The sequence below is a fragment of the Catharus ustulatus genome, chromosome 1 (genome assembly GCF_009819885.2).
Source record: "Catharus ustulatus isolate bCatUst1 chromosome 1, bCatUst1.pri.v2, whole genome shotgun sequence".
In the NCBI taxonomy this organism is placed as follows: Eukaryota; Metazoa; Chordata; class Aves; order Passeriformes; family Turdidae; genus Catharus; species Catharus ustulatus.
In genome coordinates, this window is record NC_046221.1 from 9,747,939 (window position 1) to 10,291,579 (window position 543,641).

The following is a 543,641-nucleotide window of genomic DNA, read 5'->3' on the forward strand; positions in this document are numbered from 1 at the left end:
ACACTGTGGTTTATTTTTCTTTTAAAAGTCACACAAATTGCTTAGACTCTAAAACTGTAGGCACACCACGTTTAGCTTGATCTTACATAATGCATAAGAAAGCATACGCAGTGCTTTTTTTTCCCCTAAAAATAAATTCAACTCTTCTTGAATTGGCACTTGGGCAGGATTCCCTAGATCTCTAAAGAGTTATGGGGGAAAGCAGGAAAAACATGTCTGTATATCTGTCCCAACACCTTAGAGTTGAGCTAAAGGCACATTCAAAGGCAACAACATTTCCAAAGTGAATGCAATATTGTTGTCACCCAGAAGGGAAAACAGTCATATAAATTACTGAGAGGAAAAGTAGCATGACCTATAGCTAGGAATTGAAACATGGAGATGATAAATGTTTCCTTTCATGTTAAAAAATGAACAAAATTAGAACTACTCCAGCACAAACAAGAGGCTATAAAACATGCAAATACAAGAAATAAAATATTTGGATTTATGTCTCAATGTTAAAAAAAAATTATTAAGTGCAGGAATTGAGCAGAAAATGTATTATCAAGATTTCCCTGAGTGACACACGTGTATAGGATGTCAAAATCTAATTATTTTAATTTTTTTTTATTCAGGATCAAGGAAATAAAGTGGACTTTTTAAGTTCAGCAATGTAGCATATTTAAAGTTATTATTTCAATAGTAACTGTAATTAGTTACCTACTACTAGCTAACCATGGCTTTTGATTAGTATGCCTGGTAAATTTATGAGATATTTCAACCCCCCACATTATTTTTATTAAAGTTAATAGAGTGTTAATAAATTATTTTTTTAAATAGATATCTTGAAGTGATTACATTGCCATATGCTGAACATAATGCAGCTATTAACTAAGACAAATAGGTAAATAAACAAATATGTAAATGAAATCTATTACTTGTGAATTACACATAATACATATCCTACATGACATGTAAGATCAAGCAATACACAATCTATTTGTCCCAGTACTCTTTTCAAATCCAGTAATTTCAATCAGTCTCATTGTGTAAGTTCCACTTTGGTTAACTTGTCACGGCATTCTCTTCCAATTCCATCAGTGTAAGAAGGCTGGTAGTGAAAGGACAATTAGACTTGAATATTACAATTGATTTTAAACATGTGATTCCTTACAGAATGCAACAAAAACTAAATTGGTGATAATGGACCAAAACTATTTTATCTTATCCAACATATCATCTTTAACTTGGATAATATAAAAAGCTTTCAAATAAGGTGTCTGAAATATAGTATGACAGATGTGGAATTTTTTTTGTTCCTACATTAGCTTTCATCTTGACCATAAATGTTCAAAAACTGACACAAATGCTGCTGTTAATTAAGCCCATCCTTGTACAGCCAATCAGTGATATCTGTAAGAGGTGTAGTCAAGCTGCAGATGATATCAGGATACATCAAAGCTCCAAGCACATGAAGATGGCTTCATGCCAGGCCAGCTTCAGTCTGGTAGGGATCTTTAGCTCAGGCAATGTGTCAGATTCGAGAACAGCTCTGTTCCAGAAACAATTTTGCCTCTTTTGTGTAGCATCGCAACTGGAAAAATAAACAGTGAGACTGGAGTTAATGCTATGCAAAACAGTGTATTCCTGGAAACTGGAGCTTGGGAAAAAGTTGTACAGAGCCACAACTGGTGACCAGCTCTGGCCTAACATGGCTTATTAGCTTCAGTGAAGTACTAATGATAACACATTCTCTCTCTCAGAAACATCTGGATGTCTCTGCTGTGCACAGGGACAGAATGTACACTGGCAAGGCTTGTTAAGCCCAGAAGTGCCACATGAATCATGGAACCAGTCCCGTTCCAGCACTACCTTGGAGCTAACAAGCCAAGTTTGACCATGGAAGGCTTTGACACAAAGTGCAGAGGCAAAGTAGTTCTGCACTAATTAGCTCAAAGGCAGTGCTGGACCAAAACAGCTTAAATCTGGCTTGTCATGAGCTAACTTTTTTTTAAAGGCACTTGAACATCTCAGCATGCTCTTAATGCATGCACTTCTCTTATTCATGTACGTTCCCTGTCTTGGAATGATACTTATTTCCACTTATTTTTAAACACAGGATTTTTTCCTTATTATTTTCTATGCTGGCATTTAATATGATGTGCAGGGTAATTATTATTTCCCTAAAATTATAGCATTCATCATGTATCCATATAAAAGTTCTAGTTCTGTAGTTATTTAATAGCAAAAGGTACTTCTTATTTCCTCATAGTCCCAGCAGGTTTTCTGGCAAATTATGTTTCTCCAGTCACAGCATCCTCATAAAATAACAATAGATACTATTTCAGTCCAAAATCAAATATAAGTTTTGAGCATTTATTCTACATAGACATAAATTATTTCCTACATTACACCAACACAGATCTGTGTGAGATAAATTTGATGTACACTTGGAAACTGACATTAAAGCTTTTTATTTTCCACAAAGTATGCAACTGGTGCAAACTCACTCTGTTGTTTAGAATTAGTTAAAGAACATGGAGCTAAGTTTCCTTTGGCAGACTCTGTGCTTAATCAGGCATACACTTTTCATGAACCATAATGCTGGTGTAAACACATGTCATGTCATATGTCATAAACATATGTCAGTTTACTCACAGGTAAACTTTTAGGATAAACCTCTATTCCCAGTTGTGCATTAAAATGTAAAGAGAGAACAGCGAAGAAAAAAAAAAGCATTTGTATCTCAGTCTACATCTATACTTGCTAGACTTAGTTCTGAGTGAGTTTTTTTCTTACCAGCTATACCCACAAGGAACTCAGACATGCAAGTACTGGCCATAGGGTATCAGACCAAAGATCCACCTGCCCACAATGTACAGTTTTCAACAAACACCCCAGAATACCTTCAAAATTCTGCCTGTACAAGGTCCTCTGATCACTGTGGGTAGCCTGCACCACACAGCCAGCAGTGCATGGCCAGGGACATAGAAAGGACAGGGAAGCTGGAAAGGAACAAAGGATCCTGGCTGCTGTAGGGTCTACTTCAATCCTCATCATATCATCTGCAAGGACAGCACCTCTGGGTGACCTCAACTCATTCCTTAGACAGCTTCACGGAGCACCAGGCATTGGGGTTTCTCTGCTCTGCGTCCCCCTCTTGAGCTTGGTATTTTCTTTACAATGCCCAGGGAGAAAAGAAACAGCATAACCTTCTTGTTAAGACTCTCCCATCCTCCAACTGTTTTCAGCTCCATGGATTTCCTGAGCCTGTTGTTATTAAGTCTTTGTTCCCTTCCCCCAGCTTCCTAAATTAAATGCCTTGCTGAGATTTTTACTGCAAAGAAAACTGTGTTGCTAAACTTCATTCTGATGAAAAATTTACACTAATTTTCTGCATTAATACTTCTGTGATCACAACACAGCAGACCTGCCTCTCAGGAAACACATTCAAATTATTTTTGTTTCAGTGCAGCTGGGAGTGGAGCACACAGTGAAGTGGGTTGGCACCACCAGCAAGACAGCTATCTTACAAAGGCAGATAAAGACTTGAGCTTATAGTGGGTGGGTTTGGTTCAACCAGAAAGATGGTAGCAAGCCTTGGAGAAGCAAGGATGTGCATTCATTAGCCTAACACAAGTTCTGCAATGGAGAGGACACAACACTCCCTGTTCTAGGGCAGCATTCAGTGGATGATTTCATGGTACCAAGCCCAGTACCTGGAACCCACCAGCAATGATGTATTTATTCACCTGCAAGTTTGATGGTCATACCACTGAAGCAAGAGAATGGCAGAAGATCGTGGTAAGAATAAAAAGCCACATACAAACGATTGTGTTCTCCAGTATTAGAACTCAAAATTGATCTTTTGAAAAGGAGGATGAGAGGAGTACCATTTAAAAGGAACATGGAGGCGTATTTACCAGTCTGCATGGCACTAGGCAGCGTTGGTCATCTCCCGCCTGGAGATACCTGGGGGACATACCTGGAGGAACATGGTAACAGCCAGGACACAGGGGACTCATGTCCCAGCCTCAACATGTGGTCAGCTCAGGGATTTCCCAAGTCATGTTTGTGTGTCTTCAACCTGAAAAGGATTTCCTTCCCATGAAACTGCCTGCTATCCCCTTTAATTCACGGCAGTAGATTACATTCCTGGTCTGGATGATGCTAATTCTGTGCTTCTTGTTTATGCAGCTTCTTCTCTCCGCTCCAAGTCCCTTTCCAAGGGAAGCAGTGCCTACAAATTGTCTCTTTACCCACCAGTGCAGCACTACCAGCAGAAGCACCCAGCACAAATGCACACCGATGTATTCTTATGGCAAGTACTTTCTACTCGGAAGGAAGTAACTTTATCATGCTTTCTTTCTAACACTGACGCAGTGGTGCGTTTTCTCTCCCCACAACCACGTAAGCAAGAAGGCGACTTGAGCCCTCACCATGAACCTTTCGGACCAGCAGATCCTTTCCCAGGCGAGCCCTGCAGGCCGGGAGGTGCCGGTCGTGCCCCGTCCTTGGCCGGGCCCTTCCCGGCCGGGCGGAGGAAACGCGGCCCCGCGGCCTCGCACCGCCCCCCGCCCTCGCCCCGGGGAAGGGGGGCTGCAGGCGGCCTGAGCCCGCTTTTTGTTGGAACAAACATTTCCCCGAGCCGATGTGGAAACTCGCCGCGGCCGGGGCTGGGGGAGGGGGGATTTCCTTCCCATTGTCTGCCGGGCTCGGCGCTCCCGGGCCCCGCTCGCAGTGAAAGTGAATGGCCGGGAGGGACCCGCCGCAGGGCTCGTGTTAGACACCAACTACTGCGGGCAAACGCAGCACTCGGGGCTGGCCCAGCCCGGATAGCCCAGCTTCAAAGCTGGGCACTGACGAGCATTAAAAAGTCTTCACAATGCACACAAAAATAAGTCAAAGTGAGACAAAAATGCTTCCTTTTAATCGTTCTGCGTGCATCCTGAAGGCTATAGAACGCAAACAGCTTCTCAGGGGACCTAATGAGGATATCAAAACATGCTAAAACTGGGGCCATGAACACCCATTTATGTGTTCTACTCCTGCCTTTCTACACTTGATTTAATTCACTGCCCACCAGCTCAGACAAGGTAACGTGGCTACGATTGCAGACACTCCCTACATGTTTGCTTTAGGATACCTTGTTCTTTCCAAAATCAAATATTTGTATCCTGAAACAAATATTTGGAGCTGGTCCAGACTAGCCTTTATAAATATGTTAAGTATGGGAGATTGTTGGCAAGTGGTAGACTCCAAGTAAAAACCTGTATGGTAGGCAAGCCATAAGGCTTCTGCCCTCCATGTGCTTCCAGGCTGGTGAAACTGCAGCCCAAGTATTTATTTGACAGCTCTCTATGGGTCCTGTGAGAGATAAAGGCCTAAAACCTCTTTATACTGAAGATAGCTGAACTTCTGCCTTAAATAAATATTTACATAGGTAAGGAGAAGGCACTGCAGCACAGCAATAAATCTTTCACTGGAGAAGCTGAGACTGGCTTTGGAGCTTTGTTTTGGAGTTGTGGCAAATCCCCCCAGCCGATCCAGTTGTTAGGGACACCTGGTTGTTCAGGGTGAAGAATTAAAAATGGTTATGTGGCTGCTAGCTACGTTTGTCCTCTAATTCTGGATGAAAAAATCAGTGTGCCTTAACCATGTCAGTTTGAGCAGAGCTGTTGGCTTGACTGCATGGTAGAAACAGCAATAATTGTAACCCCAACACCAATTTCTTTTTTCCCCCCCTATATATAAATACAGCTGAGATGCAATTTGAACAGAGAAGGTTTCAAAGAAAGCTAAGACAGGCAAGCCAGCAATATCCCATGGAAACTTGACATATATTTCTTTTCTATCAAACTTCTTTTGAAAATGACACTCCTTAAAAAAATTACACTCAATGTAACAAATAAATGCTTACTACAAAGTAGTCTTTTTTTAATGATATTGATGGTAAATCCCTTTTCACTTTAAAAATTACCTGTAAATTTAATTTGCTTTTTTTATTAATACAAGCAATATAATGCCTTTAATAAATTACAGTACCACTACTGGGTATCTGCCCAATGCCTCAAGCACTCTTTGAAAGCAGACTACCAGCACTTTCTTTCCTACCTATTTATTTTAGATAATGTAAAATGTTCTTTCCATATTTAAATGCATAATAGAAGTAAGACTTTATCACAGCTGTGCAACTAATCAGTATTTGCATTTTATTTTTGAAGTGGATGTAATGTCCTGATGCACCAGTCTCAAAGAAACTGTGTGGGTTTAGACACTATTAGAAATTTTATTTACTGGACACACTGGAGAAACTTTCACTGTTCAGGGTGCAAACTCAGTTTAATCTTTGACTGACCAGGCACAATGGATGCATCTTTTTCAACATCAGCACTACTATTTCCTTCTACTATTTTAGTAATATTAATGACTACTCATATGACAATTTTTTTTTTTTTTGCATGCATAAATGCTTACAGTATATTTTAATAAAAGTAAAATTCTAGTCAAGTTAATTGGTTGTGGAGCATGTTACTTACTCATTTAATAATTCCTAAAGAATTTCAGAAACTTTAGAACATTTATTACTATTTATCTCACAGTCCATAAAAAATATAAAATGTACATGTTTTCTTGTTACTTACATATATAGATATTTTCGTATAAAGTTATGCATTTTGTATTAATATGAATTTCCCTACCCTGCTGTGCAGGTATGGCTAACAGTTGGACTCAATGATCACAAAGGTCTTTTCCAATCAAATTGATTCTATGGTTCTGTGATCTACAGCTCACGATGCATTGGCAACTCTGAGACAGACCGTTGATTCTCCATATTTTAGTTTCTGTTGCTCAAGGTGAGTGTCTACTTTCAAAAACATTATCTGTCATTTCTCCAAGTTGGACTTCATGACAGGAGGAATTTTCATGTATCAAGGCCAGATAAACACCACATTTTCCCTCTGCAACAACGGAGGGTCCAGACCTAAGAGTATGACAAAATGCATACATAATAAATAGTTAAAGATCCGTTTCAAATGTATTATTAAAAAAAAATAATAAAAGAAACAAACAGCAACTCCAGCAGAGACCACTAGAGTTCTCCTTCTCCCAAATATCCCTAGCACCATCCTAAACCCTGTTTACCCCAGAAACCTGAACTGTGGACAGACAGAAGAGGAGAGAGAGAGAGAAAATTCAGACACAATAAAACTCTGAGGGGAAAAATATGTGGAAGGAGGAGGCAGCAGCGGCCTGGGGAAGGGATTGAAAAGTTTCCCCTGGCTTAACTTCTCCCCCCCTGCAGCAGCAGAAGCAGCGCCAGCAGCACAAGGTGAGAGAGACTTTTAAGTCTGGGGAGGAGGGGTGTGTGTGCGGGAGGGGGGGTGAATTTACAGCCCTGTGGATATTTCTGTGTCTGCCTCCCTGGCTTTGGGGTGCGAGAGACGCCGTGTCTCATGCTGGGTGGATTTTTTTTTTTTAATATGATGGAGGATTATAAACATGGCGCCTTAAAAAAACTACAAAATCATGTACACACTGTTCCAAGGAGATGGGGGTGAGGGGACAGGGGAAGGGCTGGGCACCAGGGGAGGGGGCAATCCTTCCCCGCGGGGTGCCGTACGAGGAGGGGGGAGCAATTATACTTAATAATAAAATGTGTGGGGCTGCGGGGGGGAGATGGAAGGCGGGATTTTTTTATTATTATTATTATTTCATTTTTCGGAGTGGGCAGGATTATCTGGCAGCCCGCTTGGAAAGCGAGGAGGAGAAGGGGACGGCGGCGGAGCGCGTGTGATTATTAACGGCGATTATTTTTGTCCCCACACCTTCCCCGGTCGAATTTCGGCTGGGAGGCGGCCGCGGGTCCCCCGTGCCCCCGTGCCGAGTACAGCCAGCCCCGGGCCGGGGAGGGAGGAGGTGGGGTGGGGAGAGGGGCGCTCCGGGGAGAATCGCCGCTTCCAGCGCTCCGCGCGGGCCTGCAGGGCGCGGGGGAGCCGGGGACTCGCGTGAGAGGCGAGGCCGGGCAGGGTGTGGTGCAGCCCGGCCTCAGCCCCGTCACCCCCCAGCCCCGCTTTCTCCCACACGCGGGGCCACCGCTTTGCTCCCCACTCTCCCCCGCTTTCCTTTCGCTCACACACCCCCGCCGCCGCCGCATTTCCTCGCTGGGGAGGGGGATGCCTGCTTGGAGGACGGGTCTTGGCCCGAGTAATGGCAGCTGCTCGACAGCGCCGAGGCTCCACAAGAGAGAGACGGCGGGGCCCCCGCAGGCCGGGCGAGGGGCCATGGCTGCCGTGCCCGCGGGGGGCAGGGGAGGGGACGGGGAAAGGGTGAACTCAGAGCCCCAGCTCTCCTCCCCCGGCGGCTGCGGGCGGTGCCACCCCCGCGGCCGGGACGGCCTCGCCGTCCGGCGGGGCACCGGGAGCCCGGCATCGCCTTGCCCCCTGGCACAGCCCCGGGGGGTTCCTCGCCTCCCTCGAGTACTCTGGGGCAGGGCCTGGGGGGTACAGGGGGCGATTTCTCCGCTCTCCGCCCCCGGCTCCCCGCGCCCTCCGGGGCAGCCTCGGGAAGGGCCCTCCCGGGGCCGTGCCGGACTCGGCGGTTCGGGGAACGCGAACTGGCGACGGGCTCGCTTTTGTTCGTGTTCCGGGGATCTTTGTGTGTGTGCACCCCCGAAGCCGTGTCTGCAGATAACTGCCCTGGGTGCACTTTGAGGGGTGTTCGCCTTCACCCCTTCCCTCGGGGCTGCTCAGAGGCCTGTCTCCTTTTTTTTTCGGGGAAAGGATGGAAGTGTAGGTGTGGGAGTGCCCGTGGTAAGGATGATGGGGAGCTTCGGTGTGCTTTCCTGACCTTCCGTGTGTTCTAGACAACAGCCCCCTTGTAAAATGCTAATGTTAAGGATTTGGGAAACTTTGTGTGTCTTTTGGGGCTTATCCTGAAACCAGCAGACTTTGGGAATTTGTTTTTGGTCTTTTGTGAACTTCACAGATGCTAGAGATGATGTGGTTTGAGAAGAGAAAAAGGAGTGAAAAAACTTCAATTGGATGCTGTTTGCTTTTATAATTTAACCTGAGATCATCTGGCATGGTCTCTGTATTGTAGGAGTAATTCTCTTTATTGTAGTTCTAAGATCTTGCTGCAATAGAAAGGAAAAAGTATGAAAAATATTTTCTTTTCCTACTTAATGCTGATATTTTTTCATTTCTCTTGCTTTTGTAGGAAATTGTTTAATATTTTAGGGGTGAATGCTGAGACAGGTGTAAGGAGAGGGGAAAATGGGAGGGGAAATGCCAGTTTGTGGTTCAGGTTGCACTCATTTGGGTTTTTCTAGTTCCTCATCCTTCAGTATGAAGGATCTGGCATCTCTCCACATTTTTTTTTTTTTAATTATCAACCACTCTTGAGTGTGCTACAGAAAGTCTTTAGGGAAGTCGACTGTTTGCTGACTAATGTTTTATATAAAAGTGGAAGTGCCCACAAAATAATTTCCAATTTTATGGGATTCATGGCATTAATTAATTCCGACTGTGGATTTATGGCCTTAAAATGCCAGCTTTTCCATGCCTAGACAAACCCTCTCTGCTTTGACCAGATAGTTGCATGGGGAAGGGAGGGTAGGGAGTGGTTCATGGGGTAGGGTAGTTCAACAGAGAGCACTTTATCTTGCTAATTGTGAGTTTGGTTTTACTGAGTGGGGAAACAAGCGACTATGTTGATGATGGCTCTGTTGGTTGTGGTGTGGATGGTGGTCTCTGCACCTGCAACTAATACTTGGTATTGAGTTCAGTAGCAAAGGTCTGAGTGAGAAAAATGACTCTTCCTCTCCACCTCATGAACTGGATAATGTGATGGAAATTGTCTTGTGTTGAACTCAACTTTGTAAGGGGAGTTGTGAGTCTCTGGATGTTGGAAGGGGGTCTTAAAACTTTGGTGATGTGCTAGAAGATACTCTTCAACGGCTTGAAGCCTTGTAGCAAACATTTTACAGGGTAGTTCACCTCTGAAGGTGTTGTTTGTTTCATTTTTTAACTCTAAGTAAGCAAGCACTTGGCAGCTATTAAATATAAATGTAAAAAAACTAAATTGAGCTTGTTCACCAGAAATCAAAATTCTTAATTGTTTGACATAGTCCTTCCGTAGTAGGAGCCAGCGCAATGTTTCATAACTTTTCAGGAAAAAAGCAAGCACTATTGCAGTGACAAGGATTTCATTACTGGAATTGCTGTGCACACAGTGTGTGACTGGTAGTGTGTTGTGTGTCCATACTGTTTGCAGGCAGCAGGCATTCTATGGGATCTGCTGTTCAAGTGTCTTGGTTTCCCCTGCCTTGGAGCAGAAGGGAGAAGGGACTGTTCCACATGACCTGAGGCTTCTGCAACAGAAGAGTCTGGGTCGCGTTTTTGCCTAAGGTCATCTCAAAATTAAGTGAGAAGGTGAAAGGCTGTGAAGTGTGTTTGGTATTTTTGCCTGCACATAAATAAACATGCTGGGTGCTGTTAGTGACATGGTGCTCCCTGAGCAGGTGGACTATGAATTTGGCTTCAAACTCACCTTGAAGTGGCTCAGGCTCCATCTAGACCATTGTGCATTTCTACCAGTGCGCCACAGCTTGGGGACCACTGAGCTCTGCCATCTGCAGTCCCTGGGTTTGAATAAAATACCTAAAAAGGAAATAGATAAAAGATAATATTGAAGATTTTTTTAAATTTTAGGCATCTAAATGTCTCTGTAGATGCTTGCATTGTCTAGTTAGTCTCATTTCACAAAGTTTGAGAATGAGGGGAATCATGCTTTGAAATTGAGGACCCAATTTCAGTCAGCTAAGTTTACAAATTTTGGACATACCTGTTACTAATTTTCATAGTAACATAACCTTCCACAGTCTTTCAGAGCATTTATTTCTGGAAGTGTGTGAAGACTTCAGGCAGTGTGAAACAGTCCAGGCTAAAAGTTCTGAAAGAGATGATGATGAAGATGTCTTCAGGAAATTTCTGATTTGCTTCTTAAATTACTTTTTAGGTAGATCCAGATTAGCATGTCAATAAAAGATGTCTTTTACCATAATGCAGGTTGTTACAAATGCTAACTACAGCTATAAACAAAATTAATCTGTGTAAGGTGTATGTACCTCACTCTAGTGATGAACTTGGTTCATAAAATGTGGAATTGTTTAAAATTACTGGTGAAATGCACACATGATTTTACTTTCCTGAATGAAGTAGAGTTTGGAGATTTTTTTAAAAGGTCAGAATTGTTGGAGCAATTCTTTTTCTCGTATTTATCCAGCAAATACATAAATTTGTTTTAACTCTTGACCACTGATTTTGTTAATTGCAGTGGTTTTCCTTCCATATAATAGGACTTTGTTTAGCCATTCCTTCTTTTCCATATTGTTTAGGAGGTAATGTAGGATCATGTTCTTTGTCTGCAGAGGGTTTTGTGCCTTGGTTTTTGTTGGGTTTGTTTAGTCTCAGGATGTGGTGAACACTCCCACAGTACGTGTGTAGTACCTGGAGCATGGTGCCCTTGGTAGCTGGGCAGTGCAGTGTATGTCATCTTTTATATAGCTCATACATTTTAGGCTGTCAGTGTTGCCTGTGCTAAACATTGTGAACAAAGATTATTCTTGTCAGGTTCTGGATCATTTTTCATCAGTTGAATGTAAATTTATCTCATAATTGGGTTATTGTTCTAAGGTTTAATCTTCCAGTCGCGGGAGTGCAGCCTGCAAAATAGGTAGTTTATAAGATGATGTAATGACTCCATTTTTCAGGAATTTCTTTACTTGTTATTGCTGAGAGCATATGAAATGCAAAACAAATGTGGAAACCTCCACAAACCCCTTCATTGCTGGGTGTAGTGGGGTAACTGATGGACACCAGAGTGGCTGTACATTACAATAAATGCTGTGGCCTCAAGCCTGCACAGGTGAACTCCTGTGCCACATGGGGCCATCTGGTTTCCAAGGTCTCTCCACATGCAGCTCCCACAAACACCAGAGTTGGATTGAGCCCATTTTTTTTCAGCTGTAGTATTTAAACATAATTTTATCATCTCTTTAAACCAATGTCTGCCATCAAGTAAATTGTGAAAACCTGAACTATGTCTTTTTATTTATTTCCATCATGCTGTGAATATTGAATTGTATGGGAAAAAAAAGGGAGTAAACCTAGCATTTTAGTAAGATTTCATTCATATTTACTCCTTCTCTTTTTTTTTTCTCCCTGAAATGACCAGAGTGTTTTAGTTCTGTGAGCAGGGGACAGCAGGCACTGTGGTGATACGTAATGACATCTCCATGAACCCAAGTTAAAGCTCATGGTGTCTAATTTTAGCCAGCTTTGGTAATATCCCATCAGAGCCTGATCCTTTAGCTGTACCATGTAGATAAATTGAGGGTTTTGAGTACAAGAAGACTGGTTTTGATTTTCTACCAGTCTCTCATTTTACACTTCACTAGAATGCAAAAGATGTCTCTTATGAAAATACAGAGTAATGTAATTTGAGTGTCAAGTATGTTATTGATTAAAAAGGCAGTAAAAATTTGTAATTTCAAAATTAGAAATGTGTTAAAAATATAAGTAAAATATGGGTTATTGGTGTACTTACTAACAGTCCAAATATCTTTACACTGTATTTAGTTTTAAATTCCAGGATTAAATAGTTGTGGAATAAAACATTGTGAATTCATGATTATGAGTCTTCATACAACTCTCACTTATACTATCATATAAAACTAATTCTTAACAAATAATTTTAACACCAGACACAGTGAAATTTAAAGTACTAAAATCCTCTTATTCATTAAAAAATAATTTAAACGTGCCAACAAAAATATCAGTAATATCCCATTTACCCTTTTTGTGGAAATTGCATTTTTTGCACACAAAGAACTGGTCTCACTATCCTAATTTTTTATCCATAATAGGATATTATTGATTTGAGATCTAGTAATTTTAAAAAAGAAGAGTTAAACATATTCCTTCTTACCTCTCATTTCTCCTGTGTTTGTTACTATGTTAATTATAAACTATCTTGCATTATATTCCAGTCTATGGTTTTAATGCAGCTGACTTAACCATGTTTTGGTTACAGAGTATAGGACTCTGCTAGTAGGTGTAGTACTCTAAAGCAGTGTTTTGGCAAGTGGGTATTTGTACTTTGATCCCATACACTTAGGGCATGGCATTGTTATCTGTCTTTTAAAGAGAGCTGGATGGGAGTTGTGTGCTGTGACTCACGGGACATGGCACTTAGTTTACTAATTTTAGCAGAGCGATTCTTGTCTGTCAACCTTAGGTTTTATTTGAACCTTCTGGAAAAGCGATGAAGTGAAACAAAATGGAGTTGAGAGAAAATGATTAGCAGAATCCCAAAGTAGCTAGAAATAGTACGCAGTGAAAAAGAAATTAAAAGTATGTAAGCTATGTTTATTGCTCAACAAATCTTTAAGATCTGAGAGACTGATCTGAGAGCTTTATCTTTCTTAGCACGCTACCATTTTCTGTTAAGTCTCACACAACATTTATGCATTCAGTAAGAGAGGATCTCACACTACAGATACCTGTTTGCAATTACAGATGCTTCTCAAGTCAGAAACCATGCACCAGCCAAGTCTGCACTGGCTGCTTGTGCCTTATTACTATTTTCTTGGTGTCATTGCTTGTAAAAGAAAACTTCCGAAGAGGACAGAGTCTGTGCCTTGCATAACACTGCAGTGTGTGCATTCACATGCACAAATTAAAGTGAAAATTCTGCCTCAGAATGGTGGGGAGTTTCTCCAGTTTTCCTTCTGGTTGGTTATTAATTTTGTGATCAGTGTCTTATGAGCTGTCATTGACTTCAGAGACAAGCTGAAACCCAGAGTTTATGCATAATCTCCTACCCCCAAGCAATTACTAGGATCCAGGTTCAAAATTGTGCAAAATCAAAACAAAAGAATTGCTATTTCATAAAATGTAATCACAGGCCACACAGTTGCTGATTGTTCACTGATGAAAATTGATATTCACTGCAGAAAATTCATTGTTACCCTCAGATTAATATTAATATAATGATGGAGACCTTGATCATATAAGCACTTGTTTCCCACAGGCATGAAAATGCATAGGCCTTGGAGCATACTGATGAATAAGTGTAGTTCCACAAAAATTGTTTTAAATATTAAAACCTTAAAATTAAAAACCTTTAAAAATTAAAACCTTACGTATGACACCAATATTCAAGGAAGAACACAGTCAAAATTATTTGTGCTGATATAATTTTATGTAATGCTGTATTTTTGATTCTTCTATGGAGTTACATGGCAGTGTTACATGGGCATTTTTAATGCATTTTCAATATCAACAGTATGATTTGGTTTTTTTGCACATGCTAAATTTTACATTCATGGTTGTTTCCATTGAAGTTAAGGCACTTTTCTTACCTGTTCATTAGTCTTTGAAGGAATTTACAGTGCTTATGAAAAGAACAGAGAAAATGTGGATAATATTTTTCTACTAGTGATTCCTGCCATTTTCTGTATATCTTAAATCCTGTGTGTTATAGAAAACCTTAATTACAGATAAAGGAAACGATAAAAGAAGAAATTCCTACTGTAAAAACCAATACTGTTATGAGAAGAAAGGTTTATTCTTACACCAGGAAAACTAGAAAGCAAATATGTCAGGAAACTGTATTTTAGCATAGTTTCAAAATTATGGAAATTGTGAGTATTCAGGCAGGTTAGATAATAAATTTTTTAAAATCATAGAACATAAATTAAAAACCTGAATTCTAAAAGTTATGTTGATTCATCCTGTTCTTATCATTTACCTGCAAACAGTAGGCAAATCTAGGCAATCCTTTTTGCTCCGCGCAACAAATTGTTTAGTTAGCGTGAGTAATGTTCTCCTCACCTTGTGCTTCTTTTCCTTCTTTGATAAACATTCAAAATTGCAGGAAACTTTATTTCTTTTTAATTAAAAGCAAAGAATAGTTATTAAATGTTTTCCCAGGAACCAGACTGACACCTTTTAGCTTCACGTAACTATACCTGGGAATTTAGAACGTTCCTAAAAACTGACTGCATGGACTTTTCTCAGGAAACTTCAGTGTCAGTCATCCCATCCAAGATGATATTTGGCAATACAATATGGCACACTGAATAATTTGGCATTGGCTCAAAAAAAAAAAAAAAAAGCCCAAATAAAAATAGCTTTCTTAAAACTTCTTGGTGATAGTAAAATGTGAGAAACAGTGAGAAGGGAAATAGATTTGCTAACAGATAACTCGGGGTATCTGGCCTCTTAGCAGTCTGACTAGAATGGAATATTAGGCTGTTTAAAAGCTGCCATATTAAAATATTGGTTGGTTGGTTGGTTGGTTGGGGGTTTTTTTGTGTTAAAAGAAGGTGCTTCGTTTCACTGACACAGCTTTTTGAAGGAGAGTGCTGATGCATACCTGGGAGCATTTCAGACTGACTGTGTTGGAAAGTGAGAAACATGGACACTCCCAGTCTGTAATTGTGTCTTTCAGTTTTGTAGCTTTGTGTTCATCTTCTGTTTAGACTGACCTGAAATAAATAGACTTACAGGAAATATTTGTTGTAAGAAAGATATTCTTCCATTTCCTGCACACTTTCTACTCTGCTGGCTCCCAGAAGGCTTCTTTGTAAATCTCCTAATTGGAAGCATACTCCTAACTTCTCTCTGGTTCCAGACATGAAGTTTCCTCTTGTTATTGAACTTACACCTTTTAGGAAATACAGATTATGAGTCAATCATCTCCAGGAACCTGTTTGGTTAGGGTTTTTTGTTTGTTTGTTTTTTAATTCATGCTGATATTCTTTTTCTCAATAGTTTTTAAAAGTAGTATAAAAATAACCCATTTCCCAGTCAACCAAGTATTAGTCTATGTTTCCAGCCTAGTTCCTTCCATAAAATGGAAGAACTTTTGTTCTTCACACAGGCACAGGAAATACCAATAAGTATCAACTAAAGCTGTGTGGTGGCGCAGATTCTTGGAGTACAGGTGCACCAAGGAGTGAGGAGCTGAACATGGTTTGCTCTGCCAAGTTAGTGCATAAGTAGTTACAGGATTTCCTGGGCCAATGGGAAGGAATAGTATCCAAATTTCTGCTTGGCTCTTTTTCCAGGAGAACTGTCTTTCTTGATCAAAGTAGCATGTCATGTAATGCAGAGTTGTTTTCAGCCTAAAAAGGTGTCAAAAATCAGGCAATTTTCTGAGGTAGAAAGCTACAGAATACTTGGTTTCCATACTATTCCAAACAATATTAATTTAGATTATTATGGCTCCTGTTTTTGCACATATGGGTTTTATTTGTTCAATTTTTTGAGTGTTTTAATTTCTCTTTCTTGTAATAACTGAATATTTTAGCTGTAATGTTGAAACCTACTGCTTTTTAGGTCAAGCCTGTTCTGTCCTCTCCACATGCCTTGCCGCCTCCCACTGCAGTGCTCTTTCTCTTTGCGCATTTTCCAAGAGCTTCTTCCTAGGTAGCTGAAAAGAGCCATGTTACACCTGCTTCTCTGAGAGGTTTGATGGGGATAAGAGACCTCGAGGGGTGAGTTAGTGAAAGGCTGTAGTGGTTGTCTGCTTAGTACCAGTAAGAGCTGGGAAGTGCACATGTGAAAAGAAGAAAGGGAGAGTTTGTTGTGAGATGCACATTCAGTGGAAGTCGAGGTACACCCTTGTCACAGGAGACAGGACTTTGCTGATGTCATTTGCTGCAGCTCTGTTGACTTAGTGGAGCAATATTAGTTTACACCTGCAGAAAATTTTCTCCAGAATCTCTGGGAATGAAATATAAAATGAAGTGTTTATGGGTGAGTGACAGAGAGAGTGCATGCGAGAGAGAGCATGCACGCACACACTTTCAGGCCTGATTGATTGTATGAAAAAAAAAAACCCTGGAGTTGAAAGAACATTATTTTAAATTAACATTCATTATCTTCACGCGTGAGATAACAGTTCACTTTGGACCAGATCCTAACACCATTATATTTCCTGAGCAAAGACTGCTTTTTTTTTCTTGAGTGAGGTTATTCAGTGTGAGAATGGCAAAATGTAGTCAGATCTTTGACAATTAAAATATATGGTTTAGTCACTATATGTTAGAATAAAGCTGTGTTATTTCTGTCAGGAAAACATGGGTTTTTTTCTTTTTAAGAAAACCATTAAAAAGAAATGGTTACATTTTCTTTGAAATGTGAACTGAAAAGTAAGGTACCTTTTTTTTTTTTTTAGGACTCATCTTATGCCTGGAAAAGCTTGCAGCCATTTTAATTCATGCTGCATTCATTGATCCAGCAGTTAAATCGTTTAATCACTGTGCAGCTACGTTGTCTACCTATTGGACACTGTTAAAGTGTTCAGTAATATGCTTTGGGTTATTGGCTTCTAAATGTCACTTTTGGAAAAAAAAAAAGGAAAAACAAAAAGCAAACAAACTATGAACACTCCAGTTAACTGATGAACATTATAAGGGAAAACACAATATGAATTCATGGTTTTATCACTTTTTTGTTCTGTACCTAATATAAGTAGAAAAAAACACATCATAGCGAACAAAGGAAAAAATCTGATTTTGATATTGTTTGGCAGTTCTTTTAAATACAGAGTTTTGCAACATTAAGTCATCTAATTAGGCAGCAGCTTGTATGAAATATTTTCATAACAGACATAGTTTGAGAGCATGTAAATGAAAGCCACATTTTAAAATTATAACCCCAAATAACTTTCTGAATTTAAATATTACTCTGAAAATGGCTTATTCTGTAAGTATAATCATGTGAAAGAAAGTGGGAGAAGTTTGTATTTTATGTCAGTGTCAACTAGAAAACTTAATACCTTGGACTTAAATGCCGCAACTATAGAAACCCAATAATCAAAATACATAACAAAGGAAATAAGCATAGCAGCAGCTGATAGTGGCAGTGAAAAGCAGAGGAAAATGTTGTGATGCTTTTAAGTGTCCTGTATTTTCTGAGAGGAGCTACTCACAATCAAATAAATCTCCTCTTGGTATGCAATAGGCAAGCATCTTGTCCAGAGAGAGATGGTAATTTCTTTGGCAGTGATGCACTTGGCACCAATGATTTTTAAAGGGTCACCCATGTGCTTTTCAGTTATTTCCCTGCAGAGATGGAAAGAGAAGTTCATGTTGTTGTGAGGTGCTGTTGTCTGTCTGAGTGCAGGTGGAACAAGAAAGTTGTGTTTCATATGAAGATGGGAACTGTATTTCCCTCTTGTTCCATGAAGGCTCAGAATCCAGACATGCCAGTTCCATCTGTTTGTGCCTGGATCCCTTTCCTATTTCCTTGTGCTTTCCTGATCTACACTGAAAGCTTCATCAGATGAGAAGTTATGATCATGTTAAATATCTCCCTGTACCTTCAACAGAGAGACTCTAAACAGAGGAGATGGTCAGTTGTTCATCTTATTTGGTGTTTTCTTAATTAGAGAATTTTTCAGTAGTTTCACTCTCTGACTTCTAATAGCTCCTCTGCTTTATTATGTTAGATTATTGCAATTTTGGTACAGCTTCTTCTTATACTTTCATCTGGGCATTCTGGGATGTCATTCTTTTTTTGAAGTAATGTCATGATAGATGTACATGACGAGTTTGACAGCAGAGGAGGAATTTGACTAAAGGTTTAACAAATGCCATCCCACTGCTGAGTTAGACCTCAGTGAGGCAGTTTTAATGGGGATCTGATACTTTTGCTCTCCTTGTTTTGGAAGAACATTGAAAGGGCTGCAAACTCAGACGAATGTGCTGTGTCCTTGCTGTGTATTTCTTTACCAGTAAATAGGGAATTCAGTCATGGAAGGCAACTCAGTGAGGTTAAAGAAAGAAAGGTGCTGAAATCAGCAGCATGTCAAAGGAAAATGAGAATTCAGTGACAATAAAAGCAAAGTGTCAGTGTTAATGCAACATACTTTCAGGTTTTGAAGAGCTGAAGATGCCTCTTAAAAGCGGGTTTGGGTGGCTGAATTGCAGTTTAGGAGCTGTCAAAGGACAGGCTGTTAAAGAAGGTTGAAGTCCTTGCAGGAGAGCAAACAAGCATCACTTGAGCTCAGCCCGTTTTGGTAGCTGTGGTGACCAGATGTTTATCAAACAATATATGAAGTGCAATATTGCAGTGGGTATCAAACCTTTTCACATGTGAGTTGCTAAATTGAAGAAACAAAAAGAGCTCTTGACAGCTTGAAATTACAGCCCTAGTTTCCCACCTTTCTTCCGAGTTCCTCCGAATTAATGACATTAACTGAGTTGCCAGAGCGGGTGGAGAGCTGCTGGGAGCTGCTGTGGCAGGAACCCCACATCGGGCAGAAGTGCTGATTTACAGTCGCTTTGTCTTGAATTTAAATGATGACCTTCACTTCCTGCGTCTCAGACTACAGCAGGCTGCAGTGGAGGTAGCCTGGAGAAGGTGTTTGCTAATGAGGCTCTAGCACCTTAGATGGCTATGCTGGATAATCACGAAGTGATAGATGATGTGGTGTTGTGTTTTGAAATTTCATTTAAAGTGTATATTTATGTACTTATAATTTTGACCTATTCAAGCCATTTGTATGGTCTGATGGTGTTTTCCACAAGACTGGGGATGTTGCCCTGGCTGAATTCCAGTTTGGTTGATTACATTCTGAGTACCTACATTTCTGTAAAGTTTCATCTGGATTTTGTTAGTGTTGTTTATTTAAATAGTAATGCATATGTACTTGAAAACTTATAAAATCACAGCACAGGATTAAAAAAGTTAGGAAAATCCCTACTCCAAATTACATTTGGTATTTGTGCATGAATAAGTATAGTGTGGCATGATACAGTACAGGAAAAATATGAAATGGCATATTCAGTAATAACATTCATAGCAGAGGTAGGTTTTCAGGGTTTATGAAATAGGTTAAGTTGTTGAGTAGTGTACACTGTTAAACATATGATGTATTGTGTAGCAGGAATGGATATAATTCACTGGTAGGGGAAATAATGCTTGTTTGTATTGTAGTTAAACTGTATATATTTTTGCAAGGTTATCAGGCATGGATTTTACATGTGTGTCAACAGGGGAGTGGGAGCCAATTTATGTGGTGATGTCAGAAGGACTTAAACAATCACAGATATGCACGTGGTGATCCTCTGCTGGCACAGAAACATTTCTCTTCTGCATACAAAGGCACATTTTCTCATGTACCACTCAGTCTCTCAGAATCCTGCTTAAATTATAGTAGGAAGCACTTACTGTTTGTTACTGTAGAGTAAAAGCTAGGTGAAAAAGAACCCAAGCCACATCCTGTTGTGGAGAGTTATTTTGCACAAATATGAATTTCACAGCTGCAAGCTTGCTCTTAAAATTGATTGATATTAATAGTCAATATTAACCTGGAATGGATTTCCAGAGGAGATCAAAACAATCCAGTATTAGAACATACTGCATAACCAAAGCAGTCTAATATTTACAAGAATTGTCGCAGTGTTCTTCCAAAAATAACTTGTCTGTTTAGAGATGCTTCATCCACGGTGCATATGTACCCCATTAGACAAAGATATTAGAAGTAGATGGGGAAACAGCTTTCATTTTTAAAATGATTTCTGGAAAAATGCTTTTGACTAGTACTTGTGAGTGAAATCATACCCAACTCAAATAGATTGTTCACAAAAAGAGGTTTGGGGTTTCTTTGGTTTTCTAGAAATGGGAAGAAATATTTTGAAGATATTTTAGACTTTCCATATTAACACTGATGTGTTTTATTGTTAGTAGTTCTTTTTGCATAACTTCATTTCTAGTAAAGATAGTAAATAATGTATTTATTTATGTAATGTACTATGTACTTACACAACAGAAAAATTTACGACAATGTATGGGATTCTGAAAACTGCTCTTCTTTTAGTTTTGGTCTGTCCAATGGCTTGTCCTTATTTTTGGCAATAATTTTTTCTGTGTTACTCAACTTAAATAATTGTACCTGTTTCTTCTGTATCAAGCCTAGTGAAAATGCCATCACAAGCCCTTGTGACAGCAGCCAGCCTGTTGTGTGTAAGTGAAGGGGATGAAGTCCCATCTGTCAGTGCTCTGAGACAGACAAGTATCTTACCCACTTTAGAGTCTGTCTAGTTTTTGTCATCAGTGGACTTTTTCCTATTAAAAAAAAAATCAGAAATAAGGAACAAGGAAAGCCATCCAGCACCCACATGCTGCACATTATGAAAATAAGATCCATGTGACTTCTTACCTTTTATATTTTTTCCTCCTCTATCATTTATTAAAGCTGTTATGGAATATCTGCTTAAGGCTAAAAGAGTTTAAGTTCTCACTTAGCCTCATTAAGGTCTTGGGCTTGGTGTTTACCATTTCTGCTTTCATCAAGGCCACTTCCTGAGAGGCTTTTGCAGGAGACACATATGTTCTTATTAATAACATTCTTCATTTTCTGTCTCAAATCATGGTAGAATTGTACTTTTTAATCAGCAGGTTTTCTTTAAACTCCAAATTTTATTGCTGGTGTTCTACCTCTAAAGCAGAATTTTTTATTTTATACTTTTATGTTGTGGGTTGTCTCCTTCTATATTCATACATTTAAATGCTTCAGGCTATTCATTGTGTGTTTTCTGGGGGGTTTAACAGTTCAGACATTTCCACACAGACTGTCGAAGTCAGTTGGAGACTGTGTCAAAATCTGCTATCCGACTGCTAAGATGAATCTCCCACTGTCACTACAGAGAACTTCTCCAGAGCACAAAACATTGTTAAGAAATAGTTGAGGTACTGGAGGTGATGTTATCTGTAGCTCCATCAGTAGCTTTGCCTTAGTGCTCTTAGAATGGTTTCTATAAAAGACTCCATGCCCTCAGGTGCTTAGTGGCCAGGTGTAGCTGTTGAAGTCACATGTTAAACTGTACTAGTGCCCATAAAATAGAAAAGGAGTTGATTTACCAACAGGCAACTTTTAAAAAATATCTTTAATTCACATAAACATTTTCTATTTTGATTACTTTGTTCTCCCTCAGAGTTTTTAAAATTTATCTGAGTTTTCTTTCTCCAGTTGGGAGGAAACCAAAAGTAGCACAGTCAGTACCTTATATTCTTATTCATTGCAAAGATAAAATACTGGTCTTAACTGAAAGGACATATATGTAGTCCAGTAGTTTGAATACACATGAAGAGTTCATGTCTCAAAGAATTCTGGTTATTGGTGAGCAATCTCTCTTTATTTTAGCTGTAAATTTAAACTTTGAACAATGAACGTGCTTAGACTAATGATGTGCTTATTAGGTTAAAAAAAGAACAAGATTTTAATAGGAAAAAATTATCACAAGACAAAACAGCACATGATCTCATTAGCATTTATGGATTGCTGAACTGCAGTTTAAAAGTCACATTTCTGTCTTAAGAAGTTTTCCACAATAGTCATACAAGCAAAATTAAATAGTGTTGTTTTAGTTTGTTTACTTGGGGTCAAATTTGCAATGATCAGAGTGATTAAAGTTGCAGTTGTCTGCAAAGGCAGCACTAATTAACTGCAATTCATGTTAGTGGGACTCTGAATAAATGTTGGTTCTGAAAGTCTCATCACGTATGGACATCATATCTGTTTTCAGACATCTTTGAAAATCTGGCCCTTAGGACGGATTACTTCTTTCCTACTCTTAGTTCAGTGGTTTTCCCTTAGCAGTTCTCCATTTTACTCTGCTCGGGAAGGTCCATCAATTTTAAACAGCATTTTGTAGTAATTTCTGTATCTAAGAGTTTATACTTGTCAGGAGGGATAGATTTACAGAAGAGATTTGGCCCTGGCTTTCCATTCAGTATTTTACTTCTTTGCTCTAATAACATAAATAGTTCTTAGGATGATTCTTTGTGTCCATAGATGTTTAAGTGCTGCAGAAAAGGGATTAGTGTAATTAGTTTTGCATTTGGAAATGGTAGTGTAAAGATATGCAGTGACTTGCCTGAAGTTAACTAGCACAGGAGGCAACTACCAAGTTAGGAACCCTGGTGCTCAGTCTGCTTTCTTCAGCAAATGGAGTTTCAGAGAGCTTGATCTATCCACACAGAATAACCAGATGAGAATCTTCTAAATGGAGTGATTTGGTACTTACACAGTGTGAGTCATGTTCTGGGATGCTGGCAGTGTTTTTTTGTGATATTTCCGTTTCACATTCAGCTTCAGGGGCTCAGCGGGGGCCTTTGGTCTGGTTACCATATGAAGTTCATCAGGGGTGACAGGGGAAAGCAGCTTAATGTGCTCATGTTATTTTTGTCTATAGTAGAAATTTGTGATGGGGACTGTTTCTGTTTTGCATAAAGTCACCAAAATAGTGCATTGACTGTAAGCTAACTGGAGGTGCTCAGGACTATTTACAGCAAAATTGCCTGGACAGTGTTAGTTATTGAGTGTAATTATTTTGATCTCTCAGAGAGCAAAGCATAAAAACCACTTATCAGACTTCCTAAATTGCACACCCTGTTAATTGTGGTGCTGAAGTTGGGTACCTTCGCTAGGCCTTCCAGACTCAGCTTTTTGTGTAATGGTTCTCCGACAGCAAAATGAAAAAAAAAAGAAACAAAAAAAAAGAAAAATCTTACAAAGTGCTGAGGGCATAAAAACATTCAAGGCTACAAGATCCTCTGCCAAGATGGTTTGTGGAAAAACACTAATAACCTAATCCAGTTGCTACTCACCATGGAGTACTTACCACCCTCTTGCTTTTCTTTCTCAAAATTGACTGTAGAGGAATATCTGCTGTAGGTACTGTGAGAACTCCTGCCAGTTTGTTTGCTTTTCTCTACCCCATTGACTGAAGTGGATTAAAGCAAACTTTTCAGGCAGGAGAACAGGCATGTGGTCAGTTTTCCTTAAATTAATTCCTGTAACTTTCTCTGCTGAGGTTTGTTCCTGACTCCAAAAGCTGGAGACCCTTGCCTCCAAGGATTCAAGTAGCCAACACTACTTTAGCAACCCTAAGCTAAGGATAGATTTCTCTTTAGGACTCCTTCTCTTCAGCACAAAAGAAAGGCTCAGGATACTTCATGTTTTCTTCAAATTAAAAGATTCTCCAGCTTCCTTGTAGCAGAGTCAGTTCTGGTCAGAGCTTGATTTAGAGAAAGAACTGGTATTTGTGGGCCTTACAGGTGTCTTAGATGGGAAGGCATCTGGTTGAAACATGCAGGTCTGTTTGCTGAGTCAGTAAAAATACCTAATCTTTATTACTTCTATTTACAACCTGCTTGTATTAATAAGATAGGATTTGGATTTATTGTGAATTCAATGTTGACATTGGTGTTCCAACAGAGAGGCTGAAACTATTCTGTTACTTATGTTACCTTCTCCATCTCTAGCCCTGGAGTATCCCATGTATTTGAGTAGCTTCATGTCATGCACCAGGAATTCGGTAAATGTATATTTTCCCTGTGGTTCTTATGATCTCTACAAATATGTCTAGAGGGAGGTGATTGTGGAAGAGAGTAAAAAACCACTTAAGCCACAGTATTAGTGTGAGGATGACAGCACACAGCCAGTCTGGGTAAGTGTGCATTGGAAACCAGGCTGTAGGATCTAAACATGAGCATTTCAGATGGAAGAGCCTGGCATGATGCCTGTATCACACATTTGTTGTGACTGCTTTTAAGTGTTTGCTGGGTAGGACAAACATGGCCAAACTGGCTCACCCTGTGGGGATTGCACACTAAAATTCCTGTGTGGATATGAGCAAAAACTCCTATACCCTGTGCTTTGGACAGCTGAGAGCTCCCAAAATGAAGGATGATACTTGTCTCAGTGTTGAGTACTAGACTGCTCTTTGCTTCAGCAACTTTTGTTGACTAGTTTCTTCCAAATCCAGTGATCTGAGTTTATTCAGGTACATGACTGGCAGCCTCATGAGAGCTGTACCTGAAATATTGTGAGCCAGGAGCTGTGGCTGCCCACCATGGGCTGGTGAGAGTAACTCATCTGGTTTCTGCAATGATTTACCAGTCTCATTTTTGTGCTTGTAACAGATTCTGAATATACTTCTCTATGGCATGGTTTCTTCCCTGTAAAGCAGCAGTATCAGCACTTTGCTGTATTATGAGGCATTTGGAGTATAAATTAGAGGGGGAATGGCTGCTAAGGCATACACTTCCATTTCATTCTGTGAACAGATCTGCTTCTAAGGCAGAAAGAAATAAAGATAATATGCCAATAGTTGTAGCACTAGAAGAGTAGAAAATTAGAAGTAAGAAGAGACAAGATTGAGACAAAGTGGTATTGATAACAATGAAGGCAAGTGCAAAAGCAAAAGGCAAGCAGATTTAATATGCTAAATTGATTAATAGCTCAGTAAAAATGGCTGGAACTTCAAGTTGCTAGTACACCCATAGTAGCAGGAAATGGAATTATGTTTAGGTCCTAGAAATAGTGAAAAACACTTGCTACTATGATATTCAGATAAGTTTTAAAGGAAGTGCTACAATAAGAACCAGCAAATTTTGTACTTAGTAACTAAATTAATGTTACTTTGAAATTGAGAAACTGCTTGTAACTTAGGAAGGAATGTCAAGAGAAGTTGGATCATTTTCCTCCAGAGAAATAGCTTCCTTTATAATCTTCACCAAGAGACAACTAATCTTGCTAGCAATTCTCATAGCAGCACTGTGCTGCTATTTTTTCATTCAGAGTGAATGTCTCAACTCTGGGAAGAGTGAAATGTGTTTCAATTTACATTTGCTCATAGCCCATTTTTTCTTTTTGCTGTGACATCAGAAGTTCTGTTGTCATCAACAAGCTGAGGCATTCACTGTGATTCAATCTGTAGCTGCCCTCAGAGCTTTTGAGAGGACTGAATATTGTTACAGAAATTGTCTGGTTTCAGGCTTCAGGTCAGAGGGTGCTTGTGCTGTTGAGCACCCTCTTGGATTTCTTTCATAGTATAATTAAACAGGAATGTTCACTTATTGAATCTGAGTATTCACTCATGGAATCTGAATATCCATCGTTCAGGAGTGACTGGAGTTCAGTAATCAGCATGTGTATGTTGGCGTTTCTTCCATTTTACACAAAAATGAAGACTTTTTATGAAATCTCAACAAAATAGATGGAATTTTTTTAAACTGGTTAAGAAACATTCCTGGTGTCACAGCAAGCCTGTAGCACTGCTGGAAAGTGATCTTGGCCATACCTGCAGGACAGACCTTCTTAAACAAATTTATCCACTATGCTGTTGAAGGTGGCTGTCAGCAACTGGCCATGCATTGTCATTTCTGCTTAAAAAAGATGGGAGTGGCATATGTGACAGGAGACTCAGTACCAGAATAGTCAGTGCAATCTTCCTGCAGCTCAGCTTTTCTATTTCTTAGACTTTTAGCTGAGTCTTCTAGAGGGCTTATCAGGTCAGGAAGTCTGTTTTAATTCTTTCTCAAAAAATAGTTGCATAGATTTTACGCAAGCTTTTCTTTTTCTAAAGAAAAACAAGAGAAAGTAGATTGAGAAGAAAACTTTCTTGTCTAGGATTATAAATTATTAGAAATACTGATTTAAAAAAAAAATGGAATAGGTGGAGACAATATAATTACTTCTCACATTTCCTTATGTCGCTTACTTGAAACAGCAGCTAAAACACTCCCAGTAAAAAGAACTATTGCATTTTTAAATAATGAGATTTGCTTTCTGATATGTACTTCTGTGGCTTGCTTTCTTCTGTTAGCTGTGACCAAGTAAAAACATAAATCAGTTTATTTTTTATTCCTTCTAATTAGCATTTTCATGTTCACTGTATGCAATAAACTTCCAAAGCAGTTTTGGGGTGATTTAAAAGAATATTTGTGATTTATTGATTGTTTGGGCTTTTTGAGATTCTGGCAAATGGGAAATAAAAGGCAATAAGAACCTTCAAGAAAATCAGGCAGAGCACAGATGAAACATCTCGTATTGCTTTCCCACGACTGCAGGAAACAAGATATAAGAAGGAGAGGGGAGGATGTCAGGGAGGTGGCCTATAATCCATGAAAATTTATAGCAAATCAGTTGGACAACTGAGAAGGCTCTTGGTATGGGAAAATGACTAAAATAAACTGAATTCAGCAGAGAAGTATGCAGATACTATGGCAAAGGAGAAGAGCAGTGAGCAGGTCATGAATGTGGGAGAAACAGAAATTAGGGTACCAAAATTATATCAGTGTGATGAATTACCTGAAGGAAGTAAGTGCCCTGATGTTTTCTTTCTTCGTTGTCTTGTCTTTTGAAAGTAAGGATTTGCAGAAAAATGTATAATTGAGTGAAAGAGAAATCCAGCATTTTTTTAATTATGAGAGAAAAAATGATGAAGTCTACTACTCCTTCTTGGATGAGATCCAGGGAAGGCAAAGCTGTTGTTTAGGATTCCAAATATCTTTATCCTGTTTTTAATTGAAGTAGATGTACACCTTGTAACATCTCAAAATAGTTAGGAAGGCATTTTGTAGTATGAGATGCATTTTAGCTGTTACTGACTACTTTCATTTCAGAATTTCTGAAAAATCTATGTGTCTTCCAGCTAGCTACCCTGTACCAAACAGATTTTTTCTTCAAGAAAAACAATTGAATGTCTCAATTTTTTGTGCACTTGTTATTTGTCACATAAATGATAAGACCGATGCAAAATGCATATAATTCTTCATGCCATTATATTATTTCTTGTTTCACTGTCTGCTACCTCCTGTGCTATAAAAGTGCAGTCTCTTTGTAATACAGTTCGGATTTTTTTTTTCAATTGAGCAATTCAAAGATACTGCATGAGGGAGAAGCAATTTACGTGACGTGGCTACATTCTTAAGCTGTAACAATGATAAATTAGTAACATTGCTTTAGGAGTTTGCAGTCATTTTGCTTTTGATAAGATTTGAAGAACTGTATTGCTTAAACTTGTTTTATTCTTCACATACCATAGAAATTTAATAGTATGGTTCTGTACAGATTCTTGACTGAATTATGGCTAGATTTGTTCCTTAGACCAGTTTACTGTTATTAATGTGTAGATATCTAATATAATTTATTTCCTTGGCAGTGCTGTACATTTGTATTTGATTTATATTTACAAAGCCAAAATCTTATAATCAATAATAGAACCAAACTATTTGCATAGCTTTCTTTTTGATCTTTGTTTTCTTATCTGCATAAACATTACTGCAGGCTCCTGGGCTGGTACTTGTGGTAAATGGATGTTTGACGTTTTGTATTTCTGTTCCATCTTATCTGTCTGTTTATCAGCCATGTAGTCCAGCATCTCTTCCAGAACATGCTTATTCATAAAAGCTATTGGCTGTTGTCAGGATTGAGACTGGAGGGCTGTAAGCAGTAATGAGATGTGAAACTTGGAACTCATATCTTTAAAACATCCATCTACCTGATTTGCTGCTGTGCTGAAAAGATTGTTTATTCATCTTGGATATTTTGAAATTAGTTTCTTTTAGTTGATTTTTAGAAGAGAGACTATAACTGGAGCAGAGAATTAAACTGAAACTCTACTTCTCTTAAAATCTAATTATTTAGAATTCATGTCAGAACTTTAGATCTATGTATTTTTCCGATATGCAGTCTTTCAAAATAATTTCTGTAATCCCTGGGATAAAGCTCTGGTGCAGGATTATTTCTGACTCATGATGGTGGAGTGAGGGAGGAGAGATGGAGCTGGGAGATTTGTCTTTGCTATTTACAGATCTTGGACAAGCCCTTTGACCTTTCAAAGACTAGATTCCCCCAGCTTTAGTTTGTGGGCAGGCGTTTGAAGTTCTTTGAAGGATCTTACAAAAAATCAACTTCTGTAGGGTGCTGGGAATTACACTAGAGAAAATTAGCTACCCAGTCACCTGGTCTTAGTATCTTCTTTGAAGGTTATCTGTGAGCTTTGGAAATTAAATATTTTCCTGGGGCTTGGATAGTATTTAGTATTCTGGAGCTCTACATCCTATGACAAGTCCAGTATTGAGGGTACTGCCCAAATACATCAATTTATGGTTTTGAGCTGTGGGATTATGCCATGGAATCAACTTGTGGACATGACCCAGTGGAGGATAATGTTTCCTCCTCTGGAATTAGACTGAACCATACCACAGAATTTTTCTGTTGCCAGTTTCTACCTCTATGCAGCTCCTGCTACCATCCCATCATCACCCTGGTTTCTGAGCACAGTGGTGCCAGGCTATCTCCAGTGAAAGCATTTCCCAGTCCTACTCTCATGGGGATCTGTCTGAGGAGCTCTGTCCCTCTCAGGCCCTGACCTTGTGGGACCTCTTCTTCGCCAGGCACGTGTGAACAAGGGCTTTTCTGTTTGTCTTTATGCTCCTGGGTGGTGATGGGGGGCATCTCACAACCATCTCCTCTCTCACACTGGTCTGGTCACACTGGTCACTCTGTCCTGGGGTCATTCAAACCCATTGAGAGTGATTTCCTCTGCTTTCTTACAGTGCCATTGTGAGAATTGTCACCTGCACTTAAAATGTTATGAATGAAGGCCATTTGCATTTTTGCCTTCAACAATGTATTTGAAGTATTGAAGAGTTCATAAGCTCTTTAACTAATCCAGAGCTTTGTGTTAGTAATTAAAAAAAAGATGAGTAGTGGCAGTTTTCATCAGAGCTGAAGGTCACTGGAGGCATAATGTATTAAGAAAATGTAGCACATAATTTCCTTTCTCCAGATTCTTTTGTGAAAATTGAAATAGGTATGGATTTTTAAAAACACCTGGTTTTTGTAAGAGTTTTGCTTTCAGTAGTCAGTACAATTAAAAATACAATTTAAAAAAGGAAAACTGCTGTAATTTTAATTCCTGCTTCTGTATGGATGAGAAAAATTAAATTTCAGGTACAAACTAATGGTCAGTATCACAGTAATGAATGTTTATGCACTGGAGGTTTTTATCATGTACATGAGAGTTAGTTTCTCCTGCCTAGTATGATCTTAAGCTTTTACATTTAGTGAGTAAGTGTGGCACATGGACATTTGGTCTCTAACCTTAGGGAATGTGCAGCTATCTAGGATTTGAGGGTTTGTGCCATGTTAGAATAAATACTTAATTATTTGTGCAAGTGGCAGCACTCCAGCAGGGCAGCTGAGCACTTCCAGCCTGGCTGTCCATCAACTGCTCCAGCTTTGGTGTGGAGCAGCTCTTTGCTGAGCATTCCTGAATTCCAGGTAAACCATGCTGTAGTCAAGAGCCCTGGTGAATCAACACCTTTATAGCCCAAGTATTAAAAGATCCTACCTTAACTTCCATAAATGATTGCAAATACTAATGCAGAGATGTCACAAATATTTGTTTTGGATTGTACATCTGTTAATTATCCTATAGCAGTCCATAAATGATTGTACAGAACCTGGGTGCACAGTCACAATTGTAATCAGTTTTTGTAGGGTTTTGGCAATAGGATAATTCAGTTATTAAAACTAAAGGTAATTGAAGGTATTTTAATAAAAGAACTCAGCATGTTTAGCAGCATTGGTACACACCTACCTACCCCTGAAATGGGGCCTCAACTCCCACTCTTTCAGCATCCTCTCCAAGTGTGGATAATTATGAGAACTCTGCTGACCTTTCTGACACTTGAGTTTAAATGAGTCCTTAAAATACACTCTGTCCTCACTTTCTTGTTTTAAAACATTAGCTTGTTAGTAGACTTCTGCCATTCATATTTTTAGTGTAAGACCATTTGTAAAGAAGCTGTCCTGTTGATGTGTTTAGCTTGGCTTTGCTTATGCAGAATATTTGTGTGTAAACATGGCAGATACTGTTTCTCAATGTTCTTTTTTGTCTGCAGTACTTCAAAGAGTCCCTTCTATCATTTCCTATATCACTTAGTCATAAACCCTCTGAATATACATTGTGAGAGCCTCAGAAAAGTGTTAATTGTATTCCACTGCAGTGGTAGCCAGAAGGTCAGGATCTAAAATTAATGTATTTCTGACTAATTTGAATTTTGTATCAAGGCTGATTTTTCATGGTTACTACTCAATGTAGCATGCTAATTTATGGCTAACATATTACATATTTTTCCTGTAAAAACAAGGAGGCCTTTCCCTTCTCACAGATATAGGCATGCTATCTAAACATTTCTGCAGTAGAAATAATTAAATGCATGGGTAGATTCTTGGACTCATCTCAAATGTGTGCAAAAACTCTATAAAATGGAAAAAAACTTTCTTTTGAAAGGAATCAACTAGAGATTTTTAGGTGAGATTAATTAGCTTTCATTGTTATTATCAACATATACATCTGGAAGCATTTTGAAAGAGTTTTTGATTTATTTCTTTAAGGAAGATGTGTATTAGCTGCCTTCCAATACAATTTTATTCCTCATTGGTGAACAGTTGAGTATAATTATCTTTGGATTAATCAGTTTTGAAGTCTTTTCCAGTGATAATGTATAGAGAGGATTAACAGAGAGATTACCAAAGCATTAGGAGTTTTTTCTGGTTGTTTTTAAGAAGGAATCCTTGCCTTAAGTCAATTGCAAAATTATTTCCTTGTAAGAAACTGTTGAGCAGACTGAAAAAATAAAATCACCTATGGCAGGGTCTGTGTTTCTTGGAGCTTGAGAGAGAAATGTGCAAGCAGTGGGTCCTATTTTGGTTATGCACCTTCTTTTGTAACTCTTTCCTTGTTATGTGATAAGGCAGGGTTATCTTTTTGCCATTAGAAATTTTGAAGTTCCTTTTCTCTTTCTTTTTCTCTGTTAGATGAGCAGCAATAAAGGAGAGGAATAACATCCTTTCTCACATCCTCTGCTACCATTTTTCATTGGGGAATAGTTTTGTTTTCCTTGTGCTCATTTTTCATGGGTATTAATTTGCTCCATAGTGTTCTCTAGTTTGACCTTTATTTTATGTTTTGCTTTGGATATCATCAGAGTGATGATACAATTTAAACAAAGTTCTGTGAGGTTATTTTAATTGAATGTTTGTGTAACTCTGCTTGCTTCTGTAATGACTGAAATTAACTTATCTGGAGCTTGGAAAGACTGTCCTATGTATGATTTCATAATTTAAAAAATAATTAAATTAATGCAATGTTCTATTGAACAGATCTGAGATCATAGTTCATTTGCTTTTGGCTTTAGGGAACCAAAGTGCAGCCACACCCTGAATTCCTGCTGGTGAAAGGCTTCTTCCAAGCCTGCAGTTACACCAAAAATGGTGTGTGACATAGTTCCAGCTCTGGGAGTCACTAGCTAACCTTCTCCAGTAAGAATCTGCTTTCAAGTCATGATTACTAGTTTCTCATGGCAGATTACAGCAGCCTTGGTTTAACTCTGGGGTTGTATCACATCAGACAAACCTGTGTGGATAGTGTTAGGTAGCTCCATCACTTTCATGGCTCCAGTGTTTTTTGTCTGGGATGTTGGGGTTTTTTTCTCATTTCAAATTTATTGGAGAGACTGGAGAATAAAGGGTTGAGAATGGCTTAGACCATTCTGTAAGATGAGAACATTTACACTTAATATCCCAGGATACCTTTGGGATCTGTTCACCACTGCTGTCCTCATTCTTCTGGTACCTTGGTGTTGTCCTGGTGTGGAGCCTGTTCTGCAGTTTGCAACTTGTCTTTATTTGCTTAACACAAAGAAGTTCTGGTTATCTAAACCATTTTTGCTGCCATGTTTGCATCCATGACTGTGTATGAGGAACAAGCCTGCCATTTTCATTATACTTCCAAAGTGGCAAAAGTTTCCATTACAGATCAGTTTTTGTTATATCTGTACAAGAGTCACTCTGCTTATGTCAGGGAAATACCACTTGCTAAATGACACAGGGTACTTGTGCAAAAACTGTGTATGCGAGTCCTAAAACCCATAAAGGTGGAAACAAAGAACAATCTGTCATTTGAGACATTAATCAAGACTGACTTTTTCAAAATGTCCATTGGACTTTGTTTTGAAACGTAGCTGATTTTAAGAGTGACCCTTATTCCTTGTCTATAACTCATCACATGTGACAAGTGGAAGGAGTAGGGAGTGCACTTTACATGAGATTTGCCCATGGGTCTGGCCAAAACCTAGAGACTGAGCCAGGATGGTTAGCAAAAGGCAATATTTGAGCTGGGTCATAAACCTTGAAAAACCAGTCATAAATCATAATTCAGGTTTTGTGTTTCCTCGATGGTGTAACTCTTCAGAGAATGGAGACTGAAATTGTTTACCAAAGCCCTTTTTTTTTGTGTTCAGAGAAGTGTTTAGGAAACCTTAACCAGGGTTTATTAAGCATATCTGTCAGAGACAAAAACAGAATTGTTGATCTCCAAGCAGCAAGTGGCACTGACAGGCTAACTGGTGTGGTCAGAAAGGATATTTAATTTCAAAGGATAAACTACAGGATTCTTTGTTTTGGGGTTTTTTTTTAATGTGAAATCAAGCTTATCTAGTTTATGCCTTATCTAGTTTAATGTATGAGAACTGTAAATTCAGCTATGTTAAGCAAACAATTTATTTTGGTTTTATTCCATTTTCTCTTTGTTTTAATAAATTTTTGGTTTGTTAGGATTACTGTTGTGTACTTAATTTAATACAGATGTCTTCAAAGAGTAAAGAAAAATCCATAACTCTTAAAGAGAATAGTTGAAGGGGAAAAACTGTCTCTGGAACTCCTTTTCATTCCTCTGTGGTCCTGCCGGAGGGGTTTGGATTAAAGGATTGTATCAGGAAGTCATCTTGCTGCAGTTGGTAACCGTAAGCAAGAGACCAAAAATCAAAGAAGAGATAAAGACTTAATGTTTTCAGTCATAACATTAAAATTTTTAAATTTTCAAAGTCCTATAAAGTATAGAAATATAAATAATATAAAGAGGAGTAACAGGCCCTGTCTGTGAGGTGATGGGATGGATGTGTATTCTGTTTGTTTTGGAAGTGAAATAGTATAAAAAAATTAGTAATAAGAAACAAGAGGTGAAATGATCGTGCAGTGTTTTTTTCTTCTTTTTCAGCTTCATAAAACAAGATCAAGAAATCAGATATTTATGAGTAACTTGTAATTTTATAAGGCATAAATACCATGGAGGTCATATAGTTAAATACAGTGGTTCAATTTTCAAAAAGGGCTTGATGATATAAAGTCTAATAACAGTGACAGCAAAGCACATCTAGAGAAGGGCAATCAAATCTCATGATTTAAGACATAAGCGCGTTACCTGTAGCATCTGGAAAGGCCTCGTTCCTCTCTGTCAGCTGCAAAGCTTTCTGCAATTAGTAAGGTTCATTCTGGTTATTTGTAGTGCCTAATTTCTTTGAAGCATTCCTCCTAGCAGTAGTTAGGGGTAGGATGCAGTTTCTGTATGTCATCATATCATATCTCACTCTCCCAGAGCAGTGCCCTGCTTGCCTGTGCTGCTGCTGCGTTGAATGACACTGGCATGGTCTGAAACAAAAGATCCTGGCGATGTGATGCTGTGAAAGCACATAATTGCCTGAGCCAACATCAAATAGAAGTGAACTTGAACAGCTTTTGCACATTACTTTGAGAATTAATTCAACTCTTTGTAAAAATCAGTTGTTATAGTTCATGCCAAAATCCCCCATCTCTTACAAGCAGCAGTAAGATAATTGAATGCATGAAGTAGGCAATTTCTTTTGACATAAAATGGAAGTGTATTTTATATCTGATTTTTACTTTAGCTTTTTATTTCAGTGGTTTGCTCTAAATAACAACTGCTGGTTAAAATATTTTATTTAAGTGCAACATGAGGAGTATATACAGAATTAATCCTATGCGAGGTCCTCCTTTGTAAGTAAAACCTATAGGAATGAATTTAGATGCAGTTCCCTCTTAGTCAGGAAATTAGGAAAGAGTAACATGTTTCAGCAGGTAAAAGAACATTGTATTAACCCTTAATAAATCAAAGGAAGAGATAAAGATGGCTTCCAAGGCTGAAGGCTGGAATTACAGCATCAGATGACTCCTAACTGTGAAATTCTGGATGACTCCTCCAGAGTAAAGTCCTGGAAGGGACTGGGGCATGGCCTGTGAGCAGGCTCGCTGGCCCATGGGATGTAATTCCATATACAGTTTCTCTGGGAACAGAGCTTGAAACCTGGGCTTCAGCATTTTAAAATTTATTTTACATTCAGTTTTATAACTTTCCATGGAGTCCATAAAAGTCAAGGTCAAATTGAAGGAATAAAGGAAGGTGTTTATTTTAAATTACAAGACAAAGACATCAATATGGAAATTTTTTACTGCTTATAAGTTTGCAGCTACTTTTTATTGAACTTGTTAAACTGTTTAGAAGTAATCAGAAAATGCATGCAGGAATCAAGCTCAGACCAACCAAATAAATTTGATTAACTGAGCGCTGATAAAGAAAAGAGGATGAGATGACAGTTCCAGTAGTGATATGATATAGAGGACAAAGGCCACAACATTATAAAAAGGGATGAAAAATTTGTACTTTATACAAAGGTACCGCTGACCTGAAATAAACAGCTTTGTGACCTAGGAGTCAAAGTCAGAGAAAGTTAGCCTCTTGAAATAACTAAGGATATTAATTTTCTAATTCACTTTCTACTTGATCAAAGTATTGTTGTAAAACACTGAAGAAAATTCTGCATTTATGCTTTTGCAGTTTCATTTTGTCTGGATAGATAGCCACATTTATTAAAATCACACTTCTTAGAAGAAAAATTAAAAAGTGTCTTACACTGCATTTTTTCTTAATTAAAAACTCAATCTGACAAGAAAAAAAATTCAAAATACACATTATTCACATTGAAAATTATAGTATATATTAGACATTGTCATTAATCTTCTACTAGAATTGCAGTGATATCACTTGGGTTATAAAGGAAATATCCCTGGCTTTGTTTGGGGCTTTTTAGGAAAAATTGCAGTTATTTAAGCCTTTCTCAATGAAAAACACAACTGCACTATTTTTCTTCAGGCAGATGGGGAAAGTAAGATATCTTCAGTTATTCAAAGATGTCCATATGGAAAATGAAAACATATTGATGAAATTTTTCATCCAAAAAAGGCAAAGTAGCAGAAAAATCAATAATATGCTGGCTAGAGCCCTTAGCTGAGATGTAAGAAATTCAGTTGTAAGCATGACCTTATACCAGGCAAGTGTAGGCACTGGTTAAAACAGGTACCTGAGTGCAGTGTGTGTGATTTAAATCCAGCCGCATGAACTTCTCATCCTAATCTCACTTTATCTTCCCTGGAGAGAAATGGTTAATTTTAGGGCTTAATTCATCTGACCTATTTGCGATGTCGGCTTCACAACAAGATGAATTGTAGCCTTGAGTAGATCATGTCAAGTGTGAAGGGAGCATGGAGTGATTAGCTCAGGAATAGACGTCTGCATTCAATCCGTTTTTCCAGCCTCTCACGTTGGAGGCTGCGGTAACAAAAGGACAGAGCCGCAGGAGGACTCTGGCTGTGGAGCTGGAGTTCAGCATCCCTCACCTGCAGTGCCAGATGCTGCAGGTGAGCTGAGGGGATTTTAGCTACATTCCCACATGCCTACTACTGTATTTCCACAAGCCATCTTGGGACCAATAAAACAACATTTTTCGAAGGAGAGAGCTTTATGAGAAAGCTGTGCAGCTCAGTGTTCGTTTCTACTCTAGTGTGACAATCTGCTTCACTGAAAGGATCATAAAACACTTGGACTAGAAGGAGGGAGCACACTGACATTCAGCAGCCTTGCCAAAAGTAGAATAAACATTTCTTGATTTGGGGAGATGAAGTTTCAAATGTCCTCCTCTGAGTGACCACATTATGGAAAGAATATCAGTTTTGTTTGTCAGTGTTATTTCCTGTTCTCGAGTTGCTTAATATGCTCTCATTTTTGCAAAACAGCTCACAGGGAAAAGAATTCTTGGTGTGGTGGTTCTCCTCTTTCAGATTCAGAAATCTGCTCTTTTGAGAAAGCTAAAACCCAACAAACATGCAGGGGCTGAAAATGCCTAGGCTAGACGTTTCAGCAGGTTGAGGCAAAAAAGAGTTTTTGTCTGTAAGGAAGGTTTGCATGTTTCCTGTCTCAAGCCAGCTGAACTCACTGCTGTGCAAAAGGGGTTTTTACTAAAGCTTTTACTTTTTTTTGCTTTGAAAACCAGATTTTCAGCCTTTCCAGCACATTTTAGGGCTAAAGAGCTTCTTTCTTCTCTGAACAGGTTAGGTAACTTTTGTTGGCCACATTTTTTTCTCAAATAATTATACTGTAGGGGCCCTGTATTACATTTTTTTCTGCCTGGAATTGCTTTTAGAGCAACTGGAAGCCCTGGTGAATGGGGTTGCTTGGTGCTTTCCCTTCTCTGTTCTTTCCTGAAATGTTTGCACTTCACTTAAATGCTGCCTGTTTGTCTGTTACTATAGAAAACCTTATATGCTGTCGTGTGTTGGACTTTTTACCTAACACTGAATTTATTTTTCTGTGTGGAAAGTGACCAAATATTGTAGTTGTTTAACCTGTATGAAATTGCTGAAAGACTATTTGTAATAAGTGTAAGTAAGATAGTATATTCAAACCAGACTGGACAAAGAAAGGGATGAAAAATGGAAAATGGAAGTGCAAATGAAACTGCCTTTTTTTTTTTTTTTTTTTTTTTTTTTGTCATCCTCTTGTGGTATTATGTAGATCCCCAGCCAGATGGCTACTGGCTATAAGCTGTGCGTGGATTCACAGGATTTTAACTCCTCTGTTGGTTTCCCATCTGTCATAAACTCAGAAGTTGCAATCCAGAGACTGACATGAATGTCCGTGTCTTCTTTAGCACACCAAAACCATTATGGCTCAAAGGCTGCAGTAAGAGCACAGGACAGTGTCTGGTTTAACAACCATGCTGCTAGACTAGACAGTAAAATTTCTTGCAGTTGCAATTTCTTGCTTTAAGAAAGCAACAAACAATACCTGAAAATACTCCTCAAAAGGAGTTTTTTTCTGTTGTTGGAACTCAGCAAAGATTATAAACCAACAGTTGGTTTCAGTAGGAAATCTCGTATCTAAAAATAAATAACAGACTATTTGCAACAGAAAAAAGGTAGTAAAAGTCAGAATCTCTCAGCACTGGGGGAACAGATGTGAAGCTTTTTAAAACAATACCTTTTTTTCTTTCTTCAGTTTAAAATGACCAGTTCAGTATCCCGTAGGTTTTCCTTCAGCATGTCATCACTTGGATGAACACATTCTGTTTCTATTAATGAAGGTGAAAACAGTGAAAAACATCTTAAATTTCATGGTATGGAATAGAATAAGGCATTGGTCACTTTGTGGTCACCCACCGGGTTTTTTCACTGAAACAAAGAAACCTTGCTGCTGACTGTAAAGGAAGCTCTCATTGTCTTGCTTTTTGTCTTGTACTCAAAAGAGCAAAATGAAAAATTTAATTAAATCTCTAGGAAACAGGCATGAACAAGTGAGAAACAGGGACCGAGCACACTCCAGAAACCATTTTAGAAGGAATTTTCGCATGTAAGTGTATCAAAGAGAAGCAGCCATAAAAGCCTGTAAGGAAATCACTACTCTTGTGAAGTCCTCCCAGATTAGGCTTGGTGTTCTTCATTAATGGATTTGACTTACATGAGAAGAAAAGTTACACCCCTGAAAGAAAATAACCACTTTCCTAAGGAGTGTCTGAAATCAAGCAATCTGGTAATCCAGCTTCCAAAACTCTGCCAGGAGCGAATGACCTCTCTGCTTCCACTTTGCATTCAGTCCTGTAGGACAGGGAGCAGCTTAAGAGGATGATGAAGTGCTAGACTGTGTTTCAGGTGGTTTCTAGTGCTTGCTGAAGTAGCCCCAAGTTCAATGCTTCATTCAGCATCAGGTATCACAACTGGAGTCATTCTAGGCAGGTGCTCCAGCAGCACAGTGGACTCCAGGTCTTCTGACTAGGTTAAAAGAACCCCACATGATGAAATAAGATATTAATTGGAAAGATTGCCAGAATTCCTGTATTTTATTTCCTGCAGAATTGTGTATTGTAAATCCAAGTTACAAGTCAATAGATTTGGCCTTTGTGATAACACCATAATGTTATGTTATTCTTGCAGTTTATTTTCTTTGCATTTCGCAGAAAAGATTTTTGCAGAAATCACAACAGGAGGCTGTATTTAATGAATGACATTTTCTGAAATTTAGGAGAAGCTGATTGTAGTATTGGTGAATTTTTCTGGGCTTTTATGTCAGTTGGTAGCCACAGGGATGGCACACTATTCAGTTATGTCCTGCACATCTAGGAATTTCCCCCACCCTGTAGGACTATGTCGTGGTGTCAGAGCTCCCTGTCATTCTTCTGCATTCAGGTTAAAGGAGTAAAATAAAACCCCAGCCAAATGCTGGCAGTAGTGAAAAGTGAAATAATCTGAAAAATGAAGTCCTAGTTTTGCTGACAAAATTATTAATCCCATGTTTTGGTGTCCAAAGGAAGTGGATGAGAACAGAACAGTATGGTCCTGTTGCCTTTAATAAATCTCAGCCCTAGATAATGATAGAGCAGGAAGAGCTCTTGAGTGTTCGGGAAGTAATGTCCTCCCCAAAGGGCCTTTGTAATCTGCTCCTTGTCACTGACATCACCATCATCAGTGCTTGAAGAAATAGGTTTCAGATGCACCCACCAGTGGAGACAACAGAACATCATTCTGCAAGTGGAAAGTGCTGAAGTCCCAGAGCAGAACAGGGCTCTCTATAGCTCCAGCATATGCCAGGGATTTGCATATGAATATAATAGCAATCCACTGGTCAAAGTACTTACTTTACCAAGGAAGTGGTACAGAATGGATATAACATGCAAGAATCAGGCTGATGTGAAATGGATTTTCAGGAAAAAAATGCATAATTCAGTTCACCTGCTACTGGTCCTTGAGAACCCTTAAGAAGAATTCTCTGCATTAAAAAATAAAGACATGTAAATTGGCTTCAGGTAAGAGAAGATGAGAAATAAGAGTTAGAAGCATCTGAAAGCTGTAGGTAATAGAAAATATATAAATAGAGATCACACAGAACTTTGACCAAGGTCTTTGAAATAGCTCAACAAATTTGAGAGTGCAGTCTCGGATTACAGTGTTGGGAAAAATTCTGTGCCAGAAAAACCCTTTTCCCAGCCTCTGCCACCCAATGAGCCACACCAAGAGCTGGTTATAAAGTTAAGTGGTATATTCCACCCCTGCCTCTTTTAAAGGGCATATAGGAAGCACATATCAACCTGAAATGGCAGGATGAGGTTTCCTTGGTATCAGCTATTACCAGGTTTGCTGAGAAACTGGTGTTATATCTGCTGTGATCTTTGGAAGATCTTTGTTTGATTATTGTTTAGACTTTCAAGGTTTCTCTTTATAAAGTTTATGGTTTTGGAACTTCTTTTCTTCATTTTTTCCATTTATTAACTTTTGCAGCAAAGATAAAAAGAAAAGGATCATGATTATACTCAGCTGTTTTCCACTTCAGGATTTGTTTGAATTAGTTATGAATGCAGTTGTTTTTCACTGTACATTGTTTTTCATGAAAACTGCTGTTCTCACATGTCTGTAAATTGTCCTCTAGGCAAGCTTTGTCCTTGTCCAGACATGAACGTTTTGGGGGGAGAGCTGAGGGCAATCTGAAGTAAGAAGTGCAAACTTAATAAACTACCTGCTTTTGAGGTATTAAAAAAAAAGGAATCTCAGACATGGATAGGGATTAAGGCTTCACTAGGAAGTGATGATGGAGTTGGTTTAGGACAGGATGAGAGAAAAGCTGTGTAGGAATGCATGTAATTAGAGAGTTTGGGTACTGCCTGTGACGGAGAGAACATATGCCTCAAATATATTTCAGATTGTACAACCTAGGAAATACATTATCTAAAAAACGTAGAAGAGAAGTCTAAGCAAGGTGAGCACTAGGGGAAAGGCTTCCATTTCCACAATGCATTGTTCTTTCTCCTGATGAACTGTCCCACAGCTGGGAGAGCATTGCATGAAAGTTTCAAGTCCATTATTTCTGATATTCACCTTGAATTTCAGAAGCAGGATCTAAAGCTCAGATTTTAAAATTTGATCTTCTCTCTGCCTGAAAGTTTCTTTTGATTAATGCTGTAGAAGCCTGTAAGCTTTGGCAGTGTTTTTCTTAGGCTCATCTTACCTGCGTTACAGATCAATGTGTTTTAATGCCCTGAGTGTATTTCTGAAAGTTTGCAAGGGTAAGCCCAGGCATATTGGCCTTGAAGGAGCTTTAGTTTGGAAACTTTAGTTGGTTCAGAATTGTACTTGTTTCCTTTATATAGTATCAGCTTTCCTGGAGATGACTGTTGACAAGAGAGTTAATATTGCTTGTGGTCTTATTGCTGGAGAAAAGTGGTCATGCCTGCATAACATGCTGCTCACTTTTAAAATAATTCAATATCTGAGCAGTTGTAGGAATTCTGTAGCTGTGCTTTTATTTGTAGAGAGGGAGAGGCCAAAAAGGAGAGCTTTGAAAGAAACAAGTTCAGACAGACTTTGTTTTTGTTAAGGAGCAACAAAAATTGATTCAGCTGTCTTTAGTCAATAAAAATGCAGCCTAGTAGAGGAGTAGTTGTTACAAACATCTAAGGTTTAGGTCCTGTTGCTACCACCAGAATTACAATTTGTACTTTGAAGATAGTGTCAGTTGTGCGTAGTTCAGAGAAAGAGAAAAAAACCTGGCAATATGGAATCTCGCATTAAATGGGAAAAGCAGTCAACATCAGTTCTGTGTTGTACCATATAGCTTACATAATCTGCAATGAATTTATCTTTTTCATGATTTAGTACTTTTCTATACATTCACAATTCTGTGACCTGGAAAATGTGTCTCTCTCATTGTTTAGTGTGAAACTGACCTTATGCAGAATTACATTCCCTGCTAATATACCATGAAAAATCATGTATTTATTTATGTCATCATACCTTATTTATTATACCTTACTTAGTGACAGAGAAATTTACTGCATCAGTTCAGTTGGGGCTTACAAAACAACCAAGCTCCTTAGCTTTCAGAGCAGAAAGGAAGATGATGATCAAAAGCTTGCTTTCCGAGAAAGAGCTACTCATTTATATTTCTTAACATTTTCTAAGATGTCTTCCACCTATCACTTTTTATTGGAGGGAGTTGCAGAATCAAAGTGGCATCTATTTATCATCCAAACCGAAATTCCAGCCCTCACCATCAACCTTCTCTGGCCATGATTTTTCCCGTTTTACGACCAAGTGAGCATTGGAGCCTGTCAGGACGCATAGCTGCATTAATCATCTCTGCTCACTACAGCCAGTGAGAGGACAGGAAGCATCTATTTACTAAGGGCTTGTCTACATGGGGAAATAGCCCAGACTGCTCATTAGGAGTTAACTCCTTCCATGGATTCTCCTTGAGCATCTTTCAGTGGTTTAGTTTCAGGCTACTTTGGAAAATATGGGATTTGGTAGTGGGTGGAGTTAAAGCACAGAAAGCCTGTGTTAGTGTGCAGTGCGGGTTCAGAACATGATCCTATCTCCATATGTCATTTAATCTTCTGTAACTGACCCTCCTCATGCTCTTAGTCCGTGGCAAATGGAAGGTAAAACATGTTAGTTGAAGCCATTCTCATCAAGGCAGGTGTATGTGCCTTGCTTGTGTCCATGTGCCTGTGCATTTGTACAGGGGAGCCCAGAGTGCTGCTGACAGCAGCTTGGGTGCAAGCATTATTTTTGATAACTCCCCAAACAAACAAATTTGATGAGAACTCGTTCTTTTTCATGATAGAGGACAAGAAGTATGTAGCATGATCTTTTTACACCTTGTGTGAACCATGTATTATTTAGTGATGTTGAAGTTATTAATGTTGGACCATATTTTGTATGGAAATTTTCCTTGCCGCTAGATGAGTAGTGTTCAGAGATGAGCAGCTTAAAGTCTATTTAATATTAGTCTAGTACATCATCATCCTGAAAATAAGAGACTTTGTTACTATGGAAGCTGAAGTTTATCTTAATGAGAAACTTGCATCGTTTTGCAAGAACTGTGTTTTTAAAGCAACTTACACTAGTGCAAGCCTCACTGTGGAAACTATTTATCATAACTTAATTTCATTAATTAAGCCTTAACCAAACCAAACCAAGCTAAATTGATTTCTTAACTGGAATTATGTTTGGAAGTTTGATAAATGCATTAACAGTGTATGCATTTTCAGTGCTCCTATAAATTAGGAGTAGAATAGAAAAGAATATTTCAGTTGTAAGAGTCCTACAGTAATCATTTAGTCCAAATCCCTGACCACTTCAGGACTGACCAAAAGTTAAAGCATGTTATTAAAAGAAAATGCCAAATGCCTCTTAAACACTTAGAGGCTTAGGGCATGAACCAGCTCTCTAGGAAGCCTGTTCCAGTGTTTGACCACCCTGCAGGTAAAGAAATGTCTCTTAATGTCCAGTCTAAACCTCCCCAGAACTGCTTTGAAACAATATTTTCTCAGTAAAACAGAAACTTGTGTGGTTCTTGGAGTTCCTATGTAACTGCTAATTTTCTTAACTGGCTATAAAAACTAACTCTCTATGAATACTGCTTATTTTAGAAGATCAGTGTGGAACCTTGTCTTAACACAGATCTGTAGCAAAAAATATATTATGAGTTTCAGCTTACCTAGGCACAGCACCATGAGTAAAACGTGATGACCAATACTAGAAAAATCACGTGAAAGAAACTGGTGTAACTACTTTCCTGGATACAGCTTTGGCTCTTTGCTTTCAGCTCTTTCAACTACATTATTTTCACTGGGAGCTGTGCACTTCTCTTTTCCAAACTTGCATTGCTAGATAAATTTTTATTCACCGATTTCTGCCAGACAGGGAAAAAGCATAGTTTCTTTCAAATATTAGGATGGCATTTGCTGTTGTCTGTGAAATTCCAGACTGGGATTGACTGGAGAGGCAGCAGAATGCATTTTAGTCCTGTACATATATTTGTTTGACAGATGATAAGACCACTTTGACAGCCTTTGTTTGGTGTGTATGTCTATTATTCAGTCTTTCTCAGCATCTTGTGTTGATGCTTTGTATCAGATTTTGCTATACTCTGTTTGCACTTACACTTTTAGAAATTCTCATTTGGGTTGGCACCTCAACATTTGTGTCAAGTTCGCTCTAACAGGGTGAGTTAATTAAACAAGAAAGTCCAAGTTTGGCTCCAAAAGAAAAATAAAGAGTACTACCATTTGTATACTGATGATTCAAAATGTCTGAGCTTAACGTTCAAGTGCTGTGTGCCTTAGCCCCAGTGAAGGACACTGACTTAATCATTATGAATGGAATACAATACAAATGAGATAAATGCAGTATCAGAGATTAAAATAGACCTTGCACATATGTGTAGTAAAAGTGTTCTTGGGGCCTTTAATTCTGTAATGTCCTTGGCTCTGATTTCTACAGTGGCTCAGTGCCATCTTGAAATGGCACAAGGTAAAAGCAAAAGCTTTCATGTATTCTGTGTACAGGAGTTGGGAAAAAATTAAATTGCAGAGAGAATGAAGCAAAACATTACAGTTTTATATTCATACAGTCCTGTTTTGTGTCTGTACTGCACTTCAGGGGGCTATGCAAAACCTCACTCAAAAAGTTGCATGACATCAAGGTTACAAACCTTGCGGTTGGGAAATGCAAAAGGTGGAGCTGCACAGCTCAGCAGGGGTATTGCACTTGCACATGGGAAATATTTAGGATAATTATGCTAATAAACTTTCCTCTTTTGAATAGACTGTGTAGACCTTAAGCTAACAGTGAAATGAAAAGATTTTCATTAGGAATGACACACATTCAACATCCAAAAATCTGTGTTTTAATAACTTCCAAAATTACAGCATTACAGCCTGAATTAATCTAATTAAAAAAAACCAAAACAAAAAAAAAGCCAAAAACCAACAACAAACAAAAATACACTGAAGAATTCAGTAACTTTTATTAACTTATAGTCTAATTTTATGAGTTTAGTTTAATTAACAAAGAATTGTTGCCTATTTCAGCCACAAGCCTTCTTTTACATGTTTCAGTTTCACTAACATCATTCAACACATCTATAAGGTTTTCATTGTGAGGATGTGGCAATCAGACAGCAGTTGGAAGTTTACTCCAAAACCTTGGAAAGTCAGCAGAAAGGCATTTGTTGATTTTAGTGTATTGGGATTAAGTCCAAAATAAATATCTAATATACCAAACCACTTGCTCATTCTTCAATATTTTAAAATTACTTTGTATGCAAAATCTTTATCTCTGATAACCTTCAGTCTTACAAAAGAGCTCCTGCTACCAGGTGCCCAGCAAATCCTTGGTTATGCCTATAATCTTGCACACTCATGAAGATAAATAAATAGTAAGCAAAATATGGATTCTCTCCTTCCAAAAGCTTTGTCCTCACCCTAGCAGCTTCTCCCCACATTTTTGGATCATCAGCTATGGAAGGCAGACATGAAATTAAACATTTTGGTTTTGCCCCATGCATGACCTATGCTGCTACTCAGTCAAGACATTTTCACCTGTACCTTTCCTAGGTAAAAAAAGAATAATTGCCACTTTTAATCACGGTTGTTGTAGGAGGGGAAGACTAAGAGTTCGCACTCCCACTACACTGGTGATGAAAGATAAGATTTGACAGCAGTTTAAATTGTAAACTAAATTTTAAGCTTGCAGAAGTTCACAGTACAATGAGATCTGTATAAAGTCCAGGGACCCAAACTCTGCATCATTTGCAAATCTGGATTTTAATGATAGACTCCTATTTAATACCAGAACAAAGCTAAACGTTTGGAACTCTTTGTACTGCTGATATACACAGTTTTATGCCTACTATAAAAAGTTACACTTTAAGAAACTGGACCCCATATTATAAAGTACTTACAAATATGAATTTGAGACTGTGTTTAAGTTCCCAAACCACCCAAACTCAGCATGAAAACCACAAAAACCAGAACTGAGCCTAGCTTCCTCCTGCTGTTGAGCCTAAAATATTTCACTCTGTGTTGTGGAAGAAACAATAGCAAGTCCACAGCAAGGGCTGTGAGGCCAAAAGGCAGCACCCAGTAGCTGAGCAGTGGCCAGGACCAACTCCTTAAACCTCCTTTCCATTGCAATTAAGTGCACAGAGTCCCAGCCAAATGGTGGCTGATAGCAGGGATGGAGTTTAACCTGTTTGACTTTGCACTGGAAGGGCCGAGCACCACAGGTAGCCTCACTTACAGTGAGGTACAAACACAAGAATTAACGAGTTACTACTTGTCAGCTCTTAATTAGCAGCTCCCATCAGAGCAGCAGCCCCCAACTGCAACGCCGTCTGCTTCAGTGCAAAGTCCAAATTATTAGTTAAGTTTTTAGAAGCATCATATTTTGCTTGGATGATGGTGTTTAAAAGCTAACACGTGGAAGACTTGACTACCTTTGAGTTTTTTCTATGTAGGGAGAGTTTCTAGCTAAACTTAGTACTTGATAGTATCTGCTAAATTGGATGCAAGCAGCAGGTCAGAAGGTTCCTTGGGCTAAATTCCTTGACGTGCTGCAAGGTGATTTTTGTTTATTTTGACTTGCAATTCAGATTTCCATATCCAGCACTGTTGCAGCAGACAGCTGTGCAGTGTTTGGTTCAGCCAAGTGTGTGCTAATGACTGGTAGCCTTGTTTTGACAGTGTGTGCCTTGCCACTGCTGTGCCGCGTGGCAGTGAGGCTGCGCTGGGTCTGGGCAAGATAAGCCCTGCTCTGTGTGCGTTATCTTGTGTATTCACTAGATAAAGCACAGGTTGTTGAGACTGCCTGTGAGAAGCGTGGCTAGCATTTGGCTGCACACAGTAAAGTGGTATACTTTTCAAAATGTGTTTAGTACATTAAAGAGGGATTCAAAATACAAAGTACAGTAAAATCATGCTCAGTGTTCATGAGGAAAAGTTAGAGAGTTGAAAGTTGAGAACATAAATAGTTTGCTTTGGGCCCTGTGTGAGTGAGGGTTGATGGAAGTGTATGAGCTGGTGTATCAGCCACACAAAACTTTCTCTGTTAGGATATTTATTATACTCTGCAGGTCTCATGAATGCCTACAAGACCTAAGACAGATCCTGCTGATATAAATTCCTAGATTTTCAGTCGTCTGTGTTTGTCAGCCTTTCTCTCAGAGGCTGTATCCTACCATAAACTTGCTACCAAAAAATGACAGAAGTGGCATGGAGCAAATAATGTTGTATAGACAGAGGGTACCACTAAATGAGCATAGTGCCCAGCAAATCATACAAAGGAAATGTTTGCTTGAGCATTTAGTTTTTTGTACCAGGATTTTTAAATGAATGTTATAAAAAAAGAGGAGGATAGGTAACATTTTCAAGCATTTATCTGTAAATGTACAATCCAGTATTGTGGTTTTAAAGAGTCTCTGGACTTCAAACTTCTTAAGACTGCGTGCATGAATCAGCCTCTTTCAATACTGAACCTCTGAGCCATAGATTTTTATACGTACTCACACGCACTGCATGTTTATTCTTGTTCTCTTCTCTGTGTGTGTGTGTGTGTGTGTGTGTGTGTGTGTGTGAACCCACACATAATCAGGAGTGATAAATACAGATTTAAGACCCTAACATGTCTCCTGTTGAAATGTAAACCACTATTTGCATGAATAAGTTGTTCCTGTGGAGATGCTGGGAGGATCTTCTGTTGCTTGGAAGTATTACTCTAAGGCATCGTATGAACTATTAACAGTTGGATACAAATTCCCTTAAAAATATTTTAGTAATATAGAAAACTGCTTATATTTTTGCAGAAGTGCAGGCAGTAGACTGTTGTGGTTAGTTTTACCATAGAGGAAGAGTGACTGCAAGGAACAGCAAGAAATATGCCTCAATCTTTTAACCTTTTTCTGTAATGTAAAAAGACTCTATATTTTTTCTACACCATGCAATTAAAAGATTAAAATAACACTAAAGTATTCTGGACTTTTGGAAAAAAAAATGTATTTTTGGCAGTATGGTGAGTAAGAACTGCTATTTCAGTAGTAGAGTGTCAACTCTTGAGTTTAACGAAAGTGCCCTTAAATAGTAAACGAAAGTTATGAAAGTGAAATGTATATTCTTTTTAGGCAGAACACCTGCTAAAATTACTGTATCTTGAAGGGAAAAAAAAGGAAACAGAACAGGTGTGATTGCTGTGTGCTATGTGTGTCCCTATTGCTGTTATTTCCAGACAAACAAAGGGGAAGAGCCATGGCTGTGCCCGTGTGTGCAGCAGGGAGCTGTTTGGGGGTCCACCCACATGGGTTGTGTTTTGGGGGGTAAATTCTGTCCCCTGCAGCATTCAGGGATGGAAGTGCACTGTCCTGAGAGCTGAGTGAGCCAGCACAGGATGGGGTGAGGGGCTGGTCAGAGAGTTTGTTCTGAAAGCACATTCCAAAGGGAACAGTGATCCCATAGTCACTCTGCAGCCACAGGGCTTCAGGAACTCGTGGTTACAGTGCTCCTTCACTCTCCCTGCCTCGAGCATGGGCTTCTTCCTGCCTGGAGAAGCAGGAATTCCCTATCCCCATAGGCCAGCCTTCCCTTTGGCTGCAGGGCAGGGCTGTGGGGCCATGCAGAGGTGGCAGGTGGCTTCCCCAGGTGGCTTCCCCAGGTGGCTTCCCCAGGACCCTGCACTGTGCTGGAGCCCTTGGGCACAGGCATCACAGAGTGTGAGAGAAAACCCCATGTCCCCTGTGCTGGGTGTGATGCTCACACAGCAGCCATATGCTGGGCTGCCAGAAACAGTGGCTATTTTTAAAGGAGTTGGGATTACTAAATAAACTGAGAACTGGTCTGATGTTTCACACCACTATTGGGGTCAAGAAGGATGAGCGCTTGCTCCTCGCATGGGGATGTGATGCTGTGCAAGAGACCCCGTGTCCAGCTTGCTAAGCTGTCTGACAGCTTTTGTGGCAGAGAGTTTGTAGAGAGCTGGAATAAGAACAGTTTTTCAGTCATGTCTGTGTTAGGAAAGAAGTTTCATACTAAATAGGTCTGTGAAGATTGTCATTTTTGTGTTAAGATCGAAACTTTTTTTATGCTTTACTGTGTTTCTCTTAAAAATTAAATTCTGCAAATAGTTATATGTCTCTCTTACAAATTAGCAGATTTTTTTTTAAACTTGCAATGGCCTCATGTTCTGTGAAATGAATGCAGAGGAACTCACAGGGATGCAGTGTCTTTTCTCTCTGTTCCCAACGGAGACATTCTTTCTCTGAATCATTGTCAGGCGATGCTATCTACTGCTGTCACTCTTAGTATGTCTGTCACATTTTGTCTTATCTTTCCTTCAAAACTGTATTCTTGGTCTTTTTTTTTTTTTCTGGGGGATCCCTCTAGTTGCCCTTGCTCTAAACCCCAGAGGGAGAAGATTTCTAAAGCTGAAATGTGGGATCGATGTGTGACCACACCGTATCTTCTCATGTGCTGCTCTGTTCTGCCCTTCCCTGGTATCTCCTGCAGCCAGGAATGCCTCACAGACCTGGGCGTGCACATACCACCACTTCACATCACCTTTTCTTTTCCTTATTTTTTTCCTTTAAATGGGCTACATAACATAAAGTATAATGCTGTTAAATCATTTCTTATCCTTAATAATGGAATGTTGCCATTCATTTCATTGCACCTATAAAGTTAGTGAGTGTTGCTGAGCTTATATCAGATCTTAAACTTGAGACCCCTCTTTGATAAGTACCTGTAGGTCCCATAGACATGAAAATTACATTGCTGCAACTGATGGAATACTCAAAGCCGTTTCATTTTTCTGAATTTGAGAGCAGGGACACTTTTAGTACTTAAATTCCCATCTTTAACATTGCACAGATGGTGAAATGTTTTTGCATTTTTTATATTATTTTGGGTTACTGAAGTTAATATTCTGCTAGCTACAAATATCCGCGTGCATACCACAGGGTTCATTCCGAGGACAGAGCTCTAAAATAAATTATAGACCTTGGTAGCACTCATAAATCAGTCATTTTTTCATTGAGAAAGTGGTGGCAATGGAAGAAAGTTATTTAGTGATCAAAATGCATCGTTAAGCTTTTAAAAAGGGATTCGGTGCCTGTAGTAGAGCTGTAGGCGATTTATGGCTTATCTGTACTCATTGCCTCCAGCTTTTGGAAAATTTGTAAACAAAGCCAGATGCTCATTATGTTCCTGTTCAGGGTTGGTTAGATGGGCAAATGCCATCAGAAGCACTTTGGTTGGGTTTCAGCATGTTACAGAAAATGGAACTGCTCCAAAATATTTTTTTTTTAATACTTATCATCCATGAAAATATACTCTAGTTTCTCCTCATAGAATGGACTTCTTAAAAATACCTGTAAATGATAAGAACATGAAGGTAATACTCCAGGAACTGTGTTTTATGTTAAACTGTGGGTCCAGCTTTTTTCTCTGTGTCAGAATTTGTGCTTACTCCATATGATGCAGTCAAGTACCACTCGCCCTTTTTAAGGGCTTCAGGCGATGCAGGAGGCTGTGGCAGCTTCAGGCTGGGGTAGTTTTGCACTTTTACCAAATACAGGGAATGAGACATGAACTAAATTTACTATTGATTTGATAAATTTTTGTCTTCTGTTTATATTACATGATGTGAAAGGGATTCTTGTAAACTTCTTTTTTTCACTTTTTACTGCTCTTTAAGCACTTGAAAACATTGTTATATACAATTTGAACGCAAATGCAGCAATGCATCTTTTCCTTGTAATCATATTTCATGTAATTTATTTTATAATTCTTGGTTAACTTTTTGGTGTATTTTTTTTTTTTTATTTATTGGCTGCAGCTGACCAGGTAAACAGGTCATGGCACGCCTAACGAAGAGACGACAGGCAGATACAAAGGCTATCCAGCATCTTTGGGCAGCTATAGAAATAATCCGGAACCAGAAGCAAATTGCTAACATTGACCGTATTACAAAGTAAGTGACCTGCTCCAAAAAAAGTCTTGGTGAGGGGGAAGGTTGATACTATAAAAAGCCCTTGGAGACAGAGATAGTAAACATTGTGACAGACTGTGAAACTGCTACGTGCCATTCTATGCTACTAATGAATTAATTGTATATAAAAAACCAAATCTACCAAACTGAACACCTAAAGATCCAAAAGTGAGGTTTAATTCATTGAGATCTTACCCTCTATTTGTTTTTGTGTAAGCATCTTTAGGAAATATGTAACATTTCTAGTACTTTTATTGAATTTAGCATTTTGGAGTTGATAGCTTGGTCAAAATACCAGAAGTGGATATAACATTTAACAAGAAAAGGGCAAAATAATCTATAAATAAACTATTTCTTTAGGAAAATGTGAGAGGCTAGTGTAGGACTTTTCCAGAAGGCAAAGAGAAATCTGACGTGGTAGATTGCTCAAATAGATAAGAAGCCATATTTGCCAAGATTTGCGTAAGATGCTATTAAAGAAGACATGAGATGATTACCACCTTTGATTAATACTGTTAAAATATTAATCAAGCTGTATTAGGTGCTGGATACACAAAGAAATATATATTCTTTATTCTGTGGAGCTTGAACTGTGTAGAAAGGTCTACAATATTACTTGTAGCAGGCAGTGTAATAAAAACAGAGGGCTTTGTGCCTCTCTCTGTTTTGTCTGCATTTCCAGGCTGACATGTACGTCATATTTGTCAAAGCAATCAATATGAATAATTTAAAAGAACTAAAGTAACCAGTTGGCAACTCTTCAGTTGCCAGAACCAATGTGAACTGATAATGAAGTCAGAGACCACTAACAGGGAGAGTTAGAAACAGTGCAGGTGACTAACAAAGTGAAAATCATTGTAACATGGTCCTTGACAAGGGTCCACTGACAGAGTTTGGAAGCTGTGGGGTGGAAGTGACAGGCAAAACTTCCTAAGTGGGAGAAGTGTAATGGTTCAGGTTCTCCAAACATAATGAACAGTGAAGTGCAGAAAGAAAGACAATGTCCCAAATGAATTAACGTGTACCTGGCTTCTAGAAGAAGAAAAATGGACCATCAAACTGATAAGCACCTTTCCAGAGCTAGGGAATTCCAAGAGTGTTTGGAAGGAGATTGTATTCTAGGGAATTTAACTTCTGAGGTCGCAGTGGAGTTCTAGAATGCATTAAAGCATATATATATTTTCATCATGTCTCCAAGGAGACAAGTGGGTAAACTAATGCTATACACTTTCCATTTTAACATTTCAAATTACTTGCTCTAGGCTACATATTAGCTGAGTTTGTTAGCTGTTTGTGCTCTTTTTAGATGTAATAAAGGGAGACAGGCATGTCTAGCTGGGAATTCATCCCACTCTTATGAGAGATGCCTAGTTTAAGATAGTGGGAATAACATTTAGCTGGGTAAAGTTAGGTCAGAGAAATCATTACAAACAAGAGAAAACAAATAATCATATACTAGAAAAAGAAGCATTGCTCTTGGTAACTGATGGGTAGTTTGATTTTTTTAAAAAGTGCGGATCCAGATTGCATGACTCACTTCCAGTCAGAAGAAAAATAAGTGACTAAACAGAAATGCAAGAAGCCTTAGTACTTTGAGAAAGATGAACAAGGTGTTAGCAGTGAAGAGTAATCTAAAAAGTGCTTGGGCATTGTAAATTCTCCCCGTGCACATCAGCGACAAGAGTGATGAACATTGATCTAGTTTCTATTATGTGGCATTCCTAAGGAGATAACTTTTGACAAGTAATGATAAAGACCTTTGAATTGCTGTATGGTACTAGTGGTTGATGAAGAAACACAGATGACATAGTAAATGAGTATGCATAATGCATAATATTCAAAATAAAGTTCCAAAATTACCATGGCATCAGAATATCTCTTCTGAGCAGCTAATGTATTCTTCCAGGCTGAAAATCATTTGGTCAGGTCAACTGCAATTCCTTAAAGGATCAATCAGTGTCTGGGCATATAGGCAAACATAGGAATACCAAGAATTTTCAAAATCAGTGGTCAAAATTGAAAATTATGAGCATGTGTACATAGTTGGAGCTAAATGGAAGGTTTTAATATTTGTACTAGCAACATTTTATAGAAGTGGTAATGCCTCTTGGGATTGACAGAAAGTAACAATGACAGTGACATTATGGAAGAATTACTCATATTCCTGAGTAAGAATACATAAAAACAGAAAGAGAATTTTTTTTTAATAAATCCATGTTTAAGGTAAGTAACAGTCTTCCTATGTGTAATATAGTGGATGACAAATGGGTACTTTCAGATAACTTCACATGTTTAAAAAATGATTCATTATTTGGTTTTTGAATGGATTTTCTTTTCTCCTGATTTAAGCACTCATTTGCTGCTAGAGACAAGTTGTTCTGTGTATTTTGTGACCTGTTAGTCTAAACACCTTTATAGCAAATTGCTTTGAAGAACTGTTGCTTTCTTCATTAGATGGTTTGTTACTTTTAAGCAAGTCTGTTTGTTGGCTTTTCTCCTAATGTGCATTCAGCATGGTTGTCTCCCTCTTCTTCATATATTCTTGTTTATTTAGTTTAATTCTTACTTTTTTTAGTCTTCTGGTGCCGAGTAGAAGACACTGTACATCTCAAGGAACATTTATTTTTTATGACCTGGGAGAAAATGTTCGTAATACAAAAAGAGGATTAATTGTTTGTAGATTATGAACTATTCCAACTCAATATGCAAATCAGACAAATTTATATAATACATGCAAGTATGCAAATTGTTACCTGTGCACTCTAAGTATAATTGATAGAAGATTACTTGGGTGAAGGAAGACTTCCAGAAGGTACTGTCAATGGAGAGTAGACAAGAAAAATCTACAGAACTAGGCATGCATTTTCTGTAGAGAACATTAGAGTAGGAGGATAGTGTAGGAGGAGCCTACAGCACTACAAAGTACTTCTGATATTATCAGGAAAAAACCTATAAGGAAAGAGGCCCTTTAATTAAAAGTAGACGAGATCAAGTATGCTTTGCTTTTTTAAATTGATGAGGGGAAAAGGCAAGAACAGAAAAATACGTGATTAGAAGTGATTGAAAACTGTCTTACATCAAGGGAAGAGTCACTTGGAAAATTTGAATATGCAAGTTAGAGCCTTTAAGAAATTAATTAGTAAGCTTTTTGAACTTCTAGCAATTTTTTTAGAAAAGTCATTGCATGCAGAGAATTAATAAGAAACACAAGAAAGGTGTCTGTTTTATAAAGAATTAAAACCTGGTTGTAAAATGGCAAGAGTATGACAGAGTTAATTGGCCTATTATATAAGTACTTAAGGCATTGGTAGGGAAGGGACCACACTGCACAGACTCAATATCTCAGGAAAAAAACCCCTCAATAAATCCTCATATGAAAGGGGTGCTGCAGTTTTACTGACTTCCTGTGAGGCTACATTATAGTTGGAAAAGGACTTTCCATGGGTTGGAGAGAAGCATTCTTCAGTAACTTGAAAACTGAATGGAGGAATGAAAACCAATACTGACAAGGAGCAGGAGTGATGTGAATGTAAAGGAATTAGTACTCTGAATGCAAACTACCTTTGGAAGAGAACTTTATAATATATGTTTAAGTTCCTACCTTTGCACATAAGCTTCAGTATATTCAGTGCATTTTTATTTAATGGTAGAGCTCACTTGAAGGCTTTGGTTGCATTCCTGTAAAGGTACAGAAAATAAATATTCTCACCTGGCTTATATTGTGACAGGGTATCTCAAGTCAATGAATTGCAATAGTTTAAAATTTGACTACAAGAACTAGGTAATATTTCTAAATCACCACATTTCTTAATAACAAAATTGCTTTTCTAAAAGGTATTTATCAAGAAATATGACTTCCTTTTCTGTCCAGACTTTATATTGGGATACTTTGACCCCAGTGTATCAATAATTTAGATGAGCATTATTGGAATTAGTTATGCTGTAGGTACTAGTGGAGAAATGGCTTTCTATATCCTGTGAATTCTCTGTCAAGAGTGCAACCTGACAAATTGTTCATCCCTAAACTGTGTTGAAAATTATAACTATGCTTTGACCTCCTGTTTTTTCCTCATTATTTTCCATCTGTTCTGGTTATGGGGTAACCTCAAGAATTGATTCTATGGAATGAAATGCCTTAAAATACTCTGGGAAAAAGGCATGCATATTTAGATGAGTAGGATAAATTATTGACATTCAGTTGCATAGCAGATTGGTAAGTATTTCTGTACAGACATGTTTTTAAAGTTCTCTTTTTTGGCTATTCCAATCTTCCAATTCCTTTTATAGTGTTTTCTCCGTAATTCCCTTACAGGTAATTGGACTCCTAAGATTTAATTAAATATTAATTAAATATATACCCCTTTTCTCACAAAATATTTGGTTTCCTCAGTAGCAATATATGAACATTTCATAATCTTTATGATTAGTTCATAGTTCATTAGCTATTAAGTTAATGTTATTAACATACCCAGTTGGCAGATCTGGTATTTTAGAACTGTTATTGGCAGCTTTCAAGACTTTTTCCATTGTAAACAGATAATTATCTGGTTTCTAAACCATTCCATGAAGACTAATGTAAAGAACCAAAGCATAATTCTTTTCTTCTGAACATCCTTCCTCATGATTTTTTTTCTCTCTCCCTTTGTTGCATTTCATGATTAATTAAGTTGATTAGCTTCTCTCTCCCTGTGCCTTATATAGGCTGTGTCTATACCATCTTCATAGACCATGACAGGGAATGCCCTGGTATGCTGGGGCTACACTTCGTTGCCTTTGGCTCACAGAGTGTTTCTTTGGCCCTGACATATTCTTTGTTTGTTTTATATGTGTGTGTGGTTCCTCAGTTCTAAGTGCCAAAAATAACACAGCCCACAGCAAAGCTATTCTTGCAACCTGGAGATGGAGACATGATAGTTCTGTTGGGCACGATGTGCAGGCATCCGAGGACACACAGCGTGCTGCAACAGGGCTGGGTGCCCTTGGCACAAGGAGCCAGTCTTGGCATGGCTCACATTTGGGTTCTCTGTCACGAGCAAACCAACCCCTGGGCCATGCTTTGCTTTTTCCCTGGAGGAAGAACTTGTCTGTCTCCAAAATGGAGCCTGAGAATAAGTTAGTTTGAGAATGAAACCAAGAGTGATTGTAGGACACAAGGTGAAGGTATCACAGCTTTGGGGGGGATGAAGCTGATGGATAGACCATTAACTAGGATATGCTGTAATTGGACACTTTGTATTATTTGCAAATAAAGTGATACTGAAACCATCTGTTGCATCAGTCAGAAAGCTGTTTTACCCCATTGGCGATACAAGAAAATATTGTTTTTCATTAATAGATACAAAGACTTTAATCTTCTTATTGAACTGGCTTTCAGAGTAGGATGGTGCAGTACTAGGTCCCTAAATGATCATAGCTTTCTTTACTGTATTTGTTCTGTGGACTCATTGCTGTATATAGTAATTTAATGTAGGTGCAGCTAAGTCAGAACATCAAACAGAAATGAGCAGATCCCAAGCCAGTGTAGAGTAGACTCTGTTAGCTCTGTGCAGACAGACATTAATCAGCATTGATGGGATGGCATGCCAGAAAGGAATTACTCACTATGAAAGATTACTGTAAAATAATGAGATTTTCTGGTCCCACAGTTGAGATGGAGTTGGTAACAGTTGTAGATTGAGTATGTGACCCTCTCAGTTTGACATTTGGACCTAGGAGGGGGATTTCTTCTCCAAATATCAGTCTTTGGAATTTCTCTAGTCAGTGTCTGAGAGGAGTTGATATCTGGTTTTGTTGCCTTAGTTCTTTTGCTGTTCCCTTTCTAGGCTGTCTGCTTTAACAGAAAACAATTTATAGAAGCAGTGATTAAAGTAAAGTTGAGAATAAGCAATTTATTCTCAGGTACAGAATAAATGCAGCAGAGTATAAATAAGAACATGAGCAATTTGAATGGCTAGGGAATAATCGCACAAGTATATAAATATGTGATGAAATGGCAAGAAAAAAAATGGAAGAGCAAGATTCTTACAGAATTGGTTATTTGAAGCTTAGATACTTAATACATAAAAATATCTGTTACTATTCATAGTACTCTTGATGAAAATGTAAGTCTTCCTAGTGTTCTGCATGTTGCAACTAGTCATACATAAACAAAAATAGTGTGCCATAGGAAAGATTAGAAGAGCAGATGACTCTGGAACAGAAGTATTGTACCAACAGGTATTTCTTTGGTTGAAATACAAGCTTAGAAATGGGATTTTTTTTTGCTTTGTTGGTTTGTTAACCTTTTACAAGCCATTCCCCTTAAATATCTATCTTTTTGTTGCTGGAGAGTAGGCTTATCTGAAAGCACTTGTTTGAAGTAGAACATCCTCCTGTTATGCAGGAGTATGCAGTGATCACTCGAGTTCACTTCTTACCAGAGTTACTGGATCCTTTTCCATATCTGTACATCATTTTCATGTATGTTTTAAATGTGACTATTTGAAGAAACAGTGTTATTGAAACCCTGGCTGGTACACTGAATATTTTTGATTGTGCTATGTAGTATAATAGGAATTCCTAGTTATGCAGGGGTAAGCAGAAGTGTGGAGTACAAGGTCTGACAATAAAAACCATGATACTTCCTCAGCAGTCCACATAGCTGCTTCCAGAGGCAGCTGTCTATTCAGTGTTCACCTGTGAGAAAACTGACTTCAGTTTGCATTGGATTGGCAGAATTATAGGTAATGTGCATTGCAGAATACATCCCTGGGTGCTGACAGGTAGAGACCCCTTGGTTTTCTGTCACAGGTAAAGACAAGGCACTTTTTTCTCAATCTCCTTTGTGATTTCTTTTACTTTCCTTCTGTCTTTCTTGTGATGAACTTCAGCTACTTCTTTAAGCTCAAAACCAGTGTGGAGGTTTTCTGTTTTCAAAACACTATTTTTATGTTAAATCAAGAGAATTAGCTGAGTTTGAAGGCTTGTAAATTCTTAGAGATCATACTGCAGAAAACAAAACTTCTCTGCTTTTTCAGCAATTTTTGACCAATTTAGTTAAAAATCATTATATTAATAAAACAAAAACCAGTGTAAAAATGATCATTTGATTCCCTAATAACATAATTTTTAGTACAAGTACTACTTCAGTCACACATTAAAATTGTATTATAGGTGCATAAATAGCAGTTACAAGCATAGCAATGCATTGAGAACTATGCTGGACACCAAAATGCTTGACTTGTTTGACACATTGTTTTTTATACTGATGGCTTTGCAGTGAGGTTAAATGATAGATTCAGATTAAATTTGTTTTATAAAAAACAAAAATTTGTTTTCAAAAGCTCACTGAGAGCTGCATATGTGCAGGAATGTACAGGGGTTCTCACCTGCTATTGCGTCATAACTGATGCACAGTTTTGCCTGTAAATTTTTGCTGAGACTTACCAATGAGGTAATACTCACCAAGCTAATAACAATTTTAAAAAATAGTGCAAAGAAAACTCAGAAACTAACCTAAACTCTTTCTATAAAAGTCTTAAAAAGGAATGAAAGATTGTGATTTAATTGCAAGGGGTGTTCATAATGGTGTATGTTCATTAAATTTTACCTGTGTTTCCTGTAGATAGATACATTCACCATGTAACTTCTATCTGTTTAGAGGGTGTTGAATTTTAATTTTAAGATTTTATAATGATTTTTTTGTTTGGGTATTATTTAGTTTTAATATTGCTCATACCAATGGTCCGTTTTAAGTGCCGCCTTTAGACATGATTGACTAAAGAGAGTGGAAGCAGGGATTTCAGGAAAAAATGTAAACTTTTCTTGTAAAAAGGCTATAAAGAACCTATTTGCATTTGCTCTGAGTAGTAGTGGAATTAAAACTGCTAAATTAGTAGATTTGGTAGAAGTATTATCTTGAGTTTATAATGTGTATTAATAATTACTCTTTTTCCCATTGAGCTCCTTTATTGATACAGCTTATTTCTTCAATTTGTCTAACAATTCTATTTAATCACATTAATTAAACTGGTTAAAGGAATACATAAAAAGAAGTCCACAGTGTTATTTGTAATTTCTTAGGGATGATTTTTCCTCCAACTTGGTACTGAGACATTGTCCCCTGTTGCTTCCTGAATTGCTGGGTCTGCTTTCCAGTGCTGGCTGTCAAAGACTGATTCAGTGCCTGGTGTGGAAAACTCTTCACCAGAAGACTGATAGATTGCTCCAGCCTCACTGCCTTTTTTTCCTGCTTTATGCAGAATACAGGGAAGGGAAGCCTGCTGTAGCAGGCTGTGCAACCATTATACCTGTAAGGATTTAGCATAAATGGCTATTTTGTTGAGGACTAAAGCTTGAGGTGGAGTTTTTTGTGTATTTGCTTTGAGATATTACTGCAGGCACATCTTGTTCCTACAGTTCATTCTGCAAAAAATAAATAGGTGCTCAGATATTCTGACAAATTTTGCTTGATCAATTTTCCTTATCTAGTAATTCTTCTCTTAGGAAAGCTCTTACATGGTATTGCTTGTGTGGCATTTTTCTTTTTCTGTCTCAGAGGTCAATGTTCTTCATTGATTCAGAAGGTGAAGTCATCTCTGGGCTGAACATGAGTATGGTAAATAAAATGATTCACACTAACAGCACAAAGGCATTGTTATTAACCACAGCCATACTCCTTATTTGATGTTTGTTAATAAGTGCATACTCATTTAAACTCTTCTTATTGAGTGTTACTGTAAAAGCTGTAATATTCAATGTTTAATACAATACATGCAAACTATGAGCTCCAGTAGGAATATGGAGAAGGAAAGGGATGGAACTGATTTGAAAATCACTGTCCCCATTTTCATAAACTCCATACTCCTGTTAATACTCATCTTGAAATTGTGTAAGCTTATATAGAAAAATACAGAAAAGACTAACTTTAATTATTAAAAACAAACCAATTTTTATGTCACAACATATATGTTTTTTCTCAAATCATAATGTCTTTGTACTATTTGAAAGTGGAACTTCTATTTTATGTTTGGTTTCTTTGCTGTAAATAAATGTGACTTTCTATTAGAAGTAAGAGATAAAAATGAGCGGGACATGGCCATTTAACAGCTTGTTATCTGACCTGAAGTGCTCATCAAGGCTTTCTCTGTAATCAGTGGAGAGAGAATGATCTCCAAAGCACTACTCAGACCATCTATTTTAGGCTGTGGTTTCATATTCCCATTCATATAAACAATATCATCACCAAGAGCAGCAGCCCTACCCTGATGGCTTTTCCAGCCATTGTGCTGTTCCCTAGATGGTAATAAGGTGAACAATTGTGTGAAAGAGGGATGATTCTGAAACTCAGATAGACTAAAAGTAATCTAACAAAAAACAAAACAAAACAAAAAAGCACTTACAAAAAACCAGCCCCAAAACAGAAAGAGAAAGGTTTTGACCAAGATAAGAATGGAAAGAAAACTGGATAGAAAGCTCTCAGAAATTGAATCATAAAAGCATTCAACTCTTCATTTTTTTAACATGTTTTGAATTGAGATGCTCGATATGAGCTGACTAAATATTTCATTTGCAAGGTGTTAGCTAGGATGTTACATTCTGAGTCATGTAAGACTTGTTTGTCTCTGAGTACATCCAAAGAAAAGAGCTGGGTGGAACAGTGGCCCTGCAGATACAAAAGTATTTTTACCTGTGCATGCAGAGCCCGAATGATTAGTGCTTGTTTGCCAGTTGTCACCAGGGCACACACGTGTGCATTACCAGCAGTGAGCATAACATATGAGCTTTTAGGTTGGAAAATGGGTGTAAAGCCCTTTTTTAGATAAATTCTTCCATAAGAAGGTGGTGGGGAGATTTTTCTGGATAGGGGTTGAAGGGCTTGGTACCTAAATCACTTGGCTTTTCATGGTCATGCTGGTGGGTTACACAATCTTAAGTGCACAGTGAAGTTGTATGAGTGGGAGTTTAAATTACTGAAGCAGGGAATTACCTGGGTTAACATTACTGTGCTTTTTACAGAAATGACCCAGATGATTACCATTATAGGTGCATGCATGGTGCCTGGCATGCACAAACAAGATCACTCCTAAGCTTCCTTTTAGCAGCAGCAGCATAAACATCAGGCAGATCTGAATTTAGCTGAACTGCTGGATTTCACTGTTGCACTATCAAGTTTATGTATTCTTTTTGTTTCATAAAAACACTGCACAAATTTAGTTTCCATATTCATGCAAATTCTGACATTCTAGACTACAAAGGAGAGATGAAACAAATTTTAAAAACATTTCCTGCTTGGATAGTATGTATGTCTTCAAAATGAATGTTGCAGATACTGATGTCAGATGGAAAAGTAAATGCATGTTTTCTCTGTAATTCCTGGAATTTTGGACTGCATAAAATGTAGATTGTGTAAGAAGTATTTTATTGCAGTGGCAGCAGCACTGTCAGTGCCTGCATGGTCTGTGCATGTGCTGTTGGTATGTGGATTGCAGTGGAGATCAAATGCAGCCTGTTCATATAACTGCATCTCATTGTGGAGTATAAATACACAGGAAGAACATTGTGCTTTGGTTGTGTTTATCTTAGTGAATAAAATCCATAATTGAAACTTCAGAAAGTGTTAGCACATCAAAAAGTATCCCAGAAGACAAAAGTGAGCTGCTACCTCCCCACTGTAGCCAGTTCCAGTTCCTCTGTGTCTGTGCTGTCTTCAGCTGTCAGACCAGCTCTTAATTTCTGACAAGCAGGGAATATCTGTGTCAAATACCCATAATGTTTAGCCTGTGTTTTGTGGGAGTTGATTGGTACCAGGGTGCTACATGGTGGAAGCAGGCAACCTGAGCTTCAGAGCTAACCTTGAGATTCAGCTGTGAGCACAGATCTTCATCTGGCTTTCCACAAGGAGAACTGATGGATTCCTGAGCTTTGAACCTGTGTATTTCAAGTTCTTCTGTCATGGAGCTGTATTTTTTTAACAAATAAATTAGTCATAGCCATATCTTCAACTTTTTCTTTCAGTATGACCAACTGGCCTATTCTTTGCAAATTATTTTTTAAAAACTCTTAAAAGAAATGTGTGGGCCTTCTATAAAATAGCTGTCATGCTCTGAAACTGAGGCAAAAGGCATAATTTCTCACTAGAGGTAGGAAGACAATATAAAACTCAGAACAGATTTTTGGCTGCTTTCCTTCTATTTTATGTATTATTCCTTAAGGTCTGTCCCTGAATCTAGGACATTTTTATGTACCTGTAGGTAACATTTAAAATTAATGGCAGGCTTTCAGTTGAGTTTAATGGGATCTGCTGTATTTTCTCAGATCTCAATTTTATCAGATCTCAGTTTATCAGACCTCAAATTTATCAGTTCTCAACTCATCCCTGGATGAGTTGCTCAGCAGATAGTCTGCTGGCAGCAGCAGGCTGCTACTTCCCTTTGCATTGGGCAGGCTGGAGGCATCCAGCATAGAGAGAGATAATTGATCAGACCAAGATTACAGAGTTTGCCATGAAAATTAACATCTACCTACACTTGCCCCTCTGTTGTATTTTTGCAGCTATTTGAGATATGTATTTTATTTGAGTCTGGTACAGATACGCTTGCTGTAACATTTTTTCAATTACTTTCTTTTGATTGAGTTCAAGTGATTGAAAATGCAATTCCTTATGAGTTCAGAAAAACTGAGATTTTTTTAAATACCTGTGTCAGCTTCCTACCTTAAATAACCAACCTTCCTTCCTTCCTTCCTTCCTTCCTTCCTTCCTTCCTTCCTTCCTTCCTTCCTTCCTTCCTTCCTTCCTTCCTTCCTTCCTTCCTTCCTTCCTTCCTTCCTTCCTTCCTTCCTTCCTTCCTCACTCCCTTCCTCCCTTTTTCCCTTCTTCCCTTCCTTCCTTCTCTGCCCAACTTTCTTATTTGGGCCACAGTGCAGCAGTGTCCATGCAAACCATTTTCTGCCTCCCAGCAGACCACAGATGCCTTCAAGAGGACTCTTTGGGAGCAGAGTATGCTATTTTTCCATGCCCTGTTTTGAAGCCATATAGGTTTGACTCTTTGGGACAGGTTTTATCTTCATGCTGTGTCTTGCAGAGCACCAGGCAGGAGTTGTGAGCTGTGTGACAGCTGTAGGTGAAAAGTTCACCATCTGATCCCCTACAAATGCTGCCTACTTCTGTGTCTATTTTGCTCCCATGGTGATGCCAGCTTTGGAGTCTGCTTCCTCCACACCCCTAACATCAAACCAAACTTCCTTCTTTAGTTTTAAGGTGTGCTATGAAGCACATACATTAAATGTAGGTTTTTATAGAAAGACATTATGGAAACTGGCTAATTAGAGAAAATTTGAAGTTTTAGGAGTGAATTGGTAATGTGCTGACAGACTTTGGTGTTCCTGGAATGTCCTATATATTATGCAGGCAGGTGATTTAGAGATGTGGATCAGGTATTCCTGTGGTCCAGTTTGTTTGGCAAGATCCAGTTGTCAATTGGTAGGGCATGAGTTAGAGTAGATTTTGTTGCTGTGAAGGAAGGAGAGTCTAGAAAGGCCCATACCACGTTTCCCTGCATATCTCTTCTCTCCAGCATTCAGCATGGCTCAGGTGGAGTGTGCAGCAGGTGGCTGTGTGGCCCTCCCTCCACATGTGCTGACCCCTTGGGCTGTCCCTGTGGTGTCTGAGAGGTGGTCAAGACTTTAGGAGGAGTAACACTAATAATATCATAATATAAACTGAAGAATATGGTGGTATTTTATTGTTATTTACACCTAACTACTGTGTATCTGCAGTCCTGAAGAGGTTTGAAATTGCTGTTTCACTTTTCTCAGATTGGTATTTTATGATTAAATACAGATGAGCATCACATCCATATACAATCTATGAATCTATTAATGATTATCCTCTGTAAGTCTCCTCTAAAGGTTTTCTTTTGCCATCAGATGGATACACACATATATTAGGTATATGTGCATGTGCATCTGCCTGATTCTGTTGCTAGTATCTTGTTTCTGAAGGTCACCACATTTAAATATGTATTTGATGGTATGGCAATGAGGTTTGCTTAAGGGTGGTAATGAACAAACTCCATGCTAAAGATCCTTATCCTTTGCTTTCCAAGTGGTGTTGCAATAATTGAAAACATGCATTACTAGGCCCTTAAAAGTTGATTACAAAAACTGTAATTTTGCTAGATTTGCTAGATTCTTCTATGCTAATGTCAAGGAGGTTTGTACTGCCAGTTCATAAATGGAGAAAATATTGACCTATAAACTCTAATTTTCAGCAGCAGTTCAGTTGCTTCTGTATTCTGCAGACAAGCAGCCTCATTTGGTGAGATTTTGAATTTAACATGCAGATTATCAGGTCTAACCTCTGCTTTTCATCAGACAGACCCTCATTTTTTATAGTAGGGATTAGCACAGTTAAATTGTATTTTGAAATGGTTTCTTCAGCCCCCTATCTGATTAGGGCTGGTTTGCTGATTTAGAGGATTTTACTTTGTCTCTGTGCCTTATTCTCACTCATTTGAGTGCATTTGCTTTGCCTCTTGTGGCTGGGTTGTATTGCACTCACAAATTTGTTGATATGGAGGGCTGGGCAAGAGCATAACCAACCAGTATTCCTTCAACTCCTTGTCTCCAAGGTAAGGCTACTCAGCTTTTGTTGAAAACAGCAATCAGGGATTGCTTAATCTCCCATACTTATTTTTTAACTTGGTGCCAGATGCTTCAGTGCATGCAGTGCCAGGAAAAGACTTGCACTCTGTGGATTAGTGGTGTCACTTCTGCACAAAGGCATTTCAATATTGTTTTTCCCTGATCTGGTAATCAGGCTGACGTAGTAGCTGGGATTCCAAACATCATTTCTGTCTCTGAGCTGGATTTTAATTTATTCTGTGTTTTCAGCATTTTTCACATGGTGACAGTTTTTCACATTTCATTATTAAAGAACTTTAACTATCTTTTCTCATTTGAGTCCTGTCCTTTAGTCATATCCTTGCTTACCTGCTGTCCTTCTGGCTGAAAAGAAAGAAATTTTCATCCAAACCCTACAATATTGTTTTCTCGTCTTTGTGAATATCTACTCATGTACACTTCACAGGTTTTAATAAAGTAAAAATATGGGAGAGAGTGCATTTTCCCAATAGAAGTTCTGCTCTTTGAAATAAAACCATTCTCTTTACATGTGCTTTCTTGTGTATGAGAGCTGAGAGCATTCTATTTTAAAAATAGAAAACATAGACCTTGTGGCTCCCCAGTGACACAGTCTGAACATTGACTCTTCAAAAAGCCACTGGGAATTTACTACTCCTGGGGAAGATGGGGAGGTAGTTTAGTTGGTAGCAGTACTTTAACTCTGGTTGAGAGCACAGATTGGATTTGAGAAATGGGCAATTCTGAACCCTGTACTTCTTTTCACTAGTGCACACCCTGCCACAGTGGAAATAGGCAGATTAAACCTCTTAGCTGATTAGAGTTGGTTTAAGGCTTTTTGGTTTGAATTATATATCTGTTCTGTTCAGAGATATGAGTGAGAAATCATGAAGCCTGTAGCCTACATTTAAGAATTTGGTTGGGCTGTGTTTCTGCAACTAGGGATGATGCAGTGCAAAATACATGGATTCTTCAGCAGGATACCCTGAGGGTTATGGCCCTGGGTTAATACCTTATTTCTGTTCTCAGACCTATAGCAGCCCACCATATCAGTGTAGGGAAATCACTTCCATGCTCAGAGCGATTTTTTCTGTCAGTAAAATGGGAAGAATGATAGTTAGCCTATTCTCTGTATTTTGAGACCTATTAAGGACTTGATTACAGACACATGAATGCTATGGCTCTGTCAGGGAGGTTGTTAGTACTGAGTTTAAAATGGAAATTTGGTGAAAAAAAAGAGTAACATTAGCAAATGTTGAGTAGGATAATTTGCACTTAAAAAAGCTAGTTGTGCTTGCATAAATATGTGCATATGTGCACATACATGACATACATGTAACATGATTATATAAGCAAATGAGCTGTTTTCATGTGGCTTGAATGCTTTACACTTCTATAGACCAGTGGTGTTCACTTGCACTCTATTTGAAAGTGAAGTAAATAGACTTGAATCTCTGCCTGGTTCAGACCCTGGAATTTGGAAAATTTTGAAAACTTATTTGTGGCATTTAATCTCACTTGAACAGGTGGTCATGTTGAGTTTTGTTTTCTGTAGAAGTAGAGAGGGAGTGGGTTGGGCAGACGAACATCCAGCCAACGTGATCCAGACCTAAGTGACTTGTCTTTTGATTTTGGCACTTGACTCTATGTGCAAACCACCAGAAGATTCATATATATTAGCTTGGAACACAGACTTGCACAGAATATTGTTATTTCTGCATCAATTGCTTACCTTTTATACAGGTCTAGCATGCACACACCAATTAGGCTTGGACCATGTCATGGTAGACATTGTAAAATACGTTAAATGGCAGAATCTGCCTGTAAGAGTTTTTATCCTAAAAAAATAAACCCCAAGATCCTGAAAACATGCTACATATATGTTAATGCCTCTGATACCATGCAGCAATTTATAAATGTCCTGTGCTGCTCTGATTATTGTATAATTTTCTATACAAATATATACTTCCACTCACTCAGAAATCTACTATTCAATTTTACATACAGTTTAGAGCAAAACAAAATATCAGATTAGTGTAAACCAGTTCCAACAAAAGCTTGAAAGAGAAAGCAGGAAAGGAAAAGACCATTATTCACATAAAACAGAAAGAATTTTGAAAGGAAAATGTCTTCAAAGAGAGGGATTGATTGAGGACTTGACCATTGAGGTGGTCTTCATTCCTTATTCTAAGTTTGTAACTTTTAAGGCATTAAACATTCCTGTCAGCCATGTTATTAAAAAAAAATCTGAACTGATTTAATTATCTTTTTTTTCGTTTTTTTTTAATGCAATGCTACTGCTTTAAAATAAATCTTTCTTGAGTTTGCTCGTGATCATAATTACATTTTTTGTGAAGGTATTTGTGATGACAGTCACCAAGGAATAGTGGTTGCTGGAATTCATTATGAAGCAGGAAGCAAGGATACTATAGCTGACAGCTTTGTCTTAAAACAGGCAAACTACAGAGTTCTCTCTTGGGAATAGGTACAGACAGAGTACCTGGAAAAACAAAAATGGAGAGAAATTCAGTTAGCTCTGTAACTTTAAGAGATCCCTAACTAGGAAAATGTTGTCCACAACTTAATTGGTTCCAAGTCAGTTCACTTGAACTGCTGATTGCATGCAATTGCAGCTCTCTGTGTGCAGCAACTCCAAGATATGTTCTCAGAATTTTGTATAAAAACGCTGAATTTTAATGATCTTAAGGCAGAGAGGTCATCTTTATTTGAGAGAAGATAATTTTATGTTGTTTACACCAAGTTAATATTTGGTGTTGGCCTAGAAGCAAATTACAGTGGATAAAGGTCAACATTATACAACTGAATCTCACATATATACACAGTTAAGGCTACATGTGCTTTTTTTGCTCACCAAGGCAGTTTGTCACAGTGTGATCATTGTGGTTAACTCAAGAAAAGGAGAAAAACCACGTAGCACCCAAACTTGAGCTGTTGGGTTTTCATATGTGATATATAAATGTTGCATTTTTCGTAACTGTGTTGTACACACAAGCATCAGAAAGATTCATTAGTATATTCTGTAGTATGTATCCTATAGGAAGTGTTAAAGAAATGCAAATTTAAAGTAATTTAAAGGGAAAAATGGATTTGGCAGAAACCACCAAAGTATGTCTTCATTTTGGGATTTTTTGGTAGAAGTTTACTGTGCTACTACTTGTCTAAATGTACATGACAGCTGCAAGAGGAAAAAAGCTGGTTTGAAATAAAGGGGGAAGACTGTTTAAAAACAATCTAAAACTTAGAATGTGTATTATATTAACTCATTTGCAAATGAGTGTATTTTGCTGACACATTTTATAATATAAAACTAACACTAAAAGACTTTTGTGCTTTGTGTGCAGGTATATGTCTCGAGTCCATGGTATGCATCCAAAAGAAACCACACGTCAGCTGAGTTTAGCAGTCAAGGATGGTCTCATTGTGGAAACCCTGACAGTGGGGTGTAAAGGGTCAAAAGCTGGTATTGAACAAGAAGGATATTGGTTGCCAGGAGATGAGATTGTGAGTATAAAGTCCTTGAGAAAATAAATCACGATTTCTGATATCTTAGCATGAAACTTGTTTTAATTTATATTTAAAGCTATTTATAGATTCTGTGTTGGTGCTTGTGAACAGAGAAATAATGCACTCTTAAATTTTTTTAGCCTTTTCTATTCCATAGAAGCTCTTTCTTCTTGAATGCTGAGTTTTCTGTTATGAAAAACTGGCAAAGTCCTTTGCTCGGTTATGCCTCAGTTTTATGTAGTATTCTCTTCTACAGTTGTACAGGAAGACAGTAAATGTTATTGGTATTACTTGAAATCCTCAGACATTCTCAAATCCTAAAGATGATGTATTTAAAAGAAAAAATAAAAGAAGTCACGAACTTTTCAATCTTGTTTTAATCTGCATCTGAAGAACAAAGAGCACCCATTCAGAAGCGCAACATGAAATGATAAAATTGTATGCAAACACACATGAAAAGATGTGTTTTACTGATAGTCATGAACACCAGAACATTCAGTTAGAAAGGATTTTCTTAGCAAATCAACTACAGGTTCCAAATACTGTTCCACTGGATGTGTAGCATAAGATTAAAATCCATTTAAATAGGTTGAAAGTCACGTGAAGGGAAAAAAAGCTTTTTTTAGTATCCCTCCGTAGCTGAGGTGGAACACACACACAAAGTGAGGATAGTCACATAGACCAGGAAAAACCTTACACAATTGCTTTGCCTTGTTCAGAAGCCCCATCTCTCTATTTACAAGACAATATTTTCCTAACTAGAAAGAGTTTTTCAAAGCTTTAAAATACCTGAACTAGGAACTATTGCTTTGGAATATGAATTGCATTAAATACTGATAAAAGGATCAGCATTGTCTCATTCTCTCATTGTCTCATAGTGACATAGCTAATACATTAAATTTTGAGGAAACCCAGCAAAACTCTAAAAAACACCAAAATGCTCATTGCAATATTGCAGTTTTCAATAAGATCCTGAAAGTGGAACCATGTATTGGTTTTGGTTTTGTGGAAACAAGCAATATCCAGAACAGAAAACATTATCATCAAAATTATATCACATGAATTTAAATACCTTAATTTCAATACATTGTATTTAATGTATGTTATGTCACTGTTAAGATTTTCATTCTAATTTAATTAGAAACCCTCAAGGGAACCTTTAAAGGGTATGTTACTATTTTCCCTGGGAGGAAACCTTTCAAAACTCCAGCTTTGCTCTTTTAGGTATTTCTTACATCAGTTTTATCTGTTTTAAAATGATGTTAACTGTGTAGGCTCAACAAGATGTAAAGGCTGAGATCTGTGATTATCTCAAGTATTCTGTATGTTTGTTTCCTCTATTGCTAAGAGAAAGAAAAAAAAAGAAAAAATTATCAAAATATCTCACAATAGCCATTTCTAATATAGTCATTCCAATAATGCTCTGCTACTTATTAGCAACATTTGTTTAGCAAAACTTAAAAGATAACCATCCTGTAAATCCCCGGTGAGTCATTAGAATTACACAATTATTTTATGTCTGAACAAAAAAGGTTGTCTTTAACTTGACCAAAGGGTGCTGTTCAAGTCACATTATGAATAACCCTTTAGTTAGAAGCATTAACTGCATTTTCTGCATGTCTGCTAAACACTGATACTTAGGGCTGTGACTGTGTGTGGTGACCACCTCAGTAGTTCGTAACACCACACTTGACTTAACAGTTTTATACAAAAATAAGAAGCAGTTTCTGATACAGGCCATGTTTCAATAGTACCCAAACCCAAACTTTTTGATCCTAATACTGAATCAAAATGCTGCAGACAGATGAAGTAAAACACATTGACTTGGTATAAAGTCATTCTCTTTGTTCTTTTATTCAGAAAGTTTTAATGAGTAACAAAGTGTCATTGTCATCACTGGACATCCGATCAAGTGTTTTCCATTCTCCAACAGTGGGTGCAAACCCATGAAGTTTGGTATGTTCTCTCCTTTGGACACACGGGATAGTTTCACAGATGTTTTGTTTGCACTTGATCAAGAGGCAGTTTGTAGTTCTTTGTAATTCAGCACTGCTCAAATCTGGTACTAATGACTGTTGAACCATGAGCTCAAGTTACATTTCAGCGAGGACAAATACACAGATTCTTTTTGGAGGTGCGCTTGGAGGAGATGGAACTGTTCAAAGAAGAGTTATTCGTGTTGCAATAGGGATTTCAGGCTCAAACTTTAGCACTTACAGACCCTTGAGCTAGTTTGAGCTTGGAAAGCTCAAAATGGGAAAGAGAAAACTTAAGAACCAATTCTTCACCAACTGACACCAGTACAGGAATGCTTTTGGATTTTAGCTTCTTTCCTAGCACCACCTTGGGTCAGCAAACACAGGCTGCTCCAAGGAGATAGCAAAGGGACACATTCCTATCATCCCCCCACCCCACTCCTATTTGAGTATTTGCTTGGTGGTTTTTTACACTTTTGAAGTTTTGGATCTGAATTTTAGCAAGTAAAAAGATTACTGGCCTTGGCCACAAAACTGCTGAGCACCTTTGTCTGTTACAGTAAGAGGTGCCTGAGTCGAGTATGCCACATGACCTGCAAGTACTGGTTGGGATGGTGACTACAGACTGAGGGCTAAATACTGATGATAACTGAAAGTATAGAGATTATGTAAACACAGCTCTATGTGGAAAAGATTAATTTGATAATCTCTGGTACTTGCTTAGGGGTTTCCAAACATCTGCCCTATCCAATACGTTGACATAATGATAGATCTATGCAGTAAGGACATGATCGCTGATAGGGCTACTCTTAGCATTCAGAAAAATTATACCCATTGTCCTAGCAGTATGTTGAAACTGCAGTAAAAAAAAATTTTTCAAAACCTCACATATTTAGTAATATGCAAAAGATAAGCTGAGATGCAAAGACAAAATTGTTTGAGGGCATGAGAAGGCTCTTCCAAAAAGGGACTGCTCATGAAAATTAATGTTCAGAAAAACTGGGGAAAAAAAAGATTTAAGAGTATAAAAATATTCTGTCAGATACATGTGGGAGAAATATTTTTATGTAAGTTACTAGATTTAAAATGTGGAATTGGTATCAAATATACTGTATTCCAACTGATATTTAAGGATTGCTATCTAAACAAGAACTTTGCTGCAAATATTATACCTCCAGGGCTTGTGCAGGTATTAATTTTGTTTGCTCATTTGCCATGTCTCCAGATGTTTTGCACATTTTCAAAATGTGTTCTCATCTTACAGGCTTTCTTATCTTGCAGATGATTAATGCATTTGCACAAAATAAATGAGAGAAGAATTTATTTTCCATTTTTATTCAGGATTTTAGTTAGGAATTTTGCATTTTTCTGTTTGTTGATGCATTATTATACAATCGAACAAAATCTCTTCAGCTTCTTGCCTTGCAAGGAAAATGTCAGTCCTGAAGTCTGGTAATGGAAGTTTACTTTTTTCTTTTTTTCTAAATGCTTTATTTCTATTTCTCACAGAACTTCTGGAATTTGGACATGCTGTTTATTATCAGAATTTTTAAAAATCTCCTTGCTCTTTGGGTTTAGAAAAAAAATTGCAAATCAGTGTTGTTAACTATATTTTGAACGTAGTTGATAAAATGGAAGGAAATGTAGTTCTAGAAGAAAAAAAAATTAATCTTCTTGCCTATTAATTACTATTTTCTGTTCTGCCATGATTTTTATGTACTTTTATCTGTGCAACATAGTACTGTGTCTAACCCCAAGGAAAGAAATTGAATTTAAGTACCAATGTCCTATGGCTTTATGGGGGGGGTGGTTAGATGCAGTTTTTAGAGTTAGTTTGTGTTACTCATTTACATTTTTCTACAGCCAGTGTGCACTGAGCTATTTTGAGCATTTAATGTGCTAATTCTTCTCCTCATGATTAAAGTCATAAAACTGCTCTGACCCAGAGAGAGAGGCTTTATGAATGTATAATTTCAATTTTCCTGTGTTCATAAAACCAGACAATATTGTGCTCTTCTAAAATGGAGATGTGTTCATAACACGGGTTCATTGTTTGCATCTGATTGCAACATATCCCACAGCACTGCTGTGGTTTAAAAATGGCTCATAGTGGCCAAATTCTCTAATGAGATGTGAAGCTTCACACTTACTTAAGGCACTGCAAGCTATTTCTTCACTGAAGAATGCATGAGGTGATTATATTTTCAAGAAATTATTCTTTTACAGAGTTGTTTTTTCTGATCATTTAAATGATTGCCTATAGAAAGAGCCAGCAATTCTAGTTAGTTAAGTCTGACTTTGGGGGTCAGTTAGATTCTCTTGTGTATTTGGTCCTCTCTGTATCTAAATTATTGCCTTTCCAATTCTTCCCTTTAAAGATGTTTTAGTTCAGTGGAGAGCTCTTTGGAAGGGAAGTTTCCTTGCTTTTTCCTCCTTTCAGAATACATTAGAGCTAGAACGTGCTTTCCCCCAAGACACACACGTATTCTCAATGTGCTAATTCCTTACTGGAGATTTTTGTGGTATTTTAAATTGAGAAAGTACTGCTACTTGCTCAAAGTGACTCCAGATACTTTAAAGTCACAAAAAATCCATCTCTCCACTCTATATTCCCACAATTTTAACATTTGTTGTAACCCACTGTCAGCTCTGTGAGTCTTGAAGGTGATTTTGGTAACCCAGGTGACCTTAGGTGCACACCCAGTTGTTTTTGTGATTTGATGTGTTGCAGGTTCAATTTTACTAGGACCAAAGAGAAAGGAATATTTTTGGATGTTATGTTTGTGTTAATCTAAATTACTTTAGATTGAGCAAAGGCTTGGTTCCTTGCTTGCCATGCTTAATTGCTTTTGTAATTATATTGATTTTTCCATGCTAGGTCAGTATTAGTAGCCAGGAGCTGTTTTTCGAACTGTCTGTGTCATCTTGAGTCTCCATAAATGTGAAGATAATTGTAAAAAGCTTAAGAACTGTCACTGTGAGGGTTTGAACCTTTACTGTACATAAAATACATTTTAAATAATAAAAAACCCCCAAACAACGACAAAACCAAACCTCAATCCAAAACCAGCCTGAATAGCTACCAGTAGTTCCTGCTAGCAAGCAAGGGGCTTTAAATAACTGGGCTGAGGAATGGTTTTAATGTGCATCCCATTCTTTTCAGTTAGGGGCAGAAGGATAATATGAAACAGCAATAGTGACAGCCAGTGCCTTCATCATGAAAGCTCTTACAACTGGAGAGCACAAAGAGGAAGAACATGTCACAGCAAATGAAGAAAAATCTCCTTCAGTGTTTAAAAAAATTCTCCATTTGCCTTATCCATCCATATTGCCTTTAATGTAAAGTCCTGTGTGAATTCACTGATCCAAAGCCAAACATAGCCCAAGCCATATTAGTTAATATTTTTCACATATTGAACAAATTGAGAATTTTCCAGGCTGGAATGTTCCAGATAGTTTCCTAATTATTGTGAAAGTGCCAGCATTCTTTACAATTGGTGATTCACTGATGCAAAGAGTTAATGATTGATCCCCTGAGAGAAAAAATTCAAACTGGTTTCCATCCCTTATTACCCCACATCAGGGAGAGTATGAGGAGGCTTTGAGGTCAGGTCACATACCAGCCTGGTCACACAAGAACTCTCAAGGAAGATGAGCTTCTGAAACTCTTTGAATCTTTTGTGTCTTTCCATCCTTTAAAGTCCTATCACTTGGGGCTTAATTTTCCAAAAGACTGCCATGAAATCAGTCCTTCATGTGCTTTTTGTTCCAAATTATTGTCAAAAACTGCAGATGTGATTCTGCTTATCAATAAACTAAAAATAAATAGATTTTTGGAAGTTCAGAAAAGCAAATATATTCAAGTCATCAAATCAAAGCATAGACTGTTTTGTCCTAGAGAAGCAAATTAGAATTCTGAATTCCCAACTCATGGACGAGAAATTCTTTCTGCATTAAAGCCAAGACTCCCTTCTGTTTTTGCACTGAGGCTGTTAACATGCAGCTCATGAGAATGGCCTCACAGCCATTCCAGTGGTTCTCCCTGCCTCTAGATGGGTTAAGAATAGTGAGCAATTCTCTGCATTCCTTTTCCAGTCTTGTTTTTCCCTTCCCCTCTGTTCAGGGGTACTCCTTCCCTCTCCTCTGTTCAGCCTTATTTTTTGTTCTCTGGAAAGGGAGTTCACAATGTTTGCAGGGTCTTCACATTACTGAAGGTGACACTAGTAGACTCCATCTGACTGCAGAGAGATGCTACTCCTTTTAGACTGGTAAAACAACCTTGTCAGCATCTTCACTTGACTCTCTCAGCTTTGCCAACTTGACTTTTAAAAATTCAGTTGATGTAATGCCATATTCTTCTTTGAGGCTTTCACTCTGTTCTGGAGTTGAGATACTGATAATGTTGTTCACAGATTTCACAAAACATTATTTTCTGATAGAAAGGGTGTTTCTAAGAATAAGAATGTACCTTTGAGTATGAAGTAAACTAGCCAAACTAGTCTGTAGAAAGGTTCCTTCATGGGTTTTAAATTATGCTAATAGAAAAATGACATAGGTCAGTCTGTCTTGAGTTTGTTTTGAAAATATGCATTTTGGGTTTTTTCTATCCCTTTTGTGCCCACCCTGACCTAGTAGTGTTGTTTTTATTAACTTTGTGGGTTCAAAATGCTCTGTATCTTTGGTAATTGATTTGAATCTTTTATTATTGTGTCATGCTGGTCACTGAATGAAACTTCATTGAAGCTGATGGGCTTATTAATATTCATGCTTCATTCACAATAAATGCAATCCCCATGCCTTTCTATCAACTGACAGCTGAAACAATATCAGCCACACCTACAGCACAGGACACAAGGACAAGAGATTTAAGGAACCTGTGTAAGAGGTTCTGCTGTTGGTTCAGATAAAATGTTTCTGTGTGTGCTGAAACATCAACCTAAAAAACACTACAAAATAAGACCAGAGAAGCAATATAAATGTATATTAAGCAAGAAAAGGGAAGAAGACCATTTTTGTGCACAGTTCTTGAAAGAAGACTTGGAACAACAAGCAAAGAGATGGTTTATTTGTGGTCTGGATTCACCTCCTTTTTAAGGGAACAAAACCATAATGTGGACATAAAAGGCATTGCACCTGATAAATACTTCACTCCATCACTGATTTATCTCCCTAATGAAAATAGCCTGCAAACCTCCTCTTGGCTCAACCTAAGTCAAAAATTGTGATATTAATAGCAGAGTAAATCCAGTTTCTGAGGAGATAAGTTGATAACCTTGAACTTGGTTGGAACGTGAAGAAAGAAAAAAACATTTTCACTTGAAATTATTTTCTATTTCTAATATCCTGGAGGAAAATACTTGTATTATCTCACCTTCAATAATGTATACTGCTACTACCCAAAAATGATCTTCTTGGGAAGGAAATCCAGATTTATTCATTACTTCAGGAGCACAGCTCATAGGCTGAGCAGATAAGTGTGACAGGGGTTTAAGCAGTCAGCTTGGCTGCTGACATGCTATTACACTTCTTGAAAAAAACTCATTTCCTTAGCATTGGGAGCTAGAACCAAGTCTCTGCTTTGGGGCTTATCACCTCAAATTGTCCTGAACACGGTTGCAGAGTGTGAAGGTAAATCAAAATCTACCTGTCCTGCAGGAATCCAGAGAAGACCTGGGTGGTTTCTGCCAGAAACTGAAGACTACTAGGACAAGCTGGCAATAAATTAATTAGACAAACTTACGCTTGCAGATTAAATTCAGTGAAAAAAAGCCCAAGTGTTCTGAGAGGATGTGGAATTCTCTGCAGAAGCTGAGTCTTCCTGCATCAGTGCATCACAAGAGGAAGCAGGTACCAGTGAAGAAAATGGAAATGTATTGTTACAAGCCTATAAATACATGCACTATGGAGAAGGAGATTTTGGTCTCTCCCCTGACTGATGGTTTTGTGTTGGTTCTTTGTAGAATAGAAGGCGTTTCTAAAACAAGAAACTCCAATTAATTGCTGAGATGTTAAAACCTTGACCATAATTTAAAAATAAATAAATAAATGTACTTGAAATAAACCAAGATACCTCAGTAGTTGTGAGGACATATGAATTCATAATTACTTTGGATTTCTTTATGATAAAATATGAATAATGAATACATACAAAGTGTCCTACCGAGTCAATTTATGGGAATCTATTTTAAAGATAAAGCCCAGGTCAGCGAAGGAAGGAATCTATAAAGGCAACTGATCTGAATGGATAGATTATCCTGTCTGTAAAAGCACACACTGCTGCTACCTGCTGTGGTAGTTTTCTAGAAAAAGAAGGAAAAGATAAAGTGAAAAAAAATTCACAAAGGGATTCTAGCTGCTGAAGTCTTTTTGGCTTTGAAAGAGAGATGGATACTTGTTTATTTGCTGAGCCCTTTGGATGAGAAAAAGCAGTAGGAAAAACATAGATGCAAAACAGGAAGAAATATATCTAGTAAACACATGGATACAGGAAAACTGCAGGGGAGTAAATAAGCTTATTTTGGTGCTGAATTTACCCCAAAGCATTGCTCTAGCATTAAATGTAAAACATGTGATGATCTAAGAAACTTTTATCATTGGAAAGCAATCGTCCTGATCAAATATGGATCCTTTACAGCAATGATGAAAGGGAAATGCTTTATTAAACAGCTAACTCACCATTTACCTGCTGCAAACATGGAGTAAGTCCTCTGAGCCATCAAGGAATTAATCACACCTTCCTCGGTTTGAAGCCTAACCTTTTCATCATTGTTCTGATGAAAAGATAAAAGCAGATCCTGTAGGCTACTGAAAGGATGTTTACAGGAGGATTCATGCTTGCTAAGGAATAGATGGAGCCAGGAACGTGGCATGAAGAGAAGGCTGACCCAAAGGGCAGTAGGGAGACTCCTCACAGCAGGCTAAGGCCTCTGGTGAAAAACAAACACAGCTTCCCCTCTGCATCTGAAAAATACTGGGAATGATGTTCCATGACATGTAATGTTTGTTCAACCCAGATATTACTTTGTGCATGCTGGTGTCTGAGTGGAAACAGGTACCTCTGCCAGAGACCCCTGATAAGCTGGAGATTTCTTACTGGCTGCTGTACCCAATGAGATGGAGCCTGTTTAAATCAGAGTGCACGTGCCACATCCACTTGCACTCTCTGGGGGAAAAAAAAAAAAAAAAGGGAGTAAGGCTCCCATCTGTGCAGCTCTACAGATAATCAGCCACACTTTGTAGAACTCCTCTTACTACAGAGCAGTTACTTGGAAGTTGAACAGAATTGCAAAGGCAGTGGATAGATGGGCAAAGGGAGACATTTCAAAGCTCAGCTAAATGCTGGTTTAGCATTTCTGCAGCTCATCAGGGCTGTTAACAACTGCTTCTGTCCAAGCCTGTTTCAGGGTGCCTTTTGTGTGGGGCAGGATTCCAGTATTTACACCTTGAGAGAAGTACAAAACCGTACAAAATGATACATGAAGTGGGCAGGAGCTGTTTGCAGCAAATGTAGAAGTAAGAAGGATTTCTCCAGGTTTTGTACTGGAGGATAGAAGTCTCATAGGTAGTGCACCCCCACCGTGGTTCCTGATATTTGTGAGTCATAAAGATGAACTGCAAGGTTTCAGCAATTACCTTTAGTAAAGCTCATGTCTAATTGAGAAAGCTTTGATGGAGCAGATGCTGCCTGAAAAAGACAGAAAGGAACTGATTTATTAAGAATGGAAAATGTGTTTAGACAGAAATAGATGCTGCTTTGTTTAATGTGAGTGGGGGCATGGGTTCCTGCAGCATACTCTGAGTCCTTTTAAGGAGAGGACCTGGATACCAGAGAAGAGTAATGAAATGGTAGCTACATCCATGCTAGAATGTAGTAGCACCACTTCTTATATAATAAAGGCTTTTAATTTACACCAGAATGTTTGAAATATGCAGATTAAGCAGAGAAGATAGGAATTACTTCCCAACAGCAGACAATGCATGTTGCAAAACCTAAGCAAAATCAAAGATGTAAAAAAAGAGCACATCATTCTTGTGAGACATTTATTTCCATGTATCTTTCTACTTGATATGGATGGGTAGTCAACTTTGCTGGGTTCCAGTGAAGAATTACTGAAGGACAGCAAAGAAACCTTGACATCAAAACCCTAGTTTTTAAAAGCTTCTCTCTTAGTTCATGGGGGGAAAATGTAAAGAACTCTGATGTTAAAGCTGATAGAGGTGAGAAGAGATGGAAGTGTTCCTTATGGCTGTTCCCAAATCCTAAAATATCAGAATCCACAACATTTGCTTCAGAAATTATATCTTTAAATTGGGCATGGCCTATCTCATTACATGTTAAAGAAATGGGAATCTGAGAAATAGTAGGAAATAATTTATTGACATTCTTCAAAGAGTTGTGAAATTGTCATGGAAAGATTACGCTTGGTCTAGTGATTTGAAAACGTCTTGAAATTAACGTAGCATGCAAATACTACTATTCTTAAATAATTTATATTTTTAAAATTACTTCTTTCTGCTGGCATGGACCTTGTTGCCATTCTAGATTCCACCACTTATGTTACAAGACACAATGGATGAAATCTACTGTGTGTCTGCTAATACTCTAATACTCTTCCTTTAGACTAGTGAAAATCTGCTCTAAGTTTCTTATCCACTGGGCAGCTGGAGCTCTAGGGACTGTTAAAGCATAGACACCATGCAGGGCTGACAATGAGTTTGTGCACAGGAGGGTCTGAATGAAAATCTGGTGATCTGGAAGGAGCTGTGTGTGCATGAGGGTAGGGGAGAGAGAGGAACATCACAGCAGTACACATGTAAAAGAAATGCTGGAGAAGTGCTTAGAACACTTGAGGGGGGAAAAAAAGTGCAAAGAGTGCTATGGGACAAGTACCACACAAGAAATGCTGGGAACCAAGAACTCCATGAGAAATTATTTCCTTCATTTGCTTCATATTGAATTTAGGACAACAGAGCTGTATGTATACTATTAATAAATAAACATGGTCGTGCCAAAGGGGTAACTGACTTAAAACTGTCATCTATGTGACCCTTTTTTTTTTTAGCTTACTGGTTGGGTCCAAAGGATATCCATAATTTGGATTGTTTGGGAAATCTAGTTCAACAGTGTGAAACCAGCACATCCCCGTAAGGGGGAGTTTCATGAATAGAGTTTTGCTTTTTTCCCCCTCCCTTTTCCTCTCTCCACCTGATAGTAGAGTGACTTAATACCGAGTATCTGGGCTACCATTAAGGGACTTGGAGAAAACAGATTAACAGGTAAGAAATGAGCTATGTTAATGGAATGTGCATTATAAAAAGGCAAAGTGGTCCTTTTAGACCAAGTCTAAGAAAGGAGGTTATACTGTTTTCATGTGCTATGCCTACATATAATTTATATGAAAATGAAAATTTATTACTTGTTTTAACATCTTTTTTTTTACAATAATTACGGGCTTGCTGTGGTATGGAAGTGACCTAATAGTTACAATTGTGACCTCTAAGTTATTGTTAATTTTACTGTCAGTATGTGCTTCACATCTCCTACTTAATGGTATGCTAATTGTACAGCAGGATGTCACATTCTCCAACATACAGATTCCCTATTTCAATTACAGCTAAGTAAATCTCCATTACTAATGAGTAAGCATTTCTTTTCCATGTACATTTGCATTATAATGGACATTTTCTTTGTGCACTAAAATTATTCTTTCCTTGACAACAACTATGTATTTTATTTTACAGTAAAGGCTACGACATGATGATTCATTCCTTTCTGTTGGGTTTATCTGTATTTAAATTGTCAAATGTTCTGGATAGCCTGACATTTTCTATCCCATGTTATTTTTCTGTACTTCCAAAATAAATGTATGTATTTGCTTTAAGACAACCTACTTAAGACAAATGACAAAGAAAAGTAAGCTTATGTGCCGGTCATAAATTAAGATATTTTGAAATTTGAAATTGTTGCAGTACTCCACTCATGTTGCTGAGTGAATCTCAGCTTTTTATGTCAGTGCAAAGTGACCTTTATGATAAAATGTCTGACAGATTTGGATATAAAGAACAAGTGACCACGTGTGACCCATATGATTGCGAGCTCCCGCTCTGCCTAACAGAGCACAGCTCTGGCTGGAGCACACAGCCCCAGAGTCATTTGTGCCCTGCTGATGCAGAGCCCCACTGCAGCTGGGCAGAGCGCAGGGGAGGCCTCCTGTTGGATGCGAGTTGCGCAGCTTTGCTGCCAAATCCGCTCCCTGTCGGGGCAGCCCCTGGTGCTGCTGAGCCGCTGCACTTGGGCAGCGCAGAGGATTCCCTTTGTCTGCCAGCAGTGACCGGGAGCTGCCCTGCGCCAGCCCCCGTGCCAGAGATCCTGCCTGCAGTCTGCATGGCCCTGGGAAAATGTGTCAGCTTGGGTACACAAATCAGGACTGTGAGTTTTATTGATAAAGTGATAGTCTAACCTTTGATAATATGCAGCAAAAGTGTTGCTTTGCTTTTAATGGGGCAACTCCCTATGCAGTAAATTATGGTAGAAGGATCTTTTTTAGATGCCTGGAGAAGGTTTATGTATCAAAGAGAGTGCATTAATTAACAATCATTAATATTCTTGATGATTTTTAAATTGGCCTGGTGGTGGGTGTGTATATGGATAAGAATGATGGGTGTTGGGTTCTTCTAATCATATAAGTACGTGGGATATTTTAAAGAAATAAAATGTGGTGAAAGTGTCAGGTAGAATTCCAGGAATGCCGGAGGAAATGTATGCAACCAGAAGTTAGAACTAACAGATTGATTTCCTGGTCACTGTGCATGAATTCTTTCTAGCCTTGTGTATATCCTGATAATCAGATGGCTTACAGTATAGATACAAAGTTTGTTTTGTTTTTATTTTGAAAGGCCTACGGTATGCAGCCTTTTTCCCAGACAGCAGCAAAAAACAAGGTGAACAATTTTTGCACTATGTGGTTTTGAATTCTGTCATATTTTCTATTACGTTTCTGTCTTCCATTAGGATAGCTTAGTTGACTCTCTTAGCCACCACCATCATCCATGTCACTCCGGGTCCCGAGTTGGGTGTGCACCCCGTGCTCCGGGGGGCTCCGGGGCTGGCGTCGCCGCTCCGGTGTCGCCGCTCCGGTGTCGCCGCTCCGGTGTCGCCGCTCCGGTGTCGCCGCTCCGGTGTCGCCGCTCCGGTGTCGCCGCTCCCGGCGCTGTCACCGCGGCCGCCCTTGGGCCGCTTTGGGGAGCGCCCGGCGACACCTGGCGGTGCGAGCGGGAACTGCAGCCCCGCCGCTGCCCGAGCGGGGCGGCCAGAGCCGGGCACAGCCAAACTGTCCCCATGTCCTGCATGAAAACAAACACACACACAAACAAACAAACAAAATAAATAGATAAATAAATAAAGTGCTGGGAGCACATCCCCCTCCCATTCACACTTAGCTAAACCGAGACGAACAATAACCAACATTTCGTTGCCTCTGACCTCGCCCTTGAAGTCAATAGGGCAAGTGTCCACAAGGGTTATGCACCTTTTTAAAATCTTTTGTTTTTTTTACTAGCTTCTCAAATATATTGCACAAATAAATTTTTGATGTATACTTATGCACTAAATATACTGCATTAAACAAAAACTTTTTTTTTTTCTGTGAAAAGCCTTGTATTTAAAAATAATGAGGTTTTCAGTTTTTTTCGGTGTGAATGCTGAAGGAAGCCTCTTCTGGTGTTTTATTTAACGTCATGGTTTCTGGCTGGAGTGTATGATTTTTCTTGCCAGCAAATATATTTCCGTATGTTTGTGTAATTCCACATCTCTTTGCCAGCATATTTCTTAACAATGGAATATCTGGGAGATATGAATATCTAACTAGTACAAATAAAAACTCAGAATCCTGGAATTCTGATTCTGGGGTGAAATTGCAGGACCTCTTGAGGTTTTCTCAGTTTAATTTTTATCTAAATGTACATTCAACCAAAACTGATTATTTTTCTTGCTTAATTGGCCCTTTACTGCCACCTGATTTTTTTCCCATTCCATACATACAGTTAATATAAATGAAATACAAAACACTACTTTAACCTGATTTTTCTCAGTCTGCAGGCAAATCAAGTACACCAACAATGCAGTATCTTTAGTTGTTTACAAAATATCCTAAAGAAAGGGCTCCCAAAATGCATAGCCACTGGACTTTGGAAGGGGAAAGATTTGGTGAAACAAGAATGTGTTTTTTATAGCCAAAATTGGTGGTGTTATGCCATTTTGAGATATTCAGAATTTGCCAATAAAATGAAATGAGGAGAAATGACAAAAGGTCAAGTCACACTGTTAATCTGCACAACAAAGGAGGGCAAAGTTATGAGTTCAAAAATCACTGGTTAAGATTTCAGTTTTTCCCCCCTCTAAACTTGCTACCCCTGCAATCCAACATTCATAGTACATCAACTTTAGTGCAGGCAGTCTGGGGTGAGGCTGTCCCAAAATCTCTTGTGTTGGTGGGGGCTCTGGTCAGATGAGTCTGTACACAACATGGTTCTGTACAGCGCCACTTGAGTGTGGCACTTCTCACACTGCTCCTCTGGAGGAGACCTTTCACACAAGGACTGCAGTTCCCAGGCACAGGATAATGAAAATCAGACAAATGCCAGTTCTGGCAATCGGTGGGAATTGCTAACTCCACCTTTACAGCATTACATTAAAAATAGCTCGATCAGATTTGTATCAAGACAATTTATTGAAGAATAGGAGTAGTTTTTTCAGAGATCTGAACCCATTGAAAAGTGACATTTGACATGAAAAGGCATTGGGAGTTTTATCTGAGATATGACAGCTATTTTGTCTTCTAAGTGTAGAGAAAACTGTGGCATTTCAGATAACAAACATAAACATTTAACAGTGGCCACTGGCAATTCTGCTTGGTTTTAGAACTCCAGATTCCTAGAGCAAAATTCTGCCTCCAAATTATATGCATGCTGCTCTCATTTATTTCAGCAAAGCTTGTGCACATGTTTCAAAGGTCAGAATTTGGCCGTTGGGGGTGAATTTTCAAGGAAGAGTATATTAAAGACATCTGTGCATCAGCAGAACCATATCCTTGTCTTCTGTAGAGCATTTCAGGAATGAGCCCGGTGCTATTGAGCACGGCAAGTGAAACATTTTGTATTTTTCGAATTGCATTGGGATTGCTTAGCAGAAACATTTCTTGCAGTAATTGGTTCATGATTTCATTTATTTCTTGTAACTCAACACTTCGATGCTGAAAAGTTGTCAGTTTTAAGAGAGTAAAGACTGGAAGGGACCACCCTTCAGAAAATTACAGTTGGAAAGTATAATGTAACAATCAAACTAAGGGAAGTAGGTATGGTCTGTTGAGGTGCACAAACTTTTGTTTGCAGTCTAATACAGAGAGGTCAACAAATGTTTTACACAAAGGTAGAAAACAAACCCACTTTTCATTGTGGACAGAGCTCATATTTGAAATTGTAATTAATCAGACACTTGAAAAAATTAAAACCTGGCATTCATATTCTATTGGAGTCAGTATGTATTAAATTGATGAAGATCTTTAAGCATATAGGTTTTCCCCTGTTTTTTTAAAACATTATACACTTCTTTAAAATGTTTATAATGTCTAATTGCTGCTGGATTTCAAGACATATCAATTTTGTTCTTAGTTCCTGCAGATTTTGACAGAATGTCATACCAAAATATTTTGTATTTTTTGTAGGACTGGGAAACAGAAAATCATGACTGGTATTGTTTTGAATGCCATTTGCCTGGAGAGGTGTTGATATGTGACCTGTGTTTTCGTGTGTATCATTCCAAGTGTTTGTCTGATGAGTTCAGGCTTAGAGACAGCAGTAGTCACTGGCAGTGCCCAGTTTGCAGGGTGAGTACCTATGAGATTTCATGTGCTGATTAGAGGATTGATATTCAATAATAGATTTATTAAGGTGTCCAGATGGTCTGGCCAGGTTGATGGGTAAAGAACTGAATATTGAAACGATGTTACACACCTAGAGCATCTGTGCAGAGGTACCAAAATGTGGTGCATGCAGCAGATGCCATTTTTGAAGACCTCAGCAAGTTTTACTTGCACAGTACCCTGTGCCAGAATGTGTGCACCTGAGTGCAGTAAAGTGTGGGAACCTTCAACAAGAGTAAACAAATTGCTGTATAAGATGCTACTGTTTTTTCTTAATGTCATTTTAATGAATCATTTTTGTATTTTGATGACTTGCATTCTTAATATTTTATTGGAATGGTATTTTGTGTTATAAAACCACATTCATGTTACTGATGAGGCTGGTATCAAAAATATGGAGTTAAATCCTGCTTTTCATTTACTGATGTGGATTCTGTTGGTGCAAAAAGGGCAGTCTGGATTTCACTCATGGCATCCATATCTGTGTTACTTTTCCATTAAAAATGCTATTCTTATGAGTATGGCCAGGAGACAGCAAAAACCATTTTTTATATACTTTCCAAGAATGGGAAGATATGTTGTCTGCATGTCATTGAAGATTAAACATTCTGGTCAGGATGGTGCTTACTGGTGCCTAGCCTTGAATCAGCCAAATCCCTGTTGCTGTTGTCATCTCTGTGTCACCTCCCCAAATGGAGCACTGCACTAGGCTTCCTACAGAGCTAGGCTCCCTTCCTGTGGAAGGAATAATGCATATGAATGTTTCAGATCAAATTGTTGCTACAGAAAGGCATAAACTGCCAGTTCCACTCTGCCTGGGATTGCTGGAGAGAGAGGCAGTTCCTTTGCTAAAAACTTGGATTAGCTGTGGAGCAGCAGCCTGACCTTAAGATGATCTGTGCTGCAAGGAATGTAAGGTTTCAGACACTTTGTGGGATGGGGAAGCAGTTGTTGAAAACACGTGGATTGTTTTGTTTCCAAACAGCACTTTTTGACTGCTGTTACCTTAGAATGAGTTCCAAAAAACCTGTTGCTGTTGCCTCAGATTGGGAGCTCCCAGGGTTTAGGGAAATAGGAAGAAAATCAGGCCTGCCTCAAGGAAGCTGTGAATAATCAAAAAGAAGTAGTGGCAGGGAAAAAACTGCAAAGAATAAAGACATATACTGTATCTCTCCATGTTGAATTGCTAACATTTAATTTAGCTACTCAATATTCCCTCTGTTAAAAACAAAATTATGACCATATATAGACAAATTACTTTCAGATTTTTTAAATAAATCACTTTAATAATTGTTGGGTCTTATTAGAAGCATTGGTAAGTCCTATAAATAGTTAAAATTAGGTCAACTGAATCCAGTCTCCAATCTAGTTTGCCAGGAATTTTAGATGATGCCTGGTGAAAGTAGAGAATGTGGATGGTTTATGCCACCTTGTGTATGAGGTGGTTTCATAACATCTATCTTGTACCATCCTCAGAGTGGAAATGCTGAATCATTGCTTGAAATATGCTCTGATACGTCAGCTTTGAGAACAGTTTGACTTTCATCATAAAGTCTTGAAGTCCTTTATGGCAATGATATTAAATAAATGTTTACCTTAAAAAAAAAATCCTGTGAAACTTGAGCCATGTGTTCTCTGCCTATCTTTCTGCATATTGGTTCCTTTTTTGTTATACAAATATTAAGGAGAGGTTTTGGGAGCTCTTAAATACTTCCTGCCCCAGAGGCCTTTGGCTTGCTTAGTGCCTCAGGTGATGATCAACCTATTTTTGTGGATATTTCCATTGTGAATGCCATGGCATCCTTTCTCCTCCTGTGCCAGCAGCTCCTATTTTTCTTGTCATTAATTCAAATCCCTTCAAGCTCTAGTTCTGCAAACTTGGACTAAGGAGGCTTGCACAGTCCCTGTAAGTGTGGGAGTCAGCATCCTTGTGTCACTATTCATCCCTCAGTATTCTGCTTCTGTGTCTCCACCCTCCTAGGAAATGACTGCTCTAATTTCATTTTAAAAGCAAGAAAGTGGCCTATATTCAAAAAAAACTAATAATGTGGAGAGAGCCCTGGCTGATGTCCAGAGGGCATAACAGAACTTAACCATCTTGTATAAGGGCAATGGGGGATTTACATTGCATTATCAGCAGTAAATATGTATCTTCAAGAAAAGTGATAGCTAGGACAAAGAGATACATATATTTTCATATTTAATTCCATAACTGGACACAGCACTTTTCACTTGAAGATTTCAAAGCTCTTTACAAAAGTGAAGTAAAAGTATGTTTAAAACATAATCTATGGGAGAAATAACCTAAGAACACTTCATTCTTATGTAAAGATTGCTTCTGAAATGCTGCCAAGGTCAGCAAGCCTTTGGATTTTTCATTTCACAATTGCTGGTTGTATTAGTTTGATCAACCTGTGCAGCTTTATCTTGCACGCTTGACTACTCAGAAATATTTTATAAAGGCCGTGCTAAAGATTTGTTCATAACCTAAATTTTTTTTTTCTCCCATATCATTTATAAGAATCCCTTTCAAACCTTGTTCTGAACTCTGTTTTCCTGCCCAACAATGTCCAGTTCCTCATTTGTTTCGTTTTTAAAATTGATGGTACCACTCTGAATATTTTTGTACCCTATATAACTCTCAGCAGGGATCAAAAGTCAAACAAAGTTCAATTCAAACCACATTGCACTGATTGAAATTTTTCCCTGACTGTTGACTAATCGTTGTCTTAAGTGAAATAAATTGGCATTATCAGCAAAATTCCTGGTAGACAGGTCACAAGAGAAAAACTTAATATTGAATGAGCTTAGAGATTACATTTTTCACTACTGGAGCAGTCCATTCCAGACAGGGTTAGTCAACTCAGTCTCTGAAGGATGTAGGAGACTTTTACATTTACTGCTGCTTTTCAGTTAGATAAAATGAGGGCATTAATTTTTTTCAGCTGTTTATTTAGTACCTAAAGACTTGAAAAAGTACTGCTAAAATACTAACTTTTTGGAGAGGGAATAGGTATATATGAAATTATAAATACGAGAATATAGTTCATGTTGGTATAACTTTTCTTGTCTAAAAATCCAAATTTAAAAAAAAATAAGAAGGCAAAATTAAGCATTTTGATATATTATTTGTCCCAGAGAAATAGATTTTGATTCATGAAACAGAAGGAAAGAATTAGTCGTGTGGTTTCACTTGACGCCTAATTTTTTTTTTTTACAATCATCTGGTCAGAGATTGGATCTTTTATGCATGTTCTTTGCAAGGACTTACAGCCAATTTACCTATCATAGTGGGTATTTCAATATTCCTGAGGTTTATACATAGGAGACCAAAGTAATCTGTAGAGCTTAAGATATTAAATACTGTGCTGATAAGTATTCTATAAATAGGCTTATTCTGCGTTCTGATACTGTACTGAGCATTTCCTAAAGTACATAAAAATAAACCATTATGCAGTTCACAATCAACTTCAGACAAAATTTGACAAGTGAGAATGACAAGCAGTGGAAAGTTAGAAGCACAGGAAGATGGAGGTTACTTAAGTGAAGTCACTCCTGTGCTTAGATCAGGGGGGATTAGGTACCAGCTGTCAGTCAAGGTGGTTGATGTAAAATACAAGGGAGAAGGAAAGAATATGGCTTTACTGACTTATTTCATAGTGTTGTGGTAGGAATTTGAGGCCTGTGTGGGGAAGCATATTCTTGAAACTGTATTTGGTGTGATCACACAAATAATAGTCATGGATTGGTGGGTAAAGGGAAGTCCTAGTGCAGGACCAGTTTTAGCAGCAATGGCTCAGTGCAGTGAGGTGTTGGTCCTCACCAGTCCTTCCTGTGCACCCTGGAGTAAATCAGGGAGCTGCAGAGATGGGTGCTGCATAGGACATACTGAATCAAGGATAAAGGGATACAGTGAGAAAACTGGGAAACCTCCACTTAGAGCCTCCTGCCACCTTCTTTGTGCAGATAAAAGCATATTTAATTCATATGATGCTTCATATTCAGAAAGTGCTTAATGCGCCATACAAGTAGAAATCAATTTGTGGATTCAGCTGTAACATTCCCAAAAGCACCTGATGCTTTAAAAATTCTAATTTTACTGCATCTGATCATGAAAGAGGCAAGTCTTAGGGCATATTTTGCTCCTGCAGCAGCTTTTCTGTGTGATACTTAGGGCACACAGTGCATTGAATGCCCTGAGACCCATTCCATGTGCCTGCATACCTTTCTTAATGGTACAGGAAACCTGAGGACCTGAGGGCTGGAAGTTTGAGAGGGCAGCAGAGCGGTAAAGCTTTCCATATGTAGCACCAAATTCCTCTGGCAATTTAAGCCCTAAAATAGTCCAAAGGCCAGTGTGTAAAGCAAGAAGTTTCTGAAGAGCAGTGGTGAGTGTGTGTTAGACTCACACTTACAGCTCCCCTCAGCAAACAGACCCCTGGAAACCTGGATTGCTTCTGAAAATGCAATGATGCCTTAGAAACATGTATCTGTCATTGAGCAGCCTTCACATAATCCATCACTGAACTGAAATGCAGCTCTTTGATGTGTGTATACACAGGACAGGTGAGAGAGAAAGGGAAAGATATTCATTAATGGATGATTATAAGGAAATGGAAACCTCTTTAAACAGTGCAAATGTAATTTAAATGCTTATAGCTAGACAGAATGCTGGCACTGACACCTTGCATTCCATAGAGTTTTCTCCTATCTTTTTGTCTTTAAATAAAAGACTGCAGCAACTGCAGCACAGTGGCCACTGCCACCTTGGGAGTTGAGAGCTAACTCAGAGTGCAGAGATTTGTCACTTCCATCATCCCTGGTGCTACTGCAGATGGAGTGTTTCTTGGAAGTGCCCCTGGCTTCTCTAGCCTCGTGTGGTTTGTAAAGTCTTGCAGTGAAATCCTGCGCTATAAGCATGTCAGAATTTCTAAATAAGTCACACCTGCACAGTGCAATATATTGCTACCCTCTTGAACACTAGGCAGTATAATTAATCTGGAATATTGAATATAGAGAGCAGTGTAACCTTCAGGTACCAGAAGAAACAGATGTGCTGCAGAGAATAAGGCTCATATAAGGTATTTCCTGCACCCACAAGAAAAGAGTTAGGCTGCAGGCTTGGCCTTTCACCTACCAAATCTCATTAATCTTCTACATGAGGATTGCTATTGTGGAGGTTATTGCTTCACTCCTTCATCCCCTGTGTAAACACACAGGCATGACCAACTCTTTCAGTTTACCTTGATTCAAAGCAGAAGGTCTGCAGATTTCTCTAAAGCAGTGCTGTGACCTAGCAATTGTCCATGTTGCAGGTTAACCCCAGCAGGCAGCTAAACACCACATGGCTGCTCTCTCATGTCTCCTCAACTCCCAGCTGAGAAAGAAAGCAAAACAAAGGTGGTGCAGAGGCAGTCACTCCCCACCCTCATGGACAGATCAATGCCCAGACAGTTCCTGAGTTAAAGATGGCTAAATTCCCCCTAGACCCCCTCCTCTTCCTTTCTATTGCAGAGCATGAGGTTGTATGGCTGGTTTGGTCACTGCATCAGCTGCCATGAAAACAAATACTTTCATCCCAGCCAGACCTGGTACAGTCCTATATTAAGATAATTTATCCCACAAATAGGCTATCTAAAAGTATAATGATCCTGACATTCTAGGGGCTGGATTGAATCTCAGCACTCTCCTTGAAACAAACTTGAACAGGGTTTCCAGTGGAGTATCTTAGTAGATGTGACAGGGAAAAGATAGTGGATCTTGCCACTACTGGAGTTTTTGTTTCCTGAAAAGTAGAAAATTAGAAGACCTAATTTTCATTTATATTTGCTTCTATATCACTCTACCTATAAAGGGGACCTGAAAGTGGGTAAATTATCTTGTGTCAGAGAAATATAAATAGATTTAATGCAAATCATAGTCCCCATCTAGGATCTATTTTCTTGCTTTAAGTGGCTCTAGGTTGACTTCTGTGAGAACACTGCAAGTCTTCAAAATACAAAGGAGGGTTTTTTTATTAAAAACTTACACATTTTCCATTATAACTTCCAAAGAATGTGTGAATGCTACCTCCTAAATGGCTAATTATTTTTGAAAAGTGAATGAAGTGCTTCAAATGTAACTTGCTATCTACAAAGGGTGAGCAACTTTGCCATAAAAAGACATTTTGTTGGCTCATAGGCTCCAATTCCCTAAATTTATTACCTTTCAAAATTTAGTAGAGGAACATGGAGATCAAGTTTTTCTTAAAATAAATCAGTGTAGGGAATTGAAGGAAAAGTGGAAAAATTAAAGTTTGCCAGAATTGGCAAGTTAATTATATAATTTTCATTGGTGCTTAAGATGATATTAATTGCTGACATCAATAACTATACAAAGCCAGCTATCTATCTTTTCTTATGATCTGCAGGATAGGGCTGTAAACCATCTATCTCAACAGTCTCTTTCAAACTGTCTTGCCCAGCAGGGCATGAAAAATGGTTCACATGAATTCTGAAATACTTTCAAAGGATGATAAATTCAGAGCCATGTCAGAAAAAGAGGTGTAGGACTAGTCAGTGCATGTGAGTTTTATTGTGTCCTTATAAGTTTCAGTCTTTCAAAATGCTGTGTCATTAGCAAGCACACAGCACTTCAGTGCCTGAAATGACAAAATGACAGCAGTGTTTCATAATGCAGATAATTTAATGCACATTTGGGTTTTCATTTGCAGTGGCAATGTTGGTTTATGAGAAACTGAGTAGGTGATTGGAATTCCAGCAGAATGCACGTTCTCACAGCAGTCAGAGTGAAATATGAATATAGAGAATGTGATTCAGATATATAGTGCAGGATAAATTCTCTGTCAGTCCAGAGTTTGGAAGGAAGGTCGGGCAACCATTAATATTATGAAAATAATGCTTAAAGGAACTGTAGGTATTAGAAATACCTGGAGCTGGGCCTTTCCACAACAGAGTTTTTCCCAGTCAGGGGGAAGCTGTTGTGTTGTTATGCACAATGCAGTATCTGGGTAGGTTTGTGACTGAACTGGTATTTCAGCACAGTTTGTAATGATTCTAATTGCTGTTAAGCAATCAAATGAGCAGCTTTGCAGGTAGTGCTGTGCACAGTTTTGTTTCCAGAAAGTAGTAAGTACAATCCTGAGATGCATAGGTTGCAAGTTTGGTGTAGCACAGGGGAACAGCCTGTGGTTTTTAGTGTCCTTAGTGTCTTGCAGGAGGAATATAAGCAGGGGAGACACAATCAAATCCTATCAGCTTTTTTTGTGCTAATGTGTAATTTTACTCTCGCCAAGTAAATTTGTAAAAGCAGATGCTCTGTACTCAGTGTGTGTGCTCCCTATGTCCAGAGTCATATATAAGTAATTCAGTGAAAAAATAGCACACTTCTGGTGACTGATAATTTTTAAGCCTCTTTTATTTACCTATTAGAACATGGATTCATTTTTTTTCTTGTGTTTGCTAAGCAACCATCACCTGCACAATTATGTGGATCTTGCTAAAGACCATCAGATTTTGAGGATGCAGGTGTAACAGACAGTTTGGTCCACACAGTTTGCACACAAGTGATGAAATGAGGCATGAGAAGGGAGAACTCAGCCTGGCAGTCAGTGCACAAGGAGGTGTGAGGAGGAGTGAATGCCTTGCAGGAGATGTGAGCAGTTAGAAACACTTAAGGATAATGGACCTGGAACCCATGCTGTTGTTTCACTGTTTTGTTTTGGAGAGCTGTTGTAGGTAGAAGCAGGGAGCAGGTAACACTTTCCAACCAGATGTTGTAGGGCCATGCAGAGCTGTGCACAGCTGCTGTGAGCTGGGATGGGAAAAGCTGCTCAGTAAGAGCACATCAGGCATTTGCAGAGAGACACCTTCTCTTTAGCAGCACATTTTTGGTATGCAGGGCTTCCTACTAGCCTAGTTATACTTTGGAGGGTGGGGATAAGTCTCTATAATAGTCTAACATGAGAGGGAAAAAGTCTGGACCCTGGACTGCTAAAAAGTAGTGATCTGTGTTCCAGAATATGGATTAAATTTTGTTAAGGGAGAATGCAAAAATCCCAGACTGCTATGTTTCTTGATCAGTAAAAAGTGCTCTGAGTTTCTACTGGCTAGACCCAATTTGTCTTCCTCCCAGATGGTGTCATTTTGCTTAGTAAGCACATAATTTGTAGATGGTACAGGATATTATTTTTTAAATTATTTCATATTTTACTAAAATTATTAATGCCTTGCTAATAAAAAGACCATTAAATAAATTTTTAGCTGCTCCCTAAAATGACTTTCTTCTTTGCTTTATTCTAATTAGACACTTTTTTTATGAGAGGTTTTGACAAACTATTATGGATACAAGTGGAAATAAAACTTCTGTAGCTGAAGGTCTCAGCCCAGACATAATTCAAAGCAACATATATAGTCATTGTGGCGTGTTAGTGTTACTAATTTCCCAGAAAAAAATTTTCCTAAGAAATAAAGTTTTATGTGCTTCAAATTTACCTTTTTAAATCAAGTGTTAATGCAGAGAAAATGTTTATTGGCTGGACTTTGAAGTCAGCTTTAAAATAGTAATATGATCCCATTTTTGTTTGGCAGAGTATCAAGAAGAAAAACACAAGTAAACAAGAGATGAGCACATACCTGCGATTCATAGTGTCTCGTATGAAGGAGCGGGTGAGTCTGGGACAGAGCTTTGGTCAGTGCTGGGCATCATTATGGCTCCCAGGTGTGACTGTGCTGGGAGGAGGGCTGCAGGAGGTTTTTATTTCTCCTGTCATAAGCACTGTGTGTTTTCACACACACTTACCAGGCCCTGTGGTTTGGATCAGTATCACCAGACACATACACACACCTGTCAGGTTTGAGGCACACGTAATCTCATGGTTGTGGATCCCTGGATGCCCTTGTGTAGTCCCCACCTGAAATATCCCAAACTATTGCATTTTCTAATCCTCTTTTATGTGTTTAAGCAGATTCTAAATGCAATAACAAACACTGTCTCATGGTCCTTTCAGGCTATAGATCTAAACAAGAAAGGGAAGGACAACAAACACCCAATGTATCGAAGGCTGGTGCACTCAGCTGTTGATGTTCCTACTATACAGGAGGTAGGGTGACTTGCTTTTTAACTTCTACACTGGTTTTGGTGTCTTTTAATACTTAAAAGTCTAAAAAGTCCTAATCCTGGTTAATTCTCTTTATGATCAGTATTTCAGTATTGTATCCAGCATTAGATATGGAAGCTTAACATGTCAAACTTTTCCTCATAAATAGGTAATCGAGTAAAACCATTTTGAGTGGTGCCTAGTTTTCAGACACAGAGTATTCCTCAGTTCCTTTTGTACTAAGGTTATACTAGGATCTGCAGGTAGCTAAAATCTTCAGAGAGAGAACTGCTTAACTAAATGGGTGAATATAGACTCAAGTGCCTATGTGTGCTTCTCTGGCCCAATGTTTTTTGACCATATTTTGATTTCAGTCATTATGCCCTTGTGTGGGCGTCAGCTTTATAAATATCTAAATGAATCATAAAGAGCCAATCACTTTGTTGATCATGAAAAACCAGACTCACCCAAAACATCTGTTTTGCATTAATTGTTCCAAAAATAAAGTACTAATAAATATATTGTCCCCTTTTTTCTGAACCAAAGGTCTGATCATGACTCATGTAAATCAACTGCACATGACCATAATGAACAGCATATTCATCTTTACTCATTCCTGCAACTGGATTGGTATGCCATGCTGTGGTATATCCTGACCTTTACAAACACAGATGTGAAGAGCCTTTGTTTTATTATTAAAATGCATGGATAAACAATAGCTTCACTCACAGTTTTGGAGACCAGCACTGCTGCCTGTCTAGAAGTGCTGGCAGCACTGGTTGAGCCTGAAAATAGGTCAGGCCTTCCTTTCACTCTGTCAACTTCTCCTGCTTCCATAAAAGGTCTTTTGGCCTTGATAGCATTCTATAAGCTGATGTTGTTTTGTTTGATGATTGGAATTGTCATAGATGTTCTTGAGAGAGCACAACTGAAAACTCTGCATTCCCTATTGGACAAAGCCATACTAAGAAAATGAATTGCATGGCTCCATGTAGGCATTGTTATGAGTTTGGAAGACTGGAACAATCAGCTTTCATCAGATAACACAGACTATCAAGTGAAGATCCTGGAAGTTCAGTCCTGAAAGGCAGTCAACATTGATTTGAAACTAGCTGATATTTTAAGGTACAAAATGTTCACCTCAGGGATCATATTTCAGTTTGAACAAATATTCTGGGCCACACATTATGCTGCAGCTACTCCAGATTCACCTTGTTACAACCAGGAAAATCTTTTTTAAACTTGGTCAAGTATTAAAGAATCTACTTTACTTCTGGGCGTTGTATAAAGGGCAGCCAATGCTCAGGTAATAACAAACCCTGTCAAAGAGTTGTAAGTACTCATTTTGTATGCAGGAAAAGCAGTGTCTGATCTGTGTTGCATAATGCAGATTTCTGTGAAAGCTTCTCTGCATAAAGCAGGTAGAGCACTTTGAAGAGTTTCTCACAGTCTCGTGTTTTCTTTTGTGTAGAAAGTAAATGAAGGAAAGTACAGGAGTTATGAGGAATTCAAAGCAGATGCTCAACTGCTTCTACACAACACAGTGATTTTCTATGGAGGTAAAATGCTACATTTCCTTCTTGCCTTGTTTGGTTTGTCTTTATTTATTGGAAACTCACAAGTCCAGGATGAATTTGGTATTAAGTAGTCTTAAGTGTGAATGAGATAATTTGAAAGCCCCTAAAAATCAAAGTGCATAAGGACTTTTTAAGGTCTTTTCTGGCCCACCTACTACAGAACTATTTTCATCTCCCTGGCTAAACCTCTAGTGAGAATTACCCTTTTGCCATTCTGCTTCTTCTTTACAGCAAAGTCCTAAGTCAGTCTATACTGGAGGCTTTTGCCAATATACATATGTTTTCCTAGGCAGGGTAGGGTTTTCTGTAGTGTGTCAGCAGAAACATACTATAGACATATTTATTTTACTTTTGGGCAATATCTGCCATATTGTGACAGCAAGTGTAGCTACATCCACACCAGGAGTGTACTGCTGGTGCAGTGTGGAGGTACAACCATCAGAGAAACTGCCAGGCACTGGGAAGGTAACAAGTGAGTGACTGGAAATCAAAAAACACCACCACCATGTCCAGAAGCTGTAGCCAGGTGCTGTTTCCCAGAGCCACCATTTCAGGAAGGATGTGGTTCACCCCTGCAGATGTAGCCCCATCAGGGAGGCTGGGAGGAGGGTGGCACCAGTGTCTGTTTGCAGCCCCAGGGGATTCACACTGTGGCTGGTGGGGAGAGATGTGAATATGCCAGGAGAGGAATACACAGGTGTGAAGGGAGGCTCAGTGAAGCATCACTCAGAGCCCAGAGCAGAGAGGAGATGTTTTAGGACATTTGCAGAGTGCCATTTAGACACAAGCAGAGAAAGGAGCTGAATCTATATTAAGAGCAACTGTGTCTGCTGCTGCTCCTCAGATGTGTACTTGCATTGTTCAGTGTAAAAGCAGTATTGTGGCATATAAATATGACACTGAAAACAAATATTGATCTGATTGTTAGAAAATTTTAAATGGAAGGGCTGTCCAAGTGGTTAAATTATGTTTTGTCATCTTAAGCACGACAATTACAGCATGAAAGTCACAGCAATGACAGCTGCAAATCTTTGTGAGCATTGTGATCATACTGTGATTGTTTATACCATCTATTTTTAATTTATAGCGGACAGTGAACAAGCTGATATAGCAAGGATGCTTTACAAAGACACCTGCCATGAAGTAAGTACTACCAAGCAACCAAGAGTTAGTCAAGATACTTGGTTTTAATTTCAGAATCTAAGCAATTATTCTTCATGTTACCAAATAAAAAGAGTGTGAAATTGAGTTACAAATTTCTTCCAGACAGTCTAGCATCTGATTCAGAATTCCTTTTTCTTTTTCTTTAGGTTTTTGCTGTTGGTTGGTTGGGTTTTGTTGTTGTTGTTATTGTTGTTTTGGTTTTGTGGATTTTTGGGGTTTTTTTTTGCAACTAGATTATAATTTTAAAAACACTAATATTCAAGTTTTAGTTTTGAAAATAATCAAATAATACATATTTGGACTAGAAATAATTGTACTTACTAATATAAATTTAATCTGAGGTGAGATTCCTACTAAATTCTGTTAATTGTCATCAAAACATTTCTCCACATTCAGAGGAAACCAAAAAATACAGCTGAGGAGCTGGCACAGTTTCTCCTTTTGTGCAGTTGAATTACTTCTTTCACAATGTACTTTAAATATTTGATGAATTTTAAGAACTATTCTTTGCATTTCATCTATAATAGATCATTAATATGTCAATTCATCTTCTCCCTCTGCCTGGGTTTTGTGAAACAGAATCATGTTTCTTCAGGTCGAATTTCAGCCTCTCACAGCCCACCTCAGTTTCACACCTTTAGTTTGCATGGATGGGAGTAACTCCACCAAATTAGCAAGCAGGGCTTAAAAATTTTACTACTTAAGGGAGAGGCATGCTACTGAAATCACATAAATAGTATTTTTCTTGCTTATTTACCTTTTTTTGTTTTTCAGCTGGATGAACTGCAGCTTTGCAAGAACTGTTTCTATTTGTCAAACGCGCGACCTGACAATTGGTTCTGCTATCCTTGTGTATGTTGCTGACACAGATTTTTATTTGTTTGCTTTTCTGTATGAAAGCCTGCAGTTTTGGTGTCATTAATGCACTGAATATTCCATTTCAGAGAGCTTGTTTCAAAAGCATGGTTAAGACTCTGTAAGCCTGGATATTTTACACAAGTGAAGTGTTGATTGAAGTTCAAAGCTGTAACAATATAGGTTATAAAACTTGGGTATCAGCCAGTTACAACAGTTTCACAAGAAAATAAGGAGCTTACAGAACTAAAACTTTGCTCCTGAATGAATCTAGAAAGACAAGTTAATTTTTAGGCTGCTTAAGATCTCTGTTTTCAATAGACAGTTATACCCTTTTCAGACCTTGTAGTTTTGGTTTGTTGTTTTTTTAACGTTGATCCAAGCAATCTATCTAACAAGGAAATACATTGTAAGAGATAAAAATGAAAATAGCACTAGATACAAACAGTAATCATACTCTTAAGGTACTAGCATAGTATTACAGAGTATACATAGTATACAGGATATTTGTGGGACATAGTAATATAATATTTTATATCCACTAATAAGTACAACTTTTTTTTCCAGATACCTAATCATGAGTTGGTTTGGGCCAAAATGAAAGGCTTTGGGTTTTGGCCAGCCAAAGTCATGCAGAAAGAGGACAATCAAGTTGATGTTCGCTTTTTTGGCCATCACCACCAAAGGTAATTTATTTATTCATTCCATGTGCTGCTTTTTACAAATAATATTTAAAAAATTTGTCTCATCTGTCATGCTGCAAATCCAGGCTCAGCTTGATGCCAACATTAGAAATACTGAATACTTTGCCATAATTGTTTTAGAAAATTTAAAGTTCACTCTAGCACATCTAAAGTGTCCAAATTCAGTGGCTCAGAGATTCTCTTTCCATAGTTGCCAGAAGCATGTTCCTTAATGCCATTTTAATTAAAGACAGTAAGTGAACTTCAGCTGTTTCTTCAACTATGTAGCAGCCTGCTAATTTAAGGTGAAAATTGGGCAGAAATGTACTCCTTCTACCAGTAGTATTGACTTCAGCAATTTCTCATTTGAGCTAAGGCATTACAATTTTGTGGTTTAGTACCATGATATATATCACAAATGTTTGTGTCTCACTGCTAGAACATTGACAGGCCTCCTGCTGGGAGCCAGTTTGCAATTTCAGAGAATCCCTCTTTACATTGGAAACTTGACTCTTAGAGATGAGTTTTTGGTTGTCTCTCCAGCTGGTTGTTTGGCATTTGGGGAAGTTTGTAGCAGTGTGACAGTGCTGGTTTGCATTTTTTTACTGTTTTATTTATATGCCTATAATGTGAGGAGAGGAGACATTTCCAAAGTAATTCATGGTTTTTGGGAGATGGTATATTTTGGTGCATCCCAAAAGGACCTAGACAATTCAGTAACTGTTTTAGGAGACTGTTTATTTAAATTGCTTTCATGTAACTTTCACAGTGTATAACATCTTTTCACTTTTTATATGAAGTACCAAGACTTTCTAATAGTCATGAAGTGAGTAAAGGATCTTTAGTGGTGCCTCAGTCACAGAATATTTTTTTAACTTTAACTTCACACTCAAATTAAATTTATATTCAAGAATCAATAATCTTTTCACAAACATGTCATTTGTTGAGTATTTAGACTGTTAGGCAGATGTGCATGGTGGCAGTGACTCTATACATGCAATGTCCAGTGTTGCCTGGTGCTTGCTATAACCTTTCAAAATGTCAAGACCTGCCCATTTAATCCATCTCTGAGGATTCCTTGAACACATTTAAGAGGACAAAGTAACTTTGGAACCAAGTCACTGGCATGAACTCAATCCAAAGAAGCATGACAGTCCCCATGGAAGTTCAGTCCTGACAGACAGGGGCCCAGGACACAACATGTGTCTATTCAAGGTGATGAGTTGGTACATTCCTTGACAGTTTTAGGAAAGAGGTCAAGATCTAAACTGGATTATCATATAAACCTCCAGTGAAAAAATGTTTCTGTGTCAGAGTGAGGGCATTTAGCAAGAGAGCAGGTAAGAGATGGTGCTGAGAGGTTTGTGGCTCATCAAAAATGGGAGAGACTTTTAGCCATAGCACCAACAGGTAACAAGTATTTATAATAACAGAAATGTCTAAGAGCATGAAGTCCATTTTTTTCAAATCTGTCGAGTTTTTTAAAAAGTGAAATTTAAAAGGAATTGTCGGTGATTTGCCATTGTGAAAACTTGCTTTTAAAGCCGGTTTCTCAGGTCGAGATCCTTCACCTGTATTCAATGTTTCTGAACCCATGCACTGTGTGTTCCAAAGGGCCTGGATCCCCTCTGAAAACATTCAAGACATCACAGTTAACATCCACCGGCTGCACGTGAAGCGCAGCATGGGATGGAAGAAGGCCTGCGATGAACTGGAGCTGCACCAGCGCTTCCTTCGCGAGGGGAGATTCTGGAAATCAAAGAACGAGGACAAGGGGGAAGAGGAGGCAGAGTCGAGCATCTCTTCCACTAGCAATGAGCAAGTGAGTGCTGCTACATATTAGCAATTCATTAAGAAGTACAAAGACTATGTGTTTTTGATTAATGTGCTATTAAATTAGCCTTGTGCTCTGTCTGCAGGTTTGTGATGACAAGAGGGTTCAAAGACTTATTCTCCCTATGTTTCCTAGCTCAGTAATAGCAGGAATATAGATTTTCCTCTTTCCTCAGTTTCTTGGATGACCTTTGTGAAGTTTCAAAGCATTTGTCACGTACAGCACCTTGATGAGACAGATCAAGATTTCTAAAGTTAAATAGGAATGTTCAAGTCAAATGTCACAGATATCAGATGGACTGCAACACTGCCTTCTTGGAGCCCTATCAAGGGACAGCCCTGTATCTGCTCAGCCTTTTCACAGCTGGAGTATGTTCACTTTGAGCTCTGTTCTGCCCTCAGATCCACAAGTAGCACCAGCTATGACATTTTCAACAGGTCCAACTAAAGTGAGGTGCAAAAATTGCACTTGAGGACCATGTGAACAACAGCTGATTAAAGTAATTAAACATCATTCTGCAAAATAAGAAAGATTACCTTGTTTTAACAAAGAGCACAAATGGCCAAGATCCAAAACTTTGCATTTCCACATGGAAATTCCCTTATCACAGCTGATCTTTACTAATCATCATTATCCAAGAGGGTCTTATATATTCACTACTAGTGACTTGGCAGTAAGATTTTCATCGTTTGCAGATGCTTCTCTGTATTTTTTGCAACCCTTTCCCTGGCAACATCTTTCCTCATTTAAAAGCACTATCCTTTCTCTAAGTCTGTATTAAAAAAAACCAACTCTGTATTTTGACCCTCTTCCTTTGTCCTTTTGTCAAACAAGTCTATCACCCAATTTGGAACTAAAAACTTAAAAGTTAATAAAACTCTATGTTGTGGAGGGAGGTTGTTCCTTATCAAAGTGGGTTTAGGGTTCTTTTAGCCTGGTTTGCTTAGCTAATCCTTTGTAGCCCCTTTATTGAAAGTCTTGTGTGCTGGTCATACACTAGTCTAGTATATGACTATACAACAGCCTGTGGTAAAACAGGAAAATGATCACAAATAAAAGATAACTGGCATTTTCCCATTTTTTCCAGAAGTGTCAGTCACAGGGTCTGAAGTGTCCATTTTCATATTTTCTCTTTGATGCCAGTTGTTCATCCTTGACTTGGCCAATGCTTTTACCTGTTTTACTGCATTCCCAGATAGAGGAACACAGGAGTAGCCATCAAACTCACTGTTCTGCTGTAGTCTGCAATATCCTATTACTAACTAGGAGTAGTAACAGGATACTAGCTAGTACTGCATGCTTTTACAAGTACTGTAAGATAAATACCATCCACTTAGATCTCATCCTGGTTTCTGCTGTGAGATTGACTTTTATTCTAAAGCATAAAGTTCCATGATCCTCCAGTTACAATCCAATCTGGATGATCTTACCATATTTACATATTTACATTCTCTTTATAATCACTGCTGTTTTCTGGCATCCAACAAGACCTGATTTCTAAGTATAGCTCACTGATATAGGAATATCTCAGAAAACAAGTGTTTGAACTTATGTGTGCAATGAAGAAAGGAATAGTTAAGAGTATTTTAGCAAGTTCAAATTGAATGGTAGAACTTGTTCATTAATTTTGTTCCTTTGTGCAGTCACAGTCATCAGTGATAATGTCAAAAGTTTATTGTGTGCACTTCTCATTTAAGAACATTTAATTAACGTTTCTATTTGATACCCTAAATAATTGCAAATATTCACAATAAAAGGCACATCATGTTACAATGAAAGCCACTTACATAAACTGGTTTTTGGATTATTTGATTCAATATGCTTTTCTTAATGTTCACAGCTGAAGGTTACTCAGGAACCAAGAGCAAAGAAAGGACGACGTAACCAGAGTATGGAACTCAAGAAAGAAGTGAGTAACCTCAATTACTGTGTTTGTAGAGATAGCAAAGTACAAAAAGTCTGAAATTTTAATAGACACTCCTTCAATTTCAGTCACCTTTTAGGATGTTACAGTATTAGTCTTGGAAGTTCCAGCCCCACAGCTTGGTACTCCTTGCTAACAAATGTAATTGTGCCTCCCACATGCAAGTAATGTGTGGGATCATGGGAATATTCTGTATCGTGAATAAAGCAAGTCAGCTTACAACATTTCTCTTTTAATAAAAAATTCAGGATATCAGTAAGTCCATAAACAGCAGAAATCAGGAAGTGCAATCGAGACTATTAAGTTTATGAACTGCCTTATCCACTCTGTGTGTGGGGCTTCCCTGTGCATCCTGCCTGCAGATCAGGAACCAAGGGCTGCGTTGTTGCGCGTGTACACAAGGGGGCACTTCCAGAGAGAGCCGTAAATCTGTTCCGAGCCACCAAGGACTTGGTCCTGGCCTCGTTCCAGCTGCCTGAGGAACGCTGAGAAAAATTTGTGCATTTCTTCCTTGCAAGATGCCTCTGCAGAGGAGGGTGCAGGTACTGTAGCAGCAGAGCTCTCTGTGGTGGCTGGAACAGGGACATGGCCACTCCTAATTCCTGGGCACCTGCCTCCCCTTTGTGCCTGACATGACCACTCCTAATTCCTGGGCACCTGCCTCCCCTTTGTGCCTGATGCTGCAGTGTCATGGATGCAGGCAGTGACACAGTCTGTGCTCCCTAGGGCACAAACTGTTTGAGTGCAAGGTAGGGAGATTACAGGAGGATGTCTCACCATTCTTATTGTGTTTTCTGCCAAGTGAATGTTGTAATTTGCTTCATATATTTATGTCTTAACATTTGCCTTCTTAGCTCTGATCAGTGATCCAGAAGTCAATCACAGTGACCTCTTAGAGAGTAATTGATTGCAAAAGGGAATACACAGTCAGACTTCTGAATGGAGGGAGCAATGCCTCATGACACAGACAGGCACAAAGTCTGGTCCTGAGCAAGGCTTTGTGTCTACACTGCTAAAGGAGCATTAAAACATCTAACTTTAGGAAAAAAAATGGTTTGTGTCTTCAGACACTTCAAATAGCAATAAGCATTTCCAGGAGTGTAGCTTCAATCTGTTCTAAAGAGCAGAAGCAATTGGTGTTACATTGCAATAACACAGGCAGCTAAATTCAGCACAGTACACTACAGTAACAGTGACTTCTTTCTTGATAATTGTGTAATTATACAGGGATTCTGTGGTCATCCAAGTCTAGTTCTATATTATTGAAAGCAAAACGTAGACTCTCATTAGCCTTTCATCTTCAAAGGACCTTTGAAGTACTAATCAATCTTTGCAGCAGTTCTATGGAGTCAGTGGAATATCACAGACTCCAGTGCAGCCTGCTGGGTCAGAGTAAACCCAGAGTTTGCCAAAACTATTCAGGAGACTTGGGCATGCAACTACAGTCTCTTTAGGCAGAATATTGTGGGGGCAAAATACCTCTAGCAAACCTCTAGTAATCCCAAGGAGCCAGCACAGCCTCCAAGGTTTTTCATACTTTTGGGGAGGTGAGGCTGGCTGAAGTCAGAAAAGCCTGACCCAAGAGCCTCCCCACTCTCAAGCTGGTTTTCCACAGGGATCCCACATCCCATTAGCACTACAGGTCTTCAGCAGACACCTTTCACATTAATTACACTGATATTAGTCACATAACATTTTTCTTCAGGGGGAACTGAAAAGTTAACAGATTGACTTGTTCTATTTTGATATCTGATTTACAAGTTTGTTCTTTCTCTGCAGGAGCCAGAACCTGAAACTGAAGCAGTAAGTTCAAGCCAGGAAATTCCCACAATGCCTCAGCCCATTGAAAAAGTTTCAGTCTCAACTCAGACCAAGAAGTTAAGTGCCTCTTCTCCAAAAATGCTGCATCGGAGCACCCAGACCAGTAATGATGGAGTGTGTCAGAACATGTGCCACGACAAATACACCAAAATCTTTAATGATTTCAAGGACAGGATGAAAGCTGATCACAAAAGAGAAACTGAGAGAGTTGTGCGAGAGGCAGTGGAAAAGGTAACACTGAGCACCACCTACACTGGGTTGAGGAGAGGCAATTTTGGGGATTTTTTCACATTCTTGACTATTTTTGTAACAACCACTCTTACCAAAATGAATAAAAAACATTTTCCAAAGAGACCACATAAAAATAATCTCCATTGTGGCTTTTTTAGACTTTTTCTATACCAACACACCTACTTTAAAAAGATAACTCTTGGTGGTTTTGATTCTTGTCCGGTGAAATCAGTTTGTGATCCAAAAGTGAAACTAATTGTTCATTCATGAGTATCTGTTTCCAAAGCCTTTTTCTCCATTGTTGTGTGATTCTAAACAATGTTATTGTTTAACTGCTAGTCATAAATAATTCTTCTTTTGTCCATCTTCTGACCTAAAGATCAAATAGGGTCACTGAAATTTGTTTGAATTTTCTTATCTAATAATAACCTCTTAAAAATTCGATGTCTAAGCTTGACCTGGTCACCTTTGGCTGGAGAGACCAGGGCAATTTGGAGGATGATTTGTCTGACCTCTCTTAAGTACCTGTCTTAAGAGAAGATGAATTTCCTTCTGGATGAAAGACTGTGAAATGAACCTAGGGAGTTCAAGTGTTAATCCTGCAGGATTAAGACACCAAATATTTTGATACCTAAGTGAGGGCAAAGGAACCTCACTGACCATGAATACTAAAAGGTACCTCTTAGTGAGCTCAGGGTGTTCTATTTTGTATTTGCATTTTCCATTGTGCACTTGCTGTAGATTTATATGCAGTTGTAGATTTAGAAAAAACAAAATTTGTAGAGATAAATTAATCAATTTATAAACTGATCAAATATGCATAAAACTTATTTACTGTTGTTGTAGATGCCTAGAAGAGTAGAGATACAGTGCCATTTTTATTTTAATTAAATCTGATTTTATTGTATCTCTAATTGAGTAATTTTTATCTCCTAAATAGGAGAAATCTCTAATTAGGTGATGTCCACCTGCATCAATAATAGAGGTTTAAAGAGTACAGGTTTAAATAAGACACTTTTCATTCCAATAGCTGTCTCTTGACTCCTTTTGCTGACTGTCTTTGGCAGCTGCGTACAGAGATGGAAGAAGAGAAAAGGCAGGCTGTAAATAAAGCTGTGGCCAACGCACAAGGAGAGATGGACAGAAAATGTAAGCAGGTAAAGGAGAAGTGCAAAGAAGAATTTTTAGAAGAAATTAAGAAACTAGCAGGTCAGCACAAGCAGCTGATTTCCCAGACCAAGAAGAAGCAGTGGGTAAGTGTCAAAAATGGATCACAAGAGAGTAAGTGGAAATGTATAATGCACCCTACAGGCCAGTTGAAGGGGATTTCTTCCTTGCTTCTAACTGCACTGCTCTTTCAGCATTAAGGCTTTCTCCTTCATATTACTGGTGCAAATCTTCTTCAAATTTCAGCTTGGTGTTTTGATTACTTTGCATCTTAATTTGTTAGTGCTAACAGCAACATCTTCTCTAGTCCCATCAGATCTTAGTATCAAAAATATTTTTTCTAAATGCAGTTTTACTCTGTGAAAGACATGCTTTGTATTATGTTCACACTCCTTTGATCTTGAGACCACAGAGGGTACAATATCTGACTGCATCAATTTGGATTCCCTGCTAATAAGGCTATTAGTGATATCCTTTTGGCCTTTTCCTCTCCTTGCTTTTTCTACAGCTCTTTTATATTCCTTTATATTTAAGACATCACATTTTGTTTGGTCCTTAAGTGCAAATCTACAGCATCAGCTACAAAAACCATGCTGGTGTGCCCTTTAGATACGTGAAAATAGACATTTAACTCACTGTTGTTACACGCCACAAACTTTTCCCTGGTTTTATTTGGATTGTGGCTCGTGTTTTCTGAGGCTGAAGTGTGTTTTCCCCCATGGCTGTGCAGCACCTAGCCAAACACTGCAAGTGTTAACACCATAAACTGTGCTGCTTGCCAGGAGCAGCGTGCAAGTGGAAACCGCTCTGCTCAGGAGCTGGCACCTGGCACACACACAGACTCTGCTGTTTCTTTGTTAATTTTCACAGAGCAGGAGAGCAAAGCCATTGTTCAGGAAGCACACAGCATTGTGACAGTTGTCTGTAACACATAGAGGGGTGGGGTGGGCACAGGACTGTAGCACTGGTGGGGCTGCAAAGGAGCAGGAGCCTCCAGGAGATGGCACGAGCCAAGGGACAGGCAGGCTTGCCACCCCCCTGCAGCCCCACTTACCTTCTGCTATAAAGGGCTGTTTTGCTGCTTCTCAGCCTCTTCAGGCTGTAATACATGAAACAATGGTCCCAGCAGGGAAAACTCTGCTCTGGAGAAGGGTGGAAAAAGTACTCAGGCAAGACAGTCGGTCACTGACTATCACAGTTATGAGTTTGGTTTTTGCAAAGAGAAGAATTACTTCAAATGCCAGAGCTCCTGTAGAGTCTTTGTTTCAGTTCCTCACAGAGATTTTTGTGGCTGTTATGATGGTGCAGTGCTTGGGTCTCTGTCAATATGTGAATTACTCCCTATCTACCTGTCTCTGCAGACCAGGAAGTTATTTATGACTGACTTGATCGAGTTACTGAGCTCAGTGTGTCACCAGATGCTGCTGCATGTGCTCGCCTGTGGCACTGGAGAGGGAAGTGGAATTGCCTTTGCCCACTACAGAATATGTCAAATTACCTCTGTTCTGTCAGAAGTGAAGAGCACACATGTGAACCACTGTCACCATTCAGCTGACATGCAGTAACTCGGGCACAATAACTTGATTGTGAGGCTGGACTCTTAGGTCTGGCTGCTTTTTGGTGGTTTTGAAGAGAGAATTTCCGAAAGAGAATGACTGGGAGCTACTTTTATCTGCTCCAATGTGCCTTTATCATATCCTTCAGACTAATCAGAAAGTGCCCTGGTACCACATCACTGAATTTATTAATGAGGGCTTAAAGCCTCTCTACTGAGAAAAACAATCAAAAGACAGAAAGAGTATTTGACAGTCTTGCCTATTTCTATGGCCTCAAACTATCTGTCAATCACCACCCTAAATGAAGGCATCATGCAGGCAGCTGGTTTGCATGTGGCAGGAGAGGGAGGTCAGGATAAACACCTCTGCATTCAAGCTGATGGATCTGCCTGCCAACACACAGCCCCAGGCAGCTGGACTTGGTCCAATTACACAACTCCCCAGTGATTCTTCCTTCAGTGGTACTAATGACAGTCCCTGGTGTGCAGTACTGCACTTGTATGCTGCTATTATAATGATACCTCCTTACCAAAATCTCATGTAATTAACACACATACTAAATGAGTTTTGGTGGCTTTGCTTTTTAATTAGGAGCAGAGACCTCTGTTTTTGTGTAATGCTGATGTCTAGGTTTGGGAATAGAGCTGCTATTATTCACACTGTATTTGTCTTTTTCTCATACCTAAAAAGAAAAGTCCAGTTGGGATGAAGGGATCATTTTCAGGGACATAGGATGTGCTTCCAGCCCTCAGAAGACTAATGCATAGTTAAAGAACAACAGTTCCTCTTTGTCTAGCTGGTCACAATCTCCTTGGCTTAGCCCAATTTCATTTTTATACCTTCAGAAAATTTGGGTTTAATGCAGAAATCTCAAGTAAATAGCAAACAAAATGAAGAAGTGTAAAGGCAGAAAGAACAATAATGAGATTATGCAGCTCGATGGCCTCCAGGGTGCAGGCTGGAGTGCTGGTCTTGACAATGTTTCTGTTTTAGCTTCTCCAAGTTCCTTTATTTGTCTATAAGTCTCATTTAAATTGGTGCATAGATCATTTCCATAGACAGCTTTTAACTTTTGACTTCTCTTTCAAATTTATTTGCACATATACTTATTTTAACTTGCAACAGGTGGTCTTTAAGTGAATGAACATTGTCTGTGATGTGTACTGTCTGAAATAAAACCCCAAGTGATTGATAACGATTAGAAAGAGGAAAATACAAAGAAAAGAGGAGGCCTGAGGCCAGCTGGCATTTTGCCTCCAGTGCCACATGTGCTGGTACCAGCACAGATGACACTATTTTCCTTTTGTAAGTGGAGATTTACATCCCACACTTATGGCCAGCATATGAAAAGGGAAGTGCAGGACCCACAGATCAGTTGTCCTCTCCTGTTGTAGCATTTTTTGATCTCTCCAAGCCAGCAGATGTGAATTTAGTCTCTGGGCTGAGGCCCATGCTGTACATAATGGAGAGACACAGATGTTCCCTGCACCTTTCCAGCAGATGATCCTAATGGCTCCCACAGGCTTGTGGGCAGCCAGCAACATGAAAAACCAGGAAAACAGCTCTCAAGAGGACACTTGTTTGCAGACATTTTTACAAATAAACTTCCCAGGAGCTAAATTATGAAAGGAAAATGAAGAGGTTCCCTTCTTACACAGCTAGGGCAGTCTCTTTATTGCTGATGTAAATAAATGGTTATCAGTTTAGTCAATGTAAATGCTGGCTTCCTTGGAACTGTCTTTCAGCAGTGTGGGTTGTTGTGGTTTTTCTTTTGAGGCAGTTGGGTTTGTTTTCTTTGTAATTCCCTGTTTTATTAGCAAAGCTGTAGCTAGACAGGACATAAAAAGTAAATGGTGTGTTATTCTGTGGTTTGAGAGCAGCCTGCACAGACTGTGTGATATCCCTCCCACTGGTTCCCCATCACCATAAGCATTTCAGACCAGATTTCCTCAAGATGCTTCCTGATTTGGAGCAGACCAAATTCAGAAAGACAAACCCGAGGTTGTTAGAAGCTGGCTCTGCAGGACACATACACAGAAGTATAAATGGGACCTTTAGCAGCAATGCCACCTTACTTTATGGAGTTTTGTCAAAATGATGGTTAATGCTTTTGCAGCATTCCCTTAAGGGGCATAACCCCACCTGGAGACAGGGCACACTGCCTGTGTGGGTACTGTACCTCCTTGGTGGCCACCTGTAGTGCTGACCACGATGTTGCATTCCCTTTCTTAGTTCCTCAGAGGTCACAGGTTATTTTCCAAGTAGCTCTTCCAGCTGTCAGAAAGCTGGAGGTGTTTTCTGTGTTCTGAGGCAGAAATCATCTTTGCTGCAGCTTTCCCCAGAGCCAAATAATTCTGCATAAATCATGGGCTGTGCAGCACCTTTCTTTCAGGAGTTTTGTGCAGTTCCAGCAGGCATGACAAAGGGCAAGAGCCCAGGTAGCCAAGCCCTTCTTGGGTTTATCTAAGGCTTGGAGGAAAAAATGCTTTTTTCATCTGTTCAGTAGCACTGATTGAGCACAAGGTTTTCCTTTCAGGAGGTGGCAGTGCTGGCTGGCAGTCAGCAACCCAAAATGACAGCAGCATCCTTGCAAGCTGACCCCAGATGGGCTCTAACAAACCGATGATTCTTGTCTCCTGGGATGTTATTGTTGTGACTTTTGAGATTTTCTAGACCAAAAGGATCTTCCCCAGCTACCTCTGGGCAGGTCAGGCTTATAAAGAAACCTCAGAAACACTGATTTTCAAGCCTGTGCACAGCCTGCTCATGCCAGCAGCACCTGTTGATTTATTGTAGCTTTTAAGACATAGATCAGGGTGCTATTACACAAATGTAGGGTAAAAGATGGTTCCTGTGCTGTGTGGCTAAAATGTCAGCTCACCATTCTGAGTTTTTTTAAGTGAGAGATGATTTTTTGAAAAGCAATAATCCAAAGTCTGAAAAATAGGAAAGCATCGTGCAGATTTGCTGAAGATTGCTGCTTCACTCAGCACGAGTGAGAAATGCCCTCACGCCCCTGGGTGCCCCCGAGCAGAAATAAGAGGAGCATTGGGTGTGAGCAGGGCTGGGGGAATGCTGGTGAGGAGGGGTCCTGCCAGGGGAATGAATAATCCCTTCTCCTTTGTTCTCCCCAGTGCTATAACTGTGAAGAGGAGGCCATGTACCACTGCTGCTGGAACACTTCCTACTGCTCCATCAAGTGTCAGCAGGAGCACTGGCATGCCGAACACAAACGTACCTGCCGCAGGAAAAGATGAAAGAGTTATTCCTCCCCTAGAGCACCACCCCAATGATTGCTATTCTCAGACAGAGCGGTTTTTGTTTCCAAAAAAGAAAAAAAAAAAAGCCAAAATTGTTTAGAATTTGCTTCCCATTTTGCACCAGCCTTTAAACACTTTTCGTAAAAGAAATTTTGCACAGTTATTTCAGTCTTCTGTTAAAAATGCTCCTCCAAAATTTTGTTGGCAAAAATGAATTGAACATCTGTGGGAGCAGGTTACTTCAAATAATTTTAAACTAGAGGATTTGTTGCATTTTCAGCAAATTTTAAGACATTTTTAGGTTTTACAGAGATTTTAATCTTTAAAAACAGCAGATCTAAAAACAAAAAAATGATGCAAGTTTAACAAAAGGAACATTTAAAAACTAGTTCTGAATGTAAGAAGTACAGAACTGTTTCAGAAAAACGAAGCATACTACCTTGATGTTGTAACATTTATTTCTTAACCTTGTTGAGCTGGTTTTGTTCAGCTTAATTTTACTGTTTAAAGGCATTATCTATTGGTTATACCAGTGGGTACATGATTGAATTTAGGGAACAGGGTTGACACAGCAGGTGCTAGTCCTGCGTATTTTTTCTTAAATATTTCCCAACTGTGTTTTATTTTCATTATTTCTTTTCAATATATAACTTTTATAACAAAATATTAGCTTTGATCTTGTAGTTAAAAATCACAGGGAACTGGGGTAATCTTTTACTGAGCTGGATCTTAGAGAAAAAATGAATATTTAAATTTTGAAGTTTGCACATTTCGTCTTTGTTCTAACATGAGTGCTTATAACAAGAATAAGAAAAGCCAAAAAAAAAACCAACCAACCAACAAACAAACAAACCCATACAAACAAAAAAACCCAACTACCTTTATTCATACTCGGAATTTTGAGGCATACAAATTACTTTATTGCTCCCCTCTTCAGCCTCCCCAATTCAATGTCATTTGACCACCTCTGATCTGGTGTCACCTGGTCCATTGTAACTGATAATAAAAGGAGAAAAAGCACTTAAGTTTCACAGAAGCCGTTATGTTTGTAGTAATGGGTCATTGCCTAATAATGAGCTCCATCACTGTACTCAGAATGAAGAATAATGCATGTTAATTTTCTTGTATTAAAGATGCCGTGATTTGTAAAAAGTCTGTATTTTGCGGAATGTCTGGATTAAGAAGCATTGCCAATAGGAATGGATCGATAGTTGAAAAAATTATTTTCTTTTTGTTTGTTTTATATATAGATATATGAATTGCATCCATGTTCAGAGACAATTTTTTAAATAGATGTAAAGCTTACTTAAATAGCTTTTCTTTTAAAGTGTCTCCACATTTTAGTTTCTTTCAAAGATTGGTCTTAGACTGAGTCATATGCCCATTAATCATCCAGCTATTTTTTGAGAAGTTAGAGGAATAATTTGTAAATATTTATTTAGATCTTTGATATTTATTGAAAGCAATTACATGATGGAACGATGGAAGCTGAAGAACCAGGAGGAAAGCCTTTAAAAAAGTTTTCTCTAGGATTTGTCAGGGTCATTGTAAAGACAAAAATATAACTAAGACTTCTGTGAACTACCACTGAAATCCTGACCTTTTTACTGACAGTGGTGATATAAGTTAATTGACTAGATACTGCCAAATAATGCCCAATATGTTGCAGAAATTAAGTGGTAAGTTGATTGGAAAAAATAGTAAGTAGATGGTAACTTGTATTACCACAGCTACATTATTGCCTGATAAATGTGTAATTAACTTTTGTCGCCTCTGTGTTGTGACTGTAAAACACTTCACAACTAAAAATTGATCTTGTTTGATTACTTTACGAGTTCCAAAACTTCGATCCACCCCTATGAAAGCAAGTATTGTGGAAATATTTTTGGTGTAAAATCATTCCAGAATATGTAATATTTAACTGATAGCTGCATGAAAGTAAGATTCGTGTTACTTTGGCTTTTTTGTCTCTGTTGACACGGTTGCACATTTCCAAGTTACTACAGCGTGAAAACTGTGTGTTTTAAAGAAAAAAAACAAAATAATAAAAAAAAAGATTGTGGCCTGGTTTTGTATAAGTTTTAGGTAAAATTACAATTGATTGTTTTAGGAACCATGATTTAAAATTAATTTTTCTGCAAATCATAAAGCTATATTAAAGTGTTGAGCTTAGCCACTATGCACATTGTAATTATTCATTGTGGCTGTCCAGTTTATGATGCATTCTGGCATTTTGTAAGCTGCTCTGACTAGCAATATATAGAGTCATTTAATGTGTTAACATTGGTTAATAAATGTATTTAAAAAAAACCCTGACTGAATGTGTCTGTGTTGATTTTGGCCAGTTGTCCTCACTGGGGTGGGCAGGCACGGGGCTGCTGGTGGTGCCTGTCCTCTCCAAGGAGACTGGGCTGTGCACGGGGAGCTGAGCTCCAGGAACCTTGTTCCTGACCCCAGGGGAGCTGGAAGGGCCATGGAAGGGTTTCAGCATTTGACAAGGCTCTCAGCACTGACAGTGAATCCTTTCAGCCCTGCAGGCCCTGGGGCTGCACCCATCAGCTCCTGGTTTTAGAGCCAGATCCTGCACCAGCAGCAGCCAGGCTGGGGCTCAGCCCCACTTCCCCTGTGCTTCCCACTGTGCCTCGTCCCTCACCCAGTCACCAACCCTGAGCCTGGGCCTGTTGTGTGTTTTATGGATAAAATAATTCCCTCTGGAGGGGCTGCACGAGCCCAGCTTCACCTGAGTGCTGCAGGTTTCTCCTGCCAAGCCCTGAGCAGCACAGTCCCACTTGGTGCCAGTGAAGTGTCCTGCAGCCACCCAAGAGAAAGAGACACGTGGGGACAAGCCAAAGGCAGAGAGGGTGATCCTGGAGCTCCACCAGGACTTCAGGGCTGCAGTAGGGACACTCTGGGAGTTGGTTTCAGTGTGGCAATTCAGAATTTCCCTATGGAAATGAAGACCTGACAAGACCTGCAAGTCCCAAGGGATCCCTCAAAGTCCCTTATTATTTCACTAGCCAAACATCTCTGTTATTACCTGAGCCAAATTTTATTCCTTCATGTTGAAACTCAATTAAATGTCAGCAGCCAGCCTAATGAAACACATAAATTGGCAAAGCAGGATCAGGAATAAGCAGCATCTCCCTTCAGCTCCCATCCCAGGGCATTTTCCTTTTTTGATGACTGTGGTAACTCTTCAGGCTCAACACTGCTCACCAGCAGTCCCCTGGGCAGAAATCCCCTGTGAAAATGCTCCTCCATTCCCCTCCCCATGTGCATTTTCCAGTTCAGGTGACACCAGTGGGGCCAGGATGGGATCAAACAGATCTTTGGACGTGCCAAGGCAGTTTCCCACCTGCATTGTGTGACACAGATCATCTGTGAGCTGCCCTTCCCCATCCCTGTCCCACACTGGGCTCTGTCACTGGCAGAGCACAGGAGCAGAGCTGTCCTTGCACTGCCCAAACTCTGCAAGTTTCCTTCCATCAGGAATCTCAGGGTGAGTGGGGGCTTCTCTGAGCTCCTGCAGCATCACCACTGCAGGCAGTGGTCCTAGAGCATCAGTCTCAGAGGCTTAAACATTTTATTGTTGACTTTTCCTATTATTATCATTATTGTTGTTGTTGCCATCAATTTATTATTTTTTATTATTTTTTAAACTCTGGCTATTCCTTTATTTTAATAAAGAAGAGCTGTGGTTTCTGCCTCCTGCTTCCTTTAGGTGGAGTGAGATGCTCAGCTCATGGCTTGTTTGCCTTTCACAGTGTTAAATGACCAAGCATGTGAAATATGTTTGGGATTTGTTGCTGGTAGTTAGGGGCCACCCTGACAAGTACAAGTACATATGTGATCTGTGCATTTGCCTCTCAAATGCTTTCATAAATCAAATTGAGGTGGTATCTAAACCAGAGAGGCCCTTCTTGTGTTGTTTCATGTTCAGGAAATGCAATTGCAAGTAGAAAGGAATACTAGAATATTTTTGGGGTTAAGTTGGAGATTATTATAGGTAATGTAAAAGGAATAAAACCTATTTCCAGATGTCAAAAGCCTCAAAAGTATGATAGACTCTGCATAATGCTCTTTGAAAAGGAAATGCTGGTTATTAGAAGTTCAAACTTGTAAAATCAGAAAAAGAAGGAGAACCAAGAGAAAATGAACTCTGGATTGTCCCTCCTGCTCCCCATGGCCATGCCTGCCCAGGACCTCTCCCACCCCATAAGCCTGGAGCCACTAATGAGGTACAGCAGGGATGTTTCATCCCTTCAGGGGTGGCAAACAGCAATGAAGAGGCTGAAATTAAGTGCAGCATCTACTTTGTTGATAATTTGTACATTGAAGGGGACTGATAATTGAAGATTATTCAGAAGAAATGTCAGGAGAGCCAGAACACTCCATGCTAAAAGGCAGAGAGATGTGTTTGTTTACAAAGCCACCGGCCAGTTGCTGTAAACTCCCTGAGTGAAAACTAAGCTGGCGTGAAGCTTCAATGGAAATAGGATTTACCCTAGAGAGGGATCTAAAAATAAACTCGTTCTGCATCAGAAGACGCTGTGAATCTGGCTACACAAAGTGCTTTACTAGTATTTGGAAAAGGACTTCTGCAGAAGAAAACAGTGTTTATTAATAAAGCCAGACCACGCTCATTTTTAACTCCTTCATTAACAGGAAAGGTGGCTTTTGCAAGCAGCCACTGTAGATGGTTGGGCCCTGCTTGCTGCCACATTCCAGCTCTGCCCCTCTCCTGCTCTCTCTCCCATGGGAGCTGTGGGAGCCAGCTCAGAACTGGGCCAGTTTGAGCCATGATCCCACCATGCTTGGCCACAGCAATGTGCTTCTGCCCCTTGTAACAGAGCCTTTAAGGCGAAAAAATGGCTTCATTAAAAGTGAAAAGGAACTCAGTGCCTTGCACACAGCAACTCTTGGAGCCCCTGGATGGGGCATCCTGCTCCTTGTCCTCCTTGGGGCTGTAGGAGCTCTGGGTCTGCTGTGCCTGGGCAGGGAGCAAAGGGAGGCCTCCAAACCCCAGGGCACAGGCAGGGACATCCCCTGCTGCCAGCCCTGCAGCTCAGCCCTGCCTCCTTCCCAGAGGAGAAGCACAGCCAGAAACTCTGCCATGCATGGCTGATGTGCTGGAGAGAGAATTTGGCTGACACAACACTTGACTGAGTGACAGAGCCTTTTCCTGTCTTTTCACAAGTCCAGAAAGACCACAAGGGCTGGAAAGCTTTTTGGTTTTGCCCCAAAGAAATGCAAGACGTGCAGCTCAGTCATGCAATTGCTTGCTGTGTTTTCCCACTGACACTGGAGCCAGCAGCATTTTAACCCTGGGCTCCCCAGTGCCAGTGGCTGCCACAGCAGGAGCTGCTCCATGCTGGCCAAGTGTTGGGAATCAGTACTGGATGCTGAGCCAGAGCCCAGCACTGCCCAGCCCCTCCCACAGAGGGTTCCTGCTGCCTCTCTGACAAATTTGGGTGGGGGCAATGCTGCACTTGCAAGGAAAGCCCTCTAGCCCTGGAGTTTCTTTCCCTCCAGTCAGTGGGGTGGCACTGGGATTTTGGGGACAGGAGGCAGCTCACAGCAGGTCCCTGCTGCAGGGACTGGGTGTGTCCTGGAGTGCCACAGACATTGAGAAGCTCTGATCCAGGAGCCTCCCTTGGGAAGCTATGGACAGCTGCCAGAGAGGGGCCCTGCAATGAGAGCAGTGGGAGCTCAAGCCTAAAAGCCAGAGGGTCCCAAGCTCCTCCCCAGCCTGGCAAAGCCCAGACTATCCACCTCTGCCTCAGGTACTACATCCACTCCCAGAGCCTTTCTCTTTAGCCCAAAGCTCATGGAAGTACACTCTGTACAGAATCATCTGCAGGACAGAACCTATTTATGGGCTTCTCTTAACAGCTTGTTCAGAATTTGCCTTTTTTTCTCCCAGTTATGATCCTGCTCCAGACCTCCCTGGGCAGAGGGAATGTTTCCACCTCTCCCAACTACTGCTATCACCATTTGGTGAAGAAAAGCAGTGTCTGGAGTTGCCTGTCCCATTACAGACCTAATTATTATTCTTCCTGTGGCTCAGCATTTCCAAATCAGAATGGGGCTTTGCCTCATCCCAAAATGACAGGTTGATCCTGGCTTTGTGTCTCTCCTGCGGATGCACTGGCTTTAACATGCTGGAGAAATAAATGATGCTGGTAGTTGTAAGTAAAGTGCAATGACAGCACATGTGGCTTATGCAGGCATGGCAAGATGCAGTCACACCAGTTTGGCAGCAATGCTGTGGCCCTGCTAGGTGCTCCACTGGAAACAGGAGTTTTTAATGGAAGTTTTCATTTAAGAAAACATGGGGTTTGTTAGAAAATTTTCCTGAGTGATCTCTAACAGTCATTCTATTATGGCTTAAAACAGTAGTTTAAAGTCTCTTGTACTGTAAAAAGGCTTTGCTCCAAGATGAAAAGATACTTTCTCCTTTGAAGAAAAAAAAAATTATAGCTGAGACCACACTTCTTTCCCTTTGCTAACCAAAGAGCTGTGAGAGAACTTGCACACTTCCATCCAGTTTTTCTGGCCCTCCACCCAGGACTGGCAGGAGAGGCTGTGGGTTTCCACAGTGGATGCCCAATGACTGCCCCAGAGGCATTTTCAGGTTGTGCTAGTCCATCCCTGCCCCTGCAGCAGCAGCAGGGACCCTGCAAAGCCACACGAGGCTGCAGCCCCACCCCAGCTCACAGCCACTTGTGGTTAGGAGAGAAGGGGGTATGCAAAAAAATCCTCCTGTGGATTTCAGGGAAGTGTCCAAACCCAAATGTTTGAGAGAGGCATCCTAGAGATGCTACTGAGCACGAGTGTCTGCAATGGAAAGTTAAATTCCTTTGTGCCTCCTCAGTCACTGATTTCCTTGGGCAGGGCTTGGCTCCAGTTCCCATCTCCTGCTGCTCTGTGAATACTGCCCGTGCCACACTCACCTCCTGACCTGGCTTCATGGAAATGTTGTTTTCTTCTTGCCTGCAGCTGCTTCTCCTACTCTTCTCTTCTCCCAGGCTTTCTGTTCTTCAGTCCTGCCACTTACCTGATACAGACCTGGTTATTTTTTAGTTTCCCAAAGTATTTGGGATAAATTGTCCATGCCTTGCTCATGTCTGTCCTACCTTCATACACTTTTTGCCTTGAGTCTTACTGCAGAGCCCTTGGCTGAGTTCAGCTGGGGTAGCTCATCCAAGCTTCTAGTCAGAACCCAGGGCTCAGAGCAGTGAGGTGTGTCCCAGCATCTGGAGCTTCCTGATTGAAATGCACTCCACTAGGTGAGAAAATTAAAATGTAGGCCCCTAAAATTGGGTTCCTGATGCCACAGGGTTAGATAGTCTCAGCTGCTTGATCTTTACTTCCACATGCACAATCTTCATTTTCCTGGCCTCCCCTTCTACACCAAACACTCTTCCTAAAATTGCCCCTCATTTATGGTTCCCTCCTCTGGTGTCTCTATCCTGATAGCTCAGTACAGCTCTTATCTTGGTGCCTCTCTGGCATCTCCAAACCTTTCCCAGGTGCTTCCAGTCAGCCTTGGAAGCCACTCCCTGTGGAGATTCCATCAGCTTTGTCCCCTCCTCCAGCCACTCTCCACATGCCTACCATCAATCTACCAAATCACAAAAATTAAAACAAGATTTGTGCCTTTAGGATCCACCATTAACTGGTCATTGCTGTAGAATATTTTGCAATAATTTTTAGAAATTATTATTAGATATGTTGTGGGATCCCTGGGAAAAAGACTTTTTTCCCCCATGTGGATCATAGAGAATATAACAGTGCCTTTGGAGAAATCTTGTTTGTGCAGACCAGAGAGAAGTAAAGAGCACTTTCACTGCCGTGATGCAGCAGGACCTGCCTAGTGAACCTGAGTGGATCTGAAATGCCAGGCAGCTCCCAGGATGATGCCAGAGGTGCAGAGATGGCCTCATCCCAGTCTGCTGTGTAAGAAAGGGGGAGCTGCTGTTCCAGAGATTGCTGATCTCAGCCAGGTGCAGCACAAATGAGACAAAGCTTGAGAGGGTTTTCATACCAGCTTTAGGGTGGTACCCCTCAAAAGAGAACAGAAAAACCATGAAAAGAGAGTCCTAAATCATGGTAAGGTGAGTGAGCTTTTGGGAAGGTGGGCTGCCAAATGGATCATTCCAGATGTAAAAAAAAAATTACATATATTACATACATATTTTCTATCCTCCTGAAAATTATTAATCTCTACTTTCACAATGCAGAATCTGGTTACTTTTTTCTTTTTTCCTCTTCAAATTTCAGTTTTACAGCAAAACCTTCTAATAAAAAAAAAAGAAGCAAAAAATTCAAAATCAGGGTTGGCTCTTACCCTGGGGACAGAGGGGTCCATCCCCCCTGGGATGACTCTTGCAGGCTGCACCTCTCCCCCAGTGCCCATCCAGCCAGAGCCCAGCCCCAAACCACGAGTGTGCCCAGGCAAGAGCCACAGCTGGATTTGTCTCTCCAGGGGTGCAGAGGGCTCTGTGGCCCCGCAGGGGACTGTGAGAAGCTGTGCTGGAGAGAGCTCAAAACTCCCCCAAACTCAGCTTTGCTCACAAAGGCGACTGGTGAGGATTTGTTTTGATCTCTGTGCATGCCCCTCCCTCCTGCCCTCTATTAATAACAGTGCATAAAGGAAATCTTTGTGTTGAAAACCAGAAAAGGAAAGCTGTGTGGCCTTTCATCAGACTTTTTCCCAATTTTTACATTCTTAGTACCAATGTGATAATGAAGAAATTATGCTGTTCTTATCATGCATGAGTCTTCTAACTCTAAAATTTTTTTCTGAATTTCCCACTTTGCAACATTATGGCCGCCTTTTCCAAAATTATTTTTAAAAAATGGAATTGAAATATTTTAACCCATTGAAAACTTTTAACCCCATTAACATAAAAATCAATCCCCTTCTTGCTTTAATGAAACAATTTGTACAACTGAACCAGGAACTTCTTGTTGTTCTGCCATCCTCTTCCTTCTGCCATCTCTAACTTGTGCTTTCTCCTTCCCAAATTTCTGGATCTCTCTTTCTGCTCAGGGTAATTGTGGGTCCACAAAACTGCACCTACATCTTGTGAAAAGCAACCTGAAATCTGAGCCAGCAGAGATGGGATTTTATACCTCGAATTTCTGAGACAGCACTCCGAAGACACAAAGACTTGAGAATTTCACTCTTCAAAATCACATTTGGAAAATGAGAGCTGGGGCCAAACCTCTTCTCTGGGAATGCTGCTACTCAGCAGCTGGGAGCCAGCTCTGAAATCAAGGTCTTCTTGGAAAAAAACAATGGAAATGGGCAGATCACATTTCCAAGAGCAATCATCTGGCTGCCCAAGGCTACTGAACAGATGGGAGGTTCTAGCCCCAAGTGTTAGTGCCCAAGCTGTAACCCACGAACTTCCACTGGCAGAGAGCTCCATCAGAGATGTAAAACCTGATCAGTAACTCCCTTAGGTGACTGATTAGCAGCATGACAGCAGCAAGACCTTGCAACAAAAGTGATAAGTGACAAATTTGAGGAGTTTTACAGTACTAATGCTTGTTATTGCTTCTCACAAAATGTTACCAAGCTTACAATAATCTTTACACTTTCAGCAAAAATGTGAACAGTATATTTGAATATATTAAAAAGAATTAAAAAAACATTTCACAAAAAACATTTGTTGCCATATGAAAGTCTTTCAGCAATAAATGCCCACACCAGTATTTAAACATTGTTAAAAGTATAATGATTTGTACTAATAAATTATGCAACAAGAGAGGTAAACAAAATAAAATTACAGTATAGCTCTCCATGTTCCTCCACCGAGCATCCGCAGCTCTCGGAAGCTCCATTTTAGATGACTAATTAAGAAACTGATATTTTCAGAGCAACAAAAATAAAAGCTTTTATTTGTTCATTTGAATATAAAACAGGCGTTATCACAGATGTACAAAGCGTACTGGTGGTTTAACATACAAGAAGGTTGCTGTCCTTTGCACATAAAAATTTTTGTTTGAATCTGTGATTGGCTGAGTTACATGAATTTCTCTAACCAGTCACCACACTCTATGAAATAACGCTGCTAACATTCAACTGATAAAAGGGACAGTCTTCCCTTGGGTAAAGTGTCAAGCAGGATTAAATATATATAATAAACAAGCACCATGAGGAATCTGCTCCTGTTTGATTAGTTTTGTGTTTAAATGTTCATTGTGTACCCTCTCTTTTTGTGCATGTGCATCGAGTTGATTACATGGTTTTGTCTGACTCCAAAAGCACAAGGTCACAAGACAAACATTTTATACATTCTCATGAATGGTTTATCTACAGTACAGTTTCTAATACAGAACAATCCTTCTTTATTGCTCAGTCTGATGGTGCTTAAATGTTTCCTTCCTTTTGCTTGCACAACAAAACCAGAAACTCAGTTTATCATTTCTCTTAACTCAGGATTTAACAACCACAGATGACAGGTTGCAGAAGAGAGCTGTTATTAACTGCGTTTCACAACTGCATTGCAGTTCTTTTATTCTCTACAAATGCAAAGTTGACTTCGTGAAGGTTAAAGTGATGCTTTGAACGACAGCGAGATTTGTTTTGCAGTACTGAGATCAGCGATAGCAGGACTTCACAAGTTAGTTCACACACTGCAATTATGTTTGTAATCAATCAACATCTTGTCTCAAACCTTACAACAACTTGCCATTAAGAACAGATTTTATTCTTTTTAGGGAGCAGAAAATGAATTTGACAAAGTATGGGATTGGTCTGCAGAGCATGAATAGGGCTATTCACAGGACAGTGAGGGCGGAAAAGATGGCCTGAAAGAAAACGCGTCTGACGTGGCGAGATGCTCCGTTCTGTACATGCAGACTAAAACGTCCCTACCTTTTAAAAAGATTTTTAACACCCAGCATCGAGACTCCCTTATACGTGATATAAACATGATAACGTTTGCCCTGCAACAATCTTAGTCATGCATATCCGGTAATGAGAGCCAGCACATGAACGTCATTTGGGACAAATAAGAAAAGCATTCTTGGACTGCAGCTGGTAAATCCCACTCTTGATCACAAACAGGTCAATTCAGTTACAACCACATGAAGGAAGGGGAAGGTTTTAAAAAAGGGGGCGTGGAGGGCAGGGAAGACAACAGAACTGGGGAATCAAACCCCTCTTTTCTCCAAAGGTAGTAAAATGAAGGCAGCTGTGATGCATGTTTTCCTACTCTTCTCCCGTGACAGCCTCAGACTGGAGACCACAGGACTCCTCCATTCCTTAACCAGGCAGATGGGTTCCTCAGATGTTTTAATGCATTTAGGGACTAGTTAGCAGATGCACGATCCATGCCAAAGGGTGGTAGTGACTGCACGCTCCTCTCCGTTACGGAATAAATTAAAGACCATCGAAACAATCGATTCCTGTAAATGTAAACTGGAAGCGTTGGCCACCGAGCTACGTGTCCTAGCTGAGAGGCAAATTGATAACTCTGTGCAAAAAACCCCAAAATTTTCCTTATAGCAGTAAAAACACCAACTAAAACAATGAAAAAAATTGTGCAACAAAGTTCTGCAGCTAGACAACAGTGCTATTCCTCAACCTGCCTTTTCTAAGTCTAACAAGTGTATGCACATGCCAGCACGAATATTTATTGTTGCCTCCATGGCAAAGAAAAGAAAATTATTGTAGTGCATTTTTAGTCTTAAATTCATTCACTGCCTTAAAGGCAGCAATAATTCCACTTGCTGGTATCTAGAGGATTCTTTTTGACAGGGATACTTAGCAATCCAGGATTGCTTTTTTTCTTTTTCCAAAAAATTTGTGAGTAACATTTGATTATCTACAGTGGGAGACACCATGCAAGTGACAAGTACTGCATTTTAAACTTTAAAATCTTTTGTCATTAGTGAATTTATATTTCATATATATATATTTGATGTGATACTATCCACTCAAGATAATACAACACTTTGTTTTTATATTAGCAAACATTTCAAGAGTTTAATATTCTTGAATGTTTCTTCTCTTTTATACTTCTAAAGAGATCAAAATAAATTAAACGTTTTGTACATAATTACAGAAGAAGTAGTTAACTTATTTTATCTTTTTGTTTAGTACAAAGATATTTGCAAGCTCATTGCCGAAATACACCTTATTTATAAATTTCTTCCATTCTAACGCTAACATCAAAGGCTCTTTGGCCTTTGGGCTTTCAGCATCTCTGACAGAAAGCTGCAAGATTTCTAATTGAAAGGTGCTACTTTGGGTTTTCTCCTCGTACCACTACATATTTTCCTAAGATGTGGGATCTAAAATGGCTTAAGTTAGTAATGGATCTGTATTCATCAGCTTTTTATGACATATTAAAACAAATGAAGGAAACAACTATTTGTATTAGTATGCAAATTGTTTTTAAAGAATCCATTTGGAGGGCAGAATAAAAAAAAATCTACTTCAGCTTACTTAATGTAAAATACAAAGCCACATTTACTCAAAAAGCAGTATTGTCCAATAAGCAAAAAAAAAAAAAAAAAGTTTAAAATGGGCTTTTCCAACACACTGAAGGGCCTTACCCCATAGTCCTTCTTCTCTAAAATTTAGTGGTAAAAGAAAACATTTCACATTATATTTCCTGCCAATCGTGACTGCTTTGAAAAGTCGTAATAGAAACAGTTCCATTCTGATGAGTGTCAGCATCTTATCTGCACACTTTTTTAGTGGACACAAAAAAATTTTATACATCTATAGTAAAGTCCATGGAAGCTTTAAGGTACAAGACTACATGTTGTAGGCCACATAGATGGGATCTAGCTGGTCTGCCAAAAATCCATCTCGTAGGTGCATACGTTGTTTCTCTCCACGGGAGTTGATAGGAATTACACCAATGTCCACAACCACCACCACCCCTACAATCAGATAGTGTTCCTCCAGGACCACATTGGTGACCAAAGGAACAAGGTCCAAAGCTTCTTGCTCAGATCCATCCAGCTCAACTACAACGACCAATAAATTTGTCCAAGTAAACACGGCACTGGAACAAAAGAAAAAATAATATTAGCTGTGGGTTTTTTCCACCCATTTCATTTTTTATCCCTTTTTCCTTGCACCTTGGTTACCTTTTGTTGGAGCTGCTTGGGCTCTTTCCATGTCCTCCTGACAAAGTGAAAACAGCAAGAGAGAACATGCTGCAGGCAGGGGCAGAACAGCCCCATGAACTCTCTCTTTAATACTGCTGCAATTTTAAGCATTGGGCTGAACTTTACAGAAACTTGCCTGTCATGGAAGCAGACAGCAAGACAGCATGTGGCTCCCTCTGAAGCCAGGGAACTGGCACAGCTCTGCTGTGCTCATGGAGTGATGTGTGTGTGGAGGTGTCTTCTCCCAGGCTTTTTGAAGAGCAGCCCAGAAAACCAAGGAGGTTAAGAGAGGAGGCACCAAGAAGAACAGCAGGAGCACAGTCTGAGCTGAAAGGTCTGTGAGACAACCCCTGCTAGGCAAGGGTGTGGAGCCCTGGGAAGGCACATGGCACAGTCAGGCTGACAGGGGTGCCCAGGGAAGGGGCGTCCTCCCTGCTCCTGCTCGGCAAACACGGCTACGCGCCGTTGGGGATGGGCTGGCTGCTGCCCAGGCAGCTCAGAGCTCAGTACAAAAAAGCTGCAATTCTTCTGGACCAATTGGCTTCCCCAGAAATACGGCTGTGTCTCCATCTGTTTTATTTTGGCTGTTTTATTTCTGTTGGATTTAAGGGGACAGGAGTTTTAACATTCCCAATGAAGGGAATGCTATTATCCCCAGTAACTCCTCTTTGCTAAAAGAACTTTGCAAGAACCCAAAGTTTTGGTTAAGCCCTTGAGCCAAAGCAGGTAAATTTTGGGAGCATTTCTGGCTAAGGATAATGCATTTATCATTCCAAATATGGAGGTTGGGAGGGTATCAAAGTCTGGTGTATGCTTCCATCCAGAGCAGTTTTACAGCTTCCTTCCATCCTCCTCCTCACATCTCCAGAGTCTCCAAAGACTTGGATCTCATGGGAGGTCAGCACAGCTGAGCCTCAAAGAGCAATCTCATTCTTCCTTGCAGGTGTTTAAGACACTTCTTCCTCTAGCTTATTCCACAGAATAAATAATAATATTCTATACATGTAAGCCATACGTCAAGCCCTGTACTTTTCTCACCTTTACCTCATAAAATCAGGGGATAACTTCCCAGAACTGTCTTGAGCATAAGCATCTGAAAGTCAGAACATATTATGCACATAAGCCATCTTCAAAAAGAGCTTTTTACCCTAAGGTCAATGCTTGATTGAGACAGAAGTGTGCTGTTTTAGCCTCTTAAGTTAGCTCTGAAAATCCATGTACTGTGGAAACATATCTTACTTTGCTCAAAAATTAGCTATGAAAATGTGCTTTATGTTGATGCTTGACAGAGTGGATTTTAGGAGAAAAGTACTTAACTCTTAAAAAAAAAAATTCAGATCCTGCCAGAGTACTATTTGATTGAATTCTTATGTGCTTATTGATCTGGAAAACTAATGAGCAGCCGAAGCAAGGAAGAGGAGGCCCCTTTTGACTTGAAATGAATTTTCATTTGTAATTATGTTTTCACAGACATTCTAGTAAGTTTTGATTGATGATGAACATTAACAAAATGAAGTATCAATCTGCACAGGTGACTATCTCCAGAGAGGTCCTGGAATTTTTATTGATGGCCGTACAAACATCTAAATTAGTATTATATATATTTTAACAAAATATAAACCTGAGTAAGTTTCATTGAAATGTAAGTTAGCATTTAAAACCATGCCTGGAAACTATTGTTAGCTTGTTGCTTGGGAAAGCAATTAATAGCAAGATTCATGAGCAGGTCCCTAAAACATGGCTTAGAATAAATTAGTTTGTCCGAATTCAGGAAACTGATTCCCAAAACTTTCGTGAAGCTTCTATTAAGTCCTAAAATCAGTGACACTCCCAAGAGGCTTCAATTTAATTTAAAACTCATTTCATATGTCATGGTTCTAACTCACTGGTGATCACTGGAAGTAAATGGAAATATTGCTCTTTATGCTCTTGCTGGTTGAGATGAAGATACATCAGCCAGTGTGTCTCTCTTATGCATACATCAACTTTGTAGCCCTGATTAATAAAAAACTCAAACCAAAAAGCTAGGGACCAAGAAGGCTGACCTTTCCTTAAGAAATAATTGAGTCACAAGAATCAAGTCACAACCAATAGATGCAAAACAGTCAATGCACTGAGCTGGGAATGGCCCCTCCTGCTGCTTCCATGTCACCAAATGCTACAGGAAAAACAAGGAATTTGTCAAAACATCTCCAGGGGAAGAAGTTCCTAATTGTTTTCTTCTCCAAATACCTAGTGCATTTGTATATATCTAGCTTTGTGTATAAACCACTTCTAAGCAAATTCCAGGAAGCTCTGTTCTGTTCCTCTTTTGAGACTGACATTTAAATGAGTCAACCATGTGCTTTAATTAAAACACGTACATTAAAACACACACCACATTTTGTGGTATTAGAAACACTTTCAAAATGCACAGTGTGTGTTTAGATCACAATAAAACCAGACTGCGCTGCTCTTTCACTTGTTATGTATTGAGACACAGGAGGTCCAGAGTCAGAGATGGTTGATTTTGTGCTAAAATTTCTTAAGAGCATAGAATAATTTTAAATGACCTTTCAGATCTGATCCTCAATGACAGAAGCTGCCCAGCAGGATCACATGCCAGTCAACAACCCCTGAGTCTCTCAATGGTGTCCAGTGTTACAAAATGAGCTGCGTTTCTTGGAGGCTTTTTTTAAAATCTATCAATTGGACATACCCAGCACCTTCTGTGTGCATCAGGTATTCATGCAGTTAAATCCTTAATGGAGCATTGTAACCAAAACAAGAAAAGAGGCTCATGCTCCTGTCCACAGAAAGGGATATACAAATTACAAATTAAAAAAAAATTTGGCTGGCTATTATTTTGTCAAGGGGCTATTATTTTGTATTATTTCACAAAGACAAAAGGAGGGTCTCTAAGAGAAGCTGAAAAAGAAGTTACGTGACAAAAGTCAAGGACAGTCAGGACAAGGATTGTGAATGAAAACCCCATGATGGTTATTTGGCAGAGCATTGGTAAGGGAAAGGCTGGGAACTGTGAACAAACCAGACGTTGTCACTCTGAATAACTGTGTGTCCTTTTCTGCAGGGACCACATCCAAGACACGTCTAATTCATCACAAATCTCTTTTTGAGGGAAAAACAACACTGAAACACAGGCCTTAAATATTGGCCTTTGGGCAGAGGATAGCAACAGTGCAGAGTGTTTTCTGAATTCTCACTCCTGTGCCTTGTACACTATCACCCAACTACTGGGAAGAGCCAAGGCACTGAGAATTATCTGCATGTACTTCTTGCAGAAATTCAGTGGCCTTTTCCTCTGTTTGTTCACCCCCAACCCTTTTCCAATTGCCACTTTCTCACTCAGGATTTCCATGGTTGTAGAACAAAAAAAGGATCCCCAAAGTGCTCTTAGCAATCTTGAAAGCAGGAACAAAATTTATGCTTTTTTTGGTACTGAAACCCATTTCTGCACGGTGCTATGCCTACCTTACTCACTGCCTGTGAGCTCATAATTTGAGGGGACACAAACCTGTGACAAACAGATACTGCTGAACACAGCAATTTATGAATCTATGGAAATCTTACAACAGAACATCTGAAAACTGATATGAAAACTTTCCATCCATTGCTGGTACTGATCTGACACATTTTCAAGGGGAATTTCATTATTCTTGAAGTATTCATACTGGTCTACATGAAGGCACAGAACCCAGCTCCCTGTGCAATCCCTGTCTGGCACAAGACCATACCAGCAGTGATGATGCTCAAGGGAGGAGGCAATAAGGCAAAACCACAGTTACAGTCAGCCAAGCAACTAATTGCATTCATTTGAACTTATATTTAAGGAAAAAGCAAAGTCTTTTACTAAAGAAACCAGTTCAGCTGCTGTGCTTCATTCATTATTAAGCTTCCTGCTCCAGGCCACACCTCTGCAGTCAGGATTGAAAAGAAAATGCACTAAATTGCTCTGGCTACTGCAACAGATTCATTTTGGTTGAAAGGTGAATAGCTGAGCGGAGGCTGTATCAAAACAAAACAACTACCTGACCGAGTCTTCTGATGCAAAAATAATGAAAAGCAATTTGTGCTCATGTTGGCCTCAAGAAATGATTTCCTGCTGTGTACATTTGAGGATGATACATTGATTAAGACAACATCATTATTAACTCATTGATTTACTACTTCAATTTCCATTGTGACCTTGATTTGATCACTGTTTCATTTATTAATAACCAATTCAAAAATGACAGTGTGTATTTATTAATAACCAATTCAAAAATAACAGTGTGTTCACTAATAAAATTTATTAGTGTGTTCATTTATTTGAAATGTTTGCTTGCTTACTCCTTCATAAAAAAGAAAAAAAAAGAAACATACTGAATGAACTTATCAGAGATCAGTCCTTTCTGATTAAATCAGTTTGTGAAAAGTTTCATCCTAAGGACACATTTGCAGCTGAGTTATAAATCCTGTGACCATCCTGACAGGCCATTTTCCGGATCAATTGCAATATCCAAGGAAAAAACCCAGACATTATAGGTATTTCAGCTTTTTATAAGGGCCCTGGTGTTATATAATCCTTACCATTCCGTGATGCTCTTGTGTGCTCTAATTACAGAGGTTTCAATATCGATTGGATGGTACCTCATCCCTCGCAATTCCATGGCTTCGTCTAATGCACCCACCACATAAAGTGCATCATGGCGTTCTGGTGGTGAGGGATAAAAAAAGAGAAAGATTATATTCTCCAGAGCATTAAATTATAGAAATGTTCACCATAAGAATTAAGTAAAATAAGTACAACATAAGTTATCCTCAAATTTCTGAAACCCCGAAGTGATTTCCGAACTAATGAGCATTTTCCATTACGGAAGTGCCATGCAGAGTGAAAAACAAAAGAAAGGAAGGCAGAAAACACTATTCCCATTTGAAAAAGACAATGGCAGAAATCTTTATCCAAAGACAGTGGCATAATTCCTGTTTTTCTCCCAGGTAGATGCAGAACACATTCCTTTTTTTAAGGCACTCTGCCTAGACAATAGGTTCCTTGGTTCTCTTTGTTTTTTAAAAGAGAAAGAACAGATTTGATCCTGACAGTGTGGCTGATGTTCTTCCAAGTGCTTTGAGATGGTCACTACAGATGGTGTTTATCAATAAACTAAAAATGTGGTATAGCTAGATAGCAAATTGCTTATTCAGGTAACTTAAGCATAACACTTTTATAGGCCATATTTTTTACCTACTGAAGAAATAAATGAGGCTGAAATTACACTTTTAAAAAGACAGTAGGCTGAAAATAAACAATTACATGCTAGTCATAAAAAAATATTTGCTAATAGACTTAAAAGCAGATAACTGACTCTTTTTCATTTGGATAGTTGTGTGGTGGTCTTGTAATGACAATACGAGTTCTACCTAATTAAAGGGCTGAGAACTTTCTGCATTGAGAGCCAAAAGTGGGAGAATGGAGCAACTCTTTGCTAGGAGAATACCTAAGCTATTTCACTGCTTAAGTTGCAATATACTTAGAGAATCCTGAGTTTTCTCAGGGCCAGGCTATCATAATGAAATGAAAAAAGCTTGGTGCAATTAGGTGCCAATATAAGGACACAGCAGTAGACCTAATCCACAGGGATTACTAAAATGTTTTCAGATTTGATGAATTACTTCTTTGGCTGAATAGCAGCTATTCTGATGTCCCTGGGATCACTCCTGGAGGTGCCCACAGTATTGCTGGAAACCCTACTTGGCCAAAAGCCTCCCCTGGCCAGCTCAGCCACAGCTACTTGTGGCACCGTGCTCCTCAAAAATCACTGAAAAAAACATTTTCCCAAGCACAGACTTTGTGTGCCAGACTTTGTGCTGGGCAGCACTGGTTCACTTACATGTGTATAAGAAACAAGGAACCTCATTAAAACAAGCAAGGGAATCCTGTACTTCCCTGAAACAAGGAACCTCATCCAAACAAGTAAGGGAATCCTGTACTTTCCTGACAGAAACCCAAACACCCTATATCTTCTCTTGCAGGCTTCTGCCTTTGTTACATTTCAGAAATCAGCCCTCTGGGGTTAAAGACAGGAAAATCTGAGGAATGAACAGCTCCTGTGATTAGGTTTATAACAGAGGTGGTGGTCACAGGAGAGACAGGGCTCAGATTGCCACCAGGATTTCTCTACCTGCACAAATGCATTTCTGGGGACACAACAGCCACAGCAAACAATGGCAGTTTCAGCTGCATTTCATATTTTTCAAGCTGAAGCACTGGGTATATGAGCAGTGCCAAAAGGTCACTGGTGGAGGGGTTTTATAGTACCTGAGGAGCAGCAAAGGAAAAACAACTATTTCAGCAGGGAAATTTTGCCCTCTGGTTTATTTTGTGATTATTTTAACTTAGGGTTTTTTTTGCTGTTTTACAGGTTTCACAGATGAAGCATGTTAGGTACTGCAGGGCCAGAGAGGCAGTGCCACCCTCCAAATAATTCAAATTATTTGCATAGACCTAGATGATGAGAAGCCTCTTACCTCCATTTGCATCTGTGAGTTCTGTTCTTCTCAGGAACCCCAGATAACCAGTTCTTGCCCAAATAGTCTGTGTGTCTCCAAAGCTGAGTCTTGAGTTAAAATGATCTGATTGCAAAGATTCATCTCCATAGATGGTAAAATACCCACTGGCATTGTGAGTGCTGTGAACCCATATCTAAGTTAAAAGCAATTATACTGGTATTAATTAAAGTAGCTTTCGAGAAGGAAGCATTATTGAACATTCTTGATGCAAATATTTTTAGTCATAGCTAGATAATGCTAAAAATGTCTTTAAACGCTGTTTCTGAACCCATGACTGACCCAGTTCTAGCACAGAGATCCCAATCTCCTTCTGTTGAAGCAGCAGGGCAGCTCTGAGCCATGCCAAATTCCTCACACCTGGTTCAGTGTATTTACCCCAGCAGAGCACCCTCCATGAACACCAGACAGATTATTTTAAAGAGTGAAGCCAGGGACCTTCACCTGTGGAGAAGGATTCATTCCATCGAATTGGAAGCATCATGGAAATTTTTACAATCTAAAATTAATGAACCCTTAACAGAAACTCACAAATTAGACCATGGTTTTAATTATGATCAAATATGTTCTTCATTTTGTTAACTAGATTTTTAATTGCTTGAATATAACATAATTTTTTTCTCTCTAGAAACGTAAAATAAATTTGAAAAACATAGTCTTGCTCAACTCAGCTAATGAGAGTACTTCAGTGCAATGAAGCACAATGATTATGGAGAACAGCACAAGAAAACCATCTAGCTGAAATTAGACTAATCTATAAACTTACTTTTCATGTAAGCGTCCATCAGAATTAGCAAAGCACCAAATATAAAATGTAGTTAGCAAAAGCAGATTTTTTCATTTTTTTAAAACTTGAACTATTACTATTTAGAAACAATTTACTAACAATTTTAATAACGACACAAATATCATAATCCACACTTTATAAAGATCAGTAGAATTCACTATTTTCTTAATTGGGCATTTGATTAGATGTATCATAGGAAATCAAGGAAATCATTAGCATGCACAACAATAGCTTTGTCTCTGCAATTTAGTTCAGAACATAAAAAGTTCAGGTTCTCATGACTCACCTCACCAAGATGAGAATCTCCTAGGGGTCCCTTTGTTTCTGGATTAGCAATAATGATACGTACTCCTGGGAGGATCTATTGAAAGAAAACAGGAGGCACTAAGAAAGCAGGTACCACCTTATGAATTGTATGCTGACGCTTTGTCCCCAAAGAACCTTCATTACAAACTACAAGAAATCCTTAAAAATCCTTAAAAGGTTAAGGTAGACTTTAAGGAAAAAAAAAATAAAAAAATCCATAGATATGATACATTCTGAGATAATTAGCAAGTGTGACAAAACTGTTTCTCTTTGTGAACACTGTTCCATCAATAAACCTCCTCAGAAATCAAATGTTCAGCAGCAGAATGAAAGTCTGACCAAATGGCCCCTGTCTCTAGGAAAACACATAGTAGGATAGGAAAAACCCCAGGGAACCTTTGGTCTGGAACAAGGAGAAAGCCACAGGCATCATGCAATCCTGCCAAAGACCTCATGTAATGGACATTCAACAACTGCAGAGACAGATGTTGAGCCCTAGAGTAGAAAAGGGAGCATCCTCTGACCATGAATGTCTGCAAAGCCACTGACAGAAAGCTTTAGATGAGCACCCACAGCATCAGAGGCTGGCCCTGTGTCCTCTCCCTGTCCCCACAGCCTTGCCCCAGCAGGGACAGCCCCTCTGCAGGTGATCAGTAGCCTGTGAGCACAGTTGGGCATCTCAGACCAGCAGCTCTCACTGGATGTAGACATCGATGGAACAGCCAGCACCAGCACCAACTTTGTCAGCTGCTTCAAGAATGACAAGCAGGGGATGAAATACCTTCTTGCATAAGAGAAGGAATTGATTTCTGCATTAAAGAGTGAGGTACAAGTTCTGAGAGAGCAGTAATGCATCAGTTACTGCCATCATGCTGTAACCTCAACAGTAAAGGAAGGACATCAATCTGCACAGCTAATAGCCCCTTCCCTAGTACTATATTAATGTAAAAATTAACAGAAATGGATATTAGCTGAAAATATTGACCATAAACGTTAAGCTTAAATCTTCTTTCAGTACTTACTTTTCCAGACTCCATGAGAGGCAAACTATGTGGAGATCCTCTTTCAACTAAACGAACTCTGTAAAATAATATGCATAATACACGGTTGTGTTTAGTTGCTTTTCATTAACATTTATTTCTGAAAGGAATGGTTAATGGTTGCAGAGTTTAATGTTATTTTTGGAAGAAATGAAGCTTACATCCTGTTATGTGGATCATAATCAGACCCAATATGTAATATTAGTCAAAACTTATGGATGGGAAAATAATGAAAAAAAGATGTGTGTGAATGTTTTCTTAAATAATGCAATCTTCAGATGTAGTTGGTGCCTTTTATTTGTTTTTGATAGACTTTTGTAATAGGAATTCCATGCACAAATTTATTCATGACAAGAGGGATCTAAAATACTGATTTCCCACAAGAACATCATAAAAGCCAGGGCACAGACACAAAGCATGTGAGCTGAGTGAGCAACCACATTCCACAAGTAGCTGACAGCTAAAATCAAAATCATATCAAAATAACTCATAACCTGGCCTCAGCTTCAAATCTGCATTTGCAATCTTTTAATTATTTTCAATGGACAGTGGTTGATAAACATTTTAATATTAAAAAAAAATAATTTAATGAAAAATGTTATTACTGCTGAGATCAGATCCATTCTCAGAGTGTGACTTCCTGGTTGTGTCTCTTCTTTTTTTAGATAACTTATATCCCCACTAAGTGAACTCGAATGTCATCTCTCCTTCAGCGGTCTGGAAGGAAATTTCTCATTTAACCTTAGAAAAGTATTCAGCAGGTTAGAATGAGAGACTCCCAAGTTCTAAAACAGCTGATGATTTCAGCCAGTACATGGCAAAGAAAATTTGGTAACATCTAGTTATTCCTGTATCCTAAGTAACTTAAAAGTTCTAACAACTATGAAAACCTTAAACTTCCCACTCCTAACAACATCCATAATCCACTTAACCAGTTAAATGTGGACTTGTGTCCAAAGAGCTGCTCTTACCTCTTTCCTCCCCTCAGCTCCAGGCATCAGAAAGACAAAACCCCACAACATAAGATGCCTAAAAGCCAGTCATGTAAAAGGTCAAGATGAAATATCAAAAGACAAGGAAACAGACACGAGCAGATGGATGGAGACCTGGATCCCATTAAGCTGAGCATAAAACTGAGTCTATTAGGAGCAGTCACAATAGACCTTTTTTGGACTGTTTTGAGGTCTTTTTATACACAGGACATTGCAGTGCTCAGTTTGGGAAAGGAGGGATGAGACAGAGAGACCTCAGCTAGAGGTCCCTTTGGAGAACAAAGCTTTGGTAAGTTCAGACCCTAAGCACAAAGGAGATGGAAAAAAAATCTTTCTCCTTTTTTTTTTTTCTTTTTTTTCCCTATTTCTTTGCTCCAAGAGTCTTCTATAGAAGGTGAGACCGTTGAGGTCAAGGCACGAACAGTGAATGGTGTTTTATCTGCAGTTCTGGGGAGTCTCTCAACACTGATGAATGGGGCAGGGCTAAACCCTGAGATATTGCACATCAATGTGAACAGCTCCTGTCACTAACAGAAAGATACAGCCCAAACACCCAGGAATTTCTGACCTTTTCCCAAGTTGTGTTGAGAGGAAAAGGATGTAAAGTGCCCTACAAGGGGTACTGCCTGGAGCAGCTGGGCAGACACAGCCTGACCTAAAGGGGTGTAACAGGAATCCCTTTTCAACACCCATTCAACTGCCACTAAACTTCCAGAAGGAGCCTGAAGCACTAATTACCTCCTCTGTGTGTTACCTTTAATGCTGTACTGCCCTTGTTTACACTGTTGTGTTACAGGTGTAACAGGTCTGTGTTTTCTACATTTCCTCTGAGCCTCCCACCAGCTGAAAAGCAGTAGAGCCAGCACTGGATTGATGGCAAAAGGGAAAACTGATGGAAAGTGAAGCTACAGCATCCATTTCTTCATCCAGGAACACAGACACAGGGCAGCAGAAAGTTGGCCATGGAAGCCTCTCTAGAATGTGTGTGTGCAAGGCTAAGTTAATGCTGCTCTATAAAGGGTACACCTACATCAGCCACACTTGTGGCAGCAAATGGCAACCAAATGGCACACAACCACACAAATGGCAGCCAAATCACAAGTATTTGGGAGTATTTGGAAAGGGGTTTAAAAATAACTTTTTATATATTGAAATGAAATCAAATATTGCAAAACCCAGTTACTACTAATGCCTATATATTTCTGTCTTTGTACAAATATATATCTTTGTTCTCTAAAATCCATATTAGTCTAGAAATAGAAAATGCCTTTAACTGAGTTCTTCCAAACATCTGACATCTCCAACAGGTGTTTGGAGACAGGTAGCTACTCTTGGAAGAAATGGTCATCATCTCACCCACTAGGTACCTCCTTTAACAGTTATTTTACCTATTATTTACAAGCATTTGTGAAATTGAGAAAATCTTTTAAAAAAGACAATTTAGAAAACCTCAGATACAAGCACTGTTAAAAGTGATGGTATAACAAAGGTCAGGAAACACTTTGTGCAATTTAAGATAGGTTTTAAGAGAATTCTACTTGAATTAACAGTAGAATAAACCTCCAGGGCAGGAAAAGTGCATGTCAGAACTGTCCAGCTGCCCAGAGATACTGGTGGCCTTTGCTCCCTTCCTGTCATTAAGACATGCCTCCATGAAGTGTTGCTGAACTCCAAGCCTAGCAAAAATCACAAATAATAAAGCAACACATTCAATAGTCAATGGTGTGACTGCTGGAAATGAATCAAGAGTCATAAATCTGAAAATCCTCTCTTTGCTTTCAGCATCTGTGCTTCCCATCTTGTTCTTACTATCACTGGAATATTCTTCTAGTTCCCTTCTCCACCTGTTTCATTTAACCTTGCCTGATTTTTTAGCACATGATGATCCATAGAAGGTGCAATTTCTCACTTTCCAGCTCTGTTAAACCTCTCCTACTCTGTGCTTCCCGCCTCACATCCCTACAGAGTTTTCACAGCAGTGCACTAAACATAGAATGGCATTTCCTGGAGGTTTTCTGTGAGGGCCTCCTAGCACCCAAAACCTTGGATCCTTTTAAAAAAGTTTCTGCTAACCTCACAATCCATTGGGGAACACACTGTTAAACCTCTGACAAATCAAAAAATAATAAAAAATATTTTGCCACAAAGATATTTCAAAAAAAATATAAGTAAAACATGAGATTCTGATGTTAACGACTCTCATGTGCATTCTTAATTTTAAGTGCTTAATAGTCTCATTAACTCTACTGGGACTAGATACTGTGAATAAATGATGAGCATTAGGCAATAAATTTTAAAATTAGTTTTATTGTGCCTCAGCACAAAATAATTCAATTGTTCCCACTCTTCCTCAAGAGATTTCCCTTTTTCCACTGACAAATGCAGACACAACTGAAAATTTCCTTGCTTCTCTCTTGAGCAAACAGCATCAAGGCTGCTCTGGTAGGCAAAACTAAAAATGCAGAGCACAGGGCCCATCAGACCCTTAAAAACAAGCCCTCTGAATTATCCAGGTGATGCTGGCAAAGCAGCACACAGCTCCTTGCAGGCTCCCTAGGACAAGGACAGCAAACCCTCTCCAAATCCACAAATAATTGTAACCCGCTCCCAGGTCCAGGAAGGGCAAGTCCTGTTTCTCAGCAGTGCTCCAGAGTTCTTTGTTGGGAATGAAAACAATCTCTTACAAAGTGAGTACAGAGCCTTCCTGCTGCTTTCTTCTGCTGCTGAGTCTTGCTGGGAAGGGCAGAGGAGAACATGGCAGGAGAGCCAGACTGGGCAAAGAGCATGAAAATCGAGTGGATGCAGAAAACATGCTGCCCTTGGGTGGGAAAGCTATTTTTGCACCTTCTGGTGGTTTGTAGCCAAGCTGAGAGGGAAAACTTAAATGAGAGACCCAATGAAGGCAGACAGGGTATGTCCCCCACTAAAATGTCTCATTGGAGGGGGGATAGGCAGAGGATGTTTAGGAATTGTTTCACTGTTGCAAAACTATAACCAGGGATGATCCACAATGAAACTGAAATATTTACACAGAACACTATGGAAGAGTATATTTTTCATAACTTTTTTCCACTGGTTCCTAAGAACATTTTCTTTAGAATGTCTCTCACTGGAGCTGTACAGTTGAGAAAACTGTTTCAAAGTCTGGTTCCTGGGATTTAATGGGGAATGCAGCTACACCCCAGCATGTGCCAACTTCTTTTCTTGTTACAATTTAATATATTGAACACATTTAATCTTCTTTAAATCAAACACTATAGAAAAGTAGGACTGAAATCTGACTTCAGAACAGGAACTGGCCAGCTATAACTAATCAGGCACTGCAACCACTGTACAGCAAAGGGGTATCACAATGCAGCACCAATGTCTTTCTGCCCAACTATCTTACATGAAACTGAAAATTTTGTGTATGTGCCATTTAAAATCTGGTTCATTTGGTGATGAAAACTCTCCAAAATACACTGCACAGCTTGTTAGTGCTTCACATGTCAGCAGAGCTGTTAACTCTTGCTTTGGGAATCTGCAGGGGCTGGCACATGCAGAGTGGTACTAAGCAAGACTACAGTGCCAAAACTGGGCAATCCTTCAGAGCTGGCTGTGCTGCTGCTCAGAGAAAGAGTTTGGGTTCTGTGATTCTAATAGAGATGGAAAGAAGCTATGAGGTCATCCAAGTCTTGCTCTCTGCCAAAAAAAGACAGCTCCCTGCAGTGCACTTTTGAGTGCTTTGCCTACTTCTGTTAGAGTATTTCAAATGATGGGGCTTCTTCCACTTCCTTTCAGGGCTTATGTCTCACCTGAATTTATTTCAAATCCAGGAACCTTTTTCACTCTGCTTGGCATGAACTAGTCTTAGCTTCCTCTTATTATTTCTACTTTTCCATGTCCAACTCAAAGGAGTTTTCCCCAGTGCCCCTGTTCTCCTTCAATGTAACTCAGCTGAAGAGAGTGCCTTTTACCCTACCACTTGGCCTAACCCACTTCTTGAACTTTTGTCTTTGCTTTATAGCCATTCCCTCAAGCTGAGCCATGGTAATTGCCCTCTTCCTCCTTGCCTGTGTGCCAGCATCTTCTGTCAGCCAGGCTTGGGCACTGAACCTTCTCACTCACATCACCTCCAGCTCTGATTTCCCTGCCTGTCCCACCAACCTTTCCTCCTTTCTGGAGCAGCTCTCACACCATCTCACTTCACAGGCATGCCAGCTTGGAAGTCCAACTCTTTGGTTTCTTTAATACAGCTATTTTGCACTCTGATTTCTTACAACATCTGTTCTTGGATGCTGCCACTCTTGAAAATCTCCAGCAACAAAGCCTAGAAGAAACTAAATAGGATGTGAAGAAATATAACCCAATGTATTTAAGGCCTCTCCTTGCCCACAGTCTTTCTGCGGCAGAAAGCAACAGCCAGTGGTCTCTGGTTTCATTCCAGCCCTATTTCTGATGTTCACCTACTGACCTTCATCTTACATTAATAGTTAAACTTGTGGGGGAAACATGGATATTTTTTTATCCTGCAAGATATTGATGTATTGAAGATTTTTCAGTATTAAACTGGAACAAAGAAGTTAAAGATGTACATAAGCTTTAAACAGAATCTAAAACACCATGTGGCAGGTCAGAAAAAGAGGTTATTTATGTTTAGTATTTCAGGGCATTTTATTTTGTTTTGAAATGAAATTAATTAACTCTCCAAACTGAAAATTTGGAAACTAAAAAACTTTAACCCCCATCATGAGCAGAAATTAAAAACTTAATGTGTTTTGTCCACTTTGAAGACTCTTTTTCCTTAAGCTGAAAAGGATCTGACTTCAACACAATGGCCTTTTACTGTGAAAAACAGGCCAACTAGCTAATTCATTAGAAATAGTAACCAAAATTAAATGGCAAGGCATTTCATGTCAGAGACCTTTTATGTGGCTAATCCAGAGCACAGAGACTACCCAGTTCTGACTCAAATCAAGAACTACTGCCATCAACAACACCTTTCAGACATATATCAGTGTCCAGTCTGAGATGGTGCTTGGGTAAGATTTTTGGTGGGAAAGGGCTGATGCAACATCTTCTCATTTTCTATAGTTGGAAGAAGGATGGGCACTGTAGGTAACAGTGGGATCCTGGACTGGCTTAGGGCTCTTTGACACTCAAGACTCTCAGTGCATTTTCTCTTTACCCAAAGAACATAATGTTTCTTCATAAACAATTCCAGAATTAACAAGTCAATGAAGTCATTCTACCAAAAAAAAAAAGGAAATATGGATCAAAGAACATAAGCTCTGCCTTCCAAAATGACCTGTAGGGTTCAAATAGGAAATCAGGAAAGTAGGAAAACTGCACAGCTGAATACTTAGGCTGAAGGGAAAATGTAGATAATGAAAAAGTTTCTCTGCATCTTCCTAGTTTCCTCAGTGCAGTTTTTCTCCTACCACATGATATATTCAGATAATGGATAAATACAACTGAGATTGAAAAAGGCACTTTGGGATTTAGGCAAACTTGAACCAACCAAATGAACAACCGTTAAACTTTCTGTATGCCTAAAGCATATTTCAATCCTGTTAATTTGATAATCAACAAGAATTAGCACTAAATAATTTCCTTTAATGCATAGGAATCCTTCACTATAAACCTAAATTACACTTCATGTGCTAAATTCCCTGAGGTCAAAAGCTAAGAGCTTCCATTCCTTCAGATGGCTGGACAAAGAAGCAGAAAAAGTTACACAATGATTTAAGACAGTTCAGAAAGCTGCAAATGAATCAAAATGGGACAAGAACTCTGGTTCAGGAAGGGAACACTCAGAGCTTTACAGATGAAAAAAAGCAATAGCAATTTTATCATAAAAGATTATGGGAATACATTAAAAAGGTAAGTCATGTTTATGTTTGCTTTCAGCTTTGAATTACTTTAAAATGTTCAGCTGTCATCACACATTAAATTTGTTTAAATTAACTTTGCACATTGTTTAAAGCACGGTATACAACTATGTAAAGAGAGTGCAGTGGACCAGGACTCTGGAGAATTTGGTCTCCCACCTTGCACCTGAAGCACCATCAGGTACAGCATCACCCTTCTCTGTGCTTCAGGTTCAGCTTTGCAAAACCAGGCATAAAGCTGCTACAGCTGTTGCATCTGTACTCAGATTACAAACCTCCCAGGACATGGTGTTTATCACTAATCGTTTTTACAGTACTTTTCATAATCACAGTAGAGATATGAAAATTCTGCTTAATGCAATATGCTTTTTTAATTTTGTAACCCTTTGTCTTCCTAGTCCTAATCTCTAAAGAGACTTCACATACAGGGAAAAACTTAATTATAATGAACTTGGGATCTAAAAACATCCTCAGCTAATAGAATTAGCTTATTTGTTGTTAACAAATGTTTTGGCATTGCTAATGAAATATTCACATTCTACATTCCCACAATGTAATCAAAGGTGGAATTTCTGAAATCAAGTAATTTTCTTTAATCTGTCCCCTTCTCTTGCTATAATCTCCAAATTTGCCACCATTAGCTGACTCACCCTCCATTTTTTTGGGAAAGAATCTGCAGAAAGTTCTGCTTAACAACAACCAGGGAGATTTCCTGTGCATGGAACACCAACACATGAAGCTATTTTCTCAGTTCAATGAGAACTGTAGATGAGCAGTCAGAAGGAAAGGTCAGCAGTGCCTGAGCAGCAGTGCCTTCTACACCTGCAGGCACTGAAAGGGACTGTCCTGTCACTGGGACTCACTGGGAATTGTGGCTGAGCTTCTTGAGACTCTTTGGTTACACAAGTTCATCTTCTGCTCACAGACACTTCCATTATATGCCACAATAAAAAGGACAATAGGCTTGAAGCAACATTTAGATCCATTGAAAGGAGCCATTTAATAGGGTATTGCATCTCTAACTGTATTAGAGATGTTGTATTCTTCATTAAAAAAGGAAGCTTTTACTATTCAGAGTTCTCCTTCCCAAGCCTGACCATTCCTTCAGTTTTCCTTCAGCCAGAGACTGCATTGACAACAGGAGCCAAATGAGTGCCTGGGGCTGGCAAGCTGGAGTGGGTCCCAAAGGTGCCAGGGGTAACTGGCAGCACAGCACCCTGTGCTGAATTATTTGTCACAAAAAACTGATGGTGTGTGGTATGGCAAAGGCCCTGTCCTCCTGCAAAGAGGGGGATGGAAAGAGGGATGGAGAGCATGTAGGAAGCTCCATTTCTTATAGCACAGCAGTCTGAGGCTAGGGCTGCAGAAGATACAAAGCCTTGTTCCAAATCTTACATATATTCATTAAGTATTTCCCCTTGCAAAGCAGATGTGTTGTGAAATGCCCTCTAGGGCAGCAGTGTGGGAAAGCAGCACATTTTCCTCCACTACTGAAACAGCAAACATACCCTATGCTGATCACTTGGCACTTTTAAAGAATCAGTGTTTAGCATTCCACTAAGAGTATATACCAAAATGAAGGAAAGCAAATTGTTTCAGAATACATTATCTGCAAAAATCAAATGCATAGTATATCTTCCTTGCACAAAAAACGGAAGAATCAACATCCCATTTTATTAAGACATTCCTGTAACTGTACAACTAGACTCATAGCAAAGCTAGACTGTAAGCTAGACTCTATGGAAGAGAGAAAGAAAGAAGTATGGCTTGTAGTAACAAAAAAAGGAAGAATTTTAAGTAAATCTTCCTCAGAAATCTGAGCAGCCAGATAGTTTTATCTATTCCCAGCTTCCATGAGAAGCATGATTGAAAGAGAAGGATCTGTAACACCAAAGAAACTCAGTCTACCTGGACATAGGAAATCCTTTTAAATGTCAGACATCTTCAGGAACAAATATGTTGGTGTATTTTAGTAAGTTGAAAATCTAATAAGCAGTGAAAATTTCAATAATTTTACTGAAATTTTATAATTTCACCAAAATAATTGTTACACACAAAACTGGTTTGTAAAAACAAAAATGGAACAATTTTCCATCTAGTTCTTTTACTCATATTGAAGAATGACTTGCCAATGTTACTTGCAAACAGTAACACAACTGCAGTACACCCACATTCCTGCAAAGCTACAGCTTTTTGTTTTCCCTTTGTCTAACTTGGTACACAGGACAGTATTCTCTTCCCCTTAAGCCCTCCAGGGAAATACAACTGGAATTTCTTGATTTGTAGTTAAACTATGCTAAACCACATCCTCTCTCAAAAACTGTATTTAGAGCCAGCTCTTATTGTCCTGTTCCACTAAAATCATGATATGGTTTTCTCTTGAAGATTACTTTATCAGGGAAGAAATGGGCTTGTATCAAGGGAGGAAATACTTCAGTGACAAGTAATCTTGCCTTAGAAAGCACAAACATTTCTTTGTAGGGCTCCCACCCCCGTAGTTCTTGGACATTTCTCCCTTTCTTCTGCCCTGCACAGAAGTTGTGCTATGCCTGGAAACACGAGGCATCTTTAAAAGCTCTTTGAAAGGTACATTTACAAATTTGGTTGTAGCTCTGGATCCTCATGAGTAAACAGTACAACTTCTTCAACAATATTAGCTCCTCTTCAGTTTCCCAGGCCATCAGCTTTATTCCTAATCACTGACTATTCAGTGTACGGAGATTAAACAACTTGGTCTCCTGATGCAGTCAGAACAGCAAGGGAGAACCTTTCCTCCTCTCTAGACAGACTGGGAATTCCCTAAGCCAGAACTGAAAGTGTTCACAGGATGCTTATCAGCCCAAATTAACTTTTCTTTCTGGGAGATTTGTTTCCCATAGATCAGAAACAACGCCAAGCGGATTTTTGAGACAGCAGTGTTTGCATGGCAGAAAGAAAGTACAGTAGTGCTAAAAGGCCAGGGCTGTATCTTCTCCTGAGGAAAAATATGAAAAAGAAGGAGGGTTTTGCCAATACCATGACAAACAGCTTATACTCACAAGTAAGATTCTGAAAGCTAATAGGCAAAATGCCTAAAAGCCAGGCAGTTCTACAAAAATGCCTCAAAACAAAACAAAAAAAACCCCAAAAATAAAATAATTTGTTTTTGTACCTAAAACTTTGAGGGACTCAGGTTTTATTTTAACGACCTCAAGCCCTTTTCTCAGCTGAGTTACTTCTACCAACTCCACAGGGGTGCAAATCTTTTTACTTTCATGAAAAAATGGTTTCTGTGGTAACAGAAAAAAAAAATCCAAACAGCTAAAGCAACAGACCACTACAAAAAATTATGGGTGGTGTGTGGAACTTGGAACTGGAGCCACCCACATGAGAATATCCCTGAAGCTCAGGGTGACAGGAATGGTACTGCTGGAGGTAGCACTTGACAATTCCATGTGCAAAATGATCTTATTGTGTCTAAAGCACTCTGAGGACAATGGCATTGGAGGACATTCATATGTTTGGAACAGTTCACCAGCTACATAAAACTTGCACCTCAAATACAACCCATGCCCTCTGCCTGCAGAATCTCACTGCAAGGGAAATGCTGGCTGGTGTCACAGAGGGTGGTGAGGGATTTTAACCACCCCTTTGGACCCCACACAGTGAACAACTGAGGACTGGGATTTTCTCTGACCTGTGACTGGGCTCTGTAACCCATGGCAGGAGCTGGAAAAGCCCTGCTGCCCCCTGCATCAAGGGAATACTCCTCAGTTTCTCTTTTGCTACCACTGGCAAATGGCTTTCAAATAGGATTAGTCAATTAAATTCTCACAAAAGGTAACTATTTCACTGTCACTTGCTATTAGCAAGTCTCCTTCTGACACACCTCCCCCTGCCTCTGCTCCCTCCTGTGTGGATATAAAATGGTTCCACACCGTGACTGCGCTACAGAACTGTGGCTACAGCACAGCCAAAAACTCAGCTAAGGAGTTCTTTTGTATGGCAACCCTTTAATAAAAGTATTGCTCAAGGTAGAGGGAAGAGAAGTGTTTGAGAATAAGGGAAAAAAGCTCCTGTGGATGTGCTGTTTGGTATTACCCCAAATAATGCATACATAATATGAAAGCTTCAGTAAAATGCAGAGGAGAAGGATAAACAATAGCCATGATGAAAGGCTATCTTTCTGTTCCTGCATGAAGTCTGAAATGCTGGAATATATTAAAATGAAGGCAAAGCCTTCACTGATTCCTTTTGACAGAGCCTGGATTTCAGACTGGGCTCAGTGTATAAACGATCTATAAAAAAAAATCCTAAGTAACTGTTTTCTCATTTCTTTGAAATGCTACAAGTGTTCCCTTCTTTTCTGGAGGAATGAATTCAGAATTTCCATCCTCTGAAAACACCTTTGTCAGGGAGACAATGTCTGAACAAGTGTGGAGGAAGTTCAGAGATCTCTGAATACTCTTGGAATCCAAAACAAAAAGTAAGACTTGCTTATTATTGTTAGTACAACATACAAATGACCTCCTAAGTAGTCGAGTCTGCTAATGATAAAGTATATACAAGGCAATTTTGTTTTAAGAGCTACATTAATTTGCATCACTCCAAGAAGATGTCAGTGGCCACATGAGAAAACACACCTGTTTTGTATAGCTCCACAGATTGCTTGTTTAATAAAGAGGGCAATCAAGTTAAAATAAGTGTCCTAATGATGGAGTGGGTGTATTTCAATTAAAGACTATGGATATCACAAGCCACAAATTGAGTAATAGCCTAAAAAAAAGACTAAAAAATTAATAAATTGAACTCAAATACATCTTTGTGTTTCTGGTCTGTTTGGCGATATCCCACACCTAGATATCCCTGCAGTTCACCATTACATGTACCTCAAAAGAAACTCTAGTAAAAAAGAGTTTAATAAATTAATTTTTCCATCTTTACTACCCTACAGACTTAACTAGATGAAACTGAATAATTTAAAATATCATTTAATGCACCCATTATTTCACCACAGTATACACTGAAGTTTGAAGACAGGATAAGAAAGGCAGGATGGGAAAGGATGTCTGCATGTGTGAAACTAGAGATGGCATCAAATAAAATAGAAAACAGTGTTTACCAGCACTTGCCCAGTTTGTTACAAAATGTCAATGCAGTTCAATAAACAATTTAAATGCAATTTGTAGTCAAAATAAGGGGGAGCTGCCTATGACCAATGCATGCAAAATGGCATCTAAATCTTCATCAATACATCAATACATTTGTGACTAGGTTAGTGGCTCTCTCCCCCTGGGACTCTAAACCACCACTACATCAAAGCTCATAAATGGTCACTAGCTGCTACTGAGCAAGACTGGAGACATTTTTATCTGCTTTTGGAGGTAGACAGATTGCAATGAATATGTTTCCTTTTCTTATCCTTTAAAAATGAACTTCAATATCAAATAAGATCTTCCCTTGCTCCACTTAGGGCAGAGCAGTGGTTTTATTTTTTTTTTAGTGGATAAGGTTTTGATATAGGTAAGAATATTAGGATGCAAGGGGATGTTTATCTTTACAGGATTTGCATGAAGTTTCAGCTTTAGGAGAAGATCAATGACCTCCCTCAGCTGTCACCAGATGGATCCTTCAGCTCACTATTTAAAATTTCTGAGGAAATTCTCTATAAAATACTTAAAATATGAAAGATACCCAGATATCCTATGTTAAAATATAAGAAACAATTCAAAGCATATTTCAATATTTTAAATGTAATTTTATTTCTAATTCATACCTGCTAGTTTCAAATTCAAGGTAATTTCAAATATGTATTATCAAAGTAAAAGAGTAACATTTTGAAAACAGCTTTGAATGAGTCTAAAAAAATACGGTTTAGGATGTTTACAAATATAACTGAAACATTTGAGAATCCAGCCTGACCTGATGCAGAACACTTGAAAATATTTTGCCCTGTTGATGGGAAAGAAAGATTTATTTAGGTTTATTCTCAGCTTGATGAAATGGCATGTTTTGCCAATAAATAGTTTTTCTACCAAAAACTAAGCCACTGCTAAGGAAAAAGCTATGAAATTCAATTTTAATATCAGAAATGTGTTTTTTGCTGGATGTTTTATAAACACATGTACATATTGTTTTAGAATACAAGGGATGCTTGGGCTTCAAATTTACATCTTTACGTACAAAAGGCTGCAAATATAAAGGCCACAATCTTTCAAGTATATGGTGTTTTGGCATGATGAGAAAAGGCTCTCTCACTCTCTCCCTTTTTATCTTTCAAACAATTCTCAGCTTTTAGTATATTTAGGCATCTTGTGCTTAACCACCTGAAAAGCTTTCTGAGGAGAGCATGACTGGTCAAAAATATGATGGAACAATCTGACAACCAGGCCTTTAGAAGCAGGACAATAACATGTATATATATTTATTCAATTTACTTTCCCCTTTTGCAGGGGAGGAGGAATGAAATTGCTTTCCCAGAGGCAGAGAAATGCAGCAATGACCTGACTGGCTGCTCTGCCCAGAGCTCTGCTGCCCATCCCTCCCTGAGGATGCCCCTGGCAATGGCCTGAGCTGCACAAGGAGGCAACAGCCAGGAGCTCTGGGCTGTGCTGGGAAGCATTAATTCACCTACTCTGTCCTTTGGACCTGAGCTAACCTCTGTAATCTCGGTACACTGCACTGCTCTGCACTGCAGGGCCACATCATCACCTGGCAGATAACCCAGGAGTCTCCTGGTTTTTAGTAAAAGCCTGTGTGGGACTTGCCTGTCTTTGCTCACTCTTTCCTCAGGCCATCCTGAGGACCTGATTTGTAGAAAATCAGTAAAATGCCCAGTACAATGATACTGATATCCTGTCACCAACAGCAAGCCAGAGCTGTATATTCTTGCTTTTTGTGCTACTCAGATTCCAAAAGGAGGTGTCTAATGCCATTGGAGACAGCTCAGGGTGCCTGGGACACTCCTCAGGGCTAACAATATGTGACTCCAGGTGAGATGCTACTTGAGAACTGCACTAGATGCTCACAGCCAGGCAGTCAAACCTTTTTCCAGTGTCAGAACTGCCTCCAGTCACTGACCAAGTGGCTGCACCCCTTGGTACAGTTTCCTGAACCTCCAGGTGAGCCCAGTACTATGGCCAGAGTCCCAGCAGCTAAACCAATGGGCTGTTAGCTCAAAACCACACAGGGACACACACAAAAATGTGTTTGAAAACCTCCACCCTGACCTAAGAAGCAAACCATCCAAATCCAGGGAGAGCTGGGAGGAAAGAAACATCAAGTTTGGTCTAACAACCACCCCTAGATCTCCACACAGATTGTACCTAGCACAGGTATTTTGACCTAAGCACCTACAAGAAAATGACATTTTCATAAGCTGTAAAGTGTGCAAGCACATAATTACTGGATGAGCTTGAAGTAGTTGTATTGAAACTGATTATTAATTTTTATGGATGTGAACAGGATTTGAATGCTCTCAAAGAGATGAACTACAGCTGTTTTTTGAAGCAACTAGAGTGTTGTCATACCATTTTTTTAATCACTGAAAAAAAAAAATATGTTCGGTCTGTTTCAGACCCTGAAAAATATCTTCTAAAATACAAATTATGAAAAAACGTTTTCTCACATTAAATGTACAGTGTAAAATGTTCATATTCTTGGGGGTCTGGCTGGCCTGCAAAGACTCTGTGGGTTGCTACTCCATGGTCTCACAGATATTTGCAGGGATCTTTCAGATACTGCTAAGTGATAGGGACATTCAGTTCCACTGAAATGGTTAGAAACAGCAAGTGTGAAGAGACTATGTCAAATAGAGTTGTTTTCTCCCTTAATTTATGACCCACTAATCTAATTCTAAATTCTGCAGGATTGGGTAAATGAGGCACAGCTTTAAACCATCAAATTAAAATCTACATTACCACAATATGAGAACCAGCTCCAAAGATCATCTTTCATGTTCTGTAGAGCTAGTCACTAAATATAAATGATCACACTGCAAAGCCTGATCTCGATAATGATGCCTACTTCTCAATGACATGCTAAGGCAGGGAAATAGTACACCCATGGTTTATGCAAATTTTATGAACAGTAAATCTTAATTTCTCTCTCTAAACACATTTTTTTATTATTTATAATTTTCACTGGCTATGAATGTTACATTCTCTTTCTATAGAAAAGACCTTTTTTTTTTCCTGGGTTGAGTATGACTGTGGACTCTGTCTCCACATTACTGCAGCTGCTGGGCCAGGAACACCAAATTTCTGTGGCTGGGTTATGCAGACCCAGTAGTGTCCCAAAGGACAGATCAAACATAAGTGTTATTATTGGAATCATTGTGTGCAAAAGGAATAAAGAAATCATGAGTCAAACATCTTGCAGCTCCCTTCTTCTACCTGCCAAACTCCACATGCAACAAGAAGACATCTACATGTCTATCTGACCCAACCACCCAGTGGGTAATTTGGGCTTGCAGTGCCCTGAGGTTTGTACACTGCAAGCTGAACTGGTCACTTTGATAGAGCCAAAGTTGGGGGACAAATTCTCTGTTAAGCTTTTAGAAAGAATGAAAGATAAGAACAAAGAAACTCCCAATTTGGATATAATGATTTTTTAAGGGAACCAGGGCTGTTAATTAAATGTTCACCACTTTTCCAGAGTTCATAGAAAATGTCTTGATTTGTTACAGGTCCGTGAAGAGACTTATGACCAGAGTATTAGAAAACTGAAATATATGTGCATGGGTATGTTTTTAAATCACACCTGAGATCTCAAGTTTGCCTCCAATCACTAAGTGATAAATTTTATTTCTCACTCCTTGTATACACATCTAACACTCAAGATGGAACTGAAAAATACCCACAATTACAGAATGTGGCTGCTCACAGTGGCTGAAGCAAATAATCCATCCCCTCATGGTCCTGCAGCATTAAGAACTGCAGCAAACCCCACCAGATCTCCTGACAGCAAACAGCTGCCAAGCCAGGAGAAATAATCTCTGTGAAGCCAAAAGGCCCAACAGGACTCCAGTCCATGGGGACTGGCTAGGCTGCACCACCTGAATACAAGAGTCATGAAATCCTGATGACAATAAAGGCAAGGAATCTTGTTAGTCATTGCAGTAGTGATGTCAGATGCCTCTGTTTTACCAGTGGTAAAATTAATTAACCAATGTAAATGTCTGTGTCTGGTCGCTGGTAGGAGTCAACACAAATTATTGATGAGGTTTCCAGGGTCCATGAGGTGTGCTGTAAGCAGCTTTCTTGCTAGAAACTCTGTTAATTGTTAATTAATTATTAGAGAAAAAGAAAAAGTTGGTTCTGACCTGTCATGCCTCAGTGCCCTCATATCAACATACACTGTGGTGGGGTCTGGTCCAGATGTTCCCTGTAAACAACAACATCAGCTAATCAGAACCTGAGGGCTGGGAGGAAAAAAAAGTGGTTTACCCCCCAAATAGCGTTCATTTCAGTGCTAATTATGCTAATCAAATGACAAGTTATATTTAAGGTATTCATCAACCAAAGCTCAGCTTTACAGAATCAGAACAAGCACTGGAAACATACCTACCATCAGACACTTGTCACCTTGGAGTTCAGAAAAACATCAAGCAGTCAGACTACTTAACCAACACATGTCAACAGAGGTTTTATTTGCTACAAAAGGCCAAGTAATCAGCACATGGATACATACAAAAATGTTAAACACATTTTGCCATATAAAGGAAGGTGGAAATTGCTGAGGAGACACAGTTTAATGGCAGAAGCACATGATCAGGAATGTGAAGCATGGTTTACTGAGAGTCTTCCATACATGCAACAGAGAATATACTTGAAGCTAAAGATAGTAAAGGTAGCACGCATGACATGAACCAATCTGGACTGAAGGTCTGTTAGGCAATTATTCTGATCCTTTTCAGTCTTCCACTGCATAATTTAAACCCTTGCTTTATGTCATAATATTTAGTTACTTGAAAAGAGGCAGACTAATTTTAGTTTCCTTCCATGCAGAGATGATGCAGTCTTTGGGCCTTTCCACCCACAGCTTTTCTGCAATTTTGCAGCCTGCTATGATGTGCCCTTATCCAAAACTTCAAACTCATCACCACTAAACATCATGTGAATTCTCAATGCTCCAGGCTAGGGTTCTCTTCTCTGCTGCAGACCTCATGCTACAGCTAAGCACAAAGCTAGAAGAAAGGCACAACTTCATTCTGTAACAGTGGCACATTGGAAATTTTCTTTTCAGCAGAGGAATTCTCCTAGACCTGGTAAACTCCAGATGCACAAACTCCCTTACCAGTTATTTAGACTTCTACTACTTAAACCAGCAGGCAACATGAGCTCCTAGTGATTTCTGTCCCATTTGAGATGTATTGTAGAGCATAATTCTTCACATCAGGAATGTCTATGGCTAAATTTTACATTTCTGCAATGCTGGCTGATTGTTCCACAATGTTTTGCAACTAAAAGTTGCAACCCAGACCCACAAATAGCTAATTTTTGTATCTACAGGGGAAAAGTGTTAGCATTACCAATTGATACTTACTGAACAGGTACTGATCATCACCCACCACCAGAGGAGAACAGGAGTAATAGAGCTGCACATGCATGTTAGCCTCTTTAGCTTGTTATACACAATACAAGGTACAATATCCTCTCTAGCTATTAACGACACGATTTTCAGTCTACTGGTAAACTCAGCAGTGTAACAGACTAGTGCTGAGTGGAGAACTTATTTGAAATATATGCAATGTTGAAAAGAAAAAAACAAAACCAAGGAAAAATTGGTTATCTTTAAAAATAAAACTAAAGCTGATTTGATTTGTAAAATAATGGAAACAGTCAAGTTTGAAAATCAAAGACAATCACTATGGTATTTATTATTTTCAGCATGAATGAAACAGTTACAATGGACATCTAATATTTGATGAAACCTGCATCCAGATAAAGCTATACTGGACTTATTTATAATTTTATAGAAGGATTTGAAAATCCCCAAATCTCCAGACTCAATTTCTAGTCTGTCCCACTGTTGGAAGCTGATAGGTGGGTATTGAGGGAACATGAAAATCCCCTACCTGCTCGGCCAGCTTCCCCAGCCTGTGAGGCTATAGCAGCAGGAATAGCAGGGATAAGGGAGAGAAGGAAAGAAGGTAACACAAGACAAAAATAATAACAAAAAATGGGAATGAAGGGTGGGAGAAAAAAAGAGGAGAATGCAAAAAGCAGGGAGTAAAATAAAAAGAAAAACAATGTCAAATACAGGAATTTTACAAATTAACCATTATACCATTAAAGGTTAAAAAAAGTAAAAAATGAGGTGTCAACATTTTAGTAGAGCAACAGAAGAGACAGCTGTAGACTGCTAATCTTGGACAAACAGACTTAAATGGTTTTAGGACACTACAGACAATGTTGTTAGTGGAAAACACGTGTCTAGCATATTGATTTTTATCTTTCTTTTTGTTATTGTTTTTGGTTTTGAAGTCATTAAACATTATGGCCCTCCTATTTTAATGCACTTTATTCCATTGAGAATTCCAGGTCTGTCATTTTACTAGTAACAGAAGTTTCTAAGTGATATCCTCTGGAAATCAAAAGTAAGCTCTCTTTTTGAAAAAAAAAAAAAAAAAAATTAGTATACAACAGAGAAAAAAACTTACTTCTTGCATACAGATTAACCTGATCTTAAAGTGAAAAAAAATCAAGGCTTGGTGCATAATCTAACTACTGGAAGATCATAAATGAATGGAGTAACTTCAGAGCCCAATAAGTCTTCATTCCTATTTGTTATGGTAAACAATGTAATACATATAAAGAACAGTAAAACTAAAGGCTGATAAAAACCCATCAACTCTCCACCATGACTGATAACTCAGCAAAGACACAGAAAATCCTCAGTGGTGGCTAGTCCTAAGGCACTACTATCACATGGAGTGTCTAACACCAGATGGCTGCTGTGGGATTTGCCCTACAACTTGTGAAAACAAACAGCTCTGAAAGCCCTGGCACATTCCTCTCACCAGACTTCTCAATGCCAGCAGAGTCAAAGACTGCAGGAAGTTTTCACAGGAGCACCTTAAGACAGGTTTATTTTGGATGCAAAGGAAGATGAACCATTTAACAAAAATAGGATGGATCAGCTTATGGCATTTATGCCCCAAAATGGTACCACTAATAACCCAGGCTGAACACTGCAGTGTAACTGCAAGAAAGCAGGAGAATTACTGAAATCCAGCAGTTATATAAATCATTGCCTGTGACTATACTGCAGGTGCAGAAAGCACTTTGAGAGTACCAGAGTCTCATATGGCTTTTAACTACAGAACGTCTTGAGAAACAGCAGCTGAATTACCAGCAATGTCCCTGTGGCCAGTTGCAGCTGGAATTCTCTGAAAAGTATTTCAAAGGAAGCAGAGCCTATCCCAAGACCAGAACAACTGACTCAATTTATCTGTGCACGTTTATTTTGAGAGACAGAGATAAAGAGCATCTGTTATGCTGGTAACAGGGAAAAAACAACACAACTTCTGGAATATCTGATATTTACTCAGGACACGCCTGGTAATGTTCAAGAAAACAAAATTGGACATACAGAATCTTCTGTGTGAAAATGGGTATATAATAAGCCACATCTCTTGGACTACATAAATCTTTGCCCATGCACAGGCTGCCATTGATGAACCATCTCTGGACTGAGCAAATCTCAGCAATATGCCAGGCTTTTATTCTCTGGAAAAGCACTGCAGGTCAAAGCTGCTTGAAGGAGCACAAGTCAGCTGTAGGGCTGACCACATGCCAGGACTCAGTGCACACCTAATTTCCACTCAAGTCAAAGGCCAAGCTGCATGCTCTCACTTACTTCCCTATCCAGAGTTAAAAATCAGGAACTAGGCTATCAGAAATTCTAAGAATTTTAAAATAACTGGTGTCCTGGGTTTTATTTAACTACCTAAGGATGTGCCCTCAGTGTTTACTCTGAGTCTCCTTCTGTTCCAGCGATGGTCAGAAAAGGAATTTTTGGTGTGCACTTGGCAATGTCACCCACGCCAGCACAGCAGCTGGAGCTGTGAAAATAATTTCATGGCATGACTCATAGAAAAGGTGGGAAAACAGAATCTGAGGGAGCTCACCCAGGGCTGTAGTACATTGATAAGTGTGAATCATACCTCTGACACAGTGCATGGTCTCCTGTGGCACCCTTTGCACACCTACCCTTTATTACTTTTAATATGGAAGATCCTCAGACAGTGTGATCTATCACTCAGTAAAAAGAAATATTAACTTTATGCCCTAAACTCAGTAACAAAGATTCCTTGACATTGAGGAAAGGATCAATTTCATGTAACTTCAGCCATGAAAGAAGAAAATGTGCAGTATAAGGTAGGAAGGATCTCCTGATGGTGATGGATCCCATTCCCAGATGGACACCTGAGATGTCTCTTGAAGTATTTCTGAGATTCCATTGACTATTGATGGGTATGGGATAACTCACTTAAGTCTCAATTCAAGGAGATAGAAAAGAAGCAAGATGAATCCTGCTCTCCTTAGCTTGGACAGATTTGTTAGTACATTTTCAGGGTTAAATAAGGAAAATTAACAACTTCTAGAAGTTTTCTCTCAAATGAAATTGAGTAGCAGGTTGAATAAAATGAAAATATTTATTCCAAGTGTTTAAATGGAAATCAGCTAAAATCCTAGAAGAACCATCTGTGCTGTTGTAAGAAACCAGCTACTTTTCATATCTATTTTTCTCTCTTGAATGCTAAGATGCTAGTTAATGAGAATTAAAATATGCTGGATGCAATCTTTTCATCTCACTAATCCCTGGACCATTGTCTGTGACTATGCAGCTATAAAAGATCAGATATTAATAGTATTTAAGTGCCTAAAGATGGAGAGAATTATTTATTTTCAAAAGCACATCTCTAGAAATCTAGTCCAAAATGACTACATCAAAGGAAACACACTAAATTTGCTCTCAGTTTGAAAGGAAATGAATATAAATGACAATGCATTAGTCTGTCAGTGATCACAACCCGGAAATTAAGATAATTTGGTAGACTAAGACTCTTTTGTACCAAAGAGATTATCACAATGATTTTCTTTTCAAGGTAATCTTTAATAAAATGTTAAATTCTGCTATACACACACAGAGACACAGACACACACACAAACACCTTTCTCCTCTTCTTTTTGGAGAGGTGAACTGTAAAAGCTTTCTGGAAAAATGAGGATACCTTTCCCTTTAAACACTTGAGTCTTGGATTTTTCCCCAAAATTGGAAATCAAGAATGTGTCAAAGATAATATCCAAGTTGTATTAGAGGTAGCCCACAGAGAAGAAACCTGGATAGGCTTTCATTGTGGGCAAGAGTCAGTAGGTGAATACTGAGATATATTTAGTAAGGTGGTAAGTAGATGCATATTTTAGAAACACTGTAGAACAGGCTGGATCACCATTATCCCTGTGGAAGATGGGGTTCCAGGAACCATGTGCTAATCTCAAAGATGACATAACTTGGAAGAAAAAACCAAAGGCAGATGCTATTGACTCAGATATTTTGAGAAGTAGTTTTATGCAGTGTGAAGAATCCAGAAATCATAGCCCACTTCTGAACCATATTGGAGACAATACTAATTGCAGGAATATTGTAGATGAGGGATTAAAATTTAATTTGTTTCTCAACTGAGAAAACAGAATAGCCCACAAGCTATTCTGAAATACCACTAGCCATAAACTTCCAGACAGTTTGGAAAGAGCATTCCATCTATTTCAGTATCCAGTCCCTGGCAATGTCTACTGCCAGATGCTTCAAAACATGCGAGTCTCTATATTCTCCACCAAAATGACATGTTTTGTGGTGATGCTTGCAAGTAAAACCTTTTGTAATTTTTCAAACACCTTCAAAACTTGTCAAACAAGCCTCAGCTCAAATGCTTCAAAAACAATTCCACTTGGCAGGACAATGTTGCCTGTCCTGAAGTGACTTTCCTCCATTCCAGCCACATCACTCTTTGGACAGTGCTTGGCTTTTGTTTGTCCTGTGGACTGAGATGCCACATCTCAGTAGAACTCAGTGAAGCCTGACATTAAGCTAGACAATCAGCCAGGCTGTTTAACCATCCCACTCAAGGCTCTCATTCTGTGCTGTTCCTAAATCCAAAGGCATTATCATTAACAATATTCCAGGACCCACCCAGCTCCCTGTGGGACAGGGAAAGTATAGGAAGAGCAGAAGTGAGAAAATCCACAGGTCAAGATGAAGACAGTTTAATGAGTGAAGGAAAGAGAAAAACCCAAGTGATGCAAAAGCAATCACTCATCATCTCCCTTGAGCAGAACAATGCCCAGCCAGTCTCTGAGCAATAGCTACTTTGGAAAACCAACCACTCTTTTGCTTTAATGCCAAGCATGACATTATGTGGTATGGGATATCCCAGGTCAGCTGGGGACAGCTTTCCTGGCTGTGTCCCTTCCCAGCTTCTTTCTCCTCCAGCCTGCTTGCAGGAGGGCAGTGGGATGATGGTGCAGGGGGCACAAAGACAATTAGGGACACCCCTGATGCTGTGCAGGACTGTTCAGCAAGAGCCCAGCCACTGGTGTGCTCCCAACACTGTTCAGTCACAAATCAAACACACAGCTCCACACAGGCAGCTATGAAGAACTTTAAATCCCAGGCAGAACAAGCACAATGTTACCTGGCTTACTGCTGCTTAGTGTTATCTCCTGATTTAATTATTTGTCCTGAATTAAGGACTTATAAGTGAAGCAACCACCATGAACCATCCAGAGATTGGTGCACATCTAAAATTGAGATTTTCATTAGGGGCAAGCAAACTTCTGCAGTGAAAAATTTGTCCTTGTAATCTAAAGCATCCTTCATGTCTGGTCCCTCGAAGGACCAGAAGCCAGAGAAGCTGAGTTGTTTTTCAGAAGCAGCTCCACCACAGCTGCAGGGGAGAGCTGACAGGCCCCATCCTGATCTGTTTCCAGTGAAGGTATGTCTTCTGTTCCCTGCTTCCCCTCCTTTCTAAAACTTTCTTATTCTTGGAGAATTTATGGTAGCAATTATAGAATGGCAAACCAGACAACTCTACCTCTGGGCAACAGAATGACTTTTAACCTCGCTCAGCTTTGCCCTGCCATATGCTTGACAGTAATAATTAAAGACACCCCAGGCTGTAGGGATACTCTGCTGCAGTCAGAGAGAAAGCAAGCAGTGCAGGAGGTGTGGCACACCTCCTTGTCTTTATATCCTGGCAACATTGAAAAGGGCAGGAGGCTAAAGCAGGCACAGACATACTGCTCTGTACTGAACCATCAACTTGTCAGTTGTTTTGATTAAAAAATATTTATATTTACAATCAGAAAAGGAAGAGCAGATTCTTATTTGCAGTGTCACTGAGAAGATTTGTTCTGATTTCCACACTGAAGCAGGTATCCATGTGACCTTCATGAGAAATCCTTCATGTAAACCAGGAGTAACTGCCAGATTTGAAATGCAGGATGGACCACACAGAGTACAGGCAAGTCCTACTGAGGACACAGTGACTTTGAAGAGGTTAGAAACATGGCACATGACCAAATGGATATGGCATTTCCCAGCCAGAGCAGCTGCAATGCAGAAGATGATTCTTTTAGTATTTAAAAGGTTATTAAATTAGAAAATATATCACACCTGAGTAGAACACCTATGGTATTATTAGAGGAATAATATATGCAACTCTGAAACCAGATTTGGAAGGACAGAAAGAGATCAAGAGTCATAAAAATGAGACAGAGATCAGGAAAGCATGTATTAAGATTCTTTATCTATTTATCAAAATTAAGATGTGTATTAGATGCATTACAGAAATGAGATTCTTATTCTAGAATAAAAGGTGTCTGGATCTAATGCCAGATAAATTTAAACTGGAAATAAGGTGAAAATAATTAAAAATTGAACACCTTAAAAAAGGCAAGTTAACTTTCATCACAGGAAGTCCTCAAAGATAAAATACTATACTCTAGATCAATCTAAAACTATTTGCTTGTTGTAGTTATCACTGGTTGAAAAACTAGATGCTAATCAGAAATTCAGACCAGACAGCTACAGTGCTCCATCAGTCATTAAAATCATGACTCAGTAATGATTCCTGGAGAATTCAAGTTACATCCTATATTATCCTTGGGACTTTTCTTCTGATTAGAGGTTCAAAACAGAAGAGATAGAGCAAAATAATTTTCTTTGTGTGCAGAAAAATATCTAGTTAAACAAGTAATGGTTGGAAGTATTTTATGAAGAGAAGGAATCCATCTTGTAACACACTGAAATAAACACTTGGAAACTGTCATTTACATGACATGATTACATACTGCTCTGTAGTACAGAGTACACCTTCTGTCACTGTCAGGTGCTTTTCTGAATTACTGTATTCATGGGCAGAATAAATGCTATGATTGCAACATGAGAGGGATGAGTTGTTGACAAAGTAACAAAATTTACTACCTGTGTATGCAAGAACATTAAGTACCACATGCATTTTCTTAGTATGTCTACGACCAAACAGCCAAAGGAAATACAATGAATGCTTCTTACTGAAAACCATTTCCTTAAACAGCATTGAGCTTAAGGAGTGAAAAATCTTACCTGCAAACATATTGCCAGGTTAACTCTACAGCCAAGTGATGTGCTGACAGCCCGTGGATGGAGACCCAGGTCTTTAAATAACTTTGAAAATGACTGAGTAAGAGCTATCCGAGGTCGTTCTTCAGCCACTACTACACATGTCCGTACACGTGAAAGGTCCAGTCCCCTTGCCTAGAAAGAAATCAGAATGTAACAAAGGCCACAAATGGGCAGATTTAATGCAAAACAGAAGTTCTTAAGTGTATTATGCAGGTAATATGATTCAAGAGGAACAGCAGAACAGAGGCTAAGGTATCAGTACAGTTTCCATCTTTCCTGGAGGCCGGATGGCCAGATGACACTCTAATAGCTGAAGAAGCATATACTTGCTTGTCATCTCAACATTAGCACATAGGAAATGATGGGCATGCTAATTCTGAAGGGAGGGAATGCTATTTCCCCAAATTAATTCAGACGACAGTGAATAACAGCAAACAGGAAGCAATGTCTAGACTTGGAAAACCTGATTAGGAAATCATTAAGTGAGGATGGTAAAGGCTGGAGACATCATAAATATCAGCATCTCAAGATTCAATTTATTTCAGTTGCACATGGGAAACTCCAGATGATTTCAGATATTTAACTGGCTACCTGGCTTTTAATTCTAGAGGAGATACATCCTCCTCTCCATACAATGAGGACCATCTAGTTAAAACACTACTTTCAAGCATGTGATTGTTTAACTACAGGGGTCAAACCAAGCTAGTACTTCATATAACCAGGGTATTCATAAAACACACTATGCAATGTAATACTCCTTGAGCCTCTTGGATATTTACACCTCTGTTTTCCAACACTTGCCTATCAACACAGGCTGCAACACACATCAGAAAGCTTAGGTAAATAAAAGCCTTCCCTTGATGTTTAACAGCCCTGTGATCTGAAGAATGACCGGTATTGATACACAGCCTTTGGCAAGGAGTAACGTGGGTTCTGTGGAGCTGCCTGTGCCCTCTGGTGATTTTTTGCTCCCAGCAGACATTCAGCAGAGTGTTCAAGGCTCCCAAAGCCCACTGTGCAGGCAGCAGGGCGTGCAGGACAGCAGAACCACTCACCTTCAGCGACTCTGTTTGCGAACCGAGTCCCTTAGTACAGAGCTCCATGACTGAATAGGAACAAAAAGTGTCTCTCACTTTGTACTGACTCACGGCAAGAAGCCACAGGGCAGGATTGGTCTCCAGCTCTGAGGGAGGAATCAGAATAGACTGGTGTCCTGAATAAACGCTGCAAGACACAAGATTCATTAACAAACACTAAACACAGTGTCCACAGACAAGCCATGGGGTACTTGAACATACAGGTTATTACAGCAGAGGTTGAATCATGTAAAGTCACAGTGCTTCACAGCTCCAGAATTTTAACATAATATTTAACTCTGGTTTTTTGCTGTACTGCCAGAGTCTATGATGAACCATGAGGACTGTGGGCAGAATGTGCTCCTAAACTACTGATTTACTCAAAATTCCAGTGGACTTTTCCGTTAGGACTGTACCAAAAAAAGAGTTATTAATGGTGTGAATAATCAGTATAACAATATTAGGAAAATTAAGCATTGCTGACAATACTTTGGATTGAGTAATTAGCATTTTAAGAGACCTTGACTAAAAGAATACTTTATAACTTAAATATGGAAGCAACCTGTCTCCTGCTAAAGCAGGCAAGAGGTTTGCAACAATTTCCAATGGAGTAAATTTGGCCCTAATTTAACATCCTTTGTAGCTTTAAATTTCTTCTGTGAAAGTTTTATGAACTTTTGAAACTCAAATATACTGCATCTCTTGTATACTGGATACCCACTGAGCATAAATATTGCAAAAATGCACTTATCAGGGTCCCTGAGGGAAACAATCATGTCAGACCTAATTTCTCTGGTACCTAAGATTCTCCCCAAGGGAAAAATATTCCCAGTTTGATGACTTTATTTCCCATGGGTTCTATGTTGTTCACTCATCTCACACAGGCAGATTTACCATCAATTTTACAGTCCCTTCACATGTAAATTTGTGATCTGTAGATATTTCAAATCAGAATGGTGACAGTGTAAAGCCTTCAGATCATAGAAGTTCTGAGAAAGGACCATAAAAGCCCTCAAGATTTATGATGCATAAAAGAATTTCATTTGTGACTTGAAAACTTGAAATGCCAGCTTGGTAAAGTAAAATTGATGTTTTCAAATCCAAGTGTCTGTGGTAAGATATGAGATGGAACTTTATTTTCGGGAATTTGAGCATCTCTGTAACGCTGGACATCAAGCACCTTGGGCTGCACTCACACACACACACCACACACACACACATTCCCTCCTTGGTGAGTGAATGACCCCATTTCCCTCAAACCCAGATAAAAGTGCTTTTAAAGGCTGTGCCACACAGAATGAAGTTTGTGTGACCTGGGTGTCTTTACAATAAAGGCAAAAAAGGTGAATGACTCCATCCACAACAGCAGTTAACAATCCAAATTGTTAAGGTCTCTGCTGGAGTATGAGTCTGAGGATGTCATGGAATATGTATGAACTACAGTTCAAGCAATGTCATTTATCACAGAGGAGAAATTTTATCTTTGACTGCTTGTCCCCATTTCTGCCACTCTGGGTGACTGATGACCAGCGGCTCGCCATGGAGTGATGTGCTCTGGGATGGGGCTGACACGGCCACGGCACGGGGCGGGCAAATGAACCATTACCCTTTCATGGAACCAGAATAAAGTATCACTGAACCTCCAGCATGTGCTGCATAAACATGTGAAAAGAGATCTTAGCAGCATTACCCATGCCTGAAAGGGGAATGCCCTGAGCTCAAGTGAAAGATCAAACCAGCCAGGGAGTGGTACCCATTTTTACTATAAATACCTCACTCATTCATTCTTAGCAAATTCTATTAAGTTTTTCAGAGAAGTAAGATCAAAAGACCTTTAAGCTTAGGGCTCCACAAACAATCAAGGTGTGCAATCTGTCTAGTAAATACATAATTTTTATAAACAGGAAGCTGTAACCACTCAAGTAAAAACCTGGGATTGGCTCCAATCTGTACAAATATGGTATGCAGAGATTCACCTTTAAAGCCTTCCCTCTGACCCTGTATCACCTGTGTCTGGTGAAAAAATCATCTGCACAATAATAAACATGATGCCAGGGTGTCAAATATAGGACAATTATTACTCACAACCACATTAAGATCCCTTAGGTGTCACTCATTCAACTGGGCAGACATACCAAAATCAAAACCAAATCAAAAGAACAGTCTGTATCCCTGCACTGAAAAGTGTATGTAAAAACTCCATAGTGATATTGGCAAACAAAGCTGCATTGCTTTGGTAGGAAAACAGGAAATTGATTCCAAGTGTATTTTACCAGGAAATCATTCAAAATAGCAGAATTTACACCAAAGACAGATGTTTTCCCCCTCAGCAACACTAATGTGTGAGGGTGAGCTGTTTACCTTTCTTGATCAATTTATGGACAAGAAAGTAATTTTGCTCCCACCAACAGCAGCAAAGTATGAGGATCTGGGTGCAAAATAACCCATCTTCTTCAGGCTGAGAGAAGCAAATACTCCTATGATCAGGCTTAGACTAAAAAAAATTACTCCAATGAGAATGAAACAAATTAAGATGTTGCTTGTATGTTTTCTGAGTTTTCTAATGCCTCAAAAACACTGTGGAGTTCAGGATCAAGCTGCACAGGAGAGGGAAATATCTAGCAGGACGAAAACTTTCAGAGCCTCACACGTGCACATGACTGCAATACACAAACCCACAGCCAGCTGATACCATGCCTGCAAACTTCATGCCCAACACAGGCTTTGCCTACTGAGCTGTGGTTTAATAATCCATGCATATCCTCTGATTTGCAAGAGCAGTTGGTGGAGCTACAAGAAGAACTACAAAGGCATAATTGTGGGGTGAATGTGCCAGTTCCACAGCTGAAGTGGTTTATGCAGCACCTGGTCACCACAACATCGGCCATAACTTGGCTCAGCTCCCTGAATCAATCTCTGAAACATTACACAGAATTTCTGTATCAGTCCAAGCCACAAAATGCTACATATCCCTGAAAATTCACAGATTTATATTCCCCTAAGAAGCTGTCTATCTATGTGTTTTGGTAGAGAGAAGCTGAGTTAAAAATACCCTTGTAGAGCTGATTGAAACATTTCATACCGTTCTAGTTGTTTCAAATCACTGTGAGATGTCAGAGGGCGTTTGCTCAGCATGAATGACAAACATCAAACAGAGGACCATGTGCTTGAACAAACTGCAGTTGTGCAAGGCTGCTTTGGAGGTGATGGATGAAGCTTGATATGGTTCCAAACCTATAGGAAGTTCTGTCAGTGCTGCCTCCATGTAATTCTAGGAATGGCAGAGAATTTTGGTAGGTTCATCCAGGTATGGAATTCTAGATTTGGCTGAGTTAATCCTGAAACAGGCACTGAACAAGGTGAGGCAGTTCCACCTCACTTTAAACAGTGATAGTCAAGACGGTTAAGCTGTCAGCTTGGTTGTTCTCATAAGGTAATCAACAAAATCAAGTTGAATACTGTGACAGTAGGAATGAATGGAACATTAGGAAAATCTTGGGATTTTAAACTGTTGAACTTTCTGAAATCTGAGAAATTCCTGGTTCTGAGATTGCTACCATATATTATACAATGGACTAGGTGCAAGATTTTACTTATGTAAATACTGGGAAGGAACTGTACCAATATTGTTTCTCCCGTTGCTGTAGAAATCTGTATCACAAAAGCATCCACCTCCTGATGCAAGTGTTCACAACAGGAGCAGACACAGTGCAGAACATCCTTGTCACAATGACTTTTGGGATGCAGATGCAAGGTGAAATGCAGGGGCGGCTGAGGTGCGAGATCACTTTTTAGAAATGCTCTTTTCCTTTAGGGGACTGCAGAGCAATCCAGGGAAAAAAATATTCATAAGGTGGACAAAGCCTTGGATTTTGGCAGTAAATGAAGAGGCTGTCTGCCTGCACTAAGCAAGGGCTGCCCAAGGACAGCAATACTCCAGGTAAAAGCACTAGGATGTATTTTGGTAGGATGGTACCATCTGATCACAACACTGGCTCTGCTGCCTGCAGGCTGTTCTGGCAGCATACAGAGATTCCTGGAAGGACCTCTTGGCACTTCACTGTTCCACTGAACTGGAACTTTAGCCCACATTGTGCTGAGGCAGATTAACAGTAAAAGCTGAGGTTTTATTATAGTTCCAAAAATTTCAGGTCAATTAATGCTGACAATGGCAAGTACAATTTGCAATCGCATTCTGGCAGCTACCGACCCATCACTGCCCTTACTCCTTTGTCCTTGTCAGGTGATGACATGAGTTCCTTCCCCACTTAACTGCAGGAGGCAGGTGGATACTGCTGAATCTGTAAGTGTATACATTTGGTTTCTGCTTTTCTACAGATGATTTGGTACTGAGGGACAGGTATGGGAACTGGGTGTTTGGTAGAACAGAAGTCTTCACAATCACCTGGACTTGTACTAGAGCTTGCAGGAAGAACAGTACAGGCTGTAGAGGACAGAGTTTGGGCATGTATCTCTCCTAGGCTTCAAAGGACTTGAGCCAAAATTAAATCTTCAGTTATGGAGATCAATCAAATACAAAAAACAGGGACTTTAGGAGAAAAAGTAAAGGACCTCACCCCAGCTGCAGAGCCCAAAGATGACAGCAGGCAAACAGTGCTCCAAGAGCAGGACTGCACATGGTAAACAGATAACCCATCAGTACCAGAGACAGCAAAAGGCCATTGCTCAGCCTTGAGCATCATTCTGGTTCCTTATTACCACCTCTCCTGCCCCTCTTACACCCCATGTGTGGGCATGTCCCCAGAGGTGAGGAGGTTAAGTCTGCCCACTCATCTCAGAACTCACGTATCAAGGTGACTCAGGGCTTTCAACTGCCCTTGAACTTTCCAGGCTTGAGGCAGGTTTAACTGTACAGATGTAATGTGGAAGGAAAGCAAATTGCCTCTTCCACAAATTGCCACTAGCTACAGACTCTCCAGGAAACTGGCACACAGCAGTGTGGGGGGAGAGAACACACCTTCACATTCCTCCTGTGCAAAATACATGACAGATGTTTATGTTCCTATCCGTCACTTCCCATGTCAGAATCATCTGGTTCTGATATGGAATTTGGGCTTCCTTATGCAATCTTGACTTTAATTTGCTGCACATGGGCTAGAAATTGGGTTAAATGCCCATGCCTTCCAGTTATCTTCAAGTTAGTCTAAAAATCCTAACAAAATCCGTAATTCCTTACACAATAAATTTCCCTAAAGTGCAGTTCTCCTGTTGGTGTTCAATTCCTTTCTTACTTCTTGTACAGTTCCACCTGTCTGGTTACTAAGAAACCTTGCAGTCTTTTGCAGCAGAAGCCACCTGGCAGCACCACTGTGGATTTTGGCTTCATGCTATGGAACAGAGGGAGCAGGAGCAGGACAGGAGAAAGCACCTTCCCTGGAAAGCATGGACCCTTTCATAGCAGCCATATTATTTATTGCATGGCCACTGTTGACCAGAAAATTCAATTCCTCTGGTCCAGTCTGAGTCTCACTGACTTACACTACTACAGGCTCAGTTTCTGAGAATATATATAAAGTTTATAAAAAATTATTAATGTACTTAATTTTAATTTGAGCAAGGACAATTCTGTCTTCCAGTAGTAAAAGTAGAACTGCAATTTGAGTTGGCTTAGCTGGGCTAAAGCAGAGGGAAAATTCTTATTCTATTGCACTACTCAGCAACTATAAATTAAGTGACTCCTCACTAATGAACTGCAGAATGCTGCATTCTGCCCCACAGTGAGAAGCATTAAGACAGGGACACCTTAATTTCAGGAAGCATTTCTGAACAATGGGATTTAGAATCCTTTTTTTTTTTTACATTTGAGGAATTTTTTTTCCTTTTAAAGAATGTAATACATTTTAAAATGTAATGCAATGTGAGTCAGAATACTAGGATCACCTTCTCAGAATGGATAAATAAGATTATTAAAGACAAAAACACAAGATAATATATTCTTTTATTGAATTGTGAGTAAGAACTCATTAAAATTAGGAAGTTAGGGGTTTGTGAACTCACATAGGGCTGATGTCTGCTGCCACACCCAGGACTTGCTGTCCAATGACAAAGGTTCCAAGGAAACCCTGCTGGAGCATGCAGCCAGCTTAGAGGGAACAGTTTCTTTTAATGTATTGCTCTGCTTTGCAAGGTTTCTTTTCTTTATTATTTTATAACCCTTAGGCCATAAAATAATAAATTTTTAAAAAATAAAAAACTTTGCAAAACTATGCAATATATTCCAAACTTACCAAAGGGCTGGCTCCATGCTCCAGCAGCTTTCCTAAGTAGCTTTGACCTCACAGAATGGGGCATTCTGGGGCACCGCAGTGGAGCAGGCCAGCACAACATCTAAGCACCTACAATGGGGATAAAAGGTTAGTTTTTCTTTCAATTCCTAAGTCAATGCCTCCTTTGGTCTAGTTAATAAATGAATTTAAATGTACTTTTAACTGCACCCAGCACAGGAGGTTGCTCTTTCTTCCTGCTGGGCTCCTAAAACAAAGAGTTCCTATTTAGTTCTCAAAAGCCCCTAACTTATAAAAAATTTAAGATCGAGCTTCATTTCCATGTGCCATTAGAAATATTAATTCAGTAAATGGAAGTGGTGACAGACAATCCTAAGTTTAGAGTAGAATTTTCTGAGTTAGAAGTCTGGGTTGAAATGTTGGGTAGGATCCAGTTATGCTGAACCTCAAAGGGTAAAATGCAAAGTCACAAAATTTTAAGTTAGGAGGAATAAGAGCCTTATAAACTCCAGGATGTATTTTTCCTATCACATCAAATAATACTCATTTCTAAAATAGTAATGAAATGGAAATTAGATTTGTAAGTGGAATTAATTAGCCTGTATCTGATGCCAGCTCTCTCCAAATGACAATCACAATTCTAGCAGCCTGAAGTTTTTCTGATTTAATAGGAACAGGGGATCAGTGGCAAAGAAAAGATTGATGAGAATGTTCATAAGGCTAGAGTGTTGCTGGCCTGATCTCAGTTCCTTCAACTCCCTTGTTTCCTTTCTCTTCTTTGAAAATGGTATATAAAATTTTCTATTCCTTCTGTAAGCTACAAATGAGCACAGACTCTGATTGCTTTCTCCCAGAGGTTTGCTGCCTTAATTCACTTGCCAGTCATAAACAATCTTCTTCTTCTGAAAGGCTGAATACTATCAGCCCTGGGAAGGACCTAAGGGCAGCAAATGGGGTATTTGTTGGAAAAATGGTTCTGGAAGAAAAAAAAAATTGCATTCAGGAGAGTCTTGGGCACCACAAATTACTTGGGTTTTGGACAGGTCAACATTTATCTGTGTTTTATGGCTCTATCATTATGTTGCATAGAAGTTACTCCTGGATGCTCTGTGTTCCAGCACTATCCTATACAACAATACATTCCTTAGCTGAACTCTCCTGTGGTGCTGTACAGACCTGGCCTAACAGTGCTGACATCAGCATGTGCTAAAGACACTCAAGTCTTTATCAGAAACAGTCAACTGACTTTTAGAAAAGCAACATTTAAAAATTTAAACCTAAACCAGAACAATTTAATTAAATTCTCTATATTTCTGAAGGTTTTTCTCTTTTTTTAGCCTCAATTGTTTTATGTTGGGTAAATAAAACACTGAAAACCCAGAAGTTTTTCAAAGCAAAGGCAACTCTAACCCCTGTGTAAAATCCAGTACAGTATTAGGCAAGTATAGTTTAAATCAAGAGAAACTGATCAAGAATGAATAACAAATACTGTTAATCTTTAACCAATTTAATAAATAATATCAAATATTTTAAAAGGGCAATAAACCATGCCAATAGCCTACTTTTAAATAAAAAATAATTGCTGAAAAGAAATAGTTGCAGTTGTTATCAAATGATATTGCCTTCAGGTATTTAGTAAATTGCTACAAAGTTTATCCAAAGTATTTTCAATGTCATGTATTATCTTCATTTTAGTAACTAAAAATAGCAGTACTGCTAACACCAAAGAACTTTCTGCAGACAGAGCAAAGATGTCACACTACTGTGACTCTGAAATGCCTTCATCAAAATGGGCTCCATTAACACTCCCACAGTTCTTTTCCTTTGCCAGTGCATCAACCCAGCTAACTTAAAAAAAAAATCAATAGACCTGCTTTCAGTGCTGAGCTGTAACTTCCCTGGAGTATGGAGATTGACAGAAATGTTATATTTCTAAATTTATTAACCAAAAAAGCTGATTCACCTTTCACCAGAAATGTTTTTTTTCTTCTAACTTTGCTACTGCCATAAAGCACCTGCAAGAAAACACACTTCCTTGTCTCTGCAAAAACCACATCCTGAAAGTCTCACAAATGAGAGTCCCCTGAATCCACTCCTGTTTTCAGCTTAGAGAATGAAAAAGTGGAAACCACTTCCTTAAGGTAATATTGGTAAAGCACTGCTTTCATCAAATAAAACAAGCCAGACTCTGCAGAGACAGCAGTAAAGCAGCAGGAGGTCAATGAGTGGCTGTGCTGATGCTCTGTTCTTCCAAATCTAAACACCCAAGGCCATGCCCTGCTCAAACAAACCACATCCTCCACACAGCAGCTTCCACACAGCTTCCAGCAATTCCAACTGCCTGTGGCACTCCCAGAGGCACTGGCTGTTCCTCCCATCCTTTCATCACTCACACCATCCATTCTGTTGTGCCACAGTACAATGGAAACCGTGTTTCAGAAAAGGCTGAGGAGAAGCCTCACCTGCAGAGGCACCAGAGGACAAACCCAAGTCCACAGTAGGGGTCCAAGCAGATCGCGACTTCCCGGGAGGGATAAAGCTCACACTGCAGCTTAATAGAACGACAAAAGGCACTAGTGGCTGCATGAGACATCTGAAAGACAACAGCAAAGCAGTTAAAATGATCAACTGTGTCATTGGAAGGCTCACTCCCAGACTGCTCCAAGTGCTTACATCAATTACAGAATAAAAACACTAAATAAATACTGACTTTATGCTCAATGTAATTGACTTTAGGCACACAGGTAATTTATATCTTAGAAAACATAATTCTCCTTCAAGAGGGCATCCAAATAATTGTGAAAGGGGAGAGGAGACAGAATGAATGGTAAGTTTGAAGTGATTTAGGAAGAAAGCTGCAAGTGGCTTAAAGATGTGCTCCAAGCTGTATGCTATACTGATAACATGCTACACTTTCTGGAAGAATAAAGGAATGAATGCCTGAATAAGACACTTTCTTTATCATCAGTAACATATTTTAAAGTATGTATTTCTTAACAAAATAAATTTAAAATGCCAGCACTTTTAAAAAATTGAAAGGGACTTTGCCAGCAAAGCTGTACTAAAGAGCTAATAATTTAGCAATAAAAATCCCCAATAAACTTAGCAAAGTTTCCGTAATTAAATATCTGTAAAATATCTTCATGTTATCCAGCTCCTGGTTGAGAAACAGGCTTTAAAAATCTTGGTAAGGAAGCTTTCAAAGATAATACAGAAGTAGAAATAAAAAGCCTGATCCAAAGTAAATTAGTCTGATTTCTTTCCTAATTTAGGATGCTTTCCACACTCATTCATCCTGACTTACAAGTTCTAATGGCAATGGAAACAAGAAAATATATTTTAATGTTTGTCCTCTCTATTAGCAACAAGAAAGACACCAGTGTTAGAAATACAGTCTGGATAGGAGTTAACTTACCAAACCTTTGATCTCTGCCACACAGGGAGCTAGTTGCTTTAGATACTGCTCACTGAGAGTCAGTGGAGGAAAACGGGCACTTGGAAGGTAAAATTTATTTGATCTTAAAGTAAACAGGGGAATGAAGCTCCAGAAGTGACTTTTTCTCCATTCCAATGACAGTTATAACTGAGGTTGGATGTGCTCAAAGTGATGCAAAAGGACCAGCTCTAAATGGATGTCTGTGTGGTGATCACCTTCAGTCTGCAGATTAATTCTACTCCAGCTGAATCAATAGGATTAAACTGAACTCTACTGACATAGAACTACTGTTATTCTGTGAATTTTTACACCATACTGCATGCAAGCTATTGAAAATGTTGAGAGTAAATTCAAGTGGAATTTACAATTTTCAAAGTGACTACAAACATTTATCAACTTTTCAAGAGCCACAGGAGTAATTTAGCCATTTCTTTTAATTTAGTACCACTGCATTATGAATATAAGCCTTGTAGCCTCTTTTGATCATTTTATAATTAATTAATCACTAGTGATGATGTAGTAGATGGTAACTGTTTACATAAACCTGCTGAGTCAGTGACCTGCAGGCTCTGTGACCCAGATATTAGAAGCTAATCAAGAATTCCTTGATAGATTTATCTGTATTTCCCTCTAGCCACACTAAGAAAGGCTCATCGACTTGTCCTGCCTTTGACTACCTTTGAAGTTTCCTAAATACTTGCTTTGCATAGTTAGTAGTCATTTCTGCAAGTCTGATAAAGTGTAATCCAGGCCTGATTTAATACAGATGACTGCATCTGAAACAGTCATTTGAGGCTTTCTCTAGAGGAAATGAAGACTTATGTGACATTCATTCCTTTAAAAAATAGATGTTTTAGGTAAGTCAGATAAATTATACTCTAAAAGTCCCTGCTTTTCTCTGTTGGTTACTGAGGAGCCCAATGACTGCTCCACTATCTGGAGGCACTGTAGCTGTTCAAAGTTAGATGCAATGAATGTGGCAGGAGTGTCCAATATGTGACCATCAGCCAAGTCAACCATTTAAACATCAGTCAACCTCAAGCTGGTCACTTCAACAGCTCTGTGCTTTCATCCTTCATCCAAAAACTGGGAAAATTATGTTTTATTTGCTTATAAATTATGCTGACAGTTTCTGCAAATAGATGGATTACACTATAGAGTATGAGGAATTCAGTATAGGCTCAGAGTGTGATACATCAACAGAAATTGCTAAAGTAATCATACTCCTTGCATATGCAACAAATAGGAGTAAGGAAGAAACAGGTAAGAATAACAGAGTGATTTTACTGTGTCTTGGTGAAACCAGAGAGGGATACATAAGTTCGGTAAAACTGATTTGATGAATTGGGGCTAGAGGGTTGGAGAAAATGGCAGAATAGATTTCAAGAGCTCAAGATGCCTGATCTTAGCAGACAAATCTATCAAAGAATTTTTGCAGCTTACTCTAGCACTGTACTGGGTGAACACACCAGAGAAATCACCAGGTCCCTTACTTCAAGAAGAAGAGAATATTGAAAACCAATGGCCAGTAGCTGAGTTGCAATAAGAAGGGAGCAATGAATGGGCACTGGAATAAGCAGGAAAAGGATGACAGTCTCATTTCCTTTACAAAACAGAAATAACAGATGCCTAAGCTGAAAAATGCTTCAGACAGACAAACCAGTTGTCTATGCACAAGAGCAATGGAATTACATTTTTAGTGGGAGGAGGAGGAGAGGGCCTTAACCCACCACACACAGTGCTGTAGCAAATACAGAACTAATTTAATGTCAGTGGATTCAAACAATATCTGCAAGGGAAGAAGATTATAAACCGCAGCTGATTATAAGCCTCACGTCCAGATGTTGGTAACTGTCTTGGGTTACAATACAGAGTGTGATAAAAGGTATTTATTCTATCATCATCTGTTGAGGGTGGGGGCAGTGATCCTTTTCTCTGCGGGAGATATTCTGCTAATGGGCCATCCATTGAAACCAGGCAGGGCAGTGTTCTTTATCTTTTCACAACTCATCCTTCCTCCAGCCAGTCATTTTCTGCTAATGGCCATTGAGTCCCACTGTGTGACTGATAAAATTACTTCATCCCATTGGAAGTTGCTCCAGCCAGGAGGAAGAGCCCAACATTTCTTACCAAAATAAAACCAGAGGTTTTGGGACACTAAGGGAGCCCCTTTCTCCACTGGACTCCAGAGGAAAACCGGATTTCTCCACATCACCGCTGGACCTCCAGAGGGAAACTGCACCTTCTGCAGGAGCACTGCTTCAACTGAACCACATCTGTCACTGCAGGAGGATGCAGCCACCATTTAATGGGACTGCTACCAACACCCTGCCTGACAGGGTGTCAGATTGTACTCTGACTTTGTCAGGGTTTGGGGTTTGTTTCTTTGTAGTACTGTATTTCTATTTTAATTTCCCTAGTAAAGAACTGTTATTCCTAATTCCCATATCTGCCTGAAAGCCAGGGGTTTCCATTTTCCATTTCAAAGAGAGACTCCTGCCTTTCTAAGCAGACATCTGTCCTCCAAACTAAAACAGCAACTTTTCGTTATTTGTCCATATATAAGCCGCACCTGATTATAAGCCGCACTTCGGGTTCGGACCAAAATTTTAGTTAAAATGGTGCGGCTTATAATCTTGAAATTACTGTACTTCAATTCCTGCTTCCAAAAATCACAAGGAATCATAAACTAGGAGCAACCACCTGCTAGCCAGTCAGGACAGCAAGAAGGGCAGCTTTAACAAGAGTCCCTACCTTTACCCCTGCCAGCATGCCAGTGGTGGAGACACTGAAGTCAAGATAAGCAAGTGTTTCAGGGTTAGAAGGTTTGTAGATCTGTGCAGGCCGCTTCTTTGGCAAATCGTCTGGTGGAGACAGAGACAGAAAATGTGTGTATGTCACTGACAGGCACAGTGACCAAAGAGGCAGAGGTGCCCTGACCCCAGCACTCACCTGTGTCTAGGACTGGAGGCCATGTCCTGATATCCACTGCTGCCGCCGCCTCTCGCGACCGGAGCAATTTACATATTAATTGCGTAGTCATTAAGCAGGCAGAGCGGCTCACCTGTAAATTCAAGAAATAAATAAAACCACCACGCGATACTAATCAACTCTCCCATGAAAATGGACAAGACCATGACTTATTTTCTGGCAGAACAGGACACAGGTATATCAGCTTCATGTTTTCTGATTGGTAGGTGGGAAGATGCTCAAAAAATGCACTCACAAAGAAGACAAAGTCATGTGAGTTTTACAACTATTTTGAGAACAGCATTGTAATGAAGTTAAAGACACTTTAATAGTGAGAATGTGACCTTTCCAACACACGGTATCAGGCTCTCACCCCTAAGTGACAGTAAAGAAGACTGTGTCCAAAAGATTTCCTAAATGACAATAATGTATTTTGGTTCACAAACAAATTTTCAGATAAACTAAAACCTAGTCGGACATTTTATATGAATAATTTTACTATTGTAAGTCAATTTTATATTAGCCATATATTTTCAATTTCTGTGCTATTGATAAACCACTCTGAGCTCTCTAATACTGGCAAAAGCAGCTCTAGAACAGAAATTTTGCACTAAGAAATGAAACGGTGAGCTTACAGCAAATACCATTTGCACCAAACTTTAGATGATACATGCTGAATTCTCCTTTTAGATTTGCTGTTTTTAAAAGTTCATAGGTATCAACTACAAGAATACTTCTTTCTTAATAAGAATACTTCTTATTCTTATAATAAACATTAATATGCTTAAGGAATTCAGGTAAACATGCATATGAACACTGAAATCACTGAAGATAAAATACAGGAAAAACTGAAAAGGCAACATTTTACTTCTTTCCCCCAAACTTTGAAAATCTGTGAAAACACTGCTAAGAATATTTTTTTCTTTAAGGAAAATGAAACATTTCATTGCTCACTATATTTCCTGTGTTTGAACTAATAAAATCAGTAATCATATGGACACTATATTTTATCTCTGAGCAGAAGAGAACAGCTTCTATTGACAATGATCTTATGGAATTCATCTTTTTAGAACACCAGAAATTTGGACATTTTGAAATTTGGAGCAAATATCACTCTAATCTCTTGACACTCTAATCCCATGACTGCCCTGTATAGACTGCTTAAATGCTTCAAGCTAAAAGTGAATACAAAGCCACTGCAGCACCTCTTAATCCATTTTCATTGTGATGGCAAGGCAAATTAATTCTTACATCACTAATTTTAATCCATGAAAATCTTGATTTGGGACATTAAACCATAAACAAAAGGAATTTCAAGATTTCGTAGTTCCCAGTCCCTTGAGGAATTACATAATCTGGATGATCAGAAGTTTCTTTAAAATACAGAGTATCCATGCCTGGAGAATTCCACATTAGAGGTAAACATAGAGGGATGGTGAGAAGGAGACAGAACACAACTTAGCTACAGGTTAGCAACTGTTCAAGATGGGGTTCAATTCAGTTCTATTTTACAACTACCAGCTCATCACAAAAACACAATTATGCAGGGCAAATTTTACTCAGAAGTCATTCTTACTGACTTCAAAAGGTGCTGTGCAGGCATACATGCTACAGCAGGCGTTGATCCCACCACATCAGAAAATTTGTGTGACTGCATTGGCAATGAAAGAACAGCTGCAATATTTTAATTTCTATAAGGCCATTAATCTCAAAATTGAGAGGAATTCTTGTGTAAAACGGAGCTGAGAGGTTTATAAGTCAAACTGGCATTAATATGGCTAATAAATGTCAACACTTTATCTAAAGTTAGTCTATTGAAGGGACAATGAACACAAGTCAGCTTAGACCTGTCAGTTTTTTATCATGAAATCAAACATCTAGTTTAGCTATTAAACATCAAAAGAAAAAGAAAAAAAAAAATTTACATCACTTATGTATGTTCAAATTTGATTTTTAAAAATAGCAATTATGAAAATATTAAATAACGAGAATCCTGAAAATAATAGGACAATTTCTCATAGCTCTTCTGATACTTTGTGGCTGCTGACGCCATAAGGAAAGCTAAAATTTAAAACTATCTCTCCTACTTATTAATTGAAAATATCAAAATTAATTGGCAATGGTAAAAACACATTTGATTAAACTTGTTTCTTCAGAACTCCAATCAATAAATTAGAAACTGCCAGATGTAAAGGGCTATCTAATTTCAACTATTTTTATTTCCCTCAGTAACAAGCACATCGCAGTTATTTATGTGCAACAAAGGTTAAGCATTGTAAGATAAAGCTAAAACACCAAAAGAAAGAGCTGAATGAAAAAGTCTGAGTAACACTTCCCTGGATAAAACAAAAGACCAACCAACATCTTTACAATAAAACTTTGAAACTGTTTTAAATGCAGAACAATTGGATATTCAGAGGTGAGCATGCCATTGGGTGAGGATAAACTTCCCACTGAGGTTGTTCTCAACAGTCAGTGTGGCTCTGCCTGTGAGGAATCCTACCCCTCTTGGCATATAGCTGAATAGAAAGGACCACCTTTAAATATATTACTTTAAATACAAATATCACATAACTGGGGCAAAATGTGACAGCTCAAGTGAGCAGGTTGTATGTTGCCAAGCAGTGTTGGTTTTTGCCACACACAGAAGTCCTGAATCCTGGGAAAGGAACACAACTCTTGAACCCAACCACCCCTCACTCAAGTTACTGCTCCTAAAGACACAAATCCACCACCCATGTCATCTACTCCTGCAGTCTGAGGTGCCTGCTCACCTCCACGATCATCTTCACTGTGGGTAACGTGGTGGCAATGTTCTGGGGATGCGGAGGTCGCACCGTTATTGGCACACAGCCCGCGTACAGGCATCCGTAAAACGCCGCAATCAGGTCTATCCCTGCACGGAGAACAAAGCAGAAAGCCTCCCCTGAAAATCAAATCGTTTAATCACAGACTCCTGTGTCAGCATAAATATTACTTGGAACTGAACCCAGAAGGTTAAATGAGTGACTAAGCCCTTTAACAGACTTCTTTTTCAGCCCCTTGTCAGTATTTGTTCAGCTTCACTGAGTCCTCTCAACCGCACCATTATGAGCATGAAAAACCACAGGCAACACACAAAACTGCAGCCAAATATCAACATTTAGGAGAACTCCAGTTTGTTGTTCAGAAGGTTATCTGTTAAAAGGACTGATTTCTACAGATTAATTATCTTTCTAAAGGTATATTTACAGACTGTACAAGAAGAGGGATGTCCCAGCAAAAGGAGGAGGTATGATGATGCTTTGTCTTACCAGCTGCAGAAAGAACATATGGAGGTTCCATAAAACACTGTCTTTCTCTTGCCATTTTTAACCTCACATAAACAGCCTTGACTTACCTACCTGATATTTTACAGTAAATAAGGGAGGAATGATTTTGAAATCCTGCTTCTAACATAAAATTAGATGCTGTGCCATATAAATATTGACTGGAGGTGATGGACAATGGACAGCACCCTTCAGGTTACCTAAGGAGGCTGAACAGCCAAAAGTACAAATCTTTTGTGGAAAAGGTTTTCCCATATTAACCATTACAAAGCTGCTCCTGTAACTACAAAGTCATAACCAGTGTCTAGCAGTCCTTACAAACCAAACATCACATTACAGACTTTAAGGTTTATTTCACCAACACACAAGAAACATTAAAGATAAAAGAGTACACTAGATCAGAAATAATGTCAAGCACATGTCAAATGTATTAACTGGTAACACTAACTCAAAAGCCCTGATGCCAAAGGATGAAAATCCAAACCAAGAGAGCTATCTAAATTAAGAATCTCTAGAGAAATTTGTAATGACAATTTTGTTTTTCTTAGTAATTTGCTGCTTATCAATCAAATTTCTATTCTAATAAACCCCATGTATTACTTCCTGATTATTGTCACTTTACCCACATGAAATGCAGCACTTCCAAAAGGGAATTGAACAGGTGAATCTAGGAACACTTAGCAGATGGAACTGCATGCTCATGAAATAGTCTGTATCCAGCAAATTTTAATAAAAGCAGTAACTAAATTTGACTGCTTGTAAGAGACGGGTTTTAAAAACACAGGTTAGTCTTCATCTGAACCCAAAGAAATAAAATCTGTGTGTATGCGTAAAGACAGATTCTTTTAAATACATTTGACTAAATTCAAAGGAATGTGCATAAGCAAACATCTTGTGTTCTGACAACTGACATGGTGTACATGGTAATGCCCCTGATGCAGCACCATTCAGAAGGATCTTCCAGGAGTCCCAAGGTACTATTGCAGCCATTCTTTACCTGGTGGGTAAACCAAAGCCACATGGTCTCCATCCTGTAAATGTCCCCTCTCCATCAGCATGACAGCTATCTTCTCAGCTCGTTTATGCAGCTGGACACATGTCAGCGAGTTGGCTATTGTTCCCTGCAAGGGAAGAAAGAGAAATGTCACAGGAGATAACGTGATATGCTGAAACTCTATTTTCCTCTCCCCCTTAAAAGTTGTGGGATGAGGGGCAGCCACAGTATGCCATGCAACTTAAAATATGAAACATTCAGCCTTAGGCCAAACTGTAGCTGGTAGAAAAAAGAAGTTTTTAAAGTATAGGAATGTTCTCTGTTCCTTTCTCTGCGCCTTTTGCTCTCAACAGTGTTTCTGCCCCCACCAAGGCAGTACAGCAGTGTGCTAATACCCTGCCCATGTAACCTGTACTTCCTTTGCTACACAGGCAGCACTCCTGCTGCAGACAGGGAAGTGCCTTTATGGTCTCTCCAGCAAACTGGAGCATCTGTGGAGAGCAATTCTAAAAATTGCATTTTGCTGTCTGCACGCTGAAGTGGAGCCAAACGGCCCAGCAGAAATACTTTAAAGACAAAAGACACAAGAGAAAACAATACTTTGTGATGGGAAAAAGAATTATTCTGGAACAGAAGATAAGCACTTATATTGCATATAAATGAAAGAGAGAAGAAAGGCATTTGTTAAATTTGAATAACTCTGGTCAGCATGAGCTTGGCATTTTTGAAGCATTTCAAATAGTGCAAACCCAAAATTATCAAACAGTCACAGTGCTTTAAATTGAATGAGTGTTACAGTTCTTGCACTTCCTAAATATATATGTGTGTGCACATATGCACACACACAAGTACACTTTTAGAAAAATATATTAATCTGTATCACAAAATTCACTACCACTGCAGGCAGACACCTCAGAAGTCTAAAAATGAATGTATAGGACAGACTGGTTGCACCTAGAGCTGGTCAGGCCAGGTCTGGGCTGGGGAAAAGGGACAGGGCAGTATGGGAAGGGCTGCATCTTGGCTTGTGTACTTGTTCTGTGGAAAAAGAGGAATTCAGTCACCACTACAGTTGTGACACACCTGGCACCTAGCACAAGCACTAAGTTCACTTTAAGAAAAAGTGTTTCTGAAAAAATAAACACATACACATAAACACATACTAAAATAGAACAGTGCATCAAAAATGCAATGTAATACAATAAAAGAAATTGCACCACTATCCTCATTAAGAGAGAAATTAAAAAGGTCTACTGTTTTTAAAAAATGTTCTTCACACTCTATTTTAACATGGCAAGGAATAAGCAGCATTTGTTCTGATGCTGGTTTCTAAACACCCCCACCCCACACACCACTGCAGTTTTTACTGATCAGGCTTCAGAGAGGAGAGAGCAGTTTGCCAAAGGGAAGCACTGCAAGCAGTGCCATGCTACCAGGATCACCTGGCATTCACAGACTTCATTACAAACTGTCAGCAAAGAGCACAACCCAACTGGAAATAAAATGGACAAAGTGAGGGCTCAGCACTCCTCTTCACCATCCTCAGTAATTGCACTTATTGAATTGCACTTCAGACACTTTTAATCACTCCTCTGAACAATGTGGAGACATTTCACTCAGAAAGCTTCCTCTAAGGACATATGCAACTCTGTGGATGCTGGACCAGAGATGACTTCCACCTGTCCAGCCCTGAGCATGCCAAAGCAACATTAGGTCTGGCTGCCCTGCCACTGCAGACCTGTCAGCAGAATGTACTTAAACTCTCCAATTTTTCTTTCAAAAAACTGCCTGTTTCCATGGTTATGAGAAGAAAGACCCTTTCTCACCCCACACACATCAGAAGCACAGGTCCTATGGACAGATAGGGAATTGCTGTAAATCAAGTGAATTTGTGCAAAGCTTGTTTACATTTAAGACTTCTGGCATTTGCTGCCTGTGAACCAGTGGGAAGTCAATGTTTATATAAAGTGTAGAGAAGGAAAATCCTGTTGTTGGAAAAGAATCACTTGCAAGCATCAGGCAACTACTCCCTTTGGGCCTTTAATAAGCTATCCTAAAATGCAAAGGTGTTGCAATCCTTCATGACACACACGAAAAACAATGTACTGCACTAATTTTGAAATATTTCAAATTCTCAAAGCTTGGGCTACAGGAAAACACTAATCTCAGTGGACCTTCATTAGTCATCCACTGCAGGATGCCTGAATGTTTTAGAACAAAGTGTACAGACAATGTCCAAGGAAGACAAAATAGGAAAAGTTACAAATCAGAACTAAAATTCAAGATGGGCAATAAAATTTGCCTAGGGCAAACACCACCAAATCTGTCATCCTTTTCCATAAAATATTAATTCTCTCCAAAAAGCATTACATCTCTCAAACAAATCTCATATTATGAGATACTCTTAACTCAGAGTAACAGAGAAATGTATTCTAAAATTCAACTACTTTTCACTTCTATGGAATGGGAATTTGTTTTGTTAATCCTTGTTTTGCACACTGTGTCCTTACTGTCCACTGTTTGAACCCTTCTGCCAGCATGGGAAGTTTGGCTTTATTTAAAACTCAGAAGCAACAGCCTTGTGTGGAAGAGATGGGATAGTACACATCTTTCTCACAGCATCTTTGTTCCTAACTTATAGGACACAGCAATGCAGTACTTTAATGGTGCAATATTGAACTTATAAACAGCATTGCCTCTCAAGATTTCTACTTTGCCATAAAAAAATACATTATTACTTCACTATCTATCTGTCAGGTTTCACGTATTCACAAAAAGGAGGTATTATTCTGAATTTTTTAAAAAATTATTTTTGGTAGCTTCAAACTGAACTTTGTACCAGCACTGTAAAATAGAGAAGGCCATTCTATAAATACTGTAAGTGGTGATTTCATAGAGATTCACAGATTACTGGAAGTTTAAGAACCCATTCAAGTTGCATAAAGACCACATAGGCTGAGACAACATCAGCTACTACTCCAGAGGAACAGCACTATTCCAGGTTCCTCTCTCCAGAACACCCTCACACACCATGTATCACACACCCAGATCTGACAGATATGTGTAGATGTACTGTGATGGAATGGTTTGAAATCAGACTTTAATTCCGTCTGTGGTCTTGAGAATTATTGGTTTGTCATCTGTGATCTGTAATTATCCAGGAAGTAAAGAAGGTGCACTACAGAAAGCAAGGAAGTTTTACTCTTAGCAAAGCCAAGTTCTGTACCTGTCACAATCATTAACTCATTTTTAGTAAGCAATGAAATGCTGTGCCAGGCTGGCACCTCTTGTAGGTTCTGCAGAGAGATTTATTAGCAATCCTCTACACACTTGATTGTATTCTGGACATATATTTTCTTCTCTTCACCTCCTTTCCTCATTCTCATACCTCACCCAGATGGTCCAATCTCCCAAACAACAGCCATTGCTTTATTTAGGGAAAATGCTTTGGTTTTGCCAAGCCTGTGCTTTTCAAATTGTAAATCAGGATGGTGAGCAGTATTAAACACTGCTATTCAACACAGGGATAGATTTGAAACAGATTCAACAGTATTGAAACAGATTTGCAGTGTCAGCTCACACACAACATGTATGTGGTGGAAAAAGAAATGAGAAATGTGTAAGGCACACAGTCTAATACAAAAGTAATCTGTATCTTGACAAGTGACAATGATTATTCTCTTTTCCTTTCTGCCTTAGTGAACATTAAATATAACAGATGAGTATCAGTGGAAATAGGAAGAGAAAGGTCACATCCAGCCACAGCACAAGGAGATGCTGCTGAAATCCCAGTGTGCCTTTTCCATGCCTGCCAGAGCCATGGCCTGAGCTTCTTACCCTGCAGTTGAGCAGGGTGTAGAGCACATGGTCAGGAGTGGTCTGAGCTCTCCACTGCAACACTTCTGACAGGAACAGGAACTGCAATAAAACAGAGTGACAGTCACGACACTGAACAACTTCTTGGCTTTAAAATCCAGGTTACAACACCCAGAAGCATTAAACAGGAATTAATTCTCTTGTTGTCACACATTTACAGCAAGGTGCTTTTGTGTGGTAGCAGGCACCTCTCTGGAAGTGAAGCCACTGCTGGGATTATGATATATTACTGCATACACTTTCAAAGCAATACAAGTTCGTACTGATCCCTCTGAATTTAGGCACTATTTAATTCTTTAGTTTCTTCTCTTTTTCTTACTATAAATACACAAGTACTTATACAGCTTAGAACTTACTAATTTAATTACTCACATAAGCCCCCAAAAGAGCTGAATTTCAACTTAATTTTCCAGGATTAAAATAACAACAATTAAGGTCAGGACCTTATACGTAAACAAAATTCTCTGGATTGCACTTGAGCTGGTAAAAATTACGTAATAGAGGGTGATTTCTGGTAGAAACCCCATGAACACTTTCCAGTACATTTTTTCCTGCTGTCCCATGTAAACCTATTTCCAAGATTCCATTAAATGAAATGCAGTGACTTCTCCTCACATCTATTTAATATTTAGCTGTAATGGAGGTTCTGAAATATCAAATATATGCATTAATTAAAAAGAAGCCATCAGCAAATTTGGAATAATAATAACAATAATCATCAGCATCCATCATATCTCTGAATTGCTAAGTGTTCTGATGTCAAATATATGATGCTAACTATATATATGGATGAAGCTAACTACATGATGTTAAATACAAGCTGAAACAGAAAAGTTTAGCTTACCTTTCTGGCCTGGTCATTATCTTCTATTTGCCCCAAATCTCTACCACTGGCCTGTGCAATTCTTTTTCCAGAGACCAAGTTCCCCACCATCACAGAGGCAGGGCCAATTTCTAGGACAAAGCAGAAATACACCAAGCACAATAAAAAACCATTGCTTGTGGATGAAAATTCCTGTGATTTCTTTTGCATTACAAGATGTTTTCCTCACTGCCACCCACAAAACCAAACCTTGAGCACATCTCTGTTGATACAAACTTTGGTTATGGACCAGAAGTGGTTGGAAGTGATATAGGACTGGATTAATCCTCTCAAAACAGCTCTAATTTAGCATGGGTTCTCCACAGACAGGGACATATCTTGTCTGCCTTGATATGGAATCTGGAAATTTAGCTCCTACTGTAAGCATATCCATTCAAGTGCCTCAGTCCAGAGGGACAACATTCCTATTTCCCTCTTCTGTTGCCTGGGCTAAGTTGCATCTGTATTAGGACTTCTGTAAGGCTACAGACACAAAGTGACAGGGAATAGGAAGGCAGATGGTGCATATAATAAAATGCATGCAAGCCCTCCAGAATGAGATTGAGAGTGAAGTTAAGTAACTTGAAAAGAAGAGATGTTGTGGCTGACTCTCCTCCATGAGGCGGATTTCACTGATGTTTTGTTGTTGCCATTAGGGGACAATACCTCTCACAGATACCATCATTTAGGCTCATGTTGGCACTTGTTCTCTGCTTCTCCAGCATGGATTACTGATCAACTGCAATTTACACCAGGCTCTACTTCTAGCCTATGATGTCCAAGTAATTGTTTGTGGTGTAAATAACCAGATAATGTACAATCAAAAGCACCTACAGACTACTCTGTTCTAAAGTGACAAAAGCAATACCCTCTGGGTATGTCACAACAACACAAAATGGGAGAATGTGATACTATCAGTTTTGTTTCTGTGCACCTGGCATTACTTTTACCATAGTCATATTTAGTGTATACATAACACCTCTGTAATGATCTCCATTCATTCTAATTCAGCAATTATTTTTCAGTGCAGCAACAAGGAAATACCAAAGTGAGTACTGCAGTAAAAGGCCTCATTGCTTTTATTAAGTCACTGTTCACCCCTGACACTCCCAGTACCTACAAACTGAGATTATAGTTTTGATTCTGAAACATTTTTCCAAAGGTTTTGAAAAAAGATTATGGTTTAGGTAAACTTGCACTGAATTAATGAGGGATAGTCTCCATATTTAAGATCCAGAGATCAAATCCTCTTCTAACTCCAAGGTGCTTTTCAAAGTGGAAAATTACCAACACCTAGTCTTTTGTAGCTGAATTCAAGTCTTAAGCCTGAGGCTACACATCCAGAACTCCTTGAAATTAATCTGAGTACTAAAACCTGCAACTGGATTCAAAGGCAAAAATTTGTTACAATTTACTTGAACATTGGGCACAAATAACCAGAGATTGGACTACAGCAAGCTACAAAGGCTTTCTTGGTCTCTTGAGACAGTTCCTTTTCATCCAACATTCTGTACCATTTCATCCAACATTCTTCATGAAGAACCATCTTAAAACTGCTTGGGGTTTTCCCTCTAAGATACCTGTTGTAAGAATAATACAGAATCTCCCCAGGCAGGTGGGGAATTAAACTACTCATTCTCTGGTTTTGCTTATTCATGACCAGTTTTTAAGTATTTGCTTTTTAAACACTGTTATTTAATGTCAACAGTCCTCTTCCTCTCTGTTTCTAGTTTACAAACTCAGCCTTCAAAATAAGCCAAGATTTTATCTTTCTCTGGTTTGGTCTCCATCCTCTTTAAACATAACTGAAGAGGAATTTATGAAAAACTCCAGGTGTGGTCTCAGCAGTGCCTTGTAGAGTGATAAAAATGTCATCATTATTGAATTAGCTTTTTTCCTTGCATTCTGTGTGAAGGTGCTTCTAGCTTCTGGCAACACCAGTGATGTCCTTAACACACACAGAATATTGAAGAGGAAAGCTGGTGAAGCTGATTCTCACCTGTATCAGCAACTACCTGATTTTTCTCTCTTACAGTACCATAAGCAGACAGCACAAAATCACAGTCCCTTGGCCTTCACTCCTCTTACCTGGTTGCTTTTGCCTTGGTTTAGGCAGGTTTGTTACACAGGTGTGGGGACACATGAGCACATTACAAGGATGCAGAGATCCTTCCAGGAAGAGCTGTTTGGTTTCTGACAGGTGAATCCCTCCCAGTGGTGTCTTGGGAAGTGTGTTTGCTGGGACAAGTGCTAGGCAGTAGACTCCCACTTGATGAATGCTGTCAATTGCCTAAAAAATACACAGGAAGTCAATTTTAATGAATGGCTAATTTTTCATCACTCTAATAAGCACATGTTGTTCTGAATTACTGCATAAAACACCCTAATAATTAACTGGCAATGGAAAGACACTTCAGCTATGTCAGTGATAAGGAGGTTCTTTTCACTAGGAACAGGTGGACAGAAATGTTCTTACACTCATTGCAGCAGATAAAAAAGCAACCAAAAACCTGGTGATAAATGCACACAAATCTATTAGGAAATGCTACCTTGTTGTTCCTCTTAAACACACATTTGTAGCAGATACTCTGGAGATATTTTACAAAGATGGGCTGTCAGACCACATGAAATTGCTTTTAAGCTGTGCACTTCTCAAAGATAAAGTTCAAAGGATTCCTATCAAGTTAATATCCAGTCCATCTTTCTGAGCAAGGCAAAATTTCAAATAACCCCTATATCTAGTGATGTATGTAGCTTGTGAATATTTTTAATTTTTTTATAAGGTAATAACTGTTTCATTCCCTGATGGCAGTGTAAAAGATTTTCAAGCAGGAATGGAAAATATATAAGGGAAAATTATGAAACTATTCACTTGAAAAAAATCTATTGGACAAAAACCTGAAAAAGCAGCATCTTTGAATCATATAGCAACCATCACTGTCTGATGTGTTAATTAAATTGCATCACTTTCAAGAAAACTGTAGCATACAATATCTGTGTGATTGATTGAGTTAAACATGAATATCCATGCACATAGATTTTAATTCCCCATAAATTTAAAGGATTCATTTTCCTTATAATGGTAACAAAATCTGAAGCAAGTGTGTTAGAAAACAAACTTCAGGCATTTACTAAACTGGGAAACAAATTACAAATAGTATCTCTCCTGAGTAGTTTAATTTTCAAAAATAAAATTTCCTTATCTTGCTTTGTAATTTTAAACTGCGAGAAAACTTAATTGATATGTGTGCTGCATTGAAGATACAATCTATATTCTGAGAATCAAATAATCACTTACAGTTATGTATGTACTAAAGTGTAGACCAATAAATTACTGATTATTTCTACAGACTAAGCAATGCTTTGCTTTTGGCTTCTGTTTGCTCCATTTCTTATTGATTTAACTGCAAAATCTCGTAAGAAAGAATAATAAAATGGTGGCTCATTTAAAAACATTAGAATTTTAGCAGTAGTAGCTCTCACAGCAGAATTGGAAGACCTTGCTGCAGGTCTACAGACACCACCCAAAAGATCAGCAATAGTGAAATATTTATGGCAGCCAACACACAATGTCTCATGCTTCTGGCAGAAACCATCATAACCTACTAATCATAATGTTACTTGTAGGTTCTGAAAAACAGTGATAAATCATAGGATCCTCACCTGAAATCAACTTGAAGGAAAACCATCACATGGCAAGTAACCAAACATAAAACTCTGCAGCTCCTACAGGTGGTGAATGGAAAGCAACACCCAGCTGTGGTAGGATAAGGGGTGCATGCAATGATGCCCCAGTAAGTTCTGAACTGTCTCTGAGAGATACATCTGCTACACAATGCCATATAAATACCATGGGTCATTCAAATCTGTCACCTTTCACACCTTTGAGTTTGGCATGTTTCTGAAGCAGGGAATGACTTTGTCACAAGGATGGCAACTGGTGAACTGAGCCTTAAAATTTTGAGGGAGGAAAGTACCAGTCAATTTTAATACTGCTGACATTTATGCCTCTTGATGAGATGGCTTGTTTTTTTAAATGACTCTGTCCAGCCAGAATCAAACAGTGACTGAAATCTGTCCCTCTCATTGTAAAAATGAACAAAGATATACCCAAACTTGTGGAGAGTCCAGACTGCCATGTTGTTTGAGCTCAGAAAACATCTCATTCTGACACAGTTCTCTGGGTAAACACTCTCCAGTGCTGCAGTAGATCTCCTGGATTACCTAGTCCTGTCAAGGCCTGGCACTGGTAAAATAACACCCAGTCTCCCATAGATTGACCACAAGCCTGCCTGAAGGGTCAGATCAGTCTGCAGCAGATAAGTATCTAGGATCTATTTGACTGAACTGCTGGGTGATCTGAGATCTTCACTCTCAAGAAACTCCATCCCCAGCCTGACCACTCCCTCCCAGCCATCCCTCTGCTAAAGCCCATAGATGCAGTCCAGCATAGCTCCACAGGTATAGCAGCTCTACCACCCTTCAGCCCCCTGCCAAGGGGCAGGATGGGTCAGGAGAGTCAGAATACATGCAAACCACTGGAAAAACTGGTTTGGCAAATGCAGACAGATCAGCTGCAGGGAGGAGACAGCAAAGCACAGCAGAAGCAGGCAGGGCAGGACAGGGCTGGCACAGGGCAGCACTCACAGGGTGTCAGACAACTCACAAATAGCGTTAAAATCAAGTAGCAATTTCATAGAGTTTGTTATCATGGACTTCCCTGAGAGTCATGACACAGGCTGTGATATTGTTATGTTGTGCCTTGCTAGCAGATGATTGAGATAGAGCTGGTTACCACTTCCTGACATCTGTCATTAAAACTCTGACTGGGAAGAAGCACAAAACATCCCACATGTTCCTGGCTTCTGTCCTTCATCTCTGCTCTCAGCTGTGGTGGAAACAGAAACTTCTTGTTCACATAGTGGTGCATGCCAGAGTTGCAGGCTTCACATGTGAGTGATGAAAGCAGACACACATGTGTACTTTGATACATGGCCTACTATTCTCAGACATTGCTAGGACTTGATCAGACTCAGAGTAACAGGGCTGACTCTTGGCAGGAGTACTGAAACACAGGATTCCTGCAGTTTTCAGTGCAAAGTTCTACTGGCTGTGGTTGTTTAAGACATTAATTCTGTAAAAGTCACAAAGATGCTCTACTCACAAAACAGGACAAGTGTTAAGTTCAGACTTTCAATCCTTTTAGGAGCCTGACACTTGACAAAAGTGTGGGCAATCCAGAGCCTCTTCTTCTACAATAGTTGCCATAGGTGTTACTCGGTGTTTCAAAGGCTTTCTGTGTGATGGCAAGCTAGAGGTTCTATCTTCTCTTGGCATTAATTTAGATGTACTGTGAATATGAGATGCCTCTAACTGTATGAAATGTAGCTGTCTTTTGAATCAAGAGAGCAGATAAGCCTGTCTTGAGATGGCTGAAGTCTTATTTGTTCAGTTTCTTGAAGAATACAGTAGATAGATTCCCTTTCTTATTTAGTAAAATGCAATGATGAATAAAAACAACTCTAAATTGTGTGGGATCTTCTTCTTTGGCTCTTAGGTAAAGCAAAAAATAAGTCTGCAATATATTTACTGAGAAGAGTTCTTGCAGGAGGACAAAAAGGAAGGTAGGAAAGGGAAGTAGAAGTAACAGGAGACCAACTGTACACAGAGTTGAGACCACTTCATAAGGTAGCAACAATCAGATTTAATCTGACTACATCTCCATTAAATCTATTGCTTTTGAGTCTGAATTGGCCTAACCACAGACATGGAAGATGACCCTATGTAAAGTATCTAATATTTTTGTGTGTGGACATTAGAGTTGGAAAAAACCCTGTGTATAGTATTGGTATTGCTGGAATGGGATTCTTTGCAATAGGTGTCCCTCTGAGAAGATAACCTCACTACAGATATCTAGATCTGAGCTAATTAATCACTTTCCTTCATTTCAGTGGAGGGAAATTGGGATTTTTAGGCCAAGTTTCATTCAGATTATTTTAGCTATCAACATGGTACACTAGAAGCACATAATTCACTTTAACCCATTAAAAAAACATGTGGATGAGGCCAACTCTCTATCCATGCTTATAACTGCTTGCTAAGAGACTCTGGTAGCTTTTGACAGTAAGAGTATATAATGCATTAATTAATTAATTCATTCCTCTTTTGAAGTAATGAATGACTATATCCTTATAAACCATATGCTACTCTCTCATTGCTATTATTTACTTCAATTCATTCTTGTTTTCTTTTAGCATTTTGATTAGGAAAAAGATCACTCTCTGGGTGTGTTCCAGATAGGAACTGTCACTCAGAAGAATCTCATTTTGTCCTCATTAAGAACAAGTGCAACTGAAGGTGGATTCACAATCACTCAAAGACAAATATCATTAACCTTAGGGGTCTGAAAGATCATTAAAAAAAATATAAAGCAAGAAAAAAATAGCTTCCAAATGTACATGTAGAGCATTACCTGGAGAACTCTACTCATCCACTGAAAACTGTCTTCTTCTGTGGAATCTGGCCTTTGCTCAGCAACAATAACTATCCTTTCATCATGCAGCACACTCACGGAGAACACTGCTATTCTATAGGAGGAGAGAAGAGTATTTAGTGCCAGGACAGAGGGAAAATCCTGTCTTCTGCATTAATATTCTACAACTCTGATTTCTTTATCTATTAGTTAGGCTCCTGGTATGTCAATTACTAATATATTTGTGGGGGAAAGGCTACAAGAACAGTTTTGGATAAGTTCTGGAGTCGAAACAGCAGGCTTTGTTCTACAGTCATGTATATACAAGCATAATGTCAGAGCAGGATTGAGAGGTGAACATTTTTGGAATAAGAAAAGCACCACATTTGGGTCACACCAAGGTTGTTGCTAAGATGTTACATAACAGCCTGCATAAGCACTTTCCTCATATTAGAAGATGGCAATTGCAACATCATTTTGTGAGAGCTCTGACGTGATGGAATGTGAGCACATGCTGTTGGCACTTCAGAAGTTTTAGATGTCTCCTGCTCAGTTTCAGCATGTGAGGAAGGTCACACAAAGAACCACTTTCGAATTCAAAAACTTCAGTGTAAGGCATATTGGAAATGTTCAGTTCACATAGAAAGGCTCCTGTTGAGCCAACACCCTCAGAATTAACCAGTTGTTCAACTGGAAATTTCAGTAATCACAGTTTCAATACCTTGGTATCCAAATTCTGCCTTAACATTGCCTTGGGCTGGAGGGAAACTACAATGTAGATCACACATTGCTTTCTGAAAGCATCTGGATCATTTACACTTCCTCTAAGCAAAATAAAGATTTCTCAATGTAAGAAAAGAAAGGACCAAACCTCCCCCGGTAGACAAATTTCATGGGTTCCACAGCCAGTGCTGTTGCTACAATGTCATCAGCATTATGTCTTCTTCCACTGACAACCATCAAACCATCCATTTTGCCAATAACAAAGACAAGTCCACCTGGTCCTATAAAGCCTAGAAGTCCAGTCCTTATAAAAGGATATTCAGTGATAGGGCCACCAGAACTGGTCATAGGAAACACCTGCAAAACAGAAACATGGGTCTTCAGTTCTATACACAGAGATCAGGCTGCAAAGCATTTCAGGCATTTTCACTCAGAAACAAAGTAAATAGGTCACTGGTGATGCTCCTTATTCTTCACTGACCATAAAGGAAACTCCTGCATTGGTGTTTACCTAGGTTCCAGCAAATTCAATCCCACTCTGTTTGCCATACACATTTTCTGTATCTGTGAGTCTGTAAATCATTTATGACCTTAAAAAAATATACAAATCAACACCAAGAGTATTAAATAAAAACCCATGCTGAACAGACTGCTAACCTGAGGTGCTTTGTTAGGTTAACTGAGAGCTTAACTCATGAACATTTCAGTAGAGGTTTTTATCAGTACCTCCTGCCCATTTCCAGCACAGTGAAAGAAACCAGCTAGAAGTAAAGCTATTTTAAGGTACACCACATTAATGACTCTTTCATCTGACCACATTTTTATTTAAGGTCAATTAAGTTCTCAGAATACTCGTGATAATGTCTTCTGTAGCACACTTGGAAGTGAAAATACAGCCCTATAGGGCACTCCTCTAAATGTCTGAACACCAGAAATACATGACTTCCACAGGCAGATTCCTATGGCTCTTTCTATCCTAATTAGCACAGTGTTATCCTTTTGGCATGAGAGCTACTCTGAGCTGCATTCTGACACAACCACACTTTCCTGCAGTAATTTCTTTAAACTGAAATAGTCTAAAGGGAAAAAGACAATGACAAGTAGAAGACCATGCCCATATAGGGTTCTTGAAGGCCCATCTAAAAAGAAAGGTCAAATTCTGCTGCCAGATGCCCATGGGTGACTCTTATTGAACAGATTTAATCCTTATACATCCTTGCCCATAATTCATTTCAGGAACACTTTGACACTCTAATACTCTAAAACCCTTTGACACTCTAATACCTGTGACATGAATTACACAGTAAAACAGAATAGAGATCCACTTGGAGAGGACACTTAGGAGCATGTTTAACTTTAAAATACAGTGGTCCTGCTCAGTCAATGGCAGCTTGTTTGCTTAGCATTAGGAATAAGTCTAAATCAGTCTAAATATGCTGTTAAACTGCTGACAGTTATAAATTATGAATGATATCACAATTACAGCAAGTACCACAAAATGAATGTAAGTACCTTTCTGCCCTGAAGTATGTAAAATTGAGGATAATCACTCACACTGGGTATTGTCAATTGTACTTGCAGCATAAAAATCAGTTATCAACAAATTTCAGATCACAGTAGCCTGGTAAAATTCCTGACTTCAACAGTAAGATGTAGAATCATATCCATTTGTCTCCATTAACTGTATAATGTGCAGTGTTTACAACATTTAGCTCTGCATTTTGCAGGAAATATTAGTCACATTAGTCTATTAAAAATGGTAATAACAGAGAATTTTTTTAAGGAAACCTAAATATATTTGTGTTAATTTCTGCCATAAATATTAAATGAGAAAAGAATTGTAGCTTAAAAATAATTTTTTTTTGCTTTTTCTCTAATTTGCTCAGCCTCACACTGCCTTCAGCAGAAGTCAATGATAACAAGTGAGCAGATGCTACAGAGTTATCAGTACAGCTGTGTGTACTGGGGTCAGAAAAGAGATTCCACAAAGCCAAAAGGCTTTCACCATTCAAACAAAGCCAGGTGGGAACTAATCAGTAAAAGGTTTCTCTGCTCTTCAGATACCTCTCTTGAAGATATGTCTGTTAGGATTCTGTGTAAATACTAGCCTTAATGCTGGAAGTGCTGTGGAAATGTTGAAAACTGCTTTCTAGAGATACCAAGCAGCTTTCTTACCGATTGCAATTATCAAATTCTGCACACAGATTTATACAATATTACCTTTTAAACTTGGTCTTTCTTTTTCCTTTCCTTCTGATTTTTTCAGCTCCTGGTATCTTATTTGAATATTGAAGTAAAATCTCTTCAGAGCCAGAATGAAACTCACATAAAGATCTACTATTGCACTTAATGAAATGGGCTTCAGATTATCTGGCTAGAATACAGGTCCCTAGCTGCAAGCATTAATTAATATTGTTTTTCTTACACTCTTAATATCAATACTTCATGTCAAATATTACCTTGAAACAGAAAAAGTTCAAAAGAAAGGATTTTATATAGCACTTTTTGTCCACTTACCTCAAAAGTATTTTTGGTCATGCCCGAGAGTCCATAATATGATGTACCCGTTGCAATAGCACATACACAGAGTTCTCCTATTTCATCTGTTTTACAGAGCTGAGGAATTCCATCTGGCTTCACTGAACACATTATAGCTAGAGGGAGAAGAAAGGAATTCAAAAAATATTATAAAATGAACCACAGAGTAACATAAATGCTGTGGGAAAGACATTGTGGTGGAGATGACATAAACAAATGAATTATATGTAGACTAATGTCTAACAATCACTAATGTTAATTACTAATCTAACATTACTGTGTTCAACATTATCAAGTGGTTTTCTAATATAAATTTTATATATATATATATAATGCAATGATCTAATGATCTTTAGGTAAACCCACTCTTTGCATTGATAACAAAACCAATTTGCCTTGCTTTCTGAAACTGCAGTTCATCTGTAATATTGCTGTGAAATGTGATTGTGTTCCCAGCTTTGTATACTGAAAACCAGATTTGCCTCAGTCAGCGAAAAATGAAATACCCTAATGGAGCCCTTGATAATTACAATACAGCCAGGGAGGCAGGCAACCAGGAAATCCACCTCTCAGAAAGCAGCAAGTAACACCATATGAAAGATCAAGATATTCCAGCAGATTAATATGGTTGTTTTACTGAGAATCTATCAGAGCTCAGACTCTCTGTCTGGTCTTACAGGCCTGCAGAGACAGCAGCAGCTAAACAGGAGGGATTAGAAAGCACTGGTCTGAGAAAGAAGGAAATTTTTGTCAACCATTTGAACAAGAATCAGGAATGCTGCTTTAGGTATAATCTCTGGAGTTGGAGTACAGCATTGGTAGATTTTGTAGTTGCAAAGAGGATATGATGACCAAGGGAAAGAAGTGAGGAATCAACACATCTTTTAAGTGTACAAAATCTTGAATGACCTTTCTCTCACTCAGGGGATAAAGAGGAGCATGCACTTTCATTAAATTCATCAGAACATAATAGGAAGTGCAAGATGGCACATCTATTATAATGTCTTGTATGATAACTATTAAGCAACAACCAATCATATCTTCCTTTATTTTACGTTGTTCAACCGAAATTTTGTAAGGCATATCATTATGTTTTATTGGTGTGGTCCATAACAAGCATTCTCTTATGAAAAAACACAGTATTAGCCTTTTCTAGTATCCATAGCATCTTATTTAAAATGTAGCTGTCTTATGAAAAGTGTTATCTTCCTCTTCAGAAGCACTAGTTTCAGTTTAAATTTATCAACATGAACTTTTCAGTCATACCTCCTCTGTCTAGTAACTGGGTAATAGCACAAGTCCTTTAGAAAAACATTCTGCAAGCTTTCAGATAGCAGTTTCATTGATCCTTACATAGGCTATGAAAACTTCCCCTACTGAAACCTTTTGTCTTGGTTGGACTTATGGATATTTATAGCTTTAACTTCCTTATTTTCTCTACTAATATCTCACAGCTAAGGAACAGATGTTCTGATATGGTGGCAGGTTGTTTAATACATGTTGCTAATGGAAGGACAGGCAGACACTGAGGTAAATGCAGACAAGAAATCTCGGGATTTCCAAACCATGAAGTTTGTAAGGTAATGCTTAAATTCAAACTGACTAAAATGTTTTCAAGGAGCTTGAAAACAACAAGCAACAAAGTCCAACAACAAAGAACAATCACCAGCAACTTTCTACTGCCAATTACTTAAACTGATGAATCATAAGAAGTTTCAAAGGAAGCTTCTCACCTCCTGGCATCACTAAGCCGACATCCTGGACAGTCAGGACTGACAGCTTTTCCTCAGAGTCCACTCGAATCACTCCGTAAGTGAGACCATGCATGGACAGAACTCCTCTTCCTGGCGGCTGGTTGCTGTCATCTGTTGGCCTACAAATGTGGGTTAGAGCACCAGTGCACCATCAGGCAGGTGTAAACATTTACTTGAGCTTAATGGACTACTATTGCAAATAGTCCTCTGTTTCAAGAGTTTAAAACCTCCCCTTTCCCCCTCCCCTATTAGGCCTGATAAAATCCTGTTTTTCAGTCATGTCTGAGTAATTATGACTTTTATCTCTCTCATTCATATACGAGACTGCTGAGGTGCAAGTAAACCCTAACACTTACCCAAAACAGCCTGAATTTAATTTTCAGAAAAATATATAAAGGTTGCCTTACTACCCAAGTAAAGAGCTTTTATCTCATTTTAAAAATACTGAAAGATGGTGCAGCTGATGTGGAATGAAACTGCACTACAAATATTTGGAACTGACAGTAAATAAATTGATAAATTCTATATGTAATCTATTTTGAGGCAACTTGGCATAGATTTACTGTCAAGCATCTGTGGAAGACACAAGGACTTTACCATCTTCATTTTAGTGCATATAATTGAATTCTTCCTATTCTAATTTACCACCTGAAAATTAAAACAAATTACACCTTCATCAGTCATGGTCAAAATGTTGTGGATGCAGCCTCTCGGTAACGCCTCAGTTTGTTCAGATTCATCACCTACATGCTGTAAAATCCCACAGCATCAGCACAAGATGCCTGCCAGCTTGTTTCAGTATGAAACCACCTGCTGCACCAGTGGGTACAATTATACCTTTGGAGTGTGTGCCTTGAGTAAATGAGTGTTGACGTATGCAAGTTTCCAAGTCAGGGGAACATGTCAGAGCTTTTCATGTCTGGAAGGACTCTCACACTGTCCTGCCTTTAAAAATGCAAAACTGGAAGGTGATGTGGTGCTGATTTGAGATCAGATTATGCATCCATGAAGAGCAGATTCCAGCTCTTTTCAAGATGCATAAAATAGCCAATTTTTAGCTCACAATTCTGCATTTTCCCCAAACACTCCATCATAACACAACTATTTTTTAACAGATAATGTCCTTTGATGTGACATTTCTCCTCTACTGTGCTTGAAATAGTAGATGAGCCTCAGCCAGTCCTGCTCATGTAAGCCTTGCCCTGATGGGCTCTATAAATTTCAATTAATAGGTTTTATGAGCCATATTTCTCAAGTGACATTGTCAACAAAGAAGGATGTGAGCACACTTGAAAATACATTAGAGCATAACAAATGGTGCTAGTAAACAAGCACCTGTGATAAATAACACTCCTATCATGTAAAAGGAACTTTCAGTGACATTATTGATCAGCTTTCTCTCATCCCTGCTCCCCAAAACACACATTTTGTGCTCATGAGAAGAAAGGTCTCCTGCAAGCTTCTCACAGACTTCCAGAAGTAGAGGCCATCTGGTCTTTCATCACATCCATTTTCTTGCACTACTTTTCACACAAAGCATTTTGAGAGCAGCTCCTACTACCATTTGCTGATACAATCTATTTGACCATGGCTTTTTGCCAGCCACTTAAATGGGAAAAAACCCTGTCCTTAAACTTTTGCATTCCCATAAGCAAGTAGGTTCAGACTAATATGCAATAAACCAAAGGGGAATAGCATGAATTATTTGCATTACACATCTCCTTGAGTATTAGGCTTTGTGATTCAACTCTAAGACTGAAGTATCTCTAGTCTATTACTGTCTTTTTCTAAACTATAAGGTTATTTCAACTAAGAACTGGTTTTGTTACTCTTCCTCGCAGGAAGTTCAGTAAAAATACACCACAGATTTTGAAAGAGTCAGAGCATTAGCAGGGAGCTCTCTGGATCTCTGCTCTGCAGGGAGTCATTTTAATGCATACTTCAGCAGTAACTCTCTGGAAATTGTATGATAATGACTTTACTGTCAGTGCAGATGGCTTGAACAAAATGAAAAATACCACATCTCCCAAGTTCATCTAGCACTATCCTACCATTAAACAGAGTTCAAATAAAAGGAGACGTGTTCAGTAACATTCACCACAGTAAGAACTGCTCTGTAATTACACAGTGATCCAGTGAAAATAAAAAATGCTTATTTTTTTATTTTGAATTATCCACAAGGCTATGTGCTAATAAGATTTTTTTTGGTATGTCTCAATGCTAGTTAATTTGGAAATGAAATCTTAGTGCTTCAGAGAACTACAGGCACAGAGTTTATGTTTAGAAAGGGCACGCCAGCCATGCCATTATGAAGTTCTCCCACTTCATAACCTGTGATTTGGGCCAAATTTTCCAGGGTCAGCCCAGGAAATTAAAAACCTGCTCAGTGCTCAGTCAAGCAATGTCTGCTGCCCATTCACTTCTTGTCAGATCTTACAGGCAAGAGTTCATTCCAAGGGAGGAAAGGCCTGCATAGCCAATGGCAGGGAAACCATCTAAGGGAAAGACACTTGGTACTTCTTGTACAAATCTGAGAACAGGCTGGTGGAGCTGAATGAAGGACTCTCTGAAATCCTGTAGTTCACAAAAAAACAACTAACCTGGACAGGGTGAGTCCCTGATGGACTGGTTTCAGATGTTCTAAACTAATAATGAGGTGGCTGAAAATCAACCATACTCTTGGCCTCATGTCCTTCCTCCTGTAAATGTTCTGTTGGAAAGCTAATTGAAAATCTAGTTAAATTTCATTTGGATGGTGTATTTAGGAATTTGTGGCAGGAAGTATTTTACTTAATGCTATTTTAGTGCTTTACACGTTTATACTGCATGTTCTAACGTGAAACAATTATAATTGGCTGCAGAAACATGAATTTTAAAACAAAGTGCTCACTGTTCAGTGTGCAATTTTTGGAAAACTCTGCCAAAACAGACAATACTTACACCATTTACTGTGTGGTACAGCACTCCTGACAGGATATTGGTGCTAGAGTAAAGTCTTATGAGAGGCTGAGGGAGCTGGGGGGCTCAGCCTGGAGGAAAGGAGGCTCAGAAGGGACCTTATCACTCCCTGAAAGGAGGCTGCAGCCAGGTGGGTCTCTTCCCCCAAATAACACATGACAGGACAAGAAGAAATGGCCTCAAGTTGTGCCAGGGGAGGTTTAGATTGGATATCAGGAAAAATTTCTTCACCCAAAGGGTCATGAAGCACTGGAAGAGGCTGCCCAGGGAAGAGGCTGAGACCATCCTTGGTATTTAAATGATATGTGGAAGTGGCACTCAGAGACATGCTTTAGTGAAGGCTTTGCAGTGCTGGGTTAATGGATGGATTCAATGATCTTAAAGGTCCTTTCCAACCTGAACAACCCTGTGATTGCATATACATAAGTACCAGTTTTAGCAGTATTCAGCAGTTTTAGTGGAATTTATCTATTTTATTTCTAGTCGCAAATCCCTCAGACTTAAAGAGCATTTCCAGATGATTACTGAGGGTCTGTGAATGGTTAAAAAGTGCCTGTCAGCCAAAAACAACCTCCAGAATGTCATAATTCTCTCTAAACAGAGTACTTAAGAATATGATTTTCCTCAATGGCAATTCCACTTAATTCTCTCATTTTAATTAATTTTATGCTTACAGTGGCATTTTTACATTTTTATTTACAGAATTTGCTTTTGCATTTCAACTTATTTAATTTAAAATTAGATAAAATTACAGCAATGGGAGCCATAAAGCATTCTGAAGTTAAATAATTACCCTAAAACTTCTTTTTGTATGTCTTGCTTGGACATAAACAAATTGCTAACTATACATATAATATAGGTGTTATATATAGATTCATATTTAAATAATGTTTTCTTCTTTTCCTTTTTCAAATTACTACATATCCACATTCAGTGGGTCTATTTTCACTGATGTAACACATACCTTCGAATAGCCACAGTGAGAGCTTCTGGTGAACTAGCACAGGGACAAATGACCTCCTGCCTTAGACCTTTACTTTGGAAGACATTGAGAAATGCATCACAGGAAGAAATGGACCCTGGGGTAAAGGAAAAAAAAATCAGAGGTGAAAAATAATTTCATTTCTGAAGTGATGCTATCCAAACTGCAAATTTACTGTTTAATATATAAGCTTTTCAGGAAAAAAATCATTTAAAAAGGATCCATGTCCATTGGGAAATACATCATAGCTGCTATAACACTCTCTCTCTCTGTCCCTCTCTCTCTCTCTCTATATATATATATATATATATGCAGTTGCGCATACGCATACAGGGAATAAAGATTAATTTTTTAACACGAAATCTTTTCATTTTGCTTACATAGAAAAAGCCATTACTGCTAGATTTACAGTATCGATTTCATTGCAGTGTTCTTTTTTAGGATGAAGGAAATTAAGGATATAATTCAGAAATTCCAAACAAGCAGAACACCTGTACACTGGTATCTTAAGTAATACAGAGAAACATCTCATGCTGTTAATTGTCATTAAGTGATTCTGAAGTGTTTCTCTAGAGTAACATAAGTATTCCCCTAAAATTCTCCATTATCATCTTTTCTATAGATTAAGGTCTTCATTGCTTCAAATTTTATGGATTCAGTCTTTATACATGACTGTGATGTTAAACAAAACTGGATTTACTGCAACTTACAATATATGGAATATCAAGTTTATTTCAGGATGAGCTAGAGAAAAATATACTTTGAAAAAAATCCAAAATGGATTACTGTTTGTAGTAGACAAACTGCATATTTTGCAAATATTTTAGCTAAGACAGTTGAAGACTGAATGCTATAAATTTCTGTTCTCTCCTGTATTGAAGCAGCAGAGCTTACATGGATTTGCACCATCAGCCACTATCAGCATCCTCAGGGAGGAGAGGTTGATGTCCCGCTGGTCTCGATGTGCCACCAATGCCCAGTGCATGTCTCTGGACTTCACACAGGCAACTTTTGCTGCAACAATAATGAGGAAATTACTAGCACTCCATATAAAAGCTAGAGAGCTGTGTTATCAATTTGCACTTTTCATTTTGACTATCAAGCAGACTTTTTGTACATTCTTGTTCCTTACCTTTGTATTGACAGACTTTTTGTATCCATGACAGTGGATTCACTTTCATTAAGGAGTATGGAATACTTATAACATGCATCATGTTCATGACACTCTGAAAACAAAAATATAAAAGGGTTTACACAAAAATTGAGGCAACTACTCTTGTGTTATGGCAGGGGCATTTATGCAAATCACTCTGTGCTTATTTTATTTTCAGTGCTGGCAGTCATCTTTTCCTATGTAGCTATATACACTAAGATGAAACACCCATTTGCCAATGCTTTAATTAAGGTTTAAGAATTTAGACTAATCAGATAATAACTTTTATGCAGTACTGAAAATAAACATTTTATTTCTATTCTTACTCAGAGGTTCACTCTAAATAGGAAAAATTTAAAAAACACTGGGTGAAGAATGTCTCCATGTTTGCTATGTAGTTAAATATCATCCCTAAGCCTGATAAACTGCCATATATATGAACACTGTGCTAAAAAGGACAAAAGCAGCAAGATATCTATCTGTCTATGGAAATCCATCTCTGAGAAGACTAAAAGCTACCAATGGTAGTGGGGCACAAATTATTTAAAAGACAGAAGACAAATAACTTGAAATCCTAGTCTAAGCAGAAATCAGTTTATTTTAACAGAAAATAAATGAAGGAGCTTTTACTCCCTCTCCAGGTGAGCTAATTCCAGTATTTTCAACAAGGTCATGAAAAGTTCCAGGAAGTTTAGAAAAAGCAGCTGAGTGAAACCAATGACAAATCCAAAGCTGATCTCTCAGTCTGAGCCCATCAATTGCATCAGTGATTTCTGTGTTAAACAAACAGCCTGTAAATGAGCTGCTGCTTTACTTCTGTTAACATTTAGAAATTTCTCCTGAGGGCAACACGCCTCCCCTCATAGCAGCTCAGGTTAAATACAGTATTTGTTTTGGAAAACCTAGGTTTAAGAAAGGTTAAGTGTCCCAGTGGATTAGTCATCTAAACACTTGGAGAGCTACAAAAGATAGTTCTAGTTTCAGTCTGGCACAAGCATAAGTACAGGAAAACAGGCAAGTACTGAAAAAGAAGTTCAGAAGAAGATTAATAGCAAAGGAAGGCACAGAAAAGCTCTATTAGACACTTGCTTTCAACCAGTGATAAAGATGGTTTTTTAACACAAGATACTTATAGGTGTTAAGCCTAATTGTTTCTGCTTCAGAAATGTTATTACTGCACTTTGACAATAAGAACAGTATAACACTGCATAGTAAAAAAAATCAGATCACTGGGAATCCTAGGGACCCCCAAAATCATGGGACCCCTGAAAAATGACCTTTCAAGACTTCACATCTGTTCTTAAAATTATCAGTGATTAGTAAATATTTTGTCAGTCACTGATTGCAACAGTACCTTATGAAGCAATCCTTAAAAATATGTCAATTGACTCCCATGTCATTTGAGGAAGGCATTCCAACATCAAGTAGAAAATTACAGTAATTTCACGAATACAAGCCGCACCAATTTGACTAAGATTTTGCTCCTAAACCGGAAATGCGGCTAATAATCAGGAGCGGCTAATACAACCTCAGAAGTGCCTGCCAGAGTGCTGAGCCGAGCAGCTGCAAAGTCGGCATTTTGCGATTGTTACAAATCGCTACTTTGTTGCACCGCGGGTGGAGCCTGGCTCCCTGTAGGCAGCACGGGGGGCGGGGAGAGAGGCAGGAGAGCTCTCTTTCCTCCTCTGCCACAGCCCAGGGGAGAGACGGGGGGGGGGGGGCACCGCCATTGCTGCAGCTCGGGGAGGAGAGGGGGGACCCGGGCCGGCCCTACCGCGGCCCGGGGAGGAGAGGGGGGACCCGGGCCGCCCCTACCGCGGCCCGGGGAGGGGGGGGAAGCCGGCGCCGCCATTGCTGCGGCCCGGGGAGGGGGGGGGGAAGCCGGCGCCGCCATTGCTGCGGCCCGGGGAGGGGGGGGGAAGCCGGCGCCGCCATTGCTGCGGCCCAGGGAGGCGGGGGGGAAGCCCGCGCCGCCATTGCTGTGGCCCGGGGAGCCGACGGGAGCCCCGCGCAGCCATTGCCGCGGCTCGGGGAGCCGACGGGGTGCTTTGTCCCCGCCCGCCGCCGCCGCGGCAGGAGCGGGGAAACTCCGTCCCTGCCCGCCGCCGGCGCCACGGGCGCGGGAAAGCTCCGTCCCCGCCCGCCGCCGCTGCCGTAGGAGCAGGGGAAGCTCCGTCCCTGCCTGCCACCGCAGGGCAGCGCCGACCCGGGGTGACCGAGCCCAGGGGCAGCGGCGGCCGGCCCCGAGCTGCAGCACCGGGCTGGCCCACCTGGCCCCGTCAGCGGCCCCTAGCGGGCCGAGCCTGCACAGCCTTAGCTCAGCCAGTAAACCCCGCCCTCCCGCCGTTCTGTTAATAATTGCACGCGGGTCCTCGCTGCGAACGACAGAGCGGCTTATATTCGTGTGCGGCTTATCTATGGACAAAAACCAAAATATTTGCCAACACCCAGAGATGCGGCTTATAGTCAGTGCGGCTTGTATTCGTGAATTTACTGTAATTCAATTTAAAGTACTGAGAATACTTAATGTTAGCAAAAACATCTGTTGGAGGGAGTTTTGACAGGGCAACTAGTCAGGGGCAATAGAATTATGTCATTGGATCATATCCCTACAGAGGCAAGTACTAATTTGATTTTTTTCTGCTATAAAGTTTGATCTCAAAATCACATATTGGTGAGATAACATGATAAGAGTGGGATCACAGTACTTGACATGATACATAAAATACACTGACATCTTTACCATGGTCATTATGGTTAAGTGCACTAGGAGAAGATCATGGGTTTAAATTACATTTATTTTGCTTTCAAAGCAGAAAAAAATGTATTAGAAGAAACTGTAGGACATCCCAGTTTGTGACAGCACTAAGCATATTAGGTTAGTTTATTTTCAAATACTCAGAGAGAATAAAAAACATACTTACTGTAAGAATTCCATGCCATAAACCAACATCCTTCTTGAAATCAAGTACATTCACAATTGTTTCAGCTGCCCAACAAAAACAAAGCAGAATTTATTTTTTTAGAACGTGGCATTGACCCAAGGCAAACCTACTCAAAGGAAGGAAGCCTCAGTATAACATGACTGATGACCTCAAATGTTAACTTTCAAAGCAAATCTCCACTGCAGGATTTATATTGGTTAAGACATTATTTGTACATCTCCTATAGATATTTCAAACACGAACATATTTCCTGAAACAAATGAAAAAATAAATCATGTTTTAAAATCTAGAAGCCTTTGACACCAAACTGAGTAAAACATAATATAATAAACTGATGAGAAATAAATGACAATCCCCACTTGATTTTAAGGATGATGCAAGTGGAGTGCACTCCATACCTTCTGTGTATCCACATGCCTGGGTCAGAGCTTGGCAGTGTGTCAGCAGTGCAATCCTTGTCACAGTTACCCCAAGCACACTTCCATCTTTACATGTTTTGTACTAAAAAGAAACAAGCAGGAAAATTCAATGTGAAATAACTGCCCTATTTCCATTATTTAATAGCTATGTTCAAAATGTTTCCTCTGTAGGTGAATGATGGACACATCTAATGACTCTATTTTAAAAAGGCAGCAGTATGGGGAGTTTTGAAGGCAATTCTTTGTTAAAAGGATTTTTTTTTTTTCAGATAGGCTTTTTCTTTTGACTAAAGATTCCCAGGTTTGGTATCTGAAATCCATGTGTTGTTTGAAAACAGGCATTATGGAAACAAAATTCTAACAATTGTGATCATGTCAGTGACTAATGGACTGGCTAGATTTAGCAGAGAATAACCTAGTTCAGTCTGTTCAGTGTTTACATGTTAGATTTTATAGGCCAACCACTAAACCCCAGCTTCTCCCTTCTGCATGTTATAAGGCATGTGATAAGAGCTGACTGCAGAATCCTGGCTGGGTGCTGTGATAATAATCTATATGGATACAGTCTAAAAGACACAAGCTCTTTGATCAGAAGAATATGAGACTCACGAAAAAGCAGTAGAGAAGAGGTGGGAGGCCATTGGTGATTATTGAAATATTTTTTGTAACTTTATATAGGTGTCTGAGAACTATCAGTGGCAGATTATAAAAAATTAAACAGTCATCTTTCTCCGTGATGAATACAATCAGCAAGATTGAGAGTGAAGATATCTCTGCTTCTCTAGCCCAGTGTCCTGACTGCACAAAGGCAGGCAACACCTTTGGTCCATTCACTTCACTTAGTCCCTTTGAAGAATCATTGAATTTCAATATTAACACCACCGAATTCAAAGCATTTGAGCCCATGCAGAAGGGGGAGATAATGATGGGAATAAAAGGGAGAAAAATTAAATTCAACAGCATTGCTAACTTTCCCTTCCTGATGCTGTTCTGTTGTAGGGAGTGTGACTCATAAAGCAGTGACAGGCAAGCATTTGAATAAGAAATTCTTTCTCATTCAAAGGATCTGAAGGTTGTGATAGAGAACTGAATCTAAGGTTCACTGTGAACCTTGGATCTATCCATCCCAAGGCTAGTGGACAGGAGAACCAAGATTGCTCAAGGCAAATGTAATATAACACTGCAGCAGCCACATAAAAAAAATTAATGTTAGAAATACCCAAAATACAATTTAACATCCCATTGACTTTTTTGAAATCAGTATTGGTCGAATTTATTAGAAAGCATTACTTATTAACAAGCTAAACCAGGATGTTCTTTGCTTCTGTGACTACTGAATGAATAATGATGTTTACCTAATCCAGTGCCATATGTAATGATTTAAGGAGAAGATGCATCTTCATTAACTCACCTCAATGTAAGCTGTGTCATTGTTGGCATCCTTGATGTGTGGGAACCAGTCACGAGGTGGCTTGGAGAGGTGTTTAGATTCTGTGACAAACCACAGCAGTTTTGGCCAGCCTGAGGTACAAACAAAAGCCAGATTTTGTTCAATTTCTGCTGGATATGACAAGACAAAAGCCTTCCCTGCCAGAGTTTTATTCTTGAAAAGTCTGTGTCACCATTACCTTAACTTTGCTTCTTCTGAACCTCAGTATAGTATGGGAAAGAAGATTTTGCAGAACTGGTTTCTTAGCACAGCTACTGAGGTCTTTTTAGGCAGTCCCTGAGGGAATGGCTGGGCAGTTCGAGCTGTTACTGACCTGAGCAGTTTCATTAACACTCCCCTGTCAGAAGTTACTGCCCCTACACTTCACTAAAGGAGTGAATTGTATGAATACTTCTCATCTACTACAGTACAGAGTCTGTTGTTTTAATTTTTGTGGCCGCAGATGGTCTCAGCAGCCTGGCTGAGCCAGCAGAAGACTGCATTGGAAGCACTGGTGCTGCTCTCCATGCATGAGGCTGGCACAGCCATCACTGCCAGCAGTGAAACACCCAGTGCCCCAGCAGCTCCTGTGGCAAGTGTTTCATCAAAGGCCTGACCCTCAACCACAGCCACTAAACAAGTGCAGTTTGTTGTAGTAAATGACCAATGAGAGCCAATGAGTTCTGATAAGCCAGGGTTAGATTACCTTTAAACTGTGGTATCTCCCCTGTGGGGCTTTTAGGCAGTCCTTTATGGCATGCATCGCTGGTCAAGGCCACAGTAACTCCACAGCTTCCAAGCAGAAAGCCTATTTGTTGACTTCCTGCATCCTAAGAGATGACAAAATACACAGGATTGATTAGAAGTGATTACAGGCTGAAAGCATGTTTGTCCTTGGGCACATTATCTTGAGAGGAAAACAGTCTCTTTCCTTTAAATTGATTTCCTTTTAGGTGACTATCAAAACTCATCTGTACATTGACAAAAGAATTCTACAAGCTAGATATCCTCTTGTCTGTAGCAGCATAAATCATAAGGACAGTGGAAGCCATCAGATGGGATCTGCTCTTGCATCTCTTCAGAAATGACAAGTGGCTGGGAGGAATGCCTGATCTGACAGAGGGTTGTTCCATCCAGAGGGATCCCTGGAGAAATGGCCAGACAGGGCCCTCATTTGCCTCACCAAAGGCAAATTCAAAGTCCTGCACATGTGGAGGAACAAACCCCTTTGCCAGAACGATCCAGAGAGCAGCTTTTGGGTAAAGAACCTGGTGGACAGCAAGCTGAGTGCGAACCAGGCATGTGCCCTGGCACAAGGAAGACAAATGGCATCCTAAGCCTTACGAGGCAAAGCTCTGCCAGCAGACTGAGGGAGGTGACCCTCCCCATAGCACCAGTGAGGCACATCTCCAGTGCTGGGACCAGCTCTGGGCTCCAAGTACTGGAGCTACTGGAGAGAGGGACTGGAGCATCTCTCCTATGAGGAAAGAGTGAGAGCTGGGACTGCTCAGCCTTGAGAGAGAATGCTTAGGGAGGGATCTAATCAATGTGTACAAACACCTGAAGGGAGGGTGTGAAGAAGATGAAGCCAGGTTCTTTCCTTACTTTGCCCGGGATGAGACCAGAGGCAATGGGCATAAACCAAATGAGAGGAGGTTACCTCTGACAATCAGGAAACACCTTTTTACTGGGTGGGTAACTGGCACAAAGTGCCTATAGAGGCTGTAGAGTTTCCATACTTGGAGACATCCAAAAGCTACCATGGATACAGTCCTGGGCACCTTGTTTGAGCAGGGAAGCTGGACTAGGTCACCTTCACACATCTCTGCCAACCTCAACCATTCTGTGATTTTGTGACAATTCTAGGCAATAATATTGATTACAGATGTTTCCACCTGGAGAAAGCATTCAACCATGAAGATGTTATGCTGGGTGCACAGTGGTGAGTTTCCCTATTTATGCTGATCTAACCTGATCTGTCCATAACCATTTCATTGCGTAGTTACAGGCATGTTTCAGGAGCACTACATACAGTGAAGTGCCCATTAGGGTAAGCTCATTACATTTTACTTTCATCAAGGGGATAGAAGCAGTGAGATTAAGTCATGTAATGATTTCCCAGTCTAGGCCATAGCTGCTCTTTAGAGATGCTGTGCTTCTATAGCATTACGTCTGCTTTATGTATGCGTCTTGTCATTACTCTTTTATGAACCTTACATCTATCCACCAGGCTCTTCAACAGAGCAAAGCCCTACATGTCAATGCACATAGAAATATTAACCCTTTTTCCACAGAATTATTCTACTGAAAACCACCTAAAGAGACTCAAAGGATCAAATTAAAATACCTTTCAAATCAACCACGGCGCACACTCAACTATGGAAACAACTGGAAATACAGAACAGTTGCCTTAATCTATTGATTTACTCAAAGCAAAATTGTATGATGGAAAGAAAGCCCCAGAGCCTGACTAATTCTCAATGCAATTTTTATGTAGTCAAATAAAACCATCTAAAATGAAGAAGCAATGAGAAAAGAGGAAATGCAAAAGCTTACTTCTCCATACCACCTCAAAATATGTATATGGGAGCAATTATTAGAACTTTGATAGCTGAGCAATCAGCGTGAGACAATTAACTGAACTGTCAAAGTCTATGCTATATAACTCCTTTTAGTCAGAATTATTGCATTTGCTTTTGCTTGCTATAGCCAGAATGCTTACAAAAGCTATAAAAAATTAAAAGGTAGTTTTTTCAGCAAGGCTTTTTAAACTTAAACTTGTGTATCATCTTTGCCCATATAAAACCAGGCAATGAGAGTATTCTTTGAACAACAGAGAAAAATACTGGTGTCTCCATGAGCAACACTTTGGGGAGCACGTTGTTGGCCCCACCACACCTGCACCAGTGGGGCTTCCAGTGGGTTTGTCAAGCATTAATTACTGTCCTCACTGACTCTCATGTCAGCTGGTCCACATCTCTGATGCCAAACCTACGGGACAAGCACTTAGCCAGATCTAATCCTGGTTCCACATGAAGATGTCTCCACGCTTGGAGTCTGCTCAGAGGAAGGAAATGTGGGTGCCTGAAGAGTGCAGGAGGGATGGCTCTCCTGAGGGTCCCTCAGAAGGAATGGAAGAAAGAGGAAGGCTGGAGTGCTCCACAGAGAACACCACTCCTTGGTCAAGACAGCTTCTTAGATCTGCTACTCTATCATCTATAAAAGGAGGTCACTAAAATATCAGATTCATACTACCATTGCTCAAAATTTCCCATTAAATTTAATCTAATAAATGCTTACTAACATATGTATGAATTTCTAACTATCAATTTAAAAAGTGCACATAAATTTTATAATCGAATGCAGCAATGACATCGATCTCAATTTTAAATTACAATGTTGTTGCAACTGTATATCCTATAAAAGACTGCTACAAACTGTTTCACCATTGTATAAAGAAAATGCCAATTCTCAAGTAATGAAATTCCATTTAATGCAGAACCTTTTAAACATAAACTAACCTAACAAATTCCATTAAGAAGTCTAACATAAGGAAACCAGCAGAAAGTGTGGACCCTCTAGCATCAGCACACCATGGCCCTAGAGAATGCATCAGCTAAGAAATCACCTGTCAAAATCTTCTCATAGCAAAACAAAACAGCACAACAGAAAAAAGAAACTTGTATTAACAGTGTAGAGTTTTTTAGATAATATAAGAAAGAATGACTATGCTTTCCCACAGTGCCTCATCAACTGTCTTAGAGGATGTCCACATAAATATTAATCATTCATTTTAGCAGTTCACACACATACATAGATTTTAATACAATCTATGCCCATGTAACAGTTTGTAATAGCAGACTGCTTTACATCAGAACAACCCAGCTCAAACAGCATTAAAATCGTGACCCCATTGTTTTCTGTACAGATATTCTTTCAGTTGTAAGGAAAACATGACTGAACAATCGTGATATAACACTGCCACAGCAGATTGGAAGAATTTCACCAGGCATGGGCAGTATGTTTCACAGACTTTCAAATCCCACACCATGTTTTGGTGGCCACACTAAATTCTGCCTTGCAAGACAAAGGCAAATCAAGATGCTGAAGCAGAGGTGCTGTTCTCAAGGGCCATAGGAACTCCAGTTGAGGATTTTGCAGTATGAACCCAATGAAGCTTTCTGGAAGCCTCCTATTTGGTGTCCATCAATTCCACCCACCTTCAGTCTCAGTCTCCCACACCTCATAACTAGTTATCCTCATCTTCTGCCTGCTTCTGGTGGCTCCATCCTGACCAAGAATCTAAAACTACTGCCGAGAACAGAGACATGAAGAAGGAGTCGACATCCCTTGCCCCATGTAGGTGCTTCTGTGATAACTGGTGCCTGACAGAAGAACTTGTTTCTAACTACTCAGGTGGTGTTGGGATACTGGACTGACAGCCAGGAGCTAGAAGATCTGAAACCTTTGTACATCCTGCAGACACACCACAACGTCATTTACACATTCAACCAAGTAGACAGGACAGTCTTTGCTGCTCCTCATACCTCAGCATGACAGGCCCAGAACAGTGAGGACCTTGAGCAAAACTTGTGTTTGAAAAATAAAGTTTGAGTTAGAAGTGCAGTCCTTTGCCTGAGGCTGTATAAGCACACAAAAGGCTACTGACTTTGAGGGCAATGACTATTACAGATTTGACAGACAAACTATTGGCCTGCCTTTTGAGTAATGTGAAACAAATGGTTGTAATAGTGAAAACTACTTTGTAAGCAGCAATGAGACACAACCAAATAATCTTCTGCCAAAAACCTCCCAAATCCTTTTCCTCTAAGTAAAATCAATCTCTTATCTGTGAAGGGAATAGATTTTCAGGACACACTGTTTTGTCAGAAGTTTTACTTGCTATTCTGGTAATCTGCTACTTGGCAATCCCCCACTTGCCATAAACACTTTTTTTTGCTGAATGTTGTGGGTGTAGGAGAAACCTCAGGGAGCCAGTGGGGACCAGGTAAAACAACTCAGTGCAGTCCCAGTTGCAGACAGGGAGAGACTTGCAGAGATGCTCATTGTCAAATCCTCCACAATTCCCAGTCTGAAATAACACGTAAGGCAGGTGGAAGGCAAAACACAGAGCTGAGGTATTGTAACATGAGGTTTGAGACCAATTGCTGACTTTGGAACTATCATTTCACATTTCTTGAAGGCATAGCACTTGCTGGGGTATGAAAAATGAGGTGTGCATAGCTTTAGACTATGTCTGCACACACCTAGAGAGATCAATCTTTCAGATGAAGCGAGCTGGAAATCCTCTCTGCTGTAGGCAGCCATTCAAAGTTCTCTAAAGACTTTTATTAAAGGTTCCCTAAAGGTTTTCACCAGTACCTGGAGGCAAATTGTCTTCTTCCTGCTGCAGAATGATAATTCATTGTCAGGATAAAAAAAATCCCACGTGTGGTTGCATTTCAGCATGCTGTTAATGTCATTTCTACAATGCTTTGTGAGAGTATCTGTGTGAAGGAAAACAATTATGATCCTGTCTCCGTGAGTGAGAGTGCATGTCCTTATCTAATAAGGAAGGAAGGAAGAGACAGCCTGTGCAAAGGTTGGCCTGATAAAGGTTACTTCTGTTCACTTGCAAATCCCAGACTGCTTTTAAAATGAGAATTATGTGGTGGAGGATCACAGACTGAACTAATCTTGTTTTCTGTTACAATGCTTATTTAAGCTACAGTGCCCCTACCCTAACAAAAATTTGCTGGTAAAGAACAAATAGGGCAATGATCAGATGTAAAAGCCAAGCATCACCAGTTCTGAGCCAAAACTGAAAAGGCATCAAGGAAACCTTCTTTTGTTAAAAAAACCAAAACTTTGGTAAAAATTAAACAGAGTGCTGACACAATCTTCATAACCAGCTTTAAGATGAAGAAATTAACTGTTTCCTCAGACAACAGCTTTGGTACCTGCCTGCAATTTGCATGTGAAATCTGCAACTATGAGCACCTTAACGTCCAAAAAATCTTAATAAAAGCAAGACAACAGGTGGTTTTTTTGGCAGTGGACACTGCATGAAATATGATATTCTCTCCAGGAAATTATCATTTCCTAAACTTGAAAATATAATAAGGAAACACAGACTTTAAAGGATCTAAGATGCACTGTATCAAGCTGAGCAAGGACTTCTTAGTGCTCCACTGCTGAAGTGTATGAAGAGGGATGGACAGACACAGAGCTTGCAGGGCCCAATTTGCACCAGGGGCTCAGGTGGGACTCAGGGAAGAACTTAGAATCTTCTGAGGGACTGGAAGACTACGTCACTGAAAAGAATATAAAAAACATTTTATACATAATTTAAATCCAGGAGAGAAAGAGATGCATTGTCAAAAGATGTTCAAAAGCATGTAGAGCTCCAGTGTTTCTGGTACACTACACCCCTACAATGAGTAAGGCCAAGAGAAAGCAAAACTCATTTTATCTCAAGCCCTGAAACACTAGGAAAGATGTCAAGGTGTATTTCCTTTGGACTAGAATTCTTCTTTGAAAGAAAGATATGACTGGGACAATTTCACTGTCTTGGAAGACATGTATCTCCCTGGCTACTGTTGAAGTTTTAATAACGTCTCAGGATTTAATAAAAGGAGCTCCTGAAAAACAGTTTTTACCCTGTACGAAGCATCCTTTTAAAAAAACCTCAAGTGTCCTGGAGTGGGTATCTCCATATTTCTTATGACAATACACAATTCTTTCAATCATACTGTGAGAGCCAGCATCTGGAAGAGTACAGAAATGCCTGCTGGAAGCACACATAGCATTAAATCTAATAGGCTGGGAAATTGCATTTGGAGTGAGAAACTAATTTTTACATGCTTTCATGTCACACACACCCTGCTACAAATTCTGCCTATGATAAGGAGGCTATGAAGATCTGTGAGGGATAGATTTCTTCCCATGTTCACAGCATGTGACTGAGCATAACAGTGAATGTGCTTGGAGGACAAAAATGTTATTTTTAGATTAAAACTGATTAGCTCCCCTGACTGCATCAGAGCAGAATAAGAATATTTTTCATGGCACCAATCAAATGGAAAAAACACTGACCTAAAAAATAGAAAGGAAAAGAAATCAAAACCTTATTTTAAAATATTTTCATGAGGGACATAGTAAATCACTGTTTGAACTAGAATTCACCATGTTGAAACTCCCCTATCATCTACTTTGATGGCACATTCTGTGACACAGTTTGGAATTCACATCATATCACACATGCAATGAAAGAATTTTTAATACCCCAGCTTCAGACAAGATTAACATAAGTGGCAGTTCTGAAGGAAGAAATGCTGTATAGGACACATTATTTGCTAATACTTGGGAAACATAAGCAAATTCTGAGAGAGGGACACCACTCTGAGAGAACAGAGACTGTAAACAGAGGGATGAGGATTAGCTGTAACAATTTTGGGGAGTGTTGATCATAAAGGCATTGCAATGGTATTAAATGCAGGGGAAGGAGGAGAAATGAAAATTCTGCTTGTCCTATTGTTACAATGACTGCAGAACCCTTGACTGCAGCTTTTAGAATGAAGACTTGGTTTGGGATTTCAGTTCTTAATTTTAGATCAGATGTCCCAATTCTAAAGAGCCAAAACCATGCTGCATGAATTCCAGTTTCCAGTTTTTCTTTGCAAAGCACTAGGAAGCATTGTGGGAATAAAATTAGAGAATGCTGAATGGCTGCTGGATTTTCAGACAATCCAACTCAGATGCCAGGTCACACATCCCTTGAAGTCTGGGGGTACTCCAGGAATTCTGTTAACATAAAAGTGGGATGCAGAAGGAAAGAGAAAGGCAAGATGGACCTTCACCTAACAATGAAGTGGGGAAAAAATCCTATCAAAATCTTTAAAAAGTAACAGTTATCCTATAAAGAAAAGAGAATCCACACAAAATCTACGTGCAGGTAAAGCAAAAGCCTCTGCTTCCATGTGGATACAGATGTCTGCAGAGTAATCCATAAAGCAAAAGTCTACCAGCAGTACCAAAAATTACTGCTCAGTTTTAAAATGTCAGGGACAAAATTCTGCAGAGCTGTGAAAAACTCTTCTTTATGAAAATGTAGAACAGTATTAAAGCTGCTAATACAAACTTTTAATATTAAAAATGGCTGCTAATATAACTACCCAAAATAGCTTCTCCTGTATCAGTTTATTATTCTGTAATATAAAATAAAATATAATTGCTGGTCTATTTGCTAGCTCACATCTCTGTCTTCCAAAAAGCAACCCAAAAGATGTCCACTGCCAGAACGTACTGAAGCATGCAGAAAAGAGAACAAATAATGGGAAAGCATAAAAGAACAGTCTAGGCCATTGTGTGATGACAGGAATGACATCTTCCCACGGATGCCAGAAGCAATCCACTGCCATTTGACCAGGCAGAGGTATTCCTTCTGGGACTACTCAGAACACGATTTTCATCTCATTGTTTCCACTCCAGTTGCCTTTCCATATAAACAAACGCAAAGATATTTGCAATAGTATATGCTGTGAGATTGCATAGTTTTATTTATAGAGTATAGATCATGTTGCTTTTTAAACTGACATTTCTGTTATTGTGTTAATAATTTGATATTTAAACATTGTGGCAAAAGATAAACAGTCTGAGTCTGTAGATATTCCTTTATATAAATATATATATATATACACACATGTGTAAATGTATATTTATATATCCATATATAGACACATATATTTAAAAAAACAAACACCCAAGGGGTGCAGCCAAATTAGGGTAAGTTATTCATTTGACACAGAGTATTTACTTGGACAGCTGGATTTTATAGTTTACTGGATGGATGTGGTATCAGATGTTCCAAAATAAATCAAATTTACACCTATCTATGTGCTCTAAAATGTCATTAAACCTCAGAAAATAGTAACAGGCAAAGACAGATTTTTTTAACCCTCAAAACCATGTTGCTTCTTTACATTTTACAAATGCAGATTTACCCATTTGAGTACTCTGTAAGATCTTAAAATATATATATTCTGCTGGCCTTATTTTGTTGATGCATATAAAATCTCTGGTCTTTATCAAAATAATGCACCTTGTTATGGAACTGCCTCAGACTAAATGTAGTACCTTGAATGTGAAGGCACAATGACAGCCCAATGCAAATGTTTCTACTAAAATCACCATCCTTCTTCTCCAGCCATGTTCACTTCTCAGTGCTCCCAAATACACATTTTACAAATGAAATAGCATAATCCTACTCCCCAAAGCAGCTGTGGTGGTTGAGGACCCATCCTCTCCCCTTGCATGGCCTTTCTAGCTCACCTGCATCTTTCCTCCAGTCTCAGTTAAAGTTGGGCACATCCTGCCTCCCCTTTTCCTTGGTCCTTCCTTCTGCTCAGTGGCTCTCAGTTCTGCTCAGCTGGATCATGGTCCCTTGTTGTCTGATCCACTCCCTCCCTCCATCTCTGTCTCTCTCCTCCTTCACCAATTACCAACTCCCCCTTCTTCCCACTCCCACCCCTTCTCTCCCTACCACCTTCTGGTTTCACCATGGCAAGAGTCCACCACAGATGTTGGCCAGGACATGTGTGATCATAATGGAGAAATGTTGGGGTCAATTCATCTTCCCAGAGGTGAGGAAGGCTCAAGTAGGTTAATTTAGGAAGGAATCTCCAGATATTTTGAGTTGTTAATTGGCTATGTGAGACGTCCAATCTGCAAAGGCTTTGTGAGGGCTTACAATCTTGTTTTCATGGCTTTCATTTGAAAGGCAGGGTTCCTGTCCATGAAAAAAGCTCTAAGCTTCTGCTCCAGAGTACTCCAACACTGGAACATTCCAAAGAAAAGCCCTTGACAATTGAAATACTGAAAAGGTGACCATAGCAATACATCTGCTCAGCCCCTTTCTTGGTATCTCATGGCTTCAGTCAACATGTTCCAAAATAATTTACTTCAAAAAGAAAGCTTGTAAAGACTAAAGAACACTTTTTGTGTGGACAAGTCCAGACCAAGTAATTAAAATAAGGCTTTATTAGCAGTAGCTAATAAAAGAGTGATTATACAAGGGGTATGTGGGAGCAGCCAGACATGGCAAATTAAGGGGATATGACCAAAACAACCCTTGTAATTAATAAATACATTCTGCTGTATTTGCAATTTTCAAGGCATACATCCTCAGAAAAAAATGCAGGTTCTGCAGAATCTATGTAACTGACCCAGCTGTGGTTCACCTCCACCACTGATCCAACTCCCCTCACCTCCCCCAGACACTCCTTTCAGCTGGAACTGCTCTATCTGTCTCCTAATCCTTCTCTGGGATACGTGATTGAAGTTTTGAACCAACACTGGATGTGAAATGCTTTTGATTAGCAGTGGTCAGTTTTCCCTATGAATGTATGTTCTGTGGCAAGAACTCCTGAACTGAATTTCCCACCCTTGGCAGAGGTGACCATGGTGACAGAAGCTTTGGGATACAAATGCACATATAGACACAGGAGAAGGCATTTCCATAACAGCTTTGAAGTAGCACACACAGCACCAGTGGCATTATAACATAGCTTGGGTTGCAGGGACAGGTGGAAAATCAGCAGTTGTTGCCAATGATTCTTTGTCAGTGGCCAACACCAGCAGGCTTTAAAAGGCAACAAAGATAATCCATCTACAACTGGCAGAGTTGTCCTCTTGAAAAATTTTCCTCTCATTTTCCATTCAGACCCGCATTTGTTGAAACTGCAAGCACATCTTCAGATTTTCCATCACAAAAAAGAAGGAACTATATATGATTCACCACACAGCACTATCTTGATATCCTCAGATTCAGAGGTAGCTGACCACAAAAATGTACTCAAAAGCTATATTCAGTTGTGATTTATTCTGATTAAGTGTTAAAATGGAGTATAGAGAAAAAACTCAGTTCCCCACCTTTCTTGTAAGTGGCACTTCAATAGGGACGGGGACAACTTCCGCAAGCAGGCAGCCATAAAACGCCACCATGAAAGCAGCAGGATCGTTGTTAGGAAACACAAGTGTTACCTGAAAGAGAAAGGTGTATGTTAAAAATGTTTTATCCTAGGTGTTAGATAATGATAATTGGAGTTTCCATGCTTCCTTTTGGATGGAGATGATACTGGAGCACTTTTAAGACAGCTATTCAAATACCTAATGACAGATGAATGAGGAATCAGAAGGAATTTATTCTGATAAATATTCCTTGTATGAATATTTTCACTTAGGAGGCAGTTAAATATTTTCATGCTGCTTTGTTTCCTACATTGACAACACCTTTCATCTGGTTCTGAATGAACTGATTGCTTTATCAGTGTTAAATAACCTAAGTAAATGGAATTAGAAGGATTTTAGATTCTAATGTAATAATTTGCTTGAAGTTACTGAAACTGAAGTGTACATGTGACCAAATCAAATTGTCCAGACTTAGGATGTCATTAAGCCAATCATTAACACGCTGTTCTGTTTCACAACACTTTGCCTTGTACAACAGTTTTGTTTTAGGACTGTCCTGTTGTCCCTCTGTAAAGTTTGTGTGTGCTGTGTGCACACAAGATCTGGTATCTGGAAGCAAACGTCACATCCAGAACTGGCTGTATCACATGCCAGCCTAGGTGTGGATTTGTTGAACTTAACAGTTCAGGGCTAGGGCTGGGAAATTATTTAGATAAAAGAATGCCAAAACCAATCACAGATGATCAGAATGCTCAGTAAGTGCTGAGTTGTGCACCTTAACTCCTGCAGGCCCTGTGTGAAGCAGGACAATGCCAGAGATCCTCCACAGGCAAAGGGAAAGGAGAAGGGAGGGCTCACAGCCTTGCTGAGATCCAGCCACTTCTGAGAGCCCACAGCTCTCCTTGCAAGGGCAGGGAACAGTACTGCTCTAAGGTGAGTGACCTCAGTGGCTGGATCCTCTCTGAGGTTTTGTTTCAGTTCAGTCACATGGGCATTCTCAGCTCATGTCCTAAACAGCTGTAACACAGCTGGCAACTCCTGCACAGTCAACTGCAGTGGAATGCAAAGGCATGACAAATGATTCCAAACCTCTTTACTCTGGGCTCACACACAGGACAAGGGTGTATTAGCACAGCACCTTGCAATTTGTTGAAACTACTTAGCAGCTCTTGAGTTTTGACTGCTTCAACATCCATTGAAGCTTTGTTGAAGTAAAATCATGATGTTTCCATGTATGCACCAAGGTTCAGTTACTGGAAATTGTGTTTCCAATTTTCACATGGCTTCAAAGATACCTTCCATACACCAACCTGATTTCTTCAAACTAGAAGGAATCTAACCAGCCTTGTCCAAGTGGATCCAAAATATCTCTGGTTTTTAGGCTGAAGACTTTAACCTCGTAATTCTACTACTGCTACTTTATCTGCATGCTTGCACATTAAACAATCCAAGTGCTGGAGATGGCTGTGAAGAGTTTACTATATGCAAATGGAAATACAGGGATTTTGCCAGGTGCATGGAGGGGATGTTAGAGATTGCTGAGCCCAGCAAACATCTGAAAGATTCCAAAATATACTTTGAGGGTTCTTGGGTTTTGCATTGGTCTTTGCTTACATAAAGGCAGTGAAGGTTTGGCTGGGAATCTTTGAAAAGGAGCTGACAGAGGTGAAAAACATCTCACTGAAGTCCAGTGGGAATAAAGCATTAACTTCCTCTCCAAAAAACATTAATCACTAACAGACTTGTATGAAATAAATAAATAATGTGTGTAAAAGCAAAAGGGGATAAGGCTGAAGGAACAAAATCATACAGTGTATATTAGCAGATGAGAATCTGGTTAGCTAGTAGATATTTCAGAGAGCAAGATTAATTTTCAAGCAGCTGTCTGGGGTGATGCAAGGTTAAATTTCTGAAGTTATTATAGAAGGCAAATGCACTTTGCCACATATAATACCAGAAACAGGGAAGAAGATGCAGGCACATTCATTTATTTTTTGGCTCAGACAAAGAACCTAAAAGGTGAGGTAATGGTAGTCATGAAAAACAGAGATTGTATTGACAGAAGGTGTTTTTAAAGGGAAAACATTAACTATTTTATACATATCAAATAAGGAAACAAATACATTCTTGTTTGGAAAAGACTAGAAATATGTACCTGTATTTAATTTAGTATTTAAAACTACATTTAAATGTACACAACACAGATTACTTAGAATAAAGTCACCTTCAAAGAGGTCAGAAAGTCTTTTTGTTATTACAACAGGGGTGTAACAGCCAGAATCACAGCCTAGAGCATCAGAAGTGCTGTAGCACCTCATCTTCAATGTCAAGTCGCCTGAAATTATCACGTTCCTGTTACACAGGGATACCAGGCAGGATGTTTTTACAACACAGAGCATATGCTTTCAGCACTCAGCTACAAACATTTGTTTCACTCTAATCTAGGCTGACTTATTTTAGATGAGCTGCAATTTGTTTCTTACTAAACTTCTAGTTTTCAGCCTGAACTCTCCACAAATCCTTTCTTAATGTTAGGAGGTGCTAGTGACTGCTGCAGAAAATTACTATGAAGATGGGCAGGCAGCACACAGTAAATAAGGAGAGATGCACACTGCCTGTATGTGAACTTTATTCTTTTGGAGCTTTCTGGATGGATTGTTTTGATGTGTACACTTGAATAACTTGCTGCTTTTGCTGTTGCTTAGAGACACACTTGTAAAATCAAGTAATAGAGAATCTTCAGATCCTAGTCCTGGCTCTATGCCATTGTAGGAAGCAATTTAGATTAAGGATCTAGAGATCCTTTAGTTAATTTCTTTATGATTTATTTCAAAAAGAAACACAGGAAGGACTGTCACTTTTGGGTTTTTTCCTTTTTTCCCTCTGGGAAGCATTAATGCATGCTCTCATTTTTGAAGCCCTAAGACATGTGTAATGCAAGCAGACATGTTTCTCACATGTGGCACAAGAGGATCAAGTGAACCAACATTTTGAGAATTGCTATCAGACACTGGAGGAGGGAAAATTAACCCCACACTCACAACTCAAAGCACTAGGGCTGGACTAAAATTTGCAGTTCTGACAAATTTGTTCTGGAATATCCATTCCATGGCTTAGATCCAAACTGGAATGGGACCTGTGGAATTTTCTATACACACTCTGGCAGAGAAAAGGAGCAGCAGGCTCAGCCAGACCTGGCAGTCAAAGGGGTAGGTTTGTAAGTGCATTGTTAGCAAAACCATAGGATGTTCCTGTCTTCATTTAACATCTTCGAGTTCTACCTCTGCAGCTCTTGCTCTCTATGAGCATTATCCATCTACTTAGATTCAGCCTCTAGCAGTAGCTGCATCAGAGTCAGTACCAGGAATGGAAATATTCTCTCTTTACCAGTTACCATCATTTATTTATTCAACTGGTTGCCAAAATGTGCTGACTTTGCTTGTCTTTGTCCTCCACAATGCTTCTCTTGTTTCTACCATCTCAACAACTACAAAGTCATTAGTAAGTAAGTTTTTTATCCACGTGACACCTCCAGGCTCCATAAGCAAGTTTTTGGTAAACAGACCATTGTTCAATGTCCAAAAATCCCTTTCCATGGGAATGTTTATTGTTGATGTTGTGACAGCTTCAAGTCCAGGGGGTACCAGCTCAGGTTACTTACTATGCAGTTCAAAACATCTCTCTGAATGATCAGTCTTAGGGAGGAAACAGCAAATCCCACACTCCATTATTTGACTTCACTAATTTCTTCTGAGCACCTCAACTACCTCAGTCTCTCTTTGTCAATATTGGATTCAAACTGTTACAATTAATCATTGAGATACTCACCCTGTCTCCAGGTCGTACCATTGGTTCTTGTTTTGTGCCTAACTTGTGTAGTATATTGTAAGCAACCTTCATACTTCTGGTCCAAAGTTTGCCTATTAACACAAAATTTTCAAAATTAATATAAAATTCTTATGTTTTACAAGATTATTAAAGAGAAAGAATACCTGAGAAGTCAAAAACACACAGTAGGAACATTTATATTAGTTTTCCAACTAAATATGATACCACGACGGGAACTAGTGGAAATACTTAAATACTTATCAGAAGTTTTCTTTGAACTTCTTTTTTCTAGACAGTGGCACTTTAAAAACAAAAAGAAAAGTGAAAATAGTTTTCTTTATGGCAGAAGTTTCTTACTTTGGAGGACACTGGATCTTGACTCTGAAATTAACTATTAGAAAGGTACATCATCAAATCCAGACACCACCCTAACACCTTAGCTGTAGCAAGCTGGACAGCTGCATTTCAGCAGAGACTGACCTCCCTCGAGGGTAATGTTCAGGTTTCACCACAGCAATTCTCTCACCAAGGAAAAAGGAAAGGAGTCCCAAGAAGCAAAGCAAAGAAAAGAAAACCGCAACAAACAGAAAACACCCCACAGCCAAAGGGGCACACTGAAGCAGCAGGGACCCTCTGAACCTTAGAACATCCACATGGTTGTTTCACTTTTAATCCTGGGCCTTCTTCCATTTAACTTGGCTTTTCCCTCTCACCTGCTCCCACACCCTCCCTTCTCTGATTCATTTCCCTTGCCCCAGGTTCCCCTCCTTGCTGTCTCTCTTCTGCTTTGATTCACCTTTCCAGCACCACTCTTAGCTAATCCTTATCGAGTCCCCACCCCAATATTATAAAGAGAAACTCTCTCACCAGGACGCCTTTGCCCACATTACATGCTTTTCAGTAATCCTTCAAGTGGCATCTTTGTTCTTCCAGATGCCCTTTGTTTAGAGACCTTGTTACTCCCATGTGAACAGCACCAGGTTTAACAGCCCTTGTGCTTGGCTGGCCCCAGGTACTGTCTTTAAGCACTATTCAGTCTGACAGTAACAAATCTTTTATTCATGCCCACCAATAACTGAAACGATAATGGGTTCTGACAACGGATTACCTATGGAGTTCAGTGGTTCAGGCCCCCAAACATGCACTATTGCTATTTATAACTAAGCCAAGCAGTTGCTATAATAAGTCCCTCCACATCCTGGTTATAAAATACAATACTACTGAATAATTTTTAAGTGCAAATCTGATATAAATATAAAGTAAGACGAGAAGGCCAGATTTTCTTTTTTTCCCACTTAAGGAAAATTGGAAGGGTCACTGCTGCTTGTTATGGAGAAAGTAGTAAATGCAATTATTTCCTATGAAAACAGTAATATAGTATCATCAAACTATGCTTTGCGAAGTTTTTAGTTTATAAAAATTACTCCAGTAGTTGCATGTTGAACTGTCTTGCTGCTCAGAAAGGAACACAATTCTGTTTCACTGGAAACTCAGCACAGATAAAGGAGTATGTCTGCAGGATTAACTCTCACAGGACTGTGACACAACTACCTGCATTTGATGGAAAGAAAGTCTTTGAAATCCTCCCTGCTGCTACAGTTAACACTTGAACTTGACAAGTGAGTAGGATTAAAAAAAGGATGCCTTAAGAAAGCAAATATTCTCGTTACTAAAGTTTTTCAACATTAAAGCTTCAGTGGCAACAAACTTAAAAGAGCAATTAGTAATGATATAGAATACTGGAGACTGGAAATCAAAAGCTTGGCAAAAGTTCTGAATTGCAAAAGAGAACCATCTTTACACAAAACACTTTTAAACTTGAAATTAACATTGAAGGAGTTGCTGTGAAAAGTTATATCTGAGCTCTAAAGATTAAATCTGTTACAAGTCTTAAATTTACATTTGTGACATGTTCACACTAATTTTTCATCTCTTGAATGTGCCACCCAACATTTTCTTTAAAATCTAAGGGCTATTCATATTACAGTTTTTATATGCATTCCTTCAGGGATACCCAGGTATGCAGTACAATCATCTCCACCTAAGAGTCCTGGATAAATGCTGAAATTAAGTTCTCACAAAGACCAAGAAAATTATAGGAGTACTTTCTAGTAAAGTTTTAAATAAGTTTAAACACATTTTATCATGATGCTTTTTTATTGCCAAATTTTATTTCATCTTCTAAGACACAGTACTTTCCTTCTCTGTTTACTGGTGTGAGACCAACCTGTGTTAAATATCTGAGGCAGATGTGCCTGTGAGCATGAAACTGTGGGAAACTGGAGTGAAGCAGCCTGCTTGCATTCAGCTAAGAAGGGGTTGGAACACAAAGACCTTACAAGCTCTATACAGCACTCCAACCCTTTCAGGCTCTGCCTGCCCTCAGCTGCTGACTACTCTGCTCCAGGCAGAGACCTCCAGGCACCCTTGTGAGTAAGCAGAGCAAAGTCCAGGCAGATCTTGAATTCAATCATTCAACAGGAAGACTGTAATTTCTCTAGCAAGGTATATAGCTGTGTTCCAAAAAAGTAAATTAAAAAAGGACCACAAAAGGAGCAGTGACCCTGAAGCTGGAGCTAGGAATGTATGGATGATCAGAGCCAGATCAGTGCCTTCTGGACGGGACACAAACATCTGACCAGACATGGACTGAACCATGGGTTTGTTTTGTCACCTTGGCCGTTTGCCCTCTGTGACCCGACACCACTGAGAAACACAAAGGACTCCACGTCTGCAGGATAACAGCTCTGAGAAATGGAGGAGATTATAAAGAAGGAAATCTTTGAAGTGTTTCCTTCCTTGGTTCTGCCTAGGCTGCAATTCAGAGCAATTCTTCCTTTGCAAACTTGAGAGATTAGACACTGCTGGGAAAAAAGCCGATTGCTAAAACCTCTCCCACAAATCCTGATGCTGCGACCTTGCTGTGACCTCCACGCAGTGCCACATCTGTGCTGTGGGAGTGGGAGGCCTGGTGAGGAGGCCAGCTGTGCTCCATCCAAGAATTTCAGTCTGAAATGGGGCTTAGGGCCCATCCTTGTGCGGGATAAATCGCTTCGTTACATGGGTCCCAGAGGAAATCTGTGTGCAGCCACTGGGAATACCTCCCATTGTCCTCAGCCTGAGTTCAGTGAAGCACCAGCCCTCCTCAGATCAACACACTGCCATTAATCTTCTGAGTTGGCTTGGAGACAAGGGGGTGGATGTAGGAAACTCAAGCAACAGCTTCATTTGGTAGTGAGGGGAGCAGCCCATGTCCCAGCTCAGTGCCAGAGCTGTTCCTTCCCAACCATACTGCTGCTGCAGGGAGCTGCCCTCAGCCCTTTCTGCAGCACAGCACAGGTGCCAGAGCCTGGAGCTGCACTGCTGCTTCCCTGCCATAAACACCAGACCCCGTGAGCCCTCCTGCTCCTGACACTCTTGTCCTCATCCCCAGTGCAGCAGGGTCCTTCCAAACAAGATTCTTACCCACCCCAGCAGCACAGTATTAGTGCCTGTCAGGCCCTGATCTCACTAGACAAACATTAGCAGCTACCTTCCTGCATTTAGAAAATGAAGGATTGTTACCAGTGGTGTCTAAGGCACAAGGGCCCCAGGCCCTGCAGACCCAGTGCTGGGACTGTGAGTCACACACACATATCGTGGGTAACTTAGGGCACTGGATGTTTAAGTACATGAATTACCCCTCAGTTTTCACGTCACAAAACTATTTCCCACACAAAGCGGACTGGTAGAGTTCCCCTAACGAATTTTGGAAAGCAAAACCCCAACAACAGGCAGTTGATCCACACCTTGTTACTACAATTTATTACCTCATTCCTACCTCCTGCTGAGCTGCTAATTGTGGTGCTGCTTTCCAAAATCCTGTGTAACTCCACAAGATGGTAAGAAACAGAGCTCTTCTGCCTAACTTATAATTGCTTATTTACTGAAATAAATATTTTTCTAAAGATTTTCACTTAGCCTCTACTGTCACTTTGCCAGAGTGCTGCTGCCAGACTCTGATGCCCTAGTGGCATGCTTCTGCAGAGAGGCCTTTCAGGTTCTTCACACACTTGCAAGCTGAGCAGAGTTCCCACTGTCCAGTGAGTAACAGCAAGTACCACTCTGCCTCTGATTCTGAGCCATATCTGGCAGACATCACATGTGCAGAAATGCTCGGCAGGACAGGATGGAAAACGGCATCTCGCCTTCTGGCAGCTGTGACAAACACTGTTAGCACCCATGTGGAGCTCATCCTGCCTCTCCTGCCACTGGGGTTTTGATTTAGTTGAGCAGTATAAACTCTACATCAGCAACAATATATTTTGTGTTCAGTCATCTTCTTTTTTAAAAGTCTACTCAGATGGCAATAAAATTTAGCAAGTGAGGGTAGTTAATACCCACTCTCATCTGGTTAAGCAATGAATTATGAAGGTAAACCACAAGGTGTTAAAAACCACACAAAAAGGGATCTAGTAACAAAAATTATGTGTTTTCCCCATGGCACTGAGGTAAATCCCCTTCCTGTTCCTTTCCAAATCTGTAAAAGGACTAAATATTTGTGTTGAATGTAAAGAAGGTTTTAATAGAAAAGCTGTATCAGGGAGAAAAACTCAGAAAAACAAACCACAATGAATTTCCTGATCGTCTTCAGGACACTTTTCAGAACCACACAGCACTAACTCAACAAAGCCAAACCAGTGGTTGCTTACCAATCTCCGTGCACAGCAACTGAGAGACTGCAAAGTTTAACTGCAAATAATTTTGTCAAATATTCATTTTCTCAACACCACAGTACAACATTATTTGTATCAAATAGAAACAAGAGCATTTATTAAATCTAATGTACTTCCTAATGCTATGCAGATAAAGGGGCTTTTTCTTTTGCTTTGCAAAATAATAGTTGCAGTTGTACTACTCTGGTAATCCTTTCTTCATGAACACTTTAGATCCAGCCTAAACAGAAAATGAAGTTGTTTTTTGGGATTAAAAATCCAAAGAAAAAGAACAAAAATGTTCTGTTGCAGAGAATGAAGGACTTCAGACATACTCAGAATAGAGGCAACCTTGCTATTACAGTGCTTGATATTGAAGTCTGAATCATATAATACTGCGATTTTCAGTCTTTTTATTAAAGAAATTAAGGTTTAAAGTATTGAACAATCAGAAGATTAATATCTGTCTGAGGATTTAAACTATGACTATTCATACTTATTTTGAATCCTGAGTTATTTCAGTTTGGTTATGTGGCTGCTTGGTCAGAAGCATCTTCAATCTATCTCTCTCCTGCTGATAATTGTGAAATTCTTGGTCTAGAAGATTCTCACAGAAGAACCTTTCTGGTTCTCCTCAGAATAATTGTTTTAAGTAAGAAAAGTAGCTCTGATACCATAAGAACTATATAGGATTTAATTGTCCTTTATTGACATTTCTCCTCCAAGAAATCACTAAGCGCTTCATTATTAATACCAAAACCAGATGCCTCACCACTCTGATTAAATTTGTCTGAGCCAGAAATTGTCTTCCTTTTCCTCAAAGCCCACATTACTTTTCTGTCAGAGTTCAGACTCTCATAAAACCTGATAAAGACATATTTCCTTCCCATATCTCAGACTTTTCAATTTATGCATATTCAGTGATTTGATTTATAAAGGGATTGAGAATAACTTAACTAAGATGTTCTCCACTTAAACAAGTTCCCAGAGGAACAAAATATTTGACAAATAAGTAATATTCATAGCGTTTCATTCACTAGAAAGAATTTAAGAATTTTGAATATATTAAATAAAGATTACAACTGGGGCACTGAGAACTTCAAGAACTGAGGCAAACTGCTTCAAACGCTTGAAAAAAAAGGATCAAGTCTGCAAGTGCAGTTATACGTTTATTCTATCAAAAGTAATCTGAGACGTGGAAAAAAACAGTCCTGACATGCTATGAAGACAAGCAGCTCAAAAAACGTGCTGGAAAAGACACAGGAGATAGAAGGCATTATAAATTGGATGAACTCCTGCCGGGAAATGGGAGGGCAACAATGGTTTTAAGCAACAGCTGGAAGTGCAGCTTCTTTAAACTGGTTCCTCTTCTACCTCAGAAGCCCTTCACAATCTAGAGCACTCACCACCCAAAGCCACACTAACATATCCACATCAGCACCCTTAGGGGGAGAAATCCATTCCAGAATTTCACACAAGGTGGTCCCTGCAACACTGATCCAGCACTGTCTGCCACGGCAGATCACAGCTTGGCTTCTGGTCTGAGCCCTCAGAGGTGTTTCTGGAAGGGACAGCAAAGGAGTTGTGAGAAGACTTTGGAGAAGCAGAATTCTGTGGACTCTCAGAGCTCCTTTTCAGCACACAAGGCCGCCAAGGGCAAATAGAAAAGCATCCTGGAGAGATGCAAGAGGCCAGCACTACGTTTTTCAAGGCCAGAAGAGAACCTGATGTAAGAATCGAGACCAAGGTCAGAGATGGGATGAGGTTTCACCATGTCAATGCAGCAAAAGGCCTCAATTTGAAAATATTTCTTCCTAAAATAACCTGTAAGGTTTGGACACAGAACAGCTGTAAAATGAAGAAAGAACCAAATGTCTGGGCTGGTTATGGAACTCTAGTTAGAGCCCGAGAGATGGATAGAAAGACAATACTGTCTACAACAAAAGAGGGGGTAAATTTACTTGGTGTTAAGGGCGTTAGAACTCCTGCTCAAGATGGGCCTTGATCTAGCTGATAGATACAGAGACACTCCTGGAAATCATCTTGGAAAGGTAAGAAAAAAAGTGTGAACTAAGCAGGCAGACCTGCAATTCACCCATGCAGAGACAAAAAACTGGAGAAGATACTGAGAATGGAATCAAAAGATATCAAAGAGAAGCCTCCTCTTAACTGGAAAGTTGGAGGATAAAGGAAGAGGATTTCCATGAAGACAAGGGAGTGTGAGAAGAGACTGAAACAAAAAGAGTAAATAGAGGTAAAATATCCAAGAGGAAGTGCAAGTAATGACAACATCTCAAAAATCAAAACTCTGGAAAATTAGAATTTTTTTTAAAATTCATGAATATTTGTGAAATATATGAAAATTCCTGGTAATGACATTTCTTTAAATTGACAAAAAACTTGAAAATAACTGTGGAGTACAAACTAGAGGCTACTGAAAATCATCAGGCTTGATAGTTAAAATCTTGGTCACCTGATCATAGCAAGCACATGACGAAAATCAGTGTCACATTAATACCATGAGGTAGGATCGTGACTAAGCTCATCTTTCAAAAGTTTATTACTACCAGGGCTAGTGGAACTATGCACAAGGACAAAAAGTCATGAGGAGGATTGTCTTTAATGATTTCAAGGCTTAATGCCTATTAATTTTCAAGTTAAAAACTGCCATGCCTGCAATTGCTAGAAAATACTGCAGACACAGAAGGTGGACTAGCTACAGTAAAGTCATTAGTGAAGTCACCAGTGAAATGACAGGTGGCTGTATTGTTAATGACATTTCCAAAGCAGTTTTCATTTAAGGAAACTACTATGGCATAGTGAATGAACATTTCCCATAAAAAGGAACATCAGCATGAAATGCACCTAGCAGAGAAGAATTCAGCAAATCTGTGAAATGTTTTGGTTTGTAATTTCTCTTATCTATAAAAAGAAGACAAAAAAAGGGGGAAAAAAAGAACTGATTTTTTCTGACCTCACCAAACCACTGAAAGGCAACAGGAAAACCACATCCCTAAGTGCTGCCAAATGAAAGGTGCAAAACCATGAATTTTAGTCCTACTTTTCTCAAGATTCAGACAATGCAGAAGAGGAAAGAGTTATTTTAGAACAGAGAAGAAGGCTAGGTGGCTCCATAAGCCATGCAGATATGTTCCTCGGGTTGATTTGTTCACCCTACAGCCTCAGGCAAAGCAGGACATATGCTCAGAGTCTCTGGACAGAATCCCAAATTCAGAAAAATGGTCTGAATCTCAGCAACAGCTTAATTTCCTTTCCTGTCCAATTTACTTAGGGCATTCAGTAGATGACATGACTTCTGCAAACATGTAATTGCAAACTTTAAAATTCTTCCCTAGTTTCAAGAAAATGTCCTTAAGGAAGAAAAACATTCATCAATGGTGAATCGTATTTTTGCCCCTGAAATTAACTCACATCTTAACTCTGAAGTACCTGAAGGGAAAATGTTTCATGCATGACCCTCAGTTCTCCTATGCTTTAAAAGTCTTTACCTATATTTGCAGTGCCAAACTTGCAGCAAACAACTTTTAGCCAGAGACTATCACTGAGTCTGACTTCTAAATGGAAATGAATGTTCAGCACTGAACAAAACAGACAGGCCTCTATATCACAGCATGTAACAACATTCTCTGCACAGAACTCCAAGTCCCTGAGAAGGTAGAAATAAAAAAAGTAAAATAATTTTTTATATCCATATCAATGGCATACAGAAATGTTCCAACTTGCTTTCAAAGTCTGACAGTTATTCATAATAATTCCTTTGAACATCTCCCAAATGTCTTCTGAACATCTCAAAATTATAAGCAATATGGGAGTTATTTGTCAGAGATATACTTATTTTTATTTGGCCTTTCTTGGTTTCAATGCATTGTCAGGCAGTACACATTGAACTACATGAAGATACCAAAGGTCACACTAAAATATATCCTGGCAAATCTATTTCAAGGGGGTACATTTGCTAGTTGTACAACTAACCCATCAGGAGAAATAATTCAAATCACACTTACTACAATGTCAGTAAAACAAGGGAAAAAATCCTATTAACTTCTTCACGAAGCTGATGAATTTTTTAGACCAGGTTAGGCTTTTGCAGAACAAAGCCTGGGTGATATCCAAGGGCAATGGATTTGGACATTAATCTTCAGCAAAATCTGACCTAGGATGCATTTCTCTTTAAAAGGTGGTTTTAATTTATAATCTGTTATTCCATTGGTGTATCTACTCGCCTCTTTTCCTCTGTCTGAAATAAATCATACCATAACATCTCAGCAACCCATACTCAGACATCAACAGCTTCAGAGTTGTCATACCCTACTCACAAATGGAACAGGTGCATCATTACAAGGCTTTTTTCACTCTATATTTATGCATTTACTACACACACTGTACAGAACATATAGAAGCACAAATAGTTCAGAGTGCTCACCATAAGTGAGAATATACAGTGGTTTTCCATTGGTATCCATAGTGGTTAGGCAAGGAGCTTTTGGTGAGATGGTTCCCCATCGCTGCAAGGCTGCTTCCAGGGAAGGTGGCCAGTTTGTAACCACACCCAGCTGCTCCCCACGCATAGCCAACATCTGAGCTCCTTCTGGCTTTGGCTGGTTTGGATCTGGCTGTTGAACTTATAATTATGAAAAGATACACAGTTACCATGGAAATTCTATACCCTGTGTAATCAAGAGAATAAGTTACCTTTGCAAAGTGTTCTGAAATAGTAGCACATAAGAAGGTATTGAGAAGCAACAGAGAAATATAACAGAATAATTTACTGTTAACTTTAACACAGATCAAGCAACTGATGCACCTCAGGAATGAAAAGTCCTTGCTCTTACACTAGTTCTACAAGAAGGGAAAGAAAACTGCTGAGGCAGCATGCATATATTTATCTTCAAAATAGTAAACCTTCCTTTATTCCTAAAGAGAGATAGAGAATACTTTTTCCTGGAAAAAAATGCAGTAATGAGATGAATTGCAGAACTACTGTAAAAAATGTACTTTAACAAGTAACAGATTGATTTAAGTCATGTACTGTTACATGTTTTCTTATAAATTCCTGTGAAGACTATTTAAATTTCCACATCCTGGCAAATCTTAATTCTCAAAGCACTGGTCTTTTTTAAAAGAAGTTCTATTTATTTTCTTTATCTTTGTTTCTATCTTACATTTAGCTCATTTTTCATACTTCACTGTTACATAAAGGATGCTGTAAAACATTTAACATGCTCCCTCCCTAACCTATTTTCTCTTATTGGTGTTCCAAAGCAATGGCTGTAATCCACAGTTGAATGTTCTCAAAGCAGAGGTTCCCTACACTCTCTTCTGTCACTCCTTTGCAAGCAGAACCAGGAGCTGAGCAAACAAGAGACACTTCTGACTCCACAGCACTATGTCCAAGCTTACTACCAGCAGTTTCCACTGAGGGCTTACTTAGCTTTCTAGAAAGAGAAACATTCTAGGAGAGAAACATTTTACAGAGTTTTAATAAGCGATCCCCAAACCTTTTGAAAAATAGTCATTTTACCTTCTAACAATTCCTCAAAGTCATCTACAAAGAACTCTCGTAATGGTGGTCGTTTGGGCCGTTTTAGTGTGTTGACCAGCTGCTGAATCTTTGCCGACACTCTGCTGCTCACTGGTACTCCTGCAGGACAGGGATCAATGGAGACATCAGTCCACGGCTACACTGCACCCGCCAGATGTCAAGTGGGGTGAGAAAAGGTCTAGGACTGCAAGGCCACCACAAGTACAGTTTCATGCCATACCATGATTCAAGTATTTAACATCAAAGCATATAAGCAAAAAGGAACAATGATGCCTAATATAAATAAAAAACCAATACAATATTATCAGAGTGAGGCTGCAAAATTAGAGGGGAAACAGCACACAGACCGAGGGAGAGAAGCACAGTGGAAAAAATGTTGCTGCAGCAAATGTCAGTACGGTGAGAGAATTGCCTCAGCAATGGTCAGTGAGAAACCTGGCACTGGCTCTCCTCATAATCACTGGCCACACCAACATTGTCTGACTAGACTGCAGCCTGGTGAGAAGTGTGGGTCACAGGCTCTGCCCTGTCATTTATTCTGGGTTATTTTTATACTGCAGGGGACATCTGTCCAGTCCTCATCTTAAACACAGTTCATGTCTTTGTATTACTTCAGTATGCCCCTGTATTCTCTGAACATCCCTACAGCCAATCCCACCAAGCCAGCAATCTCCAAAGGGAGCATGCTTGCCCATACAGCACTTTGGAAAACAGCTCTGACCAGCAGCCTGGGGCAAGGGGCATTTTTATAATATAGTCCCATCAATCATCTCCCCCTTCCTTTTCTCTAGTTGAGGGACAAACCTCTCCAATGTGCATGTCAGCTGAACTAAGAGCTTCCTGTCACTGCATTGCAGGAATTTCAACTTCTTACCCTTCCATAAGGTAGGCTCCAAAGCTTTTACCAAGTGGTGTTTAGAGCTGAAGCTACTTAGGCTTAGATGCAGTACACTTGGTCAACAATTCCATGCTGTGCTGAAATATTGTTTGGTAAGTTTTAGAAAAGAGGAGCGATATATATAAGGAAGGGTTTACAAACATCTGGTTTTTAAAAAAAACCCCACATTCTTTGCCATTTAAAAAAACAGATTAGCTCTAACCAGGCAGCATGATAATGGCAGATCTAAAGAGATTCCCTGGGGAGTTTTATCAAAAGTTTCTATGGGGAGTCAGATCTGCTGATTAAGAAATATTTCTCTATGTTATCTTCATTGATATCAGCTTATTTTAGAACTGTAAAGGTGCTGCAACTTTATGTTTACAAGTGAAAAGTGCCCAGGGGAAAAATACCACGAAGAAGACGCAAAAAACAAGAGCAGATGCACACAGTAACCACGAAAAGGTCAGGATAGTCCAAATAAGCCCAGTTCTGCTTTGTGACATACCATCACCAGTCTCCATAAGCTCAGCATTGCCATACTTTGGTGCCACCCGTGCCGTTGATCCTTGTGGTCTTTCTACTTGTATTGAATGTTCTGAGGTGTAAGTGGTAACATCTGGAGGGGCAGAATGATTTTCTGTGAAAAGTAAGTTAAAAGGTTTAACTGTGTACCTCTAATGTCAAAGGGCAGAAAAACAAAAGGCAGAGAGGAAAGGAGACCATTTGAGGGATTTCTCCCCAACATACAAACAATTTTTAAAATGTTTAATGCACAAAATGATTATATTGAACTATAATGTATAGTATAACTTTAATAAATAAAGTTTGCACTGATTAAAACAGGGCTGTATATCTGCAAGCACACAGGCAATAGGCTAAAAGAATTACACAATTAGGTTGTAGGTTCTCCACTGACATCTGATTTTACTTAAAGCTTGTGGACATCTGCAAATAGAAAAGACCCAGACAAATACACTTCTCGTGGATTATTGTGTTAGTTTTTCTAAGTCAAAAGAATACAGCAGGTTGTCAATCACTTGCAAGTGCCAGTGCATATCACATTTATAACCTCTGTATTTTGAATATGTCAGTCTTAGTTAAGAAAGGAAAAAAATCAATCATAGCAGGTTTGGAAACCAGAGGCAAGAAATAAAATGTAAAGAAACATGAACTTTGCATTCTTCATGGACACTTGCTTGTCTACTATTTTTAGACAGAGATATTTCAATTCTTCCGCATAACAAAGCCTTGCCTTCCAGAAGGCAAACACGATTTAATCTGACTCATGCCAGCACTGCTGAACAATTCCACAGAGATAATCTTTCTCTTTCATGGCCTGATAACTCAGCATGCTACCACAGTTCATCTTCCCATGTTTTTAAGTCTGAGTTTGTATTACCTACGTATTTGTTCTATTTTTTAGGTTGGTTGTCCCATAAATTCTTGCAGGTTTTTATCCGCATTAGATTAGATGGAGATAAACGCCACAAGCAAATAACAACTTTTCTTTCAATTGACATAAATGATCCCCAGCAGCCTCTAAGTTACAAAGGAAGGTAAGTCTTCATTCTGCTGCCATGGAAGTGAAGAGAAATGCATTCTATTTAACAACAGGGTAAGAGTCGTTCAAACTGCAAAAATTCTGGAAAAACATCATCGCGTTCTAATACTGTTTTCAAGATGTGCTTCTTATTAAATCTTATCTTTAAGCATTATGGTGTTGTAAGTACTAGAACACTAACTTCTACAGTAAATTTAATCTCAAACATAATTTTAAAGCCCTTTCATTTTTATGAGTTTTGAACTTTGCAACACTGTGATTCTTGTGCATTAAATCCCAAATTTATGCACCACCAACACAGAAAACTAATTTTTTTTGGCTATTTGGAAAAGGATGCTAATAGATGCTTATTTTGCATACCTCTCATTTAAAGGTAGCATTTGACAGACAATCATCATGCAGATTTAAGACATGACATTCATATCTGCAGCTGTTATTTCATGTTTATAATCATGAACATCATAAGGGCTCAATCCTATCACCCAATCATATTTTCTGGCTGAAGAAAACACAAAATGGCTTTTATTGAGCAACTCAAAAATGTCTTGCATTCTACAAGTGTCCAGTTGGAGCTTTTGCTTCTGATCACATCCATTGTTACAATTTTACTGAAACAAACACCTTATATTGTGATATATGTGACCAAGTGAGGTACAATAGATTGAACAATGAAGCTTATGCTGGTAATTGCTTGAATAATGTCTTCACTTTAAATTTCTTGTCATTGTCAACTATTTTAGACTCAGCACAATTTCTGCCCTTTCCTGTTAAGCGGCAAGAGCCACTTGTATAGATTGTGACTGTATTACTCAATAACTAAGTCAATTTAAAAATGCTGATGTTTTTCTTTTTCTCTTTACTTATAATGCAGTTTTGCTATGCATATAGGAGATCATGACTAAGAAAATAATTGTACTTAGTCAGCTATTAGTAACATGAGAAAGTATTTTTAAAGTGAGTTGTATCTGCTTACATCTTTCCAGTGAAGTATTTCCATATTTCAGACTTTACAAGGCAAAGTGAGGTGGAGTTAAAGATTAATTTTTTTAATGGATGGGGCAGAAGATACATGAGGCAGGGTTGCTCTCCCTTCAGAACTCTGTGTTTAAAACCAAATTCTTCTTTGTAATACACAGTGCTGAGCAGGAGGAAAGAACATAATAAGAGTCCTGCTCTTTTGTAAAAGGTTTTCCTTTTGACAAAACAGCACTTGCACTTGAAGTTGCCTAAAAGAATCTCTCTTCCCAAGGAAGTCACCACTGCTCAGTCAAGGAGTTTTAGTGCCCTGGCTGCCCAGCTGCTATTTACTTTTATCCAGAAGAAGCTTTGTCTTGATGTTGTTCCTTTATATTATCTTCTTAACAGATGTTTTACCATGGCAGTATCTACAGCACTAAGTTTCATCCATTAGATTTACAAATCTTCGGTCAGTTGGAGTTTCAGAGCCAGGCTTGGAGAAATGAAAATCATACAGACAAAGATTTGGTCCAAATGACTTCTAAAGAAAATGGTAATTGTTATGTTATGTGAAATGTACACTTTTGTTACTTTTTTTTTTTTTTTTGCATAGAACAGTCAATCCAAGCTTTGGCTATGGACAAAATCTGTAGAGAGCTGCTTGGTCTTATGTCAGGTAACTTGAAGAATTGTTTGAGGTTTCATTAAGAATCATGATCCTGACACATCTGTTCACTGAAAAGTAGAAACTGACAGCTGCATGACTTCAAAGCACTTCCTCCCTCAAACATGCATATTTGCATCACCTCCTATTCCCATCTCTTCCAATATCCTTGCATTAGGAGATCACAGACAGAACAGCTGTTTCCAGTTAAGGCTCTCTTCATTTCTGCCACTGGAGTGACATCATTTACCCCATTTCATGAAGATCAAAAAGGCCCAAAAAGCAGAGCCCGTTCATGTAGGGATAGAACACGTGCACTAACAAAGACCATGTCTAAAGAGAGGCAATGAAGAGGAGGAATACTTTCACTGGAGGTTTGGAAGCTCACACAAGCACCAAGTATATGAAAAGTCTCCAGGAACTCACAAAAGCATTCCTGCAACACTGTACTTGAAGAAAACACAGCTTTTACTCCCAAATAAACTGGCTCTTCTGGTCGTCAGGGAAGGGAAATCCAGAATTAGAGATGCAGCTCTTTCCATTAGCTGGGTTTTTCTTGTAATGATGTGACAGATTGTATTTTAAACTAGTCTCCTGTGTAAGTTAACATTCCCTCTCAGAACACAAGAATTTCCACATTGTCTGAAAACTATCAGCTATGCCTATGGTTTTATATTTATTTGATTAACAATCTATGTAGCCTTTAATGTGGATAGAAGCCTTTGATTTTCAAACAGAAACATATTTGAAGCATATAAAAGAAACATTAGATGCACCTATAGGATCAAACCTTTGAAGTGAGATGATTACATAGATTGACAATGATAGGCAAGCATTGCGTAATTTTCATTGCATGACCTTTGTGAGTTTTGGGGTGTGCTTTCTGCCCCTGATTTTTATATACATAGAAATCCAAACCATGTAACACCAAAAAATGAAAGTTTGAAGATCTTAGAGATGTGCACAGTACTGACCCAAAGAAGGGTCAGAAAATACAATATTTTTTACAGATATCACTGGTTTCACCTCTAAATTCAAGAATTACTGAACACAGCTGTGATACCTATGCCAAATATTTTGCCTGTAGCTTAATGCAGAGCCCTGAGCATCTTAAAGCTGGGAATACATATTTAAATGATATCTATCCCAAACTAGAACTTTGGTCACAATAAAGCAGCAGCAGCCAAATTAAATGAAAAGTATAACATTAAAAGGATATAATAGCTTATGTAAATTATCCAAATGATTCACAAAGATAACTCTGATTATACTGTAACCAAAGTTTTTTATCAAATCCCTTTTCAGGATTGCATTAGTACTCTTAAAGTGGAAAAAAATCTCCCTTTCATTCTGTGATGCACTCTGGAGGTAAAATCCTAATGGATATCAGAATGGAAGGCTTTCTTGAGTTATCATTAAAGTCTTCCCCACAGCACCTTGAATTTGTATCTATCAAAATTGGCGCCTTCAGATTATGGCCTTACATACATACAGTTGATTTCTCTCTTGCAGGCTGGCTTGTCTCTGGAGAATAACTCCCTGGACCAAATAAACATCAAGCCATGGTAACATATGTTCCGTGTGACCAAGAACAAACTGGCTCTGATAGCTGAGGACCCTTAAGGAACAGGATTTTCTGTGGGGATACTTCAAATCTATTACTTCTCAGAATACATTTAAATGCAAAATCTACTTTCTTGGATGGGAAAGAAACAAAATAGCAATTTAATTTCAAATTCTTTAAGAATGCATCTCACCCATGAAGAAATACATATTACAGTTATCAACTGTGCAGTTTCTCTTACATTTCTAATAATTTTAGCAATGGCTGATAACAGCCACAAGATCCCAGCCTCAACACTCATATTTTGTGCCCAAATGACCTTTACATTACTACACCTCAACTACTGTCCAAGAAGAGATGCAATTTAAGGCATCTTATTGTAAAAATCAATTAAAATATGCATACACTGAGGTAAACTCAAGTGCTTCCTTCAAAGGCAAGATCTTTCTAGTCAAGGCACAATAAAACATGTATAAGAAATAGTAGTTTCCCTCTTCTGCAGAATAGTGTCATCTTAATTTAGCTCTATAAATGCTGTATTATTTACCACAAACTCAGTGATTATAAAAGAAGATTGTGCCAGATTTAAAATTGCTAAAATGTCAAATTACAAAGAAGCTATATTTAAAGATACATTAAGACTTTGTGTGTGAGTAATGCAACCTTTCAGAGTTTGGATAAATTTAATTCTCTATGCTATAATTTCCTGTAGCATTTCAAGATGAAGTCACAGAAAATAATCAAATGCAATGATTAATGTGTTCCCAATGTATGTGTTTCTAAAACAAGGTTCTAAGCATTCATTTAGCATGAATTTATGAATACAATACAAATTTTTCCCCTGACAGCAATTCAGCAGTTCCAGATCACGATGAGAGGATTACTGAAAATACAGGTGTTCCATCAAGCTATACTCATAGCAAAAACCAAGGGAAACGTACTCCCATTGCAGCACATAAAATCAGGAACACTGAAGATGCTTTCATGTATCTCATGACATACACTTGAAAAGGAAATATCAGCTGAAGAACAGTCACACAAAACTGTAGTAAGACAGTAGTAAGATTGCTTTATCTGTTCCAACGAAGACTGCAACAGATTTTCAGTGAGAGCCCAAAATACACACCCCAGCAAGAACACACCCAAAGCAAAGGCCTTGCATGACAAGCAGCTGAAGAGCAAACAGAAACCAAGCTTTCCTTTCCACATATCCAATCAAATAGCTGCCTCATGTTAATAAAGACCAGTGTCAATGGCACAATATTTAGAAATGTCTGTGAAGCTTAGCCCTAATGGAAAGAAAGCTTTGACTTCCCAGGATCTTTTCAAAGGAGATAAACAAGTTATTAATAATAACAGCTCCCTTCTCTGAAGCCATATAATGGTCTCTCCCACAGAGTATAATGGCTAGATATCCCAGTTCAAGTATTCTAAATTCATTTAAGGGCAGAAAAAAATATGTTTAAGAGGACTACTGTTAACAAAATTATCAAAAATCACTCAAGCTATGTAATTAAAGTGGTGCAGCAGTAGGGGAAAATCATATGCAAGCAATCCCTAATGATGCATGCACTGATTTTCTTTACTGAAGAATCCTACAGGGACCTTAATAGTGCTAAGTAAGGGCAGTCATACAGCTGTACATTCTAAGGTATTTGGTAACCAATAGTTGGACTCTATTTGCCACGACATAAGCTTATCCTCAAATCTAAACTGCTATTTTTTCTCCCTCCTGAAATAGGAACATAGGACTATCTCTCCATATAATATATATAAATATTAAAAAGCAAAAAAGAAGCACAGGAAACACTTTTGTAAGACTTCATACAGCAGCATCAGCTATATAGTGAGAGGGAAAATTCATGTTAAACTGGACACACTCAACACATCTGTATACTGACCTATATGTGTTTGAGCCATAACATCAGCTAGTCTGTGTGCAGCACCACTGCCTCCACTTTGTGTTGAGGAGGAGGAAGTGGTTGATGTGGTAGACCCGTGGATCGCTTGACTGATCCAATGTTCCATGTTTATACTCCCCTGGCTTGAGGTGGGAGTTCCCTGGGAGTCGCCCTGTACGGAGCCTTCATCTTCTGAACCAGAAGAAGTATCTAATAATTAAAAACAGCTTGTTAACTTGCAGTGATTAGGGATTTTCTTAATAGAAATAACTCATATTCATACCAAAAATCTCAAAAAAGTGCCATTAAGAAAATCTCAGGAAGGTAAGCAAACATAATGAGAAAACTGCAGTACTAATGGCCCTGAAACTAAGTCAGTTGCTAACTATGCATCTCTCCTGCTCTAAGGTCATGGCATGTGTATTTCTGTACAAAAAAAACCAAAAAACCCAAAACTATTAAAGTCTTCCTTGATAATGTTAAAAACAGAATCTCCTGAAGATCTCCAGCCAGCAGAGAATATAAAAAACACTTTCCCAGGCTAACTGCACAAAGTCTGTGAGACACTTTTCCACTTGTACAAAGTCCAATCCTCAGTGAAATGGGAGTCTCAGCTGGATTCAGTGAGTATGAGAAGCATAAGATATGGGGAATTTTCACAGTCTAGTAGATAAAAGGGCAATAAATTTGAAAAGGAATGGCACAACTAATTGCTAAGACAATGTTACATTATATTGTTAGGGAATAAACCAGAAAAGTGGAAAGAACTTAGACAATCATAAAATATGACAAACTGGCCATAGTTAGCCCTGTAAGCCCAAAAGGACCAGTGGAAGCTAAGGTATCACCAAGGGCAAAGCAATCATGTGAACTGTCCTTGTTGACTTTTCCACTACTCAGTTCACCTTCTCTTCAAACATAGCTCAGTTAAGCTGGGTGTGCATCAAGTGACATTTCCATTACTATCTATGCCGACAGATTAGCAGTTGATAGCAGCACAAAGAACCATTTTTAAAATTCTCATGAAAATGGAGAGATACTCACCTGGAGGTGTGTAGGCATCCATTGATGTTTGCACCACCAATGAACGTCGTTTTGAGGGCATGGGCACTGCCATTTTCCTTTCTTTATGTTTAGCAAGGGCTGCCTGCACTGCTTCTGTGTGGACATCTGGAAGGAAAGAGGTTTGAAGGCAGAGTTAGACAGAAAGGAGCTGTTCTTTGTGCATCCAGCACACCTGGCACAGATACGTGCATGTGCCAGCTGGGCTGACAAGGCACATCCTGTGATGGGAGGCCAGGAACACATGGGATCTTGGAGGAGCTGCAGGAGTTCTCCTCACTGTAGAAAAATCAGCTACAGTGAAAAGTGTTGTGCTAACAAGCAAGTCCTTTGAGCTGTATGATATTCCCAGAACAATGCTGCACTATTTGAAGAGCAGGAACATCACCTCCCCAGAGCAAACCTCTGTTTAACCAGGAGCTGCTACTTCAGTGACCATTGCTGCTTTCAGTGGCACTTGGTGTATTAACATTGCTCATTTTTTAAATGGATAAGGTTTCCAGTTTACACAAAAGTCACACAGAGTAAGTGAACAAGAACATTTGCTTGAAGGGTAAAAGGTATGTAAAATGCCACAACAGAAATGGCAACAGGTCCCTCATTCCCAAATCCTTCTCCTGCCACTGTCACTTGGCATTATTCACAGAAAAATAAGTACTATGTAGGGCTAGCCTGAGGTGGAATGAGGAAAAAAAACACCCTAAGCACAGATCTGGTTCCTTGCAGGCAGGTGTTGCACACAGCTCACACCAGCCCACTCCACACTACCCAACAGATCCCTTCTCTTGGAGAGGTGAACAGCTTCTCTACCTTTCCCATGTTTTATAGCTGCCTGCCTCCCAAAGTTTGAAAACGACCATTCATCATGTCGAAAAGATGAGATTTTTTGATAATTACTTTGTTTTAAGCACCATTTTTTAAATTACTACCATAACTACATATTGAAATAAATCTGCCTTTAGTTTACTACCCTGCATTGTTTGTCTGCATATTTCTATGGATTTAGGACAAGACTCACATGAGCTGTACAAAAGACATGGCAGCCAACAGGAGCTCCTTGTGTGTAAAAAAGTTGCCACATATATTGACAATCTGATATCCTGTCTTTTAACAAGTTGCCACTGGTCAGCTGTAGAAAATACAGCAATTTGTGTGCATAGTTCAGTTGCTCCCATTTGTGGGTCAGGAGCACAGGGAATCAGGTGCAATCCAGAGCAATCCCACTTCTGCTGCTGCTGCATCTCCTGGAAGATTGCCCTCACAGGCTGGGTTGGCAGCACATTGTGATTATCCTACTCCTGTATGGATGTGGTGGGAGCTCTGAACAGGAAATGTGCCCCAAGAAAAGCAACAGGAAAGAGAAGAGTGTGTGTATGTGTATATATATATATACACAAATAGATATTTACATATTTAAAGAAGTGTTGGTTGAATCACATTTATGTAAGTAATTGTGAATAACAACCTAGGATGACTAGAAGTATTAGATGATAAGCTGCTGATAAGCTGCAGCGTCTCATTTCCAATAGTGGTGTTTCCTACCTTCTGCCAGTAGAAGTAAAACAGGGGAGAGTAAGAGAAAGAACATTACCAGCTTCTTCTGTTAGTTGTTTTATTTTCTTTTGTTTTAAATCATGAAGAGGATGAGAATATCAGCAAAGAAAAGCAAACAGCAAAGCTGGAAAACCATTCTCAAAAGATAAAAGAACCATGCAGCTAATGGACCAAACTGAAGGAAGACCATTGTTATCATCAATCCAGAGAACATTTTCTCTCCTGTCAAGTCATTATTTTTAAGCAGAAAGTTTAAGATCTTTCTTACAATTAAAGGCTGATGAAAAGTCTATGTGAAAAATATGAGAAAATTTATGTGAAAAGTATCAGACTATGAAAATAAACAATGTAAGTCTTACCTAACAGTATGACCCCAAGATAAATTCCTACCTGCTCGCTTCACACCAGTGTCAATAAGTACACAGGACTGAACATGCTCCCTAATAGTTTCTTATCTGCTAAAGAGGAAAAATACTTGGTTTTCCTTCAAAGGATAGCAATTAGATATCAAGAGCTTTCCCTTTAAAAAAAGCTCAACAAATCAACACTCTAAACTCTACAGCAATTTTTGGAAAAAAAAATAAATTCTTTTGAAGAAAACAAACTTTGCTGATCAACATAGGAGGGACTATTTGTATATTATTGTACATAAGATTTTTTTTTAACCGTGTCAAGAGGGAGAAGAAATTCTGCCAAATTTTTTTAAAGGAGGACAGCTGGCAGAAAATCATTAAAATGCTTAGTGACAGCTGGACACTGAATCAGAACTTGTGAATTCTTTGATTTCTTTTTTGATGCTGTTTTGATATAAGAAGGTAGACTCATCAGCTTAATTAAAAACACTCAGCAGGGTTTTAATTTTCAAATGAGTCCATAGGAGTCCAGGAAATGTATTGTTTTCTTAATAAGGCACATTCTTGATATGTTTATTTGTAATGGGCTACCATGGAATAAGCCACACTATAGATTGCTTAAAAAAAAGAAAACAAACCCAAAACCTCACAGGAAAGCAAAACAATGTGAAAGACAAGAAACTGAATAAGCAAGAGGGAAGCTGACTGGGAAGAGGGAACATGCACACCTGCTCCCAGCCCAGCCTCCAAGCTCAAATATTTAGAAGGCATTACTCAGACTATGGAGGCTCCTAAAAAACCCCGGGACACGTGTCTAGAAAATGTTGAGGACAGATAATCCAGAAATGGTCCAGGGAGCATCAACAAGAGTTTACAGAGTTCTAGAGTGAGAGTAATAAAATGTAGCATAAACATGCAAGCTTGGGTGAAAAATCTTTTCATAATGTTCTCTCTCAGGAATAAAACTCTTGGCTAACCAGTTTCTCTAGGCATATAAAGAATGGCTAAAGATTAGGTAAAGAATGAGTAACAGCCTGTATAGATTGTATGGTCTTCCTTTTGAATGAAAGCCTGTTGGTGGGTTCTGAAGATGCTCTTAACCTGTCTGGACAGTCTTGTACAAAGTGGGACTTGGTTAAGCTAATAAACAGCTTCAAGCCCTCCATGCCTCTCAAGACCAAGACCCAAAATATAGAGAAATCAGAGAGGTGAGGGAAAGCCAGACTGATACTTCACAATTACACTTGAGAGCCACTCATGGGTTACAATATCTATTCTGGAACCACAGCAAGACAGAAACAGCAAGGAGGTTTGTTCTCAAAAAATATCAGCTTCAGATATGCACTTTGTATACACATACTTTGCTTTTCTCTAGGTTTTAGCTTCGCTTTTCCAGTCTACAAACCAACTTTGCTTATGCAGCACAAGGAATGTCAACCAAAATGTAACTAGTCATCTCTTACTGTACTTTTGTGAAGCATGGATTTAAATCCAAGTTGAAACATACGTTCATCACCAGTATCCCTGGTAATCTGATTCTCATGAATTTGAACAGGAGTGTGGTAGCTCTTTCCCTTTACCTCAGTCAAAAGATGGGCTGTGGTATCCATCATATTGTATGTAACTTACTGCTTCCTCAAAGCTGTCTCTAACACCTACTGAAAAAATACAAGGAGACTTGCAGCAGGAATTTATAGGAACTGGATGCTCCTTGCTCTCTACAGAAAGGGAACCACATTTGTGGTGCACATTGGGACAAAGTGCGAAGACAAATCCAAGTTTCTTTGGGACAGGAAATATTTCCCCAAATCCCATCATCACAAAGCAGTTTGTATTTCTCCACACATCACACACAGCATCAGCAGGAACATCACATTACAATTTTAAACCATCTCTGATAGGGTGATCCTACTTGCAGGTCTGACAAAATGTCTAAATTCCTTCTCAGTCTACCTTGCATGCTCAGAGTAAGTGATTTAATCATACTATGATTGAGTATTGCTATAAAACACAGATTTCTCATTAATTTTTCCTGAAAAAATTGTTCAAGTATGAAAATTTGGTCCAGAAACAACACACAGCAATGCCTGCATTAAAAAAAAAAAGCAGCATGAAAAGAACACTTCTTCTGTCTTTCCTTATAATGTTGCTTGCTGTAATTTCTCACCTACCAAAAACTTTTGATATGGTTTCAAACAGAAATATACCTTGGTGTAATTGCACTCAAGCCTTCTGAGAAAATCCTTTGTATAAGTGGAAAAATCATACTTTTTGGCAAAATGTTCTTTCATGTGACACTCTAATTATACTGTTATAGCTGATAAAATTACTCCAGGTCCTGACCCTTCAAAGCTCCCCTGTATGTTAAAAAAAAAATCATTTTACTCTTTCCAACTGGCTCTTCCACAAGAATGTCTTACCTGAAAATCTAGATGATAGAATAAAATCTCATTACCTCTGTCTACAGTCTCTGTCTACAGTAGGAACTAAGGCACAGTGATTTATCTACTATTGTCCTCCACTGTTTTAGCTTGGCCAACCACACATTGAATCCAATTTGTGTATTTGTACTCAAAGAATCAATAAATGGGAAAGAGCAAAACAACAAGCTGGGGATAGCTCACTTTTTAACTTTTGCTCATTGCTTAACACCAATCAACCTGGTGCTCAGCATTCAATCTGACATATTTCTTATGGGCTGCAAACTGCACACACAACAGCTCTGTCCCCAGTCTTTTCCCTGTTGCATTCAAGCTTTTTCACTTATTTATTCTCTTCCTTTACTTTCTATGACAGGATAGAAAGGGCAAGCATGCTTTTGGGAATAAAGGCAGTAGGTGAAATAGAAAGGAAGTGGAACTGTAAAAACAAGTAGGTGGTAGATAGAAAGTTTCCTTTCAAAGAGCTAATGATCTTGTATTATATAAGAGATGACGTCTCAAAACAAAGGGCAGAGAAATTAAAACTGGCACAGAGAATGAGGGTCTGCAGGTTCAGACTTCCAGAGTGATGACCTATGGCTTTGGCCAATGAGCTCCATAACCAGAAACTCTCAACTGTTGCAAATTCCTCATGCCATCAGCAGTATGAATTGCCCAGCTTTCCTGAGAGTTGCTCTGCTTAGTGCAGTCACTCTTTTTTTAATCTGGTTTATCTCATAACTTGGCACAACGGTGTGCTCCTGGTTTAACTGGAAAGGCTTAGGAAAAAAAGCCAATCCCATTAAAACAGACATTACTGCTCAGAAACAGCTCGATATGGACAATCAAAGGGTGATTCGGTGACAGAGGATGTTAGGGAGATAGCTGTATTAACTGCTGATAGCTGGGCAGTGGTCAAAGGTGAAACAGTAATGCTCAGAAACACAGAAATAAGCACTGTTCATTTCAGACTGCTCACACTTTTGACGCCTTTTTCACAGTGTTCTTTAACCATTTATTCCATATGCTCTCAATGAACTGAAATCTTTTTCAGGGGGAACACTAAAAATTTTTTTTAGTCAGAAATTGAGCTGGATGGTTTTAACCATCTGGGCTCTGGGATAAGTCTCTTTGGAAGTTTTCCCCCTTTTTTGGGGAACATACTTTCTCTCCTCCTTGCACAAATATATGCATACTTAGAACAAGTGGAGACTTCCCCGTATGACAAGCTGCCCTCTCCTAGTAATTTCCTTTGAGGAAGACATTATATATAATCCTTCTAGGCTCAGCTGTCTCCACAAGCAAATCAGTCTTCTTTTCCTGAAGGAAAAAATAATTGTTGTGTGATGAACAAGGCCAGCCATTTCCTGCTCCACATATGGAGCCCTGCTGCAGCATCTCGTGTTTCTCTACAGCTGCTAGAAGAGCACTCTTCCAAAGAGTGAATTCTCATTTGCCATGAAGCATAATCCTGACTCACTCTACCCTTACACCCCATAAACAGGGATATTCCATTCCTTACTTGGACCATAGAGAGTGTCCTTTAAAGTTCTGAATTGCAACTGAGACACTTGAAATATGCTGCAAATTCCTAGTCCTCCTAAAGACCTTTGCAGCTTTTAGCAAAAAGAACTTGTTCGTTTTTCTTCAGATCTTCTTTTTTAAAAGAACAAAAACCTATTCAACAAATTACAGTTGCATTTTTCCTCAAGGTGGAGGGTTTATCAGGGTCATTTTTTTTCCCCTACACAAGTTAACTTGCCTCAGCAGCTTCCTTTATTCAATATTGGCTGCATTTGCTTCACAGGCATGTCAAACACTCAAAATACTGTAAGCAAAGCAGTATTCCCCAGAGATCAGGGATCTGGGTATAAGTTCTGTATGGATCACAGAACAGGGTGCTCCTCCCACAGCAAGCAGCAGCTACATTAAAAAAACTCCACATTATAAAACTGCTCCTCACAGCCCTTGCATAAAATGCCTCAGCACACAAAAGAAAAACATTATGTTCTTTTGTACTTAAATCAGGTCTTGCAGTTGTGTGTCAAGTAGTTCTCCTGCATCTCATTTACCACGCAGCCCTGTCTCCTTTTAAGACACGAAATTATACTGGCTGTAGACAGGAGTCGTGCATTGGTAGAATCAAGATTTTAGAATCTCTTTCTGCCTCTGTTTCTGATAAAATATATTCCATCCTCTGATTTTGCTCACGTTTTCAGTTTCCCAAGAATTATAAAGCCTTCATATGCAATCGCCAGCTGTTTAAGAAACACAAATATGAAAAAACAAGAGTTGCCTAATTTTTTTCTTTACAGATGGAGAATTACCTAACAGTCCCTACCATCTTCAGCAGCCTGGTTTGCCTGTTGTAAGGTAATGGTAATACTTCTATCCCTCCTTTCAAGGGACATACCCCTAGAAGAATAAAATTGCCTGGAGACAAATCCAACCTAGTTGTGATCTGAATTCATCCATCTCTTCTGTCTCTTCCTTTTGGCTCATGTAATTCCTCTCATTCCTCTCCTCTGAGCTCTTTTTGCCATCTTTTTTTTTTTTTTTTTTCAGCTAGCCATTGGAAACAATCTTTATTCCTTTGCAGTAGTAGCCAATTCCTGGTAACATGATGGATGACAATTGGGAGACAAGACAGGCCTAAGGATTGAGAAGGTTTAGACTCCTTGCTTGTTACAGGATAGCCCTCAAACACAACTAACTCACTCAGAGAATGGCAGATTATTAAGATCAAGAAGGCTGATACTCTGGTCTAATGAGCTGAGAATGCCAAAGGATTTTTAATTGGAGGTTATTTAGGTATATGTAATACATAGCTATGTCTTGTTTATATTGCAGTAGAGGATCAGCCCTGAAGTCAGACATTTAACAAATAAGGAAAACCACAAATAAATCTCTGTCATAGGGAAGCAAGCATCTGGGATGGCATCAAGGAAAAAAGCTGGAAGAATAGACAGAGGAGGCAATGGAATCAAGGGCATTTTCTGCTGCATCAACACAGAGTGCAACAGAATAATCAAAACAACTTCTAGTTATTACAGGGAAATAGCTGATATGATAGGAAAATAACATTATCAGAGGTGAATTTTGGCTGAAAACTCTGGACAAGACAATGGTAAGTATAGCAATTGTATGCTAAGTAATTATACAGCGAGAAGGTTGGTAATTGCTGTCTTACAGTAAACCAGTAGTTGAAAGCACAAAAGTTGCTTCTGAGTTTAATCAGACCTTTGTTAGAGCTGCCATGGAAACAAAGGATACACTGAGAATTCATTTCCTAATAAGTGGCCTGTAAATACTCTGAATAGAGATGACTTGGTAGCTACATTTATTGGAAATGCAATCAGGACATAGTAAATAGGGTGAAACATGGTAAATGTGCTATCATCAGAACAGATTACAGTTGGGTTTTGTATTTTGGTTGTCCTGGGCTGACAGCACTGCGTTATTTTCAGGCAGATACAGGGCAAGTGATTTAATAAAAATTGCTGTGTTCATCCAACACAGATCAGTCCCTTGGAAATCATCTCACCCCAGGGAATGTGAAAGTGAGTCCATATAATAACAGATCTTTGCTGGGGGTGATTTCATAATGAAGCAGTCTCAGAATACTTTCACAATCTCTCTGGGTATTAAGATAGGAAAGCACATGGCCCAAACAGTGCGACACCTAATTTCTCTCCATCTGGAAGCAGGTGTGCTATTAATTCTGAAATATGGCATTCATAACAGTCAACACATGATAGAATGCAAGAACAGCTGCTCTAAGATAACTCTCATTTATAGGAGGGCTGTGGAGGTTACTAACAGAAATAAACTGTTGCTAACCTTTCAAAAAAACAACTTATGTGTGCAAGTTTCAATCTTTGGGCTATTTAAGCTATATATACTATACATAGTCATCTGGCTTTTCTGGGAACTGGGGATACATGGAACTGCAAGGGAAACTTCTGCTGTCTTTTCATGAATTTGGGGCTGAATGTTATCTGTACCTTTTTTGGCAGTTAAAAGTCAGTGGTTTAGAAAAGATGTGCACTCCCAGGAATGTGCCACTGGAAAAGGTTTGGCTTTTCAAGGATGCTGCAGCCAACAGGCCCCACTGATGCTCAGGAGGTGCATCGTCCATCCCCACCTGCTGAACACATGCACAAACCAGATGCTTGGTACGTTCTCATGTGGCCAGAAAGCTAAACTCTAAGGAAGAGAAGCATGACTGTCATCTACCACTTTGGCTTGCACAGCAGTAATCCATAATTCTGGGTAGAAGGAAGGGAGAAGTTGAACTCGTGGCTGGGAAAGCTGTATGGGCAGGCTGTAAAACAGAGCTCACATGCTGGAAACAGAGGACACCAAAACAACAGATTGAACTCTCTCTGACTCCACTGCTGGTTTTGCTGAAAGGCATAGTTTTTCTTTCTTTAATTTGGATTCTTCAAGTATTATAATAAAGTTAATTTTAAAATGTTTTTCTCAAAACTATGAGTTTTAAAATTGCATTAATTCTCCTCATAAGTGAAATAAAACCCGAACGTGCAGGTCTCCCACTAATAATTTCCATCCTTCCATTTATTTATTATCCCATTTGTAATGCAATCTGGAAGTCAGCTTCACACAGTGATCTCATCTCAGGCCCCCTTACTATGCAATCTGAACTTAAGTAACTTTATATTTGTTTCTCTCCAGAGATCCTCAAATAATTTTTCTCAAGAGTTCTATACTTATCCGCACAATTTTTTCCTGCTGGGTCAAAAGTAAGGATGTGGTCATAAAAATTACAGTATTTTTAAATTTTTTATAAATTTGCCAGTATTTTTCTTCAACTCCTTTTTTGTCCTGATTGAGCTGTAGCTTCAAATTTGTAAGCAAACTAAATCAGATAGGAGATTAATTAATTTCTGAATAAGTCTGTTTACAGCCAAGTTAATAATTTCAAATTAACATCTACAAGTAACCCTCACATTTAGGGTTAAAATATTATTTGTTTTATGATCAGTCACATGAACATTTATATGCATTCCTGTCCCATTCTAATACATAGCACATTAAACATATTTTCCTTTCTTCTGCTTCTCTGGAGAAATGCTACATGATGAGGATTCAGTAAAAAGGATTCCTCGAATTTTCCCATTCCATGCTTTAGCGAGCACGACGCTCATAGTGTCACAGTGTAATTTTTTTTCTGGCAGGATTGCATGGTGAGATCTTGAATGTCCTTTCAAAATACAAAATATAAGTTACCTCTACATTTTCAAATTACCATGAGGTAAGCTATAAAGACACAAAATGTCAGCAACCATTGTTAGGGTTCATGCACACACCTGTCTCATAGTAAATGAGAATAAATAAATGGTGAGGCAGGTACTGAAGCTCCTAGAGCGGAGCAGCTCAGCTAAGAAAGGTCTGGTGCCAGCATCTCTAGGACTTGGGTCTGCAGGGAATGTTCTTTCATTCCTAACTACCATATTTCAAATGCCACTCAAACCTGGCCTGGGATGATTTGTTCTGAAGTTTAACAATTTCATGCTCAGTATAAATTGTTCTGTCTTTTCCCCTTTGAACTCCAATGTGGGAAAGGTGGCTCAGGAGTTTGAGCTGTGAAAGGTGTAGTTGGGATGCATTTGTTTCGACGGTACCTCCAAGTATCTCCTATATTAATATGTCTTTTAATAGAGGTGCTGAGTGAACATGGAAAATGTTCAGGCTGTTCCCTGCAGTGGTGGGATCTCTGGGGCAGGGGCTGGACCAATTTTTTTCTTTCTCATCATCAGAAGGGAAAAAAAAATCACCATCAGATGGGAGGCTCTCTCCCACCCAGGTGTGCAGGTACCACGACCACTCAACAGGCCGTACTCTTCCTCCATTCTACCAGCTGAGAGGTGTTGATTCCACAAATGGCATTTCTCAAAACACTCTATTTCTCAGCTCCCAGCTCTGTGCTCACCTGCTGCTGAGCCTTTTAAAACCTGTCCACTGAGTCCATGCAGTGCATATGCTCTCATTGCTGGTCTTACTTCTAGGAACCATGAACCCCCAGACACAGAGGCCACACAATTTCACTTGTGCTGCTACTTCCCACATCATTCCTGACATCTGGAAAACTCAGTTTTTACAGCTCATTGGTCTCACTTTTCTTAAGGATTACACTGCTCCAGGCAGTGCTCTGGTCATCTTCAAGACCCATTACAAAGCTCAAGAGAAACAAGAGACTTAATAACCTTGGCCCAACTAATTTGTCCCATCCTTATCTCATCAGAGAAGAATTATGGTGCGGTAGAAATCTTTGAGACACTATGTCTTTCCTAACACATCCATGTGCCTTTGAATATATTACACCACATTCCCTAGCAATTAATGTTGCTCTTTTTTTAGTTTTTAAATGTTATTAGTGCACATTTTTTGTGCTATCCATTCTGGTTTTAGGTGGGTTTTTGCTACTCACAAGTGTGGAAACAGTAAAAGCCAGGTCCTGGCACATAATGAGGTACTCTGGTTTTCAGCATTGGAATGGAGAACTCAGGCTTCTTGCTTTGGCCCAATTTAAAGGCCACAGGATGTCCTTTCGGAAAAACGAAGTTGGAAAGGACCTGATGTTTCAGTTCCTTGTGTGTTCATTGCCCAGTTGAGGAAGGACAAGATACTTGTTCTCCAGAAAGGTGCTGAAGGTATTTGAGGGAGATCTGCTCTCTGAACCCCACAGACCATGGCCAGCTGGGAAACAAAGAACTAGGGGTGATTTATTTATAGTGACCAAGAAAACAATTTCTGACCCCTAGGACCTGCCCATTGCCCGTGGGCTCTGTCACCTGGCAGGGCCCAGCAGATGCTGCTGTTCTGCACTGCAGCCTTTACGTGGCAGCAGAGCCCAGCCCAGCCCAGCTCCGGCCTCCACCACAGCAGCCTCAGGCCAGGGCCCAACTCCGGCAGCACTGACACCACTGAGCCCAGCCTAGCCCAGCCCAGCCCAGCCCAGCCCAGCTCGGGCCTCCACCACAGCAGCCTCAGGCCAGGACTAAGCTCTGGCAGGACTGACACCACCGAGCCCAGCCCAGCCCAGCCCAGCCCAGCCCAGCCCAGCCCAGCCCAGCCCAGCCCAGCCCAGCTCCGGCCTCTACCACGGCAGCCTCAGGCCAGGACTAAGCTCTGGCAGCACTGACACCACCGAGCCCAGCCCAGCCCAGCCCAGCCCAGCCCAGCCCAGCCCAGCCCAGCTCCAGTCTCTACCACAGCAGCCTCAGGCCAGGGCCCAGCTCCGGCAGCACCGACATCACTTGAACACACTGTGCAGGGGCTTTTAAACACAACATCAGCACCATACCATTCTTCCAAAAGCAAGACAGCTGATATGATGGCATTTTCAATAGTGGTGGCAGAAACTCTAGGTGCTCATATGAGGGTTTTCAATGTTAGCAAGAGCAGAATGCAGCCACGCTACCAGTGAGCAAACCGGGCCCTAGTGACTGTATGGAGGGACAATAGACCCCGAAAATCTCAGTCTTGCACTGAGTTAGCTCATCCAGACAGTACGGCAGGAGTGTGAAAGCCAAGCTATCCAGGCTACCCCCGTGCCTACTCCACCACAGAATTCCTAGCTCCGTATCTCAAATCTTCCAAAAGCACCCAAGAAACCTAGCTTCTAAATGGCACCAAGGAAACAAAAGCTGCATGGCCAACTGCAGCTACATCTACAGGACCATTACTAACATGACTTCACAGTCTCATCAGCAGACCAAGCCCGATGCTGACATCTATTCCACATGCAGAGACACAAGTGCTGTGCAAGCCAGCATTCCTTTGCCTGAAAAATCCACTAGGCCAGAAAAGCCTCTTGGCAGAAGTTCCTGATCCAGCCTACAGCACCATTTGGCTTCAGTGTCATCTTGAGCCCCCAGATAATGTTATAGTACAAGCACTGGATAAGGAATGGCAGTTGCTAAGAGAAAAACATTGCCATGATCTACACTTGGCAAACCTTTCCAAATACTGTTTCTAAATGAGTAAATACTAAGAGATTTTATAAAAATCAGTAGTAAACAAATCAAGGAATGTTTTTGGATTAATATCAGCTAAGCTATTTGCCACATTTGTATAAAGTAAATAATATCGCTTAACCCTGCACAATTTCAGTTAATACACTTTATAGCATTTTCTCTTTCTTTAAACATCGGAAAAATGATCAAAGCTGACATTTTGAAACATAGTGGTTTCAGGCTCCCTTCCTGTATAAAGAGAAGCAGCCAGGAAATTTTAAACCTTTTTGGTTTTAAAGAATTAGACTAAATTTCCAGTGTAGGCTGCATTCTAAAATCCAATTATCTTGAAACAAAAAGTATCCCAGGAACATTTAGGGAAAAAATAATGTCCAAAAACTCAAGTGTCAATTTTATTTAGAACATAAAATCATAGAAAGCAGGTTTTCAAAATTATAGCACTGAAAAATTTGGTTACAACATTAATGAAATAATAATAATAATAGTAGTAATAAAGACTGAAGTAAGAAAACAGGTAGGGATTAAAAATGTCACAGCTTGACATTTTGCACAATACAAGAGAATAAGTTGAAGGTGATATTAGTGGCAGCAATGATTTTGAGTCTCCAAAGAGAGTTCATTAAACAATCTTTGCTGACATATAAATCCACATAAAAAAACAAAGGCATGGAAGGAGAACTGGCTGACTTTCAGGATCTTAGACTTCCAATTAGGAAAACCTTACCAAGAAGAGACAGAAAAGGACTTTGATCAGAGTTGGAATGGGAAATTTATTTGCAGATGTTAATTGAAATAAACTCAGCAAAAACACTAAGGAAAGGAAATGTTTTCCTAGATGTGAATTCCTTATTGGTTAAAAGTGTGTATTCATTTTGTTTTGGGCTTTTTCCAAGTAGATGTGCCAAATATGATAACAAACACTCAATCTGGGTAACAGCTAGGATCTAACAATCACAATGTGATCAGAGCAGAGATGCTGAAGTATTAAGCACAGCAAAACAACAAGCCAAAGAGAGACTTCTACCTGAAGCAAATCTGAATCTGAAAACATGATAACCAGAATGAAATCTGACTTGCAAGTTTGCAGTCTGCAGTAACAATTGAGTAATTAAGAGACCAAGAAAGAAACAGAATTCTGATCTCACAGGGGCAACACATAGAAGGGGAGGACATAGTTCAGGGTTGAGGTGTTTTATCAGGGTGGAACATTGTGCTGTATCTTAGCAAAACTCCCCTGAAAGTAAATTTGAAGATGATCTGATAACTTTAAAAATTGGAAATGTATACTTACATTTACTTTCACTGACATTTGCTACATTTGGTTTTCTTTGGAGTGAGTGAAGATGCAGGAGTTGATCAAACCAGTTTGCTGGAGAGCTTGGTGCATTGCTGAGGAGTCATGCTATATAGCAACCAAGCTAGGAACTCAAAGCCTTGCAAGAAGTCCCCAAAACACTGTCAAGCTTTTCAGTTTTAACACTGATGACATTTTCAGTGCAGCAGGATCTAAATTTGTAGTGTAGTCCTGACTGTCCTAAAGTGAGACTCCTGCACTAATAACAGCCCTTTACACTGGATTCCTTACTTCTCAGCAATGAAGTGTCTTTATGATTTAGATATATATATATATAATTACAGCCTCATCCCTAAGACAGGACCTCATGCACCATTTCACTGAACAAATGCCTTCCTTTTAAGGCAGCAGGCAGCCACTGAAACCAAGAGGCAGCAACACCAACTCAGAGCACTCTTGGGGTCTCACAAGAGGCACCCAATGAAGATATGCAGGATGTCTCCTTTTGCCCTTCCCCAAACTGACTCAACATCTCCATTTGCAAATGGCAAACATAGCTCAAGCAGACGACTTTGGACTCACAGTCAAATGCTCATGTTTTTAACAGAACTGCTCTGGCGAGTCACAGCTTGGAGATTTGAGGACCATGTGTTGAACGCCCACAAATTAGGCAAGTTCAGGAATAGTACTTTTTTACCTATTTAAAAACACTGGGTAGAAATCAGACCATTTATAGTGTAATGTTGGAGAAGTTTCTAAGACCTTATATATCAAGGAATTATTATGCAGATACCACAACCATTATTCAACAAAAATCTGGCAATGTCTACAGCATGAACCCAGGGTTTCTGAGGGGAGGAGGGAGTTTTAAAAATTTATCAGAATGGTCTGGACACACATGAACTTTCTCTGCCACATTTATCATTTAATTTTCTTTAAATGGGAATGGCAAGCTCTTTGACTAATGGAATGAACCAGAGATACATTACAAAAGGTTTAATAAGTTCTCCACAATTTTCCAGTTGTGTCAGCACAATGTGTCTGACTGCATCCAGCAAGAGGAATCTCTCAAACAAGCCAGAGCTTCCACAGTCAAATTTACTCTCCTTGAGACCCTCCATAACTATCAGGCCCTGGCTTCTGACTCTCAGCTCACCAGGGTCTCTGCCACAGAGGTTGGTGGGTGCTGCTGTCAATGGTTCCCTAATTCTGCAGCTGCAAGAGAGGCAGCACCAGATGAACCAGTCTGTGGCCTCAGGCTGCTGTCTGAGAAGGACACTCCTACTGCAGCAGCCCCTGAAGCAGCTCAAACAACAGCTGAGCACACCTACCCTTCACTGTGGTAAGGTGCAGTACATGCAGTTCACACCTTCGAACGTAAGAGTAAAGAAGTTTCAGAACTCAATTTTTCTTTATGGAGTCACAGAATTGTTAAGGTTGGAAAAAAAAACATTATTGAGACCAACCATTAACCCAGCACCACCGTGTTCACTACTCAACCCCATCCCCAGGTGCCACATCCACATGCCTTTTAAACACTTTCAGGGATGGTTATTCCACCTCTTCCCTGGGCAGCCTGTTCCGATGGTTGACAATTCTTTTGGTGAAGAATTTTTTTTCTAATATCCAACCTAAACCTCCCCTTGCACAACTTGAGGCCATTTTCTCTTGTCCTTATCTCTTGTTACTTGTGAAGAGAGGCTGAACCCCTCCTATCTCCAGTTTCCTTTCAGGGAGTTGTAGAGAGTGATAAGGTCTCCCCAGAGCCTTCTTTTCTCCAGGGTGAACACCTCCAGCTCCCTCAGTTGCTCCTGTTAAGATGTGTGCTCTAGAGCCTTTGCCAGTTTCACTGCCCTTCTCTGGACATGCTCCAGCACCTCAATCTCGTTCTTGTTGTGAGAAGCCATTATAAACCAGTTTTAAACCAATCACTTCCTTCATTTTGTGTTATATCTGGAGCAGTATCACAAAGAAAGTTGGATCCCATTCACTTGGAAATTAGTTATTACCCTTCTGTTCAGCTCTGAAATTAATTTTATCTTCCTTTAATCAGTGCTTCTATTTAGGGCATAATGATGTTCCCAACTTGCTATACTGCAAATTAAATATTTTTCTTATAGTATTACCAAACTAGAATCAGTACAGTAAAATTCAGCTGTGCCACAGAACCACAGACTGGAGTAGGTCAGCAGGATGCTCTGGAGACCATCCAGTCCAACTCCCTGCTTTAAGCAGGGTCATCTACAGCACACTGCTTGTGTGAGGTTTTGAATAGCTCCAAGAACGGACACTACAACTTCTCTTGGCAACCTGTGCCAGTGCTTGACTTCTCAGAGAAAAAAAAGCTTTTTCTTATGCTTAAATAAAATATTTAGTATTTGAATGAATCTGACTGTATCCAGCAAGAAGCATCTCTCAAACACAATCCAGAGCTTCCACAGTCAAATTTACTCTCCTTGAGACCCTCCATAACTATCAGGCCCTGGCTTCTGACTCAGCTCACCAGGGTCTCCGCCACAGAGGTTGGTGGGTGCTGCTGTCAATGGCTCCCTAATTCTGCAGCTGCAAGAGAGGCAGCACCAGATGAACCAGTCTGTGGCCTCAGGTTGCTGTCTGAGAAGGACACTCCTACTGCAGCAGCCCCTGAAGCAGCTCAAACTGAGCACACCTACCCTTCATTGTGGTGAGGTGTAGTATATGCAGTTTATACCTTCAAAGGTAAGAGTAAAGAAGTTTCAGAGCTGCCCAGATACCTCTGAATGGCACTATACATGTATGGTATATCAAGCACTCCTTCTAATTTAGTATCACCTGTGAAGAGGGCACTGTCTCACCTGCAGTCACTAATGAAGCTATTAAGGGGTACTGGAGCCAGTGTTCCTTCCCTACAGTACCCATCAGAGACTGGTGTCTAGCTGATCTTTGTGCCACTGATCAATCACAACTCTCTGAATTTAATTTCAGCCTATCTAATCCAATTCCAATTTATCTTATCCACATTTCACCAGTTTGTCAAGGAGGATGTTAGGAGAGACACTGTCAAAAGCCTCACTAAATTAAAGCCATCCAACTTCCACTGCTCTTCCTTCAACCTCCAGGGAAGTCATCTCATTGAAGGTCATTAGGCCTATCAAGCATGAATTGATCAGCCTACTAAGAGAATTTTGTAAATCCATGTTGTCTACTCCCAATCCACCTTGCCCTTCATATATTTAAAAAGAACTTCCAGCCAGTCTGGCTGGCCTGTCGTTTCCCAGATCCTATTTCTTGCTGTTCCTGAAGACAGCAATGAAACTTGCTTTCTCTCAGTCTGCAGAAATCTCCCCTGACTGATACAACCTTTTGAGGAGTTGAAAGTGGACTCACTTTGGTCAGTGATGCATCCCCATCATATCCCACAGACTTTTACACATTCAGTTTGTTCAAATATTCCCTGACATGATTCTCTTTCACAGAGGGTAGATTGCTCCAGACTTTCCCATTGGTCTCAGATGCCCTGGTTTCCAAAACTCAAATATCATCAGCATGACCAAGGCAAAGGTTACGTGAATTACCTTGGCCTTTTCCATGCCCTTTGTCACCAGTCTCCTGCCCCATTCAGCAGTGGGACCATGTTTCCCTTACCCTTCCCTTTTTCTATTAGTGTGCCTGTAAAATGCCTTTGTGCAGCCCTTCATGCTTGCTGCCAGATCCAGTTCCAGATCCACCTTGGCTTTGTAACTCCACTACTGCACACATGGACTGTGTCCCTGTTTGCACAATGAATGTTCCCAGTGTATAGCTACATGAGTTTACAACAAACTTCTTTTCAAAAAAGTGAGGAACAGAACAAGACATTTCAAGTTTTCATTCCAGTTCTGGGGTCTTCAGTCCCACTCACCCGATCTGTAGCGCTCATCCCGTGACCCTGAGGACCTGCGGCGGTGATACCGAGACGAAGAGGACGGAGTGACAGGAGTTCGACGTTCTTGTGGTAATGCCTGGTCCACCCCTGCATTAATGAAAAAAACAAGCAAACAGCTCATTCCGATTGAATTTTGGAACATTTATAGTGAGGAGGAGTTCAGCATATACTAGGAGTAGAAAATTAACATTCAGTGCCTAAAGCGCATCGTGTCAAATTGGTTATACACTACTTGCCTCTGGTCAGGTTTTCTGATGTGGTTATTTTCCTGGTTCTCTCTAAAAAACCTTTATTCCAGGGTCATGGACAACATAGAAAGAGCAAACAGACAGTAAACTTGGCATTTTTTATTTCCACAAACAGATGACTTTTCATAAAGTAGTATTTCAATGAGATAATAAAGGCAGACACCATTGCAATGGATACTGAAACCTTCCCACAAATCGGTTCCTAGGAAAACCTAGTGTGTATCACCTAAAACCTCATCTGGTTGGATGGTGTTAGCTGGTGACAAAACAATAGTAACCTGTGGAAACTAGTTCATGTGGGAAGGGAACTATAGTAATATTGTCAGTCATTTTTAGCTACCAATGCTCAGAAAGTAAACAAAAACTGCACCAAACCAGGCTGAAAATAGTAACCTGTTCCATCAAAGCAACAAAAATAGCTTTGTAAACCTGCAGCATTTGAGTATGCTGAGCCTAAACAGCCAGTATTTTAAGATTCAAACCTTTTATTAATCACTTTCCCATCATGAATTTGTTTTTAAAAATAGTATTTTCTTGAAAGCTTCTTAAACTGCAGTAATAACATAACAGCAGCATGATATATAAACACTTCTAGAAACTGATGTTCTTTGACAACTTCCAGAGAAAAGTGAAGGCAATGACTTAAGCAGAAAAGTTCAAACAGACAACAGGAAAAATCAAACCTGCATCTGTAATAGTGGCATGATGGGGTGCCCTGCTTTCTTCCAGAGAAGAACCTGAGCAGACAAGCCCAGCTGATGCATTCAGATTGCAGCTAACAAAGCACAGAGCCTTGGGTGTGTGATACACAGGGATAAAGAGAGGAGTACCTGACAAAATTAAATTGATTCTTTCCTATGACTTTTTGCCTTTAAGAAGTAATTACACACTATGTGTAATTGTAACAACAGAAATAAAACTGTCCCCTTGCACTTAGGCTCAAATAAAGGACTAATAACTTGCAATTGGATTCAGCAAAACAATACTTGGAAATATGCTCATATTTTTCAATTAAAACATAATGTAAAAGCTCTCCACTACTATTTCTCAACGGTTCAATGGCAGCTTGTTGGAGAGGGATAAGAGTTTACATTTGTGGAAGTGAGAATATTTATGTAGACTACAGACCAACCAAAAATCCTGTGATTACTTCAATCAGTCTCAGTTGGGTTTCAATGGACTCTTCAAAAAGTATCTTTTGAAAAAAGTTGGCATTGTATGCTTATTTCTTTATGAAAATAAACTGCACTCAAAATCCAGCCTCTCTCTTAAATCTTTGGATTATCAGCGGTGTCAAGTCTGCTTTGATTTTGTGGAGGAACGGGTGGTTGGCTAAAAACCATGCTTGGAGTAAAATCTCATAGGCGCCTAAAAGACAGAATGAATCCATAAATTTTCCTCTACTCAGATTGTGATTAATAATTCACTCTCTTAAATCAAATCAAATGTGTTCATTTAACTCCTCTGCCTCCACACTATAGTACTGCATAATTTCACTTGCTCTCACTTCCCTTACTATTCTTTCAGTCAGGTTAACCTGACTTCTAAATCACTGAAATAATCAAAAGGAGTACTTTTTCCTCACTTTTATACATCAAAATAAATACTTTCTCCTCCATTTTATATTCACATTTTTTCCTTCTTTGGTCACCCTGAATATGAGCAATACACAGTTAATAATAAAACTAATTTTGACGGAATTTTTTCCAAAAATTATGTTTCAGTGTGGATGAGATGCTAAGCACTATTACTCATCTCAGTCCTTATCTACATCATCAGGAATGAAATAATTGCTGGAAATCACATATATTCACAAAAATCCTAAAAAAAATCCCAAAATTCTACACCTAACATTGATGCTGTGGGACAGAGGTTTTGCTAACAAAGCAGTGCCACATTTCCCATGGCAAGTGACCTGTGTAGAGCAATGGCATGTGGGGAAAAATAAACAAAAATAATTGAGATGTTGCCACTGCAGTACAACATCATGATGATCCAGGAAAAGGGGATTAACTGTATCCTCCAAACAAAAAAGCACATGCAATAGGCTTTAGAAATATCTAGGGGAAACTAAATTGTGAGGAAAAGCATCAGTTTCAGAGGTGCACAACTGCTGTAGGAGGATCTTCCAAGTAGACCTGGAAGCCATTGGGCAAAATATATCCTTCTCCTGGCTTAGTGACTGTGAGACACCCCAAGTATCTCAGTCCCTTTCTGCAGCTGTGGGCAGTACACAAACATCTTTTTCCAGGTGTAAAATAACAGTGCACACATGAAAACATCAAACACTGACCCTGCCATGGCAGAAGACAGCAGGACACCCAACTGGCCAGGCAGCACTGCTGCCCACAGCACTCCCTGGCACTGCCAAGGGCCCTTCCCTCCTCCAGTTCACTATGGAGATTGTGTTTTTACTACAGATACGTTAAGTGTCTCATTTAATCTTAAAACTGAGACAATTTAGCAAGTTTTATTTCCTTCTACCTTGTATGCATGTGTTTGCTCTTTTAAGTAAGTCAGTTCTGACCCAATGGGCAACATAAAATTTCTTCATACAGTCAAGAAAGAGGGAGCCCCAACTCATCATCCTGCACCAGTGGTCATTTAAGGCTATAGAAAACTAAATCAAAACATCAAAATGCCTTTATGAGATCTGGGGAATCATTTGATGGCTTTACTTCCCACTTACCTATACATATAAAAAGCAAATAAATCACTACCCAAGAGTGGAGCAGGACATGTGAACCTGGCTCACTAACAACACCAATTAAGATAAGGAAGTTAATTGTGTACTAAAATACAAGGAGAAGCTCTGCATCAGCCAGTTGTGGGGACGCCTCTTTGTATTATGTTCCTCTAGGGTGGAAAACCCACTTTGGAGAGACAGCAAGGAACTGGGTGACAGTTCTCTACTGAAGGGCTGGAGCAGGAATTAGTTGGATTGCCTGGACTCACATCTTGGCTTCCTGTGCACTCACTGGCTCCTACAGCACAAGCAGTGGTGTGAGAGACAAAGGACACAATAGCAAGAACCTACATACTGCCATTCCTGAGCAATGGGTGGGAGTAAAAGCCATGCAGAATAATGAGTACCATGAAACCAGTGAAGTGTTACCGCAAATAACAAAGCGGTGTTAACAGCCAAATTGTTCACCTCCATGAAGGCTCTGGCAATATAGTGCAGTAACAAGAATACAGTTTTTTTCACTTCTACTTCTGAACACAAGTAAACCCAAAAAAATTGATAGCTTTCACAGCCAGCTCAAGGGTCTGTGAGTTAAGTGCTAATGCCTGTTCAAGTGCAGCTTTGCCCAGACGAGTTTGTGAATCAGCGGCGTAATGGCTTGAGAATCCATACTTGGATCGATTCCTAAATTTAAGGAGGTGGCAAAGCAATGAGTGGCTTTCCTGAGAGAAAGGACAGTGTCATGCCAGTGCCCTGTGCACAGACACAATCACAGTCACTGTCAAAGCAGCATAATTCTTAATAACGCCAGTCTTGCAGCTGAAGCAGGACTTTACCAAGTAAACGTGATTAGCACTAGTGACTGACTCTTTGCAAGCCATGACAAATTTCAGGAAAATATATATGCCTGGAACACATTTATTTTATACGAGAGGCTTAGAAATCCATGCTTCATGGCCATCACAATACACACAGGCATCAGCAGGTGCACTGGAGCAAACAGACGTTCCTAATACAAGCTAAAGCTCCTAAGACACCAATATTTAGGTGTTGAAAAGAAGGCGCTTAAGCTAAGCTCCCATTATGAAAAGCAGACTAGGCTAGAACTCAGGATTCTAAACAAAGGTGCCAAATTTCTTTGCTAGGGTTGTGGACTGTGATACCCAGCTTGACCAGAATGGCATTGTCCCCTTGAAGTCCTGTTTTATGTGCGCTCACTCTGTGCAGATATCTCCAGTACTGCAGGAAATCCTGAACAGTATCAGACACCCATCTTCAGGCAATTCTGTAAGCCCAGTGAAGCCCTGAGAGCTGTGCAAGTGGTCAGTGGAGGTATCTGCTTTGGAATAAACTGAAAAGCTCTTTGGGTTTCATCAACTGAATTAACTATATCTCTTCACATAAGAATGGAAGCATAAATATAAGGTTCATAGGCAGACAACTTAATGCAGATACATCAATCCACAAATCCTAATCTGCAAGCTGGATCCTGTCTTGACTGCATTTAGCTAAAAATGCAAGAGCCTCAGTAAAGCTATTTAAGTAATACCACTGCAAGCTGGATAGGTTTATTTTTAAGTGCATGGAAGGTACAAAACTGTCAGCTGGAAGCAGGTTTCACCTCCTTTTATAATTTCCCCCCCCCCACCCCCTTGTTCCTCCTTTATTTATTACTTCTTTTTGTAGCTAAATTGCAACACTAGGTGCTGATAACATGGCAACAGATGCACTCCCCTCTCTAGCAGAGGACAATTGTTTCCTTAATGACAATTGACAAGTGGCTTTGATGTATCTCTTATTCTAAGTCGGTGCTTAATTTTTGCATCTAAAAATATTTAAAAGCTGAAATGCCTAAGTGACAAGAACTAGAAGGCATTCTTAAACAAAGACTACATTTATTGTTCTAAAACTAACTTACAATGTGTGCCCCCAGGAGAGAGAGCTGTAGGATAAACCAAACAACTCCAGGGCCAGTGGGAAGGCAGGCATACAGTGCTTGCAGTGCAATTTTAAGAAACAGTATTTACCTTCCCTTCACAGTATTTCCTGAGCTTCTCTTCAATGGCTGATGGCTCAGCTTTAAAAGTAAAGCCAGGTATGAACACGCAGTGTATTTTGTAAACATGCTAAATGTCACACTATCCTCATGGAACTCGGTTACTTAGTGTGGCATTTCACTCTTCCCATCAAAAGTGCAACTAAGTAATGAATTCACTGGATAAGCCAAGGGACATTTAAAATGCAATACTTCTAACCAAAGACATTCAGGAAAGTGGAGCCACATTCTGCTAGATAAATCTGGAAAAATGTAATTTCTGATTAGATTTGTTTAATTAAAATTTTACTTCACAAGTGAGCTTACTCTTGACTTAAAACAATGCACATACTTCAAATTTCCCTTCTTCATTACAATCTCAATTTTGCTTTCCAGCATTTCCTTGAAAGGTTTCGTTTTCAATTCTAGCTCAGCATGGATATCATGGCTTCTTTTTTTCTCTCTTTTATCCCAGTGATGGTGGACATCACATTACAGCTCCAGAGAATATGTGATGTTTGACTTCCATTTTCCTTTAGACAGTTTCAGTGTCCCATTTGAAGATTCTTTTTGGAGAATATGTAAAAGAAGACTACCTATTCACATAGCAAACATATTCACCAATGGGCTAGTCAAATCACACTGCAGACAAATTCAGGCAGCACTGTGACTTCCAGAAGTTTCTCATTTTGACAGTGGCATCCAGTCTTCAAACACCTCCACAGGCTCCACCTCCTCTGCTCCAGCCCTGGTAAATTTTAAGGCCCTCAATGGTGTTTTTCCTTTCTACCCTCTATCATTCACCTCTGGCTGAGACATCTTTCCTCACCCATTTGTCAGACTTTAGATCAACACTTTCATGTTTCCTCCTATGCTCTTATGTTCTGCAGATGACCTCCAGGAACATCAACAGGTATTTCCGTGGAAATCTTGAAATGCTTTGAAAGGCACACCAACTCTAATGTGTACTAAAAATACCCTCCCCCAAAAAAATATCACATCAAGTGCTGAAACCACTACCTGCATTACTAATTGATTTCATCATATACTCTTAGTGAAAAGTGAAGGAAGGTATTTTTTGCTCTGTGTTTGAACAAGGTTTAATATTATGAGGTCTTGGTACAGAATAAAAACAGAGATGCCATCAAAAACCAAAGAATTATAAAACAGTAACTGGACTCTCAGTCATGGTGGCAAAACCAAAACAGTAACCATCATATTTAAGTGATGGCCCCAAGGGGTATTTCTCAGAAGCTTTCAGTACCTTCCTTTTTATCCAAACTAAGCTCTGTGAGTATCCACCAATTCAAAACCAAAGTCTTTTTTAAGGCCAAGACATTCTAAGCATTTGTCTGTGTGCTATAGTTTCTCATCTGTGAAACATCTGTCTCATTGTTTCAGGGATGTGCCCACATGCTGTGCAATGCACGTGCCTGTCACTGAGATCCATGCTCTCAACACACATACACTTTCTGAAATGCCCCATCATGGTTATCCCTTGGTAAGATCTCTGAGAATTAGGAAGGCAGATGTGATAGGAATACTTGTTGGCATTAATAAAATGAATACATGAGAGTATTTTTTCAGAATCAAATTTTGTTTAAATATTTCCTTGCAATCTTTGCAATCCAAATAATGTTGCAATACAAATAATGTCTGTGGAAGAAAAAATGAAATCGTAATCACCAAGTTTACTTGGAGTGCCTTAAGACTTAGCAGCAGGAATAGCTGAAAGCAAAGGCATGTACACATACACATAGAAAATATGCAAATATATGCACAGAGAACAGATACATTAATTCTACAGAAAATTGCTTTATTGTAAGGCAAAGGGATCTTCTGCACAAATTATCTTCTCTGCCCTGCATAGCTTGAAATGTTCCCAAGCTGGTGCTGTTGGGGCTCCAGCAGCAGGAGGTGCAGGGATCTGTCTCTAGGCATGTGAAAGGAGCAGCAGGTGCCTTTTAAGCACCACATCTCACAGATTTATTAGCCATAATAAATAAAGCACTGATGACTGGTCCACATGGTTATACTACAAATAGAGCTACACTGGTGGTACCAATGATGGGAAATTACAGAAAGCAATCTAGCGGAGATACAGCACTTGATTAAGAGAGAATGAACCACCCATGTCTAAGCTGTTAGAAGCAATGCTTAATTGCTAGCAACATTGTCTCTGTTCTGTGAATGAATAATCAAATTTCCTAGCAAAACACTGGAAGCAAATTGTGCAAAACCACAGCTTGTGGGGAATACAGGTAATTTAGGTTTTTTTCCTTGTAGAGAGGGTTTCTCTTTATAGTGTGCATGCAGTTGTCCACATTATCTCACCCAGAAGTGAATGATCAAATCAAGATAAAATTCAGAAAGTTATTCTGAAAAAAAATCCCTGTATAAGTGGTTACTTTAGCTTTTGGCTGTCATGGCTCTTCTACAGAGGCAGTAAGAGAAAGGTCACCACACAAGAGGGACTGGGATATATGTACAGATATAAAGGTCTGGATTCACTATTATTTTTAGAAGTCTGACACCCGGGCACGCTAAGAAAAGAAAAACTGCTCTGCACACAGAACATCTCCAGCTACAAATTCACATCCTGAGAAAGCATCTTGAGGAAACAAAGCTGTACTTTTGTCTCCCTGACTTAAAGCAGGTGGGGATTTAATGGGAAAGTAAAAGGGGGCTCCCCCCCATCCCTTCTCCCATTAACACTGCCAAATGCAGCATATCCGTTCCGGATTTCTGGATGTTCGACAGCCTGGCTGGAACAGTACAAATGTCCTTTGCATATGTGCAGTCTGTGCAGCATCTGGATGTGTCAGACCCGCTGTGCATGCACTGCAGAGTCAGCCTGCAGATGTGCAGTGGATCTGGCACATTCCCTGTGTGTCACTGTATGTTTGCTGTACAGCATGTGACAATATGCTCTCTGGGATTGTCCTGCCAGAAACAGGGAGCCTCAGAGCCTGCTCCTACATCACCTGGAGGAGTATCAACCACATGGTTGCCTGCCTTTACCTTTCATTAATCCCACTCTTTCAAAGTAACAGTTTTCCCTTTCTAAAATGAGAGCATCCCAATAAGCATGACAAAAAGATGATTTATGTATGACTGTTCATGTATGTCTACAGCCCTTTTACTGGTTACATTTATCACATGGTTTAATATCACTAATATAGTTAAACCTGAAATTGCAATTTATATTAAATCCTTCCCGTTTTGCAAAAATCTCAGGCAGAAGAAGTTAACCATGTCAGACTGAAGGAACCTGACCTAGAGCAGCCCTGTGTAAGAGAAGAAATTGAAACACAGTCAGAATCCAATATAGGTCTCCTCCACTGAATTATAGCAAACTGTTTTGAAAATGAGTGGAGAAGGGTTTCTGAAATAGATAATCTTTTAGATATGTCTTGCTCTGACAGAACTGCAAATCTTATCTCCCCTCCAGCCATCTCTTACAACATATCTGGACAGCCTGTGTGAGTGTGGACAAGCACACAGGCTAGAGTGTGATGTCCTCCATGTCTGCCCACATGGTCGGCAAGAGAAAATCTGGTGTCTTGAGGGACTGTGGATCCTCTGCAGCCTTGCTACAAATGCAGGGATAAAGCAGAATGCCTGCCACCAGCCACAGGTCCTGCCAGAGGTATGGATATCTGGGAAGGCCACAGTTCTACAGGCATGGCTGGAGTCATGTCTTGCCTTGCAGAGCTGTAACCCTGCAGAATATTCTTCCTTCAGCCTGCTCTACCAGCCTGATGCCTGCTCCTGGAAGTCAGTCTGCTTCTGAATGGCTTGGATGTGAGCAGAGCTCAGCCAGAGATCTCTACTTGAAAATAGCATAGAACTAAGGGTGCTTAGACTTTTACAGCTTCCTCTGGAATCTGGTGAGCTTGGGCTGTTTAGAGGTCTGTAAAAAGGCAGTGCCAAAAAGGGAATTAGAAACACACGTATTCCTGTGTTTCACCAGCTTATTGTATGCAACCTCCTCCAAAGTATCCATGGTATGGAAGCTAGAGAAGTGTTAGTATGTTCAAATGTTACTAAGAAGAGCTATTCCTTCTCCCTTCCCATCATTTCACTCTTAGGCAGACAAAGTCAGCAACGGCCTTCCAGATTTCATCCTTTGGTTGTCCTGCCTTGCAACTGGCAGCCCCATGTCCATCCTACTGATGTAGGCATCTACCAGAGGCTTCCAGATGAGGCACAGTAATATACAGATACGGACTGGAAAAGATACATTCATCGTGCTCACCAAAACGAAAATAAAAGAGAGGCCGGTTTCCTGCTGTGCTGGCTGCTCTCTCTCTAGCGGCCGCTTCCCGGATGTCACAGACACCAATGTTGGCAGTGCGGAGCATTCTTCTGGCAGCTCCTTCACTGTGTTGCAGTCTACACCGTACCGCGGCAGCTCCATTCGCTGCTGTAACAAGTTGAAAAAAACTAATTAATTCACGTTTAGTTTTTTTACATTTGTTACAGCAACGAGTGGAGCTGCTGCCCCCATGCAGTAGAGCACACACGCACACGCACGCACAGACACCACAGGACACCCACGGAGCCAACGCGGGTCGATGTTCCACTCTGCCAACATGGGCGTTAGGGATGTTAGCAAAGGTGCAGCGGGAGGACTGGATGTTGAAATGCCTTTGGATTTCCTTTAGTTTGTTGAACGCAGTCACAGAATGCAAATTCCGCCTACCTTTTCCTAATGCCTCCCATCCCAGTAAAAGTCATGTCCGTTTCCATACTGGTTTAAAATATCTCTAATACCTCTATTCCCCTGCAACACCCAGATCCAAGTCCATCAAAGCTTATAAATTCTTGCATTCCCCATCAAAACAGGTTACAATTTTTATTTATTTTTTAAAGGTTAATTGGTCATGTATGTGATTGTTGAGACATTAACAAAGGCTTACAAAAGCATCTCTTTTGTCATCCTACTTCTTCTTGGGAAGGATTCACCTCCCCCTTCCTGGTGAGCAGGGACTTAAAGCCATTCAGTTGAATAAAGTCTTAGAAGGATTATATCAAATCAAACCTTTTCAAGTTTTGTCCAAAAGGTAACACAACAAAACAAACAAAAAGTACAAAGACAGCAAAAGATCCAAGCACAAATAGTAACCATTTATGGAGGAAAATAGTTTAATACAGCAGAAGCAGTGTCTTCCACTATAATAAAATAATCCATTTAGCCATCAGCTAAATGACTGAGCTTAATATATTCACAAGAACACAGTGGACAATATTTCAATACTTTTTTTTCTTGATGTTATTACCTTGATTTAGCCATATTCCACATTCCTTGTGAGGGATTTTCCGGCAACTGGGTGAGCATAAAATGTTCATTCCATTTTGTCCCATCTTTAAAACAGCTCTAAGTCAGCTACATTCTCAATTATGACCTCTTCAAATTATTGAATGGACCTCACCACAGGACTGGTTTACAGAGATCCCTCTGCTTCTCCTTGTACTGCAAAACTTAAGTATCACAGCAGAGACCTCCAAAGGTAAATCTGTGAGGGCTCTCCATGTTCTCTCTTTCATTATCACATGTATATGAACCCCCAGCAGTTCCAGCCATGGATATAGTTTCACCAAAAGACTGTGAGCTTTCTGGAGAAACAGCTCTATTTGCTTGAAGAAAGGAGAGTAATAACTACAAAAAATAAACAGTTTGGTACCAACTGTGCTGCTGCATTGCTGTCAAGCTCTTCATAACCCAGCAAATCTAAGCAGGTCTCATGAGACCCAGCTGTGAAGACTAATGTATGCCTGATAGTCGGGTTGGACCAATAAATACCCAGAAATTTAATATACTGCACCTCTGGTATTGTAATTCTCTTGATTTGATTTGCTTCATTCTCTAATGGCTCCCAGTGGTTTGGGAAAGTCACAGACACCCTCAAACCAGGCTGTATCATTTCAGAAAACAGAGGTGTCTGTAACACTGATCTGTGTTGTGGAGTTCCCACCAGTGGAGCAGATCAAGTGAGATCCAAAGGCACAAAATCAGCATTCTGCTATGGAGCCAGACAACAGATATACAAACCTGACCAAGAGAGAACAAGGCAGTGCCTTCACAATCAACACTTTAAATAAACCCCCATCAATTCCACTAAAAAGGAAGGATTTTGTAAAAGAAGGAGAAACTAGTGCCAATGCCTGCAATAAAAACAAGGCTCAGAGAACAGCCAAGCCTAAGTGGAGCCTCTGTAAGGTCAGTGAGACCAGGAATGCACAGGCACACTCCTCTGAGACCAAGACAGAAGAGAGGTCTACACCAACACTTAAAACTACACATTGAACTTCATGATCCAGTGCCTCACAAGAGTAAAAGAACTCTGGAAAACTTGTACACATATATATGAAATAAATTCAGTGAAGCAATACATTATTAAATTCAGTTTGAAGCACTTTTACACTTTTTGGGCAAGTGCATGCAGATCATCCCTTAATACTAAAACCAGGTATGTGTAAAAGGTCAGTTGCCCACATGCCTTGGGACAAGGTGAGCTCTAAGGATACTGATGGTCTCTCTAGTGTCTTCAAAAGGAAGACTTGGACAGGAAACCCAGAAATGGAGGAAATGACAAAGATCCAAGGTTCTCTTCCACTCTTGCGTAATTCTGTTCAGAAAACCTCACATGGCTGAGATGTTAATGAGCTAGGACATCAGGTTTTCCTTTGGATTCTTGCAATCCTTCCAACAAACAATGCCTCTCTAACAGGCTTAGGCTGATTTATTTTCCAGACATGACTGCCAAACCCACACCAACGTATGTAAAAAATGTACACGCACATCAAAGCAGACATATATATAAAAATACACATTAAATGGATGGAATAAGCTTATTCTGCATAACAATAGCTTTGCTTCTGCCACATATATTTCTTCAGAGATGCAGATTTCTACAGTGGCAACTATCAGTACACTTGACATCTTCATATATCACAAGCACAGATACACATACCGGGAGGCTGTGGCAGGTAGGCCCCAATTAATTTTGATCTCTTCTTTTCATATCCCTTCTGTGTGATGTCACCTGCCAAGAAAAGAAAAGGAAAATCAATAAGATGTGGATGAAGACAGTGACTAGCTGCTTAATGGCAGGACCATCAGCTTAGCCACCACTGCACTGTTTGTCTGTCCTGATAATTAGAATGAACAAATGAACAGCCCAGAATGATTATTCTACCCAGAAAAAAAATTTAATTTAGGCCAGAACCATTCTGACAAAAAAGCACCCAACTTTGACTTATTTCAGCACCAAAGTCCAGCAGCATGGAGTTTTAAAACCATTTTGATGAGCTGCACACAAGCTTTCAAAAGCTGCAATGACCTTCATTAAGTTAATAAACAATGGATTACATAGAATGCGTGGGCTTGTAGTGGCTGGCAAAACACATCACTGATTAGCATTTTCTATCATTAATGGGATTTTTCTAATCAAGCATGTAAGGCACAAAAGACTTGAAACTGCTGCTATATCATTTCTGCAATATAAATGTTTTAGCTAATTTCTGAGCAGTACTGAGGAACAAAACCAAAACAAAATAGATCTACAACAGATCCACTAGAAAACAGTACCATAAAAACTCTTTGTCTGGCTTTGCACTTGAGTATCAAAAAAAAATTTGGAGACAACCATCTGTGTTTCCTAAAGTCAGTAAAGCAACATGTCACTGCATCTCAAGCGTCCCCAGGTAAGCTATTTTTTTAAATAAAAAGATTAAAAAACATTTATCTGTACAAGTTTTCCAACAAAAAATGATGCATAATTAGTCATGTAGAACAAAACATATACTTTTAGTCTTCTTACATTTGGGAGAAGTTTGGGACCACAGAAGAGACACAGTCCTGACTCTGGAGCTAAATACTGAATTTGATACATGGATATACACTTGTGTTCAATATAAGCTACTCCAGAAACAAAAAGCAGGGTTGGCTTTTACAATTCAAAGATTTTTTTAAATAACACCATATTCCGTGCCCTTTCAATAGGCCTATCTGTTATTGTGAAACTCATCATGCAGCTAAAGCTCACTTGCAACACTGGATTTCTATATTGGTAAAGGTTGAGGGCTTAGGAAGGTGGAAACCACAAAAAGAGGAGCTTTGAGTGTAGTGTCCAGCTGGACATGGCAACGTGAGTCTGTTTGTGCTCTTCCATCTCTGTGCTCAACCTTTACCTAAGGACAGTGTTTTCCTAGGCAACAACACACTCACTTCAATCCCAGCTGCTCTGGCAAATGGTTGCTAAATTAGCACCAATGTCTGCTGGTCTGAAATCAATAACTACATAAAAAACATCTTTAATTGCCATGCCTTGCTGAAACACCTTTTCTTGGGAATGGTTCCAGCAAGCAGTAAGGAGGTAAAATTCTCCAAACTTCTCTGCCGGTGTCCTGAGCCGACCTCTCGCCCCTGCTTCAAAAACAGTCCTTAAAATAACACCTATGCTCTTCACAACCATATCTCAAACTGCTCTACAAGAGAAGTCGGCTAAAATATCTCCAGTTTTAAATGAGGAGAGTGAGACTGGAGCACTTCAAATGACAACAGCCCCGTATTTACAGAGGGAAGAAGTGGCAGACTTGGCAAGAGGTCCTGAGCCTTTAAAGTTCAAACTCACTGACTTTTCAAGCACATTTCTTCCCATTTTGAGCACTTCTGGCATGTGTTCAAGCTAGTGAAACAAGTTCCCTCTCCGTTGTAATCATCGGCTTCTCACAAACCAGACAAAAACAATAGATACCACTTCATTAAAATGTTTTAATGAAAAAATGTGGGGTTTTTCATTTGAAAATTATAAAATGTGAACCATTTTTTTTTCTAAACTGTTGCTAAACAAATAACTATTGACTTCCTGTGCTCATTGACACCAAAGTCCCACGGATTCCAGACACAGCCTGAGCAAAACTTTGGCTTTCTTATTTTACTATTTTGCTTTTTTAGGAGAACAGAGGTACCCTATGGAGAACCACAGCTCCTCTGTGGTATGTGCAAGCTGCCAATGCCATTTTAGATATGAAACTATTAACAACAGGTGCTTAACTATTGGTTACTCTTCCACTCACATGGCAGTACATACACAGGCAAATCAATACCTCAAGCTGTACATTCCAGACATGGCTCATGCAACCTGCACCCATTCTTGCCTTAAGGTTTATAAACCTATATTGTCTTCATGGAACAAAATGACATGGAACCAGCTACTTCTTTGACACCAAAGTGGGAAAGATAAAAATCAAGTGTTATATCTTGCCAGTAATAATCTTTCATTCAAATTGGTATCCAGGCTCACTCCTTTGAAGTTCACCATTAAAGAATTACTCAGAGCAGAAACAATACTGACACCTTCCCCAGACCGCTGACTCCACCAAAAAAATCAATAAAATTATTTTTTGAGACAATTTATTGCAAAAATATTTCCGTTTCCAGGAGTAAACAGAAAATTAATTTGGAATTATCACCAAACTTCCTATAATCATGTCCATCATTTCTCAAATCACCAATTATAAAAAACATGCAAAAGCAAAATATAAAATCTCCACAATTTTCATTGTAGCATCTCTTTCACCATTTTGAGGCGGAAGGAAGTATATCACATACTGCAGGGAAGTAGTATGTGTTATTTATCAGGATTAATGCTATTCATATCCATTTGTGTTTTTTTCAGGTAGACTGACTTTAGATTATAAGCAATAATCATTAACAATTAAAATATTATTACAACATATATAAAACTATTGCATTTCAAAGCTGTGTTGAACTCATTGTGTAAGCTCTAAAGATATACTAAGCACAGCTCACCAAAGGTCAGGTGAGCTTAAACTCTGGTCTTATCATAAATCACCATTCACTCAATTTTCTCAACACAAAACTAAGACCTTTGGATTATGTCCTTCCTTCCTTTGCAAATGAATGTGACAATTTCACATCTATCATCTGAGGAGCAGACCCCTTTCCAGTTAGGTCCCACCTAGCTCATGTTCTTCCACAGTGCAATGCTGCATTTAGTCTTGGCTTTTTGAGAGTATCAACAGGATAACAGGATCTATACTTTCTTGCCCTGGGCAGAAAGGATTTATGGTACCTTTCTGTTTTTAACTAACTCTTCTCTTGAAAAGCCAGCAGACTCAAGGAGGGGAAAGGATCTTACCCACTGAGTTTTTTGAGCAGACAGAATGTGTTGAGTTTTCTACCTACTCTCCAAAGCCTCTGCAAATTTAGATCTCCTTGCACAGGGGACAAGGCTGGCAACGGGTTTAAGGAAAAGGCCAGGCCCTGGATGAAGGGATGATGACAAGAGGCCACCACTAAGGATGTGCAGGAGCAGAAGGAGCACATGGCTGCAGGGCACTCTGAGCATGGGCGTCCCTGGGACAGGACACCATCACATAATGCCACGCAGCTGAAAGGTGGCACCTTCATTTGGCAGCTCCCTGCAGGCCTCTGCTCTGCCTGCCTTCTGCTGTGGCTCTCAGCCCATCCCCTGGCCTTGGCTCTGCTCCCAAGCACTGTCCAGCTCTGCTACTTCTCAGCCTCATCCCACAGCTGGTCCCAGCCCCTGCCCTCCTTTCACTCCCTTCCTCCCAGGCTGCATTCACTTCACCGTACCCAAGTGTCTCTGCCTCCTGTTTGCATCAGCACGCTCCAGGTTTTTATCCCCTGGACATGTTGCTCTTTTCTTCCTCACCTCCACTGGTGATCTGACAGGTTTCCACCATGGGAGCCACAGGTGTATTCCCTGGGGGATCCTGTGCCTGAGGGTCAGCAGGGGAGAGCAAAGCACAAACCTGAGAGACCTGAGGGCACAAACAGTGAGCAAATGCTACCCTGCTTTTTTCCATATTTAAAATTGGCTATCCAAGGGCTGCTGAACAACAGGCATGCAGTACACTGACCCTCTTTCACCAAAACAAGTTCATTTCTATTGAAATAAATCTTAGAGAATCTCTCTAGGCACAAGAGGGAAAATGCCATGTTTGCAATGAAAAGGACAGCACGTACAAAAGACCATCCACCCCTCCAAGGAGGAAGGTTGCCCAGTTGAGCCGAGTACAGGACCAGGGCTCTGGCAGTCTGTAACCCCACTGCCATCTCTTTTATTTGTGATTTGTGCCCCTGTTTCTGCTGCCTCCCCAGCTGCAGATGGCAATGCTCTCCGACACCAGCGCCCGCAGACAGCGAGTCCTCTGTAGCTATATTTAGCAAAGCCGCGCCGGAGTGTAAGTTCACTCGACTGTGCTCATCACAACTGTTACTGTTTGCATTAGACCCTGTGTCTTTGAAAATTTACTGGATTTTCCTCTTTCCTCCCAAAGTTCTGGATTTCTGCCTCATTACATGCTCTAAAGCTGGGGCAGGTGGGTCAGAGCAACATAACCACAGCACAAACCCTTCACAAGGAAGGAAGGAGCTCCAGGTAATAGAGAGCCCCTGAGGATACTCCACACTGGGCAAGACACTTTGAGGAGGAAGAAATGCCTGTAAGTGTTCGAGTCATTCCCATTATCCTGTCCCCTTTCTCTCCATGAATCAGCTCCATCCATTTGTATGTCATGTCCTACACTGAATCACACTTTAAGCCAAAAATGAAAAGGCACATTTTGTAATCAGCAAATTATTGACTTCTTAGTGTTTCGTTGAAGGGAAGGTAATTAAATGTGAAAACATTTCCACATGAAAATATCTGTGTGTTTTCACCTTTCTTAAAAGCATTTGCACTTTCAAAGCTGAGAGTGGTTAGAAACTGGTACGACAGAAAATAAAGTGCTTTGCTGCTCTCATTAAAGTAGGATTCCTGGAGTTGTTATAGTATAAAAGTTTCACTTTCAGCTGAAGTACCTATTAGCTAATCTGTTATCACTTCTGAAAACAAACGTGCAGTCCTGAAGAACTGCTACCATGATATATGAAGTAAATGTATTCAAAATTATTGCATTATACAGGGGAGGAAAAAGAAATACCAAAACCCAATACAAGCTAAATTTCACCACATCTTTCTTTTTTCCTGGAAGGTGCCAAAAATTCTTACTGATCTCAGCCTTTCATGACACAGCATAGGTAAAAAGCTCATGGTAAAACCAGGGACCAAAATCACCTTGTTTAGTGCAGTAAAAACTCAATTTTATACTCCGTGATCTCAAAGCCTGACTGATGCTGCTATTTTCACTACACATACATGTTTTCAAAATGAAATTTCAGGCTGGGACTTTGAATTAGTTTAAGGCACTTATGGAAAAATCCACCACGGGAAATAATGCAATCAATAACTCCTCTCAAGCACAGACTAACACAGAGCTCACCGGTGAGTGTCTTTCCTTTGCCCATGATTTTCTGCCCTCTAAAGATTCAATTTTCTGTACGACTTGTTTATTGCTGATGACTCAAATTCAGTGTCAGCATCTTGGCAAGAGGGATTTGAATGAAACAAAGCTCTTCATAAAGAGAACTGTGAGTCATTTACTTCTCCCACTCATGATGCAGACAGTCTCCCTGTCTGGTCTCCCAAAAATATGCCAAGAGACAAAAGATTTCATTTTGGAGGGTGCAAGTACAGAGATACCAGAACTCCACAAATATATCATGTAACACGTACAAGAACACAAAAATATATATCAGGAGTAATTTTCTTTTCCAATGTCTTTTAAATGTGATGTTTAACCACAGCAGCAGCAGCTTAGAAAACTGCTTAGAACTAGGATGAAGAAACAAATGGCAAACTATGGCAGTGGGCAGAAAAATTAATGGGATCCCACACTTTCACTGCAACTAGTGCCATAAATTACAGAACTGTGCAAGTGCCTTTAAGGAGATTATGCTGTAGCTTAAAGGTTTCAGTTTCTTTTTTTTAAAGGTGACAATTTTACCACCTATATCTGAATTCCCTTTTTCCTCCAAGGGTACATTTTGTTCCTATTTATTGCAAGCAAAGCAGAAAATGGCTGAATTTCAGTGAAAGATAAGGAAAAGTCCTCCATGTGTACTTACAATGTGAAGCTTATGTTTCCTAAAGAGGGTTCTAATTCAGGAGAAAATATTTAAACAGATTATGCTATTAACAGAGAAGGTAAACTATTTTAACAAGGTTGAAATAAGAGATTCAAGGTCTTTTGAATTAGGAAAGTATTCCTATGCAAAATAAATACTTCCTTCCCATTCTTTTGATAGAGAATTTAAGTATCTGCTGAATAACCTGCCAAGTGCTTAGTTTTAATTCAAATTCTACTGTTTTAAAGAGGTATGTGAGAAGCAAATAATTTTGTATGGAAGCCATATTTTAGTATCTCCACCTTGAATCCCAGAAGACTGCTTAATGAGTTTCCTCACTTACTTTCTGATCCCAAAGTCTTCAGCACATTTTTCCAACACCCAAAATACTCCTGGACTTCAAAAGAAAGGAAAAAAAAAAAAAGTTGGGGCGGGGGGGGAGGAGAGGAGGAAATCCCCCAAAAGGAACCCTGAAACACCTAATTGAAGCCAATTAAAACAATCCCAGGGATTTAGTGACTCAGACTTTCTTGGGGCTGGCTGGGCTGGGGAGCAGCAGAGTCTGCCAGAGGGGTGGCACAGGGCCAGGAGCTGGGCAGGCTGCTGGGACCCCGTGCCTTGGAAGCCGGGGAGCTGTGTGGTCCTCGGGCATCCCGGAGCTCCCTCGGAACGGGGAATTTGCGCAGCACTACTTTTATGGCCTGGATTAGTGTAAAGTAAACAGAGGCTGGTTGAACAGTGAAGGTTTCCATTCTCAGTGTCAAGGGTTTATTTCATTATTTAAAGCTTTAACGAACACTTTATATAATGAAAGCAATCCTTGCCATTTTTGGAATTTTATGACTGTTAGGACCCTTCATAATGTTGTTTTCCTTCCTTTATTGCTTTATAAGGCTTATGGGGCACCCTTGAAGTGTATATCCTTTTTGCAGCTGCTGGAAGCTCATCTTTCATCTCTCCACTGGCTTTCCTGTTGCCTGTGAGGCATTTGCCTGTTCTAGTTATTCTCCATCTCTAACAAACGGTGCAGAGTCAGATCTTGCTCAAGATAAAAATAAAATACAATTCTGAAATCTATGCCTAAGGAAACATTCCTGATAAATGTTATTTAATACGCAGGCTTTATATTTCAAGTTAGAAATGTTCCCTACAGAAAGATAATTACAGCAGTAATTCCACTTATCATTATTTAGAATTTATACTTCAGAGAAAATCAGACATTTCCATAAATGCCGCGCTGCGTACTGCAAATTTGTGTCCCGATTTTTCACAGCTCTGAAAATGCCTTGGAAAAAAAATACAGCAGGAGAAGGAGGAGGAGGAATCCTAAAGGAGGAACATATAATATATATATGAAACAAAATTGAGAATACATATCCAAACAAGTCTGTGTGCATATTCGCTCCTCTGGGTAGAAAAATATGTTCAAGTAGAACGGTAAAATTTGTGAATAGTGAAATTTCTTATTTTTGCCACTTCTCCAGAAAGTAGCCTATGAAAATAATTATCCTGCTAGCAACCTTGTGCTTTTCACCATTTTTTCACTACTTTTGACATTACTAAGTTGAACCAAAAAAGTGCAAATGGGTTAATCTTCTTGGAAGACAACATAAATCTTCCAAAAATTAACAATTTTCTAAATCCTTCATCCCAGTATGACTGCAGATCTCATCCAAAATTTCAATTCGGAACAGAAATCTGGAACTCCTGTTTTCATGTGTTGCAAAAGAAACCATAAAAGAACTGCTTTTACCTGATGCATTGCAGCATTCTCCCTATTGACTTGGGCTCACCATAAAGCTTTTATATTGGGTATTAGTTATGCTACTCAATAATAGAACTGAATCTATCTACAATACCTAAAATAATGTTATTTTACCCTAATGTGGGTTAAAGACATCATGTTGATTTTAAAAATAGATATTTAGAGCAGTTGTACTGTAGTATTAGAATGCCAAAATGTCCAAATCTCTTCCCACAGTTTTTATAAAAATAGAACCTCTTCTAGGGAAAAAAACCAAAAAACCTCTTCATGCAAATGCAAATTTCCACGTACAGCTGGATGCAAAGAGAAAAAAGCACAGATAGGTTAACTACCATGGGAAAGCTGAAGCAGGAACACCCCATTTTTAAACAATTTGAAGACCACTAATGATTGTGGAAAAATATTGAGGAATTTTAAGTACAGTAATTTCACGATTGTAAGCCACACCTGGTTGTAAGCCGCACGTCCGGGTGTTGGCAACTGTTTTGGGTTACAATACAGAGTGTGATAAAAGGTATCTATGCTAGAACCATCTGTTGAGGGTGGGGCAGTGATCCTTATCTCAGTGGGAGACATTCTGCTAATGAGCGATCCATTGAAACCAGGTTGGGCATTGTTCTTTATCTTTTCACAGCCCATCCTTCCTCCAGCGAGCCATTTTCTGCTCATGGCCATTGAGTCCCACTGTGGGACTGATAAAATTACTGCATCCCATTGGAAGTTGCTCCAGCCAGGGGGAAGAGCCCAACATTTCTTACCAAGATAAAAACAGATTTTGGGACACTAAGGGAGCCCCTTTCTCCACTGGACTCCAGAGGAAAACCGGATTTCTCCACATCACCACTGGACCTCCAGAGGGAAACTGCACCTTGTCCAGGAGCACTGCTCCAACTGAATCACATCTGTCACTGCAGGAGGATGCAGCCACCATGGAATGGGACTGCTACCAACACCCTGCCTTATGGGGTGTCAGGTTGTACTCTGACTTTGTCCAGGTTTGGAGTTTGTTTCTTTGTAGTACTGTATTTCTATTTTAATTTCCCTAGAAAAGAACTGTTATTCCTAATTCCCATATTTTTGCCTGAAAGCCCCTTGATTTCAAAATGATAATAATTTGGAGGGAAAAGGTTTATATTCTCCATTTCAGAGAAGTTCCTGCCTTTCTCAGCAGACACCTGTCCTCCAAACTAAAACAGCAACTTTTTGTTCTTTGTCCATATGTAAGCCACAACTGACTATAAGCCGCACTCCGGGTTTGGACCAAAATTTTAGTCAAAATGGTGCAGCTTATAATTGTGAAATTACTGTAATTGTGAACAGACTGGAATTACCATGACAACTATGTTGAGTGACCATAATGTCTTTAAAAATGTATTGCTTGGGAGATCACTGAGCTCAATAATCTGGTCTACAGTTTCTGTGAACCATGTTTCACTACATGACAAAAAAGTAATGAAACATAAACAACTTCCATGGCAATATTCACATTTGTATTCCTGAAATGATGGTGCTTAGCTTACTAAATGCAGTAAATAAATTATTTCCTGTACTATCACAAACTTTGTTGCAAGCAGTCACGGACCATAAATGCCTGTTGTTCATAAAAGCCTGACAGACCCATCATCTGCTTTTCTACTCCCAACAGTTAAGAACCAACCCTCTCCTACACTCAAAGTGCCCAAGGGTAATTTATCTGAACAATGCAATGCTCAAGGAAACCTCCAAACATCTCCAAGTTCTCATAAGCAATTCTCTCAACAACCTTACCCATAACCCTGCTGCCTTCATTCTATACCCCAGTAACTCCAGCTCTTTTTTCAAGCTTTCCAACAAGAGTAAAATAACTTGTTTCATTCCAGAAAAGCCCCCAAAAGTACAGAAACACATTCATTTTAAAGCATCCAAAAGGGAACAATCTCCTCAGACACACGATCCAACATCCTGCTAGGCAAGAAGAGCAGATCAGAGTGAGCACCCTTGCTCTGAGTGATGAGCACTCTAGCAACAACATGGAATAGTTACTCACATCCTCTCTGCCTCAGCACATTTTTAACTATTCTGTGCAAAATAAAACAACCTCGTTTAGAGTTCCTCTCTTAGAACTGAAAGATGGCCATCAATGGATTTACCCAAGAGGCAAGATGTTCTTTCAAATCTGGAGGAGAAAGGAAGTTTTGTGTGCTTTTACACATGCCCTTATACATGAAGGCATCTTCTCCAGTTTTATTTTTGTGAGACAGGCTGGACATGGTCCAAAGTACAGAGTAAGTCACATAAATTTAGAAAAGCCCACACCTCTTTCACAGTATTTCTTCTTGGTTTTCAATTAGGTTCTTTCTATGATGGCTGCAATGGACCCTCGTGTTATTTCACCTGGGAACACGGTTTCACTAAGCAGAAGAGCACTTACAACTTAGACACAGCAGAGGTTGCATTCAGGTACATTTTATGAATCTAATCAACATCCTCTGACCCACATTCCACAGTCCAAATAATCCTAAGCAGGTACAAAATTGTGTTACTCTTCTTCTACCTCTCATACAGTTGAAAAGTAACTCTGATATTACTGCCAGACATAGAAACCACCTCACTCAGGAATTTCTGAACTGTAATACCATAGTACACAAATACTGGTGCTGCCTTTCCAAAGAAATTTGTTGATAATTTTGTGTCTCACCTTAGCACATGAAGCACCAGTCCCAGAGCAGACCATCTGCATTTTAGCTCTGTCCCACTGAAGGCCAGTGGCGAGCTGCTGATGGTGACACAGACCACAGAGGCTGCTTGGGGAGTGAGCAGAGCAACCTCCAAGTGATGCCTTCCCTGAAGACAGATTGTGCAGGGAAGGACTGTGGTCTTATTCACAAACCTCACTGCTCACTTTCCCTTGAGGAAAAACTGACCTCCCATTTTACCAAACCTTGTCCTTCAGGAGTCTGCAAGAGGTGTCAAACAAGTACATGGCAACTTCTGGTCACTGAGTCCCATGTATGCAGAAGAGCTTGTCAAACACTCTCAGGAAGAATTGAGTCTCATCTGGAACTAAATTCAGCTGTTCTCTTTTTTTTATTTTATTTTAATACCAAACTGCTATAGCATCCTCTTCACCATTCTGGTTTTTTCACTGATCTTGATCTTTTCAAGTTGAAATAATTATTTTCCATTTAATCCTATACCATAGGCTTTCCTGGCTCCTTGGTAGACAAACTTCATTTGTCTAAAAAAAGTGAACCACCTCAAAAAAGCAAGAGATCAGCCAGTTTTGTAAAACCTATCTTAGTGAAGATAATTCAGGTTGTGATTTATCAAGTATAAATTTACCTCCCTGTCTTTAATTTTTGCTTTTAGCATTCCAGTGCTGATATTATCTAGTTGCCTATTTCAGCAAAATTTTCTTCCACTGTTATTAATATATAATAACCACTACACAAACTGTTTCTAAAAAGACAAAGGCTTCCCAAACTGCACAGTTCCTGGAAGTATTTATTTTCCTCCTAACATGAAAAAACTAAACACTCATTTCTATTAATATGCAGTTGGAAGAAAATCCAGTTCAGATTTTTAAGCAAATCTGGGCCTGAAAACTAAGGAAAATGTATGCAGAGCAAAATGAGCTACCTATCCTGGTGATGTAGAGCAAATGAAATCTGTCTCTGGTCTCAAGAAATCAGAAAAATTAATCCTTATTTTATAGCCTGCAAATGCAATTTAGGCTGATACGTTAAAATACATTTTGTTGACAGTCTATTTGATCCAACAGCCAGATATGACAAAACAAGCAGCTACTTAAAGGCCTTTGCAATACATGAACTGCAATTCATGTTAATAAAGCACCCAGATCACTTCATCGTTTCTACGCAAAAAAAACCTACATTTGAAAACTGTCACTAGGGTAATTTCTGCATGAACCAGAGAACTGAAATTCCACTTTTACAAAAAATAACCTAAAATGCATTCATGTCATTTTCCCACTCCGTTCCACAAGGACCTCAAACAGCAAGATGAATTAACATCATTTGATTACTCAACTCAATTCCTAGCATGTTACTAAAGGAACAGAAAAGCCCAAAAGCAGCTCGCTGTTCTCCTGTTATGTGGGCAAAGTGTTTATGAAGCACTGGAAATATGCATCCTTTGACTCAAGGACTCCCATTACCCAAAGGCTGACTCAGATCCTACTCTCTTAAGCCTGCAAAACAACTTGAAAGGAAAAGCAGTTGCATACTTTCAATTACCTCAAGACACAATTGATGTCCCTGTTCTCCAGAGGATTCAAAATATTTGACAATTCCATTTTTTTTTCCCTGCTGTTGTTCACCTCTGAAGGCTCCTAAAGGTCTATAACATTATTACAGACCTAATGTGACAGCTCATACTGATGTTGGCACAAAGCAGCTGTTCTCATAGGAATTATTACCCTCCAGAGCCTGTGAAATACTTGGAAATCTGCAAGCCTCTGCTAAGTCCAGGGCATGCACTTCCATGCAGCTGGAAAATCAGATCTTCATACTCTCATCCTTCTTTTTATCCATTTTCAGCTTACAACTTCTCCTGATCAAGATATGGAAATTTGCTGTGGTAAGCCAGATGTGCAAACATTTCCTTTTTTTCCCCTCAGTTCTGATTTCATGATTTATTTCATACGTTAATGAGGTTATTCTGTGATTTCTGTAGCCTCCTCCCTCAGATTTCAAAAAATAATAAAGTATTTCAACCCAAAAGAAGCCACTAATTTCACATCCTTGTTACATTCTTCTTGCCTGCAATATAGAGCTCTTTTCAAGAACTTCTTTTCAAAAGAAGTTGGAATTAAATCATAGCTATACTTACTAAAATAAAAGCAAGCAAAATTTTACTGAGGAGTGCTCATTTTCACCTGTGCTAGAAGCCAAAACCAGCAGTGATTTTCTAACAGCAGGCGTTTGCAAAGGCTATTTCCCATGATGACAAGTTTCAGCACTTGAGTTTGGCTTTCACAGACAGGGCAGGTGGTTTAGAAGTTTTTGAGAAAGCCCATGAATGTATGTTTTCATCAATGTGTCAAAATATACTCTTCTGCTCTTGTTCTCCAGTTGTAACATGGCAAAAAATAGCTAATTATCACAAATGTTTGTTAATTTGCTGGTTTGCAGGAATTCCCCTTGTGGCTTATTTATTTTGTGGATCCATAGGTAAATTGGCAAACATGCCAGCCTGAGGAACACCAATAATACACCTTACAAAACCCAGCACTCCATTTGCTTTTGCATTTATAATACAGCTGTACTTTAGAAGTGCCAATAAAGATTATTTAGCATGCAGAAAACCAACAAGAGACTTGATTTAATAATCTGTTATTAAGTCCTAGCTGGGAAATAGCACTAGCAGAGCCTGGGAAGATAGTCATCTTTTAAGAAACTAAGAAATCAAGAATTAAGGTAGGATTTACACAAATATACACAAAACACCGAATTTTCAGCATAATTCAGATAGCAAATCCACCTAGATTGCTTTGGACAGAAATTCATGTGACCAGTAACACACATCAGCTACCAGCCTTTGGCCTTGGACTGCCATCCAAGATGCTCAGTGCTGCAGTTGTGTCCTCAGGCCCACAGATGCTGCTGACCTGAGTGTCCCATGTGGGTGGACAACTGGCCACTTAAACCTGACAAAACCACAGATCTGCTGAAGGTACACCATTGCTCACTGTCCTACACAAGCAGATCCACACATCCCAACAGACCTCTGACTGTAAATCCACATGGGCAGAGCAATGCATCACTCAGAGCAGCTGCTGGACCAGATGATGCTCAAGAAGTAACTTGATAAACCTGAAACACTCAGCACAAACCACACCTTAATTTTCTTCTGCTTGTTTCTTACCCAGACTTGATATTTTCCTCACTCCTCTCTTTTTTCCAGTGGATGCTGATGCTGCAAGAATCCTATTTTTAGTGATCTTCATTCTTATCTACATTCTTTTTTGCCTTGCAGATAATCAGCTGCTCAGCTTTGCTTCAGAGGTGTCCACACACTACCTGAGCACTGGCCAGCCTCACTCAGTCTTGCAGACCCTGAAGCTGCATAGCAAATGTGTTAAATCACCCCCTTGTTGTTTAATGTTCACAAGGTTTATAAGCTTTTTAAAATTTACATTTATTAATCATCTTCAGTCTCAGGTATTGCTCATCCTAACATCCTCCTGGATCAGCTGAGCCCAGCTAAGGCCTTCCATGGCCAAGGCTGAGACCAGACCTTGCAAATGCTCCTCTCTGCACACAGTTTGGAAGTTTCACTATCTGGCCCACAGGAACTCCTCACTATTTCCATTTGATGAAATCTGTACTGTATGACTTCCTACCATGGTAGCACGGCAAAGCCAACCTCCCCACCTGAACATCTCAGTTTCCACTGCAATCTTTGTTTTTATAATTCAAACAAGGACAGCATAACCAGAATCAGATGATTTGTTCAACTAAAAGGTGATCCCCACCATAGTTATATGATTAAAATAGTGAGTGGTATCTGAAAACCTGTACATTTAAGATGGAAAGATGCATCATCTTTGTGTCTTCCTGAAGGCACCTAAAGCTTCTGCTGCTTCTCTAATAATTCTATGCTTTGGATGTCTGAAGACATTCATCTTTATGGATGGAAAAGTATAAGAAACATAGGAATGACCACACTGGATCCCATCCAGTGTCAAAAACAGAGGAATGGTCACATTGGTTCCTTTCCAATGCTCTTTCATGTTTCCCAGCCCATACAGTTTCTTAGAGGACATACTAAAGCAAAAAGCTTAAAGGAGAAAATGTCAATAATCTACCCTCTTTCTGCTCACAGTGTTATTATATCAAAAGCTAATAGAGATTCACCCAAACCTCAGAGCACGACATTGAAATAACCACGGCCACAGCTCAGGGTGCCTTTTGCCTCCCTAGGAAAACTGGAATCCTGTTCTGAATCTTGCTGAAGTATTGGCTTCTGTGAGTTTCAATGAAGAATTAATTCCACAATGTAATTACACTCAGTGCAAATTTGCCAAGTTTTAAGTTATTTAAATATCCCCCTACCCTCTGCCATGAAAAGTTCATGACATACCTTCTCTGCAGCATTCATTATTTGACATACTTTTGTCAGTTCCTCCTTGCAAGATAATTAATTCCAGATTTTCAAGACTTTAGATACAGTTTTTTTTTTCCATGCTGTGCATCATTCTCACCCCAGTACCACAGCCACAGGCCAGCTCCCCTGTGGGTAAGGCAAGGCAAGGTAGTGAAGGCAGAAACACTTGGATCATGCTCCAGCCTGGGGTTTGCTGGTTCTGTGCAGTGCTGCCCACGTACCCCAATTATTGACACCCATGTTCACATCTCTCTTCTAACCCAACTCTCTTGAAAACTCTGAATACACACCTTTAACCCAGAGCCAGTTTTACAATCTCTTATCAGCTCCCAAATATAGAGATTAGTTACATTAATCTGAGGAAAATTGACAGATCTGCTTTTATAGTAAGGTGGTCCAAGGTCAGAAGTTTAAAAGGAAAATACAAACCCATATATCACACACAGAACATGTCTGGAGTACTTCATGCATCCAAACAAAAAAAATATTATGTGCATCATTTATTTCTATATTGCTAAAAGCTTTCCTTATAATGGTTGCAATTTCAGTACCATCAATCTTTATGTCATTATTAGGACTGAGTTTTTCTCTTGGATTATTTTCTACTTTGTATTTCTGCTCTTTTTTTACTTGGCTGCCTAGTTACTTACTGATGTAAAAACCACATTTTTTCCAGGAGAGCACAACTTCTCTGGTTCTTTCCAATCAAAATTATGCTATCCCAGAATGCTCTCTGGATTGAAGCAGAAAGATTTGAACATCCATGTCAATCTAAGCCTATCTCGTTTGAGAATATTAAACCCAGGAGAATAAAAGGGTTGAAGGGATTATGAAGACAAAGATGTATTTTTGCTTCCTCCAAGTTAGAAAGAAGACTTTATTTTATGAAAGAAAGAATCCCTTTTCCACTTGTTTCTTGTGAGGATTCTGTTCCAAATCTTTCAAAAACAAAAATAACATCACATGCATCACACTCTTACTAACCCCTTCCCTACAACTTCTCGCCAAAAAGTGGTTAAGGTAGTGGCTACTGTGTAAATATTCCTAAGTACCTTAGTGGCTTGTGATTTCAAATCTGACATAGACATGCAGTTTCCTTTTCTTTATGGCTTTGAAACTAGATATATATATATATAAATAAATACTTTTTGTTTATGAAGCTAGAAGAAACAACCCCAGGACAGTTTCCTTTCAAATCTAGAAAACAATGTAGTCAAGCCTCTACACCAAAATATTTCCTGACTTCTTTAGACAAGGCTAACTCCTATACAAGAGTTCTGCATGAATACAGGATTACTTAAAAAAACAAATGTGAATATTATATCAGTGAGGACCAAAGTGAAATCAGTACCCATCAAAGTAACCTGGAGGAATAAAGTCCTTCCTTTTCCAAATTGCATTTGCACTGATATTTAAGCACCATATCTTACGTAAAGGTATCTGAGACTTCTTTTGCACAAAATTATGGTACCACATACGGCCACTAGCTCTGCAGGCTCATAAATTCTGCAAGGGCTCCAATGCCAGAGCATACTAAAGCTTAAATTTGGGTTGTGATTACAGGTACTCTACAGGCATGTCCAGATTAAGACTGGCCCACACTCTTAAAAGTCTGGGCAAATTCAGGAGTAGCTCTGCAGGTATCTTCGCTTACCAGTGAGCCACTGTTGGTAACAGCTGACTAAGGAAGGAACCTGGATAATCAGGATGTAAGTAAAAATTTTTAAAAATATATATTGACTACAGTTTTTTTATTAGTTTAAGTTCCCATTTGTCAAAAAGGCTTATATAAGGCTAACAGCTCCTAAGAACAAACACTGAAATGTCTTTCTTTTAAATTACATTAATTTACAAAACTGTCTATTTCTGACCCAGAAACCATCATTGTGCTCTGTAGTTTCAGGTGCATCATTGGAGCATATTAGGACACACAGAGCCTGGAACAGTACTATTCTCTGCAGCTTCTAAATAAGAATATAAATAATGTGTAATAACAAGCATTTATATCTCCATCACGAAAAACGCTTGCCCTGAGTTGTATACAGGCTGTGTATACACTTTTACTCTTTAACCCCTGCAAGCTGTGTGTAAAACAGCCCCTTTAAAAATCACAGGTTTTTGCAAAGTCAGGCACTGCATAACGGCTTATTTCAGAAGTTACACTCTGCATACATATGTATGAAGAAATTACAGGGAAAAAAAGCAGCTCTGCTTATTTGTCTTTTGGTCACCTAATCAAAAAGGTGATTGGATTCATTTTAACCATATCCATGCAGTCACTGGAGAGCAATCACAACTGTTTTTCCATGTGACAGATGAATAACCTTTGCCATGGCCTCACAGAAAACAAGCCCATGTTTTGTCCAGGTACAACCAGGGCCACAGTTCCCTTCTGCTTACACATGTAGGGAATATCAGATGTGCTGCAGCAGTGCTTGCTCTCTTTCCTTTCTCACAGCATTTCAAGGGGCTTATTTATTTTCTTTCATAGGAGATCAGGAGGACACCAGCCAGGAAAAGATGTAAGATATTAAGGATGCTTGCTATGCATGATCAGAAGGGGATACACAAAGTATCCTTTATTTCCCAAGGGAAATCACTGCCCAAATGCAGCCAAAGTATTTAACAGTAAACTGAAGATTACAGAGGGACACAGGCCTTGACTTACGTACATAAAACCACAGATGCATCCCTGAAATTCAGTTCAGCAATTTTGTTTGCCAAAGAGTATCAGAGATTTGTCTGAAGCTCACTACTGCCTTTCCTCCTCCAAAACATTGTCATTTTGTGAATTCTCTTTCTCATCAGGGTCAATTCAATGCACTTTTTTCAGGACTATACCACCCACAACTTTACAGACTTCTCGACCTTCTCTCTTTGTCCTATAGAAAATGGAACTGTTTGCTTTCATTTAAGAGTCTGGCAATCACTGATGGAGCCTCTGTGGGTCCCAGAGGTGTTATTACTATGGTTTACAGAGGATTTCCACACCCAAACTTGCAGGCAGACACTTATTTCAACCACGAGGTTTCCACATGAAGCTGCACCTCAGCAACCTGAGTGCCTTGTGACACTTCCTCCCCTGCAGCTCCCTCCTAAAGCAGCAACCTTGGCAGTTCTCTCTCCACAGCAAATGCAGGGCATTGCTAACACACTGGTGGATCTTCAGCAATGGATTCAGCAATACTGCTCCCACCAAGAGTGTTTACAGTTTCCAGCAAATCTCATTGGTAAATTCTACAAAGATTCTCAGTAAGCAAGCTACTCACTTACCTGGCTACCCCACCAACACAGGACTAAAAGATTCTGGTAAAACTTGGGATGCAGGCTCCTGCAAAGCTATGGGCTACACTGGCTATCTGAAACTAGTGGAAATAACAGAATAATAGAATATATATTCATTATATATTTATTTTAAATAAGAAATAAGTATATGAATACATAATCAATTAATACATTACTTATAATAACTGGAAATAAGTAAAACAATAATGGGAAGTCTCTGGTACAGTTGTCAAAACATCGAGTAAGCCTAAAATATAGAGTCATAGTAAACTTAAAAATTGAACAAAATTACCTTGTGTTGTAGAACAGGGAGGGAAGAGGAACATGGAGAACCCAGATATAACCTTGGCACCCAAATGGCATTTGGACTACCTACAGCTCCTCCTTTTAGCCTCAACCTGTTCTCTTTCAGCTACAGGCAGACCACTTCCAGCCCACTCCTGCTGTACCCCAGGCCCTGCTGAGAGGCAGCCACAGAATCACAGAGTATCCTAAATGGGAAAGGACCCCCAAGGATCATGAAATCCAACTCACAGCCCTGCACAGGACATCCTGGGACTCACACCATGTGCCTGAGAGCATTGTCCAAACACTTGTTAACTCTGTCAGGCTGGTGCTGTGACCACTGCCCTGGGCAGCCTGTTCCTGTTCCCAGACACAGGGTGGAGTTGTGGCTGAGAAAAAAAGAGCTCCATGGGTAGAGAGCTCAGAAGAGTGAAGGAGATAGACTGCAGATTTGTGAACCTCAGCAAACAACACTTTTCCTCCATTGTTCATGAAAATTCAAGGTTCCAAAGCAGTTTTACATTGGACAACATGCAGGCTGCCTGTGTTCTCCTTTTTACAAACCTAATTTTGTATTGCACTTCCTCTTCTTTCAGCCACTGCCTCTGTTTCTTGCAAGCAGCAATCCCAGTCATCAAAAAAAAAACCTCTGAAAGCTCAGCTTTCTGAGTACTGTTGTGTAGTTACTTGCATCTGTAATTTGCTCTCACAGAAATAAATGCTAATATGCTTGAAAAATGTGACTTAATTTTGTGATGTGAATGAGTTTTCCTGTGTAAATCTCTCTATACAATTTTATGTTATTCTTCCTAAAAATCAGAAATTACTACTGCATTCTAGTTGCAGTTCTAGAGTGAATACTGAGATTTATATTCTGAGTCTTACCATGACATGACATAAGGGAACTGCTCTATCCTTCCCCTCCCACATTTACTAACAACAGAAGTGTTCTGTTCACATTACATTCAGCATTTAAGATGGATGCATTTACTAAACATAAAATAAAGTAACTGAAACACTGAATAGTGAACAGACATTTCCACATATTTCACAAACCTATCTAAGAAATCCTTGGTCACTGGCGCAGAGGACTTTGACACATTACTCATCACAACTTTATTTCATAAGAAGAAAATCAAGGGAGGGGATTTATCCCCCCAACTCCCACCTCTCTGGCACCCAAACACAGGCAAGTTGATAGCAAGTCACTGCTTTACATACATCTTCCTGTTTTGTGCCAAAGAAATAAGAGGGAAAGTAAAAAAAAAAATAAAAACAAATGATTCTTTAAAGGAGAGAACTATCCTACAAGTAATTATAGATATATATTCATTTCAGAAAGCAGTACTACAGAAGGACAACTTTACAAAACAACAGCATCTGAGATTTTGCCTTCCTAAAGCAACTAACCAAGTATTTCACCTGTTTTCTATCTGCATGCATATACAAATCCTGCTGTTTGGCATGGGGATGCAGCTCAGATAAAATGGTTTCTCAAACGACATACCACCCAGTATTGCAAAAGCCATGGAAATTACAGGTTCCACACATCCATCTACCCACATATAATTCAGATAAATATGCAGTAGCCCTTGTCTCCTTCAGTTTGAGGCCACTGTGCAGGATCATTTGCATTGCTGTCCTGTGTAAGACAGTCGCAATATCTCAATGCAAATGTTTCTATGTAAGATAGAGAGTAATTACCAACAGCATCATGGCACCATATCCTCTTGCTACACTTACTTTAGCATATGAGGAAATAAAATAAGTGTGACTTGCCAGAAGTCAGGTAGGCAGTCCATGGCAGCAGTGAGAACTGAATGCAGATCCATCTCCAGGTTGTGTATTACCCATAATATCAAACTACCCTTTTAAAAAAGTAGAAAATCTTTACGAACATGATGTTTTTCTTCCCTTCTGATGATTAAATAGATTCTGCATTCTCTTTTTCTTGCTTTCATAGGTCACCAGGCTACACAAACAGCTTATTCTGTATGTATAAAAAGGCAGCTTAAAAACACCTGTTCACTTTGGCTGGACTGAGACTATACATTTCTTTTAAGTACAAAGGCTGACAATTCCTACAGCTCTCTGATTATCTTTACGATCTATATGATCATTTTGATTAATATCTGACAATGCTTTTCTGTAGTCCTGGCAAGGTTAGTTGCATATCATTACCTGCAGCTCACTCATGTTTTTGTCCAGGAAAAGCTATAGGAGCAAATACATTTGTGATATTCACATCTTCTCTGAAGTAAAGAAGAAAGGACCTGTCCCAAGAGGTTGCATTCAATCATCTCCTCCATAGAGAGACTGAGCTGTGATAAACATCACAGTCAGACAACAGAATATTAAAACAACAGGAAAAAACCATCCTTACTCATCTCTTTTATGCAATAACATACCTATGGCAATTAAAGGAGATTAAAAATGTGTGAATTATTGGGATTAAGCCTGTGTAATATAATTGAAAACAACCAGAGTTGAAAAGCAAACAGATAGCAGCAATCATTAGTAGAGACTGGAGAACCTCAAACCTACATCATCACTTAAATCCTTGGTGAGCCCCACCCTGCAGTGCACTTAGTGAGAGTCACCTCACCTTACAGAGGATGTATCAGGCAGACAGTGAGGGTGAACAGATCTGTTGCAAGACTTCTGTATACTGAAAGTCTGTGAACAACTATGTTCCCTCCAGGACACAGAATAGACTTACATATAATCATAAATAGCAGATACATGGTGATACAATGATTACCAATTTAATAAAACAGGAGAAATAGAGACCCCAGGATAACTACTGAGCAGCAGATTTAAAAGAAACTGAATAAAGCAATACTTTTCTACATGGCACATCACTCCCATATGGAGCTGGCTGCTCCATCACGCTCTACAGGGCAACAGTAAGGAATCTGTAGAAAAAGGGGATCCAGACACATCTTGGATGAGACATAAAACAACTTATGCCTCTCACTTTCAGAAACTAGAAGGCTCTGTGAAGGGCAGAGGAACCTTATACCAAATTTGTGCTGGGTTTTTCCCCTAATTATCCATCCACAGACAGGCTGTGTTGCTGAGATGAATGATTTCAGCAAGGCACTACAGCTCTTGAGGTGGAGTTCTCAGATCTCCTGGCTTTTCTCCTCTACCCAATCTGCTTCCAGCCATGGGCACAGTGCAGAAGCTGCTGTCAGCACTGGCTCTTATTCTCCTTACAGTGGATAAAGATCAACTGCCATTGACCAGGAGTCTCATCAAGAAGCCTGCAGCCCACAGCAGATCCCAGCTGAATCACTGCTAATTGCATCTCAGGTACTGCCTGCAGTGCAAAAAAAGGTTGGCACCTGGGGCCTCTTTCAGCATCTCTCCTTATCAGTGAACATGTGTGAGGTCAATGGTGAAAACAGAGTCAGGTGTCTATGTGGGCACTGATGTCCAACTGCCAGGACACAGTTTATGGAGCAGGAACAAACAGCAGCCTGTTTTCTCCACTAATGAATAATTTCTCCCTTCTCCTTGGAAATGATGTAACTCAAACTTTCAGTCTTCCAGGAAGTGGAGAGTTGAAGGGACAAAAGCTATACATGTCATTTTGGGCCCAGTTGTTTCATTAAGCAAGTAGATAAATCATAGGAGTTGGGCACAGGAATTCCTGCTCCATTTGTGTGATTTTTGTTTATGCATGCAAAGCACTAGCATGGGTATCTCTGGCAAACGAAGGAGAATATCAATTAAAGTATGTATTAATCACACACTTTATCTGCAATCTAAACTAGCAGGTATTTTCATACTATATATGAACATATTCTTGAAGCTGTGAGATAGTAATTTAAAAGACAAGCAATTCAAAGCTTTCACAGATGACACTGCAGGTAATGAGATTTTTTTCCCCTGACATCTTGTGTTTCATCTTATCTCACAACTAAATTATTTAGTGTATTTTTAAATATATATATATAAGCATTCTAAACACTAAGCTGTGTGTGACCTACTTATTTTGAGTTTTCAATTAAAAAATAGATATTCCAGGAAAAAATATTTCCTATGCAATCATCAACTGAAAGAAGTCGATTTAATCCTGAAACAAAGACTTGTGAAGGTGAGACACATGCACCAGTAAGCACGAGAAACCTTTTGAACTGCAGTTCTAATTCAGAGAAATGAGTTTTCAATTAAAAAACAACATTTCCCATGTGACTCTCCCAGTCACTAAAGCACATGACAGCTTCAGCTGGTATCAGTGTGGTGGCTGTGACAGGTCACCCCAAAAAGGATGTGGAATGTGTAGCTCATGTATAATTGGCTTGATTGTAGGGATTTGCATATACATAAAACACAGGCTGATGTGAAGACTTCATCAGCATGAAATGGAGGTGGTTGCATTCTCCATGCATGACCAAAGCTGTGAGGACAATCAAAGACTTTAATGTAATGAGAGTTTTTAACACTTTAATTGCCTCTGCTGAGTGCATAAACAGACTGATAGGACAATAATAGAAGTTGAATTATCTGCAGGTTTTACTAACACTAGATGTTTACCCTGTCCATGCCCTGGTTTTCTACCACAAAAATAAAAATAAAAACCAAAACCAGCTGAGCCAATCATAACAGAATTTAAGTCTGTTGTATGAGATACCAAGTGGTTAACTTTCAAGAGGCTTCTAAAAGACCCTTTGAAGTCTACAGAAGCAGTCTCCATCCAAGGCAGAGCCTCTGCAAGCACACCTGTGGGACAGGGAGAATACCACTCTGGAGGAAAAATAACCCAAGGGACTTGTCAGAAGATTGGAACATAAAGAAGAAGGAAAAAAGGTAACTAAATACAATTAACTGTCTCCTCCCTGCTGAGCTGCAAGAGGGCTCAGGGTAAGTCCCACACTGCCTTTGAAATGCTCACACACAGGATGGCTGCTAAAGGTAGTCCCATGTAAAATGAAGGTAAAGCTGCTGCTTAAACGAAAGAATTTAGAAAACTGGTAACAATTTATATCGGGGTTTGAGCAGGCAACACTGAGGAAGGCACCATTATCTCAAGCAAGGATTTGGAGCCCTGCAAGGAGTGCAGAAGAATGCAGCTATGACATGGAGAAGAATTCTCCCCTTGTTGCTTTACACAACCCACTGGCATGGCTTTTTCATCTCCTGGAGATCCACAAGCCTTCACATCCCCATGCAAATGTTCTCTATTCCTCCATATGGAGCAGGAGTTCAAGTATCTCTGCATCTGGCTGCCTGTGCCAGTGCCACACTGTGAGCTGCCGAGGGCAGAACTATTAAAAAAGAGAATTTCCAATATTTTTAGGGTAGCTTTGTTTGATTCTGTTTCCCAATCTCTTCTACGTTTTACTTGAATTCATAAAATGCAAGTCACAGAGGGGGAGGACAACTAAAGTAAAATTAAAACTACAACTATGGCCAAGTTCAAGAGAGCTTGATTTTTATAATAAAGGCAGAAACCTAAAAGCACAGTCCTGGGTTTTCCTGGTAAGGAAATTAGTGATTTTCCAGGCTGCACTGGATTTAAGATTTTAACAAAAATATGCCGAAAGCAGGAACAAGGTTACAGCCAGGAACATTTAAGTTTTTATGCAGGCAAAAGAAATCTATAAAACATTACAAAAGATTTGTCTAGAATGTTTAAAATGGAAAGCATGCATTTGTCAGACATTGAAGCATGATTTCCAGCCTGCACTTCAGAAACAAAATGGTAAAGCATTTCCAAAATGTCTCACAACTAACATCTACCAAGAAACAAAAGGTTAAATCACGTAAAGGTTTCACACTCTTTCTCTGCATCTCTGAATCAAAGAGAATGGGAAGTTATTGTAGAAAGAAATTTGCGTAAGTAATAAAAATAAATGTTTTAAATAAACTTTCTTGAGTCAATGGTTTCAGAAATGTGAAGTTACATGACACTTGAGAAATTGTTTGACCTCCCCCATTCCTGTGCAAGACTAAAACAAAAGCTTCTGGATTTATTTGTCTCAGAAACACTATTTTGCCCATGCAATTTCTGCCTTTCCATTGCAATGCAATGAAAATGACCCTTTATCTATTAGACAGAAAAGTATCTAATAATAATAATCAAATAGAAATATAAGATTGCAACCTATCTAACAGAAAAAAGGTGCAAAAGTATGTCAGATAGTCCTTAACCCTTCTTACAAGTCACTGCAGTAAAGTGTTAAAATGGGAACACATGATGCACTTTTATATGGTAAAGAACTGTATCCCTGCCAGCACCTTTTGCAGACAGAGAGGATCATGGAGTCAAAATGAAGCCCAGGAATTTTTACAGGGGGAAAGATTCAACCAGAGCACGCTGAAATTAAAAAGTAAGCCTGAATGGTGTGCATGTGTTTAGACACCTAAAACATGAAGATTGCTTCGATGGATGTTCAAAAGTACAATTTCAGTTTCCCCCCCAAAGCACTGAGCTGGGAGCAGCTCTGGGTCCCCTTGCCCACAGTGACCACCAAGGTCTTGCCCTGGTGGTCTCCCAGTGAGCCAGGCAAACCCTGCCATGAGCCCCTGCTGCCTGCTGGAGCGTGCCCACGTGGCTGTGCTGCTGGGAATTTAAATTAAATAAGAGTTTTAGCGCACTGCCTGTGCCTGCACTGGCAGTGGAATAGCAGATTCCAGGGTCAGATTGGGGCACAGGCTGCAGCACGGAGCTTTCAGTGCCAGCTGCAGGCTCTGGCACTGTGCAGGGATGGCTGGGATGACAGGGCACAGGAACCTGGGACAAGGCACCAGGTTCTGCTCAGCACTACCCAGGGTTCAAAGTGTCTGTTTTGTGCCAGGGTATTGAACATATACACAAAATTTGTTCCTCACCCTGCAGTGCAGCCCTCATGCTTCCACCCTGTGAACTGGGGGAACAAGACCAGCACACACAGACACAGATTTACACAAAATAATCCCACCATTGGGCTAGGGAGGACCAAAAGAGCCCAAACACTGCGTAGCAGGAGATGGTCAGACAGCTACGACAAGAGACACTCCCAGAAAGAATTGGGTATAAATTTGCACTGTGATTATGGAAATTTCCCACAGCAGCTTTTACCACGGGGTAACAATAGGGTCCTATGAGAAATTAAAGCTTATTTGAACTGGGTGATTTGCCAGCTCGGAACACAATGGCCCCTCTTCAGCAAAGGGAGGTGTAATTCGATGTTTTTGCAAGCAGGAAGGATGGTCCTTTCTCCAGAGCCCATGTGTAACTCAGGGCATGACTGCCAGGGGATGCAAACCGCCCAGCAGGAGCACAAAGCTCCCTCCATCACAAGCAGCAACCCCGAGCCACAGGCTGGACAAACAACAGCTTCTGCTTGGGAACAAAGCCTCCTTCATTGCCCAAAAGTGTGACCCAGCACAGGTTGGTCCCGGGCTGTCACGAGGCAGAGCCCAGCGTGCCCATTGTTAGCGCGACCTTTCCCAAACAGAAGCCCAGTCAGCTTCTGGTGCCCAGGTCGGCTGCCTTTGCTGAGGGCATGGAAAACAAGGCCAAATCAGCTCCCAGTCACACCGTGGGTGTCTGGTGTCACTGGTGGGATTTGGCCAGAGCTGCTCCCTCCCAGCTGCAGCTTTTGGGAGCTGCACCATGGAATAAAAGTGCAGGCACAGCACGGAGGAGTTGCGCAGTGAAGTGAATGAGGATCACAGCTGCTTCCCTGCAGTGTGGTTTAGAGACCAGGTTAGCAGCATCTTCTCCTCTAAAACTGTCCTTAGAAAAGAATCCCTCACTGTCAGAAATGCCATGCTCAAAATGAGATGCTAAAGAACACCGTGGGCACTAAAATCCACTAACCCAAAGCCCAGGTCATGTTGGAGGAGTCCCAACTTCTCCAGGAGCTAAGAGAGGACCTAATTCTGCCCTTTGGCTTTTCCCTGTTTTTTCACTAGCAAGAACATTCCAAAACTGCCATTTGTACACAAAATAAATTATATTTGCATATCTTGTATTTGCTTCTATTTCTCCTGGAAGACTTGGCTTTCTTTACCCATTTGAGAGGTAACAGAGGCAGGGAAAGGTCCGTGAGCTAAGGGGCAAGTCCATCAAAGAAGGGACAACACAGCAAGAACAGGTGATTGCTTTGATTCAGCTCACACATACACCAGACATTAATTCAGCAGAATCAAAACTCATGGGAATTCTTATCAACAGCAACCAAAACCTCCCTTACATCATTTGGATTGACACTAATGGACCCAAAACTGAGCAGAAGCTAACCAAGGTTTTTCAGCTCTTTTCTGATAAGCCCAAACCTGATTTATTCAAACTGTGCTACATTTGGATTCTGTACTGACATAATACAAAAACTTCAAATTTGAGAGAACTTAAATTTGTGTTTATTCAGTTCCAGGAGGAAACAAAATAGGTGAGCATACATGCAGTGGAAAAGCTTGGTTTCCAGGCAAAGGCTGTTCACCTCTTCATCTGGCTCTGCTCAGAAGTCCTTGTGAACCACCTGACACGTGACACAGCCTGCACCACAGTCTACCTAAAAGAGCATTTCCAACTCACTTCCAGATGAAAGGTCCTTCCATCAGTACAGCTCATGCCCACCAAGTAAACCAACAGAGAACAAGTTAACTTGCAGGTTAGGAATTTGGAGAGTACAAACCCAGGCAGGCATTTGTCAAAGGTGTGTGGAGCGCCACTGAGCAGTGACCTTGACATGCATTATGTACTTGCATCTGCAGTTCAACATGCATGCCTTCCACACAAGTCAATCATTCAAAGGCAAAATGTACAGTGCCTCTGTTTCTTCAGTTGTTGTTTTGCTTTATAGCATTTACACAAAGTTCTCTGTTAGCAAGAAGGTGATGCATGGAAGAGAATCACCATCTTTGGTCTTACCTTTCACCTGGGTTATCTAGTGTTGTAATTTTAAAATTTCACTTGTGTAAGCCTGATTTAACTAAATATTATCACAGAAGTCACAGCTCAAGATTTCTGCCTTGGATTTTAAATGTTGGGATTTACTGGATATTGCTATGAATTCTTTATAGCAGTTAATTGTCATGATGATACTTAATCTCTTTGTGTGTTGTACTTCAATTATTTTCAATACTTTAACGTAATATATATTCAAATAGTCAGTAATCAGCCAAGCACCAGTAAAACTCTTGCCAAACCAAACAATATTTGGTCTTAAGCCAAAAATCTACTTGGTCTCAATAATTTAATGCAATGTTCATTTAAGTTCAGTATTCTTCCACCAACTTTCAATTGTGTTGTTTAGTTGTTTTTAGTTTATTCCTTCAGGTGAAAAAGAGGTTTCATCAAATTCAACAGTAGCTGAAACTGGGATTAACATCTCTTGAATTTTCAGTGCTAAAAGGTAAAATAATATTTATACTTTGTGTGGCTGCTTGATTTTTCACATTAGCATATCTGTGGTTTTTATCAATTTTTCTATTGTGCTCATTTTGCAAACATTCTACGCTTAGTTTGTAAACAGAGGTAATTAGCTGACAACAAACATGATTGAGGTTAAACATGCATGAAATTATTTTCAAGATTGGGACCCAAATTAGTTAATCTTAATTCAGGTCATTGTTAATAAAATTTTAAAACCCCACTATTTTTATGGATTTCTTTGAAATAAACTCTCTCACTTCTCTTTGATCTTCTTTGTTCTCTTCACCCTACTGCTTTACCAGTGACAGTCAAAAGCTCAAGTCTGCATTTTTTAGATAGCAACACTGTAAAATTTATCTACAGCTTTCTAAACTGAAAAATAAAATTATTAAAATGGTGGCTCAGAACTTATTGCCCTCTCTTCCCCAAACAGCAGTAAAAAGCTTTTCCTTGGAGTAACAATATAAAAGCATTACAAATTTTTATTTCATCAAGTTGGCAGCTGCATATATGTCTTTAGATTGGTTAGGAAAAAAGATCGTTGGGAAAGTGGTAGCAATATATTTCTTCACTGTATATGACAATACTTCATTACAGCAGGACAATGCTCTTGCATTTGCACATATATCACTTCTCTCAAATTTCTATACCTCTTCTCAGACCACTTTTTTTGTGAGCATGTTTATTTTATTTACTTTGGGTGTTGCACAGGATTGCTCAATTTATGTGTGCCTAGGTCTGTAAATAAGCAAACAACTGTATTCTTAAAAGTTATATTTACAGCAACATGATGATTGAATTTATTCTTTCTGCTACCAAGCACAGCTTGTGAGATTCAACATTTCTCTTCCTACTGACCACAAAGATAGTTGTGCTCCAAATCTTGTGTCCATTCAAAAACAAATTAATTATAAGAAATTACAATGTAGTTATTATATTAAGTCTTCCTTTTCATAAGAAAGGAAAAAACATAGGGCTGAAAGAACCACACAGGCAATCATGTGCATTAGTCCACAACCAGAAGTATCTATGCAATAGATAGTTCATAAGAGAAGTCTACAAAATACTTATTCCACTCCATCATTCAGCACTTTCCTGTAAGCTTTTTAACCTTTTTGGTCTTTTTAAAACTTTCCCCTTCAAATGTAATTCAAAAAAATCCTTCAGAAACTTCAGGAATAAGGAACACTAAGTCAAAGCAGATCTTGGCCTCATCCCCTCTGTAACACTACCATGTCTCCTCTTACACTTCATAGAGTACAAACATAAGGAAACCACTCTTAATACATGTTCTAGAGGAAATATCCTCTTAGGAAGGAAATCAGATGCCCAGCTGGGTGAAGGGACTCTTCACACTTCTTTTCCTGTGCTACTCCAGCACCTGCACCCCTTTGGCAGAGCACAGGTATCTTCCCTCACAGAAGAGACAGGGCTTACATGACAGTAGAAAATCCATAAAAACACAACTATTAAAAAGTACATGTTATTACTAAAGGCATTAGGGTGAACATAAAAAGGAGTAAATGCATAATTCAAAGGTTGCCCCTCATTCATGAGGCTTGAAAGCAAGAAAAAGCACCTTCCTCAAGGCTAGGAAACGTGTTTTATGGAAGGTAATTGTGGAGAGAAGCACCATGTGCTCCTTGCTGAAAGCTGTAGTGTTAACTGGGGGCAGATCCAGAGGCTGTGACAACTCTCCCCAGCCAAAGCAAACTCTTGCAGGCTGAGGATCTCTGCTGTGACCTGCACACAGGCTGTGCTTATGGAGTCTCCTGGCCTGTTTCCCCCCAAAGTCAATCCCACTTCAAGCTCTTTGAGTATTTGAAAAACTACAGGCTTATTATACATCACACATTGCTTTCACCACCCAGTTCCCAACCAAACTTGAAAATAAAAATAAATTTTCACATAGCACCACACATGACTGGTACACTGGTATTTGAAATTGAAGTCTCTCATGTTTATAAGCTGTTTTAAAAGCAGCAAACTTGCACAGGAAACTCTTTAAATATAGTATAGGTGTCACTGAAGAACCCTTTATGTTTATCCTTGTGCTTCAAATTCACACCAAGCAATACTTCAGGCTGCCACTTTTGTTTTGGTCCAATTCTGCAAGAATTGGTGTTACTCAATCTAGTGTAAATTCTAGAGCTGGTCACAGAGTGTTCTGCAAGCTGGGGAAAGCAAAAACAAATCCCTTTATTTTCAGTTAAAACCAGAAAACCTAAGAAACGTTTATTTGGAAGGGAAAAAAAGTAAAGAAATCCACACTTTTTAAAAATCTTATACAGCTTGACATTTCAGCAGGGCCACGCTCTGCCCTGCACCAGGGTGTGAGGCTGTCACATTTCCCCATGTGGAGACGAGCCCAGCTGGTTCCCAGCCATCACAAAGCTGCTCCATGGAAGTATGAGGTATGCACTGACTGCCTCTGGCAACTCCAAAGGAGAGACCTTCACATTTAAAAGCCATCAGGCTGCATTCCCTAAGATGTGACAGGCAGGGAAGCCTGCAGAGGAGCTCAGCTCTTCCTCCCTCAAACTGGTATGAATATATTCCAGTGGGAGCCTCATCCTCCAAACTGGGAATGTCTACCTGGCCACTGGAGATCTCCTCCTGGATGATGGTGGAAAGCTCTGGAGCAGGGTCCAGAGGATGCAGATACACAGAGGGATGATGGTGGGAGGTTTGGAGCAGGGTCCAAAGGATGCAGACACACAGAGGGATGATAATGGGAGGTTTGGAGCAGGGTCCAGAGGACACAGACACATGAGAGGCATCAACCCTGCTGCTCAAGCACACCAAACTTTCCACCACCAGCCTCCATTTAAAGCTTAACACTCACTTTTAAATACTTTTTTCTCCCCTAGCACACACAATTTTGAAAAGCACAAAGCTGTTTGCAAAGGGGCTTTTCTCATATTTCTCTTTTCATGGTTGCAGTTTAACAGGAGGGTGGGCAGCAGGGTTGCCTGCAGGTGGGAGAGGAAGAGGAGGAGGAGGAGCAGCAAACACTTTGCCTTTTGCAAGCACTCCTGGATTTTGTCTGCCCCACACTGGGATGCCAAGGCCAGTAGATGATACAAATGGTATAGATTATATGATACAGTTAATATAGATTATATAGATGATAATATAGAATACCATATAGATGATGATATAGATGCAGCTGGACAGGTTTCTCCAGGGGCTCAGTGCTGCATGCAGGGCTCAGCAGCCTGTGAGGGGAAATCAATGAGAGCTCTCCCTGCTCCCCAGCCCTGCTGCACTCCCTCCATGGCCTCTGCACTTATGCAAAGAGTGCATCCTCTGTCCATCACCCCCCGTGAATGCCATTACAGCAGCTGAAAAGGGAAGGTGACATCCATAACAGAAATACAGAAATAGCTTCCACAGCTCAGTGAAACACAGGCAAGCAAAACATTGCAGCTAAGTCCCATTCCATCACTGTTGATGCAGAATGGTACCTGGGCTCTTCTAGCATTAAACACTGCAAGCATTGCTACATTTTCATGTTGCTAAATTATCAGATATGCCTGTCTGAAACACACAACACCCTTTCTAGTGGCAGAAACCCAGCAGTCATCAGACAGGTCTCCCTGTCACACTGTAGCCTTTAGATAGTGGATTCTAAAATGCCAAAACTCATTCCTCTCATTCTTTCCATCACTATTTCCTGTAGGGTGGCTTTATCTGCTGGGACAGCACAGTATTTTTTCCTGAAGAAGCTAATATTGTTTACTCTGTCTCCTTTCAAAAACAGTTTCTTTCCATCATATATTTTCTATTGATATTATTCTCTTATTACAGGCATCATATGGCCAATAATAGTATTTTTCTTAGCTTTTTTTTTTTTTTTTTTGGCAAATGTCCTTGTAATGTAGGTTTTTCAAATTAATTTAACCCTTTTCTATTTTTCAGTCACAGTTCTGGCATTGGTACCTCTACATATTCCTTGTAGCACAGCTGGTGCAAAATGGCACAATACCAGCAAAAACGTGTTTAAATATATACCCCCGTGAAATTTTTCTTTTCCTGTTTGGAATTAGAAAGCAAGAAGAGTCAGGAGCCACCATGGTTGGGATGATCTGATGAGACTAGAGCCTACAGGGCAGTCACAGATGCAGGCACAGGACAAGCAGCAGGAATATCCCAATCTCTTTTTTATGTGGGACATTCAAGTAAGACCCTTCTTTCCAGTAACTTTCCTTCTCAGAGTGCTAAAATAATTGAGAGGAACATAAAGCATAAGGAGGAGATAGCTTGGGCTCCAGCCCCATTGCAGATGGGATGGCCTGGAAAGCAGTGGATAAAGCCCAGGAAAAATCCTCCCCTGGAAACCCAGTGAGGGATCCAGGATGCTCACAAAGGCTGAGGTCTGGCAGGCAGGCTGGGTGCTCAGCCTTGTCAATTGATTGATTCTATCCTCTCCAAAGAGATGATGCACATGCCTGCAGAGGGAAGAAAAACCATGCCCCAGTAGCAGCCAGGCCCTGGCCAGTCCTGTATTTTATCTGCTAAACTTCTTTAGTTCAACCTAACCATGTCATTGTAGGCTTGCACATTTAAAGGCAGTCATCTGCTAACATCTAACAATTATAGTTCAACTATTTGTGAAGTCTGATAATTTTTTTTTTAAAAAAAGTAGAATATAAGTTTCTCTTAATGCTAAAAGATAAAAAAGTCCAGCAAAAAGAGTAACCCAGCAATATCTAATGACTCAAGAGGATGAGGATAAAGAAGTTATCAGCTGGGAGATGAAAGCATTAAGCAGTGAAAACAAACACTTACTTCATTATTGTGGACATACAGACAAAAGCCAGATGTTGGTACAATCAACACCACAATCTCTGGAATGAGGAGCATAAATATTCAGTTTTAAATCGAAATGCTAATGATTCCCTTCACCATGTAGGTGTTTGACCTTCCAGGCTTCACCCTACCTTCATTTTGTCTTTGAAAGGACAGACATGCTAAAGCAGAAAGCTTTTCTGCATGGACAACTTCAAAACATACTTGTTCAATGGTCCCATTATGCAAAACTTTGGAAAACTCCTTTCCTTGCCAGCAGATGCTGGTAGCAGCCAAAGGGATTTAACCCCTCCACTGCCACACATGTGACCAGACCATTCCCAGGCACATCAAGGACTGCTCCCAGCCACCCTGCACCAGTCCTCACTCACAACACCTCCCATTACAGTGCAGCCACAAAACCCAATGCATTTTGACTTACCCTGGGGTTATTCCAGAACAACAAAATTTAAAATGTGTCTCAAACTCTTTATAGATCTGGTATCAAAGTCATTCACAGCCCATTATGAAATGGTGTATTTTAAGACCTGAATCAAGCTGTTTTATGCACGTCCAAAGACTTCATTCCCACCTCAGAGAGCTTTTAGCTTTCCTGGTCCCAGTCAGGCTCCTGCAGGCAGCTGCTGCCTGAGAGCCCCGTGCTGGGCACTTCACAGCTCAGGGAACACTGGGGTTTCACTGCTGAGTCCTCACTACAGGGGCAGCTGCCACCCCAGCCCTGCCTGCCCCTGCCACACTCCTGGCACAGAAAACCAGCAGGTACTTCGAAAATATAAATAATCATTTTGATTCAACCCAAATGCTGCTTTACGACATCACTGCCTTGAATAATATGTCTCAGTGTGCCACTTTTTCTCTCTTACATTATTTATCCTGTAAAGAGTTCTGCTGTGGGGGATGCAGAAAGCTGCAGACAAATACAAAGCACAATCAAATAACTGCATTTCTCAGGAGGGAGGTGTCAGAGATGCAATTCTAGCAAGACCTGGTTGTTTTTTAAATTCTGGGTTTTTTCAATCAAGATAATCTGGTACAATATTTAAGTAGAAAATAAAAATAAAATCATTGGGATTAAGACAAAAGGGTTCTTGTTTTCTTTACACACATTTCATTTAATGGTTTCAGAATTTACAATCAGAGAGTAAAGCTGGGTTTTATATGGTTGGGGCCCCAAACTATGATGCATTGTCTGGACAGCAGAAAGATTCGAAGCTGATTCTGTTTCCTATCACTCTTTATTTAATGCAGTACAGCAGCAGGGACCAAACAGAAGATATTTGCCCAGTGGTAGTAAATGGCTGAACTTTAATATTGTTTTGTCTGGATGATCCTCTCTTTGCAAGCTCTTGGTGCAATCCACAGTGTGCAATTACACCTCCAGTATCTGGCAGAATGAGAAATATCTGTGTTGGAAATGAAAAGCAGCCAATAGGGAAGAAGAAAAAGATAGTAGTGCTTACAAAACTATTAAAGGCATTTAAACAGCCATCTAACAAAAAACTGGGAAAATCTTTGTAAGCCAACAGTCATAGCAACTCCTTTCAAGCATTTCTTTCAGTCCCTTACAATATCAGAAATTAGGTGACACAGTACCACAAAAACTAAAAGCTCACCAAAGGAAATACCTTGGGAAAGAAGCAAGTAGTTATATTAAATGTGAGGGAACAAAGCAAGTTCTTTTATGGAACTCTGGAAGGTAAAGGTTGCCTGTAAACATGAAAGCAACACAGATCAGCAGCAAGCAATGCCATATCATTTTATGGTTATGTCAACCATAAATGCTTTAAAGAATGAGCATAAATGCCTGGTGAGATGTCCATGAAAAGGGGAAAAGGGGAAAAGGCAGAGCTCCACTGATGGAAGGAGCTGGGGGAGGTGCTCTGGGCACTTTAGAAATGAAGATGTGGAGTTTTTTTAATTAGGTCCCGACATTGGATTCATGACACTTAATTTTAGCCACATATATGCTTGACATTTGTTCTGCAGTAATGATTGATGCTTCCTCTAGAATCAGCAAGAAGAGACAGGCACTTTCAGCTGGTGATTCACTGGATCCTAAAATAGGTTTATAAAACAGGAATCTCCAGGGATGATTCCATCCACATCCACTGACTAGCAGTGAACTTAGCAGCTGAAGTCAAATGAAATAAATTCTGTTTGAATTCACCAATCACAGCGCAAAAATATTTGCCAACCACAGAATAAGAAAAAAAGCCAAGGAAAGGAGTTTTTGTAATGAAAAATCCACTTTTTGGGCATGCTTCATCTTCTAATAATTAGGATTTTTTGATTCATGCAACTACATTCTGTGTAGAAAAAACACGTGATTTCATCCTGTAAAATTGTCTACATATATAGTTTTCTTCCTCAAAATGTAAGCAATTCCTAGTCATATTATGCACCACTCTTTTTTCCCAAATTTGGTTTTATCTGGCAAGTGTGTACTGTACTCCTCTATGGGCAGCAGATCCCAATTTCCTTGGGAAACCCTGAAAAAACCCTCTCATGCACTAACTCTTCCTAATGGAACCCAGTGCATAAATGTAAAGGTATCTGTTTAAGTCCAGGAGTGCAACTTCTGGCAAATTACAGGGGCAGAATTAACATGTCTAAAGAAATTACAAAAATATTAAAGTGCATTACTAAAAGAACACTATATCCAAGTGCCTATACTTTACCTTATTAATCACACTGTTTCTGTAAAAGGTCATTGGCAAGCTAAAAAATTAGTAACACAATCAGATCACTCATAGTGAAACATCTATTTTTAATTTCTAGAGCTACAGAATTATAAAGAAAGCTATAAAGTTTGTAGGAATGCATAACTTACTTTTATGCAACTAAAATGTATATATACTGAAGAATGTAACAGACTCTGTAATTTCAGGAAGCTGCTACTCTACAAATGTCCATGCAAAAGTCACATATACATGCAAAGCAACACAAAACTCTTCATTTTTCTTTCTTTATGTAACTTTAAGGCAGACAGACTTTTTTTTATTTGTGCATTTTTTCCTAAAAAAACCACAACAGCTTTACATACAACAGTGTATTTTCTGAAATGGAAGCGGGCTGAAGGATTAACAGATTAAATAAAATAAAATAAAATAAACAAAATAAAAGCATTAAGACAAAAGAGAAGAAACAATCAACAACAATATTGTGAAGTGAGAGACTGTTCTATCCAATACTAGCAATGGTAAACATCCACCACCAATAAAAGAACTCCTGGGACCTACTACTGCTGCAATAATGGAAAATTAATGGGCTTTGCACAGACCTCTCATCTGCAAGGATCTTCATTCCACAAAAAAGACACATCATGCAAACTTAAAAGTTCCCATTGTATAGTATAATCTGTGACAGAGAAGACCTTTATGGATTTATTTTTTTTAATATATGTAAGATGGTTTACAGAATACAGCATAGGCATATTTCTTCAAAATGCCATCAACCAATGTTGAAAAGTCACTATCTTCAAAAAGAAAGCCAGGTACACATAAGAAAAGAAAAACAATTTCCAACAAAAAGATTACAGGGAATAAAATATGTATATAAACTGGAAGCCAGTTACACCCTTCTGAGGAAATGCTGAATTCCTGCAGCAGGGCAGCACCCCTCCCCCTGAGCCCCCAGGAGCACCCCCAGCCAGAGCAGCCTGGCCTGGGGACTGAGTTAAACATGCCCAGCAGCATTCTTCAAATGCAATGAGATGTGGCCAGATGGCTTGAGGGCATGTCTTGAATCCAGCAATTCTGCTAGAACCAGAAAATGCCCTCTTCTGAGTGGTACATAGAGATCTCAACTGATCCAGGGAGAAGCAGGGCTGCTGGAATGTTAAAAAAAGCTTTTCCTAGCAGTTATTCTGTAATACCATGTATTTTTTTCTACACTTTGGAGAGTACTCCCTATTCAGGGAAGCAGTAAGGCAGCTGCAATTAAAATTTGACCCCTGTGATATTAAGATAATAGTTTTTGACATAGCCATACTAAATGTCATTCCTCATTCTTCCATGTCACTACCAGTAAATCAATACCAGAAACGAATTCATTGCTGGCAGAAAAGTCCTCCTGTCTTTTGACTGACATAAATTAACGAGCTAAATAACATGAAATTATCTGAAGTCAACTGCTATTTGCATTAGTCCTACAGAGGTCACAAAGCAGAAGGAATGCATACCTGGCAAAGTCCCATACCAATGGCAAAGTTTAGTTTACATGTAAAATATAAAGCAGGCTATTTTTATTACCAGCAGTTTTACATTCCTTCTCTGCTTCAACAGGCTGGTCCTGCTTTGGCCTCACCAGGGCTATACTGACACTGCTGCAGTCAACAGCATGATGTGTGAGAAAAAAAAATTAAATGGATAGCTAAGGGCTAAAGCTTGGGGGGAAAAAAACAACAACAAGGAAAACAAACCAACAAACCAGAAAACCCCGATAATGGTGCAAAGGATTGGTAGCATTCAGCTGAATTAGAGCTGCAGCTCCCACTTGCAGCTTGGCTGTCCATAAATAGCAGAGCAGCCACGCCAGGCAGCCACTGGAGGCTTTCTCACAGTCACTATACACTGCCCAAGCTGCAAAAAAAGCTGCCAAAAAATCAAACCCTTTTCCCACAGCTTTGCTGACCACCAATGACTTTCCAGCCAATTGTCAAGAACAACCCTTCCCAGTGGGACAATAAACCCTACAACCCCCCCAGAACCTTAAACATCAATTTCTATATAAATGAGAGGAGCTGTTTAGCATCAGGTGATGTCTGATTTGTTTGGAGAGTGTGTGACAGTCTCGAGGCTACCAGAGGAGCCTTCATGCCCACTGCCTGTCCCTAATTGAGGCTCCTGGCACTCCCCAGCCGCACCAAGAGCTCCCGTGTGACGTACAACACATGCACACATGAAAGGGAAATTTAAAAGGCAGCACAGTCCTGGTTTTCTTACCAGCACCATCAAAAAGGAAGGAAGAAAAAGTGTCAAAGAGCAGTGGCATTTAGAGGCAGAGATCCTCAAAACAGTACTTTTCTAATGAAAGACCTCCAGGTCCAAAAACTTCTTGGTTCCCTGCAAATGTTGTTTTAGTTTAGTTCATGCCATTACATTATCCTACAAAACCTCTCCTAACCATTTTTCCCCTCCTTTAAAAGTTTAAAACAACTGATAGAAAATTCAACAATTTTCTTTTAAAAAAAAAAAAAACCAACAAACTAAACCTCAAATTTAAGGATTCTGGCATACTAATGCATTTTAAAACAGAAATGTTGTAACCAGAAATGGAACTCGTGCTTTAACGTTAGCATGGAAGCATTCCTACCTAAAATAAAAGAAGCTACCACCTTGATTTAGCAAGCACTTGCTTCTGCATTATCAAACTATCATTTTGTCTGTGCACAAATTCTTTTGCATCATGAAGAGCAGCTTGTTGTATCTACCTACATCAGCTGACCAAACCTGGACTGGTGATTAACCTTGGTGATTACATAGCTGTGTTAAAATATATGTACTCATGGTTAGGTATTTCTGCAAAATACCCCAGAAATCAATATAGAGAAGAGATTTGTATGCATTGACAGATTAATACATTTGCTGTAGCTGTTCACTGACACTTTATTTCCACATATTTGCTGTTGCCCTTGCAAGAGCTCACCCTGGAGCACCAGCATTTGCTCCCTCCTGAGTAAAGAGTTTCCCAACTTCCTTCAAAAGTTATAGGCTGCATGCCTGGGTTTGGTTTTTGCTTAAAATAAGTCGGTTTTGAGCTGTTCCCTTAAAAGGGGACTGGGCAGTTAAAAGGGTTTTTCTCCACTTCAGGCCCAGATAAATCCATATAGATGCATTAGAGGCTCCTTACAAGGCTTGTGTCTGCAGCAAAAGGGGTGAAAGATCTGACACACTGCACACAAACCTACAGAAATTATGCAGTCCTTAAGCAGCTTTACATGAGATTAAAAAAAGTAGAAAAGAGGGGAAATCATGATTGTGTGCCAGGAAAGGCAGGAGAGAGCAGGCACTGAAATGACACCCAGCACTGTGCAGTGATGGAATGGAAGCTGAGGGAGAAGATGAAGAAGGATTTAAAAAATCATTCCATCTTATTCTTCAAGTTGGAAAGCATCAGCTCTCACTCCTAGTGCTGGTCCCATGGACCATCACCTTCAAAACCCTCCCAGACAAATCTCTCTCCAGAGTAATGTTTTTTTCTGTGGTGCAAATTAAAAACTGAGCCTGAAGCAGTCCTGCCTGCAAGCTCTAAATACAGGAAACACAACTATATTGGTTGTGGCTTTTTCACCAGCAGAAACCATCCTACAGATATTCAATGGGGTAACCATGTGTAAAGCAAACCTTAAAAAAGATCTGGTTAATTTTAGCTCAGGAGAGACAACTTCCACCCCAAGCAATATTGCAATGCTCTAAAGCTCTTTCCCTCATGATTTTCACATTTTTTTTCCAGTTCCCTCTGCATGAAAGTAGCCTTAATCCCCCATGCTTCCTGAATGCCCCATTAAATACAAGTTATTTTACAAGCTTTACACATCACATAGCTTAAAATGTCGTTAACTCGAGAGAGTTTACTGCAGGGTGCTCAGACCTGGGTTTTTAAAGGAGATGTTGAGTAGGTAGTGCTAAGCAGGGCTGTGTATTAATAAATTTGTTCAGCAAGTGCTCAGTTTAAGATCCAAGTAGAAGACACATCATTCATTACTCCAAATGAAATCACTGACAGAACTTAAAAATATATGCAAGACTTCTCCAACAGAAAGCAGAATACAGACTATTTGCCCTTCATGCTAAATTATTAATCTACACAATTAAATGCTTGCAAATAACAGCCATTTATTATTTTTGCAGCGTATTTCTGTAATTGCTAATGTAGTATAAAAATCATGAAAACTGTCTGGGGGTTCATTTGAGAGATTTATTAGAATTTTACATTGCCTTACAACAAGCACCACCAAAATGGAACAATGTCTACAGGAAAAAAAAAAAAAAACTACAGACATTTAATTATTGAGCAAGGTTTTAATCAAACCTTTCTATTTTCCTTCATGGTAACAAAAGAGATGTTTTGGCACTGGGCCAGAAAGTAACTGTAAATTTGCATGTTCTTTACTTCCGAAGAAAAGAGGTTAAAAATTCATCTTTAGCTCAATGTAGTAATTATTTAAAATCTCTGACATGAACTGTTGAAAAGTTAAATGTATTTAAAAATTAAATATAAAACATTAAAAATGGGATAACAATGAAAAAGGACCACTTCTCCACAGGCTCTTTATGGATTAATATTTTTCATAACACCAGGTAAAGAGATCCCTAAAATATGGTGTGCTTTCCAAACCCCCACAGCTCATCTCTCTGGGTCCTGCAGCCAGCCCAGCAGAAAGGCTTGGCACAAATTCTGCACACCATGCACTTCCAGCCAAGGAGTTTCTGAGTGAAATGTAAAAACTTCTGCATTTCTTCAGTTTTGGTCCATTTTAACTCCTTGGCATGGTTGGAGAAACCTCTCCCATAACAGGGATGGTCTAAACACTCTTGCCTAATTATCAATATACTGAAATCCATGTAAGTGATCCACTGACATTTAGTCACACATACAGATTCAGCCACATCTGGCCTGCAATATTGTATTCTTCCATCTGCAGTCTCTACTTTAAAAATGAATTAATTAAGCCAACTACAAAGCTCTATTCTGCAGATATTGTCAGTAGTTCAGACTTCCCCCATCCCACAAACACAGATGATAGTCCTAACTGGTACAGAGCATAGAAATAAAGCTCAAAAACTTCCTTGAGAGAGAAACTTGCCTAAAGAATTTGCAATGTTTTCTATGATTTTTAAAGTATACAGATTTTGTTTAAGTACCATTCTGTTTTTCCATTCTTGCGTAAGTGAGGTAACATCATTAATCTTATGGGATTTTTTTATTATTTTTTAAGTGAATATTTTTCTAAGTAGGGCAACAAGGTAGAAAATTTTAAGAAAAATTAAGGGAAAAATTTGTCGAGCATCACAGTAACTTGAGTTTGCACAATTTTTACAGTCACTGTATACCCATTGAGCAGAAAGGTTTTAAATCATTCAAGCAAAAATCACATTACTACAAATGCAACACACATCAAGAACACAATGCTTGGTCAATGACTTTGAAAACAAAGCTCCAAGTTGTAACCTGAGTTCTGAAAGAAAAGAAAATCAGCCAAAGTCACAGTACAGTAATTACCTCTAATACACTCCCATCTCCCAGAAACCTCCAGCAGTCACACCTTGTGCATCCAAGTGAGTTATCTCCACTCTCACAACTAATTTACAGAAGTGATGGAGGCTCTCTTGGGTGGGAAGAAACTCATTCTCATAGATAATTTTGTTCCACTATTGCACATTAACAGGTTTTGCACATTTAAATGTAGAAGAAAACTCTGCTCTTTAGGAAGGACAGCCTGCATGAGTCGATTCTCAGCTGGACGTGTACAGTAAATTAAGAGAGCAGATCATCATGGTGAGCAACCCCTGCAGGCAGCACACGTCCCTCCACCCCTGGAGACACCTGCCTTCCTCCAGAGCACTCCCAGCCTTAACTCTCCTCATTTCTGTACAAAAACACCATCATTTGGTTGCTCCCCTGACCTACTTACTCAATAGTGCAGCTTTTCCTCCTGGAAGAAATTTAACACTACTGATAAGAAGCTAAAAACAAGACAAAGCTCTAATACAGAGTGCAGCTGAAAAAAAAAGATGCTTGGAATTAAAAATAAGACAGATTTGCAAAGTTTTCTAATGTAACTGCAAAATGGGGTGTGCTTACATTCCACGAACAGGAAATCAAATGCAGTTTAAAATAACAATACTGGAAAAACAGTAAGAGCTGAAGAAGCAGAAGACCAAGAGAAAAGAGTTAAATCTGCAGTGCTTTAGTAAAGCATAAATGAACTGCAAGAGAGCCACCCTGACAGAGGCCATAATGCTCCAGGACAGTATTCCTGCTCCTCCACTGGCACCAGCAGAGGAAGATGCTTAAGCTCATGCTTAAGCCCTCAGCTGACCCTGGTAGCTGCAGTTATCAGTTTGACAGCCTGCCATTCCAATTCAGCTGACAACAGCCAAGCACAAGCACAATATTCACATGCTTAAAATTAGTCGTGCTCAAGTGCTTCAAGGTATTGGTTCCATCTCCCCTCTCATTGTTTAATTAAGCCATCACATTACTCGGGTCATTGGTATTTTTGAGCACCAAGGAAGGTTTAAATGACTGTCATAACTTGCTCCTCTCTCTCTAAAAATACAGCAGGAAGATGCTTTAAAATGACAAAATGTTATGAACTATTTTGATGCATTTACCAGTTCTCACTATTTCAGCTAATTGCTGTCAACTGAGTCTGAGTGTATCTGCCAGCCATAAAGATAGCAGATAGCAAGGACCCCAGAAAATGTTCTGCACTGCATGATGCTATGGATGGTATGTATGTGGCACTGTGACACCTCACATGCTTAGATAGGACAAGTCAGTATATTTAAAGGTGTTAGAAGCTAATGCATGTGCCAAACATCACGTGGTGGTTTTTTTTCTCTTTGGCTGGCTTAGCTGTGGTGAAGCCATCCTGCCTAAGAAACAGCTCAGCTTAAAGTTCTGCTTTTCACCTTGGCACAGCCTAAACTCCTGTAGTTCCTGTTCACTCCTGTGTAAATTTATTCCTGCAAGTTCAAAAGACACAGATGTCTGTTGGTGGGGGAGATAAGTATAGTCTAAATCAGCTCATGATTGCTGCTCTAGCATGGATCAGGAATTGAAATGCCATCAATCACAAAACCTGCATGCTTCCAGCTTAACCTCCTGTACGATCCACTCCCTTCCTTCCTGAGCAGGTAACAAATCAAAAAGCACAGGGTCTTCACTTCCCTGATTAAAACATATTTCATCAAAACACACTGAAACTAAATACCAGGATTTAAAGGTGGTATCAACATTGCAACTGGAATGGGGGTGAAATTGGATCAGAGCACACTGGGGAGCTGTTGTGTAATGGCTGCGTGCTATCAGGTTGTGCATTTTCAGGTCATTTTGTGCTTTCTAAATCCCATAAAAGTTTTTTTGTTTGTTGGTTGGTTTTTTGGTTTGTTTTTTTTTTTTTTTCTAACTTGGAGCATATAAATGAAAGTTCACAATAGGATTTAACAATTTAGAAGAAAATAGCATAGTCATGTGTGTACTCACTTTATAAGAAACTGCTTTTGGCTTTGTTACTACATATATTTTTTTCATAAATTTTACTGATTTTTTTCTTTCAATGAAAGATCCTATTGAAGCAAAAGATTCTACACACAATTATTTATTAAAATTTTATTTTGCTGTCATACTTCCAAACACTACACCAGTAAAATATAATCACACCTTCTCCCTGCACCACTTAAGTTTCTAAAGTAATCCTTCAGAACATGGAAATTTCTTAGACTGCTTTTTGCCCAGAATAAATATGAAAGCTGCTTAAGAGCTCAAAATTGCAAAACACTTGGTGCACTTCTACCAAGATCTTTTGAAGATGAAGGTGGGCTGGCCGAGTCTGCTGCCCTGAGCTGGCCAAATGTCAGGGAACTCTACCTGAGTGCAGGGCAGCCACATCACTGCTGTGTGTCACAGAGCAGCTGCAGCTGCCTGGCAGGCAGGGTGTACAGCCAGCAGAGCCCCAACACACCCCCTCAAGCAGTTCTGCTCTAAAATCTATTACTAATAGTTAGCGCCCTGTAAAGGCATTCCTTAGTTTACAATTCCCAGTCAAAAATGAAAACCAAATCTCTTCCACTGCTATGCAAAGTTTTAGCAAAAAAAAAAAAAAAACAGAAAACAAAAAAAACCAACAAAACAAACAAAAAACCACAATAAAAAACCATATGGGGAGCACAAAAACTGACCACAAACATTTTTTCTTAGTTCAGGATGATCTAGAAGATCAATGGGACATAAATTATTTGTGAGTCAAGCTATTTCTGTAAACTCTACTGAATGTTACATCAAAGGCAAAGCAAAAAGCCCATAACAAGCAGTTCAGAATAATTTCCCTAACCTCCTTCAGTCACTGAATTCTCAGGTGTTTCTTCTAATAGAAATATTTCTATTTGCGTCATTTCCAATGATGTTCATGATGTAAACTCATCACTCCTTACGTATTCAAGGTGACTCCAAAGTGTCATGAAATTTTCTGTCCATGCTGCAACACACAGGCACAGGTATTAAAACTGTTATATATATGCTTTTCTTTATTGCATCTTTACTTCATTTTGCTTAAAACTACTTTTTACATTACAGGATGCTGATAATAGATATAACCACAGCTATGTAATTTTGCAACACCAAGTCCAAGGAGCAGCTTTCAAAATGCAAAATGAAGGGTCAGCCACTAGGCTGAAGTTTACAAGATGACACTAATTTTATGGAAAACAATGAAAATGGATAGAAAAAACTCTTTTCTGTTTACAACAGATTTGACGTGACAGAAATAAACATTCCTGACCTTCCTTTGCCTGCCCAGAATCTCAGTGTTAGAGGCATTTCCAAAGACTGATGGAAAATTCAGTTCATACAAATGATGTGACTCTCCCTTCACAGGGCCCATGATACCAAGTGCAGGGGTTTCAACTTTGAATAAGGATGTGCCCAACATCTCTACTCTGGCAGGAGAAATTACACATCAAGTATTACAGTGTTCCCCCTGTAACCCTTCTTTTTTCCTAAAACAACTTTAAAAATAACTGGAATTAATAATTTGAATGAAAAGCAAGACAGTTACCCTGGAGAAAGTATCACAGGCACACAATTTTATCAGTAAAATATATTCTCTTTTTGTATAAGAGCTCAACACACTAATGCTAAAAATAATAATTTTGTTTGTCTACTTCATGCACAGTAACATTGCCTTAAGATAACATCTTTCTCTTATTTTTAATGATCAATAAGAACTCAGATAAAGTTGTTTGATTTCTTCACTTGTGGTTGAAAAGGAGAGCACTTTTGTTTTTAACTAGATTATTGGCCTTTATCAAAACTTGTTAAAGCAATTCTGAATCCTTTCCAACTTCTGAATGCCTCAAGGCCTTCTGGAATCAGGGAGCTGCTGGAGTGCCAAGGGGCAAAAGGAAAATTGCTGGTTTGGAGCACCTTGGACAGCCAAGGTCATTTTTGGTGGCAGTGCACAGAAAATCCATCATCATGCTATCTGTGCTTCAAGGAAATAAAACTTTCCTAAATGTCTGAAAACATGCAAACTTTACCAGCTTAGAAAAGACAGAGTTAATTAGTCCTGTTGTGCTGTAAGTTGATATTGCCAACTGCAGGTGGACATGGATGTCCACTCTGTGTCCCAAAATCCTGGGGTACCTGTTCCTGTTTCTCCAATAAACAATGTATTTATAATTCTGGCTGTTGCCATCTGGCAAAACTGTTTGAGTCCAAATTTCACAAATCCCCGTTGTTCTTAATTATTTGAGGCATATTCTGTAAGCATACTAATTATCATACCAAATAATTCAATTTACTATATCTAAGTTGGATTCCTTTCACATAAAAATCTTGGAAGTCACTGCACAATTTAGCTCCTCAACACATATGAGTATGCATGTCATAAGTTACAATTAGGTGATTTTAGTTACTTTCCTTTTAGCTCTTTTTAAAGTTTCACAGGAGCTGAAAAGTTGGAGCTAAGCTTTGTCCCTTACCACTCAAGAGCTACCTCCAGCACACTCACCAGCCCAAAAAGGCAGCCCAGTGCTTATATTGAAATTTATAGTTGTATGTTTCTAGTTACACTATATTTAGTACAAAATTAACACCAGCATTACACAATAAACACCATTTGTACATGTGGACATTCTTGCTTTGGGGAAATTTGACTTCTCGTGATGTCTGCACCCATTTAAGTGTGCATGATCACCTAAGTATCGTTTTCAATTTCAATAAAAGCATGCATATGAGGATTAGACTGCTATGAACACTGCAGTGCAGATCTAAATAACTCAGTCTGCCAAACTAGTGTTACTATGGAAACAAAACTAATGTACTGTGACCACAGCTCTGACTGCATTACTTAAGACCATCTGGTTAAAACAAATATTTTCGTGGCACAGTATTTGTTCTTAATTGTGTACTGATCCTTTTTTTTTTCTTTAACTTGCACAGATATATTACCTTTTTTTGTATTTCTATACTCTGTTCAGGTTTTCAAAACACTGCACATGATTTTAGTTATATTTAACATGCTTAATAAATCCTCATCTGTAAGTTAAGCAAGACTGGATGAAGGTTAACAGTCTGAAGTTCCCTGCTCTCTTACACCACGTTTCAGAAGAGGTATTTTTTCATATTCCTGCATCACAGCACCACTGAAGAAACACATTATGCCATCTGCTCTCCCTGGGAATGCAATGGTGCCCAAAAGGAAAGCTGAGCAATGAGTTCCCACCCATCCCATCCCATCCCATCCCATCCCATCCCATCCCATCCCAGCTCCCTGCCTGCACTGAGGGCGCAAACACCTTCCAAGTCCACTGGCAGCTCCTCCAGCAGCACCCTGCTAGAAAGAGGCAGAGAGCTTACAAAGTGGTTCATCTTACTTTGAAGCATTTTTCACAGTAATAACTCATAACCTGTCTCCAGCCTGGGGAAATTTAATATTCTGAATTGAGATGTGTCACTGCAGATACTGTTCAGATAAGATATCAAATGCTTTCATAGCAAAAGTCAGATTGACCATCAGCAATACCAACACAGAAAGGTGAGAACCACTTTTCTTATCTGTTTCTAAAACAGGAAAGGTTATTTTATTCCAGGGAAACATTAAATTAATGAACTAGTAAAAAAGTAGATGAATTTTTCATTTCTGTGTTTCTACAGAACTGCAATACTTAGTTCCTACTTAACAGGGAACATATATACACACACACACACACATATATATATATACACATATATATATAAAAATATCTATATTAATGGTGGGGGTTTCTATAATGGTGGGAGTTTTTATGATGGTGGGTTGACCCTGGCTGAATGCCAGGTGCCCACCAAAGCCTCTCTTACCACTCCCCTCCTCAGATAATGCAAAGAAAAGCTCATAGGTCAAGATAAGGACAGGAAGAGATCACTCACCAGCTACTACCATAGGCAAAACAGACTTGCTTTGGATAAATTAGTTCAATTTATAAACAACCAAGTGAGAGAAGGGCAATAAGAGATCAAACCAAACTTTAAAACACCTTCCCTACTCCCTCCCTTCTTCCCAGGCCTAATTTCACTTCTGAATTCTCCACGTTCTCCCTTGCAATGGTGCAGGGGAACAGGGAATGGGGGTTGGCATCAGTGTGTCCACAAATCCAAGTGCCCCACAATCCAAGTTTGTTTGTTTTTTGCAATTCCCACAGAATAACAATGTATTGCAAGGACAGGCTGAGGCTGCATTCTTGAACTGCATTATGAATTTGAGGATGTATGACTTGAGAAACAGAACATAGCTGGTTTTCCAGTGATGAAAGGAACTAAATGCTGTCCATTATGACAAGGAGGCTTTTCTGGCTGTCCCATCCCTGGCCATAGAGGTATATCCATTCTCTTGGCCTCAGCTAGACCATTCCTTAAAGATATGACTTGGAGAGGCAGATTTCTGGTGGCATGGATTATCCATGGAGGTGTGAAACGTGCAGGGGCTCATGCTGGTGAGGTGACCTGCAATCTTCCTTAGGCAGCTCTGTGGCACAAAGCCTGTGAGAGCTGCAGTCAGCAGGGCTCTGCTGGCAAAGGCAGCCAAGACACCACTTCCCTTTGGCCAGCAGGAACTGGTGCTCCATCAAGGCAGCTGGAAGGCACTTTTGGCAGGAGCTGTGGTCAATGCACAGCAGCCTTAAGGAATTGTGGATGACACCATAAAGAAGACCCAGAGCAATTCATCCACTGCTCTTTTTGCTTGCATGTCCATCTGCACATTTTACCTGGACACACCATCGTGATATGCAGGAAGTTGTAAGGTCTCAAATTATACAAGATGTTGCATTCTGATCTTGGAAACCATAGCAGAAAGTTAAGAATTCATCTAGAGCCACCACCTTTTTATGAAATATACATCTAAGGAAAATATTCATGTCCTAAATTATGTACTTCTGAATGTCACCACTGGAGACAGAAAAAGGAAAGTAACTCTCAGTACAGAGCTCCTTCAGATTCCCTGGGGCAATGGTTTTTTGGAACAACTTTTGCTCAATCCTGCCAATATTTCACTTTTTTTTTTTAAACTATGAGAAGATGATTTATTTTTTTTTTAAGATCATAAATATTAAGGAAGCACAATCTTGCTAGTTCATAATTACAGCCTTGTATCAGATTGCCAGCCAGTGAAGCATTTCTTATCATTAAGAAATGGGTAATTGCAGCAGGAGATGATTGAAGGAAATCAGCCAATCTCTAACAAAAAAATCTATGTCTCCATTTATCAGATGGGTATAGGAAAGTGAGCATCAAATTCTGGCTAAAGGCTCCAAGAAAACATGCCAGGAGCTAAAAGTAATATAATTAAGAGGTGATTACAGAAGAGCTTTACCTACAGCAGGGTGTGCAGAGCACCACACCTCCCCATGCCACACACAGATCACCCTTCTGCCAGGAAACCTAGGAAAGCATCCTCACAAGGAGCACTTCCAAAAGGATCTGTTAGTGAGGTGGGAGCCACCAGCCTCCCTTCTACAGCCAAGAGCTACACAGACATCCAACCATGTGTGCAGAGAGCTGGTTCTGCCCTCAGGGCTGCCCTCGCCTCTCCTCCAGTGGTGAGCTTCAAAGAAACATTAAAATAAACTTGCTCCTCCAAATCTGACAATTGATGCTGGAGTTGCTGCCATGTGATGACTTGGTAGAGACAGGAAACAGGAAAGAGGAGCTACTCTGACTCCAAGACTGTTAAAAGCTGAATTATGTTTGGCTGAGAGAAAAGAAATAAAGCACAAAGTAACTTCTGTGCTACAGGCAATCTGAGGGTAAATAATTAACAGAGCGGGATAGGGAAAACCTCCAGAAGTTTTTATCATCTTTGCAATACCACATAAATAAGAAGAATACTTAACGAAAGAAATCCAGTTACACTTCACTATGTTTCCATTAATGACTGACTAAGTTTATGCCTAGACAGTGACTTAATTACCTGTAATGCCCTAGTATGAGTTTCACAAAATTTAAACTAAGATGTGTTACTTTGGGACACAGCATCCACAGGTCCAGCATGGCAGAGAAAGGGGGGAAAAAATCAGAAGACCTGATCTGTGCATATTCCCCCTCCACAATACAACAGGGTCACCCACCTTTAGACTAAATTTATGGAATCACGTTTCTTTGGACATAGAAGAATATCCTGCAGATTCCTCAAGTCCACTGAAAATATATCTGTTTATAGCATATCAGAACATGAACATGACTGCACTTCTAGTCCAGTTTGGCAAGCATCCCAGTACTGGTGTGATGACAAAATCAGATCAGCTCTGATTCCTCCTGACACTCTGCTTTGATGTGACAAGCATTGACATGAGAAGGTCCCCTATTTCAGTCACTGAATCCCAGTTGTGAGGATGATGAAGATAAATTCTGTGGGCAGAGCACAAGGAAAGGCTCACCTGGCCTGCTCAGCTCTCCAGTCCCTGCATGAAGTGTCTGCACAGCAAGACTGACCCCAGCTCTGCCCATTCCCCAGCCCTCCAGCTGCCCCTCCAGCAGGGAGCTCCAGCTTCCCTGGAGACAACAGAGACAGCCTGTCCCAGCTTTTGTTGTCAGCTCTACACCTCTGGCATTTGAACTTTCCACCTGTGCTTCTCTGACTCTAAATCTCAGTCTGCATTCCTTATTCTTAAGGGAAAGCATTTAAAAAACAAATCCTGACTGCAAGTTATCTTCAGAGTCCACATCTTGAGTCACCCCATGAAGGTGTGAACATACGTGGATGAACACACAACACGAATTTTGCATCACTGCCCTCTCTTTTCCTCTTCTCTGCTGCTTTTCATCATCTCCCTTTAGACTGTGAACCTTTCAGTCTACATAGCATGTCTTGCCACATTTGGGAAAAACTTCTATCCCACTCCCCATTTTCATGTACCTTTCTTGCTCATTGTGTTCACGTACATCTCACTACCAACAGCCTGATAACTCCATTTCTGGCAAATTGTTTTTGCAAGGGAGAAGAAACAATACAGTGAAAGTAAAGGAGTATCTGCACTAAAGAAGTACCTTACAAGATTAGCATTATTGGATTTGTACTGAAGGATTTCAGACACCACCATGTCACGGTCACTTCCTTTGCAAAACAAAACACATTTCCACCCAACAGCCAGAGCCTTGGCCTCTCCCTGCACCCAAACTCAATTTGTTCCTCTCTGTCTTAGATCAAGAACGTGCCTAGAGCATCCTTCCAGTTTCACTGGGGCACATACACAGCACTAAGGGGTTTTAACAGGATTACTATGGTGGTCCTGGAGTATAAAGAGAATATACTCACACATAAATACCTGAGGACTCAGGTTTACTTGTGTATAAACAGAATTCAGAATCCTTAAGTAGAAATTCTATAAAGAGTAAAACTTCATAATCACTAAAGACATGAGTTTAAGAAATTAAATACAGATACATGAATTGTTTGTTCCCCCATTTTCACTTTTTTTGTATATGCAAGTATCTGCAGATTCCTAACTTCAAAAATCAGATACAACCTCAGAGACCAGTATATGGAAATTTTCCTTTTTTTCATAATAAAACAGGAACATGTCATTTCTAGTAACTTATATTATCTGTAAGCAAATTCAATAAGTACAAAAAGTGCCTGCTTAAGCAAAAATTTTGGATACCCTAACCCAGAAACCTACACTTGGACCACCCATTATTTAATAACATGCCTTTGGCAAGCTCTGTTGATTCTTGCTAAGAATACTTTCTTTAAAATAGAAAAGTATTAACAAAAAGTTAAATCTTCAGTGCTTGACACATGAAGATCACCAAGGAAACTGTACTTATTTGACTCAAGGAGAACAGTGCTTAGATTTAAGGACAAAGCATGCATGGATTCTTCATGAGCTTTGTTTTGTTTGCATTGAAATGGAGCATATCTAAATCCAGACTCTAACATCTAAAATATATATTTTTTAATGCTTAACATATTTGTGCCCCACAATACATATAGAGATGGACTAAATGTGTAGGTGCTGTGCATTATTTCATAAATAATGAAAATTATTTATGACAGTCCTCCCAAACACAGCTTCTTTCACCCTAAATCATGTACTTGAGGTACCACTTGTGTTCTCCTCAGCTACCTGGACAAGTGTTCCAGCTCCATCTGAGGGAAAAGCAGCCACATCAGCCTAATTTACAGCCTAGTCTACATTTGTCCACATTCCTCCACGTTCAAATACGTTGTCTTTTTAAAAAATACACTTTTTTCTCCTCATTCCTTCCTTTTCCTTCAAGTAAAACACTTTCTAAATGGAACATGAAACTAAAAGCTCTTCATGCCAATTCAGCTTTAATTTTCCTGTAAATTATTTGCTGCTGACAATCTAAATGTATGTTTTAAAGGAATTTCACTACTTCAACATTTGATGCTTAACACACTTCATTTTATATTTAAAAAAAAAAAAAAAAAGGAAAGAAAAAGTATCAGATGTCTCTCCTTGAACTTTTCAGTTAAATCCCTAAGTGACACACCCAGGGAGTTACTTACTTGAGGCATGAAACACAATTAGAGTAAATGCAGGCATGTCCAAGTGTCCAGAGGAATCTATTTCTGACTGTTAACATTCCATAGAGTTTCTTGCTCTATAAACTTGAGCTGTGCCACACAGCTCCCAGCTACTATAGCAAGCAAAAACTATTTGATATCATTAACTGCAACAGCATTTTCATTTTGCTAGAACTGACTGGAATGGCTGCAGGAAGCCCTTATCTGCAGTCCAACATGACTCCATCAGTTTTCATTATATCCTAAATTAGGTTTTGAGGAGACTATTAACAAGAAATGTAAATACCTGCCCTTGGACTATCTCCATAGTTCACATACCATGCTGCAACCCTTTCACCCAGACATTAAAAGAATAATCTATATCTAAAAACACAGTCCCAGTTCCTAACATGAGGAGCACAACCTGATGGCAGAAGTAACGGAGAGAAAAATGGAAAGAAAGTGGAGAAGAGCCAAGTGACCAGAAGAAATAAAATGTAAAGGGATAACTGAGCAAACATTTGCTTTACTTTTTTTCTTAAATTCTCTTTGGCCAAAATTTCTTGTTCCATATTTGTAATTCATATATGCTGCACAAACCAGTCAAATGATCATCACCCTAGCACGCAATGTGAAATGTGCTGACGTAGGTGTTGGTGTCAAAGCTCTTCTCCCCGGAGTCAGGCAATCACACCTCCTCTCAGACACTGTCCTGCCCGTTCATTTTGGCACAGGAGATCAGTGCTGAGCCTCAGCCCTGGGAACAGCTGCTAAAAGGAAGGAGCAGTGGCAACAGGAGCCCTGTCCTTGTATTTAATAGGAAGGACCCATAAACTCAAAGAGGAATTAGTGACAAATCAGGTCTGCTGATTAAATGACTGCCAAAATAATCCCTATTTACTAGAGAACATGTAGATCAGAATTCACCCAAGAAGAAGGAGAACAAACTGGGAAGGTGAGTGTCCACATATCTGAGCTGCAGAGGTGATATAAAGACCTGACCCTCAACCACACAGCATCTGTCATCATCAAACATTGTAATGTGACTACAAAAAGAACTATTCCTCTAGAGTTCTCTTTCTCATGAACTTTTCCTTACTGTTTGGAGGAGGTTTTGGTGTAGGAGAAGGGCAGAGAACTGAGAGTCCTGTATTTGAGACATGGACTTTTTTTAAGTCACAAAGGTGCACTGGTGAGACAGGAACTAGAAAAATGGTTATTGTAGGCGGAAAATCGACTGTATCCTTGACTCAAAGGATGGTGGCCAGTGGTAAAGTCCAACTAGTGGCCAGTTTCAAGCAGTGTCTGAGGGACTGACAATGGGGCCAACACTGCTGGATGTCTTCATCAATCACCTGAACAGTGGCACAGAGAATGCCCTCAGCAAGGTTGTGGGTGGGACCAAGTAGATGGCCAATATGCTGGAGGGATGAAGGGTCTCTCAGGAGCCTCCTGAGGCTCAGAATGACATCCTGTACAGAATAACTCCACAGAAACATGTGGAGTGGGGGCAGGCTGGCAAGGAAGCAGCTTTGCCAAAAACCCTTGAGGGTTCTGGTCAATCAAAGGGGGAAACACAAGTCAGCTTTATGCCCCTGTGGCAGGGAGGGATGGCTGCAATGGCTGGAAATTATTATTTCCCTCTCTATGGCATTTTGGACAACATTTTTAGAATATTGTGCCAGTCTCAAACAAGACTATAGGGGGAATACCATGGAATGTTAAATGGAGTCTTGATGTTTTAATGTTATCAGTTTCACTGCAACTAATGACATTTCAGCCTACAGATCTCCATCAGGAAAGAAGGCACCTCTATGAACACTCAGAAAATAGTGGGTTCAATACTGATTGCTCAAGATAGTATGAAGCAAAATCTTTTACAGAATTTAGAATTTTCTCTTTTGATTCTTCAGTCTGTTTGCATCAAAAAGTACTCTATTCAAATGTTTGAGCAAAGCAGTTCAGCTGATGGCCAAGTTTTATCTAACCATGGACCATAAGGTGTTGCAGAACAATAATCTGATAAAAAAAAAGATAAATAACCTGTTATTTATGCTAATGACCATATAGCCAGTCTCTCTGAATCATAATGATTAATCATCCTATGGAACACTGTTGGTGTAATGATTTATTCCTGAGTTATTCTCAGGATTTCAACCATGTATGAAAACATGCAAAAAACAATTACAAGTGGCAGGCAGCAAAGGAAAACAATGGTAATAATTTGTTCATATACTATTTCTGAACACTAAATTGGCCTGAAATCTATTAATTAGATGTTCACAGTAATTCCTTCATGCAAATTGATTCGTAATGCTGTTGCCAAGTCTTCCAGCCACAAACAGGTCATTCTCATAATAGCACAGCTCTGTTTTTCTTGGGCACCCCATCAGGAGCAGAAGCACACGAAGTGAGGCCAAAGCTGAATGAGGATTTACACACTTTTATTGAGAAACTTAATTTTTTTCAATTTGCCTAAATCATCAGTTACTTTATGTGCTGCAATACTGCAACCATCAGCATCCATAAATAATCTTGGCTTCAGCCTCCAGGTTGTGAGATTGATATGTACCATGTTCATGTTCCTCCCTTGTTTTTTAACTTCTAGTCCATGCCAAAGCACAAATTTCAAAATTTTCCCCACCCCCTGAGGATTATTTATTTATTTAAAAGAAGAGGGGTGATAGGGAAGAGAGAGAGGTGATATTGTCACACCATCACTGGAGAAGCAAACCAAAGAAAGAAAAGGCACAGGGCCCAGCCTGCACCTACTGAAGCTGCTGATCATCTGCTCTAAGGGTTGCAGTCCAGGCAAGATCAGGAAGGTTGCCAACATGACAGGTAAATAAAGAAACAGTCTCCATCAAGGAAGATCCTCCATCCCCTCTGCAGTGTTCACATACCTGCTTAATTCTTCTGTTACCCACTGATCCACAGTAACTGTTCAATGGCAGTGAGCAACAGTACATAATAGTCAAGAAGAGGAAATAACTAATTTGCTTGTGGCTCATTGAGAATTTTGCCAAAAACATCAGTCAATCCTGTTACAGTCACTGATGTGTAAAAAAACAAATGGTCTTCAGTAATGACAAAAAAGAGCAAAACTGTCTTCCATAAACCCTACAAATAACACTCAAAAAATTGCTTTTTCTGCTCTAGTTAAAAAATGTGATTAAAGCTGTATTTCTGTGTGAAGAGTAAATATCCATACATTAGTACAGGATTTGTTGCATTGAATTCATGAGTTCAGCCACAGTTGAGGACATGTGGCAGAAACCAGAATGCAGGTGGAACAAGAAAACTAAAACTCCCCTTCCTCAGAGGGCAGAGCACATTGGCAGACAGGTCATTCACACAGTGATGGTCTGTGTGACCTTGGCTTACCTGCCACAGCACGTGCCCAAAGCTTAGCTGCAACAAGAAAAACTGATTAAATTAAAGCCATTCCTAGTGCATCCTGAAACTGATAAGAAAGTGTTCCTTGAGAATGGGTGGGATTCTTGCATCTTATTTTGAAACAGCTGGTACTATCATCATTTATGATATGTATGAACAATATGCACAATCTTCAATCACATCACCTGTCCTTTGAATTTTGCTTTCTAGTCGTAAAGAATAGCATTTTCCCATCACCTGAGCTTCATTACAACAGTAATTACATTATTATTTGAAAGACTCTGACATGGTACAGAAAAGCAGTTCATCTAAGGAGACAGATGAGAAGTTTATAAAGGAAGACACCTCATCTTCCCCCAAGAAATACACAGTGCTCATTGCAGATAAATTAGAGAGTCATTCCAATTTCTGTTCATGTGCCAGTTTTAACAGCAATGAAGAGACACTGTGTGAGGCATGTGAGTTTGCTGTTTGTTTGCTGTTATTTAGAATTTAAAAAAAAAAAAAGCAAAAAGCCAAGCTGTACAAATTGGTGATTGATACCAGGAAAATGCATTGAAACAGCTCCTGGTAGGCACCAGGAGGCTCTGCCCATCTGGCCCTGGCTCTTCCAGTGCATTCAGTGCTGCCAGGAATTCAAATCTGTAATTACAGCTACCCAGTGCATGAAACACCCACACTCCTTTGCCTTCTATTTTCTATATTCACACAGGAAAGCTTCTCCTGCAGCTGGCTGCTCCTTCAGAGCCCACAAAGCCCGAGCCACACGCCGTGTACGTGACAGGGCACCCAGTGCTGAGATGCCCCCCTTTGGCTCCAGCCTCCCTGCCCAGTGCCTGGCTGGTCCTCACATCCCCCCACTGCCTCCCCACTCTCTGCAAAAGCCCCAGGACAGCACAGAGCTGGCTCCTCACAGAGACCATGTTCCTGCAAATGCAGTGCCAGGCAGGAGGGCAGGCTGGATTTCAAGTGACCCAGTGACAAATCATTCATTATTATGGGGCAGCCCAATGCCAACAGGGCACTGCAGGCACAGCAACCTGTGCCAGATGAGAATACAGCAAGCAAGGAGCACGAAAGCATCATGACCAGAATCTGAGATGGAGGATCTGATGATGGATCACAGCCCATCCAATGAGATGAACTGCCAGCAGCAATAATGAAATGCAAGTACCTAACTTATGGCACAGAGCACTAGAAGTATTGAACTGAGAAAGGGAAACATTTCCACAGCCATAAGGGGTTACAAATAAAATTGGGATTTATAGCAAACAGTTCCCAGTGCAGAAGCACAGCTCCTTGATGGTATTTCCATGGCATCACATATCAGGCAACTGCAGACAGTGCAACAGCTTCTCTTCCTCTTCTGCAACTCCTAGGTCATGGGATGGCCCCTTTGGTTTTCTGATAAAGCTTCCAAAATTTTAGGAGGAATCCCCTTCTCAAATACAAGTTCATTGCTCAGATCTGACCTCACTGGAAGTCTGCTCTGATTACAATATGTAGTGTACCTGTTAAACACCACATCTACAAGGTTGTTTTGGTTTTGTCTGAGTTTATCAGTGGAAATAGCCATTTTGTTTAGATGCATTCATCACTGGAACCTATGAAACTACAGCAAGGGTCACAGAAGCACACTGGTATCTAGACATAATCTTAGACATTGAGGATCAATACAGGTATCTGGTGCTCCTGAACCCTATCTCCTTTCCTTTAAAACAGGTATATGAGATGGGAGAAGCCAGGAACAGACATGCTGAAAGTGCTATTGCTAACAGCTCTGAGAAATGTTCCTTCCTGGGAAGAACAGCAATGGATTTCTGCAGTATCTCAGACACTGAAGCGCTTTCTGTTGGTCAGAATCTGTAAGAAAAATGTTTTATAGGGAAGCTATTTCAAACCAATGCAGCAACTTGTGAATTAGGAAAAAGAAAAACCCAGCAAATGTAAATTTCCCACCTTTCTCAGTAGAAAACCTGGATGCTGCAGTTCATTATTCCTGTAACTCTACTATTAGTCTTTGCACTGCTGCAGACATCTCTGCTGTTATCAAGGCCCTATTCTGTATATTCACATTCATATAAATGTGAAGAGACATCAAGTCATGTTAGGGAAGAAAACCCACAGAAATTACAAGTAGGAGTATAAAAATATTAGTGACAGGACAGAAACTACAAGGACTACTGCAGAATTGCCTTGGTTCACCCACATTACCTTTACATTCTTCATTACATTGTAATTTTACGTGGTGTGCATTACAATGTGATATTTTATGATTCCAAGGTTACAGAATTCCTGATTTCAGCATCCCATCACATAAAATAACCATGTTCTAAAATAAAAATCTCTTCCTGACATTTGTGTGGCTCTAAGTCTACACTTATTTCCTCCAGCTTCAAGCTTTGCAGAACAATTGCTGCAATTTTCCCAGTGAAGAAATAGAAAACAAAGAATTAGTATCAAACGTTGGGAGATCAATTTTCACAGACCCCATCGCTTGATAATTTAAATGCTAAGTACTGCAGCCAATTAGTCTAGACTGAAGTATTTGATGGGGGCAAAATTTAGGTTAACAAATACTGCATAATATTATCTGAATAATATAGATCAGACTTCCTACAAAGATGAATTTTGAATCTGCCCATTATATGAAACAGGTGCAAAGAGTGCGTGGGAGAGGTGAATTCATTCCTCCTCTAAATGGCAGTATAAAATAAAATTAGGATATAAAATTTGGGGGTGTCTCACAGGGCAGTTTTTAATTATATACTTAGCAGCATCTTTGCATATAATCATTACCTCAGCCTCCTCGTTTGCATGTATATATTCTTTTGTGCCATGATCAAAGAACAAAGGTTAAATCCTTCTGAAACTCTATTCAAGCAGTGAAAATTGAAAACAGCTATTTTGAAGATTTGAGCTTTTTTTTTGTGTTTTCCAACTGTCTGTATAATCTGCTTAAAATTCTGTTTACTTGTTAAACCATATATTCATAGTGTGATGTTGCAGAGCACAGGTGAACCAGCAGAGGTTTAAGGAGGACCCTTTCAATGATCTTCCCATGGAAGAGGGAGAAATAAAACAAACCCAGCTGGGACACTGGCTGGAGGACTTCCACCAGATCTGCACCCCTCCCATTCTCCTCCTGCACCCACTTTTGGTTTGATGAAAGGGTTTGGTGTGAAAACAGTGGAACTGCTGTCTAGTCCTTTGTTGCCATGCTTGTGGCACACAGATGAAGTCTCTGTCCTGAGTGCAATGGATAAACATCCAGCCTTGGCAGCTGAGGTGGATGGGATTGATGGAGAGGCAGAGCCATCCTGGTGTCAGTGAGGTGTGATGAGACTGGGTCTGCTGGGGCCACTTTCTGTCACTTCCTTCCTAGAAAATGTCTGGCTTGTGAGTTTTTCTTCTTCCTCTGTTGCCACCTGTATGAACATCAAGCTGTGTGTTATGGCCATTCAATATTCCCAGCTACCTCTAAGGAAATTCTCAGTGCCTGGTTAGAATTCCTGGCTTGTGTTTGGGCTAGGTTAATACTGAAAAAAAACCCATGTACTGCAAACTTCCTCCTTTTCTCTAAATAGAAGCTGGCAGGACCTGAGCAAGGGAGAATAAGACAAGGGAAGATGAACTACTGAGCAAATGAAAGGCACATGGCATGGAAACAGCTCAGCAATCCTTCATTTTAACAGAACCTGGACAGATGCACTTCTTTAGCACATCCAGCTCATCCTCGTGACACAACACCAAAACCAAGAGAACATTGACATAGAGGGTGTCAACACACAAATACCACATATTCACACAAGTCACAGCACCAGAGAATTATTTAAAGGTTCATCTAGCACCAAATAGAGCTAAATTCACCTGCCATCCCAAGCTATCAAACTGACTCAAGTGCTAAATGCTGGAGAAAACCTCTTCCTTCTTCCGATCACAGGTTCCTGAAGCAATAACCACTGAAGGCTCTTTCTGGCTTAGTAATCACCTTCTACTAAAGAAAATTTTTAACAGTTTAAACTGTTCTTTGCAGCCGTGTAAAAATGAAAATATACCAGCTCAGCTCTTCCCTACAACCTCCTGATGATCTGAAAACACGAACTTCCTTTCTGTCCCAGACACACAAACTTTAATATCAGTTATGAACAGCACATCAGCAGAGTTCTCTCCAGGACTGGGAAACTGCATCAACTACTTCAATAGCATCACAATCCTTTACAAAGAGGATGGCAAGTTCAGCCTTTCTCAACAGACCCATGGCTCAGGTCTGCCACAAGATGCATTTGAAATTTCAGTTACCAAAGGCCTGTTGGGATTTTCACTGATAATTAATGGCTTTCCATTATGTACACATAGAAAGATGCATAATGGGTGGATTGACTGGAAAATACTACATTTTAGAAAGGATTTTGGCTCTAGTAAAAGGCTCTAGAGAGCTCTTCACTGGACACATTTTATGCTTTGTCCAGGTTTAGTCTACTGCAGATTTCCTGAGGATAAAGTGAGGATGACTGAGGAGCAACACTCAGATGCACTGTTCAGCTTCAGCCTCTTCCATAGCCTTCCTTTAGATGAGTTGGGGATTAGGAATGAGCAGCAAAGAAGGAAGCCCAGCAGGATGTGAAACACAGGTGAAGCTCTCTGGTTACAATGCTCAACATTAATAGCTTCTTGGAAAGAAAGAAGAATTGGAACATCCTATTTCTGTCATGCAGTGCCAAGGTAGACATGGATTTTGGATGGAGATGTTGCAGCATTTCTTTTTACTTTACCAACTCTGTTCTTCTTACAAGAAATGTTTCCACCATATGGTAAGAGCCATAAAATCACATAAAAAAAAATCATCTGGATATTTAGTCAACTGCTGTTTCCAGAAAAGGTGGCATCCTCAGTCATATAGGAAAAAGGCAGTAAAAATAGGGCTTCACCTGCAAGTCTAAAGGCCCTCTGGCATTCCAGCCTCTGCAGAAGACTGGCTGAAACTAGGTTAAAATCTTCAATGAAAAAATGCCAATTCAGTGAAGATATATTCAGGACTATGATGCTAAAGAACACCCATTTACTGCATTTGACCCTTTCCATCTAAATACCCAAAGTCTGATTTTTATTATTTTAATTATTGTGTCTACATACAGACACAAGCCTCCTCCTGAAGGAGGGCTGCAGATGCTCAGTGACATCTGAAAAACAAACTGCTTAGCAAAGGGAGAGCCTATGAACTAGAACAATGTGTAAGAAATTATCCAAAGGGCAGCATGTCATGCACTCTACACTGCTGGAGTACTACTGTCACTGTAAATTTTCCCTCATTTTCCCCCTAAGAGCTATCAGTATGTTTTGCTGACTCCAAAGGCACACAGGCATGTGTCTCCTGCCTTCCAGCACCTTTCCAACACTTCAGGTTTCCTACACAGCACCTGTCTGAAGTTCACTGCATCACTCCTGCTTCCTTCAGCACCTGCCTCCTACACTCAGAGGAAAAGAAGCTCAGCTACAGTGCACTGCAGCACACAAATTTTATACAGCAAATTTATTGTACATGAAATTACTCTTGGAGACATAGAAAGAAAATGGAGAGAATAAAGGCAAAGGAGCCAACATTCTAGGAAGGCAGAACTGCACAAAATATACTCTGAGTACAAATTAAACCCCTTCATAAAGTAAGCAAAAAAAAATTCAAAGTGATACGATGCAGTGTAATTCAAGCCTAATATTGCAAACACTAAAAAATCAGCAAATTAAGTAGATGCCTCACATGGCTCTTTCACTATACTGTGCATAGAAAGCAACTTGGAAAAAAAATACTAAAAATTTGCATGTTTTCCTCCTCACAATGGCAAAATTTTAGTCTGATGATCTTTTATCATTTCAGAAAAAAAAAAAGCCATAAAATAAATAGTAAGAGGAAACTAATTAGAGTTTGCACCTATGCAGAAAACACTATTCAATCTCCTAAATAATTAAAAGCATTTATGAGTATCAGCTTTTCTTATCGCTATAAAAAAAAATCAGTTGATATTGCAGCTGAGATTAATATTTTTAGTATCTGACTGGAAACAAATGTGGAAGTGAATGTCTATTAAAACTGTGTGATGGCCTACGGCTTTATAAATAACCACATCCCCTCGCTGCCAGTTGCAGTGATGACTACAGATCCAGCATGCTAAGTTATTCCATCACAAGTCACACGCTCGCAGAGCACTGCAAAGTGAAGATCAAGGTTAAATAGTTAGCAGGGGTTTCTAAGAGCAAACATGGCTGTGTGACCTTGGAGCTCTGACAGCTCCCATCCAGGGAAACACGCTATGTAAGGAATCAGATGGTACCCGTGCTCTTCACAGGAGCATTGTTTTTAATTTGATATTGTTTTTAATTTGATACAAAGCATTTCATGTCTAAAAGGCCAACTAGGAAAGTCAAGAGTTCACTGCAAACAATGTGCTGTTTCTAATTTTATTAGAAACATTAATTTGCTACAGGATAGATGCTTTACCCCCAAATTCGGTGCTTGTGCTCACCTGATACAGAAAACTCTCCTCCACTGAACCCCTAATGGAGGCAGCTTTAAAAAAGACTCATGGCACCTATTTTCACCTATTTTCAGAAGGTGTGCAGCAGCTTTGCAGAATTTCCCAAAAAACCAGCCCCATCCTCATGAATGGTTTCCCAATGTGGGCTGATTAATATTACAGCCAACAGCACTGTCCCAACCTTTGCCTGGAATTTCCTCCCTCTAACTGCTGCACTAAAGATGAGTTTTCATAATCCAGGCACGAAGGTGACTTCTGCCAAGCAGAGGAAGGGACTGGAGCTTGACAGGGTGCCGGCTCCCCTTGGCTCATTCAGGGGCCAGAAAAGCAACTCAGCAAGGCTGTGTACAGAGCGTTGAAGGAAAGGGGCCAGGAAACTTCATGCTGGGCTTTTTCCCAGGTTTAACTCTGTATATCCAGCCACAGCTTCCCATGAGCCAAAGCAAAGCTGAGACTGCCTGATGTGGCTGCAGACCTGCAACAGGCACAGCCCCACTCCTGTCCGAGTCCTTTTCTCCTGGCAGAGTCCAGCTGTCCTCCCCTCCTGCCTCCCCTCCTGTCCTCCTGTCTTGGGTTACAATACAGAGTGTGATAAAAGTATCTATTCTATCACCATCTGTTGAGGGTGGGAGCAGTGATCCTTATCTCAACGGCAGATATTCTGCTAATGGGCCATCCATTGAAACCAGGTGGGGCATTGTTCTTTATCTTTTCACACCCCATCCTTCCTCCAGCCAGTCATTTTCTGCTAATGGCCATTGAGTCCCACTGTGGGACTGATAAAATTACTGCATCCCATTGGGAGTTGCTCCAGCCAGGGGGAAGAGCCCAACATTTCTTACCAAGATAAAAACAGAGGTTTTGGGACACTAAGGGAGTCCCTTTCTCCACTGGACTCCAGAGGAAAACCGAATTTCTCCACATCACCACTGGAGCTCCGGAGGGAAACTGCACCTTCTGCAGGAGCACTGCTCCAACTGAGCCACATCTGTCACTGCAGGAGGATGCAGCCACCATGGAATGGGACTGCTGCCAACACCCTGCCTGACGGGGTGTCAGGTTGTACTCTGACTTTGTCAGGGTTTGGGGTTTGTTTCTTTGTAGTACTGTATTTCTATTTTAATTTCCCTAGTAAAGAACTGTTATTCCTAATTCCCATATCTTTGCCTGAGAGCCGCTTGATTTCAAAATTGTGATAATTTGGAGGGAGGGGGTTTACATTCTCCATTTCAAAGAGAAGCTCCTGCCTTTCTCAGCAGACACCTGTCCTCCAAACTAGGACACCTCCCTTCCTGTCCTCCCCTCCTGCCTCCTCCTCACCATCCCAGCTCTTGCTTCAAGCAGCCTGAGTACTCCCTCCCAGAAAGGTACCTCTGGAGAGGATTAAAAACTTGGCAAAATTTAGGGTATGCTTGCACAGAAAAGGTGTTTTTTAAAGGTAGGACCCTGTTATGGGCTACTGATATGTTAAAAAAGCATGGTTTTAATGGGTAAAAAGAAATTCCACCTTGTTATTTCAGAAACAGCCTGAGCAGCTCTGGAGGCAGTTTTCACACTGGAAGCTGTCACAATGGAAATCTTGGTGTAGCCAAAACGAAAGGAAGCTCTGCTACAACTTCCAATGGTATTTCCATTAGTTTTATTACCCCTATCTCTATTTAACACAACGCCCTTAAAAATTATTAAAAGCAATAAAATGCCTCTTTTTTTCCTTCCCTGAGGTAGAACACAACATTAACCAAACTAATTTCTTTAACTAAAATGACACTTTGGACATCTCATTATAATTTGACAAGCACTTAGTTTGCTTTCAAATCAACACCCTCTACATTTCTAACTTCATGTAACAAAATGTGGCTGAGCATAACCCGTGTTTTCATTTTCTATGCCCAACTCACCCTGCTTTCTGAACTGTTAGCAATTAGAACTGCTAAGAACAAAAAAATAAAAGCTACTATTTGTTTCTAAATTATTATCAGAAGAAGACAAGTTTCAGACCACTCCAACCTTAATAACTACTGCCAGAGTTGTTTCTACCCATTAGTAGTTGTCAGCAGATTGGTTGCACTTAATGGGCAGCCAAACTCAGCTCCACTGAACAGCATTTCCCTGAGAGAGGAACAGAGTTTGCAAACCTTCATGTGAAGAAAATGAACAGGATGCATGCAGTAACATGTAGTTCAAAAATGAAATGCAATCTGCTCAAAAACTGTGGTATATAGTTTTGTTCTCCTATTTTTTTAGCAATTCCTGTTGTCTAGCCATGTATCCCAATTGGCAAAAACAATACAACCAATATCCTGAGACAGCAGAATTTTGCATGAAATTCATAAATAACACCAAGTTGAAAAATAACTTGATTTTTTTTTTTAAGTATAGTTTCAACTTTTTCTAAGGAGATCAAGAGTAGTTTGACATACCAGATCATAGTAAGACATGGAGGAAAACAGCTTTTGAAAAAGAAAAAATAATCCAGCTATCCCAAACTGCTCCCCTACCTGCTGGGCTTTTTGTTTCATAGCCAGAGCAGAACAAAGGGTTATATAGTCTGAGCAACAAGCTACTACACTTGTAATTCAGCTCATTTCTCCTACCCTGACAGAAAGCTACTGGGAAATGTAGGGTGACTTTTTTTTTTTTTTAATTAATTCCAAAATTGAATTGAAACTAAAGGAGGGAAAGATTAAGTGAGCTATAGCAGAGGTACCCCTGCCCTTCACACACCAGATCCTGGGATGCCTCACTAGAAGTCTGCCCAGACTTCACACAGAGGTGTGAATGCTCTGCACTGGGCTGGAGATTGAAGCTCTAATGAGGCTGCTGTGGGAGAGCAGGGAGTCTCCCCCTGCTCTGTCCCTGGTGATGCCCAGCAGTCAGAGAGCAGAGACATCCACTGCAGCACATCTCTGCAAAGGGTCTCTTGGCAGCCTGAGCAGCTGCTGTTTCCCCTTGATACTTTCAGTGTGGGGTGTGCTTGTCTGTGTATGTTTGTGTTTTGCTTCTGTTATAAACCAATTTTAACACATGAACAAAGCCTGGGGTGAAGTGATGGGAAAGGTTTGGAGGAGGATGCTTTTGAAGAACAGGGTTTGATAGCTGGATCACTGAGCATCTGCTATTTGTGTATGGTCTCATTTACATTAAGGAGGAAATACAAGAATAATAGCAATTCCTGGATACAGGAGCAGTGTCCACAAGCTGATGGAGATGCCTGTCCTGCTCTGTTTGGTGTCTGGGTCTGGGTTTAGCAGCTTGCTCAGGAGCAGAAGAGCCTTAGTCCACCCCTCATGCTTCATGTACACCATTCCTTTACAGAAACAGTGTCTGCACATGAACACTGGCTGCCAAAAATGTGACAAATTCAAACAGACAAGCTCTCGTAATTACCAGAGAAATCTGTATACAAAGGAGGAAAGGGAACTATGCTCCCTTGGAGAAAAAAAAAGAGGGGGGGAGTGGGGGAGAAAAAGCCCAAACATCATATATGAAAGCAAGACAAAGGGAGCTATTGTTGAAATGAGTCTTGCCAGTTCCCAAAACATTTGATTTTCTTTTTCCCCTTAGGCTTTAAGAGTAAGTGAATACCCTTTTTTTCCTCTCTTTTTTTTTAAATAAAATCATTCTGTATTTCTTCTATCTGGGAAAGAGAAAAATAAAAAATAAGAAAATCAGCCTCTCCACCAACCCTGCCCCACACAGCACACGTGAATCTGAAGAAAATGTAACATCCCATCTGAAAATACCTGAATTCAGAAAACACAGCATCACAAAACTCCTAAAGGCATGGAGTAGTCCTACTGAGTCCTACTCAGCAGTACAAATTTAATAACCACCCCACTGCTTCAGAATCGACATCCAGGACTTTTTGTTTCAGGCACAGAGCAGTCAGTCAGCCTGAAAGGTTTCAGCTCTCATACAGGAGTTACCTTTACCCAAACGACACTGAAAGATTCAACTGGAATATTTTCATCACGTTCCTGAACCTCTTCTCATGATTTTGCACTTTGTGGTGCCTCCTGCCCTGCCCCAGCATCCTGCAGCTCACACTCCCAAAGACAAAGGCAGCACCATCCCATTCCTGTGGCCAGACACTCTCCCACCATCCTGTAACACTCATTATATCACATTCTTACCACCATTATCTCTCCACTGAAAGCTGATTTGAAAAAAATGATTTTGTCATCTCATGGTTCCTTCCACTGTAAATCATTAACAAAAACTACCTTATTTTCTGACCCCATCCAGCAACTTTCTTTTTTTAAACCATCAGGGGTTTTTTTAAACCATTCCTTTTGTTTTTTAACCATCCCTTTTTTTAAAATTACTCCTTGATGCAACCCTCAATCTAACAGCTGCCATTTAGTATATATGAGAACAGCAGAAAATACAAGTATTGTTGTTTTTCTCAAGTGAAGTTTTCTATTTTATCTCAGGTTTTTAGGTAGGATTTTCAAGGTACAATCTGCTCAACAGATTCACATGCAGGTTTTACAGCCTTTCTGCCATGGGTAATGTACCTACCATACTACTTCAAAATGATGCCAGTATGCCAAAAATGCAGTGCTACTACTTGGAGACTATTTCATAATGCCTTAATGAAAGAAACTGGATCACAAGCCATGTTATTGCCATAACCTGTGAAAGTCATTACTGTGGAGCCTAATGCTGCTGCAGAACAGCTTCACACGCCAGCAGAAAACTTCCACATCCACTGGCTGCTCCTGAGCCAGCTGTGCCAGCACCACCACAATCAACCACAAGGATTTCCTCTTCTCCACTGAAATCTCTCCACAGAAATTTGTTCCATGCTAATGCCTAAAACTGATTTTAACACTGCAGATGAGACATAAACAAAATGAGTTTATCATCTTCTCAGAAGAAAACATTTCAGGGCCAATCAAGTGGTTTCAAGATGCATTGGAAAAGAGTTAATTCTGACAAAGTAATTCCTTTTATTCCTCTGATTTTCAGATAAATGCTGTGCTGATATTTAACACTTGCAAACTTCTTTTCTAACTCACTTCAGAAATGGATAATCCATCACAAAAATCACCCTGTTCAGAATCTGTGATGTTGGGATGCCCAAGAGACATCCCAAGGTGGGTTGGCTCCTGATTAAAACACACACCCAATTTGCAATGTCTGCAAAATCGGGAAATCTTTTGACTGGCATATATTGGACAAGAATAGAAATTGTCTTTACACTGATTACTCATACATTGCTCAGGATCTGCAACTTCTCCTCAAAATGGCCAATGTCATGAACTGGTAAGGATTGTTGTTAGCCTTCACACTTGCAAACTGGACAAAAAGACTATTTCTCTCAGAGCATAAATTAACAGCACTAAATATGATGTTTTGGAACATTCACATGAAAACACCAAAGGTAGTTTTTCCTTTTTAATACTGGAAGGGTATTTATTAAGTTGCTTTTATATAATATTTTGGCACTTATCTGGCAGAAATTTGAGCTGAAATGCATAACATTGATGCAACAATATTTTCTGTGAAATATAAAATAATCTGGCACATTTTTCTCTCCACCATATGAAAAATAATTCAACTACAATCTCTCCTAGATACATATTACTCTCTGAATTAAATATAACTGTTTGAATTTTTTCCCTTTTCTAGTTTAAAACAAAACAAACAGAAAACCACAAAAGCCTAAACCAAGAAATCCATTTAATATTGCTAGCTTAAAGTTGTTTGGATGTACTATCACTTACTCTTTCTAGCCCCATAGTCACACTAAGAAATCTTTAGGAAACACTGCAAAGGAGTAGTACAAGAAATGCACAACTGCAAAATGCAAAGAAAGTATCCTCCAAGGCAGGAAACTAAACTTCCAGGACTGTCTTGTTTCGATGGTTTTCAGTTCTGCAGAGCTTTCTATTTTTCTCTTCTTCAATTTAGCCCTGGGAAGCTGTTGTGGGAGGTATTATCTGTTTGATAGGGATTTTTTTTCTCCAGATTGTAGCCAAAAATAGATGATGAGGGGGGAAAAAAAAGAAGAAAGAAAGAAAATCTCATGTAAATACCCTCAGAAGATGTGATTTACAAAAGAAACCTGCCAGCCACAGATTAAAACTCACTATATTTGTTCTGAAAGAGAATTAAAATGAATAGCATCATTAACTGCATCTGCTAAGAAGTCATCCCACTTCTGTATAGAAGGAGTTTCTGCTGAGGAAGATTCCTTGCCCACATCTCATCCCCAGAGTGTGTGGGATAGAAACACAGTGGCTGTGGTCTCCTGTTTCAGACAATTCAAGGTGACAGAAGACAAAGAGAGGAACAAACTAAAATGGGTTCACCACAAGAAGAGGATCACACAACCTTAGATATAATTTGTACAGTCAATGAAGAGGGATAAAAAGAGGAATGAAGGCATTCAGCAAATGACACATATATAAACACACACACAAATAAATGAGAAAAAGTTCACCCCTTCAAAGCCCAAGAATAAACAGTATTATTCCATTATATTATAGTGTCAGAACTGTCAAGCAAGTCTGTAGACATTAATAAGGTTATGTAATTGTTTAGACTGAAATGCAACACAGCAATAGCTAAAATACTTTGCAGATGGGAACAAGACTATTAAGTCTGCTCTTGATTCTTTTTTTGCTCTTAGATACCCAACCATGTATCTAAAAGCAAACAGAACAGAATTATTAAACTTATTCTTAAAAACTGATAGCATAAAAACCAAGTAAAGCACATGGAACATGAATCTGATCCCAAGTTACTGGGCAGAGGTGCTGGGTAGAGTTTGTCTCTATCTTTTTCAATCACATAAGTAGTCTACTTTCAGAGTTGTACATGAAAATTTCAGTGTTGGAGAAACATAGAGATCTGAACCCCAACACCACAACAGGCTGTGTTCTGTACCCACCCTATGTCTGTGGGATAATAAAGTCAAACAAATAAAAATAAAAGCATCTTTGACACAAAAGAAAGAATTATTTTCAACTTGAAAATTGAAATTTCAGTTGAAAAACTACAGTCAGACAGAAGGACAAAGTGCATTTCTTTCCAGACTACAAAGTACCAAACAAACTACTGAACATCAGCTCCAGAGGCAGAACAGAGCTGTGTGTCCCAGCCAATGCATGACCTATGCAAACTTTCCCTGGTGTTACAGAGCAATAGTTTATTCCATCTCCATTTTAAATCAAGAAAGCTTGTCAGCAACCAAGGGGTTAAATCCCTCTTCTCATCTCCTCCTCTCCTCAGCTTCCCACACAAGACTGAACCTATTTCATAAATGAGAGCTGTCCTCCTACGTAAGATTCATATTAATAAAGTCACTCTTGGAGGATCACAGGCTCCATCTCTCCCAGCACAGTGAGCAGTGCCAGGCAGTGCTCCTGGCAGAGGGATGGGCTGCAGTCCCACGGTGGGAGATGGCCCCTGGCAGCACCTGGCCCCAAACCAAGCAGGGTTCTCCCAGGGCAGTCTGGCCATCTGTCAGCTGGGCTGTGACCAACCTGTTGGAGTGTGAGGCTCAGCAGGGCTGGCTGGGGCTCTCTGTGCCAGCTCCAGTGCCAGGGCAGCCACAGCCTTTCCATGCACAGACAATCCCAGCACCATGCAGGGTGTGCAGCCTTGGAGCTCCAGCTGCTTCACCAGTCCCGTGTACAGCCCTGGGACAGCAGAACCAGGTCCCCACAAGTTAGTTCTCCTCTGACTGTGGATACTGTCAGCATTGCCACAGACAGTGCACCCTAACACTGGTGAGGGATCTCCTGTGGTCCAGGCAGAAACATCTGTCATCAGCTGGCTAGTGTAAGAAACCCCAGTTTAAGTCTGGGGAACCTGCTCTATTTGTGTTAGCATACAAATCTGAGTGACACTGAAATGAACCATTATTTAAAATGGACTTTATGAGTACAGAGCACAGGCTCCAGATACCAGTGCCTTCAGCAAAGGCATTCAAAACTGCCTATACTGTAACTCTTTAAACTGACAAATCAAGATCTTGTCTTGTACCCAAAAATAACTTTGCCATACATAGGAGAGATCAGACAAGTGCTACTGTATTTGATTCTATTGCTTCAATAAAATACAAATATTAAGAGGGTAGAACAAGTGATCTGAGGGCATTATTATCCTCACCAGCCCATACTCCACATCATAGAGCTCACAGGATTCAAACCTGTTTCACTCCTATGTCTGTCACACATCCCCATGGCCAGAGGTGTCTGCAAAAGCTGACAGAGTAGTTTCCACTAAGACTGGTTTTAAAGCTAACTTCTGCCATCCCTTTCCTTAGCAGCTGGAGTGGAGGACAGAGGAGGGAGGCACACACACACACAGGGATCTCTGGTAGAGCAGTGAAGCTGCACAGTCCACATTCAGCCTTCCCTTTGGAGCTGAGCACCACCAGTGGTACTAGTGACAGTCAGGGAGCAGCCAGCACTTCAGCTGGCCAGCTCACTATTGCCACTGGTGTAACTGGGCAGAGCCAGGCTGCAGGCACAGAGGTACTCTGGGCTATGGGATGCAGAAGTTGAAGGTGTTACTGCCAAGTCTCAGTTTCCCAAAGCCTTTCTTCAGCCCTTCTGCTGGAGGTGGCAAAACCAACGTGGTGTGAGCCCCAGCTGAGGGCATCAGCACCTCGAACTGTCCCTGTGAATCCCATCCTCTGTAATTACAGCCAGTGATGAAGATGCAGCTCTCAAGACACAGAGGGCAATTAATTACCAGAATCTACATTGCTGGTTTTAAGTATCAAACCAAACACACATTAACAAAAGACAGCACTGTGTTATATACCTGTGGATCAGAACACTCAATCAGTACGTGTAGAACACAAGAACATTAGGTAAAAGCAACAATAATTTGAAAAATGTGATTTAAAAACCAAACAGAGAGAAATGGAGTTTTCTTTTTCCAGATGACCAGTATAACACGAAGTGACTTAACTCATCTGACAAGATGGATTACAGCTGGCCCCTTATCTCTTGGCCTGCTTAGTAACATGAAAGGAAAAGAAAAACAATGCATTAATTGATGGTGGAGAACGTTTTTCTTCCTAATGGTTTCCAGCCAGAATTTTTGAGCCTGAGCCATTTCCCAAATAATGGCTAGCATTTGTGTACACATTACTTTCTTTCATGTGACAGGGAAATGTAATTTTTCTTTGAAAACATACTCATTAAGGAAGCAAACCCCTCCCCCAGCCAGAAGCCTTTGCACCCCATTCATAAGTGTGACACAGTATAATCACTTTAAAAGTCTGGAGGAACCACAGATCCTTTGAAAACTCCCACAGCAGAGACACAGCCATGTGCCTACTCTCCATTGCCCTCTATTAGATCAGACCTACCCAGTATTTTAAGGTTATTTGCAATGAGACAACCACGAGAGATCTCAATCAGCTTGAGAGTTATTCTAGGAAACACATTTAAAATTTAAAAAAACGAAAGAAACCAATGATTATCGCAAATAATTGAAAAGAGCAGGCATCGTTAATACAGTCATAATATTCCATAGGTTGATTATATGCCCAGAAGTCACTTGGAAGTATTTATTTTCTCTGATAGATGCTTTTCAGCTCGGTTCCACGGAGTCCTTTCAAGAAAAGGAAGTGCACAAAGGGAGTTGCAGATGATTGTGCTGCACTTCTCACCAGCCTCGATGCCCGGGGAGATCTGAGTGTGATGGATGAAATGCAGCACAGCAAGGTGAGCAGCAGTGCCATGAAATTCCCTTCTCTACTACCAACATGTGGATCCTCAGAAGACAAACTCAACTGCAAAAGGGTTCAGTGAAAATCTCCAGCCACTGTACACTGTGGCTACTAGAAGCAGAAGAAAAATACCTACAGAAAAGATAGATGACGACAGTGTGTCCTGTAAGTTTGTGCCACACTGCCAGTGATGCCTTGGGTTAAACAAATGCATCTGCTTGACCCTTGTTTTTCTTGCCCTCTATTGAGGCTCAGACCACAAAGAGCATGGTATCACTCCAACACAGGGGCCTGAGCTGCTTCCAGAACAGAGACCATTTAGCACATGACCAGAAGAAATTAAGATTTTTTTTCTATTACTGCAAGAACTACTTGATCTCCCTGCTTGGGCTGCACCCCAGGACAGGCTTAGGTAAAAGAAATGCCATTTGCAGTAGAGTTCCCTGCCTGAGACTAAAGTTGAAGCTCAGTTTTAGAAGGAAACAGATGCATTATGAATGTGCAAGCATGCAAAATTAATTTAAACCCACCCTGAAAACAGGGAGCTGAGAGATGCTCCCTCGTGGAAGCAATCCCAGCAGTGCTGCCTACCTGACAGGGCAGAAGGGGATGTTGAACACCAACCACTTAGAGCACAGACAAGGCTGAGGCTGCACATCAATTCCTATTATTTTATTTATAACCCCAGTGCTGAGATGTGTACTAGCTGTGTGGGGCAAGGCACACTTCCCTACTCCCCCTCTCACTGGGGGATCAGTGGAAAGCTGGTGCTGCAGATTTCAGTGATTAACAACAATTATCACATAAGGCTGGTGACCACCCATACGAATGCAGCCACCAACTCTTCCCTCATGTATGATCACAAACTGGGGATCCAAAAAAGTCCAGTCCTCTGCTGTGGTGGATCTCACAAAATCCTACAGATCTGTGTAATTTGGGAAGGCCTCAGAGAATGCTGTATTTTTCAGGTGATGGCAAGGTATCTATGAAATACACTTATTCCTGTCAGCAGCTCTCTGAAACATTTAAAAGTTCATTCTAAAAGTAATAAATATATTTCATAACCATCCCAGGGGAGTTTTTCCTCGTCAATGAAACTACTGTACTTGGCAAGGAAGTGGTGTGACATTTTTTCCCCAAAGGCTTTGGAGTGATAAATGATAGCTAAAACGAATTTTTCTATTAGGCTTAAAGCCTTTGCAGAACAAGCTTTAAGAAGAAAGGTTTGGATTAAGAAGTCCAAAATTTAAAAACCTGGAAATGTGTTAGAATATTTGAAACATAGGCATGACTGATACACAGAGATTAAACTAATTTAAAGCAAATTCACAGACTTTGGTATGAAACAACTGAGGGATTGGAGATACCTCTTACAGCCTTTCACACAAACTTCCTCTGAAAACTAAACCAAAATAACCTTATTAAAACATTATAACATTTCATTGATATTGAGCTGTGTTCAGTATTAAAATAGTTCAAATATCTTTCAGCACACTCTAGAAACACGTTTGTTTTTGAATGAGCTCACTTGAAGTACGCATAGAAAGAGTAACAGTAAAATTATCAGCCTGAGGGTTTGATATTTTTAGAATCTAGAAATAACAAGTTAACACCCAAAATCTTAAGTTTAGATCACCAAATTATGAAGGTTTTAAAAAAAATCAAATTGGATTATTTCTCTTGTGGTTTTGGACTGTTAGCTCTATAAGTGACTCACATGTTCAAAAGTTTTAATGTAAAAATAATTTTATTTTGGTTTTAATGGAATCAGATCCAATCTCTCAATTCACCAGTCTGGCTGAGTATTAAGGAAAATGTTCCAAAACTTCACAGTTAACTCTTCTTGACAGCTTAGTGTGGAATTTAGCTATATCCAAAAACTGTATTGACCCCCAACAACCTTATCGAGATGGCATTATTTATATCTCCCAAGTTAACGTGAAAATGCCTGAACCATTATGGCCACTAAGACTAAACTTAGTTCTGGAGTCTCACATTGTCTGAGAGAGGGAAGTCCTGGCTGCACACTGCAGATGCCAGTCACCCATTCCAAAGGGGCACAGCAGCTTGTGACAGCTGTGACCCAGTGTGAGGAAATTTGTGAGATTCACCACTGATCTGAGCTGAGAACCAGGACTAAGGAGCACTATGGGAATTAATCTTTTCAATACCTCCTAAGTGAAATAACAAGATACCCAGTGGTTGATTACACAGACAAAAGGTACTTCTAAAAAACCTTAATATATAATAATTTTAAGCCTACACATCAAATTTACACGAGACAAAAACTTTATCACTGTAGTCACCAACATCCTGAGCTGAAAATGGAGAATAAAACAGTTGTCAAAAGACCAGTGCTTTAAAAAAACCTGACACATCAGCTAAACAGTGTTACATAATTACAGACAGAGCAATGCACTGACATGCTTTTTGTTCCCACTTGGGTAATATTAGAGTAAGAAGTCAGTGCCCTTAATATCCATTTGGATTCATTTCCTGGGTTTCCCACTCCTATTCCTAGCAAAACTCAGTAACTGAAAATAACTGAAGTGAAATGTTCTCTGTTTTCTAACCTGTAGCTAGATGTCTGTCACACTGAAAGACATTTCCACAGGGATTGAATGAGGCAGGGGAGCAGTTTATCAGACACAGAGCATTCTACCACCTGGTCACTGGTTCCAGTCCAGATTGAAATTGATAGTCCATGTAAAAAAAAAAAAAATTAAAAAAAAATAAAAGCCACTAAAACAGCCCAAAGTTTCCAGCAGCTGTTCAGCAGTACTTATTATACTCCCTGGTAACAGTAAACTATTTGTACAATCTCTCTGTACAAAATGTGGCATTAAAATAAAACCTTGGCCAAAATTACTAACATTTCAGTCCAGACAAGATTATTCACATGCCTAAAGTCTCCAATCTTGGAGAATGACAACCAAGATGTGTTTCTTCCTAAATGACCACAGTTTTATAGCAGATGCTGAACTCCAGCAACGCCCAGACTGTGGCTCTGGGCTGCCTCCTTCTATCAGCTATAATCTGTATTTTCACATGATGCTGATCACAAGGGTCTAATGCACACAGCCAACAACAGACTGCATTCATCTCCAGGCAGACATATGTGTCGAGTCTCACTGACTCCTTTTGGGGGAAAGCCTTTATAAAGCTGAACATCAGTGCCAGGCTGCTGCCATTGACTGAGCTGGCTCTCCAGGGGCTCCACCTGGCTGCCAGCTGACCCCAGCCCTGCCTGGACCAGCACACCAGTGAAAATGGTTCCAGGCACTTCCAGCCAGAGCCCAGCATCAAGGAGCGTTCCTAAGTGCTAGGTCATCTTATGCACAACACAGAATGGGAAATACACTTTATTCAAGGTTTGGTGTTTGTGAGAGTGGTTCAAAAGCATCTGAACACACCCAGGTAAGAAGGAGTATAGCCCATAAATTTCTATCAGTGCTCTGCTTACAACAAAAATCTGGAGAAATCTTATTCCAGAGCAGTATCCCAGTTGGAAGTACTGCACACAGAAATACCTAATACCTGACACTGAATTACTGCAATAACATACATATGGCATGTGCAGCTCAAAAAATTGTGCCTGAACACTGGTACCCCACAGAACCACTGTGCTCCGTGTTTGGGGACAGGACCACAGGCAGCATTCACATGCACAGCCCCACTTGGCAGCTATTTCTGTATTTGTTTGTTTGTTTTTCAGGAGGGCAGAATGAGTAACTCAGCAGTCCCTGTCTGCAGTCTCATAACAGGGCTTGGATGCATGAACTGCCCATTTAGGTCTTTTTTTTTTTTACCTGGGATCTCGAGGTAACATTTACATGCCCTAAATACCAATTCCTTAGTATACTTTTAGCACAATGAGGTGATCAAGCAGAACTGTAGTCATGTATTTCAGCCAAGCAGCCATTAACTACTGGAGCAGCAGCATTAGCAGTTGAGAGATTTTTCAGGGAACAAAGATAAAACCTTTCTCCTGATCCATAAAAAGCCTCATTGAAGAGTGTATACAAAATGAGAGGGACATTAATATTAAATGAGAAACCACAATGAGACAAAAAAGATGTGACATAAAAAAGGAAAAAATTCAACCAGAAGACAAACCCTATGGAATGTGAAAGAGAAGAAGGCAAGAAAGAGGGAAGCAAAAAGATTATCTAGAATTCTTTAAACAGAACCAGAGGCATATTGAATAGTTATATTTTAACTAAATTAGAAATAGCTGGATGAAATTCCATGACCAGTGTCATACAAGAGAGCAGACCAGAGATCTGAGGTTGCTTTCCAGCTTTAAAATCTGAGACTCTAAGAATAGAAAAGGAAAGAAGCTTGATTGGCAGCAATGGAGACATAGCTATACAAAATGTTATTTCAGGCAGAGAAAACATACTGCCAAAAATAGTAAGAAAATATGTCTGACATATGCATATACATGCTCTGTTCTCTACTACCCACATCAGTACTTACGTATTTAATGTACAATTTGGCAGGAAAAAAAAAACCAACACAAAAGGATACAGTGGGTCCCAAGGGAATTGCTTCACAGGTGCCAATAAACTTGGGAAAATATGAACACAAATAGTGAGGCCACAGCCCAGCAATTCCTTGGATTACAGAGGTATCTGTCTCAGCCACCTCAGCCTTGCTCCACCATGGCCAGGATGTGCAAGAGGCACCCAGGAAAGGGCTGGCCCCAAAACAAGCTGTTCCAGCTGCTCACAGCTGCTGGACACTCCCTTGGGATCTGGGGACAGCTGGCACAGGCTGGGTAGCCAGCACTTCTCAATAAACAAAGAAACACGTAGAGAAATGGCCACAAGGACAAAATACAGCCCAAGATTCCTAACAAAATCAGGGTCAGCAACAATCAGCTTTGTTGTGTTACATCAAGAGAAAGAAGCACTGGAAGCCTTTCTGGAGAGACTGGACACAAAAACTGCAACACAAGTATGAACTATCACTGCTGGATACCTTCCACTCAGTGTTTTCATCACACATTAGGAGCAAATTTATTCCACAAGTTAGAAAAAAATACTTCATGCAAAGCAATGCTTACAAAGCTGCATTGCTGCTGGCTTTAGTGATAACCACACTGTATTTGTACAGTAGGCATCAGGCTTTTGGGAGTGTGCTCCAGCCTCCAGAAAACCTGCAGCTGCAGGGCTGGGACTGAAGCAGCCCCTGAATCCTGATGAACCAAAGGCTGTGCCTAAGTCAATTGGCACAGTGCAACTGCAGTGATAGGAAAACAGAACTGTTTACACCCAAGAGCCCTGATTCCCTCTGAGTAACCCACCTCCCCCAGGAATCTCAAGCACCAACTCCTCCTCCCTGAGGGTCCTGCTGATTTCCTACAACTGCCAAGTACAAGTCTCTGGGTGTAAGATTTGCCATAGCCTATCCAAAATAAGTAGCAAATGCACTACTTCAGAAATTGCCAAAAATACACAATGAAACCGTCACAGTATTTTATTAACTCAGATCTTTCAGATTATTGTTGTGCAGTTCACTGTAGAACATTTCAAAACTAGTTCCACAGAAGGCTGCCTGTGCTGTGCCTACACAGATGAATATATGCAGAAGCCTGCGGCTCGTGAAGGTACAGTCATAGGGAAAAAAAAGAAAACGGAACAGAACCAGGAACCAAACTCCCACATATTTGCCTTTTTCAGCTAATCCTGCTAATAATAGCACAATTGTTTCCTTGTAAAGGAATGCAGAGGGGTTTAATTATCAAAGTAAAACTTGATGCTTTTGAGGCTGGGGGAAAAAAAATGAAACCACCTTCCTGTATTTCCTAGCCTTTAGCACAAGGACTGTACTTAGAAACAGAGATCTCAAATTTAGCACTTGGTGTCACTGGAGATTTTAAAGCTATCACTCTCCTCTTTTCTTCTTCCTAGATCACCCACCATCACACAGCACACCATCTCCCAAGAAAAGAAAGCAGCAATTTCTGAATTGCTGATGTAAATTTTTGTACAGTAAAAGGGGGTGAAGCCAAGAAAGAAGCCTTGACTCTCCAATGTCTGTATTGAAATCAAAGTTCCATTCACAAACAATTGGTCTGGTATCTTGATCTCAAGTCCTTTACCACCTCCAGCACCCATAGAGCTCATAAACCCTCTTGCATTCAGGTTATTTTTTTGAGTACTTCAGATGGTGGAACAAAGATGTTGCAACCATAACTTCAATTTCACATTTGGAGTGTGATGGCCAGAGCTCCAGGACACTCAGCACAGTGACCTGGTAGGGTACTGCTAGTCTGTAATAACCACAGTAAGATTCAGACTACACCAGACTTCAGACAACTCTGAAATAAAATGATAATATAAAGCATTTTTCCCCCTACAGTTCTAGATTTAAAATCATTAAGCCATAAAACCTGTAAAGCTAGGAACTAACATTATCATATACTTGCAAATTCAAGGAAGTAGTCAGAGTTCTGAGGCTAAGCTGCATTTAATTTCTGCCCACCTGTCACTAGCTTTGGTGTGATATGTCATCCTGAATTTAAAAAAAAGAGGTACCAGATTTCTGCATTCTTTCTGTTGAAAAGGAAAAAAATCTTTACCATGTTCTGGAGTATCCCATCTATTGAAATGCACAAGTAAACCTTAAAATAATTATAACTAACAGCAGTAGTCTCATTTATTTATGATGAATAAAACATGATGGAGAGCTGTCATAAAAAAAGACAGATCTAATCTCCTAAGACACACAAGTGCATTTCCTGTTCATGTCAGTAAGAATAAACAGCCCTGTGCAAAGCCCAGTGAATTTACTGGGGCTTAAGTGCCTCTGTCATATAAAAAAATTACTTAATATTACATGTTTCATAGACAAAATGAAGGGGAGGGAAGGAGGAAGACAAAGGAGTAATAGCAGAAAATATGAGAACTATTCATTAAATTCAAAATTTATACATTAAATTCAGATTTATACTCCATTTTTTCTAGGTTTTCATGATCAGTGAAAAAAAAAATCAATACTCCTGACCCCACAAGAAAACTCATTAGAGCAAGGTGTTTCTGCTGAAAAAAAATTATTGTGAATGACATCTCTAATCTGTTCTGAGCAAACAGGAAATTCAATGGACTTAAGAGGTTACTTGTAACTTAAATTTTGTGATATTTTATCCAATATTAACCTATTCGTTTCCTCAGTGGTTCAGTGTGAAAAGAAACAACACCACAGACACACAAAACTGCAGGACACACATTAGTAGTTCCATGCAATTGCACAACAGCCAATTACCACATTTTGGAAATACAAACAGGTGTTTAGCCTGCAAACTACTGGATACTCCTTCCACACTGTTCAGCTTTGCTAGACCTCAGGTGAAACCTGGCAATCAGCTCAGGGCACTGCACATTATCTCAGCACCTCCTAAAGCAGCCTGGAGTTACTTAAGCCATGACAGAGGTGCAGAATGTTTCATCTGTGCTTTGTTTAGTGTCCAGGTAAAGGTTTTGCAACTCACCCAAATGAGATGTTATGCAGCTGATTCCAGGCAAGAGCAGGGAAAAGACTGGACAATCTCTCTAGGTCAATCCAAACCCCATTTCCTAAGAACATTAGCAGTAAAATTCCTTTCTGCAATCCCAAGTGAAAAGGCTTTGACCTAAGGACCATAAACCTCAACAAACCCCACTTTCTATGACTTTATTGCTATTATTTATTCCATCAATTCCACATCCATTGCAGTGCACCAGCCCACAGAGCTCAGCAATACAAGCCCAAGTAGCACAGCAAATAGTTGCCAAAGTCCTGATTCTCAATATCAGGAGTTACCACACCGTGTATGAGATAAAATAGAGAACTTCCAAGACAGCTCTGGTAACATTTTAGATCCATGTAAGAAGTGAGATGATTGCTGACATCTGAACATCTTCTGACTGGCAGTTCCATTTAAGAAAACGGAAGGAATTATTTTAACATATTCTGGAGGGAAGGAAAACTGAACTATTTTTAAATTCACAGTTAGCAAAGTCCCACTTTATTCATGAAGGTTGGCCACAGAAAACCAGTCTAATGATCTAAACAGTATGCTGATGCTCAGAAAAGCAGATAGGAGAAAACCACCTTTTCTTAATAGACATGCTCTACATGTGACACACAGATTAGCTCTGGCTGCTTTAGAGATTAAAATTACATTTCTCCTCATTTGCAGCTCTTTGCAATGCAAACTCCAACAGAAACTGAATGCAGGAACTAGACTGTTTCTGGGTCATACACCATTAGACCTGTTAGCTAAATGCCAGTTGCAAAGCTGCTATTCCTGGCTGGAATGTGTGAGCCACAAAAAACATGGCCTGACATTCAATTTATAGAGTTGGCACTTGGGCATTTGGAGGCAGGACAAATTTTTCACAGATGATGCATATTTCAGCTAGAAGTCTTTAAAAGGTCCTGAGTAAGGAATGCCACGTTCAAAGAAGCAGTATTCATATTTTTGTCACATATTAGGCATTTCTTTAACTCATAAATTTTCACAATCTTATGTCCAATTTGTAAAAACGAGCAACCAAGAAATCACATTGATCAAAATGCTCTATTGTGACAATAAATCAATAGCTGTTAAAAAAGGAAACTGAATGCACAGCTCTTGAGACACTGGCCTGCAGTATAGATTTCTCTAAAACTAAAGTGATCTGTTACATGAAAGAAATACCTTACTAGGTAATTAAACTTCTTACTCTGCACTAGGAAAAAGAGTTTCAGGAAGAAATCAAATCAGGACTGATGTCTGCAGGGATGTTTTCAAATGCATAGTTTCTGTAGAAAATTTACGTACTTATTACATTTACAAAGGCCTGTGATTTCCTTAAGGACTTGAAATGCTAAATTATTTCCCCCTGGTTCTAGTTTCTATTATTTTTGACTGCTTCAAGAGAATAAACAGGTCACTCTGCTTACTGCTTCAGCCATGTGACACCATAAGACTGACCAAAATTAATAAAACACAAAAGATTTAACGAGGAAGAAAGAACACAGGAACTGACTTTAATTGGGATCACTACATTCTGCAGAACTAAAGGAAGGCTATAATATAGGAAACTGATTTAGAGGAAAGTACAAAGGAGTCAGGATCTGGCAAGCAAATGTGATACACATTTGGTGAGGCAGTCTGTCATCAATCTTCCTAGGAGATCTCTTTGTTGTTCTGCTGGGACAGTTTGTAGATGTCCAACTTGCAGAGTGTGAAGGAAAAAATTGATGCACTTCTAACAAAAAAAGAGTGATGTTTGTAAAATGCAAAGAGATTCAGGGACCAGCTCTGGAAACAGGGATGCTCTTGGTTGTCAGGGTAACGTGATCACCCCAGACAACAGAGACGTCAGCAGGAATGTGCAGCACACACTTGGTACCCAAACACACAAGTCTTCCTGCTTCCCTCCTCTAATTAAGTCACAAAGGGATATAGGTAATTGTTGCTAAGGTGGGGATCAGTCTTTTCTCTGTGTTAGAGATCCAAGAAAATCAAGAATCTGGTTGATGCTTAAAAAAGTCTTTACTGGTGTTACCCACCCAACTTTTCACCATTAATTAGAAGAATCAACAGATAGCAGAAAAACAGTGAACTGTAAGGGATGATCCTTCTGTTTAAGGTAGCAGTGCCCAGCAAATGTGGTGAGATCTAATGACACATAAATACTGCTATTATTTTATTTAGGGTAACACTCATGTAGCTTTGCTTTCATTAGATCAGATGCCCATTACATGCATTCTCCCAATAAGATAATAAACAGTTCTCCAGCTTTCTGCAGCCTAACCTCTTGAAAGCTACATTGCCTTCTCCATCAAACAAGGCTTCAAATCACCCCTCAGCTGCAAACATACAAAGATTCAGATATGCAACAGAAAAAATTAACAGATGAACAACTCTTGCTTGTGTGCCTTGCTGATGATGCCATAAAACAAAGTGTAGTCCGATGTCTGATGAGAGTGCAAATTTTGAATGATTTTTATTAAAGAGAGTGGATATAGGCTACTGATCCCATAGTATTAGCAATGTGTCCTCACAGATCACTCTTCTATTTCAGTTTACGCATTTGGTATTTTGGACAGACTGCTGTGGTTTTACCAGGCAGGTATCTAAACATCACCCAGCCTCTAACTTGCTTCTCCTTCCAGTGGGACAGGGGAAAAAACTGGGGGAAAAAAAAGTAAAACTGGTAGGTTGAGATAAAGACAGTTTAAAAGGGTAGAAATTGAAGCAGTAATAATAATAATAATAATAATAATAATAATCACCAAATACACAAAACAGGAGATGCACAATGCAATTGCTCACCCTCCACTGACCAATGCCCAGGCAGGTGCCAAGTGCAGCCCTTGGCTGATTTTTCCCTAATTTTCACAAGGAACATGACCCCAGATGGTGGGATACCCCTCTGTCCCAGCTGTGTCCCCTCCCAGCCCCTTGAGCATTCCCAGACTCCTGGCTGGTGGGGTGTGGAGAGAGACAGAGAAGGCCTTGGCACTGTGTAAACACTGCTCAGCAACAACTAAAACATCACTGCATTATCAACATTATTCTCATCCTAAATCCCAAGCACTGTACTAGCTACTAGGAAGAAAATTAACTCTATCCGAGCTGAAACCAGGACACCATGAAAAATCTGGCAGAAAGCTATCTAGCAGAAAAGAATTCCCATGGAGTAGAAAACATTAAATATTCTGAATTTTGAATATTAAAGTTGACAAGAACAGCCTCATGGGTTTTTAATCTTACTCTATGTCACTGCTGTTGTTTTCTTTCAAGACCATCTTCTTAAAAAAGAAAAAAGTATTTAAATCACTTTGTTTAAATCCCTCTAGAGGGTAGACCAGCTCTTTAACACTATGGATTGAATAAAACATTCACTCACCAAAAAGGACGGGATACACATTAATGGTTGTGCAGGAGGAAGAAATAATATGATTTTAAAAAAACAACATTCAGGTACAACTAAGTTTACTTTTTTGCTGTTCTGATATTAAAAGACAATTTATATTCAGCAAGGATTAATAGAAGAGGGAGATGTAAGCAAGTAAGTGGGGAAAAGCCTCAGAAAAAAAAAAAAAAGATGGAAAACATGACTTAAATTTTCAGAGCAGCAAATGGAACAATTAATGTAGGTTAACATCTATGCTTTTACTCCTAACCATTGTTGGGACTCTTTGCATCCAATTTTGTAACACAGCCCTGCCCCAGCTGGTGAAAGATCCTGTTTCTTCACTCCTGGAGTCCAAGAAACTTATCTGTGCTTGCCCTTCCCTCTTCCCTCCCTGGATATGTCATAAGTTGGCCAGTTTGCATTTAGGGCTAACAGGTCATATGCAATAAATGAAAATCTTTCCACAACAGTTTCACCGTCAATACAAGATGCCAGTGAGCTTTCTCTGTTCCACTTGAAACTGAGTTGGTGTTGCTAGCATAAATATTTACTTTATATCCACAAACACACGTACACCTTCCCACACACACCCCTGTGACCATTATGTAGCTACATGGCTCATATTACCCACCTACAATAAAGAAGTTTTTCCAGTTACGACTTGAGATGTCTATGAGCAGATGTAGGAAACCAATGACCTGAAACAGCAGCTGGCACTGAAGCTACCTATAAAACAGCCATACCTTCAGCTAATACGCTGCTTTGCATGATTTACAGATGATTAACAATGTCAAGTTTGCTTCATCAATATGGGGATGGCACCTCCCACATTTCAGCAGAAAAGGCCCCTGGTCCCTGTCTCAGCCCAGCAGGTCCCCTCTCCAAGGCACACACCCAAACTGCTGGGGAAGGAGCCTGGGGGCTGCATCAGTGCTGGTGCAGGACTGATCACAGAAGAATCATGATAGCCAGGAAATACCAACTCAGCTAACACACGAGCCAGGTAACAGATATAAGTTACAAATAATAACATTCCGTTTGTGTTTGATAGTAATCATCACATTCGTCACAGAAAAATAATAAAAGAAATAGTTTTTATCTCTCTTTTTATTTGTTTCATATTAAAAAGCTCTTAAAACCTCTTGCAATAGCTTCTCTACCCTGTGATCTAAAACACAAACCAAACTTTGGCAAGGCCAAGTACATTGACTTTAAAGACTACATCAAATACTTATCTGGAGTTCTTTAGGTGATAACAGATTAAATCCTTTTTTTAACCATCGTATTTTTTTCAATTTCACTTGACTAACATCAGACAGGAACAGCAGCTCAACACCTTTCTTAGAGGAGTTCTGCCACCACCTGGCACAAGGCAGGTGGGGATTACAGGCAGTATGAAGTGAGTTCAAAAATGCCCCTAAAATCACATGAAAGCAGAGCTGGATCTCAAAATCACTTCACATTTCTGGCTGCTCTTAGGATTTCTCATCTAACCTGAAAGCAGAGCTTTGTCTCCCTGCTTGGCAACATAAAATGAAATGACTACAAAATTCTGTAAATTATAAGCTGTAATGTCACTATAATATGACATTACAACTCATATTCACTTCTTCAAAGAAAAAATGTGGAGAGGGGAGGTCAAAATCCAATGAAGTTAATTCCTAAATTAGGAATTCATCTGGGAGATGTATATATGTAGGCAACTAGCTTAGAAAACTTTATGGGTGATCTCAATGTGCATTTGTAAACAAGGTCAGGTATGATTCATCTCTTTCTGAGCTCTTAGATACTTACTGAATTCCCAAATAAGAGTGAAGTCAAAGAAGTGATAGACATATTTGAAGGAATCAGATGGTTATGAATTTTATACACAGAATCAGTGATGTGTTTTTTTAACTCTTAACACAAAATTCCCAGGCTTCACTTGAAGGCCTTATCCTAAACACCCTGCTGCAGAAGGACATCTATTCATATTCCAGAAGAGGAACAGACATAACTCGGGACAGGATTAGGCTAAATATAGTTAATATTGGTTTAAAACGTATCTACAATCAAATCTTGATTTGCCTCAGTCTTCACTAATTGGCTCACATGAATCCAGATTCCTGTGTGCAGCGTAAGTGCTGTACTCAAGTGCTGAATTTATTATGCTTTCTATTAAAAAAATGACCCCAGCACAATGGTACCAGTGACAATTCATGATTTTGTAACTAGTTGCCAAAGGGTACAAGCTGGAGAGATGCAGAAGGGCCTGACCAGTGCACTGGCTCGGAGTTTTTATTTTATTTATTTCATTCCACAGCCTACACCCTCTCCTTCCACCCACCACGTATCTGTTTCTCCCTCTCCACTATGGACTTCACACCTTCCTGGTTTTGCTGATCCTTTACTGCTCTAGGCTTCTTTTTCTACTAAAACCTCAAGAGCTAGAAATTAGTTACCAACCATTTGTCCCTGTGACATGAGGTGGTTTTTTATGTATGAATTCAAGAATGTCTGCATGACACTCCAGGATCAAGGATGATCTCTGCCTCCCCCTTTCAAGCACAAAAGCAATCAATGCAAATACTTTAATAGTAATGTCATAGCCATTCATCATTTCTTAAAACTTCAGATCTCTGCTTTGAAGTGATAACAGGCTAAAGGACAGTACTGGCCCCCTCTGTAATTATGTCCCTTTTATGGCAAGTTTTCAGGTATACAACAGCTGGTTTTGTTATTATTAATGCCGCACGATGACTACAAAAAATCTGACCTGAACGGGATAAAACCAAACCAGCTGTTTCATCTCCTTTCATCTCTTCACATCTCAGAGGGGGCTTTGTGCACAATCGGTTTCCACCCCAGAGCAGAAAAATCACGTGCCCCAACAGGGACCCGACATATGTGGGTCAGGAATAACTGGGAATCCAGAGCCACCACGGCAATCTCTGCCCAGCCCATTCTCCCCCGCTAATCTCACCAGGAGGAACTGGCACCGAGGAAAACAACGCGCACTCGCTCGCTCCACTGAATTCCCACAGCGAATAAACACAAATGACACAGCCAGTGCATTCGGTTGTAGATCTGCCCTGAGAGTCCAGATGAGCAGTAGGAATGGAGAGGAAAGAGTTTTAGTCTCCAAAACAGGAAAAGCAGAACCCAAATTTAGCTCCATTATGTTGTTTCTGCACAGAATATAGAAATCACTCTTTTTCTACAACAACAAGGGAATTCTCCCAGCCCTCTCCCTGACAGCCTCCTTAGCTACCCTGCTTTCACAAACCACACTTCTGTCACCTGAGCAGATACAACAACACTGCTGCCCACCAACTCAAGATGACAAAAGCTCAAAACCAGAACATTTTAATTACAGATCTAATTTTACTTGCAAAGAGCAATAATTAGAGAGTGAAAGAAGCCCACACAAACCCAAAAGCATCCCAAAGACACTCCATGGACTTCACTAAGGTTCACACATAGTTCCCATTTAATGATCCTAGATGTTGTTACTGGCAAAGTTTGGAACTAAAACAATTTTACAGAACCATGTTAAGTACAAGTTTAACTCTCTAAGATGCTGCAATGGTTAATTAGTACAGACTTGAGATGACAATGCCAGAAGATTATACATGTAAAGTACATTTTAAGGTATTATTTAGCCACAGCTCTGACATGGTTGACTCTTTTCTCCTCAAACACCAGTAATTACATTTTAACAAAAAGCCAAAATACATCACTTTATGTAGCCTGAAGAAAATTAATCATTCAAATAGATGTTTATTTTCAACAGACATAACTATTAAAATAGGATGCAAAGAGCATGCATGAGCAGCATTATAACCAACTTCCTGTATGTTCAGCTGTCAGTGTAACAATTAACAGTGTGGTACCTCATATGCCCTTTAATGAGTTAAAGAATCAGTCACCTTTATAACGAAGCACAGCTGTTAATTGAACACAAGGTGCCAATTGTGGCACTTTGCATGGAGGGCAACCCTGACCCTGCACAGCCAGGACTCGCTGAGACCACAGCCTGGGTGCCACCCCTGCACCAGCTCCAGTGGGACAGAGAGATTTCCCTGGCTTTTGGGGGTCTCTGAAATGTGTGCATGCAGCACAGTCCAGCAGAAATAAGGGTGTCCTGGATCTGGATACATCCTGGCACAGAGTCAGTATCCCATGAAACCAGGCAGGAGTGAAGAGCCTGGAGGGGAACAGTGGAATACAGAGCACAAACACCCAGAAGACAGAAAATAATTAGCCTCAAGAGCAAAGCCTAAATCAAAATCCTCTCTGCTTTTCAGCCCAAGACACACATCACCAGGGACCTGTGCCAGTGTGCATCACAGCATTTCCCTCTGCACAGAAAGTACCTGGTGAAAAACATCACCCTAAAACTTGTATTGTACTGCTCCAAGCCACAATGTCAGGACTGCTCTGAGTTTTATTTGGATCACAGGGCAAGATTTCTGTTCCTCCTCTCCACACAAAAATGCCACAGCGGAAAAGCTCTCCTCAGAGTAACAACCTGACACGCTCGTATGGAAGTGAAGAAAATTGCATTCACACCACTGTACCAAGAAAGAACCACACATCTTTGTTAATTAACCTTATTTACATAAAACATTATTTTGGTGGCTTCCTACAACCGACCTTGGTTAACAGATCTGCCACAGGGCAATGCAGAACTTCACACTGCTCCAGATCTCAGAGTTTCTGGGTGGAAACTTTCAGGAGGCCTGTGCACATTTAGGGTGACATTGATGTAAAGTTGTCCTTAAATGGACCACAGTGAAGAACAATAGTATTCAGATTTCTCAAATATCTAATTTGCAAGTTATTGTGCAGTTTTAGCATCTCAAGTCTTGTGTTAATGGCTCAAACAATAATTCACAAAAAAACCCTAATCTGGAGAAATTACGTAATATAAACACAACAAAAAAAACTTGTTTGGGATTCTTGTAATACACTGCAAAAATTCAACCCCAAGGAGAGAAAAAAAACAAAGCAAAGCAAACCATTTGCATAGTCCTGTTAGAGTAACTCCTCTGCAGAAACCATTCTGTGCAAATCAGGATTTAGTGTTACAAGCTGTGACGTTCTATTAAAGCCTTAGAGATAGAAAACTCCATAAAATACATTTCAATATTGTAGCCAAAAAGAACAAGTAAAACTAGTTGTGAGCAACAGATTTTTACTTTACCTGAACTAGCAACAAACTTGCATGTGACACCAAAACCCCCTGTTTTCAGCATTATGTAGGCAATGAAGGTGCAGGATAAACTGTAGTCATATCAGATACACATTAGAAACAAAAATATTTAAAAGTATCATGGAGAACCACTGAAGTTTTGCTGATGGATACAAAGGTAACAGGAAACAATTTCCAACTTGGTGGACCACCTCAAATCAATCTGTTATGGAGGTTATACACTTGGAAACTTAATTGCACATACCTGTGTTACCATATAACAAAAATAAAACCAGAAATAAATATTACAAACATCTGATGCTTTCACTAGTTCCTTCTATCTTACACGCTCTGTAGCATGTGAAAGCATCAAGGATGAAATACATGGTCCCTCTTCTGAAGGTAGAATGTCAAAAGTTAGATTTTCGTAGCTCTAATACAGTCTTAAAGGGGCACATAATCCAAGCAGATACATGCTCTCATGCTTCCCTTCCCAACCTTCTCAGATCCAAGCTAGGAAATGGGGATTAAAGATCAAGGCAGGCTTGAGCTGCAAACAGGTGGGCAGAGGCAATGTGGAGCTCAGACACCAGTCCCAAGGCTGCCCTCTGACATGGTGCAGCTGCAGTAATTTGTTTCTGCAGTCCCCCAAGCACACAAGAGGAGTCCTGGTGAATCTGCAGGGTCACCTTGGCTGCTGCTGGCCATCCCCACTAACACTGGGGATGCTGTGCTGGTCCCCTCAAAGCACCACCCACTGTCCCAGTGAGTCACCCTTGGCAGGAGCCTGCTCCCTCCAGCGGCTACAAACAGAGCCAGAGGGACCAGTTCTGACCAAGACAACTCAGAGCTGGGCATCTGAGTGAAGGGAGATGGATCCTACTCTTCACCTCTGAGTCACGGCTCCTCCCCCGATTTTCACCTGAGGCTGCACAACTATGCAACACCCACAGGCAGGACTTAAAATACATCCTGGCCAAGAGTGATCTGTAAAAGCAGGAGAACACAAAATTTTGACAGTTTTATCATAAATAGCCTGTAGGCCTTCTAAAAAGAAGCCATGCAGGGAAAACAATTACTGCCAGATAACCGTACGTTTTAATGGGAGTGCAGATCTCTGAAAATTAACTTCACAGTCATGTTGTAGGGATATGTTTATTGCTCCTCAGTGATAAAAATAAAACTATCATTTAATTTGACTGCCAGGGCTAAAACCTCCATCAAAGCTTCAATCTCCCTGGTTTACACAGCACCATCAGCCCCACTGCTAACACCACATTAGCACTGCCATCCTAAGAGATGCAAAAGTCAAGCTAAATAATCCTTTGCTGCCCAAAATAAACAGACAACACTTGAAGCTGCAGAGAGAAAGCATTTCTGTTGTAAAAATTTTACCCTGTCATATTAACAAACCATAAATAGATCTAAAAATATTTACTGAAGGCCAAATTCTGCAGAGCTGAATTTACTCAGTGGTGTTATGTAAGAAAGGGTTTCAGAAATGCACTAAATGTGGCTGATGTTACAGCTCTAGAAATAATGTCTTCCGTTTTCATGCATTCCACTTTTTTTCTCAGTTCCTTAAACTGATAAACTTGCAGTGATGTTTTTCTCTTCAAACAAACCTCTAGTACCTGATGAAGATGAGTTGGAATGAAAGCTGGCACTTGTGGCCTCTTTATGCCAGTCTTTCCTCCCTCGTCCAAAAACAGTTCTGCTGTAAACGCAACCAAAAATTTTAGAAGGGCAGATTTGAACTGAAACAGTCTTCAAAGATGATTAATTTAAACCTCCCTGAAAAACTTTTATCATTGTCATTTAATTTCACTGAGAAGATTTACAGTACTTGAAATATTTTGGCAAGTATAATAAATTCGTGAACCAGTGACACGAGCCAGAGACAATCTGGGTCAGGCATTTCTGCCAGCTGCCCATCCTGCTGCCTGCCTGTCTGGGGTCTCACACACCCAGCTCCACAGGTTGCTAAAACAAACTCCTGATTTATCCCACATTCAGGCACAGCAAAGCAGTGGCACTGACTGAAGGAGCAAGTTGCTCTTGCATACCACATTTTACTTGTTTTTAGACCTACAACCAAGCATATTGCATTTCCTTTACTATAATGACAATGATAATAGCAGAACATGAAAGTTAGAAAATTAACAACAGTAGAAAGTTAACAACAGTAATTCCATAGTAAAATTCGTTTTTCTCAGAGCATAGGGAAGTTTCTCACCCACAGCTTCCCACCAGTATAAGCAACATGCACATGTTCCATGGCACACGTGTAAAGTCTCAAAAGCCAGAGAAAGACACAGAGAAGACTCCTCACTGTTAACTTTGCCCTTTACTTCTAGCTCCAGACAGCAGAGGAGCAGGGTAAACACCCAGGCAAGAGCTCACAACAGCAAAGTTTCCTCAAGGCACAAGATTCAAGACCCTGTTCCTGCAAGGTTTGCTGGCCACATCCACATTTCCCTGCAAAGCCACAGATGTTACGAACAAAGGGGAGAGTCTTCACATCACAGCTCTAAAAACAGTTCTAATTCTGTCCCCAGAGAATCTCATTTAAAACACAACAATGTTGTTAAGCCACCATGATTTCCTTGTCTGCAGACAGAATTTCCAGGCTGCTCTCCATGACCTACCCTAAGTGGGCACAGGGATGCCCAAACCCTTCTGTATCATGCCAGCAGGTGGAACAGGGTTTGGCCAGGACAGATCAAGTCCCCTTTGCTCAGCACTGGCAATATCAAGAGAAATGCTGCCATGCAAAGATCTTTCTTGAAACAACCCAGGTTTTGGGTTCTGCCTCACACAGATAAGCATCCAGCCTTTGGTATGGTGTTTCAACTAGTGGTGTATCAGGGTCAAATGATACCAAGGAATATTATAGAAAGCAGAAAATATTTCAAAATCTCTGTTTCACAAAACAGCCTATTGAGAGAGGATATGAAGTCTGACTCACTGTAATCTTCATACATTTAATGGATTTTTCCACACTCCAGTTGGGCTCCATACCAACAGGAAGAAGGTTATTTTCCTCAGTGAAGATCATTAACAATTCATATGCAGCAGTTTCTGCCATATGTGGCAGTCAGCTGACTGCCTTGATCTCTTAACCAGTCTGCTGGTGGGGTTCTTCTAGCTTAAATGAGGAGTACATTATTTTATAGTTTTAATAATATTACCAAAAACGATACTAAAGCCATTTGCTGTGAAAGAAATGTTGCTTTTATTCAGAAAAAAAGGTTGTTAAACCATCCTCTACCTAAATGTGTTGCTCACTTTTTTCTCATTCTCCTCTATGCTTGCGGGGGAAGAAAGATGTGGGAGGACATTTGCAAGACATAAAAAGCTTCAGAAGTTTCCAATTGGTACCATGCACTGATAAAACCTTGTTTCAATTGGCCAGAAAACAAGACAAGAGAGAAAAGGGGGAAAATTTGTAGTAAAGAACAGTTCTCCCACTTCCTTCCAATCACTGCTTAGTTCACTGAGAAAGGGGAGGAAAAAGAAATATTTCCATCAACATAGAAAAAGCAGATTTCAAAGCAGTTTTCTACAAATATCAGCACTATCTCTACTGCACTTCCTCCCTGCATTAAGTCACCATTATGCAAATACCCAAGTTTTGGTTAAACATGAGCAATTACAGGAAGCAAAAGAGAAAAATCATTATTTCACTTCAGCTTTATGCAAAGTTATACTTATGGAAATCAATGAAATTATTATTGTTGTGGAATGAGAAGAAAATGCATTTTACATTTCTCCAAGCTACTTACATTCTGTGCTCCATCTCAGCTGATGACACTGTCACCAGTATTCAAGACTCTGGTCAACAGTCCAGCAAATTTGTCAATTAATGATGGTTCCCCTACTCCACAGTCAAGTACATACAAAGTTAGTTGATACAGTAGTGACTTCATCTTAATCATCATAATCCATATGAACTACTGCACTTTCAACATGTATTTCTAATCAGTTCATCTGAGAGTCCCAGAGCTGTCTATATGTATCACACAAGCAAAATTGACTCTGTAAAGGAAATAAAAACCTCCACAAAAGAAAGCAGCATGAGCAATCAATGCATCCAGGCATTCAGATGGTTTGGGCCAGAACAGATCCATTTCCAGAAAAAAAGGAACAGATCAAATATGACCTGCAAATATTACATCTACTCTTCAGATTCCTAATCCCTCTCCATGAAACCTGTATCTACTTCAGAGGGACAGTAAACTGAATTATTCCAAACCCAGTATTTAATGGTTTCTGCAGTGACAAGAAAACACAAAGAGTTCCTAAGCAGCACAAAGATACTGCCAGAAAACAAGTTAAAGGAATTTTGGCCGTTTTCCTATAACATTTGAACAGCTAGAAACACAAATTTTACAAACACAGAAAAGAACCATTCCAGCTGTGTTTGTTTTGAAAAGAAACTTACTTTAAAATAAAACTGAATCATGGTCTCAGAACCAAAAGGATGGGGAAGATGACACGGGCGACTCCAGGGTTCTGCTCCTCACCTCTCATGGCGTTTGGGGCAAACTGTGAATCTCCACAGCATTCTCAACACCCCTCACTCTTCATCTTCCTGGAGGGATTTGAAATCCAGCTACAAAGACAGCATTTTTAGTCCAAGTGTTAATGGTTTAGTTAAATCTGAGTTCAAGTTATTGATATTTTGTTAAAATTCTTCATACTGTATTCAAAGGATTGGAACAGAGATTAGTAAGAAGCATTTTTTCTGCCTTAGATAACAGAAGAGATTAGGTTATAGCAATTATTTATGTGGTGTTGTTTCCTTAGCATGGAGAGCTAAATTAACTGACTGCCTTGTTGTATTACCAAGTATCTATACTCAAAATAAAAAAATAAATTCTGACAATCCTGGGAAGCTGAATATCATTACTATATCAATACTTAAGGAATTTGGGTTATGGTACAGTAATAACATGGCATATTGTTAGCAAGATGAAATCAGCTTAGTGGTCACAAGAACAAAAGTGAAATCAAGTTAAGATTGTTTCTCTGAAAGGAAAAGATGACTTGACAGACAGTAATCAAGAGTTATTTTGTAAATGGATTTGCTGATGCTTTCCAAAGGCATCAAAAAGGCTTAAGTTAGTCAAAGTAAAAATTTTACTGCTTCATTTTTAAATACTTGTCTTCTCAATTTAATTTATAATTAAAGTGGAGATCATGATATACATATAATATGCAAGAAAAACTCTTCTGGCCTTAGTTTTGGAAAATTTGAAACCTGTTTCTCTTTCTAATAGAAAAAATGAAAGCAATATTCCTGCTCCAATAAAACAGTAGTGAGATTTATTTTCATTTTGACTGAATATTCAGGTAACACCAAAGAAATTATTTCAGTGAGACTGAAGAAAGGAAATTAGCCCAGAACTGGGGGCCACTTTCTGCAATGGTTTCATGGATTTGAGATTGCCTTTCTGATGGATTGATGCTGATACACTTTGAACCCATTTAGAGTTAAGTTTTCTTCTGTCCCTACACTGTTGATTAGCTTCACCTCCTGAGCTGGAATGAGCAGCAGGGAAAGGCAGAAGACCTTGTATCTTGATCATGAAAACAAAAGCATGTTTGAGTAAGATTGATCAGCACTGCAAAACTGGAAATACATGAGCTAGTGGAGGCAATATTTTTCCAAGTAATCAACCTCCTCCAGAAGGAAATCATGATCCTGAGGTCTCATATTAAGACAACATGCCTGATTAAAAAAAATATTCTTAAGAGGTGCCTAAAATTATGAAGCCTCCAAAGCTGTATGTGATATTGTTGCAGCATTTGTAAGATCTGATTCACTGGTTGAAGTGCAACTCCCTTCTGCTTCAGCTCACCAGCTGAAAACACATCCCCATGACAACCCGGGAGCCGCGGAGGAGCGCACAACACCCAACCTGCTGCCAAGCACTGCCTCCAAAGAGGGACCTGCCAACCCACAGCAGCACATTTCTGTCACTGCTGTGGGGCCTGGACATGTGTGTGTGTCACCCTGGATCAGAAAATTTCAATGGGAATGGCATTAGGTGCATGCCAACAACCCTAAGCTCAGCCAACTTTTTAACTTCAACAGTGACAATACTATCTCTGTAATCTAATGGACTATTTATGTGAATAGATCAGGAAAAATTAAAGGTTATTTAGATGTCCAAATGTCTACCTCCTGCTTGAGCAGGAGCAGTGACCAACCCAGACTTGCAGTATGAATCCATTACATCTCAGACCAGGGAAGCTGGTTCTCCTCCTCAACAATATGCAAAAGAAATCTGCTAATGGTAAGGTCTGAGTTGAACAAAACATTATAACTGCATTTGTCTAGATGAACACTGCAGACAGATTATATTAATTTCACCACTAAAAGCAAAATAATTAGCTACATTTATCACAAATGACATCAAGCACTGTGTATCTCAGCAGTTGTACTGCTCCTTCAATTATTCTGCCTCTGTTACATAAGCTCTGCTTTGCAGCTCCAGGTGATACAAGAAAAACCTAAATTCATACCACTTTTGTAGTCTACATCACAGCACAGAGATGAAAAAAATATATTGGGAAAAATTGGGCAAACCACCTTGTATACTATTTTGAAGTAGTTCCATTTCAGTGATTTCATGAACATAGTCTCATGATCCACTCTGGGCAAGGATTTAATGGATTTGGCTATCAGAGTCACCCAAGCATTGAAATGATCCCTGATTAAAATAAAACATGACTGTAATAAGTACAGGGTAGTTGGTACTTGTGTGCACTATTTCATCCACCAAATACAAAAACTAACTCACATGGTAAAATCCCAGCTGAAAAGAAACCAATAGCAAAACCTCATTATCTTGAGGCCATGGTGACCTATAACACCCCTAAAAAGACTGCAAAAATCCTGTTAAAACAGAGTCCCCTTATTACAACATTATGGTGAGTATATACAACTTGCCACATATTTTCTTGACCAATATTTCCAGAAATTGGTTCTGCAAAACAAATCCTTCCATCTCTGGGGACTGGCAGGCTCCCAGTACAACTCTTCCCAGAAAGCATAAAATCACAGAATTCAGCTGGCATTTAGTGTCAGCTACACAGAGACAAAACTGCTGGTCAAATATTCCACAGCTATTGTGGCTTAGCTCTTAAAAAAATTCTCATGTTTAAAACCAGAGTACAAGACTGAAACTTGATATTTTCTAACATGGTATTTTTCAATCATCTCTCCTGACAACTTGTTCTGGTTTGTGTGCATCATACTTCCTATTATTTCTTAATTTGGTAAGTTCACAGTATTCATAAATTCATACAAATTATACAGTGTAAACAATGCTAACAACCCACTGGGAAGTCAGGCTCTAACTCTTCAACATCTCCTTTATCCCTTAACCATTCCTTGTCCATACCCACATTCATCACCAAAGCCATCTGCAAGAAGAGGCTGACAAAGCTGATTACTGCAATTCAGTGACACTGCTATGCATGTGCTTTTCAGAAGCCTTTTAGGACACACCAGTTTAAAATATTCCTCCCAGGAAACAGCACATGGATGATGCCCACATGGTACCAGCCAGCTCTGGGGAGCTGCCTCAGCTCCAGGACATCACTGGGACCTGGCAGCCACACTCAGGGACAGCCCACACAATACCTGTGCCCAGCAGCCTGCAAGTCCCATCTGTCTCCTTGACAAGCAATTTCACATTCTTTCTAGGAAGGAATTTAGGACAACTGCCAAAACACACTCTGTGCATTGTTTCTGCCTCGTGCTGTCACCACCAGGGCGCATGGGATGGCTGGAGATGAGGACCTACCACAGAGCAAATGCAAGTACCTGGGATTTCCTAATGGACATGCAGCCAGTGCAGGGCACACAGGCAAAAGCAGCCCAAGAAGCCCCCCAGGGAGCCAGAGCTGCTGGGTGAGGGTGTGGAGATGGTGCCACCAGCTCACACTGTGCATTGATCCCACCCATCAAGTGCCACAGCCTGCACAGGCTGTTCTGAATGTTGCACCAAGTGCATTCTGGGGTGAAAGTCTAATTTTTCAAGGCAAATTAGACACACAAGGACTCACATTAATTACAGGTTCTGGGCACTAATCCATGAAGACAGGTGCAGAAACCACAAGTTTACTGCGGCTTCGAGAGTTTTACGATGGCAAGCCAGAATCAGTGCACGTCCCGTCCCAGCATACAAGACCTTCTGTGTCTAAACAAGAGTGAAGCAGCACAAAATAACAAATATTCACATGTGAGTGCTGCTCAGAACTTTACTCTGAGGGAAACTGCTGGCTCTGTTACCAACAAACCCATCTCCTGGCTTTCTTCAGTCTTTGCATTTACTTCATATATTCATTTTATCAAACAAATCAGAGCACTATTACTGAAATGATCACCTAAACCTAAAGGGTTTTCAGAGAAGTTTTTATTAGCTCCTTTTAAAGAGTCAGAACAGGCTAAAGCATTCTGACCAATGAGTCACATCAGTGGGCTGCAAGAAAACTGCCTTTGAATGCCACCAAGAAAAATGTTCTTTATAAGAAGCTGCTTGCCATTACACTAGCAGATAAAGCTTGGAGAACTTGTCAGAAAAGGTTACTGTGTTCTCCATTCCCATCATCTGCACCTACACTGGTGGGACCAGGGTCAGTCTGAGAAGGCTAAGACCCAGCTGTATGCCCCTGTTCTGGCTGAGTAAACACAGCTCCCTCTGAGGCCAAAAAAACCTAATTTGGGTCATTAGACAGAGCAGAGCATTCCTACTGAAGGTGTTTCTCTCCTCCAGCAGCTGAGCTCAATGCCATGTTCCCAGCCTTTGCCAGCTGAAAAAATACCACCAGTTTCTGGTCTCCCACTGACTGCCAAGGCAGACACACAAAAGTCTCTTTTCTGAAGGCAGATATGGATGAGGGTCCCACACACTCCTTTCACCTATTCCTGCAGCTGACACCAATCCAAAAGGGAGGACAACAGGTGAATTCCCACAGATACTCAAAGGAACAAAATTATTTCCAGTAGGAGAACATATTTCACAATCACCAAATCCCTTTCCTCTTCCTCAACAGCCCAGACACCTTGAAGTGCCTTCAAAACAAAAGAGGACCAGCACAAACCTAATGATTTCAACCACTAAAAGCCACAGACTGGCATATTATAACTTCCTATACACCTTTTCATCAACCAGGCCCTTAAACTGTCCTTAAATATGTGAATAATTTGCATAGTTAAATTGCATTCAGTACAGGTTTTTTCCAACTGGTCAAAGATTTGAAAAAATCTGCTGTCACAATTATTTCATTTCTGAAGGCAACCCCCTAAGCCTCTCAGATTTCAGTAGTTTAGTTTGACTTATCTAGGACAAATCTAGAGCAATTTGTGTAAAATCTAGTGTAATTTGGAACTTAAAAGGTATTCTGAACACAGCATTTTACTAGTATTTCAACATCATGGTTGGGAAGTTCAAAGATACAAAGATACAAATACAAGCTCAAGTCCAAAAAATTCTCACTGTGTACAACCACTACGATTCAGGCATAAACAATCCACTGTGCTGCAGCATCTCTGATTCCAACCCTTTTTTTGCAGGGAATTACATAACATTTCTTCATCCAAAACACATCATTTTAGTCCCTTCCCACCTGACCATGCCCAGCCGTCTGCAGCTAGAGTTTACACAAATCTCACAAGTGCTCACAAAGTGCCAATTATAATCTCATTCGTTTTGATTTCCCCTGTTCCAGTCCCTGCCATTTTTTAGGAGATGGGCCAGAAGCTCTTCAAAAAGATCTAGTTACTGTACAACAGTCCTGTTCAATTTAGGAAGAGATACAGATGGCCTTCAGTGATTTCTTGTGCTCAAGGGATGCCAGCTCAGAGAACAATTGTGAATGGCTGAAAGACTGACTTAAAAACATCTTGATAAACAAATACACCAATAACCCTTAAATGAATTTGTTTGCCAATAATTAAATGCATTTAGCTTCCCAAAGCTGAAATGCCAAGGATGCAAATGTTCATTAAAATCTAAAGGCACTATAATCAATACAAGATGCAACACTAGTTAAATTAGCATAGTCTAGAGCTCAAAAGGACAAAAAGATCTATAAATCTGCATTTTTGTTTTAGTTCCATTGCATGTTAAATTCTGCTGCTTACAAGCCAAACACTGTGTGCTTCACTGATACTAAATTGTCCCAATCAAGTCAATAAAAACATTTCTGTCATGAAATAAAAATAATTCAGCTCCATGTTAACAGAAAACTTCATCCAGGGAAAAATGTTTCTTTTTAAAATATCACATGAAAATGCAAATTAAGCTGTGGGCTGGTGCCTGCCATGTAGTTTAAATGAAGACAACCAAGGCAGATTTAATTTTGAATGCCAGGAAACTAGGATGCCTTCTGTAGATTTAAGAAAATTTGATACCAAAGTACCAGTAAGACTTACCTAGTGAGCAACTGATACTTCAAGATACTGCAGGCACTGAAGATGTTTCAGCAGTGTTCAGGAACAACCTTACAAGCACCTATAGGGATGCTTAACTCAGTGCCTGAAGTTTTCTGTATTTCTGGGCAATATGCAAAACACTTCCATAATATAAGGATGGAAATACATTGCAACAAACTTCTGTTCCTTCAAGAAAAAACAACCCTGCAAACTGAAAGGGCTGTGGAATGAACTTTTAATTGCACTGAAGCCACTGCCCTCTGAACATCACAGTCACAGAGCTTTGGGTGCAGACTGAAATGGAGGTGAGAGGAAAGGCTCCCCAGGTATCCCTGATGCTGTCCCTGCCCATGGCACTCACCCCTGCAGGCAGGATCCAGCATGGCCCACCTGGAGTGGCATCCCAGAGGAATGGATCTTTCTAGATATGTGGACCAGCAAGTTTGGAAATGGGAATGTGTTGGTTCCTTCCATTTCTTTTCTAGATATGTTAGGAGCAGAAGAACCTGGAAATTATCTGAAATGCAGTCCAGCCATGAAATAAGGCTCTGACTTTTCTTGTTTTCCCTTTTACTAAGCAGGTCTTGCAAGAGAATCAGCTATGGTACTTCCCTGCATCCGAGTGGTGTCTGTGATCACCTATCCACAGACTATCAGTCTGGAGCTGGATAGCTGTAAGATCTGTAAAGCTGTTTTTGGAACTGAAAGGCCCCTGAAGTCTGAAGTAAAAGGACCTATTCTGATTTTAACAAACAAATCCTATTCCAGCTGTAACAAAAGAATCCATTCTTTCCTGCATGAAAAGCCACGTATATAAAAAAAAATCTTTTCTACCTTGCTGGTTATATATACAATACTTAAAATATCTTACTAAAACCTACTTATCAGGTTACTTAGATTTCTAGAATAAATAGAAGTTCTAGTCAGAATTCCTGTCCCATTTTCCATTGTTTGGCAGCAGAAAGAGTCACTGAATCAATCCATCTGGGGCACTGCAAATATCAATAGTGAGATTCTCTGGCTAGCATGTCTCAGTTTTGTCAAATGAATCCATCTCATTAATCTAGTTTCCACTCCTAGACAATGGTTAGAGACAGATACTCCTGGGCTACAATTCACATGACCCTCAGATGTCTAAAAAAAGGATCAGGTGAATTGTGTTCAAGACAAAACTGTTCTTTTCCTTTGATTACATAGGGACCCTATAATGCTTTGATCAGAGGCAGACACCCAAACTGCTCTCTAACCTCACACAAGATGATTCACAGCTTCAGCAGCTCTGACAGAGTTCACCCAAGATCTCTGTGCAGCCATTAGCCAAAATAAACCAATATTCTCCTCTCAGTTGCCAGGACCCATCAGGGTCAGCACAGCCCTTCAGCTCTACACAGGGTTGAGTTATCACAACCAGTTCTATGGGACATCTTTTGTGTTCTATATTCACATTTCAAAAAATACACAGAAGAGAGACACCAAAACATTTTGTTTCAATACCACTTTTTTAAAAATTAAATTCTTCATGCAATACAAGCTCTAATGTGTTGGACTGAAAATTTCTGTTCAAGTAGCAGGAATGCATGAAAATCCAAGCTCATGATCACTGTGGTGCCTTCATTCCTGTGTGATGTGGCTGATCCTACAGCAAGAATCAGGTAACCTCCAAAGCTTGATACAGCTTCATACAAAGGCCCTAGCTATCACCAGGCAGTGCTTCTGGGTGCATCTATATGGAGAATATTCCCTTCAAAGTTTACACAATTATGCTTCTGCAATGTTACAACAGCCAACGGGACAGTCAGTATACAGCACATTTACAGGTATTTTCAAGAAACAGGTGAAAGGATGCACACAGGCTAGATAAATTGGAGAATTCAACAAAAACCACAGGTATTCTGTATTTCATTCCTTCTAAATTAATAATTCAAAGATGCTGAGCACCTGCATTTCTTACCAACAGCAGTGGAGCTGCTTCTTGAGTGCTTCTTCTGCACTCAAAAGACATTTATCACAGGAAAATAAGGAGGATATTATTCGAGTGATGACCTGGAGAGGCCTTATCCTGCAAGATGCCAAGTGCTTCCTGTGGTTTGAGAGTGACTCTTGTGTAGCCATGAGATCTGTCAACACTACAATACACACACCTTCCTTACCCTGCCTCCCCCTCCACGATGTCTGCTCACCAGGACTTCTTCTGACCCTGGAATGTAATGCCTTTGGGGTAAAACTCACTTCTTTTTATACTTTTCTATAATAAACTGGAGTGATTGGGCCTGACACTGGCTGTATTAAACATAAATAAAAATCAGGAGCGATTAATTAGAACCATTTGTATAATGACAGGGCTCCTTCTGTCTCACCTCAAATGTCACCAAGGCAGCTCACACTAGATATACTATTTTATTTTTGACCCTACCTGTTCATAGCTGGGGGAGATAATAATGCATCTCATGCACCAGCTTTCATTTTTCATGTCTATTTATATTGTAAACTCTTCTGACTGCCCCTGCCTTTACTTTCCACAACACTCAACAGCAGTGGTTTGAACTACACTCTACTGTCAAGGATCTACACTATTTATTATCTGCAGATCAGAAAAATGCCCAGGGTGGCTTAGCAAGACTGGATCTCTTACACACCTATGACAGCACACTCCTACCTAATAATCAGCTTAGATAAAACCATAAAAGATGTACTAAGAAGGCCAGGGGGAGAGAATGAAGATGAGAATGCAGTAGCCAGTAAACCTGGAGGTCCCTTTAAGGAAAACATTGACACTGGTGGCAACAAATACTACTCTGTTTCAGAGGTCCTGGCAGACCTTTTTTTTTTTAATTTAAATTCCCAGATTGCACATAAAGCTTCAGGAAAGGGGAATACTTCTTCTGTTGGGTAGGAATGCATACATCACAGTGAACCAGGATTTGATAGCATTAAAACAACAGGTCTTGCACTGGCTTGAATACATTATAAAGTAACACTCCACTTAAATAATGAAGTGTTGCAATACCCCTGGCAAAACACTAATCTATGCAGTGAAAGCCAGGCAAGAAGAAAAATGTGTCTTACCACATAGTAAATAAATTTCAAGTGTTTAGTAAACCTTTATAAACACCAAGATCTGAATGCCATGACAAACATAGCACTGAATCAGGCAGCAGGAATGGCAGGTTGAGGAAGCACAGCCCACCTTGGGGCAGAGAGCTCACCTGGGCAAGGACACCCTCCCAAAAGTGATGACAGGGAAGCAAAGAGCACATGAAGAATCAAAGCTCCTCTGCTCTTGTCAGGCTCTCAGCCTGATGTAAAGAGGAATAGACAGAACTCAGACCATTTTCTCCTGCATGGCTATGAAATCCTCAAACCTCCTGCCATGGATAGGATAGTGTGGAAAGGCAAGGCAGGCTGCATCATTTACATCAGGGCTTATTGCTCAGCTGCCTTTACATTTTAATAAAAAATAACCAAAAAAAAGGCATCATATTTCACAGCAAGGATGTAGTCAAGCAAGCTTACTGAAAACACAAGGGCCCCTTGCAACAATGGACATGACACAGATGTCAAAAATGGCACAGCTCACTATCTGTAACTGTAAAATCAGTGATTTAATTGCTCCAATGATCAAAGAGGTAAAAATTCCTCTTTTCAAAAAATGTCTCAGGTTCCACTGTGTGGATCCAGACAGCTCTTATCTGTGAAACTCTAACATCTCAATTACCAATGCCACAGAGACCAGACCAGCTTCTCAGCTTTCCAGTCTGGCTCAAGACCATAATCCTGTGCCAATATGCAAATCAACTGTCCCATTGTTAATGATTTAGAAATGTTGAATTTTTGGCAAGTTAGCAATAAAGAGAATTTGAACTACATACATTAATACACCAAGGCAGTATGCATTGCAACCCCTCAGGCACATCAGTAACTTTGGAGATGCTTCTTTTTGCACAGTTGAAAGGTCTGAAAAAATAATATTAGGGCATAAGCTGTCATTTGTCTTACATGACAATGAGTTGTTTGGAGGTTAATTTTGAGGTTATTATGCTCAAATATAGTTCTTATTAAAATAGGCTTTCTTAAAAACATACACAATGACAATTCCTGTGTGTGTTTAAATAAAATACAACTGTATACTGGGGATTCTATGAAAATCTTTTATCACTATTTATGGTATTAAGTGTTTCTTTATCTCACAAATACAACATCCATGAGAAAGACATATCGAGGTCCTGCTACTAAATTTATCTATCAGGATAAAGCAGCCCTGATCGCAGGGTATATTTTCTGACTTGCCTTTAGCTAAGACATTCTTTCTAAGAAAGGAAAGCTAAGGAAAGCCAGCCTACAGCTGCATGTAAGCTGTGAGCTGTGCTGCCTCATCTGCTCCCTTCAGGCATTATCCAGGAAAAGGAGCAGCCACCCAAGCCATGTTCCCACTCCATTTGACTCAACTGCTGATTATTACTTTCATGCCTCTGCTTGAGGACCTCTGACCATTTTTAATTGCCAAATCACTAATTATGTTTTGCTCAGTTCTTAGAAAAAGCATTGCCAAGATCAATAACTTTTCAGATCTCCTGCTTTTTTCATGTATGAACTTTACCCAACCAAGGTTTTCCAAGTTTTCTTTTGAAATCATTGTGTGAAATGTTATTCCTAAATTCTGAATTCTTCTAAAAGTTTAACAAAATACAATAAGCCAATTCTCTTTCTTTAAATAGTGTGAAACTGAAGGAGGACAAGCTTACATCCTGACACAGAGTCCAAAACATTTAATTTATTCTCAGCATAAAGTAAAACACAAAAGATTAAGCATATACATTCTGAATTAAATATATATATACACATACCTAGAAATTTCAGTAATATTTACAAACAACAACAAAGGACTACAAATAATTATCAAATATACCATTCTAAAATGAGGCATTTAATGTGATGGTTATAGTTTGTGCCATAAATTGTTGCAATCAACTTAATTAAATATACAGTGTTACTTGAGTAAGATGGTTATGTTCATTCTAAAATTTAATATACTGCAGCTGTTAGTGCTCTGGTTACATTTTTGAGACCATCCTCCTCTTTTCAGTATGAAACAGCAAATGTAGGAGAGCATTTTCCACTGTTTTCCAGCTCTGGGAACACCAATGCCCACTTAAGCATGGGCAGTCTCATTTCAGCCAGTGGGAATACTTGCAAGTTTAAATTTAAGCAGAATCATGGCATAGTTCACATGTAATAGTCAGAACATAAATCAAACCACACTAAAAATGAAAAAAAATCCTGTTAATTTCTTTATTTCTGCCAAAACTGGCCATCATTGCAGCCTGCTGGTCTCAACTCAATGCACACAAGATACCATCACTTTTAGGTCCAAGACTTTTTTCTGATGCACAAAATTATTCCAATGTGTTGTGGGGAAAAAAGGCAATGTCTCCCTCCCAAACATTGTTACTTAATCTCTGTAGTGAACATATTCTTAATACTTATTACATGGGGCCCACTCTGTTAAAAAATTCAATTATAAAATGAAAATAGAGGTCAGCAGCAACTGGCCAAGGAATTTAAGAAGTGTTTAAAACTGGCAAGGATGAAGCATAACAAACCACCCCACTGGGAAAACACAGGCACTTGTGACTGAATGAACATCTCTGTCTTATCACAGATACCACAATATTTATTAACATCAGATTGCAGCATAGGAAGGAAAGAGTTGCTCAAACCCTAATCCATTGCCATGCAATATGCAAAACCTGACGCTTTAAGAAGCACCTAAAAGCCTCCTGTTCTGCAGAACATCCTGCCCTGAAGAAATAAAGACTGCAGCATTACCCAGGAAGCACTGTGAGCAGTAGTCATAAACAGAACTGAAGTCACTCTTCATTCATTTCTGGACCGCCAGGGAAACGCCCCTGTGAACCTCACTGGGCATCACGCTCTCATACATGAAACAAAACCACCAGATACATATGAATCAAATTAGTCTTTCACTTTCTTACCACAAAACATAGTTTTCAAATACAGTAACTCTTACTGTGCATAGTTACACAGTAATACTTAAAACCCCGTTAAAATTTTGAGTTTGAATGTATTATCACTCAATAAGAACTACACTAATCACTGTAATTAAGTCTCTATTTAAACAATTATTTTGGTATTAAAACTGTTTTCCACAGCCTTAGTTTTAATGCTATTAATCCACTGTGAAGTTCCTTTCATTAAGCACAAACAAAACTTTTGTTGAGAAACTTCTTAATCACACAGTAAACACGTTGGTTCTAATGCTGACTTTTATGGTCTTAACAAGAAAATCTGTTTCATTTACTTTGGATAACAAGGAGACTTTTGATACTGTTACATATCAGTGCACACAAGCACTGTACTTTGCAAAAGGCAGAGAATTCAATTCTCATTACAGCCACCTACACTTAAATAATCCCAAGTAAACTATGGTCCTGTAGAAATGTGACCAAAGAACGGCCACAATTTTGCAAATCCAAGTTTCCCCATCAGACTGTGGCAGTGATACGACACCTGAGGAGCAATAACAAGGTTGATTTAAAATCATCACCATGATCTGCCCTGTCATTGATCTGAGTTAGAACAGACAACATAATTTCAAAATTCTAACCAAGACTAAAAATGAGGCAGCAATCAAAGCATTTTGCTATCTGAGCTACTGACTAACTTTCCAACCCAGCCTCATTCTTTCAACCTAGACAGCGAATTAAGAGCATATTCCTTAAATACTGATCAGTTCTGTCTGTAGTTATGTTCTTATTACAAGATTACTGCAATAAACTTCTCCACATTGAATTTTACCTTCACTGAATGAAAATTAATTAGGCAGACACCAAACAGCATCCAAAATGCAGAGGTTATAAAGTTTAAATGCTGTATGTAGACCCTGTTGAAGTCTTTTGGTTAATTAACTCCTCTTCTCTTGCAGTGCATGCCACATGCTTTAGATAATTTTAGCCACAGTAAATCTTTATCTTCAGTAAATTTTTCCATTTCCAGTGTGTAAGAAGCACTATTCAAAAGACTAAACTGTTTATGCCTCCATAAGTTATGACCTTAAAATATAAGAACTACTTAGTTATATTACCTTTGGTTGCAGCTTCTGACTTCTGTCTCATGACTTCTATTACATGATCAAAAAGTAGAAGGCAGCAATATTTTTAGTATAGCATATATACAAAATTATTTACATCCTCAAGCTATTGAAAAGGTTTTTATTAAGTATGAAATGCCTGTGTTTTTTTACAGTTGCCATTAACATTCAGATGCAGTCACAACCTACTTTATTGTGCGTTGTGAGTAAACCAACCCCTGAGGGGTCCTGTTATGGTTGGGCTTACACAAGGCAGAGCAGAGGGCTCAGAATTTTAGACATTGAGCAAAACTGAGTTTGACAGACACCCAGCGCTTCAATAAAATCCAAGCTGGAAAAAAAAGAGACATTCCTCCTTCAGGAATGTTACACAGAATTTGCATGCATGTATGGGCTGCATTGCTACCACTTTGGGGGAAACAAATTACAATTATGGGAACTCACTGATAGTTGAAAATGTGGTTAGTTCGATGTAAAAACCAGTTTGCAATATCTTTAGTCATAACTATGAAAGAGGAGGAATAGCACAGGATGGGATGAGATGGATGGGATAGTTCATTGGGAAGGGACCTACAAGGATCATCAAGGCCAATTGCAATGTGCCAGTTTTTCCAGCAGACTTGGAAAATGAAGGTTTTTCAGGGCTGATGCATCAGTCATTAAACCTTGCACACCACAAAAGAAATAGCACTGTTCTCCTTTAATGAAAAGTCTTTTTCATCATGGTAAGTAATTTTAGGCTTCAGCAACTTGCATTCTCACTTTCAACAGAGCTAGTAATATGTCCAATTTCACTTTCAAGAAGCAGTGCAGTATGACAAACCTCCACAGAAAAGGTATTTGAAACAAATCTCCAGTTCCGTTGGGATCATCACCATTTCAATAAAGAAATTATCCTTGCAGGGAGAAACACAGCAGGGGTTGGAGCTCTCACACTACACAGGAGCCTCCAGAACAGCAGCCTCCAGGCTTTGGGCTGCTCTGTCACATGGACAGTTTTTAACTGATAAAGCTTTAATGAAAAGCATTAATGAGGAGTAGGCAGGGGAAGAAACAAAACTGCAAGAAGGTGTTATCATTCAGGTGTTACTGATGGGAAAGGCCACCTGTGGGATATATGAAGTCGTGGGGGGGATAACACAACAGTAAAACTGCTACTCCTGTATTCAGATGTACACAATGCTACCAAACCCCAAATCTGTAAATCCCAAAATAGAAAGAGTCACGGATCTGCCAAATTTTGCTTTGCCAGCGTGGGGAATGACATCAGTGTGACTCACAGTGCACAAGCCGAAGAGGCAGCAGGACAGCTCAGAAAGGGAGTGAGGAGGGAGGAAGAGCAGCCAGTCAGGAACTCTCCTGCTCCACAGCACAGGACTCATTTACACATTTATGTTCCCGTGCCTTCATTTTCAAATGAAGAGGACATGCTATATTTAGCTCAAATCTTTTCTCATGACACATTTTAGAGTCTCAGTGGCAAGCTGTATGGAAAAGCAGTGCAATTAGGAGTTAAAAATCTAATTGCAAAGGGCCTGTGAAAATACACAATCCTGAAATTGCATCTTATGGATAAAAACACTGGGTTTAGAAAACACAGTTGGCTCATGTTAACCTATCATGAATTATAAAATTAATCTTTCTGCCTAATTCCATGTTTCAAAATAATCTTGAAAATATAACTTCACTTTTTAGATATCATATTTCCATAGATATGCAAGCAGGAACCAAAGCTATCCCACAAACAGAGTTCTCCTGATTGGACATACACTGACATGATGCAACTTTTTTTATACTATTTTTACCCTAATAACAATTACCCAATAGTGTAATTCCACCTCTGGCAACCACCTTATGAAGCATGTTTTTCCTTTTAGTCTTCTGTTTTGTCATTTAGATTCCCTGGAGCCAATACAAAAACCTTACAATTAATTACCCAGGAAGAAGTTGCAACATAAACACTGGTTATTCCTTAGGAGAAAGCATCAGCAGTGTTAAATTTAAAAAAATAAGATCCAGTGGCCACAGCTAATGAACCTATTACAACACAAACATCTCTAAAGCTGTGTACATTGCAACAGTGCAACAGCCAAGACATATGAAGTCCAGCTCTGACACAAATCAATGTAGGAAAATGCTACCTTAAACATCCCCCTGTATCACAGCTGCAAATAACCTCACTTGAAGCCTTCATTAACAAACTGGCTAGCTGAAAGAAATTACACAGTATAATTGAATTTGAAAAGACAACAGATCCAGTTCAAATACTGTCTATTTCTTTTTCCCACTACTCTCCAGTAAGGTAAACATAATGACTACACATAACAATAGACTCAGCTAACCCCGACAAAATCACACTTGGGGGGCTCTGGGTGGGAGGATGATGAGAGGCCAGAAAAGGGGAGAAATCTTTCCTCTCACAGACTTTCATCAGTTTTTCCATCCCAAGTCAAAACCAAAAACTAGGACAGTTATATTTGCTTATGATCAGATAACCATAAACTAAGACACTAATGGTATAACAGAGGTATTTCATCAAGTATGAGGGTTTTTTTCATCAAGATCATGAATAGATTTCCAATTTTTTCCAACCCTCACCACCAAAATACACTTCTCCATATAAGCCTGAATACTTTTTAATGATAAAAAATCCTGGATATTTATCATTTTAAAAAAATCATCTGCTTGAAAACTAGTTGCAGTAGGACCCAGGTGAATTCCCTTCCTGCTGCCATTGCTGCTGAACTCCACCTGGCATCTGGCTATTAAAGTAGATCCTGAGTGTGACACTCTAAAAGATCTCATCAGTTTTCACACAGCAATTTTCTTCATAAATTTATAAGACCTCCATAAAAAGTACAGTGATACAATAACTGTTAAGAGCATGAGAAGCAGGAATGCATATTCTCTATTAAAACACACCCCAGAGAAGTGAAAGCAAACTGCAAAATTTTCAACTCTTTTTTTGGATAAATCTGCTCTTAAATGCCATTTCCTAATCTCTTGTTCTCATTTTTTATCAATCATTTTGGAGTCAGAACAGAAATAGCCACGAATACATGTTTCAATTTTTTAACCTTCCAGATATTTTGTAACTGCCTTAATTTCACTCCACCTCTTCACATCTCAAAGTCACTGTAGAAAGCTTAACAGAGAAACAATACACTGAAAATCGGGAACAGTTTAATTCCCTATTGTTCAAACAAAGCTTGAATCCTTCAGATATAGATGTACTGAGTTTCTCAAACTGTACAACTCTTCTGTATGCTGGTTTTCTCTTCTGGCTGTATGCTGGTTTTTGGATGCTGTCACCTACTGAGATACTTCATTTAAATGTTGAAGAGTTGTTAAAAAGCAAAAACCCAAAAAATATTAATGTACTCTCAGAGAGACAGGAAGTCAATGCAAGAACTGGAGCTGCCCAGTTGCCTGGAATATCACTTTCCTTATGAACTACTTACAGGACTTTACAGGAACTTCACCTAATTATTTGCAGGAATGAATGAACTGTTACACAGGAGGAAGCCAAAGGACCATCTGATTGAGGATATTTTCTCTAGCAGTTTCATATTTTATCTAACTTTTGGAATTATTATCCTCTCTCTTGTAAACACAAAAAACTCATGGGGATTCACAGAAATTACTGTTCAGTGGGCTAAAAAAGAATCAAACTAAAACAAAAGGAGGGACCTTTCCACACAAACAAAATCATTAAATTGTGAAACTCTATGCTGCAGAGGCCAAAAGCATAAATGGTTTTATGGAAAAAATTCAGGGGAAGTAAGTTCATGGCTGACTATTGACCAAGATGACCAAGTTAACAGCTCGGGAAGCCTCCGGCTTGGCCAACTGCAGGAAGTGCAGGGGATTCACCAGGGAAGCACTGCCCTGTGCTCACCCCTTCCTAACACTATCTGTGCTGGCCAGGAACATGCTGGGCTTGTCAGATCCAATACATCTCTTCCTGTGACTGCAAACAGCAACCAGGAGTCTGCAGCTCAAAGCACTGAAAACTTTCACTTGATTCAGTCGATTTTCCCCTTTGTGTTGTTAATAGCTGACATTAACCTGTGTTGTGATGTGTGAGCAACCAAAGGGGTTAGAAAGGATAAAGATTCAAGAATATTTCTATGGGTGGAGAGTCTTCCTAATTTTGGACAGTGCAAGACGTTTCACATCCTGTAACACAGGAAAGAATTTTCCCTGCACCTACTTAAGGTGAGTTTCTCAAACTTGTATGAACACCTCCCAGAGGAATGGACAGTGAGTAGAACACTTTTAGGGATGTCCATACAAATAGGCTGTACCAAGCTGTGCTGCCAACTGACTCACTAACATCCCTGCACTGTTTTGCTCAGAAATCCAAGTGAATGCTGCATTCACATGTACCAACATCTGCTAGCTCCCACATCAGCTCTTTCTATCAATCACAAAGGAATTGGGGTCAGCAGGGATTTGGAGACCACCTAGTCCAATTCTCTACCCAAAGCAGAACTGATCAGAGCAAATTGCACGGGACTATGACAAGTTGGGTTTGAATAGCCCTAGGGATGGAGACATCTCTACTTTATTGTACTTTAGCAGAATTTTATGTATTTCAGTCTGTGCCCACTGCCTTTTGTCCTATCACTGGATACCATGAGAAGAGCCTGGCTCCAGCTTCTTTACTCCCCCCATCAGGTCAGCCCCACCTTCCTCATACCACAGACAGAAGTCAAAATCCAGAAAACCTAAAAGAAAGTAAAAATAAAGCTTCACTGCCTGATCCTGGACTAAAAAGACAGGGGTCTTAGGTGCCTGTCTCAGCTGTCTGATCCCTGCAGTTTGATTGGGACCCACCAGCAAGCACCACTGAGGCTGAGCAGCTGCAGAGCAGTGTGGCTGTAAGGGAGGAAGGCAGCAGCAAACTCTCTCTGGCAGAAAACTTACAGCAGGTCTCATAATATTTTTAAAACTCCAGACAATCTATAAAAGTAAAATAATCAAACACCAGCAACAGTTTTAAGACAGACTTTTCAACAAAGAAAGATGAAATTACTGCTATATGATATTTTACTACCCCAATAAAATATTTATAATGTAGCCCCACAATACAAAAATACACCACCCCATTCACAAAAGCAATGAAATAAATAAAATATAAACCAACACAGTACCCTCCAGGCACCCAGACTAGCAGACCCAGATTCTCCATCATGGTCCTTTATCCAGGCATGCTCACACAGCCACAAGCACATCCTCTTCCCTCATCTGTCTCTTCCATGGACACTTGAGTCCCATTTATGTTCTGGCACTTCCCAGCACTGGTTTTTGCATAAATTTTAATGATTAACAGCAAATGGTGGTGAAATATCAATGCTGTCAAACACATCTTTACTCTTTCTTGAAGCTGGACTGAGAAAGATGTTTTCCAGCTGTTTCAGTGCAGTTTTTAAAACCACATTCCCCTAAGCAGCCAGCTCATCGGTCGAACAGACCCATTCCACACCAAAGAGCAGCCCTGAATCTCAGAGGTACAGAAGATGGCTGAAAGAAGGCAGGTGGCAAAAAAGGCTAATCCAAACCCTTAACTCCAACCCTGCTCTTCCCCTACTTCAGCCAAATATCTGCATTTTTCCAGCAGTATAAGATTGTTTCAAAGCTAACACTGGCATCTTCCTAAGACTACTTAATGATACTCCTTCCTTTCAATGTGTGAGCAGAAACACTTCAGCAATATAGTTGGAATGAAGAAAAAATGGTAAGTTGGATGAAAAAATATAACTGTGCACTGAGGAACAAAATGCCCTGACAAAAAGAGAAATATTCCAGAAATAACTTTGATAATACAATTATTTTTAAAATGTCATGTACCTAACAAAAAGAGCAATAAAATTATGATCCTCATGGAAGCAAAAAGTCTACTCTTCAGTTTTAACACACAAGGAACTAAGGAGTTGGCCCAGAAACATAGAGCATAAACCAACTTGGTGGAAAAACTCTAAAATTTAACATTTTTAATTTGTGCTCCCTCTCCTGCTGTAGTCCATAAAAACATGAGTTCATACCAAAAATAGAGAAATGAATACAGGAAAAGGATGGTGCAAAAGTTAAAGAGAAACATTCCCATAAATTAGCACACTGACAAACCTAGAAGTAAAATGACAGTGTGGTGGAGTCTCCAGGGCATTAGACAGCTTTCACTTAAAACTGTCATGTGGTACCAAAAATTGTCATTGCTTCTGAGCAATGAGTTACAGCAGCATAAGCTTTTCTATTCACAAATAACCTTCCACTGGGAAACTCCCAATCTATACAATTCTTTTTCTTCTTTTGTTAGCAGGATATTGACCTACAAATTGAACAAACGAAATTAGAAAGGTATTTTTTGCTACAAGCCCACATTTCTGGATCCCATTCAAGGCAGCTCTCCAGGGCATTCCCAGTTCTCCGTCCTTCCCGGAAGGCAGAGCAGCTCCAGCCTGTGTGGGAAGCACAGGGTGCTTGGCTTTGCTGCTCCCCTGCTGTCAGAATAGCTCCCCCATGCAAAGAGCTTGTCAATCAGTGACAGCTTATGGAAAGGAAATGAAATGTCACATTCCTGCAAGAACCTGGGGACAAGTGAGCTTACCTAGAAAACCGGGATAAGCACAGCTACTGACCTGTTAAGTCAACAAGGTCAGAAAAACCACAAAGCCCTGTGCCTACAGGCAGGCTTTCAGCAGCCTCATGCTTCCCCTTGGCATTTCCAGGCATGACCCCATGGGTAATTCCGAGGTGAGAGGGGTAAGGAAGAGGGTGATTTATTCTCAGATAACCTTGACCCTCTCCTTCAGTGTAAATTAAGACTCTCTACCACACAATGCAGTGCCAGAATGTGGATGGGACATAGGGAGGATGCTAATCCCTTACAAAGAATTTTAAGGCATTGGTTTTAATAACCACAAATTTTCAGACAGTGCTCCTTAGCACCTGGAATGTGAATGGAAGGTACGGAAGCAGTGAGTTGCCAAGTAATCTGACTTGGACAAGATTCAAAGCTCCTACAATTGGTCTGATTTTACATTCTTGGCAGGAGAAACTTGATTAAGAAAACCATTTTTCACTAGTTGCTGCTTTTGATAAATAGCCTACTACTTGTAGCCTACAGAAACTGGTGTAGTGAACTAAGAGTGGGTGAAGCAGAAGAGAGGATGACTTGTCAAGCAGTTATTATTAGACACCTGATGTCAGAGCAATGATGGTTACCTCTGTGAACACACTGCTCTGAGCACGACAAGGTCCATCTCTCAGGGAGGGACACGAGCAGATGGAGACATCAGCAGACACTCCTGCTGTTCCCTGGGGAATATTAATCCACTCTTCCCATTTTAAAACAATAATACAAATAATACATGACATAATGCCCCTCTATAGCACCCAGAAAAGCATGGAGGTGGGATGGTTTGCCCACAAACATTGTGACCATCCCCTGTGACAAGACCAGAGGTGACCCAAACCCCTGCTGCAGTGCAGCTTGGATATATCCTACTGTTTGCAAAAACCCTGCATCTCTGACAAGGTAGTGAATGGATCTTCTCACATCTGATAGCATCTGCTGGCAATTGCCAAACCAGAAAAGAAAAAGAGGCACCCAAATAGAGTGAGAAAGATAATTTCTGTTCTGAAGAAAACTTTATCTTCTCAGACATTTGTAAAGCTTACAGAAAATCCAAGAGCAGCATGATGGATAGCTTGTTGGACAACCATTATGTTGATTGAGAACACCTGAATTTTGAGAACAGCACATAAAGCCTAAACTCAAGTAGTCCTGTAGAAATGAAAAACTTTGTGCAAATGGAATGTAGACAGACACAGAAGATGGATAAAATAAATCTTGGCAATCACTACCTTTGTACTGAATCTTCACCTTTCAAGAGTTAAAACATAAAACATGCACACAACTGAAGGCAGTAACACCCCAGGCTTTAGTCAGCTAGATGGCTGCCTCCTGAGCCCTGCTTTGTGCACCCAGCCACACCTCAGGCACAGCCTGCAATGCCACAGCCCCCACCAACAGCTCCTCTCCTCCTATTGCTTCTGCAGCTTCCCCCCACTCCCCTCCCCAGACCAGGAACAGGGTCTGTCTGTCAGCACATCCTCAATTAAGCAGCCTGTTTGGTTTCTCATCTTCCACACACAATCACGCATTTGTCCTCAGCTGGAGACATGGGGTGAAGGCAAAGTCAGGAGACTGATCTCTATGGTCAAGCAATCAAGATAATTTTAGCTCATAAATCCATGTTCAGCTCTACTCCAGCCGACTTAAGAAAATTTTTAAGCTTTTGCATCAGACAGAAGGCTGGGGAATGGCAGTGCCCTCATTTCTGGACTGGAAAGTCACTCCCACCCAAGTAGCTTGGACTGTGGCAACCCAGGGATGTCAGCAGCCAACCAGCACAGCCCTCCAGCAGCAAGCTGTCTCCATCAGGTAGATTTTTAACTGTCCTTTGGCACTTCCAGCTGAATTAGGTCCCTGGCTTACTTTAACAAGTTATCCAGTACTTACAATAGCTTAAATTCTCCTAATCCGCTGGAGTCATTTTTGGCAAGTAGCAAAAACAGTGAATCATCCCACATTATCCCAGAGAGACTTCATAAATAAATCCTTCTATCTGAGGAGAACTTGCTGAAGGCTGTTTTATGTGAAGGAAACTATTTTGGTCCTGTAAATAAGTAACAATGATTCAGTCCAAAAAATGAGCCATTTGCTTTTTCAAGCTGATCTTTACTAGAGAATGATAGGGCTGGTATACCACTGTACACCTCCAGATTTCATTCATTCCCCTCCAGCAACCTACCAAAAGAGAGAGAAAAACTAATATAAATTCTTTTTTTACATGTTTTCAACTATGTCCTGTGTAAGCTCATTTTTATTTTAAAAGCCTTCCAAAGCAGAGGTGACTCAGCAGTCATTACCTCAGACATCAACATAAAATTAGAGATGTTATAACAATTATGTCAATTAAATTAGCTAGACATCTTTAGCAATTCTGATTATAACCAGATATTAAATTTCAGACTAATTTGAATTGCAATCAAAGCCCATATTTACATCTTAGACGACTGCCAGATAGAAATGTCAATTAATTTGTATATATTGTTTGAAAGACCAATTATGATCAGGCATAGTGTTAGACAGTAGCTGTACTAGTTGCAAACAACCTGATTTCTTTTCAAAGAATGAGTTTGCCAATTTCCCTCTTTTTGCATTTTCACATTTGTTTGCTTATTATTTTGTAGGTGAAAAAAAGGAAAATACACTTATTTCAATAAAAGGTTTTGGTTTTCCTAAAAATGTTAAATAAGCTCTCAAATCCAGTAAGCCTATAATGTGCATTGCTGATGGCATATTATCTCTAATAATTACTCTTTGTTAGCAAAGTAAGCTGCACAAATTCAGCTGAGGTATAAAAGTCACTAAACAATGAGCATCTGTCATAAAACGGTGCAATACATCATGCACAAAATCTCCAGTCCCTTCAGCCAACGGTAAAGATTTTCTCCCTCTGCCTATGATAGGATTTCTGAGCAATGAATGGGGCTTTCTCTTCAGCATAATCCTTTCCCAATTTAGTGTCACGATTTTATGATGCAATTCTTCTATTCTGAAACTGAAACAATTTCAAGTCTCTCTTCACAAAAATAAAACATTAATAACTCTGTCTTATTGACATGCAAGTTTTGTAAACATTGAATTGCCTTTCTTTCCAGAAGACAATACCAACAAACACTTTCTCTTTGCCATCTAATGTCTTTATATACTTACAGGGGTAAAGAGCATCTATAAAATTGCAGTTGACATAGAATCCAACGTTGGAAGGTCTGACACTCACTGGGAGTTCATGGAGAACTAAACAGTCTGTCAAGCCATTTAGCAGCAAATTGGATATCTTATTGTTCTAAATAGGATTGAAACAGGACCTGCATTGTTGTACAGAATTAGGAGTGACAATGCAGATTACTCAATTCTAAAAGGAAGAGAAAGAAACAACTGGACCTGATACACAAAAAGGGGGTTACAGGCTCTCACCAAAAACCTTTCATAAGTAGAGAGAGACTTTTTTCCTTATAAATACATATTTTAATATAGACAGGTAGATTTTTCTTTACCTATCGGTAAAGAAAAAAATATCTATGTGATATTTAATAGGAAATTCACTGCTGGAGAATAATTGGGTGAAATATTGTCTCTCTGGTCACAACTTGCTGTCACAAAGCCCTCTCCTACAAACTCAGAACACAGCACTGATCCCTCCAGTGTGTACAAGGCCTCAGTCAGCAGCTGGGAAAACCCAAGACTTAAACAGTTCTGCATCAAATAGGAGGATGGGGGGGCAACAAACCTTCCACAAACACACCCCAAACCACCACCATCAACAACATCACCAAGTTTCCAAAGTTTCCACATATGAAATGACTAAGTAAACCAAAAACGACCTCACCCTATAATATCACTAGTTCTAAATTTACCAACTTCATTCCTATTTCTGTCCCTAACATTACACAGAGAGCATCTACCCAAACGTCATCACACAGGGAACAGCCTCTATTAACTGGCAAAGTAGGTGAGCAGAGCCCTGCAGACAGACTGACTGCACTGTGCAAACTTACCTTTCATGGGTCTTAACATAAGTTAAGATTGCACAGTTAAAATGCAGAATTACACCAGAACGGAATTTCGGATAGTGAAAATGCCAGTTTGTTATGTGCTGTTTTAAAGGAAAACTATTTTGACAACAGGACTTGAGAGTGGTATTTTTAGAATTCACATACGGCACAGCATTTCAGCCAAAGAAAGCACCAAAACATTTCTAAACTGAAATATCAGTGTATTTGTGCTCCATATTCCTGACTCATTAAAATCTCAACTTCAATCTTCCACACAGTTAAACAATGCTTTTTTCTTGCTTTATGCATTTTCTTATCTGCAATAAAAATGCTTCATTCCATGTCCTTCCTAAATGAACCCTAAATAACTTTTTTATTAGATACAATTTTCTGCTATCACAATTTACACTGCAGTATCCCTCTGCTCAGCCTCCTTTTTTCAAAATAGATCTGGAACACCAGATTGGACTAGTCAGCTATTTGGTTCAATATCCTACTCCTGACAACAGGGATTTACAAACGTAAAGTTGTAGTGAAGTTTCAGGAAACCACTACACAATAATCTGCTCTTGGAGAAATTTCTTCGTAAAACTAATTTATTTTCAACTAGTCTCAGCTCCCAGGCATGAGAGTATGCATCCACAATCTCCACCACTTACTTTACACCACTTGTTATAATCGAAGCCTCTTTTTTGCTTACTTCACCTGAGTGCTACTACACTGTACATATGTTTCCTTGGAATAACTTCACAGAACTCACAGATTAATTTTATATTATGTGTGGGTTTTGCTTCCTTTTTTGTTGAGTTTATTCACACCTCGGTGATCCCTGTGTGATGCTCCCTGTGATCACAACTGTCACCTCCGCGAGCGCCTTCTCAGGACTTGGATGCTCGGACAGATCTGAGGGATGTCTTTGAACACAGCTCTGGCAGGATCCAAGACTCTTTGCAAGCAGATGGCACATTTGCCAGCAGGCTTAACCAAGGCTGAACTGTGTATTGCTAATGAGGTCTTGTCACAGAGGAACTGGAAAGTGCCCCTCCGCCCTTGGCGGGATTATCTGACCTACCCACATTCCTCAGATGCACAGGACACAACTGCTGCTTGGAACATTTCAAACACAATAGTAAGGAATCCAATGACTCTTATAGCTCCTGGCCCTTCCCAAAAATCATTTTAAACATTTAACTGTCCAACCATGTGTAAAATGGCCTTGAGGCTACAAAACAATTGATGACATGTAAGTCATGTGAGTGAACAATATTGAGTGTGATCCTTTAATGGCACAGGGCTTTCTGAATAAGATAGACCACTCTTCAAATCAGGTGGAAAGAATACCCCTAGTCTGGAAGTGTCCAAAGCAATTTTCCTGACTTGTACCCAGTGCCAACAGTGCACAATAAAAAGGATTTTCACTAACTATGATATCAAATACACTGGAGCTTCTTTGCATTAAACATGGTAATAACAATTCCTAGAGACTGTCACCCTACTTTGCTTGTCAACTGAGCCTCTAAAAGCAAGTGAAGACAAATTAGGTTAATACTAGAAATTAAAACACAGTCTTTTACAAAAATATTAAAAATGCTGACTATGTTAATAGTGTTTGACTATTAAAAATGTCAACCCATGATCCATGCTGTGACCTTGGATGCAAAAGATAAAATGAAAAACCTTCACATAGGGAGAGAATGCAGAGTTTAAGTAAATTTCACCTCACCACTGAAGGCATGCAAATGAATGTAATTAACCAGGTCTCATTAGCAAGATTTGCTCTAATTTATAGTCTTACTTTCAGGTTTTCTCTGAGTGTCCCAAAGATAAAGATAAAAAAAGGAGGTCAAACAAAGATTTGCCTTACATCCACAACCAGTTTTACAGTAAAATGAAAATGGGACACAAATGTCATAGCTGGTGACAGCTATTCCAAGAGCCCAAGACTCCATTACTCAGTTTAAAGCTATTCCAACTCCAGCTCCTCCCCAAATAAAATGTAAAGCACCAGCAGTTCATTTTGCAACATAAATTAGAGTATGATTCCTCTTCAACAAAATGGTTTAATGCTATTATTTCAGCTTTTACTTCTTCTATTAGAGCCCATAATTTAATTGGGGAAAAAATCCTCAAGTGCTTCAAAATTTAACATTCCATTCAGATTTTAATGACAAAGCTCTCAAGGACATGATGTGTTGGGTTACATTTTCGCTTCATGAAGTAATAAATCAGGAGTAAATGGAATATAAAAATTTCATTGTAATTCTGACCCAGTTTAACAGGTTTGGTATTTTTTAGAAAATTGCTTCAACAGATACAACTTCCCACACAAAGGCCAGGACTAAGGACAACAGTTGGGAATTGCATGGGAAAGGAACTAGCACAGTGCACTGGATGTTAAGTACTCTGCAAGAGACCAGCTGACTTCTTCTCACTATGACTCTTCAATTATTTGGAACAAACAGGCAGTACCTCTGCAGTGTCAGGACTACTGTTGATCCTTTCTCACCTCATTACTCCTCTCCAACTAAACACATTCAAAGGTTTTACAAGTCCACATCTAACTGATGTTGCTATTTCCAAAGGCACTGTCTAACTACAATACCTGTTACAGAGAGTGAGCATGCAGCTGCTGCTTGGCAAAGCCTGGGATGGAGACTGGAGTATGTGCATCAGCCATTATTTCACATTTCAATTTGCCTTCCAATCCATTCTAGCTGTTCTTCTAAAAAAAAAAATGCCAATACCAAAATCAGAAGCTCAGAGCCATTTAATCAGGGAAGAAATAAAAGCTTAGTTCATTCACATGGTTAAAGATAGGAGAATCCTGCTGTGTTTACAATCCTAATGGTGACACCTGGAATGAGCCTTTTTCTTAATTCAGTTCAAATCCACAGAAAAATGAAGCTGATCTCTAGAAATCATCCTAGCCTGCTTCTGGACACCATTATTTTCCATCAGGCATACATGTTGAAAAGGGACTTTTGTTGGTCAGTTCTTGCTCCTTGCATTATGTGTCTATACACATTACTTCTGCAGCAGGGAAGGGAACAAAACTTTATCAGAGAGAAATGTTACAGTCCTTATAATCCAATGGTAATGTCAACAATCATTAAATAAGGAGAGATTTTACAAGCAGAAGTCTGTGTTTTCAAGTTCAAATGTTCCAGTTTTTATTCAGTGATTACAGGCTTGATCCTTATGCAATTATTTGCTCTGTTAGGCACAAATTTTCAATGGCTTTCTCAGCCCCTACAGTCAGCACCTGAAATAAATGGCAACACTGTCTTAGAATGGAACATAGAAAAAGCAGGTGGCATCAGCACTCTCAAAACGTGTTCAGTGTTTCCAGTGACCCAGCCAATGTCAATGTCAGGACTTCATCTTCGCCTTTCAAGCAAGTGCTACCAGGACCTTTTACATCTTTCCATCCCCTTGACCTCTGACCACTCTTTTCTTACCTCTGAGCAGCTCAATCACACACCAGGCAGCTACTTCAGCACAGTGAGCTTGGGTCACACCTTTCCTTCCTCCAACATGGGAAACTGGAGAAGAACTGAAGCAATGAATCTCCTCTGACACACTCCATTATTCACTGCTTTTTTACCACTTATTCTTCAGCTGGTGTCTGCTGTGTGAACAGGAAGCTCATTCAGTGGCTCCCACCTTGTGCTCCCTGTGTGGAGTAATGCAGCTCAGGGTCTGAACCATGTTGTCATTCAGATGTCAGACACAGCCAGCCAGCCTCTGCTGATAAAGAACAGCCATGACCCCAAAGGGGATCTTCCAGGAGAGCTTTACACGCAAAGACACTTTCAGTAGTATCACTGAGTACAGCCCCTTTCACTGTGACCTGTCCCAGCCGCGTGACCTGGAGTCTCTCACATCAGCCTGCTGAATTCTGAGCATCCAGCTCTTGGGTTTGGACTAAACTGCAGAAGGAAGCATCCCTTGCTCTCTTCTCATTTCATTTGTGGATCTGTGTTCAAAAACATGAAAGACCAGAGCCAGACATGCTATTGAGCAGCCTTGAACTCAATCCATGGATTGTAAAAGAAATCCTTTATACCATTATGCAGGAAAACAAAAGAAGAAACACTTGAAAGTACTCCTTCACTTTCCTTGGACAGAGGAAAGAACTCCCTTTGTCCCCAGACTCCATTCAGTTCTGTCAGATAAGGACTTTGTGAATAAAACAGCCACCCCATACCACACACGAACTTCTGGCAGAATAGGCTGTACTTAAGAATGGAAAAACAAAAAAAAAAACTTATTCCTGCTCTTTAATGGGTTTTGAAATCTCAGTCAGGCATTTCAACTTGGAGGTTCAGGTTTAAACCTGAAGATCCAAACAGAAGTACAGCCCTAAAATTGGAGAGACACTTGTGCAGCTGGCCACTTGATGAATGCAAGGAAAGGAAAACACTTGAACCCCAAGTCTGCTTCTCTGAAAACAAATCCTGAATTATTTCTTTGCAAATTAACCTCTGATGAGGTTCTGGTGAGCACATTAAGCAGCACACCCTGCATCTGCCAGCTCCAGTCAAATTAACACAGAGCCCCATGACAGTGACTAAGAGCAAGCATGAAACTGGCCTGAATACAGAAGTGCTCACAGTTTTTAAAGAAATGGATAATGGGTAATTTGTAGGAGTTGGTTGTCAAATTATATATTGGGGGAGGGGGTTTATATGCAAACTAATAATAGGCTTAAGCCAGTAACTTGACTAGGAAAAATGACTAAAGTAGCAAGCTCTGGCAGGTTCCATCTGAAGGACTCTCTCAGCTGAACTCCTCCCACAGCCACAGCAAATCCTAAGAGGTATCTTAGGAGTGGATAATATGAATCACCACTTTTTTAAAGCAAGAAGGATAATGCAGATTGGCAAACATTTTTTATTCTTTTTAAAGAGCTAAAACCTGTCATGAAATAAAATCACTGCTGACCCACAGGAAGCCACTGGCACAGCCACTGATTAAAAGAATCTCATAAAACACATCCAGGTATGTTACATCCTTAACTCTGAATGATTTTTTGCCATTTTAGATGACAAATTGTACTACAGTTTCAGTCTCACTAAGTTGACCAAGTAATTTTTGAAAGTGTCTGAAAACAAAGATCTACTTAATCTTTTTAGAGATCAATATCATTGTATTACACAAGATTATTCAGCAGATTTAGCAGAAGTTAATAGAGAGCTATTTGTGAATCTAGAATGGTGACTTGCCTGGATACATCTAAAAGAGAAATTAGTATTAAGGGGTGATGTGGCAAGCTGAGGACTGGTCAGGTAGTATGCTGAAACTAATACCCTTTAAAAAAACCAATAAAGTAATAATTTTCACTTTAATAAAACCTTGATTGATACAGCACTGACTGAGTATCTAAAGCACACAGTGAAAAGAAAAATATTCAACCCTGAACCTAATTCAAGCCTTGTCCCTACATCAAATTTGCATCCTGATAATAGGATTGGTTTAGAAAGACCAACCAGCAGTGAATACACTGAAATTATTTAAAGAGATCTTTATAGCAAATTACCTTTCAATGTACTCTTTCAGCAATTCAAGGGTCAGGCAAGAGCTTTTTTGACTGTTTTAAAGATACTAGAGTTCAACAGCATTTATAAGCAAGGCTTGTGTTCTGTTGGAGCTGTATAGAAGTAAATTGCTGCATACTGGGACTCCCCAGTAACCTCCATCTGTCTTCCACCTGTTTCCAGTACAGTGGATGGTAGCAGGGAGTGCCTGGGGTTTTTAAAGTTTTTTTTTGTTTCTGTTAACCATTTCCATTAATGTTTTTCCATTTTTTTCCATTTCCATTAGTGCTAGAAGCACACAAGAAAAGGAAACTTTAAAAATTAACAACCACAGTGGATAGCAAAAGTTTTAGCTAGGAATACTCTTCAAGAAGCAACAACAAATGCTACCATCAAATTAAGGTTTGGTTGCCTTGCATAAACGTATCAATTCATCACAAAAAGTCAAACCCATAAAGCATTAGGAACAAAGTGTGAATGTTCCTATGGAACTAAGTAATTATCTCTTCCAGAACACTTTTTCCACTTAGTAAAATACCTACTGCCACTATAAATTGCAAAAGTGGAAAAAGTAGTCAGAAATAAAGACAGAAAATTTTTAGTTTTTCTTGTCATTGCTGTTAAGTACAAGCATTTTCAGCCTGCAACCAGAATAATAATTTACATCAGAGGAAAAGAAAATAGCAAGAAGAATTTAAAGACATTTCATAACTTCAATATTTAATTCCTATATATAATAAACATGTTAAATGATTGCAACAATATGCCTACTTAAGTGACTTATTGCACCTAAAGGTTAATTATAAGGCTTGGATAATTATGCAAAATGAAAAAGATACAAAAACTCATCATGAATCTTAAAGATGACATCTTTATTTCAAGACTAAAGCCACAAAGCTTGTAGTTTACACATTACAAAAGAGTATGTATTCATTTCATGAGATGGTGCCAAAAAAGAAGGTCACAATTAGAGCAGTAAGGAAACACTAATGTTAGATTCTACTTCATCCAGAGCAGGAAAAAAAAGTGGGTATAAACTAATATCATCCTTCAAGCACAGAGGTTACTTCAAGGACATTAAACAGGAGAGAAGTGCATGTTTTCATCAGCAACTGACTCAATAAAATGCGTTCAGTCCATCACAAGCAAAATCAAATTGATAACTGCTTGACACCATTATGAATCGAGGGGTTGGATTACTGCACACTGCAACATTTTCCATCTCTACCTGAAAACAACAGCAGTAAACCAGGTAGGCAACTCCAGCCCTTGACATAAATGGGTATTTCACTCTACTTAAACCACAGCTGACTTTTGTGTTGTTTACTTGGCTATGCACAATCCAAGTGTGGATGGTCCAAATGTCCCAGGCATGGCTAGTCCAGCCACACTGATTCCAGTGGGATTCCTTCCAATTTGCTAAAAGCACAAGACTCCTGTAGTGCAGGGTGAGAAAAAAGCAGCTCAGAACTCAGAGAAGGGCAAGCCCTGCACCTCAAACCCTGCCACACTTGCTGCAGTGCTTTGCCAACCCAAGGACATCCGTAAGAAATTCCACGTCTGCAGCCAATTATGCACAACAGTGCAAGCCAAATGGGTACAACTGGGCTGTGAAGGAAGAATGGTTTGTGCAGGAAACAAAGCAGGAGGAATAAGTATTGGAAGACTCCCTTGGCTAGGAAAGCCACAGCCATGTGCAGCAATGAGCCCTGAGCAGGGAACCCAGCAGCTGAAAACGCTCAGCCCTCCAAGCTGCAGTGACTGTTCCTGAGAACAGACCCACAGTTGTCAACGTTAACACAATTTCACACTGTCTCTAATCACATTTTAATTTTAAAATAGCACATTTCCAATGGTGCATTTCTATTCCTTCCCATTTTACATGGAATTTGCATTTCTTAGAAGCAACTGGCTTCTCTGGGCTCACACACTTTGCTTGAGTCATACATTAAAACCTGCTCTGCTGTTAAACAGCCATTCCCTTTTCTTCAGATCCAACAGGAAGCAGAAATGCAAACGCACCAAGCTAAAAAGGACAGGTTCACAAACCAAAAGGGGTAGGATTCTTTGCAGACACAAAATAACAAGCAAATATATACGTATCAAAAAGTAGCATTGAAAGCCACTTTTTCTTCCAAGTCCTCACTCCTATTTTGCTGTGCTTGATTGCCTAGAAACCACGACAAATGAAGCTCTAAGAATACAATAACTAGAAAAATTACTGCAGCACAGAACAGGTCATTTGCATTCTATATTTAGTGCATATGCATATGTTAGTGCTGACATGAACAGCTATTAGAAATGCCTAAAAGTGTCTCAACCAGAGCTTTTGCAACTAAGTTTTTCATGGTAAACAGGACATGAAATATTCAATATTCAGAGTTAATAGTTTGGAAGAGTTTACATTTCAGACTGTTCATCACAGTTTATCATAAGTGCACAACAGGTTTTATGTTAGCCAGTGGTGGAAATACCTTGAAGCTACCAGCTTTGGAGAAATACATAAATGATTATTTGTTTGTATTTAAGGAACAAATGGAGATTGAATCTGTTCTAGGAACAGATTCCTAGACTGGTAGATTAAAGATACAAGATTAGAACCTGTCTCTCCTCCCTCTAGAGTGGCTAACATAAGAGGATTTGCTACAGACAGATAAATCAGCATCACTTTCAAGACAAAAGCACCACACTTACACTAGGAAGTAAGACAATAAAAAATAAATGTAATTAAGTCTACAGTACAGCACCTAAGATGGGAAGGGAGTGGATTTCCACAAATTTGGAAAGCTGCTTGCTTTCTGTGGCAAAAGGTAGGAGCTCTGCCTTCTCCCTGCCACATGCAAGATGAAGTGGGGAGAAGAACAACCTGTGACTCCAGCCCCATGCTGGGCTTCCCAAAAACTTGCACTGAAGGCTTGGAGGTGAGGAGGCAGCATTTTGGTGAGAGTACAGTTTGTCATCCTGAGACAAGCACTCCTTCCTTAAGAAACATAGCTGGGGTGAAACTCCTCACTCCAAAATAATACAGGTAAAAAAATCCTGTGTTACATTAGGAATCACCCTAAAGCTGGTTCTGAAGGAGCAGCTGATGAGCCTCCTCAGCCAAGAGGAATACTGAGACACAAGCCTACACAATTATCACTGTGCTAATTCCTTCCCTGTGTTTGGGGCACCTCAGCAGAGAGCAGAGGAGCAGCACAGCACCATTTGAAGGGCAGAACCCAGCAGAGCAAGCTGCCAGCGCTGCAGCCTGTTCCCCTGCAGACACCCCAGCAACAGGGAACAGCTCCAGAAGGACCTGGTGCTCTGTGAGCTCCATTACCACAGGAAATCAGAGAGGCCTGCCTTCCAAGCCATTCACAAAACTAAACCCAGCATGGTGTAAAAAGTACACATGGAAAACAAACGGGATGAAAACAAAACCTCAAAACCTCTCTGATCTCCTGAGCTAAACAATCCAAGACAGTCATAGAACAGACATGCTCTAAGATGAATTCAGGCTGACATTGCTGAGATTTAGGATGATGCTGTTCTTTCAGTAGACTCTTCAACAAAAACCTTCTGATGCTTTTTCTCGTTAAGTAACCAATTTGGATTTATATTAGCTAGCCACACAGCTCAGAAAATTTGCTTCACATTTCAAATTTATATATCCTGCCAAAATGTGCTTTAAGTGTAGGTGTAGGAAGAGAAAAATAGAGCCTTTTTATTTTTGAAAAGGAAGAAAATATGAAACAGGGAAAATATTACCTAAACAGTGGACTATAATTAATCACCAGGCTCATAAGAAAAAAGGGTGAAGACACACATTATAACCAGTTCTCCCCAGAAATCAATTTTACTAAGGGGAAAAAAAAAAATAAAAAAACAAAGACTGCTGCTAGGTTTCTTCTTCCCATTTCTGGCTCCTAACCCTAATGAAATGTGGAGGAGAATGAAACACTGTCACCTTACTACATTTTATGGCAAAGCAATACACAACATCACTGAGTGCTCTCTCAAGGAAACCCAAAGGAGCTTCCAATCCTTTATAAACCTGGTTTGAGTGTGAGTGTGCCCTTGCCACTGCAAGAGGAGTCTGAACCTGAACCACAACAGTTCTTCCAGCAGTGGAAATGACCATGGCTCCACCAGGGTGTTTTTACTATAAAGTGCTAATCTGGGATTCCTCTTCTGCTACCAAGCAGCAAGCAATAGCTGCTAACAATTTTAACACTTCTTTTGGACTTGTACAGTCAGTTTTCTAAGGGCACTAATTAAAAAATACTTACATGTTTGTGACTGGTGTTTGATTTAGAGTAACTGAAAGTATTTTACTGCAGTGCAGAGAAGTCAAAGCAATAACTGAATTAAGTAAGCACCCTGGTTCCACCCAATCCAGACACTGCTTTTTCAGGCTTTTGATTTCTGCTAGCTGAAAAGATTTAAGGCAGTAACACACATCATGATAGAGTTCCCAGCAATTTGATAAAGAAATACACTGTTGATATTGCCCACAATTACTTCAACCTCTTTGCCTTCCCTTACAACAACTGAATGTGAACATATGAACACCTCTGGATGGAAATCCTCCCACCCTGACAGGAAAAGCTTTAATTTAAATTTTCTATAAGGAGTTTCTTACTGCACTGTGATCCTGAATAAACATCACTTAGAACATGTCATGAGTAACTCCACAAAGTATCATTAATACCTTACCAATGAAATAGTTACCAAATCTACACCTCCACAGTATCTGAAAACAGCAGCCATCAGTGGAATTTCTACTTCAAATATAACACTGAGCTAGCAATTGGAAACAAACACCACAAACAGAACAATCTCTGCTCCTACAGGAATTCATTGCTCAGGCAAGAACTGAGAACATGCTTACAAAGACTCTCCATCCACATAACCTCTCTAGAAACACAATCTTTTTATGAAATATGTGATTCCTATTTATGCTCTATATTCCATGAGGATGTCATGTTCAGAAAGAAATGGCAGCTTCAGTAAAACACATCAAGAGAAATTCAAGAGCTTATTCTGCCTGTGTTGGTCTGCTGAGAATTCCTAAGACACAGGGCATTTTGTCACTCTTCACTTTAAGCAGAAGTCATGTGCATTTTCCACAGAAAAGGAAATCAAGGAAAAAAGTTATCACGCACTTAATGACTAATAATGACTAATGACTAATTAAAATAAACAGAAGAAATTTTCATACCTCATTGGGCTAAGCACTTTTTACAGAATAATCCCTGAAAGTTTTACTTGGAACCTTTACAGAATTGCATTATCTTTTTAGAAAGCCTAGACTAGGAATCTGCAAGCAATTGGTAGTGGCCTCAATGCCTGTTCATATACAATGAACTTACTTTTTCCTAACTACTACACCTCATGCTATGAGGAATTGCATAGTAAGCTAATCCATTACTATGCAATCTACAGAGGAATTAATTAAACAATCTACCTTTTGCTGATTGATTGATTTCTTAGTTTAGTCACAAAAGGTACTGTGAACCAAGTATGTCTCACAGCCATCAGAAATAACCAAACAAGCTATAGGGCAGTACCTTCAAGGACCTAGTCTCTGTAATTTAAACTTACTGAACTTATTGAAGAAGTTAAGTTCCATTAATAACCCACCATGACTCAACACACAAACCCAAGGCCACCAAGATGAGACAATGGTGAATTACAATGGGCTTCCTAAACTCAAGGCAAAGGATTCTTACAGAAAGCTTCCAAGAAACTGAAATAGTCTCAGTCTCACTCATCTTAGTGTGGGGATCAGCATTTTTACTGAAAAGAAGCCACACTGTGTCCTTTGCTTATTCTGTGAAAGCAGCAAGGTGGGAAAATGGAGCTCAACCCTGAGGACAACTTCACTAGTTTTAATAATAATACCTTCTAAGCATTACAATGCAACTCCCAGAGCTTTCATTCTGTCAGACAATAACTCAATATTAAATATTACCAGTTATCTCTGTAGGAAATGCTAAAGAGTAAATAGTAACTCAATTTAAGTCCAAAAATAAGAAAAGGAATCATAAAAAGAGTAGTAATTCAAATGCGTGATTTCTCCTCACAGTATAAAGAGGTATCAAAGCTGAGATTTGTGAAGAGTTAGGAAGAAAGCTAAGCTCTACAATTCAGAGAAGATAATCCCATGCATTCAATGAGCCACTGACCCATTTCCTATCCAAGATCCTCATATAAATAGATATTCCTCTCTTATCAATGCACAAATCACACCAATATTGCAAACACCAGGAAGGTGCCTCACTCCCACTCTGCACGCCAGGAACTGCTGCCAGAGCTGTGTGCAGCAGAAACTCAGCTGAGCCTTTCTACCTCCTAGGCACAGAAAATCCCTCCTTGTAAAGGAAGGAGACCTGTTACAGTAATACACAAAGTCCCTTGTATCATGTTATCTGAGGGTTAAGATCTCTAGGTAACCCAGATCACTGCAGTTTGCAATTCAACCCCTTCTCCAGAACAGATTTATTTTCTCACTAACACCAATTAACCCAGTCAAAGAGATTCAATCCATTATTGGGGTGGGAAGTTGCTGCAAAGTATAAAAAAAACCCAAAATACCCTCCTGAGTTTTCTTCTGGGATGAAGTCTTACACAGCAAAAACACAGAATGCACCAGAGAGTGACAGCATCAGAGGGAAGGAAGCCAAAATATTAGCTATGGGATACAAATTTAGAAAGACAGGTTATGATAATTGCTTTTATACAGACACTTTGGCATGGTACTATTTGAGATTAATGAACAGAGATAAGATTTAACAAAATCAGTTCCACCTGTTGCCCTGCTCTGGCTCAAATACACATTTAGAAGGAAGTGCTTCCAAATGTAGTGAGCACTGAGAAGAAAAAGGACTCCTGAAGCCCTAAACCTGCCAGAAACCAAATACAGATGGAAAACTGATGTTCTGTCCTTCATACATTTGACTGAAGGCAGAAATTGATTTCCTGCAAGTTATTAATAAATTTACTGGGCAAAAATTAATCCATTGTGTGTGGCCATCACATTGTTTCACTTTTCAGAAGACTGACATCATACTGTTCTAGCTCACTTCACCTTCATTTCCCCAGTCCTGGAAGAGGATATACTGAAGTGCTATCCACATCAGGCTGAGCCTTTAACAGTGGCATCAATTATTGCTCCTGTTCTTGCTTCTGGGTTAATTCCTCTCAGATCTAAGGTCCAGCTTTCCTAAAAGCAGCTATTCATTAAAGTTCAGATAAAGCAAAAGGGACTTCATTCACGAGGTAAACACAAATGAAGCTTAGACCAGCATTTGGACCACATCCTCTGTAGTGAATGAAATAACAGAAGGAGCTCAAAAATAGGAGTGCAATAAAAACCTGTTAAGGACTCATCCTGGCAGCAGTTGCTGTCCATGCTGGAAAATGCCCCCTCCAGCTCGGATGCAGCTGGGGCAGCCCTGCTGCAGAGGGGACAGTGTGTGGCCAAGCCCTGGTCCCACACTTGGGCTGGAGAGGGAGCCTTCAGCTGGAGCTATTCCTCCAAAACCCCTTCCCCAGCAAGAGGAGTTCACAGCCCATGACATTTGCACAGTGCAGAAGGATGGGACAGTCACCATCACAAACTCAGAGAAAAAAATGAAAGAAAAATGGCCAAATTTTTCAGAGATGAAAATCATTATCAGTCCACCCTACATTGCCTATGAAAACGTTCTCAAGATCCATGAGAAGCATTAAACTACAACAGACACAGCCATGTGCATATTATAGGAACTGTTTTATACAGCCCCACAGCTGGAAAAGGTGGTTGTTACCATCCCACCTCCCAAGGATTTAACTACACTCAACACTACCAACCACTGAAAATTACTTGCTTGCTTGGCCATAAGAAAGACAAGATGGTATTGCAATTTTTGGTATAATAAATCCTCTCCCTGAGCATTTGCAAGTGACCAAAAACTCTACAGGCTCAGCTCTGCTCTGTGTTCCATGAGGAACAAAATTTCTGAGAGCAGATTTTCATGTGTGCCCCATTTGTCCATACATGGCTCCACAAAAATGCACCCTGCCAATCATTCATGCTCACAAACACATTTTTTTTCTGCTGGCACAAGCAGGCTACCTGCAGCTACCTTTTTTTGTGCATTGGTCAGTGTATAGAAAATTTAACACTGAAAAACAAGTCCCTCAGATTAGAAAACAGACTGCAATAAAGCAAGAATTGAACTGGCTGATTATCTCAATATGTGGTTTTAATTACCTCTAACTCATAGCAGTCTGCTCATTTGCATCCTTCAGATGAGACCATAAATATCCATACCCTCTGTGCCTGCCTTGGACAAAGAAGATAGCTTGGGGCTTTTTGGAAAAAAAACAGATTCCTGCCTGTTTTACTTGGCTGCTACAGTCCTCTGAGGTGGCTGCAATTCAGCAAAGCCATAGGGCTTGCAGCTTGGGAATTAGGATGGAAATTGTTACATGAATGCAAATACTGTTCTTGGTTTTCTTGAAAAAAGCACCTATTTACTCACCAGCCTTAAAAATTAAATGAGGTTCTAATTAAGGAACAATAAGCAACAAAGGAAAAAATAAAGTCTGGCAAGAATAGCCCAAAAGACACAATTTAAACAGATCAAATAACCAAGTTACCACTTAAAGATATCTAAAAAGGAACCAAAACAATAAAGGAAAGATGGAATTGAAAATGAGCTTGGCAGGGTCAATAGAAAAGCTGAGAAAATGAAAGACAAAGTATAAGATCTTGACCACAGAAGCTGATTGGAGTTTACTAGTGAATGAAATCCCAGTTTAACAGAAATGCATTATTACAGTCTGAATGTGGCTAGCTCTTTGTAGGGCACCCAGAGAGGATTAATCTCCTGCCCCACCTCCTTTAACACACAGTAGCCACAATCTGGCCCTTCAAGTCTGACTACTGCAAAATGCCAATCAATTTTTATGACAAGTGGCAGCTTCAAAATTACATTTCATGGCATCTTCTTACTTCATTTAAAACAAATATTGCTTTACATATGCCACGCTCATGAGAACACCAATTCTGAAGCATCAGGTTTAAATACCACACAGCAGTCACACTACACTGTTGGTTTTAGGCACCTGAATTAAGTGTTTAACTTATGGTAAGGCACTGCTGCAGCTTACAGCTGAAGCACAGTATGGAACCTGACAGGTGTATCTGAAATCCTGTAATTTTAACCTAGTTGTCACTTCATACTACAGCTAATCAGCTTCCTCAAACATGTCACAACTACCTCTTGCATTTTTAGAAGCTTTCACCTTCCCTTGTTCTTACAAGAAACCTCTCCCAAGCCACAAGCCTGAGGATGAGGACAGGTGCAAAGTAAGCACATTACCCAAGAAAGGAAAATCACTTTTAATTACCAGATTACAGCCTTAGCTGCAGAAATGCAGAGACCTGTAATTTTGATCTCTGCCTGAAGATATGCTTGGCACTAGGGCAGTGCTCAGTGACACCAGGCTGTTTCAGATGGCAGGGTGGCAGGATCCTGGCTGACAACTGCAGAGTTTTGGAAGCAGGGAGGGCAAAAGGGGCTCCAGCCCCTGGCTGGGTCAGCCAGCAGCCCCTGCAGAGAACAGCTCTGCCCAGGGAGGGAGAGGCCTCCCCAGCTCCACAGGAGACTGCACCTATGAAGATGTTTAAAGCCCCTGAAGATCTGTCCAATAAAATCAATTCCAACTCAGTGGGAATAAACCTTAAATTTGGTACTAAAAGCTGATTCTATTTCCTTCTTGCTGGGAGAAGGATTTCCTGCACTGTTTTGTTTGAACTGGTTAGTCACACACCAGGAGATAACACTGGAGAAGGTTAAAACAAAATAAATTTCAGCAACAATGAACAGTTCTTAACAAATCAGGATGGTTTCACAATGCTGGCAGCCAGGGAGAGAACTCCAAGGGCAAAAGCAGGAGTTGTCATGGGCTCCAGGCTCAGGTTTACCTTAACTCAAAAGCTTGTTTAGAAACAAACTGGCAAATGCAGTGACCTCTCTGCCCTGCCCTTACATGCTTATTGTGTTTTGACTAAAAGGTTGTTATCAAAAAATGAGCAAGTTCCCAGCACTATCTCATTAAACTCTCTGCTGTTTTCCTGAAGTGCACCAATGATACATCCTACCAGTTCTGTTTCTTTGTAATAATTACACTACAGACATAGTTTCTTTGTATTACATATTGGCAGGGCAGTTCTAAAAAAATCAGTAGCCAAACATTGCAATTAACAGCTGCCATTTTAATAACCACCTCTACTTCTACTGAACAATTCAAAAGACAGTTTTAAAATTGTAATAAATCTTGTGACTGGCACCCATCTCTCTCTGTTTTATCTCATTATAGGTTTCTTGCTTGCTATAATTTTGTAAAAATTACAGCTTTAGTTTTCCGAGACAGTGTTGAATTTAAAAAATTAAGATGTATATCATACAGTTTCAAGACAAGATAAAAAGCACCTCCATTCACAACTGAATCTGACTGTTCCTACTCTGCAGGACACTTCCATCCCTAACCACCCACCCTCTCCTCTTTTTAAGTAAGGCTGCAGCTGGTCTCCAAGAGGTTCTAAATTAAGGCAGGAATGTGGTACAAAGTGCATGTGCATGAATTCAGATCTCTCCACACCCACTGAAACGCATCTCCAGAGAAACAAAAGCCCAGCACAGCAATGGATGGAGAAATCAGCACTTGTGCTCTGTGCCACCCATCTTACAAAGCAACTGCTAAATATGTCTCAGGAGTTAACTCATTCACCTCAACAGCTCTGAAACACTGTTAGTAAGGTACACAGAATATTAAATAATACATATTCTATTTCACCTTGTGCTCTTTCATGGAATAACAAGGTATTGCAAAAATTCAAGAGAACACAGAACTGGAGATTGTAAATTACATCAACAAACATATCTGTAAATAATATAAAATAAAGATAAAACAGTCTTTTAAAGGACTGTGGTCTCAACAAGAAGTGGAACAGTGTTCAGAAATAGATGATATTTACTTCAGAATACCTTTGCACGTTGGAAGGTAAAGGCCAGATCAATGTATGTGTACTCCACTGAAGGCCAAACCCACCAATCAACACCCACTTCTGTGCTGTAGGATTTTTTTTCTTAATTCCAGGAGCAAAACAATGCCTTTGCACCTCCTGTGGATACTTACACACATAGGAAAAATGTCTCTGTGTTTCTCAGACTTCCATTTCAATTAGATGTAGGACACAGAAGTACATGATGGAAGATGAAGCAAAGTCTTTCATTAACCACTTATCAACTGACCACAGGTATTAGCCTCACTGTACTGAGCCTACAATCCCATTTACCTCCTCCAGATGCTAACTACCCTTCTCACATCTCTCTTGCATTCCCCACAGGCTCCCATTTCTCCTCCCTTCTTCCTCCCATTGCTGTTTGCATGTCTCCTGTTTCACCAGCAGCTTCTGGTTTTGAACTTGCCATGGTTTAACCAGGGCTTCCCACCTTTGCCACTCCTACAGCTCAAAATGCCTGGAAAGGCTGACCTGGAACAGAGACTAGGCAGAGTAAAACGGATAAAATATGTATTTATTGAAAGGATACACCTTGGGTAGTGCAAGATTCCAGCTGGGGCTACACCCAAATCAAAATCCAAGATGATCCCAGTCATGAGTCTTTACACTTTTACTAAGTTTTGATTCATCTACATGTTGGGGTCAATTATCCAACCATAGCCCCAGGCCATGAAGTCTCAGCTTGCCCCCTTTTCTTCTCTGTTGTTTTTGCTTTTTGGGTACTGGGTGTCCTTGATTCTCTAGCTGGGAAGGGATTGTTTTGTCTGACTACCCTGTGAAGAGAACTTACTAACTCTTAATGTAAAGTTTCAGAGTTACACACTAAGCAGCAGAGACTCTGGAAAAATATAAAAGCCAAAACCCCAGGCATAATTTCCCCCAAGGCATCACTGCTCTAGCAGAACTGTGCTGACACATTCTGTAGAGCCATGATGCTGACTGGATCAAAAAACAGACCCAGCCACACAATTCTGCAGTTTTCAAGCCAGATCAATCCCCTGGCACAGAGAGGCAGGGATGGCACACCAGCCTGGGAAAAGGAAGCAGCAGGAACTACTGCAGAAACCTGATCTACCACTGAACTGCAGCCCTAGACCGGGCTGCCCCTACTCCCACCCTCCCAGGGTTCTTTCCATGACACCCATTCCCCACCTGGCAGCACTGGCAACTCTCACCTGGAGTTCCTCATCATCCAAGTTTCACTCAGCACTTTGCTAGCAGTGACACATGCAGCTCAAATCTCTGTCCCAATAACTTACATTAAAATGACATGGTTCAATGCCAGCTTTTAAAGCCTAACTTACACATTTTGTTTATTAAAGAGATGGAAGTGAAAATAGGTGAAATCTGGATAGGCAGATATTGCAGCAGACCTCTCATTAGGGGTAGAAATGAGCCAAGACACAGACTCTTACTTAACAACATGAAAAGGGTCCCAGTTTATTCTTCTTTACAGCTTTGCCCTCCTGACTCTGCTACAGCAAGCTCCCACTGGAGGGGCCAACAGCAGACTCCAACTGCTGGCTGTTTCCTGCTGGACTGTGACTGCAAGTACTGGTTTGCAGACTCTGAACACAGCTCTCACCCAGCTCAGCTGTGACTGCAGCTCCAACAGCAGCTCTGACTCCATCAGACCCAGACTGACCTCACAGCAGATCTTTACTGCAGCAACTCTCTTCCTTGTTTAATTCTTCTTTATGTCCCTCTGCATCATTCCTTCTTTCTCAGGGCTCCTCTTTCTCCAGGCCCTCTGCCTCCAAGATGCCCCTTACCAGCCAACCCACCCCTTTTATCACACTTATCTTTATTACTCATAACTGCAACCCTGTAAGGGCAAGGCTGTTCCTCTCCTTTGGTAATTAATACAACTGTGATGTACCAGGGGCCATAATCACCCACAGACATACTCTCATGTTATTCATACCAGCATATTTCTAAATCACCATTTATTTCTGTAAACTGATGATGGATGAGATGAAAAGTCCTTTTTTAAAGAATTCCTATTAAAAAATGAATTAGTGAAAAATTTGCAGCTTACTAAGCCTTTACACACTCTAACTCAATTTTGATCTATATGGATTTAATGGTATTTCTTGGAGCTAAAACTAGCTGGTATAGCATTATGTACTTACAGAAAATAAAGGAACTAGAAATCTAGTGGTACAGGTTAATCAAACTGTCAACAAACCTTCTTTGCTGCATAGCATAATCCACACAGCAATCTCAAAATTCATTACAGAGCATTTTATAATGCAAATAAACTTTAGCAGGTTTTATTTTACACATAAAACACTGTCACCTCTAAGGTACTACAATATTATATCAGAGTTGGAATTTTACTTGAGATGCTGCATATGTTTGGAGAGTTCCCAGATGTTAAAAGCAAAGCCCAGGACCCTCTGGTTGAGCTGAGATGACCAGAACCTCAACTAAAACTTCACTGGTTACATCCACATCCTAAATGCAAAGGAGTTACACAACACTGCTGTGCCACAACATACAGGCAATGGGACCAAGCAAACCTGGGTGGAAATTTCAAAAGCTCATTTTATTTGCTTTTTCCTGAGGAAGTTACATGAAAAAAATTCAAATTGGATTCAAAACAGGGAGAGGGAACTCCACTGGGTCGAGCCTCACCTCAGTCACATCATCTTTACAACCATCACAACTCTTATTTATTCACAAACATAATTTCAACCAAAACGGAGGTGACCCTGCAAAGTGTCTGCAAGAGAGGAGAAGGTGACAGCCTTTAAATCAGTGGTTCCATATATCTTGCTGCAGTGTATGGAGGCTGCTTTCGTACCCTCTCCAGTCTCACTCATGATGCTTAAAGACAAAACTGCAATGCTAAGCATTGCTTGGGCCATGAATCATGGTGAGGAGCAGTCATTCACACAGAAAATGCACAACTTACTAATTCAACAGCCTGAACATAGTAGACCCCTGCCCTACTCAAGGTAGGTAACTTAAATTATTTGTTTAAATTAGACATGACCCTCAAGGCAGTAAGTTTGCTTTCAAATTTCAGATAATAACACAGGTCCTGGTTTCAAGTGCCATTGAAATCAGTGGAAAGATTCAGAAACACTTCCAAAGGCTTTGGATTGAGCTCATGGAATGCCAGATCTCATTTGAGCTTACTCATTACCACCAGCAGTCTCGGCAGCAGAAAAGCAGAAGGGACTTCAGTGCCCAGCAATGGTCAGCCAGGCCACGAAACACCAAGTATTCGACCTCTTTTTTGTTGAAAAAAATATGTATTTCTGCAATCTCACTTGGAATTACTAAGGACTGGAAGGATAATGCCGTCTCATTTCAAGCCCTGTAGCAGACACAGAAAAACACAGAATACACAGAAAAATTCATAGCTGCCACCATACAACACTAATTCCACTTCCAAAATTCACCTCCTCAGAAGCTGTGCAAATCTCTCTAAAGTCACTGATGACTGACAACATCAGGAAACCCTATACCAAAATCAATAAAATACACATGAAAATTCTATGGATATTCAAAATAAATTAGAATTAAGTTGGATCTATATTTTGCATATAAATTGCAATATTCAAACACCTAATATATTTAATATTGTTGCACTCTCACTTTAAAGTCTACACATCAAAGTGGAAGGTACCATCCTAGCTACATATTTTGTTGTTAAAATTATCTAATCCTCCTACAATAGTATCACCCAGAGACCTCAACTGACACGCTGCATTCTGTATCATCTGCAGCAAAAGGCAGGCAGAAAGGAAAAGAACAAAACATGGAAATGTGTTGCTAGGATAAGACGTCATGGAAACCAAATGCATTGCACTTAAATACTGTGCCATTCTGTATGTGCTTCAACACACAGAAATATTTCATTTTCTCTGAAGTTTAATCATTTGTCTTTGGTGGATTTAGATTATTTTTTTTTTTAGCACACCTGAGTTTACATTCAAAATGTGTTAACCAAATATTGTCTTAGATTTTAATCTCTACCACTCAATAAGGATGATGGGATAGTATAGATCCAATTTGGGCAGATTTTTTCTGCTAGAGCCTTGCAGAATCATATCCCAAAATGTCATGCGAATTATCACTTCGGATCAGATGCATCTCTCTTCTCTCATCCTGTAAGTTTCTGAAGCCCCAAGGACACTCTGAAGGAGAATAAATGAAAATGAAAATTTAGTTGCTGTGCAGAGCCTCAGGGGGCTTTTCTATTGATGTCTCTGGAGAGCAGGGAGCTAAGGTGGGAAAAAGTTTTCAAGAGAGAGAATTTTTCAGCAACACATTTCAGACACAGCCCATGGTCTTCTCTCTTAAAAAAATACATTAAAGGTTCAAAAAAACTTCCAGTCTTTCAAAGATTACATTCCCTCTGCACACTTGAAGTAAAATATCATGGATTTCTAAACAGTAAGCCACTGTTTGCCAGCTACAGCAACAGAATGTAAAAAAGGAACATTGCCACTTTCTAAGAGCACATCCCACTATGAAGCCACATATCCAGTACACAGATTTTTCAGGATGCTTGCCCATTTTGAAACCAACCCACAAAATGAAATTAAATGACCTTAGAATACCTGAACACAGTCTCCAGAATGTCATGCTGTCACTTCCCAGCAAGAGAGCTGGGATTTACTAAATACATTTCATCACTGCTAAAGTGCAAATAAGAACCATGAACAGCATTCTCACATGGCATGATCACTACTATATTTTCCTCTTGTCATAATAACAATAATAACAATTATTATCATTATTATTATAATCTTGATCATAGTACAAGTAATTCTGCTTGTTAGAATTTGAATGGCAGACACTTCACATTTCAAAAAAGATCCTTTTTCCCCACCTGCTGCTATCTGATGAAGCACCAAAAAGTATCATTGTGATGTAACCTAAAGCAACCCTCTAAGAATTCAGGCTTTGATTAGAAAAAAAGAAGCTGGGCTGTGTTAAAAACCATTTCCATGCATTTCCCAACAGGTCTTTTACTTTGCCTGAATACTGGGTAAAACTGTCCTTGTACAGAATGGGTACCTTATGAAAAACAAACAGATCCTCTAGACAGGACATGATCCTACTTCAAAGCACACCGTAAGAATCAGCAGATTTGCATGTGGCTTTGGGAACAGGATAAGGTCTCACCCACAGTCCCAGACTTGCAGCTTGCAGAATTATAAGCATTAGGAGGGTAGGAAGTAGGACTGAAAAGGATTTCATGGTAAGTCCTTCATTAGTCCTGGCAGCATCTGAGAATTGGACTGAACACCAAGCAAGTTTCCTCACTGTATTTGTATGTATTTATATATGGCTTAAATATATCCAAGTGTGGCATTTCCATGATCTCTTCTAATCAAGCTCATTTTGGAAAATATCCAAAACAGGAGAGGAAACAAATGAGCTGGAGTTAGTGCACACCACAAGACAACTGCAATCTAACCCAGAAGGCAAAAACTCCTTTTTTTGAAGGCTGAAAGATTTTCTTTGGAACTATTTCCAGATATTGTCACATTTTTAAATGGAAAGATGACTGCAAGTCTGACTACTTGCTATCAGAAAGTCAGCATTCCTGCAGCATCCAAAAGCTACAAAGGGTATTCTTTGATCCTGTTAATATGGAAATGAGGGCACAGAGAGTGCTTTCTTTAAAGAAAAACAGCTGTATCAATAAAAGCTATTTGTGAAAGCGATGAACAATTTTCTCAACAAAATTATACTTAAGTTCTCTAAGCTGAAAATCTTTTAGTTTAACAGATACTGAAGAATCCTCCTTTTGATGAGTGATCATGTACAGCCGTGCAAGTGGTTTCCCCACATTTTCCATGTGCCAGCCTCACAGAGAGTACTGCCAGATCTCCTGGGGGAGAGCTCCAACTAACATCACACGTTAGAATAGCTCGTGTGAAAGATATGTAGGACCTAACTGCAGTGGGGAAAATCAGTGGGGAAAAAAGGGTACAACTTACCTTTACTGGCAGAAGCTGGGAAGAAGTACCCTTCAGATTAAAGCCTGGCATTAAATATAAAGCAGTACAGTAATTTCACGATTATAAACCACACCTGATTATAAGCAGCAGGTTACAATACAGAGTGTGATAAAAGGTATCCTATCACCACCTGTTGAGGGTGGGGGCAGTGATCCTTATCTCAACGGGAGATACTCTGCTAATGGGCCACCCATTGAAACCAGGCAGGCCATTGTTCTTTAGCCAATGTCTCCAGCCAGTCATTTTCTGCTAATGGCCATTGAGTCCCACTGTGGGACTGATAAAATTACTGCATCCCATTGGAAGTTGCTCCAGCCAGGAGGAAGAGCCCAACATTTCTTACCAAGATAAAAACAGAGGTTTTGGGACACTAAGGGAGCCCCTTTCCCCACTGGACTCCAGAGGAAAACCAGATTTCTCCACATCACCACTGGACCTCTGGAGGGAAACTGCACCTTGTACAGGAGCACTGCTCCAACTGAGCCACATCTGTCACTGCAGGAGGATGCAGCCACCATGGAATGGGACTGCTGCCAACACCCTGCCTGACGGGTGTCAGGTTGTACTCTGACTTTGTCAGGGTTTGGAGTTTGTTTCTTTGTAGTACTGTAATTCTGTTTTAATTTCCCTAGTAAAGAACTGTTATTCCTAATTCCCATATTTTTGCCTGAAAGCCCCTTGATTTCAAAATTATAATAATTTGGAGGGAGGGGGGTTTACATTCTCCATTTCAAAGAGAAGCTCCTGCCTTTCTCAGCAGACACCTGTCCTCCAAACTAAAACAGTAACTTTTTGTTCTTTGTCCATATATAAGCCACACCTGATTATAAGCCGCACTTCGCATTCGGACCAAAATTTTAGTCAAAATGGTGTGGCTTATAATCGTGGAATTAACTTTGCTTTCTTACCAAATGATGCCCAGAGAGATTTCTAAGCAGTTCCTCCATTCTTACCAGTGCTGGTCTGAGTCTGGTCCTGAGAGCCTTCCCAGCACCAGAGTGGGTCTGTGCAGGGCACCAGATGAAAGTAAGAGGAACATGGGAAAAGCAGGGATGTCAGCTCACCACCAGCACTGGGGAACCCTGTGAAAAAGGCTGTGATGGGAAGAGCCATGCACACTGTGCAGAGCAGATCTGTGATTCCTGGAGGACAGCAGAGAATTTGGCAACCAACAAGCACCCACAGGGTACCAGGTCAGTAAAGAAAACAGTCTTTGATTTTAGTTTTCGTTCCCCCTGCTGCCTGTTTGCTCTGGACCCTTGAGAACAGGAGCTGGTACTTGTGCAAGCCTTGCACAGCAGCACTCTGCAGCTGCTCCACACCTCACCGCAGCAATGATGAATTACTCTCTGTCAAGTTCAACACACGATAATGAAGTGACAAGAAGAGAGTGAGAATGCTCTAATATTAGAATTAGGTAATCTATTAAGTAGCAATAGCAAGGCCCTTGTTACTAGCAAGGATCTAGAGCATCCCTTCAACAGCTTGTCTTTGTTTAAAGCTTTGTTTCCTGGAAGTGAGAAAGTCACAAAGGCAAGGCCATAAATAATTGTTCAAGACATTAACTCTTTTCTCCCCTGCAGCTCTTAAAAGCATTAGAAGCTATAAACTACCCTATAAACAGATCTTGAGCTTCCTATGACAACTTCAGTGCCAAGCAAAGCCTGGCACTGTGCAGCAGTATTAAGGTTTCCACACCCCCACATCCCCTTTTTGATTATGGATACAGTTTCAGACTGCTGTAGAGCCTATTTTACAAGATTTCTCTTTTATTAGGTCTCTGTTCCAATTATCTTTATATTGTTCATATTTATTGCACAATGTTGTGCTGTGTTGTTCACATGCTTCTGGGGCACACAGTATGTGAAATACTACTCTGAGCAACGCAGGATTTCCATTTTCTTTTGCAATTGTGGATAGCAAATGCAATCAAGCTACAGCACTATTCATAAGCTGCACACCTCCTTGCACACATAATGTAACAGGCAGAAGTTTATAGCATGTTAATTATAAAATTACTTTTATTTTACTTAAGATTTCCTTTCTCCATACAAATGATTCTGCACTCACAATTAATTGACCATAGGTATTTATGCACCATGTACACACATCATACCCACCACCACTTCAATGATTACTGCTAAAAATCCATGGTATTAAAAAAACTAGTCACACTTTACATTAAAAAAGAGGAGCTATGTACTACTTAACAAACAGCAAGGTCACAATCTCCATCTGGCCAAAAAGCACGTCATAACAAAAAGGAACAGCTGGAACTTGTACTACAGAGTTCTGCTCTGCCTTTATTTTTCTATATATGTATTTAGTCCTTTCCAAAATCATCTTAGAAGGACTTTTTAAGACTAATAACATCATCAGTTATATCAAAGGCATACTACTTAACTACTTCATCACATATTTCAAGTGCTGTTATTGTACTTTTCAGAATGATTTTATTCACATCACTCAATCTGCCTACTAATAGCCACTCGTTAGGAGTTGTTAAGCTACTTATGAGCCAAGGCACAAGCTACCCACTGACACAGATCCAGTCCTACTTACAGAGAAGGCCACGCCAGCAACCAGGCAGCCAATCCAGGGAAGGACAGTTTTTTATAGATCTAGTAATTTTAAGGAAAAAAAACCAAACCCAAAAACCAAAAAATAAATTTTCAAAGCTTTGTCTTCATGCTCAGCAGCGGACATTTACTGTAACTGATGTTTGGAGACTGAAATCTGTAAAATGTTTGTAACACTGAAGTCTCCTGTGCAGTCTAAACCCTGGAGTGAAAATGCAGAATGAGCAAGCAGAGATACACCAGTACTATTAATGTATTCATGCTCACAAACAAATGCATTACAATTCTGTCTGTATGGTAAGGAAGCACGAAAAACATCTCTAGAATTATAATCCATTCAGTGAGATTCTCACATTGATATGCTGCTGTGATTTCGATGTTTTTAGTTGATTAAGAATTGATAGTCAAAAAAGCAAGCATTTTCTCTGAGCGTCCGAGTGTCGAAGAAATTGGTATTTTGTTAAATGAACTCTCACTTTTCTAGAATATTCAGTTGAGATTTAGTAATACTCACATTCTAGCATAAGCAAATGCTCTTGCATTTGAACAACACTGGTGCTGTACACATTATAGTGCACACAGAGCCTTGCATGGAGAGAAATGTCTGTGCAAGCAGCAGCAAAGTTGCAAGGATGGAATCACACCCATCCTTCTGCTGATAGCCACAACACCACTGGGAATAAAACCAGCCTCCAAACCCAGGATCAAACCTTTGCCTTGACTTTGTCTGAGCTAAGACTCACTCAAAAGTTTCAGCTGGGGAAAATGTGGTCTATAAATCTTGTTCTGAAGGGATACAGGATATATTTACATCATTCCATGTTATTTGTGACTGAGCCTTGCACTCATCAAAACTGAGGATGCTCCCAACAAGAGTAATGAAAGCAAAATAGGTCAGGCTCCACTGCTCAAATTTTGAAAGCTTCACATTGAGCTATCATACAAAAAGGAAGAAAAGAGCAACCACATCATTTCCTCACATATCCAGAGGTAATATCTAGGAATATGACAAGTTGACATCTGATTTTGTTTCACACTGGACAAAATCAGCATCTTCCTAAGCTTCCTGTTGATATAAGATATTTGCAATATTGGATCACCTTTAGTCTCCACTTCTCAAGTCATCAGACCATAACACATTTGGAGTAAGACTGAAAACAGGCATTCATGTTCCATCGGCTTGGAAGTAGTTTGCAATAAGTTACCACTTGTCTACAGTATAAACTTATATCCAACAGACCTGGATTAAAAGTATAAATATAATTTTAAAATACAATTAAAATTTCCCCATACCTCTCAATACTTCTAACAAAATCCACAAATGTGAACTAGATATAATATCTGAAGGTCAAACAGCTTTTTAAGCCAATGGAGTCACAGAAGGCTTCTGAAATCAATAAGACATATAAAACTGATTGCAACCTTATAAAAAGCATCAAATCTTTTAGCCTGGATGACACAAATATAGCATTTCACACTGTAAGCAATTTCCTGGCAATGTAGGCCAGTTTACCTTTGCACTGTGAAGAGGATTTTTGCATCTCTAGACTAGGAGTAACTGCAGTGGTTATTTAGGGAGCAGACAACTCCACAAGGCACAGAGCAGCACCAAGAATAGCAGCTCTTTGCAGCTAAGGCACAGTCACACATGGGTCACCCCCACCATGAGCAAACAGCCTGGCTTTGCTTTGAGGGTGGGATCATTTGTCTCTGAGGAAAAAGGATGCAGGGCAAAATAACAGAAGTGGGAGATGTTGGAACCCTGGAAATTGGGAGCTTTAAACTTTCCGTGCTGTCAGGCACTGACCCCCCACAAAAGAACACTGCTTTTGACCTGAGACCTTGGAGAAGGCTTCCAAAATTGAATGACAGAACTAGAATTACTAGTGTGTAGTTTGAATAGAAGTGTGTAGCAGTGAAGAATTTGGAATTTAGGGTTTTAGAATATAGCAATATAAGAAGGGCAAGACGGAGGTTTTAAGGTAGAGGTTTTCTGTCTTCTTCACCTTCTTCTTCATGGGTATAAGTGGCACTTTTGTGATTGGACAGAAAATGTCGCACTGCAGATCATGAGTGTTTGGTCATTAGGTCAAAAGTAAAAATAATTTAAGTGTTAGTTCTTAATTAGAAAACTAAGCCTTAAAAGACCTTGTAACAAGAGAGATACATCACCATTTCACCATTTTTAGTTTATTAGCTAAAAGTGTTGTAGCATTCACTGTAACATAGATAAAAATCATTAAACATCTAAGTCTGAGCATGAAATTCCATCTCTCATGCATTTGCATTCAATCCCAATTCTAACTAAAAAAAAATAATAATAATAAAAAAAAAAAAGGTGTGGGAGTTGTAGTAGCTGATGTAAAGATTCAATCTCAAACCCTGGTCATTTCCAAACACCTTATCAACACTCCACATAAGATGGCAAACAGGTGTAGGTGTTCCAAGCTCTCTGTACCCAACTGCCCTCCAGGGATGGCCAACAGTGCTACTGCAGCAGCAGGTTTTCACAAGGACAGTCACGTTAAATTCATGAAAAATGGCCCCAGGTGTGATGTCAGGACACCCTCACACCTTCAGCAGAGCCCTGCTCATGCTCAGAGGTGCAGTCATGCATCCAAGGGATCAGACCCTTCTGACTGGTCTCAGCCAGGTGACTCCAAAACCTTAGGCACCTTTTATATTTGCAGAGCCCACACTGTGTCCAAAAATGTTCAAATCACATTAAGCTTCTAGGCTACTTCTGAAGATGAAGCTGATAAAATGGGCATGTGTGCTGTTAAAAATTTTAATAACGTGATTTTTTTAATATAAACAAGCAGATTCACACTTTCTACAAGTCAATCATCTTTGACTAAAAAGGACTTAGAGGAAACACCAAAGAATGCCAGCTAACTCCAAATTTTAGGGATCATTCCTTTAAACCTTGCAGTTAAAATATGAGTGAGCAGATGCAGAAGATACTGAGGTTCTCCAGCTGGTGCTGGGGGGACACAGAGAATGTTCTTACAATTAATTCAAGAATATCTTTGACACTTTCTGCATCAAAACAATGCCAGTTAGAACACTGACATTTAATCCTGTGGCTGTGAGCAGAGGACACAGCTAAATTTACTCTGTGGATATGCCCTAAGCAGTAATCTATGCAGGAAGGGAAAATACTAACACAGAAGGTAGAAGGTGCATCTCTAACACTGTTATGATTTTGAGGATGTAAATAGGAAGGATGATATGAAATGATGCCACAGCAGATCTTTACGGGAACCCAAAGGAAGATAAGTTGCCCAGAACCAGTGAAGAAAACATGAATGTTAATAAGATTTTCTTTTACATCTGTATTTCTGGCCTGATACTGTGTGACACTGTTTTCTGCAACACAATGCACTATTTCAAACACAAAAAGCAATGTTGTCCACTGAAAATTAATGTGTAGTAAGAACATTCCTTCGCAAGACGTAAGTGATTTAATAATGAGATTTTGGGTTATGTCATCTGACCATATTGCTTCTATGGTCTTTATGGCAAATTAACTAACTTTCATTTCCAGCATCACAGCCAGGCCTACAATTTTCATTCCAAGATGATATCCACACAGGATGAGCTAAGAATTAATGAGAAACACTGAACAAGTATCAGGATACACACTGTTCTTAACAGTGCAACTGCTTCAAAGGTATTTTGTAACATTGTGCTATTTTTGTACACATGGAAGAAATTTTTGCCAGTAGATGCAAGTAGATGTGGCACAAGGATATTCACTGGTGTGGCATGATACCACCAAAATGCACAAGAGGTAACCCAACCCATTCAGGGCTAGAACAGCAAAAGAAAATTCAGGGATGTTCTTAGGGGCTGCTTAGTCTGTCACTCAACCAAAACCAAAACAACATGCAAATTCTTGGCAGAACACAGTTAATTATTAACTTTATTTATCATCTTACAAAGTAAACTGTAACAATTCATAAAAACAAATATCCAGAACATTGAAACCACACATTAATAATAATAAAACCCCAAAACTGCAGATCACAGAATTAGACTCCATTAGGCTCATTGTTGCACTAAGTGGCACCCATTTAGAAGAAGCAACAGAGCCAAAAAAACCAGTCATCTACACAGAGATCCAACATGAGCAAATGGAGCTACATTAATACAGCAAATTCATAGAAATTCAGGACAAGAATAGAACTCAGGCATGCTTTTCCACAGTTGTTTGTTTTTCATTTTGCTAAGACAGAAAATACTATGTTTGCTAAAATGTTTTGATTAAGAAAAAAGGATACATACTTAGGACAACCTTTATTTTATTTATTACAAACACTGCCCTTCTTACACGTTAACATAAGTTCATAATGGAGCATTTCCTTAAATCATGTCACAGTCAAGGGGCAGAAGAAATGGTATTCAGCAATACCAAAACCTTCCTTCCCAAATTTCCTGACATAACAGGAGTTCCAATGTTGCCTTGGCCCCATCTCTTTTTGGTCTTACTGAAAATACAGAAAAAATTAAAATGCTAGCCCGAGCAGTTTCAGGTATTAAAAATTCTCTTTGACACTACTCTGAAGCTCAGTCAGAGTCAAGGTGACTTCTTTTAAGATGGGACACACACTAAGACTGAGGAAGGTGTCAGTGTAATGAGACAATAAATATTTTAAATATTCACAAATGTTAACATTATTACTTCTGAGATTAGAAGACTTTAACAAAAAGTTTCTTAAACACTTTTAAAAGTTTAAAAAGTATACCTGTATACTTTTATATACCTTTAAAAGTATAAAAAGTTTAAGTATCTTTTTATGACAGTCATTACTGTCATTAAGTGATAACTCTGGTTTTATTTTGTTTTAAACAGTTGTAGATAAGGCTTTATACCTTCTTGATAGTAAACACACATTGTTAGTCACACATCTGAGTCGATTCCTTCCCCCGGAGCATAACTTTACCCTCTGAGAGGTAAGTATACAAGAACATGGTCTGAAGGGACTTATTTCATGTATTTTCAGAGATGTGACAAGGGAGGAAACAGGAAGTAAAAATCAAAAAGAAGAGACAGCCTTTTATAATCAGTGTTTTTCAACACCCTACTCATGCCCTCCATATTCCTATGACTTTGGAAATACACTCAATACAAGTGTGAAATTCTAAAAAAGGACTGAAGTTAGAAGCAGGGTGATCCAATTTACCTCTGGTTCTACAATCTACATTGCTTAAAATTTACAAGATTTTACTCAAATGGGTCATCTGCATGCAGTTCTCAGAAAGACATCCCGGGTCAAAACTGAAAAGTTTAAACACTATGATGCAACCAGAAGCAATAGTTCTAAAACTGCAGAGTGGATCCAGTGATGACATCAGCTCAAGGGGAAAAAAATGGGGAAAAAAATATCTGATCAAAATACAGGATGTCCAAACTAAGAAAAAGTATTTATTAGTATCTCTGATTAAAACCAGATGCTTTCAATTCAGAAACTCTTTTTCTGTCAGTTCTATTTTCTTCTTCCTGCTTCTCACTAATGACCTTCTCATGAGGAAGCCAAGCAGTCACCTTCAAGCCAGGTCACCAAGTACAGGCTAATAAAGCCTGCACTGGCACCACACAGCACTCAGCAGAGGCTGCAGCAATCCCTTGTGCGATGCTCCCTCTTCTCATTTCAAAAGAAGTGTGAATGCCAACACCTGAAACCTCCACATCTCAAGGCAAGGTTATTTTACCACGTCTTTTCCATCTGTTAAATAGATAATTTCTAGGAAATGTGAGAGCTCTATTTAATTGCTCCTTGGGAAAAGAAAAAGGCAAATGGGGCTGCTGCAGGACAGTGCTCAGGCTGGCTTGCATCCTTCCACTGCATTTCTTTGCAGAGCTTGTTTTGAGGCTGTTGTCATGCTGTCAGCTCAAAACCAAAGGTTTTCCTTCGTGGCTCAGACACCCAAGAAATACAACTGGGCCAGGGCACAGCACAGGCACAGCCCCACGTTTCTGTTTGGCAGCTGGTGCTCCCACTGACACAGTTCTGGGCAGTGACAGCCTGCACTGCCCCAGAAAATGCCAGGCACAGATCACACACTGCTCACACAGGCAGCTTGGCCACGACCAGACGCTCAGAGAAGGCTCAGACCTGAGACCATCCCTGGCCTTGGGAGATTCTCAATGAATTCCTGACAAAGGGCTTAGGGTTCCAGGTGCTACTTTTACAGCACACTAATTCTATGTAGGAAAGGAAACTGATTGAACTCTGATTTCACATATCAAATCTTAACAATGAGAAAAGGTGGGGAAAGTGGTCTAAAGAATTGCTTAGGTGTATACAGCATGTATAATGCCAGGCTGAGCTCTGCAACAGAAATCAAATGCTGCTTGTGTAAACTGATCCCCGATTTCCAGACACTAATTTTTCATAGCTGGTTGATGTGGACATCTCCTTGGCTGCCTCCAAAGTCCAAACTATCCTTCATCATCCTCTTCAACATGCTCAAAACTCAGATGAGTTTTTTTTTTTTTTTAATTAACAGAAAAAAATCTAAAAGCTACAAACACTAGATGTTTCTAAGTCATGAAAAAACCATGCGATAAAATACCACAGCTAAACCTTGAAAATAAACCTTTTTTTTCCAATATTATATACCCAACATGAAAAAATAAACCCCAAAATTATTTTTACACAACACAGGCTTTAAAATCCCCAAGGAAAAGAGTGGGAAAGTCAAATAAGTATCCTGGAACACCAACCCAAACATTTCCAACCCTGTTGCATCTTTTTTTGGTAAAGTTTAATTGCAGAGACATGCTCTCATTCTTGCTGGGATCCAGCTGCCTCTGTTTCCCTCTGACTGCAGCCACGAAAGCCACAGCAAACGTGGCAGGAGTAAATGTGTGCTAGCAGGTCCTTCCATTCACAGGCCAGATTAATCAGGATGTTAATGAATGTACAGAACTAAGCACTGGCACAGTTGGGTACCAGGCACATCCTCAGCTCCATCCACGAGCAGGGGGACAGTGCAGAGGTGGGGCAATGCCACCTGAGGGAATCCCACCCTGAACACAGCCTGTCTGAAGGCAAACAAAGCCTTGGTGCTGAAGAACAGATGCTTGCTGCTTCACTGATGAAATGTTCCAATATTGTATTTTTCCCTTTGTCCACTGGACACTGTTACTGTGTTTCCTTCATTGCCCGTGCCAGATATAAAAAAAGGGCAGGAGGGAATAAGAAGAAACATGTGTTTCCAAGACTGCAGTTCCTGCCTATTAAAAGAACATTTTTAAAAAGTTACAGCTACATTCAGAATACTATTTATCCAGCTATAAAAGTGGAAGCATTTAGTCCAGTAGAAGAAAATAATTTAAAGGACCATCAAGCTTGTTCCTTCTTTAGGACTCCTCTTCCAAGGTACAATACAACAGCATTGTAATCAACTATTGTCTAGATGTTTTTTTTTTTTTAAATGAACAAATTAATTCCAGATATGAAAGTCTTTGAGGCTAAAGAACTCAGTAACATGTCAATACTGCAAAGATTGTGGAGATTAAAAATAGCAGCAGAAGGAGGTTTTGTGTTCACTTCACTTCTACTGGAACAAAAAATGCTGAACACAGTGTAGTCTCCAAAAATGGCTGAGATGCCTCCTGTAGTCTTTCTCACAGTGAATCCCTTATATCACCATTGAACTCTTTTAGGATTATCTAGGTATCCTTTCTTTTTATAAGCCCTTTTTGGATGTTTTCTTCTTCTAGTTCCAGTTGTGTCCAGTTCTGGACAGCAGAATCCTTAACCATGCAAGCCCCAAGCATACACCCACTTATAATCACGTGTTTCAGCTCTAATTGGTTTCAAAACGAAATAAGCCCATGATAAAAGCACTATGTCCCATGCAACTATGTTTGTGCCAACACATTTCCATAAGCAAATAAAATAATCCACAGTTGCACAGCTTTACAACATTATTTCGATAAAAATTTCTTCTACGTGAATGCCACGCTGCAATTTCCAGGCCAGTCAGTCTTTCCCAGGACATTCCACAATAAAATGTCCCACAGCTTTTTATACCAGAGTGTAAAGAAAGGTGTAACACTTGTTTTTGGCTTTAAGTGGTAGCAGAGTGCTCCCAGAGTAGCAATTCCATTTCTTAAAGTATAATGGTGTCCAACTTCAATGTACTATGTTGTATCAACCTAGGCTTGTCAATAATACATAACTTTATGTCTGAAGCTAATACTTCTTTAAGTATCCATATACAGCATTAGTTCCCCAAACATAAGAGATTGTTCTAAACCTAAAGATGAATCACCACTGGAGAACTACCATCTGGAAAAAAAGTACAGTTTTTTCCTGCAGAACAGGAAAGAATGGCATCTAAGAACTATAGTTCATCCACAGGACATTAGACCCAAAGTAGGAAATACAAGAACTTTTTCACATGTGTGATCAGCAGACATTTGAATTTCTTATGACTTGAAAGAAAAACTCAAACAAAATAGCTATCAACTTACAAATCCTTGAGATAGCACAGAAAAAAAACAAAAGAGGGGCATGGGGGATAATCAATGCTCAATATCTTGAGCTCCTGGTATATATTATTTCTATTCTGGAGTGCTTATTGACATGTCAGTTGGAATTTAACTTTAAGGGCACGTATTAATCTAGAGATGTTTCAGGAGAACTGGTTGTGGGCATCAGCAAGCTAAGCTGCTATTGGATGTGAACCCACTGCAGCTTTGCTGCCCGCCCTGCTGAGGCTCTGAGAAGAGCACAACACTGCTCCTGCCACCGATGGGAGATCTGAGCACCTCCAGCCACCAGCCCAAGGACAGAGGAAGGACTCTGGCTAAGAAGCAGCATCCACCTCTGCCTCAAGCTCCTGGGCAAGTCTTAGAGCCAGCTTTGGATTTCAAAGCTCTTTTGCTTTCAACCCAAACCCTTCTGTACGTCTGTGTCCTGTCTACCAAACTGAACTTCCCTCTCTCATTATTTTCCCAACTAATTACACAGGTCTGAATTTGCTCGTTTTCAATTTGGTTCAGTGAGAGCCGACCCCTACAGATCACCAGCCACTGCAAAAGGAAAGGCACAACATGTTAAAGTAAACCTCAAGATATATACTATAGAGTTTTATTTTATTGACTGCGTATTTTGAGGTAGCAAAGGTCATAATGGTTAATTGCTCCAAGCCAAAAGACATTGTTGCAAATTCAGCAAGAGCAGCATGTAATTCATTTCACGTGAACAGAAACACGTACATCACAAAACTAACTGTAATAAAGATGTCTTCTAAATTTGTTTAACAACAAAAGCATCAGTGACTCCTTTGAAAGGGTGTGAGTCAGTATAAAAGCCAAAACACTACTGAGAAGCAATAAATATAACAGGATTAAAATTATCTTCTTGCACCAGACAGCTGAGACTGAGCATCAAGAAACCCCACACACCCTGGTGTGATTTAGGCCTCCTACTGACAGTGATCTGTCCCTTGTCCTTCTTGACCTCAGCTGCTATTTAAGGCATTGGGAGCATGGTGGGGAAGGGGCTTGCACATCTGAGCCACAAAGCTGTGGAAAAATCCGTGACTCAGAACGGGTAACTTGCGCATGCCTATCCCTAAGGGAGCTGCTGCCTCCCATAACATTCCCTTAAGTGGGAAGATTTGTTCATTTGAAGAGTCAGTGTGTGAGGTTTTACCTTCCCCTCCTTCCATGAATGTATATTCCTTTATATCTTTAAATATGCCTACATACACGCACACATCGCTTGCAAAAATAATGACGTCTGTGTACAGATTTTTACATTTCAAAAGCTACTGCCTTAAATATCACTGAAAATAAATCATTGCCGAAAGAGATGTTTCCACAGCTAAATTCTTAAGTTCCTTAATGCTAGCCTTTAATGGAATACATAGTCCTTGCCTACATTTTTATGTCTAAATTTCAGTTATTTTATCAGTGACAGAGTAACTTCTTGCCATTCTCACCCCGTAGCACTGGGTAGAAACAATTGTGTACTTGACTTTGCAGACCATACCTTTTACTACACAAACAATCAAAAGTTTCTGTTATCCAGATCTTATGAAACACAGTAGCAGAGGACTAAAAGACCATAAATGCTGGGTACCACAAAAGGACCAGGCTCTTTGAATCAACTACATTTTCATACAGTTTAATGTAGCAAAACTAACTCATTGGGAAAACCATGAGGCTTCAGACCAAGACCAAACATCATGATGAATGGTAAAAGGAAGATGAAAATATAAAACTACTCATAAATGTTTCATGTGGTCCTGAACAGAATCTTTATTTCATGTGTTGAACACAGCAATACACTCTCAAATTCCTAAAACAAAAACAATTTATGCCTTTGACATACAATATCAAAGGACAGACACCGATCACTTGGCCTCTCCCATTCTTTTGATATTCTGAAAATCTTGTGAAGACATTAAACGTATCTTCTTATCCATCTCTCAACTGCCTCTTTTTCCAGTAAGAGAATGGTTTGAATACAGTCTTCAGGAAATCACCCTGTTGAATCCAGATTTTTCATATCCACAAGCTGCAAAGCCAGCCCTAGAAAGCAGGAGATAGGCATTTTTGTCTTTGGCTGGTGATTACACTAATTGGTCTATGAGCCACTTTTTTTAAGGCAATTTCTGCTAGAAAAAGCAGAAAATGCAAGGCTGGAGCAATTCTTCCTTACTTCCTCATGATTCTTGCCTTGCAGCAAAAGGTAAAGAGAAACAGCTTCAAAATGTTTTCCAGAAGATGGCTGCTTAGATCAACTTGTATTCAGGAGGAGAGGCAATCACTGTATTCCCTCACTTCCTCACTGCCTTGAAAGCAAGGACCTGCCTTGGGGTTTTAAGGTGCCTGCACGTTTGACACAGACAGGAGGCTGCTGTCCACGGCATGTGTCTTCTGGTGAAGGTATCCTTCTCCACCACATGTATTGTATGATGGAATCCTTCAGCTGACACACACTTTAATGGAGTTACTCCCTTTTTGTTGCAAATTCAATAAAGCACTGAGGAAGCACAGAAAATGAGACACAGGTATGGTCAGTTCTGTTCTTCATCTAATGACCTGGTCTTAAACATACAGTGAAGCATCATTTAAACAAAAAGTGCTTGAAGATCCCTTTCCATTTACTCAGTAATCCAAAAGAAAGACTGTTGATCCCTTGATTTAACACTGACTCTCTTTTTTAAGCAAGCAATGAAGATGCCAACAATTTCTTTTCCATGCTGAGACAAATATGCTTGCTCCATGTGTGACAATTTGGTTTAAGTTAAACTGGCAGTATCAGTGAGACTGAAGCACATGCCTAAAATGCCTTGCTGAACTGGGACCATACTCTACATAACTTTCTCTCACAAAAGCTATGTCCAGCTGCTCACTGAACAGTCAGGAGACAATGTGGATATGGGAGTTTTTCCATATTTGAAAGATATGTTCATACCCCAAAAAATTCAGCCCAGTTTCACTTTTTATAGAGGAAAAGAAAGCCTGGTGGCTGAGAAAGTATTAATAGTGGGAGGCCAAAGATTCATCTGGGGACCACAGCCACCAAATCACTTTCATAAGAAGGCTTACTGTGGGCTGTTCTACAACACCAAAGTATTGGTGACTGAATTCTAGCTCTGACAGGGGGCCTCATTATTGCATTACTGACGTGAAACTTTGAAAAAATATGCACTATTTAACTGCGTGATTACAGCTGCATTTACTCTCAAAACAGCTTACAATAAAAATAATAAAAGATCTCATCAACATTCAAGGTATTTTCATATCTAAAATTTGTGTTAGTAAGTAATTGAATAAAATTATTTTCAAAGCCATTCAGTTCTGCTCATTTCCCTGCTCCTGACAGAACCAAAGGAAATACTCCTCCACAGATATAAACAAGCATATACCTCCACCATACAGAAAAAAACAGGAATTGTTTAATTGACAGTCATATACCTGAGTGATGATCATAATGACAGTATTAAAATCATCACAAGCACCCTTACCCATCCTTGGGTTCTAGTTCATTTGCATAAGATGTAAATTTACTGCCATTATCAAGTTTTGCATACAAAAACCAGTAACGTGATTTTAAGGGAAACAATTTCAGAACCAAATACCTGTTTAATGCACTGTGTTTCACCTCTCATGTGGCACATTTTTGCTGACTATCACTAAAGTGCACAAGGTACAATTATATCCAAAATTTTTAAACCGGGTGTTTCAGCAGATCTCAGGTATGAACCCTCTGCAGGAGAGGCCAAGCATGCCATTCCAAGAACCACACCATGAGAGATGTGCTGGAAAGCACAGAATTACTTATCAGTGAAAGGGTGGAAATTTAGGGGGTATCACAGAATGGTTGAGGATGGAAGGAGCCTCTAGAGATCACCTTGTCCAACTCTTCCTCTCAAGCAGGGCCACCTAGAACAGGCTCCAGAACCACATCCAGACAGCTCTGAGCATCCCAAAGGACAAGGAGTCCTGTGCAAGTTGTAGTAGTGCCTCACAGTACAAAATGTTTTCCTTACATTCAGTGCAGTTATATAAATTATTTTATGTAGCAGAAAAACTGGATTAAGATGTTTCTATACATGCACCCCTTCCCAATGCATCCATCTTTTTCTCCATGCATACTGTTCAGAGCCCTGCTCTCAGCAGGATGCAGTTATTTCTGAAGTTGCACTTTATAGCAAACTGTTGAATTGATTCAACTCTAAGTGCTACAAAAAGAAATTTACTCAGGGGAAGGAGAAAAAAAAAAACGAACTCTAGGAGATTTTCTTCTTTTTCTTGTTTCTTTTGGTTTTATTTTTTTGTTTGTAAACCCAGACATCAGTGGAATCACAACCCACCTGCAAACAGCAACAAGGCAGCAGTCACAGTGAAAAGGACTTTTAAAATCCAGCTTCACAGTGCATCATATAACCCTGAACCCTGCTGTTCCAAGTTTGGCTCCACAGGAAGTTGCATTTTGTGGGTACTCATAACACCAGAGGCTAAACTGGGCACAGCCCTTGCACTGAGCAGAGAAGAGGTGCAGGATACAGCAACCACACAATCCAGCTCTTCTCCTCCAAATAGGCTGGTGTTGGAAAATAGGTGCAAGTAACATGACCCTGCCCCAGCTGGCACTGAACTCTCCACAGCTAGGAAGTTAACAGAAGCCACAAGAAGGCAGTCCTTTATTTTATTTCTTCTTTTCCACATGCAAGTGTGAAAGGAGGCACGCTTCAGTATGTCAGGGATGTTTTACAGCCATGCTGCACATTGTGCTAAATGACAGAGCCAGGGAGGGGCAGGGTGGGAGCAGGAATCTTTATATAGCACTGAGAGCAGTAATTCAGCCCCTGACAGTCACATGAATACAGCCCTGCTGAACACAAACAGTATCTTTCCTTGGTATTAGGCTATTAGGCAGATAAGGCTCCACTTTGGATTTGAAAGACTTAAAGTGACAAACGATCTTGGTATTTCTTCACCCCGTGTACAGTGGCAGAGGGCTGGAGGAATCTCAGCACTTTCCACTGCTTATATAACAGGTGTACTCATAAATATGCAAAGATGATTTGAAGATACAGTTTCTAATCCATGCTTTATGCCTGAACAATTTAAATTACTTTCATCATGTAGACAGCATTGCCAGCTCTTTGCAAGTAGTTCCTTTATAATTTTAGGCTCTATTAGCTGTATTTTTGTTTAGTGTGGGTTTCACGTGAATTGAGAGGAAAAAAAACCCCACCCACACTGAATGGGGATATAATTAAGAGAAATGCATTTTTAGATGGAAAAAAATGTCATGACTTAGCTCCAGATCAGATTTCAAGAAATTTAAGATGCACATTTTCCATAAATGCCTTGCACTGCATGGAGGACACCCTAACCTAGTTCTAAGCAAACATGACAAACTGAAACTAAACAACAACAACCAAAAAAGCAAACATCAAGCATGGCTAACAGAACACAAAACTCAGCTAGTGTCTCTGCAGACTTTAAGTTTCAGCAGTTGACAAGTTTGTTACTACAAGACAAACATTTGTTTGAAATCAAATTCAGAATAAAAGATTTCAATTTGCAACATGTTGGCCCTGACAAGCTTCAAGAGCAATCTTTCACATGTGAAAAAAAGAAGCAATTGCAAAAGGGAGCATCACATGAATAATCTACATGATGATCCTGCACCAAGTCTCCTGTTTAAGTAGTGGTGGAAAGGGAGATGACCAAGGAAGGTGGGGCAGGATGGTGGAATGACCCTGACAGGACAGACCATGGCCAGATGGCTTTAGATAGAAGAAAGTCAGAAATTAAACAATGGAGGGGAAACAGATAGGTGAGAAGAAGCTAAAAATCAAAGTAAAAGGCAGATATGAGTTAAAGTAAAGTAAAAGGCTTTCTGTCACACAGAAACACAGGATACCAACCATTAAAGGACCAGAAACACTAAAACGTTTTTGGGGTAATGAGTTTCTTCCAGTAAATGGGTAACAACTTCTCTAAATATGGACTGCTTTCCCAGTCCTGAATGAGGTCCCCATCTTTCCACTGGGATGCCATCATGGCCTGTTGTTTCATGTAAGCAGATGCACTGTCTCAAATGTAAAATGTTCTCTTAGTACCACCAACAACTACACACAAACTGAAGAAAAAGTATCAGCTCCTTTCTGCCATACACCCTAGCACAGATCCTTAAATATGACAGACTGTTTCTGACTATTCACAGAGCTAGCTTTAAGGGAACTACACCCATCAGTGCAGTCCTGATGCCAGCATAGTTTTTACCATTTATTTTTAGGTGAACTGGACTTTATTCTGAGTGAAAAAATAAATGCAAGAATTTATTTTGGAAAATCTTATACTCCCTCCTTATTTAAGCCCCTGGAAAAGAAGCTTCGGTTTTTACACTGAAAGTACTTCCATACTGCTGTTTAGGAAAGGCTTCAATCACCTTTCAACTGTAATTCCTATTGTAATTTTATTGTAATTCCTACTGTACTCTCCTAGAAGCCCAACTCCATAAGGTGTGGCTCCTTTATTGTCTGTGCTGGGCTCAGGGGTGGAATGCAGAGACCAGTGAAGGGGGCAACCCAGTCCATGACAACAGTCATACAATATTCTCAAAGAGAGCCTGGAGAAGAACAGGTGCCACAGTATTTCAGAAGGAGGTGACCACTGAGACACTTTATCCTCTCTTAACTCTAACACGACTATGTGAGTAATTTTTGAGGAAGGACACATAATATGTTTCACTAATACATTTTGTGGAAGTACTAAGACATTTAGGTAATTTAGAATTAATTTAGAATTTAGTAAGACATTTAGGCAGCATCTACTGGCTACCATTTTCAAACTATCACTTTTTATAAGACCCCCAGTAACAACAGAACCTTTTACTCTAGGGAAAAGTCAGGGGAGACTTCTTCGGGTGTCTGAGTTAGAGCAGATTTATGACAGAGCAAAAACACCTGTAAGAGTCAGAACAGAAAGCTGTTCATGGTTAAAAAGAAGAGTTGGCTCACTTTAAAGAACAGTTGGCATCTCCTTCCCAATTTCAGTCTAATCTAGTCCTAGATACTTAATTTACTTCGGACTGAAGAAGGCACAAAGGATTAAGCTGGCCTGGTGGTATTTCTAATATATATCCTGCACCAAAATGGCTCATAAAGTAAGTCAAATCTGAAACTGTATTTGCTATTTACCAGAAGTGATCAATTACAATACTTAAGAGCCAATGTGCATTTAAAGAAACATACATGTGCAATCTCAGTTTTGAATGATGAACAACAGACATAACACCACAGGTGATATTACTTTATCAAAATACACAGAAAAGCACTTTGCAGGTCAGCCAAATCCAGACCACCACTTAGGAATGGCAAACAGCATCACACAGTAAGAGGACTCTGTTTCAGAGATGCTGTGGTTTTTGCATGATCTTCAGGACAGAAAACAGCCCAGAGTATTTCTTCAGCAGTACAAAGAGTTCTAGGAACCAGCTGGGATTCCTCTCAGGACAGAGAAACTGGCACTAATGAGAAAGGTATCCTATGGAGAGAAAACTCTTATGGACCAGGTTACCACAGGTTATCAAATGTCTCTGAAAGGTCCAGCAGTCAAAGATGGAGTTTAACTTTGCTGTGGCTATTTCTGGGTGAATGCACTCCATACACAGCTTCCTCACTTTTCCCAAGGTAACCCAATCACCTCATTCAGCCACGCAGCATCTTTGGTAGAACAAAAGCCAGACAGGAGGCCGACCCTCAAAGCCAAGGAAGAAATATCAGACTTGCCAGGAGCCCTCATCTTGCTCAGAATTACCACCAGCAGACAATACCAGCCACAGCATTCTTGTGCTCAGGAAGAAAAACAGTGTCTGGGTTAAGCAACAACAAATATCTTCTCCCACTGCAAACAAAGGAATATGTTCTCTTTCACCTTGCTCCAGAAGTGACTGCTGGAGGTCAAAGACACCAGCTTTGGGAAACTCCCAATAAACAAAACAGTTCTCACAGATGTTCAGATGGCAGTACAAAGGCACAGAGTCACTTCTGCTGCTCCCACACCCTTCACCTATCACCACAGAGAAGAGCAAATACAAGTTACTGCAGTCAGCCACTGAGGCAGGAGCAAAGACATCAGAACAAAGAGCTGCCTTAGGCATAGCATGCAGGAAGGATTAATCTTCAGAAGAAGTGAGCATTTTCTTCTTTTTTATCCAGATTATTACAATGGACAATATCTTTGTGTAAAAGACAATGATTAAGCAAAGTACAATAAACTTTAAGGCAGCTTTTAAAAATGTTATTTTTCTGCCACTTTTTGCTTATACAGAAGTCCCCTGAGCTACAGGCAAATATATGAGTAGCCAGTATTTAAGCAAGTATTATCAGAGTGGCTGCCTTTGATACCCTCTCAAACTCTAATGTATGCACATCCTTACAGTGTTCAATATTGACTTAAAACAAATTACTACTGCAAGTAAATGTCAAGTCATCTCTAGTAAAATACTGAAAACATACCAAAGCTGAAATTCCAAGATGTTGCAGTGCCTTTTGGAGTTACCAGGAAAACATATATCATAATATTGAATAGACATTTTTAAAAATGCCACTACAAAAATACTTAAACCAGAATATTTCTGGTCAAGGGTAGCTTCAGTGGTTTACATACCCATGTACACATACAAACTTGTTACATTTATTATGCCTTAGAAGCCATTCATCAGTTCTACTTGTGGGAAGATTTTTTTAGAAAGCTGTTGAGCCTTCTCTTCTATGCAAGTGTTTCAGTGTTTATCTAGCTTTATTAATACTATCCATCTTATCTTCAATCTCCATTTGTCTAATTTCCATTCCTAGGAGTTCAATCTTCTCATGTTTTGGACTGTTCATGTTTGCAGTACAGGAAAGCATTCCTCCATCCCCAACACAAGACTTCTCAAACAATCAAAAACTCCAATCTTTCTCCTGGTAAACAATGTTTATTAAGACTGCTTTAATCCCCAATGTCCATGCCTCTACTCTTGGTCACTCTTCCAGATCTCTTCTGAACTACTTGTCCAGTTCTCCCAAGCCTGTGGCATGGATACACAAATGAATGAAGTCAGGGTTTGTAAGAGACACAGACAGAACCTTGTGACTGCAATATGCCAAACTTTAACAGCATAAAATTCATAAACATAAAACATAAGACTTTTTTTCATCATCATCAAAAAAAATTAAACTACTGATAGTCCAATTGTTGTTGCTCAACATAACAAATCAACCTTTTCTATTACAACACAGAGCCAGTTTGAAGTAGAGCAATTAAAAGTACTGCCTGTTATTTTCCCTCTCAGAAATAAACATCACTCCACAGTCCAACAGTACTTTTTCCTAAAAAAGGTTAACCCCTCACTACACAACACTCAGAAAACCTACAGCATCCACTAAATAAAGTAGTCATTATTATTTCAGACTAAAAAAATATGGCAAACGAAAGTGAGCTCTCCCAGCAAATTCAGCAAAGGGGTTTGCCATTATCATCATTCAGGAAAGAGCATGAATATTTCTGCATTTTGCTGTTTCACTAGGTAACTGTTGTTTGTTCATCCTCAGGCACCTGCCAAAGAAGTTCAGTATTTCAAACAATTTTTATTTCAAAATTCTTCACAAAATTTGAACTGCTTGCATGCCACCTCAATGGCATAATTTTATTTGTTCACACATTTATCAAAAATACTTGATTATTTAAATATTTCTTTCAATAAGGATGAGAGGTATGGCACACAACATTCTAAATTTTGCTCATTCTCCTTGCAATTATAACAACAAAAAATATGAGTTAATATGACTAAGGATATCCCCTCAAAAGAAAAAGGGTGAAGTTTTATTATTTGCTATTACCAGAAAGAAATTTTCTGCACAGTTCTAGGGTTGCTCTGTAATGTGATATGAAAAGTCCAAAGAGCAGTTTGGTCTATTTTCTCACTAAATGGCAGTAATAGATGCAACACCCCTGCAGCCACCCTGCTAATACCATTTAACTCTTCCTGGAGGGCCAACACAGATGGAACCATCCAGGGCTGCTTTCTCTGAGGAGACTTGCCAGAGTCTCTCTACTTTGCCAGGCTGTTTATGGACACATGGACATCCACACAGAAGGAAAAAGAGTGTCAGAACACTTTGTTTTGGTCTCTATACCAACCAAAAGTCTCTGAACTTTTGCTGGTCTAGGCAAACTTTCAACCACCAGCCTACCAGTAAAAACCCAGGCACCATTACTTACACTTCAGTATTTGTCACAAAATGCATGAAGAAACAATTTTTCTGGCTTCTGAGCAGCTCTTACCAGACCAGACTTACAAGACCTTTATTTGATATTTTAATCTTAAATACAGATCAAGCCAAGATTTGAATGAAGAAACTGCAGATGTCACAGTTTGGAGATACTGACTCTGGATCCAGAGAGAGATACAGGATTAAACAAGTCCTAATATCCATTTCTACTGACATACACAGACAACACTTGAAGAACACCTCTGTCCCTTCCACTGCCACCATTCTGCAGACCCAGCCATCCACATAAAAGCAAAAACCCCCTCAAGCATCCTAAATTATAGCATATGTATGGTTCAGTCTTTGGAAATCAAACAGTCCCTTCAAAAGTCAGAGGAAACACCTTCCCTTCCAAGCTATCAAGATCCTTGATGAGAGATCCTTCTCTAGTTATCCAACCACTTAACACAATAGTCTTGAAAAGAGATCACCAAAACATCTTTTCAACAATAACTTCTGTTGTAAAATAATGTGGCAATTAACCACACCCTGGCACTTGATGTTGCTCTAAGCACTGCATGTTATGTGTCAAACAGACTGTGCCTACCAAACTGCCAGGAACCAGCTCTCCAAAAAGGGACAGCAAGAAGAGCCATGCAGAGTGCCCTGGTAGGATTTTACATGGCTTTAAGGCAGAAACCTCCTCTTCTGTGGCACGAGGTTCCAGCTAAAGCCATGGCCACTGTCTTCCCAGCATCTGTCTCGAGCTGCGTTGCTTTAAGTATTTCTACTCCTACATTTGCTGCTTTATTGCAGAATATGATGGTGTCCCCAATATGTTTTACACTGTTTTGAAGTCATACTCAATCCTAGTGATAAATAATACTGGCTAGCAATTATAAGCCCTAGCTAACACTACCAAGGAAAAAACAAAACCAAAAAAAAATATTTATTTACACACGTCTAAAATGAGCAATTCCCCAATGTGTTGCAGCAAGTGGAGTTAAATAGAACCAGTTCCCATCTTTTAGTGTATGTTTACCCTAGTAATACAAGGAAAGCCCAGAATTCTGCAGAGAGCAATCATGTTTTGGAAATGCCCCCGCACCACCACAGTCAAGGAGAGAACCAGAGCTGTGGTTAACAATCAGGAAAGGTTCTTCACAAGCCAGGAAAAGGCTGCTGCATCCAGACCCCACACTGGGGCTACTGACTGCAAGGAGGTTCATGAGAAGAAAAGGGGGAAAAAAGGAGGCGGGGGAGGAAAGAATGCAGAATGGGATCATCATGAGTTTGGCAAAAATGAAGCTCACCCACTGGGAAGATAGGGGAATATACATGCATAATTTTACATGGATTAAGAGTTTGTGTCAAATCTGTGATGTGCTGTGGTGAATTCTTATACTGCAGTGACTCATCTTGTCTGACAGTTGCTGGGGAATTAAAGCAGTTATTTTTAAAAAATTATATGTCCTGCTTGACGCGTTATACAAATAGCCTCTTAAAAAATTAAAACGCAGTCAATGCATTTTTAAGTATAGGAGAGCTATGGTACATTTAGGATCCTGCGTACCATACCACAAACATCCATTCTGAGCTGGGAAGACCTAAAGGAATCTGCTGATATCCCTTCAGAGAAAGAGTGATCTTGCTGTTCCCAATCCAAATCATGCATCAAAAATTAGTTTTAGACAGCATGAAAACACTTCCCCCCCGAGAAAAATTAACCACAAAGGGAAGAGGTGTGCTAAACCTGAATTCCTCCTATACCAAAGGATACTTGGTTTGCTGGAATCAGAATGACTGCATTCCCCTTCTGCTGGATTAACAAAGGCAGGTCAACACCCCTGCAGGGAAAGGCAGCAGGTTGACTCCCAGCCATAGGTGCTCACAGGTTTGGCAGGGGAAGCAGTGCTGGCTCCTGCTCTGTGCCCTAAAGCTGCACAGGGCAGCTCCCTGCAGCGTGTGTTCCCCTTAGAAACACACTGCTTACTCCCTGCTTTGCCTATAAAACTGACACCCCCTCGGCAACTTTCACACATCCTTGGGAAAAGTGTTTGGAGTATGTCAGTTGTGTAATACAGTAAAGATCATCTGAATGATCTATTAAGTGTAACCCTTGGGCATCAATGCTGCTCCACATCAGCTGGCAGTAAAGGTATATTTACAGCATGCCTCCAGGACAGCTGTTCTGGGAACATCCAGAGATTTGCATAGTCTGTTTTACAAGGCATTACCATGTACTGCTACTGAAGGAGTGGTAGAGAATTCTTTTGACACCCATTAAAAGCCCTTAAGACCAAATACCACAGTGAAGGAGTCAAATTAAAAAATATTTAAAAGAAAAAAGAAAGAAAAAAATCCTTCAAATCCTTCAAATTCCTCAAAACACCAATGGTAAACTCATGAATGAACTGAACCTGGTTTTGAAATAATCAAGTTATTGTCCCTCTCCAACTTGAGTACCATCAGAGAAACAAAATAGCTGATGATAGAAGCTTCATCTTACAAAGAAAGGTTTCTGTTAACAGTGCACTTGATTTTATCATCATTTCCATCATATCCAGTATATTTTCTTAAAGCCCTAGTCTTCCATGTAGCTTACACGAAAATTTAAGCTTTATGTATTTTGAGAAAATTAGTCCTTTCTCCCCCAGAAAAAAATAACTGAAAACATGAGGCAACTGCATCCTAACTGCTCAAAAAACAACAAGTAGCAAATGTGAGTGTTGAATTTCTTAGCTCATTTCTCACCTAAACTCAGGAAGTATTAACACTCTGTCATTGCTCAGGTGATACTCACTCTCTAAGCAGAGCACTATCTCTCAAGGAGTGAATTAAAAGGATGACTCTGTGTCCCAAACCACAGAGGTGTGCTAGTTATTGAAATTTTCACACTTTAAAACCTCTCTGCAAGTGAAGTCAGCTGGCAAATGTTCGGGAAAAATAACAAGAGGAGTTAACTTACACATCTCTGGTCTCAACCCAGCAACTACAGGCAGACAACAAAAGACATAACTTATACCTAATAAAATAATAAACCTGGCCAGAAAGTGACTTAATCAACCTAAGTAATATTACCAAATATAATTGAGCCAGTCAATACAATGAAAGCAGAGGACCAAATTAATTAGGTGACTGCACATCCAGAGCCTTTGGGAATAAGTAATCACGTATTAAAGATCTGCTGATCTTTTTTTTTTTTTAAGTGCTCTTGGAGAAAAGTTGAGACTTACAAAAAAAGAAACCTGCTATGCCTCACATGTTTAAAATGGAAGAGGACTGGTAGTATAGTATGGAATTTGGGGAGAATAGTTTCTGAACAGGATGGTTTTCACATTTTCCATGTGGTGTCTGTGGTTCTTTAAGTGTTCCTGCTATGTTATTTGACACTTGGATAAAATACTGGAAGAAATATAGAGCATCTTTGCCCAATTAATTTTGGTTTACGAAATAACTGGAAGGGCAATTCAACCTTGTATAACCTCAAATTGAGGGCAAAATGAGAAAAGGGGGAGGGGGCATTTTTTAGATTTTTAAGTGTTTTTAAGAATGAAGGGGTTGTAGAATGCCTTTTTTTTTTAATAAGACAGCACATTTCAGGACTCCTGGTTTTATTTAATCAGTTCTTCAGTTAACATCCCCCAAGCTATTCTAAAAAACAGGATGATTCATCTATTTCCACCCAGTACAATTTTATACATCGTTAGAAAACTAAAACCTCGTAAAATTCTAAGCAGCCCCGAAGAACAGCCACTGCAGAGTGACATGTTGATTGCATCAGCCTAGAAGGGCTACTTCTGAGCCATGCAAGCCTTAGCAGCTCAGAGGAACTACCAGAGTGTCAAAGAACGTGCACATAACACACCAGCATCAAGCATGTTCACTCAAACACGTAACAAATGTCTCCAGAATATCTGGAATCAAGGATGATTCCACAACTTCTGATACTTAAAAAAAATGTAAAGTGCTGCTGAGCAGCTGTGTCTTGAGCAACACAGAAGCAATACCCCCTTCCCAAAATGAAGTGAAGTGTGCTGTTGATGCCTTAAGCTGAATATAGCACTACCTGCCACCACATCACTGTGAATGTCACTCTCAACACCTCAGAGTGCCAGGCACTCCAGCACTGTGTGGGGCAGGCAACCAGAGGAACCTGCTGAGCATTCCTGAGTCTGGCTGATCTTCACCATCCAAGTCATACTAACAAAACTAACAAAATCTAAAATGGTTATTCTCATTTGCATCCATAGTACCTTTTAAATAGCTATGTTTAAACCAAAAAAAGCCCATTCAGACCACAGCAAAGGAGAGGTGGAAGGTGTGTGGCTTGCCCACAGTAACCAACTGCTAGGATTGTCACAGAGAACAGAGGCAAACTTCAGAGAACACCATTAAATGCCTTCCGACCTTCCTCCTCCCTTTCAACAAACAAGCAGTGCACAAGTGCTAAAAAAAGGGGAAAAAAGGCACTTTGCTCTATGGTCTACAAAGCACGTGCTATCTGCCCAGCACACTTCCTGAGGCTCTCCTGCCTCATCTCTGCTGCCAGTGAGGCTATGCCGAGTGCTCAGCTGAACAAGGAACTGGGAATTCGGCTACAGGGGTGGGGAAAATACCCCAGCCAGACTGAAATGAGTGATGATTCCAGTCAGGACTGTGGTCACAACACCTGCACAGTGCCCGCTGTGCCAGTGGCACAGTAACCAGCTCTGGGCACAGGGACACCAGCTGGCTTATGCTCAGTTTGGAGATGCACTGCGTGGGTAGGACCCACGCTATCACACTTCCTAGAGCTAGGATGGAGACAGCTTTAGCTCACAGCTGAGGAATAACCACGCAATAGCCCTGCTGGTGCTCCTCTCTTTCCCACAAAGCAGCAGCTCTCTTTCAGAAACTGTTCCTGAAGCAGCACTGTCCATAGCAGGTTTTGGCACAGAGAACTACGTGGCTTGGGTACAGGCAGCAGCTCTAAGACAGCGCCCAGAAATAAAAACTAACACTCAACAATACAACAAATAAAATGTTTCAGAAATGCAGCCTTGAAAAAACACCTTACTAACAAGTCTGACTTGGGAAAGCACTTTCAAAAGGGGCATAAATTACAGCAGTCACTCTGCTCCCAGTGTTATCAAGGAGACCCAAACACATTAAAGTATGCAGCTGCCTATTGCCTGCAGAAGTCTCCTGCTTCACAAAGGCAGCAGATACACCCTAACACATCATGAGCAGAACACATGTTAAAACCTCAACCACATGAACTTTTATGCACTTTTATGTATCTCAGTGAATAAAGGCAGTGGACAGGCTCTTTACAGCCAAGCAAAGCACAAGCACAAGGTACTGCACGTTCAGGGTGTAGAGAGACAGAGCTGCCTTGAAAACCATTTAGCTCAGGAGTAGCATGGCCAGAGTATGAACAGACTTGTACAGCACAATAAAACCATACAAATTACTGATCCCACTCTCTTTAGGGACTATTTTTGGGAACAGGCCAGGAGTTGCAACATGCCTAAAGGTAGGAGCTTTAAGCAGTAAATTATTTCATTTTCTCCGGCACTGAACACTGTCATGTACTTGATTAAGAACCCACCAAGAGCAGCCTGGGGGAAGACACTGAAAATGTGATATTGTCTGCCCTTTACCTGCCTCCCAATTCCAACTGAACCTCATTTAGGCTGCCACAGTCAGAACACATGAGCCACCCCGTGCGCTGGCTGTAACGCCAGTGGCACATAAAGAAAGATATTGTCAGTGGCCTAAACTCATTCCAGATCTAGCTGCAGGGAAGTCACGGCAGTGCAGATACACATGCCCAATTTCAAACCACGTCCCACTTCCTCAGAGCTTTCTTGGATTATGTTTGCAGCAGCAGAAACTACACCGTAAAACTGCATTACAACTTTGGTACACTGCATTAGCATATTTATTGAAGGTCTATGCCAGTTTGATTTCAGGTTTTTTGTAAGCATTTACTAACAGATGTTTTAATTAGTATCTCATTGGTGTGTAGACAATGATGTGACACACACCAAGAAGCATTTTCTGCATAAAGCAACGCTACATGTACCATGATACAAACAGCTCTTCCCACCCTCACTACCACTGACGAGGGCCAATGGATTGGCAGCGCATCACAGAAAGGCAATACTGTATTTAACTCATCTCACTTCAAGTTTTCAGGGCACCATCAAGGAGGGGGAGGCACAGAAATGAGAGCCACAAGCAATCCCAGTAGCTCATTCTCTTCACCCTCAAAGCGTTAAAAGGAAAATACAATGTCAACATCAGCTCCTCCCTGCTGATGAAACTGGCTCCAGCGCATTCTACTTTCTGGCTCGGAGCCCGTACAAACCGTTACAAAAAGACAGAAGACAGACAGACAGCTCAATATATCGACCACTTCCAATAACTAATTTGGGACACACTGGGTCATTTGTCCCTTCTATGAAGTGCTGCAGCCTCTTGGTGGTGAACCCTGGTATTTGGGGGGCACTATTTAAAAAAAAAAAAAAGAAAAAAAAAAAAAGAAAAGAGGGGGCAGCTAATAGCAGATTTGCTTTTCAGGAAAGAGCCAACGCTAGCATCAGTACATACGAATACTGCCCACTCTCTTCCTCCGGGAGACACCGATTACATCTGACACACTAAACCCGTCTCCACGACTCCGGTCGGTGAGTGGCCATCAGCGAGGACGCTGACAGGCACTCCTCGCTGCCTGCCTGTCGCTCCTGCACATGGAAGCGGGAGCGGGAGCCGGGCTGAGGAGCGGAGGGCGGGCTGGGGCTCCTGCTCATCCTCCGTGCCACGGCAACAGCTCGGGCTGCGTGCGCGCCTTCCCAGCCCGGGCACCGCCGGAGCATCACAACCCACCGCGCCAAGAAGCCACCACGAGCTTTCAATTATACATTAAAAAAAAAAAAAAAATCCCGCAATTAAATATATAGATATCGTTTCGTCTGAGTGACCTGACCGGTATTGTCCACAACGACCTTATCGGGGGTGTTTTGTTGCAGCCGGCACACACGCGCTGCGTGGACTCCGTGGGAGTCTCTCGATGCGGCCACAGCGGGGTCTGGCACGCAGGTACAGGGCACGTTCCCGTGCAGCCGCGTTTCCCCGGCAGGGCAGGAGCCCCTCCAAGCCATCCCCACGGATTTTTCCAGCTCCCGCACCACCGCGTGCGCGGCCGAGCCCCGCCGCCAGAGCCCCCCTGCCGCCCCCGCCCGCGCCGCGGCGGAGCGCGGGGGGCTCGCAGGTGGAACAAAACCCCCGCGCCGGGGTCCCCGGCAGCGGCAGCGACCGTCAGGGGAGCCCCCGGGCGCCATCGGGCCGGGGTCGGCACCGCAGGGCCGCAGGGCGGAGGGTGTGCGATGGGGGAGCGGGCCGGGGGTGCCGCGCCGCTGCCGCGCCGCCCGCGCCCAGCGCCGCCCGCCCCGCCGCGCCTTTACCTTCGGAGAGCTCCAGCTCCAGCTCGGCCAGCCGGGCCCGCACCTCCAGCGGCAGGGACACGCTCTCCAGGCTGCGGTCCGCCATGCTCGTGCGGCGGGGACGGGCTCTCCCCTCCTCTGGCTGCCCGCTCTCCCCCTTTGTCCGCGGCTGGCGGGGCGCGGGAAGGCGGCGGGGCCGCGGCGGGTGGCTGAGTCCTCCCCGCGGTCTCAGCCGGGCATGCAGGGGGAGGCGGGCGGGCGGGCGGTCCGCGCGGGGGGACGGGGCGCGGAGGGAGGGAATGCGGAGGTTTCTCCTCTCCTCCCCTCTCCTCCTCCTCCTCCTTCGCCGCCTCCTTCAGCGGGGCCCCGCCATGGCTGCTCCCGCCGCCCGCCCGCGATCGCTCCGCATCGGCTCCTCGCCGCGCCCGGCCCACCCCCCGCCCGCCGCCGCCCGGCACCGCGGCGGCGGCTCCCCCTGGCCTCGCCCCGGCCCCGGCCCCGCTGTCCCCGCCCGGCTCGGGCTGGCGGCGGCGCTGGCGCTGCGGTGCCGCTGCCGCGACTGGGGCTGGCCGGGCACTGCCGCTGTCACATCCACGTGACCGCGCCGCGCCAGCGCCGCCCGCAGGGGGCGCCCCGCGCTGCTCGGGCCGCCCCGCCCGCCCCGGGCCCGGGCCAGCTCTGAGGGGTGCGGGGGGTGCGGGGCGGGTGTGAGGGGCCAGGGGTGGGTGTGAGGGGGGTGTGTGCAGAGCCGGGGGTGCCGGGGCTGCGGGGTGTATGGGAGGTGTGGGATGGATGTGCAGGGTGTATGGGGTGTGAGGGGTGGGTGTGCAGGGCCGGGAATGCGGGATGGGTGTGCGGGGTGTATGGGGGATGCGGGGTATGTGTGCAGGGTGTATGGGGGATGCGGGATGGGTGTGCGGGGTGTATGGGAGGTGAGGGTGTGTGTGCAGGACCGGGTGTGCGGGATGGGTGTGCGGGGTGTATGGGAGGTGAGGGTGTGTGTGCAGAGCCGGGGGTGCGGGGCCGGGGCTGTGTGGGGTGTGCAGGGCCCGGGTTGGTTCCCCCGGGGTGTGTGCGGGGCCGGGGGCTGTGTGGGGTGTGCGGGCAAGGTTACACGGGTTTCACTCGAGCCAGCTCGCAGGAGTGGGGCTGCAGGTTCTCCTTTTGCAGAGGAAGGCGAGGAAGGAGCGATGTGCTCGAGACACATCTCCACGCTCGAGGCAAGCGGAGATTCAACTCTAACCCCCTGTGCCCCCTTTTCCTTCCCCACCTCGGAGCAACTTCCATCCTACCCCTGTTTTCACTCCTGTTCTCTGCACACAGCCAATGGAGGACTGCACAGTGTCAGGTTACCAGTGGGACTCGATGTTCTTAGGGATCTTTCCCAAGCAAAATTATTCTATTCTATTCTATTCTATTCTATTCTATTCTATTCTATTCTATTCTATTCTATTCTATTCTATTCTATTCTATTCTATTCTATTCTACCCCATCCCATCCCATTTCTATTCTGATTCTACCTTATGCTATTCCAAACAAGCCATGACAATTCTGGTGTGTATAACACTAAACTATGGGTGTACGTTGCCATGAAAGAGTAGCAATTTTAATATGACAAAAAAGAACAAGGTTGACACATGTACCAACTGACCCTGAACCAGTATCTGGGGAACATGGTAAAAAGGACTGAGGACTCTTAATTTGCACAACCCCGACAAAAGAATTAATGTTTTGAAAACATTAATAAAACTTTTTAATTTAATAAAACTACCCTTCAACTCAACAAATATATTCCGCAAGGAGCATCATCCTTTTTCTCTCTGTATATATTTTTTTCTTTTTTAATTTTTTTTTTTTTTGTTTAGGCTGGAGGTTGGTAATTTGGCTTGGATTTGGTGGGTTTTTTTAATCCCTCACCAGAAGGAAAGAGCAAGACACCATAGCACCTATGGTTTCAGAAATCCTTGTGAGTCCCAAAGGCAGAACAGGTCTTTTGGGACACAATTAGTAGAAAGGAAAAGTCATAATCATCCCCAGGTCAGGCTTGACATACCAGCTTACTGTTCTAGTCAGTGAAAGAAAATGATGTAGGAGGTTCTTGAAAAGATAAAGCTTAGGCTGCAACTATACTAAACAAAGTAGTTTTTATTACGTTGTGGAAGGAAACCAAATTACATCATGTTAGCAGCTGTGCTGTACAGGCATTAGCACTGGAGGGATTCCTGCAGCGTGTGCAGGGCTGGTGGTTTCTCGTGTTTTTGCTGGTTACCAGCCCCAGACTGGAGAGCTGTTCACACCCAACCGTGGCCCATGCCAGCATCACTCCAGCCAGACCAGCAGCAGAACTGGTTTGGATACTTTGGTGAGTTTGCCTGCTGTAAACAAGGCTTGAGCACACAAAGTGTCCCTTAATTTTATGGTGCTGCTGGTTTTTTTATTGTCATATATGTTGTTTTCTAGTAACCTCTCATGGGTTTCTCTTAATGCAGTGAGGAGGAAATCCACCTGGTCAGCCTCCCTTGAGAAGGGAGCATGGTGACACACATTATTTAGGGCTATACAAATGCCTCTCCTCCAGCACTGTGCTACACAGGAGTAAGGATTTTTACCTTTCATTGAGCACTGCATGTTTCAAATACAGACAATGAAAAAATTAACCAGGTCTTTTTTTGTTCATTACATCCAGATCTAAACAAAGAAAAGCAATTAAATCCAAATATGCTCCAGGGTTCCTGCCTGAGAATTGGAGTTTTGTTTGTTTGTTGTGTTATGTGGGATTAAATAGGCTGGAAGTATCAGCCTTCTGCAGAAGTGGCTTTTTCAAGAATGATAGAGTGAGGCAAAGGAAGGCTTTGTGGTGGTCCAGCTTCCTTCACCAACGTGTAACTCTGAGTTGCAGCTTTACTTCCCCAGTGCTGATACAATATGATTATTTGACTTATTACCTGATCATTAGAGTCTGTACTGCTGGTGTTCACACCACTTTCCAAATTTTTCCTTTCATGAAGTTATAGAAAGGGACCCAGAGAGAAATGGTTGAACACTCACATCATCATGACTGAATTTTCTTGGCTCGTCCATGACAAGCCCAGGGTTCCAGCTGTTGGGCGCTTTGAAAGAAAGAGTGATCACTTGGGGTTGGATGTCATCCAGCAGAAGTGGAAATGGCTGAATTCAGCAAACACTCAGGGTGATGTCCTGCATCTTGGCTCCTGTGGAGGGTCTTTGGGGTCTACAGAGCCCCCCTGGGCAGGCAGGGCCATCCCATCCCCTGGGGTGAGGTGCAGACAGAGGTGAGTGCTGTGGGAGCCTTGATGTGGGGCTCTGACAGCTGAGCCCAGTGTGGGGATGTGCTTGGGGCCATGGCAGCCTCCTCTGGAAATCCCATTTGTCCCCTTTGGGCTGATCTCGAGAGGAAACATTTCTTACTTACACGAAGTGTCAGAGTCCAGACTCCAGGGAGGAAATCTCTAGCATACAAATTTGCACAATAGTTTTGATGAAACACTGAAATTGCAAAGAAAAAGAAACAAGTCAGGACTTTTGACCTAGCTGGTCTTTATTCATGTATCCTTTTAGGTTTATAGGTAAGAGGTTGTGAAGTGGGAAAGTTCCAGAGTCTAAGAAACTGCTTGGATTTTGGATGCAGTGATTAATAAGCATGGTCAGAAAGAAGAGAATTCTTACTTAACAGTACCTGTGTAGTGGTCAAATCCTACTGGAGATTGTGGATCTCCTTATGGTATTGGTGACTGAGTGAAACCTCTGAAGGACCACATAGAATTTACCTTGCTTAGGTAAAAAATCTTTTTCCTAGCTCTCTCACAGTAAAAAGTGTATTCACATTTGCAGAGATTTAGCCCAAAGCCAGGTCTGTACTAGAAAACATTCACAGCATCTCAACTTTAGGAAGGGGACAAGGCACTAAAATTATTTAGGGAAAGGAGGAAGCTCTTGTGTAGAGACACTGATAACTTAAAGCACCTAAAATGATGTGTGTATCTCCTGCACAGCTTAGCAAAACCAAGAGGACTGTGAATGAACAGGTCAGCTTCTCTTGTGTCTGACAGAGGAGGGGGAGTGGGCATTTGATCAAGGTAGCAAAAAAAATGCCAAAAGCAGGAGGCATTCACAGAAAAATAACCAATATAATCAGCTGCCTGGAGGGACTGGTTTATGAGAAGAGAATACAGAAGTGCCTTCTCAGTTTGTGAAGCAACAGCAAGGGATGGCCCAAACAGCTGCACGTGGTGATTTGAAAGGCGGAAGCACCAGGAAAGTTGAAGTGGGGATAAAAGCAGGGTGAAAAGGATATAACTGAATAATGTAATGGAAGTAAGAAAGGCAGCTGAAACACGTATCAGGGAAAGCTTCCAGGGGATGAGCAGCATTAGACTGCAGAGGAGGCTCTCAAAGGAAATGGTGGAATCCCCATAATTTGAAACATTTAAACCAGAGTAGACAAAGCAATCATGAATATGCTGTAGGAAATAATCCTACTGTGGGATGGGATGAACATGCTTGTCTGGCATCACTTATGCAAAGATGTGCTGTTTTTCTTTTTTCCTGTTGAAATCAATTAAATTTTTTCCCCTTCACCTCTCCACTTCCATTCCATCTATTTGCATCTCACAAGCAGATCATGAAATGTGTTTTTCTTTTGCTATATCTACCACAGATGTGTCTGGATGGCTACCTGATGCTGACTGTAAACAGCAAAAGAATTCATTAGTTAGATAAATTAATCAAGTTTCCCATGAATGGCATGCAAAGGGCTCTATAATTATTTCCAAGATGGGTTCTAATTTCTTTTCAAGCTTAAAAATTCAATCCAATCATATCTTCTAACTTTTGTCCTGGGGAAGTGGAAGTGGATGGGGAAGGGAAGCCATTCAGCCTTTCTCACACATGATTTTAATTCTCTGTTGTGCCACCTAAGCAAGCACCATATTCCATTTCTCCAAGCTGCTTAGACACCTGAGATCTCTTTCATTACTGTGGGCACATGGCAGATGCCAACAGCTGCATATTTGGGCATTTGGTTTTCTGCCTTAATACTTCAAAATAATTCAGATGTCCCTCTCTTAATTCACTGGTTTTTGAAAGTGAATCCCAGGAAAGATAAATGACTACTGTGGATAGAGTGATCTACCTCAGTTTACAGGAAAGTGTGCAGCAAATCCTGAACAGCTGAGAGGAAACTTCATAACCCTCAGTCATTTTCTTTCTTTACACCACTGCAGATGAGCTCTGGTGGTGGGGGAACTGCAAAGTTCCTTTCTCCTCCTGTCCCCGTGCCAGAGCTTACTGGCCTCGTAGCACAGCTGGCAGCAGGGAACATGAATTCATGCCTGAGCTCTTTCTGCACATAGTTTGGCATATTAGCTCACATGCTGATGAAACTGGATTTGAGCTAAGATGCATAAAAGGGGACTTTCTTGGCTAAATGTGAGGTACTGCACAGAAAAATGAAGGAAAAGGAAACCTTGGGAAATATATTTTCCCTTAATATGTTAAGTAGTTCTCTCTGTGTGTTGCATTTCTGTTGTTCTTAAAGGAACTATTTGATTATTATACATTGAAGGTATTTTTTACAATAATATTTTGTGCATTTAAAATAATTTTCATACATAGTTCTTTTTATTAAGAGCAAAAATCTAATAAAAAGCTTTCCTCATCACAGTTTAAATTAACTTTGGTTTGAAAGTTAGTCCCCCATAAGATGTGTTTATTAGGCTCCTGCAGTCTGGCAAAGCCTGTTTACACAAAATAAAGATCCTCCCCAGTGCTCTGTTTGAGGTTGGAATTGATAACACATTTCACAGGTTCAGAGAATGTGAGGGCAGTGAAATCTGGATATAGGAAACATCCCAATATTCTATAAGAATATTCTGTATTACAGTGAAAGATCCAAACACACACATGCACAGCTGGTCTCTCACCCTACCCTGGGCCTTACTGGAATAATAGCTGCTTACCCTCTCATTAAGGTTTCATCAGTGATGCTACAGTTTTTTTAGAAGCTATCAGCTTTTCTTCAACAGAATTTTTTAAGCTTTTTAGTTAATTTTTCAATCTATTGAAGTAGAAATGTGACGTTGAGTATAACAGAGCAAATTTCCTGAAGTAAATTCCCTTAGATTTTTCTGGGTCTTTTTTCTGTAAAGTTTTTTTAAGGAAAACATTCATGGATGAAAAAAGAACTAACAACTTTTAATAGCTTGCCCTACAGTTAATTCATTATGTCATATTTTTTAGCAGCAGAAAGGAAAATTGGTGCTTTAAGATGTCATACAAAACTGTTGGCACATTGTAAAACCAATATAAACAATATTCTGCTGTCTAATATGCCTGTCCGAGCTGGCCATCTTTACCTTACTTAAAGAACATGAAAATTACAACAGATTAATGTTCAATTAATATATATAAATAACTTTTAATAACCAGAAAACATCTTAAGATTATTTCTATTGACATGGATAAACTCCTATTTGAACATACCTTAATATTTTCATGGATTCACAGCTGTCAACAAAAAATTGCTTAGAAATGTGAAATTATTCAGAAAATGAGGAAAAATTCTTATTTTTCTATTAAAAATAAAATAATATTTTAACCATTGACCATTTTGCCCAATTTCTACTACCTGAGACAGATTAAATCCATTTCAGTTTGATTATTATTACCAAAAATTAGGATTAAGATTATCATCTGCAGTGAAAAAAAGTGAAACACTTGAATATTTTTGATATTTTGGGGTAGCCCTAAGAGTTTCATGCTTTCTTGATAATAATCAGGGTGGTAAATTACTCTTTGATAGTGAGGAGTAACAGATGTCCATCCAAAAAATTTCAGTAACTCTGTGGCTTAAATATTAAGTGGTCACAGAAAAAGTGCATTCTGAGAGGAATATTTTTTCTTACTTGTCAACAAGATGTAGAACCTGAATTATCAGTGACATTTGGAAGCAAAAATAGTGCCCATCTAAACAACAATGGAAATAGTCTCATACACTTTCTCAATATCTGTGGTGCCACCTTTTTATTTTCAATCTTTTCTTGATTAGCAACCAAAAAAAGAAAAAAGAAAAAAAAAAGAAAAAGAAAAAGCTTGAATTGTAGTCTGAGAAGTGTGCTATAATTATCTTTACAATCTGCTCCAATTACATGCTACCTTACATCTGACATCTATCATTAGCAATTTTGCACAAATGGCAGTAAGACAATTACTGATCTCACTACTTACCTGCATCAACTGATTCCTTCTGTCTTTCTGGAAGTAGAAAGCTTTTGCATTTCTGAGGCAGTAACTTTACATTTGAGAAAATACTGCTGTCATCATCACTTTCACCATCATAATCCATGTAAGAATGTAACTCAGCTAAATCCAAATACTGAATACTCAGTTTAGCTCTTTATCACTTTTTATTCTGTGCACCTCAGTGCTGGCTCAACAGGTCCTGGATACTTGTTCCCAAAAAGCAAGTACACATTTTCCATTTTGATCCTGTCCTTAAACTCACACATTTATTTTTCTCTCAGAAGGAGCCACTTCTCCCTTCTAACATTACCATGATGTTCTGACAGATGTCTTCAACATTTCTCTATACTGAAGTTTGCAATTCCAGCTTCTGTATGAGCTGAAGTCTTTTAGGACTTGCTGAGACCTGGAGAATATTAGAAGAGAAAGGTACTCAAGCTTCTTCATTGAAATACTTTTTCAGGAAAATCTGGCTTCCTATCGTCTTTCAAAATTTCACCCTGAAAAAAATTCTCACTGGCCATTTGCCAGAAAAAAAAAAAAAAAATCTTACCAGAATTTAAATGGCAAGTGTTTGCTGTTTACATGACAATTAATGAAACAGGCTGGCAGTTTTCTCCTTTGCATGACATTTCTTTATTTGGTTCATGAGTGCAAACCCAGGACTCTGCACTAACCTGGTTCTGCAGGCAAAGACTCCAACCACACCCCCACTTGTTATTTAAGGTGCGTGATTTATCACCGCCTCAGGGAGGCACAAAAGAGGAATGTCTTACTTGTGAATTTATGTCGATTTTGTTAAATAATTACATGGAAGTCGAGTTCAGTTCTGGAAACAGGCTTAACCAGCAGTTATTTTCATTTCTGTGTGCTCTCTACAAATGTTTAGGTCATTGATTTAATCTTCACCTTGCTTACGCAGCAGATTAATGAATTATGGTTGGACTTGGTGAATTTAAAGGTCTTTTCTAGGCTAAATGGCTCTGATTCTATGAATGGATATGTAGTTCTCAAATGAGAAATCAGGGCTAGGTGCCCTCGATGTGTGAACAAATGCACCTCATGATGAGCACTGCTGTGAGCAGCCACATCTGGCAGCAGAGGGGCACCAAACATCTGGGCAGGACCAGGGCTGCAGACAGGGCATGGCTCACCACTGTGCTGATTTTCATTGTGCATGGACTTTTTTTTCTTTCCTTTCTAAGCTAAAGAAGGTTAATGTTTGACTATTTATTTGGCTGAGCCTCCTTAAAGGCATGAGCTCAGTGGACCATTTTAATAACAGTAGACAGTGCTTCCTGCCCCCTCTTCTCTCTGGCCCTGGGAGCTATTCTTACCAGGAAATACTGAAAGTCCACAAACACAGCACCACTGGCCTACAACCCCATGTCAGCAGCTCAGATTAATCATCTTTATACTGTTTAACTTTCAGTGACAAGCTTTTACATTTATGTTTTAAATAGTACAGGAAATTCAGGTCAGGATTGACAGCTGAGAACTTCAGTTCCAAAGTTTAAAATTACTTTTCTTCATCTTCTTAATGCTTTTAAGTACAGACTCTTGTCTAAGGCCTGTTGGCTTCCAGAGGCATTGGAGCTAACAGTGAAAACATTTAATTTTTTGGGGTTATTATCCAGAGAATGGGATAACACCTAGCTGTGTAGAAACAGAATAATATTTACTTACATCATCAGGTGTTGTGAGAGCCACTTATTTAATAGCACTTGTGTGTTTCTCCAGGGAATGCCATGAATTCCACAGACATCATGTTTATCTAACATTAAGCATTTTTTTAGCAATACAAGGAAGCAATTTTACTTAAGAACTGAGACAATTCTTATGCATTAAAATGTCTCCAGTATTTCCTTCGGGTTCTAAGACTGTCCATGAGGTTTTACAAAAATGGTCCTTCACCACATTTAAGAGGGATAACTTTTCACTTTCTGGGAGTTAAATCTTGCCTTTTGGAGAAAGCAGGAGAACTTAGTATTCTCCAAACAGGGCAATCCTGCATCCCAATAACAGGTTCCAATCACACATCTTGATCTTGCTTCATTCTCTTTTCTTGATCTTGCTTCATTCTCTTTTCTTGCTATTTTTCTAGTGTTTCTTGATCTGAGTTTAAGCTGATCTGTTTACTGACCTTTAAAACCTCTCCTACATCACTTCAGAGACAAGAGGAAGAGTCTGGCCTTGCCTTGCAATGTTGTCAGATGTATGAAGTGCTAAACCACTGGAAGCAAGTGATTACCTGACCTTGGGTTTGTCTGGGTACTAATGAGCAGGGAAAAAATAGATGTGATGAAATTCAAACCTTTGTATATTTTTGGTACAAACCCGTATATGAACATCTTTATTTTGATGTGAGGCCTCCAGATCACATGGGAATAGATCACAGATTGCTTCTAAGGAGTTTTGGTTTAAAACTATCTAAACAACTTTTATTTCTAATTAAACTGAAGTTATGTCAGTTAGCTTGCATTAGTTGGGAACAAAATAAGATGAAGTGAAAGTGCCATTAATCCAAAGTCAGAATGGTTGCACCAGCTAAATTGGTGTGACTGTCTGTAATAGGGAAGACTTAGTGTCATGCACTATTGAAATAATTTATTCAGATGAAATTCTGCCCAGGGGAAGATTTCAAGTAATTGCTTCCTTTTCCTTGACCTTCTTTGTATAAAAAGTTTGTTAAATGTACTGATGCTTTGTCACTTTTTGTTATTGGTAGGAAAAACTTCTTCCCATTGAGCTAACTTGTGTCCTTGGTTTTCTTATATGTAGTTTCTCTGGAAAAAAAATTAAAAAACCAGTTTGTACTGCAGGAAAGAATTTGATTCACAGTTTTTTCAAGATTTCACCCCTCTCTCAGCTATGATGTTCATTCAGCACAGGTGAGCTAACTCCAGATCTTCATATAATGTGTTCTGGGATTTCATTTGAAAAAACTCCTGATGTATTTCACACATACAAGGGAAGAGGACAATATTATGTCTTTAGCCAGAGTAGCCAGTTGAGATCTTACTTGAATGCATTTTCAGGATGAAAATGCAGTTTACATGAATTTGATATATTCTTTCATATAATGTTTTCATTTGACTAAGGCCTTGGTTTCTGAACACACCAGGGACAAACCTCCCAGATCCCCAGCTTCATCTTTCAGTACTAAAGTCAGATGTCTCTGTCTTTGCTGCCTCTCACAATCCACACTCCTCACATTCCCTTGTGTCCCGGGACCCAAGCACCAAACTGGGGACTTTGTGCTCCTTGTGACTTTTCTTCTGAGCAGCTCCTCTCTGCCCCAGCACATCAGTCCCAGGGGTTTTTTCCACCTTGTGCTCAGCTCGGATGAGGGATCAGCTGGGCTGTGACAACTGGATATTCTAGACCTTGGAGTGGCAAGCAGGAGAGAGCCTGTGGGGTGGTTCCTCTGCACTGGTGTTGGAGGAGATGCTGCAGGTGGGTGAGGAGAGAGCTGCTGGCTCTTGGGCTCAGAGCAAGCAAGGGATGTGAAATGTTCCTGTTCTGTTCCTAGGGACTGCTGTTTACTCACCTTTCCAGGTAACACTGATGCCAAGAGCTAGTGGCATGTGCTCAGCCTTTGCCAGAGACACCTGAATGGCTTTGCCAGTGACACCTGGATGGCTTTGCAGTGACACCTGGATGGCTTTGCCAGAGACACTTGAATGGCTTTACCAGCGACACTCGAATGACTCACCCCCCACCCCATCATTTCAGCTTTCTCCAGGCACCTAAAAGGATGAGCCAAAATTTTGTCCCTTCATGCTTATTTCTATTACAAAAAGTGGAGTAAAAACCCTCCTGTGTTGTCTTGTTTTTAAACACCACAGGAAAAGAGTTCTTTCCATGTAGCTTGAAAGCATAAAAGAGATGTTGCAAAATCAATCACTGTTATTGTATTTAATGGATACTTTTCAACAAAATAGCCCTTTCTTTTGTATGTTACAGTGTAACTAACTACTCTTGCACATTTTTTTATTGGAAACTACTTGCAGTTTGGTGAAAGGGTAATACTGGGGCACAATTGTGGAAGATAAGTTAATGGAAAGGCATACATCATTAAAAAATGCTCTGTGCAATGCAGATATGATTGATTGTTTTAGTGATATCCCATAAAGGTTAAATCACCACTGTGAACAAAGTGGTATTTAGAAATTTTTGAGTTACTCTGCTATCAGTTCTATGACCAGCTCAGAATTCTGTATGCTTTTAGGATCATTCTTGTTATTGTGGTTGTATTTGGAATTGACAGATAGGTAGTTTTGCCTTTCCTTCAAAAATCTAGATTGTTATTATTGTTGCTATTAGGAATGAAATTCTATAATGGCTTTTCTGCTACAGACTTAAATGATACTAATAAGGCAAAGTACTTAGTTCACTAGCATGTCAATAAACCATTAAAACAATCCATACATAATTCTAACTCTAATTGGTAGTATATTAAGAGACTGAGTTTTCTTAGGGAGACAGAACACATACCTCTTGCTTTCAGCTGGAGCTACATTGGTTGTAAGAGATGTGCTAGACAACTACTGGGAATTTTGCTTGGTTTGGATTTGTGCCCTTTTTGTACAAATACAATATTGAAAATGTACAATGATTTTTTAACTCTGTGTTTGTGTGGTAAATATATATCAGATGTTACATTTGGCTTTCCCTGGCTGAGGGCAAGAGAGAGAGACACCTTTTCACTTCCTTCAAGCTCTAATGAAGGAGTGGGAGATTCAACCCTGCTCCTCCTCAGTGCCCTTAGCAAGGCCTTACACCTCAGACTTGACTCATAGCCCTTTTTTCTGGGACAGCAATTGGGATCTCTTTCCTCTGCCCACCATCCACTTTCACAAAGTCTGATGCACTCCAGTGTCTTTTTCTCCTCTGCCAAATTCAGCAGAAAGGGATGAAGGCAAGAAATCACGTTTATTTAAAAAAAAAAAAAAAATGGACTGAAACAAAAAAAAAAGAGCTTAAGAATTTTTTTCTCTTTGTAGGTCACTTACAGTCAAAAAGCTCGAAGATTATATTCAGTGCCAAAAAGGTTGATACATGAGTAAGAGCTGTGTGGAAAAATCCTGTGTCAAATTATTTTTGTTGGAAAGGACTTTAAAGATCATCTAGCACATGGGCAGGGACACCTTCCACTAGACCAGATTACTCAAAGCCCCATCCAATCTGACTTTCATCTCACTGGTTTAAAATGTTCCCAAACTGTAGCCATTAATAGGCTTTCTAGCACTCAGATGAATATTCAAAGACGTTTTGTAGTCAAGTAATATTGTAAAAGGCTACAGAGAACACTTGACACTGCTCTTGCATCAGATATGTATGTACATTAATCAAGACTTATAGAGTTCAAGTAGAAATAATTTCAGAAAGATAGAATGTAGTTTTTAATGCAGAAGTATCTTTAAGACATGTAGTGAGATGGTTTCTGTCTTTCATGAGTTTAAATGAAATCATATCCAGTGCAGTTCATGTTGGAATATAGCATAGGAGGTGCAGGGTCAGGAAATGGGGATGCCACAGCAGTTAAAATGAGAACATGGAATGGAGCTCTCCACACACCTTAACACAGAGTTTACTCAGTTCTCAGCCATGCCTCCTGCAAAAAGTGGATGTATACTATTATTAAATATGACTTTTTTCATATAAAAATCAAGCCATGCTCAGTAATATGCAAAAGTTCAGGAAAGAAGCCTTGAAACTTGAGTGTTGTTCAGCATCTGGGCTTGCTGGTACTCCAGGTTATTTCTAAATGCACAGGAGTATCCAGCTAGCAAGTTATAAACTTTCTTTGGAGTATTAAAATCACTGTGTTGTCCAATGAGAAGGTGACGACAGCTTTTGAGATACCCAGTGCTGCATGTGTAACTTAGGTACAGTGTACCCTGACTGTGATTATCTTTTGCCTTAATCACTTCATGAAAAGGGTGGCTGGTTCAGTGCAGACAGAGGTAGACATGCTTTGCTTTCTACTACCTGTGACATTAATATCCTGACTCAACACCTTAACTAATCAGTACAAGAAAAAAAAAAACCCTTGACTGTATTTAATGCCAACAGATTTAACAGACTGTTTTCCAGGAATGCTGAGCTTTTCTGGATCCCATTAAAAAATCTGCAGCAAAGCTCCATATTCAGCACCACTACAGATCTAACATTTAAAGATCTTTGGAGATCCACTCAACAAAGCAACTGAGCTACCAGCACAGAGGCTGGCAGCCCCTCAGGGAACAGTGTCAGGTGCTTCTTTCGCTCCCAAAGCTGGAACTTGAGGGTGCTGGTAGTGCTTGATTTTCCTGAGCCTGAACCAGAAAAATGATGTGTCCACCTTGCAGAGAAGGATGTGACTCCTGGTTGGACACGCCTGGTTGGGCATCAGCTGGGCCAGTGGCAGGGAGAGCATGGTCACTCCTGCCAGCTTGTTAATCAGTTCTGCTCAGTGCTTTACTTCCCATTTGTCAGAGGGGAAGGACATGTACGTGGTTAGGGGCAGTGCTGAGGTGGTCTGTGATGACTCATTAAACTGGGGAAATTCAATTGTTTGTCTTTAACCTATGTTCTCTCCATTCTGCTAGATACATCTTTTGCTGTCTTTATGAAACCTGGATTCTAATTTATGTTCTTGATGCACAGAAATAACATCCACTTCTGAATGCATTTTGATATGTGCCTCACAGGGTATAGCTTAGTGAACATGTGAAACAATTTTCCAGCTCACTTTCAGCAAGCAAGCTATATTTGCATTGGCACCATCTTGCAAGACCCACACAGCAAGAAGTGTCTGAGTATTACCAGTGATATTGCACAGAATTAACATGCAAAGCCCAGTAAAAGCAGCACTGTGTTTCCTGGGTAGTGAGAAAACTACAATTCTTCTCTTTCAAGCACTTCAAGCAATTAGTCCTGAGGATATTGGAATTACATTCAGATAACATGCATCTTTCTTTCTGATTTTTGGTTACATTAATTATTTTTGCTATGGGATTCTTGAAGATTACAGGCTATCAGGAAATTTTCCAGAGTGTTGTGTATCTATCAGACATTCTGGGGGGTTTATGAGAACAGCAAACCCTTGGTTTCTCATGTCATCCTCAATAGGATTGATAGTTATGGTACTTGAAGACTGGAAGACACTGGAAGATGAGCTTTGAAATTATAATTTCCAGCTAGCACAGTTGGAGAAAATAAATAATCTGTCAGAAAAAAAAAGCTGTGGAAAAAAACAACTGTGGAAAATACGGAGAAGGAAGAATGTGAATTCAGAAGGTTGGAAAAGAGACTGCAATGGAAATGTTTCTTTACTTAAGCTTGACTTACAGCACTCATTTCTCCAGGATCAAGGCTTGGTTCTTCTATCTGTCCCAATATAAAAAACACTGGGAAAGAGGTCCTGAGTGCTCACTCAGTGATCAGATTGCACAATTTGTGTTTTCAGCCTAATCTAGAATTCATAAGGATGGAATATTCATTGAAGTGCTTTTAAATTCAGGCTAAGGTGTCTTTACGGACTTGGCCACAACAGAACTCGGACTGCATCTCCACCAGCCCAGCCCAGGAGATGCTTTACACGAGGGTTAGAGTGAAACCCTTCTCTGGAGGAGCAGCTCTGGGTGGGTCACAAGTAGAAGCTGCCACCTCAGAAGTCGAGTGTAAGCTCCGTGTTGCCTGAGACAAGCTCTGAAGTGCTCTCTCTAGTGGTGGCTGGGTGATCCAAGCACTGCAGCTGGGGATTGCTTCCCTCAGTGATGTTTCTGCCCACCAACAAAAGCTGGTTTGGTAGTTTTGGGTCTGTGTGGGTCAAGGCACAAAGTCTTCTTGGTTCTTCTCCTGCTGCTGGAGCCTCACCTTAGTGAGAGGGCCAGCACACTTCTGGACCAAGCTGATAGCAAAAGCAAATTATTTTCCTATATCTGTGTGACTGAGACACCCCCAGCAAGAGATATGGCCATTCTATACAAATATATCCAGTCCATAGTATAGGCCATTTTAGTACCATTTTATCCTCTGTCTTTGTTTTCCTCTTTTGTTACAGACACTCTTGCAAAGCTATTCCGTCTCCATCTCTGCTGCTTTCCATTCCTTTGTCTTTGACCACATTTAAATTACCTGTTCTGGAAAGAGACCCACCCCTGTGTGCTATCAGCAGTGGAAAATTTCAAGGTGATATTTTAGAAGGGAGTGACTAAACTGTGCATACAGCCCATTAATATCAATTATGGGTGTCAGATCAATACCAATAGCAGTGATATTGTTTAGGAGCCTGAATTAATGTCATTATGCTGCCCACTCAGCTATGGGCATTTTCAGACACAATATACTATTTGCATTTTATTATAATGTATCTTTTCTGAAAATTCCCATCATGGTGGGGACATTGCCATGTCACAAGGCAACCATTCAAATGGATGATATAGAGTGCTGGGCTGACAGGAGCACCCTGCAGTGGCACTGTTGTGACAAGGAGTGTCCTCAGGATGGATTTCTCCCTGCCAGCTCCCTCTCCCCACTGCAAGGCTTTCCAGATCCTTTCATGCACCAGCCTCCTTCTTGCCCTGTGCAGTTCCTGGCTTTTCTTACTGGTTTCTCTTGTGAAACAAAGAGTGCCACCATCAGGGCAGGAAAAATTAATATGGTAAGAGAATTTTGGCTTAAAAAATGTATTACAGAAACAATTACTTAAGAAATAATAACTAATGCTCCTGTTCCTCTTTTTCTTTCCTGGCTGTGCATGCTCTGAGATGCCTGGGGACCTCAGCCTCACCAGCTCTGTCTCAGCAGTCAGAAGAGCTGACACTCTGTTAACTGGGTGCCCACAGGCATATTTTAAATAACCTCATCAGTCTGGATAATTCTTATTGGTTTCTTCTTCTCAGACCTGCCAGAATTAAAAAAAAGGGAAAGATTCTCAGGAGACTTTCCCCAACAAAACCAGGATAATATTATTGCCACTTACATAACACCACTTACGAATCTTATTCAAAATAGCCTACACAGTTCCAGCTGGATCAGAGTAGTGGAGGCCAACTTCAAGGAGATTTTCAGAACTTCACTTATTTAGTCTGGCAAGTGAAGGCTGAGAGCAGAGTGTGATCACTGCTGAATTCTTTGTGGGGTTAACATCAAGAAAGGAGAAGAGTGATTTACACTTAAGAGTGATGCTGGCACACTCTCAAATGGGTATAAACTGATCTTGAATATACTTGGCCTTGGTTTAAGAAGAAAGGACCTGCTACCCTGAAGCAGTGAAGCCCTTAATCAGAATAGTGTGGACCAAAAAAACAAAGTTAGATTAAAAAACAGTACTATTCATTTTTGGAGACAGCTGTATGTTGTAGTGCTGCCATGGTAGGAAGGTCAGTTCTGTGACCCAGAAGCCTCTCTCAGTCCTATATCCACGTTCCTCACAGCCTTCGTCAGAAAAATAAATTGATAACAATATTGACACTAAAATCACCCTTCAGAGACAATCTTTAGTGTCTTCAGCCTACTGAAAAGAAAGGTGGGAGATGGGGAGGGATTTTGTCTTTCATATTGCTATTGATTTACTATCTCAGCTCATAACAGAGAACAGCATCAGTCAGCACTCAGTTCATATTTGAAAGTTGAAGTTTTTTCCTCTTCAGACACAGAGATTAGAAATTATCTTTAAAAACAAAGCTCAGATTCTGCAGATGTTCAAGAATCTTTGATGGGAGTAAGGGAGGGATTCCTGATTCATCAGTGATTGAACTAAAGTGTATTTGAGTAGGATATCATTCCTTCATTATAAAAGATAATAGACAAAGCAGGAATATCAACAGTAGCATTTCTTCTTCATTTTTTAGTATTCAAAAAGCAGTGATGTTTCCCATTGAAACCCTGGATTTGACAAATAGCATTATCTGCTTTGCATAAAGTTTTCTTCTGAACCACTCCTGATGAGAATGGGATATATAGTTTTAAAGAGTCAGTCTTAGAGACTGTGATCTACCACACTTCACATAATTTCTGGTTAGGAGTTTGATAAGATTTTTTTTTTCCTGGAAGTCCAGATTTTCTCTTCCTCCTAATACTGTTTTACTAAACATGAGTTAAGGGTCAATTTAGGATAACAGACTCTTCTTTTTAATTTTTTTCCTTTCATGCTACTTTAAGGGAATCTGTCATTCACTACTAAAAGGAAAATATTCTAGCAAAACTTGTGATTGCAATTGCTTGAAAATTTTATTCAGTCTGCAGATATGTTGAGGCCTTTCATGGGATGTTCCCTATCAATTTGTCCTTTTTAATACAGCATCACATGAGTCAGGCCTTTATGTAATCCTATTTACCAATGGCTTCAAAATCATTTATACAATGAGGAATGTAGTAAGTGCTCTCATTTGAAATCAAAATATTGAATTCCACACGTGGCTAGTGTAGCAGACTACATGGTTGAACTAAAGATACCCTTTGCAGTTTCATCATCACACACTAATTATTTCTTTTCCTATTTCTACATAGAAGACTAGAAGAAATACTTTTTATTGTGTTGTAATTCAAGGCAGATGATTATGAATTAACTCATACCAGAAAGGCTGATTTTTCACAGAAGGGAACGAGTATTGTTTGCCTCATCAGCTCATTTTTTTGAAACATTCATTATTAAACTTTGTCAGTCATATTCATAAGGGGACATCTGATATAGCTGCAGTCTCATACAGTTGCAAATGATGAGTTAGAAGCACCAGCTTTCCCCTAGATCAGTTTTATCTGAATGAGCACTGCTAAGTGCACTAGTTAATTAGACAGCAAGCAATTGAAGTTACAGGGGAAAAAAAAAAAAAAAGGGAATTTTATCAAGAAAAATCCTGAGCAGCCTTGTTTCCTGCTGCTTCACACATCAAGCAAAAACCCTTGACCCTGCCATGGGATGTAAGACTTTACACAGGTGAAATGTGAATGAAAGTGGTGGATCTGTGGCAGGGGGATAACTGTGCCTAACCTGCAGGAATGCAGGAATGCTCTTTCCTGTTCCTAACCTGCAGGAATGCAGGAATGCTCTTTCCTGTTCCTAACCTGCAGAAATGCAGGAATGCTCTTTCCTGTTCCTAACCTGCAGGAATTCTGTTCCCTGTGCCTAACCTGCAGGAATGCTGTTCCCTGTGCCTAACCTGCAGGAATTCTGTTCCCTGCTCCTACCCTGCAGGAATGTTGTTCCCTGTGCCTAACCTGCAGGAATGCTGTTCCCTGTTCCTAACCTGCAGGAATGCTGTTCCCTGTGCCTAACCTGCAGGAATGCTGTTCCCTGTTCCTAACCTGCAGGAATGCTGTTCCCTGTGCCTAACCTGCAGGAATGCTGTTCCCTGTTCCTAACCTGCAGGAATGCTGTTCCCTGTGCCTAACCTGCAGAGGTTCTGTGTCCTGTGTTGGAGCTACACTGCAGTCATGCATGGAGAATGTCACTCTGGCCTCTGAAGAAGACAGGAATTTGTAGCAAATCCATCTCCACCTGTGTTGTTACTTCTATTGTCATGTGCTTTCCACATCCTCACCTCTGAAGTAATCCCCTAAGTTTTGCACCTGCAGCTTCCCAGTTCCACACTCACTGAAGCAAGATAGCTGATGTTCAGCAGGTACAAGGCCATCAAACCCGCAGAGCCCATCAGAAAATCTCTCCCATGTCAGCCTGGAGTGGCTCTGCACCATAGGAAAGTGTGTGCCTGCATTGCAATCGATAAAACATTGGTCTCTCATTTCTCTAATGCTGCTCAGTGTCCATCTCCTCTTGCCTCCAGCTGGGACAGATGCTGGGGAAACAAACCTCAGGGACTTACGTGGTGCTGAAGCATTACTCACAGGCCCACATACATAAAGGTTCATACAGAGAAACTTACATATGTAAAAGATGGTTTATTAGAAAAACAAAAAAACCAAAAACACACACACACAAAATTACCAAAAACTCCAGAAAATTAAACAAGCTAGTGTCTAAATGAATCCTGAACAGATTTATTTTGAAGTCTTATGCTGCTTCCCAGCACAAAGGTAGTGGCAAAGAAACTACTAATTCTTTCAAAGACAAAACATGATGCAAAGTCTGCACTAGAAGAAGGAGCTAAAGCTGGCAAAAATGGACAGTCTGCAAAGAGCACAGAATCTGATCACTGTGCACATTCACTGGATCAAAGAAGAGCTGATAATATAGATGAAATCAGTGGGACATTTCCACAGTAATAGAAAGGAATTTAACCTATCACCTACATCCTGGGTGAAGGCTCCATTCATTGTATTACTGGCTATAATGAGAACTGCCTCCTCTTTGAAAAGGAAAAAGGAAATGTAACAATCTCCTTCTTGCAGTACTTAGTCCTCACATTTTCCTGAAGGGGTCTTAGGACGAAAAGGCAAAAATAACCTGAGTAAAAAATTCAAATTGCACCTTTATCTCACCTTAGTGTTGGTACCTCCTATTCTAGGAACCCAAGAGTCACCTGTGGGTAGGAAACATCATCAATCTGCTCATTGCTAAAAGCCAAGCACCACCACACTCTGTGTGTTCACACCTGCTATTTTAGCTGTAGACCTCAGATATTATGGCAGTGAACACAGTGGGAAGTCTAATGAGGAAATTTGCTATCTAATAATTTGTATATAATAATCTCTTTTTTTAGAGCAGATTAGGAACAATTTTCAGTGCACAATGCATGTGACCATTCTTGCAATAGACATAATGAACCGTGAAACACCTGATCACAATAACAAGCCATCAGAGCAAATCTATCAGCTGCTTAAGGTGATAGGAAAATGTCATATCTGATATCTGATGGGCCATGGAACAAAGGGTGAGGAAGTCCTGCATCAGGTCTCTGCAGACACAGCCATTACCACACAGATCACAGGTGCAGCTCTGGTTCTCCCCTGAAGGCAATAAGCTCTTAAATGGACTTTGCAACATCCATGACAAGCAATTATGTCCAGGTCCATGACATTAAATGCACAGACATGGCAGCACAGATCTTGGGGGCTGTCACAAATTGACACTAAATAAATTGTCCAGGACCCTGGCTTGGTACAGCAGTTGTTTTCTTGAAAAACAACAGTGTTTTTTTCTCTGCAGCTTGAATTGGAACAACAATGAAATTGCTTTCTGTTATGAGGATTAATTGACTCACTCAGTTACTTCAAGCCAGTGAAAGTTAAATGGGGACATAAAAAGTGAGCATTAGTCAGTTATTTAGAGCCCAACCAAGGACTCTTTCTTTTGTCTCACCTCATTCACTGTACCACCCTGCTGCCAAAATGTAGCTCTACTTAAAATGATGACATGCCAGTACATGTTTTGTATACAAACTATTAAAACAAAGTTGTTCAAGCTGCTCCAACATAGAAAAGACAGGCAGCGTCAGAGTTATGTGCAAAAAGGTTGATCTGTCCACTTTCCAACTTAATTCCTAGAACAAATGCATTTAACGTCCATCCCTAATAAATCTGAATATGAGATACATGTTGGTACAACACGTGACTCTCATGGCTAGAAAAATGTGCCTCAGAAAGAGGTACCATCTTTTTAATGACTGTCCTTTAAAGAAGCTTTAGTTAAGCTTTTGTTTTGTGGCCTTAAAATCAAATTGAGAAGCTCAGAACTACAAGTTGTATTCCTCTTGCAAATTACTTGAGGGCATAAAACAAGATTGCTATTAAAAGAGGAGGTAAGACTGATATAGCTGGAATGAACATCTATATGTAAAGATATATCTATATCTATATATATTGGAAATGTATGTTAATATACTGGATACTGGAAGAATAATGGAAGAATAATTTCTGTAGAAAAATCTACTTTAAACTAAGGAGGGAATAACATTTGCAGAAATGGTACGAAACACTGCACTGGAAATTAGCATTTTGTGTAGTACATAGGTTACTTTGATCTTCCATAGAAATATGAGATTGCAAGTTAGCCATAATTGCTTTGCCCTCTGTTTTTAACCTCAAAGTTATTCTCAACTTGATCAGACTTCGAGAAAGTCCTACAAAAATAATATGTTCTCTCTTGAAATTAGAGTCAAGCAGCATATCTTGTGCTTTTCATGGCACTCTGAAGGGTTAAATCTGTCCTGTAGCTGAGGTGAAGGACAAATTGGTCCAACAATCTACCATGTTCCCTCTTTCCTTATGTGTGGACTGGCAAGATTATACCTTGGCACTGAGCTCTTTGCCTGAGTTTCTACAAGCCTCCAGTCAGGCACAGAAATAATCAGGTATAGATACGACTTTCTGGAAGTCTTGAGAGAATCAGGAATGAGTAAAACCAAAATTAGACGCTAGATCTGCCTCCTAGCAGAGAGGTCATACTCTTTTATTCACTGAATAGGCATGGAAGAACTCCTATAATATAAAGAAGCTTATTAATTTGAGTAGATGCTCATACTTGTGAGCAAGGCTTTCAAAGCCCTGTCTGGAATTTTGATGTAAAATGAATTAGTGATTTAACAATGAAAAAACAGGGAGAATGGAGCCACCTGCATCTCATGATAGAGGCGGATACATGATGGCACACAGAGAAATCAGTCCTACAAGCCAGTCCTAAATATAGACTGCAAGCTGGAGATAAAATAGAGTAGTAAACACACCTAGGATAAACTGCAGTGAGAAACAAATCTTGTAAGCTGTGGTGAAAAAACCTCTCTGGTGGCACATGCCTGGGAGATTGCACAGAGCAGGTGTGACATTGCACTGTCTTGGAAGCAGTTGGGATCTGATGAGGTAGGGTCTAATTTAGATAACACGGAAATGTCACAACATCCAGCCTTGAGGCAGACCCAGAAGATAGGCAAAGTGACCAAGTTGTGTTTCAACCACTGTTTCACACATACAAACCACAACAGACCCCATCATGGAGATCATGCAAACATAAACAGTGGTAAAAATGTAAAAATGGCTGGAAGAAGATCATCCTGGTCCTCAGGGTACCCCTCCAACCTCAAGCCTCCAACCTAGACGCTGCTCTATGAGCCACAGGATGACTTAGCCCAGGGTTGGATTCAGCTCCTGGATGAGGGCAGAGATGTCCCTGGCTTGGTCTTGGAGCATCACCAGTCTCCTGGGTGAGCATGAGTGCAGGTGGTGGGTTTCCAGCCTGGTGCTGGGCTGATGTTCTGCTGCAGTCAGTGTGGGACATTGTGGTAAAAGCAAAAATACCTGCCTGGGATAAGCACTGGGCAGGAATTATTTTCTCTGTGTCACAGGTTGCTCTATATCCTTGAAGAGACCATAGCCCAACTCGGACATCCCACTGATGGGGCAAGACAGTTGGTGAAGCAGTTCAGGAAGATGTGTCAAAGCCTGTTTCTAGCAAACAGAATTCCTTTTCAGCTTGTAGCTTTGCTTAGTCTGTCAGGGTACTTGTAATATTTTAGTATCTGTTTCACTGAAAGCAAGCTCTTTTTTAATATCGTAATTTTATCTTTTTTTTCCCTATTTTTACAGAGTATGGTGTCTCTCCATGCTTCAGTCCTGTAGGGATGCTCTCCTATCCAAGAAAATTACCTGCTCATTAAAATGTTACAAACTGCCTGGACTTTGTCATTGACTTCCACAGATTCCCAGGAGTTTATGGCCAAACTGGCCAACTTCCATTTGGTCATGGAAAAGGAGCAATATTAGGGACACAAGGAAGTTCAGCAGTGCCTTTGGTGTTGCTTTAGCAGAGAGACATTCAGATCTTCATCCACAGTGTCAAACTGAGCTAACTGGAACCTTCATCTTTGTCATGTGCCTGTTAGCTATATTGCTGGGATCCATCCACCCATCCATCCATCCATCCATCCATCCATCCATCCATCCATCCAACATCCATCCATCCAACATCCATCCATCCATCCATCCATCCATCTAACATCCACCCATCCATCCATCCATCCATCCATCCATCCATCCATCCATCCATCCACCCATCCATCCATCCATCCATCCATCCATCCATCCATCCATCCATCCATCCATCCATCCACTCCAAGGGGATGATGACTGCTGGGGTGAGTCAGTCCAACTTGTTGTTCTGGGTAAGAGTCCATGGTTGATCCTTACCATACAAAGAAGCCCCTGACTCCCTTTGGGATGAGCTGCAAAATAAAAGCCTGAATTCAGTTTCTATGGGTATTGGTCACTCCAGAGGTTTCTGTCTACTCCCACTGAGGGTTGCATCAGTCCCCTAGCCCGTTGTGTGCTGTGGAGAAAAAGCCACAGTCAGCACCTCTCCAAGACTGAGACAGAGGAACTCCAGGAGGAAATAAAGGGATTGATCTTCTTCCTCTGCCAACATCCCAGTCACTTCAGTGAGCTTGTCCTGAACTTCAAGAAAACATCTGAGCCACTGCAGAGACCACCACAGAATGATCTCCCAGCTTTCCTCACTTCCTCACCTCTTCTTTACCACCAGTACTGACCAGGGTCTCGAGTTTTCTGCAGTTACCCAGCTGTGCCTGTGAGGGAAATGCTGCTTTATCCTCAAGGAAGCTGAAAAAGAAAGTGTGACCTGGAAAGTCTGGGAAAGACAGATTTTTTTCTGCAAAAGGGGCCACAAAGCAGTGTTTCACAAAGCACAGCTTCCAAGGTGTTTGCGTGGGATGGGAGCTGCAAAGTGATCTCAAGGCATCAAGGAGCATTCCCGTCTATTTCTGGCTGTGCCATAAATCCCTCATAGTAAATAAAGGTTTTTGTGTGTACCAGGTGTCCCCATGGCAGAACCAGGGCATGCAGAAAATAAAAGAAGCACTGGTTAAGCAATGCTTTCCTGGCATCAGGATGGTTTTATTCCGAGTTCCAGCTCAGGGGAGGATGATCTTGCACCTAAAGTATTCTGAGAGATTCAGTTGAGCCCTGGCTCTTTCACAGGGAGCTGTGGGGATGCGTTTGTAATCTGGTGGGAGGCTGAGCTGAAGGCCATATATGTAGATGAAGAGAAGCTGAAGAGAGAAGATTTTTTTGATTTATCCCTGCTGGCTCAGACATACATCTTAACCCTTCCAGCCTTAGCGCTCATAAACACGGAGCAGTGCCTCTGTGGGAGCCCAGGAAGTTCGGCGCCTGCCATCAGCTGTGCCTCCTGGCTCTTTGCAAAGCACAAAGCTAATGGCAGACAAATCTGTGCAAACAAACAGAGGCTGTATAACTGTACCCCAGGATGGGACAAAATCCCCAAAGCTCACAGTCATTTCCTAGAGAAAGCTGGATGCATTTACAGGGCTGTGGTCCTGGAGGAGGTTGGATTAATGGCAGGGAGGTCCCTAGGCAGCCCTGCCCTGGCTCCCAGCTCTGTCTCATCACCAGAGGGTGCACAGGTATGTGGGGCATGGGCAGAGTTACCTGGGTGCTGCTGTGCACAGAGACCAGGACTGGGCACTTGGCAGGAGGAGAGAAGGAGGGGAAGCTCCTGAGGGCTGCAGAGAAAAGCAGCTCTGCTCCCCCTGTGAGCTGGAAACAGCTGGGGTAAAGTGATGGGGGCAATGTGCCTCTTAGGATCCCTTCCACAGTGGCAGAAGGAAAATGTACAATTCATTTGCCCTCCTAGGCTGTCCTTCCCTGGAGGCTGCAGGTGCTGTGGTGGCCACAGGGCTCCTGGATGGGGCACTTTGGAAATAAGAGAGGAAGGAGCAAAGAGGGATGTAGCCACAAGGACATTTCTGCTGAAGCAGATGAGACCCCACCACTGAGCTTCCTCATGCTCAGCTGTCAGAGCAGCCTCACAGGGGTCCCTCAGCCACAGAAAGGTCACCCAGCCCACCACAAGAGCCTTTGTCTACTGAGAACAACTTTTGAGACACGCAGACCCCACAACTGCTTTCAGGATGCTGTTGTCCCCTTGATCTCCAGGTCAGCCAGGGGGACCAGTGGGGTCCTGCATCGTCTTCCAGGAGGTGTGGGCTGCACTGCAGCACCTTGTTCCCTCCTCAGCAGGGTCAGATGATGCCTGCCAGGCTCTTCTTTGCTGTGTGCACACATGTAGGGATGGAAAACTAATGGGCAATTACTTTTCCTGGAAAATGGTGCTGAGCATCACTTACCAGAATCACAGAAAGCCTTCCACATCCCACAGGGCCCCCACAGCCAGGAGGGCAGTGTGGAGGGAAGGGTGGCCTGCAGGAAAAGCTTGTCCCAGTGCCATCATTTTCTTAACTCATCTTGCAGTAAAGGCAATGAATGCAATGAGTTGGATAATAGAAAACATAGAAGGGACATTCCTGTATTATTCCAGTTACTGTTACACATGCTTTAGGACATGGATATTTTTTCTTTTAAAGTACAGAAGACAGTCCAACACTTTAAAAAACAGACATTTTAGATAAAATTGTTTATAAAAGTAATAAAAAATATTATATTTGCACAGAAGTATTCTACCATGGGTCAGCTTCCTGCAATCAAAAAAAATCTACTGGGAAACTGGGTTTAATTTTCTCTCCACTGCCATTTTTTATGTGATGCTGAACAGCTTTCTTAATTGCTCTACATCTCAGCTCCCCATTCATAAATAATTGTACTTCCTTTCCTGCAGACTTTTTTTTCTTAATTTTAAAATTACATTCAAAAAAGCTACTCAGGATGCAAAACCTGTATACTGCAATGTTGAGAAATTAATGTTGCATTAAAATTGTCTTGATTCTGCCTCTTGAACTCCCATTTTGGACTGTCCCCGAGGCACAAGTGATTCGACAATTAAATTCTGTAGCATAATGCAGATAGGGAACAGAATTAAGGTTGCACACTAATCACCCCTTTCTTTCATCTCTGATGCATGACTTTGAAGCTTAAATAGAATTCTTTTAATGTATTGCTAAGTGTCACTTTCTGTGTAATTAAAAAAAATAAAAGCGGTAAAAACGGAATTATTTTATGCCTGCTCTTGTCTTTTTGTGTGTGCATTTATACAGCGTTCCTAGCGAGGGCACACTGACTCCTGGCACTGCCACCACCTCTGCCTAGGTGTGGTCACACCACGGGGCTCCTGTGACAAGAGTTCACACACCCAGAGACAGGAGGAGAGGGGAGGGCTGAGGAACCCAGGGGTCTCTTCCCATCTTTCTACAACGTCCTGTCCGGCCAGAGCTGGTTATCAGACCTGCAGGGGACTCTCAGGGCAGCTGAGGCCACCCCAGCTCTCCCCTGCTGTCCCAGCTTGGAGGCTCTGTCCGGATGGGATGAGCTTGTCCCACCCGTGGGTCTGGAGCTGCCCCTCCCAGCAGCCCCAGCCCTGCTCTGTAACTTGCTTTGGGGCACAGGAACAGTCAGGATCAATTAGTCTGAAAATACATGACTAACTTTTTCCAGGAGAAAGATGAAAGGACAGAAGAGAAATTGCTGTTTTCAAAATTCATAACTCAGCAAAATCTAGGTGAATTCTTGTGGAAAAAGAAAATGCATTTCCATAGCTCCAGGGATTCCTTCTGCAACATTTCAAAGGCTGGCTGCAAACACCAGCAGTGCAGAACCTCTCAGTGACAGAAAGTATTAAATGGTCCAAACAGATGGGTTGGTATTGACAGCAGTGGCAACAGCACAGTCCTGCACCAGTCTGGTGATGCTGGGATCAGCTCCCAGGTCAGCAGGGACTGCTGTGGTTCCTTGGGCTTTGTGTATGGGTGTCACTGGTGCCTGTGTGCTGCTGTGTGTGTCCCTCTGCATCAGCCTGGTCTGCTGTGGAAACCAGAGTGCAGTGGGGTGTGTTGCCCTGATGTGCTTCCCTAGGGAGGGCTGGCAGCTCTTGCTGCAGGGGAAAAAATATTCAGTGACTCTGCAAGATGTGGGTCAGTGTAGTGTTATGGGTGGGGTTTGTGATTTATTTTGTTTCCTGCCTGTGTTGTTTGGTTTGCTTGGCAGAGATGTCACACCAGTATTAAAAAGAAAGGTGACCAGGAGGATTGAAAGCCTGCCGGTAACATCATCCAGTGGCAAGAGCATCACAGCCTGCCTGTAGATTGTAGGAGTCACATGGAAACCAAACTCCTGTCAGATGGGGAAACCTGGTCCTTTCACCAATAAAGTCAATGGTCTGAGGAGGAACTGGTAAGGAGGGTGAAGCTGGGATGGCTCCTGCTTACTCACAATTAAAATGGAAGAAATAATCATGTCTAAAAAGCTGATTATAGAGAGGAAAACAAGTGAAGAAATTAACAGATTAACCAGGATGGGCCATTTAGACTCCTGGAGATACCAGGTTCAGGAAACAGAGCAAGTGTACACTGGTCAATTCAAACAGATCCAAGGGCCACGGTCATTTTTCTGATGTTTTCTGAATCTATTTGGAATTAAAAAGAGCTGGGTTTGGCTGGGATGGGGTAAGTTTTCCTCAAAGTAGCAAGGTGGGGCTATGTTTCGGATTTGTGCTGGGAGCAGTGCTGACACACAGAGATGTTTTAGTTACTGCTGAGCAGGGCTTGCACAGAACCAAACCTTTTCTGCCTCTTGCACTGCCTCTCCAGTGAGGAGTCTGGGGGTGCACAGGAGGTGGAAGGGGACACAGCCAGGACAGCTGACCCCAGGGTGTCCCACACCACGAGACCATGCTCAGCAGTAACAGCTGAGGGTAGATGGAGGAAGGGGGGATGCTTGGAGTGACTGTGTTGGCTTCCCAAATCACCACTGCAGGTGATGGAGCCCTGCTGTCCTGGAGATGGCTGAACAACAGCCTGGCAAGGGGAAGTGATGAGTAAATTCCTTGGTTTGTTTTGCTTGTGTGTGCAGCTTTAGGTTTTACTGTCTTTATCTCAACCTGTGAGCTTTTACACCTCTGTTTCTCTCCCCCATCCCACTGGGGCTGGTGAATGTGATGTGTGGGATTAATCCACAATATTACGTCATTCCAGGATCATTTTGTTTCCTATTGTAGCCTCTGTGGTGATGGTTTAATGTAAAAACATGGCCTTCCCTGTATCCAAACCTGAGGTTATTAACCCTCAGAGAGAGGGAGGGCAATGGCAGTTCATGGCTCTGGACATAAAGGTTCACAGACCTCATCATGTAGGAAATGAAGGAGGACAGAAAAGAGAGAAATCAAACTTGCTCATTTTGAAGCCCATAAATCCAGAGTTACTTGCCAGCTACTCAGTTTTGGTAGCCCTGTCCCTGTTTGGTGTCTGATGAGAGAGTATTCATTGCATTTACTGCTGACCCCATGCTTGCCTCCTTCAGAGCAGGATATTCTGTTGGGGATGGGCATGGCTGCAATATTTTGGCCAGGCAGGGGCAGCATGAAGCCCCAAGCCCTTGGCTGGAGTGTGATTGCAGGAAAGGTCCCCACAGTCCCTGGGCACGATAGGGCAGAGCTGTGCAAACCACTCCAGGATTTACCACGAGCCTGCTCAGGAATTCAGGATGAGACAATGCTTCCTCAGTTCACATACAACACTTAAAGGCTCCAAACTCCTGTCAAGAAAGGCTTAAAAAGCTTCAGAAAAAGCCAGAAGGTGAGTGGGAACAGGCTTTCCTCCCTGCTCCCTGACTGAATAAACCGGGAGTTGTAAAAAGAAAGGGTTGGTGAAACTTCCTTTGTATTTTGCCAGTGAGCTCACAAACTAGATCCATTCTATTGATTTCTTCTTGCTGAAAGGTAAGCACAAGCCCTTATCAGTGGGTAAACACACTGCACCCAGGAATTTGTTGACCATGGTCATAGCAAAGGATGTAGTAAACTCACATATTGGATTATTTGCAAATTGCAGCAGTGAAACTAATCTAACCCTTCAGCGGCTCTTTTAAGTGGTATTATTATTAGCCCTTGTTCAGAGGATGGCAGGCAGGCAGCCAGTAAAGCACTTAGAGTTTGCCATCATCCGTCTGCTCCTCTATAGATTTGAAGATTGTAGGAATTTTCCTTTTTAGGACTTACTTGGAATATGATTAGTGGACCACTTGCCACGTTGCTATACAAGTGTGTCTGTGTGCTTCAGGCAGAAGTATGTGACAGGTATTTCATCAATGAGGGACTCTCAAGTGAACAGTATTTCCATTCATCCCTCTGTTTGCTTATTTGTGTAGTAAAGCTGCCCCTGGTGTTCTCGAAACACACACGAGGGTTGCAAACATTTCGTGTTGTGATAAGAGAGTGATCTGAGCAGATGCCCATAACCTTCCTGCTCCCCAGGAAATTAAGCATAAAATTAAAAGCCCTTATTTTTAAATACTTGAATGATATGGTTTTTTTCTCAATTGTCACAATTATAATTGCAAGAACAGCTAGTGGAACAGTGTCTGTTATCCCAGGTAAATCACAGTCAAGGATTAATACTATCAGATGCAGAGACAAGAAAATTTTAGCCTTTATCACTAGACCTATGCACTCCAAGTAGTCAGATTATTCTGCTTTTCCTGGGATTTTCAAAAAGTAGCCTAGTCAGCACTGGCCTGGCAGAGCTCATTTCAGAGCTGACATTAATGGGTCTGGGAGCACTGAGGGCATTTCAGCCTTTCTGGTACTGGAAGCAGAGGAATGTGATTTACATGGACTTCAGTTCACAGGGAAGGTTCAATATGGTAATTTCTTCCTTGAATTCCTTCAGGGTTTCCCATTCACTGTTTCATAAATATGGACAAGATCAAAGATGTAATTATGTCCAATTATGTTAACATACATGAATTTTCTCTTTCCAGCAGCCTTTCAACACCATAGCTTTTACCTGGGCTCCCCAAAGGACCTGCAAAGCTTTTGTGTTTCACCTGCTCTGCTCTGCTGCTCCTAGCTCCCAAAAGGTGCATTTCCAGAAGTTACTGTTTTCCATTTGCTCTCTGATGAGCTTGGGAAGGGCTGGGAACATCATGTCCCCCAGGAAGCCTGCAATATTCCTAGCAATGTCTCTGGAGTGGTCTGTGTGCCAGAAAGCTCGATTCCCTCTTTCCAAGAGGGAATCTGACCTGTGGAGAGGTGAGCTGTATAAATATATCTCTAATTCCCTGTGTAGCCTGGTTCACTCACTCTATGTTCTGATGGCCAGAGCTCCAAATGTGGATCTTGGTTTTTAAATGCAGTTGGTCAGTGCAGTGAGTTCAATCAAGAGGCAGCTCCTGCTCCAAGGATACAACACAATTTTCTAACCCAGGCTAGGACATGGCAGGACTTACCCAGCACATCCCTATCATAGGGTCTGGACAAATACTTTCTTAGAGAGTTAGATCTGCAGGCTGTAAATAAGCCAGTTCTACCATGAAATGCATACATGGACAGGGGGACAAAATGGTACCTCCTTCCATTTTTTGCCATGTGGATGGGGGCAGTTCCTGTAGAGTAGATAGTACTTGTGAGAAGGGCAGATGGCAAGGCCAGAATTTGGATGTGGGGCCAGGTGAGATGCCAGGTGAGATGCCTGATGAGATGCCAGGTGAGATGCTAGGTGAGATGCTAGGTGAGATGCCAGGTGAGATGCCAGGTGAGATGCCAGGTAAGATGCCAGGTGAGATGCTAGGTGAGATGCCAGGTGAGATGCCAGGTGAGATGCCAGCTGACTGCTCGCACCAGCCCTGGTTGGTCACCCCTTGTGGAGCCTTTCCTGCGCGGCTCAGCCGGCGCTGCTGCTCCCACCAGGCTCTGTCTGCAGGGCTCTGCCAGCCCAGAGCCCTCCCCAGACACACTGGCAGTGAGTGGCTGCTGACTGAACACACCACCAGGCCTCTGAAAACCCATTTTCTGTTCTTTCACAGGCAAAATCCGTCACCTAATGTTTCATCTCCTAATATTTCCTTGCGGTTTTTGGTGAGGTTTGGGTTGGCAGAGGCTGCAGGGCACGGAGTGCTGTGATCTCAGGGCAGCTCTACTGACTAGTTGGTGCTGCTTTAGTACATGTACAGACCAATGTGTGAGGAACACAGAAACTGGAGGGGAAAAAGTTGAAATGTGTGGCTTTGAAAGCATTGAAGCTTGTGTTCAACTCCTCTGGACTGCAACAGGCTGTAAGGACCTGCTGAACAGGGCTTCTGACTGGAGTAAATATACTCAGATAAAGCTTGGATAACTTTGAATAACAAAGTCTTCCAGGTTCAAAAAATGCACCTTGTGGCTCATTAAAAATGATTTTCCCCAAGGCTCCTCTGAACATCTGCAGTCAATGCTGTCCCTTTCTCCCACACAATACAATCTGTCCAAATCCTTTCCTTGAATATAAATGTATTTTTATCTGGGAGAAGGTCCCCTTCACCAGGGAGGGCCCCTCTCAGCAGGGCTTCACATCCCTCCATTTCAGTACCCCCCTTCCCACAGCATGGACCCTCCTCTGGCTTCCAGGAAGAGCAGCCTCACACCTCCAGGCAGCCCCTAAAAAGCAGGCAGCCCATCACTGGTTCCCAGACACCACTGCTACAGGCACGCTGGAAAATTGATGAGTATTTAAAAGTAGTAGTCATATAATTTTTCCTTTGTATCCTTTGTGCCTGGAGAAGACAAAAGGAAAGGAGAATAAAAGCTTTCACAAGCAGTGGTGGCAATAAATCCCCTCTTGAAATACCTGGGCTGTGGCATGTTTTGTTCTCTGGTTTTCAGGGTTCTTTTCAGCAAGTATTGAGCACCCCTAGCTTTCAAATCAAGTTTCTCTGAGCACTTCTCAAAGTGGTTGTCCAGACATACCAACCATTTTTTTGGAGTGTTTAGGATGTGAAACTCAGGCAGGCTGTTCTTTCTCTATATAAAACTGAAAGAACATGAGGAATAGGGGAAAAATAATTATTTTGCATAGGAAAACAGCAGTTAGCAATCATGCTTAAGAAAACTGTAGAATTTAAAAAGAATTAAGAACTTCCAAAGAAAGGCATTTTCACAGTACCTGCTAAGATACCCAAACTGCAGCATAGGCAATTAATGAAGACAAAGCTATTACAACAGGTGTAAGTCTGGGTTTAAGGTTATGGCATTAACAAAAAGCAGTGACCAAAGGTCAGATGAAGTTAACTCTAACAATATTTGGTGTTCACAGTATGTTTAGAAAGCATTATTTTCTGGCATTTTTACTTTCAAGTTGTTGTTGACTGTGCTGTGTCAGATATAGGAAGGGAGCACTGAACATGTAAAGACTTTCTTCACTAAATTATTTAGTGCTCATGAAAGGTGCCAGATGGAGAGCCTTGGGGACTCGAGCCTTCTTTTCATCTGCAAAACTGCTTTAGAATAAGAAGTGACAAATTCACCAGGCTCATGTTACAGGCAGCTCCTGTGGCTGCCTGAGTGCTGGCCTGCAGCTCCTGACCCCGAGGGGGACAGGTTTGCTTTGCCACCATGGAGGTGACACAGAGTGTGAGACCAGGCAGAGACCCAGCTCTGCCTCAGCTGCCTGGGCTGCTGCTTGCTCAGAACTCACCAGTTCTGCTGGCAGGTGGGTTTCAACTGGTTCAGCAGTCCAGTGATAAGTGAAAAAGAAAATTGCTTCTTGTCAGTGTGGGGCTGGATGATTTGATGGACTGTTTGTTGTTGTCTGCCTCCCACTTTGATGATCCTGTAAGTAATGAGCCATCATCCAGTCTTCTGGAACACTCCAGAGTTGTTGAGCCCAGTCAGTGTGAATGGAAAGTGCTTTGTAGATTAATAAACTGATAGATGTCCGTCCAAATAGTCAAACATATAAGAAAAAATTATATAATGAATAAAAAAAGGGCTAGGGAAACCCATAGGTGCTGTATGACAGGGCACAAAGGGTAAGATTTCTCTTTATCCATTTTTGTTCCAAAACAGAAGGCAAACCTGTTCAGTTTGAGGTGAATTCACTACCACAAGTGCAGCAAAAGTCTGAACTGCAGCCACTCACCATGACATAATTGATTGCTGCAAATGGCAATCTGACATCTCAGAAGTGATCTGAGCCCACCTAAAACAAAAGTTGCTCTCTTCAAGCCGGAGTGGGATCACACCAGCTGGTAAACAAATAGGGAAGAAGGACAAAACTTAGAAGTGCTGACAAAACTCATCATAACTTAGGGCTGTAAAAAAGGAAGAAGAGATATGGAGTTCCCAGCCCACAAAAGGTGTGTCCATGACTGATATATGGGATTATGCCCAGGGGTGCAAGAGGAATGTCTCCTTCTCCATCAGAAGAAACCTGATTGCAGAAATAATCTACAGCTCCTGAGAAGGTGCTCGGGAAACCACATCAGCTGCCCAGTGCTGTGTCACTGTGGATCTGTCAGGGACAGGTAAAAGCTCTGTCAGCTGCCTCTGCCAGAGGCCACAGAAGGGGAGAAGGGCTGGGGGTGCCAGCAGGCTCCAGGCCAGACTGCAATAAAAGAAGTTTCTGCAGGCCCTGGAGAGGGAATGTGTAGAGGGTCTGGCTCTGATGCAATCCAGACCTTGTCTGTGCTCTTCCAGTAGTTTTGGGACACCTGCAAGACAAACCTTGTTTCTGGGCTGTGACTCCAGGCCATTCCTCTGGAGCCTGGCTGGTGCACCTCAGGCTGGCTTTTAGCCCTGAGCCAGTGCCATGGCATGGATAAATGGGAACAGCTCTGCTGAGGTTGGCTGTCCTGCCTCTGAGCACAGCTGTGGAGAGGGAAGCTCTGGGAGAGGATGGTGTGAGGGAGGGGGGAGCATCTTCCAGATGTTCCCATACCTGATCCTGTGGAAACACCAGCCAGCTCCAAGGAAGCAGCTCCCAGAGGGGTCTTTTTTCACAGCAGCTCTGAATGGATGATCCCAAAGAGACCCAGGCAGTTGGATACATCATTTTGTGAATCTGAGCCATGATGTCTTAACTGAGTGAAATTACACACTGAGGCCTGCAAATTAAATAAAGAGAGAGGTCCCCCTGACTGTTTTTTGTGGCTTTCCACTCCAGTCTGCCCCTGTCTGGGAGCGCCAGATTGGACACTGGTGCAGTTTCTCAAGCCCTACATGGAGAGGAAGGATTATATTCATAGCTACAGCTAATACTGAGTTTTCTGAGGAGTGTCTGGAGTCAGAAAACCCCAGTACCCACTGAGGACAGAACTGTGGGTCTCCAGGATTTCTGTCTCTGCAGTTTGACATCTTGTCTTGACCCAAACTTGGTCATCAGAAACTGTGTTCAAAGAGGAAAAAGGGGGAAAAAACCCCACAAACAACATAAGCAGGAGGCTGTGGAGGTGAGGTGGTAGTTTGGTGCAGTGGAGGGTGCTGCAGAAGCTCGATGCCAGTGAAGCATTTCCCATGGGAAGCTGGAAGTGTGAGAGCCAAAGCACCTCTAAAGCAGAGCCAGCAGAGCTGCAGGGCTCAGGGTCCAGTGGAGCAGGCAGGGATGTCAGCAGAGCCAGGCACAGCTTCAATGCAGCACCAAAACCTTCAGCACAAGATTCCCAGCAAATACAAAGGAGTGGGATAAGTAATCTCCTATCACAGAAACATCTAAGATTTGAATTAACCTCCCTAGTCTTTAAATTTCATTGCTTCACATGGGGCTAGTGTGTCTCAGGTTAATTATGTGGACCTCTGATAATTGGCCCAAATATAGCACCAGGAGATTTTCATGCTAAGCCAACATCAATAATGTGCATCAAAGGCTGCCCTGAATTCTCCCCCTTGGTTGCTCAGTCATCTTTGATCTGAAAAATGAAAAGAGTAAGGGATTTGTTGTTATTTTTATACCTTCTCCTCCGTCACAGGACTGAGGTTACTGCAAACATAAACAGAGAAAAGGTGGCAAAACATTAAAAAAATTGTAAAGACAAGCAGGGGTGGTGAAGTGAAGTAAACAAAAAGAAATAGGCTTATAGAAAAGAAAAAAGACCTGCTGATAGGAGAAAGAGGAATGCTGCTGACATGGGATGTGACAGTGAATGGGGTGGCAAAGAAAAGCCTGGGCAAGGTATTATGGATGAGAAACTGGATCAGCCCATGACTTCTGTAGGATATGAGAATGAGATTCTGTCTTCTTCAGCCCCCTGTGTGCTGCCATCTGACCTGGCTGTGATCTGCTTCAGAAGTCACCAGGAGGCCACTAAGAACTGCAGCACAAATGCAGAAAGGCCTGGTGCATTTGGCCCTCGTTGGGAATAATGATTATTTGGGAAACAGATGTTCCTATGTGGCCTTTGTACCACTCATATAAAAAGCAAAGGGGATCCACTGCACCCCCTCTGCTAGCTGCACAGGAGGGAAGGAGCTGCTCCATCCACACAGAGCTTGAGGGAATAAAGGCTCTCATGGGCTGAAGAAGGAAACAAAAAGAACCAAAGAGAGGAATATGTGGGGAGAAATGAGAAGCAGAAAAGAAAGGACACATGGAATGTTGGGGATTTGGGTATTTAAAGCCTTTGTTCTAAGATTGCACTGGGAACTCAGTTCTCCCAACAATCCCCAGTGCTTCCTCTTGGCAGCTCCACAAAAAGAACAACTTGCTTTTAGCAGCGCTGAGACCAAGTAGAGTTGAGTCCCAAGGCTACAAAATTCTGGCTCCAGGAAGGGCTGTTCACAGGCTTCCTATTCACACTTGAGCTTAAGGCCCATTAATTACAGAAGGACATATCCCCAGCGTGGAAATCTGGATGAACTCACAAAGCGCACGAGGACACTCAGACCTTAATCCCCCAGCCTGGCTTCACTCCCAATTCACAGCCCCAGGAAATCTATTTCCAAGAAAGTGTCTCTTCCTTATCCTGTGCTGTTATCCTTTCTCCTCCAGGCATTCTTGCATTCACCTCCAAGGAGTGCAGGTTTGGAGAACAAAGCCCAGGAAGGGGTTTCAGACAACAGAAAAATCAGGAGAGATGGATTCATGACCTTGCAAAATGCAGGGTGTGCTTGTGTTTGATGTTGAGCTGACTTCTTAAAGGGGGTAAAAATTAGCTCCTGAAGAAATATTGTATTTCAAACCAGCTCCAAATGCACGTAGTTCACAGGCCTTTCATTTTCCAGGTTTGCCATTTTTACATCTCTAATGGTAAATCATTTGTGCTCTTGGTTGTAAACATGATTTTAAAAGTATGCAAACAAATCAAAGAGAAATAAAAAAAAAAATCAGGAACATGCAACAAGCAAAAAAATCAAAAAAGAGAGAAAGAGGAAATGAATTCCTGAAGATGTTTGAGCTAGTTTGATGATAATGTCACCAAAAATATTTGCTGTATTCAAATAAAACCTTACCAAACATTTCTTTTGCTCTGCATCTAAATCAAATACTGATCACAAATACAACATTTAAAAAGTTGTCAATGTGAATCATAAGCTAAAGTGATTCCCTGTTTTTTTAAATTGCAAATTAAAATTATAAAGCAAAAAGAGAAAATTATGTTAGGTGTGAACATATGTTTGTCTGGGCATCTGATGTGGGAGAGCATCAAGCAGCGTCACCAAGGTAAACAGATGAGATATGAAGCCCCTCATGCATCCCTGCCAGGAAAACAGCAGGTATGTTTGACATGCTAAAAATGTGCTTATGTTGACTTTTAATTGGAATCGTTAAAACAAATGTCCTTAGCAAACACAGCTTTGCCTCCCCACCTTTTGTTGCTGTGTGTTTGCAGTCTCCCCCGTGGGCTCTGCATTGCAGGCTGTACCTGAGCCTTGCCTGTGCTGCTGGCAGGGCTCTCACCAATCTGGAGCATCACATTTATACACAAACCATCATCAATTCCCCTGCAAAGCCAGATAATGGGATGCACTCTCCCTTCTTCCTGTTACAGCCTTCCAAGAGCCAAATCCTCCCTCCATTTACAGTCCAGAAAATCCCATCCACCCAGGGATGCTGTGCTGCATTTACACTAATGCAACTGAAGGCTAATTTTGGCCCTAAGTTATTTGTATACTCGAATATTAACTTAATGTGGGACATTTTCTGAGCTTGGTTCCTCTCTGCAGCGTGTATCAACTTACTGAAAGTGAGACCATCCTTCTTAGCTTCCAGTATGGCAGGGAGATGCTCAGGGCATGGGCAGGCAGTTTTCATTTTGCCAATTATGGCTGTGGTGACAGTTGGATGAGATTGACTTGCACTTACATCCATTACTGCCTTGCAAGTTTGGTTCGGCGCGGAATATTTCATGTAATGGGTCCCCTCTGTAGCATTTGGCAATCAATCCTTCATAATTTGAAGTTCCCTTTCCTCATTGAACTGCTCTCCTCCCGGTGGAGCTGGTTTGCATGTTGATTTGGAATAGAATGAAAACTCAGTGAACTACAAAAGCCTGTTGCAGAGATTTTTTGGCGGTGTATGACCAATGTTCTCTTTATTCCCGGCCCATTATTTTCTTCAGCATCTGCTCAGCTGATTAGTTTTAATGAGCAGTAGCTCCACTGGTGCATGAGGGAATTCACAGCTCAGTAGATAGAGGAAAAGAAAATGAGCAGTGGAAAATGGCTGTGTGCAGGTAGCTGTCCCCAGAACAGGCACCTTTATATGCACATCAAACATGAGACAGGAGGAAACATCCTGCCTGTACACTGCCACCACTGAGAAGTTCCTCTTTACTGGTAGTGGTTGCCACTGGAAGAGGCTCTTTGAGATCCAAAACCACAGGGAGCAATTACAGACACACAGGGAAAAGCAAAGTTGTGTCTTGGAGCTGTTGTGTCTCCAGGTGCATGTAAACCACAACAGGTTATTTCCCTAAAAAGTTCCATACCATGCTATGTATAAGCAGAGGAGGAAGCCTCCATGCTTGGATTTTGTATTTTTGCATTTTTCCACTGGTTTGCCTGTTTGGCCTTGGCCTTTCCATAGGACCAGCTTTCCCCTCCTTCCCTGTGCCTGCTGAGCAGGGAGTGCAAGGAACAGAAGCCAAACCACAGCAGTGGGAGAACCAGTCCTGCAAATCTGCTTGCAGGCTAAACTTCCTGCTTCAGCCCCAGTGTTTGCTCCAATTTCCATGCCTGGAACATGTAAAAAGCTGCAGGGTGTTGGGTTCCTGGTGGTGGCTGGAGACCACCCTTCCAGAGGTCTGTGTGGGGGCTGCTCATCTGAGGTACAGAAATGTCAAGGTAAAACAAGTCAAGCAGAAGAAAAGCTTCTGGTCTGGTGTCCATGATTCCCTGGAACAATTTTCCTCTCCTTCACTGCAGAAGTCATTTCAGCAGATGTCTGAAGATGCCAAAGGCTGTTGAAAAAAACTGTTTTGGGAATGGTAATAGTCAGGTAGGAATTGTTTATTTTCAGTAACCAGACAGAACCAATGATACAGGCCCTGCTAATGGAGCCACATTAGCAAAAACACATTAAAGTGATCTCTTTTTTTAATCTCTTTTTTATCTCTTTTGTCTTTCCAAACTGACATGAGAGTTACTCTGCATTCCCCACTGTCACCTCCCCTGCAGGTGAAGCCCCACACTTCTACCATATCATGACTGTGTGTTTTTGGGTCAGTGCCCCCAGAAATGGGTGAGAAGGGGCTGTGGCTGACAAACAATTCAGACACAGCCCTCAGCAGCTGGGGATGCTGTGTGCCACAGGTCCCCACAGGACAAACCTGAAGGGCTGTGGTACTGCAGGAGGGGCAGGGCATGGTGCTGAGCACCAGAATCACCTTTGCTTCTCTCCATACAACCAGACCTTGGGGTCTCCTTCCCCTCCCTTGAGCTCCAGACCTCCCTCAGCTTTGTCTCTCTCCTTGTGGAGAAGAAGAAGAAAGGGGCTGGATTGTGCAAGAGGCTGGGGCTGTCTAAGTGACATGTCCTGCTGGGCAGCAGGACCAGTTTGACATTCTCCCCTGCATCCATCCCAGGTGCTGCAGGACACAAACCCTTCCTGCTTTCCCTTACTGTGTGCATCTCTCCTCTCTACACTGGTGAGAGCATTATGCAATATCATGTCATATTTGTCATATTTGTCTAGTTGATAAAATAAAGGTCTATTTTATGATCCTGACCTGACAGAAAGGCCATTCTCCAATGCACTCATTGTCAAGACTGTTGGAGGAGTAGGCTCCACCGCTGGGATGCCTCTCACCATCAGTCTACTGCTGCCTGAAAAAACGCCAAGAGAAAAGATCCGCCGTATGTATGGTCAGACTGCACTGCACACAGCCCATATGGAGTCTATCTTTAGGCTTTAAAAGAAGAAACAGTGACGGTTGCTCAGAGATACAGATATTCCTCCCGTTCCATCTCGCACAGAAGGAGCTCCCAGCACAAGGGTGCAGAAGCACACAGAGCAGAGAAGCCCTTTTGGGCCACCAGCACCCCTTGCTCTGCCAGCAGCTCCCTAGGCCTCCGAAACCATGAAGGTGATGAACACCTGGAAAAGTTCCTTGGCATCCCCCAAGGCCTGTGTGGCTGAGCTGTCAGCTGTGGCAAGGTCAGACTGCTGAGAGCTCCTCCCCTCTCTGCAGAATGCCACCACTGGGACTGCTGGCATGGCATGGATTACAGCTCACCCCAAACTCTCATTTAGGTTAAACACTTTTTCACTTGAGTATTTTCAGCTGGGGCTTTAATTGACAGGCTTTGGGAGCTGAGTGGGCAAGTGGAGCAGTGGCAGGTACCACCCTGTGGAGGTGGCCATCTGCTGCAATGGTGTGCAGGAGATGGAGGGACAGGTTGGGAATCTCCTGTGCCCTGGGCAGCTGCTGCCAAGCCAGCAGCCACTCTGTGCCCCCAGCTGCCATTGTGAATTATGCTGGAAGTGCTCCCCTCAATTCCTAAAATCTGGTCAGAGCAACAGGGCTGTGGTATCACATCCTGCAAGAGGGTAGCTCACAGAAATCCTCTTTGCTTCCTTTATCCCCTTTCCTCCTCAAACATACACTATTTATCCAGGTTGCATTTCTCTAGCTGTTTTGAGTGTACATCTTTACTACCAAGCACAGTGATGTCTTTTGTCAATGATGTGTGCTAGAGATGCCACAGCTGTGTTAGGACTGAGCCCTAGGCTAACACACAGGGCTGCAGAAAGCTTGGTTATCCTGGACTATGCTCATCCTTTGGCATGGTGCCTGGAAAACACTTGTACTATACTACAAAACAATTCGGGGAGTTACCAGTTCCATAGGCAGTATAAACCAGTACATCCTCCTTCATGTTTCCACTTTATTATTCCCCTCAGGTGAGGGTGAAGGAATTAAGTCTCTTCCCTAAAGAGCTTCCAGATGAAGGAAAAAGATAGGGCAGAAATGTGAAAATGTTCTATTAACTAAAATATTTTATGGAGCACTCTATGACCAGCCAAGCCTTGGTTTATTCTGACAAGCAGTAAGAGGAACTGGTGGTGCTTGGACTCCAGAAATTTTAGGAAGGATGGTCACCTCTCCCAGAGAGTGATCTCATGAGACAGACATGCTGTTAGTTGTTCCCCTGAAGGGATTTTGAAGTAGTTGGTACTTTTTATTCCGTACAGAAATAGTATCAGATGTAAAACTGAAGTTTCCTGTCCGTGAGAGCCTTAGACACATTCATTAAGGAACAGAGCAGAGTGCTCAGCAGCTGTTTAAGGCCAACAGCACTGAACACAAACACCTTTTGCCTGAAACTGGTTGTTTCCACTGGAGAAGTTATAAGACTCATTCTCTGAGTACAGATAATTTCCTGTGCCTGTCCCACATCTTGGTGTTTATGGACATATATTCCTGACCTCTTCCAAATGTTATCCTGGGTAAAACACTCAAGGATTTGTTCAACCTCCTGAAAGTTTGCTGACATTACACAGAAACAGCAGCATGGATGCACCTTGCACACGTTTTGCTCTGGTTTGTTCAATTGCTCTTTATTCATAGTTTATGACAAACATTTTTGGATTTACATGTTATTTGGGAAATAAACCTAGCTGCCATCAAGGTGTGTGCTACCTGCTGAACAACCCTTACAAACCCATTTCAGCCAGGGGTTACTTGCTCACCCAAAATCTGTATATGAGTGTGTATCATCTATTAACCAGTTCCTGAGGTTTGTTTTCAGAAAGACAATAGTCCTTGAGTTAACCAAAGTCTAATTCAGCCATCAGGCCTCACTGCAGCAGTGTCAACTCTCCAAACACAATGAAGAGTTTGGGTCCAACAGACATCTCTTCCTTGGCACTGTCCTTCCACTCACTTCCCCTGGGGCCAGGAGAAGGAGCAGGACTTTGCCGTGGCCCTGAGGCTCAGCAGCCTCAGCCTGGACAGGCCAGGAATGAGGAACTGTGCATCAGACCACGAACAAAACCTGCTGCTAAATGAGCTCCAGGATGCAAATATCAGCATCCTGGCATTGCAATAGAGTGCAGTGGGAGATGACCAATGGGTCTGCACAGAGCTTCAGCACAGCTGGGACCTGCACATCGCTCCTTCCCAGGTGCAGCATGAGGTGAGACAGTGCTGGGTTTGATCCCAGCTTCCCTCAGCATTCCCAGCTCCTGTGGCAGGATGTGGTCAGGAGACTTGACAGTTCTGTCCACTCAGGAAGTGCTGGCTTGTTGAACCAAAACTCTGCCTGAAAAAACAGAGCTTTTCTTGAAAAACTGTCCAGGAGAAATGAAAGTGAGAAGATAATAAACCCAGTGTCAGCTCTCTCACAAATTAAGTGTCCTAACCAGTGGAGTATCCACAAGCTGTTTTGGTATCCTTTTTACTTCCAGCATATGAGAGATTCCTTTTCCTGGGTAGAAAACAAAATAAAATTATTAATCTCAAAAATTGTGGCGGACTGTGAAAACCCTTTTGAGTGCAGTTTCATTTGAATGTAAGAAATTTAGTTTCTCTCCATTACCCACAAATACCAGATAATTTCATCCTAGTAAGGAATATGCTGAGGGGATGAACTGAATGAAAAATAAAAAGGAAGACTATTTTTAGTCTTATTTGCCGATTGAGTAACTACTTATATCATGCGTGCTAATTACAGACGTTGCAAAAATGCGGCGAAGAATAAAATGGAATAGGAGCTGCCATCTGCCCCCCACCCTTCAGCCATCAAACAGCAGCACATGGGATGCAGGAGGAGCTGCTCGGGTGGTTTCTGCTTTTCCTCAGCCCAGAGCAAAGCTGGTGTGCCTTTACCAGGGACGGGAACACTCGCCCCCCGCTCCTCCAGCCCAGCTCCGCTCCCGCAAAGGGCTCTGGAGCCGGCTGTGAGCTCAGCCCTGCTGCTCCCCACAGAGAGAAGCAGTGATGAACATCGTCTGTGCGCCTACCTTCGGTGGGTTAGTGAGAAATCCTTACTGGTATTGCCTGGTTTGTAAGGCGGCTCCACGCCCACCCCCAGGCGAATCGCACCCTGCGCATCCCAAGGCTCGCCAAGGGAAGGGATGCTCAGGGTCAGGGGCAGCCTTGCCACCAGGGAAGAAGCAACTTCTCCATCACACGGAGTCATTTCCCAAATTGCAGAAACCACAGCTGCCCGCTTTATGTCCAGAACAGACGGGGGTGCCGCTTCAGCCCGGAGCAGCGCTCGCTGTGCTACCTCTGAAATGCAATATCGAAATATTAAACTTTAATAGCAGTAAAGAGGCTGGGGCATGAAAGCATTGATGAGCAAACTCGTAATGGGCAAAGGGAAAAGGCTTTCAAGCCAGATTTATTTCTGCACCCTTGGATAGCTGCTGAGACAGGTCAGGGTTGCACTGCTCCAGTCCTTCCTCCTGCCCTCTAGTGCCGGAGAGAAAAAATAAATGTGACGAAGGGAGCCTGCAATTCCGTTCTTGAAAGGCACAGGATAGACAGAAGAGGAGGGAGAAAACACTATTTGTAACTGTATGCTTTGATACCAGTTTGGGTAGAGCATGCCAGGAAAGGTGATGCCACAGGAGCCATTGTCTGCAGGGTTTATGGTGCCTTTTGGGAGCCAGAAGTGACCCGGTGGCATTGCTGCTGCTGCTGAACTGGGCCCAGGTGTGCCAAGAGCAGTGGAGACTCACAGGAAAGGCAGGAGCTCATGGCTTCGTGCCCCAGGCTGGGACAGGTCTGCTCCAGCCTCACTGCTTCCTTTAGACTGAAAGCTGACAAAGCTTTGAGACAAAACTGGGGAAGTGCCTGCTGTTGAGCACTTCGAACCTCATTTAATTCACACTTGCTCCTAATCTCTGCCTCTGAACAGCACCTCTTCAGGCTGAGTCAGACCTGCTACCCTGACAGCACTCTCCCAAAAACGTGCTGGGAAAGGCAGTTGAGCTGGGGAGTGCTCCCAGTGCCAGGGATGGCTTTTGTGTGCACCTGGACTTGACAGCATTTTGCTCAACAAAGTGTAAGGGAAAAGCCATAATTCTGTAAAACAGGGGAGCTGTCACCTGTTTTCTAGCTGCTGGCAGTAGGGGAGAGCTCCAGGACATCCCAGGCACAAACAGGAATGGGAGATGATGTGAAAGGAATTGTCCAGGCTCAGCAGGGCTGACTGATGCAGCCCCAGGATGATGCTGAGGTCCTGGTAATCCAGTGTGCAGGGCTGGGGATCAGCTGCCCCGAGCTGACCAGTGCCAAGCCAGCCCAATGAGGACTGAGTAACTTGGCCACCAAATGGGCAAGAGGCCCACAGGAGGACAGGCAGAGCTCTCTGAGCCACGGGGCAGTGTCACATCCCCATCAGACTGCGGTTTAGGAGGTCTAATGCCCTTCCTTGAGGCAACACACTGATGGGGGTTCCTGACCAGCTGCTCATCCCTCCAAAAAGACACTGCCTTGGGCTCCCTTGGAGTTGCCATGGGCACCAACAACATCCTGAAAATGCTGTATTACCCACAGCTTCCCCCCCCTCTTTTCCTCCTCTGCACAGTCACAGAGGAAGCAATTAAGAAAAGTAATCAGAAATAAGTCTTCCCTCTTGTTTTGTTGCCTGACAAAACAAAGAGTTTTAAGCCACATCCTCCCTTTGAGAAAGCAAGTCGTGATTATGTATATTTTGCCTAACTACTCAATTTCAATTTCAAAATGCTTATTCTTGTTTCTGATCTAGTTATCTTGTGCCTCTAAATCAGGATGTTTCAAAACTTTGACATGAATTTTTCAGTGTGTTACCCTCTCAACTCCAAGCACTCCAAGCACTGATGAGCTGTTCAGCGTGGCACAGAAAGAACTGCTTTGAATTTCTGCTTCTCTCAATCTGTTTATCTGTTCATTTAGTTCCTCATATCTGCCTACAAACAGGATTGCTGCTCATACAGGGCACAAGCAGTGCAAAGTGACAGGAAACCTCTCCAGAAAAGCCCCTGTCCTTTTAGGGTGCTCTGCCAAAAACAGGATCCAGGGGGATCTGCAGCTGAAGGGATGCAGGAGAGGACAGCAGTGCAGCTTCAGATAAGAGGCAAGGAGTGGGATATGATGTTGCTACTGGAGAAAAGATAAAAGGACAAATCCCACACCTTAATCAGGGTTTGCTGTGGTCTTTCCTCCAAAATCAAAATCAGGGCTTCAGGAGGTCATTAGTTTTCTTTCGTTTTTCTTCTGCTCCCTACTGTTCTCAGGGATGTAAAATCTAACATAGACTCTGTAGGAAGAAACCATGGAAAATGGAAATTCTTCTGGCAGCTGCTGTGCAGGCTGGTAGAGGAGGGCATTTCAGGGGAGTTGCAGCCCCCACAAAGCGTGCTGTAAGCACAGCACATGCTCACTGCTCCCATTTCCAGAGAGTTGTGGGAAGCCCCAGCCTTCTTTTACAGCTTCAGGTTGTGAAAATCATTACAATTCCACGGTAAATGCCAAGACCTGAACTTACTTGAAAACACAGCACAAACAAGGTACTGGGAGTGTTCTCTGGAGGTGGTGACACAGGGGTTAAAAAACTTGCAGAGGACACAGAAAAGGCATCTTGTACAGGCAAGTTTGGCTGGAAAAGCCGAGGGAGAGCACTTCTGAGGTTCATTTTTGCCTATCAGAAGTTGAAACCTAGCTTTACTTCAGTCACTCCTGTGATGCAGTACCATGTATCCTTATCCTATGTCAATAAACAGGGTAGGATCACAGAAAATGAGCTTTCCAACATAATTTTTTCCTCTTTATGGAAACAGTTCTCAGTACAACTTCCAGGTCTCATAAAGAGCAACACAGTAAACACACACACACACACACACACACACACACACACTTGTGTGGGTTCCTCACACTCACACCTGCACAAGAACATTTCAGAAGTGGTCCAGGCTACTGCTTTTGACAGGAACAGTTACAGGAGCACACTTGAGGATGCTGAGGGATAAGTCAGAGTTCTGTCCCCTCCCCATGAGATGGAGTTCCAGCTCCACCAGTGCTGTGCCAGGTCCACAGGCAGGACAGCTGACCACACTGCCCCCAGTCTGCTCTGCCAGTTCCCATCTATCATAATCTGCCTGGCCAAATCTGCTGTATTCTAATGCCATCTCAGCCTGAAATGATGCTAGAACCTCTGCCCTGCTAGCAGTTAAAGTATTTTTTATTTTATTTAAGAAACAATCCAAGCCTCTTCCTGTTAATGTCTTTGAGCAGCTCAGGAGAGCAGTGATGGAAGCCACAGGCTTTGCCTTCATGTCACACAGGCAATTAAAGTAGAGAAGAGAAGCTCCCTTCTCCCCCACCTCTCACTCAATCTCCCTCAGCCCAGAGATAATGTGCCACTTTATTGTGCTTTAGTGAAGATGAAGCATCTATCTCTCCTGACATTGGTCAATAAGGGAAGGACCCAGGGACTTCATGGGGAGGAAGAGAGCACCAGAAACAGCTTGTTGGAAACAGTGCATGGTTGTGCCTCAGGTCACACGGCCAGCAGGAGCACGGCCACACCACCACACATTGACTGGAAACATCAGGGGCCTCTTGAGGTCACCCAGTCCAACCTCCTGTGCAAACAGGGTCAGCCACAGCAGATTCCCAGTGCTGCATATTATCAGCTTTGAGTATCTCCACAACCTCTGGGGAACCTGACCCAGTGCTTGACCTTCCTCACCATAAACCAGCCTTTTCTTATGTTTCAATGTACTTTCCTGTGTCTTGGTTTGTGTCCATTGCCTTTCATCCATTCTCTGGATACCCTGAGGAGATCCTGGCTCTGTCTTCTCTCATTACTCCCCTCAGCATATATTTTACACATGGAGAAGATCCCTCTGTAGTTTCACTTCCCCAGATCAGGACTGAAGAAAAGATGCAGCAGGAGCACTGTAGGTGATGGATAAAGAGCCAATTTCTCAGGCACGGTGGTGAGGACCTGAGCAGGTTCATAAGCAGCTTCTGGTCTCGCTGGTGGCTCAAACATCACAGCCCAAACCCAGCCTCTTCCTAGCCCAGCCCAGCCCAGCCTAGCCTGCTCCAGTGGGTGCCCATAGGCTCTGAGCCTGTGTTTGAAATGCAAGGAAAGGAAGGGAGATGATGGTGGATGTGCTTTTCTTGCAGCAACGGCACTTGTGTTTTTCTTACAGCAACAGGGTCTTCCAGGGTTTTATTTTCTCTTTTGTTCTCTTTCACTTCTTATGTTTGTGTTTGCAGGAACCATCCTACAGTTGCTATGTGTAAATGTGTCACCTGTCAAAGTGTTGCCTCTCCAGACAAGCCTTCCTGTCCCAAGCTGTGTGCCTGATGTGGCCAAGCCCCATGTCCTGCCCTCTGCTGCTGCAGCTCATGGTGAGGTGTTTGATTGCACTGCCAGTCCCAGCTGCACCACAGGACCAGGCTGTGTTTGCTCACAGCGTGAGGGGTGAGTACTGCAGGGTCCTGACCCAGTCCATGGGGACAGATCCCCTCTTCCAGCACTCCTGGTCCCATCCCAGCTGTGACCTCCTCCTACCTGAGCCAGCCCAGCTGCCTGCCTGCCCCTGCCCTGCAGCAGCTGCTGCTCCCTTCATCCAGCACAGCTCTGCCCACCTGTGCCAGGTGTGTTCAACTGAACCCACTCCACCCGTCCTCACTGCTGCTGAGATTTGGGATGAGGCCAAATCTCTGCTTCACAGCCTGGCACCCAGAGGAGCTGTTTGCTGCAGGTGCACTGGTCCCTGAAATTCCTGCAGCAGGACCTGATGATGCTCCATGGCTCCTCTGTGCTCCCTGCCATGCAAAACCATCCATCGCACAGCCTGGTCCCTGGTGACTCAGACGTTCAGAGGCAGCCCAGTGCATCAGCTGCTGCAGAGCAGCACTGACAGACATGCCAGAGAGAGGAACAGCCGAGAGGAGAGAGGCACAGCCAGACACTCCCGATGGGAGACGTGTTTATTTTTAGTGTCGTGGCACTGGGGATGTGGAATGAGCCGCTTCCCTCTCGTCACTCTGACGCCATCGCCCGCCTCCCACGCACCTCTAAGTGGGTTATCACAGCCCATCAGGCTCCCAGGGAGAGGGAAAGAACACAAAAAGGTCACTTCTCCCCCCAACAAACAGCAGTGTACGTTCAGTTTGTCATATTTATTAATGGACTTGGGTTTAAAGTGCTGAAGGTGTCTTGGGCAGGACATCACCTCTCCTGCTGTGCACACCTCAGGAACCAGCTCTAAGTCACCAGCCTCACAAATTCATGGGAAAACCAGATCCACAGCACTTACAGAGGGCTTTCCTCTGTCTCAGCTGATAAGCTACTCCCTGTATCCTTGATTCTTCCCTGACCTTTCTTCTCAGACATTGCTGAAATCACTGGGATCCCAGATACCAACTCCCTTCTCAGATGCCTTCTCTGGAACTCTATTTTTCTCACCTGCCGTGAGGAAATTCGCACTTGTCTGAGATGTTTGTGTCCTTTGTGCCACAGTGTTTACAGGGATTCTCAAGGGATGTTGTTATCCTCACCTAACACAGGGAAGTAGTGCAAACTCCCCATTCCCCACCGTCTTGCCAGTGCAAGATGAGCAACATACTCAAGGTGGAAAAGACCATTCCAGCCCTTTGGACCTCAGGATTGCACTTTTCCCTCCTTTCCTCTTTCTCCCCAGTTAGAACCAAGTCACAGATCCACAGTCCCCACTCCTCCCCAGTCACCCTCCCGCGTGTCTTCCCAGCAGAGAGCCCCTCACTGGGAAGTTTCAGCCCATGCTGTTGCACATTTTCCTTCCTCCAACTTGTTTTTTAAAATTTCTGGTACCAACAAGGCTCCTGCTGAAGTGGTGCCTCAACGTTCTTCATCTGCCTCACCATCTGCCTGAGAGGGTGTGGGGCAGGGGTTTTCTGCAGAGATTTGTAGACTGAAGGCCACAAAGAACCAGCATGATCTATATCTGTGGCATAATAAATGCCCAGACAACCAGGCAGCAGGTCCCACAGCAAGTCCTCCATCACTCTGTGCTCGTGCAGACCCAGCCTTCCCACCTTTTTTTTTTGAGAGACACTAAATGAAGTATTTTTTGTACTATGAAAATATGTAACTACACAGGAAGACGGTGGGCAAGGTGTGGAAATCTTAATGACCAGATTTGAGAAGACTGCAGTCCGGTGAGAGCAGCAGTTATTCAGGCACAAGTACACACAGACATAGCATTTTTAGCTTGCACAGTTTAATTAGGAAACAATCCCATCCCATAAAATATGTTGACATTCCTAAATATTTTGTTTCAGTGAGTATCGACACCTGTCTCCTCAGGGAGTGCTGAAACACCCAGGAGCTGTGCTGTGCTGAAACTCATCCCTGGCATGAGCCCAAAGCCAGGGTTTGATGCCAGCCCAAACCCTGCTGGGAGAGCCACAGCAGCAGCAAGGCAGCAGGAGCAGATCCCACCTGGCCATCCAGCCCCTGACTCAGGTTACCCCAAAGGCACTCTGTCCTCCACGAGCACAGATCCAGCTTTCTCCCTGCCACCAAAAGGTGTCATTGCACCTGGCCTGCCAACATTGCCACCATTGCTCAGCCTCAGGTGACTGAAGAACCTAAAAAACCCTAACCTAGATGGAAGCCTGCTATGTTCTACACCCAGCCAAGGGGTACACAATTACAGAGGGGTATTTGCCCAATCCTAACTCTACAAGTCTCCATTTTAATTCCACTTTCCAGGAACACTGCCAGATGTAGGGAGGACTGAAGCTCCTCTTCCCACCATAACCAGTAGACTCATAATTGGCTCTGTCAATAAACTTATTCTGACTGGCTCAGGACAGATCTCCCAGCAAGTCTTCTCGAAAACTTAATCACTAACAATAACATTAGCCTGGAGAATTCCCTCTGGTGGGAGAAAATAGTCAAAGCTGCAGCACAGCAGCACAGGTCTAACCTCGACCCCAGAGCCCAAGGTGGGGCTTGAGGGGGCTGATTTAATCCACCTGTTATCTCCCTGAATAAAGGGCAAGAGAAGCTAATAGATGCAAACTCATTACAAAAGTGCATTTAAGTATTTATTTCCTTTGCTTTTGTTAAAAAAAATCAAGGAATCAGTGCTGTTTTTAAAGCATCACTAAAGCTTCCCCAGCACAGGCTGTCTCTAGCACAAGACAGCGTGATTCATGGTGTTCATTTAGGTATCTACACATGAGAACATACTGCAGGCACCTCTGTGAGACAAAAAGTCATTTTGTGGAGTTTCATAAACAGCTCCAGCATCTCCCTGTGTGGAACCAACACCATGTGGGTGGTTCACTTGGGCCTCCCAGGGACAGGAACACCAGGAAGCAACATGTAGAGTTCTCCACTGTGAGCTGGTGGGAGAAGGCTGGTGTGCCATGCTGCTGGGAAATTTCTGTCCAAAAATGTCTGTGAAATTGGACAATCTCTTAAGTACTGTAAAATAGAAAGAGGATCCTACAAATCTTTATCTGCAGATTTCTTGCTTAGTAAAAACCACATTACTCAAGGTCAAAGAGAATTGACACTGATAATTTAGTATTTAATACCACATTTTAGTAATTTTAAGAACCAATATACTCTAAATAGCACAGCAATCTGCTATCTATGGCAAATCCCTTTTTCCATTGATGGATTTAAGTACAAGCAGAGCAGGTGAGACACTCAGTTGATTTAGCAATTAAGTAATTCTTTTGAAAGACACTCGTCTAAAAAGGATGCTGCTTTCTCTCCAGACCTCTGGGCTGAGACTCACAGTCACCAGAAGGCAACATTCAGTATGTGTGCTCTTTGTCACATACAAGCTTATCACAAGTTAGAGATGTGCCCAGGCCAGCAGGGCTGTGCTGTTACCAGCATCATGGAGCTGGGAAGGGATGGCTCCAGTGGCTGGAGTGTTTGAGTGGAAGGACAGAGGCTCTTCAGGAAGGAGAGGCAGGGGAGATGAGGTGGAGGTGTTTGCTGTCCATGTCAATGCTGGAGTGCCTGCAGCTTTGCCTGGGGATGGAGGAGAGCCAATGGGTCAGGGTTAAATGGAGAGAAGGACAGGTGACATTACAGGGGAGGTTTGTTACAGGCTGCACCACCAGGAAGACCAAGCAGATGAGGCCCTCCACAGGCAGGAGCAGCCTCACAAGCCTGGGGGTCTTCAACCATCCCAGCACTTGCTGGAGGACAACACAGCAGGGTACAAGCAATCCAGGAGGTTCCTGAAGGTGCACGAGTCCATCAGACAGGATGAGCTGCAGCTGCAGGACCTGAGGGAAGTCTTGGACAGAGGGTGAGCCACTCTCCATCATATTGCAGAAGTCTATGGAAATTCCAGCTGAGCAGAAAAGGGGAAACTTAACCCCATTTTTTAAAAGGAAAAACTGAAAGTGAGGCTCACCTGGAAAGATCATGGAGCAGATTCTTCTGGAAATTGTGCTAAGGCACATAGACAATAATAAGATGTCTGGTAAGTTCAACTAAGCACAGATTGTGCCTGAAAAATGTGATTGTCTTCCTAAGATGGAGTGGGTGGATACCCACCACAGCACTGATGGGTAATGGAAGAGCAACTGATGTCACCAACCTGGGATTGTGCAGAGCATTGGACACTGTCCCACACGGCATCCAGTGTGAAGACAGGCTGAGAGAGCTGGGGCTGTTCAGCCTGGAGAAGAGAAGGCTCCAGGGAGACCTTAGAGCACCTTTCAGTACCTAAAAGGGCTCTGCAGAAAACATGGGGAGGAACTTTTTCAGCTGGGATAGAGTTAATTTTCTTCACACAGTTGCTAGTATTGGGCTGTGCTTTGTATTGGTGCTGAGCATGCATTGATAACACAGAGATGTTTTTGTTATTGCAGAGCAGGGCTCACACTGAGCCAAGGCCTTTCTGCTTTTCATAGGGCCACAGGGGGCAGGAGGCTGGGGGTGCCTGGAGGAGACACAGCCAGGACAGGTGACCCCAGCTGGCCAAAGGGATGTTCCAGACCATGAGACTTCATGGCAGTGTATGCACTGGGGGGAAGGAGGAGGAGAGGGACATTTGGAGTGATGGGGTTTGTCTGCCTCAGTCACTGTTAAGGGTGATGCCCTGCTCTCCTGGGAATGGCTGAACACCTGTCTGCACATGGGAAGCACTGAATTAATTCCTTGGTTTGCTTTGCTTGTGTGTGAGGCTTTTGCTTTCCCTATTAAACTGTCCTTATCTCACCCAAGAGTTTTCCAGCCTTTACCCTCCTGATTCTCTCCCCAGTCCCACTGGTGTGGGAGTGAAAGAGCAGCTCTGTGGGGCTGGGTTGATCACTGATGTTAAACCACCACAAAAGGCTACCCTGCATTTGTCAATTATTTAATGCACTAGAAGTGTATTTATAAGACAGGGATAATTTCCTAGTCCTTGTAAAAGAACACTTTGGGAAGGCAACTGCTCCATCTAGAAAAGTATTCTTGGATGCAGTCAAAAAGCGTTCAGAGCATTAGTTTACTATGATACAGCTTTGGCCAAGAGTCACTCTTCAGGTTGCAGAGACATGGTCTTTGGTTTTATAACTCATACAGCTGAAGTAAGTGCCAAAACACTGACAACTTCATAAATCACGTTGTACAAGTTCTCTGCTTCTTCTCTTTGACCAGATTAAATAGCAGCTGCAATACAAACCAGAACTACAACGCTGTTTTTTATAAAGTGGGTTGTAAAATTCCAACAGGGAATGATCCTCTTACTTGAATGCCAGCAAAGCATTACACTTGAGCCAGCACTGTCTGGGAGAGACATTCCAAATAAATGCACCATATTTGTGCCAGCAGGGCTGGGCTGGTGGGGCCGGGGCAACCATCCAGGCTGTGCAGCCTCCCTCCATGGCTGGCCACGGCCCTGCTGGCACACAGGGCTGGAGAGAGCACCAAACACCTCCTCATTCCAAGGAACTGTAGCTTTATTCAGCTTTTCCCTGACTGTCCCTTCCTTTACCCCTGCTCATTCCTAGTTCAGACTCCCCCCTGTGCCCCAGAGGAGCAGGGAGGAGAGCCAGGATGGCTGGCTGAAGTTGGACAAGGGAAAAGGCTGGGAAAAGGGTAATAAGGTCAGGACAACACTGGACTAGACTGCTTGGGAAGGTAGTTTTCATTGTGGAAACAAAATGAATGCAACAAATAATCTGTCTGGCATTAAGGGAACAAAAGGAAGGCAACAGATTCATTTTCTGAAGGCCTTTCTAGAACTTTATTCCCCATTATACTGAGCAATCCATACTTTCAAAAATTTACTGTCTCATAAAAGCAGCCACTGGGTACTAGAAAAAACCCAAACAAGTACTGATCAACCCAAAGGAGCAGTGATCAGGGTTATAAGCAGCCTCATTGTCTCACTTCAGACTTTGTCAGATGTTACACAACCTCTTAGGAGAAGCAGAGTTCTGAAATTGTTTAAGTCTCTAGTTATGCAAAGGTGAAAGACAACTAGAATAATTCTCCTTTGTGTGGAAAAGTTCTGGAAGACAGACTGCAGCTCGAGTATTGGCTCTGGTTTAGGGCCAATAAAACCAGCAGGTTGGAGCCAGTGCAGAGGAGATCACCAAGGTGTGGGGCTGGAGCACGTGCCCTGGGCAGGGAGGCTGAGGGAGCTGGCACTGGTCAGCACTGAGTTGGAATTATTGTGGGGAAACTCACCTGCAGCCTCCTCCATACCTATGGGGAGCCATCTGGGAAACAAAGCCCAGATGTGTACAGCAGGGCAGGGGGAGAACAAGAGGGAGGAGGCACAAGGGTGTAAGGTTAAAGTCCTTCCCCAAAAGGGCAGTCAAACAGCAGAGCAGATTGCCCAGAGAGGTTGCACAGTCTCCATCCTTAGAGGTTTTCAAAGCCCAAATGGATAATGCCCTAAGAAACCAGCTCTGATCCTCCTTTGAGCAAGATGTTGAACCAAGGACCTAAGATCACAGAACATAATGTGTTGGAAGGGACCCACAAGGATCATCAAGTCCAACTCAGTGAAAAGCCCATGTGGGGATTGAACCCACTTCTTTGGCATTATTAGCACCATGAATCTCATGAGATCCCTTCAGACCAGAACTCCTCTATGCTTCCATAGTTTGTGCTGAATGGGAAAACATTTAATAGCAAATAGAAAACCATCTCATGAGTTGTAGCCACTTCCTAATAAAGACTGTCATAAAAGACATGCTACACATGTTTATATTAATAAAGAATTGCACCACTTGACCATTTGCACATGTGAAATCAAGTTCACAGATCAAGTTTTTGAGCTACAGGTGTCTATACAAGTTGCGTAAATGTATGCCTTTATATTTCAACAGAGTTGAAGAACTACTCAAGCAGATCCAAGACACAGAATCAAAATTCAGCGGATCAAGATGCAGATGAACAGCTCTCCAGGCTCCATTGGCTATTGATCCAGTCTCCATGGACCAAGCAGACAATTCAATTTATGTACATCTGTAAGCTGAGTCCCAATCACAGCCTAGTGGTCTGTAACTTAATTTCTGTGTATTATATACACATCCTTTGCTCTTTCATGTTGTATTAGCAGACAACAGCCTAACACAACCCCCACTTAAGTGCTTACAAGTCAAGATATGTCTCCAACATCTTTTCTCCCCCCACTCCAGATATTTGTACACACAGACAAGATCTCTCTGAGCTGTCTCTTCTCCAGGATGAACAGTCCCAGCTCTCACACTCTCCTTGTTTGACAGATGCTCCAAATCCCTTCATCATCTCCAAAGCCCTTCACTGCACTCACTCCAACGTGTTCATGGCTTTTTTCGGACAGGGGAGCCCAGTGCTGGACCCAGCAGCCCAGGTGTGGCCTCACCAGCGCTGAGCAGAGGAGGATCACTGCCCCCTGATCTGCAGGCAGTGCTCTGAGGGCTGCCCAGGATGCCACTGGCCTTCTGTACTAAGGGCATTGCTGTCTCATGTCCAACTGTCCCCAGCCCATTGCCCCCAGGTCCTTTTCTACAAAGCTGTTTTTCCAGTTGTTTTCCACACCCCAGCTGATACATGGGGCTGCTTCTGCAGCAGGAGGTGCAGGATTTGGCATTTCCCTTTGTTGAACTTTGTAAGATTTCTGTTGGTGCCCATTTCTCCAGCCTTGTGGAGATCACCAACTCCACAACATCCAACAAAACCAATCTTTGATAAACCACGGCCAGAAATATGTTAGACAATCAGCAACTCACCCCCTCACAGTTAAAGAGCAACCCTCAACAGAAATTACAACTGGAAATTATAGGAAAAGGGGATTGTACACCTGATTTCAGGCAATTCTACATAATTTTATGCAGAAACAAAGGAGTGACTTCTCACACCAAATCAACACTAATGTCTGCTGCATCCTCGGCTGTCAGAACCACTGAGACAGCAGCACAGTGAAGCATGAGGCGTGCTGTCTGCATGAGGTGTGCTGCTAAGTCCTGCTCTGCTGTTTGCCTTCCCATTCCAGGACTCTCCTTTTCTGTGTCAGAACTAAAGAAAAAGTTCCACAGAGCATATCTTGCATTTTAAAAAAAATTTCAAGCTCAATGTACATTAAACCTGTCACATAACTTCCATGTGTCTGACCCAGTGTGGCTGCCTTTGGATTTCCTAGGCTGGGATGAAAGCATGGATCAGCTCTCAGGACGGCAGCCAGCATGGCTGAGTTTCTGTCTCCATGGGAATCACTAGTCCAAATGAAGAGTAAAACAAAAAGGTTTATCTGAAACAGGCTTTGCTACCAAGGAGGCATTTGTTTGGCAGTTCAAGCAGTAAAATCCACTAAGAAAATCACTTTAGCAAAGCTGTCACTTCAGCATCCGCTGTCTCAATGAACAAGTCTCTCCAACATTTATTTACCAGAGTTTCAAGGCAGGAATCCTCCCCCAGCATCAGCACAAGTCATCCCAGAGGAGATGGACACATTGGCAGTATTGCAGACTCCAGCAAACACAGAAATGGAGAAAACATCACACAAACACCATGAACCAAGCAACAACTGTAAATATTTTAAAATAAAGCATACATCAAAAAATTTATTGTATACGTTATAGCTTTGAACACATACCTAGATAGATAATCCTCCTCTGAGTACCAAATTTGCTTTACTGAGACAAAACATAAAACTCCACCAAACTGAAATGTTCAAAATGCTGAGTCTATTGTATTTCTGAAAACAGACACAATTCTTAGGAGCAGGGAGCTGCCATCTACCACAAGCAATGCAGCTCCCAAGAATAGAAAGCACTGAATCATTACAAATGAAAAGGAGAATATAACAAGAGAGGGAAAATGACTATGAATTTACACATCCAATTCCTAAAGGAGAACAAAATCCTTGAGTAAGAAACTGTGTAGGTCAGGCCAGCCACAGACACCACAGATCCCAAGAAGCTCAATTTAGGAAAAAGGCCTTCTCCCCACAGAGCCCATTTAACTGCCCACCTTTGTGCCCATCACAAAGTGCATCCCGGTGCCTTCCTGCAGGGCTGGCTTGTGGGGGCTGTGAGCCCAGCTGTGCAGAGCCAGCTCTGTTCCATGCTGACACCCTAAACCTGAGCTAAGTACACTGCAGTTGGAGACAAAAGAGCAAAAGTGACAAACATTTCTTGTGTGAGTCACAACCTATGAACTGTGGGTTCCCGGAAAACACCCCAGCCTTGGAGGTGACAGGCTGGACCTGCTGAATCTCACTCACTCTTCTACCTGGGCCTGCACCTCAAGCTGCATGGAGAACGTGCACTGACTTTTTTTGGAAGACATTAGACACGTTTCATTGTCTATCAGTAATTCCACCCATGCAGATTTCTTAGGTCTGTTCAGCTTTGGCATGTTTTACAACTCTAAATTCTTCCATTTATGCCTCCTTCCTCAGAGCACCCTTGGCCACGGTAGATTTACTGCTCTGCAGATGCCACCTGCCTTCATCAAATGGGACGTGAAGCCATCAGGCTGCAGGATGGCTTCCACACCCTACGTGCGTAACACAAGCACACAGAGCAATCTGCTCGTCAAACTGATGAGAATTTAGAGAAATTAGGGAGTGATTTTATCTTTTTACTCCCTTCCCCAGCATACACCCATCCCTTTTGCCCTCCATTTTGCCAAACGCTGAGCTGCTCCCAAACCAGTTGCGACAAGGTGCATAAAGTCCTTTAACCGTCTATCATTAGAGAGATTTAACATTTAGCACAATTACAGCTTGTACATAATAACCAAAAACACTACACAGAAATTGGACCCTTTCTCCTCTCCACTGTGAGAAAAATCTCAAAAATGACCAAGTTTGATGACTGGAGCCACATACACTGGAGGGAGCAAGGCAACATTTAAGCCAAGACTTCTGCCTTCCATGTGTCATATGCCAATTGTACCAGCACTCAGTTTACTTTGGCTCATTGTAATACAGTGTTCCTGCCAGGACCATGCTGCTGACCTGCTCCAAGCCCTGCCTTGGGTACTTCTCAGAGCAGCCAGGGTACAGATGTGAGGGAGCACACAGGCAGGATGGATGGCACAGCTGAGGACAGCCACCTTCTTTGCAGCATTTCTGTGCTTATTTGGCACAACAGCTCAGCAACTGCATTACATGTTCCACTTCCATAGGAACTAAATTTCTACCTGATCAATTTACATTGGGCACTGGAATATATCCCAAGCTGTATCTCCATGATGAGTGGAGGCTGCAGTAACCAAGCTACCATAACCAGATGGCACCAGGCTGTTACAGAATTATTCTCTCAAAAGCAGAGATGAGTGCATAACGTTGCTTTCAGCAAAATTTGAAATTCAATCAATTCCCTGACTTAAATGGTTGCAGTCATAAAAGCTCAGCTATACCAGAACAGGAGGTTTTAATATAAAGGTTTGTGAAGTAAAAGCATATTAGGAAACTTAAAACTTCATGAAATCTTATTTTCTAAAGAAGCCTTAGGATGAAAGCACAATGAATCAGTTTCTGTGACAATAAGTAACCTTTGGATGCTCAAATTGCACATAATTTTTTTACATTCACTCTTTCTCATTATGCCCAAGAGGACACAAAACCATGTGTTTAGCATGAACATTGCTGCAGCCATCACTGAACATCACTTTTTATTGAGGAAAATCAGCACAAAGGGGACGCTGCCCAGTTTTGTTGGACAAACAGATAGATCCCCAATTTCTGTCAGAGCTGGGGTGGTCCTCTGTGGCCACATTAGAATTATGGCAACATTGCTAACAAATTTCCATGCATTTATATACATTAAGTGGTAGAAAACTTTGTCCCAAGGGCAGAACAGGACACTCCATGCTTAAGTGAAAACTGTTTGCCTTCAACTACTGGTAGCCCAGGTCATAGCCAAAGCCCAGTGGTTAAGTGAATTTTCCAGGTTGGAGATGCTCACAGTGCCCAGTGTAGGCTGGTATTCCTGTGTTGACTTACTTTGCTGAGCTGACAGTAGTGAGGAAATAGGAGCAGTTAACAGTCTAACCTGTCCAGGAGCTTTCAGAGCCATCAGCCTGAGGAATAATACTGCAATACTTCCCAAGATGAAGTAAACACAGCAATTGTTAACATTTCCATACATCCATCGTTATAATAGGTCAGAGACTGCATTAGAGAAAAACCTCAACAAAACAAAAAAAGGGGGTGGTGTTTGAATTATTTCCAAATTATTCTTTTATGTAGACAGAGGATATCCCAGAAGCTCTTCTTTCCTAGATGCAAGACCTTCTCCAAGAACTTCTAAAACCAGCAAAAGCCAAGAAAATATCCCAGGACATCTCCATATTCTCCACATAACCAAAACACCAACCCAAACACTAAAATCCATATTTAGGACAAAGCCAATACCTTATCTAATAAATTGATCAAACCAGTAATGAATAGAACCTTTGGTAAACAACACATCAGTTTTTGTGTTTGCTTTAAAAATGTTAACCAGCCATAGTTTTAAAAATGTTAACCAGTCATAGTTACCTAATAGAGGAAGACACTGCAGCCTTCAGAGATACATCACAGGGGTTCTTGCTGCTGATACAGAGCCTTAGGTGACAGTTACAAGAGCTGTGTTGAAGCAAAAGGTGTTTTTTTTCCCAAAATTAGAAATATACAATTTCCAAAAATGGGATCAAAAGACAAAAGGTAATGAAAAATACTGCTGAATAAATGTTTAATTAAAAAAATCAGGAATTCAACAGTGCCTAAATCTTTATTTTTCATAACCTACATATTTTTTTTCAAATTAGACAGTTTTACATTTTATGACACAAAAGGAAACTTAAATTACTGATAGTTTACATGTAAGCTTGATTCCAGTCTTAATGGAAGAAGAACAAAAACAAAAACCCTCAAAAAGGCTCCCATATTACACTTCTATTTCATGAATTGGCAGCTGTTAGGTCTCCTTAGAAATCTTGGATTGTCTGCTGCTATTAGTGTAATAGGTTACGAAGCACAAAACCCCTACCTGTAGCTGAAGGAGATACAGAGATAGGTGTGCACCATTACAGTCAGCTGTTGCTCCTGATACACTGCACCACGCTCCAACAAGGGCCTTTCCATGCCAATGGCTCAAGGCTTTGAAGGATAACGCAGCAACATCAAAAATTTGCCACCGCTCACACGTTTCTAAGTGACAGTGTCAAGGGGGGGGACTGATCTGAAATTACATTCAGTTTTGAAAGTAACCTTTTTTTTTTAAATAAATTTCTGGAAGATCTCAGACCCCATTTTGACTTGTTTTCAAAATGAAAAGCATCACCACACAGTTCTAACAGGGTAAAATTCCAATTTTAATTACTGTATCCCTGAACCTTGAGCTCAGCTACTGCTTTTGGGAGGTTTTTCATTTTAAAAGCCATGTTTTAATTCCTCTCTGTATCGTAGCAACAGTCTGCATGCAACTTCACAACTCTACTCTGAAAACTCCATTTTGTCACTGAGTGGGGGGGGAGGAAATAAATTTCAAAGCAAAATACAGTAAGGAGAAGTTGTATTGTATATTACACAGCGATTTGGCGTGTCACTTTTTTTTTTTTAAAAAAAAAAAGGTATAAAACCACATCAGAGGAAGGTTTAAACTTTAGATGCAACAGACTGTTGCTGGGTAAGCAGTAATTACAGTGTATTGACCTATCACAAATGGCAGCAGAATACATTAGAACAGCACAACACATCCCACTGGTCTCAACAGATCACCTCGGGTACCGGCTGAGCACCAGCACGAGCCGCTCACAGCCGCTGGAAGGGACCACTTGCCACTGTTTGCAGCTGGAAAAGCCTTTCACTTGCAGCAGACAAACAAAATGAATCATACAGCTGGCCTAAACCATACACAAATCTAGCTACCGCTTTCACTGCTGCTGGGGAAAGGAGAAGGGGATACAAAAATCCAATGCCAGAAGTAGTTGAGCAGTTTTGGTGATGGTGTCGGGGTCCTATCTCCTCCCACAGCATTCACAAAGTGCGCTTTTTAAACAAGAAAAATCAACAGACTCCACGTGCCCTATTTTGACCAATTCTGCAGCATACAACAGGCTGGATTTACAATGCCAACTAGTTATCAATTGATGCTTGTAATAGGAAATTTATCAGGAGTCAATTTCGACAGTTACTTTACAGTTCTAAGAACCATGCATTGATACTCTTGAAAGCAGACAAGCTTCAGTGTATATTTTTGCAGCAGTCAAGTTTTTCCCCAATTAGACTTGATTTTTAATAATTACTTAAAAATTACAGTTTGACTGCTGAAATTCATTATTTACATTGCAGAACAGTTTTGAATTGGTTAAATTGTTTGGTTTTAAAGGGACTTTAGGAAAACATTTGAGGGCTTTCAAATAAGACTTTTGTTCCATTTCCCTTTTGCAGTGAAGAGGCAGAGTCAGTTCAACACACCAGAATAAAATAAGAAAAAGAAAAAACAACAAATTAAAGTAATATTCAAACCACAACATTTAGTTTATCTACATCCAGCTCAACAGCAACATTTATAATATCAATAATTTTTATCAGATTTTTTTCTTTAGGGTACCTTTTTATATGTTCTGATTATTTACAACTGTACAAGCAAAGCACACACTTCCAAGTGCACATATTTAATACAGTATTGACTATTTGCATTTACAGGTTTTTCAACAATCTGAAAAAGATCAACTGTTTAAGATCTTTAAGGTATATTACAAAAACTGCTGCTAGTTCCTGTACTACAGTATGTTTACCCAGTAAGACCAGTGACAATAGATACATACTGTAACTGAGTAATTCTGTATGCCATTCATGCTAACCCTCCACGGGGTCAGACCTCATTAACTCTAAACTGTCTTGTACAAAAGTTAAGGCAAAGTCATTTTCAAGTTTAAATAAAATTCAAGTCTTTAAATATTGGATGGAAATAATTCTTTAAAAAAATCAGTTGTTTAAATAAACATTTTTGTGGAATAAACTGTACTGTCATAGTCAGCAGGAATGAGTTTTGTCTGAACTTCCTGCAGTTTAAACACTTAAAGAAAAGCTTTAGGCATTTTAAAACAAAAATAATTTATATTCAACTTTATTAGAAACTTGCTAATTTAGTGCATCCTTGTCCTTCAGAAAGCGCATCACTTCTAAAGTAAATAAGTGTGAGAAACCTCATCCCAGAGGTAAATATCGGGGATCTCTTCATCCACCACACAAAACAAACACCATTATCTCACGTCTTGAAAAATTTAAATCCGTATGCCAATGCTTGTAGTTACAGGAAGATGTCAACACAAGGCTGACTAAGATATGAACTCTTTCAAAGAGCACTTGGGGCAGAGTTTTAAAAAAAAGTCTACACAGAGCACAGGGGTAACCAGAATATACAGCGCTGACTCAGTTAACTCCCTTACAAGCACAGGGAAGCTAAGGTTATCACAAGAAGGCTACTCTGCTTTCTCCTGATAACATCCACTAACAGGCTTCACCACCATAGAAGCTCACAGACTTGATTCTTTCTATTCACAATGTGCTTTGTATTTGCAAATTATAACATCAGTTTTATTCTGGAGTGAGAAGATGGTTACTTGCTTGCAGTAAGTCAAAAAAGGAAATATTTCAGAAAGACTGCTATGATGCCCTGTAGAATTCATTTTGAGTGTGCAAAACATCAAAAAAAGATTAAGTTTTTAAAAATACTAGAAACAGCTACTCATTTAACCTAAAAGTGCAAGTTCATTTGCTGACACTTAGTACAGTAGCCCAATAATAAAAAAAAAAATCTTCAAGGTCACATACTAATTTGTAAAATATATCTACTTTCTTGCACTCTACACACTAGCTGCCGTTATCAGTCTTTTGGACACTTTAGATATGTACTTGCAGACCAGTTTATTAAAAATATTGCAGCAGCATGTTTCTGCTTAACAGTTTAGAAAAAACTCACTATACAGAGCTTGCACTCACACAGCCACAGAGAGGCTTAATAAAAAGTTGATTTTTTTAAAGACAAATATTTTACACCTTGGAAAAAGAAAAAAAAAAAATCACACTAAGTTTCACCTCCAATTAAGCACCAATCTAAATGTAAGGTTTAGAACAACTATCCAGAAATACCCAGAAAAATAGAATGTTTGTTCAATAGGGGAAAAAGTATTTCACAGAAAAATAACTTGCAGGCATTGTTACATGCCTTGTATCACTGCAAGCTCCTAACCAGCAACTCATTCTCAGGTATCTTAGTGGGAACATGGGTTTAATTTGTGGGAAACAGACCTCTTCTCAAATCCCTCCCAGGTGTTATTTTCACTGAGGAGATTTTGGAGGGGTACTCTGTTCTTTATTTAAGCGTTTGCCAACGGCTGGAGGGGACGATCTGCGTCCTGACTGTCTCCTCTGGTCTTTGGGTTGTCCAGGATGTGACTTTGCAGGAGGAGGTTCTCTGTTTTTCTCTATTGTTTCTGTGGGCTTTCTTTCTTCTTTCCCACATGCTACAGTGTTTGGCTTCTGTTCTTTCTGGGGTTGCAATGTAGGAGGATCCTTAGTTGTTCTCTGGCAAATTTCAGCATAACTAGGTTTTCGCAGTTCCTGGGCAATCACAAACAAACAGGACAGAGTTAAACAAAACATCTTCAGAAAAAAAAAATTACTTTTATGAACAAAAAAGGGTGAGGTCCTTGCCCCAAAAGTTTAAGTGCAGATGAGGGTTTGAGTATGAAGTTTACAGAAGCTGTATAGACAATAAAGCTGAAGAAAAGATAAAACGATAAAACGTAAAACAGTATGCCAGAAAAAAGGGGTACTGGCATAGGGAAAAATATTTCCCTTTCGAACTCTAAACCAGCTGAAACAAGATGAATACTCTGGTTTCAATATTAACATATGTATTAATACTTCTGTCTCAAGAATACTACCAAGAAAAGGATTCAGATAAGGAGATACCTTTTGCACTATTTATTACAGAATTCTATCATGCAAGTAATCATGAAGCCAAATAAGCAAATTTGAAGCTGCTGGACAAATTCTAGGATGACTGGGCTCACATGATTAGGTAACACTGGATAGCAATAACTATTCTGTTAAATGGAAACTGGATCATTAAGAAAAAGTGAAGTAATAAGGTCACTTACTATGGCAGCCCCATTGACTTGTACCGATTTACATGCAGTACTTAGTGTGGAAGAAGAAAGTCTTTCTGTACTCTGGGTCTCTCTCTGCTGTTTTTCCACAACTTTGGAGTCCCTGTAAGCATCCAGCAGGAAGCAAAGCTCATGAAAAGTGAAACTTCAGGATAGATGAATGGTTTAACAATAGGTCTAAAAAGTTTGAGCATGACTGCAAGTAGTTACAGCTATAATTTGCCTAGCACATGATGACTAGCACTGCATTCAAAAATGCTATAAAAAACAGAAAAAATACACTCATTTGCAATGTGACACTACCTGTACTGTGTCATGTTCTAATAGCATTTAGTTACTCAGCTATTTGATGTGCAGGTTCCAAATAAAGTGTTACCAAAACACTTTTTTACGGTATGGACATCAGTACTGCCCACAGGGCCGTGGGTTTACTGTCTGTGTTTCAAAGCTATCTAAATACAAAACAGTGAGGTGTTCATTAAACAACTTCTAACTCACAGAAACTAAACCACGACACCAAATTTTTTCTGCTAAATGACTATTATGATTGAATCACTATTATGATATTGTTCAGAAATTAAGCTTTATTGCCTTTACTACAAGTACAACAAAATATTACTTCTTTCATTGATTAAGATTTTAATAGCTATTTACATTGTTCTGCCTGATGAAAGAAAATGCAAATGTGATTCAGAGCAGAATAATTACACTCATGTAATTAAATGCTTACTCAGTAGGCTGGGGGGGCGAAGGAGACCTTTCAAAGGTCCTGGGCAATGTAGAAGAAACTGGTAACGGCTCTCGAGGAATTCCTGATGGAATAGTGTTTGTACTTGCATCCACATTAATGTTCTGAAGGAGGAAAAAAGGCACAGGACAATCAAAATATCCAATTAATATGGTTTGCCTGAAAATTAGTACAACCAGGAAACAGCTCAGTTTGATTTATACTGGTAAATTGACTATAGGAAGGTACAGAAGGACCCAATACATATATTGTAATGAATATAATATTTTCCTCTCCATTTATTTAGAAACACAGACGAAAAACACACTGTGGTTATTTCCAAAGAAGTTACAAGCTTCAGGTCCCTTTGGGACATATCTGAATGACAAAATCACTTTGAATCATTAAGGTTAGAGAAGACCTTTAATCAATCATCACTCTGTCAACTAGACCATAGCACTAAGTGCCACATCTGGTCATCTCCTGAACACTTCCTAGAGTGGTGACTCCACTTCTCTGGGCAGCATGTTCCAACACTTAATTTCCCTTTCAGAAAAAAAAAAAAAAAAAAAAAAAAAAATAAAATCCTGACTTTCAACCTAAACCTCCCTTGGCACAGCTTGAGGCCATTTCCTCTTGTCCTGTCACTGGTTGTCTGGGGAAAGATACCAACCCCACCTGGCTACAGCCTCTGTGCAGGCAGTTATAGGGAGTGATAAAGTCTCCCCTGAGCCTCCTTGTCTCCAGGTTACACAACTCGGTTCCCTCAGCTGTTCCTCACAACTTGTGCTCCAGACCTTTCACCAGCTCTGCTGCTCTTCTCTGGACACGCTAAAGCCCCTCAATGTCCTTCTTGTAGTGAATGGTCCAGAACTGGACACAGGATTCCAGGTACAGCCTCACCAGTATCTATTATAGAGGGACAATCACTGCCCTGGTCCTGCTGGCCACACTATTGCTGATCCAAGTCAGGATGTCATTGGACTTCCTGGCCACCTGGTTCATGTTCAGCTGCTGTCAACCAGCATCCCCAGGTCCTTTCTCACAGGGCCACTTTCCAGCCACTCTGTCCCCAGCCTGTAGCACTGCCTGGGGTTGTTGTGACCCAAATGCAGGACCTGGCATTTGACCTTATTGAACCTCACACAACTGGCTTCAGCCCATCAATCCAGCCTGTCGAGACCCCTCTGCAGACCCTTCCCTTCCCACCCTCCAGCACATCAACACTCCTGCCCAACTCAGTGCTGGCTGTGAACTTACTGAGGGTGGCCCTGCTCCCCTCATCCACATGACCGATGAGGTTATTAAACCAGACTGGCCACCAAGCCCTGAGGAATACCATTAGTGACTGAACATCTTTCCACCTGGAAATTTTGCACCTGCTAGTGGTAAAGCAGGCTTTGACCTGTTCACATAATCACAAGCAGCCTATGAGGACAAAAGTGTCCTAGTGCTGTGCACTAAGAACTGTCTTCTTCAAAACTCTACTTCTGCATCATCCCAATACAATCATTTGCTACCAAGCAAAAGGCTTTTTCCACAGCCCTCAAAAGATTCCGCTATCGCCAAGTGACACTGTGTTTCCAGCTAAATGCCAAATAAGTTCAAGAGGCATACATTAATTTAAATTGTCACAAAATAAGAAAAAACAGTTGGTATCCTGAAAAACATTTCTCTCACATTTATAACCATTTTGTTTGTTTTAAAGGGTGTTATGTTACTTGTATTGCTTCTGACCTGTCTCATCCTACAAATTCTAAACCCCAAAGAGACTCTGGTATGCAGAAGGGGAAGCAAGAACACAAGCTCAGAAGGAAGAAGATGACCCTCCTTTTCCCCCAGCCAAGCCACCACTCAAAAAGGCATAAACTCTAAGACTCTTATGGTCACTGCTGTAAAGGAAAATGGTCTTTGATGTCACTGTTTTAAAATCAGGCAGCGTAGATTACTGCATTAGATCTAAGCCTAGTTTGATTCAAAGTAAAAGACTGCGAATAGGTGGATGTTTAGAAATAACAGAACAGCTTTTATAGTTTTATTCACTGTAATAGTGTGTGAAAAGGCTTGATATTGCAAGCTGCTGAGCATTCTGGCCCAAGTGCATCAGAACTTGTAGGTATACAGTTAAGTGTGAATAACTTCAAGTCAAGCAGACACACTAGAGCTTTTCCTTGCCAAACACCCAACCGTTGATCTGACAGTGCTGCACTTCCTAGTTACAAAATGTGGGATGATTATTACTTGCCATTCCCCAGAGCTACATCCAGAAGAGCATCACTAAGCAAAGAGCATAAAGATATAACGCTTGCATAACAACTGCTGGAAATTATAGACCTTTAATCCCCTCAGCTTCTGTACACTGGACTTGCCCATGTATATAAAACAAGGGAAGCACTGTGTAACTCTACTTCTGTGCTTTGTAATACCACATCAAGTGACATGAAAAAACATTGAGATCAAGGTGAAAAGCAGCCTGTATACATTGGCAAAACTGATGTTAGCTCAAACAGCTTTGTAGCAGAACACATCGTTCTTTGGAGCCAGCTGCTGTTATCTTAGTCTTTATTTAAATGTCAACAAGGAAAGGTAGCATAATCCCTTTCTTCCACACAATGGTATGGAATAACTTCCTGTACCCTGGAAAATGAAACTGGCAAATTGAAGAATGCTTTTTAATGTGACAGTGCACTGTAAGTTCATAAAGCCTAAGTGTCCGACTGATGTGAATACTGCCTTTAGAGGAGAGAAGACTAAGTTCTTTACCATAAGTACAGTGCAAAGCAAGTATCAGATCTGTAATGGGGGAACAAAGAGTTTTCAGCTGCAGCATTAAAAGCAAAGTGCTGGAATTGTATTTAAAACATGAAATACAATAGTCAAAAACCACTTCATAAGTAACAGAGATAAAATAATTCAAAATTAATAGATCTTAGCCAAGAACAGCCCACAATCTGTAGTACTGGCTGACAGTGAGTTAAAAGCGTTTAAGAAAAAGGTAAAAGGTAAAAGCAGTGGCTCTTACCACAGCTCTGAACTGCATATTCCCCCTGAATGTAATCCTGGAACATAGCTGCACCCCCTACCACTTGCAGGAGACAGAGTAGATGGCTTGTCTGTACAGTCGCTGCCTTGGATGCAGGCTGCCCTGCTGACTCCCCCTTTCTTTACCAGCAAACACCCTCTACCCACCCCTGACACGTGGGCACCAAAGAAAACATTCTAAACCCAGCCTATTGCAGGAAAAGACATGAGAGATTGTGGTGGTTCACCATGTTGCTTTGCACTGCTAATCCAGGGCTTAACTTCTTCAGCTGTGGTACAGCTAGAAAAACACAAGTTAAATTCGAGCTATCAAAAAAAACCAATACAGACTTTCATAGTCCAGAGCATTCTACAGTGCAGAGGGTTATGTGAGTCTTGCTGGAGAAGAACATACTGTCACTCACAGATGGCATGGCATAGGCAGTTCTAAGAATGAAATCTATGAAAAGCTACCGAACATTATTTTCAACTGCATCTCTACTACAACTATACAGCAGTGGTTGCCAAGTTATTCTGGTGTATTTTTATCTCTCTGAGCAAGATGACAAGACAACACTGGGATCCAGCTGGTTTTGGTAGCAGTTCTTATTCCAGCTATGATGCCTAGTGTATTGAGATTATGTAGGCAGTTTCTTTATTTTGGTGCTTAGAAGTTGGTCTCTGTCACTTTGAAGTGTTTTATGTACAACTCAAAAGTCTTACTTTCAAGCAGGAGGAAAAATGTATCACACACTTTTCACCTGAGTCTATCAAAAAGCCTGAGGCAGTTATGAACAGCAAAGAGCATATTTTCTAATCTCTGCTATTAACATCTACTTATTATACTGGTGGCCATATTTCACACCATTTCAAAGAGAATACCCAACAAATTCTAAGACATAAGTGAAGACGGCAGCGGCACATCATTTGTGTTTTTTAAGAACACTTCTTACAAGGCAAACCCACATGTTTTTCCATGTATAAATCAGAAAACAAGAGGTATGCAATTCTTTATTTTCCCAACATAAATGAACATCCACTACTCACTCTTTCTTTTGACGTTCCTATTACCACACTGGACAGTCTGTTTTCAAACAGGTCTTCAGTCTTTAAATTGCCAGCAGCCCCGGGTAATGGAGGAAAGCTAGATAATCCCAATTCAAAGCTGGGAGATGGAGGTTTTGGGGGTGGTGGAGACTGTGTTTGGCCTCTCTGGAATAGAAATAGTATGTTGGGGTTACTGCACTAGATGACAGAAAAGATACGCAACTCTAAATTGTATTTTGCACTTGATTTGTATCAACAAAACCCTGGAAAAGGCTCCCCCCTCTCATCTCCCAAAAAACCCACACAGTACCAAGGAATACATATATGCTTTCATTTTCTACTGCTGCCCCTAAAATATTTAATTATTATTTGAATGTCATAGTATATGTATCAGCTTTAGGGATACTGGCACATTAAGAAGGTTTTCTCACTGACTCTTCCTTGAGGACAGACACGCCGACTCAGAAAAGAAAACAGACTGGTTTATGTATCATGATATAGTGAAAATATAATGCCCATTTATGTACAGTTAGTAACAACCTAAATAAAAAGACAGGAGTCAGTAAGAATCTTTTTTTCAGATATATGAAGAAAGGGCAAGACAGCATGCCTTGTATGTAGCAGAGACAATAACAATTAACATCTAATTAGGATTAATCTGTATTGTCACTGTGTAAAAATAGAAAGGTAAGTGTCAAAACTGTTTTTGAAAAAGACTTTCTAACTAAATCTAAGAAAACCAATGTCTCAAGCAAAAAAAAAAAAACAACACCTGTGTGCTAAATGCAACTATTTTGCACTACAGAGAGCAGTTCAGGAGTTAAATGTACCATGGTTTAAGATCACTGATGAGAACTGCTGGTAAGGGTTTATAACTTCTATTTACACAGGAAAAATAAAACTCCTTTGTAATATGCTGTAACTGAAGTTACCAATTAACTTCACCCACATCATGTAAACAAAACTTTTTCTTCAAAGAACTGTTTCTTGACTGTGCTGAGGCTTGTGCTAAGATGATCTCTACTGCAAAATACCAAATGCAAAGCAATCTTTGAATCAGTTCCTATTTTGAAAAGGAAAGTACGAGCACATAGTCAAGATTGTGTGAATGTGAGAACAATGCTTCTGAACAAAAAGAACAACAGATGCCAGACTACCTTTGAGGTCTTTTCACAAACTACATGTAATGTCCAAAGAATTGTGTGTCAAGAGGGAAGTAGGGAAATAAAAATACAGATGTAAGAACAACTGCAACTCCCAGCACTGCTACTGACCCAGCATTACCCCCTGGAAGAATGTTACAGCAATGGAGATTGCAAATCTCCAAAACTGAAGTCAGAGGACCTGTCAAAGGCCAGGGAGAGAGACTACACTTATCCAGCTCAAACTGCAAGAGGAACAACTAGAATTTTTAAAAGTCATTCTTCAAATCACAGCACTTGCTCTTCTTAAAGGGGACTAAAATTTTGTAGTAGCAAATGCTTTTATGTTACATTTTAAGTTACACAGTTGAGTCCTAAAACCCTCAAAATATTGAGCGGCATTAATATCTTAAATTGGCAGGATGAGGGAGGACTTCAATGAATTTTAAGCTAACTGCATAAAATTTCTCAACTTAACTTCTTGTAGGTTCAGCACTTGGCTTATGTCTACAGCCTCAGAAAAAAACTGATCAAAAAGTTTCATGTTCTTTTTCATGCCAACGTGCATACAACTGTACAATTTTTCCTTTAAAAAGAAAAATCTTCTTTAGAAGTCATTACTCCATTCAAATATAACTCTTTTAGTGGTGTCCTGTGTACAACTATCTAATTGCTACAGCATTACACAAGAAATAGCATAGTAGATTCAATTATTTCCACAATTTAAAGGGGGAAAAATTTAATCTTTTGCTTCCAAGTATGCTTCCTTGCAGTTCTGGGTGTACAGCAGCTCTCACTTCTGCTCAAGGTGCAGCACTGGACGCTACAGGCTAAAGATTCTTGGCCCAGAAGAGACTGGAAGGAACCTGGCTGCAATTACACAGACTGCAATCACAGCCTGGTGCTGACAGAAGGGAACCATGGGTCTCCAAAGAAGTCACATCTACCAGCTTTTACATTCAAAGATCAAATAATCTTTGCAGTCAGCTCCATCAGAAGTGCTGCTCTGCTCAGGGAGGTGTCCAAAGTAATCCTTTCACTCCAGTCACTCACATCTAACCTGTACCACTTCCGTGTTCTTTTAAATACAGAAAAAAGTTAATAGGAAAACTTCTCTCTAAAAATTCAAGTAGCTTTGAAAGGGCAAAAGGAAGAAGTACTGGGAATCCTACATGCAATCTGGTCTCACTGCCTCTGGGAAGTTTGATGAGAACTAAAAGTAATCAAAAGGAAGGAATCACCTTCTTGCTCCTTTATCTAAGTGCACTCAGGCACCCAATAGCAGGAGCCACAAACACATAAATGCAGTGATTCCAGACCTTTATGAAAGTGTTATGGTTCATGCAGTAGTGTTACTTTATAATTGCAACATGCATAAGGAAATAACCTAGTTCAACTTCATGAATATGCCATGTGTGGTAAAAATGAATTGCAAAGAAATGACTGGTTTTACCACATCAAATCTTGAATCCTACAAAAACATGGCTTTTGTCTTCTACACCTAGAGCAGCCTTTTCAAGCATCAAGTCTACTTTGGTATTACCTTAAATTTCAGCTCCCAAAACCATAGTATTTTAATAGTGTTAGCATAACCTTACCAAGTGGCACTTTAAGAGGCATTTGAGAAAATGGACTGACCACTTAATAACAAACATTTTACAACTAATATGGCTACACATTATGCCACAAGGAGCTATAAAATGTTCTTCACTGTTACCATGATTGATAATGAAGTACCAAGTGTTATGAACTTCAGCTGTTTAGCTATTCCTAAATGTGAGCATTGGCGTGTTGACACAAACTGAGATGGAAATTTGTTGCGACTGTAAGAGAAATTTTAACTTTTCCTTGACTTCTGCATTAATGGAAAATCTTCTCTGATACCCAAATGCAGTAAACTCACCTGACTAATGAGTTGCTGTCTTTAATCAACTGTGATGTACAACTGCTTCTGCAGTAAATTAGGTCACCTCCTACTCCATGTAATATCCACACCACTGCCTTGTTACCCCACTTTTATTAGAGACAAATAAGATCATGAACACTCACTGTAAATTTGTCCTCCCTTTTCTTTCGGTAGCCATATGAGTTTTTCCTAAGGGAAAGAATACAGATATGAGAAGTTTGCTTATAAATGGATGGAAAGCAGTTAATGAAAACAGGAGAAATTAATTCCAGTTGCTATTTCATCCAGTTTCATTCTACACAGGTTATTAAGAAATATTTTAGGGAAAAATTCCTAGCAAGCTGTCATTAAAATAAATGTATAGATCTTAGGCAAGTCAGTGCAAGAATACACTGGTCACAAGTAATTCTTGTGTTAAAAGCATCTCAGTAGAGATCACAGGTAAGGATTAGACAAAACATTATAGTATCTAAATAAGGAGGCTAGGAATTTTTGAATACCAATGTAACTTCTCAAATACAGCCAACTATTTTCAATCCAGGTAAGGTTCCTTCAAAACATTTTCAGCACTTTGCCCCCAGCCCTGCTTCAGCTAAAGCCCCTCCAAGCAGCACTGTAAAGTTTGCAGTGCATTTTAATTCTGTTTCAATACATTTTCAAAGTTTGACTTTAATATATATATATATAATTATATATATATTACATATATAATTATATATATATTATATATATAATTATATATGCTGAGACATCAAAATATAATTTTAAGTACTGCCTATTCCTGTACATTTTTGTAGACTATATATAGTTGGAGTGATCTTGTTTCCTGAGTTCTCAATCATACTTTCATCCATTAGTTATAACACAATTTGGTAAATTAGATTTAGAAAAGTATTACAACCCTTGCACAAAATATCCATTTAATTTCGCAATGATACAAGTCTAAAATAGGATCATCTGCAAAATACTTGAGCTATCTTCCAATTCAGTAAGTCACTCAGAATGTGATTTACTTGGAGTCATAAATACAGCCATTATCAAAGCTGCACAATACTTCTATGAAGCACTTATTAGAACTGCATTTATAAATATGCCAATTTTCAGCTCCCCAGGTAATTGGTTGTGGTTTTTGTTTGGTTGCTTTTAAAACAACATAATAGTTTCCTGCAGCAGTTTTTCCTCCCTCCATACCAATCCATCATCTTTGCTGTTGTGTATGCCCAATTTGGTCAAAATTCTGATCCTTCAACTGAAAAAGTTAAGAATGAGCACCGTTAATGCACGTTAAGGTATACAATCTGCAATGCTGAACAGTGGAATTGGGCAGAACTTCTTCAATTAAGACAAACAAATAATACACAAAAACTTTCTTGCACCAAATGAAGAAAGGATAATAGAGGATTATATCTTATAGATTTAAATTGTACATCAGTTGCCAACAATGATTTTCATCTGCTAGGAAAGCATGTAAGTCAGTTTTGCCCTTGTTTGTATTTAACACTTTCCGTGCAGTACTTTCCAAGATTTTAGGTTTGAGGAGAGAATCTGAGTTTAAGGCAGCACTGAGAACAGTAACAACACCACACCTCTACTAAGCAGAGTGGTTTAGAAGCAGCAGTACTTGGCTGTTCAGAGGACAGCCACGGAGCACACGCACCTTCCTCTCCCTAGTCCAGGGGACGAGTCAACGCTGCTCTGTTCCATCCGTCCAGTGCCCACTTCCCTCTTGGTGTAGCTGGTGGTGGCACTCTGCACCCGTGTCCTGCTTTGGCCCGGCTGCCGCGTCTGTGGACTCCTGACGCCATTGATTAAACGATCAGCAGAAAAGTTGAATATTGTAGGACTGTCTAGAAGCCCAGGTCCCCTTTCTGCACTGGGTATTGTATGTCGTATATGTGACTTGCTAGGATTCCTATAAATTCAAAAGTCATTTCAACATACGCGCACTATCAGAGATCTTCTGAGGCCTAAGCCTATTCACAGAATTCAGAAGAAGCAAGATCTTCAGTCCTTTACCACTTACTTAATTTATAAGAATGATCAACATTCATTGTACCAGGTCATGTGAATTATCAAAATTAACCTTTTCCCTGTTTTCAAGTAGACCTTTACTATATGAATAATCCTGCTGATGACATGTCATCTATCAGAATACTTCAGCTGAATATCCTAAATCATGGAACAGACAAGTTCTCAGCTTTCAGACTGTCCATTTACATTTTAGAAACACTACATCCATTAACATCAGAAACACCATCTGCCCTTTGGCCTCAGCTTTGGCACCAGGTTCAGTTTCACAAGTATTCTCAAGTTAGCTGCTGTTACTAAAATAAGCAGATGAAAACCCCATGTGCCAGATAATACAACAGTGTTCTTAAAAGATAGATGAACTTGCCTGTTCCTGGGAGGATATTGTCTGAGTGTTGTCAGTGGAGAAGCAGCAGGCTTGAAGGTTGGAGATGTGAATCCATTGATAAATCCAGTATTTGGAAATGGTGTTACCTAAAAAAATGTATTGCGTGCTCATCATTATAAACAAACTGAGAATTATTTTTATTTTTATAATTATTTTTATAATTAACCCCATATTTTATGTCATTCTGTGCAGGACAGTACTCAAAAGATTGTCTCAAACAGCAATAGAGAATCTGTCTAGTGCCTTGTAGCTAACTTACAAAATTTCTGAAAAAACCTCAAGCTTCTGTTTTTCAGTCACTACACATATTCAACTTAGGATAGTTCAAGAGGACTGAAAAACATCAAGCCAAAATTCTTGGCTGCAAGTTAAATAGCTCTCCTCCTATTTCATACCATACTACCCATGACTTTGGAGTACCAAGATATTTCTTTGTCAGAACCTCTAGTCTATATGGCCTGTAATTGTTTCTCTTATAATTCTATGTGAATTCCTCCCCTAAAAAACACCCCAACAACTTATTTTTAGTTCCTCATTCTACTTCCATGTGACATCTAAATAAAGCCTAGAGAGCAAGTGGATGTTAAGTGGAACTCTGATACTTTTCAGATCTTACCACCTTATTCTAATGTGAAACACTCTCTTATCTGAAAAAACAACATTAGCAAAACATTTTCTCGGGTGGGTGCATCAATGCCTTGTAGTAACAAGATGTCTCAAAACCTGAAGCATGTTCAAAGTAGTTGTAATTTCTCCAACCTCACTAGCACACTTTTGCCCTTTTATTTTAATATGTGAACTTCATTTAAGAAATGTTACTGTTAGCACCAGCAAATGCTTGCTTGTCTTCTCCCCCTGAAAATAACTACAATGCAGAACAACAAGACTTTCTACATTCTATTAAACAATGAGAAATACCTGGGATTACGACCATTTCCTATAAAGGCACATTTAAACTTGAAAAAGGTTTCTTATGCAAGTTAAATCACTAATCAATAGAAAACAAAATTTAACACCAAAGCTGTCATACTGCTGGCCTAACCTAGCATGCACAACAGTAAATGCTACATCAGGTTTTACAAAAAGGCCATTAAAAAAGGCCTATGACAAAGTTCCTCAAAGAACAGTTTCATCAAAACAATGCTTTGAAGTGCTTTCTGGTTTAAGAGTTATGACATGAATGCTGAAAAATTCCATCAAAGCTGGTAAGCAACCACTGAACCTGAAAAATGAGAAGACACTGAACATATTAGAGACCCTAACAATATTCAACTCTTCTTTCTTTATAATGTGATGTGATCCTTTTGGAGAAAAAAAAAATTTATCCCATTTTCCAATAATACCAAAAGCATCTCCACAGAAGCCAACTGGTTCAAACATTCTTTTCAATTTATTTTTTTTCCCCAAACAGGAAAAACTAGATCATTCCTCAAATACTATTAAGTACATGATGGAGAACGAGGTAGCTTTAGAATTCTGAGGACATGTGTTGGCATATTCAAGTTTCAGAACTAAAATGGTATGCCCACACTACTGGGATATTCAATCTCAGAGATGAGAGAAAGCAGTATTTATGTTGAAGCAGAATAGAAAAACTTTGCTGTATTTTCACACAAGTCTCTACAGGCAAACTGCAACCCTGTCTCATGAAAATAATTGCTGTGTCATGGTTCCTCATGGTCCCTGTTCTCCTCAAGTGATTTCTATTCAAATATAGCTCTTCCTACAAGAGAATCAAGAAACATCACGTTACAGTCATGTACATAAAATGCAGCTAACCAATGACAATACACTGCAAAACAGTGAAAAGCAAAGCACAGACAGTTGATTTCCTGTTTTGACTACGGAAAATATGAGATCTTTAATGCTGGCAAACTCATCATGTCCTCCCCAAAGGATAGGACTAGTAAGCTTTCTTGGATACAAAAAGTTACATGATAACATAAAGGAGATATGCAGTATGCTGTGCTTGAACCTGTGACTCATTAATCTGCCTTCTATACCATTCCCATCCAGCTCCTTCAGCATTCCGGAGCAAGACTGTGCAGCAGTCAGTTTATCTACAGGCAGATTCACATTCATTGCTGCTTAACAAGACAGCTTTCTCCTGGAATAAACACTGCTTACTGTGTTACCTTGTCCCCTCCACATTCTTCTTCCCCACCAGAAAGCCTCCCCCTGCAAGGGCTCTGGTTCCCTTCCCTGTGTGTGAAGTGTTTAGCACACCAACTTTTTAATTAGCTGTGGTACAGTACAGAGGATGTTTGCTCAAGTTTGTTCAAGGACACTTTAATCCTCTGCCAAAAAAAAACATCTAAAGAACTTCTAATTTTGAGCATTGCTACCCTCATTTCTTTGAGCCACAAGTAAAGAAGCATCTCCAGAGGGGAGAAAGAGGCTCCAGGTAGGAAACCTGAGCCTCCCAGTCATTACAGGAAACTGTCCATGCCTTTGTAGGGTAACAAAGGCAAACTAAAAGGGGCCAAGGTAATGCTGATGAGACTGTCACAATGAAAAAGACGGAAGCAGCATTGCAGGATACATTAGATGTCTCAGAGTATTTAAGGATTTATGGTTACCACCCTAGCTTACAAAAATAATTTAAAAAGCATTTAAAAAGTGATTTATGTAATGAGCACAAGCAATTTTACTTTTCATCACCAAGAGACATTACTACTGCACAGAAAATATTCTGCTTTAAGAACATGCCAAACAGGGCAGTTCAGCATGTTAACCTACAACCTAACTTCCTGCTAGAAGACTGAGACAACTTGGTATCTTGACAAGTCTTTACTGAAGAACTGCCTCAAAACCTAAAAGGTTTAAGAGGAGAATCACACTCCAGTCTGAGATCAGACTCAAATACTCTGTCTTGTACACTATGAAAAGGATTTTGAAGAACTGTTTTCCAAGAAGAACTGGAATGTCAAACTCCCCTCTTCAGGATACCTACGTTTCCTACACCTCAGTAAGAAAATAGTATCAGCTTTGAAAAGAATGCAACTGTTTCAGAATCAAGAGACTTACCAATGAAGGGTCAAGGTAGCTGTGCGTGGCTGACCAGGTCTGGGGGCCAATTAAGCTGTACAGTGGGAAGTGCTGCTGGGGACTGTAGACTGGAGGTATGTAAAAGGATGTTGTGTAGCGCTGCTGCGTGTAGAGGTTCATATCCAGAGGTCTATATCCATTCTTTGGCAAAAATGTGTTTATAGCTATTGCCTTTGCTTTTATCCTTGCCTGCAAAGGAGATTAGATTCTTTATTACAGCAGCCTTTCAAATTAAATCAAAATGGTTCACATCAGCAGCTCTCAAACTTCTACTGGACACTTAGCAGTCACTGCTTTGTCCTTCAAGGACAGCAGGAACAGCTGAATGTTTCCCTGCTGCCTGATGCTGGGCAGGATATACTACTGCCAGAAATGACAAAAAGGAGAAGTGAAGTGATATGTGTTACATTTCTAAACCCACCACCAGGTCAAATGACTGCTGATATTGGATCACTTAAATTTATATTAGAAATCACAGTGAGCACTACAAAACCCAAAACACTCCCCCATCCCTAATACCATAAACCTCTATTTACCTTAATTGGTTTTCCTTGGAAAGTCTTCACTTCCTCTCTAAGGTATCTGTAAGCCTTAAAAAATAAGAAAATTGTTAGATTTGTCAAATGTAATTTAAATAGAGGAAATTTAGAAGTTTTGACAGGTTAAGCCTGACAATAATACTTGGAGCAAACTCTCATACATCATCTGCATTTAGCAACATTTAACTTATCATTAAGTGCTTCAGCAACATTAAAACAAGACTCTAATGGTTATGATTGAAGCATTTCAATTTGTCACCCAAAATATCAACACTCAGTAGAAAAAAACCCATAGCTTTAGCCAGGAAGCCAGGATATGTGAACAAGATAAAAAAACCTTTTAAGTGCTATGTTTAATAGTTACTGAAAACTGGATACTACCTAAGGGGAAGCATTACTGTTTTTACAGTTTGGGGTATTTTTTTAAGTTGTTACACATTTGCAATACACTTTGCAACCTGTCAATTCACCCTCATACCATCCTAATTTACTTCTACATTCTAATATGCTTCAAAAAACAGTGTTACCTGCTGTGCATCAGCTTCCGATTCAAATGTGATGAACCAATTGTCATTATAGGCAAACTCACAGTTGATGAACTTAGGCAAATTGTCTCCTTTGAAAAGTGCTTCAACCTCCTGGGGAAAGTGGTTTGATAAGGAGGTGGGGGAGGTGAGGGGAGAAGGATGGAGAGAAGAAAACATCAATGTAAAATGCAAAACTGACACTCTGAGAAAGAAAGACAGAAAGCACTGCTGGGCTACAAAAAATGGAGTAGTTCAGAACACCTGCAGCAATGTCAGCTCTCTCTGATCTCCCCACTAGAAGGAATTTAAACCAGCACTGTCTAAGGCCATACTGCAAGAGAGGTTTAGCTGGGAGCTATTTAGGCCACAGAAGACATTTAAACCTGGCATCAAGTGCAGAAAGATGTCTATTTGTCCCCTGTCCCCAAACCCATGGAACCACATGAAAACCTGTGCATATGGCATGGGACAGGAAAATACTGCCTTTTCAGCAGAAACCTGCAGGTAAGTTTTAACTCAAATGTCTATAGATTCATGTATTTGAAACAGGGCTTATATTACCTCAAACATAACTGGCTACTTTCTACAGAAAAAACAGACCCTGGATTTTTTATTTGTTTTAATTCATTTACATATTTTTTTTGTTTTGTCACAGATTTGAGGTGAGCAGCATCAAAAGGCAACAAAACTTGAGAGGTCTTACAGCATGTTAGAATTTGGCTGCTTAAATAAAGCCTGACTCTGCTATGCCAAAAAACCTAGGCTATTAAATCTGCTTAGTTAAGTCTAGATTTTTCCAGCCTGACAAATTTAAACACAATGTATAAAACATTTCACTGGAGAACAACTCTTCTAAAAATAGATAGAACTTTGTTACTGTCAAACATTTAAGAGTGAACATCCAGTGCTAATATATCCAACCTGACGAACTGATGACAGGAAGAAAACGAATACAAAAAAATTCCACAATACTAAAAGTTAGGCAGTCTTTTAAAGGTTACATTTCATTTGGAAAGCTAGAAGTAGCCACTATTTTTAAGCTGTGTGCATAGCATTTATCTAACTTCTTTCCTCCAATTCCTTTTAGCATTTTGTTTCATGTTCCTGTTTATTAAGGCCACTTACTTCTTTGTTATCAGTTTCTAAACTGCAGTACTTCTGATTTTCATATGATGGTTATTAAGCGGAGCAACTCTCAGAATCTTTAGTCTTCCTTGTAAAATTAAATAGAAGAGAAACTAAAATATAGACCCATTATCAACAATCTGCACCTTCTCCTTCTTTTTGAAAATTCAAGATGGTTTAACTATGATCCCATAATTTTTTCTTATATTTCCATTAGTCATAGTCCCTGCTTCATCAGAGTGGCATTGAGTATCTTTCAAAGAATGAAGTTCTCCAGTCTTGCACTCATGCTACAGTGGAGATCCTTAGTGACTTATTGACACCTCTCACCTCAGCATTATGGAGACATTTACAAAGCTTTAACTACTTTACTTGAACAAGCTTCAAGGTGCAACAGTGGCATTTTCTAGTCTAAGACTTATCTTCTTTCATCTTTGTCTATTTATCCAAGGATCTGAGAACCAAGAGCATATAGCTACGACAAAGTACAATAAAATGATTTATCAAAAGACAAAGACAGCACTATCAGTTTCTCAGCCCTCTGCAGAACTACAGGTTCCACCAGCCTTCCTATGAGCAACATGCTTCTACCAAAAATATTTCTTATCCAAACAAACAAACACAATAAACTAAGTTTAAGAAGTGCTGTTACAAACAGTGTAGTAAAAAATGTGAATTGCTTATTGAAGTTCAGAAGAAATCTAACTTCCAAGTGCAAAGGGGAAAGTGCTCTTTACTGAACAAGGGGAACACTTACTTCAATGGGAGTAGATTCAGGTACTTCACGTAAAATCACAATACAGCGATTCTGATTTGGCCGAACTTTTTCCCCCTTTTCATCCACCTGAACTAAAGGCAACGCTAAGAGAGAAAAGACAAGAATGCATTTAACTGCCAGCAAACCTAGCAGCTTGGCACTCAGAAAGATGCTGTGAACACAGACTTACAATGCAGAGCCTCAAATATTTTTTAAGCATTAAGAAACAAGCAGACAATATTTCTGTTCATCATTTACATACCTGAAGAACCCTTTCTAGTTTTTTACAAAACTTGTAGCTCTGGTCAAATTCAATTTGAGCTGAGTTTTTCCATTTGTAACTGCATCTCTGCACACCCTGGCAATGCCCTTGTAGCTCTCACCAGGTATTCATCCACTTTTCCAACTCTAGTATGCCTCTCTTGTTTTGAGCAGACTCTGAAGCACAGAGTTAAGCCAAGGGGGTCTCTTGATCCATCTACTTCCCTTACATTTATAGGGGATTAAATGTTTTTGTGCCTCCAGGAGAGAACTCCCAGCACTAGTATAGTTAGTGCCTCTATCATCCATGGAAACTTCCCACAGAATCCCTCCCAACTGTGCTCTGAGCAAGATGAAGTTTGCTCTTTCAAAATCTAAAACCTCAGAAACGCTCAGTGTGCTCAGCATGACCCCAAATACCACAGTTCTGTGATTGCTGCAGCCAAGGCTTGCACTGACTGAGACATTACAAAGCAGGTTTTCTTAGTTTCTGAGTAGTGAGTCCAGCAGTGCCTCATTCCTGGTCGGCACATCTAACACTTGTATGGGGAAACAGTCCTCTGCACATTCCAGAAACTTGATGAATGACATAAGCTGTTGTATTGTTCTACCAACAAATATCTAAGTCATTGAAATAGACTGTAAGAACTAGGTTTGGCTGACCCAAAGCTTGCTTGAGTGACACAAATATTGCTCTGTTGGTCTTATTGTCTTGGTTTAGGTCAGAAGCAGATGCTAACTGTAAAATCCCCCTTGGAAACAACTCCCAGGGTCTAGGCCCACAGGTACCCCAATGAGCTTCCATGACTGATGCAGTTGATTTCTATATACTCAAGGCTCTCCTTAGCAGAGTGAGACTTTTCGACATTTTTTCCCCACCTGTCTCTACAGAACAGTCTAGAGATATCCAACATGATCCTCCAGTCATCTGAGTTGTCCCACTACATTCCACAATTTAAAGCTCTTATTTGCACAGATCATTATTCAATAGCAGGAACACAGAGTAGCTGTGACAAAACTACAGCCCTGTAACAGGGATGGTCTAAGGTGCTTGGGCTACTTAATGTCATACAGAAAAATAACGGCGTTTTACTGCAATACAATAAGAAAGAAGAGATGAAAAAATCAAATTAATAGTTCTACACCAATAACCAAAATGCTTTCTAGCACTGAGGAACTTTTACTTACATCTCAGCACTTCAACAATCAAATCCATATCAGTACTGAGTTTCTTGACATGATCAAGGTTTGCTACTGTCATTATTGGCACATACTGATCACTGTCCATCTGTGATATAAGGTACATGTCACTGGCAAGATTTTCTCTGTTGGGAGAAAAAAATAAAAATAGGGAAATTAACTTTGCCCAATAAACTTGAGACAAAAATTCATCACATAGTAAAAAGCAGATTCCTTCAGTACTTTTCCTAATTAATGAAAATCACTGGCTTAAACAAAGCTTGCTAAATGACTTAAATTATTCAGTTTTAATTATGACCAGTAAAGATCACAAAAAATCACCTGATCTGTAACTGTTTGTAACTACTCTCATTTTAACCCACATATTTGCTAGTTTATGCATTAGGCACAGAGGTTTCAGGTAAGCTTTAAGAGGTACATCAACACAACACTCTAAAATTAGTGTTACTTTTTCCAAATCCTCATCCTTTCCACTCAGAAATGTATAAACATACATCCTAATCTGTGAGTCATCCTCCAGTTTGGTACATTTAGGTAAATACATACCTAGATAAACAGAATTCCAGTGTCTTTTTCAGTAATTCTCGTAAATCTTCCTGACCTTCTGGCTGCAACTGTTCGTTTCCACCTAATAATTAAAATACTTCAGATTAAAAAGCAGCTCTGCTATATTGCACAATATGTATTTTAAATAAGCCATCACGTCTACTACTGACTACATAACTAGTAATGAATTTTCAAATTCAGTAGATGCTCATTATATATTGGTTACCAACCAATGAAATTGCATGGCAACACTATTTAAGACAGAAAAGAGAAACCATGTCTGACTTTACTTGTTAACCTCTGTTCTCCAAATACATAAAAATTTCAAGCCCTTTTAAAAGAATAGCTGCAAGCACATCTAAAATGCTGAAGTGATTTGGCTCGTAGATCTGCGCTCTATTCTCAGGAAAGTAACCAATTTCTAGCTGACAAAACCTTGACTCATGGGAACAATGCAATGGATGCACTGCATACTTCTAGACTCACTCTAAATTACCAACACATTAATTCAGAGAAAGTTTTCAAAAATATAGTTACGGAATATCAGCAGATATCCAATCTACTAACAACAGATATGTAATCAATTTGCAATCTTTTGGTTAAGAAGGCAAAATTAATTTCTTTTTTATAAGTGGAAGTTTCAAAATTATCACATGGAAAACATGAATTTCATGTTCCTTTTAGTTTAGACATAATATACCAGTGTCAGTGGAGGGTAAACTCATTGCGTCAGTGGGAGAAGTGTTTAAAGATTATAAGAACTGTGTGGCCTTAAAGATTTGTAAAACATTTAGTAGCACATTGCTCATGTAAATATGTAAGAATATAAATGCAAATTAGCTTTGTAGAAGTATTTCACACCAACTATCCTTCCCTTCACTAACTTTCCTTTTATTCAGCTCTCCTTAGCCTTTCTTCTTCCTAGACTTCTAGTTTTCTCCCATCATGCTGTCCTTCACGTGTTCTGCTCTGATGAAGAGAACGCCAACACCTGAGAAATGCATGTATCACATTTGAACCACTATTTCCTTTCCCCGCCTCCTCTTTCTTGTCCAAAACTTGGCATGGACCAAAATTAAATGCATTTTTTAAAATGAAAAATCAGATTTCAGACTTGAGACCATGTGTCACTATTCATCAAGTGGTACAGACCCGACCTGCTGTTCAGCTCTTGCCAACACTATCAGACTCTGTTAAAAGTTAACTATTTTGGACACATAAAGGACACACTGATAAGTTCCAGCATTAATCTGAAGAATATTGCTCCTTTCTAGAGTGTGAGGCACCATTAATACAATTTTCTGTTCACTAGCTAGTCATTATTTAATATTCTCCAACAGTACCCTTAAGTAGAAGGGTCAGTGAGAACTTTCAGTTTTTAAATATAAGCAAAGATGATGCTACAACGTCTGATTTCAGTTGCCTTGAGCTATTATGGATACTACACTGGTAATTTTAAATACAAAATCAGCTAAGCACAATGAACAGACCTGTTGTGAATCTCAAAAAAAACCCATCACATTTTCCTCTCCTTCCCATCCCTCATCTCAGTTCAAGTAGTAATCCTACATGCATCTTGCAGACCTTCTGTCCCATTTAATGAAATATAAGCATGGTGAACCTCTATGCTAGTTTACAGAAGCTTCTTAAAACATACCATCTGGTATAGACTACAGCTACTAACACTTGCACTGAAGAGAAATCCTGGAAGTTGATTAAATAAGAATGTGAAGAAGATGAGACTAAAATGTTGCTTATTTCAGCATTTCGAGTACAAAATGGGTCTTTCCCCACATCAACATTAGTACTTGAGACAGAAATTGTATGTGCACCCCACCTCAATACCTGACCTGACTAGAAACACACATTTGTTTGATTCTGTGCAGCACCTGGTAAGATTTAAACCAGGAGGGGACTGGTCTCGAAACATGTCTAAATTTGACTGCAAAAGATACAGGAATTCCTAGAGTCTGTTTAAAGAACGGATCTATTGAATGAGAAAACAGGGATAGTTCAAGGGGGCTTTATTTATCAGATGCTCACCGCTCAACTCAAAATACGCGTCTAGCGTGTTTTTAAACTAAGTCCAAGCACATCTCGGTTGTCTCTTACCTGTCTGGGTGGTTTCATGCATAGACTCATACTCGGAATGATCGAGAGCCAAAGGGTTCATATCCGTGTGCTCTGAGCCCGGAACAGCTGGGGATGGCTCCGGCAGCTCTGTCAGCACCGCATTCTGATGCTTCTTGTCGCCATCGCCATTGGCATCCAGTCCTGCAGCACACACCACAAACACGCTCCAGAAGTGTTCTTCTAATCACAGTAACACCATAGTTGAAACTACATCTGAAATAAAGGTGCTTACATACTTGCTTTAAACTTTTTTAACAGAAAATTAAAATTTTAGATTAAAAAAAATTAAAATTTAAAACAGTGCTGCACCAAATTTTACCTTCTGCTTGAGTAACAGCCAGAAACTCTCATTCATACCTTTACAAGAATCTGGAGGCTGGTCAGGTATTTCTTCCCACGTTTTGCTCACGCTACCATCAGTGGCACCACTTGCTTCCAAGTGTAACATATGATTTCCCCACACCTTTGCATTGGGGTTTAACTCGGAAACCTTGGTTGACTCCTGCAAAAATAAATTGAGTATGCATTTTGGGGATGCACAGTAGGCATCTGGTGTACAGATACATTCAGTTTCAAATAACAGTATCAGACTGCTCTTACTGTTGTGCAGATTTTACTGTCATAAGATTTTACTGACATGTTTTTTCACACCTGAATATATTAACTGACTTTCCATAATAATTTCAGGTACAAACACAACTGAATTGTGGAGGACAGTATTCATTTCCTTGATTAAGAACCACCAGAAAGAAAAGGTTATCCAAGCAGAGCAAATGACAACAAACATTTCATTCTTTGGCTTTGACAGACTAACTTAGCCTGTTCTTGGTCTAGACTTCAGGCAGTTCTTTAATGTACATGTCTACCTGATGTTGATTATATTGCTATTGTATCTGTTCCTGCAAAAAAACGCCCAAAAAATCAAGAAAATACAAAGTACAGGGATTTTTCTGAAATTATATAAACATGTAAGTTTTAATGAAACATTATGGAAAATTGAAAGCAGTTAGACATGCATGACAACTTCAGTAATTACTTCTAGAGAAGGAATAGAGCATTAGGACAGAAAGGATGAATAATCAGATCCAGTTAAATCATCTCAAAATAATCTCATTTAAACTGGATTGGAAATGGACACATTTAATGATTATATATGGTTATATACAACCATCACATAAATGGTTACATCTGTGTTTCAGAGAGGTTGCTCTCCACAGCACAAACATCTACTACAATACTTTTTCAGAGTAACATGGCACTTGTTTTGCTAATGTTTGAGCAAAATGCATTGAATTATTCCATACCAAGAATATATGTCAAGTGTTTCAATGTAATTACACTGGGAAAGAACATTGCTCAATGATGAGATACACTAAAAAAAGCTTATTAAAAATTTGCTTTCTAAATTTACAGATGTTAGGAACATTACAGTGTTTAAAGGCACTCCAAAACCCCACAAAGTTTTAAATCTTCTTAAACACATGCATTCAAATACTTATTATCAGAGTCTAGAGAAAATACATCCAGAAAATAATAAAAAAAACTTTAAAAATTTCACTTAAACACAACTCTTGAATAACAGAACAATAGAAAAAAGTACAAAAAGTAGAAGTGTTTGAAATAAGTACTTGCACAGTAAGGATTCAAAGATGACAGCAAGATCCATCAGTTTCCAATTTTTAATATAGGAAGTTCCCCCAGAAGACAGCAAACAGCCTCGAGTACAATCCACTGCCCACACTGCAAGTGCTGGGCAAGGTCAGAGCAGCTGTTCCAACACAGCCAGTGAGGGGAACAATTTCAGGGAAGCTCAGCAGGGAAGGAAAAGGAGCAGCAGCTGCTACAGGTTGATTTCTGCAGAGTGGGTAAGGCTGGAGGGACCACTGGAGGTGATCCAGTCCAACCTCCCTGAGCAGGGTGCACAGAGTACCTCAGGACTGTGTCCGGATGGCTTCGTTTGTCTTAGCCCAGCTAGCCAAGACCCAGCCTAGCTCTTTCCTCTGCAGCCACTCCTCTCTACAGCACTACTCACCTCCAGAAGTGAGCAAAAGACTTCCTAATTGCTACCAAACAAGAACTTCAGGAAATCCACAAACATTTCTTCACATACAAAGTTAGAGCAGTAAGAACAGTTTGTAGCAAGCTTCCTTTCAGAACTGTTTACCTTAAGTTCAGCTGGAACTGAGAATCTGCAATCAAGTTACTTTGCCAATGATTGAACTTTCACACAAAGTAAACAGAACAAAAAAAAAAAAAATCAATATTCAGCAATAATTTTGACTTCTGCATTCTGTACTGTATTTGGTTTCCAAAGGAAAGGGAGTCATCAGGTTCAGGGCAAAATAACACTTATTTAACTAATAAAACCAGTTTGACTTGGCTTGGTCAAACTTCTAGCTTCAGTTCTAAGCTTTAAGAGTAAATTACTTCTGCAGAATACTTACAATTTCATCTTTATTGTGCCATCCCCACGTACCAGCATATTCTGGTGCTAGCAGCTGATATGGGTATGTTTCCACTGCATATGAAGCACTTGTTAAACTTTCAGGTTCATTCTGGAAGTTTTCATTAACTATACACAGTCTGTCATTCTTCCTGGTAGCATTAGAAGCTGCATTATTCCATAAAAAGCCCACTAGATATTCACCATTACCAGAAGGAACCGTGTCAGAAAGCAGTTGATTTGTCCAATCAGCATTGCCAGTCTGAAGATTCATGAAATGTGACCACATTTCAACATGGGGATTTTGTCTGTCCAGGTCATAGGACTGCTTGTGGTCACTAGATCCATCTTCCATCAGCCCTAACACGCACTGCTCTGTGCCTTGCTGAAATCCTGTTGCACCAGGAGAGGCACTGGGTATTTCATAGGAAGGAGTAGCAGCATATTTGTCTACCTGCTTTGGGTCAACACAAACTCCAAGCTCTTTGTTTGAGAAAATCTTGTGATCTGGCTGCATTTGTTCCCAGCTTGTGGTCAAGTCATTCATCTGAGTATTTAATATGTAACTGGTGTTTTTCAGTTCAGTAGTCTTGGCTTGCAGTTGCTTCAAATTCCCCCTGGTAAAAGGTTCTAGGTTCTCAGCTGATAAACCAAAACCAGTGAGGTTCTCCTTTGCATGGATACTGACACACTGGTGTACTTCACTATCCTGAAGATTACATTCATTTACATCACACATACTTCTTTCACGAGTTTCTGATCTTTCTTCAGTAAAAGGCCCAACAGAAACTGGAGTGTTCCCAGCTTCTGACTCTGGACTGGCACAGTGACACAACTCAGGCTCTTCTGCTGGTTTGTGATGCCCATGAGAACATGCATTTTGACACAATGAAGGCAAAAAATTATGGTCTTTATTTAAGAATTTACTGGTATCTTCCAGATTTTTAGTGGCATCTTCCAATTTTACACTCCCGTACATACAACTGTCTGTTGTGGAGTCAGAGGGAGCATTCTGACTCTCAGCCAAGCCTTTATTGGAATTGAAGATGCCTTTATCACAATCAGCAATGTTAGCATCCAGATTCTGTTTTACATTTTCTGCCTTGTTATCAATGGACTCATTTAGTTGACCTTCAAATTTTGTCTGTTCTACAGATTCTACTACATGCCCAGCTATTTTGGCTGACTCAGTCTCTGCACTGCATTTATTTTCCACAGTGTGGAAGGAACATACCTCCTGTTGTTCATCTTGTCTGCTGTTCATGTCTATGTTATTCATATGCTCACATTCCACAGACACAGAAGAGACACTGGTTTTATCATCTGAATCTGAATATTTGCATACTTCACCTTTATTCTCTAGTGACTCTTGTGAAACCTGACACTCTAGGCTGTTTTCCTTTAGGAACATTTCATCTGTGCTTGGATTATATGCATGAGATGTCACAGTGACATCACTTACTCCTGATCTAGTTCTGCTCAAGTTAGCAGCTTCCTCAATCAAGTCACCTTTTAGCTCAGTGGCACTTACACAGGCATCTTCCTCCATGCCACTGTGGATTGCAGCTTCAGATGATGCCTTGATTTCAGTGCAGTCCTTAATGTGAGTTTGAAAATCAGAACCTTCCACCAGGTTTAGCTGCATTTCAGGCATGTTCAAGGTTTCACAGCTGTGCAAAACTGTACTTGTGCATTTCTCCCCCTCTTTCAAGGGTTCTTCAAAATTGCTGTGATGTTCACTAGAGTCTGGTGAAAATGTTTGGTTATCACAGTATGTTCTTTCAAGTGTTTTCTTTTCCACATTTGAGTTTATTTCACTTTCTGGCTCTAGAAAGCAGATTTCTTCATCAAGTTTTTCTACATTGTCCATTTCATGTAACTCTAATGATAATTCAAAGTTACCCCCCATGTTCTCTACCACCTGTTTAGTATTTATTTGCTCTACAACACTTGAGGGATGCCTAGTTAGTGGCACAAGTGGTACAACATCAGAATGATTACTTTCCCCAGTTTTTCCTGAATTAGATACTCCAGTGTCTAACAATACACTGTTTTTCACCTTCTCTGAGTTAGGGCTATATTGGTCCTCTCCAGCAGCATCCACAGGCTTTATGGAATCACAAGCTGTATGCAGTGATTCACTCCAACTGGCAGCACTACCCATGGTATATACCTCCTCTTGCTGATTCTCGGGGATGATTTCATCAGGGGCTTTTGCTCTTAAGACATCTGTTACTGTACTGTCAGTATTTAACCTATGCACCTGACATCTGTCAGTCACTAAGTTATCAAAAGAACACTGGATGTCTAGGCTACAATATTCCTTTATATCATTTTTCTCCATGTTTGATCTAGCCTCTTTTCTACACTCAAACAGTTCTTTCTGTGAATTAAACTTAGCTTCCACTTGTGCCAATTGCTGCACTGGAAATTCCTTCCCTCTGTCTAGAGGTCGTGCCATGGCACACATTCCTTCATCAGTAACAGCTGAGTTATCTATGTCTGCTGCAGTCTCTTTATGCACAGTAGCTGGCACCTCTTCATCCCCTTTCAGATCTTCGGCATCTACAACACAAATGCTGTAAAACTCCTTGTCTTTCACATTTTGACTGTTGTCTACATCAAGACAGGAAAATGTTGGAGACATCTCTCTATATGAATTCGAAACTTTCTGTAAGCTGTCACTCCTGCTGTCTTCAACATTTACTGTTGTTCCATTTTGCCTTGAATGGTCACATGTAACTGCATAATCCTCCAGAGAATTTCTATTTAAGGCAATTTCACTCTCTAAGCCTTTGTCTACAATATCTGGTACACGTGAATTAGAAATATGATCAAACAAGCAATGCTCTTGTACAGCTACATTTTCATTATTAAAATTGCCATTATTATTTTCTATATTGTTCCCATGCTGACCATTAAGTTTTTTAGATGCTCTTTTTTTAATAATCTTATCCTTCTTTTCTTCACTTCTCTGCAGATTTCTGTATGTACCAGAGACTTTCAAGAGGTGACTAAAGGAATTAAAGAAGTTAAAAGGTCTGCCATAGGTCCTCCTAGGGCTCACATGGGGAGTACTTCCCATGCTGTTATATGATGAATATTTTGCTTTTCTACCCCAAAAGCCAGATTTAGAATCTGATGCTGCGCAATCATCACTACAAACACGCTCATTGCCGACTGTCCCGGCTGCCCCGTTAACTGTCCTTCCCACTGTATGCAGGTCCTGGCTTTCCACAGTTCCAAAAATTGAAGATAAAGTTTTACTTATCCTTGACTTTGGTGCTTCCTCTTCCACCGATTTTTGTAACAAGCTGGTTTTCTCCTCACTCGTGCTGTTACTCAGTTCTTTACTGAAGCAGCAGCCCATGTTTAATAAGTAGTGTCAGAGGGTCTTCTCATTGCAAATCACCTTCCTCTTTACACTAACTTTCTATGGCTACTGAGGAGACAAGCCAGCACCCAACTGCCAAAAATAGCACACTTTAAAACCATGCAGAGGTTCATATGTCATTGCCACTCAAAGTCCAAATCCCAGTTGCTGAGCAATGTTTCAGTATTTCATCATATACACTGTAATATTCAGGCCAAATACTCCTTCTACTGAGTCTTATAAACTCCTATTGTTTAATTTCCTAAAAAGTTTTGTTCATCCAAATCGTTAAAATATTTAAGTGACATCTTTTGCAACGCCCATGTGTGTCAGAAGCTACTTGTTTTCATATTTAATACAACACCCACCTTCTGTACAAGGATAAATGCATTCTGGCTTTACATGTTTAAATCTGATGTGTAGATCAAACACATTTTGGACCATTTTCTCCTTCTCCTCCCTTCCCCCAGAGCCGAACCTACACCAGAATTACTTCTTGAGGAAAAACAGGCTAAAGATAGATAAGACCTCATGTATTCCATTGAGCAGCCATTGTACGTTATCAGAAACTAATTCTGTTCCATGCCTTTTTTTTTTATATTTGTTATCTGCATGAAAAAAAAAATACATAATTCCTCAGTGACTTACAGCACTGAAGGGGGCCTCAAGATCATCTATCCACCTCATGGTACTGTGACAGGATTAATTATACTTAACCTCAGTAAAAAAACTGTATCCTTTTACTAAAAACTCAAATATTTAAAAAGTACTTTGACAGAATGCTATTCCTTCCTGAAGTCTGTCCTCAGTATAGTTTTCATTGTTGTACATATACAGACTCCTTCTGACCTTGTAACAACTAAACTATTTTTATACACATGTATTTATATATTGAAATCTTTCTATTACTGCAAGTTCTTGTAGTTGCTAATAAAATTGGCTCTGTTTCTTCAAATATAAAAGTCCAATTAAAAAAGCTGAAAATACCCAGCAATCTTTTACTGCTCAAAACAGTGTTGTTCTTCTTTGCCCTTCCATTACCTCAGATCACTCAGACCTTCTCCCAAATTCAATGCTATTATTTCAGATTTGGACCCCATACTTCAGAGTATACAGAGTGCACAACTACAGCATCACTCTACTCTTATTTAAAAAATACTGAAATTATGTAAGTGTAAGACAAGACAGACCCTTAAACCCTATTTCAAATGTTCTTTCGGACAAACATTGAACTCGGTGCTATTTTTCCATTGGTTGTGCACCTTATGGCAACTAATACCCCACTAAGTCTGACCATAAAAGATTGCTGAATTGGCTAAAAAGTACATCCCCTCTTCAGCAAGTCTGCTTTGAAATTGTAAAGTAAGATCAGAGGAAAATTATCCTCCCTCCGCCCCTTATCCAACCCAGGAAGATTCCAAGTGCCTTCAGCTACACTGTTCCTAAGGATAGGAAGTCTGATGCATCATTGCTGCCATCTGCTGCATTTTTTTTAATTCTCCCCTGGGACAAAGTTATTCAACATGCTTGGATCCAGACTGAAAACTATGCCAAGTCACTCCTCTCTTTAGCATTCCCTGGAACTGAGAACAGGGAAAGGGGGAGGGAGTTACTTATAATAGTTTTTTTGAAGAAATGCCATGAGCAAACAATTTAACTGTTTTTAATATCAGCTTAAAGTCACAGTAATTACTTAAAAACTTCACAACTATTCAGAAAACTTCCTTATCAGGTAAACAAATAGCAAGATTTTTTTTCCCCCCTTTGTGATTTAACCATTACTAACTCGTGCTTTCTAGAGAGGAGCTAAGTGTCTTTAAGAGACAGACCAGGGCAAAGTCCACTTTTCCAGTGCCTTAACAACCACTTCTCCTATCAACTAATGGAAAGAAAAGGGGTGAAGCAGTTCAGGCAAGCAGAAACTTATTCCAGTTTTCCCATACCCTTCTCATGTAAAAAAGGCACATTTTGTACTTGTTCCTTTGTTTTTATCTTAGGGTTCCAGGGATAATTTCTATTTTAAAGCAGCTACAGTGCACATTCATTAAGTCAAATTTCTCAATACTATTTATTGTGGAATAACAACTTTAAAAATAATTTTTAAAAAAGACAACATGAATTTAAGCAGAAAATGCCACTCCTGTTACACTACATTACCCGAGGCACATTCTGGCTAAGCTTAACACTGCCACTGAATTGAAAAGCACTTAACAGAGTTCATGCTCTGCTACTTCAGAGCCCAGCTCAACTGGGGAGTAAATTTTGTTATTTTGGGGTTTTTTTTCTTTTTTTTTTTCCCTTTATTCATGCATATTTTAGCTCTGGTATATTCCTCATCTACTCAAAGCCTAAACTGGTTTTCCATCTGCATGAAACAAAAATGCTCTGAAGCAGCACTTTCATAACCTGAACAATTACTTTATTTTAATAGGTATTTAGTCCTATGCTCTGCACACACCTACACAGACGGCAAGAAGTCAACATGCTTATTAACTGGAGTATACTTACCCATCTTTCATTTCTCCACATACCTATTCTTTGCCAAGGAGTAAGGGTTTATCCCAGATACAACCTTACAGGCCTAAGTTTAAAAACATAATCTAGATTTAAAGTTACAATAACACAGGTCAAAACAGTCCTTACAACCTATTGAAATCCAACTTCCTTTTTTCTTTTTCTATAATGAAGTCATGCAATTGTAACAAGTCCTGAAGAAACAGTGATTATGTTGCACTCCCAGGCCACACCTGATGCCATGCCTATCACCAGTTAAGGGAATAGACAAGAGCAGCATCACAACAGACATTGCAGTGACACTACAGCAGATTTCTGCAGGAAACAGTTGGTCAAATTGCCTAACTTTCCCCCCAACACTTCATGGTTAATGGACTGCTAAGACTTTAAGTACACATTCTACACATTGAAATAATTAAACATGAGCATCTACATGTATAGAACTATTCTTATGGCCTACTCACTTTTCTTACGGCTTAAATCTAGAATACCATGACAGAAAGAGCAAACACCAACCAGCATTGATCCTTCATGATGCTAATACTGTATATGTCCAGTTTAAAGTCTAATTCTCCCATTTCTTGTTTAAAGCTAGTTGTGATCCCTTGAATTATTAAATACCACCTATTCATTATACAAACTGCTGCTCAACATTAAACTGGCACATACTGCATGTAATGCTGTGTATTGTCAAATGATCTGAGGATTATATGGTACTGAATTTCCCTGAGCACATGGTCCTGTATTAAACTAGTAAACCTGATTTTCTCAGTTCCTTTTTATTCTGAGGCTTATTCTTGAATGGGCTGCAAAAGGATTTTTGAACAACATAATCCAGCAGCAATAAGTCTGAGACATCCTTTTATAGAGCTTCCTAAGAAAAAATTTTGGGAATTACAATTAAGTGCTATCTTTCATGAATTTCTAATTATTTTTCCCCTGTTTAGAACAACAGTATGATTGAATTTGCATTTACAGTACCTGTAAGGATTGACAAAAATCAGTGCAGCACACAGATTTGAATTCCCATTCCCATGGCAGCACCTGGTAATTATTCAGCTAGGGAAAGAATGGGTGATGCTAATATTGCAATCAGACAGCAAGTTTAAATGGCTTCACTGCAATATCCTGCACTGGAACACACATTTGCAGAACTTGCTGTTGCTTGATGACAAGAATCCCATCTAAAGAAACTTTCAAATTTCCAGATCAGGTCTTCAATTTGACTGACCAAGGAAAGAAAATTCTTTTGTCCTTGGAAAGTGCTCTGAGAGGCCACACATTCAAATGTGAGCATGGCAGAGGAAGAGTTTAGGCTCAACAAGCAAGGAAAAAGACTGTTCATACCTTTAGCACTAAAGATCAGCTAAATCCTGTCTGGCAGCGACAGGACATACAAACTACCTCCACCATGGGATGTGCACCTCAGCCTCTTCCCTCAGAGTAACCTAATTTCCTCTAGCTGCAAAGAGTTACTATTGAAAAGGAAACACAGAAGTGAGTTAAAATGAAGTGAGCCACTTCTTAAATGCTGACTTTCCTGGGTCCAGCCTAACAAGAGCATTCTCAGAAAGAGTAATTGTCAATAAGGATACAGTCTATTGGCAGATGTCACCTGAAGTGACATCTGCCCACTTCTAGGTTAAAGAAGTTGAAAAAAGAGCACATTTAACTCCTAAAGCTAAGAAAACCATTGAAGTTCAGAATCTGCTGGTATCCTCTAAGCTATGTACCTGCAACATATAAGCTACTACTGACAAGAAATCCATGAAGATCGTCAAGATGCCAATTTCCTTCAAATGACTTGTGTGAAAAATTCTGCTGTTAAATACCACTAAAATCAGCCAAACTGCTTGGAAATGAACCATACTAGATTTGTGCATGATCTACATTATGCTTTAAATAGCATAGTTTCATAGCTACTTCAATGTAGAAGAAAAGTCTGTCTCCCTCACTCTGAAAAATGTTAGTGAACTGTGTATCTTTAAGCAGCAACCCTGAAAGTGATTTCTGAAGGGTTCCATCACAACATCAAAACCTTCATTTTAATTTAGTCACTACTGATTACCTATTCAACATTACTCACAGTAGAATGGCTTCAGCTTGTTCTTGCCAAATAACAGAATGACTAAGTTGATAATTAGAAAAATTTAGTTATTGTTCAAAAAGAAAACAAAAATACTTTATATAACCACTTCCGATTAAGAAGTAGCACAATACCTATTTTTACAGGACATGCAGAAGTGCATCAAGATTCCCCACAGAAATTCTATGACTTTCTTCCTGAACGAAAGCATTTGGTATATTAAGAGATCCCAGTGGAACAGCACAGCCAAAACAATTGGGAATGCAATTCAGCACTTTACTTATAAATCTATTAAAAACAGACTCCTAGAGCCCTCACTAGGTGCCATGGCAGCATGGCCCCATATCATGTGCACACTGAAGTAATGATTAGCATAAACATGCACCTATGTCTTTTTGCAGTCTAGCCCTCTGATCTCAAAATACTTAAGACACAAAAAAAAGCAGATGATTTTCACTTCACCTGAAGTATGTATTTGCTAAAGGCAACAGAGTCAGGATTCCAGAAGTTTTTCTCCTTCCTATCACATTTATGGAAAGATGGAAGTGTCTTAATGATTTTAGTTTGCTAACTCTTTCCTTCACTCCATGAAGTTTTTCTCCAACCATAACCTTGTATCCAGAACTTGCAAGTGAAGTCCTGAAGCATTGGTAAAAATCAACTCATGTATGCATGCCATTACAGAAGGGACCATTTTGAAGACACCATTGTTAACAGAATATATTGGTAATTATGCTCATACAACAGAATGACCTTCTGATGCTGTGCATATAAGAGCATCATACTGGTATAACTTAAAGCCTAATCAGCTACAGGTCTCATCTTTTTCAGATAAAATATTCAGCCGAAGAAAATCTTTAATCGCGATAGAATACGTTATTTGAAATCTACCATTATAGCACTATGGATACATTCCAAGATACCTAAATTGACATCAGCCTTCTCTTCCCATGAAAAGAACCGTAAGGTCTCCTGAAATATAAAGAAATGGTTATGTTCTATTCCCCCAAATAAGTAGGGAAGAACAGGAATTAAGATTTAAATACAATTATTTTTTAAATAAAAATTCTAGTATGTCAAATCAAAAGAACTGGCATCCATATGAACACTAATTGCCTTTAATGTTAATGCACCTGTTGAAATGCACAGACAGCTCCAAGCTCTTAAAGAAAATCTTCAAGCTGCTCTTACTCAAGTTTACACACTGGTTTATTGTACTAGTGCCCTTAGTACAAGGGGAAAAAAAAAAACAACAAACCAGCAAATCTCAAAAGTTCAACCTTCAGAAGTATGAAAGAAAACCAGGTTGATTTTTTTTCCTCTACTGTCAAACAAGTAAAAATTCATATGTGAGACATAAAACAGAGAAGAGAATTCAGAATAAAAAAAAAGGGTAGGGGGAGAGGAACAAACAAAAAGTGCACCTGCCTGCTTAGAAAAGAAAAGCACGAGTTTTTCAGAATGCTCCTTAGTGCTTGCTCCAAGCTAAGCTGGAAGCAGGAAATATTTGCTGCTTAGCATACACAAGCAAAGTTCCTGGCAGAACATACACAGAAACCAAACCCTCCAAGATGTCCCAAGAGGAAACATTCCTCCCAATATACAGTTAACACAGACAAAAATTTGAATATATTTGAATAAAAATCAAGTCTTTCATCTTCTTGAAGACATACATAACATATATCCACATAGCACGGTCCATGTATGATCTGCCAAAAGCCTCCCATCCAGCCACTTGCTGGATCCTGCACAGCAGCACAGCAACAGCAGCACGTGCCACTTGGCAGAACTGACTGAGCAAAATTCCTGTTACAGATAGCCAATTCCTGCTTAGATGGGTTTGTGCTTTTTTCAATTACACATAGATACAAAGTGCATTCCCTGCATTTTCCTCACATGGTAAGGTGTGCACAAGAACCTAATTCAGGACTGGTGATACAGTTCCTGTATAGCCTAAAAAGCCCTGTCTCTTGAAGTGCAAGCTGCTATCTTGCAGTTTATGTAAATCCCCCCACAGAGCTGAAGCACAGTTAAGCTGAAGTTCCTAGTAGTCTGGAGAATTAACCAACAGCTCTGTTCTGGCTGTTCAGTGTCGCAATGCTGTCTCAGTCAACTGTCTTCTAAAATGTTCTGACCTACAATTTTGATGAAGACACAGTGAAAACACAATGTTTCATACAACACTTGCACCAGGGGAACATGCAATTATAATACTCACTAGATGAGAACCGTCCTTAACTTCTTGTACTTGCTGCACCTGCGGTTCAGCCACAACTTTAGTGTCCTGATCAGAAGTCATGAGCTGTCTGCTTTTTGGCTGCACAGAGAGAACTTTACTGGTCACCTTTGTAAGCTGCAGAAATAAGAAGACAAAAGATTCTGTAAGTTGTTGTTGAAATTCCCGAGAATCCACAGCTACTCCAGACACGCCCACCCTGATTCAGAGCGAAGGTCCAAAGAACTTCCACACAATACAGGATTATGCATCCAGAGAAAACCTAAATGAGGATAAAGCCACCTTGCAGATACACTCAGCTCCCAGTCACTGGCTGCCTTGGGATTACAGATGAACACTTGCCACAGCACTGGGCAGGGAAATTCCATTGGGAAAGTTTCTCTTGATTCTCACCTTCATTATTCAGACTGCATTTCAAACCATGACTTCTTCATACCACCTGGCAGACTCCTCTCACTAAGAAGTATTTAGTCACAAACTAACCCTTCTTCTAGAATTACTTTGATGGTCACTTTATCTCTGCAAAATTTAGGAAGCATGTTACAACAGTTCTGCTAGGCTAGTAATGCTCAACCAGTTCTTCTGCTCTATCATCCCAAAATCTTACTTTATTTGATTAAACAAGTAAAAAACTCTGTAGAGTTGAAAGTCTGACAGTGACATTGCTTTGAAATTTGATGCTATTATTTAATACCATTATTTTTAAAAGTCTTTAAAAAACAATGAAAGCTAATTCAAAGCATGAAGTCTCAAAATAAATACTGAGGTATGAAAATCAGGCATTTTATTTTTTTTTTAATTTTTAATATTTTTATTTTATTTTAAAAATATGTAAAATGCTTTCTTTGGTTTTTTATTCATATGGAAATTCTCTATTGCATCTGTAACAATGCATGAGAGAGATTTATTGCCTTCAAGTTGCTGACACCAAACATGGAATCTCCTTTAAATGAAAATGTAAAGATTCGCAGCACATGGAAGTTAATGGTACTGGCCCATTCTTTAGGAACACAAGCTCCTTTTAGGCTATCTTGACTCCAAGACTAAAGTTAAGACGACTCTGTTTCAGTCTGGGGCATTATGGTCTTCCATGGAATCTCCTTTACACTGTATTTTCAAGTGGACAAAAGTAAATGCCAAATACAACTGACTGACCATACCACAAAATTTTCAAATAATTTGAAAATAAAATTATTACATGCAGCTATGAACTGATTCAAGCACCTGTATTGCAGGAATACGTCAAAGATATTTCGTACATACAACTGAGGAAACAAACATACTGACATCCCCAAGAAGATGAACATTTCAGCTTTTCATGGACAGTTGTTTATCACCTCGTGCTATTGATGTAAAGCCAGCATGAAAACTATGTTTTTTAAAGAAACACATGTACTGCGTCCCTGTCATATTCTCAGAAATTTCTTTTCCTAACATTCTGCCTCTCAGCTTGGAATAGAAACTACTTAAGGAAGAAATGGCACAGACAAAAAAATACAATCAACTAAAAAAATTACACTACCCCTCACACAATGTTACACACAAATATACTCACAGGTTATGTAACAAAGTCTGGAATTCATTCAGGATGTTTATATTTCATAAAACCACCAAAAATCATCCTCAGGACGAAAGCAATTTTTCCAAAACAGTATGAAACAGACAAACTCTGTGTTGCTCAAAGCCATGCACAGAAAGATGTGGGCACATTAACACTGTGTAAAGTGTCTAAGCTTTTTGGAGAACACTTCTGTTCATGTTTTTTAAAGAAACTGTGTTTAGCCTTTCAAAATGTTGGATTCTTTTTTTTTTCCTAAGAAGAGTCCAAGACTCCTTACTCATTTCATGTTTGCTGTATGTAACTCCACTGCTGCTCATACTAACCTTGGGCGTACAATTTAGTTCAAATTCACAAGCTAAAGACTACTTTGCAGACAGACAAAATATTTTGCAGTCAGCAGTGGTGCTATCTACTCAGTACTTTGATCCCCAAACCAATGTTATGGCACCTCTTTGCATCCTTCTGTTACCTACTTATCTCACATACTCCCATTCCCTTCAGCCTGTCCAGAGTCATGCTGCAATCTCTTCTATCATCTGGTACACAGTGTTAGCACCAGAACTTTCTAAGTCTATGGATAAAGGAAGGGAAAAAGCTATGACCCTGTGAATCTGTTAAACAAAAAGTTAAGTTCCACTATATATATCCTTTAAAGTGTTAGCTGACTGGTCATCAAGCACAAAACACCCAGCTAAATCATTAATTCTAGCTGAGGATAGACAAGTTTTCAGCCAACCTGACAACACACACCAGCAATGTGCACATTGCAGCTTCAAATTCCTTGGGCAAGCCACCAGCAATTAGAACAGCATACCATTCTACTGCTTTTCAGAAGTCCCTTAGATGAGATTATGCAAGATGTTTATCACAGGCCAAGTCTAGATCGAAGCTCTAGGTAACTTTGTTTGCACTGCTCAGACTAATAATCATATCCTCATTAGATACCTGAATTTGTTGTGATACACACCATACTAATAACACTCACCTTGTAAACGATTTCTTGTTAGCAATTAATGTCAAACATATCTATAAATATATAAATAAGATATATAAATATATATTTTTATATAAATACATTACAAATATATTTAAGTTGAATTTTGATCACTAAGGATCAAAATGGAACTCCAAACAACAGCGATAAAGTAATTTGTTTGAAGGGGGTAAAACCTGTTAAAATCATGGGGTTGAAAGCAATGATGAAAATGGGCAAGTCATAAAAGATCCCAAACACAGAAGGAGGGAGCTTCTGTTGCAATTTTCCTCACTTAATACATCCCACTGCTACAAGTCTGCAGGACGTCAAGTGCTCAGCTGCTAAATCCCACTGGTTGTGAGATACTTCAAAATGACTTCACATCAGGGCTGTTCTGGAAAGTTAATGCCACCTTTTCTACTCTAGAGCTGCCACTTATTGGACTCCTAGAGAACAAAATCTACATGACTGCAGACTCCCACAACTATCATGTCAGAGAATAGTAGGGCTGTAGAAAATGCAGTGATACTTCAGAAAAAGAAAACCAATAAAAATCATGGAATGTTAAAAGCTCTCCATAGGATATGTTTTAGCATGTTTTTCATTAGTATTGATATATATTCTCATATAAAAGCTTATTTATACAAACCACAATCAATAGCTGGTAATTCTAGAAACCACAGGTATGGATTCACTGTTTGAAAGAGTTTATCAGCTGAATTAGTGACAAGTTAAATGGAGCATTTTAATGCAGCAATAAAAATTATCATCCAACTGAAGAGTTAACTTCTCCATGACTTTAAAAGATATGGTTTACTAGTCAGCAGTTCAATGTATCTTTGCATAAATAAATGTTGCAGCAATAAGCAGGAGACATTGAAGAGAAAAATGCAAGTTGGCAAACCTGTTTGGGATAGAGATAGCGCTACCTACAGCAAAACACTGAGTTATCACAATCAAATGACAATTTTTTCATCACAGAATCACAGAGCAGTTTTTTAGCTGAAAAGGGCCTTTTGAAGGTCATTTAGTCCAACTCCTCTGCAAGTAGCAGGGACATGCTCAACTTGATCAGATTGCTCAGAGTCCAGTCCAACCTGACCTTGAAAGTTTCCAGGAATGGTGCATCCACCACCTCTCTGGGCAACCTGTGCCAACGTTTCACTGATTTAGAAGCATCTATTAATTTCAATTCTGCAAAGGCATTTAGTAAATCATTGTATCCTTTTGGCTTGCCATTTGGTCATCATAGATTAACAAGTTAAGTTCTGCAACTTGAGAGTAACTGTTCTTCACTCTACTACAGACATTCAAATACTTATTTCAACAACTATCTATCCCAAGAGAAACTGCCTAGATTTTATTGAGACTTATCAAAAGTAGTCCAAACTTGGTTTGTAAATAGGCAAGACAGAGAAGTTTAAAATAAAGGAAAAACAGATTTCGTTAGAAATGGCACAATATTCAGTCATGCTTGCTTTCCCCAAAACTGTAATACACTGCTCCATCTGCAAACTAGTAACTGCAGCAACAAGGACAAGAGTGCCTTGTTACTCATTTTCTCATTAGTTTGAGGGTGATGGGGGCAGTCACCCTTCACTTGTACAGATCTGTCCCTGTGAACACCTGGTGAGTGGTTAACCTGAGCAGCTACAAGAATATTTTCAGGAGGGACTGAGACCATCTGGTCAAGCAATACAGTATTTCAGTCTACTGGTTTCACTCTGCAACATCCACAACTGCCTTCACAAATAGAAAGATATGGGGTTTGTTTCAGGGGAATGAGTTGGTTTTTAAGGGATTTTTTGTTGTTGCTGTTGTTTGAGGGTTTTGAGAGGGTTTTTTTTGGTGGTTTTAGTGTTTCAGTTTTTTGAAAGTTGACAGCATGGTTGTTTACGGTCAAGTATTTTCAAAAACATCTGGTTATAAGAATCCCACCATTTCAGAAGATACCAGATACAAACCAGCAACAGCCCACAGGATGACTATACAGATAAGTGCACACAACCACATGATCACTCTTTGCCTGGGTGCCAAGCCAAGCAGAGTCGGGACTGCCCTCATCCAAAAGCCACACACATGTTAGCGTGATGCCCGCATCAGACTGACCTTTACACTGCATTTTAGTGTCAGTTTAGGTATCTTAGAATGGACAGATTAATCTGCAACTATCTGAGGGTATTTATAAACATGCTGCATCCACATGCACCACCACCCTGCCAACGGTTTGGAAAAGACATCTATGTCCTTCACAGTTCCAGAGCAAGCAAAACCCCTACTGCTCTTGTTAACCTCCCCAAAGACCTCCCTCGAGTGTAGTCCCGAATCCTCCTGCTTTTAATAGCAGACATCTCTAATTTTTCTAATTCATATTCAAAGTGTGCTTTTCTGCAGTCTGTTTCACTGTCTAGAGTTACTACAGTCTGAGTAGCAGCACCCATTCTCTCAATCAAATCAGTCACACAGATCTGTTATTTAAAAACATGCAAAACCCCAAACAATGCTCTAGGGCTGAGATCTTGCCTGCCAACTTTCAGCCCAGAGTAATCAGCCCTTAAAAAGAGATTTACAAATGCAAGTGCTGACAACTAACTTTCACCCTGCAAACACCATAAAACAAAAAAAAAGCTCACTAGAATAAAAGAACTTTTCACTGCTCTTCCAGCAAGTACAAACAAAAATAGATTTGAGTTTGGCTTTGTGCAAAATTCTTCCTAGCAAACATTTTAGAAACTTTAAACACAGATTAAGATAAAGTTTTCACAAGGCTAATACAGAAATACACTTCAGTAACATGAGAAAGCTTAAAATGTTTTCCAAACAGAGGTGCACTGCTTAACTTGAGCCTCATAACAAACTTCCAGCTGCAAGCCAGAAATCCTCTTTCTGCTCTGAGACAGAACATACTTTCTCACCATCTATCAGACACTTGTGTACCCATGAGGACCATGACACCACAGAAGAGGTAATCAGAGCTACCACTGACCTCAGCTCTGAAAAGTTTTAGTACCTGCTGAAGACATCATGTAGACATTTATATGAGAAACAAGAGATGCCTTTTCCAAAAAGATGCTACAATTTTAATACATTAGCTCCTCTTTAAACAAAGTTTAACTTTTCTTTATTAGTTTCAGCAGCGTTGTGAATAGCCAAAGCATATGTAATATGTCAAGAGTTAATCCTGTTCTCAGTCCCAGTAAAGGTGCCAGCTCAGACACAGGATATATGGTTAAGCTTATACAGCATCATCAAGAAAAAATGGAAAAACCCTAATCCTGAAAGGCTGGAAGTTTACCTCTTGGTGTCATAAGCACTGATACAAACTTTCAATTTTCATCAGGTGTTGTTTGAGAATACTTTCAAAAAAAGATTTCAGTTGTTAGAGTTGACCTATCATCCTGCTGCATAGGGCACACGTTACCATCCTGTAGATGAGTAACATAATCCAAGCTGTATCATGCTCACAGAGAAAACTTGTGACAGAACTCAGGGGTTTCCATCTTTGCCTTCAAAGTAGGAAATCAGTTCCTTTACAGAGCAGATGTGACAAGCAATCTAGCTTTTTTTAAATGGCATCGTTTAAAATAAAATATAGTGTGAAGTTGTTCCACTACCACAGCAGATAAAATAGCTGCAAATGAGAAATTTAATAACACTAAAAGCATATCTGTTTGTGGCGATCTCCGCAATCATCACTGTGCCTACATCAGTTGTAAAATCTCTATTACACAACACCAATTAAAAAGCTGACACAACATAAATATTTAGTCACAGCATGCGTCTACAGAAGTCTTGAAGGCACTACTATTTAAAATCATGACAAGATTCTCAATCTGTTTAACTGCTGATCAGCTGAACAGTTGGGAAAAAGTTGGAAATTCACCTCTGGAGCTTAGGTTTTAGACCCAGCGATTTATGCAAGTCTGTCAGAAGAAGTTTTCAAAACGTACAAGCATCCAGTGTACGTGGTTGGAAAGTTAGATTACAAAAAACCCAAGAAAAGTACCATAGGATTTGTTTCAGTTTTCTTTCCTGCCACGAAAATTACTTATGCCCCAGCACTCTCCAGAATAATGCAACTTCTGGGTTCCTGAAGAGGAACATGGTCATAAGCACTGGGGGCAAATCTGCAACAGAACACTTGGCATACTCAAGGCACTTCAAAATGCACAAGGAAATCAGGTGCTAGCAAGCAGAAGAACCTAAAACTTAATGCTGTACTTTTTTAACATCCTTCAACAGAAAACAAGCACAAATCATTTAGAGCTGCTGCTGCATCGACTTCACAAGTTTATTTTAAAATCCCTTCTGTTGTTTATAAGGTTGACAGTCTCCAAAATTGTTCTGCAATTCTATTAATTATCCCTTAAAATTATCCCTTTAAGAAAAGCTGAAATAGTAAATCTTGCTATTTAAAAGGAACACTGCATTTCTTTATTTAAAGATTTATGAAACATTTCTGTGTGAGGCTTCCCAAGCAATTCACAACTCTCATCACTTACCGAGCATTCTCCCTCACACAGAAACCTATGCAATGAAGAGCACACTAGAACTGATTACTCTGCAAGTCTGGAAATCCAGATCATTACAGTAATTAGCTGTCCAAAAGATGCCAAGCAGCAAGTTACTAAACAAAGGTGATAAAGTACCAAAGAAACCTGATACTGGTAAATGATAAGCACTCTGTACAGAGGTGTACAAAAAACTCTTTTGGTGAAGAGCAAGAAAGATGGGAAGAGGGTAAAGTTCCAGTATTACTCACCATCTCAAACAAGAAGATGATGTCAACAGTGCACAGAAGATAAGAGGATGACCTCCTTCAAAAGAGAATTATTATTATAATTTTTGTATCTAGCCTTTTATGCACTGTATTTCAAATATATGTGCTTAACAAAAATGAAATTATTTCACTACACTCTATGGTGTCTCATAGAATTTCTGCAGCTCTCCTGCACACCAAGAAGCATCATGTGTAGTTATTATCTGATGTGCACTCAAACATCACTCCAGAGATGGACCAAGAAGCCTGTGGATCACATTCTCCTTAGTAACGCAATAAACCAGATGCTTAATGGTATATAATCTAACAAAAATCTTACAATTTAAGAACACTAGGAGTGCCTACCAAACAGGAATAAGCCACTGGGAGGAAATTTTTATGCCTGATAAGAGCGTCATGTGCCTTGAAGACAAGAGTGATTGTGTCATGAGCAGTTTTCAGTTTGCTTATGGCTTATTCTCAGTTTTCAAGTCTGAAGCAGCACTCTCCTGACTGGAGGCTGAAGCACATTACATTAAGAAACCCAACTCATTAATTAACAGGAGTTGCTTCATGTTGCACATCCATCACAAAGCCACAAGCTTGTTTTCCTCACTGTAAGTGGACTAACAGCACACACCCTGCAGGTTATTCATAAAGATATAAATTTAATTTCTATTATAACTATCATGTTAGATAAGATACTGATCAGATGATGATTTCAAAAGTATCACACTTAATTAAAATTCATCTCTTGACTCTGATTTGTGCATTTTCTAAGAAACTCCTCAAATGGCAGAGTTAAATTGTTAAGCTCTGAGCCAAATCATGACAATTCTGAAAAGTGGAATGTTAACTTAATATAAGTTAATTATGGACATAGTTCTCCACAACCATATTCTCTCTTGATAAGCCGAATGTAGAATCATATACTCTACATTCATTACCAAAGCCTACAAAAAGCAGAAAGCATCTCATATTGAATGAAAAACGTCTTTTAACTTTCTTAGGAAAGTGATCGGGAATTTGTTACTCAAATAGATTAGGTAAGTACCTCAAAGTATAATGATTTTCTACTAAAATGCTCCATCACTTGCCATCCCTTATATTTGTGAGCATTTGACTTCCTACCTCCCAGCTCTGATATGACATTTTATTCTCCAGGACAGAAAACATCAGCAAGAACAGAATTTGAATAAATTCGAACACCCTCTTCTCCAGTTAAACAGAGAACCACGCAGTGGTTGCCTCACATGCACTTTACTTCTGTGACCACCAGAAGAGCAGAGGAGGAGAGAGGACTCAAGCTGAATGCCTGGTGCCATTAATCCTTCTGTCCTGCTCTAGGAAACCACAGGGGCAGAGCACTGCAAACCAAGGTCCTTCAGTTCTGAGTGGAACTGAACAGCTCAGGTCCACATCACTCTGCTGCTGCTGCTGTTACAAAGCATCACAGATAGTTCCTAACAGCAGCTAAAAAAAAAACCAAAAACAAAACACAAAAACCAAAAATAACCCCAAAAAACCAAGCCCAAAATAAAAAAGGAAAGTAAAGGCTACAGTAACATACCTGCAGGACCTTCACAACAGAAAGCCCAGCAGATTGCCTGTATTGAATTTAAGAGTGAAAGGTCAGGTCAGTGCAAGCCACTGCTCTTCTGCACTGAAATAATCAGAAAACTGATGAACCTAAATACAGGGCAAACAATGTTTTAAAGTACCTACAGAATGACAGGCTTGGAGTTGGACCCCACACTCTGCACAGCACTTCATATCTGCCTCTGCTCCCAAACTACATTTGGAATGCATTTGTTAAATGAGCCTAACCACAGCAGACTAATTTTTCACATAATCTTCTAAAACCAGTCAACCTAAATAATGACTAAGTATATAAATCCCCTTTTATTTATGGCTAACATGGGTTAAGAGAAACTGCAGGATGTGATGGAAGTTCCCTCCTTCTGCAAGATTTTTTCTTTAATATCTTTTAATAACTGACCATGTTCTCATCAGAGCATAAGCATCACATACTATACTAACCCACTGCTCACTGTAATTTCTTGTAACACTCCCATCTCCTGCTTTTACCTGTTACACTTGCCTAAGCTACATGGAAACAGCCATGCTTGCAGTGTCCAGTGCAGCAGGATACTGATCAGCAAACACAAGTCAGAGCTGACGCAATACAAAGAAAAGTCCTGGCATTTTTACTAATATGCATAAATTTAACTGCTAAAATTATTTACTTTCTGCACAAGTATTAATTCTAGATGCTTTGGGATGATAAGTGAATTTCATTTTCTCTGAAAGTTAAAGCTTCTCAGTAACTTCAGAGATCTTTATGCCAACAAATTAGCTAGGAGACTGTTCCAGGCTTTTAATGTAATAACAATATTTAATATCAAATACTGCATACTGATCCAGAAATTAATTATCATTTCATGCAAATGTTAAATGATGGGGAAAAAATTATGTAAAATATCACAAAAATATGTTTGTAAATTTTAGCACCATCAAATACAAAACCTCACCTAAATCAACTACCATCATCCATGTTGCTTGCTTGCACTAATGTGACATGAGTCAAAAACCGCACAACACTTCTGTACACACAGAAAGCAGAAGAGCAATTGATTAGAAACAATAAATTGAATTGGTGAGAAAATTCAAGCTTGCCCTGGAGTAGACAGGGCAGGAGCAAATACCTGGTAGCATTAATGACTGGATTTCACAAAATACTGCTCGTTCCTGTACTATTTTTAAATAGTCAATACAGAACACTACATGGTAGCTTAAACTCTTGAACTCTTAAATTAGGCCTGTATTGTTCTTTCCCACAGCCAACCAAGACAGTTCATGAAGAGATTAACATGACTATCAGAAAAGAGATCTATGTTCTATTTCATTCAAACTATTCTTTATTTTGACAGACATCTTATTTCCAGCAGGTAAGTTTACTTTGGCACTCTGGACACCAAGTCTGTCTCATCCCACCATACCTTCTCTGAATTCATGCACATATGAGGAATTATTATGCAAAGATAGTATCTTGCATAAGAATGTATTTTCTTTGTTTCCCTTCCTTCCCCACATAACTGGCCTGCCCTCACATAACCAATGAGGTAAGGGGGTTTTTTTGTTTTGTTTTTGCTTTTCTTTAAAGTAGTTATTGAAAGGAAGTATGAGATTAATTTTCCTATTCCTCTGCTGAAGGAAGCAACAATTAAAGCATGCTAAGAGCTCACACAGAGAAGTGAAGTTAACAGAGACTGTTGCACTTTCACTATGAGAGACAGTTTCAGTCTAAGACAAATGGACTCCTGACTTGGAGTGAAAACTAGAAAGACACTGAACTTTGCTGGATAACATACTCACCAGCCTCTCAGCATGTCAGGCTCACTATAAGTGGACCTGTCCTTTCATAAATTCTGTTTGTTTAACAAACCAACTGCCAATTCTACACTATTTTACTGGTTGCTTCAAGCTTTTAAATCTAAGAGGCAGCAACTGATGGTCTATTTGGTTTTACCCAGTTCTTCAAAGAACCACTAAATCTTCAAATGCTGTAACACATGATGAGGTCCCAGGAGGTTTAGCACTTGCTTAGAGGGAACAAGTTAAATGCTGTGCATGAAGAGTGTCAGTTTGGCAATGCTGGGAACAACGAACTTCCTTGTTTCAATTACTGAATGTTCCTCCTCATGATTTACCAATACCAGCTCTAAGTTTTCCGCATTCTTCACTACACTGCTAACCAGAGAGGGGCTGAGGCACTCACAGCGTGCCTGTGACTCTAGGTGGGACACTTGGCAAAGGTAAAGGAAACACCTAACCCAGCTCTGCTGGGCAGGATTTTATGAACCTCATCTTCCTCAGCAAAATTCCAAAGATGGTAGAAGTAAATGCAGTATTTTATGATGAAAGACAAGAAGCTATAGGGTTAATATTTAGTGCAGTTCCAAGGGTGAAGTCTGACCTTCTTTAACAGATCTTAATAGCCTTATCTTAGAATATTGCTATTACTTGGATTCCACACTTCAAGTCTGCAATCAGTGCTGCACTTAAGCAAGAGGAGGTCAAAAGCTGCATTTGGAATTTCCAAGACCCTTAATATTTCTAGCACTCAATTATTATTTAAGACACACATGCAGCTTCAAAGCCAATTTGCCAAGTTCTTTATCATGACATTCTGGGACCATACAATAAACTCTTAATTCAGGGAAGCAGAAATCTAACACCAAGGATCTCAAATTCAAATGCACACAGAACTAGAATTCTGAAAAATATTTGATGCAAACCAATGGGACAATCATTACAGTCCTCCTGGAACATATTTTCCCTCACAACAGGCCTGAGAAAACTAAGAGAAAAGGATCTATACCTACATAAAGTCCAAGTGAGAGGCATATATAACCAAATAAGATGTTGACAATGCCAGTGATAAGCAAAAAGGTACAGTGACAATTTTTGTAAAAGAAAAGGAAGCTAATGTTTTTTGTCAATGATATTTCACTAACCTCTTCACCAAAAATAGAATTTAACCCCAATAATCCAGTCAATTTAGCATTACTTCCTCTTTCAATAAAGGTTTCTATCCTCCATTACAAGCTTCACCGAAACCAGAAGCAACTCTTGCTTAGTTTTAAAACACTGTATGAAAGACTATCACCTCCTGGGTGCACATTTGTTCACAGTTAAGGCACCCCACCTTGCTAGAGTATCACTGTAATCAAAACTACTGGTAATTCAGGTTTTGACTCACAGTTAAAGGATGGACTGCCAATATTTTAGCTTGGATTTAATGACAATAATCCTTCCTTGCAAGTCAAAATAACTGGGCACAGACCCTTCTAAAAATTCCACTGATTCCTTGAATCCAGGCAGTCAGAATACACAATGTTAACTAAGAAAATTACAATCATAAAAAATAGACTATAAGCTAAGCTGCAACATATGTTCATTAAAAAGGGTCCCTTCCCTTCTTTACAGCATAATATTTTGGACATTTATTATGAAGAATTGGACAAGAAGCTTTAAATGTAAGCAGGGACACAAACCCAAGATCCGGGAGACATGCCAATGTAGACAATGATATTCTGACCAAATTGTTTGCCTTGCTGCTTTAAACAGCAACATGGTGACCATTTTCTGTCCCTATCCGTCGGGCAGCAACAAATTGAATGGGCATGAAACTCCGAGATAAGACTGCAAATTCTGCACACACAGGTAGCTCAGGACTTAAAGTAACCATGCCCAAGTACATTCTTTACTTTTGCTCTACTTTTTAAATCCTAAAACAAGAATCAGAAGAATGGAAGACATATCCAAACATCTGAGCATAAATCCTCAGCACCAGGGTATGGAAAAGCAAGCTACTTTGGACATTGTCCTGTTGATTCATCAGTTCCTTGTTTGAACAACAGTCAGAGTCAGACTCTGTTGTGGGGCAACCTGTGACAGCATCACAACCTGTGAAAATACGCATATGGATACCAACAGTGACCGAAAACAAAACCATAAAGCTGCCAAGAGACATCACTGCAAAGCTTTCAAACCTTTCATTAAGTTTCTGCCAAATGAGATTTATGAAATTATTTTTTTCTCAACGTAGTTACTATTTAACTAGGTTCTTTTTCCTCAGGTTTCTCTGTCAGATCACTGGCATCCTGCAATTATAAAATACTTTACTTGAAAACACGGCAGAACATTAGATCTGCCAAGAAACACTGATAAACACTTTTAACAGAGTAAGAGAAATCTCCAGTGTTTTAAGCAAGTTTGCAATTCCACTAACAAGATGGACAGAACTCTACCTTATGAATAGTACCAATCAAGTATTCACTATTGTCGCTTGCTTCCAGAAGTCAGGGGGGAAGGATTATTGTGAGGCTGAGAGGGAATTTACCCATCCAAAGGGCAAATATTGTTTAGATACTTGTGCAAAAAACCACAAGAAATCTAAAAGTTAAATAAGGTGAGACGGTATTTAGACTTCCAAAAAGCCCAGCTTTAGATAAAACAACTGTATGTTCTTCACACTGAAAACTCTGTGTATTCCTGAACATATTGCATGTGAAATTCTGATAGCATCTGAAGGTGTAATTTCTGAAGTCTGTATTGCCAGTGTTTGCTGTTTTCAATAATGAAAGTGGTATTGGCATTTTAGAAAAAGAAACCCTAACAGATAAAGCAATTGTGTCCAATTCATCACAGGTTACAATAGTAGACAGATACCTATACATTTCTATAGGTATCTATATTTCTATGTATGTTCAACAGTCCAGAATTCAAAGTTGTGTACACCTGCCACAACCCTAAATACACGTACACTGAATTCATACATCTGTGAACAAGAGGCAATCCAGAATAAACCCTTACTGTAGGATCTGCTCTCTGGGACACCAGCTCCTTACACGCCAACAGCCTTATGAGAATAACAACAGAGCTGCTGGAAGTGCAGAGGTGGCAATCCATTCAGCTTATGAACAACTGATTCCTTTTGTATTACATCATTCAACTACCCATTAAGGAGCTGGACTGACAGGATCCAGAATATGCATAGCCCAGCCCTCCATGGTAAACGAGAGCGTTGAAAAGATTAAGATTCAAAGAAATTGGTGATTCATCAGGGTGTCAAAACAGCACTTCCCCAATTCTCGGCAATGTTCTAGGCCAAGTAGCTAGCCACATATTAGTAACCTCTGTCAGACTTCCAATTTTGGAGTTAATTGCTGTTCCTGAAACACATCCCCAGACACAAAATACCTGCAGCAGCACACATCACAGAATGAACACTGTCTATCCTAATCGCACATTTACGCTGCATTATAGTCACACCTAATTTAAGCACTCCAAAGTACCTTTGTTGTCTGCAGGTATTGCTCTGTGGCACCTGCTTCCAAATGAGGGGGCCTCTCCCTTTTCTAAAGGTATGGAACAGCTACACACACACAGATGTGAAAGACCAATGATTTCATAAATCTTGGCTCCATCACATCACCAAAATTTAAGTACCACCAGCTAGGAACCAATTAACAGAAATTGTTTTTATCTTGTGATTCTTTTATAGAACTTAAGTAGATGAATGGGTGGAACAGAAATTGACTGCTGGTCTCTTGTTTCTACCAAGTTCCTCAGACTTGCTGGTTGTAGACACATTTTTATCATTAGACAGTCAAAGTCATATACTTAAAGAGAAAGAAACAGATTGTTGGACTAGCAATGGGTCTTCTTCACTTATCCAGTATTTACAGTACCAAAACACTTATTGACCAGGTGAAAAATCACTCAGTTTTATATTCAGAGCAGTTGCTCAAGAGTGCTATTTTTGTGTTTTATTATTATGATACACTATCTTGCCTTGAGTTTAGTACAGAGGAGATAATGCACAGGAAAAGAAAACAGAGCTTTCCCAACATGTTACTTTGAAAATGCAAATATAGTTAGAACTGGTGCCTTTGACAAAGTACAACATAAGTTCAGGGGAAGAGTGTGTGTATGTGTCTTCTCTTTTTTAGGGGTCACAAACTTTGGAAAAGTACCAGTTTTATGTTTTACATCACTTTCCCCTCCCTAATTCAATTACTGGCTTCTGTGGTGAAATCCACCCATCTAGATCTTGTACATGGACTAAAATCATAGCACAGATTTCAGCATGTGCAGGCCTTGCTTTCAGAATAACATTGCTCACACAGCATACCAGGGCCTTTACTACAAGAGTAGTTTTTATTCCCATCTTCTACACAGCTCTCTACACACCATTGCCTCTTTCAAAACTGCAGGGAGAGGGTTAATTTTCTTCTTTACAACGTCCTGTTTTGTAACATCCTGTCCTTCCTACTCATACCTGTGTGCCCATTTGGAATGCAAATGCTCAACACTTCCAATACTCCTTTTAGCTGAGTGTCACTGATTACATGCAGGAAAAAAATGCAGCCTGAGATTATTTTCTATAGTTATGTCTAAGACTTAAACAAGCCTGTTGTCCAAAAATGTCATTTTTACTAGTAAAAGCTGAGGAACAGAATTTTGTAAACCACACTCATTGCAACTTACATCACGTAAGTTGCTCACATGTGTGCATACACACACACACAAATCACACTCCCAAAGCTTAATATTCTCCAGATTCCAGAATACATTTCTTTGCTTGCTTCATCTCTCCCTGCCAGCAGCAGCCCTCCTGACACTGCATTTGTGAGCTACCTCCACAGCTACCTTAGCACCTCCAAGGCAAGAGTGCTCTTCTTCAAGATCAATAAGGCCTTTGCAAAACCTGCTCCTTCCAACACAGGCACAAGAAAAGGCAAGTCAAGTGCTTTACATGCTTATTTGTGTGTCTTACCTGTTCATTTACAGGAATGTGAATGCCTGATGAATATATATAGACACCATGGAATTAAACATTAATAGCGCTGAAGGTCCTAAAAGCCACCTAGTTTTAAAAAAATCAAACTGATGGAACACATTTACACCTAATTACTTTGTTTTTTCTAACTCCTTTTTTGCTACCTTTAAGCTGTCACTTTATATTTGTCATGCACTATGGTCACAAACATGCCTTTTCCGTGTCTAGCATGTGCATTTTGTGAGGTAATGTAATAAATATTTAACAAAGAGTTTATATTACCATGCCAATTAAGCTCTCAACTGATTTAAAGCCAAAGCCACTGTGAGATATGAGACTTAATAAGAGACGCAGTAACAGAGCAGTACAGAACATGTACACTAGACAAACCTGACTGTATTGACTTTGCATTTCAGTAAATAAAGCAAAGATTTAACTTCACTCTAATCAAAATAAAACATCAGAAACTGTCTACATGTTTCTGTACATCTCAAAGAAACAAAAATCCTTAAACAAAATCCCTAATCCCCCATAACTGCCTCCAGTTCCAGATTTAAGATACAGCCCCATGTCTAAGCAATATATATAATAAATAGGTATCAGTCATTAGTACCTTTGATGCATATACTGGTACTAAAGCCAGCCACAAAAAGTGACCAAGGCATCATATACTTGTGCTGACACCTTTATTCCCTTACAGTTTTTGTGTACAAATGGGTAAAAAAAAGCCCGGAAAAAATTACAAGGTAAACAACTCAATCTAACCCAGAGCACTGTGTGTGCTCAAGGACCTGAATACATACAATTGTTTATTAAGGAATATCCAAGAGATCAAATGTTTTCAACTAATTCATTTAAGTGAAACTTTTACCTCTGTTTGAATAAAGATTATTTTTCCCCCAAATGTAAGACCAATTAAATGTAGGAGTAATTGTGGCTTCCATATAAAAAGCATACACATCTAGAAGAATAGAGTTTTCTGTAGACATTATACATAAAATACATACTGCTTTTTATATTTGCATTATCAGGCCTCAGCCTAGTTTTCACCTCCCTTTCACTTAAAAAAAATTTTTAAAAAAATATATATATCAATGCTGTTGTAATAGCTAGAAGGATTATGCTGATTAGCTTCATATCTTGAGAACTGACTTGAAGAAATGCTTACAAATCAGCAGGGAGAAGTGAAAGTTCAACTGATAAAAAGTTACCAGACCAGAATCAAAACCCAAGAGTTGTGAAATCCCAGCAAGTTGGAAAAAAAAATACAACGGGCTTTGACCTTTGAGAATTTATCCAATCTGTAAAAACCAGATAAGTCTGACACGAAACTTCAACCACAAGACAGACCTTACAACAGCAATCCTTGAGGCAGTACTTAAGAAAGATTTCTTCTCCAGTTTTACTAAGGATTCACAGGCCAACAAAACTAGGCCAGAGACAAGACGCAGAATCGGAAGCCAGAATTCCCATAGTTTTACCCCAACAGTGACTCAAGTTTAAACAGTGGTTTTGAAACCAGCTCTCTCTCTCTGTGGCCACAGGCAAGTCTTAACCACTTTGCCTCAATTCGCTTACCTGCAGAATAAAAATAATTATACTTATCTGCCACACAGGAATCTCATACAACAAACACTGTTTGGCAAGTACACATCTGTTTAAACTGTGGACAAAGCTACGTAGCAATTTTGAGCACCTGGACAAACTGAAACCGAGAGTGAAAACAACTCCGCTGAAGCAGCTACCGAAGGCCCAACAACAACTAAATCCTAGGGGCAACGCAGTGCCCGTGTGCTCCCGCAGGTCCCGCAGCGCAGCCCGGGCGCACCCCCGGCAATTCACCTGCTCAGGACACGGCTCGCGTGGAAAGCCAGCGCCGTGCCCGGAGCGATGGGCCGGGGGCTGGCACCGCCTGCTGAGCCCGAGGGTCCCAGCCGCCATCCGCCCCGGCCGGGCGGACGGGAAGGCTCCAGGCGGGTCCCCCCGGCGCTCGCCCCTTCCCGCTGGCCCCGCGGCACACGCGGCTCTCCCGCAAGGCCCCGTCAGCGCGGGGGCAAAGCTCACCCGCTGTGCCCGGGGCGGCGAGGCCGCAGTGCGGGAGCGGCCTCGGCGGCTCGCCCGCCCTACCCCCGCCACCACCGCGGCCCCGAGCCGGGATCCTCCTCTTCCCTCCCGTCTCTCCCCCGGGAACCGCCTCGGGTGGGAAGATGGCGGCTCCGGCCGCCTCCCCGGTGCGAGGGGGCGGCGGAGCGGGGGGTGTCGCTCCCCCTTCGGCCCCGCCATCCCCCCGCACCGGGAGATGCGGGTGCGGAACGGCCCCGGCGGGCGCCGCCGCCCGGAGGGCGCGGGCCGGGCGGCCCCTCGCACTCACCTGTCACCAACAGCCGCCGCCGCCCTCGGGCCGGGGCTCGGCACGGGGGACACGGGCGGGCACGGGGGAGGGGGTGGGCTCCGCCGGCGCGGGGCCTTTCACTCCTGTCGGGTTCCCGCGGGCGCCGGGGCCTCTCGCCGCGCCGCCGCCGCCGCCGGGGCCTCGCCGCCGGATGCCGTGAGGAGGAGAGCGGAGCGCGGGGCGGGGCCGAGGGGGCGCGGGCGGCGGCAGCGCCGGGGGCGGGCGGGGCGGGGGGGGGCGCGGGGGGGCGGCGGCGGCTCCGGGCCCGAAACGTCTCCGAGCCGAGACTCAACCACCCGCTCGCATGAGAGACCCGCTTCCGGCTCCCGGCGGAAGTCCCGCCCCCGCCGGCGGAAGGGATTGGCCGGCGCCGCTCGGCCGGGCGCCGCCGCGCGTGGATTGGCGGAGCGGGGAAGGGGGGAGGGGGCCCCGGCGCGCGCGCGGCGTGTGACGC

General features: G+C 40.2%; 3 protein-coding genes across 12 annotated transcripts; 1 reads left to right on the forward strand and 2 right to left on the reverse strand.

Moving 5' to 3' along the window:
• The first annotated feature begins 7,090 nt into the window (after positions 1-7,090).
• ZMYND11 (zinc finger MYND-type containing 11) lies at positions 7,091-111,381 on the forward strand. 5 transcript variants are annotated; one of them, XM_033052033.2, is made up of 16 exons: positions 7,091-7,315; positions 50,704-50,838; positions 67,839-67,998; positions 80,874-80,918; positions 83,699-83,860; positions 92,485-92,562; positions 92,904-92,996; positions 94,465-94,552; positions 95,658-95,713; positions 96,509-96,586; positions 97,157-97,275; positions 98,887-99,094; positions 100,947-101,015; positions 102,810-103,082; positions 104,150-104,335; positions 108,940-111,381. In XM_033052033.2, the coding sequence occupies exons 2-16, from the start codon at positions 50,723-50,725 to the stop codon at positions 109,060-109,062; spliced, it is 1,854 nt and encodes a 617-aa protein (XP_032907924.1). In that variant the 5' UTR covers positions 7,091-7,315; positions 50,704-50,722; the 3' UTR covers positions 109,063-111,381. The 5 variants fall into 5 exon arrangements, with proteins under 5 accessions (XP_032907924.1, XP_032907943.1, XP_032907952.1 ...); XM_033052043.2 differs by lacking the exon at positions 7,091-7,315 and adding an exon at positions 8,575-8,795; XM_033052052.2 differs by lacking the exon at positions 80,874-80,918 and having other exon boundaries at positions 7,092-7,315.
• Positions 111,382-118,600: 7,219 nt separating this feature from the next.
• On the reverse strand, positions 118,601-429,489 carry DIP2C (disco interacting protein 2 homolog C). Of its 5 annotated transcripts, none has more exons than XM_033060294.2 (39): positions 429,264-429,489; positions 262,646-262,717; positions 259,927-260,094; positions 250,676-250,786; positions 233,157-233,282; positions 232,113-232,322; positions 225,971-226,081; positions 224,565-224,684; positions 223,467-223,664; positions 214,329-214,420; positions 210,462-210,572; positions 200,239-200,362; positions 199,515-199,624; positions 198,083-198,185; positions 197,664-197,728; positions 194,719-194,812; positions 194,481-194,600; positions 193,569-193,683; positions 189,626-189,765; positions 187,872-188,008; positions 185,503-185,711; positions 184,632-184,746; positions 180,248-180,449; positions 178,142-178,251; positions 177,259-177,339; positions 173,425-173,548; positions 171,894-172,015; positions 169,102-169,213; positions 168,904-169,013; positions 165,176-165,306; positions 156,448-156,616; positions 155,354-155,524; positions 148,800-148,829; positions 147,045-147,106; positions 130,864-130,921; positions 129,822-129,896; positions 128,710-128,884; positions 126,772-126,895; positions 118,601-122,096 (listed from the first exon to the last, which is right to left on the reverse strand). In XM_033060294.2, exons 1-39 carry the CDS (start codon positions 429,346-429,348, stop codon positions 121,844-121,846), a joined length of 4,845 nt encoding a protein of 1,614 aa, XP_032916185.1. In that variant the 5' UTR covers positions 429,349-429,489; the 3' UTR covers positions 118,601-121,843. The 5 variants fall into 5 exon arrangements, with proteins under 5 accessions (XP_032916185.1, XP_032916174.1, XP_032916202.1 ...); XM_033060283.2 differs by having other exon boundaries at positions 225,971-226,102; positions 429,264-429,488; XM_033060311.2 differs by lacking the exon at positions 259,927-260,094 and having other exon boundaries at positions 225,971-226,102; positions 429,264-429,487.
• Positions 429,490-487,696: 58,207 nt separating this feature from the next.
• LARP4B (La ribonucleoprotein 4B) lies at positions 487,697-543,232 on the reverse strand. Of its 2 annotated transcripts, none has more exons than XM_033067013.1 (17): positions 543,167-543,232; positions 525,135-525,269; positions 512,858-513,002; positions 512,480-512,641; positions 510,368-510,449; positions 509,810-509,946; positions 508,361-508,464; positions 506,479-506,589; positions 505,949-506,002; positions 505,392-505,601; positions 502,344-502,450; positions 501,606-501,743; positions 500,092-500,137; positions 496,901-497,065; positions 492,836-492,957; positions 492,097-492,208; positions 487,697-491,554 (listed from the first exon to the last, which is right to left on the reverse strand). In XM_033067013.1, exons 2-17 carry the CDS (start codon positions 525,213-525,215, stop codon positions 491,273-491,275), a joined length of 2,058 nt encoding a protein of 685 aa, XP_032922904.1. In that variant the 5' UTR covers positions 525,216-525,269; positions 543,167-543,232; the 3' UTR covers positions 487,697-491,272. The 2 variants fall into 2 exon arrangements, with proteins under 2 accessions (XP_032922904.1, XP_032922897.1); XM_033067006.1 differs by having other exon boundaries at positions 501,606-501,860.
• Positions 543,233-543,641: the final 409 nt, after the last annotated feature.

What these genes read in the sequence shown, in the direction of transcription:
- ZMYND11 (XM_033052033.2), top strand. Translation starts at nt 50,723, where the DNA reads ATGGCACGCCTAACGAAGAGACGACAGGCAGATACAAAGGCTATCCAG. An exon ending in GGTTGCCAGGAGATGAGATT is followed by an intron (nt 67,999 to 80,873) that starts GTGAGTATAAAG and finishes TTATTTTGAAAG; the next exon opens with GCCTACGGTATGCAGCCTTT. An exon ending in GGCAGTGCCCAGTTTGCAGG is followed by an intron (nt 83,861 to 92,484) that starts GTGAGTACCTAT and finishes TTTGTTTGGCAG; the next exon opens with AGTATCAAGAAGAAAAACAC.
- LARP4B (XM_033067006.1), bottom strand. Translation starts at nt 525,215, where the DNA reads ATGACTTCTGATCAGGACACTAAAGTTGTGGCTGAACCGCAGGTGCAG. An exon ending in TTAAGGACGGTTCTCATCTA is followed by an intron (nt 513,003 to 525,134) that starts GTGAGTATTATA and finishes TTATTTTTGCAG; the next exon opens with GAGTCAACCAAGGTTTCCGA. An exon ending in GCCTCCAGATTCTTGTAAAG is followed by an intron (nt 512,642 to 512,857) that starts GTATGAATGAGA and finishes TGTGTGCTGCAG; the next exon opens with GACTGGATGCCAATGGCGAT.
- DIP2C (XM_033060283.2), bottom strand. Translation starts at nt 429,348, where the DNA reads ATGGCGGACCGCAGCCTGGAGAGCGTGTCCCTGCCGCTGGAGGTGCGG. An exon ending in GGCTGATGGTGCAAATCCAT is followed by an intron (nt 193,684 to 194,480) that starts GTAAGCTCTGCT and finishes CCTTTACCCCAG; the next exon opens with GGTCCATTTCTTCCTGTGAT. An exon ending in AAATTTGTCTACCGGGGGAG is followed by an intron (nt 184,747 to 185,502) that starts GTTTGGTCCTTT and finishes CTCCTCCTATAG; the next exon opens with AATAGCAGTGTTCTCCGTGA.